Source organism: Chrysemys picta, chromosome 4 (genome assembly GCF_011386835.1).
Source record: "Chrysemys picta bellii isolate R12L10 chromosome 4, ASM1138683v2, whole genome shotgun sequence".
In the NCBI taxonomy this organism is placed as follows: Eukaryota; Metazoa; Chordata; order Testudines; family Emydidae; genus Chrysemys; species Chrysemys picta.
In genome coordinates this window covers 107,075,333-107,652,048 of record NC_088794.1, presented here as the reverse complement: position 1 = coordinate 107,652,048, position 576,716 = coordinate 107,075,333, and the positions used below count along the sequence as shown (strand labels likewise).

Genomic DNA, 576,716 nt, shown 5'->3' with positions numbered 1-576,716 from the left:
GTCATTCCAAAAGATAGTTGAAGAAATGAGAGTTGATAAAACTTTCACACTATTATAGCTCAGCACCATCATGTATTCTACATATACCACATACAGAATGCTACCCAAAAAATCTAATTTAAGAATGTTAGAGAGTTTTTAAACATTTTTTGGAACTATTTTACTTATCTTTTTATCTATAAAGAAAGATGCCCCAAATGGAGAATAAGAACCTCTTAAATGAACATCCCCATGTCCAATGCTATAAAGTTCTTGTGTTTAGCTCTGCAGCAACATACTGAATTTCAAAGCTGTGATGTTTATATATACAGAAAAGCTGGCACTGGCCAAGGACTGAATCTTGCACATTCTGGACCTCAAACAAGTGCAATTTTTTTATTTATTATTATTGGTGTCTGGAAAGAGGAATTCCACATTTGTGCAGCGAAGGAAACATTTCTCTAGCAGAGGGATCAGCAACCTTCGGCCCACGGCCCACCAGGGTAAGCCCCCTGGCGGGCTGGGCCAGTTTGTTTCCCTGCCGCGTCTGCAGGTTCGGCCGATCGCGGCTCCCACGGGCCACGGTTCGCCATTCCAGGCCAATGGGGGCTGTGGGAAGCGGCGCGGGCCAAGGGATGTGCTGAACCTGCGGACGCGGCAGGTAAACAAACCGGCCCGGCCCACCGGGGGGGCTTACCCTGATGGGCTGCGTGCCAAAGGTTGCCGATCCCTGATCTAACAGGTTGATTTTTTTTAAATGGCATTTGTTTGACGATGCTTTGGTATTTGGAATGTTCGAGTAAATCACAGGAATACAGATTAGTGGGCAAAGTACTGATCATGTGGTCAAATGTCACGGAAAAATTAACTTATCACGTGCTTGTGTACATGGATGTGTATCACCTCCACACACACACACACACACACACACTATATATATATAACATACTGTGTGTGTTTTTTTGTTATATATAACATACATACATAATTTTATATACACACCCTCATCCTTAACTACATAGCCACAGCTAGCACCTCACTAATAAGTAGTAAAAGACACAATGTGTTACTCCTACGGAAATTCTGTGCCAAAAAATTAAAAATTCTGCGCATAATATTTTAAAGTTCTGCATATTTTATTTGTCAAAATAATACAATATAATCACTCTAGTTTCAATTATTTTGGTAATTTATTTCAAAATACATGTCAATAAATATGTCAACAATTCAGACAAAACCACCAACAAAAAAGATTGCCCCAGTAGAAAGAGTTAAAAAAATCCTACAACAACCCAGTTCCAGATGGGGGATGCTGGAGGGGGTTGCATGGGGCCCTACCCAGAGTCCAGCCACAGGGGATTCCCAGAGCTGAGACCACATCCCCACCCCCCAAAGCCCAGCTATGGGATACCCCCAGAGCCCAGACACCCACACCCACACCCTCCTCCCCTCAGAGCCCAGCCACAGGGCACCCTCTGGCCCAGACACCGTCCCCCCTCCCGCCCCCAGAGCCTTTACTTCCCCCCAGAGCCTTTACTATGCTGCCAGGGGACACCATTTCTCACCTTTCTCACCGTTTGTCAGAGCCAGATCTCCTGGGCCCTCTCCCATCCCTGGGCAAATGAGGATCAAGCCGAGCAGCCAGAGCATGCAGAGCCTCCATCCCCCCGCGCTGGGCTCTCTGCTCTCTGTAAGCTGGAGAGCTGGGCTCTGCAGAGTCCAATGGCCCCTAATGACTACCAGCAGCTCTGCAGCCCCAGTTCTGCAGGGGAAACATGAAATTCTGCACAAATTCTGCATTGCACAGTGGCGCAGAATTCCCCCATGAATAAATGTGTGTATGCCCCATAGGTATGTTTATACAGCTATATATACACACACACAGTGTACATATTATAAAATACCACAAACACAGTATGTACATATAATACATACACACAAACTTTTCCCACATGCCTACTACATGGTAGAGCAGGGGTTGGCAACCTTTCAGAAGTGGTGTGCCGAGTCTTCATTTATTCACTCTAATTTAAGGTTTCGCATGCCAGTAATACATTTTAACGTTTTTAGAAGGTCTCTTTCTATAAGTCTATAATATATAACTAAACTGTTGTTGTATGTAAAGTGAGTAAGTTTTTTAAATGTTTAAGAAGCTTCATTTAAAATTAAATTAAAATGCAGAGCCCCCAGGACCGGTGGCCAGGACCCAGGCAATGTGAGTGCCACTGAAAATCAGCTTGTGTGCCGCCACAGATTGCTTACCCCTGTGGTAGAGCAAGTGTTCTGGCTGCAACTTAGCCTGCCTAATGTACAAAACATTTCAAGTGGGTAAATGTGTTCCAGCCTCTGAAAAATATCGGTCTGTTTTATCTGAACACACAGATCCTAGATATTATAAGCAATATAATTACACCTCTTCTACCAAAACTGAAAACTAAGATTTTATGGGGTAAAAATGTACACTTTAGACAGCATTCACTCAAAAAAAGGCAGCCACCTCCAGGAGGGTAATATACCGTGGGTCAAGTTTTGGAATCCTTAACTAAATGTTTACTCTAGTGAAACTACAAAAAACTTCAAAGGAGACGAGAGGTGGAGAAGTGGTCAGGCCAAGGAGGAGTGGCACACAACACACCCTTTCTGCCGCCATAAAAAATCCTAAGAAAAGATAACACAACTCCAGTTAGTATAATCTTTTCTGTAGAAATATGCCTAAGGCAGAGATTTTCTGTTCTAAAGGTGGCCACCATGGACAGAGAGAGTCCGTGATAGTGTAGCTTAATTGGGAGATCTTTGCAAAAATGAATGGATCCATGGATTCATATGGGAATTGGAAGTAGAATGCAGATCCTGTATCATGGAAGGAAGGGAGCCCTGCCCCTGACAGAAAAATGAGTGGGGCATTTCTCAAGTTGATATCCATGGGCATCCATCCCTCTGTTCCCCCTGAAGTGTATAAAACGATGGGGAAAGGATGCACCCATTAGTATAAAGATCATCAATATTAAAGTGCAGTGATCACCAGAAAAGTGACTGTTTAAAATGGTACCATCTTACTCAGCTATGTTCACTGTGTGTAATCATAATTCATTTAATTAGAAAATAATTTTTTACTGATTTTTACTTCTCCTTTGCAAAGCCAGCACTGCTATGGGGAAGTACACTGGATTCTTTTCTGGCTCATGCATCAGAAGAATTGGTAACTAAGTTTCAGCTGTAGAATGTTCATTGTTGGTGATCCATGAACCAGAAAGAACCCAGCTTGACTTTCAAATTGCAGGTTGCGCTCGTTGCAATGGCAGTCAAGAAAAGCATCTTTTCATTTACTCTGTCTCCCCCTCATTCTTCTACCAAAAAAATAAAACTACTGTTGAAGCACAGTAAAGACCACCAGCTGCTTTATAGTAAGAGATTTTTGAAGAGGACTCTCCTCCTTAAGAAAAAAATAGCAGCATGAATGCACAACACTTGTATGTTGTCCATCATAAATACTGTACATTATGTTTGTTGAAGAGCATAAAGCATGGAAAGATAATATATACGTTACTGCTATTGAAGGAAAGCATGTTAAACACATCATAGAAACTGTCCAAAACCAGTTTATCCATGTGAAAATATAAGGACAAAGACACTATCATGTATAGTAAGATGTAAGATTATCAGCTGTGAACAGGATTGTTGGACAAGTTAAAGATATAGGGGCTTACTTTTTGCAACCATTTTACCACTGATTTGTATTTATTGTTGAGAAAAGAATACTGTGTATAGTTCAGATTGTTCTCTTCTTTTTCTAGTTTATCCAAACCCTCCTTAAACATGTTTATTTTCCCTCAAATGCTGAAAAACTGAATACATTTTATATATGGCATGCACTCAATTCTAGGACAGAGAATACAGGACTGTGTAATTTAAATGGCAGACTCATGCACATGAATTTACAAGCAACACTTATGCAATATACTTACATGTAAGAAACATGCATTTTTAAAGTTTTCTCCCATCCTGCACACTTATAATTCAGAGTGCACAAAATATATACCATAGGCACTAGTACAATGAACAAATATTTCAAGACACCTTTCATATTCTCAGTGAAAAGAAGAAATATCTATAAAGACATTTCCCAAGGTAGAAAAGTTTGTACTGTGCATAAATTATGAACTACAGAATCAGCAATTCAGTTTTATGAACCATGAAGAGTAAACTCAATAATAATGGCTTGTTATCCTGGCCTAGTGCAGTGTGCTACCAATTAAATGACAGAAAATATTGTTGACAATATAGGTTCTTCTTTATATTCTTCTGCAACTGTTTTCTTCTATAATTTATAATTCTCCATATTTATACAAGTATTCATCAGAAACAAAAATTCAATGTTGCTCATAATATTTTGAAAGGGATGCAGCTTCACAAAATGATTTGAAACTTGGGGCATTTCAAATTGAATGTATTTTTCTTTAATCATTTTAAATTTCAACTATGGACTGTAGCTAGGCCTACTAGCCCAGAGGTAATGCTCTGCATTAGCATGCCACAGATTTAGGTTAAATTTCCAGTCTGTCTTTAGCTTCCCAGCACAACCTGGGGTGAGAGGAGCGCCTCTTGTTATCATGCAGACACCACTTCTACTGATTAAGGAGCAATGCTGATAGGCTCCGAAGAGAATCCCATCCTCCTCGCCAAAGAGGTTGTGTCTTTGAGCATGGTGAGAGGTTAAAACAGGGTTGAAATGGAGTATATCCTCGGGGCTCCATCAGGGACATGAAAGACAACCCAAGAAAGTATGTTATATTATAACAAAGACATCAAATAATTTGAGTTGGGTAACTAGATTCTAGCTCTCCAAATTTCCTCTGCAGTTTCAGTTAGATGCTGTATTTTTCTTCCTTTCCTGTCCTAAAAAATTGTTCTATAACATTCCTGTGTGCTATTAAATAGCTACCACATTTCAATTTAGATGGCTGAATAACAATGGAGGTTTAAGTGATTCTTAGGTAGTGGACCAATATCTGGCCCTTCCATATTCAGAGATAAAGAGGAACTGCTGGCAAAGAAACATATGCAGAAAAGAAGTGACTGGGTTTAAGTGTTGCACCCCAGTCCTAGCTCCTTCAAACCCCTCAGAGTTAAAACTCTGAAGGCCTCCTATGCATTGAACATAAAAGGACATTCAAAGGCTCAACTTATAGTCAGGAATCAAGGTTTATATATTCCAACTCAGATTTCACCCAGAGCCATTATACACCCTTCCCTGTTCAGAATATTCCTGCTCCTGGCATGAATAATCCATATGGGTAAATGTGCAGAGTTTTTATGAGAAGCCAAGAGCAACAACAATATGGGCACTAAAATAATGCTGTTTTTACATCATTCATTTATGCCCACTTTGTGGAAAAAAAGCAAAGAAATCCAAAATTTAACCCAGACTCTGTAAAGCTGTTTGGGATCTTTTGGAATAAAAGATGCTCCCTTATGATGCATAACTGTATGACTAGGTCCAAGTACAAGTTTTGTATCTGATGGCTATACGACTTCACAACATGACTGCTTGGCTTGCAATCTGATTTCCTCCATTAATGCAGTAACAAACAAAAGGAAACTGCTGAAATAAGTGGCTGTACAACGATAGTGAAGGTAAAACCAGAATCTGTGGTTTTGTGCAAATCACTGCTAGTTCAAGACCAGACATTGATAATAAATGGCTGCAAGTTCTCTGGTATAAGTCTCTAACACAAAGAGCAAAAGCAGACCAGAGTGCTAAGGCACCCAACAATTTGAAAGATATATACTGCTAAAAATTAAATTGAAATAGTATTTTCTAAATACCTTCCACACCATAAGTGGCCTGTATCGTCTTTCAAGACAGAGTATCAGTTTATTTCAAATTTAGAGATATTGGCCTTGATTCAAATTCATGGCAGTTATAGAAACCAATGTTCCATGGCTTGATTCAGGTGGCAAGCATTAAATCTTTTTCCTGCTGTCATGCAACAACAACTTTAATACAAATTAGCACTGCCAAACTCAGTTTCCTGAGCTCAGAAGTCCTTGATGCTACTCCCTGAATTTTATTCAGACTTTCACATGGATTGTGCTCTTTTGAAATTGTCATAGCTGACAAGAAACAAAAAACTACAGTTTAATGACACTAGATTTAGTATTATAATTACTACATGGTAGAAAATTTAACATAACTTAATTATTTTAGCTGAGGTAAAACTCAATCAAAACCACACACTGATTTTTTTTTAACCTGGAAATCTGGTTTCTCTAACTCAGATATTCCTTTCAGATTGATTATTTAAACTAAATCCCATCCTGTCAGTCAATAATAATTCATAATTTTCAAGCTATCAAATCAGCATTTACATCAGCTTCTCTTGGATTCAAAGACAAAGTTGCCCAAGCCTCAGAAAACAAGAAATAACTAATCAAAACCAAGAATTTTTCCACTGGGAATATATGATTAACCAAACTTGACTCGCCAGACAATTTAGGATGAGATGCCAGAGGAATAGATCTGAGTCAGAGGAAGTGTATTTCCATTTAAGAAAGGACGCTCTTTCTCAAATCAACCATTCCAGACTGATGGTCTCTTAATTACAGAGACCCACAAAAAAAGGGTGGGAAATACCAATGAGTACCTAAGCATCCTGGGTTTCCATAGCCATGCTCAAAAACCTTTGGCAACAATTTGCATTTCAAGGAACATCCAGTTCCAATTCCTAACAACTCCTATAACAGAAAAACAAAATCCAAAACCACTTCCTAGCAAAATTTCTGCCAAACCAGTCAGCTCCTTCTCATTCTAAAATGAAGTTTCTAATTGAGTGGGATCTCAATTTAGAGCCAGTTAAGTCATGTTTGTTAGCTTCTTCTATTATTACTGTAGCAGTCATTTATAATCTAATAGTACCTCAAGGTCCAATGAGAATTAGAGCCCCATTGCAAGATAACAGAGACAGTCTCTGCCCTGAAGAGCATACAAACTGTGGGGGAGGGGAAGAAAATACCACCCTCAATGACCAGGGTGTTGATGGGCTAATAGGCAAAGATCTTCTTAGTTCTAGGGCTATGGGAATTTTCCATGTAATTTACATTTAACATTTTGCCCAATTTTTTTTTACTACTGTAGCCCTTCCTGATTACATATATTTTGCAGCCTTTTATGTAACCTGTGCCTTTTCCTAATTTTTAGATTTTTCAATCTTAGCTGTTTTATAAAAATACATGTATTATATAAATATACAAAATGCATGTATACTTTTAATACTTACCTTTTAAAAAAAGTTTGCCATTTTCTACATCTATTTAACCATTAACCGCCCCCACTCGCTCAATCCCCCCTCCCTCCGTCACTTGCTCTCTCCCACCCTCACTCACTTTCACTGGGCTGGGGAAGGAGGCTGGGGTGGGGGAGGGGGGTGAGGGCTCTGGCTGAGAGTGTGGGCTCTGGGGTGGGTCTGGGGATGAGGGGTTTAGAGTGCGGAAGAGGGTTGCAGGCTGGAGAAGAGGGGGTACTGGCTCTGGGCTGGGGGTGCAGGCTCTGGGTAGAGCCAGAAATGAGGGGTTCAGGGTGTGGGAGAGGGCTCTGGGCTAGGGCTGGGGTTTGTGGTGTGGGAGGGGTGAGGACTCTGGCTGGGGGTGCAAGCTCTGAGGTGGGGCTGAGGATGAGGGGTTTGGGTTAAAGGAGGGGGCTTCGGGTGGGGCAGATGATTGGTGTGCAGGAGGTGAGGGGTCTGGTTGGGGGTGTGGGCTCTGGGGATGAGGGGTTTAGAGTGTTGGAAGGGGCTCAGGGCTGGGGTGTTGAGGGGGGTGCGGGCTCTGGGAGGGAGTTTAGGTGGGGGGGGACTCCGGACTGGGGTGCAGGTGCGGGGTCCCAGCGGCGCTTACCACAGCTCCCAGGAATCAGCCACCAGGTCCCTGCAGCCCCTAGGTGCATGAGCAGCCTGGGAGGCTCTGCGGGCGCCCTCATACCTTCCCAGCCAATGGGAGCTGCGGATCCGACACTGGGGCAGGGGCAGCGCATGGAGACTCCCTGGTCACCCATGCGCCTAGGGGACACAGGGACCTGGCAGCCACTTTCGGGAGTCATGCGGAGCTAGGGCAGGCAGGGAGCCTGCCTTAGTCTCAGGCCCCCGCTGCGCCAACCAGTGTCCCTTTTCTAGTGGGCATTCTGGTTGAAAACCGGTCGCCTGGCAACCCTAAATATGATTGCTAAATTTTGCACTAATTTACATCACTCGGATTACATTTTTAAACAACAAAATCTGAATTAAATTATGATGGGATTTTGAATTCTGATTGTTTCCCGTAAGGTATTACTTTTAGTATTTCTGACATCAATAGGCGTTTGTCTGTGAAAGGAATGTAGCATAAGGCCCTCTGTTCAGTAATTTGAAATCTAACATATTAATTTTGTCATTTGTCTTGTTTCACACGTACAGCACAGTTTTATGATTCTGTGGACACTCAGGTGCTCCCAGGTGCCTAAATCAGTTATGAAAATGGGACTTACGCTCCTAAGCCATTTAGGCACTTTTGAAATTTTTCTCTACAGCTTTTAACAAATGACTGGATGCACAACTGCCAAAACAAAATGTTGTTTTTAAATCATTTCTATTGCTTAAACTTACAACTTTAAACAGTATTTAGGGGAAATCTATCTAGTGAAAGTTTATGAAGTATTCACCAAAACATATCTGCAAATGCATGTTCCAATTTCTTTTGCATAACTTTAGTGTTTTCTATGTTTATATTTGTAGGTAACATTGAAAATAATATTATCCAGCCTTAAGGATTTGCATCTCTTTCTCCAATCAATTAATCTGGTCTCCCAGGAATTTCACATTAAAATAAAATATCAATACTATTCTTTTTTTTAATTTCCATGTGTTTAATTATTAAAAGTAATTAATCAATGTTTTTCAATTTCATTTCTTCTTAGGGGCATCTCACTGATCAACCGAGAATTGACATGTGTGTATTAATCAAAGAATCACAAAACTTGGAGACACAAAATTGCTCATCCCATCAAGTTTATAACCTAGAGAGAAGTAAATCCCATCTTTTCATTAAATTATTGTTTAAATGAATATGTTTTCCAACAGAACACTTTTAGAATATTAACAAAAGTTTACTATAAGGCCAAATTCTGCTCTCAGTTACACCCTGCAACTCCATACATATACATGGTATTTCTGAGGTGTAACAGATGGCAGAATTTGATCTGCAGTATACACCATTTATTTCTGATTACTTTTTATCAGAGAAAAGAGAGCTCATGACTAATCCAGGCTGATATTCCAAGTCTGATCCTAAAGCTGGGCAAATGCAAACTTAAGTCATTTTGACATTGTTGTTATTACTGAATCCAGTTTAAATGGCAGAATACTAGATATTTCTGCTTTCTTCAAAAATTTAATATCAATGGATCAAATGAAAATCCTCTGCACAGACTTGGATTATGATTTATGTGTTAGATTAGTTAAAATTCACACATTTTCCAACATGTTCTAACACATAGTATGTCTGACAAGCAGGCTTTCCCTAATGCTTCTCCAATTATTCTTTGTGAAGTATATAAACTCCTCCTCTAACAGTGTGAATATTCCTCTTGATTTACAGCAGAAGCTGCCATTAGATCTTTAGTTACTGCTACAGATATTTGTGAAAATATTGCATGGATTATCTTCATTTTCCAGTATGAAATAACAGATAGCTCCATTCAGTGATTTCCCTACACCCCCCCCAGTGTACAACCCCCACCCCTGAATTTCCCCAACACTCCCCCCCCCCACAGTTTTGTGAACTAGTTACATGCCAAACCTGGTGGCTGAACTTTGCAACTCTGTCCTCACCCACAACTATTTCACATTTGGGGACAATATATACCTTCAAATCAGCGGCACTGCTATGGGTACCCGCATGGCCCCACAGTATGCCAACATTTTTATGGCTGACTTAAAACAACACTTCCTTAGCTCTCATCCCCTAACGCCCCTACTCTACTTGCACTACATTGAGGACATCTTCATCGTCTGGACCCATGGAAAAGAAGCCCTCGAGGAATTCCACCATGATTTCAACAATTTCCATCCCACCATCAACCTCAGCCTAGACCAATCCACACAAGTGGTCCATTTCCTTGACACGACTGTGCTAATAAGCGATGGTCACATAAACACCACCCTATACCAGAAACCTACTGACCACTATACTTACCTACATGCCTCCAACTTCCATCAGACCACACCACATGATCCATTGTCTACAGCCAAGTTCTACGATACAACCACATCTGCTCCAATCCCTCAGACAGACACAAACACCTACAAGATCTCTATCAAGCATTCTTAAAACTACAATATCCACCTGCTGAAGTGAAAAAACAGATTGACAGAGCCAGAAGAGTACCCAGAAGTCACCTACTACAAGACAGGCCCAACACAGAAAATAACAGAATGCCACTAGCTATTACCTTCAGCCCCCAACTAAAACCTCTCCAGCGCATCATCAAAGATCTATCCTGAAAGATGATCCCTCACTCTCTCAGATCTTGGGAGACAGACCTGTCCTTGCGTACAGACAGCCCCCCAACCTAAAGTAAATACTCACCAGCAACCACACACCACACAACAAAAACACCAACACAGGAACCTATCCTTGCAACAAAGCCCGATGCCAACTCTGTCCACATTTCTATTCAAGTGACACCATAATAAGACCTAATCACATCAGCCATGCCATCAGGGGCTCATTCACCTGCACATTTACCAATGTGATATATGCCATCGTGTGCCAGCAATGCCCCTCTGCCATGTACATTGGCCAAACCGGACAGTCTCTACGCAAAAGAATAAATGGACACAAATCTGACATCAGGAATCATAACATTCAAAAACCAGTAGGAGAACACTTCAACCTCTCTGGTCATTCAGTAACAGATTTAAAGATGCAAAAAGAACAGGAGTACTTGTGGCACCTTAGAGACTAACACATTTATTAGAGCATAAGCTTTCGTGGGCTACAACCCACTTCTTTGGATGCATAGAATGGAACATATATTGAGGAGATATATATACACACATACAGAGAGCATGAACAGGTGTGAGTTGTCTTACCAACTCTGAGAGGCCAATTAAGTAAGTGAAAAAAAACTTTTGAAGTGATAATCAAGCTAGCCCAGTACAGACAGTTTGATAAGAAGTGTGAGAATACTTACAAGGGGAGATAGATTCAATGTTTGTAATGGCTCAGCCATTCCCAGTCCTTATTCAATCCTAAGTTGATTGTATCTAGTTTGCATATCAATTCCAGCTCAGCAGTCTCTCGTTGGAGTCTGTTTTTGAAGTTTTTCTGTTGTAAAATAGCCACCCGCAGGTCTGTCATTGAATGACCAGACAGGTTAAAGTGTTCTCCCACTGGTTTTTGAGTATTATGATTCCTAGAATTAATGGACACAAATCTGACATCAGGAATCATAATAGTCTTTTGTTTTGTTAAGTGACCACTGCAGCTGAAATCACTGATAATCAGGTCTAAGTGCTTAGTCCTGCTGTGGGGACAGTGTTCCTGTGGGTACAGTGTTTTGTGTAAGAGACAGCCCAGACTGCACTAGCAGCAAGGTTCCCCCACTGAGAGCTCAGCTGAAATCACTGAGAGCTGGGTGGAACCTCAAGAGACCAACTTGCAGAGGTCACAGTGGCAGGTGGCAGCAGCAGGTGACTGCGCAGGGCCATTGGCAACAGAGTGGTGGAGTGAACGGTGGCACAACGAACAGCCGTGGCCACAGTGAACAGTGAGCAGCTGGAGGAACGAGCAAGGTGCCTTCTTGCCTCCCACCTGGAAGGTGTATTCACCTGAAAGCACCTCTGAACTCTGAGTCTCCACTGACCAAGTACAACACCGGTGAGTGGGGTGCGGTGAAGGGAAAAGTGAAGGGCACGTTAAATAAACATTTGTTTTAGTGACTTTGCTCCAGAATGCTAGATTTGTGACTGGGAATGGAAACTTATATAAATATGTTTCCTAGTAGGCCAAGATTTTTAAAATGCATTATTTGCCAAGGTTGTTATCTCACATCGGTGTTCTCTTGAGAGGTCATTATGTTGGTAAGTTTCTGTACTAAACATTTTTATTATTATAATTAATTTTTACATAAGAATGGTCATACTGGGTCAGACCAATGGTCCATATAGCCCAGTATCCTGTCTTCCGACAGTGGTCAAGGCCAGGTGCTTCAGAGGGAATGAACAGAACAGGGAATCATCAAGTGATCCATCCTGTTGGCCATTCGCAGCTTCTGGCAAACAGGCCAGGGACACTCAGAGCATGGTGTTGCATCCCTCCCCATCCTGGCTTATAGCCACGGATGGACCTATTCTCCAGAATTTATCTAGTTCTTTTTTAATCCTGTTCTAGTTTTGGTCTTCACAGCATCCTCTGGCAAAGAGTTCCACGGGTACTTCCTTTTGTTTTTTTAAAACCTGCTGCCTATTAATTTCATTGGGTGACTGCTAGTTCTTGTGTTATATGAAGGATTAAATAACATTTCCTTATTCACTTTCTTCACACCAGTCAAGATTTTATAGACTTCTATCATATCCCCCTTTAGTCGTCTCTTTTCTAAGCTGAAAATTCCCAGTCATTTTAATTTGTCCTCCTGTTTCATACCCCTAATCATTTTAGTTTTCTATCTCTGTACCTTTTCCATTTCCAATATATCTTTTTGGGGATAGGGTGACCAGATCTGCACACAGTATTCAAAGTGTACACATACCATGGATTTATACTGAGGCAATATGATATTTTCTGTCTTATTATCTATCCCTTTCTTAATGATTCCCAACATTTTATTCGCTTTTTTGACTGCCGCTGCACATTGAGTGGATGTTTTCAGATAACTATCCACAATGACTCCAAGATCTCTTTCTTGAGTGTTAACAGCTAATTCAGACTCCTTTATTTTGTATGTATAGTTGAGATTTGTTTTCCAATGTGCATTACTTTGCATTTATCAATATTGAATTTCATCTGCCATTTTGTTGCCCGGTCACCCAGTTTTGTGAGATCCCTTTGTAACTCTTCGCAGTCTGCCTGGGACTTAACTATCTTGAATAGTTTTGTATCATCTGCAAATTTTGCCACCTCACTGTTTACCCATTTTTCCAGATCATTTATGAGTATGTTGAACAGTAATAGTCCCAGTACCGACCCCTCAGGGATATCACTATTTATCTCTCTCCATTCTGAAAACTGATAATTTATTCCTACCCTTTGTTTCCCATCTTTTAACCACTTACTGATCCATGAGAGGACTTCCCTCTTATCCCATGATGGCTTACTTTTCAAAAGTCAATTTAAATTAAATACATTTTTTTTTTAATTATATTTTTTTAGAAATCTAGACCTGTTATGTGTTTTGGTTTAACTTGCATTATCCTTATGTTAAATTTGCATTATCCTAACAAAACATTTACTTTATTCATATCTCTTTTATATATCTCATCAGCCCTGACCTGCAAATTTTAACACCTCCCCTTATTTCAATTCCTGGGGAAACCACTGGCTCCATTATAGTGTTCATTTTAACTTTTTTCCCCTCTTTCTAATAAGCTTAAATAAATTTTAAAACCTGACTTTACTATAACAAGTCATCCATTTCTGTACTAGAAAAATGAATTTTAGGGATTAGGGTTTTATACTGCAACCTATCAACATAGCATATAAGCATCTTCCACCACGATGTCACCTCTGCTACCTTTCACTAAAGGCCCTATTCCACCAAACTGTACTCTGCTCCAAAACCCATGGAACAAAGGATGGCAGAAAGCAGCCCTAAGTAAATTTTAAGACGTTTACGTTTTTTTAAATAAATAAGATGTCATAATTAGTGTCATTTTAATATACACATCACAGTGGGGAATTCATCACTGTAACAGAAATGAATACACTCGTATAGAAAAAATCAGTGCAACGACTGGCAACTTTATCATAGCATTTTGAAGGGCTTATTAAACCTTCCCCCTACAAATTCAATGATTCACACCCTGTAAAGGAAGCATTTCCTCTTGCTGGACAAGGTCAGGGTTTACATTTCTTAAACATGTACTTAATTTTATTTCATCTTAAATTGCTTCACCAAAATAAAATACATGATAGTCCTATGTGTGTTTCTGACCCACCAATTTTCTATTAAATTAAAAATTTACCAACAGAGCAGACAAAATATGAAAGAAATAGGACTCATCTACCTAGGCTGCAGTCATAACGGCACTCTTCACACTCTTCAGTGCAGCTCATCTTTTCTACCATGCATTATTATTCTCTACAATTTTAAAAGAAACTGCCATTCAATCACTGCTTTATAATTATTGGCTTATCATCTTTGCCCAAGTGTGATTAAGTTTTTTTTTTTAATGTTTCAGAAGATACATAACAGTCTTGGTTTCAACATTCATTTATATTTTGCCTCAATTTTCAATAATTTACTGTCATTACTTTATCAAAAACAAAACGTCGTACTACAAGGGAGTCATGCATTTGATTACTTGGCACCATGCACTCCTGACTAATAAAACTACAGTATAGCCTATAGGAAATGCTTATGATGGTCTGACAGATATCCACAGCAGAATAGCCACCCACACAAATAGAAATGACACCTTTGTTGGGAGTCTCTGCAGAGTGGCCAATGACTGAACAAATGGAGAACAAGCTACCTAGTAAAGGACTGATACTATACCAATTAAAATCATTGGAAAGGTTCCCATTACTTTCAGTGAGAGTCGGAATACACCATAAGATTGGACCTACATGTCCAGACTGAGATTGGCAGGACAATTTGGTAAAGTTTGCAGTGCCATGGTCTGTGCTATAATGTCCTCAAAGAGTGAAAAATCACCTTGTGCCTCTGAACTCCTTAAGGTGTAAAGTTGCTGGCCCTCTGCACACAGAAAAATTGTACCCTGGATTGAAAGAAAACTTCAGAGTGCATCACTCACAATACTTCAACTTTCATCAGGACAACAATCATATAAAAAAGGGCTGTAGGGGGTAGATTACCTGCTGTATACAGTTTAGAAATTTCAGCTTTGAAATAGTTTTTAAAACACTGTTCACAAATTTGTACTTATTAATATTTGCATTTAAACAATCTTATTAACAGAGGCGTGTCCCATGGATTAGGGACATACTTTTTACTTCTCGTTAGTAGCATTTAATGGTTTGTACACTGCTACTTTTATGTTGATGGTATTGTTTTCTGCAGAAGAAATGAATCTGAAGAACTTAATAACTTCAAAATGTTTTTAAGTAATCCTGTTCTAAACAATAAAAAGACAGTCTCCTTTTTTTTCTAAATCCAAACAAATATTAGGTTTTTAAATAAATGGATCTCTTGTCACTCAAGGCCTTGTTTTTCAGAAGCAATTGCCTATCCCTAGTGTATATTACCATTTTGTCAAAAAAAAATTTTTTTTTTAAAAGGGGGCTACATTCTGATCCCATTGAAGTCAATGGGAGTTTTGCCATTGACTTCGCTGGGGACAGGATTTGACCCATGGAGAAACTCAGTTTAAAAAAAAAAAAAAGAAAATGTGCATTCAGAATAGGGGTATAAACAGACAGAACTTCATCAAAATTATTGTATGCAGTGTAGCTGTACCAGGTTAGTCCCAGGATACTAGAGAGACAAGGTGGGTGAGATAATATCTTTTATTTGACTGACTTCTGTTGGTGAGAGACAGAAGCTTTTGAAACAGAGAGTTCTTCAGGTATAGACTTTCTTCAAAAGTTTTTTTTCCACTTAATTGGCCTCTCAGAGTTGGTAAGACAACTCCCACCTGATCATGCTCTCTGTATGTGTGTATATATATCTCCTCAATATATGTTCCATTCTATATGCATCCGAAGAAGTGGGCTGTAGCCCACGAAAGCTTATGCTCTAATAAATTTGTTAATCTCTAAGGTGCCACAAGTACTCCTGTTCTTTTTAAGTACAGAAAAGATACTCTGAGCCTCACAGCTAAATGCAAATTGGAACAGATTGTTTAACATAAGTAGTTAGCACATATCCCAAGGGACCATTCAGGGTAGAGTGGAGCGTTAACACCTCTGAAGTCATAGGATAAAAAGAGAGGGGTAGGACATGTCTACACTACAAGCTACAACTACGACCTATGTTAGGTCGACTTATAACTACTGCAGTAATTACCGCAGTGGTTGATCTCCACACTACCCTCCTTCTGTCAGTGGTGCACATCCTCACCAGGAGCATTTCCACCAACTGAAGAGAGGCAGTGTGGGGGGCTGAGAGCCAGGGCTCTCAGCTCAGTGCAACTCCCCCCCGGGAGCCCAGCTGCCCCTCCAGCTTCTCGCCTTCCTGCTCCCAGCCAGGAGCAGGGGTGCACCTGCCTGGGGCTTCTCACCTCCCCGTTCCCCACCAGGATGAGGGGTAGAATCCGCACCTGGATTCCAGTCAGCTGCCATTCTTCTGTCAGGAAGCCAGGACCCCGGGGGGGCAGCAGGGCTCCCAGTGAGGAGCAGTGAGCCCAGGCAGCAGCCCAAGCAGCTTAGCTTGAGCGGCTCAAGGGTGGCAGGGAGTCTGCCTTAACCCCGCTGCATAGCTACCGCCACTCGTTGGAGGTGATTTAATTATGCTGACAGGAGAACTCTCTCCCATCAGCATAGAGTGGCTCCATGAGAGATCTTACAGCAGCGCAGCTGCATCAATACAGTTGTGCCATTGTAAGGTCTCTAAAGTAGACATAGCTTAAGAAGGCAGACATATGGTGATCCATGCGTTTCTTGTATATGGTTCTGTTGCTGAAGCTGATTGCGGGGTTCAGAAAGTTGATGCTAGTGTAGGAGAGAATTTAATAGATAGGTCATGGTTGTTGAAGTTGTGCTGGAAGTCTATGAGGGAGTTTAAACTGTCTGTCCAGAGGATAAAAATATAATTAATGTATCTCAGATACATAACTGATTTCATGGTGCATTTGTCCAGAAATTCTTCTTCAGGGTGTCCCATGAAAAAGCTGGCATATTTGGAAGCCATCCTAGTACCTATGACTGTTCCCAGGGTTTGACAAAGCGTTTGATGCTGAATGTAAAATTGTTGCAGGTGGGGATGGAATAGATGAATTTGGCGATGTGGATAGGGTGGATAGCAGATGGTTGTCTGTAGTCTTGTAAATATTTGAGGCAGGCAGCTATGCTGTCATTGTGAGGGATGTTGGTGCACAGGGAACTGACATCCATAGTGGCGAGGATGGTGTTGTGAGGAAGGTTGTTAATGTTGCAGAGTTCATGGAGGAAGTCAGTTGTGTCCTGTAGAAAACTGGTCCTTTATGTGGTGAGTCGGTGCAGATGGTTTCTATGAATCCCAATATTCCTTCGGTTATAGTTCCATGGCCAGATATGATGGGTCTGCCTGGGTTCCCTTGTCTGTGTATCTCGGGAAGCCTGCAGATCCCTTTGGTGGGTTCATGGGGGATGAGTTTCTAGAGTTTCTCTTTGAGTTGTTTTGCTGATATCCTTAAGTCCCTGGGTAAACTCTGGTGTGGGGTCTTCTTTGAGTTCTTTAAAGTGTGTGGTGTCAGAAAGTTATTGGTTGGACTCATTAAAATGGTCATGGACTACAACATAACATACCTATCTCATAGAACTGGAAGGGATCCCGAAAGGTCATCAAGTCCAGCCCCCTCCCTTCACTAGCAGGACCAAGTACTGATTTTCCCCAGATTCCTAAGTGGCCCCCTCAAGAATTGAACTCACAACCCTGGGTTTAGCAAGCCAATGCTCAAACCACTGAGCTACCCCTCTCCCAATAGTACCCCCTTTGTCTGCTGGTTTGATCACTATCTGGTGGTTAGATTTCAGGGCCCGTACAACTGTCCTCTTAGTAGTGGACAGATTATCATGGATGTGATGTTTGTTAAGGATTTTGCAGTCAACCTCAGCTGAGGAAAAAGGAATTCTGACCTACCCCTACCTCAGAGATCCAGTTTGGGGCTCTAACATGACACAAATGGAGAAGTCCAGCTCATGATTAAGCATGGACTTATTCTTTGTCATGACCCTTTCCTTATTTGGTAAGGAAATTTGCCCTGTACATTTATTCCTTCTCTCACCTAACACATGCACACCCCTCCTTCTTTAAGGACAGAAACAGGGACAAAAATGTCAGCAAATTTTATGCCCTGCTTTATGTTAAATAGTGAAATCATATGGCTGCAGTGTAAGGTACCACCTAGTTATATGACAGTTGTAATCTTTCATGTTCTGCAGCCATTGTAATCCTTCATGCTCCATTTCGAGAACAAAATGTCTCTCTCATAAATAACATTTGAGACTCTGCGTTGTCATCTGATAGCTGAACATTCTCTCAGAAGTGGCATATCTGGTGTCTCTCAGAAAAAGCTATCTGCCCCTACAGACCACCAGGTATCATCTTCCTTCCTTTTCCTATTGCTCCCAAGCCAACTCCCCAGGCATCTACTCACGCCATAAATCTGGTTGAAAAATCCAGGCTCTGAAGTGCAAAACAGTCTGTAAGATCCTATTTATAATCATCCATCCACCCATTATTTTGTTCTATTTTATTAATTCTTAAAGAATTGTTGGAAAGTATGCAATAAACCTTCCATAAACTCAAAAAAAGAATGGCACTTGTTTCTTGGCTCCTGGTGGTGGACTTTCTAGGATGGGTTTCGTTCCCCCATTCAAACTTTCACAATATTTACCAGGTCTACCATGAGACCTGAGCACAAGTAAATCTCCATATTGTCACATCATTTGGAACTCTCTCTATAATCAGGTTTTTCCTAGTATTCAGTGCTAAATTCTCTTCATTTTCAAAAGCACACAGGCATTCCACATCTCTTGGTGAGTTTCTATCAGACATAACTAACTCTTATGTCTCTAGCCCACCCTTAATATGTAGGGCCTTTCTATTTTCCCAGAAGTTTATTCTCTTGGGAAAGTAAAAGAAGCAAAACTTTTGCCCTGATGTAAACTCTCACATTTTTGATTTATAGTTATGCCTCCTGTTTTCCTGGGCCTCTTTGAGAAACTTTCAATTCTGCCAGTCAGCCTCTCATTTGAAATATATAACTAACCACGACTTCCAGTGGTTTGGGTCCAACTTCTTGGGTCTAGAGATCCTCAGTTTAGCCCTAAAAAAAACTCAAATGGGAAGAGACTTTTTGATGGCCATGGCATATCCTTATGGGCAATTTAAAAAAAAATAAGCAGATACTTATCCCAGTCTGACCTTGTGATGCTAATCAATATCTGTAGCATGTTTTGGCTTTTGATGAAATCTGTCCACCAAGTCTTTAGTTTGTGGATGATTGGTATAAGAGGAATAAATACAACTCCCTATTTCCCAATATAGCTGCTGCATAATACTGGACATAAAACTGAACTCTGTATCAGTAATCTCCTGATATATCCTAACTCCAGAAGACAATTGGACTCAGGTGCTCATCGTCTGATAGCTTTCTGTCTTACCCTACAGTTTTAGTACCTGTGGTGCTCCCAAAATCTAAAAAGAACCAGATTCAACATATCTGCCCTAGATTTTTGTTCCTACTCTTGTATCTAAAATTGGATTCCACCCTCATATGGCCAGAAACCAATTATTAGATCACCATACTGAGGATCTCATCCCTAATCTTCTGGTCTGGCCATAATCAAAGACTTATCAAATCAGTCAGCTATGGTTCTTGTTTTGCCTGGTGTTGCTCAGCTGCCAGGAACCCTTGTCAATATGCTCTATCCCTCTATTCTACTGGAGAGTGGTTTTCACTTCTGCATAATTATTCACCAAGTCCTTGTTCACAGCATGGACAGGCACCAATGCCTTACGTACCAGCAGGGGTGTTAAATAAATAGTCTGTTCATTTTGCAGCTGAGCACACAATACGCATTCAAACCCGGCAACAAATTGTACATTTTCCTCCCCCTCCATATATGAGGTAATTTAGGATCCATTCACACCACCTCCCAAGAAAGCTCCCTCAGTCTTCTGAATCGCACTCATCTCACTCAGACCTGTGGTGCAGAAACTAACATTACTAGATCATTTTGCCAAATATCCAGCCTAGTTCCTCCTCTTGGGTCTCCAGGAGATCTGATCAAACCAAGGGACAGTTTAATCTCCATATCCTGGGATTTCCATCCTACAAATCTCAATCCTACCTCTCCTCCTGATTCAGGGCTGCTGGAAAAAAATACTTAATCAGGAGAGCTTGCCAGCCTTGCAAAAGATGGTGTTCCGCAACCAATCTCCATTCCACACAAAGAAGTCCTTTGCCCTATACCAACCACCACAGAAGGGGGTGTTTCAGGCTACAAAAATCTATGAAGTGGGTCAAATTCTACCCTCATTACACCTACATAAATCTGGAGTAATTCCACTGATGTCACAGAGCAGAATTTGGCACAAACACTTGTAATACATAAATTGCATTCTTAATCCTGTAAATTCCAGTGTTTGCTGCCCTATCACTGCCATTAATGGAAGTTATACTTGCATGAGAAGTGGCTAACTCCTTCATACTATGTGCCATATACGTAGGGACAACACAAGGATTAATGTTACAGTACATATGACAAAAGAAATATCTATACTCAGGGTCAGATCCTGTTTCCTTTTAAATCAATGACAAAATTCCAACAGTCAACAGTGCGTGGCTGGACCCTTTTTTATTTTTTGCCCATTGTAAATTTGTTGTGTTGACCACTATTTGTTTACAATGCAATGTTCCTGACTCACTGAGCACTCAGCAAGATACAACCTTCTGATACTGCTCCTTTTTCTAAACTAGGCTCACTAATGACATTTCTGACTAAGGCTGGGAAATTGGCACATATTGATTCTGAAGAGTTGTGAATCTGAAAACTAGAGATTAATTAATTTTTGTTTAATTTCTCACCACAGAAAATTCTTCTACTGCAAATGTAAAGAGCACACAAAAATTTCAGCTCCTGTCTTTCAATCATATTTTATGCTGTTAACCTCTATCAAGTTTTGCCTCTAGGTGCAAGACATTCCTAGAATTCTTCTGTTCATTCAGTAAACTTCCTGCAACAAATTTATGTATCTTTACCATTGTTAATTGTTTTTATTTACTGCTATGGTAAGCCAAATATATTGTATTTCAGTTTAAAATCTAATATATGTTACTACTTTCATTGATAGGTTCAAGACATCATTGAAGTTAGTTTTATATCAATGAGGTTTCACCAAGAAAAAATATAGAGAGAAACATTGTCTTTGTTAAATTTAAGCTGTTTAAAATGTATCTTAATTGATGGTGAAAACAAGACTTCAAAATATGCATTTCAAATTAAATTAATCAACATGTTAAAAAGACATATGTCAACAAGTAAAATACTCTATAGCGGTATAATGATTGTAAGCTCTTCAAAGCAAGAACTCTGTCTTTCTAGAGCTAGAGCTTGTACTCCGCCTTGCACTTGGGTCCCCAATCCTGAATGGGGCCTTTGGGCATTATCACAATATAGATAATAAGCTATAATCAAGCTCTTTCTTACATATGTCAGAACAGATGGATTCAACATGAGACAAAAGGTACATCAAAAAGCACTATACTAAGCTGTGGCACTTAATCTTCTCAGATCCCCATGCAAAATAGCTCAATACTTTTTATATCCTGTGTATTGTTCCACACTGAAGCCATTTTTGCTGACGGCCTGCCATGGAAGCTGCTGAAGAATGCTCTTCTCACTGGAACCCCGACCAGCTGCTACTTCACAACCTTGCGAAGACTCAACTAAAGACTCCTGCAACAGCAATAATGCCATGGGAAGAGTGACCACCTTCTTGCTTCTATGGAACTGGGGCTCCCTTTTCCTGCAGACAGTAGCGTAGCTAGCCGGGTTCAGGGGAAGCAGCTGCTTCCCCCACCTTTCCAAAAGGGGCCGGAGGAGCGAGGGGGGGCGCAGGCTGGCGGCCCGCAGCGCGGCCGGCAGCCATGGGGGAGCGGCGGACGTGGCCGGAGGAGCGGGGGGACAAAGCATGGCGGCCGGCAGCCGTGGCCGGAGGAGCGGGGGGGGCCACGGGGGTAGCATGGCAGGACTGGAGGAGCCATGGGGGGAGGGGTGGTGAGGCCGGAGGAGCCAAGGGGGGGGCGCCTCTTTTATGGTTTGCTCCCCCTCCTCTTAGAAGCTGGCTAGACCACTGTCTGCAGATTCCCAGGATCAGCTGGGTGGGATTGGGTGGCCATGTTCCCTACCACTACAAAATCTTCTATCTTCTAAGAGGGAGATTACTTGGCAATTTCGGGGGGGAGATAGCTCAGTGGTTTGAGCATTGGCCTACTAAACCCAGGGTTTTGAGTTCCATCCTTGAGGGGGCCACTTAGGGATCTGGGGCAAAAATCAGTACTTGGTCCTGCTAGTGAAGGCAGGGGGCTAGACTCAATGACCTTTCAAGGTCCCTTCCAGTTCTGTGAGATAGATATATCTCCATATATTATTATTAAGTTAACCTCTCAGAATTCATGAGCTCTCACCATATTCCCTTTTGCTTATATCCATGGGAGAGGACAATGTGGACCCAAATTATTATATCTTCATTTAAATAAGGCAAATTTGGGGTCTTTCCCTTTTTATTTTGTATTCATCTCTCCCACTAAAATTAAGGCATGTATGTGTGACAAGGACAGAATAGAATTCAAAGTGATAAAGAAATTCTATACATTGTTTTGGTTTTCCAACTACCAATTATATCTTAGTGAATAGTGAATTCACCTTTCAATACATACAACTGTTGACTTAAGTATTCTATCATTTTGCTGCATAGAAAATACATTACCTTTTAACTAATAGCTAATATACATTAGCGTATTTTTTCTAAAACTTTGTGTCACTTGGAAATACATAATTTAACTATCACAATTCCCACTGGGAATATCTCATGTAGATCATTAATATTACTGTTGTTTTAAAAAAAATTCTCAAAATCAACATATATATTTCCTTAAACGCAGGGACTTCCATAAAACAAAGAAAGGCTCTCAATTCCTCTTTCATTCCATATGATATGCAGCTGCATCAGTCCCATCAGGAAATAGGCAACAGGAAATTCTTAACATTCTGAAGAGAAATTTAAAGATGTGGGTCTCATCACCCTTTCTCCTAAAAGTGCTTTTTGATTGTCTAAAAGATGTTTACATCAAAACTAAAATTTTAAACTTACAACTTTATTTAGATCTTCTACAGCCACAGGCCTCATTAAGTTGCTAACCAGGAGTTAGAAATACATTTTTGTACGTTTCCTTCCCTTTTTCATCCCCCTCCCCCCCCCGTCCCCAAAATATAAATCAATAAAGAAAGTTGACACCTATAGATGAAATCAAGCCAAGTACTCTAGCTACTGGAAAATATGCCTTCATAATGTCCTACTGCTGTGTTATTTGTGTTTCTAACTATAGCTCTTGCATATATAATTCCATTATACTTTTATAAATCAGCGTTTTGAAAAATGCTTTTGAACCATTAATATATTTTCCTGGTTAAAATTCTTTGAGATGTTCTTAACAAGAGTCTTAGATAATGAATTTGGGCAAACTCTGGAACAGTCTTTACAGTATTATCATTCTCATTAATTTTCAGAACTACCCACTGTGTTGAGATGATTGTCATGGGCCTAAGACTTCAATTTGGCTAAATATTTTTGCATATATTTCAACATATAAGTAACTAACAGATGTTTAAAATGCTACATTCACATTCTAGAAATAGTTAAATATTTACTATAGTATCATAATTTGTTTGCTGCACTCATTTTTATTTTGTTGTTTCTATCTTTAAACACTCCTTTAGTATCCTGGTTGGCTGTACACAAAAAGCTTTAAAATGCCTTCACTAGAAAACAAAACACACTGGATTTAGTAAATACAGCTGTGCTTTTAAATAAGAAAAAAAAAGCATTTAAAGTACCAGAAATGAAAAACAAAGAAAAAAGAAAACACTTAAGGCACAGAAACTTAACATTTACCTAAGGTCCAGACTTTATGTAAATTGTTAGCCTAACAACATCTTACAAATTCATATTTTGTTTTGGCTTTTGAAAAAACCTGAAAAAACCTGTAGTGTTAAATCATTACTAGAAGGCTGTATTAGATGAAAACAATATCACTTTTTAAAAAGTTAATACAGAACATATACAGTCTTTTACTTATTCTTTTTTCTTTTCCCCCTCCACCACCTTTTTTTTTTTTAGGTTATCTTTGAAGACTGATTCTGTTTCCATTGTTTCATCCTTTAGCATTCACATATCAGAGCAATAAGTATTTCATTACTGGTTTATCTGTCCAGAGGCTTGAGAAGCAGTAACAATTAACCCTCCCTTCACAGTGATTGATACAGGCTTTGCTTTCAATTTGTTCCACTACACAGATCATGAAATTCTGAATGCGATCATCCTTATTGACCTACACTTTCAAACACACGGCTACAATGAGATGAAAGTAATTATTAAAAGGAACTCAGGACTACTCAATGCTGAAACAAAGTCTTTAAAAAATCTTCTTGATGACCTTTCTTAAAATTGGAAGTATTTGATGTGAAATAAAATGATGGATTTGCTTCATAATCTGGAAATATTACATTCAAAACTTATCAATGTATGTTATGATTATACCATAGGCACTCAACTCTGCAACACTGACTTCAACAGGACTGATCAGTTGAGTAAAACCTAGCAGGGTCAGGCCCTATATGTTCCTCAAAGGGCTTTATTTTACACCAGTACTGATTAAAATATTTTGTGAGACATGTCAACTCTTTAATTATTATGCTGCTATGACCTGCTTCTTAAAGGGATAGTATTTCTTTTGAAGACACTGCACTTCCTGATTCACCTTACTATATAAATATGTACAGTCAAAAAACCGAGCTCTCAACAAGGAATGAAGAACTGAAAAGCAACAGTTTTACACCATCAGACAACTGAACCGAGACTTATTAACCCATGTATAAAGACTCCACTGCACTGGGAAACAGAAATATTTTTCACAAATCCTTGAAAAATAGTCTCAAATAAATATTAACCTCTTGAAATCGATACATTCTGAGGAATATAAAGTGATTGGCAGAGGAGTGCAGTGACTACAGAACTATTTAAAATAAGAGTTGCAGTCAAAGAAAATCAGGATAGAAAACTATGCAGCAGAATGTTCTTACAGGCCTCAGGGTCTAATCACAAAACAGAGTGATGGAGATGAACCAATACTGCATGGATTAGTGATGAATTATTTTGAACTATAATCATATGTCAGCACAAGAGGGGAAGTAAAAACTAGCCATTACTCACAAGTTGATGTGCAGATAAGTAAAATAAAAATTGGGAAAAAATTATATCCTAAACTAAGACATGAGAATAATGAAAATCTAAAATGTTGTTAAACTCCAAGTGACATTCTATGTATTGTCTTTCGTGTACTATACAATATTGAATATTTACACAGTATGGTCTGCAAAGTGCTTAGGCTAAAGCAGGGTTAAATCACCATCTCTTCTGTAAATCAGTATCTGATAACAGTATATATGAAAAAAATCTTAGTAGGAAGATGTAGACTTAAATGATCACAAAAGGCACAATTTTTCATATAGTGAAATTACAGGAAATACATATAAATGTAAATTTATATATAATACTAATGAAGGATTTAATTTCCTTTCGTCCATCTGGAAAACAAAATAACATCAAATTAGGATTCAATATTAGCTTTCTTTTTACTGTGAAAAAAACTGTTAGAACTAATTTTGCAAGGAAAGAAAAATCAAAACTGCTATTCACAGAGATTCCTGAGATTCTTATGAACAGACTGTTTAAATGAAGAGCACTTTAATCAGTAGAGGAATCCTCACGTTTCTAATGTCTTGCTGTGCATTCTGCAGGTTATAGTAGCAGCTGGTAGAGGTCATATATCTTTTGTGAGCATCCCAAAAAGGCTCACTGCCAGACTGTTAAATTATGAATAAGCAATGAACAAAAGAATGCAGATACGGTGGTGACAAGATAATCCAAGCAAATTTATCTATGACAAATTTCACAGGATTAACAAATTACATTTACACAGAACAATAAAAATGTGCAAAAAATGATGAGCCTACTTTTCCCTCACAGCATTAGTTAAAAAAGTCACCATTCCAGTGCATTTAAATTTAACTTTATCTAAAATAAGACATTTACAGCATGCTGAAGACAACCATATAACATTATTTCCTTTCAAGAAACTATACATATATAGTGTATGTAATATATTATATATGTGCATACAGTACACTATAACTGTATACATCACTGTAGAATTACATGAAAAGTCTTCCCCGCTATAAGTATCATAGCAAATATAGAAGAGTACTAACTGTCAAAAGCTCCATTTTACTTGGAACATATTTTGCCAATCGTTAGCCACTTTTCCCCATAAAGATTGTTTTCTTTCTATTTGCATCAAACAGTATAAAACATGATACCTCCACACACAAAAATTAAGTCCTGAATAGGAGTTGAAATACTTTTTCCAGTAATATTACAAAATAATTAAACAAGTAAAAAGGCAATATCCATCCATGATTTCTTGGAAAGATGTGGGAGAGTATATATAATCTAAATATTGTATGTTATAAAAAGGATCCCAAAGATATATAATTAGTGTGTCAAGTCACTCTTCTATTTTGGATTTAGTGTTTACTCTATCCTTTTAACTGAAGCCCTGGTCTTGAGAAGTGGTGCAAAAACATAAAATTACATTTTGAGTGAATTGGTGCTAGAATGCATGGAATAAGGGTTTCCAAACTACAATTCCGTAGAAGAGGAAATTAGGTTTTGCTAACAAAACAAAACAAACAAAAATATTAAGAGCAAAGTCAGTGTCACTGCAAAAAAGGAACCAAATTTATGTTTAAAAGATCCAAGCACTGTTATACCTTTTCCACAATTAGTCTCATTTGAGATATGTACTGTCAATTCAGTTTATTTTTGTTTTTTAACATTAAACAGTTGTTTAGTAAAAATACAACTTTAGTAAAATTGGTCCTCTTCAACACTATACATCATTTACATATCAAATGTATGCTCTCCTTACAGAATACTGCCTATAAACAGGAAACCTAACTATTAAAGTGAACATCCAATTAATTAAGATACTTTAGTAAAATACTTGGATCCTTCAAACACTGATACTTGAGTACCATTTATCTAGCTCATTCAGCCATTGAAAAAATTACTGTACTTTTTATTTTTCAGAAGAAATACAAGTTTTATAGTAAATCAGAGCAGTGACTCAAAAACAATGAATTAATAAGGCTGCCCTAAGCATCTGTTTCTCTTCAGTACTTTTTGTACTAGTTACCTACAAATAAAAACAGGAATGTTTTATTTTATTTTTTTATTTTTTCCAGAACCTCTTGTCAATAGAACAAGTGTTGAAGCAAGTGAATCAATTCTGTATCCAATGATACTCTGACAAATATGAACACTTTGCAGTTATGAAGGCTATTGGATAAGCAGCAATGGCAATAAGTCCTTTTTTTTATCCCAAAGATAGCACTTTAAAGACTCAGTCATTCAACCCTTTCTCCTGACCTCAACCTTGACCTACAGAATCTGCCAACTTACAAGAGGTTTTTTCCTCACTGTAATATACTCAGTCTCTATTCTCCCCTAAACAGAGATAGCCAGTCCTTCCAAAACTTTGCAAATTATTGTTTTGCTAAATGGACTGCAATCTAAAAAGGACAAGTCTGAGTACATCATGCACATCTAAATCTAGTACTCAAATACACTAAACTTTAAATTGGCAAATACTTCCATCTCTCCTACATGATATCTAAGCAAGACAACAAAGCAACCCGCCACCCAGTTATATAATGTATAATATATGTGAGCATTATCACAAGCCAAATATGCACTTTTCTAATTTAATCCAAAACGACAACCCAAAAACAATATTATTCTATACAATTAAGTTTAAAAACGTTACAGCCAAACAACATTTACTGAACCCAATTCCATATTCCTTAGGCAGGCAAAACTTCCAGGCTGGGATTTTCAAATGAGCCTAAGGTGTTTAGGCACCCAACTCCATTGCAACTGAATGGGTGTTGGGTGCCCAAGTCCCTTAGGCTCATTGGAAAATCCCAACCCCAGGGAGTTAATTGTAGATTATGTATATGCATACTATTCAAACTGTATCCTGAACATAGGTTTACATGTGTATATAATCAATGATCCCTGACTTTAATGAAACAATACTCTTTCATTTTAATTACTAAACATAGTGTTGAACCATTATTACAAATGAAATTAACAGATATGATAAAAATGTTGATTTCCATAAGAAATAAAAAATACAATCAGCTGTTCCATCAAAGCACTTTCTTTCAATGAGAATTTTGCCTCTATAAGAAGTACAAAGCCCCAAACTCTCTGAGGAGGCAGTGTGGTCCAGGGATAGGGAGCCAGACTTGGAGTCAGAAGCCCTGGATTTTATTCCCAGTTCTAGCATTGCTGTATGAGCTCTGCCAATTCTCATGATTTTTATATGCCTTAGTTTATCCATCTGTAAAATGGACAAAATAATGCATATGCCCCTTTTAAAGCACTCTGAGCTCTGCAGAGGAAAATCTTCACAAAAACGCTAAGTATTATTAAGTGTTGATCGGTTGTAACATGACATCAACAGGAGTTCCCAGAGCAGAGAGAGGACAGCACAAACTCTAAGAGTATAATTTCAACATGCAAAAATAAGAAAATTCAGCACTGAAAATGAAAACGTCCACCATGAAAAGGAGCTACCTCAACTCAAGGGTCAAGCCTATTCTTTTAATGAGTCATTTAATTATTACCAATTTGTCCTCATATGAAGTTATGTAAGATCACCTGTCCTTCAATGTGATTCTAAATTTTGCCTGTGTAAGGAATACAGGATCAGAAACTACATAAACTTCAATATTTAGGCCCACCAGATTGACATTGCTATTTTCTTGGAAGCTCTTTTGACAGAGGACTACCCCATTTTTATTTCAGAATTTCCTTGTTCTTTTGTGGTTGTCGATACACAGATGCACAGCCCAATCCTGCCCTTAATCAAGTCCATGAGAGTTTTACCATTACCCTCAGTGGGAACAAAATCAGGCCTACAGTATTAAATGTAAAAAATATATTTTTCCTTTTGGCTTTCTATAGTATTTTCTTTCCTTTGGTTTTTCTTTTTTTTTTTTTAATGAAGATATAATTTGAATGTACACTTCCAAAGACAGAATATAGCTCTTCCAAGACACTGTTGCAAACATAATCCTGTTCTTACCACACCATATTTTTCTACGTAATGTTCCACTACATTATACAATATTAATGAATATTTTTACTACTTAAAGTCCTTTGAAATCAATGGCACAAGAGTTCTATTCATGTCACTGGGACTTGGTGTATTGCGAAACTACAGCTCAAGCTGGTCACAGAACAATGCTCTAGTCATATAAGACACACCAGCAACCATTTTATTCCTACAATGCTGCATCTTCATATGCAATATTATAACAAATTATTCTTATTATCTGAAGTTCTGTTAAAACCAGCAGTACAAGCACCTTATTGACACTATTAGGACTTTGTATGGCAAAGACAACTTGCAGTAGTCTTTTATATATTACACAGAAAGATACCACCTATTATGAAAAATATATTTATTAATGCCATTTCAAAACATTTCTTCTAAATGTCAAAAACACTTTGGCAGCAATGAACTAATTTCCAAGTTTTAAAAAAAGCAGCACTGAGAAAGAAATGTCTTGGCTAAATACATTCAAAAAATTTTCAGTTTAAAAAATAATTCCATGCTGGCAAATTGTGTGCCAAGTTTCAATGTAATTACTTCTGAAACCACTATAGGACAGATTCTGAAATCTTACCTCACACGAGTAACTCTTACACCTGTAAGCAGCAGTTCTATCGACTTTAACAGGAAATTACTCCAATGGGCCTACTTGCACATGTAAGAATTGGTCACATTAGGTCCACTTTCAGGATCGGTCCAGTTACACTGAACTCCCAAATCACTTAATGCATATAAAATGAAATTCAGCTACATTCTGTACAGGGGCTCGACCCCGCAGCCACTAAGTCAGTATCAGTGCTCCCACTGACTTCAATGGGAGCAGGATCAAACCCAAAATGTTATGAAAATTACTAGTTAGTCGGCATGCTCAGTTTCAGACATTCAAAAATATGAGCACACATCCCCCCATAAATAAACTACTATCAAAAAAAGATTTATGAAACAAATTATTTTTTAAAATAAAGATACCTTTTAGCCAGAATATTAGTAATACAAGTGGCTGAAATGATAAAAATTGTCTGTGTCACTTTTCACCAACTGTTTTACATAATTTTTTGCAGTGAATTTCACATCTGGCTAGCAACTTGTATGCCAAGTTTCAAACCAAATGCAATTTGAAACTGCCAATACATTACACTCTGAAATTCAAGTGCTGAGAAGAAGAATGGGGAGGTTGATGTTCATGATGTATCCTGATGTTCCCTTAAAATATCCATACTTCTGGGTGTTGTAGTAAACTGCTAATTTTAATGTGGTAACTTTGGTTATGAATGTCAAGTTACTGGACTTAAGAAGCAATACTATAATTATCCAGTATAAAAATAGTATTTCTACATAGCACCATTAGTTTTGTATAAAACAAGCTAAATGCCTATTACTTTCAGAAGGAAAAAAATTACGCTGTAAAACGATGTAAGAAACAATGCAGCAGACAAAATCTTGTTATTCAGAATCCCATTAGTTACTGAAAATACCTAATATAACTTTTGTTGATCAATACTTTCACATAAGCCCTAAATAATATATGATTCCAGTGGGGGGGGGGGAAATGCAGCAAATCAAATATGGTGGGAGATTATTTCAAATTATGAATAGTAGTATGACTGCTAATCCATAAATCAGAAATCAGAAAGATTGTTGTAATGTGGGAGGGCTCTATTTAATAAAGGTCATTATAACTCCTGGCTCTAGAGCTATAAGATCTAATATCCTCTCTGGTAGCTCTATGATATGCCCATGCATTACTGTTCTTGTTGACAGACTGTTGCCTTGGAAATATTTCATTATTTCAGTTTTTCCATTTGTAGACCCTTGGCCTTGTGATATGAAGGCCACCCTATTTCATATTTTCGATTATCATTTAAGCAATCTTCTGGAGCTATTTATATAAAAGCAAGTGTTAGACAATGCATATCATCATTTATCACTGTTGTGTTTAAGCTTATACTCTAGAAAGAAATACAAAAATGATGAGTTTTTTTCTTTACTTTAAACCAACACTACTGGGATACTGCGATATGCTTTACAAATCAGCACTAGCATACCATATGCATGACACTTCTATTTAATCATCTTGGATACATATCCACACAACTGAAAGATCCTAGGCTGGTACTGTAACTGTATAATTTGCAGCCTACCAGAGTTTAAAAGAAAATCAAAGAAGTTTAACTTGCATAATTTGGAAAATAATTATCTCACAATCTAAACAGGTAAAATGAAGTTTTAAAATTATTCAAGTAGAATTAATACTTAAGGGTAGCATATATCATCTTTGGAAGACATTTCAAACCATTATCCTGTTGTTTACAGTATTTTAACACATTCCATCTAAATATTGTATAAATGAAGAACAAATATATAGATTGTTTACTCTCACGGGTCTAAATTTTGATATCTAGTTTATTTAAGAAGTAACTAAGAAAACAGTGATTGCAGAAGCCATTTTTCAAATCACTTACAAGATACAACTCAGAGGAGATTTACAAAGTAAGCTTGAATAAACAGTTACATGCAAGAATGTAGTGAAACGTTAAATAAGTTTTAAGAAAATGCACATTAGTGTATATTTACTGAAGTACTATTACCTTTTTTCCAAAACTTTTTCCAAATACCACATAGGATTATATATAATTTCCCATATAAAAACAAATCAACTCACACACATAATATTTATACTTAAAGTGTTCAGAGCATTGTAAACAGTGATAACCAAGAGAACCCTCGGGGCACAAAACTGTCTGGACACTAGGCCAAGTTTGTGGCTATTAGCGTTCTAAGAGTTTAGGCTACTTGTTCCCCTGAAATGATTACTCCTCCCACTCCCTACAGGGTAAAACTACTCTGATCCAACCTTTAAAATGACAGCATCAGAGCTGAACAAGAAGATGCTATTAAAGGGCATTAAATTAAATACAGTATATCCTCCTACAACTTCAATCAGAATTTCAGACCAAGTGTTATTTAGTTCAGCTCTCAAGTGGAGCAGAATAACAAATTGCGCACTTTGATTTACCTTCTCCGAATGCCAAATGGAGACAGGTGATAAAGAAAGCACTCATGCACAGGCTATGAAGTTTCCCCTAGAAATTAATTCTATCTTCAAGATTCCTATCTCAGAGAAATTCCCAAAATGGCACACAAATATGCTTCTGCTGGAGAGATTACTGAAGCTGTCCTGGCAAATACATTTATTACTAATATAGTACCAGGATCAGAAAGAAGACAGCAAAATTGTATATTAGAAAAAAAACATTGATATTTATACATTGTTGTTTTCCTTGCAAATGAAGAACTTTATAGAAAAAGAAAAAAAGCATGCTGCTATAGGCACTATTAAGACAGTAAAAATGCCTATGCAGCCACTGGAAGAAAATGTTGAATGTTTATCGCTAAAGAGAAGCTAAAACATAAATCAGACCTTTAATTTCTGGATTTTTAACAGAGGTGCGCATTACACCTATATCCAAATTCAGCTCCATATGTCTTCGACTACATTGTCGAAGTGCAACAGTTAATGGTATGTATCAAGCACAGCTATATAAATACTTTACTTATGAATACAAAAATATAGTTTTCCAAGATTTTGCAATACTCAGTAACTTACTTGACCATTACTTCTATCAAATCTGCATTTATTTTTTAAAACATACACTGTGATATGTTTACCATCACATTTTAAAAAGACATTTTACATTAAAAGTGTGAAATAAAAACTGTTTGACCACAACTTATTTTATGTAAATATTTCTCAGATCAACTTGCACTGTAAAATATAAATCTGACAATGTGACCCAATCATTTTTAAAAGCTAAGTGTTAATTTCCATTTTACAACTAACCAGGCACCTTCCTCACCCTCCCACTCATCCCAAACTCACTGATAATGCTAAGGAAAGCACACAAAAACAACCAAAAAAAAAAAACAACTTTGGCTGCCTCCTGTTGGACATATATCTTAGTGAAATGGATCTTTGAATACTTTTGTAAGAATCACAAAGTCACATCACATGAACTTGTCAACCGCTTCCTACTGATCACTTCTAGAAAGAGTCATTTTACTTAGAACAAATCTGCTACGGCCAATTCATGTCAGCAACAGCCAATTAACAGCAAACACAATCCCAAACAAAAGTATAAGGGGCGAGACTGGTGGATTAGAAGCAAAGGGGGGAAAGTACCATCCACTCTGAATTCTACGAATAACATCAGTTTATAGTCCTTTAAGACATTTTGTATACAAACTCTGTTGCGTGTTTTAACCAACTCCACAGTGCAATAAGTATCAACTGTTCCAAACAGCCTGATGTGTTTCCACCACCAAGGACGCCAAGGGCGGGGCTGAGAGGGGGGCAGTGTACATTATTCTGCAATTATTGTAACGCTTTGGACAAACTTGCCCGAATGCGCAGCTTGCTACGAAGAGCAAACAGCTCTTCCCTAGTTTTGGCCTAGCTGCACTTGAACTGCACAAGCAGGGACGGCCCCTCAGCAAGACGTTCCGGGCCTGGTGCAAGCTCCTCATCCCCCAGTCACCCCCTCCTCCTCCTCTCCCCTCCTTCGCGGAGACTAGAGACCCGAAAGGGGCCGCCCCGGGGATCCCCACCACCACCACCACATACACCCCTCCCTCCCTCGTCAACGCGCCCTGCCAAACACCGGCTCCTGCAAGCTGGGGAGGTGCCACTGCTCTGAGACTGGCGGCGGCTGCAACGGGGAGGCTCGCAGCGCGCGCGTGTGTGTGTGTGTGTGCAGACAATATGCAATAGGAGAGAAACTCCCCGTACTACCTGACAGGGCGAGCGGGTATCTGCAGGCAGAGAGTCCGCCTCCTCCCACCATTCCCCGGCATGGCAGCCAACCCAGACCCAAGGCAGCGGCGGCGGCGGCACCGCGCGGCGCTGCTGCTGCAGGTTCAATAAAGAGAAAGTGTTACCGTTCTCGCCGGGAAGGATCCTGCTGAAAGCTTGGCTTGGTGGGCGCCATCTTCCTGGGGTTTTTTTTTTTTCCTTTCTCCCTTACTTTTCCCCGTGCTGGGGCTGGCGTGTGTGGTGTGTCTAGCGGCGGTAATGGCCCTGATTACCCAGACAGGCTAAGGAAAAGTACTGAGGCCGAAGCATCGCGGGCTCCCGCTCCTCGGCGCAGTCCTGGTGCAGGTTGCTCGCTAGCACGGCTGCTGCGGCGGCCGCCGTCCACAAGCCGAGGAGCGGAGAGAGCCCGGGCTCCGCCGGCTCCACAGACATGCCCAGCGCAGAGACAGGCGGCCGGCGGCGGCGGGGGGAGAGAGCCGCGCAGCCCCGGCGGGCAGCCCGGCCATTGGCATCGCCCGGCAGGTGTGACACACGCACACAGCACGGGCCAGATTAAGCTGGGTGCCAGGCCATGGGGCGAGCGGGGCTGGGGAGAGAGGGGGAGGGAAGAGTCAGGGAGCTCCGGGCTTGACCGCTGTGAAAGTATTTCTGGGCATTTTCCAGCTGCTTCCCCAGCTCCGCTCTCACTCTCTGTGCAGGGGACAGAGCCTCCGCTGCCGGCGCAACAACGCCACTCAGTTGCAGTTTCGCACACTTTCCTGCTCTGGAGCAGCAGATCCAGCAGAAAAGAGGGGCTGAGAGACAAGGTTGTGTATGTGTAACTCTGCGAATGCACGTGTGCATATCACAGGGGAGAGCATGTGTGCACTCTATGTAGAAATCCGTGAGACAACATATGCTTTATACAGCGTGTGTGCATTACATACGGAGAAGTGCGTGTATGCGCAATATGTTATGTGTGCAGCATATGTGCATCTATTATGTATACGGTATTGGAAGAGAGTATATGCGTTAGATACACAGAAGTGTACGCACGTGTGTATAGCTCATATCTTCTGTACAGAAACCGCAGATAAATGGGGAGGGTTGCGAATATAGGCGCGCGCATCCATTTGAGTGTGTACAGACCCCGCATCTTAGTATACAGTTCTAGCTGTAGATGCTCTCTTCTTGAAAGATACAACATTGGTCATGTTAACACAATGTGACACGCTCTGTTTGGGAAGCATATGCTTCACATTCACTGGAGATTACCAAACTGATCACGAAATAAGGGAGCGAGAAAAAGAGCATACCTTACAGGTTTCTTTTAACATACCAGGAGAGCTGGGGTTAAAGAGATTTTAAAAAACAATGTCTCTTTTGTAAATGGCTTTTCAAACCCAAAATAACAGTGTTGCTGTGCTTCTGCTGCCTGCAAGTTCAGCTGCTTAGGGCCTGATCCTGTTCGCAAAATGAATCGGATTCTTTCCATGGGAGCAGGATCGAGCCCAAAACAACGGGGTTTAAACAGAGCGTCTTCTCCATAATTTAAAAAGGGAAAGAGGAATGGGATGGCTACACGTTTGAGTTGTGCAAGAGAAAGCGAGTGAGGAAGAAGTTATTAAAGCACCTGAAAGTTTGGCTGTAGGGCGTTGTTAATGCACCAGCAGAAGAATCTCTCCCTGTAGGAGCCATCGAGACTGACCTACCTATTAGGTTTGAGGACTTCCAGAAGCAGACACAGGCTGCCAGGGACCAAGCCCCTGCAGATAGCTTCTCTCTCAAAGCAGCCTACTCACCTAGGCCCCGATCCTGCAAACACTTACACACGTGTCTACTCACTGTAGTAAAGTTAAGCACGTGGGTAAGTATTTCAAGGACGGGGCCCCATTTCTTACTGGACTGTTAGTATTTGTCACTCTGCAATACATACACATATTAACTATACTGTATTTATCCAGAGTAAACATCATACATCTCAACATAAGATCCTTGGGTTTCTTTTATTTTTATTTCAGTCATTAAATATGGGATCTGTAATAGAATTTCAACTTTATATCAAGGAATCTGGGGGTCCAAAAAGCACAAAATGCCAGTCAATCCGGCAAGCCTTTTCCCTCCCCTCCTCCAGAAAAAAAAAGTGAAGAGGTGTCATCTTGGATTTTTGCAATGAGCATAAAAGTGATGCCAATGTTTGGGTACATTTGTAAAGCATTTCAGTATAACAAGTTGAAACATCATTCAAATTAAAGGCATAGTTTTAGTCTATAAAACTAATAGTTACCTAACATTTGGAGAAAATGCAAATTGTTTTTTCTACATGAAATTATGTAATTTATGTAAAGCATCCAGACTGGACTTGAGTCTCATTATTGTAAGTATTTGACTATATATTTAGTCAACAATATTTGGTTTACTGGTGTTGGTAGTTTATCAGAGAGGAGTTGTTCTTATAACTTTTTCCTGATTACTGACTGACAAAAATCCAGCTATTAAAATCTAACTGAAGTACTAACATTTCACAAACTGCCTTGTCCATATATTTCTGTATAGCTTAACCCTCCAGAGGTCTCTTTCATTTATTTAAAAGTCAATCTGACATTTCTGACCCTTGACTTCCCCACTTCACAGACTAAATTATTGTGACAGTTGCCTGTACTTCCTAGTTAAAGTGACCGTCAGTTTCCCTTAGAATGTAAATACTTTGTAAGTGACAAAAATCCTAAAGAAACCATGAAAGGGAAATACTAGCCCAACTTTTTCCCATTCTTTATATCTGTCACGTTCCAGTTCTTTTATATAATAGGTTCGTGTATTTGAGCAAAAGAAGGCTGATATTTCATTTCAAACGTTCCTTAGTAAGGAAAGTTCTTAGGGATCATCTAACTGCAATATCACGTTTATACTAATTTTTCACAAAATAAAGCCTTCAAAAGTCACGTCCAGAAAATGTCTACCATCGGGCATCAAATGGAAAACACACCCATGTGTTTTCCAAAACTTGCCCTAATGTGTTAGGCAACTCAAAGTTGGTGAACAACACAGCAGGCAATGATCGATTATCTGAATCTTACCAGTTTAAATACTGGTGGTTCGAAACAAGAGTTTCCAAATCAGTGAAGTTTTAAATATAAGGTAAAAACTTACTGCGATAGTAATATTCATTATATGCACTAATATTCATTATATGTAGTTAGAGGTGTTGGATATTTATGGTTACACATCATTTTTACCCCCAATATTTAATTTAATGCAAAACTGGAAGCCCAGATGTTTGGAACTATAGTATTTTTATTTTATTTTAAAATGGAAATTGTTTAGATTTCAATCTAGACTTATTTTTGTCAATTACTGGGGAGTACATTTTTGTTCTAATTTGCTAGTAGCAAAGAATATCAAAGAGAAAGTTCAGATTGTAGACTTAGAAAGACGAGGAAATGTCATGTAATTACACATCATGTTAGTATCAGCACGTATCAATGAATTATTAAGAGGCGGGGGGTGGGGAAGGTCTTTAAACTTCATTATGACTTAGTGCCTAACCTAACTTTGTAGGGCTCTTCCTAAAGGCGCTGCCTGCGAATTGCGTGTATTTGCATTAGAATGCAGTTAAGATGAAATACTCCACAGTGCTGCGTACACTTAGGGTTTCATACTATATTTCCCTGTACTAACAGGTGACATGATAACACTACAATGTGGACCTGCAAGCGTGCAGCTCCAAGTGAAAATTGTCTCTTTCTCTGTCGAAAACAAATTATCAATCAACACACCGTGATCAATTATCCCCCAGGCTGCCACACAGTGGGATTTGCACAAGGCATTGACATTGAGAAATTCCTCTCTAGCAGGGAAGAGCGGACGGGATCCCAAACTTTGCAGCAGCCAAGCTAAGATGCCGGGGAACTCACTCCCCCCACCAACACCCCCCATTGCTGCTTTCCAACTCATTCAAGATACAACTAGAAGATTTTGTTTACATCTCGGTGCATTTTAAAACTGCCTGAATTTTTACACCCAAAGAGCTACCAACAGTGGGGGGGAGGGAAGGAAAGAAACACAAAAGCACAAAGAAAAGCAAGTGAGGGAGCCTCACGCACACCCTTTTTTGACCTGCACTCACCGTTGTTGGTAGGAAGTGATGCCCTGAACGTTTTGCGGGTTGCCGTTGGCTGCGGTGCTGGCTCTCCCCATGCCTGGCCCGGCCGGCACTCCCCCGGCCGCCCCACCGGCCGCCGCCGCAGTCACCTGCACGCTGAAATCCGGGAAGATCCTGATCATCCCCGCGGCTCAGCACCCAGCGAGTCTCGGCGAAGAGGTACAGCAGCTCCTCTCCCTCCGGCGGCTGCAGCAGCAGAGCCAGGCACACTGCAATCCCATTAGTGAGCGGCGGCCACTGTGAGTGAGGGAAGGCGCTTTGATCTGAGCTGCTGGGCTGAGATTGAGAGGAGTTGGGGGGAGGGAAGGATGGGGGGTAAAGGGAGGGGGGGATATTTTACCGATTTGCAAACATGCAGCGTGTGAGGATTTTGGGGGGGGGGGGGTCAGCACTGCCAAAGGAAGGTATAGCTAATAATACCACTGAAGCTGAGGTTATACCAGAAAATCCGAGCTGAGTAGGACAGAGAGGAGAGGGAGGCGCAATTACTTTAGCGGTGCCGTGAAAATGATGAGCAGCAAATGTTGCCTTTTTTCCCCCGTCCTCCCTCTCCCCCACCCCTCCTCCCAAAATGCAAGTCTTGGGCCTTGTCTACACTACGAGAGTAGTTCGATTTTACTTGCATCGAATTTTTGTAATCGATATTGCAAAGTCGAACGTGTGTGTCCACACTAAGGACAGTAATTCGACTTTGTGCGTCCACACTAACGGTGATAGCGTCGACATTCGAAGCGGTGCACTGTGGTCAGCTATCCCACAGTTCCCGCAGTCCCCTCTGCCCATTGGAATTCTGGGTGTAGCCGGCAATGCCTTCTGGGTAACAAAATGAGTCGAGGGTGCTTTTGGGAAACTGTCGTCATCCGTCCATCACTCCCGCCCTCCCTCCCTGAAAGCGCCGGCGGGAAAACAGTTCGCGCGCTTTTCCAGTCATTGACAGCGCGGACGCCACTGTACTCCGAGCATGGAGCCCGCTGCGACCATCGCTGCAGTTGTGGCCGCTCTCAACGTCTCGCAGCTTATCATAAAGGTTTCCCTGAGGCAGATGCAGAAAAGTCAGGCAAGGAGGCTACGGCACCGCGGTGATGTCCTGAAGTCTGAGAGTAGCACAGACCTGTCAGAAAGCAGGCGACCCAGCGCCGAGGACATCACAGTGGCAATGGGTCATGTTGATGCCGTGGAACGGCGATTCTGGGCACGGGAGACAAGCACTGAGTGGTGGGACCGCATAGTGCTGCAGGTCTGGGATGAATCCCAGTGGCTGCGAAACTTTCGCATGCGGAAGGGAACTTTCCTGGAACTTTGTGAGTTGCTGTCCCCTGCCCTGAAGCGCAGTGACACCCGGTTGCGAGCTGCACTGAGTGTACAGAAGCGAGTGGCCATAGCCCTGTGGAAGCTTGCAACGCCAGACAGCTACCGGTCAGTCGCGAACCAGTTTGGGGTGGGCAAATCTACCGTGGGGGTTGTTGTGATGCAAGTAGCGAAGGCAATCGTTGATGTACTGCTGCCAAAGGTAGTGACCCTGGGAAACGTGGAGGCGATCATAGATGGCTTCGCAGCGATGGGATTCCCAAACTGCGGTGGGGCCATAGATGGAACTCACATCCCTATCCTGGCACCGGACCACCAGGCCACCCAGTACATTAACCGAAAGGGATACTTTTCCATGGTGCTGCAAGCACTGGTGGACCACAGGGGACGTTTTACCAACATCTACGTGGGATGGCCGGGCAAGGTTCATGACGCTCGTGTTTTCAGGAACTCTGGTCTGTTTAGACGGCTGCAACAAGGTATTTACTTCCCGGACCGCAAAATAACTGTTGGGGATGTGGAGATGCCTATAGTCATCCTCGGGGACCCAGCCTACCCGCTAATGCCCTGGCTCATGAAGCCCTATACTGGCGCCCTGGACACTGAAAAAGAACTCTTCAACTACCGGCTGAGCAAGTGCAGAATGGTGGTGGAGTGTGCTTTTGGCCGTCTCAAGGGGAGATGGAGAAGCTTACTGACTCGCTGTGATCTCAGCGAAACCAATATCCCCATTGTTATAGCAGCTTGCTGTGTGCTCCACAATCTCTGTGAGAGCAAGGGGGAGACCTTTATGGCGGGGTGGGAGGTTGACGAAAATAGCCTGGCTGGTGATTACTCACAGCCAGACAGCCGGGCGAATTAGAAGAGACCCAGCGGGAAGCGCTGTGCATCCGGAGGCTTTGAAAGCAAAGTTCCTGAGTGAGCAGGGTAACCTGTGATTTTATAGTTTGTGTACTGAGAAGCTAAACCTGCCCCCGTTTCTTTACCCAGGTAATGTTGACTATCCTATCCAGTTACATACCCCCTTCACCCCCCCTCCAACACACGTGTCGAAATAAAAATAGTTCCTACTTTGTTAAAGCACACCGTTTTCTATAATACTGTTTTCGCAGGGAATTTTTTAAAACTGGGACGCAGACTGTGGTGCGGGGCGGGTCTAGTGTTGTGATGCGAATGCAGCTTCTAAACTCAAGGATGACAGGCTCCGCTGCGGTGGGATGCTGTTTCAACGGAGCCTGTCACCCCTCCTGATCGGGGACTGTGTGTATGGGAGGTCTATTTGACTTTGTGGCAGGGGGAGGACGGTTACAGATCCCATGCTGTGTGGCTCTGTGATCCTGTCTAAGGACCGGCGCTTAAGATCTGTAACTGCCCTCCCCCGCCACAAAGTCACAGAGCAACCCCACCCCCCCAACATTACATCAAAACAACCTCCCAGACTAACCGGGGCAACTAGTCACTGCATCACTGCACTGTGTATGTGCCCTGCTGCTGTGCCTGCCCCCGACTATGTACCCTGCCAAAGGAGACTGTCCTGTCCAATTTCCAACCCCCTTTCCCCTCCTCCTCCAAAAGAACATGATTGAAACAGTAGTTAACAGAAACGAATTTTTTATTATCAACTACACATGGCATTGGGAGGTGAAACTTGGACGTGGGCTTGTGTCAGGCGGGAAGGAAAGAACTTTTCAAATTTTGGGAAATGAGAGCCTTCTGCTACTAGAGCTCTCTGCAGGGGTGGAGTGAGAGTTAGCAGGGACTCTGCCGCCTCTCCTTCTTTGCACTTTGGGTGAGGTGGGTATGGGACTTGGTGGCGGGGGAGGGCGGTTAGAGATGGACTGCAGCGGGGCTCTGTCCTCCTGCCTCCGTTCCTGCAGAACATCCACAAGGCGCCGGAGTGTGTCCGTTTGCTCCCTCAGTAGTCCAAGCAGCGTTAGAGTCGCCTGCTGGTCTTCCTGACGCCACCTCTCCTCCCGATCCATGTTGGCTTGGTGCATTCGGGTCAAGTTCTCCCGCCACTGGGTCTGCTGTGCTGCCTGGGCTTGGGAAGAGGCCATAAGCTCAGAGAACATGTCCTCCCGTGTCCTCTTCTTCCTACGCCTAATCCGCGCTAGCCTCTGGGAGTGTGATTCCAGGCTAGGTTGTGAGACAGTCGCAGACGGGGCTGTGGAAATGGGAAAAAGGGAGTGAATTCCTCTGAAAGATAAATGTAGTTGTGAACAAAGAACATAGTCTTTCTCTGTGAACAAGACCATGCACAGCACCTTTCACATGCGCACTCAGCACAAGGTCGAATTCTCGGCCTTCGCATTCTGTGCCTGGGGTCTTGAACAGCACATTTGAGAAGCGAGGCAGCACAACGGAATTTCTGTTGCAGGCAGACATGGTAAGCCGTACACTTGTGGCAGTTTAAAACTTTTATATTACCACTGGCCTCATTTCACATTTAAATCAATGTCAGTCCCTGCTGCCAGCAATCCGGCAAGCGGGAACTCTGCCCCTGTCCCACCCCCTCGCGGCTGTCCCCGGGAACGATCCCTTTCGGCTGCCCCTCTCCCGCCTCCACCGCGTGGCTGCAAACCAGCGGTTACAGTTCTGTAAAGGAACGGGAAAGCAGTCCCAACACTAACATTCCCCTACCTAATTAAAAGCAGGTCACCATGGCCGACATCACCCTGATGAGGATCTCCGAGAGCGACAAAGAGAGAATGCTCCGGGAAAGCCTCCAAAGACCAGGGCCGTATGCCGCCCTGCTGTGCAGAGCAATGATCCCCGAGTACCTGATAATCTCGTGGCGCGGCAACGTGTCGTACTTCGGAGGACCCAATAAGGCCGCTCTCCCCAAGAACCTCATGCAACGGCTTTCAAGTTACCTCCAGGAGAGCTTCATCGAGATGTCCCAGGAGGATTACTGCTCTATCCCCGCACATATAGACCGCATTTTACTGTAGCTGCAGTAGCAGGGAATACACAGTAGAGCGGCTTGTGCAGGACAATCACTGAAAACCGGACATTGCTAGATTTCTTTTCAAAACTTGCACTGCCCCTTACTAAACCGTTAAGCGCCTAGGGCACACTAATCATGAACAACCCATTCTTTTAATTGTTAATATTCCTGTTTTGTTAAAAATAAATGTTTAGATGTTTACAACACTTACTGGCTGATCCTTCACCAGATTCTGTGTCCGGGGTAATGGCTGGGGACGCTTCGTAGGGGATCTCTGTAAGGGTGATGAAGAGATCCTGGCTGTCGGGGAAATCAGCGTTGTGAGAGCTGCCAACTGCCTCGCCCTCCTCATCTCCTTCCTCATCTTCCCCGTCCCCTAACATGTCTGAGGAACCGGCCGTGGACAGTATCCCATCCTCAGAGTCCACGGTCACTGGTGGGGTAGTGGTGGCGGCAGCACCGAGGATGGAATGCAGTGCCTCGTAGAAACGGGATGTCTGGGGATGGGATCCGGAGCGTCCGTTTGCCTCTTTGGTCTTCTGGTAGCCTTGTCTCAGCTCCTTGATTTTCACGCGGCACTGCGTTGCATCCCGGCTGTATCCTCTCTCTGCCATGTCTTTAGAGATCTTCTCGTAGATCTTTGCATTCCTTCTTTTGGATCGCAGCTCGGAAAGCACGGACTCATCGCCCCACACAGCGATGAGATCCAAGACTTCACGATCAGTCCATGCTGGGGCTCTCTTTCTATTCACAGACTGCATGGCCATCACTGCTGGAGAGCTCTGCATCGTTGCCAGTGCTGCTGTGCTCGCCACGATGTCCAGACAGGAAATGAGATTCAAACTGGCCAGACAGGAAAAGGAATTCAAATTCAAATTTTCCCGGGGCTTTTCCTGTGTGGCTGGTCAGAGCATCCGAGCTCGCACTGCTGTCCAGAGCGTCAACAGAGTGGTGCACTGTGGGATAGCTCCCGGAGCTATTAGCGTCGATTTCCATCCACACCTAGCCTAATTCGACATGGCCATGTCGAATTTAGCGCTACTCCCCTCGTCGGGGAGGAGTACAGAAGTCGAATTAAAGAGACCTCTATGTCGAACTAAATAGCATCGCAGTGTGGACGGGTGCAGGGTTAATTCGATTTAACGGCGCTAACTTCGACATAAACGCCTAGTGTAGACCAGGCCTTGGAGGATTTCTCTGTCTCAATGAAGTAATAATAAGCGCTGCTGACCACAGCCTGGGCTAGAGCCAACAGCGCGGGAGAGGAGGGGGAGGAAATATCCCAGCTCCCAGAGTCCTAAAGAAAGAAGTAAGAGTGGAGGATTGTTGCTGCCCAAGTTCTTGCTCTTGGTAGCTTGCTTCCCCCCCCCCCCCCACTTTCTATGAGGGGACGGTTTTCACAAGTGAGGAAATGCGCCGCTTTTGTGCAATGGCAGAGTTTGTTCCCTATTATAGGGAACTGACTCTCCTCCCCTCCTAGTGTGCAGCAATGTTATTGCTATTCAAACTTGTAAGGTGTATGGTTGTGTGTGTGATTGTGTGCGTGCATGCACTGATTCCCATTGCTGCTTCAACATATCAATTATACCGCTGAGAGGTATGCAAGAACCCTTAGCAAATTTATATCACAGAGCAGCAGGGGCAAACAATAACAATAGTGAGGAAGGTGGCTCGTCTTTGGTGTCCCTTTCATGCAAACTGCTTTATATCGGAGAGGAAAAAAGCGTCTGCAGATTTACAGCTCCTTTGTGCAACATGGGTAGGAGTGGGCGCAATTCCTCCCCCCTTACCGAAGAGGGTGGATTTGCCTTGCCCCTCTTCCCGCTGCAAAGTGATTCTCCACCCAAACCCGGGTTTGCTTGGGTTTAACTGCTGCTCTGCATGTGTGTGCGCCCCGAGCCACTCTGGACAGTGTTGTGGTGCTTCTCAGGGCGCAGCAGCCGGCGGTGCAGTGCGAGGTGTTGGAATGCGCAGAGCAGCCTCCCGCCCCGTGCCATTCCCTCCCTCCTCCTCGCAGGCGCCGGGAGTCAATGAGGGAGCAACAACTTGCTCTGCCGCGCTGCTGATTGACTCCCCGCGCGTTAACCACCGGCGCTGCGGGCCTCGGCCGCTCGCCTCGCAGCCAATCACCGGCCAAAGCGCAGGGCTGGCGCGGCGCTTCACCTGCTTAACCCTTTGAGCCAGGCGAGGAGGGAGTAGCGGCCAAGACGTCAAGAGAGGGTGCGGGGGGAGGAGGGAAGGAAGGAGGCGAACAACAAGTCCGCAACAGAGCCGTTCCTTTCTTAACAGGGACAAGCATTTGGGAAAGCCCTTGTCCTAGTATGGAGAAATGCAGAAGCCTTGCAAAAAGCACCCAGAAAAGCCTGTAGCCCCTGCATCAAATTACTCACCCAGCTTCACCCTGACACCGAGAAAGTAACTGTGGGCACTTGGCCCAAATGCTGCCCCCTCACCACACCCAAGTTACTCAGTCTAAGCAACCTGGTGTTACTTTGCCAGGGTTCCATACTGCAGTGCATTAAACACTTTCAGTCAGGAGTATTAAGGGAAGAGGAGGAAAAGCCTTTCCTCCCCACAGCTTTTCTGTCCGGGTGCATTGTCCACACACCACCCTCCTCCTCCTGGGGACTTGGAGCCCAGGCCCCTCAGATCCATAAGGCAGACCTGAAGGAGTAGTTCTCATAACAGCCTGCCATGTTCCCCCCTAGCCAGGGGAATGAAGCACCTACACTGTGCTAGTGTGGGGTACACAAGCAGCATTCATACTGTGCCTGTCTGTGCTCCCTGAGGACAGAGCTGCTAACCCTGATGGCACCACTCATGGTATGTCTCCACTGCAAATAAGTGTGTTCTCAATTCAGGTTAGCTAACTTGAGTTAAAATAACAGTGAAGGCACAGCAACTCAGGTTGGCAGCTCACGTTCAACCCTAGGATGCCCTATAGACGAACTCAAGTCACAGTATGGCAGTTGCACTGTGAGATCTGCTTGCTGTACTTTTCCAGCCTGGCCCACCACCCTAGAAGCATTGTGCTCCTGGCTTCCACTGGCAAAACTACTCTTGTCCTGGCAGTATATCTCCTTTCACCCAATGCAGCTCAGCCTCTATGAATCTTAGATTGGCCCTTAGTCCAAATATCCTCTTCATTTTGACTATTTTTATTTGAAACCAAATTAAGACACATCAACTTTCTGTTAAAACAGAAACTGCATTCAATCCTTTTGTATAAAATTGCATCTGTGTTTGCATTCTATTTTAATACAGAATTCTTTGGACTGCCGCTAATATCAGGAGATATGAAACTGGTTAGTCCCCACATGTTGCACATAAAAAGAATTCATAATGAGCATCTGTGGGATGTGGAATGGATCCCATGAGTTAGCCGAAGACCTCATAACGTAAGAGCTGAGAAGCCTAAGTGAATTATGACTGTCTCTCTCCTCACAAGTAGGATTAATTTTCTATCCCACTTATATTCATTATCTATCCTGTTTATACCATAGGGACATCAATTGTTTGAGTGTTAAATATAAAGACTTTACAGAAAAAGTATAGGTTAGATAGCTGAGGGAGGAAAGGATGTTATTCAAACTCCAGGTTTAAAGAACAGTTTTAAATAAAGATGTTCACATTATTTTTAAATTACTGCTGATGTTTGTTTCTTCTTTGTAATCAACATATTTAAAATGCAAGGTTTATAAACTATCCTCCATTTGCCCATGGCCCTCCCAATTTTGTCAATAGGAATTTTGCATGCAGATCAAGAACTGTATATGGCCTTTAGAGAGCAGGTCAATAAATGGCTGGAGGAATGATTAAAGACTTCTGAATAGTGCCTTTCCTTTTTCTTACAACACAGTACAAGACTGGCATGAATATAGGCTACCACTCTAATTGGTTATGGAATAAACACAGAAAGGAATTTAAATGTGCCCACATAGTCATTTTTGAAATTTTCAGTCCATTATAGTATTTTTTTCTGCCAACTTGTGTCCCGGCATTAGAGTGGACTTAATCATTTAGAGGTCTCCATCCTTTGACTGTCACTCTGGGTACTGTAACCATATTTTCGTGATCCAAAGGCAACGACTGAGATACAGAGAGCCAGCCTTTGGCTAAGATGTCCAAAGCTTGTCTTAGTTAGAAGTCTACTCCCGAGGGCATTCTGCACAAAAAAATTAAAAATTCTATGCACAATATTTTAAAATTTTGCAAGTTTTATTTGTCAATAAATAAATGCAGAGGCTCCAGCATGGCAGTGGGGAGCACAGGTCACTGGTTTGCTGAAGGTGGGAGATCACCCTGCAGTCCTTACCACCCCCAGGACATGGACTCAGTGGTGAGGCTGCCCCTGACCCTTACACAGCACAAGGCCCGGGCCTGCCCTAGAAACACCCTGGGGTCCCACCCCTCTGCGCCAGGCAGTGTAGGGCAGGCTCAGCCCAGCAGAATCCAAGCATAGAGGGGGTTCAGTGTGGGGGGGATCCAAGTGTGGGGTGAGAGGATTCTGTGTGAGACAATCTGGGTGCAGGCAGCTCAGTGGGAGGGTCTAGGTGTGGGAGATCTGGATGCACACAGGCTTGTTGGGGAGGGTTTCAGGTGCAGGGGCAATGGGACTCTGCAGGGGCTTTCAGGTGAAGGAGGTTGGAGCTCAGCAGTGGGGTCTAGATGTGAGTATCTCAGTGGGGGGGCGTCTGGGCACTGGGGGAGTGAGGCTTGGTGGGGTGGGGGGTCTGGGTGCAGCTAGTTGGGGGTCAGTGGTGTGGGGGCCTGGATGTGGAGGCTCAGAGTGGTGCAGGAGGTGGGGCATCAGGGTGGGGGGTTGAGTGCAGGGGGGGACCCCCCACACACACACAGCTGAGGAGCAATGGGGGCAGGAAGCAGGGGAGGATGCTGAGCTTCCTGCAGCTGGGGGACGTTTCTGGGGGTGGGTCGGACACAGCCCCAGTCACTCCTTGCAGGGGAAGAGGAAGTCCCATCTTCTCCTGCCTCCAACCCAGCTGGGACTAGCAGCTGATCTCGGCTCAAGGTAGGAACCACTGGCTGGGGTGTCCCCAGACCTGGGATGATTTAACTTTCTTCCGGGTGCCTGAAACCATGTACCTGCTCTGCTAAGGAGTGGTACATGACTGCTCTTGCAGCTTCCCTTTGCTTCCCTGTCAGAAAATCATTTTTCTGCAGGAAAACAAATAAATCTGCGGAGGATATGAATTCTGTGCATGTGCAGTGGCGCAGAATTCCCTCAGGAGTAGAAGTCACACATGGGGGTCCTGAACTTGCACCACTGAAGCCAGTAGTTTTGTCATTGACTTCAGTGGGTGCAGGACTGGATTCTCTGTGCATATTTTACACAATATTTTATGACTACTGACTATCACTTATTTAACTGCTTAAGCACAGCAAAAGCCAGATCCAGCAGCCCCACAAGTAGCCCCACTGAAGTCATTGGAACTTCCCATATGAGTAAGACTAGCAGGATTCAGTCTCAGGTTTGTAATGTCTACAATATGCAGAGCCATTGTTTCAAAGCCCTTAAAAGAATATCAACTACAAATGTTACACCATGACTGTAGAATAGTGCATTTGATTGTTTATTGCTCTTCTCCCACAATTAAGGGTTGCATAGTAAAGCAAAAGTGAATCTCTGCTATTTGAATCTTATTTAACACTTGAGTGAAAATGTTCAATGTGGGATTTATACTCCTATCTGTCTGCCCCATGTTCAGTACTGTGGGCCAGACTCTCCTCCTATTTTCACTAGTTTTACACCAGCATAACTATGTAAGGGGAAGGATAATCAGGCCCTATCATTTTTTTAAGTTAGTTTATATTTCATCACTCGCCGATTATTGCTAGATTCTGGTTCTTGAGTGGAATTCTTTTTGTCTAAATTCAGTACACTATTATAAGATAGTCTGCAAGTTGCTTTGGTATTGATTGAGCTCAAAGATGTTCAGGTACAGTAGTGATGTTTCTTATAATACACTGTAGATCTTCCACTGTTATGGCAAAAACACAGTAAAGATAAAAATTAAAAACACATGACAGTGTGTAATATAATAACATTTAATATTTATACATTACATATACCTATCTCTCACAATTATATGTTATATCTTTATCCTCATTGTCAATGTACTACAGTTCCTTTCTTTCACAGGTGAAAAAAAATCTCTTCTCTGGAAATTCATTTCCATTTACTTAAAGTTAAATGGTTTGACTTTGAATTTTCATTATCTGCTGTTGGAAGGAGCCTATGACAGGTACTAGAGAGAATGCTACAAAGCTTCATTGTATCATCTAATTTTTGCTTCACTTTAGTCAGATATCATTTAGGCGGAGAGTAAAATAGTATACATAGAACAGGATAAAATAGAACAAAACAGAACAGAAATAAAATAAAATGAAAATAGTCTACATAATGAACTACAGTAGAAAAATGCCTTTATCGCTGAAGTGTTGAATTTTTTTTTTAGTTATACTGATTCCTCACTAGTGAGAAAATTGAACTAATTTTATATAAAAGGAATATGTCATAACAGGATATGGCATTTATCTTCATGAGATAGGGGTGACCTCATCATTCATAAGTGGTGTAGCTATGAATGAGTAATCAGCCTCCCCCACCCATTAAGTGTAGATAAAGTCCATGTCTTCTGTATAGGTATTAAATATTCAATTTATTATTTTACAACTCCCCATCTTTACAAGTGTCCACTGACTGTTGTATGAGCTGCTGCAACCAATATGTACTATTATTATGAAGCACTGGCCATTCAAAGGCTGGACTTCGTGACAGTGGATGGATATAGAGAATGGAAAAGAAAATAGCAGAGAAGATGAAACAGGAGAAGATAGCCCATGTAAGGAAAAATTATGGGCAGAGAAGGGAGAAGAAGACTAACTGACCTGTACTTTCATTGCTTGTAATATTACAAGAGCTTTATAACATACATACAATGAAAACATTTTTTGCATTAATACTACACATATCAGCTACCTCATATCTCAAGTTATATTGCTAAAGTTATTCCCAAAGGAGTTTATATATGTATACTGAGAAAGGAATATATAATTAGGAATGAAGAATTTCCTTTCACCGTTTATCAGCAGTGCACATTAGAAAAGAGCAGTTGATAAAAAAATATGATTTCTTTCCAGAACTATATGAGAGAATATAATTTTTCCCTCAAATGATGTCATGTGCTGCATTTTGTTTTCATTCCAGTGTAAAAATAATGATCTCAGTATAAAATATACATACATTCTGTTTAATTTTACGTGGAAAGAATTGACTGTTCATCTGAAAAATAACAACATATTTCTAAACAGTGAATGTTAAAAGTCAGGAAAAAAGCCATCAAAACTCAAATAGGAAGTACTCAAACATTTTCCATCTGTAGAATTCCTTGATATATACTCAGGGTGCCAGGGCTGGGAGAAAGGCGGACAGAAATTTATTTTCTAAAAGGATGCACTGGGAATGAGGGAGAGATTAAGATAGCCATCCATATATTCTAAGCAGGAAGAAGAAGATAGAAGGAAAATGCCTGGGGAAAGTAGCATCACTATTGAAATCATAAAAGATGTATAAGGACATCAGTAGAAGAACTAAAAAAACTATTAGAAGAATGCCCTAGAGGGCTATCCCAATGGCTCAATGATTAGCACACTGTGCTGCCACTTGGAAACTAGAGTTAAGGTTTGAGGTTAACCTTAGAATCTCACTCATCAGTATGGGCAGTTGAGAGCATTGTGAGGGCAATGCTTTTAGCATGGAGGAAGAAGGAACAGTGATGCATCACTCATGAATCCTAAAAATATCTAGGTCCTTTACAACTACTAGAGCTGTGTCAGAAAAGAGTATCAGTCTTTCACCTGGCTGAAAATCCTAATTCCTTGATTATGTGAGCGCAAAAGAGCCCCTTTGACCTACACTGTGTAATGGCAAAGGATAGCTCATTTTCTATTGCTAGAGCTTCAATGTTAATTTCTCCTGTGTTGTATCCACTGCTCTGTCCAGAAGTCCTAATTAATGGGTAATCTCTTAGCACCAGAGGTTTCCCATAGTGTTGATCCCTCACAAATGGTGTTGAACAGCTCCAGTGGAAGATCAAAGAACTGTCGTCTATTTTCCCCACACTTTATCTGCTCCTACAGTCAGCAACTTAACTGCAGATGCTCCATGGTGTTCATCCAGACAGTTTTATCATCTGAAGACCAGTCTTTCTCCCCTTCAAGATCACTTCCATGACTCCAAAGCGAACTAATGCTGTACTTTACTGGCCGGGGTGCTGGAATAGTTTTTATAGTGGGGGTGCTGAGAGCCATTTAACCAAATTGTTAAAAACTGTAAACCATGTAATGGAAACCACATCAAGCCAGGGGTGCGCCAGCACCCTTAGTTCCAGCACCTATGTTTCTGGCAATCAGTATGGGATCATCTTGGGGCAGGCGCGCCGCCAGGTTTTTTGCCGCCTTAGGCGGCGGAAGGTCCCACCCCCAAAATACCAACGACGACCAGGGCGGCTGAAGATCCGAAGATGCCACGGTTGCCCCCCCCCCCCCAAATGTCAGTGCCCTAGGCGACCGCCTAGGTCACCTAATGGGTTGCGCCAGCCCTGTCTTGGGGACAGCAGATCAGTTTCAAAGCAACACTTTCAGTTGCTCTTCCACCAGGATCTGAATTATATTACAAAGCCTGCAAATAAGCTGAAGTCAAGAAAATGAAAAACAAACCATATGGTGGGGTTTTTTGGTCCACAGGGTTTCATGAGGCAACAGTGTATTTTTTTCCCCTGTGCCTACACTGTACCTACCCTCCAGGGCCAGTAATTCTTTCCACGCCTGCATGCCTTTAGGCTCAAAGCAGATTATAAAAAGACCGGGTTAGTTAGCAACATTTTTTTCTAGGTGTTTTCTACCATCTTTATTTTCTTTCTGCATTGATATTCCTAACTAAGAAAATTTGCAGGGACAAGAATTTGGTGTGCAGTACCCTACAGGTAGCCACAGTAGCCAGCTTGATTTATCTCCTATGCTTAAGGGGGGATCTTAGCATCTGCATCCTTTCCTTTTAATCAGTCCCCAACACCTTCTGATTTAAAAAACAAAACAAATCCCAACAACCCTGCTTGGTATCTCCTAGCTCATTCCTGAAATGATGAATCAAAGTTAAGAACAGTAAAATAGGAACAGATTATTATCTATTTCTCCCTTTCAGAGCTCATGTATCCATGCCTAGTGTGGCCTAATGTAGCCTGCCCACTTTTTGGTGCATACCAACAATGCTCTGCTGAGTTATGCAGCAGTGGTCGAGTAGCTCAATATATAAGTTTATTAATACCAGTGTTTCTTACTCTTGATTGTAATCTGGAAGTCACAATCAGGACTGACCCTAATAAAAACCTAGATTCTCAAGAGGTCCCTGGAAAAATATTAATTGATTTATAATCCTGTTGCATTCCAGAGTGGGAAGAGTATTTATTTATCTTTACTTTTATTAAGAAAGCTAACATCATGTAAGTCTTACTTTTTACAAAGGAATTAAACTATTGAGTGAAGTCTCCTTGCAGGAGGCCTTCATCCTGCTTTATGACAATTTCTTCATTTCAACCTACCCTTCCTTCTGGGATGAGAAACCCAGTGTAGAATTTACAGACAGTCCTCCCAACACCTTGTCAAGTCACTTCTACCACTCAGCTTATTTCATTGTATTTCTTTTTGCTTTTGTTGTTGTTGCTCACTTTGTCCATTGGTAGGGCAACCTAAAGGTGGATGGTGTCCTGGAGTGACATTTCAAGCCCTGATTAAAGATATTTTCAGACGCTCAACTAAGTCTTCTTATATTTGACTCTCCAGTCCTTTCTCATGGCTTTAACTTTGGCAAGAAAGTTAAGTGAGATGAGATTCATTTAGTCCTTTTATAGATCTTTATTTTCAATTCCCACAGACCAGCCCTAAACGCCACCAATTTCAGAACACACAGAGTTCTGCCTCCAGCACACGATTCTTTTCTGTTTTTGGGTCATAAGTCTTTACAAGTACATTTTCATTTTCATTTTAGGTTTCTACCTAAAGCACTTGAGTTTGTGGAGAAAGTTGATGTCTTCATTGTGTTCTTTGAAAATCCCACAAAAAGACTACATAATCCTTTAAACCCTACTTTGCCAGACGATCATATTATCCCATTTTCAGGAAGATAAAACAATAATACAGGAAACTCTTTTCAGATTGTGGGGGCTCATTCTGGCAGTGATTCATATTGGATGGAGAAACATCAGTCCGCTTTGAAGGAAGTCAGGCAGTTACCTGGCCATTAATATGCCTTCTAAGCATTACAAAATTGAGTCACTATTCTTTTGGATACAGATTTTGTTTTAGGCAACAGATGCTTCAAATACCTTTCAGGAAGGATATGTGTAGTGTATATGTGTGAGAGAAAGAGAACTTATGACTTCTGCGTAGAAGTAATTCTTGAGTTCAAACCTGATTGAAAAAGTCTTTACTGCATTTGTTTAATCTCAGTCTGATCCCAGCTGACATGGTTACTAATTTGTCTTTTTTAGTTTGACACGCAGTCACATCTTCATTTCCTTGGTTTATTTTTCACTATTTTATTACCCATTCTATTTTGTCGGTTGATGAAAATTACTGCTTGCTAAGTTATCATGAGTTATGACTTTTGTGAAGACCAGTGGTTCCAATGCAGAAGAACGGCTAAATTAGTCCCCTTACCTCTAATTTTTATTTTTCCTAGCATGGATATTTTTGTTGTAGAGAAACTGCCCCAGTATACTTTTCTAATATTCTGTACATATTTGGTTTAACATGGGTTTGTTTTTCTTCAAGTCAGACTAAGAGAGTATGTCAAACAGGGCTAAATGTTACAATAATGGCATCTACATAATGTTTGTGTTTGTATTCAGTTCCAATGTATAATAATTGTTTTATGTCTCTTCAGTTTTCAACTTTAGCCACACTCTTCTGGGGAAGGTGTGACTATTTCAAAGTGCGTGCCATTATGGGGAAGTTTCATCTTAAAAAAAAAAATGAAACCAGCCTCCATTTACCTGGATTGGCCAAGAATACTCATGAATTAATATACTCCCCATAATAGTGGAAAGATAATAGAATAAAACAAACATACAGTTAAGACTAATTTTGTCTATTTAGGGGCCTAGATAATATTCATTTTTTCTACTCGAAGATCCAAGGAATTAATTAAAAGTGTCAAAGAAGATTCAAATAATTATAATTTTATCCATCAGCATTCTGCTTACAGTCTAAAAGCTTTCTGTTTAGTCTATTCAGTAATGCAGTTTTACTACCCATTCAGTCCATTACTGAATGCCAACCAGTCATGGTGGTTGGATTGGTTTGAAGTGCCCTTTATTTCTAGTGAAATTCATTTAGCTGTTGATAGTTTATAGAGTCTGAAGGGTAAAGAGCTACATAATAAAGCACGTATAATGTGCAAAAAATCTTGAATTAATGTAATGTTAGGTTGAACTATCAGACACTTAGAATATTCCAAGTTTAACATTGTTCTTGAAACTTTAATTTGAACTCTTTTCACATCCTATACTTTTTATAGTATAAATTAATAACAAGAGCATATTTTAAAGTTTACATTTATCAAGGAAAGTAGGAATCAAAAGTATGGTTGAGCTAAGGGACAGGTAGCAACCTTACCTTTCTAAATGTTATTTTGGGTGCTTGATATTCCAATTTCACCATTGCATGAATATTACTTTTTTGCATTTAATTTTCCTGAGACAAGGAGGAGAAGTTTGAGAGGGGGAAAATCCAAAGCTAGATGACTTTTGGGAGCTTGTAAATTATTTGATCCTATGACTATGATAAAGGGCACAGCATAGAATCATAGAACTGGAAGGGACCTCGAGAGGTCATCTAGTCCAGTCCCCTGCACTCATGGCAGGACTAAGTATTATCTAGACCATTCCTGACAGGTGTTTGTCTAAGCTGCTCTTAAAAATCTCCACAACCTCCCTAGGCAATTTATTCCAGTTCTTAATCACCCTGACAGTTAGGAAGTTTTTCCTAATGTCCAACCTAAACCTCCCTTGCTGCAATTTAAGCCCATTGCTTCTTGTCCTATCCTCAAAGACTAAGAAAAACAATTTTTCTTCCTCCTCCTTGTAACAACCTTTTACATACTTGAAAACTGGTTTCATGTCCCCTCTGAGGCTGGGTCTACACTACCCGCCTGAATCGGCGGGTAGAAATCGACCTCTCGGGGATCGATTTATCGCGTCCCGTGGGGACGCGACAATCGATCCCCAAATCGACGCTCTTACTCCACCAGCGGAGGTGGGAGTAAGCGCTGTCGACGGGAAGCCGCAGAGGTCGATTTTGCCGCCGTCCTCACAGCGGGGTAAGTCGGCTGCGATACGTCGAATTCAGCTACGCTATTCACGTAGCTGAATTTGCGTATCTTAAATCGACTCCCCCCTGTAGTGTAGATGTAGCCTGAGTCTTCTCTTTTCCAGACTAAACAAACCCGTTTTTTTCAATCTTCCCTCATAGGTCATGTTTTATAGACCTTTAATCATTTTTGTCGCTCTTCTCTGGACTCCAATTTGTTCACATCCTTTCTGAAATGTGGCGCCCAGAACTGGACTCAATACTCCAGTTGAGGCCTAATCATTGTGGAGTAAAGCAGAAGAATTACTTCTTGTGTCTTGCTTACAACACTCTTGCTAATACGTCCCAGAAGGATGTTTGCTTTTTTTACAACAGTGTTACACTGCTGACTTATATTTAGCTTGTGGTCCACTGTGACCCCCAGATCCCTTTCCACAATACTCCTTCCTAGGCAGTCATTTCCATTTTGTATATATGCAACTGATTGTTCCTTCCTGAATGGAGTACTTTGCATCTGTCCTTATTGAATTTCATCCTGTTTACTTCAGACCATTTCTCCAGTTTGTCCAGCTCATTTTGAATTTTAATCTCTTCTTTCTGTTTATAAGCCCTGGTATCCACTTGTACATTCTGCCATACGGTGCCATTTGGCTCACTGAACACTTACATTGGAAATCAGAGCTATTTGAATTGCAGAACTTAAAATCTGTGCCATCTTTGCCATTGGAGTTAGGTGTTTCTAAAAAATTCATCCTTTACTTCGATTTTCTGAAAATGGGTTTAGAAAAAGATCTAATACGTATCTGCAAAAATTACAGATTTAAAATGTACATATCTTTAAAATTACTGAACCATTTTTCTTCAAACATAGGATTTTTAACATTGGGCATTTGACACACATATACTATTCCATAATGCATAACCAAAGACACCCATCACAGTAGCATTTAACTTCAAAAAAGGGAAACTGTACAAAAATGAGGCGGCTAGATAAATGGAAATTAAAAGGAGCAGTCACAAGAGTGAAATGCCTGCAAGCTGCATGGAAACTTTTTAAAAACACTATAATAGAGGCTCAAACTATATATATGCCCCTGATTAAAAAAAAAAAACACCCAGTAAGAGGATAAAAAAAATGCTACCATGGCTAAATAGAGTAAAAGAGGTGGTTGGAGACAAAAAGACATCCTTTAAAAACTGGAAGTCAGATCCTACTGAGGAAAACAGAAAGGAGCTCAAACTCTGGCAAGTCAAGTGTAAAAGTAAAATTAGGCAGATCAAAAATGAATTTGAAGAGCAACTAGTAAAAGACACAAAAACTAGCAGGACATTTTTTTAAATACTTCAGCAGCAGGAAGCCTGCCAAACAATCAGAATGGCCACTGAACAATCAAGGTGATAAAGGAGCATTCAAGGAAGACAAAGCCATTGCAGAGAAGCTAAATGAATTCTTTGCATTGGTCTTCACTGCAGAGGATGTGAGGAAGATTCCCACACCTGAGCCATTCTTTTTAGGTGACAGATCTGAGGAACTGTCCCAGGCAGAGGTGTCAATAGGCAGTTTTGGAACAAGTTGATAAGTCACCAGGACCAGCACCAAGAGTGCTGAAGGAATTCAAATATGAAATTGCAGGACTACTAACTGATATGTATCCTATTGCTTAAATTAGCCTGTGTATTAGATGATGGGTGGAAAACTAATACTATACTGAGTTTTAGGAAAAGCTCCAGAGGCAATCCTTTCACTTACAGGCCAGTAAGACCAACTTCAGTACCAGGCAAACTGGTTGAAACTATAGTAAAGAATAAAATTATCAGACACATAGATGAACACAATATGTTGGGAATACACAATGTGGCATCTGTAAAGGGAAATCATGCCTCACCAATCTATTAGAATTCTCTGAGAGGGTCAACAAATACGTGGACAAGAATGAACCAGTGGATAGAGAGTACTTGGACTTTCAGAAAGCCTTTGACAAGTCCCTCATCAAAGGCTCTTAAGTGAAGAAAGCAGTCATCGGATAAGAGAGAATGTCCTCCCATGGATCAGTAACTGGTTAAAAGACAAAAAACAAACAATAGAAATAAATGGTCAGCTTTCACAGTGGAGACATGTAAATAGCAGTGTCCCCCAAGAATCTGTATTGGGACCAATACTGTTCAACATATTCATAAATTATCTGAAAAAAAGGGGTAAATACTGAGGTGGCAAAGTTTGTAGACAATACAAAATTACTGAAGATAGGTAAGTCCTAACATGACTATAAATAGTTATAAAGGGATCTCACAAAATTAGGTAAATGGGCAAAAAAAATGGCACATGAAATTCCATGTTGATAAATACAAAGTAATGTACACTGGAAAACATAACCCCAAATATACATATAAAATGATGGGGTTTAAATTTGCTGTTACCATTCAAGAAAAAGATCTTGGAGTCATTGTGGATAGTTCTCTGAAAACATCTGCTCAGTGTGCAACAATTGTCTAAAAAACTAACAGAATATTAGGAACCATTAGGAAAAGGATAGATAATAAGACGGAAAATATCATAATGCCACTATATAAACCCGTGCTACGCCCATAACTGGAATACTGCGTGCAGCTCTGATCACCCATCTCAAAAAAGATATATTAGAATTGGAAAAAGTTCAGAGAAGGGCAACAAAAATGATTAGTGGTATGGAACAACTTCCATATGAGAAGAGATTTAAAAGACTGGGACTGTTCAGCTTGGAAATACTCCTTCACACAATGCACAGTCAACCTGTGGAACTTGTTGCCAGATGTTGTGAAGGCAAAAGTACAGCTGGGTTAAAAAAAGAATTAGATATATTCATGGAGGATAGGTACATCAATGGTTATTAGCCAAGGTGGTCAGGGATGCAACCCTATGCTTTGGGGGACTCCAAACCTCTGACTGCTAGAAGCTAGGAGTGGATGACAGGGGATTGATCACTCAATAAATTGCCCTGTTCTGTTCATTTCCTCTGAAGCATCTGGACCATCCACTGTTGGAAGAAAGAATACTGGGCTAGATGGACCATTGGCCTGGTCTGTCCGTTCTTATGTTCTTAATCTAAAATCCAAGATTTAACTACTACATACTCATGGAAATAGATATGGAGATATTGGTTCTTTATTCAATTCTAGTGATGGTGCTACAGAAAGTTAACGACCAGTACTAATTTTCAAAAGTGATTTTGAATGTTGGGCTTCAGTTTTTGTGTGCTCAAATGGAGATGCCTAAGGCATGATATTAAAAAATGCTTAACATTGACTTCATTTGGAATTGTGAGGGCTCAGTATTTTTGAAAATCAGAGCATAGGTGTTTATAGCTGGGCATGCAGAAAATGAAGCACTCAAAATTAGAGATTTTTGAGAGTTGTGCGTTGTCTTGATGGCACAATTGAGAAATTTATGTATTTTTCCAAGACAGAAGTTGGAGTCAAGGCTTTTTCACTGGTAGGTACTAAAGTTAAGCTTCATTTGAGTGTGAATCTATATTTCTTTATTCAAAATTACAGTAAATGTGTTCTTGCAGAGAAATTGCTCAAGCTAAAGATAATTATAGTTACAAAGTCACTCAGGTGAATCAGTGCAGAGAAATGAAGAAGACTTGCCTCATCACTAATAGACACGAGAAGTATGCAGTAAGTGACTGTGAATTCTGTCCATACCAAAGTGTCTTTAGCGCTGATACATGTATAGCAATACTTTCTGCTCTATTCATAGATGTATTTTCCATGCTTTAAGCTAATTTTTCCTGCAATATGACAGTATAATAGCAATTAAATACATAATATATATGGTATATTAGACCTATATAACTCTGTCCTGATTTATTTGGTCTGAGAGAATCTATAAGTTATCTCGCTTCTGAAACAAAAAAGGCAAAATGTTTCTGCATGTAGATGGATAGATTTCAAGCTAAATCAGTGGGTACAAGAAAAAACTAAATCAGTGGCCATCTTTGAAAAGAACAAGCAAAGTTTAAGTTAATATATTGCATAGAAAATGCTAATATGGGTAGCAGGAGGACTAGGGTAGATCTTGAATTGATACCAAAACTGAAAGTGCATAGGATGATGACTGGAAACACAATAGCAAAATTAAACTGTTGCATTTGAGAAACCTTCAAAAATAAGAGCAGCCTTGGAGTACAGAAAACTGGTTAGAATTGTACAGGCCTTAATTCAATATTGTATTGTATTGTATAGAATTGTAAAAGACTGGTAGCAGTTCATTGATTTTTGTTTGTTTGATTTATTTTGCTCTTCCATCTTTTCCCAATCACATCTCCTCTCTTTGACCACCAGTTTGGATTTATGAAAGATTTAAATGATTTCTCAAGAAAAAAAACACAATTGGTTTAATTTGGACTTCCCATGTTGCTAAACTTCAAAATGGACTACTACAGTAGACTATTTGCAGCAGAGTGTTTAATAGAGTACTGTGCAGATATGTTTTTCAAAAGTTGCTAGCTTGGGTGTAAAAAGGGTTTAGAAATACTATGCATGAACAATTAAAATACTACCAAGAAGTTACTAGAAGATACTTCTCTGTTTCGCTGGAGATTAGTAGTAGTGTTGCTCTGAAGGCAATGGTTAACATTACCTAGAAACAATTTTCCATTGAAGTACATGGAGATTTGGTCTTATCAGTATGATACTGAAGTCAATTGTCTAATGCTATTAGAAATGAGTCTCCATTGAAGTGAATGGAGATTAATTTTCAATAGTATTTCATTGAAGTCAATGGGCCAGTGCCATCAGAAATGAGTCTCACTGAAGTTGATGGAGATTCATTTTTGATAGCAGACCATTGAAATCAATGGAAATAAGCTCCAGAAAGTTAACCCCATAGGGGGCAATTGTAAGTGATTCTCCATTGTCTTCAATTCACGAAAGAGGAGAGAGATTCTTGTATTCTGCAGTATAACCATTTTTTTTATATAGCAACCTTCATACTTATAGTATCTCTAAACTATCTGTAAATTAATGCCTCAAATGCTAGTAGTGAAGTGACTTTGTAGGCTAACAAAGCAGTTATAGGTTCAGCATGATCACACAACACCATATAACAACACAGTTCATACAATACTGGAGCATGTTTTTGAGAGAGATAATGTTAGGCAGGATATCACTTATCCCATACTCTTTGAACAGTGCCTCAAGCACTAATGTCTACCTAGATAGCCATCAGAGACAGGCTCAAGGGATCACAGTTTAATGTCTCATCCAAAGGGTAGCACCTATAAAAAGCACATTTCCCCCCAAGTACTGAAGTATAGAGTCAGTACTCGTATCAGCTAAATTCTGGTGTGCGAATTGAATCCACAATCTTCTAACCTGTAGGCTAGAGTGCCCTCATCTTAGCTAAACACGTAGAACACATTTACAGAGCTTCCAGCATTAACTCATGGGGAATTAACCTCACTATCTTTGTCCAAGCACAATAACCCTCAATATTTCTTTTCATCTGTGCAGAGCTTTAAACATTTGAAAAGCTAATAGTAAAAAAAGAATCAATATAAATAAAAAATAGGTGTATAGGTGGATCCTGGGCTGAACACTTTATATGAATTAAGAGGTTGATTGAATGAGAGAGGAGAAGCTGAGTTAAATATCTTTAACTTTGCCATCTTGTGTATGCCATTATGCTAAAATATTTGAGTATGTTACCATATCACACTAGGCAATGTAATATACCCCAGGCAAATATTTTCCACAAACATGGATTAGTTATATGGAAGTGTATTAATATTTCATTATGTGATTCCATATTCTTTAATTTATTTTATTTGTTGAAATTTCTAACAACACAATATATAGGCACTCATTCAGCACTCTGGGCACATATCCCATGAATTAAAAATCACAACAAAAATTTTAGGGTATAAGAACAATGTTGTTAAATTCTTTATATCTATGACTCCCTATAGTTTAAGAGGTAAAACATTGCATAATTCCAAAATCAGTGAAGCAAAAGTATTGGCAGTGTCCGTTGAACTTCTACATTGGGGCAAAAAGCCCCCAGTCCCATTGATTAAGAAGGTGAGATATTATATATGATATCAGGAGTTAAACAAAATACTTCAAACCAAATCAAGTTTAGGGCTTTAGAAGTTAACGCTAAGGGCCTGATAGTCAGTTGATGCAGATTGTATTCAATAATGTTAAACCTAATCTGCAAGCCTACAGGCAAGCAGTAAATAGAAAGTATCCTAATTCTCTGCTGCTTCTTCCTCCTTTAATAACAGATGTGTTTTTCATTCTATCCTAGCTAGAGGTTGCAAGTCAAGTAGCTCAGTACAGAAGACATTAGTTTAACTTTAAAACCACACAGGTTGTATTGTGATCTCTAGATCAGCATGCAAAAGCTGTCTCCTGTCTAGCAACATCAACAAGATGTTATGTTGTGCTTACCATATGTGACACCAAGTCTTCTAATGCCAGCCCCTGGTCAAAGACTGTCCTCAGATTTGTGCCATTCTACCTTTCTGAAGCAGCTTCCTAAAGATGGAAAGGCCTAGGGAAATATCATTCACTTTACATTTCTTTCTTGCATGCTTTTCTTGGATTAAGTTTCATCCAGTTTCTAATCACCTCATCATAGAATTAGGATGTACACACAATCTCTCTGTCCTCAGATTTTGGAAAGACAAATCTAACTATCATCTATATATGGTGATAACCCATGTTATTGATCTCAAAAACTCCCTCCAAGAAGCAGCATATAGATTCTGAAGATACCAAAACAGATCCCTGGAGAATATCACAACCAATCCTAGTGCAAATAATTGAAAATTAACCCACTGTATGTGAGGTGATGAGTTATCCCTGAACTAGAGCTTGATTAACCCACATGCAGCAATGAGTCATTCCTGTGTTAGGCTCCAAGCAATTCTCAAGCCAGGAGCTGATCTGGTGACTCTCAGAGCAAATATATAAGCCTCACAAGAGAAACAGGAACTCATTCTGATCAACATTGCTTCAGGGCTTGGAATTCTTCTCTTTCTGGCAGTGGTGACAGACTCCACAGGCTTAGCCTGCTCTGGCCCTGCTCTTCCTCCAACCTTGCCTCTAGTGCTGCTCAAGGCTAGTTCCCAGCCCTACTCTTAACCTTGTTCCAACCCTGCTCTTGACTCCTGATTCTGGCTCTGACCCCTGGCTCCAGCCCCTAGGCTTGACCATCCTCACATTGGCTTCTGACAATATCTGATTAGGACAGCTTTGTCAGGTACAAACAAGTTTAATATTTTAACTGCCATACCCAGCTTCTTCTCCAGGAAGTATGAGAGAGATCTGACAATACAGAGTATCAATAATTTCTGAAAGGTCTCATAATATCAATAAGAAAAGTATAAAAACTATGTTTTCACAGTCTAATTTTTTGTAAAAAGAGTAATTGAAGCTGTGAGTTCATATGCCAGGATTAGTCTAACTGATATGATTCCAAATGTTAGAAAATAAACTCTAAAAAGCACAATTTATAATGGAAATGAACACAGTGATAGTTGCAAACTGGCCACAAAGAACCACTATATTATGTATGTATGGTGGAGCCCATGTAAAGCAAAAGCTTTTAATTTAGTAGCCTTGTTAAAATAATACATTTATGAGCACCAACACAAATACGTACATAAATACACTGAAAATGTTTTGAATGATAAAGTAGTAAACTTTAAAGAAAAATATAGAAATCTCTAATGTAACAACAAAAATTCACTAGAAAATTGAACTGACCTCCTAAATTAACAATTTTGTATTTGTGTGAAATCCAAGTATATTTGTTTAAACAACAAGCCCTCTTAAATGAATGTCTGCTAAAAAAATAGATATTAAAAATAAAAAGAAATTGATCTAACATGGTTGCCTCTACTTTCATCCCTTGTGGTGATTTCAGTGGAGTTACACGGGGATAGACTTGTCCCTCATTGAGCATTTGTGTGAAAGTACATAAATGTTTTTATTTATTAGGGCTGCACTGAAAGATGTGTGGCAGAGATTCTATCTCTGATGATCAAGTCTTTTTCTCCACGTAAAGAAGCGGATCCTGAAAGGGGCTCAGTGCCTTCTATTCCAACTGAGTTCACTAAAGTCTGGTCTACACTACAGACTTATATCAGTATAACTACATCACTAGGCTAGGTCTACACTACCCGCCTGAATCGGCGGGTAGAAATCGACCTCTCGGGGATCGATTTATCGCGTCCCGTCGGGACGCGACAATCGATCCCCGAATCGACGTTCTTACTCCACCAGCGGAGGTGGGAGTAAGCGCCGTCAACAGAAAGCCGCAGAAGTCGATTTTGCCGCCGTCCTCACAGCGGGGTAAGTCGGCTGCGATACGTCGAATTCAGCTACGCTATTCACATAGCTGAATTTGCGTATCTTAAATCGACCCCCCTGTAGTGTAGATGTACCCCCCTGTAGTGTAGATGTAGTGAAAAAAATCCACATCCCTGAGTGACACAGTTATGCCAACCTATCTGTCTGTGTAGATAGCCCTATGTCAGCAGGAGAACTTCTCCCACCAAAATAGTTACCACGTATCAGGGAGGTGCATTAACAACACTGATGGGAGAGCTCTCTCCTGTTGGCATAGAGCATCTTCATTAAAGCGCTACAGGCAGTGCAGCTGTGCCGATGCAGCATTTTAAGTGTAGACTTGCTATAAAAGAGGAAGATATCCAGCACCTTGCAGCATCAGGTCCGTAAATTTTAACTCAAGCTCAACTGCCTTTTGCATGTGACGTTCTCAAACATTTCCAAGTTCGGGAGCCATCTAAGTTGCCTTTTGTCCATGTTCTTATTTTGAGTTTGAGACTGGGGCTAGGGTAGTTGGAGTAAGAGTGTAAATGTGTGTGCATTAACTTAGATTTAAAAGAAGGAGAACTGAAGAAGGAGTGTGCACTGAACCCCCAAAGAGCACTTTAGGTGTTTATTTTTGCTTCCTTGAGTATCAGAAAGCAAGTGCTCTTGTTCCATGTGTAGAAGAGCCTCAGGAATGTGATTGGTTTGTTAAGGCTGTCACTAAGATTAGAGCTTCCAGAAACTCCTGTTCTAACATCAAATCAATTTCTTGCTAAAACTCATTCTTATTTTAAATGGGAAGAAGATTAGAGCTATGAGAGCTTGGGAAATAACCCGCCTGGTGGGCAAGCTTTCTTTTAGTAAAGAAAAAACTCCCCAAGCTCCTGAGCCTAAGGATAACTCAATAACGACAACGAAGAAACTAAATTTGGGGGATGAATATAGAAGTGTGAGAAATAAAGAACATAGCTAAAAAATAGTGTTGCTCCTTGTCATTAGCACAAACAACAAAAAAGCAAAAGCAGTTAAATTTGGAGCATCTCTGCATTTTGAAAATGAAAATATTTTTTAAAAAAAATTGTATACTCAACAATCTTTCTCTCTCATATTTTATGCTTCAAAATATCAGTATCACTCAAGTAACATTCATAAAACATTGCAGAGAAAGTTCTGATATGGGAAGGGTAATAATCAGTGATGGGGGAAGAAAAAAGCTCTCACATCAGATTGAAACGGCATCTCTTCCTGCTCTTCCCTACCATCAAATATATCCCCTCGCCTCTTACTAATTGGATTGTAACCCTCACCCACTCTTATTTGCTCTAAGTTTCTGTTGTGAGGTAAAACCATGCCTTGCCATTTGCATTGATATAGATGAAGTGGTGCTGAACTGATATCTTCAGTTTCTGTTGTGGCCATTCCAGAGTTCTTATGACTCGTTGCCATTCTCCTGAAGTTACGGAAAAGGGATAGAAGATTTTAATTATAAGCACACAAAAGCCTAACAGGCATATGGAGATAACAGCCCAGAATTTTTAGGAGACGTTGGAGAAGTTGGTTTGCTAGAGTTTGAAACTTGGACAATTGACTTATTTTAGCTCAAGAGAAAATTTCCTGAGTCTCTGTTTCTGCCAGGATTGCTAATAGATGAGCTTTGGTTAGCAGCGGAGTAAAATAGAAAATGTGCACAAGGGTCACTGTCAAAAAAAAGAAAGTCTAATAAATAAATAGGACACACATTTTAAAAGAGCCTAATAATGAATTATTTTGGTATTAAAATAAGTACCATTATTCATGAGACTCACTTGGAGTCCTATTCTGTTCCAATCGCAGTCAGTGGAAGTTTTATTATGACTTCAGTGGGAGAAGGATTGGGCCCTTGGTAGCAATGTGGATGCAGTAATGGCTGTGAAAGATTTGCTCAGTAATTCAGCATTTGCCAACTGGAACATTACTTTAATGTTGCCAAAATAAAATAGAGAATTTATAAAAAAAAACAAAATCTTTGGGTGCAAAAAATCCATTTCCTGACCTACTCTAGAGCTGGTCAGAAAACTTAGTTGACAAATATATCTGATGAAAAAAATATTTCCTGATGAAAAATTTCATGGACACAATTTCATTTTTTTTGACCAGCTCTAGTAATTACTAACCCATGCGGGGAAAAAATAGGCCCAATCCTTAGAGGTGCTAAATACCTTCACTGATTTCAATGGGAGTTGCATTTACTCAGCACCTCTCAAGAACAGACCCTAAAAGTAAAAAAAGTAGCTGATGTCCACGCATATCAGTAATGATTACATGAAATAAATTTAATCTATGCCCACCCGGCAGAAATTCAGAGCCTAGATAGATATAACTGAGCAAAAAAACCCTAAAGATCCAAAGAAGGGATATGTAGCCAAAATAACATTTCTGTTCCTTGTATTTAAATAACTAGTTAGTGTGGAATTTATATTGTGTGTATTTTCTCTGCACCTGGGAGTGTGCTTCTCAGTGCAGGTAGAGAGACACACATTAGCTCTGCTTGCTTTAGTGTGCTAAAAATAACTGCATGGATGTAGATTTCAGAGTAGCAGCCGTGTTAGTCTGTATCCGCAAAAAGAGCAGGAGTACTTGTGGCACCTTAGAGACTAACAAATTTATTAGAGCATAAGCTTTCGTGGACTACAGCCCACTTCTTCGGATGCATGGGCTGTAGTCCACGAAAGCTTATGCTCTAATAAATTTGTTAGTCTCTAAGGTGCCACAAGTACTCCTGCTCTTTTTGCATGGATGTAATGTGTCCAAACCCCGCGTCCGTACCCAGGTGACTAGACTGTGCCAAAGCGTTCACACTGCTATTTTTAACGCGGTAGCTTAAGCAGAGCTATCGCATGTTTATCTACTCACGCTGGCAAGCATGCATCTCGTTGCAGTGTAGACATACTCTTAAGGGCCTCAGGTTTTGCCCCATAAACATGGAAATATCCCAGCAGCAATGAATTAATAATGGTCATTGTTCACCCAAAGTAATTGCCCATAGAATGTAAACAAACATTGACAAACATGCATGATGCACACTGAGCAAAATTAATTACTCATGCTTGCCTTTTACCTATATCTGTATGCAACCACTGTTATTCTTGCTCCAAATAAATTCAGAATAAACCAACAAAGGCAAAGATCGAGGGGAAAAAAATCTTAAAAGCTATAAAAATGTCAAAAATCCGGGGAAAGCAGAGTTAACAACCCACTGAATTAAGCATTATAGGCTAAATTCTGAAGTCCTTACTCAGGACCAGATTCTTATACTCTTACTTTAACTGAGTAATAACCTTATGCCATGAGTTGTCCCTGGCAGTAATGGCTTTATTGGAATCTCATCCTGCCATGGCGCTGAAGTGGTCTGAGGGGATCGTGGAAGTAGTATTATGGTGCAAAGGATGGTCCAGCATCTGGCCAGATCTATACAGATCAAAGGTTATCTGTGCATTTCATGGGACAAAACCCGCTGCCTGTTTCATGGGAGGTAGCTTCTCCCAAGAGGAAACTCCATAAGGGAACCTTGCAAAGTCTCTAGCCCTCCATATGTAGTTGTGGTGTTTTCCTCCGCCTGATTACCTCATGTAGGGGATGGTATAGGTCTCATGTTTTTTATTCTGTCTTCACTTAAAGTGAGTGTGCCAAATCCCAAGAGTTGATGAGCACCTACAGCTCTCATTAACATCAACAAGTGTTGAGTCATATTTTGTTCCATGAATAATCCCACTGAAACTGATACTTTCACTCTTATCCCAAACCCACAGATTATTTTAGATCTACTCTAAACAGTATGCTCCTCTGTTGAAGCCACAGACTTGGGGATAGAAAACCCGATAGATCAGCTTTTAATATCCACAGTGTCTTCTCCCTCCCCAAAGTAGACATCCCCACCTCTTAGAAGGGCTTGTGTTGGGAACTCCCCAAATTGAAACAGGACAGAAATAATCATGCACTTACTCTGTCATAATGCAGTAATCTGTCATGTAAATACCTTGCCATTATATGGTAATGATGGTTTAATTAAACGGTCATGGCTACCACATTTGGCAAGAATAATTACATATTAGTGTCCTGTACCTTAAAGTATTCACAACTCTTTTTACTGAAGGAGGTGAAACAAGTGGTCAAGTATGAAAGAGGATAATTTGGTCCAATGTGTGTATTTATTCAGGATGACTTATTATGCCATGCTCTCATTTGACTTTGCTCCAAAGCACACTAAGGTTTAATTAAAAGGGACTTTAAAATTACTAGGGCTGCACATTTTCAGAGCCTCCTGGAGAGGCTATATCACCTCACTACTTTTTTTCTTTTCACTTCAAGCACTGGGTCAGTACATCACAGAAACTTAAATAATACACTCATGTACAGATTGGGAATCTCAGCCTATGCAATCTGATTTACTATTTGACACTGATCTGGACAATTTGGTAATGTGGCAACTTGTGTGGTTTTTTGCAGCTCTAAATACCTGCTTATGCTCAATAGATATACATTGTTCCTTGTGAGTCTGCAAAGTCTTTATTTAGAAACTGCAGATACTGAAATATGTAGAAAAAGTTTACACAATAATCATATGAGCACTGCTGACTCATATTGAACTAAATATATACCACAGTATGTATATCCATCTATGAATATTTACTTAATTGTGAAATGTATTAATAGTTTGGATGGAAATTTCTTTTTCAGTCAGCAAAACTTAAACACAAGTTATAAACATACATTTGTAAATATTCTTTATGTATAGTTTTTAACCACTCCGTGACATTGTAAGGGCAGGGTATTTTGCCTAGCTGCAGGTAAATCTATGATAGTTCCTGCTCCCAGAATTTGAATCCAAATACACCTGTACCCCGATATAACACGACCCGATATAACACGAATTCGGATATAATGCGGTAAAGCAGTGCTCTGGGGGGGGCGGGGCTGCGCACTCCAGCGGATCAAAGCAAGTTCGATATAACACGGTTTCCCCTATAATGCAGTATGATTTTTTGGCTTCCGAGGACAGCGTTATATTAGGGTAGAGGTGTAATGGATAGACAGGCCCTTCTGTGCATGGATCTACATAAGAGAGACATAACACATACCAAGAATTTTCTCAGCCCCCACAGCAGCAATATCTTCTCCCTCCTTCAAGCCTCATGGATGAACCTAAATGAGTCCTGGGGTGAAATCCTAACCTCATTGAATTCAATGTAAAACTCCCATTGACTTAAATGAGGCTGGATTTTACCCCAGGGATCTATCCATAAGCCCTGGATATGAAGGGGGCGCAGTTGGAATGAACATCACCATTTCCTCCCTAAGTTCCCTTAGATAATGGTCCATTCACTCCTCAGTCTCTCCCCTTTTCTTCCATCAGCTTGTTTTCACCTTCCTTACACCGTTCTTCTCAAATAGTTTACCCTATTTCTTATAAGGTTTTTCCAACAATTCTTCCTTATCTCTCCTCTTACCTAGTAGCCTCTGAGGCTCATATTGGCAGAGCATTTCTTCAATATTCTTCCCTTTCTAGTTGCTAAGTTCAAATTGTCATTTACCAAACTTCAGGGAATCTTCTGCTTATTTTCCTAGTCCCCAATTTAGCAAAGTATTGAAACACATATCTAACTCGAGACACGTGAATAGTCCCACATGTTTAAAAATATGCACATGCTGAAGTACCTTGTTGAATCTGGGCCTCACAGAACATCTTTCAAAGTATTCTGCTTACTGTCTGAGGACAATTATGCTATGGCTATGTCTACACTACCCCCTGAATCAAAGCTCCAGGGATTGATGCAACCAGGGTTGATTTAGCGGATCTAGTGAAGACCCGTCAAATTGACTGCAGATCACTCTCCAGTTGACCCGGGTACTCTACCCTGAACGAGAAGAGTAAGGTAAGAGTAAGCGTAGTGTGGACTCCGTGGTAAGTCGACCTAAGCTACGTTGACTCCAGCTACATTATTCACGTAGCTGGAGTTGCGTAGCTTAGGTCGAATTACCGCGGCAGTGTAGAAATAGCCTATGTCCTGTATCCCCTTCCCCTATGATCTCTCACAAGTGCCAATGAACTGTATTCCCCTCTGTTAAATCCATATTATTTTCTACATTCATTTAAATACATACAGAATTTCAAACAAGACATAAATGATAACCAATTGCAATAGTACAAGACTACTTTCCTCAAATGTAACTTTCACTCAATTTAAAGTTATTTCTTCATCTTACAAATATTTTCTCAGATTTTAAATTTTTTATTGAGAAATTAATATTTTATCATCTCAGGAAGATGATAGAGGTCCAAAACCCTTGAAAGAAATAATTGATGATAAGATGTCAATAGGGTTGCTCAGACTTTAAAGGTTCAAGGCAGAATTTGGACTGAGTTGAGTATTGTAGTCTATAGTGATAATGTATTTAGGCAGTTAGCAGCATTTACCCTTTGACCTCATGCCTAAAAACCACCCCTGCATGTTATTAGACCATAATACACACTCCGTTGTGTCTTATTGCTTAGTTGCATGGTATCTGCACCTCACAATTTCAAATGTGATACCAAGGGAAAAGTGTCACAGTGTGATCCTTCCAAACCAAGTCATGACAATGACCTGCTGTTAGTCCCACTGCTTTGCTGTGTGGGTGGAACTACAAAAAGGGACAGAGCCACTAAGCATGAGAGAACCTCAGTATGCAGATTTAATCTTCAATCTTTATAAATCATCCCACATGCCATAGGACCATGACACACACAGCTGTCTTAATCATATAACGGATTAAATAAGGAGGGTGGGAAAACCAAGAGAATTCCTGGAGCTTGCAGAGATATTTATATGCCCAGGGCTCTTTTATTCAACCCAAGAACTCATATTTATAGACCTTTTCAGGGTACCTAAAAACAGTTTACCAAATAAAATTTCTCCCCAGTCTCTCTATGTAATTACTGTGTGCAGTTTCAAAAAAGTCCTTTGTAACAAGCAAGAAAATGCAATTAAGAAACTCAAAGCAAGATTTATACATTCCACTCCCCAATTACCATTCAGGAGAGAAAACCTGACCGGTGAGAGGGCAAAAGCAGCTCTGTCATTTTTTATTTATATATTTATTTATTTTTAAAAAGCCTTGCTAAGAAAGGGAATAATTTAATACTGAGGAACTTACAAAAGTGATGACCACTGATATTATATTCAAGTAGCACATACTCAGGTAACTTGACCCATAATTTTTAAAAATAGATTAACTCTATTATGTCCTTGGTCTCAAGCATTAAGGCACTGATCTTGCAATTGGAGACTTGTGGGTAAACCCCATGCTAAACCTCCAAGAGAACAGATGTACAACCTGAAATTTCAGATTACTATCTGGGTGGGTTAAATTAACCTTCTAAATACTTCTAAACCAACTATTTAAAAACTAGCTGCGGCTCTAACAGCTTCATAAGGTCAACATTATTTATTAATTTAAATTTGTGTTTCTTCATTTATGTTTAGGATAGTTTAAAAATGAGCATGTTACTAAAGGTTTTAATCCTGCAAATGAATCAACTACTTTGTAACAATATGCAGCACATATGTAAAGCAAGAGTAAACATTTAATCAAGCTCATATGGAATAATCAAAGATATAAGGCTTTGCACGTGGGGACACTCCATATTGTAATTGAGTGCCTTGGCACCGAGCCATACAATAGGTACACACATCACGAGTGGGTGAAAATGCAATTGGTAGGGTTGCAAGGACACTTTCTGACACATCTAGTAATATAACTGTGATTTGTTATATCAATATATATGCCATAAAAAAATTGAACATTAATGCAATGCTAAGGCTGAGCAATCAAGTGCTCGGATGTCAGGAATTATGGAAGTAAAGATGAAAACTGCTCAAACTTAATACTACCCTGTTGCTTTGGTTTTCAAGTAAAATTTTTATCCTTTTTGAAAGATTCAATCATTTTGAGAGAGATTTCCTCTATTTAAAATGGGAAATACTATTGGAACCAGTAATACAGCAAACCAAAAGAATTTTTTTAAGTGTGACCATTTTATATGATTATAAATCATGTCAGGTGTACATGAACAACATTAAATATTCTGGGCAGACAGCACTCCTTACTTCTTGTACCCTCTGCCAGCCCAAAAAGTGGGAATTTTTTCATTACCCTCATATTTCACTTAAGAAGGAAAAATTAAATGCACAACTACAGAATGGGGAATAGCTGGCTAGGTGGTAGTACTGCTGAAAAGGATCTGGGGGTTACAGTGGATCACAAATTGACTATGAATCAACATTGTGATGCAGTTGCGAAAAAGGCTGGTATCATTCTGGGTTGTATTGATGGCAATATAATTTGTAAGACACAGGAGGTAATTGTCCCTCTCTACTCAGGACTGGTGAGACATCAGCTGAGTACTGTGTACAGTTTTGGGCACCACACTGTATGGAAGATGTGGAGAAACTGGCGAGTGTTCAGAGGACAGCAGCAAAAATGATAAAAGGTTTAGAAAACCTGGCCTTTGAGGAAAAGTTAAAAAAAAAAACTGGGCATGTTTAGTCTAGATAAAAAAAGAATGAGGGGGGAACCTGATAACAGCCTTCAAATATGTTAAGGGCTGCTATAAAGAGGACAGTGATCAATTGTTCTCCACGTCCACTGACGACAGGACAAGAAGTAATGGGCTTAATCTGCAACTATGGAGATTTCAATTAGATATTAGGAAAAACTTTCTATTCGGGTAGTTAAGATCTGGACTAGACTTCCAAGGGAGGCTGTGGAGTCCGCATTATTAGATGTTTTTAAGAACAGTTTGGACAAATATCTGTCAGGAATGGTCTATGTTTACTTGGTTCTGTTTCAGCACAGGATAGGGTGTCTTTGATGATCTCTCAAGGTCCCTTCCAGCCCTATTTTTCTATGATATTGTAATTGGGTTCTCTTCAAATTCATAATTTAGTGAGTAATTTTGCTTGGTAACTACTATGCTGAAATGCCTGATCCTCAACAATATGAGTAATAGCATCCTGCCTACATGATAACTCCTGATGGTCTAGTTCTGAAGGCCAAGCAGCAGGGTAGTGTAGTTCTTCACTAAGTTTGTGAAGTGCCATTACTAACTTTACTCTCATGTTGCATGGCGTTTTTGCTGCTTTATCCTGTTCCCCTTCTCTTCTGAGTGCTGCTGACTGACCACACTGTCAGCTTTTGCAAGGTCTAAGATAGCCTCAACTCAGATATGAGGAGATCCAAAAGTTAATCAAGGCTTTACTCAATTTGATCCATTGCCGTTGATTAGGTTCTACTGACAGATTAGGATCCATAATTTGCACATCTGACTTCCAGACATTACTTTCACAGACTCACAGAGTCCCCATCAAATTGCTGGGAAACCAGGAGCTCTAACATTGAAACTCCAGTTCAAAGGCCAGAATCTTCCAGCTTTACTCATGCTGCAAGATGTCCCGTTGACTACTGAAGAAGAATAGAAGCACAAGCTAGCTCTAATGGAATGGTGTCCCATTATAACAAGTACAATGAACCAAATTTGAAACTTAACCTTTCCCCTCTGCATCTCTGGCTTGTAGTGAGATGTAACAAGCAAAATATACTATTTTCTGATACTGCTCAGTTACAGGCTGTACACAAATTTATAAATGTCAAATGCTGGATCTGATATAGGCACTGAAAGCAGGTCTTAGTTGTTTTAACAATTGACTAGCTATAATTGCTATTGCAAAGAATGAATTTAATCATAGAAGAGACACATTTTGATTAGAACACAAATACTGTACTTTCATTATGTTTGTGTAAATGTAGATGAATGTCAACGGTCACATAGAAATGGAGTCAGTATTTTTCCATGATCAGTGACAAAAAGGATACTTAGTTTCAAACCAGCCCCTCTTTTGTAACAGAATATCGATGTAGGACAACAGTTTCAGAAGTGCCTATATGACTTAGGAGCCTTAGGCCCAATTTTTAAAAAATATTTCTTAGGCACTTAAAAGCCTGAGGCCTGGTCTACACTAAAAACTTAATAATGTATGTGTCTACACTACCAGGTCCCTTCTGCCAACCTAACTTGCCTGTTATGTTGACTAAATTACTCCACTTCCACGAGAGGCATAGTGCTTAATTCGATTTTGATGCATCAACAGACATGCAGTGTAGACGCCTCATTGTATAAGTTGACTGAATTGGCCTCCAGGAAGTGTCCCACAATGCTCCGCTGTGACCGCTCTGGTGATGGTTTTCAACTTTGCTGCACAGCAGTCAGGTCACAGGAAACAGCCCCTCCCCTAAAGCCCTGGGAACTTTTGAATTCCCATCACCTGTTTGATCAGCATGTAGCGCTCACCATCCCAGCTGATCATGGCGACTCAATGACCCAAACACGCTCCAGCCTGGAGTACACGGGAGGTTGTGGAACTTATTGGTCTGAGAGGAGAAAAGTCTGTGCAGTCACAGCTCCGATCCAGTTGAAGTAACATAGACATCTATGAAAAGATCGCGCGGGGTCTGGGGGAAAAGGAGAACACTTTGGATGCGCAACAGTGCCGCATGAAAATCAGAAAATTTCGGCAGGCATACCAGATGACAAGGGAGGTGAACAGTCGTTCTGGTTCTGCACCACAGACATGCTTCTTCTAGAAGGAGCTGCATGCGATTCTTGGTTGCAACCCCACCACTACCCCCCAAACGCAGCATGGATACCTCACAGGAGTCTGAGTCCAGGGCCATCTCAGGCAACGAGGAGGAAACGGCTTTGGACAAGGAAGAGAAGGAGGAGAATATAGATCATTGTTGCAACCACTGTTATATATTTGCAACAAATCTTGTACAAAATGTGGCATGTAAGATGTCTATGAAAAGGTTATGATTTGCTGGTTATGATTATGCTATCTGTATGCATATAACTTTAAATACAAAAATGATACAAGTATTGGCTCTATACTGTCTGTATTTCAAACTTGTGCTATGCTTCTGGGTGACACCCCAGACAATTTGGCATCAGCACTGCCTAGCCTGCTTGATGGCCCATTAAGGACCATCAGCTATACAGTTGACCCACTGAGAGAAGGCAGATAGATACACATTGTGACTCAGCAAGGCATGCAGGGACATGCCTATGGATAGAACTCTAAGGCTTTCAAGCCATGGCTGGACAGCTTGTATTTGAGACAAAGGAAGCACAAACCACATGGCAGAGAATATAAAAGGCCCTGGAAACCCCTCCATTTTGTCTTCAATCTTGCTTCTTACTTCTGGAGGAAACTTGCTACAAACTGAAGCTCTGAATAAAGGACTGAATGACTCATCCCAGCTGTGGATGTACTCCAGAGACTTGATTTAAGCCTGCAGTTTATTCCATCACTGCTACAAGCCTGAACCAAGAACCTTGCCATTACTATATGTAATTGATTCCATTTAACCAATTTTAACTCTTATTTATATTTTTTTTCTTTCTATAAATAAACCTTTAGATTTTTTATTCTAAAGGATTGGCAATAGCGTGATTTTGGGGTAAGATCTGACTTGTATATTGACCTGGGTCTGGGGCTTGGTCCTTTGGAATCAGGAGAACCTTTTTTCTTTTACTGGGGCATTGGTTTTCATAAACATTCGTCCCCATAATGAGTGGCAATGGTGGTGATACTGGAAAACTGGAGTGTCTAAGGGAATTGCTTGTATGACTTATGGTTAGCCAGTTGGGTGAGACCGAAGTCCTCTCTGTTTGGCTGGTTTGATGTGCCTTAGAGGTGAAGAACCACCAGCCTGGGGCTGTGACTGCCCTGCTCTAAGCAATTTGTCCTGAATTGATACTCTCACCAAAGGCAGCGTCATTATAAATGCTCACATCAATAGTGCGCAGCTGACTGGGGTCCATATTTCTTGGGCTGTGGCATATGCATGGATAAGCCAGGCTTTCAAAAAAAGGCACGAAAAAGCATGGGTTGTTTGCCATTGATATCAGGACAGGTAGGAAGGGAGGAAACTGCATCATGGGAGGCTGAAGCCATGTTCCCATTCCCTCCTTCAACAATGTTTTGGTCCCATGAGGCATTGCAAGCTATTCCGAAACCCCCCTTGCAGCTACTTGCACTGTGGGATAGCTACCCATGGTGCACTGCTCTCTGCATCAATTCAAGCACTGCTAGTGAGGATGTACTCCACTGACACAATTAATGTGGTGTGGACACGCCCGACCGACTTAATTACTGTGGTGACTGGATGTCGACTTAACTTAAGTTGACTTAATTTTGTAGTGTAAACATGCCCTATGTCTCACTGAAAATCAATGGGACTTAGGTTCTTAAGTCACTGTTGAAAAAAAAGGACACAAGCTCCCAAATCACATAGGCACTTTTTGAAAAATGTGACCTGCAATAAACACCAAGGGAAGGAGATATCTGTATGAGAAAAGAAAAAAAGTAGTTGTTATTAAATGTAAAATGACAGATTTGTTTTAACATGAAAATTTAAGACCCGCCCCCATGCAAGTAAAATCCACAGGAATTTTGCCATACTCTTAAATTGTGCACGACTGAGCCCATGTAAAATATGAAGTGCCAAGTGTTTTACTTCTTCCCTCCATTTCTTTGGATGGCAGAAAGAAGGCTGGGCTTGTGCTTAATGCTCTAGGCAGATGATCTGAGTTCTGTTCCCATCTGTACTGTAGAATTCCCATGTAATGTTGGAGAAATCATTTTCTCTCTCTCTCTGCCGTAGTTTCCTCCTCTTTGCCATGGGGCTAATGAAACCGTGCTTCCTTCCTTCACAGGGATTAATCTATGTGAGGTGCACAGATACCGTGGGGAGTGGTACCATTGAAAAGCCTACAATAAATTTAATTTAAATTGTGGCATTGACTGTGGATGCAGTCCTGCATTCCTTATATATTCAGAATTGCCACTGACTCCAATGGGAGTACTTGAGTGAATAAGGACTAACTGCATAGAGGTTTCAGGATCAGACATTTAAGTCCTGATCCAAATCCCACTGACACTAAGGGAAAGACTCCCACTGGCTTCAATGGGCTTTATATCAGGCCATCAATGTATAGCAAGGCCCTAGCATGACCCTCATATAGCAAATGTGTGTTCTCGTATGTGTACAGTAAGCTGACTTGTTAAAATTTAAAATCCCTATTTTTTGAGTTAACTTAAAAGAAAACAGCTTTAATGCCCCCCCAAAACCTAACAAACCCAACAATTGGAAACAATTATTAAACATCCATACTTAATAATTCAGAAATAGCTCTTAGCTGTCATAAATGACATACTAATAACTAGATAAATTTACATATTGAACCCATAATAATGCAACATAAGAAAAGAAAAAGTCTCAAATGGAAGAGGGATCTTGAAATGAATTATTTTATCCTAAATGTTGTAGTTGGCTTCTTTTACAAGAGCAGACTTTAATTTACTTATTCCAGAAATGATAAATGAAGAACCTTATCAATCTAGGTCTTTACCCTTGGAGGAAACTTGTTATTACATGCGTACAAGTCTGTTTTCTCCTCTTTTTTTGCCTACCGACATACAAAACAGTATCTTTATGATCCAGGATTTGTTTGAAGCGATTTCATCTGGAATGGAGTCAAGCAGAGTAGTGGCAAGGGAGCTTTTACAGATTATGACCTGTAATCTAGTTAATACTTTGAAACACAAAGATCCAAATGTTGAGTAATTTTGGACAAGACCACAACCTATGTGTCTTAGTGCCCTTCTGACAACTTGTCCTGGAGGCTAAGATGAAACCAGTTATCTGCTGAATCCAATTTGGGGTGAAATACCCTGTACATAATTAATGATATTTAGATTCATTTATCTCAGAGAAGAACAAGATAAATCTCTTATCACAAAAAAGTATATTTTATTCTATTTAACCTTCAGTTAAATGAACCCTGGTGTAGCTCTTAAGGTTTGATCCTGCACCAATAAGTCAATGAGACCTTGGCCATTGACTTGTTGGGGGCAGGATCAAGCCCTTCAACCCGATATTAAGAGTTTCATTGGAAAGTAAAGGGTACATAAAGCCTTCCTCAGATCTTCAGCACTAGGGTAAATTTCATCCCTTATGACAAGGTAAAGATATACGTCCAACCCTAGCCATTACTCATTCTGTGCTTCAATGACGGTCCATGACAACTTTGGAAAAGCCACATGACTTAATCAAAAGTTTGGCTTTATAGCCAAATTGGAACACCAGCAAGTATTTATGACTGTTTAGGCCCCCAAACTCTCTTCTCTGAGTTGCATAAGGTCCCTGATGGTAGAACTATGATGTGGAAGCCTGTGCTGGGCTGAGTATACATTCTATACACCGCAGAGCCTAACTTCCAAAGGACTTCCAGCTTGGCTTTTTGGGAACAGGTAGCAGGGCAGGGATGGCTGAGACTCTACTGCTACATGGTTCTCCCCTCATTCTCTGGCTCTCCCCTCATTAATCTGAGCTCTTTTGATAGTTCATCATGAAACCAACCTGGCCACTTCTTGTTCCTTGCATTCTTCTTTTTGAAAGGAATTCTAAAATACTGTGCCTTAACTACAGTGTTGTTAAATTTCCACAGGCTTCTTCCAAGCTTAGTGACTTGAATAGTCTTGTTTCCTTTGCACCTGACTTATTAGAAGCCAGATCCAGCAGTATTTCTGCAGTGCAGAACTATTAACTGTGGTTTATAATCTATCATTTAAATCAGTTTCTGTACCAAATGCCTGGAAGATAGCTAATGTGATTCCAATTTTTAAAAAGGGCTCCAGAGGTGATCCCGGCAATTACAGGCCGTAAGCCTGACTTCACTACCGGGACAAACTGGTTGAAATTATAGTAAAGAACAGAATTGTCAGACACATGGATGAACATAATTTGTTGGGGAAGAATCAACATGGTTTTTGTAAAGGGAAATCATGCCTCACCAATCCACTAGAATTTTTGGGGGGTCAACAAGCATGTGGACAAGAGGAATCCAGTGGATATCATGTACTTAGATTTTCAGAAAACCTTTGACAAGGTCCCTCAGCAAAGGCTCTTAAGCAAAGTAAGCTGTCATGGGATAAGAGCAAAGGTCCTCTTATGGATTGGTAAATGGTTAAAAGATACGAAACAAAGGCTAGGAATAAATGGTAGGTTTTCAGGATGGAGAGAGGTAAATAGTGGTATCCCTCAGGAGTCTGTACTGGGAGTAGTCCTGTTCAACATATTCATAAATGATCTGAAAAAAGAGGGAAACAGTGAAGTGGCACAATTTGCAGATGATACAAAACTATTCAAGATAGTTAAGTTCAAAGCAGACTGCAAAGAGCTACAAAGGGATCTCACAAAACTAGGTGACTGGGTAACAAAATGGCAGATGAATTCAATGTTGATAAATGCAAAGTAATGTACATTGGAAAACACAATCCCAACTATACATGTAAAATGATGGGATCTAAATTAGCTGTTACCACTTAAGAAAGAGATCTGGGAGTCATTGTGGATAGTTCTCTGAAAACATCTACTCAATGTGCAGTGGCAGTCAAAAAAGCTAACAGAATGTTGAGAATTATTAGGAACGGGATGGATAATAAGAATAACAGAAAATATCATATTTCCTCTATATAAATCCATGGTATGCCCACATCTTAAATATTGCATGCCGATGTAGTCGTCCCATCTCAAAAAAGATATATTGTAATTGGAAAAGGTTTAGAAAAGGGCAACAAAAATGATTAGGGGTATGGAATAGCTTTCGTATGAGGAGAGATTAATAAGACTGGGACTTTTCACCTTGGAAAAGAGATGACTAAAGGGGGATATGATTGAGGTCTATAAAATCGTGACTGGTGTGGAGAAAGTAAATAAGGAAGTGTTGTTTACATCTTCTCATAACACAAGAACTAGGAGTCACCAAATGAAATTAATAGGCAGCAGGTTTAAAACAAACAAAAGGAAGTATTTCTTCACACAACACACAGTGAACCTGTGGAACTCCTTGCCAGAGGACGTTGTGAAGGCCAAGACTGTAGCAGGGTTCAAAAAAGAACTAGATAAGTTCATGGAGGATAGGTCCAACAATGGCTATTAGCCAGAATGGACAGGGATGGTGTCCCTAGCCTCTGTTTGCCAGAAGCTGGGAATGGGCAATAGAGGATGGATCACTTGATGATTACCTGTACTGTTCATTCCCTCTGGGGCATCTGGCATTGGCCTCTATCAGAAGAGAGGATACTGGGCTAGATGGACCTTTGGTCTGACCTTGTATGACCGTTTTTATGTACTTCCTCAGGTAAAATTTTCACTGATTTCCATGAGAGTTTTGCCTGAATAAGTATTGTAGGCTTGGGGTGTATTGTTTTTTGTTTTATCACATATCCAATGATTTCCTTTGTTCCCTCTTTACCACCAGAATGAAATAGATCTTAAATCTTTTCTCAATAATAGCCATCAGTATATGTTGGGTCAGACTACATGCTACCCTTGCTCAGCCACACAGGGACAGAGGGGCACACAAACAGCCTCTCTCTCTACAGCTCCCCATTGTTCAGCTACTGAAGGGCAGCACACAATAGTCAGGGCCGGCTCTAGGATTTTTGCCGCCCAAAGCAAAAACAATTTTGGCCGCCCCCCCTTATTTAATTACCCCAGCCCCGCCTCAACTCCGCCCCTTCCCCAAATCCCCAGCCCTGCCTCCTCCCCGCAGGCTCTCAAGCCTAGGAGGGACGGGGAGAAGCGGTGCTGCACCGCAGCCACTCGGGGTCTCCCCCCCCCCAGGTTTGAGAGCCTGGGAGGGGGAGACTCCGAGTGGCCGTGGTGCGGGCGCCGCTTCTCCCCCTCCCTCCCAGGCTCTCAAATCTGGGAGGGAGGGGGAGCAGCGGCGCGCGAAACAGCTGTTTTGCGTGCCGTGGCAGCAGCAGCGGAGGTGGGCTAGGGCGGCCGGGGCACATTTTTAGGGGCGGCATTCTGGCGCCGGCCATGCCGCCCCTAAAAATGTGCCGCCCCAAGCACCAGCTTGTTTTGCTGGTGCCTAGAGCCGGCCCTGACAATAGCAGTCCCTGCACTCCCTATGCTCTGAGGAGTCTAGGGACTGCTCAAACCTAGTTCCCCACCTGAGGAGCAAGATGGCTGAAAGAGTGTGGGGATTAGTAGAAAAGAGGCAGAGCCATGTCCTCACACTTCCTTTGCACTGTTCTACAGAGTGGGGCAAGCATGGCACGTAGTTAGCCTAATCACCGCGGTGTATCAAATGTGCATCCCACCTGCAAAGGGAGCAGTGCCTGACCAGGACACAAACTGCTTCTCTTGAAGCAATGTAGCTGTGCCCCACCTCCTGTACAGGATTTATGGCTATGTCACAATCTAAGCCATTTGGGTACTGGAAAATAAAACTTGTTCAGTCACACAGCAAGTTTTTTCAACAATCATACACACCTCGACTGATTTAAAGTGACTGACTCAGAGGAACAGCAGTCTCCAGTTGTTATATTTCCAAATCAAGTTCTCTAATCTCCTCTGATTCCATATGTACAGCTCCCATTAATGTCAGTGGGAGAGTTACATTTGTATTGATGGGGGAACAGACCCACAATTTTTTGTTGTAAAAAAAATGACACCTGATGTATTAGACAAAGGAATATCTGAAATAAGCTCAAGAAGTGAGAGGAAATAATTCATTTGTAATAACTTTCATTCAGTAAAACAAGTAAAGTGACAGCACAAAGCATTTATCAAAAACAAATGGATTTTAGATCTTCAAGAAAAACCCAAAGCTTCAGGGACTGCAAACATCGTATATCTACAATGGTATCTGTGGCATTAAAAAAAGAGATGAGGTGACTTAAAAACACTGAGATTGATGTCAGTAGCATATGTAACCTCTAACTTTTGGCAATGCTGCTTTTGAGAAAACAAAGTAACAAGAGAATATGAGTGAGAATAATATCTGCACTGACTAGACCAGTGCCTCCATGCAAAAATCTCATGCTTTTTAAAACTTGCCGATCACTGAAGGCTGATCCAGCTTCCATTAAAGCCAATGGGAAGACACCCATTGATTTCAGTGAGAACAGGATCAGAAAAAGATTACATAAAACTGAACTTTAACTTGAAATGAGCCTAGACAGAAATAAAATGCTATGAAGCCAGGCAAAGAACTGGGGTGGGAACATCTATAAATTAAGAGTTACAACAATGGAAAAAATGCAGTGGATGACATCTTTGACTGGGGAAGCTGTAAGCAGTCACATAGAATCTGCAGTATCACCAGTATGGATTCTGATCTTATGTTACTGTAAATCAGGACTAACTCTTTTAAATTAATGGAGTTACACTAACAGTAGGAATCAGATCTCTGAAATATCCCTCATTTCAGTCCTACAGCTACCTGCATTGCACACAAATTTGGTGTCCTCTCATAATTAGGTATTGAAAATTGTTTACAACAGAAATAGACTCATGGAGCAATGATTACAGATGTTTGTTTATACTATAGGAAGAGATCCCCCAGCATTTTACATTTCCTGAATGAAAACATTTTTGTGTTCCTCCTTTTGGGTCTTTCTTACATACCACATTTCATATTTGGGCCATGCCATGTTTAGAGGTTTAGTGTAAAACTGGAGTGAGAGTAGAATAAAGCCCACTATTTATAATCTATTGAATAGTACCTGGGAACACAGAGCAGGTTAGTGCTTTAATGATTAAGAAACCCTCTAGAACACAGAACAGTAAATCTTAGTTTGAAAACTGCCTATCAGAAGTGTTATATGAGAGGGAGATGTACTATTTTGCTGATAGAACAGGAATACTTGTGGCACCTTAAAGACTAACAAATTTATTTGAGCATAAGCTTTCGTGGGCTACAGCCCATTTCTTCGGATGCTGATGTTTTCATGAGGAGGATGCATTCTAGTTATTGTAATAGAGCTCACTCGAACACAATTATGGAAGTAAATTTGAGACCCAAAGGAACCTAACTCCAATTGGGTGTACTGTAATGATGAGTCCCAACCCAAACATTCATTCTAAACAATGAGAGTCAGAATTTGTTTGCAACAATTGTCTCCCTCCCTACAACTAGGCCTTCTCCCTTTTTCACCCTCTCAATTCAGCAGGCTTGACATAGGCAAGACACTGCGACTTACGTTTTGTCCCCACTTCCCTCATGGAAAGACAAGGGAAGGAACTCCATGAGGGGAACTTAGCAGAATTTTCCTGCTTCAGAACCCTATCCTGTGGGTTTTAACCGATGGAGGGGATGAGCCAGGCCAATGCTGTTAGCCCTTCACTTTCAAGAACATTATATTCATGCTAAAAAACAAAACAAAATTTGAATTAAAAAAATTAATATGAATGTAGACAGTAAGAAGATATTTGGGATAATTATTGACAGTGCTTAACTTGCTTCTCTTGGAATTCCAATAGAAATACCATGTGCCTGGCATTAGAAGAACAAGATTTGCATCATTAGGGTCTTTATGCACCTGGGATAGATAACACTGCAGCAGAAAAACTGGTGTTATGGTTTGAACAGAAATTAGAGGTTACCTACCAGAGCGTTTTAAACCTAAGAGACATAGGTTACAGACTGGTGATCGTTGTTACAGCTATACTGAAAGCACTCGCTTCTAACCTGTAGCGGAATTCTTTTTCTTGAAGCTTCTCAGGACAGGGAAAGAACCATCAGTCTCTCTTTATATCCTCCTCCTAAAAAAAATTCCATTCCACGTTTGAGTCTAGTAAAAGTTTTGACAAAGCACATATCTGAACAGATTTAGCCAGGTTTCTAGAAATTAGAAGGCTCCAGGACTTGGGTAACCTGAATTGCATTAAGCTGTTGAATTATAGTGGAAAACTGAAGGGAAAACGAATGTCTTTTGTTTTCTATCTTTTTCCTTTAAAAATGTTTGTATACACAATACAATATTGGGCAAGTCTAAAAGGGAATGGGCAGGTTCCCTGAAGTGTTTTCTGCGGAGATAAAGGAAGACGGAGGCACACGTCAGGACCCCAATGGGGCCCCGGGTGATCGCTACTTCCCACCACCCAACACAGATGTAATGCGGTTAAGCAGTGTCCGTATAAGAGAAAACTAAGACTACTGACTATTTCTCAAAAAGTTTTTAATGACTTACAGCTATAAATGCAACACAGACAGAATAAGAAAAGGAGAAATAGAGACCAGCATTGAATAAGGATTAATATAAATGGCAAGTTATATTGCAAACAAGCACAAGTACAGGTAATATTATGCATCAATTACTTACTTCTATAACACATACTATTAGCGTTGAATATAAATGGCAGGTGATACTGAAGGCAGGTACAAGTACATGCAAAGCTACTGTTACTTATTGACTACCAACTTTGTACGTTCTGTTCCCACCACCAGTGGACACAAATATAAGTAAAACTATTATATCAGCAACTTATAACTACTCCTAAACAATGTAATACTTCTATTAAGATTTTACTACTATTTATAATACTTCAGCATTGATATGACTTGAGATCAAATTATCCTGACACTACCATTTGTAATACTGTAGTGCCAACACAACTTGAGATCAAATTAGCTTGAGCAACTCAGACTTCTTTACTTCATTACTTTAGACTGCATGCATTTTCCTCTCCCGAGTTTGATCTACATAAAGAAAACGAATGCTACATCCTGGAATATTTGCAATAGACACAGATAAGGCCAGCCACTGCGTAATCTAAAGCATCTAGGCACCTGCAGGAGTAGCCAATCAGAGTAACCAGTTGTTATGTCTATGCTTTAAAAAAAAATCAAATCTTGAAAATCTATTTCTGTTTTTTTTCCCCAGCCTGACTAATTATACACTTCTACATCTGCTAACAGAATTTTTGATTTAGAAAAACCTGTAAAGATTATCCATTGAAGAACTGAAGCCTTATGGGTAGCCAACATATATAAAGAAGACAAGAAGCTAAAAGGCTTCATTTATTTGAGTTTGGGGCAAAGGTTTGGTGTGTGGCTCTTATATCTATTTGTTAAAATAAGCTGTTCATTCAAGCACCTTGAAACCTCATGTAGCAAGTATATGGGAACCCAATTCAGTTAGGGCATGATGAGAAGCAGTAATGCAATTAGAAAAAAAAGTTCAATGCTAATATTTTCTTAGTTACCTTAGAAATTTTTGTAAGTGCCATAAAACGTAGATAAAACCTCTCTGGATCATAAACTGAATCCACAACAGCTTGAGGTATGAGTTTAATTTTGCAACATCAAGGTTATTCTAACATACATATTTCAAGTTCTTCAGCAGGATCTCACTGAAAACCAAATGCTGCATTCAAGATGAGCATTACTGAGTAAATAAATGATCAAAAAGTTCTGCATTAGAAAACCCTTTATCTCTGGAGTGAATCAATATGAAGTATTGCTGGGAGGATACTCATATTTTGTTAGTACATAATTTTTATACTCATGATGATTTTTGCAACCAGCGTAAATAGCTTTTTTAGACATTGTTTCCTTGCCAACAGTTCACTGTTTGTGGGGAGCTGGTAGGAAGGGTAAGAGCAGGGATTGCTTTGCTCTTACTCTAACAAAGATTTATAAGTTGGGGGATGGGGAAAGAGAATTCTTACACTTGGTGGTTTGAATTTGGTATTTATGAAGGTAGCCCTGGGGATGAGGTCCTCTATTTACACAACAGGTGCAGCACAGGCTGCAGCTGTATAAGCTTCCCTACCACTAACCTACAAATGTGCCTCAGTCATTAGCTGAATGAGCCACTTCCAGGACCGATTTACCCAGGTTTCTAGAAATTAGGAGGCTCCAGGATTTCGGTAATTTGAAATTTGAGGGGGAAAATTAGTGTCTCCTGGTTAAACTAAGAAGAAACCCAACTGTGTTTTGTTTTCTCCACAGTGCAGTACTTGTATGGATATACTAAAATATAAAGTGAGTACTACACAGGAAATTATTTTGAGCAAGTAATGTTAGGTTCAGAGGGAATGCATCAAATCTTGTTGCTTTAATATTTTCTCTGAGGAAATAGCTGTCTCAAGAACTAATCCTGTACTCTACATAGAGAAAACTCCCTTCAAGTTAATGGAAGTTTTGCATGCATAAGGACTGCAGGATTGGTACCCAGATTTGTTTAATTTTTTCAGTTAAAGATGTCAAGCAGTCTTTTCAGCAAAATGACAACTCTCAATGGCCCCAATCCTATAAAGAACTCTGTGTGGGCAGACCCCTGCAGACATTCGGGGCTATTTACAGATCAGAGACTGAGTCTGTCCTTAAGATAAATGACAGATCCTGACTCCAAGGCAGGCCAGAAAAACATTACCAATAACAATCTCTCAGTACTGTGCATTGTTAATAGCTGCTGCATCAGTGCTGCCCTTGTATAGACTCAGCACAACATCAAAAATAACCTTTTACTTCTGTTCATGCTGCGACACCAGTTTTTGTGCTTTATTTCCCCATCTGTAAAAAATGGCCTAACTGCAATGATGCAAATATTATTCTTCTGATGCTAGGAACATTGTGTTTATATCCAAGTTCTATGAGAAGCTTTTTATATTTAAGCAGGCCATCAGCCTGAGTGAGGATGATTAACTTCTGCTTGTTTCATTAGGCAACAAGATTATTCTGTTTTCAGTGGCTTTTTTGTTGCTGTAAGTGATAATATACTGTGTGCAAGAACTTGTGCTCTGAAAAGGAATTTCAAAGTATCCAAGAATTTGATTTTTTTTTTCTCTCTAATTCTCAATATGTTTCTGTTGCATTCAGGAAACAATATAGACTTCCTCCTTTTAGCTAATTTAACAGTTATACATTCCCTTGCTTGTCAACCAGAAATGGTGACACCCACATAAATATGTTTTGAAGGTACTAATTTCAATAACAGGGACAGAGAAAGAATAATCAGAGCAATAACAGCTATTAAATCTACAATCATAATGTAACAGGGTTTCATTTGTTCTGCTATCAGTCCAGCCATCTAAGCTAATAGCAGAGGAACAGCTTCCAAATAAAATGACTTCCATGGAGATGGGGCAGAGGCTTCTGTGCATTATCCTGCTAGACTGTTGGTACTTTATGATGGGACTGAAAGCTCTTCAGGGAAGGTCCTGGAAAAGGGCTGAAATCTACCAAGAGGACTGATAGTCCACAAAGGAGAATTTTGTTCTTATAATTAAGGTAATAAGTCACTGGAAAATACTTAATGTTTTCTTTAATGTCTAAACTAATAAGCATTACAATTGTTGGGAGGCGCAGAAAACTGTATAAAAAATAACCATATGGGTAATATTTCTCCTTGTTGCACTCAGTGAAGGACAGCAACATATTGGTTTGCTAACATACTTTGTTGTATTTCATAAATTCTTTCTGCAACAGCAGTCAAACTGGACCAGGAACTCTGTGGATCTGTTTGCTCTGCTATCAGATCTTTGGCCTTAGTTCATGTTTCCTTAGGTGTATAATCTACTAGTCAGAATTAGGTGCTGTCACCATCTCAACTTGGGCTTGATTGGATCATAGAAGAGAAGATTTTTCTCTTGAGAAGAAGGATGGTCTAGTTGTTAGTATGCTAGCCTGGGCCTTGGGAGATCCTGGTTCAATTTCCTGATCTGCCAAACTTCCTTTGTGACTTTAGGCAATTCACTTGGAGCCAAGATTTTCAAAAGTGACTAGTGATTTCACGTGCCTATGTTTTGGGGGCCCCAACTTGAGACACCTTAAAGGAATTGATTTTCAGAAAGTGCTGAGCAGCCACCCTCTGGTAATTAGGGCCTTAAAGGTGTCTCAAGTTGGGCACCTACAAATTGCAGCATCCAAAATCTTGGACTTAACGGGTACATCTACACTTCAATTAAAAACCTGTAGCTGGCCCATGCCAATGGACTCGGGCTCATGGGGCTTGGGCTAAGGGGGTGTTTAATTGTGGTGTAGATGTTCAGGCTTGGGCTGGAGCCAAGGCTGTAGGACAGTGGTGGGCAACCTGCAGCCCGTCAGGGTAATCTGCTGGCGCGCTGCCAGACAGTTTGTTTACATTACACACCTGCCCGCAGCTCCCAGTGGCTGCGGTTCACCGTTCCCAGCCAATGGGAGCTGTGGGAAGCAGCGTGGGCCATAGGGACATGCTGGCCACCGCTTCCCACAGCTCCCAGCCTGGGAGCGGTGAACCGTGGCCACTGGGAGCTGCGGGTGGCTGTGCAAATGTAAACAAACTGTCTGGCAGCCCGCCATCAGATTACCCTGATGGGCCGCATGCGGCCCATGTGCCTCAGGTTGCCCACCGAACAGCTCTAGGACCCTATGAGGTGGGAGGGTCGCAGAGCTTGAGCTGCAGCCCCAACCCAAACGTCTACACTACAATTAAACAGCCCCACAGCCTGAGCCCCAGGAGCCTGAGTCAGCTGGCTCGGGCCAGCCGGGATGTCTAATTACAGTATAGACATATCCTTAGTGCATTGCTTAATTTGTGCCAGGGCTAAACCCTGGCACCTCTAGAGTTGGCAGGTCATAGCCCCAGCACCTCTGGGCTTACTGCATCAGTTATAAATGTAAAAAAATTCCTTGAGCCTTGGCACCTCTTTCATTACAAATTAAGCACTGCCTTAGTGTCTCAGTTCTTCAGTTCCCTATTGTGAAATGGAGATCATAGTACTTCCCTATCTCTCAGGGTGTGTGTTGTGAGGCTCAATATAATAATAAAAAGATTGTCAGGTACTTAGATACTATGGTAATGGGGGCCATAAAAATACCTTTGCTATATTATCAGTGTTGTAAAGGGTGATCAGTCCCTCAAGATTACTTCATACGTTTATAGAAATCATAGAAATGTAGGATTGGAAGGGACCTTGATTGGTCATATAGTCCAGTCCTCTGCACTGAAGCAGGATGAAGTATTATCTAGACCATCCCTGAGAGGTGTTTTATTAACCTTTTCTTAAAAATGTCCAGTGATGGAGATTCCGCAACCTACCTAGGTTCCAATGCTTAACTACCCTTACAGTTAGAAGTTTTTCCTAATGTCTAACGTAAATTTCCCTTGCTGCAAATTAAGCCTATTATTTCTTGTCCTGGCCTCAGTAAATAAGAACAATTTATCACCTTCCTCTTTATAACAACCTGTTACGTACTTGTAGACTTTATCATGTCCCCCCTCAGTCTTCTCTTCTCCAAACTAAACAAACCCAATTTTTTAGTCTTTCCTTGGAGGTCAAATTTTCTAGACTTTTATCATTTTTGTTGCTCTTCTCTGGATTTTCTTCAGTTTGTCCACATCTTTCCTGAAGTGTGGTGCACAGAACTGGACACAATGTTTCAGCCGAGGCCCTATGAGCACGGAGTAGAGTGGAAGAATTACATCCCATGTCTTGCTTACAGCACTCCAGATAATACATCCCAGCATGATGTTTGCTTTTTAATAACAGTATTGCATTGCTGACTCATTTAATTTGTGATCCACTATAACCCCCAGATCCTTTTCTGCAGTACTCTTTCTTAGGCAGTCATTTCCCATTTTGTATTTGTGCAATTGATTATTCCTTCCTAAGTGATGTATTTTGCATTTGTCGTTATTTATTTCAGACCATTTCTCCAGTTTGTCCAGATCATTTTGAATTCTAATCCTATCCTCCAAAGCAATTGCAACCCTTCCAGCTTGGTATCATCCACAAACTTTATACGTGTATGTTCTATGCCAGGGGTGTCAAACTCAATTGCACAGGGGGCCAAAACTCAAAACTCGCGGGCCGAACAGTATAACCATTTATTTAACAGACTAAATATTTATGTTTTTTAACCATTAATATGAACCAAAATACAGGATATCATTCCAAAATAAATACATTTCAACTTAAAATATTTTGCTCTTCATAAAAAAATATCCTGTCAATACAATACATTCAAAATCTGTACATGCTGGAATATTAAAAAATCTGAAAATATAAATAAAAAATTGAATTTAAAGCAAAAGTATAATCATAACAAATCATAACATTCCATTTTCTTGTCCTATTTAGTCAGAGCCTGATACTTGGAGTCTTTTCTTTGCAACAAGTTCGTTTATGTTTGGGGTTAGGTTCTGTGTTGTGAAGATTCTCAGGATCGATTGCAGGTGTTCATCAGTGAGGCGACTCCTGTGTGACGTTTTGTTAATTTTCATCACAGAGAACAGCTGCTCGCACAGATATGTGCTGCCAAACATGGACAGGATTCGAGCCGCATGTTGGCGGAGCTGCGGCATCGCTTCAGGAATGAAGCGAGTGAACTGTGCTGGCCCCGCAGTGTCGTACTTTGCCTTCAGTGTCCCGTTACATTGCAGTTCTATCAGCTCCATCTGCATTTCTACAGGTGCGGTTTCCACATCGACTGCAAATGGGTTGCGAAGCAGCTCGAAGTTACTTTTCTGTGCCTCAAAGTCACTGAAGCGCCGTGCGAACTCAGTCTGCAGCGCGCTGAGTTTTTCAGCAAAGGTGGCATTTGGGAAAACTGTGGCACTTTCTTGGTTCCGTATTACTTGGCAACAGGGAAAGTGAGACAAGTTGCATTGGTGCATTTGTGTCTCCCATAAGCGCAGCTTCACTTGAAATGCCTTCACTGCATCATGCATATCGGTTATTATGTGCTCCCGTCCCTGGAGTTGAAGGTTTAAAGCGCTAAGATGCGACGTTATGTCAGCCAGGAACGCCAACTCACATTTCCACTTTTCATCCCGCAGAACTGTGCAGTCTTTCCCCTTACTGTCCATGAACTGGCAGATTTCCTCTCGCAGCTCAAAGTGTCTTTTGAGAACTTTTCCCCGACTTAGCCACCGGACCTCCGTATGATATGGCATATCGCCAAACTCGCTATCTATTTCCCGCAGAAAAGACTGGAATTGGCGGTGATTTAAACCGTGGGCTCTGATAAAGTTGACGGTTTGTGTTACAGTGTTCATCACATGATCCATTTTTAGGACTTTAGCACTCAGCGATTCCTGGTGTATGATGCAGTGATACACTGTCAACTCACCGGCACAGTTCTCCTCCCGCATCTTTGAGCGCATCCTTCCCACCAGTCCATTTTTTTCACCACACATAGCAGGTGCGCCATCTGTTGTAAGTCCAACGAGTTTTTCCCACGGCAGTTTCATGTCGGTTACACTTTGAAATACATTTCCAAAGATGTCTTCTCCTTTCGTTGTCCCGTGCATCGATTTAATGTCCAGTATTTCCTCTGTTACGCACAAATTGGAATCCACACCACGGATAAATATCGCCAGCTGTGCAGTGTCAGTCGCGTCAGTAGTTTCATCCACGGCAAGGGAGTATGCAACAAAATCTTTTGCTCTTTCAATCAACTGTGTTTTCAAATCAGTCGCCATCTCACAAACCCGATTAGCAACAGTGTTTCTGCTGAGGCTTACATTTGCAAACGCTCGCGTTTTATCTGGACAAAGGACGTCGCACACTTTCATCATACAATTCTTTACGAATTCCCCCTCGGTAAACGGCCGTCCTGATTTGGCGATCTCTTCGGCCACAATGAAACTTGCTTTCACAGCAGCTTCACTTTGTGATTTTGCTTTGGTGAAAAACGTCTGCTGGGATGTCAAATTCTTCTTCAACTCCTCTACCTTTTGTAGCTTCTGTCCTGCGCTCAGGTTTTTTAATTTGTTCTCATGTTTCGTCTCGTAGTGCCGTCTTAGGTTATACTCCTTCATTACAGCGATATTACTCCCACAAAGGAGACACACTGGTTTACCTGCAATTTCAGTAAACATATACTCATTCTCCCACCGGCTTTGAAAGCCTCGGTTTTCAGAATCAATTTTTCTCTTGGCCATTGTTGGGGTCTAGCTTTGATTTGATATTAGCATTGTATACATCAACAGACCGCGAACTTGAACCGCGGCTTGCCGTTGGCGGCAATTGCACTGCATCATGGGATTTGTAGTGTGTGTTATTGGGGCGTCATATCACAGGGCCATTAAAAACAGATATATAAAACGATTTCGCGGGCCGGATATAATTGTATGGCGGGCCGGATGTGGCCCGCGGGCCTTGAGTTTGACACATGTGTTCTATGCCATTATCCATATCATTTATGAAGATATTGAATAGAAGTGGACCCAGGACAGATCCCTGTGGGACCCCACTCAATATGCCCTCCAGCTTGACTGTGAACCATTGATAACTACTCTGAGTACAGTTTTCCAACCAGTTGTGCACCCATCTTACAGTAGTTTCATCTCTGCGCTATATTTCCTTAGGCTATGTCTATACTGGAACTTCGTCAGCAAAACTTTTGTCTTTCAGGGGTGTTAACCCCCCCACCCCGAATAACAAAAGTTTTACCGACGAAAAGGGCCAATGTGAACAGCGCCAAAGCTGCTGCCACTCGTTGGGATGGAATTTTTTTGTCGGCAGGAGAGCTCTCTCCTGCTGACAAACAGCAGCTTCGCTGCGCGCCTTTCAGTGGCATGGCTGTAGCGGCACAGCCATGTCCCTAAAAGCTGCGGAGTGTAGACATAGCCTTAGTTTGCTTATGAGAAGGTCACACGAGACAGTATCCAAATCCTTACAGAGTCAAGGTATATCACATCTACTGCTTCCCCCATCCACAAAACTGTCAAAGAAGAATATTAGATTGGTTTGACATGATTTGTTCTTGACAAATCCATGTTAACTGTCACTTTTAGTACCTTATTATCTTCTAGGTGCTTACAAATTGATTCAGAGTAGCAGCCGTGTTAGTCTGTATCCGCAAAAAGAAGAACAGGAGGACTTGTGGCACCTTAGAGACTAACAAATTTATTAGAGCATAAGCTTTCGTGGACTACAGCCCACTTCGAAGTGGGCTGTAGTCCACGAAAGCTTATGCTCTAATAAATTTGTTAGTCTCTAAGGTGCCACAAGTCCTCCTGTTCTTCTTTTTACAAATTGATTGTTTATTTGCTTCATTATCTTTCTGGGTATCTTTCTGAGTTCCAAAAGCTGACTGATTTATAATTCCCTGGGTTATCCTTATTCCCCTTTTTATAGATGGTACTATATTTGCCCTTTTCTAGTCCTCTGGGATCTTTCCTGTCCCCCACAAGTTCTCAAAGATAATCATTAATGGCTCTGAGGTCTGTTCTGCCAATTCCTTGAGTATTCTAGGACTTACAGTAGAAACTCAGAGTTACAAACACCTTGGGAATGGAGTTTGTTTGTAACTCTGAAATATTCATAACTCTGAACAAAATGTAATGGTGGTTCTTTCAAAAGTTTGTAACTGAACATTAACTTAATACAGCTCTGAAACTATATTATGTAGAAGAAAAATGCCACTCCCCCCCCCCTTTTTTAGTAGTTTATGTTTAACACAGTACTGTAGTACTGTATTTGCCCTTTTTTTTTCCGTCTCTGTTGCTGCCTGATTGGGTACTTCTGGTTCCAAATGAGGTGTGTGGTTGACTGGTCAATTCGTAACTCTGGTGTTTGTAACTCTGAGGTTCTACTGTATTCCATCAGGCCCTGCTGACTTGAAGATACCTAACTTCTCTAACTAAATTTTAACTTGTTCTTTCCCTATTTTAGCCTCAGTTCCTACCCCATTTACACTGATGTTCAGTATGTTAGTTATCCCATTAATGCTAACCATTTTGGTGAAAACTGAAACAAAAAAAAGCATTTAACATTTCGGACATTGCTATGTCTTCTGTTGTTGTCCTTCCCTTCTCATTGAGTAGGGGCCTATTTCTAATATATTTGTAAAATCCTTTCTTGTTGCCCTATATGTCCTTCACTAGTTTAATCTCATTTTGTGCCTGGGCCTTTCTAATTTTCTCCCTAATGATTGTGTTGTTGTTTTTTATATTCATCCTTCATAATTTTACCTAGTTTCCACTTTTTGTTTGTCTCTTTTTTGAGTTTCAAGTAATTGAAGATCTCCTGATTAAGCCAGTCAGGCCTCTTACCATAATTCCTACCTTTCCTATACATTGGGATATTTTGCTAGTGTACCCTTAATAATGTCTTTTTAAAAAATTGCCAACCTCCTGAACTCTTTTTTCACTTAGACTTGTTTGCCATGGGATCTTACCTACCAACTCTCCGAGTTTGCAAAGATCTGCCTTCTTGAAGTTCACTGTCTTTATTCTGCTGCTTTCCTTCCTACCATTCCTTAGAATCATGAACTCTACTATTGCATGATCACTTTCACCCAAGCTGCCATCCACCTTCTAATTCTCAACCAGTTCCTCCCTTTTGTCAGAATCAAATCTAGAACAGCCTCTCCCCTAGTCGCTTTTTCTACCTTCTGTAATAAAAAGTTGTCTCCATTTCATTCCAAGACCTTGTTGGATAATCTGTGGCTGCAACTGATAGTTGAAGCCCACAGTCAGCACCAAGTCCTGTGCTTTGGATAATTTTGTTAGTTGTTTAAAAAAAGCCTCCTCCACCTCTTCTTCCTTGTTAGGTGCTCTGTAGTAGATCCCCTATCATGACATCAGTCTTGGTTTTTACCCATTTTATCCTTACCCAGAGAGTTTCCGCAGGTCTGCGTCCCACTTCTATCTTGACCTCCTCCCTTTTTCCCAGCCTGTCTTTCCTGAACAAGTTGTACCCTTCTGTACCAATATTTTATTCATGTGAATTATCCCACTAACTCTCTGTGATGCCAATTACATCATAATTGTGATTATTCACCAGCATTTCTACTTCTTCCTGTGTATTTCTCATACTTCTTGCATTAGTATACAGACATTTAAGATGTTCATTAGACTTCTTCTCTATATTCTATATGTCTGATCTGCTCAGGGTCATACGTTGGAGTATCATTAGTGCCCACATGGATGAGCCGCATGGGGTTGTAGTCAAAGGGCTGGGTGATCCTCAGCAATTCTTCCCTATTGTCTCAGAGTTGGGCCCTTGGCAGGCAGCATTCCTCCCGGGATGTCAGGTCAGGCCAGCACATGGATGCCTCCATCCCCCTTAAAAGGGAATCACTGATCACACACACACACACCCATTTCCCCTTGGGCATGGTGGCCATGATCCTCCCAGCTTTGGGTGCACATGGCTTCTCCTCCTCTAACTTTGGGAGAGATTCCTTATCTGTCATGTCTATGTGCATATACCTTTTTTATCTCTATGGACTGTAGGTTGGAAGGAAGGATGGAACACTGCCTGCTGTCAGAAGTAACCAGCAGCCCGCTTCCTCCCTATGAAGGAGCCATTTCCTCCTCCCGTGGTAGTGCTACTGCAGTCCTGCCTAGCTGGATTGCTTCCTCAATCTTGGATGTCTCCATATACATATTTTCTATGAATTCCTTGTGTGCACCAATACTCCTCACTGTGGCCAACTCTTCCTGTAGCTCTCCCATGTGCTTCCTGAGAGATTTTACCAATAGGTAACTCTCACACTGGATGGTCTCCCCAGCTTGGCTTTCTGTGACAGGGAAATGCAGGTCAGTCTCTTCAAATCCACACCAGGACCTGGGGAGAGGCATCCATGGTTGAGTTCTCCATCTGGACATAGGGACAGATGGAGGAGCCAGGAGCAGTGTTGGCATTGGTGATGTGGCCTTTCCGAAGCGTGGCGATTTTATTTTTTTGCCCTACTAAAAGCCTCCCTCCCAAACTCCCCTGTTTGCTAGCTCCTCTTGGTTGCTTAGTGTCTGGCTTTTAAGCCCTTTTCTCCTAGGTCAGCTTTGTCCACTCCTTAACACACAGAGGAAGGATGATCGCTAAGGGGATTAAGGATCAAAGGATAGGAGGCTAGGGCTTGGCTAATGCACACTCAGCTAGGAGCTAGTAAGTCTCTGGCCCCCTCTCCCATACAGTCCCCAACACTGTAAATGTTAAGCAAGCCAAAAGAAAAACCAAAAGACAAACAAGCTCACTCCTCCCAAGAATTATGCTGCCTCCTTCTGCAGCAGGATTTGCTGGATTTATATTTGATGAAGCCAGATTGGATTTTTGAAAGAGGATTCTGTTTTACCTTGTGTTTATTGGGCTGTTAGGGACAAAATGGCAGAGGATAGGTCAAACCGATCACTATTGTGAGTTATTTTTTGCTAAGATAAGGCATAGTAGCTATACTTTAGAAATATTTGACAATATTTAACACCTTAATTGAAAAGCCCATAGATACAGAAAACCAACAATTGTTACTGATTGTTTTGTTTACAATAATACTAATAAGTTATTAAATGTACATTATATTGTTGGAGATTTGAAAATATAAGGTAAAAACACATCAAACCCTATTTTAAACATGTCTGTTTTCTTTTGGTTATCATCTGCATGTTGCTGAACTGTTCTTTTTCTATTCCTAATACTATACATGTATAGTGTTTTGGATCAGGATCTAGGATTACAAAAATGGATTTGGATTTTGGACAAAGCATGTTGCTTTAAGACACCTAAGATATATTACAAAGTCTTAAAAAAACATATAATTTATCTAAGTTAGCTATAGGAGTACAGTAATGGGCATAGGTGCTGGAACTAGGGGTGCTGCTGCACCTCTGTCTGGAAGTGGTTTACATATACAGGGGTTACAGTTTGGTTCAATGGCTCTCAGCACCCCCACTATACAAATTGTTCCAGCAACCCTGGTAATGGGGAATTTTTGGCCGTGTAACCAACCTCTCATAGTGTCAGACGACTCAGATGACATTTGGCTTTATGATGGTAGTCCACACTATTGTTGGTTTCTAGCCTAGTCTTAAAGCATAGAACATGCCATGTAAATGGCAATGAGGAAGGAATTTGTTTTTATGCCGTCAAGAGGTGATGTCCTGAATCAAAGTCATGTATCTTTCAGAATGAACAGGATTCATGGTCCATTTTATTCCTTATGTGGTATCATCCATTTTTTTCTAGGCATGTGTTATTTTATTGCATATACTTAGGATTGATGTGGCCATTAATACAGTGCCATCACGTCCACATTGCTCTGTCAACATACTTTAGTTCTAACCTATAGTATACCACAACCATTTTGACAATAGCCTTCTCTGAGCAGAGGCATTCTAGCTATACCTAGCTTTGTGAGGTAGATAAATGCTTTCCAGGAACTATCCTGAGATCACAAAACTAATTTAAATTCTGACCTCTGATATTCGAAAAAAGCTATTGGTGAAAGGCTAGTGCACTTAACCATAGCATATCTACCTTTCTCTAATGTAAATTATTAAATCTAAATCAGAGAAATGTGGCAAGGTACACAATTAGCTGTTGGAATAACATCTGGATTATGAATGATATAGCAAGCACAAGAAAAAAGTAATAATTGTCATAGAGCATCATTAAGTTTTATACACTGACTGAAGCTGGGAGCGTGATGCAGGTAAGCGGAAAGGAGGCTGCTGGACTGTAATCCTATTCTATGTTTCTTCACAGAATAAAACTTGTTCCTGGTGGTTTGATTGGCACTGGCCTGAGGTGAATACACATTGACACACAACGCAGAGCGCACAGAGGAGTCTCAGGCCCAGTTTCCCAAAGCTGTGTAAAAAGTCACCAGGCAGACTTTACCTATCTTAAACAAATGCACACTAGGCCAGAGAACAGGATGGGGGCAACAGATTACCTTTGATTTTAAGAATTAATAATTTGGAGGGGAAATTAGACAATATTTGCAAGGAAATTATTCATATTAATCTTTCGGATGATCTGTGGTGAAGGACAAAAGTTCCTAACACCTCTTGAGACAGGAGATTTCCTTCAACCAAGTTCTGACTTTGAGCCAGATCTACCCCTCTTTGCATCCCTTTGTGACAATCAGGGTTCAGACACCCCAAAAGGAAAAGAGGGGGTCTGAACTCTAAAAAATAAGCACCAATATTTCTACCTTTGAGCCTATGATTCTTATATTGAATAAACTTTGTTTATTTTTACCTCAAGCAGGTCTCTATTGCATAAACCGTGTGGCAAAGTGAACTGATAATTGGGGGCATGTTTCACATCTTTGGGGGAAATGAACCAGAGGGAAACAGTCCACGTGTCTGGTAGTTAGGAACTCAGGGAGATGAATCTGGGGGGCCTCAGGACCAAAAGGGATTGTTGATGTCACCCTGCAAGCAGTAACTGGATTGGTGGAAGCCAGGGTGGGACCTTGTCCTTGTAGGCTGGCTACTGGTGTCAGAGCACTGAACCATAGCAGCCTAGCATTAAGACACCCAAAGTTACAAAACAGGTAGTGACAGAACTCCTTAACGGTCTTGGTGATCCCCAAAATGTTACACCCTCCACTGGCTCATATCAAACATAAACTGCTTGTCTTCACTTTCAAGGATCTTCATGGCCTATCCCCACCCAACCTACCATCTCTCATTCTCTATTGACAGGTCCAAAATCAGCCCATGAGGCCAGCCCATTGCCCACTTGTTAAATTTTCAAACAGACAGCTTCTTGCTTTCTCCTATGCCACAAAACATCCGTAAAGCCATTTTACTGTTCAAATCCCTCCTCGGAACTCTCATTTGCTGTGATGCCTCCAACATCTTAATGACTGTTAGGCTAGGTCTACACTACCCGCCTGAATCGGCGGGTAGAAATCGACCTCTCGGGGATCGATTTATCGCGTCCCGTTGGGACGCGACAATCGATCCCCGAATCGGCGCTCTTACTCCACCAGTGGAGGTGGGAGTAAGCGCCGCCGACAGAAAGCCGCAGAAGTCGATTTTGCCGCTGTCCTCACAGCGGGGTAAGTCGGCTGCGATACGTCGAATTCAGCTACGCTATTCACGTAGCTGAATTTGCGTATCTTAAATCGACTCCCCCCTGTAGTGTAGATGTACCCTTAGGCTACTGGTGTGCTGAGACCACAGCCTAGCATGCTAATTGTTTCATTTTTTTCCTTGTACTCCCCCATCAGTCTGTCTGTATCCATCTGGTGTCTTTTGTCTTATACTTAAAATATAAGCTTTGTGGGATAGGGACTGTCTTTTTGTTCTGTGTTTGCCCCCTCCCACTTACTGCCCCCCTCAGAACCCTCGATCCACCCAACCCCCCCTGCTCCTTGTCCCCTAACTGCCCTCTCCTGGGACCCCCCATCCCTAACCGCCCACCGGGAGCCCACCCCCAACCAACCCCCCCATCCCTTGACTGCCCCGACCCCATCCACACCCCCACCCCCTCACAGGCCTCCCGGGACCCTACGCCTATCCAACCACCCCTGTTCCCCATCCCGATGCCCCCCCCGAACCTCCACCCCATCCAACTGCTCCCTACCCCCCGTCCCCTGACTGCACCCCGGGACCCCCTGCCCCTTGTATAACCCCCCCAGGCCCGGCCCATTTACCATGCTGAGCAGAGCAGCATGTCTGGCTGCCGTGCCGCCTGGAACTAGACACGCTGCCACTCTGTTTGGCAGGAGCGCACAGCCCTGCTGCCCAGAGCGCTGCCTGCGCAGCGGCGCAGCTGCAGGGGAGGGGCCAAGAGCTAGCCTCCCTGGCTGGGAGCTCAAGGGCCGGGCAGGACAGTCCTGCGGGCCAGATGTGGCCTATGGGCTGTAGTTTGCCCACCTCTGATCTAGCACAATAGGATCTGGGTCCAGGACTAAGGCTCCTAGACAGTATGATAATACAAATAAATAACTGCACCTCCTGAAAGAAGGTGTACCTGAACCTGTTTAATTTCTAAGGCATGCAGGAATTTTCATTGCTTAGATTTTTGGTTTAAAACCCTTATTCCAACTGCTAAATTGTATATTAGCCATGGGAATAAGCATTAATTTGCTTAGATTCCAATAATAATTCCAATTCCATTCCCAGGCACCCAGTGATGGCAAGTTTAGCCAAGTAGCTTGAGGGAATGTATAACCGGAACTGTTCCACGTGTTAAACAAACATTGGTGACTGACAGGAAAACATAAATCAAAGTCATAACGAAAATAACCATAGGATCCTATACTAAACCATTTCTAGGACAGTAAGTTTGTGGCGGTGCACAGAATCCAGTTTCAAGCTAAATAACCTCGTCCATTATTGTCATGTTCTTCTCCTTTCTCATCCTGACTTCATTTTGACTCAGTTATTTCATTATTTAGATAACATTGGGCTGATTGGCTGTAGTCTGAGCCCCCTCAAGAGTAGGGAGATTTATCAGGTGACATGTAGTCTTTACCCCTGTCTCAGGATGGGTTAATGCAGATTTATGAATATGTAGTCTTAGGTATTTTTTCTGTGATAACTTGGACTGTTTTATCTGATATTTCCAGTTTTAAGACACACATCTCTGTCACCTCTGAGTAGAATTTTATCCTTTGCCCCTTGATCTTGAAAAATTAGATCACAGCTTATTTTTTAGGTCACAGCAGTGGAGTAGCAAAATCAGCATCTACTTCACATTGTGCCTTCCAGTAACCCTTTCATTATTCCATGATCTTGATTTTTTTAAATCAGAGTTGAGAAGAAAGTGTGGATTTTATGCACTCATTATTTATAAAAAGGAAGCACATTACTTTGTCACAGATAACATATCATGTCAGTGTATGATATCCTGAAGACTTTGGTTATGTCCCAAAAAGAACACTTATGAGTTTATTATTTGTTTCAAATTCAGCAAGAGTGATTATTTTAGAGCTAGTACTTTTTTGGCCTATTTTGACCACTTTTAAAAACAAGTAGTAGTTTAAAACCATACTTAGATCCTTCTCATATTTGCTATAGACTATTGCAATGTCCTCTGGATTCTGAATATCTTCTAAAATAGTCATGGTACATACAAGACCCTACAATATTTTTACTCTACTGCCATGGGGCCAGCTAGCCAGCAGATGAAACAAAAGTTAAGTAATAAACCCCTTTTCCCATAGATGTGGTGACATCTTCAATAGGGCTGATGACAGTAAGAAAATAGATAAGACAAAGCCATATCAGCCCGTATTCCATAAGAAAGACAGTGAGGAGGGGAAGCATAGTGCCAAGCACAATGGAGCCGTGGTCTGTGACTGGGGCTACTAGGAACTGCGGTAATACAAATAAATAACACTGATTAAAAACTGAGAGAAAACAAATGTTACATAAAGTTTCTAAGAAGGGTTTAAAATGTAAAATTGCTGGTACTTGAAATTGTCCTTTTAATTATTCTATTCACTTAATTATGCTTTTACAAGACTCTTATGAAAGAACGAGAGAGAGAGAAAGAATGAGAGCATGGAACTTAACTCTTCCTGGAAGTCTGGCGGAGGAGAGAAGAGAGAAGCACAGTCCTTTTTCTTTGTAGCATCTCTTTGCTATAGAAATCTTACCGTTTCTTTTGCAAATCTTGAGAGAGGTCAAAAAAGAAGAACCAGTGTGACCCCTGGAAAACAGTCTCTTTCATCTCCCTTGCTCTGCAAAGGATATACTTCTTGTCTTGCAAATGGAGCCCTTTGACAATCATTGCTCTCTGTATCTGGTTTAAGCTTCATCTTTGGTGCTAACAACTAGTGCACTTTTGACCTCCCTATGTTGCAGTAGAGGTACAGTGCCAAAAAAGGTCAAGGAACAACTTTTCCACAAAGATCAGTCTCTGACAAACCTTTTCCTTTGAGTAACCCCAGAACTTGGATATTGGCCTTACTGGACTTGATTTTAAGATAATTCAGGGCTGTTCCAGAGAAAGCAAAGGCAGTCATCTACTACTGCTTTACAGCCCACATACTGGTTCCTTATTTGTTGCACATTTTCCCCCAAGATTTTATATGTGAGCTCTTTCCTGTGGCTCATTTAAAAAAAAAAAAAAGTTCCTTCTGTTCTCTGCAACAACAGGAGAGAGTTAACGGTTGGACTATTTGAAAAGGCATAGAAGCTGCACAATTTTCAGGATCTCCAAAACATTCATCTTCTCACAGTTTCCACATAAATATATTACATACAAAAGAGAACTGGTTGTTTTAAAACAACATTAAAAGGTCTACTTTGCCCCACTAAAAATCAAGGATTTCCAGGTTAAGTTCTTTTATTTTATTCTGAACTTATATACTTGTGAAACACAAATTAACAACAGAATGTCAGTCAAATTTAAATTTCATATTTTTGTCACTTTAAATTAATTTAAATTGTGTTTCATTGAAGACTTGAAATGTTCTATTATTCTAATTAAGACACTATTCTATCATTTAAGCTAGGGTTGTGACCTACGGGCAATGTATTTAATACTCTTTTCCAGTCAGCATTTTCTCTTGTTAAGTTTGTATACTGAGCTACATATTAGGCATTATTCAACAGCCCATATCCCAGGTAAAACTCAGTGTGAGTTTGGCCTGTATAAAGACTGAAAGACTAGGATCATTCATTATATGTAAGTTGATGGATTTATTATTTAATTGCTACCATTTCTTTGAAATAGCCATTTTAAAATGCATATTGTGCTGATACTCTGTAGTTACTTTCTTAGGGTCTTTTAGGTTAAATGTGATGATCTAGTTGCCATGTATATAGTTATGCAGTCAGAGAACTACAAGCCCTAGTGAAATTTTAGATATTTAGATATTTAGCAATTCAGCATGAAATTTGTTTTTGTTACTGTTGTTGCTTTGTATTTTAAAGAGGTATTTCCAGATAAATAAGCCCATAAACCTACATACATGATTGTGGTTTTAGGTACAAGTCAATAAATGGTTGCTTAAGTGGTTCAGCAATAGTATATCCAGAGGATACACCTACCAGTGTTAAAACATTCCATACATATTGGTGTATAACAATGTTGCATTTGTTTAAAATACTTGCACATACCAGGTTTTCTACCTGTGTAAAACAATTCTGTAACAAATTCCAAAATAACCTATTCTATCTACTTGTGCAACAATGGAATGGCACAACAAATCAATACATATTTCTAGTTTTTAAAACCTTAACATCATGGTCATTTAAAATTTTCTTTTCAAAACATCAAAAATAATTCAGGGGTGCTGGAACAATTTGTATAGTGGGGTTGCTGAGAGCCACGGAACCAAACCCTATACATAACGGAAACCACTTCAAGCAGGTTTCAGAGTAGCAGCCGTGTTAGTCTGTATCCGCAAAAAGAACAGGAGTACTTGTGGCACCTTAGAGACTAACAAATTTATTAGAGCATAAGCTTTCGTGGACTACAGCCCACTTCTTCGCACTCCCCAGACCCTTAGTTCCAGCACCTATGAAATAATTACACTATATTATGAAGTAATACTTTGCCCTTTTTGCATTGAATTATAGTCACTAAAATATCATTTAACTCCTGTTTAATATATATATATATATAAAAAAACTTCTAAACAATTAAAGATTTGTTGTGAAGTATACTTAGGCTAAAATTTAAGCTCAGAGCAAATTTCTGCATCAAAGCTAAAGTGTTAAAAAGTGTTTTAGAAATAATAACTAATGCTCAGCACTTGAATAGACCTTACCATGTTCAAAGTGCTGAACAATTATTAACTAATCAAGAAATGTTAGCAGCCCCTGAACTACATCACTAATGGTGCTGCTATAGTAACAAAATGATCTTTAATCACCTTAAAAGATATGGTATATATCATAATGTTTAGGAATTTGGACTAAGAAGAGGTGCTGCTGATAGAAAATTATTTTTTATCTAGTCACCACAGTTAAAATGGTACTTTTCCATCAATTTCTCAGCTTCTTGTTAACATTTGCTGTGCAGAGATGCTATTATTTATTCCAACAAAACCTGTAACCTTGGTGCTATTATGAGTCTGATTCTCCTCTCACATTGGTGTTAAACTAATGTTACTCCATTGATTTCAGTGAAGATGCTCCTGGTTTACATCAGTGTGTACGTGAGAGGAGAACCTGGCTCTTTTTTACAAAAAGGCTGTTTGCATGAGTGCGTTTGAATTTTTAGTATTACAGTAATAAGTAGTATACAGTAGTACCTCTAATGTGGTCCACTTCTTGCTCCTCTCTCAAGTGACCATCTGGCATAAAGAGTTGGGTCCTCTACCAGTTGCTTTGGATGTTCCATCTTTTTATATTATTACCCTCTGTAGGTTGTTTTGCATTGGCAAGATGTGAGATCTTGCTGGCCATTCTGTCCTTCCCAACAGGACAAAGCTTTATTTGTTTGCAGAAGCAGAGATTATTTAGTGATCTTTTTCTTCTTCATTCCAGTCTCTTCTGTACTAAAAACTCTTTTCCTGCTGTGCAAACTCAGTGGGAGTCCCCTGGCTGCTTTAGGATACAACACTACTAGTAAAGGAAGTGGTAAGTGCTTTCTCTCAGAAAGTATGATGGCAGACCCTCCTGTAGCAGCAAATTTCCTTGTGTAATACAACTTTGTTCATTGTGAAATCGCACTAAAACACTTGGTGGCTCTTTTTAAATACAGTCTGTGTATAAAATATGTGTCCACAAATCTAGTAAGTTTTTAATGTGTAGTATGAAAATGTCCTTCTTCTAAATGTTTGCCTAAAGAGAGGCATTTTCCTATGACCATTCGTAGGGGATAGGGCAGTGTTTGGTTTTAAGTAAACAAGTGCTGACCCAAAAATACAATCCTCTTCTTGCTGCAATTTGTGCATCAGGAACAGTAACACTAGGGCCACGAAAAGGTATTGGGAAATCACCTTCAGGTTTGATGCTCATTCACATACAGTTGTTTTCCATAGGTCACATTGGGAATAAAGTGGAAGGTAGTGCCTTTTACCCTGACAATAGTGCCAAAAGACTATTATGTAATAAAAAACCCCTCTCTTTTAGATGCAATTATCTAGTTAGTTCAATATTCATAATTCTGTTAGTAGCCCAAAGTTACTGTGAGAAGGGCTTTTCTTAAAACACCTGTAAGCTTCACCCAAAAGGTTTTTCCTCACCCAGTGAGTACACCTTATACACTCTTCTCCAGGCACCAAACTACTCTCACTCCCTATCAAATGATACTTCCCTAGCACCTGCTCTTTGATTTCCTCTCCTTTGATTCCCTATAAAGGTTGTCAGCTGTAGTTCATCAGGAGGGCTAGACAGCTTATCCTGGGACTTTAGCCATACATTTCCACCACAACACATACCCCCCATACTCAACCCCAAGCTTTTCCCCCAGGTGCTCGATTGCCTCCAATGCAGGATCTGAACAGCCTGTCACAGGTCCTATATATTACAAGCCTAATACCTCTAAAAATGTCAGATAAAATTGCATATTTTTAGACTTACTGGGCTGAAATCCCAGCTTCACTGGAGTTAATGGGTGTTCAACGAGGTCAGGATTTCACCCCTAGCTCTTTATTATTTTTAATTATGGATGGGGGAAGATAGAGGGGTGTGTATGTGAGAGAGAGGGAGGGTTAGGAACATTCTTTTGTAGCAGCAAGATTAGGGACATTTCCAAAAGCACAACCTTTGTTCTCCTTCAGCCAACCAGATGGGCATGTGATAAAATAGTGTGTGGGTTTCACAGCTCAACATAAATGTTACTCACCTCATATTTTCACTGTGTCCACTGTTAGGAAAATTGTACAGAGAACTTTTAAAAGGGTGATAATGTGGGCACTGGGCAAGGGAAGATAAATGCTGTGACTCATCAGTGAAAATCCATAAGCTAGCCCTTGTTTCTGTAATGTAAAATGTGTTCTAAGCATTGTATGAAGATGTATAAGCATTGCTAGCAAGTCCAGCTATGGCTTATTGTAAAAAAAGGTTAACATTGAGAGTAGTCAGTTTAATGTTAACTATGGTTTGCATGTTCATAAAAGGTTTGAAGTTCCAGAAAATAAATGCCCTGCTATACAATTTTTTGGAAGAGTGTATGATTGCACAAAACTTTCAAAGTACAATGAAAGTCTAAAAGAAATATAATTATTATTGTCGGTTTATCACCTCAAACATGTTGTTGTAAATTGTCATTATATCAGATGAGTTTGGTAACAGGTTTTCCATTTTGCACTTTATTTGACAAGGTGATTCATTGTTTAGTGCAGTTTAAGATGTCAGTCCTTCTGGAATGAATTGAGCTGAGCTGATGTGCATATGAGCACTCCTCCATCAAAGTATATGATTAAAGAAGGGTTATTCTTCTGAAATATTGTTACCCTATTGCCTGGAATACAAGTGTTTTCTTTATTGAAATATAATTTAGCACAGTTAGCTTCATCTAGGTAACCATATATATGTTACACATGGCATATGGGAAGCCTGTTACAGTTACCCACAGAATCATATTTTAGATAATTTCTTATACTTCAGCACAATAGCTTGTCAAGTAATTGAAATAATTTGTTTCTGGCAGATCACATCTTTGTTTCTCAGAACATAAGTGTTAGTAAAAAAACAAAACCAAACAAGCCATAGGCATTACCCTATAATATCTAGTCCCTGACAGTGGCCTATTCCTGATGCTTCAGAGCAAGGCAAAACTTCTCCATCTTTGCTTTGGGCAAATGGTGCAAACCAGTAATGGGGGAGAGGGAGGCTGGGAAATTCCTTCTGGTCCTTCAAAAGGCAGCAGTTTTCTTCATGAAGGATGAAGTTTGCTTTCAGTGGTCATTAGTTTTGACTAACCTGCTATCTTAGCACAGCTGGCTATGCTATATTTAGATTCCTTTACAGTCCCACCAAGGTACTGGACTCAGTAATTTCTTGTAGAAATGAAATTCATCAGATTAATTATGTCACATAAAGTAGTACAGTATTTCCTTCCGTCAATTCTGAATTCACTACCAATCAATTTCAGTGAGTGACTTAGAATTATGTGGCTGGAAAAGAAAAGGAACAATAGATCTGTCTTAACGAAACCATTCATTATTCTGCATACTATCATGTCTGTCGTGATAAAATTATCTCAAATAGTTTTAGGTACATGCTGTATGTAGGTGTAGCTTAATGTTTTTTCTCTCCCAAGCATATTACTCATATAATTGGGTCTTTGGGAAACTTTTAATCTTCTGACAGCTGTTCTAAATACAATAATCCACTCGAGCATTTAGCACCCCATTCTGCAAGCTGAGGAGCACTTCCTACACTTCCCATCCATTCTTATTCCCAGGCACTACAGGGTAATGAATGCCACAGACATACCGATCCATACATTAAAATTTGACTTCACTGGTAGTTGAGGATTAGAGCTGGGCAAATAATTGCTATTTTTGGTGGCTGAACCGAAAATCAGGAAAAAATATCCATTTCGGGTCAACCTGAAATGATTTTTTTTTCCTCAACAAAAAATCCCCCAAATTGTTTTGAATTTAATTAAACTTTTTATTTAACCCAAAATGAAATGTTTAATTTAATTTTCAGGTGCTTACCCTCTTTAAAAAAATGAACATACCTAAATTTTGAAACCAAATGCTCTGATTGTTTTGGGAACATTCCCCTCCCCTTCTTTTTGGTTGAAACTATTCACCAAATTTGAACGAAATTCACCGATAGTTTGAGTTGATCCACAACTGTGTTTTTCAAAGATTAATCTATTTGTGCAAAATTTTTGCCCAGTGTGTTGAAGATGGTTATTGAAAATACTTTTACCCTTCTGAACAAAATCAGATACCCTTCCCAGAAAGAAGTAACCTCACCTTCATCACCTTGCACTTAATGCAATAAAATGTGAATTCGATGACAATAACGCTGTAGATTGATACATTTAGCAAACTGAAGATCTTCGTCAGAAAAATGTGTATTCATTAATAGCATTATTTTACATATTACAATAACAGGTTTTGCATGAGAGATCAATCGGTTTCAACACAGTGGATGTTTCTACCATGCTCCAAATATTTTTATTAGAGACAATGCCCATCAGCCACTTATGAAGCTCCTCCCTTTGTGCCTGCCTCTTCATTTTTATTCTGTCATCAGCAGCATGGCATTGCCTTGCTGGGCAAGGCTGGCATACAGATCTAAATTGTCCCCTAGTCTGTCTGGCACAGCTGTAGCCATTAGATGCATGCTGGCCACACATTCCTCATCTTTACCTCGTGGATCCCTTACTGTTCCTTCTCCCCTAGTGCCTGCTAGTTGCTGTACCATAGTACTGAGGTCACATAATTCTGTTAGTTATTAAATTAAAATGTAATTCCCACCTTTGGTTATAAAGCATGTGAAAAAGAAAAAGGGCAGAAGACAAATGCTTAGCTCAGTGGTGCTGAGGGCATCTTGTTTTAGTTAATCTGGGTCCCCCAAAAGATTTAAAAAACTGAAGTGAAAAACTTCAGGGGCAGATTTGGTAAATATTTATATTCCAACCTATGGCATGAAACAGAGAGGAAGATTCTTATGTATCATTTTATTAGCATATGAATACAGAGAGTTATGTGCATGGGGAAAAAAACCTACTAGTGGCTTCTCTTCACAAAATAGTGCCAAAAGCAGCACGGATCTATTGTAACTGGCATGGACACTCAGTGACCTAGTGGAGCCAAGAGGCTTGCTTTGATTTTTGCCACAATTTTAGCAATCAAAAATAAATATCTACAGTCTGTTTGCCACTTTAAAAAAAAGAAGAGGTTCCACTTTGAGGTAAATAAACAAAAAACACCAACTCCACACCAAAAAAACCCAACAACCTATCACACATAGAGAATTAGATCTGTCTAGCTTCACTGAGTCAATATAAATAACAATCAGTAAATGGGACCATCATAATTCTACAAAGCTTACAGCATCTTTGATTAAACCATTGGCTGGGGACTATAAGGATTTATAGAGTGATTTCTATAATGAGGGTGAGGGTTTTTTTTTGTTGGTTTTGGTTTTTGGAGGTGGGGGAGATTGTGCATGATAGTGTAAGATAATAAAAATCATAGGATGAGAAACCTGTCTGGAGTGTACAGTTTCAATTCTAAGGATGTCAGAAATGCCTCAGTTGAATTTGGTCCAAATTTGGCCCCCTGTTTCTTCTGGAGGCACCACACAATACGTGTCCTCCAGAAGGGCATTATGCAATAGGGCTTTTGAGTCAGGAGATGTGAGCTACAAGTTTACGGCTTCCTGAGCAATGGCAATAACATCACCACTCCACCTCAGAGGACAGCAGGTTATTCCTAGTGGCATTAATCCCTATGTGGCGGGGGTACCATTGGCTAGAATGTGGGGATGCAATAATATCGCCCTACAGAGTCTAGTTTTAATAGACAGTATTGACACTGTAAATGAGCTTCAGGAATGATTTACACTTTTGAGATACAGCTTGAACTCCTGTTAAACTACATCCCTTCCTCATAATGCTCTTCGGGAAAACTATCTTGTGAAATGTGTTAAATCTTACATGTGCCCCTCCATACCCCACCCATAATGACAAATTTTGAGAATTCTGATTGCAACACTATAGGTAGTTGAGTCTCGCTTTGCACTTAAAATACAGATTTAGTCTCTTGGTATGAAAAATATAGCATAGTCTCCCCACATGTATAGCATGTACACCTTGAGTACAGAATTATATTTCTGAAAATTTACAAGTAAACCTGTTGTTTGAGTTAAAATTAATATAAAAAATAGGTTCTTTTAAGAATATAGCATACGTGTCAGTCTTTTCTTATTCCTAAATGAACTTGTCAGACTCTTCAAATTTCACTATAGCTAACATTAATTGCAATATTGTGCATAGGTTAATTTGAAGAAATTAGATTGTAATTCATCTAATGATTGTTGTGTCTAATTGCTATGGCCCTACAGACAGACTCAGGTTAATGGCTTAAATAACTCAAGTGACAATTGTGGCATCAGTGGTAACAACCAATGACCGACATTCTTCTACAGCTAGTGGGTGGGTGGGTGAGGTCTGTGGCCTGCAGTGTGCTGGATGTCAGACTAGATGATCAGGCCTTCGAGTCTATGAGCTAATTTGCATGGAACATTTTGTTGGGTGTAATGACTTAGTGGTATGAAGGAGACTGGACATACGTCAAGAGTTCTCATTGGTAAATCACTGGACCCAAACTGTCACTGTTAATTAAAGATTCCATGGCCAGATACTAGTTTGGTCATCAGTGTTTGAAAGGCTTCTTTGCACTGTTGCCCTGGCTCCACAGCACTGCTGGAGGAATTGAGCAGCACAGAGAGAGCCCTTAAAGGGCAAAGACTTTGAGACTCAGGGACTGGACTATGCTTGCATCCCTTCACATAGTACTGATCTCATTAATACAGCACACCAGCTCAATAGGTCCACTCCATATTTAGGACTACAGTCATCAGTACACTTTGGCTGCTTTAGTCTACTGTGAATCTGCCCTCAAAAGTCAAAATTTAAAAAAATGTTTTAAGGCTGATACTACATATCAAAATAGTGCCCAATGGAGGAAGCAGTGGACTGACAATGACTGAATAAGATGGCTACATATCATCATTATAAATAGTGCATGGTAGCATTCTCTTTTGCGGGTTTGGTCTTTTTTAGTGTTCATTTTTAATCATTTAAAAAAAAAACCTAAATTCCAAGCCAACTCCCCTACCATGTTAAAAATTAGTTAAGGTTGAGAATATATAACAGTATCTTAAAGATTTTTAAAAAAAATAGATGGATATGGTATATTAAACCAAAACTAACATTAGAAACCCAGGAAATTCAGAGTTAAGTTTACACACAAAAGAAATCCAAAGATGTTAAAGTATGGAAATGCATAGTTAAGGCAACCAAATAACCTTAATTCTGCCCTGTGGTGATGTTATTGGGGCAGAGGGGGGGGGGAGAGAGGGAATTACATATGCTATTAAAAATCACTCTAATCTAAGTCCATAAACACTCAAATGCCATAATTATAAAGTTACAGTTATTATATGACATCACTAAAGGGCAACGTTAAGGTTATTTGTGTGCTTTAAATGTACATTTCCTTACCTTAACATGTTTGGATTTCTTTTAAATATGACTTTAACGTGGAATTTCCTGAGGTTCTCATGCTTACTTTTGGGATAATTACAACATCCCTCTAATGTTTTCACCCTTAAATTACGGATACATACTCTTAACCTTAACTCCATGAAAACAGAGTTTTTTGTCTGGGAATAAATTAATACTTACCATTTTATAAGAATTTACATTTTCAAAGCATTGTACTAACAATAACTAATCCCATGCATGATGCAATTTGGTGCACAGTAGATTTATGATCTGCTCCTTGAAAATGTTTTATTGAATCAGAGTTGAATAGATGCATTCTGAACAAATAATTAATCGTTATATGACAAATGTAAACAACTGGTGTTGATAGAGTGAGCCTGAGAAGTTAGATACACTGCTCTGGAGGCAATAGATCAGTTGCCACCAATTGTACAAAACCCCTTTTAAAGAAATACTATTATTAGGAATAAATTTGTAGAAACTGTCCAAACCTGGGGATAATAAGCCCTTGGCACTCAGACCTCTCCAGCACAATTTTTGATATCTTAAATCAAGACTGGATGCCTTTCTAGAAGGTAAGCTTTAGTCAAACACAGGTTATTGGGCTCATTGCAGGAGTAACTGGGTGAAATTCTATGGGCTGTGCTATACAGGAGGTCAGACTAGATGATCTAATTGTCCCTCTCTAGTCTTGACATCTATTAATCTACTCCTGTCCATCATTCTGAAGGAAAAAGATTGAGGCACATTTTCATTTACTGTGAAGCAAATAACGGGAACAGTGTTGTGAACATTTATGCTACTATATGAGATTTGTAAAGTAGAGTCAGTAGGAAAAAGTCTGTCCTCTTTTACAGTCCAACACTAAGGACTTCAGTGGAGATTTGAATTAAATGTAAATCAGGGACCTCGATTAAGGACTGTGGAATAGGTATGCACTTGGTTCTTAATGGTATGCATGCAGTAACTCCCAGGCACAGGGATGGAAGCCTATCGCTATCTTAGTGTGTAATAGTACAATATAGAGTATATTTACTGCTTATAACCCTGACAGTATTTTGAAAGTTTAGATTAGTAGTTTGTGGGGACTACTTTTCATGACTTTCCAGGTTTGTGAGGCTTTTTTTTTTCTGACACAGGCATTTAAGAATTTTCAATATATAGACTAGATTAAACAACTGTATCACATCAAGGTCTATGGCATCAGTGTGAATTTAATGTTTGAAATTCAAACAGCATTTGAGGGGCCAGATTCTGGCTGTCTGCATACATGTACCTCTATATCAGGAAAACTATGGTAAGCAGTAGGAGCACAGAGTGGAGTTTGCCACCTGGATTCTTCATCCTATAAAAAGACACTATTCCACATGGCCTTCTTTGACTTACCTGATAGAAAGGCACAACATCATGTGACCAGTGGGGTCAGGGATACGATGCAAAGTTTATGTCCACGTGTATGTATATACAGCTGCTTTGATAGAGAATATCTTCCAGAAATGCCCCCTGGATCACAGTTCCACTGTGCATATTATTCCTACTCTTAGTGGGTGCCATTCATTCTATCTGCATAAAGCCAGACTATTCGGACTCTAGGTGGGTGGAATGTGAAGCGCTTAGGGAGATGAAATCCAAGTTGCAGGGCATGGGCTGCTGCGCTGTCTCCTCACTACCTGCAGAAGCTATTGTTGGGGGGCCTTTCTTATAGTCAATGTGCAGCCAGTATGCAGACCCTTTCTTCAGCGTACGGACAGTGCACAGGCAAAAACTCCATGCACCCCCTATGTAGGGTTAAGTGGGCCAAGGGATTTGTGCAAGTCTCCTGCACATAGGTGATTTTCACCTAATTGAAAAAGAATGTGAGGGGGCTGTGTATGGGTTGGTGTTAGACAGGATATGAGCTATATTAATGCCACTTTTGCAATTCTTTTAGGGAGCGGGCATTATAACTATTTCCAAGCGCTAGACACAATTTGGCTCTAAGCATATGGCTTTTATATGACATAAGTGAATGCTGTATAGTGCATGCCAGAGATTTGTTTTCTTTCAGAAATCAATTTATATTGACATCAAAATCCAATATGCTCTCTGTGAGAAGAAAAATAAGAAAATATAGAGCTTATAACCATGCTAGTAAAGAATATTTGATAATGAATGGCCTTGAATCACAGTTATAAAAATGATACTGTACTTTGTCTCCTGAGATCAAATAATATAGTTCTGCAAACACTAGTTAAGTCAAGGTGTTCTCCATCTCTCAGGATTGAGCCACATAGCCTTACAAGTTTGAATTGTGACCATATACTATTCCAAATACTGTATTATGAATTATTGTCTTTATGGTGTGATTATACTATTATTTTCACTTAGAAAAACCAGTAAGTGGCCACTGACCTAATAAAGCAGAAGCACGGTACAATAACTGATGGAGTTCTGCAGTTTGTTGGCTGAGCTGACAGACATGAAAAGCCTCTAACTTACGAGTTCTGTTCTCATCATCAAGATATGATTGCAGTCAGAGTGAGTTAGGTTAAAAACAAAGTGCTAAGACAGACCAAGATATACTTCAAAACTCAATTCCCATGTAAAAATTAACCATGATATATCACTAAAAATTAATAATTTTAATTAAAAAAAATAGACTGGCTAAACTCTGTATGATTTTATGAGAAATTGCACCTAGAAATTATTTGACATTTTCCAATACTCTGTAAAGAGTGATTCAGACCTTCAGTGTGGCTTGGGTTTAACTTAAACACAGTTCTGGACTGTAACTGTGAGAATATGCAAGTGGAGAACACGTCATAGATTCAAAAAGGCAATTGCAAGGAATTTTTCTCAATTTTTTAAGGGCTTCATTCTCATCTACATAAGGCTCTTTTACAGTGCTTTGGCCTTGTAAAGGGGACTTAGCAAAGATAAGAGTCAGGACCTACATGTTTTTCTCACCATTATAAGTGAAAATATGCCTTTGGTAGCTTGAAACCGGAAAGTTTTCTTACCAGTTCCTCCACTATTACATGGACATGCCAATGAGGTATTTTAGGTCGTCGTCTAAATTCTGGCTAGGCTACTGGCATTTTATTTGATTGATTTTATTAAGAAAACCAATACTGAAGGATTTTGTTTGTTTAAAATAATCCCCCACGCACATAATAGAAAATATATATATATATTAAACAGATAAAATAGAAAACAGCAGACCCAGTTTCTGGCTTATTAAATGTAGCCTCCACTTACAATAGAGATTTTTAGGAAAGAGTCATTTTTGCAGAGATACTAGATAGAGCATTCAGCATTGTTTTAGCCACCCAATATAGTTTTAGAACAAGATAAAAACATTTAAAATGTACATAATCTAAATTATTCAAACAGCCTAACTGTAAAAGAGCTTATATAAATATATACAAAGCTCATTCAAGGGGACTATGTAAATGAATGAAATTTTAAGAGACAGAAAGTTTCCTAACATCCAACATCAAACTATTAATAATAAAGAAATAAAGGTTTAAGATATATGTATACTTGTCCTTTGGGAACTGGTGTTGCAGTTCACTAGATTCATCTGTCTGAATGTTTGCATTTCCATGTGTGACCAGAAAGATTTTGAAACTCCTTAGTTTGCATGACCTTTACTTTGGAGCCATGTAGCCCAAAACTCTTGACTGATATGGAAACTCTAGACTCTATGAAAGATTGCAAACAATAACTCTTCTGTATTTTGATGCAGTATTTTTTTCTTCGAACGTAGGTAAAACAGATAACCAATTTTGCTTTTTTTCCCCAATAAACAATGTTTATTATGCCAATTCTAATTATCATGCAATCTAATGGTTTTAAGGCTTATATTTTCAACATCACTGGACATCACAAACATGAAAGCATTTTATACTGTCATTATACATCAATGTTTGTACTTGGTTATACATATATACAGAAATTATTCACACATCTTAACCTTGCTATTTCCTCCTTTGAAACCAACATAATTTTACTCTGAAAGCAGCTTTTTAATAAATGGTATAAGAAATACAGCAAGGCACACTTTTTTAAAAACTTTTTTCCCTTTACCACCTCAAGAAGCATAAAAACCCAAAATGTTGTACTTAATTCAGTAGAATGTCAACAGTTCCTAATATACAACACCATGTAGTTGTTTCTTGAAGTGTTGCATAGATTAAATTTTAAAATGAAATAAATGGCATTGATTTTAATTGCTTAACTTTTAGATGTATTGAATTAGGAGGACTAATGACTTTTCCTTTTGCTGCAATCAAATAAAATTGTAATTTTAAACACAAAATAGTTTCAACAAAAATATGCATTATACATATATATATATTAAATTTGATACATGAAATAAGAGAGTACTGACCGGTACAGCTTTGTAAAGATGAATCAGACTGATCATGATGAATTTGTGGAATTTCAAAACTTTAAAGAATGTAACGGGTGATAAGTATTACAGAAGCATTCAATTTAGGTAGGGTGGGTAGTTAGAGGTAGTTGGGAGGGGAATCCACATGAAAGCAAATGGCTTTGCTATACGACAAAATGATTACTGAATTAGGACCAGCATATGTAGCCTGATCAGAAAACCAACATGGACAAATCACATTTGGAAAGAAAATGTATCTTGGGAGTCAGTGTAACGAGAGGCAGTGAATGATGCAATGGCATTGGAGGTCATCCCATGGTTAACAGGATGAACCTGCACCTGAACAGCAGCCAAGTTTCTAAAAGGAAATGAAAAAAAAAAAGTGAAAGTATGTTACATAAAATACAGTTTTATTTGCAAACACAAGCTCTTCCAGAACAACTGAAGATAGCCATTATACGATTACATGCCAAAGCCTTTAAATGCACAGGCATACAGTATGCGAACAACGATTTTTAAATGCCTAGATTCAAGTTAGAGTAAAAAATGTCTTTGTACTGATGTAGAAAACTTATTGATTTTTTTAAGAACGTAGTTTCAAAACAAACAAGGGAAATCATCAAGTCTGACCTTTTCCCTGGATCCTGTCCTTATACTTACCTGTGAACTTACCTTCAGCACACTCAAAGGTGCTCCGATCAATAATAAAATATGGATCTGCCACAGCCAAACAACAAAAAGGGATACACAATATTTAACAGACACACATAATTTATGTACGTATATACAATGAGATTTTAATATAAAAGGCGAAGAGGGGTATCACAGAACTATTTGGACATTTCTGGCACCAGTAATGAGTTAACTTTTCATACTATGGAATTTATCCAGCTTGGAGTTTAGGGTTAAACTATTCATCAAAGAGCAGAGGCTTATGATGAGGATTATGAAGAAATAACTGTCGGAATACAGCTAAAAGATTAGTGCAAAGTACATCTCTTAGGCATTTCCTAGGAGGCACTCCAGACATGCATTATATGCCTTCCAAATTAAGCAGAAATATCTGGATCTATCCAGTTACCTTCTCCTTTGATCTTATTTGCTGTAACTGACCTCTCTATTTTTATAGAAAAAGTAAATTACATGAAATCAGTGCAAAAACAACATGCAGAATAATGAAGATATCAAATTTGCTCTTTAAAAACTTTGGTGTGGGTTTTAATCAGATCTATAGTGAGAAGTCTCACTGTTGGACAGTTAACCTGTTTTCCAAAATCAAAACATCCACAGATGATAATATAAACTAGCTATTTCTACCATGTAGGTATTATTAAGATTTTAAATAAGTCCTCTGGTGGAATTTTCTGCTATAGTGAAATAAAATATCATGACTATGTTGTAAAAAAAGATAAAGAAACACTGTTGTTTCTAGTGCCCTATTAAATCTGCAAAGATAAATGGTAAGAAAAGCCAATTTAGATCATTCCTGCAGCCTAATTTTTTTATATTTAAATTATTACTCATTAGAGTCTGTATTCCACTGGCCTTGAATACTGTTTTTTTCATAGAATTATGTAACTACTAATACTTTGCATTTAGATATCACATTCTATCCGTGGATCTCAAAACAGTTTTCGGGGAATGATTTAAGCCTCAGGACTCCCCCCTCAATTATTATCCCTGATATTTCATTGTTAAAGAAACTGAGGTAGAAAGGGATTGAATGATCTGCTCAAGGCCATACAAAAAGTCTGACTAGCAATCTTGTGCTTTAGCCACAGGACCATCCTTTCCCTCTAGGTTCCTCCTGGCTACAGTCAGTTGCAGGATATTTTAACTCCCGCTGCAGGATTATGGGATAAAACCAGTTTATTTTTCTTCAACCAAGTAATAATTTTTTTCCAACGTATGTGAAATTTAAATTGTATGTTCTATACAAAAGGACGGAAATATCTTTTGTGACTTACGTGTGACCATAACAGATTGCACACAGAAATCTAATGTATTTTCCAGAAAAGACTCTAGGAACATCACATAAGGTGATCCCTGCACACACTGAATATATGACTATGAATCCTGATTCCATTGGTGAGTCATGGGTCATAGTGACAGCAAAAGGTTGCATGATCTCATATGCAGGAAGGCTGTTCTTTCAAGCTGTCCTCTCCTTGAGAAACAAAATCAGTATCACTTTCTGAGCACCTCTGCTGTATATTGGCTCATATAGTAGAATAATCATTTCTAATAGAGGTATTTTTGAAGCTGCTTATAGAATTGCTGTTACTTTCCCTTAATGGTCAGTTTTACAGCAAACTGATAAAGAACAAAATTGCAATTTAAATACATTTGGTAGAAAATACATTTCCTCCACTATAGCTTTTATCCTCTTATACAGTCAAGGCAAACATAGACTGAAAGAAGATAAAATTAGCCAAGCTACATCAGTAAGTATGCCTTTTGTCAGCTTTGCATTCCAAGTATATTTTTAGAGTATACCTATACTATAGGTTATTTTTCTCTTAGTATTGCAGCTACACTTGGAATTACACATTTTAATGAGCTTACAGCACAGGTGCTACAGGAAAAAATAATGGTGTTTGCCATTTATCTTTCAAATTAAATAATGTGTTTTTAAATAGTAACTTTTTTCATAATATACTTATGGGAACAACATTTATCTGTCACATTTTAAAAGATGTATTAGTAATAAATGTAAATTACCTTTAGAAAATCAGTAATTAGGCTCATCAAAAAATAAACAATCTGCCACCAAAAAGATAATCTTTAGCATAGTTAAGTATAATAACTGTTATTTGAATAAGTTAACAAATTAGGATAGATTGCTTCTGTAATTCATTCCCCATAGCATGAGAGATGAAGTTACAGCACCAAGCTCTTAATGGGGGAAGGGAATTCAGACTTTAGTGAATCACAGATCTCATATGTGGCAGCATGGATTTTCATTTTTTTTACTTGCTTGAGGTACATTCCCAGCATTGCAACTAGGAATAATAAAATCTATGTGTAATTTTAATAGAAACAATACTATCTAACATTTAACAAACAATAAATAGCTTCTTAAATAAAGAGTAGCATGTAATAAAAAGGGCTTTTTATTATTTAAAAAAGCCTGTAACCTTAAGGCAAAATAAAAATTATTCTATGACTCCATCAAACTATCATCTCAGCATTTCCTTTCACTGAATTTCATGAGGGTGTGTAAATATCTCTATTCTTTATACTCAATTCTGGTCCTCAGGCCTGATTAATTGTATGTTGTCATAACCTAGTATTAATGAAAACACAGCTTGCTACCAGGTAAGTAACTGTAATATCTGTAACAGTGGATGGCAAGTTTGTGCAGTGCTTTGAGATTCTCAGATGAAAAGCACTATTGAAGTGCAAAGTTATATTACTATCATCATTAGTGAAAGAATGAGGGCAAGAAGAACAGGCCAGTCACACACAAACTATGGTAATTCTCTTTCTCAGGTTAATATAATAATAAATAAGTGATGAAATTAAGAACTCTAACAAAACATTAATTCAAATTTACTTTGTCTACTGTATAAACTTACAAACTTGAGCCTTTTGTCCTCATCTCACTTTTCAGATAGATACTTCCATGTATACATAGTCCTCTGAATATAGGCACTTGATCATATACTCTCATCCATCTCTTTTGTAATTTCTCAGTTGAATTTCAGCTGCTTCTCCAGTGATTTTGGAGTGGATGGTGTCACTAAGCCAGTAGATGTGTATTAAGGTTTCATTTAAGTATTTGCTTAATTGGCAATTGTCAGGTCGTGAACACCCACAATCTGTTCAAGCATCTTTTCTCTGATGTCACAATTCCAATATAATGCAACATTATACACACATATGTGCAAAGGAAAGTGTCAGGATAAAGATCACAGAATTACAGAAATGTAGGGCTGAAAGGGACTTCGAGAGGTCATCTAGTCTAGTCCCCTGCACTAAGGCAGGATCATCTATATCTAGACCATCCCTGATAGGTGTTTGTCTAACCTGTTCTTAAAAACCTCCCATGTGGGGATTCCACAACCTCCCTTGGAAGCCTATTCCACAGTGTAACTATCGATATAGTCACAAAGCTTTTCCTAATATCTAACCTAAATCTCCCTTGCTGCAGTTTAAGCTGACTACTTCTTGTTCTACCTACAGAAGACATGCAGCACAACTGATCACAGTCCTCTTTATAACAGCCTTTAACATATTTGAAGACTATCAGGTCATCCCCCCGTCTTCTTTTCTCAAAGTTAAACATGCCTATTTTTTAAATCTTTCTTCATAGGTCAGGTTTTCTAAACCTTTTATCACTTTTGTTGCTGTCCTCTGGACTCTCTCCAAAGATTCTGTCTTAAAGTGTGGCACCCAGAACAGGACATAGTACTCCAACTGAAGCCTCACCAGTGCTAAGTAAAGCAGGACAATTACCTCCCATATCTTGCATACTAAGGCTACGTCCTCACTACGGGGGTGTGTGTCGATTTAAGATATGCAAATTCAGCTGTGCGACTAGTGTAGCTGAATGTATCTGAGCCGACTTACCCCGCTGTGAGGACGGCGGCAAATCGACCTCCGCGGCTCCCCCGTCGACGGCGCTTACTCCTACCTGCGCTGGTGGAGTACAAGCGTCGATTCGGGGATCGATTGTCGCGTCCCGACGAGACGCGATCATTCGATCAACGGGAGATCGATTTCTACCCGCCGATTCAGGTGGGTAGTGTAGACGTAGCCTAAGGCTCCTGTTAATACACCTCAGAATTATATAGTCTTTTTTGCAACTGCATTCCCATTGTTGACTCCTATTCAATTTGTGATCCACTATAACCCCCAGATCCTTTTCAGCAGTACCACTACCGAGCCACTTATTCCCCATTTTGTATCTGTGCCTTTGATTTTTTTCTTATTAACTGTAGTACTTCACACTTGTTTTTTATTTAATTTCATCTTGTTGAATTCAGATGAATATTCCAATTTGTCAAGGTAATTTTAAATGCTAATCCTCTCCTCCAAAGTGCTAGCAAACCCTCCCATGCTTGGTGTCATCCGCAAATTTTACAAGCATACTCTCCAGTCCATTATCCAAGTCATTAGAGAAAATATTGAATAATACAGGACCTCAGACTGACCCCTGCAAGACTCCACTAGATATGTCCCCCCAGTTTGACAGCAAACCATTGATAATTACTCTGAGTGTGATCTTTCAACCAGTTTAACCCCATCCTTAAAGTAATTTCAACAAGACTATATTTCCTTACTTTGCTTATGAGAATATTATTTGGGATGTGTCAGATAATTGTTGTTGTAAAGTATATGTGTGCATACAGAGAATCATACAAGTATGGACAAAAACTATAGCAATGTCATATTAGCTGAGGAAATGCAAAAGCTACACTTCCAAAACCAACAATCTCATTTTGTATATATAGGCCCAACTCCTTTGATACATCTGAAGAACACATTGCACAGCTCGGAAATGGGGATGCAAAGGTGGAATTGGCAGTTCCCCAATTCTAGGTCATTGTGTACCAAAGACCTCAAAGGATCAATATGGCAGCCAGGGATCCATGAAGAGTAAGAAAGCCCTGATCACACTTCCTTTCTCCCAGCCACACCCCCTGCACAAGCAGCTGGGCTGAGTGTGGCATAGGTGCAGCTATGCTGGCTGTAAACTGTTGGAAGATCCCTCTGCACTAATGTGATTCTTGCATAGCCATCTATGCTGGCTCTAGCACCACTTTGAATTAGTGGTGAGGTGCAGAGCATATGCTGTTTTCTATTTCTGTTTTTCTGGCTAAATATGCAGTTTAATATTTCTTTTCATTAGAGATTTATGTGAGCCAGAAAACCAGATCTGAACTTCTTCAAACTTTGGCAAAGACTGGAGCCAAACTTCGCATCTTAGGTTCATCTCTACTACTTATGTTCCAAAATATACACCATAAAATATACCAGAAAGGAGCAATTAATATTGCTATTGTAGCCTTTACTTTTCACCTTCCTCTACCTTTTGTGTCCTTACTGTACAACCTTAGTCTTGCATTTGCAATAACCCTCATGGTAAAGCTTTCTTATTTTGGTAACACTAATCATTTAGCCTGTCATTCCTTTTTCTTCATAATTGCTTAGCAGGTTTAAATCCAGAATCATAGGATATAGACATTAGCAGATAAGTTAATACCTCTCCATTTAATCTGGTTAGCCACTATCCCAGAGGTTTGTTTTCACAAGATTATTTGCAAACACAGTAGAACACTGATATTGTGAAGGCTTCATGGGATTGCCAAACTTCTGATTGTCCAAATGTTTTGGGTAACAGAGGGTCGCTGATTATAGCAGAAGACCAGCTGACTGTGGAGAAGAGAGGAGAAGGGGGTGTCCCTAAGTAGAGACAGCTTCTACGAGGCTGGACAGCTCAGCAGCATAAGAAGGAGAATGGGAGCTACCTGGGAATATCAACCCTATGGAATTTCCAAGATCAGCAGAACAAAATTTTGACTCCAATGGATTTTGTGTGTTCCACTGGAGTGGAGCTTCAGTCCATGCAACAACGAGGGGCAAAACCAGTATCTCGAATACATTAGTTGACCAGAGGTGTGTAAACTGGGATTGTGATCAATCAAATATATATAAAGCATGGTGCTATCATAAAACAAAAGTCCCGGATGGTGATTCATACCCTTTCATTATACAAACATATAAAAATAAGTCATATGCAAAGCCATACTGTACAGTACATACCTGTTTGAGCTAATGTATGTGCACGGGAGGGTTACATTCTATCTGTGCATATTAATGTGCCTCTCAGTGTGAAGATTCAGGAGTTTTTCTTCACAAGTAAGTGTTTCAGTGTCCTGGTGCAATACATCTTGATCTTTCCAGTGCTCTGGCTTTAATTGAAAACCTATAGCTGAACCCTTTGCAGAAGCAGCAATACTTCCTTTAGACTTCCCAGTTCCAAGTGACTTTCCTGTACTACTTTTTTTAGTGCTAAACTGCAGAGAATTCATGTCTAAGCCTTCATTATGGCTATCCAAAGTCAGTGAATCATCAATAATATTTTTTAAATTGTTTGATACCTTTTGGTTGGCAGGATTGGGCACATTTACATCAATGTCATTACTTAAGAAAGAAAAGCTACTACATTTAGCAGAAGTTTTAGGTTCAGCCAATAATTCTAGGACTTTGCCTGCTGCCAGAGATCCTTCAGGAGTAGCGGAAGAGAAATGTGGCTGCTGCTCAACTCGCTCTTCCTCAGGACAAGCTTCAAAAAAACATTCAATGTTTTCTCTCTCATCTGCAAAGTCCAGTGGCACTGGAGTACTGCTCTTTTCCTCTATGTATTTGGTTACCTCCCCACAGTCACTATCATGAGAGGAGAGAGAAAGATAAGAATAAAAATCCCCCTTTCTTAGTTGTATGGGCCGGTGAGAATGTTCCATTACCTTTTCCTTGATTTGAGTTAATGAAGTAGGAGTGGCTGTCTCACATTCAGGCTGTGATTTACTCTTCAAGGCTGTTGATGCCATGTCAATTATCTCCATCACAAAGTTGTGCACTGAGCAATCTTCCACATTTCGTTTATCGAAAGCAACAGATTCACAGTTGCAACATGAATCACTACCACTTGCTGAGGTGTTCTCTTCTGCTTCATTTGGTTTAAAAGTTACACAGCAATCGGTAGGTTTTTCAATAGTGCTTGTTCTGCTTTGTTGATCATTAGGTAAATATTTTAGTAAAGAAGTATCTTGTGTATCTATACCTCTCATTTCTGATGCAGGCTCCATACAAGGCTTTCTAATGGGAGTATAAGCAATGCAATGATCGTCAGATTGAAGATGATTTTGACATTCTTGTAGAAGACTTGTGGATATATTTGATGGTTGAACAGTCTCCTTACCATCCATATGTGAATCATCTGAACTATCTGTAAACGCTTCGCAGATGCAACATTCGTTTTCAGCTCCCTTACCATCAAGTAAGCCAACATTTTTGGGAGTGGATGAAGTTCTAATAAGCTCTTCCTTTTGACTGTCTGGAGTATTTTCAACATTTCCATTCTCCATGTCATCCACAAACTGATCTTTAGCAGCCTGAGAACTATCCTTTATAGTCTGACTTTTTGTCCCCAGCTCATGACCATCTGATACGTTTTTACTGTTGCCATTATTTTCCGGTAGCTTATATACTGAACCATTCAGAAGTGTTTCAGTGCTCAATGTATCTATTGCTTTTGATGTCTCATTGCTACTTACATCTTTACTGCACTGAATTTCATCACTGAGGTTGCATCTTCTCTTCTCCCTTGTCAAAGAAAATTTTGGTCTAATCCAAGTCTGGAGTTCATTCTTTATGTAATCAAGTCCAGAAATTAAATTGCACTCTTCATAAATATCATCATCAGTTGCAATACTAGAGTCGTCATCTTCATCTTTGATGCCCAGCTCCTCCTCTGTCAAGGTCAGGGTAGAACTTGAAAGCAAATCACTGTCATCTTCATCATCAGTGCAAGCAGAAGTGCAGGAGACATTAACAATCATGCTGACATTGACATCGCTCTCATCAGCTACTGACCGATTAAGATGTTTCCTAAATGATGCATTTGAATCTGGCACTTTATTTCTATGCAATACAATGTCCTCAGAGCAAAGAGAAAGGTCCTCACTGCTGCTGAGTTCAGTGAGAGAAGCAGCTGAATCTTCATTGATTGAGGATGCAATATCTAATGCTAACTGTCCGGCTAATGACATTTTTTGTGAGCTACTTTGGAGTGTGATATCAGAAATGCTGCGCTTTATCTTATGATCTAAGGGGCTCTGGATATTCTCTAAACGATTCAGGAGGTCTAATGTCCTTTTGCTGAGTTCTCCAACAGAATCACTGCTTGCACTTATGTCTCCTGAGCCATGATGACTAAAAAGATCTTCATTGCTTTTGTATGAAGTTAACCAGCTTTCCAAAGATGCGCTTCGCTGAAGACCATCACCAGCTTTAAAAATACTTGAGCCAAACAAATCACCTGCCACAGAAAGAGATTCTAATGAAGAGCTATGAGATAAACGTGAAACCGGTTTTGCATTCTGTATATCAGTTAATTTCCTAGAATCCTCCACAGATTTGCAGGAAGTGGGATCTGATTCCCTGGAGACACTTGCCAAAGTAAGTTCATGCATAAACTCATCTGGTTGTAACTCTGCAGATTGATGTTCAGCTTTACAGGGTATTTTATCAAAATAAAAACCATGAAGTAAAGTGCCCTCTGTACATGCTTTATCAGTTTGTGATTGTTTCATCATCACTGGCAATTTGAGTTTGGTGCCTTGGAGGTAAGAGTAATCATAAAATGTAAACACATCATGTTTTCCTTGTAATTCTTCTTCCAAACAATCAGAGGTATGTTGGGTAGCACCATTTAGATCTCCCTCTTTTCCACTTGCACAACATGAAGAAGAAGTTGAGTGACAATTATCTGAAAGTGTAATATGGTCGTCGTCTTCTTGTTTAATTTTTTGTTTTATCACATGAACTATGTCACTCATGTGGGCTTCCAGAGGCCCAATTTCAGGATTACTCTGGGTTCCTTCAATATCATTTATCAAAAAGATTTCAGAATCGTTTGAAGTTTCTGTATCACCTTCACTGACTATTCCGCTTTCACTCTCAGAATGTCTGCTTATGTTTCCACTATGGTACATATAATTGAATGGTTTTGCCAAAGTAGTCCTGCCTATTTGGTCTGGCAGAGATTTAGTAGAGGAAAATGGGGAGTCCTTAAGACTTTTATTTAAAATATTAGACTGTGTTACACTGGGGAAGTTTGAAGTCTTTTTCAAGAAAGGTATATGTTTTTTTCCTGATAACTCTACATTGTGGAGGCTATAGACTTGGTAAATGTGAGGGCTAGGAGGTGATGTAATGCTGGAACAATACAGAGGAGTTTCATGATCACTGATATGTTCTTCTTGATTCAAGTCATTACCACCACATTCTTCTAAAGCAGATTTCTGTTTTGGATGATCCTGCTTTTGTTCTTGATCGAGTTCATTTAATTCTTCATTAATGCTAATCAGCTTATGACTTATATCAGTTTCATCCCATTCTAATGCATCTTCATTTGGACCATTTAGGTCCATCAAACCAGGATCAATAATATTCAGGGGCTCCTGTAAAAAAATTACAAAGATAAAAAATAATTATACATTAAAAAACATTCTAGAGAAATAAGGATAAATTCACTGCCTTTAATTTACATGTGTTCAATGTAAGTGCTTATTTCTTTGGAGCACTTACCACTATTATATAAATACCAATGAGTTATGTATTATGTAAAGTTAAAATGGACATATGAGAGTGAAATCAATTAAATGTAAACATGGTCTCCATTTTTGTACTTTTTCTGTATATACCAGAATACATTTGCTCTTTGATTGAAAACCTGTGATACAGGATTTTGATTTCTCTCCAATAAAGATTGTTTTTGATAAATCAGGTTAGTACAACTTGCTTAAGAAACCTCGAGACTAATACCCTGTTTCCCCGAAAATAAGACAGTGTCTTATATTAATTTTTGCTCCCAAAGATGCGCTAGGTCTTATTTTCAGGGGATGTCTTATTTTTCAGAAATGAAAAATGCCTTATTATCGGTGGATGCCTTATTATCGGGGAGGTCTTATTATCGGGGGGATGCCTTATATTACAACGAGAGGCAAAACTGTAAGTAGGCCTTATTTTCGGAGGATGTCTTATTTTCGGGGAAACAGGGTAGCTAAAAGGGATCCCATACAAATATATCAGTAGGTAAAAAATAACTATTAGCATTTTATTATATTGGATTTGAGAGAGATTATCTGTTTAGCCTATTTAAATTTAAAAGAGTCTAGATTAAAAGTAAACAACCATTAAAGGATTTTAAACTTTTTATAACAGAAACTTTTATGCTGCCAATGTTATAACAGCTAATCTAATACACTGACAGTCATAAAACTTGCTTAGGTATGGAGTACCTTCACTGTGATGAATTTTTATTAGAATTTCTGTTTATTCTTTGCTTGCTGATAAAGGCAGTACTAATGACTGGTTAGTATGACTAATGAATGCTAAATCCTCAGCGGTGAGAACAATCAATCAGTCTAATCAAATACAACATTCATTTCAAATATTGTCTGTGCTGACACTGTACTCTGGGAAAGTGCTAATAAATAACTGAGCTAGACTTTTTTTTAAAGACTTTTGTCACTTTCCAATAATATTTGCAATTATGTTTATACAACACTTAAAACTAATCTCAAGAATATTTTCTTCTAGAGATAAACAGAAACAGATCTGTGTGAAAGGAAACATGATGGCAACGCATTCAGAAAGTCAGCACAAGGCCAGAGCACACTCGTTCAGTCCCACATTGAAGCTTTCATAAAAAAACCTAAGTGGTACACAGATCTTCGGCTGGCTTTCTGGACACAAGTGAATTTCATCTTATGGCATCTTCCCTTCATTTTCCTCTCCATGCCCATGTAATCTTGCAAGGGAGAATTACAATTTAGGGAAGACTTTTGGCTCATCTGTGATAGACCTACTATCAGTCGGTGATGGTGACATGCGAAAGAGAAATCAATTACTCAAGTCCTTTAATATAACACTGCTTTTCATGATGCCATAGCTCAATGTTTGTCAGGATGTTGTCTGGATCTGTAGATCTCAAGGATAGAATGCAACTGAAGAAATGAATAGTAAGGCTGAATGCTTTCTTCAATGGCATTCATCTGAAGACATTTTCCTGACATGTTTGTTTTAAACCAGCCTTAGAGCTGAGTATCTTTACATTTAGACAATGGCCCAGATCCTTGACTCTGTTCCAGCCCCTTTGCACTGCTCCTGAGGTGCAAAGTGGCCACAAAGCTAGCATAGCTAGCCAGCCCTATGTCAGCTACTCCTTTAGCCTCCTTGGCACAGAGTGTTATTATGGTCTGCAATCCTTAGTTGTTTAATGGCTCTTAATTGTTTATGGTCTTCCTGTTCTGACATATGGCACAGTCGCTCTTCCTTCAAATCCATCCAGAAAAAATTCTTACACAGAAATGATCTCTCCTGTGTACTGTATTGTCAGGTGTACTGTATTGTCTGGGTCTCAACTAGATTGTAAGTTCCTTGAGGCACGAGTGCTTCCTTATATGCATGTACAGAGCTGAGCATGTGCTCAAACAACAATCTACACCACAGCTGATTTAGAAAGATATTGAAACAGAATTGGGCAGTAGCAAAAAGGAGGACTGGGGGGTGTAGTTATCAAACACTGAGTCTATTATATAAAGAATTTTTATGGTACTCTTTTTTTTCTAGGATACTTAGGTGCGTGATCCCTTCAATATGGCTCACTAGATCAGAAATCCCAGCTGAAACACCTGCTTGCTAGATGTATGTAGATGAGGGCACCAATGTACATCCACCTGGAGAGCTGAATGCTATACTCAGATTTGGAGAAACGGGGAATATAGGGTACCAACTCTGATGGTTGGTACCCTATATTTGGTCACTACCACTATATTTTGGTAACCTGGGCCAGATTCCAACAATTAACCTGCAGGTAAAAATCCATATATCCAATTATCAACACCCTGAGCATTCAGTGCCACAGGAAGATTACGATTAAATAAAAACTAGTCTAAAACATGTTATCTAAAGACAGTCTACTAATTTTTCCCATTTTTCTCTCTGGATTTTCTTATTACTCCAGACAACTGTACACTTAGCATTTGAGATGCATTACTACAAACAGTCTCAAACCTCATTTGATTTGTACTGCTTTAAGCTGCTGCCAACTGCAAAAAAGAAATCTGTGAAGGCAGGAAATCAGCAGCAGATTCCACAGATTTTATGTGTTGCAGAATCTGATTTTATGTCTCAGAAATACATTTGGCTCTTCCTGGTTAGGAAGATAACCTTCCGCCTGTAAATTAGCACTCTGCTGCCTTGTTTGTTCTGCAAGTCAGACAGACTGAAACAATAAAACACACACAAAAGTGTGACCTCAGCCCATTCATCTTAACTGAGTGCTCTGTTACGTCAAAGCCTACTTTTTATCATTTAAATGTATACAGTTTTCTGAGAGTAAGTTTTTCCGAAAGAAGAAACACCCAGCTCAAGTCACTGAAACATTATTATAAATCATTTCACATTGTTGACCACAGAGTACATTTTCCCCTCCCTTTTACAAAACCGGGCAGGCTACTCAAATAAAGGAAGGCGTTTGGACACCATGACATCAGCCTGGGAGAGCAGCAACTGGGAGAGTGTATGGCTTATTGGAGTGCTGAACAGTGTGGCATACCACGTCCCACTGTGGTTGCACTCATGATGGCAGCAGGGGGGAACCAGAAATCTCAGAAGACTTTGTTTGTGTAAGGTGAAATGTCTTCCTGAACAGGCTCCTAAATGCATAGGCAGGATGCCAGGGCATCAGATTTATGATTATTTTATTACATTAGATCTTGTGGATTTTTCAGTAGAACATCTGAAATTGCAGACAAGATGGAACCTTTACTTCTAATTGCCCAGAGGGTGGGAGTCACAGCCTTTCTCCTCCCCACTATAGTCGGCCCTAATGTCTGTGCTACATTCTAAATGTCTGAATTAATGTTCCTTGGAAGGAGAGTCAAAATAGGGAGTAAAAGCAATGGCAGCATTTTCTTTTCACTGCTTTCCTTTCATCTCTCTATAATGTTGTGGGTCTTTCTTCTTCTTCCTATGGCACAGATGCGAAGCTGGCTTTCAATGAGATAATATTTGGAATAACTCCAGACAGTTTTTCAGGGCTTTTTTTTTTTTTTACAATAATTTATTTTGGTCCCACACACCTGACAATGACCTATGATAAAACTTCCCCCTCTAATTTCTTCTTTAATTTTATTTTTCTCCCATTTTTCTCCCATCTGAGAATTAAATAGCTAGAAATTACTTGACGTCTTAGGGCAAAAGGGTGGGTATTTAGTTAACTGCTCCAGAAAATAAAAGATTTCTGCATGACTGAGATAGGCCATTTGTGCATGAAAGGCCAGATCCTCAGCTGGTGTAAACTAGCAAAACTGCACTGACTTCAAAATTATACCATGTAATTTACATCACCTCAATCAATGCTGACTATGCTCCTCCATGGAAATTGCACTTGCTGATTCCGGGGGCATTTGACTTATTCTGGACCAGGATATCACTCCTTGAGTCACATTACCCAAGAAATGAACAGTCCATTATAGACAGATGTCCCGATCCTGAAAACCAGACACCAAAGGATAGTGAAAACATTTTCTGATTCTTGCACAAGCAAATGGGGACTACCATTGAAGGGCAACCTTGAGAGTTCTAGAGAGCATCAGGATTCTTCACAACGGTGAGTTGTATAGGGTGAATCATGGCCCCATTGAAGTCAGTGACAAAAATCCCATTAACTTCTGTGGCATTCACACCTGATATCAAACTGTTGGGGAGAGGAATCTATGATACTTACATACACTTCTTTGGATATTAGCTGGTTTAACTGATTGCCTGTGAGTATTTAAGCTGCCTGATATTTCAGTACTTTACCACTTCAATTTGTTTTATATATCTCACCCTTTTAACAATGAGTATCCTTAAAAACCCTAAGGAGTCTGGTGGCACCTTAAAGACTAACAGATTTATTTGGGCATAAGCTTTCGTGAGTAAAAACCTCACTTCTTCGGATGCATAGAGTGAAAGTCTATGCATCTTTCACTCTATGCATCCGAAGAAGTGAGGTTTTTACTCACGAAAGCTTATGCCCAAATAAATCTGTTAGTCTTTAAGGTGCCACCAGACTCCTTGTTGTTTTTGTAGATACAGACTAACACGGCTACCCCCTGATACTTAAAAACCCTGTGGGACAGAGCTACAGCTGACGCGTATTGGTGGAGTTCCATTGACTTCAGAGGAGCTAGTTTTATTTACAGCAGCTGAGGATCTGGCCCAGCATTTAAATTCTAATTTCAGGGCCCATATCAAATAATGGGCTGAATCCTGGGGTAAGGGACTTGCCAGCAATGGGAGTTTGCCTGGCCAAGGACAGAGTAGAAATTGGGTGGGATTTTGGTAAGCACTTAGTGTTGACCTGACTGCTCCCATTGAAATCTATTGTAAAATAAGGCTAAGAGTGAGCACTTTTGACCCCCCCCCCCCCAACTGAGTAAAGATCTCAGGATTTGGCCTAATACAAGTAATAATTTAAGAGAGTATACGTATTCTCAAAAGATCACAAAGTACACCACAAATTATACACCAACACTATTAAATGCAACCCCATCTGGTGTGGAGTGCAACAGCCAAATGGCACACACGCAGACAAGAGAAATATTTTTTGACCTAACAAGCCAAGACACATTTCTATCCATATTATATATACCATGCTTCTATAATAGTGCCATGGAGCAAACAGCAGATAGCCTTCTAAGGTTCCATCCAGAAATCTACCAGACAGTAAATTGTATCTGACTTGGAAGTTGAAGGTGAAAAGTTGAATTCACCCTGCTGGGATTTGCACGTGTGGTTTTAGGGAGCCTAGGTATTTGCAACTTGGGCCCTGATCAAGCAAAAACTTTAAGCACATGCAGAACCTTACTCAGATGAGTAGTTCTATCATGTTCACTAGAATTACTCATGTGAGCTAGGTTAAATATGTGCTTAAATATTCGTAAGATCCAGGCTTTACTGCTTAAACCACTGATCTACCCTAAAAATGTTATCAGGGAGAAGCATACTGTAAAACCATTTAAAGATTTGTTTCCTCATCCCCTGTGATTGTTTAAGAAAAAAGTTTAAAAGGATAATGCATTTCTCCTGTACTGTTTTCTTTACTAATACAGAGATGGATTTGTCTTTTTCTCCAGTAAGCTATTATTAAAGTTAAACAATGATTCCCTGTGTTTCATTCTCATTTCAATGTACTATTTCAGTACAGATACTTTGTGTTGGTGAAATAGTCCTGTAGTGTAACCCCCACGTACCATTATATTTTTTAAAGGAATTAACATTAAAAAGAGCTTTTACAATAATAAATATAAACTCTGTTCCCCTCCCGCTCCCACAAAATCCCTTAATTGCTGTGTACAAATTATCCAAATGTAACTGCACTTATGGAATGGGGGGAAATGAAAGAAAGAAACCATCCTCCACCTCCAAGAATGTATTCACATTCAAGAAAAACAAACATGATTTTGTTTTTTGAAAAATGCCAGCATGCCATGTACTTCTGCTGAGGGAAGTAGTCATGTTTACAGTAGCCACTTCACTTCTGCTTCACTTATGTTCATTTTCTAAATAGGGTTCCTTGTATGATAGCCAACCAGCGAACTGTCCTCATCTCTCAACAACTACACTTCATAATTAATAAGCATTATTGCTGAAAGGACCTGCTCATTACAATATGATGGGTTATGCTGTACCGGACCTCATTCGAAAAAACAATCATTAACACATCTATTTACTATAATTAAGGTTAAAACAGGAGTTTATCTGTAAATCTGTGTTTATTTTTTAAGAAAATAAAAATCCAGGACTCAGGTTCATATTTTCCCTTGTTCTACTTTGAAATAATTAGCCTCAGTTCTACACTCTTCACACGCAAAAATTCCATCTACTTCAACAGGCATTATGTGTGCAAGACGGTGGAGTCCAATTTTTGAGGCACCAAAAGGAGGACTTCTATAGGGAAAAAACAGATTTTCCATCCTCCATTATCCTTCCCTCCACTCATACCCCCTTTATTCTATCTGCAATATTTGTTTATACAGGTTCTTATAACAGTGCCCATCCCAGCAGCATGGCCAAGACTTCGCACTAAGGTCTGTGTGGGCAGATTTCTGCACCTATGAGGAGAGTCACTGGTTTTAGTGGGGCTGTGCTCAATTGTGGGTGTCCATGCACAGGGTTGTCAGTGGAGGACAGGGGTAATTGATGTTCTGTCATTGTTCAGTTTCTCACAGGCATGTCAATGCTTCAGGTTCTTCTCGACACTCAGAAATAAAAGGTGGAAGCAATACTAATTTTGGCTGTTAAAATGACACTTTTCTCTAGGCCATTTAGCAACTTTAAAAAACCCCAGAATTAATAATTTTAAGAATTTTTAAAGGGACAGCATCAATTTAAAAAAACAGTCTTATCTGAAAAATGTGTACTTACTATAGTTACTAGTAAAGCCTAGGATTATTGTCATTCAAAAAAATCAGAGGAACCCCCTCGCCCCCCTCCAATTTTTTCCTCTATTTTTAAAGTTTGTTTAATCTGTGCATTTGGGAGCACTTTGGGGTCAATTAGCTGTGTGCCTGCACCCGGGAGTAAAGGGGGCATAGAGAGTCCCCTAACTTCGCTCGATGGGCTACCCAATATGCCACATGTTGTGCAGGGAGAAAGTGAATGCGGAAAGTGTGGAGTTTTGGCTTCAGCCCCTTCCCCGTCAGCACAGCTGAGCCAACATGGAAAAGGAAATAACCCGTGCCAGGGAAATGGCTGGTGTAGCTTACTTCTCCCACAGATCACTGGAGAAACAGGGACTAAACTGGGTGACAGTTTGGTCCCTGTTCTGCTCCTGGAGTAGCATTTACCCAAGCTGGACTGCAAGCCCTTTCTGTGTGTAGTCAGTTGGGCCCCAATCCTACAACTAGATCCTCCCACGGGTTCCTGTGCAGGAGACTTAATCAGTTTCTCTCTTACTGAAGAGACCCTTTTAAATGTTGTCAGAGGAGGAGGAAAACTTTTGTGAAGTTTTTCAGAAGAAACATTCAGGATACACTATTTAAAAGCTGCTCTGTCAGGAACTGGATTTTTTTTTTTATTAGGCAATTTCACAAGATTCCCATTGAGAGGGTCTTTTTAACAAAATAATTCAAACATTGCAACTGTTATGAATCCAAAAATAGGCTGCAATGAAAAAAGGTGACACTTTTTTAGTTCCATCACATTGTCATCCAAATAGGGTTTACAATCGCCGACCTACATGCCAAGTTGTGTAAGCGGGCTTTTTTTTCCTGATGATAACATCTGGCTACATGGCACATTTTACTGGCAATTGCTTTTGCTGCTTTGTAGTTTTCTTTTCATCTGTCAAGAGGTTACATGACAGGGTTTTTTGTGTTCCTGAATGTCATTTTGGTCTCACCTTTGCTTCTGTGGCATATGTGCATTTTTCTCCTTCTTATGAGAGAGTCCAGCACAAATCCTTAATGAAAAGCCTAGAAGGAGCATTCACAGCTTAACACAAAAACAGAAATTTGTGAGGCATTTCCATATGCAGTAAAGGCCAAATCCTAAGGTCTTACTCAGATAAATTCCCATTCAAGTTAGCGGGAGTTTGCCTGCAGAAGCATCTCCGATTTGGACCAAAATGCACACACTGACCTTACTAACAGGAGAAAGAACAGTCTTTATGGTTACGGCACAGAATTGGAGCAGTTCTGTGGCTTTGTCTACATATAAACTTGTGCTAGTTTAACTAAGAGCTTGTCTACACAGGCAAACCGGCAGAACTACAGTGTTATAATTATACTGTTATAACTATACCAAAAAAAGTCACTTTTATTCTCTAACAGAGTGTCCACACACAGAGTTATACCAACATAGCTAGAGCAGTATGATATTACCACCATAGTTCTGCCAGTCAATCTCCCCATATACACAAGTCCCCATGGTGTCAAAGAGAACTATCTGTCCATCCTAACGATAAATTGAGATTCAGGAGAATAATTCTTGGAAACTGATTACCATGGAAAGCACTTTCCTGAGATTTTGCAGGCTCCTTCATTATGGCAAAGCATATGTTCTAAACATGGCAAGCCTCAAACTCAGCCCTAATCTCCAGTGGTAAGAAGTCCCAAAGCAGAAGGTCTCCACTGAACCCTCTCTGTCCTAGAGCTTCAGGCATCTTGTTCTGGGCTCCATTAACTGAAACACCCCTGTTGACAGTAGTGAGAGATAAGGGAGACCTGGAGGTTAGTAGGAATAGGGCTTTGAATTTTGAACTGGATCTGGAATTATAGTGGAAGCAAGTATAGGGTGCAAAGCACCAGTGTTATATACTCTTATCAATTTTTCTTGCTTAGGAAGTGGGCTGGTACGTGTAGTAACTGCCTTGGCTTCTGTGTAGTCTCCTTGGGCAGCCCAAGATAAAGTGCTTTGCAGAAATTCAACCTCTAGGTGACAAAATAATGGACAACTGTGGCCAAGCCTGCATTTGAGAGGAAGGTAGCAGTCTGGCTAGGCAAAAATGCAAAAAGGCACATCTTTCCACAACTGCTGTTTGGGTGTTTGTGAGTGGTAACAAGTGTAGATAGGAATCAGAGGTTGTACAGCACTGTAACAAGTGAAGGGCAGAGGGCTATTAATATTAATGTTGTTAATATGCCAGCTTGAAGTTTAATGTATACAGCTCAAAGGCTTCCACATGACTTAGAGAAACTTTCGGAGTTGCACTGAAACAAATATTTGTGATGCATTTTTGTGTAATGTTGGAACATTTTTATGGTGTCCGGTTCCATGATAAATTAAAGTTCTTCCTCCCCTTTTTAAAATAAAAAAAACATTTTTTAAAAATACAGCTTCTTTCTGCATTGTTGAGTAAACCCACTGGATTAGCTGGGACTCCATAAAGTTTAGGAACTCATTTATTATGTTGCTAGATCAGACACTGCATTTATTCACACAGTGCATCTATAAAACCTAGCTTTCATTAGAGCTGTGGGGAGGCCCAGTCTTTCTCCCTTACTGGAGAAGGTGAAGCTCAAGAAGATAATTAAGCATGAAACAATGAGGAGGCTTGCTGGGTAAGCAGTAGTGTGAAAACAGTTACTCCTCACAAAAGAGGGGAAATTAGCTGGCTGGATAAAAAAGGAAGTGTCAGACTGGAAGACTGAAAAGACTGCCAGCATAAGTAAATAGCTCTATGCATCATTAATGCAATTTTTTTTAACACTTAAATGCCACAGCTGTCTAAATTTAAATGCCGCTAAATGCTATGTGTTGAGAGATTAGTATACCATGTTAAAATAATTTATTTTAAACTTCCAACTTTAATCTTTCACTAATCTTGGCCACCCTTTCTGACTACAAAATTCAGCAACCTCTCAGTATTGTATCCTTGTTTACAAAGCCAATGTAAACAGCATTCTAAAGTGATTCCGTTTGCTCATTATACCTTAACAAACACATTATTTTCCATTCTTAATACAGATATTTTTGTGAACAGAAACTTTTTGATTTTGCTCTTTCACAGAGTAAAGACTTACGATGTGTGCTTCCTTTCAAAACTTCCTTCTACCCGAATAGTGTTCCCTGAAGCAGCCACATTTTTGGCACAAGTTCAGTTATATGCAGTGCCAAAAGAAACAGAATAAACAAACACTGCTTAATGCAGCTGGCTAGGAAATTTACATATTACTGCACACCAACATGAAGACCTGAATATGGATTAGAGCTACAGTGATGACACAAATGTCATATAGATAAAGAGAAACAAAATTCAGCACATCATTACTTACTTTTACTGATGATTTACATTTTACTATTTTATATATATGTGTGTATATTTATGCATAAATATTGATGTAAAGGTGTACATTTATATTTTATATAAATATCTGTATATGCCTCATTTTACAGAAAAACACATTAGAAATGTTTTACACAGTTTAAAAAAGGGGTGCAATTTTTCATATTTCTCCACTGGTAAAGCCAGTCTGCCCTATCATATATCCAAATATACAGATTTCTGAGACAGAGAAACAAAATAACTAACATTTTAAAAACTCTAAAGTTCCTTAAAATTGCTTTTGTATATATAAAAATATTACAGATCTAGGCTCTGATCCTGCAAGCATATGTGTTAGAAGGCTATGTAGCTTCTAAGATAAAAGGTCCTACAATATTGAATGTTAAGGACCCAATCATGCAAATACTTCCACACATCCTGCAAATACGTATGCATAAGTGTTTGCAGAATCAGTCTTAAAATCCAACAGTACAGGAACTTTTAAGGTAGAAGTAATTACTATGTAGACCACTAAAAAAAAGGATTCCTTTCCCTTTAAAAAAAATCTTTTCCTTATTAACTCTTCAAGGAGAATATTAAAACATAAGCTGAGATCCTACCTCATGGCACTCACTGCAGGATTGGGGCCATAAAAGATACACTGCAATGAGCAAGGCATTTAAATTTATACATAAATATGCTATATGCATCCGAAGAAGTGGGCTGTAGTCCACGAAAGCTTATGCTCTAATAAATTTGTTAGTCTCTAAGGTGCCACAAGTACTCCTGTTCTAAATTTATACAACAATCATTTTCAAAGGATCAAAAGTGTACAAGTCTGCTACTTTATATTTTTTAGCTTCTGTTTTTCTATCATCATTTTTTTAAAAACAACATTGGCTCAGAGCATAATCATGAGATCAGTGAATGTTAGGTACAAATATAATCTCCAGAATATTGCTTCTAGGAGAGACATGCTATAGCACAACTGTATGAATGAATCCATGCCACACCTTCATTCAGGATAGAATACTCAGGAATCAGAACTCACTACTAGGTTCAAATTTTCAAAAGCACTCAGGTCCCATTTAGACACCAAAATAAGTGGTCCAGAAGAGCTCATGTTGAAGGCTGAGTTCTTTTTGGGAATCTGGCCAGGAGTGTCACAATGAGAGCTACTATGTGCTGAGCACTTTTGAATATCTGGCCCTTAGTTGACTAAATGGGAACTGAGCCCTTTTGAAAATCTGGCTTTAGTTGTGGGTACTGTGCCTTTGAAAATCTGGCCCTTAGTGTATTTTCCTGTATTTTGTCATAGATGTTATTTTCTGTACTAAAACAGTACTTGACAGTTCTTCTAATATTCTGCATAGATTGGAAGTGCATTAGATTCCATTTTCTGAATATTTCATATTTTGCTACTAAGACTGACCTCAGTACCCATTCTTTGTTATTCAGGAAGGTTTTATTCAGCCAACAGTTCTAATATACTGACTTTTGGAGACGGGGATGTCTTTGTGTTCAGACCTGTGGAATACCTTTACATATACAACTCCTCTGGGAATTCTGTGCCAAAAAATTAAAAAATCTGTGGCAAAAAAAATAAAAATCCTGCGCACAATATTTTAAAATTCTGTATATTTTATTTATCAATAAATAAATGTGAAAGCTCCCCCTGTGGGGAGCACAGGCCACCGGATGCACAGAGGTGGGAGATCACCCTGCGGCCACACTCCGCCTGAGATACAGACTCAATGGTGAGGCTATACCCAATCCTGACTCATCACATTGGTTGGGCTTGCCTCAAAAACACCCCAGGGCCCTGCCCCTCCATGCCAGATGCACCAGTGAGAGGGACAGAGCCTTGCACACACTCTGAGCCCTGGCCCCCGATCCAGCTGTGGGGCAGGGAGGCTAAGCCCAGCAGGGTCCAAGTGTGGGGAGATACCGATGTGGGGTGAGAAGTTTCTGTGTGGTGCAATCTGGGTGTGGGCAGTTTGGTGGGGAGTCTGGGTCAGGGGGTTTCTGGATGCACAGGGGTTCATTGGGGGAATGGGACTCTGCTGGGGGTTCCAGGTGAAGGTGGAAGGGGCTCAGTAGGGCCTCTGGGTATGGGGAGGATGGTCTCAGCAAGGGGGGATATGGAGGGATGGGCTCAGTGCGGGGGTCTGTGTGCTGCGGGAGCAGGACTTTCTGGGGTGGGGGATAAGGTGCAGCTAGTTGGGGCTCAGTGAGGTGGGAATCAGGTGCAGGAGGCTCATTGGGGTAGTCCAGGTGCAGGGGGAGTGGGGCTTGTCAGGGTGGGGGTTTGAGTGTGGAGGCTCAACTGATGGTGGTCAGGATGGGCAGTCCGGATATAGGAGGGAGGGTCTCATCAGGGGTCTGGATGCAAGAAGTTGTGGCTTGGCACGGGGGGTCTAGATATGGGGGGCTCCAGATGCACAGGGGTTGGACGGACAAGGGAGCAGCTCCCCATACAGTGACTCTTCCCACCGCAGTTGAGGAGCGATGGGGTAGGAAGCGAGGTTGGAGGATGGAGCTTCCTGCAGCCAGGGGAGGGCCTCCTCTGCCCCCAGTCCAGCTGGGACTAGCAAGTAAGCCTGGTGCTGGGTAGGAGCCACTGGTTGGGGCATCCCCAGCCCTATCTCCCCTGGGGTGATTTACTTCTGCGCTGGCTGTGCCAGGTGTCTGAAACGATACACCTGCTCTGCTGGGGAGGGGTGCATGACCACTCTTGTAGCTTCCTTGTCAGAAAGTCATTCATTTTGCAGGGAAGCAAATAAATCTGCAGGGAACATGAATTCTGCATGGGCACAGTGGTGCAGAATTCCCCTAGGAGTAAAATATTACTACATTGTTGTTTATTTTGCAGCATGGAAAAAAAAGGTGGAATAGATTATCTGCTAGTTGGTGACATATCCAGCATTTACTATAGTTAACTAAACCTACCTTATATAGACATTCTGATGCTTTAAAATTTCTGGCCTTTTTGAGACTGAATATTGCCCATTCTGAGTCTAGAGCTAGTGTGATTATTGGATGAAAAAATCAAGTTTCTGAAACATTTTTGTGACAGGTTGATTTGAAAATATGTTAGTTTGAAATTGCTCAGAAGTTTAGAATGTTAGATTCAGCTCCAAAGGGATGTTTACTGGGTGAAGTGCCAATCAGACAGTCCAATGCAATTACACACAAGGGCATACACTACATATGCAGTGGTATTCATATGATAAATTAAAAAGCCATGTAGTAAGTTGCATTTATCATGCAGTTTTGATGATCTCATCATGACAGCATTCCAAACCTATGAATAGCTGTAAACGACCATTTAAAAAAAATCAACTTGGCAAAGAATTGTTGTCTTCTTCCCACCAAATGTTAAATTCTCTTACTCCAAACCCAAAATGACACTGGTCTGTGGCACAAGATGGGAAATATTCAGCCTAGGAACAAGTCTATTGCCTGGATATACTGAAGGGAGGACAGGAGACACTATATATGGTTTAATCAGGCTGCAACTTTATTATTAGATGTCTGGGATTACCCAGCAGATAAACATGTACAGTGCAGGTAACTCCATGATCATTTCAATATCCACCTGGGGGCTTCCACCAGCCCCTCCCTCCTTTCTTCTGTTGTGGTCCCCCAGCCAACCCATTGCTGGGACCTTACCATCCCCCCTACCCTTGAAAAAGGGTTATGGTGGGCTATAAGTTAAAGGGGTTGGCTCCCTGCTGTACCAGTCACAGGAGCCCTGACACCCCCCCCATTCCGCTCCTTTAACAAACACCTCCTTTTTAAGCCCTTTTCCAAGCCATTTATCCGGTCACTGTATCCCTTCCCTATAGAGTACCTGCACTGGACAGCCGCCCCACACTTACATAATAAGTTGCAATATCATAGCCTAACTCCCTTCCCTTCTCACCATAACAAAGCCCCCCGTCCAACCTGTTGTGGGGAAGGTGACCCTCCCCCGAACCCCCTGCACCACTCACTCCACCTTGGCCAATCTGGTGGTGAGGGAAAAATTCCTTGCCAGCCCCCCTAGAAAGGAGCGGTTAGTGCAATGCCCACATCAGGCCCTGACCAAACCTGTTATTTTACCAGCTCTAAGGGGAGGGAGGGTAGGTGCCACTCCACCTGGTCCGGGGAAAAGAGGCTTTTCTTGTTGGGCCTGCCCCTTATAAATTCCCCAGTCCTTCCAGTCCCTGGGGATATGTCAGCGTTGCCACGCTGACCCTTTTGGAGCCGCTTCCGAGGTCCTCTCTCACCCCAGCCTGTAAAGCGCTAAACCCCTTCCCCGGCAAACTAGACAACAGCCTCCCGCTTAAAGGTGTGGTATGGTCAAAATTTTTCACCTGTGTGACAACAGAGATGGGAGTTTTATACACACTGGAAAGAAGGATTTCCAGCACCTCAGTGTGTAGGATAATACAGCACTGAAGGACCTTAGAAGATCCTGAGATATTTGAGTTTAAAATTATGAAAATTTTAAAATATTTGATATTTGAGTTTAAAATGATGAAAATTCCAATATATCTTTTTTGAGATGGGGCGACCACATCTGCATACAGTATTCAAGATGTGGGCGTACCATGGATTTATATAGAGACAACATGATAGTTTCTGTCCTATTATCTATCCCTTTCTTAATTATTCCCAGCATTCTGTTGGCTTTTTTGACTGCCACTGCACATTGAGTGGATGTTTTCAAGAACTATCCACAATAACCCCAAGATCTCTTTCTTGAGTGGTTGCAGCTAATTTAGACTCCACCATTTTATATGTATAGTTGGGATTATGCATTTATCAACATTGAATTTCATCTGCCATTTTGTTGCCCAGTCATCCAGTTTTAAGAGATCCTTTTGTAGCTCTTCGCAGTCTGCCTGGCTCTTAACAATCTTTAGTAATTTTGTATCATCTGCAAATTTTGCCACCTCACTGTTTATCCCTTTTCCCACATCATTTATGAATATTTTGAATAGGACTGGTCCCAGAACAGACCCCTGGGCGACACCACTATTTACCTCTCTCCATTCTGAAAACTGACAATATATACCTACTCTTTGTTTCCTATCTTTTAACTAGTTACCAATCCATGAGAGCACCTTCCCTCTTATCCCGTGGCAGCTTACTTTGCATAAGAGCCTTTGGTGAGGGACCTTGTCAAAGGCTTTCTGAAAATCTAAGTACACTATATCCACTGGATCACCTTGGTCCACATGCTTGTTGACCCTCTCAAAGAATTCTAGTAGATTGGTGAGGCATGATTTCCCTTTACTAAAACCATGTTGATTCTGCCTCAACAAATTATGTTCATCTATATGTCTGACAATATTGTTCTTTATTATAGTTTCAACCAGTTTGCCCGGTACTAAAGTTGGGCTTACAGGCCTGTAATTGCTGGGATCGCCTCTGGAGTCCTTTTAAAAAACTGTCATCACATTAGCTGTCCTCCAGTCATGTGGTACTGAAGCTGATTTAAATGATAGGTTACAGATTACAGTTAGTTCTGCAATTTCACATTTAAGTTCCTTCAGAACTCTTGCGTGAATACCATCTGGTCGTGGTGACTTATTGCTGTTTAATTTATCAATTTGTTCCAAAACCTGCTCTAATGATACCTGAATCTGGGACAGTTCCTCAGATCTGTCACCTAAAAAGAATGGCTCAGGTTTGGGAATCTCTAAACTTTGCTTGAAACTTTGACTTGGCTGAAAGTCACGGATTTCTGTTCTAACAAGTACTGTCCTACGCTGGCTGAGAGTCACATCTGACTGCAGAGTTGGGGTTTAGGGCCCTCTGGCTTCACCAGGAGCCCCGCCCGGGTGGACTCGCTGCAGGAAGTGCATGATGTGCAAGGGGATGCTGAATGCTCCGAGGTCAGACTCAGGAAGGTCGAAGCTGCGTAAGCTTCTTGCCCTGGAGACAGTATGTCAGAGAGAGGAGGCATGCTCCCCCAGAGTCCTGGCTGGCTTTGTATGGAGTAGTTCCAGAGCACTGACCCAGTGACTCCATGACAGTGTCCAATACATTTTGATAGATAGTAACTAAGACATCTGGCTTCACAGAAGAAGGAATATAAAAAAAAGTGCATAAAACATTTTAAAAAAACTTTCCAAAAGGTTTATAAAATATTTTTTTCTGTAAAATAGGTGGCATATGCAACATTGATGACGTTGTTCAATGTACAAATCTTATTGAGACATGTCTGGAATTATTATAACTCATTGTGGCTTTGCCATTTGTAAGAAATATTGAAATCTTAATATCAGGATAAAAAAACTTTAAGCCTCACTACACCGTAAAGTTTTTCATATATATACATATATATTATATGAGAGAATGACTTCATAGTATTTATGATGAAAATAGAAGGCTCTTCAGTCCATGAAATAGATTACTGAAAACTGCTCATGAGAGTGACTGAAGGACACTAACACAGATATACAATTTTTTACCCCATTCTAACTTGCAATATGGTTTAAAACAACTATAACAACAAAGCATGAAAGGTCCAATACTGCCAAACGTTACCAATTGCATGGTGCTTGCTACCTTGACTAGTCTGAATGAAGTCAAGTACTCACCGTAGTAAGTAGTACACCTAGCAGTGAATGCAAGAACAGGCATCCAAGTTTTCATTTAAAATATACTGGAAAATGTATGTATGTGTGATTTATTTTGCATGTAGAATGTTTTCTTTACAAACATGGCCAGCCTGAAGTAAACATTACCACTCATACAAAGAAAGCCAGTTTCTAAAGTTAAAAACTGGATAGCTTTCAAATACTTCACAGAAAAGTGTGCGCTGCATCAAGAAATAGAAAAAAAATCAAGGAAGAGAATGGGGGGTAATTAAGTATTTGCAGCAATTGATTTTCTCATTAAAATAATTCTTTTCTTTTAATTTAATTCCATTCATCCTTTTGTGCTCATGTTCATTGAAGTAAGCAACTTCCAAATGATGTTCCGCAGATTTGGCCAGATACTGTGGTGAGGGTGGAAGACTAGATGTGTCAGGGGCTTTGTAATAGGTCAGAGAGACTTTCACCTCTCGATCAATATTTTCAATTCAACTGAGGTGAGTAGTCACTGAAATTTGTTACTATTTGATGGCTGTTCAGTGGCCTATTAGAAATGTACTTCTTGGTTTCAATCCACTGGAATCCATATCATACTCAACACAACCACAATTAGCAATACATGCTGCCTTTTTTGATAGTTTTAACAGAGAGAAAAGGTCTTAAAGGGCATGACCTATTATCTTAACCCTAGAAGTTATCCTTCTAGTTCAATGGAGAGCTGAACTGGTGAGAGGCAGTGTAGACAAGCCTACACCACTATTGCTTATGCTGCATCTCTTCAGTGCATGGAGAGAGGACTGCAGTCCCCAGGGCAGTCAACTCTGCTCCTCTCTTTCATGAATACAACAGAGCAACAACAGCCAAAATAATTTAAAAAAATCCTTACAAATCCATGTTCAACTATGAATGGTATCACCGACTAAGCAGGTACCTCTTACCTACTCCAAGCCCCAGTCCACACAAACTATACATGGGCAAATCTCACCCCCCTTCTTAGGGCTTGACTTTTTAAATCAAATAAATGAGCAACAAAATCTAGTCCATGGCTTCTCCCCAGGCTTGACTGCTCAGCCTACCCCCCAAATCTTCTCTGCCTGAGGCTGAAGGGTAAGCTAGTCTGGGAGCACGCTTCTTTTCTTTTTATTCCCGCCAGGCCTGATACTGCTGGCAATGTGCAAAGTGATGCTGGCTTTAGCACCTGTCCCCTGAACACACCATTATCACCTTCTTGCCTAGTCCTGCCTGGGGCTTGTTCCTCCCGTCCCAGGCTTCAAACTGAACTTCGTTTAAACTAAAATGTGCCAAATAAGATGTTTAAAATCAGAGCCATAGCAAATGATCTGACCCACTGGCAGTGAGCTCAAATGATCTCCTTTTAGAGCTCCCTCAGCTGACTGGCATTTTCCTGCTAAACTTAATTCATATTATCAGCTTGAATGTATCCATTAGCCTTGTGATGGTTTGTAATGAGAATATGCCACACTCAGATGTGTTAAAAACTGCCATTTGGGAAGGCTAAATGGCTAAAAGAGTTGGCAGTGTGATATGGAGTTTCTCACCTCTAGATTGTTGGTCAAAACTGGGGTCAGGTTGGTAGTGACTGAAAGTCTTTTACATCTGACTGTTTGCAGACCTATATGAAATGATTTGATGAGTTTGGTTTATTGGTGTTTATCTCACAAAACCACTACTACATTTGGCACTGATTGACACCCTTGGCAGACAGCTCAAAGGATTTCAAGGACAAGGAACCTCAGCTTTCCTCTGGATCATACAGGAAGATCCTCCAGATGGCCAGGTATCTTGTTTGTGGAGGGGTGTAGTTTTGGAGAGCACGAAAGTGCCACTGCTAATGCTGTAAATAAATATAGTACTTCAGCTACCAAGACAGTCAAGCTTGGCACCTGTTTTCACTCAGTTTAGCTAACATCTTCTCCACTGTGGTTATTTCCTTTTCCATCTAGAGGGAAGCCAATGGTGTTTCTCAAGTGTGTCTCTTTCAGAAGCCCTACAGAGATCAAATAGACTAGCACCTGTCACTGAGTCTAAAATCACAAAAAGTTCATTTTTAAAAAGCTGCCACCCAATGCAACAGGAATTTCAAATTTTGACATCAGGGGTTCTGACTTGATGATTTGAAAAATATGACGGTGACATGAAAAAATGAATAGGAATCTTTTTGTGAAACAAGTTGAATGCTGTATTAGCGTACTCTCTTCTAGGAGAAGTCATTTGTAATTTAGTAAATATAAGGAATTAAATAATGACTTTGATAGGGCTCGATTATGTAAAGCAGAAGAGCACTTTGTACAGGACGTTGAATGTCCTCCTCACCAAGTAAGATAATGGGAAAGCTGAGGATTTTCAGCATCCCACAGGATCAGACCCTTATGTAGCACTTCTAAACTTTACACAAGCTTTTTTTCAGCTATCTCCAACCTTACAAAAATAATGGCTTTATTAAACTCTTTCAGTTGAGTAAGTTTTTGTTTAGTTTTGCTACCTAACAAAGTAATGGAGCAATAACTAATACATTTGTCAACTCTGGAGTTTAGAACAAGTATCAGTCCATTGCTTTTTTTTTTTTTTTTAAATGTATCAATGAAAAGGACACAGAAAAAGTGAGGGGGAGATTTGATTTAGCTCTGAACTCAGCATTTTAAAAAACTGTTTTCTTTTCCCAAATGTGCCAGAGAGGCAGGCGAACAGAGGAAAGGGATGAGAATATCAGCTCAGCAGCCATGTAGAAGTTTTTAACATTTTGTTTTTCAAAGTGAATTACAAAGACTCAAAGAGGAGGCTGGGGAAAATCCCAAACAGCACATTAAGAACCGTCTTCCCCTCCTAAGAAATAAGCATCCAAGAAACAAGCTCATGGAAAAGAGAGCGAAAGAAACCCTTTTTTTTTTTTAAAGTGAGCTGTCTCACCATTACAGATTTTCCCAAGTCCTTACAACTCTAATTAAAATGTGGTAATTGGTTATGTTACCTCAATTACCATGACGCATGGACATTGATGCAAAGCGACACCAATTGAATCCCTTGGGTGTTATACCCCAAGGCCATCCCATTTATTTTGGCCTTATTATTTTCAATTATGTGGCTGGATGTACAGCATACTTTCAGAGCCAATACACATGGGGCTTTTTCTGGACATATAGTGCAGTGTACATACAGGATGACTCGGGAGATAAAAATTTTTTGCATGAAGCACAGAAGTGGACGTTAACACCATAAAAAGACTAAAAGACAGGAATATTTCAGAGGTATTACAGGGCAGTTTGAAAATTAGAGCATTCTGAACCCAAATTATCTTGGCTGAAAACATCTATTTTATGAGTCTGATTAATACTGCCCCCTCAATAATTAGCAATCTCTGTTGATTGAGAAAAGAGATTGTGAATTTCTGCATAAAACTGATCAGAATTCTGCACTTATTGCATGAGCAGAGTACCTGACATCTGTGGGAGCTCTGCTTATGGAATGAGCAGCTTCTCCAGTAATTGAGAAAGACAGAGGTATGGGAGGTGCAAACTTTGGGAGAATAACAATTTGAAAATATAGATTTGGACCCCAGTCCTTGGCAGCACTACATGTACTTTGTGCTACTCCAGCAGTGTAAAACAGCTGCAATGACAGCCAAACTGGCTGGCAAAAGTTTCTGCTTGTGTGGGTAGTGTACTTTCATACTAACCCCACTGTGGCTCATAGTGTAAGGGGGAATCCAGGAGGCATGTGGCCAGGGCATCTCTACACCTGGCTATCTGTGGCTACTGGAATGACCTATTGAAGCCATAGGTGCAAGTCATTCTGGGGGTAGCCCTGGATGGCAACAGGATCATGGTAACACAAAGGTAGCAGTAAGCAATCTTTGTGTCCCACCCTCAGCTAACCTCAACACAACTTGTATAGAGCACTGAATCAGGTCTTTCAGCTATTTAGTGTTTTCACAAGTGTCTCTTTGTCTTCTAAGAAAGCTGCTAGTAAGGTCTCTTTTGGTGTATATTATGTGCCATTTGTGTGGTTCTGAAACTAAGAATTAGGAGACCATAACTGTAAAATACAATAAAAGTGGGGTGGTGACTAACAAAAAAAGAAAAGAAAAAATTGTAATTACTCAAATATTAGAGCATATAACTGGTGCTATTTGGCAGTCCTGTTGGCAGCCTCAGTACCAGAGGCCAAGGACTGAATGAAAATGGTGGACTAAACTCTCTTATACCAAGTGGTGGTCCTTTCAGAACTGGGAGGAGGCACATTTGCAGAGTAACATGGGGAATCTTGCAGTGACGTACCATATATAAATAGGCCTCACATTCTGAATCATTCACAAACACTTTTTGCTTCATTAAAAAATAGGACTTTATACTTTATATTCCCGCACTGGCTCACTGAAAGACAGCTGTTAGAGATTGGAGGTGGTGATGTGAGGACTAGAATGCAATTGGATCTCAAAGTGCTTTAAAAATGCTAATGGCTTAAGCATTGCAACATCCCTGTGAGGTAGGAAATTATTATTCCCATTTTACACCCGGGGAAACTGAAGCACAGATAAAGAGTCCCAGGTCTCCCAACTCCCAGTTAAATTCTTCAGCCAAAAGACCAACGAATCATTTATTGTTTTTAAATTAAATCAAATCATTATTTTACCTAGCCTCTTTAACCTAGACAACTTTTTGCCCCTTTGAGTGATTCTGAATTATAATGCTACTTTCTAGATTCTTCTGCATCGTGAGAGGGCCATCTTTTGCCAGACTTTGGTTTTTGCATTACATACTAATACCTCTTTGTTATGTCTAGGTTTGTGAGGCAGCCTATCGCAAGGATAATGAAAAATTCAATAAAGATTTTTTTTAAGGCATCAAGAAATTAAATAAATTTGAAAGAAACCTACAAACCCTTTGTAATTAACTCCAACCTAGCTTTCAGAAGGGGATAAGCAATCAAAATAAGAAGTAACTGAGGATAATAAGGAAGAGTAAAAAGATAAAGGAAAATTCTGGTATACAAATTAAGAGGAGAATGGAAGATGCAAGCAACTCCTGCGCCTCTGTATGGCAACATAATCAGCTGTCTTATTTACTGTCAGAGAGTCAGATGCCATCGGAGGTATAAAACATCTCATTTGTTTTCATAAATTACAGTATACTGTGGGCAACCTCAAATAAAGACTTGTTACCAGGGGATACTGTTTATGTGCCAAGACTGGCACACCATCAAGTGCAGAGAGATGGGGAAGCAGAGGAAGCAATCTTGGGACCATCCCAAGAAATGACTACACAGGAACTGAGTGAAAGAAAAAGCTATAGCATGCCAACTCAGGACTGGGGAAGCGTAAGAACCCAGAATTCTACTGAGGTTGGTGCATCTTTCAGTGTTGAGAATTCAAATGGTTTTATCAACCTCAGAAATCTGTGGATACTGCTATGTTTATACAATCATATTATAAAAAAATCCACAACAAAACACTCCAAAACAAAATACTGCCCTAAATGAAAATTAAATGAGCATCCTGATAGTTCTTAATATCTGCCATTTCTCAGCAGAGAGGAAGGTATGAACCCTATCCAGTTGCAGACAACTCAGTCTAGCACACAAGTTCTGCTTCCCCCAGGCAAAGTGGGAACAAAGCAGTGTGCAGCTTGTGAAGTTCCGTGGCATCCAGACATCAAGTAACACACAGCACTTGTATAGTCTCTCTACCTCGGCTCCCAATCGATTCCAATCCCAAACAGAGCCACAAGACTCACTTTGCTCCTGCTGCAACAGCAGTGCTGAACTCTAATTAGCACATAGCAGCTTATTTAGAATAACTGCAGCTCCAAACAGCAAATAGCTTACACATAGCAGCTGTTCACGTGCAAGAGGAGAGAATATGCTCTCTCTGAAAAAACTTGGACCTCTATTCAGCAGCCTCCAGGATTTCTCACAGTTGCATCTTGCTCCTGCTCCAGGCACAAGAGAACAGCTATACTTACTACAGCAACTATAAGTTTTAAGAATGAAAAAAATATCCAGTTAGCCTCTTTGTGGCAGCTCGCATCTCAGTGAAATATAGTAGAAACCCAGGTCAGCCTCTTTCTGGTAATTGTACTCCCATTACAGCAGCCTCCAGCAACCGAGCTTCAAGATTTTTAGAACTGCATTTGTTCCGTGCTGCAAGGTACAAGACAACAGCTAGTGTACACTCTTGCTGTTGCAGCTCCAAGCTTCAACTAGTTTCTCTACAGCAGGTTCACTCAACAAACCAGTCCAACTCTACAGCCCTAGGTAATGGTTTCTTAGAGCTATTGCTATCATTTAAAAACATAGACAAAAATAAAAAAATCCCAAAATTGCCTCAGGGTTGGATCAGTTACCAGACATTGCAAAAAAACAGAGAAGGGCTCATAGACCCTTGATCCATTTTTTTCCAAAGAAAAAGTTCTATTATCCTTTCCCCCATCACTAACTCTCCTCTTCTAATCCCTCAATGTGCACCCTTTTCACAACCATATTTTGCTGCTGACCTCCCTTGCTTCTGTTCTCAACCTCTCACTCTCTTGGGATTGTTCTCTTCAAAATTCAAGCATCAGTAAGCTGGTTATTTCCTTTCTCAACTGTCATCTCCCTTCTTCCCCTCAGATCTAAGCCTAAGTATGCAATCTACAACTGCTACCTCAAGTTCCTTACACACCCAATTTGGTTTTTGCCTTCCACTCCATTGAAACTGCTTTTCAATGGAGATTTTATCTGTTCCTTGCTATATCTTGAGGCCTTCAGCTCATCAACCTCTCTACTGCTTTTGACTCAGTTGATCTCCATCTCAACACCTGACCATCTTTCAGCATCTTCTCCTTCTTTAACTTTTGTGATACTGTCCTTTCTTGGTGGTTCTTCTATGTCTCTGGCCTTCCAACAATGTCTCCTTTTGCAGGTTCTCTTCCTGCTATGTTTTGCTTTCTGTGGGAGTCCAACAGGGCTCTACCGTTGGCCCCTCCTTTTATCCCTTTATTGGATGGTTACATCTGCTCATGTGACGTCAGCGGCAATTTTTAAACTGATGACTCACAAATTAATCTTTCCACTCCCTATTTGTCTCCCACTATCTAATCCCATATCTCATGTTGTCTCTCAGATGTCCCTTCCTGAATGTCTATCAACTAAAATTAAACATGGTCAAAATTGAACTCCTGGTCTTTCCTCCCCAAACCTCCGGACTTGCTTATTCACTTTTGCTATTGAACACACTATCACCCTCCCTGCCATTCCAATAACCAGCATGAGCACCAACTCCTCCACCTCCCTTGCACTTCACATTCAAGCCATACCTGGAGTCTTCCCTCTTCTTTCTCCACATTTTTAAGATCTGACCTTTTCTTTCTGGACATAGAGCTAGAGCTCTTATTCAGTCCTTTTTATCTCTGGTATTTACTGTAGCCTCCTCTGACCTCCTTAATATGCATACTTCCCCCCACCCCAAGCCAATACAACACACAGCTGCTAAAATCCTCTTCTTTGACCTTCACTGGGACCATGTTACCTCTCCCCCCTTTCATTGGTTTGTTCTTCTCCTCCACATCAAGTTCCAGGTTCTTATCTTTGCCTTCATAGCCCTGTGTAACTCTGCACCTCTCATTATCCACACTTCCTCTTGCCTTGTTCCTTCCCCCCTACTCCAACACTTATGCTAGCCATGATATCCTGTTTCTCTGCTTTTCCAGTAACTCTCTCCTTAACTTTCTTCCATGTCATCTTCTACAAAGACGTATCCATTCTATGATAATCCATAAGGTCAATGCCCTTATTCATTTCCTTCATTAAGTTCCACTTTTACTGCAACACCTAGAAGAAATTAGACAACTAATCAATGGCTAAATAGACAGACACATGGGGATAGGGGGAGGGATAGCTCAGTGGTTTGAGCATTGGCCTGCTAAACCCAGGGTTGTGAGCTCAATCCTTGAGGGGGCCATTTAAGGATATGAAGCAAAAATCTGTTGGATGATTTAATTGGGGATTGGTCCTTCTTTGAGCAGGGGATTGGACTAGATGATCTCCTGAGGTCCCTTCCAACCCTGAAGTTCTATGATTAGGTTTGGATACATAATCTTTTTTTAAAAAAACCATGCAAACATCAAGATGTGAGCCATTCATCACCTCAGCCACTTTGCTTTTGTGCTGAACCCCTTTCCCACACACTTTATCAGTTGGTCTTTTGAGACCATTAGCACATTGGGGCAGGGACTTCTGATGGGTCTGTAGAATCCCACGTACATTTTGGGTGCTATATTTATATAAAAATAATAAACAACTCAAAGAGATCTATTACTTTTTGTTTTTCTTTTAAATGGAACTTCAAAAAAAAAATCTCTGTTTAAAAAACAACCTAAACCCACAAAAGTTAACATTTCATTGCTAGTCACTTAAACTGTCAAGAAAGGGGTGGATGTCAAGTAATTTTTCCTATTTTTAAATTTATTATAAACCTAAAAATTATATAAAGTAAAATATACGTTGTTCATTCTATTATTTTTATGATGCACGTCAGTACCTGTATTGCATAGGATTATCATCATTGCTTCTATGGTTGCAGTACTCATACTTCAGTGTTAGGACAGTAACACAGGACATGTTGGGTCAATTCCTCCATTACTGTCAATGGAGTAACAGTAGGGATATGGCTTATTGTCTAAATATAGTTAATCCATTCCAGCATGGCTTTATACTGTACAAGATCTGTATAATTGACACCACTTAATTGATAGCATAAGTGATATAATATTTTGCGTCTTAGGGATTGTTTGCTAAGATAAGACCAGATGAATACATTTTCCTTATATTTTAAGTAGTACAGAACATATTACATACTCAAAGTATTCTGTCAGTGTTTCCCAACCTTTTCCAGTCTGAGGCACACTTACTTCAATAAATGATTTGTGTGGCACACACCCCCCCGTGTTAAAATTATTTAAAAAACCCCTTACTTTTAATGAGAAATTTGATGTAAGGTCTGTCTCATGCACATTCACCCAAAGAACAACAGCACAAAATGCAATTTGGTTGTGACACTAATTAAAATAAATGAGGTTTTTTTCCTCGCAAGTGACTTTTCCAAAATTCCATGGCACATCAGTGTGCCACGGCACATGGCTCGGAAACACTGTTCTATGTGAAGAATGCACTTAGTGATAGGCTGGTGCTAAAAACATTATTAACAGTGTACAGAACTTTTATGAAGTATCAAATCCAAAAAATTATGGGCCCAATCCTGCTAAATTCTGAGTAACTCAACTTGCACTGCTTTCACAGGAGTTGAATGTGCCCGGTCCTTGACAGAATGAGATCCCATGTGATTAAAAATGCAGCAAACAGAATATGTATATTATGAGTTTATCTTATTAATCAGTCATGTCCATATCCAACACTGTTTTGTGAAAAATAAAGCTTTATTTGTTGACTGTGAAGATTAGAAATGGCATCTTCAGTCAGAAAATCCACTGTAAAATGAATATGTTTGCCATCCACTGGAATGATGTCTCCCATGTGACAAATGAAACAATACTAGATCTATTTAAAGCAAATATCACTCACCGGGACTTTTCCCAACTTCTTTTGTAGCCTGGTTTGCCACTGGACAGCTTGCATGACAATGGCTTCCCACCTTCTTTCAAGATTTACAATTATCAACTGCATAGACTGGTGATCTGCATTCAGATTGCAGGTCTCCTGGTCATCCAGGAGGTGCTGGCATAATCGCAACACAGAGGCTACTCCACGACGTCTCTGTTTGATCTCACAGCACAGAGACTGCAGGACAGAGAAAGGACAGATGTCAGTGCGGTGTAGTCTACAAATGTATAAAATTAACCGTTAAGTTTATACTTTGTAGTGTCCAGTCTTCTTACAATATGTCTGTGTTCCATTCATTGTTTCCTTGATACTTAATATCAAAGCACTCACAGATAGTAATAATAATGGCAATGAGGCTGCAAAGCTACTTTAAGACTCCTTCAAATTAATGCCACATGTAGCTAACTGTCTCAATGATTCTGGACGATTTACAGCACGTACAGGGTTCCCCCCAACCCCTATTCCACTGGGGCATGTCTCTGAAAATTAGTTATCCCGCCAACATCTAGTCATTCAAGGTTTTAAAATGGATTTTAAGAATCTTTCAGGAAAAATAAATAAATGCTATATTCATAAAATGGCATAGTTTAATTCAATGTTTAATTCAATGCAGATCTAGAAAATCAAAATAAAGAAAAAATATATTACTTAGAAGAACCATTAGAAATGATGGGCCATATGTTATACTCCCGAGGAAAAATGTGCAGCAGGGAAGTGCAGTGGTCCTCTTTACAATCTTTACAAATGCTTCTTGTGATTATAACAGTCCTAAGGTATTTCTTATACTGAAATTAAAATAGGAATACTATAGTAATGATATCTGTGTTCAAAATTATAAATATTTAATAGCAATCACTGTATTTAATGAGAAAGATCCAGAGCAACAGAGGAATACCGTTTGCACCTCATCATGCAATTCAAACCAGTGAACAAGCCTTGTTTTTACCAAATAGCGGTTGAGGCCAGGAAATGTTGCATATACTCCAGAAACCTGTACAATTGCATTAGCCACCCCATATGATAATAGTACAACTAGTGCATCTCCCGTGCCACAACTAAGGGACACATTTCTACAATTCTGAAGGACAATGGTTGGCTACTTTTCTGTGCAGTATAGGGTCATGTATGGGGTTTTCAAGTGCTATCACCTCCACACCCAACGTTGCATCAGGATTGTATTAACTTAGGAGGTCTTTTTTACAGTAATTGCTATGAGGTTTGGGGGCACATAGCCTGGGCATCTATGAGGAAGAGTCCTCAGCCTCGCACTTGACCATGTACCTTTTCATGGCATGCTGTGGATCTAATATATGATTCCTAATTGGCACTTGTGCTACTCATGGCATTACACAATGTATGTAATAATGTATTTCATGCATGGAGTTTCCCCAGATAATTTAAATTGTAACTTGCCAACATCTGTTTTCCTCTGCAGGATGCCACAGATGAAAGTGCATGACCCTAGGAGAAAATCTCAACTATCATTTGAGCATTTTTGTTTCTCTTAAGGGACAGGTATTTTGTTTTTAATTTTCTGTTTAAAAAGAAAAGTAAAATAAACTCATCACAACTTTCAGAGCAGTTCACAAGTGCCAATGGCTGAAAAATATTGATAATTAAGCTGGACAGCCCCTTCTAAACTTGAATAACAAAACAATAATATTCTTTAAAAAATAAGTGAAGCTTCTGCATTATTAAATTGCTTTAAAAAAGAAAGCTATACCTAGAAGTGATGTATATCAAAACAGTATTTGCCCTCCAGAAGCACTTATGCTTGTGCAATAACTCTAAGCCAAAGGACTGGAGCAAAATAGTGGTGCACATATCTAGAAATATACATCTTTCTTTTGCCTTCTGATAGCGTGCAAGTGATTTTTTTTTAATTCAAAGCCTTCAAAGAAATGATAATTATATCCACAAACACAGCAGAATTACTAATCTACTGGCACAATTTGATTCTTCTAACAGTTAACAGATTGCTTATTAATCAACAAGGGTAAACAAGACAATGCAATCTCATTTAGAGCGTGAGTTTTAATGCCTAAAAGTATTTGTGTTCAAAATGTTAATCCCGATAAGGCTTCATTAGAAGACATCTTAAAATGATTAAGTGCATTTCATTGTAAAGTACACTGAGTAGTATATCAGCAGGTGGACATTTCATACAGATGTTCCACTTATTGATATAATGCATTCTATAGCTATTTAAATTACCCCAACTCTGTGATAGCTGGAATTCCATTATTTCTGTAATGAGAGAACTCTGTACCTTTAATATTTCTGAATTTTAAATAAGGTGAATGACAAATTCCCAAACCACTATTTATGGCAAAATATGACCAGGAATTTTATTATTCAATTTAGATCAGTGCTGCATTTTCACTTCAGTTTCCTGAACTTGCCCTTATTTATTTTCCTAGGATTCATTACTATATACCTACACAGCTCTTGATGTAATCAAATGTCTGAAATATTTCCTTTCTGATGCTGTTCATTAGCCTAATATTACACTAGAAAAAAAATCTAGGTACAAATAAAGTGGTACTTAACACTGCAACAGCAAAGAAATTGAACATTATGGTGGCTTTTATAAGCTAGATTCTGCTCTCAGTTGAATCTGGTGAAAATCTGAATAAACTCCACTGAAGCTGAGAATCTGGCCCCATATCCTTAACTCATCCTCTTATCTTGATATACCTAATAATGGTATCCCCTAAAATGTTGGACGCTATAATACTGTTACAATCCCATATAATATGACAAACTAAGGGCCATTCCATTCATAAACCAAAATATGTGGGCTATAATAAGACCTGTACATGGTATTATCTGCAAGCAGAGATACAGGACCAAATTCATCTCTCATTTACATCAGTTTTCCACCAGCAGAATAACATTAACTTCAAGGAAGCTATTCTTGATTTACATGGGTATGACAATACAATTCAACCATGGTAGTTTTGTTTCAACTTTATTAGATGTTATGATTAATATTAAAAGAGGATGAAACACTTATTCCTAACAAGGAAAAGAATGACTGTAATGACTCTTGTAGAGCTAGAAGACTTAATCAGGTAAAGACACACAAACAATATATACAATGGCAAGCTACAAAGAATCCAAAGGGGGTATTTATGGTCTGTTATGTATCATGCTAAACGATCATTATCTGTTTCATTGACATGATATCTCACAGTGTCCCATACATATCATACTTTGCAACTATTGAACTGGAATGGTTATGTGAAATATTGTGAATACAATGATTGTGCACAGACAGTTCTCATTTCCAAATCTTCACCAGTTATTTCATTTTACATTTCTAAATAGTATAACTCTATATTTTGAGAAATTAGCTTCTACAAAAAACTCATAATCAACAAAGCCATTACTTATTAAAGAAAAGCAAAGAGGACCAGGATTTTCAAACACAGGAGTCTAAAGTGCATGAACCTTAAACCCTAAGTCCATTTTTAGGCACCTGCCTGACTTTCAAAAGCGCTGAACATTCCACCGCTCTGATTGCTCTCAGTGGGAACTGTTGGTGCTCAGCAGTTTAAAAAGTCAGGCAGATGCCTATATATAGAATTAGGAGGCTTGCTTTAGGCTCCTCTGTTTGAAAATCTAGACTGAATTGTCCCAGTAAGGTTAACAATGTTTTGCAATATGGAGAGAGATGTCTGGTGAATATATAGGCAATATTACAATGCAGTGTTTATTAAAACATATTTCCTATACATCACAGAAGAACCCTGGAGATCTTTCTTCTCTCAGCATAACCCTATGTTTAGTGCTTTGTGACTGTCAACCTGACAGCTGAAAAGGGCTGGATTGCTCTCCTTTCACAGCCTGCTAATACCACACTGTAAATCATCTGGAAGGACCACTGCTGAATGACATCAAAGACCGCTCCCAACCCAAGGGCCAAGAGTATTGTCTAGGCAGAACCTAGTGCCCAGGATGGTTCTGGGACAAGGGGTTGAACCATGTACTACTGCTTGGCTACTAAGGCCCTGATTCTGCAAGGTACTTAAGCATATGCTGAACTTTAAGCATGTGAGGAGTCCTCTTAAATTCAATGGAACTATGCACATATGTTAGGCACATGTTTAAGTTCCTTGCTGAACTGAGGCCTAAGCAATATTTTTCAACAACTGGATATTCTTCCTTTAAGTCCAAAAACAAAACAAAAAATGGAGTGTGAAATTTATTAAGGAAACTATTAAATGCAAAGTTTATTTTGCTATTGACCAGTCCATCAGTCTAGTCCAATTTATCTCTAAAGCAGAGAGATTGCTAGACAATGGCACCAAATTGGTAAGCTGAAATTGTTCACAAATGATAAAATTCTCATATCACAGAATCATTGAAGTGTAGGGCTGGAAGGGACTTCAAGAAGTCATCATGTCCAGTCCTGTGTACTGTGGGAGGACTAAGTAAACCTAGACCATCCTTGACAGGTGTTTGTCCAAACTGTTGTTAAAAACCTCCAATGATGGGGATTCCACAACCTCCCTTGGAAGCATATTCCAGAATTTAACTACCCTTATAGTTAAAGTTTTTCTTAATATCTAACCTAAATCTCCCTTGTTGCAGATTAAGCCTATTAATTTCATCTTCAATGAACATGGAGAACAACTGAGTATCATCCTCTTTATAACAGCCTTTAACATATTTGAAGACTTATCAGGTCTCCCCTCAGTCTTCTTTTCTCAAGATTAAACATGCCCAGTATTTTTAACTTTTTCTCACTAGGTTTTCTAAACCTTTGAAAACAGTTTTGTTCCTGTTCTCTGGACTCTTTCCAATTATTCCACATTTTTCCTAAAGTGAGGTGCCTAGAATTGGACACAATACTCCAGCTGAGGCCTCATCAGAGCTGAATAGATTAGGACAATTACCTCCTATGTTTTAAATACAACACTCTTGTTAATTCACCCCAGAATATTAGCCTTTTTTGCAGTTGCATCACATTGTTGACTCATATTCAATTTGTGATCCACTATAACCCCTAGATCCTTTTCAGCAGTACTACCTCCTAGCCTTTTTTGCAGTTGCATCACATTGTTGACTCATATTCAATTTGTGATCCACTATAACCCCTAGATCCTTTTCAGCAGTACTACCTCCTAGTTAGTTATTTCCCATTTTGTAGTTGTTCATTTGATTTTTCCTTTCTAAGTGAAGTACTTTGCACTTGTCTTTGTTGAATTTCATCTTGCTGAAAGACCAATTCTCCAGTCTGTCAGAAGTCATTTTAAATTCTATTCCTGTCCTCCAAAGACCTTGAAACCCCTCACATATTGCTGTTATCTGCAAATTTTATAAGCATACTCTCCACTAAATTATCCAAGTCATTCATGAAAATATTGACTGGTACCAGACCCAGGACTGACCCCTGCAAGACCCCACTAAGATATGCCCCCTTAGTTTTACAGCCAACCATTGATAACTGCTCTTTGAATATGGTCTTTCAATCAGTTGTGATACCACCATATAGTAGTATCACAAAACTGTATTTTTATAGCATGAATCTGAATTACCATATACAAAAATTTAGATGATTTTTGTAGCAAAATGATTAGATGATTTTTTCACATACTTTTAGTAAATACTGAAATTTCTTTGCATGAGGTCTTAATGCGTTTCAGTCATTTTTGTCCCTCCTGTTTAAAGTTTGATAGACTTTATACTGATGAATATTGTAGTGTGTGGAAAAAAATAAATCTCTGAAAATTCAAGGCCCAATCTAATTGAAAATACCTGAGTCTCTGGAGTTAGGAAAGCTGTCTGAAGGGCCCACAGATGCTAACTTACATGTTTTCACTTTCTTTGTACTTTTAGGTACAAAGGAATTGCCACACCCAATCGGACTAGTGGTCTCTCTAATCCTGTATCCTGTTTCTGACAATGGGCAATATTAGATGCTTCAGAAGAAGGTGCAAGAATACACTGAGGGCAATTATGAAATAACCACCCCAAAGTGGAAGTTTCTGCCTAACTTTTGCCAGCCTTCTGCCCTGAGGCATGAGGCTTTATATCCCCCCTTTATATTTTTTTCCTATCTAGTGTAATCATGGATAATGACTGAACTGTTACTCAAACTTTTTTTTTAATTATTTTTTTGTATTTATGTACTTATTTAAAATCAACATTCAGACATAGGCCAAGCTAGCAAAATTTGAGAACGGAAGCTCTTATGCAACCTTAACTCTAATGGTTGCTGGTGCTCTCAGTATACTGATAATACTAGTCAGAGTCATGTTTTCGAGTGGCGAACGAACAGCAGGAGCAAATGAACTCTTCAAAACAAAGGTGGGCCTATTTCACCACTTTATGTCTGCTTTAGGCCCATGTAACACCACAGATTTCAACAGAGTTGGCATAAGACTAGAATAATGACTATGAAAAGTCTGACCCTTTATTTTTATGCAAATATCACTCATAATGAAAAACAGTGGCAGGACAGGAAGTTGGAATTATGACGTATCAACAGAATGCTTTCCATGAGATGACGGTGGCTGTCTGCTAGCTGGCTCCTACTGTCTGCTGTGCTGCAGCTTGTGTTTTAAAATTAACTTTGCATACTGCATGAATATTGAAAATAAGAATTTCTATTAGTGAATGAAAAAGACAACCAATGGTAAGTAATTCCTCAAAATAAAAAAAGCCAAATGCCATGGACTGGAAGTGAATGATGACTTGTCATCTTTTAAAGAAAATACTGGCAAACACGGGTGTTTTAACTGATTTCAAGGTTAAAAGAAAATGTCACCTAATATAGGATCTCCGCTTAGTTGCAAATGGTGGGACTTAATCTATATTGAAGCTAAATATTCTATAAGTATGCAGTGAAGTGCAAAAAACAGCAATTGAAAAATGACATGATTAAATGGCACAACATGCAATCATTTGCTCTCAATTATATCAATGTATCTTCTTCATTTCAAGGAGTCAGGCAGAAATATTGTTTTTTAAATGCCTCTATTAAATTGGGCACCAATAATAAAATAGATGAGAGTCCTAATAAGCTCATTTATGTAACATACATCATACACTACAAAACTATTCTCTCCAAACGGGTTTGCACATAGATTTGTCTCCTTGTTGTCATCAGTCTTGGCTATATTAAAAGATTTTAAAGGCATAATGCTGCCTGCAGGCCCATTCACTGGAAAACCTTTGTATAACTTTTCTGGTTCACCCTTGTGAGATCTTTAATGCTAATTATGGAAAAAGTATTGATATAATATCTTTGCTGTCACATTTTATTACGATGACAGACACAACAGAATCAGGGATTGACATTTTGGAAATATCATCTAATTGCAAGTCAGAAACACGGAATGACAGTTTAAAGTAGATTACAACTTATTTCAAAAATAGTGAACTGGTTTCCTTTATTTAAAAGCCATACTTTTAATAGCATTAGAGGCCACTAAATTGCTATGCTGAACACATCTCTCTAGGATTCTCTGATCAGTGCATTATTTCTGCACAACGAATTTGGAAATTGTTCACAACATTTTAAAAAAAAAAATCCATATTTCCAGTGCCAATTCCATATTTTTTCCTGAGAGAGAGATATAAAAAATTAACTGCCATCCAAGTATTTTAAGATAAATATTTCATTTTTGTAAGTTCAATCTACCTATGTGTGTATTTATTATTGCCATGATATCTGAGTGTGTTGGGTTGAATTTTAATTCAATCAGATCACTGACTTGTAAAAAGATACACAAAGACATTTGTGTTGAAATCATTTGCAAACAACAATTAAAACAGCATTTTTAGGGACTAAAAGCAGCACCTGTATTCCTTCCAACTTGTCTCCTGAAGTACAGTATATGAAATAAAACACAATACTGAATCTAGAATTGATATTTCTCTTAGGCTTATTCCATGAAAGCTGTTATTATCTCTGTATGACATTCTTTAATTTATTTGTGCCACTCCTTATGCTGGGTTAAGTATTTTTACATATATTTATTTTTAAGAAGATAGTTCACTGGCCTGGTACTTAGTTCATATTCACATGTAATTAGTAATACGTAATATACTTCTTCTAAATTAAAAACACTATTAACATTCCAGACATATAAAACAATATGAAGATTAAGTTACTCTAAAGGAAACGATAATAGCTTACAGATTGCTTTTATCATTACTAAAATGCTGGTATCTATTACAGTGTCTCCCTGGAATAAAGAATGCACTTTTGGCAATAATCTGTTAAAAAAAGTGTCCATTATTGTTCAGATGCTGCTATCTAAAGTCTAAACTAGTCTGCAATTACAGAAAGGTAACTTTTAACAAAAAAAAAGAAAAATGGTGTTGGATGCAAATGTAGCGTTGCTACTAAAGCATGAAACACGTCTTCTGAAGCCTTATTTTTTCCTTGTGTGTGAGAGGAGAAGGTATTAATTAGAATTCATTTTCACATTAAAAGATTTTAGAACTTATTCACAACACACACTGATTGGTAGGTTAAATTGGCTCCAGGGAGCCATTTCCAAATAATTTGTGGGGAGGAAGGGAGGTGATGGGAAGAAGCCATTTTGCCCGCTATGGCACTGTTTGCATGTCCAGACTCTTCCAATTTCTGTCCTGTTTGCATTTATTTTTCAGAAGATTCTCCTTCCAATGAAAACAGGAGAGATTTTGAAGTATGTAGTGGAAAATGTTCATTTTTGGCAAAATATTCTAAAGAAATAGAGACAGCATCAGAAGGGTAAGATCAGGGCATGAATATTAGCGCTTTGTACGTCTTTTGTAACGAAACCTGAAAATCACATTATATTCACCTGGCATTACAAATCTGAAACTTGAGCTAGGTTTACTAACCAGTTCATCATGGTTTGCAAAACCTTCAGCAAACCTGGGTCAAGTTTCAAGAGAAGAACTTCAGGTTGAGGTGAAAATCTTCACAATTCTGAAACCGAGAAGAACGCAGTGGGTTAAGCTGCATTTTGGTTTGAGTTTTGGAGTTAATTTAAATTCAAAACTTGAACTGAAATTAAGGTCTCTTCTCAACAAGCATCAGAACTAAGATACAAACAACCCCTCTATTGTTCGGAGTACTGTTTCAGATATCTGAGTTTCATTCAACTTTAATGAAAAAGGATTATGTTGACTCATAGCATTTAGAACCCAGTATCCACCCAGAGACCTAAATATACATTGTTAAAAAAAAAGATTTACATAGCTTTATTGCATTAAGGTATGCCAATGCCTGTAACAGTTAGGTCTATGCCAGATGCGGCTACTCTGCCTACTCCATCCCCTCCTTAACATAGCCCTTTCAGAGCTTCTAGGCTGGTATATTTTCCTTGTTTCTCTGCAACGGTCTTCATACATTCCAGGAGGCACTGAGTGCTTCCTTCCCTTGAGAATGACACAAGAAGAACTTCCTGGTGTAACTTCAGATGGGGAAGCAGTGTATAGAAAATAAACTGATTTAGTCTTTTTAGGGACTTGAGAGCAGGCAAGGAGGCAGGAAGGGGGAAATGGAAACAGCTAGAGTAGGGAAAAGATAGTTCCTTTGGATTTTTTGTCACACTGGTGAGGCAACTTTAAACCTGGGTGAACAAAAAGATAGCTTGGAAATAACATCATCCCCACTCCTAATAAATTATGCCCATGTCTGAGTCTGCTTAGGAATACTAGAGGCAGAGATAGCGTTGTGCTTTCAACTATATCTGTTTATGCAGTGACAACAAGCACTCTTTTCTGGAACGTTGTGCCTAGTCTTATTGCAAAGAGTTAGTCCATCTAAAATAAAAAAGATGAATATTCAATTAAATGAAAATATTTTCTTACTTTGTGTCTTATCTTGCCCATATTTATATATAAGTTTTTTTCCAGGCTTATTGAGCTCAGTCCTTAACAAAGCTCACAGGCTTCCATTTCTTTAATCAGAAATAAACAAGAGCCAGGCTAAAGAGGCCACCTTCTCTTTTCAATCTCTCATTTAGCAGAGAAAGGGAACAGGTGGTGTGAAGTGCTCCTCCCTGTGATCTCTGATCCAGTAAAGGGAAAGTCTGCAGTGAAATGTTTCTCCTTTACAGCCAGGTACAAGCTATTTTCTTCCATTTCTACTCGGAGGAGAAAGGTTTAATTAGGTAAAGTCGTGGCCTGATTTTCCTGTACGTGGAAGTGAGAAGATACTATCCCTTATCTCATTAGCATGTGTGTGCTGGGATTGAGGTCACACTGCCTAACTGAATCTTTATTACCCGTTGTTGCTTCCAGACACCATTATGTCATGTCAGGTTCATTCCTCTAATACTATGTTGCCAGAGATTGCCATCCCCTCTAAATTGTCATCTCATGTTTGTGGTATGCAGTATTTTGTAATATGCAATCAATAAAAACCATCAGGGATGAAATAGTCCTTCAGACTATAAAGCACGGTCTTTTTGAATAAACGTTCCTCATAGAGGAGCTGATTCTGATATCCTTACTCACATTAAATTAGACTTTACTCTCCTAATAATCCCATTGAAATAAATGGGATTACTGATAGAGTAAAATACTACTCATTGTGAATAAGGGTATTAATATGGTCCATAATAATACTCCCTGATGGGCAAATGTTCTAATAACTCCCAGGTAAGACTAAATCTAGGAAACCTATCCTGTATAATTGAGGCAAAAATTGGGTAACTCAAATTAATATCAAAGCCAATAATATAGCTCCTAATCCCTGGGCTGAGTACTGAATATTTATCATCACTATTAAATCACTTACAGACAAATGTTACGATGTAGATTTCTGACAAATGTGTGACAGTTTCATAGACAATAGATCATTATGGTGACAGAAGCTCTGTTATAGTCTTTTCGGTCAATGATCCACCAATTTAAAAGAAACGCTCTTTAGTAGGATTTAATGGCTCTAGAGGACTTTAGTGGATCAATAATCCACTAATAGTGGTCTGATTTGGACTGTAAATGCAGTGCAATGGGTTCAAAGGAACAGTTATAGACAACCAAGTAAATCATATAATCGTATCCAGTGATTATCAAGTGGGCCTTAATGGAGAAAGTACACTGTATTTTGTCAGCTCTCAGACATTTCTCTACTGGGTTTTTCTAAGGAACTCAACCTTGGAGTTGAGCCAAATCACTGACCCTCACTTTTAAAAATCTGTCAATTAATATAGATCAATCTATTTTCAGCATGGTGGAAGTGTTTCTGTCTTTTATTTTAGATCACATTTTGCTCCCCTCTACACCTCCTTTATTCTTTTTTGTTGCAGGAATAAGTCTCTCACCCTGCTGATGGTGTTAGAAGAGGAGATGTCTGGATTTTCCTGTAAATGGATCCTCATGCAACAGCAGATGAAAGGCAGCAGGAGGCAATAACTTGCATAGATATATAAGAGCTATGGATAGGAAGGCCAAGGGAACAACATAGCTTCAAAGACATCCACAGTGGTAGTGGGGGGTAGGCAGGAACAAGTATCTGGTGCTCCCAAAAGATGCAAAGCTAGTTAGGGGCTAAGGAATAAGTATTCTCCACCTCAGTTCCTCTAAGAAAACTTCTGACCTGTTTTGGAGGGATGTGGAAAAAGCAGACCCCACACTTCTCTAGATATCCATAGTAGAGAAGGCTGTGGAAAGAACTGTGCGTCATTTGCACAATCTGTGTCATTTTGCATGACAGATTCCCTGGTTTTGATACCCTGCACAGGTGGGACAGCCTCTCTCTAACCAGGCAGTCCTTATAGTTAAGGTATTGAGAAGGGAGAGGAAACAGAGCAGTTTCTTTACAGCTGTTGTCCCCTAAATCCTCTCTCACAGCATCGGATTCACCCACAGACCCTACCTGCTGAAGAGGGAAGAGAGGAACTGGTGAGTCTCAGCCCCATTTCTTCTCTCTGACCAGTTGTAGTAAACAATAGGGCCAGCTGTCTCTAGAGACCACACTACTGGGTGTGTAAGGGGACTGGGAGTGGGGAAAATTTCACAGGGACTGAAGCAAGACCGCAATTAGTAGGGGGAAACATCTTTGCACCCATGCTGTTGTTAGGTCTCCTGTGGTTTGTTATGGGAGTCTGAACAACATCTCTCAGTCATTCCGGTCTTGAGATCGTTCCACTGACTCCTCCTGTCTCATGTTTGCTGCTAGCATGAGAATCCACTTACTGCAGGTAGATCCCCTTGTGATAACATCAACAGGAGAGTTATTATTTCTGCAACAAGGAAGATAATAAAAAGGTGAGCAGGGAGCAAAGTATGAAATAAAGAAACAAAGGGTCTGATTCATTGTTGCATCCAGTCTCTGCCAGGTGAGGGACTCAAGGTTGGGGGCAAATATGGGGTTTATACCACCTTCATGCCTCTGTTATTGTGGGAGCTGTTGAGGCCTGGTTTGGCCCTTGACACAGGTTAAAGTGGCCTCAGGGCTGCTTTAACTTGCATCTGGCTGCTTATGAAACCAAGGGCTGTGAAGCAGGCTAGTTGAGAACTATTTACAGCTGCACTACACCATATGGGGCATTCCCCATCTGCAGCGGGAATTCCCTGGTGGCTGGATCTTCTGGCTTTGTGGCCCATTTTTTTTGTCAGGGGAGCTAGAGTAAAGGAGCCATAGGGTACGAGTGAATCAGGGTCAAAACTATGTTTTAGAAACAGACCGAGATTGGCCTACAATTAATTTTAACCTTTGATTATTTAAAATGTGAGGATCCGCAGAAAAAGAAAGCACAACCAGAAAATTTACAGGTCAGGATCCACAATCAAAACAGAATGGTGTGGTGAAGGCTGCAGTCTCAGGTAGGATTTTTATCCTTACATAGGAATTTATATGATTGTGGCTTTAAAAGGGAAAACCTAACTGAAGCACAAAGTGAGCTCTCTCTTGAATAGCAATAATTAGAGCATTAACCTGTAACTTGGAGATGTGAAAACATCTATGCTTCTCAAGGGCAGTGGCAGAATCCCACATTTTTGGCAAAAATCATTCAGCATCTGTCTAATTATATTGTAATGTAACGTCACAAGGCTGGGTGCTGGCTTCCTTATTGTTTGGTATATAAATGTTGCCTTAGGATGGATGTCAGAAAAGTTCATTTGGGGTTCCTCAGTGTTTTGTAAATGACACTCAGCTTATCTGCTTTTGAATCTGACCTTAATCAGGCAATATTTCAAACAGTCCCATACTGGATGTCTTCCAGCCTGTTAAAGTTTAAGCCAATTAAAACTAGGTAAAGGTTTTATCATCTGTGAAAAGATTTTGGACTTTGGATAGCTCCTTATTGTTAAACATATATAAATTATTAGAACAGTGGTTTTTTTTATAATTTTGATATGTAGAAAGGATTAAATCCTGCCTGACTTCTGTTGATTTGGAAACTGTTTTGCATGCTTTTGTTACATCCACATTGAATTTCTGTAATTCTTTATTTGCAGCTCTACCAGCAGCATTGTTACACAAATCTCAGCACTGGCTTCCAACTTTCAACCAGAGTTAAAATTTGTATTTGACCGGATGGATCTTAATTGTTTGTCTAAAGTCTCACATCTTGGGTCCTGTACATTTTGTAAATCCATGTTGCTGGCTTTTCCTTTTAAATAAAAATTTGATTGTGGCTATAATTTTATGGCTTATCCAAACATGGCATAAGCTTTATCCATGGGCTTTTATTTAACTGATTTGTTTTTAAGATTTGCAATATTGAATGTTGAGCAACACTTGAAGATATTTATAATGAAAAGCACCATACAAAGTGTTTGACTGACTCACTAACTGATGATTAATTACCCATTGCTATCAAAGAGACGGTCCTAAGCCATAAATTAAGAAATATTCATGTGGCAATATCTGGCATGCTCAGTCACAAATTCAATGAAATATTCCTATCATCAGTGGTTTTAGTGATTCAGAGGTACAAATATTACTGCCAGTTGGTAGGACACTACCTTTACATAGAAAACCTGTATGCAAATAGAGACAAACTCTGCGAGCTGTGAAAGACAGCATTTCATGGACATTTAGGAACTTTTAATGAGACAATGTTTGCCAACATTTTCAAATATAAGTGACCTAATTTTCAGAAGTGCTGAGCATCCCAGTCCCACTGAAATCAGTGGGAGCGACAGGTTTTCAGCACCTTTGAAAATCAGGCCACATTTTATTTTCAGTGCCTGAATAATATGGATTTAGGAGCCTAATTTTAGGACTCAGGTTTATAAATTTTATCCATTATTTATTGGTTTATATAAAATTAGATTAGAAAACTCTAAGAAATGTGGCATTATGGACAACTGAACTGAGCACGTGCTCCGATATTATAACCAAGAAAAAGTTGGGGGGCACTTTCTAAGGTTGACTGGCAAAAAGCAATAGCAGCTTATCCACTGCTGTTTGAGTGGATTTTGAGACAGAGGAACTCCAGCAAGTCCAAGCTTGCCCTTGAATAGATTGGCTGTGATGGATCACTGTCTTTTTTTTTTTGGTTCGTGATGGATCATTTATCTTGAACTGAGCCCCTGGATGAGTTTTGTTATGAAATACGGTGAATGTATGATAAAGTAATTAGGTTCCCCCCCTTTTTGGGAAGGGATTTTTTTGGGGGAAAGCAGCATACTTTTATCAATATAAGGTCAATCCCCTTTGCTAGCCAATAATTCACACAGTTCTCTGCACTGACCACGCTCATATAATAAGATTTACAAAAAACTGTCACTACAGAATGCACATTCCCCTCCCCATTTTTACTCCTCATCCCTTCCTGCTCCAGGTCTCTCCTGACCCCTTTCCCAGGTGTAGGCAACATCATTAAACTAGGAAATCAGTTTTGCCAAGTCACACAACTTAATTGTGAGTCTCATGATATTTGTTAAAGTCCCAGTGCCTAGAGCTATGTGTTTATATGAGAATCTCCTGTTTCATTAAAAAAGAGTATGTTTCTGGCCCTCATGATTGCAGAGAAAAGGTTGAAAAGGTGAACCCAACAGCTCAAAAACCAGAAGAGCAATAAAAAACCTCAAATTTATATATTTTTAAAAAATCTCATGATTTTTGAGATTCTAATTCATGAGTTTTATAATGGTTGGGCTTAGCAATAGTATGAAATAAAGGTCCTAAGCAGCGGTCAAAAATGTTAATGCTCAACAACATAAAACACCCCTATCTACCCTATACCCCCTTCTTTGTATACAATGATCCTGTCAATACAACTCTCCTCCCCCTAGCAGGCTGGACTAATCTGTGTTTGCAAGCTCACTTAACATCACTGTTGATCAGCCAGTAAGTGTCACTATAGACTGAAATGAGGCTCATTCTTCTCATTTGGGAGCTGAGTGTGAAAAATGTTTGCAGCAGCCTCTGGCCCTTGCAAGCTGATGGAGGGAGTGATTGAGTATGCTGGGTTTCCAAAACAGTCGTACCTAGTGCTATGTACAGAATACTGAGCTGACCAGAATATATAGGACTTTTTGTTGCTGTGAAAAATGTAGAACAAAATAATCATACACAAGATAGCAAATGATGACAGTAGCTAGCATTCATTCTGATAATAATGAAGGAAAACTGAAAAATCATATCCAGCACAAATTGAACTTTAAATCAAAACAAACAGCAACACAAGAAACAGTCTTTCTTCACCACAAAAGGACTGTATTGAGAGGCAACCTAGAGACAGGAAGGATGGTTTTGTGGTAAAAGTAAAGTCCTAGAAATTGGAAGAGCTGGGTTCTAGCTCTGACTCTGCCAGAGACCTTCTGGGAGAGCTTGGGGAAGACACTTAATTTCTTTGTGTTTCAATTTCCCCATTTCTAAAAAGGGGAAAAACTATACCTACCGCAAAGATTTAGCGAGGCTTCATTCACTATATTTGTACAGCACATTCGGGTCTGTGGGTGGACAGTGCTATAAAAATACTATGTATTATTACTGCTCAGCAGTATTCCAAAAGAAAATGTGCAACAGTACATTAATAAAAAGTACACCTAAGTTAATGCAGACCCAAGATCAATTTTCATAAAAGAAAAATAAGTCAAAATAATTATCTACAAGGGAATGAAACGTTTTCCCATACATACCATAGTGTTCCTGTGCTATGTCCTCAGTATGTTTACCTATAGCATTCAACCTTTTCTTCAAATGAAAAGGGAAAGGAAAACAACTGCAAAATGAAATAACTTTTTCCTGTACCATATGTCCAATTTAAAATGTAATGCCACAGAATAAAAATCAAAAGCACTGTTGTGTTTATTTTATTAACAGGAGTATGTATGCAGCAGCTATAGGTATAATCTGCATAGGACAATAAATTTCCTTTAAGAAACAATGGTTTACATTCTGCAGTGAACAATGTTAATTAGGTTAATCTCATAGTTCAGTGGAAAGTAAGTCAAACTAAATACTAGCAGGTTTACCAACTAGTGGCATAGCTAATGTTTTTGAAAATGTTCTAAATGTCCTCTCCCAAATATATAGATTATACATTGTAGTATTGTTAATTATATCCATTTTCTCTTTTATACACTCCCCCCAGGAGTTTAGTGGAGATTGGAAAATTTACTTATAGTGGATTTCAGATTTAATGAGACATAGATGGTTTTAATATACATGATAAAGTGATGTGCTCTTCCCATATTTTATATGTACTTGTTTTTTATACTCTAATGGCTACCATTTTGAAAATACATAATTTGATGTTTATATAGTATAATTATTAACTAATCAACTATGTAATAGTGCCACATTGTTTAATATCATTAGATCTCTTTGCATGATATTATGCGTAATTTTTGAATAAAAGGTTTATTTCATTTTGAAAAGTTGTGTGTGCATTACAGATGCAGGGACTAATGTATAGGTGTCCATATATACTATGACTGTGTGAAGTTAGACTCCTAAGTCCATAGGTAGGGACCTAAATAAATGATTTGATTTCCAATAGAAATGAGCACTCAACCGTTCCTATTAACAACTTACATCTATTACTGTGAAGGTCTACAAGTCCAAGAACAATATTCCATCTGCATCAAATCCAATTGTAAAACAAAAATAATCAGCATGATTATTTGTTTTTGTCCACTGCCAGAAAATTGTCAAACAAATAACCAAACAGTATGTTTGTCCTAACCCAGGTCTACAGTTTCACTCAAAAAGATCTTGGAAACACTGATAATTCCAGAAAATGCCAAATCTGCATTGTCTGGCTATACCGAAAGAAGGACAGGAGACATATGACATGGATTTAATCATGCCGCAACTTTATTATTAAATGTTTGGGACTACCCGGTAGATAAAAGTGTACAGTGCAGGTAACCTCCTGTTTATTCTGTAATTACCTGCTCCCCCTCTTTTTCCATCAAGGTCCCTCCAGCAAATCCATTGCCAGGACCTTACTACCCACTCTCCCTGGCGTACCAATCATAGGAGTCCCCAACCCTCTTCCCCTGTTCGTTCCTTTAACAAACACTTCTTTTTAAGTCCTTTTCTAAGCCATGTATACCTTCCCTATGGAGTACCTGCACTGGACATCTGCCTACACTTAAATAATGAGTTGTGACATATAGCCTGTTGCCCTTCATGCCATGCATGAACAAAGCCCTTGCTGAACCCATGGTGGGGAAGGTGTAAAAACCCCATCCCGTCCTACTAAAGCGAGACTCAGTAAGTGGTCTACCATCTGGAATCATACAATCATCCCAGCCAGGGCTTTGTCATGCCAAGCCTTAAAAACATCTAAGGAAGGAGATTCCACCACCTCCCTAGGTAACCCATTCCAGTGCTTCACCACACTCCTAGTGAAAAAGTTTTTCCTAATATCAAACCTAAACCTCCCCCACTGCAACTTGAGACCATTACTCCTTGTTCTGTCTGTGACGGGTTGGATCACAGAAACCCCCTTGGGAGCCGCCACCCAATGTGCAAAGACTACCCCTGCTCCTGTTTTCCCTGCCAGCTCAGGACTCCAGCACCCTGTCTTGCTGAGCCAGACACTCCTGTCTGGCTCCAGACACAGACCCAGGGTCTGAATCACTTGTCCCAAAGCTGCAAGTTTACCTGAAAACAGCTCGCAGTAGCGCGCTTGTCTTTAGCACTCAGATGCCCAACTCCCAATGGGGTCTAAACCCAGATAAATCCGTTTTACCCTGTATAAAGCTTATACAGGGCAAACTCATAAATTGTTCGCCCTCTATAACACTGATAGAGAGATATGCACAGTTGTTTGCTCCCCCAGGTATTAATACATACTCTGAGTAAATTACTAAATAAAAAGTGATTTTATTAAATACAGACAGTAGGATTTAAGTGGTTCAAAGTAGTAACAGACAGAACAAAGTAAGTCACCAAGCAAAATAAAATAAAATGCGCAAATCTATGCCTAATCAAACTAAATACAGATAATCTCACCCTCAGAGATGTTTCAGTAAGTTTTTCTCAGACTGGACACCTTCCAGGCCTGGGCACAATTCTTTCCCCTGGTACAGCTCTTGTTGCAGCTCAGGTGGTAGCTAGGGGATTCTTCATGATGGCTCCCCCTCTCTCTTCTCTTCCCCCCCTTTATATATCTTTTGCATAAGGCGGGAATCCTTTGTCTCTCTGGGTTTCCACCCCCCCTCACTGGAAAAGCACCAGGTTAAAGCTGGATTCCAGTTCAGGTGACATGATCACATGTCACTGCAAGACTTCATTACTCACTTGCCAGCACACACATATACAGGAAGACTCACAGGTAAATACAGCCATCTGCAGACAATGGGAGTCATCAAGATTCCAAACCATCATTAATGGTCCACACTTTACACAATTACAATAGCCCCTCAGAGTTACATTTTATATTTCTAGTTTTAGATACAAGAGTGGTACATTTATACAAATCTACTCAGTAGATTATAAGCTTTGTAATGATACCTTACAAGAGACCTTTTGCATGAGGCATATCCCAGTTACTTACATTCACTTATTACCGTATTTTCTCTAAAACTATCTCAGTTACATTATATTGACTTATTATCAAGTTTTTATAAAACCATATAGACTGCACAACGTCACACCCTCCTCCTGAACTTACTGCCAGAGACTTGGCCACTGACCATGGCGGAGGCAGTATACCTAAAATTCATTTTTGGGCTCCCCTATGGGGCAGACACTCCTGTGTCCCCCAAAAGGGAAAGAGACCCTGACCCAGCTGTAGGCTCACAGCTTCCAGCTATGAGGGACCTTTCGCTGGCCAGCAAAATCCCCCCCCCCCTTTCACTCAGGTTGGGTTTGCTTCCAGCTAGAGTCCTTGGGGTTTGTTCCCACCGCAGCAGTCACCAGGACCCCAACTTGCAGCTCCAGGATACATGTCTCTGTGCACCTCTTCCACTCCATTACAGTCAGGTCATGCTTCTGGGTCTTAATTGCTTTGTCTCTTAAGTCCAGGCTGGTGGGCAGCCTTTTCTTTTGCATGTTCTGCCTCCTTGGCACTAATTTCTAATTGTCTTAGTTCCAGCCGTCTCTTATGTTCACTTTCTCTCTCTTTTGCTTCCAACCTGGCCAGCTTTAGTTTAATAGCCGCGTCACTGGTACTCATTGTCCTGCTTTCTCGTGCTGGGCTACAACCACTCTGCAGTTCACTGGAACTGAGATCACTAGTACTCATTGTCCTGCTTTCTTGTGCTGGGCCACAACCCCTCTGCAGTTCACTGAAACTGAGATGCACTCAGCTCAGGGGATTCTTAGTTACCAGAGAGCTTCCTTTTCTGTCCCTACTTCCCTTGCCCGAAATAAGCAAACAGAAAATAACAAACCAGTAACCACTTTGTCTGTTCTCCAGCCACCACACTTAAAACTCACTTAAAATCACTACCAGTATCTCAAAGCAATCAACTGTGCACAGATCCTGCTCGACTACGCCACTGTGACGGGTTGGATCACAGAAACCCCCTTGGGAGCCGCCACCCAATGTGCAAAGACTACCCCTGCTCCTGTTTTCCCTGCCAGCTCAGGACTCCAGCACCCTGTCTTGCTGAGCCAGACACTCCTGTCTGGCTCCAGACACAGACCCAGGGTCTGAATCACTTGTCCCAAAGCTGCAAGTTTACCTGAAAACAGCTCGCAGTAGCGCGCTTGTCTTTAGCACTCAGATGCCCAACTCCCAATGGGGTCTAAACCCAGATAAATCCGTTTTACCCTGTATAAAGCTTATACAGGGCAAACTCATAAATTGTTCGCCCTCTATAACACTGATAGAGAGATATGCACAGTTGTTTGCTCCCCCAGGTATTAATACATACTCTGAGTAAATTACTAAATAAAAAGTGATTTTATTAAATACAGACAGTAGGATTTAAGTGGTTCAAAGTAGTAACAGACAGAACAAAGTAAGTCACCAAGCAAAATAAAATAAAATGCGCAAATCTATGCCTAATCAAACTAAATACAGATAATCTCACCCTCAGAGATGTTTCAGTAAGTTTTTCTCAGACTGGACACCTTCCAGGCCTGGGCACAATTCTTTCCCCTGGTACAGCTCTTGTTGCAGCTCAGGTGGTAGCTAGGGGATTCTTCATGATGGCTCCCCCTCTCTCTTCTCTTCCCCCCCTTTATATATCTTTTGCATAAGGCGGGAATCCTTTGTCTCTCTGGGTTTCCACCCCCCCTCACTGGAAAAGCACCAGGTTAAAGCTGGATTCCAGTTCAGGTGACATGATCACATGTCACTGCAAGACTTCATTACTCACTTGCCAGCACACACATATACAGGAAGACTCACAGGTAAATACAGCCATCTGCAGACAATGGGAGTCATCAAGATTCCAAACCATCATTAATGGTCCACACTTTACACAATTACAATAGCCCCTCAGAGTTACATTTTATATTTCTAGTTTTAGATACAAGAGTGGTACATTTATACAAATCAGATGATCACACTCAGTAGATTATAAGCTTTGTAATGATACCTTACAAGAGACCTTTTGCATGAGGCATATCCCAGTTACTTACATTCACTTATTACCGTATTTTCTCTAAAACTATCTCAGTTACATTATATTGACTTATTATCAAGTTTTTATAAAACCATATAGACTGCACAACGTCACACTGTCATCTACTACCACTGAGAACAGTCTAGATCCATCCTCTTTGGAACTCCCTTTCAGGTAGTTGAAAGCAGCTATCAAATCCCCCCTCATTCTTCTCTTCTGCAGACTAAATAATCCCAGTTCCCTCAGCCTCTCCTCATAAGTCATGTACTCTAGCCCCCTAATCATTTTTGTTGCCCTTCACTGGACTCTTTCCAATTTTTCCATATCCTTCTTGTAGTGTGGGGCCCAAAACTGGACACAGTATTCCAGATGAGGCCTCATCAATGCCGAATAGAGGGAAATGATCATGTCCCTCGATCTGCTGGCAATGCTCCTACTTATACAGACCAAAATGCTGTTAGCCTTCTTGGCAACAAGGGCACACTGTTGACTCATATCCAGCTTCTGATCCACTGTAACTCCTAGGTCCTTTTCTGCAGAACTGCTGCCTAGCCACTTGGTCCCTAGTCTGTAGTAGTGCATGGGATTATTGTGCATGGGAAGAGTGCTGCTGATTGAGACTTGATGGATATTGCAGAACAAGAGACAACCCTCATCACCCTTACCTCAGCAATGGTTTAAGATTTCTAAAACCCTACAATTAATGGTCTATCCCTCTTCTTTCTTATTTCATCTGTCAAAGATCATCCATAGAGAAAGGTGACCTGCGAGATGACACTGAGGAGGTGATGTTTTGGAGCTACCATACTGACAACTATGAACACAAGACAATCTTGTTGTCCAACCAAGTCAGAGCTTCATTAACACAAACATACTCCTGCACAAACTGGTAATGGAACAATAAAATATGTCCTTCATACTAACAGTAGCAAAGATGAGTCCTGGCCTCCAGCTGAAGGAGGTAATGGTCTGAATATGACAAAGGTGTAAACTGCATCCCCCATCACCAGTCCCAGGCTCAAGACTAGATTGTGGCCAATCTCATAGTGGGTGTGTCTATCTCTACCTATCTCTAGTTAATAAGCCTGATTCTTCTCTCATTATACCAGGTATTTGCCCGTGGGATTACTGACTTCAGTACAGCTACTCCTGCCTTAAGTGAGAGGAGACTCAGGTCTCATGTCTATTAAACTGGGGTGCTATACAACACATTAACTAAAGTGTTCAATATAGAGACTTCAGTACACAATGTAATCATTTATAATGAAACCAAGTTTATAGTGAAGTAAAATAAAAGACACAAATTGCTAGCAAATTCTGATGACAGAGAGCATCCCTTTGAAGTTTTACTGTAGAAAAATAACTTCTCTGTAAGTGTGCAACAGTACATTACATGAACACATTGTATATAAATGCAGGTATAAATGTGACTGTACGATTACATATGTGCATATATTGTATTATCATTACCTGACACATATTTTATCTAACTATTAAGAGAAATCTCGCTATGAAAACTATGTTTTTTTTATTACCTTAAAATATTGCAGTTGTTTCTCAGCAGTCATTGTTCCTTCATTTTCTTGTCTCAGACAGGAATTGAAGATGAAAAGCTCTGTATCTCTCAGCCACCCTTTCAGCTCTTTGATCCTGACCTCCAGCTGCCTTACCAGACTGCCACTTTCAGGTGAGAGCAGGTCACGTGGACCTGACCCACTGTGCCCTACCATTGTGTCTTGGATCTTCTCTCCTAGGGTTTTCTAATGCATTAGATTAAAAAAAAAAAAAAAAACAGAGATTAGTCTTATGTACCAAAACATATCACAGGTTAGTGAGCAACAAGAACTATCTGTTAGATGACCAGTAATATTTTTTCTAGTTATTACCAATATCAATCAATTTATGCTTTGTATCCTTTATTCTCATTTAGGGCCCAATTTTCTTCTCATTGAAGTTCAATGGCAAAACTTTCTTTGACTTCAGTGGGAGGAAGAGCAGGAGCTGGTCCTTAGTGACAAATGGATTTTTTCATAACAACAATTATGGACAAAGAAGACTAAATTGTACTCATTAGATTAACTTTGTAAAGTGATCACCTAGGAACACTTGCCAATTGCTTAAGATAACTAAATAACTTTACCACATAGTAAGGATAGGAAATATTATAAATAATGAGTTAACCTTACCTAAAATCACAAGTTTTTAAGCATGGCCATTGTATACATTTTTAAACTATGGATTCCTAGAATAAAGTTTTCAAACTTGGATGTCTAAACTTAGAATTGGGCCAAAATCTGGCCAAAATGGGTGGCCTGAATTTCAAAGGCAAACACCACCTACAGCTTCCAGTGAGATAGGAATTTCAGGTGCTTAGAACCTCTGAAATTAGATAATTAAATATGGATTTAAGTACTTAACTTTTAAGCTGCAAAAAGTTTAAAATTTTTGGCCCAAAATAAACATTCACCTATGGTCACCAATTAAATTAATTTACTGTTGCTTTTCCAGACAGCTTTTATAGTAAAAGAAACACTAGCTACATTTTCAGGAGTGAGCATTCTGAGTATAATCAATGTGCTGAAGAGGCCAAGGATGGATTGTGCAGGGAGACTTAACTTCCCTTTCAGTATCTTAAAAGGCAATCCCTCAACATCACAGTGGAAGCATGTGGTTGCCTGCTTCTATTATGCTAAGCTGTGTTTCATCTAACCTATAAAAGGCTGTCAGTCCAACACTTATTATAAGCACTAAATCTGTGCTATTGATTGTAGAATTTTGAATAAATACTGACAACCATATCCTATAACCTTTTGAATTTATAATTAGCAGGGCTTAATTGTTGTAACATGAAGATACAGTTTTAAGTGACCCTGTATGCCTGTCTGTGGAAAATGTACCATCCCCGTTCAGTGGGACATGATTTATTGTGATGAATTAAGCCTCCAAAAATAAGCTTTACAACACAAATAAAATTAGATTAACAGACATTAATCTACTGTGTAGCATTGTGTAAATAGTATCTTTAGGAGATCATAACTTGAAAACATGCATTCTTGGCAACACCTTTCTATTTTCATGGTGGAAATATTGATAATTTGAAGACTCTCAGAGGAATCCAGAGTTAGCTATTGTTTTTATGCTGTAACAAAAGTAGCAGCAGGAGGTGAAATCAATGCCCTTGGAGGGTAGGGTCACAAAAAAGAATTTATTGCCACTTTTTTGTTCTGGAACAGTTTGCAATCATAAATTCTTCATAAACAGAATACTTCAGAGAATGGTCCGTCTTCATAAATATACGACAGAGGACATCAATTTCATTTAATTCACAATTTGTGTCAGCACAGCAGATGCCAATGCCTGCCTTGATAGGGTTGTTTAATATGCAATTGAGACAGAGTAATATTCAGCACAGGGGACAAAATTTCACAGATTAAACTGTACGCACCACTGACATTTCATTCTAATGTATTTCGATTCCACACTGTTCACCTTAGATGAAAGTAATATTAAAAACCATATCCCTCTATTTTACCATTGTTAGAAGTTAAAATCTTTGTCTTTAATTTTTTTCATGCCAATTAAAATGTAATCATGCCAATTAAAACAGTACGCCTAGTGTTGCTAGTTTCTGCAGAGGTTTTTATTAAATTAAACAAAACTCTATCCAATTCTGCTTATTATACATGAAATTGCATTTAGCAGGAAAACTGCATTTTTTATTTTTCTTGTAAATGCAGAAATTGATACAAAAAGTAATCTATAATTATATTTTGATTTTAACATGCTGAGAGATAAAGTTTTTTAAATGTATTTTAAAAAAGACCGGGTAGTTTTTTTTATTTACATTTTGAAAACTGATTTTAAGAAGGATTATATATCAGTTGCTTTCAAACTGTCTTTATATCCTACCAAGTTTAATCAGAGGCATGGTACTGAGCTTGAATTAAACTGATTAAATGTGCTTCAAGTCACAAATGTCAAAGGTTTATAAATAGAATTATTTTTAAACAATTTAAATACAAATTGGTTGCCATAATTCTTCATTAGTTGAAAAAGCTAGACTGAGAACTTAGTAAATTCTGTTTTTTAAGAATTATAATACTGCTGTTCAATCATTTAAAAATGAATTTAGAAATGCTGCACATTACTTTTTAAACAAACTACTGATAGGACAAACTTAACTTTTTGTGACAATTGGCATATTCATAGACTCAAGCTGTTTGAAACAGCTGAACCACGCAGAAGAAAAAACATGCAAAATGGCTTTTGTATTACTACACAAGTTAAAATGACAAGCCAGTATCTAAGCTGACCCTGACAAGTTGTGTATGTAGCTTTATTTGCAATATCTTAGAAATACTGTTTTTAAAAGTAAGATAATAGCATGCAAAATTATGCTGTATAACTGTATTGCTAATATTACACATCTATAATTAATCATTTAAAGTAATTTATAAATTTATCTTACCCTTGATTTGAAGTGAAGGCAATTAAGTAGAAGTGGATGAAAAAATATAGTTTAACTTCTCCTCTCTCTCTCAGCTGTCTTACAACAATAGAACAATAGTGTCTCCTGCATAGTGCCATCACTAGTCTCTGGGTAACAGAATCACTATATTGCTTTTTTTGCAAATTCTTGTATCTCACACTTTGGCTGAAACCCAGCCCATCATAGCGTGAAATGAATTACATGAAACTTTTTTTTGGCTTTTGTCAAAAGTGAGCTGAATACAGCAGCGTGAAACTTACCCTGGCTGCATTCTTAGATTCAGGTATTCAGATTTGTACCAAATTTGCATATTTGTTTTTGAGCATTCAATATCACCTGAAATATGTAGTGACAACCCCACTTTTCATCTTAAGGGTATAGTAAATAGTTAAACAGTAGATGTCTCTAACATGTACTTTCAGAATAAATTCTATTAACATTCACTCAAGCATGACAGTCAGTGTATATCAGATATACTGTATTATAGTTGACTTGGTGCATGCCCATAATACATGGCATATTTTACTTACATTCTTTATGTATTAAAGAACTAAAATTATTAAAGTCAGACAGGTGACAAGCATGGAATAAAAAAAATCAACAGAAGAAGAAAATACTAGTTTTTTTTTTATAATAGTATGAGTAGCTTGTTTGAAATGTATGTAGCGAATTGAAAGAGCAAGATATTTGTGCCTCAAATTAGAAATCAGACAGACAGCGTACTTCAACAGACAAAAATGTACATATAACCCACAAACAGTAATAAAAATGCAAATACCCCAAGCAGTTCCCATTTTTCATTAATTGAATCCACTTTTTCAAGGAGATCATTTGGTAGTAAAACACCACTTTTCTTCAAAGCTTCAACCTTACTAAGCAGTTCCATCTTTTTCGGGTGCCTGATTGACATTTCTACATTATATCTCTAAAATGAGAAGAAAAAGATAACATTAGCTACAGTAAATTGTTTTCTCTATTAAAATTCACCCTTAAAAATCAAAATGCTCAATTGTCATCCTGATCAGAGAGCTTCCTTTTTTATATAGCGAAACACACAACCTTATTAATGTGTCTTGGAAAGGATTTTTCCATAGGATTTCAGATGCACACTGAGCAGGTGGTTTGTATGGGTGGGGTTTAAGTTAGAAAAGTTGGCAACTGATTGCATACAACAAAATTAGACATAGCTTCCAACAGTCCCTCATCTAGAACCTGATCTACCTTTGTGTTCTTGAAATCAGGTGTTTTCCTAATTTTATTAAGGCATGTTATTCCTATCAGAAATACTGAAGCATGACACTGAAACTATGAAAATGAAAACAAGTAAATTCCACATTGTTGTAAGCTTCCGGCACAACTTTTTTTCTCTTGATTGTCCTGTTGGGTTTTGCCTCATATTTGGGTCTCAGGAGGTTGAGAGCTATGAAATTAAGGCATATGATGACATCATATTTTAGCCACGTTAAAAATTATTAATATCTTATTTCAATAAAATTCTAATGATTAGATTTTTGTTGAAGCACTCTTACAGTAGCACTAAAATGGTGGCACAAATAAGAACAGCAACAATGCTCACACTGTTCAAATGCTTCTTCAGCCTACAACTGCTCGTTATTTCCAGTGTGATTATTTACCTTTTTAAAAAGAAGATGGAAATAAGGATAAAGAGAAATTTAACAAACATTTTACAAAATTACTTTAAAGTGAATCTCTAAATATTTCAGTTGGCTACTTCTTATATTTTTCACAAAAGGACATACTGGCATCTGCAAGACATATTGGTAAGTAAATCTCTTTAAAACACGTGTTCTCTTAGAGCTACGTTAGTATTATATATGATGGTTACTACAATGATTAGGTATGTTTTAGTGGACTGCAGAGTAAATCAGAAAATGCAACACACACTCTTACGTAAAAGCACATTTGTTGAAATGGGACTTCTTATATTGCCAAAAACCGCACCTTTATTCAGCGAAGGGAATACAACACATTTTCCCAAACAAGTGTTTAGAAAACCTACATAAATTATGCATAGCTATTAGCAAACTGCATCTTCAACATTAAGCTTTCTTTGCTTTAAAGTCAGCCAAGACAGCTACTACAGTAGCTCTTAGCCCAGATATTAACATTTTGGGTAAGTATAACAAAATTAAACTAGAATAAAGAATGTTTAAAACATGGGTGCTTTTGCCAGATCCAAGAACATGTACTGTAGCAAAACAAAACAAAAAACAATTGGAGGCAGCTTAAAGAAAATAAGAAATGTGTGAAATCACTGTTTCAGCTAATAGGTCCTCAGCATTTCCATGCATATGTTTGCATATTGTTAGTTTCATATTTTAATCTTCCATTTACACAACACATGCACATCATTTGTATTATGTAAACTTCACAAAATATTAGTCATTTGTGGATCACAGAGCAAAATCTTTTAAATGAGGTGATTTAAAGCATTTCACATTATTAATGAACACTGATCAGGTGTCTGTGTATCAAAAATTGCATGAATATTCATAGTAAATATCAAGGAATTGTTTAAAATTTATAAAGAACTTGTCTTCTGATAGATGGAAAACAGACTGTGCTTTCTAAAAATGCGTGATAACAGGAGGCAATCGGGTTTTGCATTGAGGAATTGCCTCAACCCGCAGATAATCCAGTTTCATTGGACTAAAATGTTCAACAAGTATGCTTCTTGGCCCTATATTATTGCCTTTTCAGCTAGAATGGTGACTAGAGGAGATTACAATCTGCTTTATGTAATCTGATTTCTATTTAACGATGATATAGCTGAAAAGGATTTGCATAATTATTTCCATAAGTACATGTAATATCAAGGGGAATCCATAGTCGATTACAGCTAGGCACTGAAATCCAGTTTAGCTAGGAACTGAAATCCAGTACACATTACTCCTTTTCTTTTTCCAAGTGAATTAATAGACTGAGGGAGTCCTCTAGCTGTGTGACACTGGTGCGGGCTCTGGTTAGTTAACACTTTTCACCTGTGATTGACTGATTTGGTTGTTGTTGCCTGAACTAGATTTTGGTTATGCTCTTGGGTAGTATAAAATCAATGACAAAACAATACAGGTTGCATATGTTTCATAACAATAATGTTCATGCTAACATAAAAACTAAAACATTTCACTTAATTTTGGACTAGATAAAATAATTCTGCAATGTAGCATAGCATGAATAGTTTCTGTGACAGATGTTATAAAAGGTTATTACATTAAAAAATAAATAAGCTAGACTTTATGTATGCTTTCTGTCTTTGTCACCATGTAACCTACTGTATATAAAGCATGACGAAACCTGATGATTGATAGAGAATGCATTATACAGTAACAGTAAAAGATGAAAGAATTCAGTTAATTGTTAGATGTATTGGTATGTGAGTGAAAGTCAGTATTGTTTCACTTATGAAAATTAAAGTGAAGTGTTTATTTTAATTTAAGGAAAGAGCTTAATGTACAGCAGGTACAGTTTAGGGACTGATAGCACTAGATGCTATTGCTAATGCTTTTTTTTTTTATCCATTAAACACCTACACTCTAAGCAGTTGCATGGCAAAATTAGCTACCAGCTCTATCAGTGCTGCACAACCCTAGTCTAGGAGGACTACTTTATCCTGTGGTGAGAAGATAATTTAATCTTCATATTCATTCTATCCGCGGCATTAAGTGAGCAAAGGCTGCTCCATTGTGACAGTCTGTGAATGCTATGATATAGATTACTGTTCAATAGCCAAAAATGAGATTAAGAAAGTTAAAGTCACAGGATTTCTCACAGTAGCTGCAATAAATAAATGACTAATATTTAATTTTCCACAGCACTTGCCCCACCAAACTTTAAAAAAACACACATTGAAATACTGTCAAGTACTTACAGCATGATTAGCTGTGTGTATGTGTGCATGCATGGCTGGTTTTGTGTTAATGAATCCACCCAGTAGAAATAAGAAGCATTGGTATCTATGTTAAAGAATTTTGATTCTTTTTCTTGCCAAAAAAGGGAGTTTTAAAAAAATCACTAAAGAGTTTATCTATTAAGATGCTTGGCAAATTCATATTAGGTGACTACTTTTTTTAAACCAAAAGTACTTGAATTCCAAAACAAAGGAAGTAAAAACACGATTTCTGTCAGAAAGAAATATTCTATGAAATCTAGGAAGGCTTGACTGAGGACCCCTCCCCCTTTTTGACACTTATGCTAAGGGATACTTTATATATATCTATATAGATATATATAAAAATAATTGTGTTTGTGTGTGGAAAATCACACCCGAAAATTCTGCCCAAATGGAGACTGGAACAATGCCTTGTAACAGTGTTAATTGTCACCATGGAAACCAGAAGAATAAGCCATTTTGAAACTGGTATAGAAGGCACACATTGAGCAACTCAAGCATTTTTCAGCCTCCCTCAGTGTTAAGGAACAAGATGCCTAGTCACTGAGAGGTCAGAGAAAGAAATCATCATGAAAGGTTTGTAGATGTGCACTGTCTGGTAAATAATAAAAAAAAATCTGTACACCGTTAACAACGCTGTAAGACTGCACACTGCATCTTTCAGAAAGAGAAACATCACAAAAAGATGATCAGGGCTGGGGTACAGATTCCACCCCTAAAGCAAAACTTTAGGGCAATATTATGCGAACCTTGCCCCTAAAGCTCCCTGGGAATTCTGTTGTTGTAATAAAACTTCAGAAGAGGAAAGAAAAAAGGCTGCATGATGGAATTCAAAATAATGCTCTAAAAGCACACAGAGAGATTAAGACATCCATTGTAAGACTTTTGTATGGTGCTTCTGTTGGTTATAGTGAAAAGAGACTAGACATACTGAACACACAGTGGAGCTATGGCTACGAAGTACAGAAGAATTAAGCCAGTGAAATTTCTCAGTTATTGGAATAAGGTTACACAATTTGTAGATCTTCTACAGTCCATCATTCACAGTCTCCAAAATGCAACTTTAACTTTCTTTTAATGACACGACCTAGTATATGATTGAGATTAAGATTAAGTGATCTGCAATTTTATTTGTACCTGAATAATATTTTACAAGTTTATAAAACTGCAGTGATGCAGTTGCTGCAGATACACACACATACATATACATAAATGGTGCATATATGTACATACATTCATTGATTTCAGGCATGCAAAAAAGTTGTATACAGTCTACGTCAGTACATGTAAAAATGCTTTGTGGACACATTCACTAAAATATACGTGAAATATACTTGCATATATGTATATTCATACAGATATGTGTCTGTCTATCATCTCTCTGCACACACTCACATTGTGCTTTCTGGATAATGTTTGCACTCTTCATGCTAGGCTTCATGGTGGCCCCTTAGGAAGCCCCATGCCTAATGCCATTCAGTGATGAACAAAGACTCTTTTTATTCTGAAGTCCAGGGTCCAAAGCTCAGCTGTATACAAGCAAAGTGAAGGAATCTGCTAGAGGCCAGCCTACCCTTCACAACAGCTCTTAATGCTTCCACCTTTTGTCATTATATCAATGTGGGACATTTTACAAACTGTCCAGAAGCTTGGTTATATTTCATATGCAACCATTACAACTAGAAGCTCTGGACAACATTCAAGACCTTGGTTGAGTGTCCTGTCCAGACAAACAGCAGTCGTTATTTCTTGCAAACTGCTTATGTTTTACTATTAGCAATTTATGGCAAATAATTGCACAGGGAAATTATAAAGACTCCTACAATTGTCCTTGTAAATTAATAATAGGTTTTCTTGATTGGGATAAATTTGCTGCTGAGCCTTTGGAAAAATTAAAAAGTGCAATGTCATTTAAAATTGCCAGAACTCTCACAGCAAATTACATCTGAGGTTAAGAATCAGTTTTTTCTCTTCTAGCTTATTCCATTTCCATGATCTGGAAATCATATTACATTGGCCATGTATTGTTAATTGGACATAGATTGCATTATCTTTAATATAAATCAAACTACAAATATTAAAATGAATTGCAAATTCTCTAATAGAAGATCATAAAACAATCTTTTTTTAAAGTCTCTCCCATTAATAATTTAATTCCAATTATATCACTCAGAAAACTCAAGAAGGAAACTGGTAACTTATTGCCATTCACTCTTCTTTTATATATATATATATACACATACACACACACACACACACACACACACACACATACACACATAGTATTATTTATAAATAGACACACACAAAACAAATCTTAATACTTCATACTGCACAATCCCCCTCCTCTGAAAACAGAAACAAAACCAAAACAAACACCATGCATTTTTTGTTTAAAAAAAATAGGAAATCTGGATTTTACTTCTGTTTTTCACATTCATCTTTCCAGCAGCAAGCAAAACGAATCCATTGAAGAAAAGGCTTAGTAACTTTATGAACTACATTTTGCCCACAATAAAAAAATATGCAATTGGTACCCATTGTTTTGCTTTTCTGAAGGAAGGTGATCCCAACCATTTAAATTTTACTATAAATGTAATATATTTTTGAAGACTTTGCATGCCCTTTAATGAGTTTATATTAAATATTTAATACTGTTTAGGGCATATCCACTACTACCAAAAACAGTTATATTCCCAGCAGTCCCACTGTTTCAGGCAGAGGGCTTGATTGATCCTCCTAGCCTGAATTGAGTAGAATGAAAAGAAGCAGTTGGAAAATAGCTGCAATCATTTAATGCAGATGACCTCTGACAGGCTCACAGCTCTTCTATCTGAACAGAAATTTGCATGGGGTCTCTGTGCAGAGGAACAATGTAACCTAAATGGTAGACAATCTTTATTCTAATGAAGTGGGTGTCAAGGTCAATGTAAAACTGCAATGATAAATGGTGCACCACTAGGCAAGAGAAGTTGCATAGGCACTGTAGTGTTTTCACATTAATTGAAGGCTGAAATGCACTGAGTGAAAGTACAAGATTCTTTTCACCATAATGTGTTAATGCACAAATGTTTAAATGTTTTCTTCAAGCCTCTAGCCTGTTGACACAAATCTTACTTAAAAAAAAAAAAAAAGTTGGCCAATAACCAGAAAAATAGAAGGTTTTATTAGGTTGTCCTATTTCTAGAATCCCTAACAACTTCAACCATCTACTCAGAGTGCCAAAAGAATAACAAGTCTCTAGACACCTAATGTAATTCCCATGATCCTTTTCCTATTTAGGAGATCTGTCTTTAATTAGTTCCAAACAAGCAACCCTTTAGACAACTCTTCATTAGATACCATTCCCAGTGAACTAGCTATAAGAAAAAAAAGTCATGCTCCAATATTATTATTTCCTAGGTTTTAAGTTTTCTTTTTAGTATACAGTTAACATCGCCAGGTGTACTTTGTTCTGAATAAGAATTAGACCAGTAAAACTGGGTTTTGTAATGCAAAGAGTTGTGTGTCTAGAGTGGGGACTGAACTACAATCCGTTATTGTGGCTTTGTCAAAATTGCAATACAGCTATAATTATGGCACTTCATCAGTCGATCAAGTAATTTGTAGAAGGCAGTACATTTTGTCTTATAAAAATGAGGAGGACAGTAAGCTGCTTTTAAAATCCTGAGCTGCTTAAGCCTGTTAAGGGTATATTGTTTGCTAATACTCTCATTAGCAGCCAAGCATTTTAACTTCATCAATTAAACAGGAAATGGCGTTGCACCATTAGTTTCACAATATGCTAAACTACAGATAGGAGTATTTTGCTAACAATTTTAGAAAATATATTTCCAACTGTAAGTCACAAAATGAATTGCCAAACTGTTTTTGTGTACATACATATACACACACAGTGTGTGTGTGTGTGTTGAAAGTCACAGTTATGTTTCTGAAGGTAACCAGTTTTATGAGAACTTGTATATATGCGCAAGCGCTCACACAGGCATGCATGCACACACACTTAAAAATTCTTAGGTCCCATAGAGATTGAGTTTAGAGACTTACTCACTTCTTCACACTAGTGAGCACTTACGCATGTAAGTAGTCCCCCCACTGAAGTCAGTAAGGCTACTCCTGTGAGTAACTAACTGCTCAGCAGCATGATTAATGGATTCACAATCTAGCCCATAGATTGTGAATATTTCTCAATCTTCAGAATACTAAGATCTCCTGTACAAATAGATTTTAATAATACAATTACAGTTACTAGACAAGGAGCTATAGCCTGTCACTAATTAAAGTATCTGCAGTACTTTCAGTAACTGGAAGACTGGTAATGGAATTTACTGTACAATGCCATGTCTATTTTACAGCTTCGATGTGAAAGAGAATTTTCCATACAGAAATTAGTTTTCCTGATATTGCAATTCAGAGAATAAACTCCAATGGAAAAAAAAAGTATAGTGAAAGAAAAAATCTTACTGATGAAACTGTTTAAAAAACTGTACAGCTTCATCTGTGTGTGATTTGTCAGGTCTGAAGCTTTGACGTGCCCAAGGGGCAGACCCCAGCGGGGAGTAGGCTGCAGAGCTAAATAGCTGTGAAAGAAGTCTTAATGTAGGATGGAATTCAAACTAACCTTGACATGACCTCAGGAAAAATATGCAAAAAGTAAAATGAATGCACTCTGCAAGATACATCCTAATTTTGTGGCCAAGCTGGTTAGTTTCACAAACATAACTAGGACTTTAAAAGAAAAATAAAATATAAGAAAAAAGGGGAAACTTAGGAATTCAGAGTAAAAAGTTAAGCAGGCATGGTGTATTATTGTGGAGGCATGTGAACCATTTGGAAACAATCCAAATAAAAACCAACACTGAACAATATTGTTGTCAGCCTGTCTATTCAGGAAAATTGTTTTTTTTAGGTTGAATATAAATGACACAAAGCCAAGATTACATCATTGCATTACAAAGTCTGTTGTGGCTTTTAGCTGAACAAGCCCCATGGATCTGTTGGTTGATAGCAGTAATTCAGTAAGGAGGTTTTAATTCTCCCCCCCCCCCCAGCTTCATTACTATAAATATAGAGAATTTTTGTTTTAAACATGGATGGCTTTTTTTTTAAAAAAAAAGCTCTGCATACTGATTTTGGTCTGGTCTAATACAAACAATAACATTTTAGCAGATACATTAAGTTTTGATTTAGCTTTATTATAAATTTTGCCTATCTTGCTCAGTGTTCAGTTAAGCAGGAAGACATCCACCCTAGTACAGCAGACAAGAACTGGCTAATTCACTAGATATATGGAAATTTTAATTGAGTGTCAACTTGTGTTGAAATTCAATCCCATTACCTTCCAGAATGCAATTTTGTAGCAATACCAGTTATTTACTACACTATTAATCAGATTTTAAACATAATTAAATTCCTAAGAACATATAGCCAAAATACCATAGTTTGAATTCCTACATCCAGGGTAATCAGGGTATGAGATTCCACTAGATGCATATGTGTACGGCCCATCTACAAAGCCAAATAAACTGTGTCAGAGGATTGTGTTAGAACACAGTTCCATAATATAGTAATAACACTTTCCCACCCATTAGTATAGGAAAGATCAAACAGTGTTATAATACTATTAGTGCATTTCCAGTCATAACACAGTCACCGAAGCTAGTAAATTTGACTGTTTAAACAGGCCCTTTGGGTGTATCTACAGGGAGGAATTTGTGAAATTCTCCCTCTGTTGCTAGCACCTTTGCACCAGTGCTAACACCACTGTAGACTGGCTACCGGAATTTTTCCTACTGTATTTTTCCACCGTAGCTCAGTCTTCCACCATTGTGTAGATGAGGTCTAGGATCCATTTGAACATGGATTGTGTTTATTGTGTCATGGGTCTGTCTTATGACTGGAAATGCATCAACTGTATTATAACACTGTTAACAGGTAGGACTAAAGAGTGTTATAACTCTGTTATGGAACTGCGTGCAGCAGTTTCTAAACCAGTTCTCAATTTAAAATTATTTAGTGGCATGAAGAAGTTTTTCTGTAAGAGAAATAAGAAAACCAGTGAGCTCCTCAGAACTTTGGATTAACAGGTATATATCCTCACTGGAATAATTTCAGAGTCAGGGCATGCCAAACTCATTGCATGGTTAATGTTCAGCCCATCAGTAACAGGAAACCTACTTCGCTGTGAAGAAATGTTTAGGCCCGGGAGCACAAAGTTCAAGAAGCAACTGTTACATACTGGATGCTCAAAACCACTAGTCAAAGAAAGATTTAAAATAGTGCATCTCTAACCAAATCCAGCAGAGCCCTATACTTACATATAAAAAGATGCCAATATAACATGAGGGGGTTTGAGAGAAACCCACAAAGAAAGAAAATTATGAACTGAGGATCTCACTTCATCCTCCGTTCATCTGGTTTTGCCTAGGTTTTGCAGCAGACATGATACACAGATCAGACTTTCCCTAAAAGCACCAAAGGTTTAATTCCAAATTAATATACTTTTGTCATACTGTGCCACAACCATTTTCCTATTTTGATACAGATGTTCTTTTGTAGTTAATTCTCTTTGTATTTTTCATAGACAGAATTTCCTGAAGTCTTTACTCAGTCATTACTCAGGAGGTCATTAGGTGTTTTGAATGAGTAAGGACTGATTAAAAACAGAGGGATGGATTACCCTCTCCTGTGGTAAAACACATAGGTGTGAGTTAAGGGAACTCTCTGTGTACTTTCCCTCCCACAGTTGCTCCCACACTGGTCCCTGGAGTGGGGAGAAAGGATTTCCCTACTGCAGAATGAGCTGAGGCTCCAAATCTGTACTTTCCCCAGATATATGTATGGGTCTTGAAGTAGCCACAGGAGAGACCAGGGAAATCCATGAAAGTGTTCTGCGTTCATGGTGGCTTCCAGGACCGGATTTAGAGGCAGGTGACCACCTCGGGGCTGGGTTTGAAGGCACCATGCTCGGGATGCTGCGAAGTACTCAAAAGTTTAACAAATGGAGAGGGGGACACCATTTGGTCTAGGGATGATCCTGTTGGTTTCCTCCTCTCGCCACTTAATGGCAGGATAGCTCCAATGAAATCATGCTATTATGGACAGCTTCTGGTTACAGCTCTTCTGGTGAACGGTGGGGAAAGAAATAAAGCATTGGGCTGTATTACCATTCCTGGAATCTTTGCAGGCCAACCAGTGATAATGTGCATCCCACCAGCCCTATCTCTGTCACTACCCAAAGAAAGACTCTTTATTCGGCCTGCTCAGTCCTACCCCTTCTGCCCATGTGGATACTGACCATATGAACAGTCCTCTGTGGGGTCTGGGGTGTCAGTATTATGTCAGTGTCTGAACGCTCCTGTATGGGAGAACTGAAATCCACTGTATGTGTTCCCTATGTTCACAGATCTTGGGGACACAATTGGACTGTGAGTGAGGATTTCTAGACTTGGTCCAATGTTAATATAAAAAAGCTCTTCCTTTATTATAAACCCACCTTCCTGCTGCCTCCAAACTAAATAAAGGCTAACAGTTTCAGTACTGTGCTCCAGTTTGCTTCTTGTGTTATGTCAAGTGTTGGCACACCTCAGTGGATCCACAGTGCTTGCAAATGCATCTTCAGTGAATATATATGGCTCATCGGCATAATGCAGCATAACTTCCCTAATTGTAATGTCATTATGATGTACCATTTCAATGCTGTTTTAATACCACATCAATTCATACTTATGATGTTATGTAATTAATATGTAATATCTTCCCTGGTATACTGTACACACTGAAAATGTTTTGAAATGTAATAATGTCCATAGTTAATAGCCACTTTTCTAATACAAATCAGAGATGTCATTAACAAAAATTCTTAAACACCCCAATGCCATCATTGCATCAGTAAAGTGCATATTGTGGGTTAATATACTAATACGTATGTTGAAAAGGTGATTTAAGAATTGTTAAAAGGTCCAAATTTGTTTTTTTCACCTTTTTATGTAAATCATAGTTTAATTGTTTTCAATCATTTTTGATATGAAAAGAAAAAAATTTCTCCTGGGTTAAGACTTTATTTTTATGGTCAAATTACAAGCATCTTAAAAAAGGTCACGTTTATATTGGAAATGCTGATGTAGCCTAAAGTATGGTTGCGTGTATGATACAGCAGGAACTATTTTAAAAAATATTTTTAGCATCAGGAGAATCTAAATTTGTTTAAATCTGGACTTTTTTTTTTTTTTACAATTGCAAGTAATGATAACAACATGCAGAAATGTTAAGGCTAAGTGTACAGTGTCAAAATAGATTGAATCTCTCTAAAAACTGGAAATTCAGGCTATTTAAACATAATCCAGATGTTTGGCTTTTATTCACATTTCAAGGAGGAGGAAACTTATATGAAACAAAATTCATACATGCACATTTCATTAGTGCCATTTCTATCACTGAATTAAAAGTTCTTCCATGTGCTTTCTCAAATCAGATAATGGTTTAAATTAAAGGAGTTGCCTATAAATTGTTCACCTCGCAAATGTCATTGAATTGTTTTCATATGGGAAAAAACATTTAACTCTTGTGTTAAAAATTCTGATAATCATTTTCTTCTTAATGCTATCAAGTGTAATAGATGGTGGAACATCTCATTCTAAACAACCAGGATAAGTAGGCACTCAGGACCAATGACTCTCTTAATGCAGTAGCAGATATATATTTTCAGACCGACATATCCTGATGGAATTATGAACACTTTGGTATAAATGCATTCCCTCCCCATTGATAATTAAGAGGGTCACATAACTCCAGATTTTTGAAGAGTTGTTGTAGCTATGTTGGTCCCAAGATATGAGAGAGCCAAGGTGGATGAGGTAATATCTTTTACGGTACCTGAAGAACAGCTTTGTGGAACTTGAAATCGTGTCTCTTTCAAAAAGAGACATTCACTCATTTAAAAAAATCTATTTAGATGTTGCTGCCCTCAGCACTGCAATGTCTAACTCAGGGTTTCTCACACTTTATTGCACCGCGACCCCCTTCTGACAACAAAAGTCACTACAAGACCCTGGGAAGGGGGACCAAAGCCTGAGCCACATCATCCCAGGTGGGGAGGCCAAAGCCAACGCCCAAGCCCCCCACACTCTGGGGGGGGTGTGTGCCAAAGCTTGAGGGCATCAGCCCTGGGTGGTGGGGCTTGGACTTTGGCTTCAGTCCCAGCCCCAGCAACTCTAACGCTAGCCTAGCAACCTGGTTAAAACAGGTCACCACCCATTTTGGGATCCCGATCCACAGTTTGAGAACTGCTGGTCTAAAATCTTTAGGAACCTAAATCTCATTTTCAAAAGTAATTTAGGACCTTAGGAGCTAAATTCCCATTGAAAGCCAAAGGGATTTAGGCATATAAGTGGCTAAATCACTTTGAAAATTAGATGTAGGCTCCTAAAACAGTTAGGCATTGCAATACTGAATGCAGCAACACTTAAAACCTTTAAAAATCTGGGACATAAGCAGTTTTTTTTACTCAAGGTGAGCTCATGCTGGGGGAAATGTGACTTCCATGACATGTTCTGTTTTTAGAAGACTAACCAGTAGTATCTTATTTGCAGTACTGAATATTAGTTAAGGAGTGGTAGTAGTATGGCCATTGTCTCTATAAAATACACTATCCACAATAAATTGCACAATTCTTGTAACCTTCAGTGTGTTAGAAACTGAGATTCAGAATCCACTTCTTACTAGCATCTCTCATGGACTCGATGACCTCTCGAGGTCCCTTCCAGTCCTATGATTATATGATTGATTCTGTAATAAAGCGGTAACAGCTCCTCAAGGTAGGCAAGTTAGGCAAAGCTTAAAAAACAAACAAAATTAGGTAGAAATGCCCTTCATGTAGAATGGGCAAAACAAAGGAGGGGAAAAAAAAGAAAAAGTTCTGATTTTGGTACCTCACTGTTAAAAATGTATGCCTTATTCCAGTTTGAATTTGTCTAGCTTTAGTTTCCAGCTGTTTTATGTTGTTATACTTTTGCCTATGGCTTAAACTGTTGTGGTTGGAAACCCTATAGAACATGGTGTTATTGCAAGAATCTGACATGAAATGAAACATTTGGTGGACTCAGATGAGTTTTGTTTTGAGTGTCTGGCCTTGTCAACTCATGTGAACCAAAATGGTCACACAAAAGCCTATGATCCTCAAGTGTCCACATTTTGCACAACTCTACAGCTTGATTCTCTAACGCACCTAAATAGAGCTTAGGGGCAGTGATGAGCAGAGCTAATGGGGTACCAGTCACAGTTCCCTGATTCTTAGCCACCGCCTGTGGCATAAACTGAAGATACACGAGGGCAGCTTTAACTTACACCAGTAGAGAATAAGGCATAGCAGAGCTTTGTTCCACCATCCCATTTCCTTGCCTTCCCCTGCCATATCCCTCCACCTACTTCTGGCATTTTCCCTACCTTCCGTTATGCTGGGAGGAGGTAGTGGAGCTTGGTGGCAGTGGTAAAGATTCCCCCTATATGAAGGCAATTCTCCAGTGCAGATCTCTGGCCACTTTAGGTTCACTTTGTGAACTTTCAATGTTTATCACAAAGTGAGGTTGGCAGAGAAGTGACTCTGGGCCCCTAATGTTTCCAGTCGCTCTGCTGCATGTCAGCTGTGTCCATGTTGGCCACACAGGGTTGTAGCTACACCTTCCTATTTGCGTGATAATTCCATATTCTGACTGGTTTGCATTTTAATTTTTGAAATCTACATAAAGAAATGGAAAAAGGTATATATTAAAATTTGGAGGAGGTATTTTTATCTTTAAAAAGGTCAGAAATGCATGAAGGTGCCAAAATTCTTTTTAAAACAACCTTTTGATAGGAAAAGTCAGGACAGAAAGGCTTGCAGTCAAATATTCTGAAGCGAGTTCAGGGAAGTTTGAATCTCCTTCAACCATACAGATCTCTAGGGAAGAAGGCTCAGAAGGGAATATGGAATTACAGTGATTACTTGTAATTGAATTTCCTAGGAAAGACTTAGAATATAAATATGAACTTGTCTTGTACTGGCATCCCTGGAAGACCATTTTGGTGCTGCTTTTATGGACAGCTAAAGCCTATAGCCAGACATGTCATTAGAGCTAGTGTGACAGCTCAAATACGAACCTGTAAGATATAGGTACTGTACAACAAGCTGTAGATTGGAAGCAAGTTGTCTGATGTCAACAATCAATCAACTTTCAATGGATATTTCTACCCAGTGATGTTTCTCTGTTACTCTATGCTGGGTATTTAGTTATTCTATATGGAGAAGGTAAAAGAAAGCTTTAAGGGACAATGGGGGGAGCGGGAGGGAGAAAGTGGACCCCATCGTTCCTCTAATTTATTACTCACATCTTTCAAAATGGACATTTTGTTAAAAACATCAGGAAAAATAAGCAACTCCTATTATTAAGATGATACATCCTTCCTGAATAGTTATTGCACTGTGCTGATGTCTGAGTAAAGCTGCTTTTTTTAACCATCATTAAGTTTCCTTTCTATGTCAACAACCATTTTACACTTATTAAAACAACAGAATTCTTAGTATTTTTGAATTTGAGTGTTGGTCAAAGCTACAATCTATATTTTAAATATTTCAGATTCTTCCACTAATTGTTATAGTACATTGCTATATAACTTAAGTTTAAATAAATTTAAGCAATGAATACATATTTCAGAATGGCTCAGAGTGCCTTTATACATTGATAGTCTACACTAGCACTACATTAACCCTATTAAATGTAATTCTTCCAGCTCATTGATGATTGACATTAGATACTGACATTTGAAGAATTGCCTTTATATTGATTTTATTCTTTGCCTCTTTAATAATGTGTTGAAGAAACAGCAGTGGTAGAAGTTAACTGTCCTTTGGTAAATCCATTAAGCACTTAAGAAAAAGGTTTGAATATTTAAGCCATGCAAAAAAACTTTAAGGACATTACATATGTTTTTAATTTTGCAACCATTCACAGTAAACGCTGAAAAGTCCCATTAGTGTGAATACATTTACATTTGATCAGTAGAACATAAAATGCAGAGTTAACAAATTCCACACTGTCACATCCACAAAACAATGCCATATAACAAAAGAAGTTTTAATAAATATTGTTATGTGCATTTCTCAAGACCTGAGCCAGGATGTACAATGCACAATACAGTGTGGTGGGCCACCTGGTGGCCAAATGAACTAATTATACATTTAAAAGAGAGAAAAGCAGACATTTGTGGAAAACAGGTTTAAGTAAAGGAACAAAAAACGAAAGATAATAAAGTAGAACCGTGTCGTTTGCCTACCTCTGAGTGTCAAGTATTGGCCGCTGCTTGAGGCACAATACCAAACTTAGAAGAGCAATATTTTGGGATGTGGTAAAACAAACGTAGCCCAGATTCTTGGCTGTACTGAGGCCACCTTGCCTCAGTCCACCAACACAAAGCTATTGTAAATCAACTAGAGGATTCCTCAGGCTTAGGGGAATCTTCCAGTGTTGTAAGGCCACCAGAGCAGTTCTTACGCTACCTGCCAGAGGGAAGTGGACAGAGTAAAGAAGGGATGGCTGGGACCATCCTTTACAATGATGATCTATGATAATGGTAAAGACCCTGGGGTAACTGGCAGCTGGCTTACAACAGAACAACCTGGAGACTTCTGTGTATTACCCTGAGGACTATTTTAGTCGCTGGCTGAATCCAAGACAGTGGCGGCACGAAGAGCCTTCAAACCACCTTCCTGTCCCCTGAGCTCATCATTTGTGTTTCTAGGAGCTTTTCCCTTGGGAAAACATACTGTGTTCTATATCCTGAAGACACTCTTACACTGAGGAGCTATTGAAGTATTCTTTCATGACTTCTGTAATATTTGTTTATTTTACTGTCTGCTCTTGTGTTTATTTTAATTCTTTCCATCCTATTCTATTTTCTATTTTTTTTATTAATTCACAATTTAAAAAAATTCTGTCCCTCCCCTCCACCACCAGTTTTCTCCCTAGTTTTGACCTCATTCAGTATCCCTCCATTCAATATCAGTTCCTTTCCTATCAAAACTTTTAATTCCCCATCTAAATGACTTATGGCCTCAGCTGCTTGTACGGGGCAAGTCATCTTCTGGAAAAGCCCACAGTTTGCTGCTTCTCAGCTCAATTCAATCACATGCTGGAATCCCTGCGAGCAGGATCAAATTTAAATAAAAATAATTAAACAGAATATTTGGGGTGGTTTTGGATAGGATGTGGTGAACTTCAGAGAGAATTTTTTATTGCATGTTTTGTCCCAAATACAGAATCAACACAGCAAGAAAGAAAGATGGTCTACTGGAAGAGGGAAGAGAACTTTTAAATAATATAGAGTATCATTCCTCACAGGTTTGACATTGAACCTTATTATATTTTCTGCACTAGGAAACTGCCTATTCTTAAAGATGCCTCTAGATATTGGACAGAGTTCTGCCCTCGCAGACTCATGCTGCCATTCTTAAAAAATGTGATGAGTCCCCACATATTAATAGCACTGCTGAGCCGTACATACAAACTGAATTGGGAATAAGTAGGAAGTTAGTGTTGGGCACATTTTAAATACCTAAGAGAGAATACAATTATTTAAAAACAACTACATTGTTTTTTTAGTCTATTTTGTATTCATTTTTAAGACACATGTCTAGTCTAACAGCACTGATGCCAATAATGGAATTTTGTAATTCCTGGCACCATTAAGAGTTATCTAATGTATTAAAAAGTTCAGAAAAGCAGCAGCAAAATTTGAATTTGTGATGGAAAATGTTTATGTTTGACACACACATTAATCAAAATGCTGCTCTTACTGTTACAGAGAAGCAGAGTAGGGAGCTGGCCATCTGACGCAGGAATGCTTATGGTGGCTGGAGAGGTGTGAGATGTGCTGAGACATATTTTGCATCTCTTTTAAAAGGAGTAAGTACCCATACCAGCTATCAAATGCTCCAGGTGCAGAGTATTTGATGGTGACTGACCACACCTACTAATGAGATTGCACTCCTGAGGGCCATGGTAACCCAGTGGTTAGGGAATCCTGGCCTGGGTGCCCAGCACTCTTGAGTAATAAGTGGAAAACCTTGTTCTGCATGTGTAAACTGTGAAGAAAGATTGTTCTTTGTGTCCTCTTCCCCACTGGTGAACCCATGCTTTACACAGAAGGATTTGGCCCAGAAAACATAAATCTCCCAGAATAAACCAAAACCCCCTACTTCAGTGAAAATGTACTATTATTACAGATCGGCCCATCAGTGGAATGGCTCTCCATTGTCCCCCTCTTGAAGACTCTAAAAGTTGAATAACTAAATCATGCCCTACTTTGTGAAAATCTCCCTAAAATCCTTGAATGTGCATATTTTAAATCTAACGATAAACACTAAGCCTGGGCCTGGCATAAGTGGGAGTAACTCCATTGACTTCATGGACTTTTACAGCTGGTCTGAATTTGGTGTAAAGTGCCTGAAAATTAGGAAACTACAGATATTTCTTTTGAGTGCACAACTTATTAGACATTGGAGGCCTTCACAGAATGGACTGAGGATTTGTTAGAATAAACTTTTGCATGGCTGCGCAAACATATTTATAGTATATCAATCTTTAGAGTATAATGTAGCTCCAGTACATGCTTAGGAGCATACAGGCAATTTAAATAACAGTACATGCTGCTGTGTTCATCTGTGACTGGCGATGTTATGAGGATCTCTCCAGTATCTGAGAAACCTCCAAACATGGAAACTTGTAGGGATGAGAAAACTTCAAAAAATTTGGAGGTTTGCTTTGGTCAAAATCAGTACCCAATGGTTAAAGTACCTTATCTAGCCAAACATCTTTTGTCTATAAAACTGGTTCAGAAATCTCCTTAGAATAGGCTTGATACTGAGATTTTTGGTTCTTCTTGGACCAGAAATATTGTAAACACAACTTTTTTGATGGTACTTCAGCATTTCAGCTTCCACCTATGACTGAAATAATGACATCCGGAGGCATGACAAATGGGAGGGAAAGAAGTTAGTCACAACACTTCCAAACCATTTGGTTAGAATTTTGTCAAAATTGTCGGGTTCTATAGAAATCCATTTGACTCTTCATAATAACCTAGGATGCTGGTGCAAGAAGATTTATTTTAATGCTTGTGTCTGTATCTCCTTATCAGAATAAACACCCCTGTTTTGGGATGCATCATGTTTCATGCTGGATAATAACATGAGAGGACAGCATGTTTCTAAAACTAAATGGGCTCTTTGTTAAGAGAACTATTTACAGAGATGCTGCAACTGCAGCTGGTATTCCAGTTATGTGCACACAGACTGGATTCCTGTGGCATCCTCCAAACTCCTGCAGTTTATGCGCTTTCCTCCAAGTTCCATGCAGGTTGTTACATTTTCCCTTTAAATAATCTTTGTTTTTGTGTCTCTTCTGTTAGCATGATTTGCTGTGGCACTTGCTCCTTGAGACCTGGAGTATGAATCGTTTTAATGCATGTAGTATCCCATCCTGTTCAGTTCTTTGTTGATTGTCTGGGCCTCCCAGCAGAGATGCAAAGACATTGTAGTATGTTCACAGACTTTATTTCCTGTTCCACAGAACCATCTGTGTTGTACTCTGGAAGGGAAGCCCTGGTCAGTGTATCTGCCATCATAGTTACTCCCCTGGCAGTACCTTATCCTCACTTCATAGTGCTTCAATCTCAATAATATGTGTTGCAGTCGCTTGGGTGCACTCAGCACTGACTTCTTCATGATGTTTTCTAATGGCTTGTGATCAGTCTGCACATCTACCTTGTGCCCAAAGGTGAAATGATGGAATCATTCTAATCCAAAGGACACAGCCAGTAACTTCATTTCTATCTGAGCATATCCCCTTCCTGCATTTGTAAGGACTATAAGCAAATGCTATTGGTTTCTGGCCCTGCATCAGGCCTGCGCCTAGGCCTCCTTCTGAGGCACTATTCTGTGGGTCTTGCTGCTCTAGAGGGTTGTAATACTTTAGGACCAGTGCCTTGCTTATTATCATCTTTACTCTTTCAAATGCCTATCCTGCGCTCTCTTACAATTCCAACACTGCCCCATTGCGTGTCAGCTATCTCAAGGGTTCACAGGCTTCTGACAGGTGTGCACAGAATCTGGAACGATGGTTAGTCAATCCTATAAATTTCTAGACTCCCTTCACATTCTTTGGTGTAAGCATTTCCTTAATGGCTCTCAGTTTCTCAGAGTCTGGTCAGAGTTCCTCAGAAGTCAACAGACATTCACTATAGGGGACCTTAGTTCTCCTGATCTTCCGCTTGTCTACATTCTGCCGAATATTCTGCTGTTGGCATCTGACTAGGAGTAGCTTGTTATCATGGCCCTGGATTGCATCTTCCTTGACTGCTTCTTCTCCTCCAATAAGAATGTCATCATGTACAATCTTGATATGTGGGAATCCCTCTAGTGCTGGGTTCAGTTTACACCGGACCACCTCTGAGGCCAGGCTGATGCACATAAGCATTCACTCCCAGCAGTACCTGCCAAAAGGTATGGCAAAGGTTGTTAGGTGACTGGATGGCTCATCTAGCTCAATATGCCAGAACCCATTCTTGACCTCACAAACCATGAACACTTTTGCCCTGGATAAATCAACTAGTATGTTCTCAATTGTTGGTAATGGGTAGTCTTTTCAATGCTCTGTTAAGTAGTTTTGGGTCAATGCAGATCCTTAATTTACCCAAAATTTTCTCACCACTACTAGGCTGCGGATCTACTCCGTGCTAGTTTCAATAAGAGTAAAGCCCTGTTAGAATGCTGGACAGGGCCCAGGGGGCCTGATCTCTTCCCCTCTCACACTGGGGATATTCTGGTGCTGTCCTATGATCATTGCCCTGCTGCCCACAAAGAGGGTAGTACTCTCGTGTGTCAACTACTATAAATGCCAAGTGATAGCAGTCATTTTGTGGGTTTCTTATTGGCAGCCTGCATTTGGCCATTGGCCTCAGAATGGTATTATTATACATCACTAGTACTTGGTCACATGTCTCCAGTCTAATATTGCTGCTTATCAGTGTTACTGGGGATTACAATGCGTGCTGGCTCCACAATTCAGCTGAATTGAATTGGTTGTTGATCAAATAGCCTAGTTGCAAATATGGGAGTAGAATGGCTGGCATCCTTCTTCTACAGTACATGTATATTGAGAGTGTTTGCATCTGCTAAGTCACAGGTGCAGACATCCTCAATCACTGCATATGTTACTGCTTTTTTCTTCTGGGGTAGCTGTGGCATTGTAACATAAAACGTCTCTTATTTCTCACACTGTTGCAGCTGGGCAATTTGTTTTCTACCTTTCATGTTGGTTTCCAAAGATGTACACAGGACTATGATGCCTTCATTCTTGGTTGTTCTACCTTTGTCCTGCTACCTGGGTTTCTTTAGCTTGAGCCTATGCACTTGCTCTGCATTAGTGGCTGTCTTTGTTTTGATCCTTTCTCTAGACAGTTCAGATGCCCTTGTTATTTGGAGGCATTTCTCTGTGGTCAGATCTGATTCTCTCAACAATCTTTCCTGTAAACTGGAATCACATGTCCCACAAATGATCCTGTCTCTAATTAGCGAATCTTTTATGTCTCCAGCGATATATGAAGATACCAAAGCTGCCAACTGTGTAACATAAGTATCTATTCCTTCTTCTGCTTCTTGGTGGCCTGTCTCTCTACAATCTCACACTGTTTGGAGTAATGGTACTCAGACACCTTTATCAGCTGTGCTATATTTTGCATGTTATCCTGGCAACAGTGTCTCACTTACTTCTCATGTTTTCCCCCACTATGAGATAGTAAAAAAGCTTTACCTTAAATTTTTCATCTGTATCCACCATGATCAGCTCAGTATACAGGCTAATTTCTTGTGCAAGATTTTTTTCTGGAAATCCAGCTTTCCTAGTGGCCAGAGGCTCTCCATTCTGCCTGTTTGCTCTGTTTCTAGGGGCTGCTTTGTTTTCCTGTTAATCACACTCTCCTCCTCATTCAGACTGACTGCTGCCACCATATTCTCACATACCACATGTTGGGTAACAACATGAGAGGACCTCATATTTGTAAACTAAACTGGCTCTTTATTAAGAGAACTATTTACAATGATGATGCAGCTAGCATTCAACCCATGAACACAGAGACTGCCTTCCTGGTGCCTCTTCCAAACTTTCCTTTATGCAACCTGTGCTCTTCCCTCCAAGTTCCATGAGGGTTGCTACACATTATGCATAAGGATTCTATTATGGAACCAGGAATACTGATTTGTAGGCGAGCTAATTTCATCCATGGATGGATGGGAGAATTAAGGTTAAGTAGGCCCAATATATACCTAAGCTTCACATCTCCTAGACAGATCCCTTCAAACACTTGAATGGTTCTTGCACTTCCCTAGTGAGGCAACCTAGCCAGCTCAAGCAGGAAGCTATCCCTTGCACCATAATTTGCTATTCTGTCTCTGATTCACTAAAGTGAAATCGAGCCCTCTAGGTCCCAAAATGTAAACTTCAATCCTCAGTCTGTGATCATGGGTTTGTTACCATATATTATTATATTTTCACTTTATAATGATAATTTTCTGAATGTTGAGGAACAGATGTTTGGCCATATTTACAAAAATCTTCCCTTCATGTACATTCAAACTGAATCAGATATGCATATTAATTCAAATTTAATCATACATACATATTAATACATATTCACATGTTTAGTGGTCATATGAATTTTAATCTCTATGTACAAAGAAAACTGGTCATGTAAGAGCTAGAGGTGCTGATACAGTGCAATCATCATAGCATCTAAGTGCTGATTGTTGAAGAAGAGATGGGGTGGACAGAAGGGAAAGGAAGGAAAGAAGAGCTAGGGAAGAAAATCAGACTGGAAAAAAAGGGATTGCTTCTTTGTTACACTTTCAAAAAACATTACAAATAATAATATAGTCTCTTCACCCTCTTCCATCTCTGTTCCCAATATTCTCTCAACAAGCATGCACTTTGATCTTTAATTTAAAAATGGAGATTCCTAAAGTGGAAGCTGTCTTTGCTGAAGGGATGAGAATTGTACAAATTTCCCAAATAAAGCTTTTCTTTTCTTTTTTACTAGGATCTTGAGTTAAACAAACAGACTGCAAAACAAAGAGTTTTAACATCTTCCAAGCTCAGTAACTCATGTTTCAGTCTCCCATCTCTTGTGGTCTCCTAATAACTAGAGTTCTTCAGTCCTCCAGAGGATTTTCGGAAAGTACAGGGGAATCAATGCCTAATATTTGAAAAAGTACTTTTAATTTTTTGAAGGGGAAAGAAAACCCTTTTTGTCTTTCCTTATACAACATAAAGAAGAAAAAAAAGGGCAAAACCACTTTACCTATGCAATTTACTTTGAGAACAAAACTAAACTGGCTATTTCACTCCATCTGAGGCAGTTGATGATTCACTCCTTGGAGAAAAAAATGAACTCTGACTTTTAATTTCTTAAGTTTGGAAAAAAAAATTGAACACAAAGATGATCTTTTGGAGGTAGAACACTGTATTGGCCAGATGGCCCTACCCACTAGGGTTACCATACGTCCGGATTTTCCCAGACATGTCCGGCTTTTTGGGCCTCAAATCCCCGTCCTGGAGGAATTCCCAAAAAGCTGGACATGTCCGGGAAAATAGGGAGGGAGGGGCTGGCGGTGCTCGGCCGGGGGCCGGAGCCGCTGGGGCTGGGGGGTGCTCGGATGGGGGCCGGGGCCGGCGGTGCTCGGCCGGGGGCCGGCGCCCCAGGGCCTGAGCCGAGCCGGGCGGGAGACACCGGGGCCAGAGCCTCTTGGCCTGAGCTGACCGGCTGCCGGAAGGAGCCGCTCGGCCGGGGGGGCCAGACTGGGCTGCGCACCCCAGCCCCAGCTTACCTCCTGCCTGCCTGATTCAGGCTTCCTGCGAATCAAATGTTTGTGGGAAGTAGGGGAGAGGGAGGGGGGCGAAGCGTTCAGGGGAGGGGGCGGAGTTGGGCGGGGCCGGGGCCCCATGGAGTGTCCTCTTTTTGGACACTTAAAATATGGTAACCCTACTACCCACCCCAGAATCATGGCTGGAAATTAGTCACATCACACACGACAAGGATCTAGAAGCCCTGAGAAATAGTCAAGCCACTACCTGCAAAACAGATCCATGCCACTCCTGGAGGCGAAAGGCCTGTAAACAACAACAGAGTCTACTGCTCACAAGAATTATCAATGCCTCCTTCAGAGAAATGAGCTTCCAGCTTTCCTGAAAAATGGAAATATCTGCCTGATCATCAGGAAGCAAATACTTGATGCAGAAAATCTCTCCAACTATTGCTCCATCTTCAGCCTCCCATTTCGAAGCAAAATCATTAAGAAAGTAATTACTATCAAGCTTTAACAATATGAGATTGAGGTCAGTATTCTGGATGCTTCACAGATGGGCTTTAAAGTGGGACACAGCATAAATATATCCCTAGTGTCACTAAAATATTACCTTCTCATGGCAGTGGAGAGTCTGTATATGTCAATACTCACACAACTCAATCTGTCCTGCTTTCCACATAGTTGGTCACGATGTGCTGCAGGTCTGCCTTCATGAGATAGTTGGAACACTGTAATGGCACCTATCATTCCTGTGCATCTGCTCCTCTTCCCCAAAAGCCCTCATTGCCATTCAGTCTAAGATCTACCCTTACCTCACCTCCTTTTTAATATTTACATGAGATCAACTGGTGAGGTGGTGAGGCATCATGGACTTTGCTGCATATAAGTGTTGATGAGACCCAGCTGTGTATCACATTTTCAATAGGTGCTACCAACACCATCTCAAGGATGTTGCAATGCCCACAAAACATCATTACCTAGATAAACAAAAATTGGATCAAACATGACCCACGCAAGGCTGAAGTAATGCTGGTAAGAAGGAGAAAAGCTTCAAAGAATTACTGGAACACTATTCTCCTTCCATCAAATATACCTATTCCCCATTTATCAAAGTTGAGTGAAACTTTTGGAAAATGCTTTTTTTGTCACTGGATGATCAGGCAGCATCAGTGGTAAAATAGATATATAACCCCAAGCAGAGATTCCCATAACCAGAGAAAGGAGAAGAGCAGAAGACTCCAGGAAATCCACTGAAGACCTTGCTGCAAATGTTTAATTTAACTGGTAAGTGCTTAGAAGTTATGCTGATGTGTGCTTACATAAATGAGACAGAGAGAAGTGAAAGTACTGTACTTTGCAGTGTCTTAGATCATAGGCATGAAGAAACATGTGGTTTTCCCTTAGAACAGTATCCCAGAAGAATTTGTTTAGACCATCGTAAGAAAAGAGAGCCAAATGGTCAAACACATAACTGATGACCACTAGGCTAAATTTTGTTATTGACAGTGAATGGGTCATATCCAAACTTCCATCTGATATTGTAAGCAGTGAAATAGGAGTTTTTCATATGTTAGCTGGCTGCAACTCTTAAAACACACACGATAGAATGTGTTCAGAATATCGGGAATTCTGCAGCTAGCTGTGGATTTGGTAAGGATAAAATATCAGCACAAAACCTTAAAATCCCCAACTGTGTCAGCCTCTCACTCATCACAAAAGTTGACATTGAGGTGCCCCAGATTTCCAGGGGCCCAGCTACAGTTATTATTACAATTAGTAGTAAATGAAATGTTCAGAAGGAGAAGTTAGCACACAGCACTGTAGTGATTTTTTAATGTCATAAAATAACTGTTGTTTGTGTAACTGCAGACACAAATGCCTGGTCTGTCTAAGGGAACTCAAATTCCTGGTCTGTCTAAGGAACTTTTCAGGGAGAGTATAACTTGGCCATATACATTTGCTCTAAATTGAAACTTGGCATGCAATAAGGATTTTTGGACATATTTGTATGGGGCATGTATTAAGTGTACTAGCATCATGAGTGTTTAAGGTCCAAAGAATTTGTCTTAATCTAACACAACTTCATGAAGAGGTATTTTGTTTGTTTGCTTAAAAAAAACTATTAAAATCCTTTTTAAAATATAAAGCACTGCACAAAACCTGTTTGAGGAATATGATGGCTATGGCATAAAATAACAACAGGAGATTATTCTAGGAGTAAATTGGGAGCTCAGAAAGAGTAAGTTCACACATTATATTATGAATATGGAATAAGATACAGGAGGAATGCAACTAAAGTAGTAAGTCAAATGAGTTTGGGATATCTAGATTTATTTCTGGAAAATGAAGGAATTAGGCAGCATAAGGTGAAAAAGCAGGAAAGGTGGGATTAAGATTCATCAAAGAAGGTAAGGAATATTGGGCCATATGACCTTTTTGTGCTTAAAATATGTTTAAATGTTTTCTATCCAAACACCCTCTCCAACAAACAAACAAGCAAGCAAACAAGCAAGCCAACCAACCAACCAACGAAAGTTCAACGTTCAAAGTTAAAACTACCTCTCTATTCTTAACTCACCCTACTTTGCTCTATTATATAAAGAGATCTCAAAAGAAGTGTTTGATTTTACAATGCAAGGGTTGCCTGAATGAAAGATGGAGAAATCAGCATGGACTCTGGAATTTCTTTACTATAATGGGCTGATCTCTCAGGCATTGATAGTATTCTATTAGAATTTTTATGAGTGCATTTCACATGAGAGTAAATATTTTTAAGCATTCTATGGGGATTTTTATGAGGTGACTTCCACTGATTTTATTAAAGTTGAATAATTAAATCATGCCCTGCTTTGTGAAAATCGCCCTAAAAGCCTTAAATGTGCATATTTTAAATCTAACGATAAACACTAAGCCTGGGCCTGGCATAAGTGGGAGTAACTTCATGGACTTGAACTCTTTTACAGCTGGTCTGAATTTGGTGTAAAGTGTCTGAAAATTAGGAAACTACAGATACTTCTTTTGAGTGCACAATGTATTAGACACTGGAGGCCTTCACAGAATGGACTGAGGATTTGTTAGAATAAACTTTTACATGGCTGAGCAAAAATTATTATAGTATATAAATCTTTACAGTATAATGTAGCTCCAGTATATGCTTAGGGGCATACAGGCAATTTAAAGTGGCTGGATGGGACCACCAGTGGAATGGATCTCCACTGTTCCCCCCCTTGAAGACTCCCAGCACAGGAGTGAGGCTGGAGCGCTAGTGTACACTAGCTATTAGCTGCATCAATGACCCCTAGGGCTGTGGGCATTTGAGTGCAGTTTAGACCAGCCTTGAGGCGTCTCTAAATTGTTTGGCCCCGGAATACAGGAAATTTGGAGGTGGCCTACACCAACTTTGTTGCCCCTCGCCTCAGATTTTGTACCAAGAGAACTTTGACTGGACCTGAAAATCAGGGTCTTCTTCATATTATTTTCTTTAAGCATAAAATGTGCCTACAAGATCAATAAATATGGCCTTCCTCTATTTTGGAATTCATTTTCAAAAGCCTGCTGGGTTGAATGTGGGGAGAATAACTGGGGGCTGGCCCCAAAAGAATTCCTACACTGCTTTACTGCTTCTAGAAACATGTTTATGCATTCAAAATGGAAACAGACAGGAATATAGTATTCTTCCTTTTTTATCCATACTTTATCCTTACTTTGATTACCGTGCCTACAGAATCACAATGTTTTCCTGTTGTAATTACTGGAACATTAAGGCCAAACATTTATCTACTTTAAATAAGACTTCTTGCCAGTAATAATTCTCCCTGCTACTTTTTAAATAAAATTTTTTTTTTGCCATAGATGCTGAGCACTTTAATCATAGATAAGGCTGTGAGTCTGTCATGGCGGTCACGGAAGTCACGGATTCCATGACTTTCTGGGACCCCGTGACTTCTGCAGCAGCTGGTGCTGCTGGCTTGGAGGCCGCTTGAGCTGCTCGAGCGGCCTCCGGGCCAGCCGCATCGGCTGCTGCTAGGGCAGTCTTGGGTCACCGTGCGCCCTTCCCCCAGAGCAGCAGCAGCGGTCTTGGACCACAACCCTCCTTCCTCCCCGGAGCACCCGTGGCGGTCCCAGGTCATGTGCCACTGCCCCTCCCCAGCACCAATGGCACCCCCGGGCTGTGTACCACCGCCCCCCCTTCCTCCAGTCCCAGCAGCCCCAGAGCACCTGCAGCACCCCCAGGATCCCCCTCCAGAGCACCTGTGCTGCCCCCGGAGCCCCCCCTCCAGAACACCCAACATTTATATAGTATATAGGGGTATATAGTACAAGTCATGGACAGGTCATGGGCTGTGAATTTTGTTTACTGCCTGTGACCTGTCCATTATTTTTACTAAAATTACCCATGACTAAATTTTAGCCTTAATCATAGAATAATGTTAAAATATAGGCCTCGTCTTCATTGAAAAAATGAACTATTTTTACACTAGGTGTCAAAGATGGCTTTCCCCAGTCATCTTTCCTGTGGTGTTGAAAATGAACATGTTGGTGTGGAGAGTGTCAACCAAGTTTAACACAGTGCTATAAGTGTCTAGGATGCTTTGCTACAACAGGTATTGAACTCAGTTGACCCTCCTATCACAGTGGGACAACTGTTTTCAGGACAGCTTCGGTTGGGTAGCCATTTTTGACACCTATTGTGAAACACAGTTCAGTTTCCTTGTGTAGAAAGAGTCACTATATTCTTAGTCTCTAAAAAGCTTCACTCACCAAAGTTCAGTCATGCTCTCTGGCATAATGACATATTAAGAGCACGTTACAAAATCAGAGTCAGCTGATCCGGTTATTTTTATTAAGTCATGTATCTTTTCATATACCTATGGACATAATGTAAGAGCACTAAACAGTGATGCAATTAACTAGTGCAAATGAACAATATCCTTATTGGTATTATTTAACAGTATAATCTTTCTGTAATTTTTTAACAGACATGAGAAAGAATATATATATATCAACAGATAAAATCAAAGCTTTCACCTTGCAACACTCAATTTGTATCAGCATTAAAGTAAAAGTCATATTTCAAAAAGCTAAAGGCTGCACTTTTTGCAATTTAGCCTAAAAGTTTATTAGCAAACTATAATGACTATCCTGATTGCAATTAAAAAGGCTCCCAAATGGGTCAACATACTTAAGTGCTATCTGCAATCATTTAGATTTTAACATGATGGTTATTACTTATTACCAAGCTGCACAATGAGATATATTGATTACTTTTAACCTTTAGATCCAAGGATTCAGAAAAGGTCAAGGTAGTACTCTACCTTTCCTGTCTAGTAAGCTTATGGCCTTTAGAAGAATTCTAATGATTCCTATTGGCAAGGCAGATTTGAAATTAGTTTATTCTCTTGGCTGACATAGAAATGATGACGTATTTAAAAATACTGCATGCATAGCACATTTATAGTTTCTGTCCAGAAAGGGCCTAATCTTGCAACATGCTGAGAGCTTCCTGAGAATTGGTGAGTACCCTCAACTCCTACTGACTGTTAGTGGTCTCATATAAGAAGATAGATTACTAGACTGACAGGAAGACTGCAGAATTTGGGCTCTAGGATCATTCTCCACAGGATATAGTCCAAACAGAATACTTTTCAGGCAGATTGCCTTGTAATAAGTTTTTTTACAGCAGTAATTTGGTTGAAATAAAGACAACTACAGTGTGGCTTCAGTAGGTATACAGTCCTTGTTTTAAATGGAATAAAGTAATCCAGTTGAACTACTCTGTTTTACAAGTTAAAAAGATACAGAGAACATTAATTGATCCTTGCAGGCTTCTGGTATTTCAGCTTTCTTTCTCTTTAGTAACATTTGCTTCTCACATTTATATCCTCAAAGTGAACAGAACTCAGGCCCGAGATTCAGGAGAATTATGGGCAAGAGAAACATATAACTGTTATGTGTTAGATTAATTCACAGAACACTTGGCATTATTATTGCCAAGTAGTCAAATTGTTCCAAGTTGTTCCGGAAGGTTGTTATTAATAGTATGTTTTCTGAGGAAAGTTCTGTCTACTTTTGGAACTGCATTTCTGTTGCCAAGGAAACTCCTTTAAGCACAGCATTCTAGGAGCACACTGCTGCTTTTGTTTGCCAGTATCCTATTCATATCATCTAAGTAAGCACTTTACATACTTCAGCCTCTGGTTTCAAATGTTTTAGGTTTTTGTTTATTCGTGTTACTATTTGAAATATAGTTCGTTCTTTTTAAATCCAGGACTAGTCTAAGTTTATTTGTAACAGTTGCATTAAGGAGGGAGGGTTGATTTTTTTTGCAAGTTTACGATAAATTAGGTTTAATTTGAATAATAGCTCCATAGGTTATAGCATTAGTCCTTAAGTGTTAATTATCTTTTCACTCTGAAATTAATGTAGTCATTTCCTACTGACTCCTCTCCACCGTTATTGAAGTGCCGAGGAAAACATGTCATTGAGTTCTGAGCCAGAACTGTTGTTGTGATTAATCCTGGTCACATGGCCAATCTCTGCCAAAAGGAGATCACTGAAAAAAGGTGACAAAGACAGTGATTTCCTGTCAGCAAAGAGTACGACGGGGCTGTCTAGAAGTGATGCAAATGAGGGAAACTTTCACCACGGTTTGTTTGAACCACTTAGGGCCACAGCACACAGAGCTAGAGTGAATGGCACAATGGAGCAGCAGCACACCCAGAGGAGAAAATGAACTGCACCTTCAGAAGAACCGTAGCTTCCATTAGGGAAACAAAAAACTGCTGGAAAGGTTTTTTTCAATTTTTCTTTAGAGGTCCATAACACTTGATGTGCATTTTAATGTTATTTAATAGAGTGAACTTCTTCCCTTTGATAGGATACTTCAGTATTTAACCTGTTCAAAAGCCACATTGACAGATTTTCTTCTAAATCTTTCCAACTGTTGTACCAATTTTTTTCTATTCATTATAGAGTTCATCTTTGCTGAAGACTTAATAATTCAAGAGATTGCTTATGCAGTATGTATTTCAAGCATCTTAAATAGTTTTGTAATCATACATCCAAATATCAAAGGACATCCTGATGTTTTTATTTTGAGTTTTTAAAAAATGTTTATTTAATTTTATTCTCTACATGCGAACAATTTTAACAATCATATCTTACTTATTTAAATGGGGTTTTAATCTAACAGACAATTAAGTTTTACAATTAATCTTCTGGGGAAAATATAGGAATTATCATTAAATTTCTATGTCTCGTACATTCATTTCTAATCTCCAGAGCTCCAATAAACACTGATTTGCTTCATTTTTGAACATTCAAGGTAGAGATATAAAATCCATACCCGAGTTCCCACTGAACGATTCATTAGCAGAGTTTAAATTCTGTGGGCCTGATTCTGCAAACCCTCTGCATGCAAATCCACCTGAAGCCAATGTGAACCCTATATACAAAGAAGGCTTATGGGATCAGGTCCACATGCTATCGATAAAAATGAGGGTTTTCTTATATGTTCAACTCAGCTACAATGATCTTCAGAAATCAATCAGATATCAGAAAAATTTAGATGTTCCTTATAAGTTAATTTCAATTATAGACTAACAGGCTGTAAACCACTCATTCTGTGTTTGCATCTGTAACATATATTAGTCAAATCAGGTAGTTACTTTTTAAAAATTGAAAATGAAAATTGAGTGAATTGTCCCTTTTATCCCTGGGAGAGGGCTGCAGGAGGAAGAAGAATTCTCTTTAGAAGTTGTGCTCAAACATAGGAAAATAAAATGAAAGAGAACCAACAATACTGCTAGTGTATATCATACATGCTTAGAGTTTTAAAAAAATACCAGCTGCACTATACACTCCTGTTTATATTTATAGAAAGAATAAAATAAATTTAAAAGAAGGGAAAACAGAGTGTCTAATAAGAACTGAGAACCCCCTAGTATATTTCAATGCAAAATTAAGCAGAAGGAGTTGGCTTAAATTTATATGAAATCTGAAAATATAGTACTGGGGAAATAGTCTAACCTGTGAAAATGCATTTTATTTTCCCACATGCAATTTTAGCATTTATATATTATATTATGCTGCTTTAATGCATGCTTTTCCCTTCTGATTTACCTGTTTTATCATACCTCCTTTCCATTCATAGACTCCTTAGGGGCAATGATTACTGTTGGTAATAGTGATACCATAGTAGGTTCACTGGCAGAGAAGGCTTGCTGAGCTGGCTCAGAGGTACAATTACTTGTCAGCTCAATAGCTGGGAGGAGGGGATCTGAGGGTTTAGGAGAATCCACCGAAAAGCAGAAAGTGCAATTAACAAGTTCATATTTGAAGCTGCAGTTGATAAAGAATACCTAAAATAAGGCCTATGTTTTCATAACACCCTCCATCATTCAACAGTTTTGATTACTCAGCTGCCTGCATTTCTTTTCAGATTTTCTTCCCCCCACAGAGTAGAATTACTTCCATGTTTAGTATAAAGTGTTGATACCACATGCTTGTGATTGCTAGGCAGACCACCAACGACTCTGAGTCAGATCTTTCACATAGGTAGAGTGTCACTATTAAGAGTATTTGTTATTGACTGTGGGGTGGTTAGCTAGGCTAGGTTTTAGAAATATAAATGCTGAATGTTGTTAGGGGCATGATGTATCCTGGTTACTAAAATCATAGAAAATAGAGATTAAAAAGCCCTGTTTGTTCACCTAATCTGTCCTTTTGCCAAGCAGAGTGTGTGCGCATCCCCACTGTTTATGGTTTTGCAGTGGAAGAACTGCAATTGTACTAGAATAATATATTCTTAAAAGCTTTAAAATTGTGGCTGGGGCTCTGCAAGGAAGAGCTCCACCTGTGGAGACTGCAGAGCGAATGTGCTGAATCCAGTTTGGAATCTGTGCTCATTGACTGTAGGCCTTGCAGATATGTGGGAGCTATAGACCTGACAACTCTCCTATGTCTGAACTTTTCAATCCCAGGACCATTGTACCAGAAGAGGCCAGCATAACTCAGGGCTCTATTAAATCCAGGGAATATTATCTCCCTTTCTGTGATAAAATATTTCTGTATGTGCGAAATAAAGTTGTGTTGGCCATTTTTGTCACCATACTGCACTGCAAACCTTTGAGTAAGTTCCTGTCCTCTTTTATCCCTCCCATTGCCCCACTAACCACTATCTCCCCAATTATATACATTACCATTCATACCTTTCTGACTGCATTTCGAATACATCAAGATAAAAAACATTTCTAAAGGGTGCATAGAATAGTGGGGCCAAGTGCTTCTTGTGATTCCAGTCCATTTTTGTTATTTTTTTAAAAAAATATTAGAATGTTTTGAATTCTTCAATGTAAAACTGAAAACGATGACTACATTAAGACATAGAGCAAAACACTTTGGAAATTGCCCTGTATAAATATACAGTGCCTAAGCATTTCAATCCTGACTTGTAACACATTATTTATTCTAATCCACACATTTTTAACAGTGAGGGTGAATAGCCATTGGAATGAACTAACAAGGGAAATGGTGGATTCTCCATATCTTGATATCTTCAGATCAAGACTGGATGCCGTTCTGGCAAATATGCATCAGCCAAACACAAGTTATTGGGCTCAATAAAGGGGTAACTGGATAGAATTTAAGGGATGTCATATACAGGAAGTCAGAACAGATGGTCCCTTTTTGCCTTAAAATCTAGGAATCTCTGAGTCTATCTAGGGCCGAGACCATCAGCTGTGTGTGAAATTATATATTTAGTTTTCTTTTAATATTAACAAATGACTGAAAAAGAGAGAAACTGAGGCTATTCAACTTAACTTACTTGTGACTTTTAATACGTTAGAGCTCAAACAATATTCTCTGCATGTGAAGGTATTTTATAACCTATTTCATAATTATCTGTTTAGGTCCTTTCAAATAAAAGGACCAACATTAGATAGAATAAAATGCATGAAGAGCATCAACAAATTATAAATTCAAAGCAAGAAAATATAAATTATATTTAATAAATTATCAAATCAGGTAACCTTAGAAGAAAGAAAGCAACTTCTATTTGACCTTGAATGTACCATTTATTCTATAAGAAATAAAAAAAAAAGCTAGAGGGTAGTTGTTTCTTGTCATTATACTATTGCTGATTCTGTAGTTAGTTATTAATTTTATTTTTTATGATTCACAATCTGCTCTTTGAAATACGCCATATGCTCAAAGCAATTCAAGGATGACAACTGTCAGAATTACTCCAATAAAAATTGCCTAAATGAGGAAGATTTACTGCAGCCTGATATTTCTGTGGAAAAAATCTCCCTCCTTTCCCCAACCCCCATCATGCCCCTTGAATACAGTTTCTCAGACACACAGTCAAGCCTGAAACAGTTTTAAGATGAAATCTATATTTTGGGGGACTATTAAAATTATCCATGAAAAAGAAGAACTGATCAAACAATCTGGACTAAGACAGCAATGGCAAATAAGGGAAACAGTATATATTTATTTGACAAAGAGCCTCCAATCAATATGCGAGTTCAAAATCATTTTGCTTAAATCACAAGCAAGTGTATTGACTTAACATGACAATGTCTGCTTTATGTATAACTAATAAAAATTAAATTGGAAGAGTCCTGTAGCCCAGCAGCAGTAAACCAAAATCAAGGCAAATTCCTCTCTTCCCTGAAGAGATCTGAAAGGTGGATAAAAATCCAGCTGAAAGCTCCAATCAAAACACATTTTGTTAAATGCTACCATTTCATTTTTTCTTCATTTTGTTTCAGTCTATTTATTAATGCAGTTTCATTTATTTCTATTCATCTTGAAGACAAATCTTTGTCCTTCTATAGAATTACACCAAATAGAATGTGATAAAGGGAACTTTCTTGCAATTATGATGTCGGTGCAGCCTGTCAGTGCACAGGGGATGGAAATGAGGTTGGGGACAGGGAAGGGAATTCTAATAGACACCATGATACATACAATGAACGTAGCGATATCCTGTGAGAGAAAGACTTGTCAAGCTAATCAGATCTTCTATAGCTAGGTAAAGGCAGTAACGGTAGCTCTAACCTTGTAAAGATGCTGCTGCTGCTCCTCTGACATCATCAGGTCATGGCTGTCCATCACTATAGATTCCATGTCAATCAGCCAATCCCAGAGCTCCTGGTATTCTGAATCAAAGTCCAAAAGGCTGTAGATAAGGAACAAAATGTATTATGCATAAATACAGTCTAGTTGTTAAAATCGTGTATTAGGATAATATATTCTTGAAAACTCATGATGTACCAAGTTATATTTCTAAAGAGACAGTCTGTATTTATAGAGAGTGGACGCAAATAAAAATTGAAATCCAATTTAAACCAGTGACATGACCTAAATTTGGCGAGTGATGCTAGATTCTGACAACTGTAAGCATACTGTACTTGCTGCAAAAATGTAGAAATAAAAAACCCTTAGATAATGTTGCCTAATGGTTTTTAAAGTGCTAACATTATATTTAACAAGCTTCTCTACAATGATCATGATATACTATTATTCGTACCAAAAATATTACTTTCACAGAAAAATGACTCAATCCATTTAGCCATCCCTCTGCTGTCTATCTGCCTATCTCTGCAAATATATATCCTACATTTATTTTCATGGATGAATAGCTAGCATTTCAACTTAACGCTTTAGGATAGGCTTGAGTGAATATGGTAAGCCAGTGAGAACTAAGGCCAGATACAGTATTAGACAGGTGTTCCCTACAGACATGTAAGAAACAAAGGTAAGGACAGGAAGTCAAAACAATGAATCTTTGAATAGCCAGCAATCATTAAAATTCAAAGGAGGATCACTATGGTTTTCAACAAAATAAATCATTAGAATAAGGAGCTTAAAAGGATTAATGTGATTCTCTATTGAAAGCCTAGTGAGTAAGTAAAGCACAGATTCTTCTAAAACACTGTGATATGAGAAAGAAGGTATACATGGAAAAACTGCAAAATTGTCAAAAAAACACCCCTTAAAAGAAATCCTCAAGACTTGTCAATCTGTAACTGACCAAAAGCTTATTAATAGCAATGAACAAAAGTCATCATTGTAGGTCAAATGAGTATATGACAGTGTGTGTTCCTGCCCATGAATTTAATATTGCTTACCGAGGCTAATTTTTTCAACTATTTAAAAACTTTATCTAGTTTTTTACATCTTTTTTATTAATGTTATAAAGAAAGTGAGAAATCCTGCAACAAAGGAACAAAAGAAATAATAATACCAAATATATAATGTATACACTACTGTAGTTTGAATCACCATTAATTAGTGTACCATATCCAAGGTGATTGTGAACGTATGTAGATATAGTTAATGTGTTGTGAGACACCCTCTTTTGAGAGGCAGGAGGGAAGGGCGGAGAAAGCATTTAGTCCTCTGTAATATTACTTCCACCAAGACAACTAAGTACTGTATAATGCACATGTGTTGATTCTGCATTCTCTCTCTAGATCAATCCACTACATTTAGCATACTCTTACTTAATAATTTATGAGGTTATAGTTCCTATCTTGGAAAGGTAAGCAAAGGTGCTATTATAAGGAAGAGCAGGCATGAACAACCAAGTTATTGTGGTTGAAGAATAAGTTTCATTGGAAGTTGAGGGCATTTGTAACCTCTCATGAGGTGTTTGATGGACCTTTATTTTGAAACTAATTGCGACACTACACTCCATATTCTTCATAGAAATATTGCTATAATATGATTGTAGCATAACTATGATACGTTTTGTGCAAGATAAGTTATGTGAGATATCGTTGGAAAGGTTATGATTTGCTGAATATGATTATCCTATTTGTATGCATGTATCATTTTGGTATCTAAAGTTAGGAATATTGACTATACATCTGTACTACCGAAGTGTTTGCATCCAGGGAACGCACACCAGACAGAATACAATCAGTCTGGCTGGCTAGCTGGGGACCAGTCAATGGACCATTAGGGAGAACAATAGGTCTTTGAAGATGCTCATCTCCCACCTTCCTGAGAAGCTTTCTTGGGATGCTACAAACCACCTCTGATTCATGATCGTTTTGACACTGCAGGGTCATGTGATTAAGTCACCTGGTACTGGACTCCATGATAGAATACCAGTATTTTTCCACTGAGGGGGGAGGAACCACACTGAAAAAAAAAGGATTCCTGCCATATGTAAAGCCTATTTAAGGCAGGGGAGGGACATTTAAAGGAGGGTTGGTTCTTCACTGAATCCCCGCCCAGGATGACTCCTGGAAAGATCAAAGAAACAAAGACAAAGTGGGGGAGAAGGACTGAACCCAGCCTGGGAAGGTATCTGGCCTGTGAAAGAAATACCTGGAGTTTTAAGCTGCAAGCAAGAGCAGTTTGCCTTCAAGAGACTCTGCAATCTGCCTAAAACAACATTTAGGGTGAGAAATTACTATTTGTAACCAGTTTCTTTAGTATCTAAGCATATATTGCATCTTTGTTTTATTTGCTGGGTAGTCTGCTTTGATCTGTTTGCTATCCCTTATAATCACTTAAAATCTATCGTTTGTAGTTAATTAACGTGTTTTGTTTTCTCTAAAACCAGTTTGTGGAATTCATAACTGGGTGGAGGCAAAAAGCTGTGCAGATCTTCCTCCACATTGAGGGAGGGAGCGGATTTCATGAGTTTATGTTGTACAGCACAAGATGATACAATTTTGGGTTTACACTGCAGAGGGGGTGTGCACTTGAGTGCTGGGCAATTCCTTAGTTGAAGCCTTCCCATTGAGTGCTGATTTCAGGGTCTGTGTCTTTCTGCAGCTGGGTGTGACCCTACCTGTATGTGCTGGAGTAGTTTGAGGTCCTGGCTCAGCAGGATAGTGTAAGGGAGCCCAGCCTGGTGGGGTAGGTGGGCTCAGTGGTACCCCAGTACATCAGCTGGCACCCAGGAATCGGGAGGGGGCAGCCCGTCACACTAATATAAAACTATAATTTTCATAAATAAAGTCCATGGTATTCAGACTGTTGTGTAATAGAATCCTTACCTAAACCTCAGAGAACTGACTAACCATTCTGCATCTTCAATACTCAATTTTTTGATATTATGTCTCCGCCAAAAATTATCCCAGCTCATAAAAACTGACAGGGTAGAATGCTGATTATTAAAGACATATTTTTATCAGGCAAGGGGCCAAATTTTCAGCTGGTGTAAATTGGTATAGCTATACTGGCTTCCAGGGTCTTCTCAGTTTACATCAGCTGAGAATCTAGCCCAAGAATTAGTGATGGATTGAACCAAAATCTGGATCCAAACACTCCACTCTTTTGGCAGAATAGGTCTGGGGTGGATATTTCAGAATCAAAACCCATAAATGGATTAGAATTTTAATATAATGAGCAGAATTAAAGTTCTGAATCCAAACACATCTCGCACACTGGGGCTTCAAAATCCAGATCTGAACCAAGATCTAAATTTTGCTATGCAAACCCATGTTTAATTATTATGAAGTTTGGTTTAGAAGTTGTCAAAAATATGTTTTGACATAACTATGAACTGCTTAAAAAAATCCCTTGCTTTTAAAGATATTCTATTTTTAAAAAATGTATAAGCTATTATTAATTTGATAAAAATGTATAAGATAACAGGACCAAATAAAGAAGTTAACAAAATGGGACAAATGTAGGTTCAGTGATAGGTTAAGATTAAAATATAGCTGTCAACATTTCTGTTAGGTTGAATATTCCTTTTCTATTCAGAATCCATTTTTTCTATGCATAGCATGTAATTTTTCACACTGCCTGAGGCAGAATCAAGAGCTTAGCTTCTGAAATACTGTATATCTGCTAGATGCAGGAATTACAAAAATGACTTGATTTTGGTGCATTAACCAAGTCCACTTTAAAAAATGTAGAGCAAGTGTTTCTGGTCCAAAATATTCATCCAATAAAGGAATTCCAATAAAATTCATCCAAGAGGAATGCAACAAAGTGTGTTAAAGAACAAATAACTAAACTTCCTTGAACATAGTTTTATGGTTAATACACTAAACTCATTTTAGCAACATAGTGTTTGTAATGACATTAAGGTATATTTTAGCTTGGTAAACAGGAAATAAGATATGCAGAATTGCATGGCTTATCCCTTGAACCCTAAACATATTTCTTAATGTATGGACATCAATTTATTATTTTGAATGAAAATTCATGAGCCCCTTTCTTATGAGAAAACCAGTTCATCTGTGCCATTAATAAATAAAAAGGAATGTGGAGCTATTTCCATTAGCCATTTTTTTTCATGTTTGACACGTACCACCAGATTGTATTATTTCTTTGATGGCATAGCTCACATGGCATTTAGAAGTACTGTAAGCATAGTAGTATGCCTGCCAAAAAAAAAACCAAAATCCAACCAGATAAAATATTCTTTCGACTTTCTGGGTCATCATCTGTTGGATCTCCTTTCCATAAGCATGCGATTGAAGTATTATAGAGGAAATCAAATTTCTGACCATAACAGCTTTAAAAAATAATATTGCTTTAAATTCTGTGCATATCTGGAGCATTCCATAATGTTCAGTCAATGCACTCAAAGCCTGATCCTGCAGTCCTAACTACGGTCTAATGAGTACTGCCAAAGGACTGAAAGAAATGGTCCTGAGACATGTGCAATAGTTTACTGAACACAGTAAACATGGGTCCGAACTAAAACTCTGATATCATCATGCCACCAACTCTGAGGGTGTTCAGAATCTGAACCTATGTAAGTATCAACATTTTGCAGCTGGTCTCTATTACTCCTTTGAGCTCTTTCCACACACATGGTGGCCATTGTTCTCCTGCAGCAGATCCCCATTCTTTTCTCTTTCATTCCCTCTATAGCCATTCCTATGCAGACATTAACCGATCCCTCTTCATTTTCATTGTAACTATCCTTATTCTGCAGACATTCCCCAATCCTTTGTAGTCCCACCTCACAGACTTTCCAATTTGCAGATACTATCTTACTGGTCCCATTTTAATCATCTCTTCCCTGCACCTAATCTACTTCTGATCTATTCCCACTGTAGATATATCTCCCCCATTTGCCAAGTCCTCATTCTTACCTTGTTCGCACTGTAGGCATTCTCCCCTGAACAGGCTCCAAAGGCCATGCATCAGGTCTCTAATATATGGGCATTCCCATGCTACTCCTCAACATAGTACCTTATCATAGTATCAATAGCAAGCACAAAATTTGGATATATGTGCACAGAGGGCCAAATATTAAAAAACAGCCCCTAATCTTGTAGTTGCAATCAAATGTGGGCAAACCTCAAGGGTTAGATTTTCAAAGGGGCCTGAGGGAGTTAGACACTCCACAACCCATTGATATGGAGGTCAGCAAAGGTTGGCGCCCTTTGTTCTGTAGGCCCCTTTGAAAATCCCAATCTAAATTGGTAAATGGCTGATTTATGGATGTTAAGCAAGAGGTTAAACATCTAAAATGCTGTCATTTTCATGTGCAATTTTGTCTTTTACATGTGCAATGCTTGCCATTGATACTATGATAAGGTACAATGTTTAGGAACACCATAGGAATGCCCATAAATTAGAGACATGTTGCATTTCCCTTGGAAAGTTAGCTCTGACAAAGCTGTCCCAATGCACCAGAGGACTGTGGCCAGAATGTTTGCAGTAGGTAGATCAGCTATGGACCTAGGCATTACTACAGGGGAGGGAAATATTCAGATCATGGGGATAGAGCAAGGCATTTCTCCATTGGCATCAGTGGAAATTTTAAAAAAATCCCTATGGAGCCTGTTCAAGGAAGAATGTCTATAGTGGGAATGAGCGACAATACAAACTTTGTAATTGGGGGAGATATATCTACAGTGGGAACAGCTGGAGAAGAGATTATGTACAGGGAATCAGACAGATGACAAACTCATTAGACACAGAAATCTCAACAGACAACAGCTAAAGTAATTATTAGAGCTGGTTGGGAAACAGTTTTCCCAAATAGATGCCATTTGGGATGAAACTGAGACCTTTTGAATTTTTTTCATGAAAAACCAAAAGGAGAGACAAAGAAAGAGCATGTGCCTGTATTAGAATAGTCTCGTGGTCAGAGCAGCCAGCTGGGAAAGGAGAAACCCAAGTTCAAATCCTTCATCTGCCTAATTCAGGGTGGTCTCTCTTAATCTCTCCTGTTGGAGCTGTTCCATATAAATAACTAAATATTGATTGTCCCAGAGTCAGAACAAATGCCCAGTGGTTAGGGAACTCACCCAGGATGTTGAAAGGCAGGGAATTGAACCTGGGTCTCTCACAGCGCCCTAATCACCAAACTATTCTGGAGTGGGTTTCTTGCCTGGTATCATTTTGACCAAAAATTCCATTCTGGACCTGAGAAACCTTCCTGTCAAAACAGCTATATTTTCACTAAAAGTTCTGGTTTTGACTAATCAGCAATTTTGGTTGAAACAACCGTCAATCAAATATTTCCTGGCCAGATCTAGTACTTATAGCTTTCAGTCAGTACTGGACTGGGCCATATTTAAACCAGAAATCCAGAAATGAAAGGCTTCACATTCACCTACTAAGGGTCTAGTAAAACGGTCTCTAAGGAAGTTTGTTATAAAAAGATACTGACATGTCATGGAAGTCTTTGGAAGAAACATACTAGGAAACCCGAAAGCATCAGAACAAATTAAGAAATAAAGAGAAATAAAGGATGACATAACAGGCTTAGAAAAGGCTGAAGTTTAAGGGTATGCAAAATTTTTCATGTAGATAATGGGCTGCTATTCGGAAAAGTTAGGTAGCTCTAGGAGCGAAGCAATTAATGTAGATAAAATTATACAGAACTCATTAATTTTTGCATTAATAAATATGACAATAAATATACATAGCATGTTACCTTGTATCTTGGTTAAGGAGGAAAAATCCTGGCTAGCATAGCAGTAAGAAAGAAGATCATGTAAAAAAAGCACAGATCAGAGAGAATAAAACAAAAAGAATAGTTTCCTACCCATTACTTCCCACTGTGTGAACTTTTGACATATCAGCAAACTCTTCCTTTCGCTTGCTACTACTGTTGTACTGTTCACTATACAGCTTTAAGGACATCTGTTCAACAGCATCTCTTTGTGCTTCCAGATAGCATAGCTGAACCTCAGCCTAGAGAAAGAAAACAAAGAGGAAAACACTTTTTTTTTTTCATTCCAAAGGAATGCATTTAAAATGACTACTTTTGGACTGTACCAAACAATTTAACCAAATTTCTTTCTTCCCTTAATAAGGCTGGTCCTATAAATCAGATCATAGTACAGTATATTACCTAGCGTATAACTGGACCATTTAAGTTCTTATCAAAGCATGGACCTTATGTCCCATGAGATGTATATCTAGCAAAATGCTAAATAAAAATGTTTGTCTGTATGCGTGTGAGCGAGCAAGTGATATTAGAAATATCACATTCTGAAAAAATCCAGCTAAATATATAAAATAAAGCTTCTTGCACATTTCAGAAGCTCATCTTCATCTCTTGCTAACAAGATGACGATGCTTCAGAGTTAATTATACTTGCATTGTTTTGTTAAATTAATAACTGTAAATTAAAACAAAGGGACTGGCATTGTTCACATTCTATTTTTCCCTATCTAGTTTCCAGTGATTACTCAGAAATCTTGATTGCAAGGAAGAGGCAATAAGTTAGATGTGCTGTTTTCCATCAGTCTATGTGCCTAGCCAAAAGAATGTTGAATAATTTTTGGCATCAAAACTTATTGAACAGACGCTTTATTTATTGCAGCTGTGGTGATCAGTTGGATTCTGGAAGTCAGAGCACCAGATGACATGGGAATAATGTTTGCTTTTTGCTGTGCTTGCCCCTGGGTAGCAGGGAGAAGAACAGAGGGAAGGATAAATTCAAAAGCACTTTGGGGCCAATATGCTGTTGTTTTCCTTTGGTAAGGGTGCACTAAAATAAAAACCACAGACATTACAAATTCTGATAAGCTTCAAAAATGTCACTTCTTTGTAACTTAATTCCATATTCCTATTAGTAATAACATGTTCAGTCAATCACATGGTATGGCAGCAAGATGAATGCACTAGCATGGAGGAAACCTTGGTTTGGAAATGATCTTCACAGTCCAAGCAAAATGAAAGAGAAGTGTTTGCTCTCTGCGCAGAGGGTAACAGTGACTTCTATCTATGATAACAGCCATTTGTGATGTAGAGAAAAAGTGCCAAGATGAAAGTGCTAAAACAGGGAAAATTTCCAAAGCCCAGAATAAGGATGCATATTATGGGCCATGTTTGGACTGGGAAGAAAAAATAAAGGAGTGCCAGCAACATATGCTTGAAAGTAGTTTTGGACACTTATATAATCTTGTGGTTACCTGGATTATGTGAAACTTGTTTATAACTTGTATTAGCATTGATGTATTTTTTACCAAGACGTATTATAGCTAATTTTGAAATACCATTTCCATTTTAACTTCCTTTTTCAGTTGCTTATAGCTTTTCTCCAAAAATCACTCTTTGTAGTGAATCTTTTAATGTTTGGGTTTAACCCAGATATGATTTTTGGGACAATTTGAAGAAAATCCATTAATCCATCTTCTGAATAGCTGGAACATAAAAAAACTTCCAGTGCTTTTCAGTGCTCAAATAAGTAAATCATAAAGCTTTATTTTAAAGCATTATACTTGACATGTATGTAGTCCTGAATGTGGAATGTCCATTTTGCCTTCTTTGAAGAAATTTGATTATGAAAGAAAGTTATTTAAAAATAATTAATGTATAAACAGTATGCACAATATATAACTTTCCTTACTGATTTCATCATGCACTAAAGTGCTGTAGTCCAAGTGTTCACAGATGTACAATCTTTCTTGAAGAGGGTTGACTTGATTCTGTCAATCTTTCAGTCCTTAAGATATTTTTGTTTGGTATCACTGAGCAAGTTTATAGTGTGCTGTATATATCCTCTAAAGAACTTTGATCTCATACGCAGGCTGAACACTGCTCAACACCAATTTCTCGTCGTAAGAGCACTCTTCAACTTAACAATTTGTCATCTGTGTAGCCATTTATACATTTTAAAACAATCCAAAAACAACAAGATTGTGGATATACTGTACAAGTATAAAGACAATCTACGATTAATTAATTATGGAAGTTACATATAGTTACCAATGAAAAGGCAGTACCAGAATATGTGAAATTATCGAAATATTCTGGTTGAATATATCTAATCTCATCTGGTTTTACCAGATAAACTAGGTTGGGAGTGGTCAGTAGTGTGATGAGACCCCTGAAGAAAAAGGAATCCATGGAACACAGACTGCTGTTTACAGACCTCAGAAAAGACTACCAGTAACAGAGAAATCAGAGTTCTCTTTAGCTTAACAAATAGTTTCCTTCTGTGGGTTATTGAGGTTCCAGGTTCAATCTCTTTCTGGAGTGGATTCCTCACCCACAAGGATAATCTTTCATTTGAAGTTTACTCATTTTGATGCCTTTATGTATTCTTCACTGTCCACATCACGCATTGCAGTTTTCATTTATTCTTGCCAGAAAGCACTTATTCATTAGCTGTTTTTATTTTAGTTATGGTTGAGGTGGCACTTTCATTCTAAACCCCTATTGTGAGTGGCTGATAACTTTCCAAAACAATTACCGTATGAAATAAAATTTCCCATGATTGTTTTCAGCCTAGAGGTGAATTCTTTTGGAAAGTTTAAAGAAAACAATTTTGCTTGCTTTGAGGATGGAGTTGCAAATGAAGATGCATTTTTAACTTAGCAAAATAATTATTTTTCTTGTTTTCACTAATTAAAAAAAAATTAAATTACCCATATAAAAAAACTACATTAAGCACTCAAAAAAGTCAGGAAATGCCCATGATTAAATTTTTACATGCAACCTGAAAGCTGGCACCTTCTTCATATGTATTAAGAGATAGTCTTTAATGATATGAACACATGCTAGTTCTCAAATGACATAATATACTGCCATACGAATTTTCCTAAAATTTTAGATACACACATATAATATTTTTTCCATAGAGTTTTCTATAGATTTTAAGAAAAAAAAGGGGGAGGGGGATAAAAAGAAGCAGCTTCTTGCTACAGAGCTTTGAAGTTCTGCTAACTTTCAAAAATATGGCATTAGCATGTGGAGACTCCTCACCGGCAAATCTTACAAGCTGCATAGCTGGGAAGGCATTTGGTAGACTTCTTTGATTGGCCCTTGGACACCTTACAAAATGCACTGCAGGCTCCCTTGATTTCTTTGCAGCTTAGTGTTCAAAAGAGTCCTCCCTCAAGTCATCCTACACCTTCAGTATACTTTTTCCTACACAGCTAAGTTAGACACACACACACACAAATACACACAGGTAACACAGTCTCTCTTAGCTGTACATTTTGAACTTACTAATAAATTCTGTACAAAATTTCAATTGACATGGACACAATGAAGACAGACGCATGCATGGAATTAAGTGGAAGGCTGAAACTTTTGTTAAACTTTTAACACGGGAACGGTGCTACCTGCCCATCACTGATACTTGCCTATACCAGACATTTAATTGGTTCTAGTGCAGGAGTTACAAGGCTCCTTACCATATAACTCATAATGCGGGGTAGGCTATCCTCAGTAGGGTTGCCAATATTGTATTTCAATAATAAGGGACTGTTGACAACCCTAATCCTCAGTTTACCCCTCCAGAACTCAGTTCTCTCTGAGTCTTAGCACCCCCACCCAGCTATGAGTGGGCAGAGGGTTGCAGCAGGGTGGGGACCTCGGCCCGTGAGGGCTACAGGGTCTGACCTTGGTCTGAGAAAGCTACAAAATCTAACCTGGGCCTGGGAAGGCCACCCTATAGCATGGTCTCACCCTATACCATGAGCCCAAGGCTCATCAGCAATATCACAGGTCTTTTACCTCTAGGAACTGTTCATTTTATTCTCTTAACCACACGGGAAACAGACTGCAAGTTGCTATGAATAAACAGCTCTAACCAAGTACCTCAGTTAGGTACTAAGCATGTTCCTACTTAACTCACTGTGGCTTGAAGGTGCTGCGAGAAAGGCAAAAACCTCTGTGGTCCTCTGCCAGTTGGCCCATGGGAGAAAAAATTCCTTCCTGACCCCTAAACCAGCGATTGGTTAGATCCACAGCATCTGTCAGGCCAGATTTCCATTCCTAGTTCAGGGTGGGTAGGGTGGGGCTGCTGGAATGGAGCTGTAAGGGGCTCTACATGGCTCTGCACCAGGTAAATTCTGGGAGCTGGGGAATAATAGCCAATCAGCAACCCTCCTCCCCCAGCTGGCCAATGGGTGCCAGAGACTCTCTGGGGAAGGAGCTATCTATTGTTAGGGTTACCAGATAGCAACTGTGAAAAAACGGGACGGGGGTGGGGGCTATATAAGAAAAAGTCCCAAAAAATGGGACTGTACCTTTAAAAACGGACACCTGGTCACCCTACCTATTGTCCCTTAAGGAGTGTCTCCCTCCTTTGCTCCTGGGACTGTCTCCCTTCACTGCCAGTCCCATCAAGTTCTCTGACCCATTGAGGCAGGTGGGTGGCATATGCATGAATGATTTCTAAAGGCGCATAGAAAAGTCTAAAAAAAATCATCTCTCTCCATCCCTTTAAGAGTACACTAATCCCCTCGAGTACAGAGACAATAGGGACTTATCATCAACAGCCTATGGACTGCCAAGCAACAGGATGATCTTCTAGTCCACAAAATCAGATCCAGGTGTACGTAGACTTGAGAGACTATTGCATGTAGTGAGTTTATAGGCAGCTCAGCTGCACTGCTATCATGTAGGTGGCTGCAGACCCAGTCTGCCGGCTTGTGACTACAATTCTATTTACCTGTCCCTACTCAGTTGTTGAGCAGTGGATTGTGGCAGGGTACTACAAGTCAGGGGGATATAATGGGAAAAGGGAGGAGACGACAAATTACTGAGAGTAGAAGTGAGAGAGAACATGAACAAATGTGGCTGAGACAGGAAATAGGAGGATGAAAGCACAGGATGGAAAATGAAAGGAGAGGAAGGTTGAAGCAAGGAAAAGGGGAAAACGGTAGAAGCCAAATGGGGAAAAAGAAAAAGAGAAAGAAAAAGGTAAAGAAAATATAAGAGAGGAACAGACATCCATTATTCTCTTCCCCACAACCTCCCAGCTCACTAACCTTCTTGTGCTGACCACCACGATCTACACTAAAACCATACTCAGTGAACCCTGCTACCTTACAGGACTACTATTCCAGTTTTTTACCTTGAAAATATGATCCCTGAATAAATCAACTATTTTTAAGGATAGCTGCTGTCTTCAGTTATTGTAAATATTTGCAGCAACTCAAACTCAGGTAGCTCAGAGCTTCAGATGGATCCTTCTGATTTCTTGTGTGTATGAATTCATCTATCACACTGTTATACTTAAAGGGTTTTTTCAGTTCATGTTCTACTGACATCATTGCAAATCCAGAGAGGCTTTGAAGACCTCAGGTAGCTATTGATCAGTTTAAATTTCAAAAAGCTATAATTTGCAGGAGCCTCAGTAAAAAATCACAGTCCAGAAAATGTGCAATACAACACAGAAGTCTGAGTAAATCTGATGCAGTCTATTCTTAAAAGTAAGATTTCTTCTGAGGTAATGAAAATATAGTTTTGTATCATTTCAGCATGACGCTGTAGCTTCATTGTAACAGGTTTCAGAGTAGCAGCCAGAATGATTACTTGTTTTAGTGCTCAGCAGATCTGGCAAGCTCAACTAAACCACTTTAATATTTTTAGGTTGGCCTATGAAACAATTTTTTGCTCCCCCTCCAGCAACTATAAAAGACTGCTGTCCACCACAAGCACACCACTGTGTACAAGACCAGACTGAGAATTCTGAGGAGGGTTAGCGTGGAGATCCTTTGGTATCACCCCAAACTTCACTGACAAATTGAGTGTAAAATGGGTTTTTTTGGGAAGATGTTTGCCTGGATTCCTACTACAAAAGTGGAGCACAGCAGCTGCTTGCGCTTGGGGTGAAATGGGGGTTGATGTCTGTGAAAAATTGGTAATATTTAACAAAAATGGCAAGGAACCATGAGGTGTGGTTTTGAGAGCTGCTAGGGGCACAGGTACAGGAGAGTTCTGTCTCCATTCCGGTGAATGTTAGGATTCATAAAGCACTTTTAAAACATTAGTGCTTAATAGTCACGAAAGCCTGTGAGGCAGAGAAGTATTACTATCCCCACTTGCCTTGCCTAACTTTACCTAACCAAGTCTGAACATTTTGGCTTTTGACCGAGCCCACAGAGGGAGTCAGTGTCAAAGCTGGGATTAACCTCTTGCTCTCAGTCTCACACTATTGAGATGATCTCCCTTGTGGTCAGAGGTCCTACTGGCTGCTCAGCAGAGAAGCTGGCTCAGCTGCAGGCTGCCTGTAGTAGGCATCTTGCGATGGTCACATTCAGCAGTAGGCTGAGCAGCACTGCACCCTACAGTTGGAATTAAGCTGGGGTCTGTCCAAAAATCAAGGGATGTAGAGCTCTGATTTTTCTGAAACCCTCTAGATCAACTCCAGTAGGCTGCGATGGGATTGTGAATAACTTGGTACCTTCAGGAAAACTCAGGGTACAGTTTACAACCCTAGCAAGCAATTTGCATTGGTTTACATTTTCAAGGCTATTGGCACAAAGAAAAGAGCCCGAAACTTAATTAAAAAAAAAGTAAAGATTTTCCAAATAAAGGGAGGAGACTGTGGCTGCGGCTTTTGCAGGCCCTCAAAGACTGGTTCTGCATGTCAACATTAAGTGCTTTCCACTATAAAGGTTACCATGTAACATAAATGGTAATCAGTGACAATACAAATCAATGAAAATACATTTTATTTCTTGTTAGACCTGCTTGTTTGAGTGACCTTATTCGGTAGTGAAGAAAGACAAGACACTGGATAATGGCTGTTAGTGTGTGAGGGGGGGAAGGACATTGTAAGGTTATACTGTATAAAACCTTGAAGTGACTGTAGAGCCAACTGAGTCACTCAGAATTTACACTAATGTAACTGAGATCACAACCTGGCTTTAGTGTTCTACTGTGAAGGGAAGATTCCAATAAATATCACCAAATTGGTGAGAAAAAGAAAGTGTTTACAAACACTACTTTCCATGGAGTACTACAAGTTCTTCTGATATGAAATCTATCACTATAAGCACAGTATTCTATGATTTAAAAATACAAAAGTACAATAAATTAAACTGAATTTGAACTGTGTAACTTGAACTAAGCCCTATTATCCCCTCTTTAAATAGTGCTGTAGAAAATACTATTTCACTAACTTGTAATTATCAAATAATTTTACACACACACACACACACACACACACACACACACACACACACACACACGTCCCAATTCTGCAAACACTTATGCATGTGCTTAACTTTAATTGATGGGGACCACTCATATAAAGTTAAGCATGTGTTTCAATATTTGCAGAATTGGGGCATTATTAGGTACTGTTATTATATATATACACATTTAAAGAAACTTCAAAGTAAATATTTACATTTTAAATCTACCACTTGTTTCTTGAAATTACTTTGAATTTTAAATACTTTATTAGTGAATAGTATTCTTATTTTATATCCTAATATTTTTGATGCACTGAGATTTTGTATACATTTGTTCTGACAAAAAGGAACTAAATAAAAATGCAACTACTACTAAGATGATGCTATATGGTTGCCAGGTGTCTGGTTTTCGACTGGAATGCCCGGTCAAAAAGGGACCCTGGCATCTCCGGTCGGCACCACTGACCAGGCTGTTAAAAGTCTGGGTGGTGGCATAGTGGAGGCTGGGGCTAAGGCAGGCTCCCTACTTGCCCTGGCTCCACACTGCTCCCAGAAGTGGCCGCCAGGTCCCTGTGACCCTTAAGCGTTGGGATGGCCAGGGACTGGGAGGCTCCAGGCTCCATGTGCTGTGTCCGCCCAGAATTCCGGCTCTGCACTCCCATTGGCTGGGAACCGGACCAATAGGAGCTGCGTGGGGTGGCACCGGGGGGGGAGGGGCGGGTAAAGCAGCATGCACTGCGCCAAGCTGTCTGGCTGCCCAAGCACCAAGAGGCCGCAGGGACCTGGCGGCCGCTTCCTCGGAGCCATGGTAAGTGCTACCAGAACCCCGCTGCAACTCCCTGTCCTAGCCTAGAGTCCCCTCCCACATCCCAAACCCCTCATCCCCAGCCCCACCCCAAGCCCACACCCCTAGCCAGAGCCCTCACCCCCTCACCTCCCCACACCTGAACCCCATCCCGGGTCCCCTTCCTGGACCTCAAAGCCCTCATTCCTGGCCCCACCCCAAAGCCTGCACTCCCAGCCCAGAGCCCATACCCCGTCCTGCACCTCAATCCCCTGCCCCAGCCTGGTGAAAATGAGTGAGGTTGGGGAAGAATGAGCAACGGAAGGGTGTGTGTGTGGGGGGGGGGGGATGGAGCTAGCGGGGCTCAGAGAAGGGGCATGGCAGGGGTGTTCGGTTTTGTGTGATTAGAAAGTTAGCAACCCTATGATGCTATATGATAGAAAAAATATGAAGTGTTACTATTTGGTATTAGACTGCATCATTTATGAGCATGCTACATGGTAATTATTTAAATAATATAAACTTTCAAGCTGATACATTTTTCAAACATTTCAGACAAATATAAATCAATTCACTGGTCAGATTTTTTTAGACGTTTTCTCATGCTTAACTGCAAAGGCTGTTTGACTTTGCAACCAATTCTATAACTGCACCCACATGAGGTAGATTCTTGTGCCTGCATAGAGTTCCACTGACTTCAGTGAGGCTCAGCATGAGTTGTAGAATCATGCCCTAGACATGTATGCATCCGAAGAAGTGGGCTGTAGTCCACGAAAGCTTATGCTCTAATAAATTTGTTAGTCTCTAAGGTGCCACAAGTACTCCTGTTCTTTTTGCGGATACAGACTAACACGGCTGCTTCTCTGAAACATGCCCTAGACTGTAAACTCATCTAGGCAGGGCCTGTCTCTTAATATGTGTTTGTACAATGATTAGCACAAAGAGGCCCTGGATTCTTTGTGGGGCCTTTGGCACTACTGCCGCATAAATGATAAAAAAATAATAATACTTACAATGGAGGTCACCAAAATAGGTATCTATCCTCCAAACAACGAGAAAGGCAATTCTCTTTCATATCATGAACAGAGCTGTAGTCTCATGAAAATTTACACCAGTATGATCACTATAAATTTGGGTGACATCCACTATCCTAATAATCCAAAGCACTTTGTCTCCTTTAAATTTATTCCCCTACCTCATTTGATCCTGCAGTGAAACAAAAAGATGTAGTTATGATATCATAACATCTTCTATGCCGTCAGACTGTGCTATTGTAAAGAGATGAATATGATTTCACTGCAGGATCAAGCAGAAGTAGCTAAGCTGGGAAGGAGCATATATTAATGCACAAATGATTTAATAAATTTATTTAATAATAAAGCTATTCAGGAAAGTGCTGGCTAAGAGCATTGTCTGACTATACTGAAAGGACAGGAGCCACTTGATCAAGTTGCAACTTTATTATTAGATGTCTGGGACTACCTGGCAGGTAAATGTGTACAGTGCAGGTAACTCCATGATCATTTCAACATCTACCCGAGGGTTCCTGCCAGCCCCCACACCTTCCTTTTCCATCCAGATTCCCTAGCCAACTCATTGCTGGGATCTTACCATCACCCTCCCCTCGAACAAGAAGGGTTAAGGTGGGCTATAAGAAAGGGGGGGTGGGTTGGCTCCCTGCTGTTCCAGTCATAGGAGCCCTGAACCCCATCCGTTGGCCAACTGGTGGTGAGGGAAAAATTCCTTCCCAGCTCCCAACCAAACCTATTATTTTGTCATCTCCAAAGGGAGGGAGGTGGGTGGTGCACTGCCAAGTCTGGGAAAAGTGGCTTCTCCCGCCGGGCTTGCCCTTTATCGACTCCTCAGCCCTTCCGGTTTCTGGGGATAAGTCAGCATCGTCATGCTGACCTGCTCTACTTTTGCAGCAGCTCCTGAGCCTCTCACTAACCTCCCTTCCTCCCACCCTTAATACGCTATACCCCCTCCCAACTTAAGGTGCAGTCATTTCTCTTGGTATAAATATTCTTTTTCACATTTGACTAAATGAAAAATAAAAAGTTATCTCCACATGATGACCATGTACAAATATCATTAAGAATATATAGGATCAGGAGACAATCATGAGGTAATCATTAAAAAGCTAAAACAAAGCTTTATCAGTAATGACAGGTAAATTATTATACACCAAGACTGACTTCATAGCAACAGCAACAACTTAAGATGTGGATGTAGACAACCATTTTGCCATGTATAAACAGCAGGCAAAGACTGTTGCTTCTTTGAGTTTATTTATGGGCCTCACAGAAAGCATCAGCCTCTTGAAGTATCTGACACCTACTCAGGTCGGGGGAACTGTAAAAAGATAACTGTTTTAAACGTAAAATATTTGTATTGCTGAGAGGTCAGCTTCACTGCTACTGACTTCATGGCAATTTGCATACAATTAAAGCATTACCCATAATGTTCAGAAATTTTAATTTTAAAGCTATGCTGTTAAAGATGTTTGCTGAATTGTAAGCATCTAAGACAGCTGGGAAATCTGTTAACACTCCTGAGTGTTAACAAATAGTTACTGTATTTCTGTCTTATTTTGGTATCTGTTTAACAATACAAAAAAAAAAAAGCAACCCTCACCCTCCATTTTACGACAATGAACAAGATCACATCAGAACAGTAATAGAGATAGCTTCCCTTATTATTTTCAATATATTTAAGTTTGTTAAAATGTCACTATTTTATTATATTTTTGTAGAAAAAAGGGGATTATTTCTATTTCCCACATCATTCTAACTGTTTTTCTTATTAAATCTTTCAGCCCAATAAACGTGAGCATCACATTTGTGTTTCTATGCTGTGTTTGTGTTCTCGTTCTCCTCTCCTGAACTCCACCACAGCAATCTTTATTTATTTCCTGGCTGAAAAGAAAAATTAAAAATGTATAATGTGAAGATACAATCTTTGTTTCCCTTGCCCTGCTGGACTAGTGCTTGACTTCAACATATATTTATGCTGGCAAATACTGCTATTAACTCAGTTACCGTACTACATGAACTACAGTTCCTTTGAAATTCTATAAAATAGTTGTCCTTAGATGATAATAGAAAGGAAGGAATGAAGTAGGAACAACAAGAATTACTTTACATACTAATAACAACAATTTAGTTATCAAAACAGTACTGAACAAGCATGCCTTTTCATACAGTTCTTTTAAAAATTTAGCTTCCTAGGGTTCTAATAGCATTTTCCTATGGTTCAGGAATGCACAGTAGCACTCAACCCAGTGCCTATATCCTTATTTCAAAGAGAATCATTCAAACCGACATCCACCCTGTCAAGAAACTTGACTTTGAGCTGCTAATGCAGAATAAAAATCAATATAAATTTTGATCATTTGATGAATATTTGCTTCTTTCTTTAGTGCTTAGGGATTTAAAACTGAAAACTGCTGAATCAAGTCATTCTATTTTTTTGTGTTTGTGCCAACACCAATTTACTACCCTCCTGAAAGTTCCTGAACAAGATGTCTCATGTGGCAAACATGTTGGTTTTTCCTGTCAATCATAACAGTGCGCCAGTAGGGAACCATAAACATTTCCTTTTCATACTCTTAGTGTTTCAAAAAGGAGTATTTTGATTACTTCCCTGGAAAAGATAAACTTGACTTATTTAGACATATTGTAGAATGCCTATGCCTGTTATTCTTGGAGTGCTGTTATGCCTAAATTGATACTATCTATTAAAAGTTAAACACTTTATTTTTGGCTCCAGTGACCTCACACAAGAAACAGAGTTTGCAGACAGAATTCACAGCAAGCAAATCCCAGTAACACCAACAAGACGAAGAGCTTTGCTATCTTTCACCGTGTATTTTCTGAAAGATGGCAAAGAAATTCTGGCTGCTATAATCAGCACCAACACTTCACAATATTATTGAGAATGAAAAGAAGACAGGCAGTAGAAAAAGCTCCAAGGCTTAGCAATTAAGATGTGACTTCAGTTTGTAGCTAGTTTTAAAAGAAATATATCCTCATTTTTAATATAATGGACTTTTAAAATATGTCTATTGAAATCCTATGTTTCCATCGGGATCTTTTCAAGAAAAAAAGTTTCTAAATTTGAAAAAGTCTAAGATTACTTTAACAAGGACTGCAAATACAAGCAATTTTCATCTTGGAAGACAAAAATTATACATGGCACAGTGGCAGAAGGGCTTTATATTAAGGAGCAATTTTGCTGGTTTCTTATAAATTAAATAAAAGTGGCAGCAGCTGTCTTTCAGAAGGCAGATACAGGCTTGTACAGTCTTATGATATTATGTAGACAGATGTTTTAAATAAAATAAAATATTTAGATTTCTAGATACCTTGCTAGATACAAAGGCAATTATAGGATGTCTTTGTTAAATTAAATTTCTCATTCTTTTGAGAGAAAAAAAAAAAAAAGAAAGAGAATTGTCTTGGAAACAGTTCCAACAGGAAATGATCATATATCTAAAACAGCTGGAGACTGTAACTAATATAAATTTACTTGAAAATAAAAATGTTGCCTGCCTCTGGAGACATGCTGTAACATGCAGGAAAAAACAGATGAGAATATAACATTATTTTTAAAAATCTCAGGTCATATCTATGTATCGTACTAAGATGTGATCCACTGATATACAGAGTGTGTTCAGGGTTTAGAAAAAGTAATAGAACAATTAAAAGCCCAAACTGCAACAAAAAATAAAATCTCTTTTGCAACAATAAATAATATTCTTCTGACAAATTCTACCTTTTATAAAACAGGTTAGACACTTTACTCTGGCATTGATTATAATATGATACCATTTTATTGTATTACCTAGACAAAATGTAATGGAAACCTTTTATCTCTGCACTTTAAGGTGAATTTTGACTCACATGTTTCTTATATATGTCAAAGTTCCAAAAATAACTTTAAAAAGGAATACAACTCAGAAAAGCCAATACCTAGCCATTCAAGAGCTATTCTTACTTTTATTGGGTCTGATCCTTCAGTTTTTGTTCTGAAAAAACTCCCATTGACTTAAGTGGGAATTTTGCCAGAGTAAGGGCTACATGACTGGTCCTTATGTTAAACCCTACAAAAATATAAGCGATATATTCTGGCACATGAACACGAAACCTAATATAACAATTTTGCCCCTCCCAGTCTTAATGGAAATGGAAGAGTTTGACTGACTGCATCAAAAATTCTCTAGAATTATTGCTATTTTTACTTTCCTACAAGACCTCAATTACAGCTTATCACTGCTTAGTACACTAGACCTGACCCTGCATACGCAACCCGGACAAAGCATCTACAGGGCAAAGCTTACCAGTAAAGCAAATAGCAGTGAGCTGTGCATGTGATGATGGAGTAAAATTATTTGGAAGACACTGGATAGTATGCACTGTACCACAAACCCCAACATTTAAGTATCCTGTGAACGACTGCAAGCCTCCTGGGAATTCAATAGGACTTGAGAGTACTCAGCACCTTTTTGGGTACAGCTTTTCAATCTTTGGGTTGGAGTTGCAGTGCATATTCTTCAGGCCTTTTCCAGTACTACTGTTCTACCAGTATTTGCAGAACCCACCCATTGCTTGCTTTCCTAGTGTGATACTCTAGAAACGCATTGTTCAGGGTTTTTTGGTAACATTCTGCTTGTTATTTTTTTTCTAATTAATAGAACAGAACATATGACAAACAAAGTATCTCTGCTGAACTATCTAATGAATGCCTATTACATCGTAGATGTTTGAACTCCTATACTATAGTCTCTTTATGACATGAGCTGCAGATGCCATTAAAAACACCTTTCAGAAAGACTCAAACTGAATCTTTCTTCATTTTCAATAGCCTTAATTGGATAAGTATCTTTGGGTCCACTAACACCCAAAGAGAACTAAACTCAGTAATCTCGTCAATACACTGGTTTTAGCAGATTTTTACCAAAGAAATCAGTTATATGAGCTACTGACAGCCTTCTCTTCATTGCTATATCATTTCTTATTCAATATACACTATGTATTATAGAATTGTTACACGTTACATTGTTACAGTATTCCATCTTATCGTGATCCTCACAAAGATGTGGCACTTGGCTTTACTTATGTTTGGTCAGAAGTTCACATAAAAGATGAATGCAAATATTATTTTTGTTATTTGTTTGGGGGGTTGTACCCCAAAGCATTCTAGGTGCTTTACAGAATAAAGAGAATGACCAAATTAGAGCTGGGTGAACTTTTTTGCACAAAAATCTTTTTTGGTAAAAAATAGATTTGGTGACACAAATGTTTTGCAAATTTGTGTTGATTTTGCCTACTTGTTTTGGTTCGAAAAAAATCCAATAATTTTAAAAAATCAAAATGTTTTATTTTGAAATTTTGGAAACCAAGGTTTAGATATTTTAGTGCAAAACTACCTTTTGTATCAACATTTCCTTTCCTTTTATATTATTTTTAACATTTTAAATACATTTTAAAATGCTCAAAATTGAAACTAAACATTTTGTTTGACCAAAACCAATTTTGTTAGCTTTTTGATCTGCCAAATATTTTGAAATTTTTTTGTTGCTGTTTGACCCTAAATGAATTTTCCCCCAATTTTTCAAAATTCCCAGTGAACCAGAAAATGTGTTATTTGCCCAGCTCTAGAGAAGGTATCTACCCTGATGACTGCAATCCAAATTTTAAATATGTTACAGCCAGGGTAACAAATAGTAGTGAGGGAAGTGAGGACAATGGTTACATCATTATATACACATGGTTACATTATATACACAACTCTTGGCAATTCAATTGTATTATAAATACACACACATTTATAAATGATTATTGACTGATCACGGAAGAAGTGAGCCTTAAGAACAGATGTGAATGAGAACAGAGAATGTTGGCATGGTGGACCACAATTAGGAGGTAATACAAGTATAAAGATGTCACGAACAAAGGGATGAATGAAGACAGTCATGGGACAGATGCACTGGAGGTTGAAGATGGCAATAGTGGTGTGGCAGACAGTTTGGTAGCTGACAGATCCTATTTTAATAACTAGGTAGGGGTTAAATTAAACAGGATATTGAAGGTGGAATTACACTTGTCAGCAAATACTACATGCTACGTTATGGCATGAGATTCCTAGACTAATGAGAAACACATTGTTAAAAATAAACTGATAGCCATTTGGCCTTCAGTGTGGACCCCTGCTTCCACAATCATCTGAAGAGATTCTCCCTCACTGCTATTAGATACACTTTCTTTAAAGTTGCCCCTTCTTCTTATAATACCAGTGTTGGTTTCTATCTGTGGTTGAACTTGCAGACACATTATCTGCAGGTAGTGTTGAGCGAATAATTCACTGACTATCTGATTAATTTAGCTTTGTTTTCTCCTTGTGGAATATCTGCAAGCTGATCATTACTTCTCACATTTATTCATTATTCAAAAGTATTTCAGAATTTTTTGTGAATGTTTTTAACATTGATTGCAAATAGTTCTCTGTGACTATTCAATATTTGCTATTTCAGCAGCATTGGCTAGTTGTAATTGGTTTGATAATGACATTTGGAAAGGTGCTGGTGCCTTATAAAATGCTAACGATTTTGCTTAGTTGCTTCTTATTCCTTCCAAACATTCCTGTCTGCTTTGTAGCTGTTGTAAAGCAAGCTGAAGTCTTCTCTGATTATAACTCCCAAAATACGTAGTAACCAATCAGGGTCTAATGAGTAAAGCCAGGATGCTAATGGATGAAAGCTTTTTGTAATTTGTGCTTAAATTTTTTTTCATTTCTAGTTTACTTTGTCTCTCTTCTGTTCCTCAAAAGTGGAGAGGTTTTCATGGCTGTTTGAGTGTTAGTCTTGCGCTAGGACTCTGAACATATACTCCAGTTTCCTACAAGGTTTTTCCATCTGCTCTTAATGTATTATTGTTAGCATTCTGCCATCTGACATCTTGATGGTACCATAATTGGGAAATGAGTGTTTCAGTATTTTTCCTAAGAGTGTTGTAAAATCCCTGTTTCCTTGTCTAATTCTATACAGGCTGATATATTTCTTTTTGTCAAATCTCATCAATTGTCACTATTTTTCCTCTATCAAAATCTTAGTATTTGATTTGTGCAATCTCTCCATGATGTTCCTATCAACATATTTGAATTTGCATTTTTACCTATTTATGTGACTTGAGTTATAGAACATATGCTATCAGTATAACATCGTTTCACTTCAATCAATACTTAAAACAAGCTTAACTGATATGACAATAGCATATTAGACCAGAAAATAATATGCAACCCCGGTGTCACCTTGCTGGGTTAAAACCTTACACATGGAAATCCTTTGCACATTTGATGGTTGATTTTTTCTGCAGCCAAAAGAAGACACAGCTTGGTCCTCAGAGACCAAGGTGCAACTATTATATTCTAGACTGCCAAGGATAGTAGTCAAAGATGTTGATTTCCAGTAGCCATGAGTAAGATTACAATCTGTTTGTGTACATATGTTTAGAAGATGAAGGTACTTCCTTCCATTATTGTGTCAGAAGTGTAACTAACGAAACCATGGTTACTTCAGGCATTCAGCTCATGTTAGACCATGATCTGTTTCAAAGACACAGAAGAAAGATGTGAGTTATAAAGCCTCTAACAACCACAATTATATGGCTTAGGATACTGTCTCACTAGACATGAAATAAAAAAGCAACATACACCAGAGTTTCGTTGGTCCATCTCCAAGAGATAAAAAAGTGATAACTGATAAGTGAAAAGCCACCATCATAGGTGCTGGAACTAGGGGTGCTGGGGTGTGGCAGCACCCATTGGTTTGAAGTGGTTTCCATCATATACAGGATTTACAGTTTCAATGACTCTCAGCACCATCATTATACAAATTATTCCAGCACCTCTGGCCACCATAGTATTTTAAAATAAATCATTTAACTATCGATGGGTCCAGGAACTTAGGTTTGGTCTTGCAAAAACTCCTCCATCTGAGCCTGAGATGGTTTTGATCCAGCTTCCATTTTATCTGAACCACGACAGTTTTATAGGCGAAGCTTCAGATTAAAAGTTCCAGTTTTGGACCATCTATAATAATTTCCATATAAAGCTGTGTGGAACAGGACTTCTGACATTATGCTCTTGTGTAGAGTTTAGATAGAATTTCCAATCAGTTTGATTACATCTATTTCTAGTACTTTGTTAATCACTTCCTGAAGCTGCTCATTAAAAGCTCCCAGGTTGACACATAATGCTGTGGTGGCTGAGACACAGATCTGGAATATGATCACAAAACTTGGCTTGGCTGAGAAGTAAACTGTAACATTGTTCACTTTATCACAAGTGCAGCTTTCCCAGTTGATAAAATGGCTTAACATCTTATATTACATTGGCCATTTGTTTCAGGAGGAACAAGCTGAATCTTTACCATTAAATTCATATTGAATTCAATATGTGAGTAAACTTCATTCTCTCTTTTGACAATGGAATTGCAGCAAGACCCTAGTACTGCAATTTAACATCTCTCTTGCAACAGCCACAGAAGTGATGACAGCCCTAGACAATAATCACATGCCAATACTATGGTGCTTACCTACTGACTGAAAGCTCTCATAGCCCTAGTCAATAACTGAACCGACCAATTCCACTGTGCTGCATGTGACTGGTGATATTATCCCTTTAAGTGTGTTATTTAAGTTTGCAATGCTGTTAATTGAAACCCTACTAGATGCAAATCAAAAGTTTCAGCCTTAATTGAGATATTTTGAAAATTGAACCCATTGCTTCAGGCAGGTGCTACATGAGATTCCATTAATATAGGTAATTAACATTAGCCTCTGCTTTAATTAACATGCACACTTTAATTAGTAAAGCATTAACCAACATTAAAAATCTGATCTTCATGCATCACAAAAACTGTAAAGTTATGAGTACTATGTTATTTTTCCCAAGACTGTAAATCACACAACACATCAAAATTTAAAACTACATCAGATTTAAAATATTAAATAGATTTACAAAATAGATAAAAATCTCAAAATATTCAACATATTTAATCTAAAATATCATAAATGTTATGAAAGCTTTCTTAGTGTATATTTTAAAAAATAGAATTAATTTAAAATTATGCCAGCTGGTCACAGTTAACCCTATGATAGACTTCAGGGCTAACCACAAATTTTAAACATGATAGTTATGTCTACACTGAGTGCTAAATTGTATTTAACATCATGTTTGTTAACACATTTTATAACATTATGCCATTTCTCAGGGTGGACAAGCCTATGGCTTCAAAGAAAAGTTTGAAAATGTGACCTGAATGCAATCGATGCAGTCCTGTGTTTTTGATTTTTCAGAGAGTCTAAAACAATAGCTTTGAGAAGTATGAACTGTCTCAATGGGTTGTTAACTATGAAACCCCCTTCTCTAGAGTGTCCCCCTGCTGACACTACTTTAGCACAGAACTCTGTGGCCTCATCTACAGAGGGAGTTTTTAGGCACTGGTGCAGACCTAGCTTACCCTGGTGCAAATCATGGTTTACACTGGTGCGCCACGTAAACACTAGGTGTTTGTACTGTTGCAGTTACATTGGCCCTATGACACCAATCATTGCCTCTACCACACCAAACAGAGGTAGGCTAGTCCAGGGGGTCAGGGTCACCATGTAGGTAGGTACTTATGTCCCAGCTAGTATGAATGTATCCTGAGAATAGAGTTCTTATTTAGAAATATATTGGGATTCATTTTGATCTCTCACGTGTCTAACAGGAGTAAATCTCTTTAAATAAATGGAATTAACTGGTGCAAAACTTAAGTGAGTGAAATCAGAATCAAGCCCAAAGCTTCTAGAATGTCTTGTCCCATCCCATATGATCTCTATTTTTCTTACAACAGTAACCTCATCCTATTGAAAACTTGAAGACATACAGCATTTAAACAGAGATATTTACTTTACTTTTGCTATTAATGCAAATGGTTCAGGGTATACAAAAATAAATACAAGGTTTTTCCCTCACACCACAGCTTCTGCTGTTTGATCCTACATGAAAGTCATAATTGTGTTTTTTATTATATTACAATCTTTTACACATGGAAATGAATACATGTAATAATTCAGCATTATGACTTCACTGGAGTCTCAGATGTGATGTGACAATAGCTTGCAAGTCAGAGGCAGAAAACATTATTCAAATTCAGATTATTTTGAAAATTAGCAAATGCTTGAGAAACAAACACATAAAAGAAAATCTATGTTCAGCTTGCATATATTTTGTTGTTTTCTATATTAACCTCCTATATGTTTTGAAATAAAGTTCCAAATAATGTAAAGTTATCTTCCTCTGCCTAATCTTTCCCTTCTGGAGTTCATTTACTCATTTAATCTCGATAGTTCTTGCTTTAAATGTGGCAACAGGCTCTGTCCCTTAACACTTCATTGTTACTCTGAAAAAGGATTTCTGGTCCATACATTCTGATGTCCCTCATGTGCCTTTTCTCTGTACATACTTGTGGCACATGTATTAGTTGTTTATAAAGAAACTCATAATGAGGCATTGGATGTGATTGTTTTGACAAGGCAGTCATTTGAGACCCAGTCATAAAATTATTGCACATTCGGAACTCCCACTGAATTTGATAGTGAAACAACTGCGGGATTTTGAAGGGCTACATTCTCCATTCGGGTTGCATGAATAATAAATGTTAAGGAGAGCTATGCACACACATTGAGAGGAGAATATACCCTTACAGTCTCCAGAGCCTCTAGAAGTTATCAAGATAGATTTTTTTTCTCTGAAACTCATTCTCACTTTAAATAGGAAAAAACAGTCATGAGAGGGGAAAAAAGTCAACTTCAAAATGTCTTCAGTGCACATTATCAAATTTAAGCACTTGTTTCCATGGACTAAGTCCTACGTTGTGTATCTCTCACACACACATGCACACACAGGGCCGGCGCTTCCATTTAGGCGACATACGCGGTCGCCTAGGGCGCCAGGATTTGGGGGGGGCGGCAATTCGGCAGCGGGGGGGGTCCTTCCGTGCTCTGGGACTTTGGCGGCAATTCTGCGGTGGGTCCTTCTCTCGCTCCGGGACCCGCCGCAGAAGTGCCCCGACGACCGGGAGCACGGAAGGACCCCCCCCCCACCGCAGAATTGCCTCCACCGACCGGGAGCGCAGAAGGACCCCCGCCTAGGGCGCCAAAAACCCTGGTGCTGCTCCTGCGCGCACACACACACACACACACACACACACACACACACACACACACACACACACTTCTCAAATGTAAAACTTTCCAGACACTGAATTTAGTGTTGCCAGCTAAAAAGTGCTGGATCCCCTAGGTGCAATTTGCAAGAGTTTGTGGGATACTGCAGGACATTTTGTGGAATTTTGATAGTTTTTTATAAAGCTAAATTAACACTTGACTGTGTGTTTTATAGATTATACAATTGAATTGGCCCATTTTTAAACCTGAGGAATCAGAGGTTACAATAAAAACTAGATATTGGGTCAAATTCTGTCCTGACTTGCACCGTGAGCAGCACCAGGAAAGTCAGGGTACTACTGATTTGTATAGGGTAATTTGTCCCTTTATTTTAAAAATAGAGATTTTCACATGCACACTTTCCAGGACTACATGCACTTGCTATTTTCTTCATGCAGATACGTACCTAGCTACTATTTTATGTGGCTTTTGTAGCTAATAATCAAGTCAGTTTGCTCTTGTCATATCTATTTGGTTTAATTTACTAATAACTAACTACAGATTTTCTTCCCATGGGGATAAAGGGGAAGGTATGTGAAAATGAAAAAATAAAAAAATGCTTCAAAAATTGCATGGATGACCATGTTGAGAATTAACACATGCTCACTCAGAGTTAAGAAACTGTTAGGCTATCAATTATGTGGAGGCAGAGGCTCAAGGAAACAGTGGAAACCCTGGTCTCAACTCTGTGGATTTTGGAACATTCATGCAGAAGGTCAGCTCCTCTGAATGATTTGTAGACACCATCCTCATGCGAATCTAGCAAAGTAGCCAGCTTGCTGGTTATGCTCCCACTAGTCCCTTCATCTGTATCTGTACATTACCCTGTGTATGCTGCTGGTCCTAATCACCAGCTGGGGACATATAGCCATGCCCAGCTTAGTTTCTGTCCCATCCTTCAGGGATCTCTTTATTATCTCCCCCAAAAAGAAACAATGTGCAAAAAGTAACACAAACAACAATCTGATTAAATGTTCAGACAGGGGCCCTCTGGCAGCTCCTGGTCAGGGTCTTCCCCAACCAGTGGGAGGGGGGGATTTATAGGGCCTGCCTGCCCGCAGCCTCCTGCTCCGGTTATAGAAGAGTATGCTCTCTACTCTCTTCCAGCTTCCCCATACCTGCTCATGGGACTGGGCCCTCCTTAATTATCCAGCTGAGCATGTGGGCCAATGACCAGGTTCTGTTCAGCTGCATCAGTGGATTCCCAGCACCTGCTTGTTGGGTTTCTCCCAGGAGCAGGGACAGCTGCTCCCTGGCCTCCAACTCCTGGGTCACTTAAGAGACAAATTAAACTCCTCTCTTAGGGGAATGGAGACCACACATCAGAAGATACTGGTGCAATGAGAGGTATTAACCTTATGATTGAAAATCTACTGCACAGAGTGGATTTTCAGGTCACAAAGGGCTGCTTGCTACTCCATCCAATAGGTAATCTTCAGTGCTTTATAGCCCCAGCAAAATGTTTGTGTGAAGGGAATTCTCTAGGCTTGGAGTCAGAATTAAGTATACAGCACAAGCTATACTCTCCATTAGGACCAGTATAACACAGCATGACTATCAGGAGCAGCGCCAGGGTTTTTGGTGTCCTAGGCGGGGGTCCTTCCGCGCTCCCGGTCGGCGGAGGCAATTCTGCGGCGGGGGGGGGGTCCTTCCATGCTCCCGGTCGTCGGGGCACTTCAGCGGCAGGTCCCGGAGCGAGTGAAGGACCCGCTGCAGAATTGCCGCCGAAGACCCAGAGCGCGGAAGGACCCCCCCGCCGCCGAATTGCCACCGAGAGCGGCAAAATGCCACTCCCCCCAAATCCTGGTGCCCTAGGCGACCGCCTAGGTCGCCTAAATGGAAGTGCCAGCCCTGATGACTATGCTTCCCTTTCCTCCCCACAGCAAAAGAGGGGACATATGGCCCAGAAATTCTACTATATTAAAATCAATTCTTCATCTCCTCCTTGTGGCCACCATTCCCGATTCTCCTTATATAGAATAATTCAGTTTTCAATAAACCAATATTCTATACATTTTAATCTAGAGAGTGCATAATGATCCAGTGATATTTCTCTGTAATACATAAGTTGCCCCAGCTACACTACAGCTATGCGTACATTTTTAACCAAATAGTAATTGATATTCTGTGGGACACTACATTAAAGTGAGTACAGTATTCTGTAATTACTAAAAGGGATTTGTGTGTGTGTGTGTGTGTGTGTGAGACACACAGCATCTGATATCCTAATTATCATCAAGAACAATGACCTTTCTTAGGACATGGAAATATATAGCTAGTCTCCCTTAGGAACTGAAAAGATAACTTACTTCTGTCTCCTATGAAAAAATTGGCAAACTATGAGTAAAAGCTATGAAAACCATACCATGAATGTAACTTTTGAAATTAAGTCACTGAACCTATTTTGAAACTACATTTCATCTTTTCCACATTTAAATTGCTGTAATATAATAGGCAATGGAATATTATAAACAGTCAGTCACTCTGATAGGCATAATACACAGCGCACAATGTGTCATTTGTAGAACCACGTTTCTTTTAAAAGATAGTGGAACAAATTACCTCATGCACTACATTCTCAAATTACAGGGTATGTACTTTTGATGTTTGGTTATAACTCCAATTAGCATTAATAAATTCCAACATGATATAATCTACTTTTGTTTAAAAAAAAAAACTTTCATTATATTCCAGCCACAAACTGGGAACACTCTACTTTTGTGCTGTTTGTTTTCTCTTTTGCTTGTATTATCCTACTAGAAGCCTGAAAATAACACTTCTTTCCCTATTGATTTTGTCATTTGGAAACACAGATACGTTTCCACTTTGTGTTTCCAGTGGACCTTTAGTTTCCTTGCTTGTTGGTGCACCAGTATGGTTGATGTCAATGGACTATCAGGAGAGGCATTTGGCAGTTTGCTACAGTGCCAGCAGGGGGAGCTCACTTTTTGTTTGTTTGTGCAATGAAATACTGACCTTAAAAAAAAAGTTCTCTTTAAAAAAGTGATGGATTGTTGTTTTTTAAACCCCCTGAAAGCTGGAGATTTCTCCTCAGGTAATAATTTTTATAGTCCAAGTTGTATGTCCAAAATTAAATCCCTTTTATTAGTAGTAATGCAGTCATAACACACTTAAATGTTACAGTTCAAAACCAAATGTGCTAAATTCATCCTGGGAGTAAATGCATTGAAATCAATAGAATTACAACAGGACTAATTTGGCCCAATATGTGCTAGTTGCGTTTTATATCATTTTTAGAACAGAATACAGGAAGAAACTGCAGAAACTTAGTGAAAACTTTGGAGCAAAATTAAATGTAAGACAAGTTTGATCATGTACTTCTCCTTGCCAATTGGCATACATAATAGAAAAATGGTAGAGAATAGGTTAAACAGTCTAAAAGGATTTTAACCTTAAATTTGACAGAAGCTAAATGGCTGTGACATTGGGTTCTTCTACTTTATTCCAGCTAGTAATCCACCTTCAAAGTTCCTGTCAGGTAAATGACCTTGTATTTCATTAACTGATAATTAAATGGATTTATTCCACTAACGGTTTTAATTAAAATGCTAGAAATATTGATTACCCCTCTCATCCTTATTCCCCCAGATGAAAAAAAGGTTTTAGGAATGTTTATTTAGAGAAGACAGAGAATTAAATTAGATTGAATCTCTATGAGACCCGAAGACTGGTTCTTTCATTTCTGCTGCTCAAGCAGAAAAAGGTTTCAATTTTTTGATGTTTGATTAATTATTTTGAAATCCATTTATGCTTACCTTGGTGTTTAATTAAAAATGTCATTTTTAGCATAATTTAATTGGCTATCTGTGGAAGACTAACTTCGAACTTATATATTAAATATTTTTTATTTGGGGTAAAAGAAACTTTTTACTTATTTGCTTTTGCCATAAAGGTATCATCTCATGAATGAAGAACTAAGAAGGTCTGGAGCTTAATTGGATTTTCTACATTTGAATATGAGGATACATATGCTTATAACTAATGCAGGTTTATTTGGTTGTACACTTGAATCCATTACATATTCATTCAGGAACATTAATCTAGCAAACATGGAGTATGCCCCTCTAAATATGCTGGATTTGCTGTTGTATACATTAACAATGCATGTATCACAAAACTGTCTTCAGCATGTCTTTTATTTGGGGGGACATGGCTCTCTTACAAGTGATTTGATATATAACACTGCCATAGTGCATCCAGTCAATTTGTAACCAGTTGCTTTATAATCTCACCATCAGAAATTATAATAATCTTAGAAAGGAAGGTTTAGTTTATTTTGGTTTTAGATATTCATCCAAAATGTACATACTAACTTGCGCACACAAAAATATGGGGGGTTATATACAGATTTTTCTTATAAAACTATATTTTAAAATATCTAAAATCTGATTTCTATATCAGCCAATAATTCATTAACAGCTTTTTAAATTATAAATGAGAACTAACTCAAACTGTGATGTTCCTTTTTTAATCACTAATAAATGAAATGTTTGTTGTGGTCTAAATAAAAAAACACCACCACATTTTGTACCAGCACCTATTTCCAGAAAGTTTGTTCCAAAGTACCATGTATGTACATCTATAGCACTAGAGAAATAAAATAATAACCAAAATAATAATTGTGAAGCATGTGCTTCACTGAAGTATTGAAGTACAAAGGGGACTGCTCACATACCTAAACTTAAGCACCTGATCAAGTTCCTTGCTGACTTAGTGCCTTTATGCTTACAGCTGGGTTCCATCTTCTGTTGTTAACTTGTGAACTGAATCTTATAGCAAAAAAGTTCACACAAACACAAGGTAATCAGTCTCACAAAATACTAGATGTTAGAGATGGAAATATTTGTAACTATAGGCCACATATTTCATTTAATTTATACTGTGAAATAAAACATGATTCTATTCTGTAGACACATGTGTCTTTGGACTCTCAGTCTGTTGTCAAAAATATACGAATTATATATATTATGTAGACAGTGCAATTTATAGTTTCTTTCCACTTTTTCTTTCAAGTGTTTACTGGAGAAGTTTTTAGAGCCCAATGGAAAGCCTGCTGAAGTCAATGAAAAGGTCCTTAGTCAAAATAGTTGTCTTGAGTTTAGAATGGGTTGTAAGTGTTGTAAAGTTCTGAACAGGAAGTCCGCATGCTCTATGCCTTTGACCCAGTTTGATGTTAGTGACTTTCTGAATTGTCATAGCTAATATAAGAATGAGATGGTTCAAGTGTCTTAGAAGTTCCTTGAGATTAATTTTCTGCAAAATAATCCCTGATTTTTAACAAGTAACTATGTAAAAACACAGCAGGTGCCTCTGTGAGCGGCAATAGATTTAAGGAGTCTAATTGTATAAGTGTGCCCCTTTATAACTTCCCCTGTTTGAGGTCAATGAATCCTCCCTTCTATGTGTGCACTCATTTTCAAACCACTGCATGTGATTTCAGTCATGCAGCTTAAAATATCCATTTAAAATAGCAAATATCTAATACATTGTATAAGGCCCTATTCTGCAAACACTAATGGGAGTAACTTTTTGCACATAAGTACTCCAATTGAATTTAATGGGAGTATTCCTCTGCCTATGGTTATTCACATGGACAGGCCCATAATGCTTTGCAAACATATCCCTGCATGCTAATGAGATTAGTGGGACGGGATCTACTGTCTGCTTCAAAGTATAGTGTAAAGTACTGCAGACAGTAGGCAGGGTCTTTTCTTTCAATGGTCCACCCCTTTGGAACTGCCATGGCATATCATCACTGACATTTTTAAGGGGGAACCAAAGTTTTTATTGTTAGCATTTTATTTTTGAGTTATTTTATTCATTGTTGCTTTGATGTTTTGTGGCTGTGGGGAGAAGAGTTGTGTTCTTTTCATTTAATCTTCTGCTATTGATTTTCTTACTATCTAATTTGGATAAATATTCTATTGCATTGCTTAATTTTGTGAAGGCACCATGTAATCGTTGAGCATGTGTTGCCAAGAAATTAAAATGCTGATGAGCTAGTAGGTATTTTCCATGTCTACCTTCAACGATTCTTTCTATTACTGCTGGAATGAATAAGGAAGGAAGGAAAGTGAAAAGTGTCAAAGGGTTGTGTTAGTGACTCAGATTTCCATGGAGAAAGGAGGATGGAAAGCAGGTGGAAGATTTTCAACAAAGAGCTGTGGCTATTCAGAAATAATGCAAGCCCTCCCATATAGAAGTGCTGCTATTTGCCTTTACTATTTGCCACAATTGGGAACTATTTAATTGGTTTGTTTTCAGAGATGTGTGAAATAATTTTAAGAGATACACATTGCATAGTTTTTACTGCCTTTTCTCTGAACTTTGAGGAACTAGTCAAGCTGAATAACTTTATTTTTAACATTGATATATGACACATTTTAACCTGTCTACATACAAAAGTAGTGCTGTTAACAATTGCAACTTTCTTCAAGTATGCTATGAATCACTGTATTCCTTTTCCCTTTTTTCATGCACCATTGCCACTATCTTACCTTCAGCGGTTTTGCTAGATTTCAATGAAGATGGAACCAGAGGGCACACATTAGAATTTTATATCAGTTCAAGAACGGGAGAGAAGAAAGACATATGAAGCTAGAATGACATTCATTGAAGGTTCCCTAGGGAAGATAACACATGTTTTTGTCTTTCACCTGCTAGGCATGCTAAATCAGTGCAATGATAAGCTAATTTATGAAATATATTTCATTGAAACCTGGACATCTTTACTGTGCTAGTTCAGCTATTAGATTTTCAGAAATAATGGATGCCTAATTCAAAAAATGTTAAGAGTTGGATTTTTTAAGGTAATGCTTACAATATATCTTTTCCAGAGATCTCTGGGTTTTGAGCTACAAAGAACCATTTCAAAGGCAATTAGGATTAGCCAAAAGTTAAAATAAACATTCATTATTCCTGTAAAGCAAGTCATGCTGATGCTATTTGTTGCCATATCAAACCCAACACAGGTTTCTTACTTGGGTACTTATTTTCTTTTAATATTCTGAAATATAAAACACAGAAATAATCTGTCTAGATAGACCTGGCATTGGGACTGTTGGAAAAACAGTTATCAAAACAGTAGCTCAACCCTACTCCATAAATGTTATATTGAGATCCAATCTTGACTCATTCATTTCTTATAAAGGAAGGAATAGGCTGCTTTGTTATTCCTCAGTGACTACAGTACACAGAAGCTGACTCTTCATCTTCTCAAGCAAGATCTATAGGGTGCCTCAGTTCAGAGAGGATGAGGGAGAACCCCCTAGAAGATTTCAGAGCTCTGTTTTGGTTGTGGGAGAGGTTAGTGCATTGCTATTGATGGAACATGGCAGCAGCACGAAGCGATGCAATAGTGGTGGTCTTAACCACCAAATGAATATCTGAAAACCTATGATGTTCCCATCTATGTCAGGAGTGTCTGATCAGCTCAATCACTACACACTCTATGCCAGACACCAAATACAATTAAATTGCATTATAGTTCACTCAGATAAGTATATGAACCCCAATCCAGCAAATATTTATACATGAGCATAAATGTAAGAAAATGACTTAAAAACTTCACTTAAAGAGAAGCATGTGCATAAGTTTTAACAGGATTGGGGTCATAGATAGCATGTAAAGCATAAGCAGGGCCGGCTCCAGGGTTTTTGCCGCCCCAAGCGGAAAAAAAAAGCCGCGATCTGCGGCGGCAATTTGGCGGAAGGTCCTTTGCTCCAAATGGGAGTGAGGGACCGTCCGCCGAATTGCCGCTGAATAGCTGGACGTTCCGCCCCTCTCCAGAGTGGCTGCCCCAAGCACCTGCTTGGCAAGCTGGTGCCTGGAGCTGGCCCTGAGCATAAGATTAATCTGGAGTTCAGGTTCACATGATTTACGTTTCCTAATTTGTGATTTCTTAACTGTTCAATTTCAGTGGTACAATAACATTTTTTCCCGTATTTAATATTCTAGGTTTTTATTCTGAAAGAAAAGAAAATGTGATTCTTACAAATTCTGCCAGCTGCAACAGTGTGGCTTGAATTTTCCCTGCTCTGGAGCAAATGTGTTTGCAGAGATTGGACTCTCCCACAGTTGTACCACTGCAGATAATAAACAACTCCCCAGTAATTCCCATGACACCTGGGTGTGGAGTTCTACTTTCCCAAAGACATTCTTTTCAATTCTGTCTCCCAAGTCATCCTTATAGACCCTGATTCAGGAACGTACTTAAGCATGTGACTAACTTTAACTACACGAGCAGCTTCAGTGAAGTCACTGAGGCTACTCACATGCTTAAAGTTAAATACATGCTTAAATACTTGGCTGAATTGCCATGGTCCTTACACTGAGCAACCATGCAAGGGGCAGGGGAAAAAATGAACTGAAGTTAACCACTCAGGGACCAGGTAACACTCCTGAAGCCTGTCAAATGTTTTAAGCTGCACATCCCCCATCTTTTGGGTGCACACCCTAAAACCTAACAGAATTTTCTACATTTTCAAATAGTCATAGCTTTGTTGAATCAACAGCAAACTTTTAAAACCTAGCAAGGGCACTACTCCTCAGTAAGGTGCTATTTACATTCAATGTTTCAACTTTCAAAGCTATTTCTGAGTTTAAATAAAATTGATGCATTTTCTCATCCTCTAAAACAGCTGAAGTTAGACTGGATTTCCAAAATGTAATTTCCAAAAGGAGAATTTTCAGAAGATTGAGATTCAAAGCAGACTCCTATACATGTGTGGAGCTCCACTGAAATCAATAGGCATTTTCTTGTGCACAATGAGTTGCAGGATCAGGGCTTTAACTGGGTTACATACTGCAGATACTAAGGACCAGATTCTCAAAGGTATTTAGAAGCTTAAAATTCAGATGGCACCCTATGGGATTTACAAAAGTGCATAAGCAGGTAGGTGCTTAACTACCATTGATTCCGCTAGATGGCTATTTGAATTTTTGGGCACCTAAATACCTTTGTAAATCAGGCCATAAGTGACTGCTACGGAGCATTATTTTTCTAAAAGTCCAAACCATTACATACTTAAATATATTTCCTCTCTTATCCTTGCTGATTACCAAAACATTTGTCTGTAAATAACAAAGGAGTCTTTCTACTTTCTGGCTGTCAACTTTTAGTAACATCACAACCCAATGTTTTGTGACATCAGAATTAAGCGCCTCAAAAATGACTGTGATGTCACAAACACTGGCATTGCAGAATAACTTGGGTATGATAAGGCTAGTTATTAATGAGACATTTAATTATAAATAATAAATATTCTAGTGGTAGTAGAAAGAAGCTTGAGCTGCAAAATTTAGCTATGGATACAAATGTTCCCAAAATTCAGGGAGAGGTGGTCTGAAGTGGTATTTGGACTCTGGGATTTGATTCAGCCCTTTATAGAGGAGAAGATTAGCTGCAAAGTTCAGATCCAGAGTTTAGGGTTGTTTGGATCGAGGATTTTGGGATCAACAATGCTGGGAAAGGAGATATAGACAACATTCCTGAGATTTTATTAAAATATGATATTTTTCAAAGTTTACATGACTGATCGTTGCTCCTACAAACTCTATCTGCTGGTGTTTTTCATAATGTGCACAGCATCATATACAAAATTAATAATAGCTTTTATGATCTAATTAATTTCTCTATGCACATTGAGTCAGCATGATAGTGACTCCATGTGACCTTTAGAGAGAAAGTCTAAGAAAGAAAACCTTTAACAGAGGAACTATGTAAACATAAGTAATGCGTCCATGAACATTTTATGGCAAAGATAATAACAAAGGATTTAGCTTCAGTATTCACCACACAAAATACATCTTTAACTGAGATGGCTGTTTTGTAGAACCACCAGTCCATAATTCTGTGCTTGGTTAGCTGGACTTCAAGTGATTGACCTAAATATCCTTTTAAATACGAAAGTTATAATTAGGGCCTCAATCTTGCTAGCACTTACACATATGCTTAACTTTATGCACTTGAATAGTCCCATTGATGTCAAAGTTGTTTAAAATTAAGCTGGTCCATAAGTATTTGCAGGACTGGAGCTTGTTTGATTATAATGTAAACCCCAAAAACTTTCTTGAAGATCGTTCATTTAATACAGTGTCCATAAAACAGACATACTAGAAATTGATGATTCAAGTGGCTACAAACTGCCACAAAATGCACGGGATGGTTTTGTGCATCACTCAGGGTTCTGATTTCCAGAGGTTTTATTTCACTAATCTATATTATATTTGTATTTGTACCTATAGGAGTCTTGTAAACGTGCACAGTGGTAATTTTCTGCTAATTGCTAGGTATTTTTTTATCATAACATAATGAAACAGTTGCTAATATGATTTGAATATTTAATTGTATTGACAATTTTCCAGCACACTTTATTTCCCTTGTACAGTATTAATACTGATCTACTGTACCAGTGCAATATATTCATTTATAAAAGTAGTAATGGTTGTTTCAAAATAGAATTTATAGTCTTAGTGCTAATAAGAGTGAGACATATATCCCTGTGCATGAAGATGAAGAAGATACTCCTATGTTTACAATTTTATTGGGGACTGATTTGATGTTTATAGGGAATTTGTTTGCATATGAAACCAAGGGCATATCATTTCCTATAACTTAACTATAACTTCTGTGGTTTATAAATGAACTTTGTTCCAATTTGCTGCTATTCACAAACTTATGAAAAAAGGCTACAAAATTTTAAGTATTTTCTCCCTGTATTTTTATTAAATAAAATCAACATTCTAAAAATGAAATAGACAGCTGCCAGGAAACATCAGTTCAACGGTTTTGGGGGGTTTTTTTGCCTGAAAAAGGGAGGGAAGAAATTACATTAAAGTTTTAAACGGAAACAAAAGTTTTCAGCCGATGTAGATAAAAATCTATTAAAGATAAAATTGTTTTGACAAAAACTGTGTAAATAAAATGCCACTGGCTGCAAGTCTATTATTGAATGAAAGTGGAAAATAAGCATAGCACTCCTAAAAGGGCAATACTAAAGTTGCACAAAATAAACACAATCACTGCAGTATAATTTTTCACATTAATTATGTTCTCTTATCGTAGATATATAACTAGCAGAATACAACAAGAACAAGATAACACTGAAGTTATTTTGCAAACAGGGAAAAAGAAACCAAATAAAATAATACTGATATGCTAGTTATTAGATTACTAGCCTTTTATCTTGTGGAGTAGCTTCTCTGAACAAAAAGACTTTATTAATCATCTCTGTTCTTTCCAGTAAATTCTATTGCATTTCTGGAAAAATACTGTTTACAGCTTTTTTCTTAAAGAGATCTACATTTATTCACAGAGCTGACTTTTTCCAAAGATCAGAGTGTTGGAAATATAGTTAGAAACATATTTTCTAGCATAAATTCTTTAACAGTATTGTATCTCTTCACATACAGATCTCAATGTCTTGTCTCAAGTCAAGAGGGAAAAATTGGTTGCAAATCTGAAGATGGAAGGCAATCTGGGGTGACAGTGATCATGAAATGATAGTTTTCATGATTCTAAGGAAAGGAAGGAGTCAGAGCAGCACAATAAGGATGATGGATTAAAAAAATCAGGCTTTAACAAACTCAGAGAACTGTTAGGTAGGTCCCATATGAAAAAAAATTAAGAGATAAAGGGGTTCAGGAGAGCTGGTAGCATCTCAAGGAGACAATTTTAAAAGCACAACTGCAAACTATCCTGATGTGAAGGAAAGATAGGATAGGAGCTCTCTGATGACCTAAAAATAAAAAAAGAATCCTACAAAAAGTGGAAACGTGGACAAATTGCTAAGGAGGAGTACAAAAGAATAGCACAAGTATGTAGGGACAAAATCAGAAAAGCTAAGGCACAAAGTTTTTTTTCTCTTAATTAATTGGCCTCTCAGACTTGGTAAGACAACTCCCACCTGTTTATGCTCTCTGTATGTGTGAATATATATCTCCTCAATATATGTTCCATTCTATATGCATCCGAAGAAGTGGGCTGTAGTCCACGAAAGCTTATGCTCTAATAAATTTGTTAGTCTCTAAGGTGCCACAAGTACTCCTGTTCTTCTTTTTGCGGATACAGACTAACACGGCTGCTACTCTGAAACCTAAGGCACAAAGTGATTTACACCCAGCAAGGGCATAAAAAAACAAATAAGAGGTTATTTAAATACATTAGGAGAAAGAGAAAGATGAAGGAAAGTGCAAGTCTTCTACATAACAGGGAAGGATAGCTAATAACCAAAGACATCAAGAAGGCAGAGGTGTTTAATGCCTATTTTGCTTCAGTTTTCACTAAAAAAGGTTAATGGTGACCAGATACTCAACACAATTAATAGGACCACAAGCAAAAGTTGGGGAAAAACAGGTTAAAGAATATTTAGATAAGTTAGGTATAGTCATGTTGGCAGGGCCTGATGAAATTCATCCTAGGATACTTAAGAAACCAGCCAAAGCAATCTCAGAACCATTAGCAGTTATCTTCAAGAACTCATGGAGGATGGGTGAAGTCCCAGAAGACTGGAGAAGGGCAAACATGGGAATGATACACCAGCCAGTCTAACCTTGATACCTGGAAAGATATTGGAACAAATAATTAAACAACCAACTGGAAGATAATAGTGTCATAAGGAATAGCCTGCATGGATTTGTCAAGAACAAATAATGCCAAACCAACCTAATTTCTTTCTTTGACAGGGTTACTAGCCTAGTGGGTAGGGGGAAAGTAGTAGACATGATATATCTTGATTTTAGTAAGCCTTTTGACACAGGCCCAGATGACATTCTCATAAGCAAACTTGGGAAGTATGGTCTAAATGAATTTAATATAAGGTGGATGCACAACTGATTGAAAGACCATACTCAAAAAGTAGTATCAATGGTTTGCTGTCAAACTGGGATGGGTGTGTGTCCGGGGTCTGGTACTATTCAATATTTTCACGAATGACTTGGATAATGGAGTGGAGAGAATATGCTTATAAAATGTATGCGTGATACCATCCTGGGAGGGGTTGCCAGCACTTTGGAGAACAGGATTAGAATTGAAAATGACCTTGACAAATTAGAGCATTAGTCAAATGAACAAAATGAAATTCAACAAAGACAAATGCAAATTACGGCAATTAGGACAGAAAAATCAGCTACAAAATGGGAAATAAGTGGCTAGGCAGTGGTACTGCTGAAAAGGATCTGTAGGTTATAGTGGATCACAAATTGAATATGAGTCAACAATGGAATGCAGTTGAGAAAAAGGCTAATAACATTCTGGAGTGTATTAATGGGAGTGTTGTATGAAAGACACAGTATGTAATTGTCCTTCTCTACTTGGCACTGGTGAGGCCTCAGCCTGAATACCACGTCCGATTTGGGCATCACACTTTAGGAAAGATGTGGACAAATTGGAGAGTCCAGAGGAGAGTAACAGAAATGATAAAAGGTTTAGAAACGCTGACCTCTGAGGAAAGGTTAAAAAAACTGGTCATGTTTAGTCTTGGGAAAAGAATGAGGTGGCACCTGATAACAGTCTTCCAATATGTTAAGGGCTGTTATAAAGAGGACTGTGAGCAACTGTGCTGCATGTCCACTGAAGGTAGAACAAGAAGTAATCATCTTAAACTGCAACAAGGGAGGTTTAGGTTAGGTATCAGGGAAAACTTTCTTACTATAAGGGTAGTTAAGTTCTGGAATAGGCTTTCAAGGGAGGTTGTGTAATCCCCATCATTGGAGGCTTTTAAGGAATGGTCTAGGTTTATACTTTGTCCTGCCTTATTGCAGGCAGCTGGACCTGATGACCTCTTAAGACTCCTTCCAATCCAACATGTCTTTGATTCTCTGATAAGACTACCTGGTGTTCCCCAATAGTATCCTTGTTCTCTCTTCTACATAAAAGTTTCACAGCGTTCCCAGTCTAAACAATGTGTAGTATCACAGTCCAATTTTTCAATTCTTTAAAACAAATATGGGCCCAAACCTAATTTCTTTAGGCAAACATCCTCTAACTTTGCATGGGGATCAAAATCAGAAATGATTCTGTGATTTTGGCTCATCTCTGCGTTTGATACAAAAGCAATATTTTTCACTGTCACTGTCTTTCAGACTCATGATTCCATAATCACACACATACAGACCCATGGCTGTCAGCTGGATAAGTGTGCAGTAGGATGAACAGCAATAATGTTATTGCTTTCCTTTCCCCAGAATTCATTTTGTGGGGCATGAAGCATGTCTTTGAAATAAGACACAAACTTCCCCTGGAAGGTGGCATCTTTAACAGTGAATCAAAAGACCAAAAGCAGAAAAAAGCTGTGTCATTAGTATCTCCACCTAGATTTTGTCAAGTAAGTAGGAGATTCATAGAACCATTCACTATTTCCAATCCTTCTGTCTCTTATCCTCCCTAAAATTTGAGGGCCTTTTAGATATTCTGGGTCCCCTTGTTGTTGTTGGGCTGCTGGAGATCCAGTAATACAGCACACTCTTATGGTGATCTCCTAATGTAGCTCCTCTATTATTATTCGGAGACCCAAACTGTTTGCAATTTATTCTCCTGTTATATTTTATATACATTTGTAATATACTGTCTACTGTGTATGTGTACCATTTCCTTCTGCTGGATGGTTTGTCAGCCCATCTCAATTGTTTGTGATTATAACAATCCCTAGTGGTTTGTTTACAGGGGATAAAAGCATCAATGTTACTGACAGCTAAGAGAGAATCTCTTTCAAGTGGTACAGGCCTGTATTTCTAGAACCTGTCACATGTGTGAGGTATAACTGACTGCCCTGGCAATTGTATGTAAGCATCTATGGACAGTTTGAAGCGAGTACAATATGTTTTAACCATTTTGTAAATTACTAAATACACAATACATTGAACAGACACTAAAGTATTACAATATAACTAAGGACATGTCTCTTGATGAGATTATGCACTTTGATGAGTAAGTAACTTCTCTCAGGACTGATTAGAACAGATGTTTACGCTTGTATTTATGTGGACACTTACAGATAGTTACAAATGAAAATGGATATTTAGAGTTATAAAACAGGTTGGAGAAAAATTATGAAAAAGGAACTGGAGCAAGCCCTTTAGGTTTTAGAGGGAAAGAGGAGGGACCCTCCCCCCACCCAACAGCAAGGCCTCACAAGCATTTTTTGAAAAGAGTTAAAAAAAAAAGATTTAATATAGTGAATTGAGCTACATTCCATTAGATATAATTAGACCTAGACAGGAAAGGTAGTTCTCAGGAGCTAATGAAATATTAAGATTGAATCTAAGATTGTTGATTAGGATAAAGCTAACCCTGATTAATATAAACAAGAAAGGTGTTAGAGACCTTATTTTTCTTTTTATTTAAATTTTATTTTTATCTTAGAATGAATAGGCCTGACGATTTCCCATATACTGAAAAAGATAAAGTTTTAAAATATTAAATGGCATTGCAAAGTAATTTCCCCCCCAAAGCTCTCTGCCACCCCCCACAAGATCCCTGTCCTCTCAGGTTCTTCATAATTCAACCCCATCTACATCGATGCTCTCATTTCATAATATACCCCATTTGTCTACTTGGGTTCATCCCAATCCCTTCTCCTATAGCAACTACTCCTTTAGTAGAAGGCTAGCACAAGATCTATGCACCACTTAAGTCCCACTTAACCCCTACTGTACTATCCTTCAAGCAACCCATAGCTACACAACCTATCCTGAGTGCTTAATTAGGATTTAAGAGAAGTATTGCTCTTGTGCTCACCTTCTATGCTTTCAGCAGCTTCCCCACTTCCCAAGTGCTAATCATCTTCTCAATCCTCATACAAATCTCTCCTTTAAACCTATTTCTTTCCTGAAATCATCCTTAGCACTGATCCCTATATACCAGAAGCAGCTAGGATTTGGAAGGGGGTTCAATATAGAACAGCTTTTTATTGAAACAGTGCAGAAATTTTGCCAGCTTTGCATGTGTCCCCAAGTGAGCTTCTAGGTTTGATGTTCAATTTAATGGATTTGTGTTTAAAGTGTGGTTTTATTCACTGGCTTCACTCCTATCTTGCAGAACTGCAGGCTTTGAAGGCTGCAAGTGGAGTTTGTCTGAGAAGTCCACAGCCAAGTTAATTTGTGAGTGGCCTTTCAGCAGATTGACAAAGTGCCGGTCAAAATGCTGTTTCTTTTGCTTCGATCCAGGAATGAAAAATGTGTGACCTTAATTTTAGAAATATTTCTTGGACCTCACAAGTTGAGGAATATACTAGAATTTCTTTAGAAAGATTAACCTCCACAAAGGATCATCTAATTATGTTGTCCATCTATTCTCATGTATGCCAGGTATTGAGAAAGAATTGTAGCAGTAAGTCTCCTTTTGTAACTTTTAATTAGGGACATTTCATTGCCATGTGTGGAGCTGTGAAGACAGGAAACTGAAAATCAAAACCCCATTTAAATGTAAAACTGGGTATGAAATTTTGCATGACAGGATGGGATGATACAAATCACTGGCCTACAATTTTTGAGAAGTCATCTGCTTCAGAGATAAAATGTCCTATTTATTATGTATTTTGATGTGCTGAATTCAAATATGACAATTAAAACAACTGATTGGCTACTGTTTTTAAGTTTTTACATTTTATGTCTATGTATATTGTGTAGATAGTAGAGTTTTAATCATAAATTGTAAACCTAGGTCTTTTCATGTGTTTATGTTGCTTTACATGATAATATTTCACCTGTCCTGTTTATGTAATACTTTAAAAATCAGCAAAAGGGTTATATAAATAAAATTTATTATGAAACGAAAGGCAAAAAACTATTATGTACATAGTTTAGTCCTATTCAGTGTCTACTCGGCGCTTCTTGGCTTGTCTCTTGTATTCATTAAATGGAGGATCTCTTGTCACTGTCCAGCAATAGTCTGCAAGCATTAATGGGCTCCATTTGCCCTGATAGCGTTTCTCCATTGTTGCAATGTCCTGGTGAAATCGCTTGCCATGCTCGTCGCTCACTGCTCCGCAGTTCGGTGGAAAAAAATCTAGATGAGAGTGCAAAAAATCTTTAGTGACATGTTGCAACCAAGGCTTTTGTATGCCTTGAGGAGGTTTTCCACCAACAACCTGTAGTTGTCTGCCTTGTTGTTTCTGAGAAAATTTATTGCCACTAACTGGAAGGCTTTCCATGCCATCGTTTCCTTGCCACTCAGTGCATGGTCAAATTCATCATCTGGAAAAAGTTCACGAATCTGAGGACCAACAAAGACACCTTCTTTTATCTTAGCTTCACTTAACCTTGGAAATTTTCCACGGAGGTACTTGAAAGCTGCTTGTGTTTTGTCAATGGCCTTGACAAAGTTCTTCATCAGACCCAGCTTGATGTGTAAGGGTGGTAACAAAATCTTCCTTGATTCAACAAGTGGTGGATGCTGAACACTTTTCCTCCCAGGCTCCAATGACTGTCAGAGTGGCCAATCTTTCTTGATGTAGTGGGAATCTCTTGCACGACTATTCCATTTGCAGAGAAAACAGCAGTACTCTGTGAATCCAGTCTGCAGACCAAGCAAGAGAGCAACAACCTTCAAATCGCACAAAGCTGCCACTGATGTTGGTCATAGTTTATGCACCTCAAAAGTTGTTTCATGTTGTCATAGGTTTCCTTCATATGGACAGCATGACCAACTGGAATTGATGGCAAAACATTGCCATTATGCAGTAAAACAGCTTTAAGACTCGTCTTCGATGAATCAATGAACAGTCTCCACTCATCTGGATCGTGAACGATGATGAGGGCTGCCATCACACCATCGATGTTGTTGCAGGCTACAAGATCACCTTCCATGAAGAAGAATGGGACAAGATCCTTTTGACGGTCACGGAACATGGAAACCCTAACATCACCTGCCAGGAGATTCCACTGCTGTAGTCTGGAGCCCAACAGATCTGCCTTACTCTTGGGTAGTTCCAAATCCCTGACAAGGTCATTCAGTTCACCTTGTGTTATGAGGTGTGGTTCAGAGGAGGAGGATGGGAGAAAATGTGGGTCCTGTGACATTGATGGTTCAGGACCAGAAGTTCCATCCTCTTCCTCGTCCGTCTCAAGTGAGAATGATTCTGGTGCATCAAGAACCTGCAGTCCTTCTCCATGGGGTACTGGGCGTATAGCTGATGGAATGTTTGGATAATGCACAGTCCACTTTTTCTTCTTTGACACACCTTTCCCAGCTGGAGGCACCATGCAGAAGTAACAATTGCTGGTACGATCTGTTGGCGCTCTCCAAATCATTGGCACTGCAAAAGGCATAGATTTCCTTTTCCTGTTCAACCACTGGTGAAGATTTGTTGCACAAGTGTTGCAGCATATGTGTGGGGCCCACCTCTTGTCCTGATCTCCAATTTTGCAGCCAAAATAAAGGTGATAGGCTTTCTTAACCATAGTGGTTATACTGAGCTTGTGTGATGCAAAAGTCACTTCACCACAAACATAGCAGAAGTTATCTGCACTGTTCACACAAGTACGAGGCATCTCTGCTCACTTTGGCTAAACAGAAATGTGTCCCTTTGCAAAATCAAACACTGACAAATAAGAGAGCATGACACTGTATGATTTCTAGAGCTGCTATAGGGCAATTTGTTCAGCAGAGTGATGTAAGCTTCGTTATGATTGCATCATCCATGACTTCTAGGAATAACATGATGCAATTCATATCATGTATGACGCAATACCAGCTTCAGATTGCATCATTCATTGTTTTACCTAAAAAGCAAGTACTGTCCAAACCCAGTCATAGATTTATTCATAGATCCAGTCAAAGATGTATTTGAGTCATTTCTGGTTTAAATTGAGATCCCTTCCCTTTAGAACTCACTTATCCTCCGCCATTCCCAAGTCAAGGGTCGTATATACTGACCCAATAGCATATCTTGAAAACTAGAGCCAATCAACAATTTTAAGCATAATTTTCGTTCTCAGTGACCCAGAATTAGTAAAGTTTGACTACATTTATTTCAGAAGCATTTTGGCTGTAGAGCAGTGTTGTCACCCCACCCAGATATGTAATCATGTAAGTTGATCAAATTATATGAACTCTTTGGAGGAAATTAATATATAAATTGTAGCCTAATTTTTATATTCACCTACATGATTATGTAATGGGGTTGTAAGTACTCTTCATAAATGTGGCCCTATCATGGGGATTCGGCATCTGAGACCCGTAATATGTCTCAGTTGCTAGAGTCTGTGATGGCATCACAATGTAGTGAAAGTCAGCAGCAGTGTTGTCCAGTGGTGACAGTTTGCGGGACTGGAGGTAGAGGAACCTGGGCTCTCCCCGCTTCACTGGGTTTCAACCAGGGTGCTGTCACTAGCAGGTTGGGTATGTGGCCTAGTGTAGATGCCACCAAGCCTGATCTCATGGTCACTTCCTACCGCAGCCTCTGACCCTCCAAAGTCACAACAGGATCTGCTTATGCACTCACAAGGGGGGCAGATCTCTCCCTGCCTGTGATCTGAAAGCCCTTCTCCTTCAGTCTTGGCCCACCGACTCTGGTCTCCATGGGACATTCGGTGGTTCAGCAGTGGGGTCTGGTCCAGGAGGTGTGGAAGTCCTGCGGCCTGTCTTCCTTAACATGGCCTTCAGGGTCCCATTTAAGTGTTCCACTAGCCAGTCTATCTGTGGATGGTAAACGCAGGTCTTGAAAGCCATGATCTTCAGTAGTTCACACAATTCCCACATCAGTTTGGACAAAAAGTTGGACCTCCAGTCCATCAATATCGAGGTATCGTGACCCTCGCAAAGACCCTCATTTGCAATGGTGGATACATTTGTTGTGCAGAGGAGGGTGACTTCAGGGTATTGTGTTGCATAGTCCACTATCAGTATCCTGATGTACTTTTCTCGAGTGGCCCCATCAAATCCATGTTTACCCATTCAAAGGGCATTCTCACCATGGAGAGTGGAAACAGGGAAGCCTTTGGCATCCCTTTGGGCCCTGCCAGCTGACATTCAGGGCACAAGGCACAAAAATTGTGTACCTCTTTGTGTATCCCCAGCCAGAAGAACCTGAGGGCCACCCTCTTCAGTGTCTTCTCCCTCCCCTAGTGCCCTGCACATAGCAGTGAGCGTGCTAGGTGGAGAACCCACTGGCAAAACCTTTTGGTCTCTTATGTTTTGGGGGTTTCATGTTACCCTGTAAAGCTGCTCACCTTGGCACTCAAATTGAGGGCTACTGCTTTGGTTGTTGAGATTTTCTCTCCTCCCCATCAAAGAAGTCTCTCTGCTTCCACGCCCGGCTCACAGTGTGGTCTTCCCATTGTTCCTGCATGGCTGTGTTGGTTTCCACTGGGTGGTCTTCACTCCATCTTTTAAGGACCTCCCCAATTTACAGCCCTGCCCTAATATCACAGGCTAGGCCAGGGTGGAAGATAACCCTACCCTGCAAGTCTCGGTGTGGTCCCTCAGCTGCACTTCTGTCATAGTGTAGGATCATACATCCCCATGTATGCACCCGGGGTAGATAGCAATGCCCAACATATTGGGAGACACTAAGTTTTCTTGTACTATTGCTTTTCTGCATCTGGAGTCTACCAGGCCTGTTACCTCAGACCCACTGACCCATACTGGGATTAGCATCTTGGCCAGGCCCTGTCTGTGTGCCCTGGTGCATGCAATCCAGGCCTGTCCATAGTTGCAGTCCATAAATCTGGATAATGGTGTAAAAAATTAGAACTTTGTTAACGTAAGTTTTTAATTGTAGTTATACTTTAATATGCTGAATATTGTATATGTATATCTCAGAATTTCCTCTTCGTTTTTTTTTTTTTTTGCAAGATTTTAGAGTTTCAGCTGAGGTCAGAGAAATGAGTAGGTCAGAAGTCATTGAATTCCTCTTTCAGTGCTTCCATTTAACTGAGCTAATTTTTAATTCAATAGGCAACTTCTGAGTTACTCAACTTACCCAACTTCTAAAACCGTTTTAAATGACTTATTTTTATTTTTTGGGTAATAGCAGAGATATCTAATGATTTTTTATTTTTGTTGTGATGGTGTCTTCTTGTAAATCCCTGAACTATTGCAAAATGATTACAAAGATGTTCTGGGAAGTGAAATCAATGTTTATATCGAACACATAAAAATTGTTCATTAAATTGCACAGGTATTTCCTCATATTGTTTTCATTTTCACTAATGCAGCCTAGCATGGCAAATATAGTGTAATGACTTTTATATTTGTCTAAAATTACTGGATATTGTAGCAAGTGCATGGTTAATTCAACTAGATTTGTTGTTCTCCATTTTGCTCCCTGTTAAAGAAAATTGTGAGTTTACTAAACTAGCGCATGGTCCTGTATGAAGGCAGCTCTACAGACACAGTCCATTTGGAACTATACTTTGGTGCTTACATGGTTAAAGAACGAAATTTTTATACGTCAATAAATGTCGCTTTAAAATTTGATACTCAGCTTTAAAGTTTTAGGTCTCTATTGTGCCTTTAAGGCACTGACCCATATTAAGGGAGATGCAACAGAGTACCAGCCCAGCAAGTACCTCAGGGAGACACAATGCCTGGAAGCGCTTCTGGATTCAGGGAGAGCACGACAAATGCTATTCCATCCAATTTACATGCCAGCTGGCTTTACTGACCAGAGTTAATGGGAATGAGCTAATCGTCCTACCTCCAGCTTGCATTTTTTGGGTTGACTAGCATTGTTAGTGGCCCTAAAAATGGAGGAAGGGGGTCTAGTGGTTAGACCAGGGAACTGAGTCTGGGCTCATATTCTGATTTTGGTTCGGTTACTGACCCCACTATGTGAACTTGAGACTAATAACAACAAACAAACAGAGCACTTTTCATCAGCAGATCTCAACGCATTTTACAAAGAAGCTTAAGCTCTCTGTGCCTCTGTTTCCCCATCTGTAAACTGGAACTGAATAATACCTATTTCACCAAAGTGTTGTCAAGCTTAATTAATGTCCTAAAGCCTCCTTTTCTTCCCATTGCTACTTATGTGTATTTAATGCACATGTTAATGTAGGTTTCACACACCTTAGATTTTCCCACAGTTTATGCAGGTGCCTGAGCAGAAATTGGGAAGGACTAAATCAAACAAACAGCCCAGTCCAGGCACAGGTGCGGGGCTGCAGTGCAGTGTAATTTCCCATATCTATCTGATCAGCACAATTTAAAATTTCGATTTACAAATGCAGCATATAATGGCAAGTCTAGTTCACAATCCCTACAAATCAAAGTCACAAATTGAAACCAGATTACCATGCGACACTAAGCTATTTCAATTACCGCTAAAAATCAATGCCTGTGGTCATTCGGCTTTCCTGACAGACAGTTGCTCACTCACATTGCATGTGTGAACAGAAGGAAGCAGCTCATATTGGGAATGGTCAATAGGTAATTGTGTGACAAAAATATTATCTCCCATTTGACTAAGACTCTTTTGTCCCTTCTTTTGGGATGATGTTGTTAGTGCTCATAAAAGTAAAACACTCAGGTTTGACCCAGTGTAAAATTATCACAATAAAACTTCAAAGCATGCAAAGAGGCCTGATACATGATCACAGTCCTTATCTTCAAAGCACTGCATGCCCTGGGCTCAGGGCATCTAAAGACCAGCTAAAGCTCTGGGACAATGACTATGGTCAACGACTGTAGTCAACAACTCTGCTCCTCTGGCAAAATGGAACTCTCAACAATAAGAGTAAAGCTCATCACTTTCACAGACAGAACTTTCTCTGGCGGTGATCCAAGGTTGTGGAATGAACTCCCCCAGAAACTAGAGGCCATCACTTTCTGCTTCAAGTGCAAGGCACATTTTTTGACCTTGCCTTCTTTTACATAAACCCATAGCAACAGGTATATTTATATTAAGAAACACCCTACTAGAACAGGACACTCTACCTTTTGGGGAAAAGACGAGAAAACGAACAACACTGTGACATATGTGTAGGCATGTTGCTTAATGAACTACTGGAAGGTTCTCAGATACTATGGTAATGAACACAGTATAAACACCTGTATAGAACAGAATTTCACATTTCATTATAAATTCAAAACTCAGGCCATGTTCCTTAAGAGACAGGAAATCCACTTTCTTCCTGTGCTAACACTTGATGGTCAAGAAACCACTCTAGTCCATGCACCTGGTTTCCCCAGCATTCAACCCTTTCCCCTGCCATCTTCTGGGGAAAGCTCTTGAAAGGCTCCCAGCTCTGCCAGAGGAGCCCTTCTTCACTCACCAGCAGCATGCAACAAAAGCAGCAGAGGAGAGTTTCAGATCTACCAGCCCCACATCCTTTGGCATCATCTCATAACAGCTACAAGTGTCTCAACACATCTTCAGCATCATTCATAACTATTTGACTACTTCCTTTCCTTTTGAGATTGTCTAACTAGTCCTGCTGTACATCTAGTCCAGCTGTCATCATGCCACTTCAATTGTCCTCCTTCAGGTTGTCATCAACTTTCCCTTCCATCTCTTCTTCCCTTACTTTTCCACTTTTCTCTCCATCGGTCTTCATTTCCCCAGTTCTTCCTCACTTTCACCCTGCCTCTTCTCTCTGCCACCCTCTTGTGTTCCAATAGCTCCCCATTGTTTCTTTACCTCAACCTCCTCAGTTTCACACATGCATAGATCCCAGAAAACTACAATTACAAATAACTTTGGCTTACAAAAACATTTATAAAGGAACTACCAAGATGTGCACAAATATGCTTACATCTAAGACAAGTGCATCCCCATTGTCTCATTGTTATAACCACTTTCTCTCCCTTTCCCAAGCCACTTCCTCCACTTGTTATCATTTGTCATGTCATGTCAGAACACAGACTTGGATCCAGGAGCACTTAAGCATGTATTTAGCTTTACTCATGTGAGTAGTCCTGTGCTCTTTAGTGAGACTATCCACATGAGTAAAATTCAGTGTGTGTGTAAATGCTTGCAGGATCAGATATAACATCTTCAGGGCAAGGTACAGTGTCTTTTTCTTATCTGTAAAGCACTACACATACCATGATGCTCTATTAATAATTATTAAAGTTTTCAGCTTTCTGTGTTTTTTAAAGTGAAAGTGAGGTGAAAGTTAGTAGTTTTGACTCACTTTCACACTGGACTTTTAATTTGTCTAAGCAAACCCATGTAGTGTGAAAGCAAGAAAAAAAAAAGTTCACACTCCCACACTCCTGATATGTGAAACCACAGAGTTTTGCATATCTCTTGACTGAACCCATCTTCCCTGAGTTGAAAGGCTAATGCATTAGCCCAGTACATCAGCCAGCCCCAGGAAATTACTCTAAAATATCTGAGTAGTTTTTTTGCATGGAAATACACACATTCCACTTCACTTTTTTTTTTCAAAAGGATTCAGCATCTCAGCAAATCACATTGTTATGTTGTGTTATGATGCATGATGTTTTCATAACGATGTGACATGTCTGAATGACAAAAACCTGGCTCCCTACCAAAAATGTAAAGCAGTTTATATCTTTTTTTTTTCCCACAGGAAAAAGCCATTATCAGTTCGTATAGCAAATTTCCCTGTTAGAAAATGGCAGAAGACCAATTTAATGCAAAGTATTCACCAAGTCTATGATAACCAAAAAACAAAGACGTTCATGGGAGATTAGAAGCAAAAGATGTTTTTCATAAAATTGTGCCCAGCGCCGCACAATGAAACCATAGGCACACACAATTTCCAGCTAAACATCACACTTTCAGCTTTGGGAATAGAATCTAGGAATATCATTTCCAAAAAGCAGAACATTCCTTCTAAAATAAGGCTCAAACAGAATATTAGCTGTTGGTAGCTGTTGCCTATCCTCGCTGTAGTTTGCAGCTAACTACTACAAAATAATACACTCACTAACCCTTACTTGACACCATCGCTTTCAGCTGCAATCTTAACAAAAAGTAACAAAAACCTTTTAGATTAAATATTCTCCTTATTTTGCCAGGGGAAAGGGAGTGATCCTCCCATATGAATATCACCTTCCCAGCTGCTTTATCCCTGACCACCTAATAGGATTATTAATTCTCTTTTAATTTTACACAAGTAATAAACACAATATAGCTTTTGGTTCAAATACTGTACCTGAAAAAGCTTTCATCACTTCATTATATTTGAAAAAGATACTGTTGTTTAACTTGCTTCCATCTGAATTTTATTCCTTTATATAGATTTTTATAATACACTTGCCATTATAATATATGAGCACCCTCCCAGTAGTGCATTAAGCACTGTGACTAACATCTGTCACATGTGGACCCTTCTCTTGCTCACCCTTTCTCCAGTGAGACAATTGTGCATGCAATGAAATGTTTTATTTTGGTAGGGTTCTCTTTGCTGGTGGTGGTGTTTTAAATGTGCATGTTACTATCTGTTTATATTAGAGAAGACAAGGGCAAAGAAGTGTGCACTGGACATGGAGCTGAGGGTGGTATGATTTGTGACGGTCCTTAGCTCTTGTTCATTTCACAGTTGCAGACTGACACCCAAGATTCAGAAAGCTCTGTGTCCTATATAGATGAGCTTTACCCTTGTGGTAGAAAGTTCCATTGTGCCTAAGGAGAGGAACTGTTGACCACAGTCTTCATCCTCAACTTCAGCTGATCTTTTATCTAGCCTGGGGCCAAGCTGTTGAGTGTACTGAAGATAAGGATTGAGACCTTGAACTTAATTTGCTGTTCTCTGGGAAGCCAATGAAGAGAGCAGAAGACGGGTCTGATGTGATTGCAGTAGCCAGTGTTGCTGAGGACACATGCTGCAGCATTCTGTACTGGTTGCAGTTTCCTAAGGGCTAGTGGCTTCCTGCCATCTGAACACTGTTAAATTCCAGGGAAAAGGCAGTAACGCATTGTCACTATAGCTAAAAGCAGCAGTTCTCAAACTGTGGGTCGGGATGCCATTTTAATGGGGTTGCCAGGTCTGGAATTAGACTGGCTGGGGCCAAAGCTGAAGCCTGAGCCCCAGCACCCAGGGCTGAAGCCCAAACCACGCTACCTGGGGCTCAGGCTTTGGCTTCAGCCCTGGGTGGCAGAGCTCTGGTTACAGTTCCCCCACTCTGGAATGAAGCCCTTGGGCTTTGCCCTCCTCCCGCTCCAGGGTGGCAGGGCTCGGGTGGCCTCAGGCTTCAGTCACCTGTGCTGGGGTCGTGTAGTAATTTTTGTTGTCAGAAGGGGGTCACGGTGCAATGAAGTTTGAGAACCTTGGCTAAAAGGATAAAACTCCATATGCAAGACTGACAACAGAGTCTGTTGGTAGAAGGCACCAGGAAAAGAGGTGGAGGCAGCACAAAGTAAGAGCATTCTCTTTTGGTCACAGCCAAAAAACTCAACAGTGTTAGTTGGATGGTGTGGTTGGGTGGGAGGGGACAGGAAGGAAAGATAACCAGAGTAGCTGTGGGATTGTCAACTTCTCTTGGTGCAGCCTCACTAGAGCTCCAAGCTTTCTCCTAACTGGTCCCCTTTAATTCATCTACAATTAGACCAGTCTATAACCTCTTAACTTAAATTGAATCTTCAGCCCTTAAACTCCAAGGCCTCCTTTGTCTCCCTGTCAGCTTCTCAGAGGCAGCTTGGCATGGGGCTGCTGCCCCATCACTATACCAGCCCTTTCTGCCACTTTGGTATCCCAGACCTTTCTGCCTCCCTTTCCTTTCTTTATAGCTGGGATTGTTTTCTTTATTTGTCACAGTTGTGGGTGTATGTCTCCATGATTGGCAGTTCTGGCAGCTACATAGGGGTGTGGTCAGCCTGATTGCATCTAAGCAGGGAAGACTCTCCTCTTCCTTCTGCCTATGCTCAGCACGGAATTTTGTAAACCCCATTACAGGGATGTATTATCTCAACATGTCCACCCAGTAGCTCGGACTGACTAGGCTTTGAGGGCACCCCAATCATAATCTAAAGATTATCCCATTCAGTGGAATATCCACGGGAGAACAACAGCAGTACTGCCAACTATTCACCTTTGGCATCAACTCTCCTAGGGAACAGTAGGTTAGACTGGTGCAGAATGAATCTGGTTCTGGTACTTCAGGGAATCTGGCCCCATGTATTTAAGATCATTTTTATGCTAATTGGTGATCAGTTTAACAAGGTCTTTACTTTGAGGTGAGTAAAAAGGCTGGTGATCATGTCCACTCATACTCATATAAAGAGATGCTTTTGGGCTCAGAAAATACACCACCTAATTTTACTATGGATTAAGTTGGGATTTGTTCCCCGAATCACTCACCCAGCTCTAATTCTAACAGAATACCTCAGAATAGTTTTATACTAATAACAGCTCTGTTGAGACTCTTGAAATTATAATATATTAAAGAACCATCAGCCTATCAGAAGAACATGTAATTTTATGTTCATTACTTTTGGTTCCTGACTATAGAATTTGGATGGTTGCACCTCAATTAAAAGTTGAATCAAAGTTAATATAATTTAAATAAAAACTTGAATAAAAAGTTAAAGTTCTGTCCTTAATAGCATTAGTACCCTCTAATGACCACTACGGTTATTACCACTAGATAACTGACCTTCTTGAACCTCTCTTCACATGGAAACCTTTCTTCCAACACAGTCAATTATTTAGCAGTAATGAGTGCTGTGTAAGAGATTATTGTTTAACCAAGTAGCTTGAAACACTGCTTTTTCTTTGTTATCTCTATTCTTCAACAAATGTTGCACTTTTTCTATTATAGGTTTTTCTGTTCCTAAGAGAAAGCTGAGGGCTTTTTCTTTCCACTGCAGAAGTTCACCATATAATTGGCAAAACTTCAGATATAATTAAAATTATGAAAATTAGGGTATTATGATACTGTACTTGTGAACAACAATTGCTGACACATGGCAATCTCTACAGTTAGTAGGGCAGAAGTGAGGGATTTAAGAGAATAATGTGAATGAAGAGGAAAGAAAGAAGGGTGAGATTGGTGGGGATGCGAAGATATCAGATTGAAAAAACATGTGGTGAAAGGAGAGAACATAATTCAGGGAAAGAGGAATAGGAAAGAAAGATGAAAAAGACAGACTGACAAAGATACAAAAGATATAAAAGAAAAGAGTAAAAGGAGGGGAAAGAGAAAAAGAAAAGAAGCAGTGGAGATATAGTGAATTAAATCTGGGTGGGCAGAATTCATTTTGATTAATATACAACTTTTTTTTGACAAGCGTCTGCAAATTTTGTAAAAAATTATTAATGTATTCCTATACTCAAGAAGTATGAGAATTACTGGTTTACTAGTTTGAACATGGGTCCGGGACACAGGAATTCTTGAATTCTAATCCCAGCTATGCTGATGATTCTCCCTATGTCTGCGGACAAGTCCCTTAACCTCACCATTTCAGTTTTTTGATCTGTAAAATGGGGAAACTTACCTCTTTCCGGGGATGTTATGAGGATTAGTTAGGTAATGTTTATACAGTGTTTTGAAGATATAAAGTGCTATCTAAACATGAATACTAATTTACCTGAAGTCAGTCTCAGGCCTTATTGCTTGCTATGCCAGGAAGACTTTCGGGAGAATGTCTGCCTCAAAAAGGACCTGCAGATCTTGCAGCATAGAGGGACATGGCCCTTGAAGAGACAGAACAGATACCTCATGCCTCCGTTGGTCAGAGGCATAACCACCTCACAGGATGGGCAGCTCTTAAAACACAGGGACTTGCCCTAGTCAGCTGTGGCAGGCAGTGCTACCAGCAGCCATGGGGAGAGGAGCCCCTTTCCCTCTGAAGTCCCAACTAACTAGTATTAACTCTAGCAACTAAGCTGTAGTGGTGGTACATCCAAGAAGAGTATCGCCAATATATACCATGGGCAATAAAGAAGGCACTAGGTGTGGCAGGCAGCGGCTGGCTCTGCCCTTTATACCCTTGTGATCACATGAGGAAGAGAAGGGCATATGTGCTGCCCAGAGGCATAGTGCTGTCTAGAAAATTCTCTGGTACTTGTGCACTGAACATGCACTCACCAACTGTGGAATATATATAAAGACTAGCACTTGAAGAAGAAATTTAGCTCACCCCATAGGACAGTGACAGTTAAGGAGGGAACTTATAGATGCCTGCTTCCAGACCCCTACAACACTGTAAGCAAATTACCTACTTTGTGACAAGCATATTTTGGCATAACACTATAACAAGGACTTGCAATTCAACACCATGCTCCAACATATTGCAAACAGGGCCCCATAACCTGAAATGTTATTTCAGTGAATTAAAAATTATTTGCTCATTTAAGAGCAGGAAACTTATTCTACTCTTCTCAAGAACTACTCCAAAAAAAAAAAAACAACCCTTGAAAATTGATCAATAAGCATGATGTATTATCCTATTGCCAATAATGCTGCTATTTAGAAGAGAACATAAAGGACAATCCCTTCACATGATTTACCTTAGTAAATTGCAAACTGTCTTCTAAAGTCTTAGGTTCTTCTAATTTGTATATTGGTTGGGTTTGGTAAGGTTTCTTTCACAAACTGACCAATAAGTGGAAAAGCAATAGGGAATAACTGGCAGCTGTGCCTCCAAAGCAAACTGATTACAGTGTACCTACCATCCCCAATGGCTTAAGCTCCATTTTTTCTAGCTTCAGAAAACTGAAGGAGAGGTATTATACTTACATTATTTTGCACAGAAAATACTATAGGTAAGATTTCTGTAGACAAAACCCTGTCAATTAAACAGGTTGCCACATTGGAAGAAAATGGAAGAGGAAGGTTTTTTTTTTATTATTTGTATAAAATATATTTTTCTTCCAGGCTGTACTGAAATAGTTTCTATTTAATTGCAGACAAATCCTAAGAAGGTTACAGCAGTGAAACATTAAAATTCTAAGGGCAACTAATAACATTAAAACTTTATAGCCCCAGATAGAATAATTTAGACAAAAACAACATGAACATATGTTTTGTGTAATAATAACAAACATTTATAGCTGTCAAGAGAGAAAAACACAGGTTTATGCACACCTTAATGGCGTGCATGGGTGAGCATGAGTATATTTAAAACATAATATATTACAAAATTGACAGCAGGCATGACTCTTCTGGGTACTATGTTAAATCAATGAATAAATTACCAAAAGTGTGCTGTGGCTGTTTGGATGTGTAATTGAGCTTAACGTATGTAGTGTTATTTCAAAAGAAACTGTTCAAGGAGTTTCTAGACCAATCCACTATGCATCTTTACTAAGCTGTTTACAAATAGCAATAAATGAAACTGTCTCACAGTAGGAAGTTTAGTTATACACATTACGTAAATGGGAAAAAAAGTTAATTTTAATATGCTTTTCAAGAATTAAAAACAAACTTATAATATTGTCAGGACCATTGAATTGGAAATCAGCATTTTCATATTTGGTTTTACATGTATTTTAAATTAATTGCTACTTTACATTCTGAAATCCTTACACTAATATAAATTAGGAGTAACTCCACTGAAGTAAATGGAGTTGAACCCTGTAGTACCCATGTAAGTGAAATGAGAATCAGGCCCCAATTCATTAATTAGTTAAAAATGAACATTAATTAGTATCCATTTAGTTTCTCTATATTTTGCTTGGATAGCAAGTAAACTCTATATTTTTTAAACATTTGTATTAAATAATGTTAACCTATTTTTGCTGACTAGTTAATGTTCAAACAATAATAACCAAGGGGCAAACAAAGCCATTAATGTGATATATTTATAATAGCCATAGAAATATTTCCATTTCTAACTACAGTGCTGTTCATCTTACTTACTACACACACATTTTATGAAAAAGGGAAGAAAGCACATATTGGCCTATCTATTTTGCTGGCCTCATACTTCCTCAGTTACTGTGAAATGCATGATGCTGTGAAACTCTAATATTGTAGACTGGAGTTAGGAACTGCATCCTGCATTGATGTTCCCTTGCAGTCTCTGAGAGATTTTGCCAACTAACTGAAAGGGCAGAACTGACAATCCAACCTCTCAACTATCCTCTGTCTCCCTCCTTTTACTAGAACTCTGCAAGTACAACCAATTTTAAATATGTTGTGCTGCATGCCTGTAACCAATCATATCTGTGTTTCAGAATACATGCTGGTATGTGGTGTCACAGCTATTTTATGCTTAGAAGTTCCATGATATTTTATCTCCTTTTAGTCTCTACTTTGTCATTTATTTCTCCATTTCTCCATAGGGGATTTCTGCCAGCACCAGCCACAACTGTGATGTTATTAGGGCTCAACCTCAATGATCAATTTATTATTCTGTGCTAAATGTGTGCCCCTTTCTAACACTATTGTAAAGAAGAAAAAGATGGTAAAGAAGTGAAGTGTCCATATCCAGATGAGCTGATCCTACTCTCCGGCCTGATGATGGTTCATAAAGCATTCTATGGGGCTAATATAAAAGAACATGGTATGTCACCTGTCTCTTGGCCAGAAATCCCCTTTTACATTTAATACCACCTTAGATTAATTGCCATTAATGTTTATGGCTGCACATGGGATGTTGCTAAACACACAACTACCACATTTACTTTTCTGCAGTAGCTTCCAGAAGTATAACCAACATTTTGAATTTCTGTATGCAATGGCTGATCGGCTATCAACACCTAATCTCTTCCATACTATACTGTATAATTATCATAAATTAAAAATAGTTGAAGTTAAGAAACAGAAAATACTGTAGCCACGTGTTAATAAAAAGTCTGATGAATAACTAAACGAATGCCAGGATTACAAAAGAAATGTTGGCCCCAGGTAATTAAAAATAGTAGACATATGTATATGTATTCCCTCATACACCCACTTTTTCTTTTTTCAACATATAATTCTGTGCTTCACAAAGTGTCGTAATAAGCCTATTTTCCCACCATTTGTATACATATAATTGTAAAGTGACTTCACACGTGTTGCTCATTTTAGCACCTAATTGCTTCCAAATAGATAAGCCACTGCTCCCATCCCGAAGTGTACTGTCAACTGTACGATGGTACTAGACATTTACGTGTGAGTCAAATTTAAAATGCAGACTGTCCAAATACTGTTTTACCTGAGTTCCCTTTTATGACCACCGGAGTGGAGAATAGTTATTGCTTATGTATACTTCTGAGACTAGAATGGCAAGGTTCTACAGATAAAGCCATGCTATAAGATGTTGTTCTGAAAGACTAAACTGGGGGAGGGGGAAAGTGAAAATGCTACCCAGACAGAACATAAAAGTAATTAAAATATGTTTTAAAAGAATAACATGCAGAACATAAAATGTGCCTTTATCTAATAATATCTTTGTTCACATCAATGTTCCTTTTCTTCTCTATTACACATTTATTCATTCTTAGACATCAACCATAACAACAAAAATTCAAATATTGAACTGCTAATTAAACACAGTAATATTTCTAAGGGTTTAGTTTATTCTGCAGATATGAACACTTAATTTAATGCACAAATACAATGAAAGTAAAATTCTTTTTAAAGCTCAGCACAGTACTATGTCAGTCACCATTCAATGAAATAAAGAAATGCCTTTTATTTGCAGCATGGCAATATTATTCCAATAAAATGATAGAGACAAAATGCATGCAACACAAGCAACAATCTTTATTAATGACAACAAGCAATGGCATCCGCCTAAAGATGCAATTTTAAAAGTACACAAGTCTAAGGAGACTGTCAAAAGAGGGAAGCTAGCCTTGTGTTTTTAACAGGGTTTCTAAAAGATAAAACTGCTTAAACTGCTATGAAAGATTGCAGTCTGGCACCAAAAGCAAAAGCATCTCAGTATACAAGGCAAGCTGGGTTCACTCCACTGTTTTAGATTGCACTCACAGAGGTAATTAGCATGAAAATCATGTGGTATTACTGCTTTGCTACTACCTGTTAGAATAAGCAAAATGGGCTAGGAGAGAAAGAGAGTTAAAAAACCAACAAACTTGCAGCTCTTACTCCAATATAGCTCAGTAATCCAAAAATACTTATCTACTCTGGTGATGGGTAAACTTCAGAATGTTTGGATAAACATCCAAAAGTTCATTTACTTATTTGAACTTATCTGAACCTCTTTGGTCTGGAAATCACAGACTGAATCTCACAAGAACAGGCTTTCAGTACAAGATTCCCAGTACCTTCTGTTTTGGCCAGTAATGAACCCTGAGAGAAGAGGTTCTCCCACCATACTGCTGTGCTTCTCTTTCACCTTTGATCTTGGTGAATCAAGCAGCATTGGGTGCGGGAGAAGTGAAAAGAAAAAAAGCCAAAATAGTATTAACTGAAAGTTTTGAAATTCAGAAGTGATTAACTTCAAGCAGAACTGACAATCCAACCTCTCAACTATCCTGTCTCCTTCCTTTTACTAGAACTCCACAAGTACAACCAATTTTAAATATGTTGTGCTGCATGCCTGTAACCAATCATATCTGTGTTTCAGTCTCTCTCTGTTTGTAGAGGGAGAAGGGCCTGGCTGTAGGGAGCTAAAGACAGAGTACCTGACTGGAGCAGGGCTGGGGAAAGGCTGCCGAGCTGGGGAGCTAGCAGAAGGCCAAGAGGTACTAGGGGTTGCAGAGGGCAGCCCAGGGTTAGGCCAAGGCAGCAGGTCCAAACCCAACCTTGCCAGTGATGAGTAGGCTGTTACTGCAGTCTGCCCCAGGCCATGGGGCTAGACGATGACTGGCAGTAGCCTTATACTGAAGCAAGGTGGGAATAGTGGGTGGGGGTTCCATGGGGAGGGGTTACTGCTAGGGGGCAGCACCCCAGGTAAAAGAGCACCGAGGTCCAGGGAGGGACATGGGGGCCAGGGGACAGGCGGATCACCGGCCTGCAGAGGGCACTCCAGAGCTGGAACGAGCTAATTCCCAGAAGTCACCAGCAGGAGGCGCCGCAGGGGTGAGTCCGCACCTCTACAGTCCCCTTCAATTGAGTGTTGAGAGCCACTATAGCTGGCACAGAACAGCAGTCATGAGTGAAAGAAGAAAACGCCCCTCTGGGGCAGCATTCAGAAAAAGAAAGAAAGCAAAGGAAGCTTTTCTATCTAAGCAGGAAGGAGGTCTCCTGAGATACATAGACACAAAAGTTCACAGTGAGCTTTCTGGCCACAGTGAGGATGTGAATGGTAAGGAGATGCCTGATCTTCCAGTTAGTCAGAGTGCCGGTGATCTGGCATCTACTACAGCATCCATATCTCCATCTCAAATGGATGTAACCATGCACATTCCTGAAGAAAAGTGTAGATCAGAGAAGAGTGTGATGGAGGCGCAAGAAACAGCTGCTGCTGAGTTTAGTTCCTTAAGTCTAGATGATTCAGGACTGTGGACTCACTTGAGCAGTAGCCTGAGGGACTTCCTCGTAGTGCATGGGCCACAGCAAGTGAAAAACGTCATGTTCCCCAAAGACAATGAAAATAGAAGTTTCCATCCAACACATTACCGGCGTAAAATCCCCAATAGTGACAAAGTGGGGAGGCCAGGGCTTATATACTCAAAAACCCAGAATGCTGCATACTGTTTTTGTTGCAAACTCTTCCAGTCTAATGTTCCAGCCACACTGGGTTCTACAGGAACAAAGGACTGGTAAAAACTGGCTAGAAATCTGGCATGCTATGAGAAGGCAGCAAATCACCAGAGAGCATTCCATAGGTGGAAAGAGCTTGAGATGAGACTAAGGTTAAAATCCACCATAGATGATCAGCATCAAGAGAAGATTGCAACAGAGTCTCTCTAATGGCAAAATGTTCTGAAAAGGCTCATTGCCATTGTGAGAATGCTTGCTACCCAAAACCTAGCACTGCGTGGCACTTCAGATCAGCTGTATGTGTCAAACAATAGAAACTTCCTTAAAATTGTGGAGCTGATGGCAGAGTTTGATGCTGTACTCCAGGAGCATCTAAGAAGAGTCACCAACCAAGAAATGTAAACACACCACTACCTTGGAAAAACAATTCAAAATGAGATCATACACTTACTGGCATCAAAAGTCAAACAGAAGATTGTGGCAGATGTGAAGTCAGCAAGATATTACTCTGTTATTCTGGACTGCACACTTGACATCAGCCATACGAACAAATGACTTTAATGGTGCATTTTGTAACAACAACAGAACCTAGTGAAAATGTCCCTGCAATGGTGACTGTCAGAGAGCATTTTCTGGAATTTATTGACATTGATGATACTACAGGAGCTGATATGACAAATGTGCTTCTTAAAAAGCTGGAAGATATGGGAATTGCGATAGCTGACATCAGAGGTCAGGACTACGATAATGGTGTCAACCTGAGAGGAAAGAACAGAGGAGTGCAGACATGGATCTGAGAGTTAAACCCTCGAGCTTTTTTTGTCCCATGCAGTTCTCATTCATTGAACTTGGTGGTCTCTGATGCAGCATCAACTTCTAGTATTTTTAAATGTAATTGAAAGCATCTATATATTTTTCTCTGCATCAACTCATCGATGGCAAATTTTGAAGCAACATCTGGGAACATCCTCTCTGACACTGAAATCACTCAGTGCCACACGATAGGAAAGTCGAGTGGAGGCGATAAAGCCTATCAAACACCAAATTGGGAAGATAGATGATGCCATAGTTGGCATTATGGAGGATAATGCTATGACAGGAAGTGTTCATGGGAGAACAGTGGTAGACGGAAATGGAATCACCAGAAACATATAGAACTTTAAATTTATGTGTGGCTTAGTGTTGTGGCATAACATACTGTTTAAAATAAATGTTGTAAGCAAGAGACTCCAAGGTTTTGACCTTGATATAACTGGAGCAATGGAACAACTGGACAAAGCAAAGTCATACCTACAGTCTTACCAGTCAGATGAGGGATTTCAAAACATTCTGAAGAGTGCACAGAAGTTGGCAGAGGAACTTCACACTGAAGCTATTTTCCCACCCAATCAAGAAAACAAGAGTCACTGAAGAAGATGACATTTTGATTACGAGGCACGGGATAATCCCATAAGAGACTCCAAACAACAATTCAAAGTTGAATTATTTAACCAGGTGCTAGATTGTGTAATACAGTCAGTTGAAGAATGTTTCATGCAGCTCAAGGAACACAGCAGTATATTTGGGATGTTGTATGATATTCCAAAACTCTTCACTATACCTGAAGAAGACCTACACCAGCGATGCAGGGCACTAGAGACAGTGTTGACACATGATGACATGTGCGATATTGATGTGAGTGATTTAGGTGATGAACTGAAAGCCCTTTCAAGATACATTTCAGCAGGCTCAACTTCAAAGGCTGTTCTGGAATATATGTGCACAAATAAGATGACCACCCTCTTTCCAAATGCTTACTTCCTGTAACAGTTGCCAGTGGAGAATGCAGCTTCTCCAAGCCAAAGTTAATAAAAACACATCTACGCTCCACAACGACACAGGAGAGGCTGGTCGGCCTTGCAACCATCTCGATAGAGCATGAGCTGGCCCAGACTGTGGACCTTCAGGAAACAGTTCAAATCTTTGCAACCAAGAAGGCACGGAAAGCACCACTTTGATTATTCAAACAGATAAAAATGCCAGTGTTTACTATACAGTAAAGAAAAGTTACATTTGTTGTTCAGGCATTTGTAAGTTAAGTGTTACTTAAAATTTTTGAACAAGGTATTTTAAGTTGTTAGTTCTCCTTTATTGGGATAGGTAGCAGAGCAGTACCATGAGCAGAGTAGAACAGGAAGAAGGCAGAATTGAGACCTTTCAAAGTTTTGGCCCAAGAGAGGAGGCATGGGGGCATTATTTGTGCTCCCCGCCTCAGGTGCCAAAATGCTGTGGGCTGGCCCTGATTATCACTTTACCCGAAACACGATGGGCTGACTTCAACCTTTGGAGTGCACCACAGTGAACCTCCAGAAGAGGTGGAAGAAGAAGGCAGAGTGGTTGGCACACTTTGCGCAGCAGTCCCACTCTGAAGAGAAGCCTGAAACCAGCTAGTGCAGTTCATAAGTGGGCAGGGCCAGATGGGAAAGGACAAGGTCAGACTGGCTGGGAGTTGATATGATTCACAGTATCTCTCGAAAAACTGCTGCTGAGGAGGCTCCTTTAGAACCCTAGCTGAAATGTAAAGCTTCTTTCCCAGGGGACGACAATAGCAGTATTGCCATCTGCCATCCTTCAGGGATGAAAACCCCTTACAACATAACTGACCCAACAGAGGTACGTGGGTCATTTGGGCAAAAACAAGTATGGTAAACCTGTAAAGTTTATTTTAAGCAAGGGCTAAATCATACTTGTTCAAACTACAGTATCCTGAAAAAGCAATATGAATTCAGACAACTCAAATTCTTTGGATACTTTAATAAGAATCAGTGCATCCTAGACTAGGATAGAAAAAGAGGAAGGTTTTAGCGGTTTCATGATGAAGACGGCTTAAACTATTGTGACAAAGTTCCTCCTCTGTCTTGGTGGGTCCTGCGCTTATTGGCGGATTTTCTTGCCTCAGAGATTCACCATGTGGGTTGGGGAACAGCCCAGAGACCTTCCCCTCTGGAAGAACCCACAGTCCAGGTCAATTGGGAGGTTTGGGGGGAACCCGGGCCCGCCCTCTACTCCGGGTTCCAGCCCAGGGCCCTGTGGACTGCAGCTGTCTATAGTGCCTCTTGTAACAGCTGCATGACAGCTACAACTCCCTGGGCTACTTCCCCATGGCCTCCTCCAAACACCTTCCTTAGTCTCACCATAGGACCTTCCTCCTGGTGTCTGATAACGCTTGTGCTCCTTAGTCCTCCAGCAGCACACCCTCTCAGCTCCTTGCGCCTCTTGCTCCCAGCTCCTCACACTCGCACCACAAACTGAAGTGAGCTCCTTTTTAAAGCCCAGGTGCCTGATTAGCCTGCCTTAATTGATTCGAGCAGCTTCTTCTTAATTGGCTCCAGGTGTCCTAATTAGCCTGCCTGCCTTAACTGGTTCTAGCAGGTTCCTGATTACTCTAGTGCAGCCCTGCTCTGGTCACTCAGGGAACAGAAAACTACTCATCCAGTGACCAGTATATTTGCCCTCTACCAGACTCTTGTACCCCACTGGTATGGGTCTGTCATACTATTAATATTTTTCTATATGCAATGGATCCTTTTTATCCTGTATGTCTGTAGAAACTTAAAACATTCTATTGATACAAACCCAAGGAAGGCATATAAACTTGTATGTACTTCTGAGTGCTGCTGTTTATATGGAAGACAATTACTATATCAACACATGATCATTAGATGAGAAAGGCAAAGATATGCACTTATTTTTTGGCAAGAAACAAACTTTCTCCAATAAATATCCCTCTGCCACAGATGCTAAAGCCAATGGATTTGATGTCCTATGCATATCAAACCAAATCTTGCTGGTGCTTCTTCCATAACATCTCTAAATTCCAGCCTTTTCTTTCTGTCCACACTACTAAAACTCCTGTGCAGACCGTATCTCCCTCATGAAACCACCTCCTCTCTATCCTTCCTGACACCCACCTCCATTCCCCTCAGGTCCATTCAAAACACTGCTCCTGAGGAATGTTTTGAATACATTTGTTCCTGCCCCATCATTCTGACCATGTTACCCCTTTCTTTGAATCCCTCCACTGGCTTCCACTTCTTCACCACCATTTCTTCCCAGGATTCCACCTTTCCCATGGGCAGTGGACTGCACTTAACTGCATTCGGACAACACATGGAAGGTGTGGATATCTCCTCCACAAACAGGAAATCAAAGAATCATCAAATTGTGACAGTGGTCAATCTATGAGTCACATCACGGACAACTGCCCCATTTACAGTTAAAGTGGTGGAATCCACTTAGCTACTCCAGAAGCATTAGAATGACTTTCGAATCTCAAGATCCAATTATAATCTCAGCCCATTGCTTTTCAAATGCCATGTGAAAGAAGATGATGATGATCACATCAAATACAAGCTTCTAGTCCATACTTTTAAGGCCCCCTAAAACTTAGTCCTGACCTTATTTTTTTATTTCAATCTGCTCCACCAATGATACCATCCTCCAGCTTACTTGTCTGTTTCTCCTAAAAGGACTTTTATCCTTTCTTTTCCATGGTACCTGAACTTGTTTGTAGAGACACTACCCTGTCCTTCAAATCCTCCCTCAACACACACTTCTATTGTGATACCTATGAGAAACTGCCATGTGATAATGGCTGTTATGGATATACGGCTGTTATACCCCATGTTTACCTTATATTTTGTTTCAGACGGGTAGCCATATTAGTCTGTATCAGCAAAAACAACGAGGAGTCCTTGTGGCACCTTAGAGACTAACAAATTTATTAGTCTCTAAGGTGCCACAAGGACTCCTCATTATTTTTGCTTATATTTTGTGTATTTATATTTTTAACTTATAAAAAAGTAGTAAATTGACCAGATTGAAACCATCTAGCTGCACTTGTAGCTGGCCTATATAAACATACGTTCTTATTACTATTTTCCTTCCTACCTCCCCAGTTCCTTCCAACTGTTTGTTATACCCATTTGTTGTACCTAGTCTTAGTTTTTAAATTCTTCAAGGCTGTCTTCTACTCTATATTTGCACAGCAGCTATCACAGTAGGGTTTCAGTCCTGACTGGTGCCTCAATGTACAACTGTAATACTAACACTGACAGATTTACTACACGCAAAAACAAGGTTTTGTCTACTATTTTATAGGAAGGCAGAATGATTGTCAGTCACACAAAAAACAGTCCCTTTACTCATCACTTGACCTTCTGATCTCTGGATCAAGCCCTACCTTCGAGGTTGACAAACCAGCAATACTATAATGCCAGATCTTAGAAATATCTAAAAACAAAGAACCTTTGATTTGGAGCAGTGGATGAGAAAAATAGTAACTAAGGAAACATTCTTTCCTAACATAGCAGATTTAATAGGAATCTGTTAATTTTAAACCGAGGGGTTCACAATCCTCAGAATATACTTAATACTACATCTAAGATTCCAAAATTATGAAAGACTCAGAATTAGAGCTTATTACACAAGTGACTTAAACAATTCAGAATGGTGACATATTATGTTCAATACAGAGCCCACTGTTAAATAGTCAACATTTTTGAACCTCTGCAGTGATGGCAACACTGCAAAATCTACTATGCTAATTATGGGAAAATACTATGGTCACTGCAGGTATTTGCAGGTTGGTGAATGTTGGGTTCCTAATGGAATTCATCGTAATCCATTTCTTCCCAAAAGAGCTTTACAGACAAAAACTATACAAGGACCTTCTATTCCACAACTGAATGTAACCTTTTAACAGTGCCCAATACTACGCAATAGTATTAAAAAGAAAAGAAGAATGCTATAGTCAATTGAAATTGCAGGGAGAATTTAGATGGGCAGATTGTAATGACCAAAGCTGGAATTTGCCCTGGGAACTGGTGGTTGGAACCTTGCGTTAATGTCTAATCTGAAAGACGTCACATTCACAAGAGAGCTCCCTCACATCGAGCTGGGACGGTGGTTCACTATGGATCCAGAGAAAAGAGCACCCTCTACTGAATCACCAATACCACTATCTGTGGCACCTTTTTATTACTAGAACTGACTCATGAGATGACCACAGAACAAAGTGGATATTCATACTTACCTTTCCATAGCACCATGAGTTGCTACAGTAGAGGGAAGACTAATTTCCACCCCATTGTTAATGTTTTCTTTTTTACTGATGAAGGGGCAACTATTTATTTACCTCTATATTCTGTACGTGTGTATCAAGAAGTGGTTGAAATTTTAACATTAATGGTATGTATGTGTGTACATGACTGTACAGAACGTAAATGAAACATATACCCACTTTTGAAGCTTACATTTCATAAATCATCCTGTGTGACTTAATGAAAGCCTCAGTTTAAGCAGAATGATCCCTCTAACATAGGTTATCCCTATCCCTTTGCCAGAAACTACTAATTCCAGGGAGAGGAGATGAGGGCAAATCACACATACTGATGTAATTGTTTCACACTTTCAAATCACTGCTATTATAGTACTAGTCCCATCTACTCTGGTATTAAGATTTCTTTTTTGTAATTAGCAGACCAAAGTGTTCGTGTCAAAAAAAAGCTCTAGATTCTGAGCTCAATCTAGCTCATATCTGTTAACCACATGATAGAAGATTAACCTGATAATAACTTTGCCTGTTTTTAAAAAATACAATTACCTGAAAATTACTGGTGTGATGGCTTGCTTCCCTTAGAATTACAGTATGTGCACAATATGGATCTCTGAAGATTAGAAATCTAGAGTTGAAGAGCCCTTTAGCTGAACAGAGGAAAAGCAAAATATCTACTCACGTATATGACATTTCTCTGTATTGATCACAGAGACCAAAGAAATTCGCTCATACATTCCTTCTGTATCATAATATTAGTCTTAAATGTTGCAGCTACAGAAGCATGGTCTGGACAACTAGGATGTAACTGTCTAGCCAGAGAGTGAGGGCTGTCAGCATTTCCCTGCCTATTTTCTTTTTCTGTTTTGTTACACATTTCTCAAACATGCCCTCACATTAACAAACTGAGAAGAGATCTGTTGTTGTCTGGAATATAGTCTTGATCAACCCACTGTGTCTGATAAGTTGTCCAGCTGTGCTGGAAGAAGGACATAAGACACTGGATGTGGTTTATTTAAGCTGGAACTTTATTCCTGTATGTCTGGGAATAACAATCAGATAAAAGTGTACAGTGCAGGTAATTCCATCATCATTTACATATACCTGGGCTGTTGTCAGCCCTTCCCCTTTACCCATCCTGGTCCCCAGCCAACCTGCTACGGGGACCCCGCTACCCAGGGCCGGCTCCAGGGTTTTTGCCGCCCCAAGCAGCGCAAAAAAAAAAAAGCCGCTATCGTGATCTGTGGCGGCAATTCGGTGGGAGGTCCTTCACTCCGAGCGGGAGTGAGGGACCGTCCACTGAATTGCCACCGAATAGTTGGACCTGCCACCCCTCTCCGGAGTGGCTGCCCCAAGCACCTGCTTGGCAAGCTGGTGCCTGGAGCTGGCCCTGTCGCTACCCCTCACCTTGAGTGAGGGTTAAGGGATCTATAAAGGATGGCAGTTGGCTCCCTGATGTACCAGTCATAGGAACCCCAATCCTCACCGGTTTCTGTGCCTCTAAAGAATACCTCCTTTAAATCCTGTACCAATCCATTTTATCTGATCACCATATCCCTTCCCTATAAAGTGCCTGCACTGGACATCTGCCTCATGCTGACATAATGAGTTGTGACATCATTGCCTAACCTCTGTTTCATGTTTGCCCCAGCTAAGCCCCCAACCACCCTGAAGGCAGCGAAAACTCCCACCTCGCCTTGGTCATGCTGGCTGTGAGGGAAAAAGTCCTTCCCAACCCTTTTCAAAAGGAGAAAGGAATGACGAGCGAAATTCCCACAGGTATTTAACTATGTTCCTGGGTGGGAGTTGCTCTGCCTGGTCCAAGTAACAGAGGGCTTTTCCTGCACTGGAGGATCTATATAGTCCCTCCTCTCTTTGGGTCACCTGGGGTGGAGTTGATGGGTCAGTGTCCCCACGCTGACCTAGTATGAAGCTGCTGCAGCCAGTCACTTTGCCTATCTAGACCTTAAACAGGCCACACGCCTTTTCCTACAACCAGACAATGGCCCCCACTGTTTAATGTGTCATGAGGTCATTGTCCAGCTATGCCAGAAGGAAGACATAAGACAGTGGATGTGGTTTAATTAGGCCGCAACATTATCTCTAAATGTCTGGCCGAACCTGTGCTGGGACACCCCCAGTGCTGGGACACTGTCAAATGAGGGTTGGGGGGGGGCTATGAACATAGGAGCCCTGAACATCCCCCCGTCTCTGCTCATTTAAAGAATATCTCCTTTAAAACTTTACCAATCCTCTGATCACCATATCTCTTCCCTATAGAGGACCTGCACTGGACACCCACCACAAACAGGCACTGGCAACTAGCTTGGCTGCCTCCCCCACATATCTAATTGGGTTTTTAGACATCTACTAATGCCCTCTTTAATATTGGCCAAAAACCTGTCAGCTCCCAAGTCTCACCGGTGGATCCCATCCTCCCTGAACAATTCTGGTGCCCTGTATGCTCTGTCCAGATGAGAAATTACCAACACCCCTATGCCACCTATGAATTTTGCCACCTCCCCATTCACATACCTCCTAGCTTTGTTGACTGATCGGAGCTTCACACCTCCCCACCACACCCTGAGTTGCAACATATTCAACCCAATAATTTTTTCTCATGGGAAAAGTTCCAGGATCTGCCCCAACTCCCTCTTAGCTATGAGCATTAAGGCCACCTCTTTCCATGTTCCCAATCATTTCCCCCAAGGTATTCCACAATCATACCAAGTGCCTGTTCATGGGCCATCACAGCGTATGGAAGGGGCATTAGCTCATCCCATAATATGCTCCTCTTCCCATGCCAGCTCAGGACTGCTTCACCACTGTGACCCAGCTGCGAACCTCCAGACAACCTGGAAGGCCACCTATGCACCCAATAAACTATACTGTGCCTGTAGATCCACACCACTATCTGCCAGCACCTGGAATGCAAATACACAGGAAAATTAACCCTGGTTCCCCACCTGGGGTGTCACATATGTTCTGTATGCTTCAGAATGCCAACTCCCAATTGTCTGAATTGCGCTAGCCCTCACATCCAGCTGGACCACTGCTGTTGCCAAATTCATGTGCTAGAAGCCCCAACCTCATCAGTCCCCATCTTAAAACTGTAACAAACTTGCATGTTGTGAAGGGACTCCCGTCACCATGAATATAGAGATTGCCCATCTCTCCCTGGCCTTATTGCCATATATGCCCTCACGGCCTTAACAGGGCAGATCCCGAGCTCATCACTTTCCTGTAGAATAATGGATTCACCCTGGCCTCTTTGATCCATCTTTGACTTCCTCAAGGTTAATATCACTGATCACCCCTCCCAGTGTATTTCCCTCAGTTCCAAAGCCCTTCCAGAAGAGTCCCTACAGGACACAGGTACTAGTTCACTGATCCTAAAAGCTCCAAAAAATGCTACCAGAAATGCCATCATGAACAAGGCCAACTTTTGTCCACAATGACATATGGGCTCTAGGATCTGCACCAGATCCATAAGCGTATTAACAGTGACAAGACTATGTGCATCCTTCCTAGGTGAATGTAGATGGTTGATGATGCCGATTGCTAATGACACCATGTGCTGCAGTACCTGTTCCTCCATAATGGGCCCTCCTGCTCCTGAAATTTTACAAAATCATTAAAAACTTCTCTCATAGATTCATAGTGTTTGTGGAGCCGCCAATATCTGCACTATACAGACCCCCCTCCTTCCCAGCTCCAGCTCGGGGGCTGCCGTGGCAGAGGACAGGGGGCACATCCATCGCATTAGAAAGGCAAGACTACTGATATTAAAATATGAGTTGGGTGCCTTTGTTTGTAGAACAAAAAACAATTATTTATTAAGGGTTTTTTTATAGAGATTTTTTATTCGAAGCACTTTATAACAGTTAGCTAACGGTACAAACAACATTCAGAAAGAGGTCCCCTCAGCAATTTTCAAGTGGTCAGTGAAAAAAAAAAAAAAAGTTTGAGAACCACTGGTCTAGAGCTATGCCAAGTTGGTTAGTATATGCGATGGCTCTGTTTTTGAGAAATCGCCATTTCCATATGCATACTGGTGACAGAACAAGTGCTTGGAGGCACCAGAAGAACAGCCTCCCACAAGAATCAGTATTATCTCCAACGTTCTTCAACTTATATTCAAATAATCTACCATATACTGGGTCTTGAAAGTTTGTTTATACAGATGACATATGCCTCAGCATTCAGTCACACTCCTTTGACATATTTGAGAGTGTTCTGACTACAGATATGGCAGCTATGGCCGATTCTTGTCATCAGCAGCGCCCGATACCAAGTGGAAGTAAGACACTGTCAACTTTCTTCCACTTACATCATGCACAAACGGGCAGAAAGCTGAACACAGATCTCAATGGTCAATAAATAAAGCATGATTCACACCCGGTCTATGTAGGCATCACATTGGACAGAACTCTCACATATCGTGGCCATCTTACAAAGTCAGTGACTAAGGTCAAAATGTGCAACAACCTGCTCGGAAAGCTGGCTGGAACAACGTCCAAATGTTACACACTTCAGCCTTGGCATTCTGTTACTCAGCGGCGGAGTTCTGCGCTACAGTACGGGCTCGCTCATCTCACACAAACATGTCAGTGTACAACTTAATTCCACCATGTGTATTATTTTAGGCACACATAAATCTACTCCTCTACCATGGTTATTGATTCTTTGCAATATTGCTCTGCCCTGTGTTTGCAAAGAGGAAAGCATAGTAAAGCTTGTGATGAAATTGTGTGATATGCTACATCAACCGCTATTTAAAGTCATTATTTACGACCACTACATGGTCGTCTGCCCTCATGTCACCCAGCGTGGATAAGTTTACCGGGTGAGGGATTTATGGTAGAGGACGCACGGTGAGCTTCATAGTCCGCAAAGAAAGTGACTAATAATTATCTTGTATCGGACCCCATTCAACCTCAACCAGGATTTGATTTGCCGCGAAGGCAATGGAACCTTCTCAACCAGTTTTGTATCGGACATGGAATTTGTGCTGAATTTTGGTGGCATTTTGGAGACAGTCCTCTATGTCAATGTGGGCAGCCACAAACCATGACACATATTGTTGAAGACTGCAAAATGACAACTTCCTGGAGGGCTTCGTGCCTTGAACATTGTTGATAAGAGCGTGGTGGCTTGGCTTGACTGGATTGCATACGCCAAATAAATAACTACACGTTGTAAACCTTTTAATGCTGCGGAAACAATTTTGGAAGCAACTGTCCAGACTATTTGAGTCAATTCTCTGATGGCTCCCCCACTTCCAAATGCAGTTAGTTCACCACTGAGAGTGTTTGCTTCCTCAGGATCCATGATACTTTCCACTAAAAGGGAATCCATTTGGTAGACACACAGACCATCCCCGGATCCACCAACCCTGGTCCTGCATCCAACCTCTTGCCCATGTGGCAAGGATTCCATCTCCTCAGTCTCCCATGGCCACTTGAGCCCCACTCTGTCCCTGCCTGAGCTGGGTTTGGAACTCCCTCTCCTGTCTGCTCTAACATGTCTGCTATGGCTGGCTGTAAGAGGGCGGGGGAGTCCCCACTCTTGTTCTCACCACTCTGCTGTGGCCCCACACTGATGAGTTTGAAACTCCCTCCTCTTCCCCTTCTGCTACAAAACATCTTCTTTTGCCACTGTGGCCTCGAAGTGGGAAGTTTTCCCCCCCCTCCTCCCTGTTCTCACTGGCCTGCTACGGCTCTGAGCTGAGTTTGAAACTTCCTCCCCTTCTGTTACCAAATGCCTGCTTCTACTGCTGTGGGCTGGAAGAGGGGGGAGCTATTACCCTCCCCTTTCTTGTTCTCACCTGTCTGCTACCAGGTGGCATCATGAGAGCTGTTGCTCTGCCTGGTCCAGGTAAAAGAGGGCTTTTCTTGCAGTGGCATGGACCTAAACAGTCTCCCCATCTTCTGTCACTTGGTGGGGATGGGTCAGCATTCCCATGCTGACCTAGTCTGAAGCTGCTGCACCAAGTCACTCCCTACCTTTCCTACAAGCCAGACAATACTCCCACTGCTTAAAGTGTGGTGAGATCATTTGCACTGTAGCTACACCCCAAGGAGACTTATCAGGCACCTCCATCTGTAGTAGATATTTAGTACCTTCAACGAGTCTCCATAGTTTCATGGCAGACATGTCAGTTTTCTTTTTCTTAGGTATTTGAAAACTAATTCTTTGTTTAAAACTACTAGAGAAACAACAAAGTTGAGAAACAAGTGGGAGTTGGGCGAATGATCTATGATTCTGGAGCCACAACATCCAACATTTAATTCTGGGGTTGATAAATTAGGGGAAAATAACACTGGCATTTTCTCCCCTGATGTGGAGATTTATTTTCAAAAGGAAGGTGGATATAGATTTACCACTTCAGTCTGTGTAATTCTGCCTACAATTATCTATTATTTTAGAATCAAAGGTATTCATTCATATGACATATCACAAAATGTTACTTTCCCCCCATGTTCTCAGTTTTATCTATTTAACCATATTTTTGACCAGATACTTTCAGTATTCTTCAAAACCTTGCTGCTTCTATTATTCACTTATCAACAGAAGGCATTCCTTATATGGATTAGACCAGTGGTTTTCAAACTTTTTTTCTGGCAACCCAGTTGAAGAAAATTGTTGATGCCTGCGACCCAACAGAACGGGGGATGAGGCGTTTGGGGTATGGGAGGGGCTCAGGGCTGGGGCAGAGGGTTGGGGAGTGTGGGTGAAGGCTGCAGGGTGGGGCCAGGAATGAGGGGTTCAAGGTGTGGGATGGTGCTCTGGGCTGGGGCAGGGGGTTGGGGTGTGGAAGCGGGTCAGGGCTCTGGGCTGGGGATGCAGGCTCCTGGGTGGGGCCAGGGATGAGTGGTTTGGGCTACAGGAGGGGGTTGCGGGTTTGGGGGGCTCATGGCTGGGGCAGGGGGTTGGGGTGTGGTGGGGGTCAGGGCTCCGGGCTGGGGGTGCAGGCTCTGGGGTGGGGCTGGGGAGGAGAGGTTTGGGGTGCACAGGAAGGGGCTACAGGTTTGGGGGGGGCTCAGGGCTGGGCCAGGGGTTGGGGTGCAAGTTTGGGGCCTGGCTTACCTCGAATGGCTCAGGGTCAGCGCCGGTGCTAAGGCAGGCTTCCTTCCTGCCTGTCATGGCACTGCGAACCGCGCTGCGCCCCGGAAGCAGCCAGCAGCAGGTCCGGCTCCTAAGTGGAGGCTCACAAGTGGCTCCGTGTGGCTCTCGCCCGCAGACACTGCCTGCCCCCAGCTTCCACTGGCGGGTTCCCAGCCAATGGGAGTGCAGAGCCAGTGCTCAGGGTGGGGGCAGCGCGCAGAGCCCTGTGGTCCCCCTGCCTAAGAGCCGGACCTGCTGCTGGCCACTTCCGGGGTGCAGCACGGTGTCAGAACAGGTAGGAACTAGCCTGCCTTAGCTGGGCAGGACCACCGACGGGACTTTTAACAGCCTGGTGCTGACCAGAGCTGCCGCAACCCAGTGCTTTACATTCCGCAACCAGTACTGGGTCGTGACCTGCAGTTTGAAAACCACTGGATTAGACAGTTCTTGCAAGACTGCATATCTCTATTGCCTAAAAAAATCAAGATAGGTCTCAACATTCTAACTATTAGGCCCATCTATCTGAAATGCTTCATGATCAGGTGGATTTCTCATAAGAACTTAACTTTTATGTGTTTTGCTTTTTTTAAAAAATGGAAATTAAAAATTAATTATAACAACTATTAATTCTTAAGAGAAACATCATTAAAGGTGAAGACAACAGATATATTCCTGGAATATGCTACATCCTACGTCTGTTTAAATGACTACCTTACCTAGTCCTTGGCTTCCAATGGTTTTGCTCTGCATTACTATGCAGGACACAAAAATGTGAGTCCTAGCAATCACTGGCTACACACACACATATAGACATCATCATCATTGGTTTACTGAACCTGTGAAGTATTGGGAACAGAACTAACAACCTGTTTTAAGAATATAGTCTTCTAACCCTCAGGCAAAAGGGGAATATCCATTATCTGTGAGTATTAGGATTTGTATCCTCTTTTCAAGGAAGGTAATTACAATCTACTAGACACTTCTGCAGATAGTGAAATTCCATCTAGGAGCAGAATTAAAATAAATACATAACATGGGAGTATTTACACTCAGATTCCAAGGTGAGAAGGGACTATTATGATCATCTAGTCTGACCTTCTGTATAACACAAGCCACAGAACTGCCTCCAAATAATTCCTTTTGAACTAGTGCATATTAAAAAAATCCAATCTTGATTTAAAGATTTCCAGTAATGTAGAATTCACCATGACCCTTGGTAAATTGTTCCAATAGTTAACTACCCTCACTGTTAAAAATGTACACCTTATTACCAGTCTGAATTTATCTAGCTTCAACTTTCTGCCACTGGATCTTGTTATACTTTTCTCTGATACACTGAATACCTCATCATCAAATATTCGTTCCTCATGTAGGAACTCCTAAACTGTGATGAAGTCACCCTTTAACCTTCTCTTTGTTAACCTAAGTAGATAGAACTCCTTGTGTCTATCACTGTAAGGCATATTTTCTAATCCTTTCATTATTCTTGTGGCTCTTCTCTGAATGCTGTGCAATTTATTAATAACCTTCTTGAACTGTGGATACCAAAACAGGACACAGTATTCTAGCAGCAGTTGCACCAGTGCCAAATACAGAGGTAAAATAACCTCTCTTGACTTGATATTCCCCTGTTTATACATCTGAAGATTGCATTAGCCCTTTTGGCCACAGAATCATACTGCAAGCTCATGTTCTACTGATTATCTACCATGACCCTTGAATTTTTTCAGATTTCTGAAGTAGTCACATAGCCAGTAGGGGACAAAATACTTCATAGATTATTGCTCAAAAATAATCCCTCTTGTTGACTGAGGAGCAACACTGCACCAATGTAAGTCCTATCTAGTCCTTTTCTGCTGAAAATATGGTGGAACTCACAGGAACTTAAAAAGGGCTAGTTAAAAAGCAGGCATCTCAGACATTTCCCAAAGTGGGAAAACAAATAAATATAAACATACACCCCTCACTTCTAATTACTTTAGTATACCTCTAATAGCAGCTTCAATCAGGAGGAGAAAAACAATTATTACTTTATATGTCTAATAGCCTGAATTAGAATAGATGAACTGTATGTTACATTTATCAGTAGTAACATTACACAATGAAACTTCTTAAACTGAAAAACATGAGGTGATTCCGTTTTTCTTTAAATGTACTTCTCTATGGATAAAAAACAAAAAATATACTCAAATTTATGCTTGATATACTAGCTGTATGGTTATTCTAAAAATCACAAACTACCAATTACTACTAAGGACCCTGGTTAATGTTAGAGACTTCAACACATTTGTAAGTGAGCTTTAAGTATTCCTTTCCTGTTTTTAGTTTTTATTTCCATGGTAAAAGGTCAGGGAGAGAATGCACTGCACTGTAAGAAGTTAGGTATTAATAACATTTTGAAATCCCTCAACTCCTCCACAGTATTCAGAATTGAATATACCAAAGCTGTGTTTCAGGTTATAAACTATTACAAAACTTCCATACAATACAATATATAATCTCATAAGCAAAATAGAATTCCTGAATGTGAGTGTGCCGAAGATACATTTCTAGAACAGCAGCTTCCCTCTTTCCTTCCCTCTCTCTGTTTGCTTCTATAAAAGATGCCATAGTATTGGGAAAACACTTTTAAAAAGTCCTAGGGGAAAAGTTTCCTAGAGTCTTAGAAATCTGTAAAGAAACAGAAATAGGAAGAATTTCAAAGACCAACTCCTTTCCTGCAGTCTCTCAAACAAGGTAAAAAAAGAAAAATACCCCCTAGATATATTCCTTAGATTCTCTATTATGCTTCTCAGGTTCCCCATGGCTTCTGAAGTAAATGTAAACTGAAATCTAGAGTTATATTTCCCATTATGTTTTATTTTTAATTAATCCTTCAGCCCAAAGCACTAGATGATCAGAACTATTTAGAGATATGCATTTCACCACAGTATTTGCCTGTTATACATTACAAGGTCACATCCTATGCGGTGGTGACAATGTAAGAAACAGCCTCCAACTAGTGTCTTTGTGGTGCTGTTTTTGGTTGTTTGTTTTTAATGGTGGGGGAACCACCTATAAGGAAGAATTTCTCTGAGTTTTCCATTTCCCACATGATGGGAAAGAACTGTTACTTCGCCATAAAAATAATTAAGGATACATGATCAGTTTAAGTTAGGTCTCTGAGTCTCCCAATAAAATATTTTAACTCTGTCCCTCTAGACTTAGGTTCTCCGTAGTAAAATTAAGCAGAATTTTTAAACAGTTTTTCTTACATTTTAATTTTGGTTAAGCATTTAGCCTTTGGCCATGGATGAATCAATCTGTTCAGAGATAATGCAGTGAAATTAATGTGGGAATATTATCCAGTACACAGTGATATTACAGAAGGTGAAAACTTTTAACTCTTAGCTAGGCTGTGTATTTTAATGGACTGAATCACAAAATCAAGTTTTGCTCCACTGCCCACTACCCTAGAAAAGGCCATATGACGTTGAAGCTCTTCTAACCAAGTCAGTGACTCAGGATATTAGATCCGTTTGAGTCTGGGTATTTAGGTTTGTTCATTCACTCTTGTTACACTGTTACTCTTGATGACTCCTCCATCATCTCTAAGATCCTTCCCAGAGTTCACATCTATGGCCAGGTAATAGGAGCTGGACATTTAACTTAATTCACAGGTGACACCAAACACCATTTCAGAGAGTGGTCCTTAGAAAATGGCAAACCCCACCACAACTTGTTCTCCTAGCATGAGAATCCAAGAAACTAATTTATAAAACATCTCTGGAAGTAGGAACCTTGAATTTTTCTATAAATTGGAGTCTCCCATATGCTGGTGCTGAAGGTACTGGACTTATCTGCGAATTGCAAATGGAAGAATCAATGTGGCTCCAAAAATAAATCCATTTTTGTTGTTGATAACACCACTGAACCTATGGCATGATTTGGATGAGTTTGTGTTGTTTAAACTACTCTTGCAAGTATCACATTGGGCGACTGGTAAATAGTATAGCAATCCTGGATAACTATTGCACACCTAGGATGACCAGACAGCAAGTGTGAAAAATCGGGATGGGGTAGGAGGTAATAGGAGCCTATATAAGAAAAAGATCCCAAAATCAGGATTTTCCCTATAAAATTGGGACATCTGGTGACCCTATGCACACCAAATGATTACAGATGTCAATACTTTGTTTTTGAAGTACATGTTGTATTCAATGCATGCACTATTATGGCAGGCTTAAACCAGAGCAAAAAGATTTGTGGCAAAGCATATGACCTTCTTCCCACTACAATGGCCATCCTCTAATTAGGCAATGCATCTGATAGTCATTAACAGGAATGAGATAATGAATCACTTTCTCTCTTCTTTGTTAATTTGCTGTAACCAAGCGGCTAATGGATGTCAGAGCTGAGTGATTGCACTGATTATAGTGATTTATAGTTGCAACAAAACAATTTAAAACCATTCTGATTATTCATGTTAAAGATGCCTTATGTTTTGTTTACTAAATGTTTTATGTCCCTTTCCTGCCCCTTCACAGTCCCTTACACACTGTGAAAGAGGTCTTCTTGGAAAAGTTGAAAGTTTTAAGCTTTTTTTTTTATTATTGTTTCAGAGTAAGACATTTCATTTTGTTTATAAAAAAAGAAAAAGTTTACCCAGTAAAAATGAAAAAGCCTTAGGGTGGAAAGAAAACTTCAGTGGTGCCTAGTTCAAAAGAAGATGGAAATAAGAGGAAATAAGGCAAACTTCAAGCCACTTACCTTGGGGCTCCCAGTCCCTTCCTCATCCTCTGCAGACACATCAGTAGCCAGTATCTCTGCTTTGATGATATCCAGAGCCCTAAGAATCCAGCTGTGTTGTCGTTTGATTTGCCTCTGTAGTTCCTTCCACTGACTTGCAATCATCTGCAGCATGTCCTTCAGTCCTTCTCCAAAATGAGGATGCAAAAAAAAATGAAAGTTGTAAACTCAGCTACATCTTTATACAATTGGTTATCAGGAAATTTAAAAGAAAAAACACAGCAAATATTTCAGTATATTCAGAAAATGAGGCCAGGAACTACAACACTATATGGTCATAGCATCTCTTTTAGCCCATAATGAGCCAGAATGTTACATTTTAATTATACCTCAGCTCAGAATTTAAAGGAAAATAAAATGTCACAGAACCAGTGATTTATATGTAGTGGGGAAAGCCCAGGAAACTCCCCCCTCTAGTTATCTCTTCCCTGGCTCTAAACATTCAATAACTTCCTAGCCAGGATGTAATATTTCATCCCTCCCACTCCTTTGTATATTTTCTGTGGTTTAAATTATTATTTTCTAAACATACTGCAACATACACAATTTATCTCAGTGTACAGCTTTGAGACCTTTGCTGTGGCTTCTCCACCCCCTGGGAATTATACCAGTAACTCACTGATTTACTATAGGTTTTGCATTAAAGAAATTCTGTCTGAGGCTCTCATGAAGTAGGTGTAGATTGTGGAACAACAGCTGTAATGACCAGAAAAATGTAAATAAAAGGACAACTGCAAATTGGATGAAAGTGGGCCAAAATTAAGACACCAATCCCCAGTAGTAAAATATAGTATACTACTATTAAGCTAGTCATGCTGACATCTAAAATATTATATAATTATGCACTCAGATTTAAGTCCTTTGCAGAAAAAGACAAGCATAATCAAAGGAAATAACAATTTTTTAAAGTACTTTGCTAATAAATTAAAACTGAGGTAAGAATTAGTTTATGTAAGTAACAAAAAAAGAAAAGAAAAAGAACCCCCCCACCTTTACCAATGCAATTACCTGTGCAGAATATATATATGAAATCCTAATTCATTATCTTAATGTTATTTCCATAGCACCTATATCAAAGAACATGTCAGTGTGAAGTTTTCAGTGATGTGATTTCAATTGAAACTCAGCTGAGCAGCAAGACCAAAATAAAATGAACAGACTAGTTGAGGTAGTATTTCATTTTATAAGTATCACAGCATTGTAAGCAGTATATGAAACATTTATAAATCTTGAAGGTCAATCTGATAATGTAAATATTAATAATACATAAGGAAGTGAATATATGCAGTAATTTACAGCAATGCTTCTTCATTCTTTAATAGTCTGGAGACATAAAGACTCGCAATATTTCAGAAAGATTTACCTGATTTGTGAGATACAATAAGCTCAAGAAGTTGACATCCTTCTTCTACCACAGCTTCTTTTAAAGCACAGTGGCTATCTACATTCAACTTAAAACTCTGCAAGGAAAAAAATATGAGCATCAAATGTGGGAGAGGCAGCTAAACATAAAACCTGTACAAAATTACTTGCTACTTTTTATCAAGACCCACAGCCCCATTTACAAAATAGCCAAACAAACTTGCAATATTAAAAGCTATTGATATTTTAGATCTGGCATCAAAATATTTCCATGAGATTAGCAAAGTGCATCTGTGTTGAAACAGCTGACAAATCTAGAAATTCATTAGGTTTTATGAAAAGTCACATCCTGTAGGCTGTATCTGGAGTAACAGTGTTCTATAAAAAACACAGAGTTTATGCCATCCCATATGAGCACTCTTTCTCATACTTCCTTTGAAATGTTGCTAATATTACTGTTTATGAAACCATAAAAATGTACAACACTGAATATATTAGCCTTATGCCCACCCATACAAATCCATTAATATTGTGGTTCTGACTTAACTCCCATCTCCCTTTTCAAACAACAAATCATGCTGCATCAGGTACCTTCTTCTTTAACTGATAAAACAAATGTTTTTAATCTTTTGGGCATTAGTATCATTAACTAGCATTATTATTATTTTACAATGAGTCTCTAATTATCACATTTGCTTTGAAGAAATTAATTACATTTTATTCTGCAAATTATACTCTAAGCTGCTAACATAAAGATGATCTGGAAACAGGAGTTACCCTTTCATCAACAGGCAGGATATGCCACTTTGATATCTTCATTAGGTAAGTTTGAACTATAATTTATAATTTCTTATCCAAACTGTACAAAAAACAAAGGAAGAGGGAAATACTTGGAATATTTAATCATAATTCATATGTGGCCCTCATTCCCACAGGCAATTCTTACAGTCATCTGTGGGAGTTCTGTGTGAAGAGTGACAACAGTAAGTACATGGCCCTCTGGATGAAAGGGTCATTCTCCATCTGGGAATGAGTTCGTTTATAGATGTTAGACTGAACTGTGCATGTGCCCAACTGTACTTTAGTTTCTCCACCAACTGCCCTGAATTGCTCCAAATCCTACTAATTAACTACCAGGGACCACAAAATATCTAAGCTTCCTTTCTGAGGGAAACAAAGCAAACATTTGCAAGTAGAATCGAGCAGTTCCTTCATGTCACCAATCCCTATTAAACCCAACTATAGTAAATTTGAATTGTATGGTGTGACAGTGAACAATGCAGTTTGGCCTTAGGAGAAAGCATCGGTGGGCATTAAATACCTACAACTCATACAATTGTAGGGGTCCCCAAGACAGTGAGGAGGGGCAGCAATATGGTGACTCAGTTACTTTTCCCTGGTAACAAACACAGTTGCAGTGGAGCCAGAACACACTCCACCTGTCTGGAGAATGCAACTTTGCTCTAAAAAATGGTGTCTTCCATGTGGTGTGACCTTGCACACACTGCATGGGAGGTCGTGCTGCATGGAGGATACCATTTTGTAGAGCAAAATGGTGTCCTCTGCAAAAGCAGCGGCCCCAGAATTGAGCTTTGCAAGGGACCTCCCTGGGACAAATGCTGCCACTGGCAGAAAGCAGGGGAAAGGGGGTGGGGAGGAAACACAGCAAGCTGTAATAAGAGGACACAGTTTTTATTTGATTTGTTGAGGGTTGGGAAAGTTTGTTGACCAAGTATGGTTACATAGAATACTGCTCTCTCTCAGAAAACATCCTATATTGATGCATAGATGCTTAAGCATTCAAATAGAGGACAAGGCTCCAGCTTCCAGAGATAGCATATGTTTTAATTATATGGGAAGTTGGAAGAATCTGTGTTGTTCCATTATGTCTGATTATTAGGAAACATGCAAACAAACAAAAATGGAGGTCTGATACTATGCTTAATTTCTTAAAAGACCATTTTTAAAATTTATTAAAAAATAAATACATAATGGATTTACTTGTAAACTTGCAGAAAATTCATTCTATACTTAAAGAGTATGTGCTGCAATTTTAGGAAAGATACACAATATTGTTCATACACAACAGAGGTTAAAGTATTAAACTCAGCTTATCCTTAACTCCGCTGCAATTGGTGCCTCCATAATATTCCTGTTGTTGTTTTGTTCGACTGAGAAGAACTGTTGCCTGCATAGCAGCACAGTTTGAAGGAAAAGAGGGAAATTTTAAATTCTAAACATTAGCAGCAGCTTCCTGAAAAAAAGTCTTGCATTAAACCATTCTGCATTTAACAATGCTTTTATTCCCAGGAAAGCTCAATCTAGTAACTCCCTAAAACTAAACAGGCATTATGTGCCTGATAAAAAACCTGAAGATATATTAAATAGGGTATGATACAAGTACATGAAATACTTGATAATAGATAGGAAACTCTTATTGTGTACATATGTCACGTGAATATTCTTTACTTATACAACTGTTGACCATTTAATTAAAAATTAAATACTATATAATTAGAGGGCAATACTGAATACATGATTATTTCAGTGTTAACACAAGTATAGCTTACATGGTAGTTAGTTTTGGATCTCTAAAGGGTCATTGGCAAATAATTTGCAAAACTATGAAAATATCACAGTTACATAATAAATGAAGTAAGGCTTACACAACTTAAATAATTGGCCCTGCCAAAAGAATGACTGGAAACCAGAGTGGATAGATTTAAATCAAAGTAATTTAATTAACCAATTTTAATTATGATTTAAACGATCAAACAGGAAACTTTGATTTAAATAATCAATTTTAATCTTATTTTGTATGTATTGTTTTTAGTTTTTTTCCTAAAGAAAGGTTGATTCTCTAGTTGGTAACCATTAAAACATGTTGTTTTACAAGTAAATATAGATTGCACACTAAATTGAGTACATCTTTTTGCTATCCCAGAAGATACAGTATATTGATTATATTTATTTAAGCAGTAATATAGCTTAATTTACATTTATTCAGATTCTTCATTTTTTACTTTTTTATTATGTTAGAAAATGATTAATGACATTTCTTATTTACTAGATGATTACATTTTTTACTCATGATTTGAGTCATATTCTATTTGGATGCACAAAAACAGCATTTTAATTTTTTATTAGTTAAATAAAACTACCTTAAATATGCCGGATAAATAAGAAAAAAAGTTTATCAAAACATGTTTTGCACTTAAAACTAACTGATTTATTAAACAAAGAAAATATGTGTACTTAGTGAATTGAACTGATTGTTTCTGGTCACCATGTCCTTCAAGATTGTAGAATTATCAGATTTTATCCTCTCACACCTATTTTTTGTTCATAAATTGGAAAAGAAAAACAAGGTTTCTTGCTTTTTCAACTCCCAATCAGTTCCTCACATTTGAATGAACTAGTCATTGGACTGAACTAGTTGGATAAACTGAAATGAAGAAAACATTCTCTCTGTACCTGTGAAAGAGGCTACTGCTATCAAAAGCTGGTTTAGCACTTCAACAAACCCTGGTTCCAAATGCTTAAACAGTGACTTCCATCCGTTCATTGCTTCTACTTTCTTTAAAACATTGACAGTAAACATATACTGCTTGAAAATTAATTTTATTTAATTTAGGTGATTTTTATAGATTAAAGTAAGTTTTAGTCCTTAATTTTAAATGTATTTCTTTAATATAAAACCTATTTAATTTAAATAAAAAAATGATGTTTTTGTTTTTGTTTTAAAAATACTTGATTTTTATCCACCCAGCCAGAAAACATTTTTTTTAAATGTATTTACCAACTCTTCACAAAAGAGAGTTGCCATTTTAAACCCAAAGGTTGCATTCTCTATTTAGCATCCATGTAAACAGCCATTGCAAACTATTGGGATTTGACTTCTCCATTGCTAATACAGCTGGCTATGCAAACTCATCCAGACACTAAGGCCTGATGTTGAAATAAGCAAAGTATAGCTTTTCAGAAATTCTTTTGAATGTGTCCTTTAACCAATAAAAATATTTTAATATTACTATTAAAATCCAAATAGGGAAAATTATTTTTTGACTGGGAAATTGCTGGTTCCAGAGCACTACCTGGGGAAAAGTTACATAAATCAGTCTGACACAGGCTAACCTGTGTGAATAGACTGAACCCCAGCCCATTCTCAGCGCACAAACACTCTGTCTTTGTGTTCAGACTCTCACCTCTCCCAGGACCTTTACTGGGCTCTCAGAAACAACACCACAAATACATTTCAGACTGAACTTGGCTGTCCCTCCAGGACTTCCTCAGTCCAAGGACCCAGTTTCCTTCTCCCCAAAGAACGACTCCCACTTCCCTTGTTTTCAAGGTGGAATTATGGAGCAGCACCTACCACAATGAGTCAGCAGAACATAAGCAGCTTTATGAAGGGTCCTAACCCTTGCTAGCAGGATGAGTTCACAGAAATGCACTGCTGTATGCCGTTAGTTTTCTGGAAGCCATATTTTATAGTTACACTGGATTTTTATAACATCATGTTGGTGGGTTTGAATAATTTTCTCTGTAGCCCTGAGGTTACTTTAATTTGTATTGTATAGGTTCTCACTCACAATTCATTTTGCATAGAACCGCTCAGCTTTACTTTACTCTTACAGTCCAAATGTGAACAGTTCACAGGATATCCTATTATACAAAAGAAATAGCTTCAGAATGTGGTATAAGTGTGTAGTGCTGGAATCTTCCTTCCAATAAGCAGTTTGCCAAATAGCTGTGAAGGTCAGTTACAGAACTTGCACATCCATATGTGGCAGCTGTTTCTTCAAGATAAGTGACAATGAAGGTCATGCAAAAAGAACAGGAGTACTTGTGGCACCTTAGAGACTAACACATTTATTTGAGCATAAGCTTTCATGGGCTACATCCCACTTCGTAGCCCACGAAAGCTTATGCTCAAATAAATGTGTTAGTCTCTAAGGCCTGGTCTACACTAGGAGGTTATGTCGAATTTAGCAGCGTTAAATCGAATTAACCCTGCACCCGTCCACACAATAAAGCTATTTAGTTCGACATAGAGGTCTCTTAAATTAGACTTCTGTACTCCTCCCCAACGAGGGGAGTAGCGCTAAATTCAACATGGCCATGTCAAAGTAGGGTAGGTGTGGATGGAAATCGACGCTAATAGCTCCGGGAGCTATCCCACCGTGCACCACTCTGTTGACGCTCTGGACAGCAGTCTGAGCTCGGATGCTCTGACCAGCCACACAGGAAAAGCCCCGGGAAAATTTGAATTCCTTTTCCTGTCTGGGCAGTTTGAATCTCATTTCCTGTTTGGACATCGTGGCGAGCTCAGCAGCACTGGCAACGATGCAGAGTTCTCCAGCAGAGGTGACCATGCAATCTCAGAATAGAAAGAGGGCCCCAGCATGGACTGATCGGGAAGTCTTGGATCTGATCACTGTGTGGGGCGATGAGTCCGTGCTTTTGGAGCTGCGATCGAAAAGACGGAATGCAAAGATCTATGAGAAGATCTCAAAAGCCATGACAGAGAGAGGATACAGCCGGGATGCAATGCAGTGCTGCGTGAAAATCAAGGAGCTGAGACAAGGGTACCAGAAGACCAAAGAGGCAAACGGATGCTCCGGATCCCAGTCCCAGACATGCCGTTTCTACGAGGCACTGCATTCCATCCTAGGTGCGGCCGCCACCACTACCCCACCACTGACCGTGGACTCTGAGGATGGGATATTGTCGACGCCCGCTTCCTCGGAGATGTTAGCGGACGGGGAAGATGAGGAAGGAGATGAGGAGGACGAGGCAGTCGACAGCGCTTACAACGCTGATTTCCCAGACAGCCAGGATCTCTTCATCACCCTCACCGAGATCCCCTACCAACCGTCCGCAGGCGTTAACCCGGACCCAGAATCAGGGGAAGGATCAGTCGGTAAGTGTTATAAACATGTAAAGATTTATTTTGAACAGAACATTAATATTAATTTTAGTGGGTTTTTCATGATTACTTTGCCCTAGGCGCTTAAAGTTTTAGTCTTTGGCAGTGCAACTACTGCCAAAAAATCTAACGATGTCCGGTTTATCATGATTGGTTTGCCCTAGGCGCTCTACTGTTTAGTCCTTGCCAGTGCAGCTACAGTAAAATTCGGTCTATATGTCCAGGGATAGAGCTGAAATCCTCATGGGACATCTCCATGAAGCTCTCCTGGAGGTAATTGGAAAGCCTTTGCATGAGGTTCCTTGGGAGAGAGGCCTTGTTGTGTCCTCCGTAGTAGGAAACGTTCCCACGCCAGGCTAGCAGCAAGTACTCTGGGATCATTGCCTTGCACAGCATGGCGGCATACGGCCCTGGTCTTTGCAGGCTTTCACGAAGCATGCGTTCTTTGTTGCTCTCTGAAATCCTCATCAGAGTGATGTCACTCATGGTGACCTGCTTAGAATTAGGGGAATGTTAGTATTGGGACTGCTTGCCTGTTCCTTTACAGAACTGTAACCGGCGGTTTACAGCCATGCGGTGGAGGCGGGAGAGGGGCAGCATACAGGGATCTTTCCCGGGGACAGCTGCGAGGGGGTGGGACAGGGGCAGAGTTCATGCTTGCCGGATTGCTGGCAGCAGGAACTGGCCAACGCTAGGAGCATTGCTTTGAACGTGAAAGTAGGGCAGTGCTATTATTAAAGTTTTAAGCTGCCACAAGTCTACAGCTTACCATGTCAGCCTGCTACCCAAATTCCGCTGTCCGGCCGCGCTTGTCTGATCTGCACTGCAAGACCCCAGGCACCGAATGTGAAGGCCAAAAATTCGACCTTGTCCTGAGTGCACATGTGATAGGTGCTGTACATGGTCTTGTTCACAGAGAAAGACTATGTTCTTTGTTCACCAAAAAATTTATCTTTCTGAGGAATTCACTCCCTTTTTCCCATCTCACAGCTGTGACTGTCTCCCGACCTACCCAGGCATCACAGTCCCAGAGGCTGGCGCAGGTTAGGCGTAGAAAGAAAAGGACATGGGACGACATGTTCTCAGAACTTATGGGCTGCTCCCGAGCCGTGGCAACCCAGCAGACCCAGTGGAGGGAGAACATGTCGCAATACCAGTGAGCACACCGCGAACGGGAGGAGAGATGGCGGCAGGAAGACCAGCGGGCGACTCAAACACTGCTTGGACTAATGAGGGAGCAAACAGACACGCTCTGGCGCGTTGTGGATGTTCTGCAGCACCGGAGGCAGGAGGACAGAGCCCCACTGCAGTCTATCTGTAACCACCCTCCCACGCCACAAAGTCCCATACCCCCCTCACCCAAAATACCAAGAAGGAGGGGCGGCAGAGTCCGTGAAAACTGTCACTCCACCCCTGCAGACTGCTCAAGTACCAGAAGGCTGTCATTCCCCAAAATTTGATAAGTCCTTTCCTTCTCGCCTCACCCAAGCCCCCATCCCAGTTTCATCCCCTAACTGTGTAGTTGCTAATAAAAAATAAGTTTCTGTTAATTACTGTTTCCATCATGTTTTTTTAGAGGACAGTCTGTTTGAAGGGGGGAAAGGGGGTTGGTAATTGGACAGGACAGTCACCTTTACTAGGGTACAGACACGGGGGCAGGTTCAGCAGCAGGTCACACACACATTGCAGTCACTAGGCACCCTGGTCAGTCTGGGAGGTGGTTTTCATTTTCAGTGTGTGGGGGGGCTATGTGACTTTGTGGCGGGGGAGGGCGGTTAGAGATCTTATGCAGCGGTCCTTATCCTGGATCACAGAGCCACGCAGCAGGGGATCTGCAACCGTCCTCCCCCTGCCAGAAAGTAACATAGCCCCCCCCCCCAGAGTCCCGAACAGGAGGGGTGGCAGGCTCCATTGAAACAACCAGTCCACCACTGCGGACCACTCTAGAAGCAGGAGCATGTCATTCCTCGAGTTTAGAAGCGTCCTTTGCATCACTACACTACACCCGCTCCCCACCACAGTCTGCGTCCCAGTTTCAACACTTTACCGCGAAAACAGTAATAAAGAAAACGGTGTTCATTAACAAATTTCCAGTGATTTTATTTTTAAACGTGTGTTGGAAGGGGGTGAATGGGGTATGAAACTGGAAAGGATAGTGAACATTCACTGGGTAAAGAAACAGGGGCAGGTTCAGCTTCTCTGTAAATAAACGTAATAGTCACAGGTTACCCTGCTCACTCAGGAACCTAGCTTTCAAAGCCTCCCGGATGCACAGCGCGTCCCGCTGGGCTCTTCTAATCGCACGGCTGTCTGGCTGGGCGTAATCAGCAGCCAGGCTATTCGCCTCAACCTCCCACCCTGCCATAAAGGTCTCCCCCTTGCTCTCACACAGATTGTGGACCACACAGCAAGCTGCAATAACAATGGGGATATTGGTTTTGCTGAGATCAGAGCGAGTCAGAAAGCTTCTCCATCTCCCCTTGAGACGGCCAAAAGCACACTCCACCACCATTCTGCACTTGCTCAGCCGGTAGTTGAAGAGTTCTTTTTCACTGTCCAGGGCGCCAGTATAGGGCTTCATGAGCCAGGGCATTAGCGGGTAGGCTGGGTCCCCGAGGATGACTATAGGCATCTCCACATCCCCAACAGTTATTTTCTGGTCCGGGAAGTAAATACCTTCCTGCAGCCGTCTAAACAGACCAGAATTCCTGAAAACACGAGCGTCATGAACCTTGCCCGGCCATCCGACGTTGATGTTTGTAAAACATCCCCTATGGTCCACCGGTGCTTGCAGCACCATTGAAAAGTAGCCCTTTCAGTTAATGTACTGGCTGGCCTGGTGGTCCGGTCCCAGGATAGGGATGTGAGTTCCATCTATAGCCCCACCGCAGTTTGGGAATCCCATCGCAGCGAAGCCATCTATGATCACCTGCACGTTTCCCAGGGTCACTACCTTTGAGAGCAGTAGCTCAACGATTGCGTTGGCTACTTGCATCACAGCAACCCCCACGGTAGATTTGCCCACTCCAAATTGGTTCGTGACTGACCGGTAGCTGTCTGGCGTTGCAAGCTTCCAGAGGGCTATGGCCACTCGCTTCTGGACAGTCAGGACTGCTCGCATCCGGGTGTTCTTGTGCTTCAGGGCAGGGGACAGCAACTCACAAAGTTCCAGGAAAGTTCCCTTATGCATCCGAAAGTTTCACAGCCACTGTGATAAATCCCAGACCTGCAGCACTATGCGGTCCCACCAGTCCGTGCTTGTTTCCCAGGCCCAGAATTGCCGTTCCACAGCATCAACATGACCCATTGCCACCATGGTGTTCACGGCACAGGGTCCCGTGCTTTGTGAGAGGTCTGTGCCCCTCTCAGACTTAATGTCCTCACCGCGCTGCCTCCTCACCCGATTTCTCAGCATCTGCCTCTGAAAAAGGTGGATGATAAGGCGTGAGGTGTTGACAACGGCCATAACTGCAGCGATGGTCGCAGCGGGCTCCATGCTCGCAGTGCTGTGGCGTCCGCGCTGTCACTCACCAGAACAGTGCGTGAACTGATTGCCCGCCGGCGCTTTCAGGGAGGGAGGGCGGGAGTGACGGTTGGATGACGACAGTTACCCAAAACCACCCTCGACACATTTTTTCCCCCAGCAGGCATTGGGGGCTTGACCCAGAATTCCAATGGGCAGCGGGGACTGCAGGAACTGTGGGATAGCTGCCCACAGTGCACTGCTTCCAATGTCGACGCTTGCCCCATTAGTGTGAACTCACACAGTCGAATTACTGTCCTTAGTGTGGATACACACGTTCGACTTTGTAATATTGATTCCACATATTCGATTTAAGTAAAATCGAACTACTCTCATAGTGTAGACATACCCTAAGGTGCCACAAGTACTCCTGTTCTTTTTGCGGATACAGACTAACACGGCTGCTACTCTGAAATGAATGTCATGTACTGAATTTCATGACCAAGGCCATAAAGCAGGATTGAGGGTGCTCTGGTATTGAAAGTACTACATTCTCAGGGATAACTACATTAAACTACAGTTAAGATTAAAAACAAGAGAGAAAGAAACGTTTATGTGAATCTTGTGGTTTTCTCCAAAACACTATGCAAACCATAGTCTAAACCTTTTAAGTTAAGGTTCCTTTTTAAAGTTAAAAACAAAAATTTATCACATGGGTATGAACACTCAAGCTCACCCAGATACCCTTAACTATCACACGTTATCATTGCCCTGAGAATTGACGGACTCTGGAACAATGGGACCGATCCCACTGGTATATAAAAATTAATGATAAAATTCCATTCAGTTTTCTGAGAGAATCCAGCCCAATGTATGACTCAAAAAAACACACAGGCTCATGTCACCAAGAAAATTAAAAAACCCAGTATTTTAAATTTACACTGACATATCATTTAAACCAAACTGTATCTGTGAACACATTGCAGGCACACTTGGCTACTATTTTTTTCCCCAGACACACACACAATTCACTGAGAAATATATGTTTGGACATATCATGAATTAAAAAACATACGTAGCCCACACTGTTTTCAAAAGCTCTATGCACCTCCAAATACAAAATTATTGTTTGATAGCGAAGCGTAGTGAGACAGAGGGATGTATGTATGTAAATACCGTAGTATACATTTACTACATTCTATGTATCAATAGTACAAATATAATAGCTTTTACAAATTTAAGATGTTCACAGTCACAAACTAATCCTCAGGGAACCTCTATCAGGCAATTTCCCCATTTTCTTTCATATCCTCATTTTACAGAAGAGGACACTGAGACACAGAGAGGTTTTGACTTGCTAGGAAAAGGAGTGTGGTCCTCTGTGCTGTGTTTTATTCATCTGGAAAGTAGTGAAATTTCACATTCCATAGGTGAAATCTGAAAATATATGGGTTTTAGTATGTTTATAGCTACATGCAGATATGTAGGAACCATTATCTTCACTATACTGATTCAGAAGCATTACAATCAAGTGGATTTGGCAACTGCATAAGACAAGAGATGTAGGGAATTATTTTCAAAGGTGCTGAGCCCCCACATCTCCAATTGAAGTCAATGGGAGCTGCAGCTGTGGAAAATCAGGTTTAGGTTCTATCAGTTCTTATACTGTCCTATAAGTTTAGGCAAGTCACGTGATCTTGTGTCTCTTTTTCCTCATTTGTTAAATAGAGATTATGATATTTATCTGTGTTTACATGGGTGGTGTGAGGCTCCAATAAATATGTGTGAATTGTTATTCAGGCCAGTCAGTGGAACAGATGGGAATAGAACATGAAGTCTCTAGGTTCACAGTCCTGTGCAGTTTCCTAGACACTGGGGGTCTTTTGATGGGGAAAGTATGAGCAAGGAGCTTTTAAGTAAATTTGATGCAGACTCCCTGGTCTCTGTTCTAGAGACTTTGCAGGATATTTCTGCTTGGTGTGGACGATAAAAAAAAAAAAAAAAAAAAGTATGCTGGCCTGGCACTAACGTCTTGTTTAAGAAGCCTGTGTCAGGCCAGTGTTTTGGCATATGGTTTCTTTAGAACACTACATTGTTTAAAAGTCACATGAAAATTGCTTTGATTAACAATTATTTATCTCTTCTGCCCTCCAGTGCATCACCCCTTACCAGAGAAGAGTAAAACAAGTTTGGAGTTCCTAGGTCAAACTGTTCGGAAGTTATATTTTTCAAATATAACACAATAAAACTGGAAAATATCCAAGAAGTGAGAGAATCTCATTTTTTGAACTTTCCCCGTCTTTCCAAATGTCTGGTCCAATTTTGTCTTTATAATGGTGAAATGCTAGTCTACACAGTTAAATACATGTAATGTATGTATTGCTGATCTCACCTTCAGCTGTATCACAATCATATTTTTCATAAGTCGTGTATATCTGTGGTTCTCAACCAGAGCTACACACACCCCTGGAGGTACACAGAGGTCTTCAAGGGGGTACATCAACTCATCTAGCTATTTGCCTAGTTTTACAACAGGCTGCATAAAAAGCACTAGCGAAGTCAGTGCAAACTAAAATTTCATACAATGATTTGTTTATACTGCTCTATATACTATACGCCGAAATATAAGTACAATATTAATATTACAATTTATTTATTTTATAATTACGTGGTAAAAATGAGAAAGTAAGCCATTTTTCAGTAATAGTGCTGTGACACTTTTGTATTTTTATTTCTGATTTTGTAAGCAAGTAGTTTCTAAGTGAGGTAAAACTTGGGGAATACGCAAGACATATCAGCCTCCAGCAAGGGGTACAGTAGTCTGGAAAGGTTGAGAGCCACTGACATATATAAAAACAGCTGTGGACTTGCTGTTGTAGGGATTATCGATTACTGTTACCAATCTTTCTTGTTTATTTGTGTGCTGTAGTTATAGTAATTAACATTTGTAACAAATAATTATTTTACATAGTTGAAGTTCCAAAACTGGCAACCCACTACATCAAACTGACAATTTTCTTTGCTGTTCTTTGTATTTATACCTACCTGTGAGTGTGTGGCCCCTTCTACTTGAGGCTACGTATGCTAGTATACGTTTGATTTTTGCTGAATTTCATGCATTTTCGCCTTGCAAAATATATCAGTAAAATCTGAATTTTGCACAACTACAAAATTGCAAATCAAACCCCAGAAGTTTTGGCCCATCTTTATTCATCATATTTTACATCTTCAGTTTAACATTATTACTGGTTAATAGGTGCACCTGAAAATCAAGCTGTATTGTAATATCTGGTGCGTTATGTTAAATGAATCTTTTCTAGGGCACCAAGTCTTTTTTTCCCCTTCCTAATGAAGAATACCTCATCTTTTCCAATTTTCCTATCAAATGCATCCACATCATCTTGAAACAGTGCCACATCCAGCTGCATCTATACTGAGCTTCAATTACATGAAATTACCCAACCTACTCTTAGGTCCTTTAGGTGCTCTTTTGCTATGTGAGGCACATGCATGGTGCATCTCTTGTGAAGTGCATGATTACAAACTATTCAGCACAAGCCTGTTTTAAGTAAACAGTAAATTAAATATTGTCAGTGCTTGTTCAAACTTGCTCTTATGAAGGAACTTCTAGAATGGGTTTTATAAAAGTCTAGATTTAAGAAAGGGCTGGGCATAAAGTAATAGTTTTTTTAAAAAACCTTCTCTTGGCTCACCAGTTTGTATCTCTAGGCTTTTTTCTCTTTTAATCTACTATATCTTTGCTTGTTTTAGGATTAGTTCAGGATTTGGACATCCTGTTTAGGTGCCATTATTTGAAAACTGGGCTATACGGAATACTGAAATCTTGCGCATAGGCTACCTATAAAGAAATGTTAGGATAATGGTAATTTTGCCATAGTTTTTCATAAATGAAAGTTTCTCCTTCATCAGCTGCTCAACAATAATTTTTCTTTCACAGAATCCCCAGAAGAATCACCGTCTTTCAAATCAGCTGCCATTATCTTTTGTACTCAATGAGACTGAAGCCATATATTGCTTTTAGCACAGGTGGCCTCTGCATCCACCAGTTCCTCAGTGTTTCTCTCTACCTCCTAACAGTATCGGGCTATCATTTTCCCCAATAGCAGCTTGGTTTTATGGTTACTGAGAACAATAGGAGGCACTGAACATTTTGCCAGAGGGCACACTTAACTGAGGGCAATCTCTGGCCATAAGCCTGTTGAGAACAATGGGAAATGGTAGCCATTTTGAGATAAGACAGTTCTTTTAGAGTTTCTTTGGAGAAGAGTTCATGCACCCGCCTCTGCTGAAAGATAAACAATGGGAAAAATAAATATAATCCTGAATATTTCTTTGTCCCGTAATACCATAATAAAAAGGAATTACAATGTAATGTGTCTTTAAAATTAGTTTAAGCTAATTTGAGACCCCCAAGCACTAGAATGCTTTCATCAAATATGCAGTGTTGTACCCACATTGGTCCCAGAATATTAGTGAGGCCAGGTGGATGAGGAAATATCTTTTATTGGACCAACTTCTGTTGATGAGAGAGAGAAGCTCTCAAGCTTCATAATAATAATTACATGGTTATTGCATAGTGTTACTACAGGACAGAAATAAGGTTGTTTGGGTGCCCTAACAATGCATTCTGTGTTTTAACATGTCTGGATTTCTTTTAAATTTAATATTAATTCTGAATAATCTGGGTTCATAATTCTTTGTTATGAGATAATTACAACATCCTTGAAATGTTTTATCTTACATTACTCACACATACTCTCAACCATAACTCCATTTTAACATGGTTTTTGTCTGGGAATTGATATTGCACCTAGCACACCTGGAAAGTTACAGACAAACTGGTGGAGTTTAATGAAGAACAAAAAAAATATGATTAAAAGGTTAAAGGGGCAGAGGAAAGATTCCAAGAACTAAACAAGATTAGCTAAATGATGATTAAGGGGAAGAAGGAATATAAATGTCTATTTGTATTTCACAAGTAAGAACATCAAGGAGAGAGAAAACTTATTTAGCATGGGTAAGTATAAGAGGGTATAATAGCTAGGACTAATGGAATTAAATTAAGAAAATTTAAGCTAAACATCAGGGAAGTTTCTCTGACAGTGAGATCTATTAGATTGTGTAATAATCTTCTAATGGAAACAGTGAAAGCTCCATCCCTGGAGACATTAAAAACTAGACTGGAGAAAGCACTGGAGAATATACTATTTGGAACAATCCTACACTGAAGCCAGGGGGGAATGGACTAGATGATCTTATAGGTAGTTTTCATCTCTTATTTCTATGAGTCTGTCTTATGCATGCCCCATCAAGCAAATTGAGATTACTAGCCTCAAAATCTTAGGATACAGAATACTAATTTTATATTTATGGATGTTAGACATGAAAAAATATCATTAGATCATCCAGCCTCCCTTTCCCAATTCAGAAGAGATCCCTACAGCATATTTTATAGTCTATCTCCATTCTAAAAGTCCCACATGATGTAATTTCAACCTCTTCCTTTGGAAAACTATTATACAACCTAATATGACTCATTGTCATATTTTCTTGAATTCTGCCGACTTTTACCCTCTCTCAATTTCATTGCATTACCTGACCTCTACACCTAATGTCTCTCAAACTTTGTTTAAATACTTCCACTATTAGTAAGCTGTTATGTTTTCCCTTGGTCACCTCTTAGTTTTACCCAGATAGCTATTTTGAACTTTCCTCATAAGTTAAATCTTTCATGTCTCCTGATTACAGAGAGGAGAAACAAAAATATTCTCTCCAGTTTACCAGTATCTTTTTGGCAATGTGGTACCAAGATTTGAATGCATAATTTCAAGCTGTATATGGAGAGGGATGATTATGTCTCTACTCTGTCATGGAATGCCATTGCATATGCAGGTCAAAATCATAATGGCTTTTTTTCTGCAAACATTTCATATTGTAAACTCGTGTCAAATTTGCTGCTATCATCTCTAATCTCTTCCAGTTTTACATCTTACAATATTTCTTTTTGCTATTGAGTATGTGCATTTTAGATTGCCCATCACAAGTATTGGTTTACAGTTTCCTAAACTTATTCTCAGTTTATTTTCTGCTTGTGATTCTAATCTCTCTAGGTCCAAAGGTGTTATTTCTTTGTACTGACTGGTGTTCACAACTCCTCCCAATTTAGCATCACCTGCAAATTTCAAAAACTTGTTGCTTAGTTCCTTTTCCAGATAATTAGTGAAGATGTTAAAGATTAACACTGATCTCATCAGATCCTCAACTGGACACTTTGCCTGAAATCTATACGTTGTTGTTTATTATTCCACTCTGTTTATGGGCTTTTAGCCAGTTTTCATCCGCATGACAATGTTTCTATCCAAGCCAATTTACATTTCATTTTTCAAGTACAATTTCATGAGACACAGCATCAAACTGCTTTATCTAGATTTAAATCCTTTTACCAACTAATACAGTTCCAGGGTTGTGCTGTACTTTGACCCCACTCTGTCTCTTCCATGAGGAGCCTTTCAAGCCACAGGCCCATACCTGCACTTCTATCAGCCCCACAGTTACCTCACTTTTGGACTGGATCACCAGAGTACAGCCCTCCCTGTTTCCCAGAATAATATTACCTCCAGCACATCTAACTGGGTTTGGCCCCTGCTATATATTTCTCTCCAGGAGCCTGTGACCCAGTATGAAATTGCAGTAACGAAGGACAGATTTTTTTCAAAACATGTGTGATCTGTTTATCCAAAGGAACATCACAAATACAGAGACAAGTGTTAAAATACCATTTAAATGCATACTAACTTACCTAAACCTAGGCCTTTCTTTACCTCTTTTAGGGAGGCTCACATCATTGCAGTGAAGCCTCCCTGCAATCTTTATCTCTCAGTCTGATTCTCTGGGCAGTGTCTCTCCCCATAGTTCCCAGCTTATACCTTCCAAATATCCTTTTTTCAAAGTTCCTGTGTCTGACTTGGGACCCACACCGGTCCAAACTGGCTTATGCATTTCCCTAGAAAAGACAGTGGATTCAGGTATTGTTCCTTTGAGCACCTCATTATGTAGTTACCATTCAGTATCATTTGCTGCCTCTTTCTTGCTACCATCTCTTTCGCTCTGAGGAGAAGATTTTCAAAGGCCCATAAGGCAGGTTTAGGTGCCCAATTCCCAGTGACTTTCAATGGAATTGGATGCCTAACTGTCCTTTCTGCCTTTGAAAATGACCCCGAGATCATTGGTTGGCTACTGTCTGCCCTAGGACTATTCTTGGTCTTCTGATGATACTCCTCTGTCCTCTCTCCAAGGGCAGAATATCTATTGCTAGCAACAAGGATGAAACATTCCAATGATGACACATTCTCTTATCACTTTTTTTGCATCTCTATAACTATCTATGTCATGCATTGTTTCAATTTATTCTGATGATCTTCCTTCATCCTATACCCAATATTTTTTCCCTTCCATCTCTCAGCGATGTCAAAAGCTGCTAAAGCTCCTGCACAGTCCCCTGGGTTTCATTCAGGAAAAGAAACTTTATGATTTCCACATTGGATTATCTTCACTCTGCCAGTACCCACTGTTTTCTGGAGACATGTTCAAGAGTGATTGTGCTTAACCTGCAATTTACCTCCCTTCAGATCTGCTCAGAAAATTTGAGGTAAGTTGTAGAAATGAAGACCTGTCAGGCTGTGCTATCACAATATTTCTCCAGACTGTCTTATGTCACACAACATGTTTGCAGGTGCACCCCATTCATGTGGAGAAATGGTATTCCGAAAGGGCCATTTTAACCACTGCTGATTCCCAGTTTGTATTGTCCTGACAGCTGCAGAAAAGGCCAGTTCATGTGAAAAGATTTTTCTATCCCAGAGACAAATATATGATGCACAACAGGCTCTGTAGATGTGGAGTCTCTAAGGTGATAAACAGCCATATGTATATTACTCACATATACATTTGCTAATGTACAGATCCCAATACACACATTAGCACTTAATAATACTATGTGGTTTTAGAACAATCCCTGAAGGATGTTAGTTCTATTAAAATTATTTGAGAGCTTGGAGGGTGGATATAATCTGCTTCCACATGTCTTGTGCAATTAAAAGGTGAACTGAAATGCCTCCTTAACAAAATAAATGTAATAAACTATTTGAGATCCCAAATTATTAACTGAATGCATGTGTGGAATTAGAAATGACAAATAAACACATAATAAAACGTGAACAGAAATGTTTTTACCAGCCAAGACCTCAGTTCATGCCCCAAAGTTTCCATATTTCTGCTGCAACAGCAGTGACATTACTCACACCAAAAACAGGGCAGGAGCTGCCTTGCTTAAACTGTTTTAGGTGTGAATGATGTCATCCATCTCCTGTAAGAGAAAAAACACTGAACGCTAAAGGGATTGACCTCAAGTCTTGGCAGGTATGGGACAGAAGAACAGATTTTAAATGTTTTTAAAATTTAATTATTTGTAATCTGTGTCCCTATACATCTATTCTGTCAATGTTTTGGGATCTCAAAGAGACTGCTTTTTTAAATTGCATTTTGGTTCACTTTACAAGACAGCTAATATCTACAATGTTCATATCAATATGCTGAAATTTCAAAAGACTATTAGAATAAATACATTTAGAAATATACATTAAATATTACAAATCATTACCGACAACAAAAGCATTTTGCAGTTTATTGAGAAAATAATATTTTTTTCAAAACCAGTGTTTTTCAGACATGTCAAAGTCACTAGCTCATACTGAGAAGCAAGGAATATAAAGAGAAGTATAAAGTTAGCAGTGTGGGAACGACTATATTAAAATTTGTATCAAGCCTCTGAATAGAGCTGACTGGAAAAAACTGGATAAAACATATTTTTGTCAGAATCCACTGATATGGAAAAAATCAAACCATTTTGTGGAGACTCTTCAATTTCAATGAAACTGGGCAGCGTTTTATCAGAAACCTGCTGGGTTCTCTGTTACCTTACCTGACTACAGGGGTGTTGGAACAATGTGTATAGTTGGGGTGCTGAGAGCCAGTGAACCAAACCATAAACCTTGTATATGATGGAAATCACTTCAAGCCAGGGAGTGTTGCCACACCACCAGTTTCAGCACCTATGCCTGACTGGGCTTCCAGTTTGGGGTTTCAGCTGCCCTGTCTGTAGCTTCCTCCATCTGCCAAGCACTGGGATGTTATCTGCTTTCACAGACTGAATTTTTTTATTTTAATCCTGAATAGCAACGATTTTGAATTGGTCGATATTGGTCATAATGTTGACATAATATATTTAGACTTCTGTAAGGTGTTTGACTTGGTACCGCACAACATTTTGATTAAAAAACTAAAACAATATAAAATTAACATGGCACACATGAAATAGATTAAAGGCTGGCTAACTGATCAGTCTCAAAACATAACTGTAAATGGGGAAGTGGGTTGTTTCCAGTGTGGTCCCTCAGAGATCAGGTTTTGGCCATATGCTATTTTTATCAATGACCTGGAAGAAACCATAAAATCATCACTAATAAAGTTTATAGAGGACATAAAAAAATCAAGGGAGTATAAATAATGAAGAGGACATGTCTCTGATTCGGAGTGATCTAGATCACTTGGTAAACTGGGTGCAAGCAAACAATATGTGTTTTAATACAGCTAAATGTAAATGTATACATCCAGAACGAAGAGTATGGGGAGGGACTCTACCCTGGGAAGAAGTTATTCTGAAAAAGATTTGGGGGTTGTGATGAATAATCAGCTGTAAATGTGCTCCCAATGTGACTCAGTGACCAAACAGCTAATACAATCCTGGGATGTATAAACAGGGGAATCTTAAGCAGGAGTAGAGAAGTTATTTTACCTCTATATTTGACACTGGTGCAACAGCTGCTAGAATATTCCAAGAAAGAAGTTGATAAATTGGAGAGGGTTCAGAGAAGAACCATGATAATGATAAAAAAATTAGAAAGTATGCATTATAGGGATAGACTCTAGGAATGCAATCTACTTATCTTAACAAAGAGGAGGTTGGGGGCGAGTTGATTACAGTCTATAAGTATCTACATGGGGAACAAATATTTAATAACGGGCTCTTCAATCTAGCAGAGATAGATATAACGTGATCCAGTGGCTGAAAGTTGAAACTTGACAAATTCAGATTGGAAATAAAATGGTCTCGGTGCCTTCTCTTAACCCCAGTTGGGAGGCACAACTTTTTCAGTACTTGCAAATATCTATAGTCAGAACCTAGAATACTTCAGAAACCTCAAAAGTAGAGTTTGCACTTTATAATGGATTCTCCTCTTTTCTTCAGTCAGAGCAGGGGGTTTAAAAAGAGGTTGATCTATGGAAAGGTCTCGTCTGAAATTTAGATTACCCAACTGGTCTAATCAGTCTGTTCTCTGGTCCAGCTCCTCCCTTCCAGGCAGGTCTGATGCATGCTGGATCCTCCAAAAACAGCCCCAGGTCTAGTGTGGTATAATAATTCTCCTTGTAGTGTATTAGGCAGTAACAGTCAATGTCAAAGCCACCTTACAGGAGGCTTGGTATCTACAGCTCTGGAAGGAGCAGGTCTAGAAAAAAAAATGGTTGCTCTTGGGAGCTTTGTAACTCCTGAACCTAGTGGGAATTTAGCAAAGAAGTTCATGTGATACTGTTCCCTTTCACAATGTAAAATACCCTGAGGTAAGCACTGGAAGCCAGAACAGTGAAGAGACCATTTTCCTTCACAGAGCTCACAAGACTTGCAGTTTCTATAGCATCAATTGGTTTAGTTGGGGGCAGAGGGGAGGGGAGGCTGCGTCCATAGGACTGGGAGAGCAAATTCTCCCACCAGAACGTATGAAAAACTTGTGCCAATTCCTGTTCTCTATACACATATAATGCACACTGGAAGCTATTTTAGATCTTTTACAAACCTGTCCTTCAAGTGTAATAGTTCTACACTGGTCAATAAAGTTACCATCGGCTGTGAATCACAAAGAACCCACCCGGATTTCCTTATGAAATACTTAAACTTTTAATTACAGAAATAAGATTCAAAGGAGCTAGATACCAAAACAACAGTGTAACCATCTTAGAAATCACTACTTTTCTCACTAGCAGCCAATCTACAAAGCTCTATTCCAACTGGTCTATTAGCCTGCACCTAAGTTATAGTCCAGAGACAATGTAGCATTTTTTCTGTTCTCAGGCACTTCTGGCCAAGGAATACAGAAACTCACACAGAGATAATTAACAGGTTTCATAAGGTACGCAATAGACACAAACACCACTACATCTGCATCCCCCTGGTGTTTCAATCATGTTTTCTTTCTTTTTCTTTACTTTTACCACAGTAAGTCCCTCGTGGTTGACAGCCTTATTTAGAATCCTAGATTTGTAGTTTATATAACTGATTAGTATACTCTGTGGATTGTCTTCTGTATAAAATGACACATGTTAAGGGACGCATAAAATTATCTTTCCAGATCAGGGCAATAAGTTCAGAAAAGCCAAATTATCAACAGGTTAAATGATTTACAGTGAATTCTACTGAGGGGAGAGATAATAGTCCACTAGACTGTTCTAACTCTTAAGCACCATCATTCTGAAGATAGTACAGTATGTCAAAGAAAAAAAATCTAAACATGCTGCCATGAGCAATGAAAGTGGTGAAATTATTTACGATGCTTCTACTGTGTTAAGATTTTGGAGGCTTTAGAATCTTTGTTTTTTCAATACATTTTTATTTTTTGTTAAACGCCCACCACAATAAAAAACAAAAAATAACCCCCCACCCCCTCCAAAAAAAAAAACAAAAACCCACGAACAAAACAAAAAACCCAAAACAAAACAACCAAACAAAAAAAGCAGCAGATTAGCCAAGGGCATTTGTATTTCAGCTTGTTTTCAAAGTGTACAAATGTTTAATACTTCTGTAATCTGCATTTCCCTGAAAATCACAATTTTGAAGGAAGATTTTTTTTTCAAAAATAGAAGACAGGTTGCAAATTGATGATTAATTATCATCAAAATCATTAAGATATCATTGCAGTTTCACACAAATTCTGAGAGGTAAAATACAGCCCACTTTTTACAGCTAAGAAAGGTACTCATGTTATTGATGGGAGTGACAGGGGGAAGAGGGTGGAATTCTGATACCAGACAGCTAAGATTTCAGATCTGGTTGTTCAACAAGAAAACATGACTGTCCAATTTTGCAGCCTTGGGCTCATTCTCTTATGAAAATTAATGAACCTCTGTGATTGTCTAAAGACCTTTCTCTGGATTATGCTCATTCTGTTTTCCACTGCCCCTCCCCCCCTATTATTCTTATGCCTTTAGTACATCTGATTTCATTTGGTCTTATATGTTTAGTTTTGTCTTTGTTAGGAATTTAAATGCCACTGCTTCCACTAGTCTCAGACTGAGAGTCAAAACTGAGACAATAGCATAATACATTTCAAATTCAAGTATTAATTTTAATCTCTAAATTATATGATGAATAATTTCCACCTGCCTTGAAATCTAGACCTGATCATAAAGGTCTAGATCTTCCATTATTGCTGCCTGCTCGGTGTGAGTGTGTCCACAAATATATTTTGTTCTTGGTTCCCATTCAGGCCAGTAGAAATAGCCTGGCAGGTCTGGAAAAAAGCTACACTTTTGGCAATTCACTTGCATATGCTTCAAGTCCTTTGCTGCATACATGTGAACTTCTTTTGTGTGGAAAACCATGTTCTATCACTTCAGGGCTATAGAACAATTAGAATAATATTTCTACCATGAACAATAGAGCCAAAAAGGCAGATGGGTTGGTGACTAAAATTTTGTTAAATATACACATGCATTGTCCTTTGTTGTGCTTGTCACTCAATCCAGCACAAAAGGCCTGGAGGAAATCACCAACTGGAAGCTGGTGGAACTGTCCGTAGATTAATGTAATGCCCTTTTAGCCCTCTCTTTTTATGCTATCTAATTGCTTTAGTGCTCTTCCAGAGCTGTTTGTAACCCATCTAAAACTCCTGAGCGGTCTCTCTCAGTAAGAAAGAATATGAATATCGGCCTTTATATGGTCAGAAAATGTACTTTATTTTGGACAAAGGACAATCCTTCCTCCATCTCTCTAGAGATCTATATTGTCAAAACTCCGGTCTCTGACAATACAGGTGGCTTTTGAAAAAAAGGAGGAAGATTTTTATGAGGTATGGAGAGCACATCTAAACTCTCTTCCATAGAGAACAAAAAAAAAAATTGCAGGTGTGGACAAACTGGTGTGTGAACTTTTATACAATTTATTTGTAAATGCTAGTAATATTATTCTTTTGTTACAATTAATTAGGACAAAAATGCATGCTACCCAATTCCAAATTCTTAAAGCGTCCATTTCTAATTAATTTAATTAAAACGAATTAACAGATTTACTTGTAAATTCTCAGAAAATTAACTCTATACTCAAAGAGTAAGTGCTCTAATTTTGGGGAGGATACACTGTATTTTACATTCATAACAGAGGTTGAATCCTTCTATAAGTACAATAAACTCAATTTCAACTATGGATCTGTAAGCTATACAATAGGGTGCGGGGAGGATCTTTTTATGCTTCCTATCCTTTCACATCAGCAGAAGGGTTTATTGCAATCCAGTACTTAATTACTGTTAAAACTATTAGGTCACTAATGGCAAGGGTTCCCAAACTTGGTTGGTGGCTTGTTCAGAGTGAGCCCTTGGCGGGCCGCGAGACACCTTTGTTTACCTGAGCATCTGCAGGTACGGCCACTCGCAGCTCTCAGGGGCCGCTGTTCACCGTTCCCAGTCAATGGGAGCTGTGGGGAGCAGTGGCTGGCCCGCGCCACTTCCTGCAGCTCCCATTGGCCAGTAACGGCAAACTGCGTCAACTGGGAGCTGCGAGTGGCCATACTTGTGGATGCTCAGATAAACAAAGTGTTTCGCGGGGGGCTTACTCTGAACAAGCCGCGAAACAAGTTTGGGAACCTCTGCTAATGGTCATTCCTGCAACTTTGGAAAAGTTTACAAAGCCGTATATGGGGCCTCCCTTAGGGAAAATGGCCCTCTGGGCGAACTTGTCTTTTGGAGCCTTCCCCCATCACCCCTGGCCCCCATGGGCTATCCACACTCCCGTCACTTCTGGGCCCTACTGCCTCCCCCAGTGTTTAATTTGTATTGAAAGAGGTGCCACAGCTCAGCCCTGGCACAAATTAAGCACTGTCTGGACAGCCTGATAGCAGCTGCTAGCCAGCTGCCCAGCTCTGCAGGCAATGCCACTGCCAGCAGCAGCAGCCCAGAAGTAAGGGTGGCATAGTATATGGTGTGTTGCCACCCTTACTTCTGCGCTGCTGCTGTGGTGTGTGGTGCCTGGCGCTCTGCTTGCGGCTCAAGGCAGGCTTTGTGCTCTCACACGGGGGCAGCATCTTGCCCTAGCCCACGGCCCTCCGACAGCCCTCTGGCCACTCCTGGCTCAACAGTGGCGCCATTTCAAGTTTTGGGAGGGGTGGAGGGCAAATTTTAACCATGATTCCAGGGACTACTCAGACACCTGAAAACTCTAGGTTTTTGGAGGGGAGGGGGAAGGAGAGCAGGTAATAATTTAGGAATTAGCTGACAGGAGCACAACATCTAATTGTTATATAAAGAAAGAAAAATATACACAAACACCAATTAAAGCCATATTTTAAGTATATATGTAAATATAGAACAATCAGGAGAGAATACATCAAGATATTCCCAATCCTAAAACTAGCGGTATAAATTCTGGAGCTTTAACACAGATATCAGAAACAAAAGTTTGATAGTTTGTACCCTATCTTTCATAAGATAAATAGAAAGAAATAAAATCTGCTTACTTTCTCTAACAGACATACACTGTTACTGCCATTATCTACTCTATTTTAGTCAATTGTTTTTCACGCCATTACAAACGTATTTACTTAATTTTAACATATGTGATTAAGGTTTTTTTCCTCTTTTATTAAGAATGATAATTTATTTTTCTAATTATTTTTGCTGTTATGTTTACTGATCACAATCATGTATGTGACTCACTAACATTTGACTCCATCATTGCTATTAGTATCATACTTGGAACTGCTTATTTTCATATGAACTTTAAGTTATTTTACAGATAAAACTAAAAATACAATTTGAAAATAAGCAACCTTAATCTGCACAGTGTCTAAAGTTATGTGTCTGGCTACTTTTTTTTTAAACTGGCACTGCTAAGGTGAGTACAAGCTAAATTTACATTCTAGAAGGATACTACTATTTGATTGTACCATTTAAAATAATGAATGACAAAGCACAATATGGTAATAAAAGTAATAATGATAATTACTCCAGCCAGGACAGGGTAGGTATTTTAGAACTCCCTACTTAATGAATTAAATTTAAGCATAAGAGAGAAATAAAATTATGAAATTCAAAAAACTAAAACAGCAGCACTGTAATCCTTAACAACTTCGAAAGAATGAAATTACAGAGAACATATGTGCATTGCACATTTCGACAGGAAGTACCAAGAAGTAATAACAACAACAATAATAATATAAGTGTGTGTTGGGGGGAGAGTGTGTATATTGGGGGAGTGTGAGTGTGTGTGTTGGGGGAGTGTGTGAAACAGCACGCTGTCACTTTAAGCAGAGCAGCACTCACTAATCTCAAGGCTTGTTCATACAGCAGCAGCAGCTGCCAGCAGTCCCCATTCCTGAACTCTGTCCCTGCACCTCAGCTCAGCAGAGACTGAGTACAGGAGTGGGTTGGAGGGGCAGAGCAGCGGTGGGAAGAGGGACACCCTGGCTCCGGAGGAGCCCCCCTTAGAATGGAAGCCCTGGGCCATCTCCCAGCCCACCCACCCCTAAAGGCCAGCCCTGCATATACACGGACTAAACAAACTTAGGCTAGGTCTACACTGGAGGGAGGGTGGGGGGGGGAGGTCGACCTAAGATACGCAACTGAAGTAGCTGAAGTTGCGTATTTTAGGTCGACTTACCTGGCTGTGAGGACGGTGGCGAGTCGACTGCTGCCGCTCCCCCGTCAACTCCACTTCCGCCTCTCGCTGCGGTGGAGTTCCAGAGTCGATGGCAAAGCGATTGGGGATCAATCGCTACCCGCCAATCCGGCGGGTAGTGAAGACGTGGCCTTAGTCTTAATAATAAAAAACACTTTGCATTTCTATACCACCTTTCACCTGAGGATCTCAAAGTGTCTTATACACATAAATTAAGCTTCATAAATCTCTGTGAGGCAACCAAGTATTAGAAAAACTTAAGAACACAAGAATAACCATACTAGGTTAGATCAATGATCCATCCAGCCCAGTATCCTGTCCTCCGACATCAACCAGTGCCAGATGCTTCAAAGGGAATGAAGAGAACAGGGCAATTATGTGATTTATCCCTTGTTGTCCAATCCCAGCTTCTGGCAATTAGAGGTTTAGGGACATCCAGAGTATGGGGTTGTGTCCCTGACCATCTTGGCTGACAGCCATTAGTGGACCTATACTCCATGAACTTCTCAAGTTCTTTTTTGAACTCAGTTATATTTATAAGAATATAAATTTGGCCACACAAAGATGGGTAAACTGAGACATGGAGAGATTAAGGCCACAATGTCACATCTTCAGTGCCTAAAGTTATGCACCTAAATCCACATTTAGGCACCTAATAAGTGGCCTGGTATTCAGAGGTGCTGCACACGCACAACTCCTATTAAAGTCAGCAGGAGCTGAAGCTGCTCTAAAAATCATATTTCTGATTTAGGTGGATACAAATATGGATTCAGGAGTCTACTTTTAGGCACCAAGTTTGAAAATATTGACCTAAGCGATTTGTCCAAAGTTACAAAATGAATCAGAGATGGATACAGGAACAATCTTGGAGTCCACACTTCTAGTGCCCTGCTCGAATCACCATCCAGTATTCCCTTTTGCAACAATGACTATCAAAACACAAAAGAAAATGACTCAGGATACTCTACACGACTGAAAAAAAATGTTCGCTGGTCTCCTTCAACAAAATACATAACACTTAAAATATGACAATCTAAATGTTGGCACCTGAATATTAACTGTTTTGATAGACCATTTCCTAATATGATCAGGGAAAGCTGTGAGATCAGCAATTGCCTTAATTATAATTACTTTAATTAGCTCACTATTTTTCCTTAAACTTTAGTACACTTTTATTATTGCAACAAATTATCATTCATATCTGTCTATATAAAATAAAATTTTAAAAAGAAAGAGAACACTTCCAATAATTCTTGACACAAGAATAAGAAAGTCTGAATATGTGAAGTATTTAGAAATATAAGTATTATAAGTTACAGAAATTGTCAGATAATTGGACCAATCCCTTTAGGAGGTATGAGATGAACAAATACCTCAAGGGAAGGAGGGGAACATATAGATGAAGAGAGAGAAAAATAAATATTCAGTAGAAGAGATCTGTCACTAAAGATATACACTGGATCTTTTCACTGATAACCTGGAACATACATTCTTCTTAAATTTAAGAAGCATTGCAACAAATTATTTTAAACAAGGTGATGCTGCACTCTTTGGGGATTTTCATTATAAAGTCCCTCACTGGTTATCTAGTGCTAAGTTTGATACAGGACACAGAGCCACTAATGGACTAAAGACCCAAGAGCACATCAAAGGAAGCCCTATAATTAGGAAGCTGGCATGAGCAAATCACGTAAAGCAAAGTCATGCTAGTAACAAAAGGTAAAAGTAAAGATTACAATATCAAAAATAAATAAAATAAAATAGGCCCCTGTGAATTTCACACGTTAGAAATACATTTTGTCTGAGTCCTTCTCAATAGTCACTCTTATAGCCTCACTTACTTTTTTCTGTGCTCTAATAAAAGCAATGGTTTCTGCTGAGGAATAAAAGTGATAATGTGTCCACTTCAACAACCTCTTAAATGGGCAGGGTAAAGAACATCAGTTTGAATTCTTATTTGTTGGGCTGGTAAGAAATTCATTTGGTTTAAGAAGCGAGGTAGTATAATCTAGATAGATGCTTCCATTTCATGAGCTGCCTTCGGGATGCTATTTTTGATTAAAACTGATTTGCAAACCACCCAAAACTGTGCATGAAGTCTGTTTAGAAACTGATTTTGATCAGGGAGCCAATGGGCAGAAATCAGCATAACTGAAACAGAAGAGTTATGAAAGGTAAAGCAAATCAGAAACCATTTTTCAAAGGTTCTTTCTTGGTAAGGTCGTTCTATGTGCTCAATACAGTAACTCCTCACTTAACATTGTAGTTATGTTCCTGAAAAATGCAACTTTAAGTGAAACAAACGATGTTAAACAAATCCAATTTTCCCATAAGATTTAATGTAAATGCATGGGGTTAGGTTCCAAGGAAATTTTTTTGGGGCAGACAAAAGGCATTATATACTGTACAGTACTGTACTGCACTGTGGTGGGGAAGTGCCCCGGCTTACCCCTGGGGCTCAGGGCTGGGGGTGCAGGGTCTGGGAGGGAGTTAGGGTGCAGGAGGGCGCTCAGGTGGGGGTGTGGGAGGAGGCTCAGGGCTGGGGCAGGCAGGAGGTACAGAGCACTTACCTGGGGCAGCTCCTGTTTGGTGCAGGGGGTGTGCAGGTGGCTCTGCGCAGCGTGGCACCACCCCCATGGGCAGCGATTCTGGGAGCCGCGATTCTAGGAGCTGCGTCCCCCCCCCCCCCCGGCAGGCAGGGCCACCCGGAACGCAGGAGCCTTAGGGGCTGCAAGGCCCTGGGCTAAGGGGACCCTGGGGCCCTGGCCTGCAGCTCTAAAGCCCCGTTCAGAATGTGGCCCTGCGAGCACAGGCCAGAGGACTCAGGAAGAGCAGGGGCAGCCACGCAGCCAGCGGCCGGAGAGAAGCGGCGCTTTCCCCTTCAAAGTGCCACTTCTCTCCAGCCGGCTTTGAAGGGGAAAGCGCCGCTTCTCTCCAGCTGTGCGGCTGCCCCTGCTCCTCCCGAGTCCTCTGGCCCACGGTCGCAGGGCTGCATTCTGAAAGGGGCTTTAGACCTGCAGGCCAGGGCCCCGGGGCCCCCTTAGCTCAGGGCCCTATAGCCCCTAAAGTCCCTGATTTCCGGGTGGCCCTGCCTGTCGGGTGGGGGGGGTTAGGGGGGAGCAGCTTCCCCGCTCGCTCGTGCCCTCTCTCCCTCCCTGACATTAGCCCCCTCTTCCTCCTGCCCCCCACCCCGCACAGCAAGCAGGAGCCTTTGGGAGCAGCTCCAAGGCAGAGGGAAGGAGCAGCACCTAGCAGTGTGGGGAGGGACACAGCTGAACTGCAGGCAGCTGCTGCACAGGGAACTTAGGGGGAGCTGATATGGGGGCTGCCGATCCACCCTGGTTCCAGGCCCCCACCAGCTAGCTGCAACGGGCTGCTCTTCTTGCAAGCAGTAGACAAAACAGGCAGCTGCCAAACGGCGTTAGAAGGGAGCATTACACAACTTTAAATGAGCATGTTCCCTAATCGATCAGCAATGTAACAACGAAACAACATTAACCGGGACGACTTTAAGTAAGGAGTTACTATAAATGCAGCAATCTTCAAGGTTTTATTATACGAGCCCTATTATCTAACTCATCAACTTTATTTCTGAGTGAAATATCTTATTCCACACCAGTTGCATGGTTTTATGTCCTAAATGGTAAGTTTCTAAGTCTACTACTTAAAGGTCTAAAGCAGTTTTCCAACCTAGGGGGTTGTCCCTGCTTGGAAGCCTCAAGCCAGTGAATTGGAGGGAAGGTTAAAGCATGATCCCATATCTGTATTTCTTCCCCAGTGTAAATGTGTTCCTATGGTTTTGGATAAAGCAGTAGCTGGCTCCTTGAAAAATCACTCTCCATGTGATTTGGCTCCCTCAGTGGCCCCTAAAGCTGCTGGCCAAAAAGAGCAGCTCACATGTACAAGACTACAGGCTCAGGCAGTAGGTCACAGAACCAAGCTTCAATCCTCTGCTCCAGTAGCATCCAACTAAGCTGCAAGAGCATGTGTTACCCATCCCCATGGAGTCACCCGTTGATGCCTCCACCTCAAGCAGTAGGTAGTCTACAGCTGCGTGAGGAACAGGAATCCAGAGCCACAAAATAGGACAGCACTTAAATAAAAGAATTAGAAGGGAAAATACAATAGAGGGAAAAAGAAGGAACAGAAAAAGGACAGAGAAAAAGGCAGGGAAAATGATGGTGGCAACAGTGTACCATAAGCACAATGTTACCCTCATCTGAATCACTCTCTAAGAAAGTATCCAGATTTTTACATATATTTTTCTGATTTGCTTTGCAGTTTATATATTGTTGGTCATCTTTTTCATCTGTTGGGTTTATGAAGGTATTTTCCATCCTTCCTAATATCTTATAATTGTGTATTTGGATGCTATCACTGCTGCCATCACCCATTTTCTTAGAGTTGAGCATATCTTAGAGCTTCTGAATTGTCTGTGAGAAAGCTATGAAACCAGTCTTTTTTATGTCCCTTCAGAGAAGGACTAATTTTTGACAAATACCTTGCCAACCAGAAAAGTGGTTCTCGGGTTTTACGTCACTTGGACGTTCCTCCCAACTACCTCATATAACTAGAACTCTCCTCCTATGTAGCAAAATGGGTGGTCACAAGCCCAGGTTGAGAATCCCTGTTCTAGATCATGTTTGTATCTTTTTAGAGGGGAGGGGCAGTGTAAACAGTGGGACTGAGGTCTACTTTGTAGAGTTTCAACAGGTTTTCCATTAAGCCTTTCTATAACTTTAAAGTATGTGCACTTTAGGTGGTGTCTTCAAGTGGTTCTAGATACTTTTTGGTAGTTATTGCCGGTATTCTTTTATATCTAGGTGTGTATGAATTTAATGAGTATTGTCACAGGAGTGGGCACAGAACTGATTTTTTTCACCATTTGAATTTTTAGAAATGGATGCTGAGCTCCTACAAGGTGCTAGATTGACAAGACTGGACAGATATCTTGCGTAGTTGCAGAACACAGCAGCAGCAGCGCAAAATTCCTTATTCCACCAATTTGTCTCAAACTTTACCTGAAAGACCAACGCTTATGAAAACTATTATTCGTCAGGCCAATCCAATACATTCTGAGAATGTGAACAGAAGTGTACATTTTTAATGTTTTTTTCTCGGGATATGGACTTTTTTTCCCCTCTAGTAACTGGACTGAAATTAATTGTTAATTAATTTCACGTAAACCTGGCTGACTTTTGTTCACTAGCATTTTAGCTTGGATTTAGACTAGTCGCCTATGTATCAAAGGTTTCTTATCCCTTACAGATTGTTATGGTTCTCCATTTCCCCAGAAAGCTAAATGTGTGTGTTCCATTCAATGGTGCTAACTTTATTTATTTTAGCAAGGGGAGAGTTAAAATTCAGCTTTAATATGCAAATAATTTATATTCAATAGTCACATGCTGAGGTCCTGAAATGATGATCCAGGTGACATGACAGAAAATTTTAGAGGTCTCTTGAATCCTGTTACCAGTACTATCTTTGCTAGAGCATCCTCAGCCAATAGACAAAAAGGGAACAAATAAACCTTTCCCTCATCTGAGTTTCTTTTTATTTTCCCTCTATGTGGCAGCAGCGGGGAGTTAAGTGGCAAGTATAAAATATCCCCTTTCTTTGATACCCAGCTCCCTATTATGGCTAAGGTTAGGATTGCCCTGGAGTCTCCAGGAATTAACAATTAATCTTTCATTAAAGATTATGTCATGTGATGAAACCTCCAGGAATATGTCCAACCAAAATTGGCAACCCTAATTGTGGCCATGTGTTTTAGGCAGAGCAGGGCCACAGGCATTAATGATAATCTGAGGCAGAGCCTTCTCTCCACTAGCACACTTTGTCGCCATAATACACAATCTGGTAGGATTGTGGTAAAAATGCCTGAGTCATGTTTACATTGCAGCTTCTACTGCTGATTGTGAATACAAAGATAGCTAGTGTAGATGCAGCCTATAGGAGAGAGGCAAATTCATTGTATTAATGTATTTGAAAGAGGATCAACTCACAACTGGATGTCAGTGCAGAAACCCTGAGGTAGTGCTGTGGAACCTGGAACCTCACTTAGGAGTGAACCTGCAAGGTACTGAGTGCCTTCTGTTCAGAAGACATCAAGAAAAACTGATGGCATTCAAATTTGCCAAACCTGTCTTGTAAAACAAGAAACTTTGAGGGAGGTAAGCTCCCTCTCTCTTCAAGCCCTTAATCAGCATTGATTTAAAATGCTAAATCGAGAGGAATTTTAACACTGAACTTAATGTGAATTGAAGTTCATATACATCTGTTTAAACATAGATTGGAATTTCTGTCAGACCACTACCAGTGAAAAGTTGACATTCTAATTAATACGAATAACTCTATCTTCCTATTACAAAAATATCCCTTATTTTAATAATTCAATCATCTACTGCAAAGAAAGGAATATAATAGCATATGTTTTTTTTTAAATCCCAGGAGAAATGAGGCTGTAGGATCACTACTGCTTTTCCGTGCTGTCCAATACATTGTTTACATAGACTGACAGTGTACATGCCATCAAGGTATATTCACAGACTGAAATTGTAGTGTATTATATACTCTAGTACTTCATGGTAGGATTTTGAAAAAAACCACTCTTACTTCATGAAAATGACCCCCCATCCCCACCCCCGAAAGGTGTAACATACTCTATGCCTCAGGAACACTCCGGTGATAGATTTTTAATGGCTTTAAAATAATCAAATGAAATGATAGACAAAGGTATAAGGCTCAGTTGTGATCTCTTCTGTGCACCTTCACAGAGAAGTGAGGGGGTGTAAGGTGCCCACTCTCCTGTGGGGGCTATACATATTGGTGAATCCTGAAGGAGAAGAGCAGCCACCATGCAGCTGCTCCTGTCCATCCCACAGTGGTGGGTAGCGTATGTACAGGCAGGGATAGGGAGAGAGTAATTTTGGTTCCAGCTCCCACAGTGCACTGGAGCTGGGGCAGTCTTTCAAGTAATCTGTGCTAGTAAGAGGGCTGGTACGGAAGACTCCCCCCATTGAGCAAGAGGGAAATAGGAACTGAAAGTCACCGCCTCCTTTCTGCCCTGCTCTTGGGACACTGCAGCTATTTCCATCTAGCCCAGAGAAAGCCATCTTCCAGAGAGTTTAATGCAGTAGAGTAGGAGTGAACACACTGAAATGACCCAGGACTTTTAGGCGCCGATCCTGCAATGTGTGGTGCATGGTCAGATCCCTGCGCTTGCATGGGGCCAAAGTCTATGGGGCTTCATGTTAGCCCAAGGGAACCTTTGTAAAATACACAGCAGGACCAAACACTCTTTGGTGCAGGGACATTTACTGCATACATGCACAGTGCCTAGTACAATGTCTGTAGGCACTATTATGATGTAAATGATTAACATCAATAAAGAGCATGAAAAATATCAATTCATGCTTGAAAACTGGAGATCAGAGAGTTTTAAAGTTGTGGTAGGGTCAGTAAAATTTTTTTTAACTGCTTAATTTAATGGTGGTCAGGCCGACCATTAAATTAACAGAAATAAACGAAAAACAGAATTTACTGTATCAACGTATTGAAACTCACTGATTTCCAATGCTTTGAAATGGAAGAGCTTATTTATTTATTTATTTTTGCTCCTACTTTGCATTATCCAATTGGGCCGCATAAGAAGACTCATTAAAACGTTTAAAAACTATCTTGAAAATTAATTCTGCAACACACATACACATATTGTATTTAGTATTTATCCTGGAGAGCTCTGATATGCCCCTTAAATCACAAGAGTTTTCCTTTAAGGAGGCATTTTCATTATTATTTATATTGGGTTAGTAACAAAGGTCTGAATCAGGAATGGGGCTCCATTACTCTATACAAACAGATAGGAAGAGATGGTCTCTGCCCCATATATTTGATAATAGTGTGAAAAATCTAAGCATGAGGTTTTCAGCATCTAAAATCTCATTTCATCTAACATGGTTGCTTTTCATATTTTACTACAATTCAACAACTGTAGTTGGTTTTCACCTGCTGGTAACCAGTACCAGCTGTTAGAAGTATTCAGTAAAAACCTCAAGAGGCTTATCCAATGCCCCTCAATCTATAATTCTTGCCTGTAATATATACACATCTTATTTTGCCAAGTGTTTTCTACTTCCACACAAGGTTTTTTTGTTTGTTTGTTTGTTTGCACAAGAGCAAGAATAGTGACAGTTACAGGATAAAAATGCACATCCGCTAAAATTATTGAAATGATAATTTCAAATATTTTATTTAAATCATTCTGTACTATGATTAAAAATGTGGCAGATAGTAAAAATAAATTAGAGCTTCATTAATACTGGCCAGAAGAAATATAATTTTACTTTTACCTTTTATTATTTCCTTTTCTTTCCGTCTGAGGATAATTTCTGAATTGCAATATAATTTTTTCTAATTCATTTTTGAAGAGATTTTTGCTACACTATGGTTACTAATGAATGTAGGAAATTTTGTTTTTCTTTTAGAAGGTGAATTTGTTGGAATTTTGAATAATAATACAATTTGCAACACTGTAAATACAGCATTAAAATATAGGTGTTGACTAAAAATTAGAAAAAATAATCTACTAACAAAAAGCACAGCAGAACACTTCAATTACTTATAGCAATCACAATATAATCTTGTCCTACCAAGTGTGTCTCCAGGTACAATTTAAGGCTGTCTGTCTCTGCTTTAGGAGGAGTCCAATTCTCTGTCGTTTCCATGGCTTCATTTAACCAGTGAATGAATTCATCCAGCTTGCTTACAAACCCCTTACCAGATAAGAAAAAAGAAAGAACAAGAAAAACATATTTGTTAGTACAATGACAATCTGGAAAAAGCATGCTCTTTATTTTTTTTTAAACCAGCAGAGCACTGGACAGTGAAATCTTGTCCTCAACAACCATGCAAAGAATGATAAAAATTGGTTGGTGGTCTTCTGATAAAGGAGGAGCAAGACTGTGCTCAATGTGTTTTGGGATAATCTAAGGTGGTCTCCTGGGACAGACCAGTGTAAAAAATTCATTAGATTGTGGTAGGGTGACCAGACAGCAAGTGTGAAAAATCGGGACAGGGGGTGGAGGGTAATAGGAGCCTATACAAGAAAAAGACCCCAAAATTGGGACTGTCCCTATAAAATCAGGACATCTGGTCACCATAGTGTGGCGAGATGGAAAAACAATGGGGTTTTAAAAGTGAGGGGGATTTGTATGAGTGGCTGGGTGAGAGGCCTGGGTTATGATAAAAGATGGGTTGGAAGCCCCTATTCAGGCAACCAAATGTGGCAGCTGCATCACTTCTAGTGATATACAAGGCAGAATGTGCAGCATTTAATGCAAGGGCTGCTGGTCTTTTATCACAGGCACTATTAAATGATGCCCCTAACTTTACATGACTGGATGATGCTCTAAGGCCCATTCTGAGTGCAGATAACTCCACCAGAGTCTTCTGTTCAGCATGAGTCAAGGGAAGGTCGAGAGGGTAGCGTGGCCATGATGTTTTTATCAACTTAAAATAGATCTTAAGAGTATGTTCATCTAATATGACCATCCCAGAATTGCTTAAAATAATGCTACCACTGGTGTATTAGTTTTATTTTTATTCATTCATAGGTTTGTTTAGGATACTCAGGACTCTGCTATCTGAGCACCTCCCATAAATTAATTAAATTATGCCCTCAACAGCTCTGTGAGGTAACCAAAGTATCATTCTCATTTGTTCCCCTTTTGTATAAATAATTCAATATTCAGTGGAGCAGGGGACCAGAACCAAGGTCACTCTGCTCCCATGTGAATGCCTGGGTTCAAATGCCTATTCCAGGTGAATGCCCTAACCACTGGGCTAAAGGTTATAAGGGGCAGAGGGGCACTCCTCTAGCCCTTTAAAAATGCTTGGAAAAAAATCTTTCAGGTCAAGTAAAACAATTAGTTCACCCCCAAACAGATTTTTTTTTTATTTGCCAAAAGTTTTAAATTTTAACAAAAAAAATTCAGAACTACCACTGAACAGGGAGAAGAATACTACAAATCACATTACTGATTGCTTGTCACATCCTAGTGATGTTATCTCACAAACAAGGTGATTTGATATATACATACACAAAGGCAGACAGATATACATACACACACAAAATAAAGGTGCTCTCTTATACAGGCTTCATGTATTTTACTAATAAAGTAATATATTTAATCCATAACAGAGTATTATGTTTTAGAAGAATTTTTCAAAAAATATTTCAAGATTTCAAGCATGTGATGCCAATACTCACTAGTACAAAAGGCAGCTCTCAATAGTGACTATGCTTGTCCCTCAGAATATTTGTATTTTTTGATATTATGTATGGGAACCCTCCAGTACTAGCCTTCTAGATGTCAAATACTTTTTCTGCTATGCTATTTTTCTGCACATACTGCTATGAAATGTGCCACATCTAATATGCCTGTATTTACCACATGGGGGGAGACAATCCACAACAGGTATATGACCTGAATCATTTGTGTTGTGGGGTAGGGAATGTTTGAAGGGTGTTTTGGGCCTGAATAAATATATAGATAATATCATGTAAAGCTATGAGGAGCCAGAATCTTTTTGTTTAAAAAAATATAAATATTCAAACAGTTTCATTATGGACATTAAAATCCCCACTAAAAATAAATGGGTCGGTGATGAGCACTGAGGAGACAGCTAAAGGAAAGGAGAGGCATGATGACAGAATGGGGAGATCTAACCCAGGCTACGTCTCTGTCAGAGAAATATTTTCTGCTACAAAACACAAATCACAATAATCCTACTATTTTTCAAACGATGGCTATAAAATTTTATTGAAACCATTCAAAGAACACATCTGTAGAAACTGAAAATAATTTAAAAAACTAAAAGCCTGACACTGAAAATGACTGTCAGAGGATAGATAACATTGTCCAGCTCCTGAATCTCAATGTCTGGGTAAACACCACCATCTGGAGGCCTAATGGAGCATTGTCAGTCCTACAAAATCTTAAGGAGGGAGCCCAATGCTGAATTGTAAGCATTTAAATTGGATTTTTAAATCTTACATCTGCACATTCAAATATGTGCCTTTTTTTGCAAATAAGTGCTAGGGAACATCAAAATGAAGATTTGGATGTCCCACAACTAAATTAAGACCACAATTTTACTTGACTTGTCATTTGAGTTCTGGTAAAATTAAAAGGAAAACCCATATAGTTAAACACATGACAATGGAAATGAAGACAATACATGCGACCTAGATCAGACAGGAGATTTCTTTTTCATATTTTCCATGTGTTTATCTCAAACTAAATTCAAGATTATGTTGAGGCACCATAATCCCTACTTCATTTGTCACAAACTAATTATCAAAAAGTTTTTCAAAAAATTTTCACAGTAGTGCCTAGGACTCCAACTTATTTATTTTAATAGCCTGATGCTAGTGGGCAAAGAGACACCTTTATCATCCCAATGCCAGCCTCATGACTCATGTCTGCCTGGAAGGCAGCTCCAGTGGAAATTGAAACCTATGCAAATACAGTCAACTGGATCAGGTCTGTTGCAAAAGACTAGACTACAACCCTGCTCTCGAAGCTGAACTTCTACTTCTTTTCAGAGACAAGGTGGGTGAGGAAATATCTTATCGGTGAGAGACAAGCTTTCGAGCTTACACAGAGCTCTTCTTCAGGTCTTCTCTTTGGCATTATTCCAAGGCCTGGCTACATACAAACTTTAAAACCAAAATCAGTATTTTCAAACAATATGCTGCTCCTTTATCACTTTAAGCACTGATGCACACATTTGGGTCTTGATTATTCCATCTGATAAGCAATAGGTGTTGCTACTTTAGGGCTAAAGCATACTTTTAGGCACAGCCTTGAGCAAAGGATAGTGCATAAACTTAACACCAGTCAATAGTTACCCTGCAAGACACTCCAAGTCACAACCTAGACCTTACTGAAGATGTGATTACCACTCTATTGACTGGCTAGAAGTAACAAAACATCCTATGTAGAATGATGAATTCCTAATGAATTTTGAAGATGTACAGTAAAAAACAAAAAGGGGCTATCTTCATGCAGTTTGTTTTGGATATTTCCTAAAATACATATATATTTTAAGAAATGTTTTAGACAAATTTGGGTCTAGGAAGTTCTAATATGGAGAAAGATTTGCCTCTTGATAAAAAAAAAGTATTCTGCAACACTAGAAAAAAAACGTAATGCAACCCAGTCAGAAAATGAAATACAGGACTAATTACACCATGCAAAAGAATGGAATTTAGTGTGCAATCATGAACCCAGACTCAGGACTGATCAAGGAAACAAATAAATATTATAGGAAAGCAAAATATACACAATAATATTTTGCCCTGGTTTCTTCTCACTTCATGCCTCTAACAGAAATGGCTGTACTTCCCTATCATTAATAATTTTTACCACTCTCTCTCTTTTGTATTTGTGGTTTACCTGTTTCTTTGTCTACACAGCTTTCTTAGAAAATTTTAAGATAGAGAGAGCCTCAGCTGGTGTAAATCAGCTTCAGTTGCTTCAGTGGAGCAAGGCTGACCTATAAGAACTATGTATCTAATCCAGACACTATGATGCCTATAATTAAACTATGATATGATATATCACAATGTTTTAGAATCTGAAAATCCCAAAGTTACCTGCATTATAGCAAAAAAATTGCTATAAAAACAAGAACTCCTCAGGAGAGAGAAAAAAGGAGACCAGGAGGGAATTCCAGTGTAAACGGATCTCTCTCTGAGACCAGCTGCATCAGTTCTGTGATGTAACTGCTCTGTATTGTCCTCGTAAGCTAGCCACTGATTTTATTCCAGACCCCGCCTGGTAATATTGTTACTATGCTATGTTTGGAAAAGTCAAATGCTACATAGTGGATATTTGGTAGCAACCTCCATAGCTAAGGATACAACGCAGTTTCCATGATGAACTTCTGTTTGAATGCAGTGATACATTTCTGAAATGTGCACCTATTGGGTTTTTCACATGATTACAGGTTGTGCGACTATGGAACATACATTTTCCTTTGTGTAAAAAAACCCCACAATGTTTTATTCACACTTTTTTAAAACAAAGCTACAGGAAAAATGGTTTAAATTTAAAACTTGGCATGGACATAGTCTTCTCTGGGGATCTATAGCTATTTCATCTGGGTGGATAAGGATTTAAAATAAGAGAGTTGTAAGTATTGAAAAAAATCTAAGTGTGTTCAAGGTATCTGGTAGGCTTCTAGCAGAGCCTAGTAACAGTATTGCCAACCCCAATGGTTCAAAAACTCCCAAATCATGAGATTAGACTAAAATCCTGAACTTCTTTTTCAAGAACTGGTCTTTTTTCAATGCCCTCTAATGCCCCTGCCTATCTCAAGAGAGTGTGTGTAAAAACAACAAGTCAAACATTTGAATTGTGCAGAGAAATAGGCAGGCCCTGCCTCTCCCCACCCCCCTTTCCCACTGTTTAGAGTCTTTTCTGACGCCCTTTACACTTGCTTCCCAAATCCCTACCACTGCTGAGAGCCCTGCCAGGCACACCTGCTCCTCACGCTCCTCCCCCATATCTGACTCCCCTTGGCAGATTCTTGCAGCCCTTCTAACTGCTGCCAGGCAGACTCCAGAAGCTGGTCAGCCCCCAATTCCTCCTTCTTTGCAGGCTCCAGAAGCTGCCTGCCATGTTTCCAGCCTAGAGAAGGCATGCCCTGGGCTTGGACCTCCATTAACTCCCCCTTCCAGGATTGTGGGAGATGGGCCAAGGCTGCTCCTACTAGCCCCAGAGGTGGGAGGGTAGCTCTGCTGTGCTTTCTGCTCCAGTGTTTTGCACTGCTCAGAGCACGTCAGTACTGCAGGCACTAGCTGCCTCTACCTGCAGCTCACATGGTACAACAGGGAAAACTACAGTCAGACCAGGGAACACTCCCTAGCTGCCAGTAGTGTTTGTGGATTTGAGAAGATGTTCAGGGAGGGTACTGGCCCTCTTGAACCTGAATTTGGCTATGCATGTTTCAGAGAGACACTTGTAATGTCGTAAAATATACACTATAAAATAATACAGGATGTAATGTGGCAAGTTAACATTGATGTGGAAACTTTAATGTATGCAGTTCCTGAGCCAAATTCTGCTCTTTGAAACTACGCAGAATTCACTTGGGTTGCATGTGCAGCTGGAAACAGTATTTGACCATCTTGCTTCTTGAAATTTTAAGCTGTGCAATGTTGACATTGCTTAACAATTTATTAATATTATTAATTTGCATGTAATATGCACATTGAATTATTATGGATTGCATCACAAACACTTAATAGAGTTCTTTTGGACACAACTTTTATCAAGACACAAAATCTTTGGAGTGACTAGAACCAAGATTTGAAAAAAGGGGTTCCAAACAGGTAGGTCCCAGATATATAAGCATGTACTAAAAATGTCTATTTACCTATCGACAAAATTATCACGTTTTAAGGATGACAGTCATACGAGTTTTACAGAGACACAGAACCTGCCCTTTATACCACAAATCTCAGCATAGAAACACAAGAGAGCACTACTAGTGAACTTACTACACTAGATCTCCCCCTCCTCCCCTTTAGTTTTGGGCACACAAAGGAAGTTTTGTCCGTAAAAGAATTGGTTATGAGGATGTGTGTTAAAAAATGAATGTTCAATTTTATTGCAAACAGAGAATGTTGTAAAGTTTGCTCCCAATTTACAAAAAAAGACTGAGCTCACAAAGGGGCTACATACTGGCATGCGCTGCCTCCAAGGGCACTTCTATCACAGAATGGCATTAAGAAACCCCTTTGTCTAACCACAAAAGGACTTGCATATGAGTCTCAAGAGGGACTCAGTCCAGCCCACTGGACTTTATTTTCAAAAGGATAAAAGTGCACTTTCTTCATAGGGAAAGGTAAGTCAAAGGAATCCAGGTACTCAGGAAGATGAGACTGTACAAACAGCCATGGTCAGTTTAATTGGAGCTAGACGCAGAGGCAACAGTGCAATCATCAGCAGTACAGATTATAGAACTCCCTAAGGAGACAGATGGCACTAAGGAAAAAAATTCCTCTGTAGTGTCCTCCAGACTTTGTGATGGCCAATAAGTCCACTGACCTCATAGGAGGAACATAATGCTGACCAAGCAGAACATCAACAGAATTCTTCTATGCTTTTCTTAACAATCCTACTTAATCCAGGATATGACAACTCAAGGCAATTGGAAATGTGATGGAACCAAGCTAAAATGAATTCATGGAGTGATTAAAATATTTACTTTCCTACTTCACACTTGGCATTCATAGCACAGTGTATGTAACACCCAAGTACATGTTACTTTTTAAAAGGCAGCTTTCAAAAGTTGTTAGAAAGCGTCATGCCTACAGGGTATGTTCAGCCAAGGAGAGTCAGATCCAAGAGTGTAATGCTTCTAATGTGGGCCTTGTGTACACTAGACTATTTTTCTTAATATTTCCCACGGTTGCTACTAGAGCTACAGGATTGCTGTATAGCTAGCAACAGGTAAAGGGCCAGTATTGTCCAAGAGTGTGGGAGCTGCTGTAGCAAAGGAGTGTTAAGAAATCAGCTGGGGTGTCATACCCTAGACCACAGGAGTGGATTCCTCCCCTGAATATGATCAGACTTTTACGTTGGCACAACGTGTTGTTCCCTAAGAATGGGGCAATCAATCAACCAGAGACGTAATAGGTTGGTTTCATCTGCCACATCTCTCCAAGCAGACTTAAGGGCATCTCATGAAGGTCTGGTGGAGTTATGTATGCTAGCACATACAGACTGGACATTGGTGTATAGTGAAAACTAATAATACAAGTGGCCAAAGTCAGCACCATCTTGACAAACTAAGTGCGCCAGCTGCTGCCCCAGATCACAGAGCAGTATTCAGCTAAAGCAAACACCAGGGCCAATGCAGATGTACAAAGGACTGAAGGGTCTGCTCCCCAGGAGGTTCCTGATCATTTTCATATCAAGGTGGTGTGAGAAGAGATCTTCATTTTCAGGTGTTCCAGTGTTCCTGAAGCCAATGTGTCAGGCTACGATCAAGTTTTACTCCCAACTGGTCAGAATGGCAATGGCCATCCTTGGACATGGATCATGATGGGTTGATTGGCAAGATGATTGTTTAGATGGAAGTTAGTTGTCACTGTCTTGGTTTCACTGAGAATTAGTCTCACTGATAGAAGCAGGTGGTCCAAGTAACCATGTTTTGGCTGCCAAGTATCAGAGGGTAGCCATGTTAGCTGAGATTCCCTTTCTATCCTATGGCAATTGTTTTCCAGTGTCAGCACTACAGATGTCATCAGAATACACATATTTCTCAGCCTGCGTTTCAGGGAGATCATATAAGGGGACAAGTCTACTGCCATCACATGGCACCCACCATCTGTATGAAAAAGCTAAAGTAGACAAAGTGCAAAAATCAGAGCTCAAGTCCTCGGCATAAAAAGTGAAAGACAAAAACAAACACAGCCTGAAGGAGTTGTCCCCCATGGGGTCCTCTTCAGGCCAGGGTCACAAACCCTAGTGCTGGAGTCAGCTCTCAAAGTGCTGCTCCTCCATATCTAGGGAATCTCAGCAGCCAAGAGGGGCATCCTCCTTCATTTGGCTATAGAGCACAAAGCACACTTAATTTTGCTTCAGGAAACACCCCCTACCATTGACAGTCCACTGTCAATTACTGGCATTGCTGTTGTGTCTCACCTCTGTCGTAGGCAATACAGGATATAGCATAGTGGTAACTTCCATAGACGTACTTAAACCAAGATAATTCTTATTTAATTAAACATTAGAAAAACTTATGTAAAATGTTACTTGTATAAACACAGGTAAATATGATGAGTAGGATAGACAGCACAGCAGAACCTGACCCTGTATTAAGGACTGCACTGCTGCCAAGTTACTCTTGCCTCCTAGCAGAAATAAGTTTGAAGTGAGGAGAATATAGCTGTATACTGAGAACCTTGTTCAACTTGTCTCCTTGGTAGGCTTATTCTCCACACACCCCACCCCTTCCTTCCCCTGAGCTCTTGAGAATAAAGGAGCAGGTGCCTAAGAGGCTTGGGACTTGCTTCCGCTCAGTATGGAAGTCTATGCTAGTGCTGACATTTATCCAAACCCATGTGTGGGCTCTACTTACACTTGTACTGGAGCACAACCAACTTGTAAAATAAAGGTCTAAATAGGGAGACTTGTGGCAGCGGGACAAGAGCATGGGTAGAATGAGAGAATAGTCCAGTCAGTCTCTGGCTGCCAAGAGACAAATTTTTGGATGCCACAATCACTCCACCCCCATTAAGCCTCTGCCAGATGCTAGAGGGCATAGGCATGGGAAGTAGGAGAGTGGGGGGTGCAGCAGCACTCCCAGGTTTTCTGCCCGGTGTCCCGGCCACCGGCCCCGAGCCCCTGCTGCCGGCCATGCTGGAGCCCAGGGGCTCTGCTGCCGGCCCATGGCCCCAGGGGCCCGCCTGGCCATTGTCCCCGTGCCTGGGGGCTCCACTGCCAGTCCCAGGGTCCTGGCTGCTGGACCCACATATGGGGACCCAGTCGCCAGCCTAGGATCCCATCCGGTTGCTGGGGCTCTGGGGGCTCCGCTGTCGGCCCCGGATCCCACCCGGCCACCAGCCCCATGCCCAGGGCCTAGCTGTGGCCCCAGCCTCCGCCGCCTTACCCCTGTCCGTGGTCCCCTCCTCCCAGAGCTCTAGGGGGCAGTGAGAGGTGTGGACAGGGGTAAGAGGGGTGCATCTCATCACCCCCACTCCCAAAACTGCTCCAGCGCCACTGCTAGAGGGAACTGTGGGTGCTTAACACCTTGGAAAATTAGTCCCATAGAGACTGGAGAAACAGTCCAGAGGTCAAATAGCTTCCTAGTTTTAAAAAAGGGATATGTTACTTTGGGGCACCATTTTTCTCATTTCAGATGAGGAGAAGATTACTATTTGTTCTTGATCTATCAGCTCCTGATCTTAAATTTGCTTTTCTACCTGTAATTGTGTGATCATTTAGTTAGGTTATGCTTTGCACCTATATAACACCTTTCCTTCAAGGATTTCAAAGCATTTTTAAATGTCTGACTTCTGTTTAAGTTTCATATTAGATCAAAATGCTGGATCACCTGCAACAGGGTGGGAGCTCTACTCATGTTATTTCCACACCACTGGCCTGTTCATTCAGCATTTCTGGTTTGTGTTCTTTATTGTTTATGAGGCATAGTGGGAAGATGGCCATGAAAAGAAGATACTGGATGGGTGGACCTAAGCAGACTTAATAGCAGGAGATCACATAAGGATTTACAGGACATGAGAAATAAGTAATAGGAGGAACCAGGGACAGGAAGTAAGAGCAGGAAATGATAAGGGAAAAGAGGCATGGCAAGGGCGAGGAATCAGTAAAAGGAGGAGAAGGGCAGTACAGCATGGGGAGAAGGTGACCAGCCCTCTGTGGAGAAAGAAGTGGTTCGGGACTATTTAGAAAAACTGGACGTGCACAAGTCCATGGGGCCGGATGCGCTGCATCCGAGGGTGCTAAAGGAGTTGGCGGGTGAGACTGCAGAGCCATTAGCCATTATTTTTGAAAACTCATGGCGATCGGGGGAGGTCCCAGATGACTGGAAAAAGGCTAATGTAGTGCCCATCTTTAAAAAAGGGAAGAAGGAGGATCCGGGGAACTACAGGCCAGTCAGCCTCACCTCAGTCCCTGGAAAAATTATGGAGCAGGTCCTCAAGGAATCAATTATGAAGCATTTAGAGGAAAGGAAAGTGATCAGGAACAGTCAGCATGGATTCACGAAGGGGAAGTCGTGCCTGACTAACCTAATTGCCTTCTATGATGAGATAACTGGCTCTGTGGATGAGGGGAAAGAAGTGGATGTGTTATTTCTTGACTTTAGCAAAGCTTTTGATACTGTCTCCCACAGTATTCTTGCCACCAAGTTAAAGAAGTATGGGCTGGATGAATGGACTGTAAGGTGGATAGAAAGCTGGCTAGATCGTCGGGCTCAACGGGTAGTGATCAATGGCTCCATGTCTAGTTGGCAGCCGGTTTCAAGTGGAGTGCCCCAAGGGTCGGTCCTGGGGCCGGTTTTGTTTAATATCTTTATTAATGATCTGGAGGATGGTGTGGACTGCACTCTCAGCAAGTTTGCAGATGACACTAAACTAGGAGGCGTGGTAGATAAACTAGAGGGTAGGGATCGGATACAGAGGGACCTAGACAAATTAGAGGATTGGGCAGAAAAAAACCTGATGAGGTTCAACAAGGACAAGTGCAGAGTCCTGCACTTAGGACGGAAGAATCCCATGCACTGCTACAGACTAGGGACCGAATGGCTAGGTAGCAGTTCTGCTGAAAAGGACCTAGGGGTCACAGTGGACGAGAAGCTGGATATGAGTCAACAGTGTGCTCTTGTTGCCAAGAAGGCTAACGGCATTTTGGGCTGTATAAGTAGGGGCATTGCCAGCAGATTGAGGAACGTGATCGTTCCCCTTTATTCGACACTGGTGAGGCCTCATCTGGAATACTGTGTCCAGTTTTGGGCCCCACACTACAAGAAGGATGTGGAAAAATTGGAAAGAGTCCAGCGGAGGGCAACAAAAATGATTAGGGGTCTGGAGCATATGACTTATGAGGAGAGGCTGAGAGAACTGGGATTGTTTAGTCTCCAGAAGAGAAGAATGAGGGGGGATTTGATAGCAGCCTTCAACTACCTGAAGGGGGGTTCCAAAGAGGATGGAGCTCGGCTGTTCTCAGTGGTGGCAGATGACAGAACAAGGAGCAATGGTCTCAAGTTGCGGTGGGGGAAGTCCAGGTTGGATATCAGGAAAAACTATTTCACTAGGAGGGTGGTGAAACACTGGAATGCGTTACCTAGGGAGGTGGTGGAGTCTCCTTCCTTGGAGGTTTTTAAGGCCCGGCTTGACAAAGCCCTGGCTGGGATGATTTAGCTGGGAATTGGTCCTGCTTTGAGCAGGGGGTTGGACTAGATGATCTCTTGAGGTCCCTTCCAACTCTGATATTCTATGATTCTATGATTCTAAGGCCGATGTCTGGCGAAAAGGACATGGTGGGTCTCAGTTCTTTTTTTAGTTTGATAAAAACTAGGATCCAACTCAGAATGTAAAGAAAGGTAAGGTGGGACTGGAGGACAGTAGAACCAGACACAGTGAATGATGCCTCATATGCCATTGTGAATGCCACAATTAAGGAAATCTGTGTTTCTTAGATATTCGGGAAGAAGAAAAGAGGTCAGTTTTGCAGACTCAAATGGCTGGACAGTACAGATAAGGATCTAAACTTTTGGATGCTTAATCCAAATGAAACCTGAACTCTAACCCATTTGAACTTCATCCTCTCACCACATTTTATCATTTTTGTTTCTCGTATTTATCTGAAAATGTTTTCATTCCGAAACAGATTATAATTGGGTATGTCTCCTGGGGCCTCTGGTTATCTTGAAAATATTTTTTGTACTGTTGTGTCATTTTCCTTTCATGCTATTTTTCCTACCAGTGTATCTGACAGGTCTCAACAGCTGCCAGGGAATAATCAAGTGTGCCCAAAATGCTGTACTAGTATGGGATACACTTAAATTCCTGTTGTGCAACACCGTTTTGCTGTCAGAGCATCAAATACCCAGAGCTAAGTCTTTTCTAAGTTTTATACTCTCATGTCCCTGTCTCAGCCAAAAACTAGCCAGACTGTACTGACCAGCTAAGAGAGAAGTAATGCAAATCTTTTTTAGGTCACACAATCTTGTCTGACTCAACTGTCAGTCCTGGGACCCAATCTTGCTAACATTTGCCACCATGTAAATAGGACTACAGATGGGAAGCTAATGGGGCTACCCATGGTAGTAAGTGTTTGCAGGATCACACCACTAAGTTGTAACACATACCCCCTTTTACACATTCCTAAACTCTTCTTTTGTCTTCTATGGGCAATTTTACAGAATACTGAACCTTAGTAGAAAATATAGCAGGTCTTTCAGCACCAATAGTTCACACACATGAAAACTGCTTTTATTCAGAGATCTCTTACATGGATTCAGTGGTCCATAAACCCTGCACAAAACCCAAATCCACAGATTTGAACAATGCCCCTCTCTACCCATCAGCTATTTATACAGTATGGATCCTGATCAAAGGGTGTGGCTCAGGCCCATCTCTAATCTGTATTTTTACATTTTTAATAAAGCAACTGGTTACTTTTTTCTTAAAATGCTGCCAATATAAATACTGATTGATGTTGAAACTATTTATGCTAATACAAGGATACCTGGCGATATTAAATCATTCCCTTCTAATAATTATTTTAAATGTTGTGTTGGCAACTTACCTTTTTCAGACTATTTCATGGGTACTTTATGTATTGGTTATTCGCCTAAGTGCACCCAAAGACTAGCTAATCATCACTTGCCAATTTTCCATATTATATGTACTGTACTTGTATATTTGGTTTTGTTCCATGTCCAGAAAACAAATAGTGTTCTGTTACCATCATTCCAGGTCAATAGGGTGACCAGATGTCCCAATTTTATAGGGACAGTCCCAATATTCAGGGCTTTTTCTTGTATAGGCTCCTTTATGCCACTTTTCCAGATGAGGCTTGTTGGGATGGTGCCAAATTGGTGTGGCCATACTGAATGAATGGTGTGAGCATAACTTGACATGATTTAAACATGGCTGAATGGCTGCAACGGATCCTGGGCGCAGGTTCCCTTTAAGCAGAAGCAAATTTGATACAGAACTGGCAAAGTCTGCATGTACGATCGATATTGAACCTATTGGTTGGCAAATATGGGCCCATGCAAAAGTAAATATCACATGTATAAAGTTCCAGCATGGAGCACAGATCAACCTGGTTATAGTGACTTTACAGCAAGAACACCATACAGAGATCCAGAGTGAATGATTGATGAGTGAGTAAATGTGGGGTGATCTTTCTTCAGTACCACCCCCCTCAGCCCCTTCTAAAACACTAATTAGGTAAAATTAGTAACCACACGCCCACTGGGCATGCTTTTAAGACATGTGATTCCTTCGAGGAAAAAGAGTATAAGAATCAAGCAAAGTAAATTGCTGTTGGTTGGGATTCCTTAATTGACGCTTGAAGAAGCAACACTGCTAGACAGAATAGCCAAAACTCTGCTCCATGGGCTTGAGTAGGACTGTGAACCAGAGGGGTCTCAAGGCAACCAAGGTCTTGCCTTTGCCTTGAGAGAATCTGAGACAGACCAGAGGGCTAAGAAGAACAGACTGAGGGGAAGAAGCCATCTATAAAATTGGTAACCACCTTCTCTGTTTGCCAAGCAGGAACTGTGTGAGGCTAGCACAGGGCCTGTTTGTGCATGTTTGTGAAAGAGAGCCTCATTAAGAGGATTGTATAGCTCTTAATGTATAGTTCTTAATGTCTAACGTAAGAATTATGGGCTTAATATAACCCTTTACCACTTATGTAGTTCCTTCTCAATAAACTGCTGTGTATTGCAGATAATTACTGTAGAACTTTTTCACTGGTATGACAGTAATCTGCTCACCGGGAGCCAGTAAAGATCCATTTCAGGGGTAGTAGCGCCCCCTGTTGTCAACAAGGGTCATGGCGGCAGTATGGAGAGTAGAGAGGACTGGATCTCCCTTTTCTTCCACAACAGGTTCCAGCTCCTCCTGGGGATTCCCCAGCATTCCCAGGCTAGCTGGGAGACATAATCCCTCCAGCGTGTCCTCGGGGCCTTCTCTGAGTGGGACGTTCCCAGTAGAGTTCCAAAGAAAGGCTTCCATGGTGAATCCTTATCAGGTGCCTGAACTACCTCAGCTGGCTCCTCTCAATCCAGTGGCTCTATTCCGAGGTTCTTCCGAATAGCCGAGCCCCTCACCCAGTCTCTGAGAGTAAGCCCAGCCATCCTGCGGAGAAACCTCATTTCCACTGCTTGTACCCATGATTTCATCCTTCTGGTCATTACCCAAAGTTCATGACCATAGGTAAGCATGGGATGTAGACTGACCTGTAAACCAAGAGCTTCGTCTGAGAACTCAGCTCCTGCTTCACCACCACAGATTGGTACAATGCCTGCATCATTGCCACCGCCATACCAATCCGCCAGTCAATCTCACGTTCCCGCTTACTATTCCTCATGAATAAGACCCCTAGATACTTGAACTCTTCCACTGAGGACAGCTGCTCCCCCTTCACTTACAGACAGCAGGCTATTTTCTTCTGGGGAAGGACCATGACCTCTGATTTGGAGATGCCGATTTTCATCCCAGCTGCTTCACACTCAGCAGTGAAATGTTCGAGTGTGCCTCAGAGATCACAGTCTGAAGAAGCAAGAAGGACATTATCTGCAAACAGCAGAGATACCACCTACAAGTCCCTGTTGAGGTTGGTGGAATCTAAAGCCCATCTTAAAATGAACTTGACTTAATATCAAGAATATGAACAGAACTCTCACTCTGAGAACAGAGGGACCGGCTAGCACACAAAAGTGGCACTGGCACCTCATGCTCCTGCAACACTTCCCACAAGAGATCTCAGGGAACGCGGTTATATGCCTTCTCCAGGTCTACAAAACAAAGGTAGATCAGATTAGCAAACTCCCACAATCCCTCAAATATCTGCAACAGAGCTGGTCCATTTTTCAACGGCCAGGATGGAATCCACATTGTTCCTCCTGAATCCGAGGTTCAACTAACGGGTATAGCCTCCTCTTCAACACTCTGGCACAGACTTTGCCAGGGAGGCTAAGGAAAGTTATCCCTCTGTAGTTGGAACACACCCTTTGGTCTCTTTTCTTAAAGATTGGAACCACCGTCACGGTTTGCTAGTCCAGAGATACTGCACCCGCCTTTCACGCAACATTGAAGAGGCGCATTAACCATAACACCCCAACATTTTCCAGTGCTTTCAACATCTCCAGGAGAATCTCATCCACCCCGCTACCTTGGTTACCACTATGAAGGCACTTTACCGCTGTAGTAACCTCAGCATCAGAAATAGATCTGATCTCACTGGGGGTTTCTGGCACTGGCTCCTGAAAGTAGGGCATGTCCACCGGGTTGTGGAGTTCCTCAAAGTGCTCCTTCCATCTCTTAATCTTCTCAGCTGAGTCAGCGTTTCACCACTCTTGCTGAGAACAGCCTGGGCAATGTCCCACCAACCCCTCCTAAGGTGATGAATGGTTTGCCAGAACACCTTTGAGGCGATCCGGTAGTCATTCTCCATGGTCTTTCCAAACTCCTCCCAAGCCCGGGCTTTCTCTTCAACGACTGCCACAACTGCAGCCCTCTTTGCCAGCCAGTACCTCTCAGCCAAATCAGGAGTCCAGTTTGCAAGCATTTCTCGGAAGGCCTCCTTCTTTGCCTTGACAGCTTCCCTCACCACTGGTGTCCACCACGCCTTCAGGCCGCAGCTTTTTGTCCCGCCTCAACAATTGAAGCCCTGAACATTGTCCTCTCGGACTCAATGTCCAAGACCTCACCCGGATTTCTTCTGGATGTGGGAATTGAAGTCTTTCCTCACAGGGTTCTCCACAAGACAACCCGCAGTGATGATTTGGGCCTCCTATGTCTATCCAGCTAGCACCCCATGCATCAGATCTGACTCACTGCCAAGTGGTGATTGGTTGACCGCTCTGCCCCTCTCTTCACCTGGGTGTCCAAAACACACTCCACTCACCCCTCCCCAGTAAATTGTACAAAGGGCTTTGTGCCTTCTCTCTATGCTTGGCCAGAGTCTAAGAGCTGAAGCTGACAAATGGCTCATGACATTTGGAGAGTGATCTACAGACAAAATACACACCCTCACCTAGTTATACTTTACTTTTTTAAGTAGCTTTGTCAATAACTTTAAAGTGAAACTTTAAAGCAAGAAAGCATTTTTTCTGGCAGCCACAGGTAGGATTAAGCCCTGATTTTGAAAAGAATATGACCGTAGGTTCTTAAATATTACCAACAAATAAAATAATATTTGTAGCCAGATGCTATCACTACAAACTGTTTGCAGTGGATTGAGTTTGCTTTTACAATAGATTTCACAAAATCTATAGAAGTGCAAGTTCTCTTTTGTAAACCTAAGAACAGTTGCATATTTATGCTATTGCTTCTTAATTCAGAACATAAATTTCAACATTAATTTTGTTGCAATAAAATAAATTGCACAGAACATGTATTACCAGTAGAGGCTTCATTAAAGAAAAAAATATTCTTTTCATTAGAGAGTACAGGATTCTGGTTTACAGTTTATCTTTTGCTATTACATTTTTAACAGTTCTGTACATTTTCATGTGTTTTGTTCATTTAAACAAGAAAGTATACTAAAAATCTGTCAAGCAGCTGCAGTAGTGAGATCTGGCCTCATGAGGGTGCTACATTACCATTTCTTAAAGGATTTTGAAATGCAGCAGAAAGGGCTAGGAGGGAAAAAAGCTTTTGCACTGAATTAGAATGGAACATGTTTGCTTCTGGGTAATTAGTGAATATATTGACCTTCTACTACATCCTTGACATGAATTATATGATGACCATGAGTCACAAAAGAAATTAGAACTCTTAATTCAGCATTTCCTACTGAAATAGGTCTAATTGGTTAGTAAAGGTTAAGTGTGTCATCTCATAAGAGGAATTTAAATGATCTGACCCATGAACTTGTTTTTCAGGTAAGTTTTCTGTGTGTTTAAAACCAGAAACTGGCAGACTGGTGATAGGTAACTCTCTTTAAACAGTTGCAGAAACCACTGTTCAATCACCACCATCTCTTCAATTCATTCTTTACTACCCTATCGTCCCCAGTCTGGGTGGGTTGTTTGAACCTGAAACATGATGCAAGACTCAGGAGGTGTGAACGCAAATGAATCAAAATCAGATGTAATGTTCACATTAATACTTCTGCAGTAGAAAGGCAAGATTCTCACGCTAGTACATATTGGAGCCCAACAGATAGGACTAGCTTAAGACGGCACCTTGTGTTCCAAAATCTTAAATAAAAAAGAAAGCAGCTAAAAATTAAGTTTCTAGACCTTTAGTTGGAAAGTTAAATTTCCAGTATCTGCCTGAGTCTACAGAGAGCCTGAAACAATACTGCTGGGAACTGTCCTGATTCACCATTACCGGAATGGTGTCTAATGTTGACAATTTAAAGGTCAGCCCTGTTAATGTTTCACTGCTGATCAAGTCTCCTGAAAAATAAGGGATGAAGATCAGCTAAAGTCACTGTGTACAAAACAGAAGAGGGCTGAAAATATTTTGAAGATTTATGCATCTCAAGTCTTGGGGAGGGGAGAGTTTGGAGAATACTGCTGCTTCCACCCTCACCTCCCCAATTCATCTTCTGCCTGGCAGGATCTGCATATTAATTAGTGCTGATTCAAAGGAGCAACTGAGGCTTATTAGACTCTATTGCTGGCTGAAGGAGAAAGGCTCTGGGAGAGACAGGTCCTGAGAGAAGGAATCACAGGAACTGAATAGTGAGAAGGCTTAGACTGCAGTTCCTGTATTTTTATTTTGGAATTAGCTAGCTTTTCGTTAATGAAACTAGAGATTAGAAGAGGTGACATTTTGACCACAGCAAGTGAATAGCTTGTGTTTGGACTTGGATGATGAATCTACCAATTTCCACCTGCCAAAACACAACTGAAGTTTCCCAAAACTCTATTTTCATAGAATCATAGAATATCAGGGTTGGAAGGGACCTCAAGAGGTCATCTAGTCCAACCCCCTGCTCAAAGCAGGACCAATTCCCAACTAAATCATCCCAGCCAGGGCTTTGTCAAGCCGGGCCTTAAAAACCTCCAAGGAAGGAGACTCCACCACCTCCCTAGGTAACGCATTCCAGTGCTTCACCACCCTCCTAGTGAAATAGTGTTTCCTAATATCCAACCTGGACCTCCCCCACTGCAACTTGAGACCATTGCTCCTTGTTCTGTCATCTGCCACCACTGAGAACAGCCGAGCTCCATCCTCTTTGGAACCCCCCTTCAGGTAGTTGAAGGCTGCTATCAAATCCCCCCTCATTCTTCTCTTCTGGAGACTAAACAATCCCAGTTCCCTCAGCCTCTGCTCATAAGTCATGTGCTCCAGACCCCTAATCATTTTTGTTGCCCTCCGCTGGACTCTTTCCAATTTTTCCACATCTTTCTTATAGTGTGGGGCCCAAAACTGGACACAGTATTCCAGATGAGGCCTCACCAATGTTGAATAAAGGGGAACGATCACGTTCCTCGATCTGCTGGCAATGCCCCTACTTATACAGCCCAAAATGCCATTAGCCTTCTTGGCAACAAGAGCACACTGTTGACTCATATCCTGCTTCTCGTCCACTGTGACCCCTAGGTTCTTTTCTGCAGAACTGCTACCTAGCCATTCGGTCCCTAGTCTGTAGCAGTGCATGGGATTCTTCCGTCCTAAGTGCAGGACTCTGCACTTGTCCTTGTTGAACCTCATCAGGTTTTTTTTGGCCCAATCCTCTAATTTGTCTAGGTCCCTCTGTATCCGATCCCTACTCTCTAGTGTATCTACCACGCCTCCCAGTTTAGTGTCATCTGCAAACTTGCTGAGAGTGCAGTCCACACCATCCTCCAGATCATTAATAAAGATATTAAACAAAAACGGCCCCAGGACCGACCCTTGGGGCACTCCGCTTGAAACCGGCTGCCAACTAGACATGGAGCCGTTGATCACTACCCGTTGAGCCCGACGATCTAGCCAGCTTTCTATCCACCTTACAGTCCATTCATCCAGCCCATACTTCTTTAACTTGGCGGCAAGAATACTGTGGGAGACCGTATCAAAAGCTTTGCTAAAGTCAAGGAATAACACATCCACTGCTTTCCCCTCATCCACAGAGCCAGTTATCTCATCATTTTGCATCTGTTTAAATCTTTGTCTAGACTAGAATTTAAAGGTGTATTGTTAGAAGATGATAAACAAATTCTAACTCACGCATTCTACAAGACTAGTGTAACCAAAGCAGTGTATAAACTGGTTGAGTTAAAGCCTAGGCTCCTCTGTAGGCTTCAACTTGACCAGTTTAGTGCACATTACTGGAGTATATCCCGTCTTGTCTATATTAGACTTTTAGATTATGTTGGAACATACTGGCCAACAGCTTCTAACCACACACCTTTAATCCTTTCCTCACAAACCCTTCTAGACCCTTGAACATTTGTATTGCTCTTCTCAGACTCCTCTGCAACTTGTAGACCTATTTAGGCAGTATTATGTTACGAAGGTTGAACAGACTGGTGTTTAATTTAGTCCGAAGTTAGTAGCAATGTATTTTTAATACATATTTTTAAGAGAGTCTGATGATTGTCACAGCACTGTATCTTTCTGGAATGTCCCATGATTCCTAACAGCTAGCTGCATAAATCATAACCATTCAGTAGCCTGCATATTGGAGGTAGGTGCATCTTCTTACTCTTCCACATGTTTGACAAACAGGAAAGTGACCGACTAGCTTTGCTGATTCTTGTCTTCACTTCCTTAGTGAACCGGCCATTAGCAGATATTGTACTTTCACGATAGACGAAGTTATGAACTCTTTCATACTTTTCTTCATCAATAACTCATCTGCCAGCGTAGACAGCACTTTCTTATAACTCCATGATTTTGGTCTTCTGCATACTGATACCAAGTCTTACTTTGGCCATTTCTGCTTTCATGCTCATAGACCGTCTTTTCATTCCATCCAAGCTGTATCCAGTATGACTATATTGTCTGCAATATCTAACCATCACAATTTATCTCTTGTCCAAAACAATACAAGTGACCTTAGCAGCAGCCGTCACCCCCCCACAAAATCATAGAAAATTAGTGACCATTTCACAGTATTCTCATTTAGTATGAATGACAGTATCAGAATACTCAGAATTCTGATTACTGCTGAGTAGAGGTTGTGGGGAAAAAAAACTAATAAAAAGTTTTGTACCGCCACAATAAAAGGAATATAGAGCATTTTGTACAATTACTTTTCATATTTGATTTCAAAAAGTTATTTCTGAATGTACTTGGAATTGATGCAGAAATTCCAGTGCACCACAGAATTCAAGGGTCCCGTGCTGCAGACATCAAAGGGTCCAACCACAGAATTTTGGTTCAGCATGCCACAGAGGACACGGCTAACAGCAAACCTTGGTACAACAACTGACCATATCTTGGATGCTAGAGATATGGGTGAGGAAAATAAAGAATGTACATGTAGCAAATGATGATGTGAGGAGAGTTTTCCCTATGTACTTCAAATTTTTAATAATATTCATTATTAATAAACTAAAAAATATTTCTGCTGCTCAATTAACTAGTAATTTGGCCAGTTCAAATCAAGCAGATGTTGTGTGGGGGTGGAAAGAAATATTTACACCATGTCAGTATCAGGGCAAAATTTATCTGAATAATTTGGAAGTATGCAGAAACATGTTTTCCAGATTTCTAGAATGACTGAACAGCCTTGGCATGACTGGGACAGAGAAGGTGGCATCAAATAAATTATTTAACATAGGTTCAACAAATTCCTTACTGTGAGGTCAGTGCTAGGTTCATACCAGTTCAAAATATCTCCCATTATAATGATATATCCTTGAATTTCTTTTAGTCACACTGGCTAAAATATTGCTTCTATTCATTTCTAGGCTGCGGTTCCTTCAAAAAGAAGGACTGACTTCATTATAATTTTATTTTACAACAGCCATAAATAAAGAGTATTAGGCTGGAAAGCTTCATCACTAGAACTGGTTCCACCAGTCTTTGGCTGTCCTTAATGAAGCTTTACATTCAGATTTGACTCTCCAGAACAAAAATGCCACTCACAGAGGAATTATTGTTGAAATGTGGCAGTAAGACATTTATACCCGTACACTGAAAAGAGCTTCCTGTTCTTTGGCTTGTTTTGTTGAATCACGTTTGCTGTGCAACAAAATGCAGACTAATGAGCATAAAAATGAAATGGTGCACATCTGCTTTTGTGTTTAGATTAGTAATTGTGAGGTGAGATAACTGTAAGAAAGAACTTGATTGTGAGTGAGATAGATATTGTGGTGTCTGAGGTAGTTTTTGTTTATTATGGTTCATAATCTCACAAAAAGGAGGAGGCTTCTATTCCCTGTTATTCAGCCATACATATGCAACACAGATCAATTAAGAATAATAATTGTTCACATTGCTCAGTCATTTAAATATACTGGGCCAGATTCTGATCTCAATCATACCAGAATAGAGGAACTCACCAAAGCAGTTCAAATTGGTGTAACGGAGATCAAAATCTGGCTCAATATATGGATACAAATAAATCTGAAAGTGAAAAATTGCAAATAAAGCATGATTTTTTCAGAGTTAAGGGAAGAGGCAGGGGAGAATTGCTAGTTATGGATGGGAGAACTCAGGCAACTGCAGGATTTGGCAAGATCTTAGAATTCTTTTAAAATACTCTGTTTGGTGGAACATTTGAGAATGTACACCTCTACCCTGATTTAACGTGGTCCTCGGGAGCCAAAAAATCTTACCATGTTATAGGTGAAACCGTGTTATATTGAACTTGCTTTGGCCTCGAGCGTCTCCGTTATTAATAATCAGCAAATAGCCCCGCCCCCATCTGACCCTCACCTACTTCTCGCCCCTGACTGACCCCTCAGAACCGCTGACCCATCCAACCCCCACATCCCTAATCACCCCCAGGACTCCCATGATGAGCCACGCGCCGCACCGGGACTTGTGCTAGGACCCGGGGAGCCGGTGCATGGAAGTGCTCACACCTCCTCGACCACATCAGCTGGGGTGAGCCCCGTGGGGGTGGGGCAGGGGGAACTGGCCTGGCGGCCTCTGCCCTGTTCACAAAGTGTGCCCAGCCCGGCGCGGCGGCTGAGCCTGCGAGGGGGAGCAGGGTGGGCAGCCTCACCCGAGGTGCCCGAGTGCGCCTAGTCCCTGCCCCGTGCCCACGTGGTGCCAGGGGAGGGTGAGCCATTGACAGGCGGCTCCTGCCATGCGTGCCTGCACTCAGCCCATCTCTCCTCCTGCGTAGAGCCCCGTGCAGCCCATCTCCAGTGAGGACATCGCGGCCAGCTGTCTGCCGGGGCGCACGGAGCCCCTGACTGCGGGCAGGTAGTGTGGCGCACTATGGACCCGGAGAGCCCGCTCGGCTCTGCTGTGAGTGGGACACAGCCTGCCAGCCGGGCCCACTGTGTGCCAAGCCCTCCAGCACCGGGACAGGGGCACCTGCATGGTTCCGTCAATGACGGGCACCTCTCCCTGCCCTGGATCCACAACATCCCCATGTGGACCAGTCCTCCCCAACTTCTCAGTGCCGGCTGGAGCGCGTGTGACGTTCCCCTGGACTGCAGCTCCCCTCCTTGGGCTGTGGATCCCCCTGCTCCCTGTCCCCTGACTACCCCCCAAGACCCTCTGCCCCTTATCGAACCCCTCGGCCCCAGCCCGGCACCCTTAACACGCCGCTCAGAGCAGCATGTCGGAGCCAGACATGCTGACGCGCTGATCTGCCGGAGCGCGCAGTCCCGCCCCCCAGAGCGCTGCTTTACTGCGTTATATCCAAATTCATGTTATATCGGGTGATATTATATCAGGGTAGAGTGTATCTCAAATTCATTTTTATTCAGAATCCCCAAAACATGTTTTTTTCAAGCCAAACGGATCAGTTTACATCTTCTGGGATAAAATACAAACATGATTCTTTATTACATATCTCTTCTTAGGCTGGGCAGATTATACACTTTGGAACTGGACTTTATCTAAAGTCCCACTCTTACTCTGGCCCTCTCTCACAATTGAGCTTGTGCTAGACAGGGCCGGCTCCAGGCACCAGCCCACCAAGCTTGTGCTTGGGGCGGCACCTGGAGGGGGGCGGCATGGTGCTCCGGCTCCGGCCGCCGGGGAGAGCGGAGCCCCGGCTGGGCTCTCCGGCCTCTTCCTGGCGCTCTGGCTGCCGGGGAGAGCGGAGCCCCGGACGGGCTCTCCGCCCTCCTCCTGGGGCTCCGGCTGCCAGCGGAGCCGCGGCAGGCTCGCCGCCCTCCCTCCGGGACTCTGGCCGGTCAGGGACAGCAGCCTGCGGCCGGGCTCGGTGCCCTCCCCTGCCGCTTGGGGGGGCCGGAGGGAGGCGGCCTGGGGTGACAAAAAAGCCAGAGCCGGCCCTGGTGCTAGAACATTTCTAACACGTATTCTCTAAACAGTTTGGTCTGTCTTTTTTCCTGACAGGCATGCTACAAAATCAAGCAGAAGATTATATATTGGATGATTTGGTTAGCATGACTTGAATAATATCCTTCTATCCCTCTCCAATGTCCAAGGATACCATACTAGAACCTTGGAAGCAATCACCATGTTTAAACACAGTGATCGCTATATTATTTCAGTAGTACTGTGGACAAGTCCTTATTTGCAGATTCCATCCAACCCATCTATTTACAAGGTTCATCTTTTTCTTCTGTATGGTCCTTTTCTTCCTCAGCTGTCAGGTTCTCTCCTTTGTTTCCTTTCTTAAAATGAGTTACCTCCATGGCAATTTCCTGCAGTATCCTGGACAAATCTTATTGAATTAAGTTTAAGTATTTTAGGAATTTGTTGTATTAAAAATGCAGATTTTTACGTATTATTGTAGGATGTCTCGCGGGGGGGGGGGGGGGGACGGGGAGGGGAAACATGACTAATGTAAAAAAGTTGGGAAGCATTATGAGCTTCAAAGGACTATTTGAAACAATGTACACCTCCGGTTCTGCAAGAACTCAGACTTTTGACCGTTCGCCCCGAGGAGGGGACTTTTGCCTGCTGATCAGCTGAGGATCAGACCAGAGCCCCTAGCTGTATAAAGGAAGGACTCACAGATTGATGGAGGTGCTTGTTCTGAGCTAGCAGCTGTTATGAACTTGTGACCATGGAAGAAACGCTTGATAGGGCTTGAAGGACTGATCAACTGCCAGAGTCCTTGTTGGAACTGGAGTGATGTCTGCTAAGCTTATTTGCATGCAAGGAGGTTCTTCTATTGTTGTTAGTATGTTTTCTCTGTAATGCTTTCACTTTAAGAATACGTGTGCCTGCTTACAAAAAGATGTGTGGTAACTTATACCTATTGACAATTACACTATTTTAGCCTCTCAGCAAAACAGGCATGCTTAGGCAGTCTGGCTTGCTGGAGAATTCACAATGTAGACAGGGAACTGTGCAGCCTGGGAAAAACCCGGGAGGGGAGGGGAGGTGAGAGAGAGAGAGAGAGAACATGGAAACGTGAGGTAATGACTGAGGAGGTGGGAGCCTAGAGTGGATGCCCTTGCTGAACCACAGCAGGGGAATGCAGCTGCTCTGAACTCTGAGACCACCAGCAGCCTGGAAGGAAATCCTATCTCCTTCAGATCTGAGCGTTAGAGAGTGACTATAAAATTGGCTTGGGGACAGTAAGGTGATGATACTTGGGAAAACTTGTTTGGAGCAGCGGAAATCATAATGTTATCTCTGTGTTAAGCAGAGCAGGGACAACATAGGTGGGAAGAAAAATCACTTCAGGGGAGATAATATACTACAGGATAAAACAGAACATGTTACTAAAAGGGTTATAGCAAAAATCAGGAACTCCCCTTCCTGCCCCCCCCCCACTATCTTTGAACCAGAGCCACTGAATTAAAAATTGTCAGAGTACACTAAGTGCCACTTCATTCAAACATCACTGAAATGTGTGTGTATGCAATTAATTACAATCCAACTTGCTTTCCTAATGTCTAGTTTATTTTGCGCTACATCCAAAAGCAGCATGTAAATGTACCTGAATCTTAGAAGTGTTAAAAGCAGTATTGACAGGATGATTCTATGCCAAACATGAAAGCACCACCTCAGATAATTAGTGTTTTCTAGTATTGGTGACCAGATGGATACGTCCACAATATGACTCATTACTAGAGCTGAGCAAATAATGGATTTTTTCAGTTCAGGGGCCAAACTGGGGGTGGGGGAGAGAGGAGGAATCTTGAACAATTCAAACTGAAATTTTAAAAAAATTAGGTGAATCAAAAAAGTTAAAAAAATATTTTGTATCAACTGAAACGTTTCCAGTTGACTCAACAATTTTGGGAGGGTATGCAATTGATTTTGAGTCAATCTAAATAAAATAAAGCCCCTTCATTTATATACGGTCATACCACTTGTGAAGAACTGACACACGAGAACACAATTAAGGATAGCATCTGCCTTACCTCAATTTTCTCCCATATAGTTTCATAATTGTCTTGGTGTTGTATATCTTGCATCAATTGTTGAATTAAAGCTGATTTATTTGAGGCAGAGGTCTCATTTTTCTCAGAGGACTCAGTCACTACAGGTTTTCCTGACTTGTCTTCTATGTATTTTTTACTGCAAGAGGCAGGCACACAAAGCTCTTCATCTGAAAGAATGTCACTCAGAGGCCCAGATTCAATGCTATCACCCAAAGAGGATACTATGTCACTTGAAGAGCTTGGTGAAACCCTACCCAATTTTTTGTGCTTCTTTTTAATCTGATATGTTGGATACATCTCAGAATCTGAGTTTATTTCTGACAGCTCCCAGTCATCAATGTTTTGAATGGTTTCTCCTCTGGGTTTCTGAGGCAGCAGTTTTGTTAAATTTTCTAACTTCAAAGCCAATACTTCAGTCTGTTTGAGGTGTGATGGAAGTGCTAAATATTCATCGGAACCATACCAGGCCTCAACAACTTTACCATTTGTATTATCATAACTTGGTGATGACAGGTAACTCTTCTTGCTCCTATTTCTTGGAAGAACAGGTGAGGAGGAGATAACAGGTCCTGAGTCAGTTGAAGATGCACTTTCTTGGCTATGAGTTGGTGAACTAGATTGTTCATTTTTACTTTGGGACTGACCATTCAGTTCTCTCTGATTACAGGTATCAGCTGATGTGGAAGCAGAATCTGGTTTTGTACCTCTCATGGACTGAGAGTTACAGGAAGGAATTCCATTTTGTAGAGCTGAGCTCCCTTTTTTATACACCTGCATTGCTGAAGCTGTGTTAGATATACCCACAGGTGTCCTGCATGATGTCACCTTCTCAGGAGTATCATGTGATTTTTTGTGTCTTGGCTTTTCTTTCCAAATGTAACAATTAGACTTACCTAGACTTATGGAACTTTCCTTAAAGTGATTGTTTATCATGTACTCAAGGCTTCTATCACCAATTTTATGTAAGCAATCATATGACTGACTGACAGCAGATGGACTGTTATTGTAAGATGATTGTAAAGCCAAGCAAAGCTTGGATCTGTCTGGTGGATCTAATAATGAGGGTGTACTTCTGCTCATTTCAGTCTTTAAACTAAGAGAGGTGGGTTTTTTTACATCACTGGCTTCCATATCATCTTTAATCACTTCTTCTTTTAAAAACAGACCTCTTTTTGGCAATGTAGGCTGTGTGGGAGAATCCTCATTGTAGTTAAAGCAGTCTCTTATTGACCTTTTGGGAGTTGAGTTTTCACAGTGTGGATGCTGTTTGCTTTTTGCACCAAGATGGTGCAATGGATTGTATTTGTGTTTCTCTAAACTGGAAACTGGTTTTCTGTCATCTGATAAGATGCCATCTTCAGAGCACGATGCTGTACAGAGAGATGACTTCCCAGAAGGAGAAAACAGTGAAAGCTCAGGTGATGTGTTGCTGTCTTTGCTTTCTCCCTTATCTTCTGTTGAAAGAGGTAAATGGGTTTCTTTCACATTAATGGCTTCATTGCACTTGGAAACAATGGAATCAGTTGCTACTGCAAGTAACCCTACACTTTTGATAAGCTCTGGAAAGTCTTTTTCCATCTCACTGTAGTTCCAAGATTCAAGTGGTTTTGCATTAGCTTGACTGGAGGTCATGTCACCCAGGGCACCAAGCAAATCCTCACTTGGGCTGTAGTCAGACAGTTCAAATGCAGTAATACCACAATCCAGGGATAAGTAATTTTGAGAGCACTTGATAGTTAACTGTCCTGAGTCATCCACTTCAGTTAAAGAGTCAAGACGGTCCTGAAACAAAATAAAAAATAAAGACCTTTTAAAAAGGGATTTCATTTTTAGTACTACACTGCTACCTTGATAAAACTCCACCCGATATACAGGGCCGGCTCCAGGCACCAGCTTGTCAAGCAGGTGCTTTGGGCGACCACTCCGGAGAGGGGCGGCACGTCCAGCTATTCGGCGGCAATTTGGTGGACAGTCCCTCACTCCAGCTCGGAGCAAAGGACCTCCTGCCGAATTGCCGCTGCAGATCGTGATCACGGCTTTTTTTTCGCTGCTTGGGGCGGCCAAAACCCTGGAGCTGGCCCTGCCAATATAACATGAATTCGGATAGAACACAGTAAAGCAGTGCTCTGGGGGGGACGGGGCTGCGCTCTCCAGTGGATCAAAGCAAGTTCCATATAACGTGGTAAGATTTTTTGGCTCCTGAGGACAGTGTTATAACGAGGTAGAGGTGTATTAGTAACTATTCACTAGATCAATTCTTAAATCCAGTATACTAAAGGTCACAAATCCAACCAGTGGCAATGTATTCTTATCTACAATCTAGAAAAGCAGTTGTTACTGAACTGCCACAGAGCTTTGTACAGTACATTTTGAGTGAACTGTTTTACAACATTTGGGAATAAAAGCACAGCAGAATGGCCAAGTGTTAATCTGCACATAGGAATGTTTAACTCCTATATGATATCACCCTGAAGAGTACAGCAAATTGTAACTATCCTGAAGAGATACTGTTCACCATTGTCATGGCATGGGTATGATTGTTATTGTGTTTGCAACTAAATATCAAAGTCTCTGTCATACTCATCCACAGAGAAACCAATGCAAGAGAACCCCAAAACTCCACAAAATTGACCTCATTGAATCTCCCAGTGCTAGTCACCTTGAACGGGAGGGGATTTGTGGGGTCAGAGTGGGCAAGGGGCGGAAAGCATCTGTGTCCAAACCTGGTAAAATCTGTGATTTCTGAAACCCATGGATACAGAAATATCCACATAAGAGTGCTGCTCCTCCAAGTCACTCCACAGGCCTCCTACTGATTCTCAGCATGGATCTTTCAGATGCCAATTTGCCATTGGCAGAGTTTGCCCACATTTGCACAGTAGCACTGCTGACTGCACCTAGCTTCATGCAGCATTAACTCCTGTTGACGTATCCACTGGGATATCCACAAGGTTAGCTGAGGACAGTACTGTGACCAGATGCTGTGGCTGTGTCTATAATACCCTCCTTCCACACCCTCTATCACAATCCCCTAAATATCAGTCCTCCCATTCTCAGAAGCTGAGGGAACAATCCTAATGGAGCACTAAGATTTTAAGCGTCCAGACAAATGTGTATAAAAAAATATTTAAGAGGGTTCTGAGACTTAAGTGGAGCAGGCAGAAAAAGGAAAGATTTTAGGATCTAGAAGCAGCCTGACATACTAGCAGTCACAGCAAAATTACATTTGGTTTACAGTTTGTTATTTAAACATTGTTTTATAGCTAATTTAGGGTTCCAGCATCTAAGCAGGACTCAGCTATCTCCCAATTTCAATATATATATTCAAATTTGAATATTTGAATAAATACCTCAAAATCATAGGCCCAAATTCTGTTCTTATTTACCCTACTCTATATCGGGTGTAACTCCATTGAAGTCCACTATTTAGAATAGTAAAGATGATAAATCACTCCAGCTAGGTAAAATTACAAAAAGAAACTAAAAAAGCCATGAAAGCAAACATTTGCTCAAGTGCTGGCATTAAAGTGCAACCTACTATTTAAAACATATCATGTCTCCGCCTCACAGTAAAAGCTATTTCAACAAATGACCCCCACTAATAGTCAAAACAGCTGCAGTCTCAACAAAAGAGTAGCCTTGTGGTTTGCCTCCTACCTTGAATACTGCACAATACTAGTTTTGGAGTCCCTTAATCAATAAGGACACAGCGATTCAATCATTAAATTGTTAGGTCCTCAACAAATAACGCTTGTGTTAGCCCAAAAAACCCAAACAAACCTAAAATAATAATTAACACTTAAAAACCTTTAAGTTAAAATGTTTTTTTGTAGAAAATTGGTTTGGAAGAATTTATCTGTAACCTAAATCTGTGGACTTTTCTTAAAAATTTTTATTGTGTGCATTCCTGTCATGTGAAGGGCCAATTCAATGAATGGTAAGTCATGAAACTGGTGTGCCTGCATTATTTATGAACAATGTTGTATAAAGTCATTAAAATATGTATGATGAGGAGGTCAAAGAGCAATATTAACTAGCTTAAAATGTATAAAGTAACTGCTGGAAACATACTCAAATTATTAGGGCGGGAAATAGGCATCATGCTTGTGTGGCTCCATGCTATCATTAGTAGAGCCCTGCAAATCTGCGGATATGTGCTTTATATCCGTGGATGTGGATATCCACTTGATATCCAGGGATGCGGATATCTGCGGACCATGTTTGCGGATCGGATGAGGATACAAATTTTCTATCCGCACAGGGCTCTAATCATTAGTCATCCATTTTATTAAGCAAATTTTAATTTTTAGTTTTAAAAAACAACAAATCACTGCAATTTAAAACATTTTGCCTTTCTTTACAACCAATCAGCAATAACAATCTAGCAATATAGAAAAAATAATCTCTTAATGGGATACCATTAACCTGGAAATCCCATTCCACTCTGTAAAATTAGTACCTACTATTGTTACATGCAATCCTTATCATACTGACAGAAATCACAGAAATAATTTATTCATCTCTATTATCTTATTTATTTACTTGTCTTATGGATTTGATAGCATTTTAGGTATAGTAGGGTCACTGTTTTGTTGATGGTTAGTTGCACTTCCTGTCTCATTATGGAAGTACCGACTAGGATGGCCACTGCCCAGGTAGAGGCCACTGCCCCTTTAAAAGTCTCATTCAGGCCTCCCTCAAGCTCAGTCTAGGCAAACACAATAGGTGGCTTTTGTGAAGCCCAAATGTATGTAGTAAGATCACAGAGCTGGTCTGCTACAACCAAACCCTTGGTGGCTCTATTTACAGTCCTGGATCATCTCTCCTTGGGTAGGTGGGAAGAGTCCTAAGCATCCCAAAGTCCCCTTCTGGCTACTCAGGTTGCAGCCTCTTCTCTAAGGGGGAAAATCTTCCCCTCAGCCAGGACCTTTCTTTCTGAGGGGGCAGTTGCTATAGCAGACGTAATCAGATCCAGTTGGGGCACTTCCTGCTTCTCAGTGCCTGAATTAAATCCTTCCTTAGGCCTTGAGATCCTAGTTACAGAAACCCTTACCACACTCGAGCCTCAGCATCATGGCTTCACTCCCATTCACTCCTCTGAATGTGCTCATGGGCATACCTTTCCTTAGAACTTGCAAGAAAGTGTTCAAAGCTGAAACTGAATCTGAAGAAGCAGCAGGTATGTGTACAGGCAGGAATAGGGGGAGGAAGAAGGTGGCCCTGGACATGTTTGATGGTATTGATTTCAGGACCCCCCTCCTCTGTTGCAAAGACTTTTATATACATCAGCCACAGAGTAGAGAAACTTTTCAGTTTTTAAGAAATATCTTCATACTCTATCAGAAACTTGTGTTATCTTAAATTAATCCATTTAATACATTATAAGTCCAAAAGGGACCATTATGATCAACTAGTTTGACCTCCTGCATAACACAGGCCATAGAATTTCATTGTATAAAGCCCATAAACTTTTTTTTTTTTGTTGAGCTACAGTATATCTTTTAGAAAAACATCTAATCCTGATTTTAGGGCTTCAAGTGATGGAGAGTCCGTCACATCCCTTGCTAAGTTGTTCACATGGTTAATTACCCTCATTATTAAAACTGTGCGCCTTATTTCTATTTCAAAAACATTTGAGTTGACAAGGTCTCTTTAAATCAATTTAGTAACCATACTTACTGAGCAAAAGGCAATCCAGTTAAATGCATCTATATTAATAAGCCTATTAAATTGGTACAAACTTTACATGCATTAGAAGAAAGTGTGATTGGAGTTGGTCTGCAGGGATGTTGCTAACACAAATGGCAGTTTGTAGACTACACTTTCAAAAAGAAACTTTAACGTGGCCTGTGAAACTGTGGATAAAAATTTTCCATGCCTAAGGTTTGTGACTACAAAGACAAATTCCATGTTTTGATTTACACATGCAAATGAACTTTTCACACACCGATCTAGAGTTGAGCCTGAGCTCAGAGTTTTGATTTGGATACGAACTTCTAAATTACAGGGTGACTAGATCAGATGTTTGGGGTCGAAGGTACCTCTGCACCAATCTGAGTGTATCTGTGGGGAAAATGTTAGGCTCGTGGGAAATATTGCCTGTTATTTTAAAGGATGTTTTTGAAAAGTTGGTCCTATGATCCTACACTTATTTGGTTCAACCACAATCAATGTCATCTGAAGAAATTTAAGATGAGAATATCTATTCAATTAGCCTCAATATATTTGGCTGCACTGGCAATTGTTTGTATGAAGTGCAAACCACCCTAGCAATTTTTAAACTAGTAGCTGGGTAGATGAGTTTAATCCCTAGTCATATTAGAGAATTTAATGTTCCAAAAGTAAATGACTGCATTTAGTTCTCATACCTCTTTTGTCTCCTCAGAAAACGCTTGCAGAATATCAGTCTGCCTGGTGTAGTTTCCATTGGCATCCTGTAGTCCCTGTAGGATGCGTTCCCTCAGAACCAGAACAGAAACACGTAGCTGGTGCCAGAGTAGCTGCACTGTATGTATATCGACTATCACATTGACGGAATAAGACAGAAGCTTCAGGGAAAACTCGGTCTCTAACAGAGCATGAATTTGTTCAACATGATCAGATATATCTTCACATATATCCTGTAAGAGAAAAGAAGAATATATCTTTAGCTACAGGTATAGGCTCTATAAGGATCATCTCTACTTTTTGGCCAATGCAGAAAATGTGATTTTAGATAGGGAGAATAAAGTAATTAATACATACAGGGTTCTCTATTTATTTTTTATTTATAGCAATGCTACAACAACTGAACAAGCAGCTGTCCTATTTGGCAGGAGTGTTCACTGAGTACAGAGATCGCATACAATAAGTAAGGATGGCACAACAAGATCATATGAATCATAGATAGAAAAACAGCACTATAAAGATGTCATCCTAAACTATAGTGATTACAATGAAAGTATTAAGATTGACCCAACTGATCTCTATTCTTGATTTAAAAAAAAAAGTCAGAATGTAAAGAATTTGATTTGTGCCATTCCCAACAAATAGGTATAAACAGAATTGCCATTTTAAATCAGTAAGAATCTAGATATATACAGTGTTTTATGCAGCAAAGAAAGGGTTAAGTCATCGGCAAGCTGATCAGGTATATTAATGTGGGTAGAAGACATCCTGTGATGTCCAATTAAAGATTTACCCTTTTGCTTACTGGAACAACTTCCAGTAAATTATACAGCACAATGGATTTCACTGACTCTAAACTACAGATTAATGGCACATTCATTGTGAAAGACCCATTTAGAGTTTATCTGGACTAGGATTTAAAAGTGCATTGTCAGAATGTGGCAAGCAAAAAGGCTAATGTAGACAAATCAGTGAGTACTTTTAACATAAGCAATGTTGAACTCCTTCACTAACAGGAGTTACGAGTATGCATTGCCTTGTTTGGACTTTTAGAACAGGTTAATTAGCTTCTAACACAGGGGTGGGCAAACTTTTTGGCCTGAGGGCCACATCTAGGTATGGAAATTGTATGGTGGACCATGAATGCTCACGAAATTGGGGGTTGGGATGTGGGAGGGGGTAAGGACTCCGGCTGGGGGTGTGGGCTCTGGGGTGGGACTGGGCATGAGAGGTTGGGGATGCAGGAGGGTGCTTCAGGCTGGGACCGAGGGGTTCGGAGGGCTAGAGGGGGATCAGGGCTGGGACAGGGGTGCAGGCTCCGGGTGGCGCTTACCTCAAGCAGCTCCCGGAAGCAGCAGCATGTCCCCCCTCTGGCTCCTACATGGAGGCATGGCCAGGCAGCTCTGCGCGCTGTCCCATCTGCAGGTGCCGCCCCTGGCCAATGGGAGCTGCGGGGGTGGTGCTTGGAGCAGGGGCAGCGTGCAAAGCCCCCTGGCTGCCCCTACACGTAGGAGCTGGAGGTGGGGAGCTGTCGCTTGCAGGAGCCACATGGAGCGGGCCAAGCCTCGACACTGCTCCCCAGCTGGAGCACCAGAGCGGGGCAAGCCCCACACTCCACTCCTTGGCGAGAGCTTGACCACCAGATTAAAACGTCTGAAGGGCTGGATGTGGCCCCTGGGCCATAGTTTGTCCACCCCTGTTCTAACACCATGCCTTTAAATCCGCTCAAGATAAATTCAAATTTCAGAGTTAGGATTCAGAGGGATGTGGATAAAATTAAGCAATCACAATCAAACACTGGATTGGTTTGGTCTGAAATGCTTGCAAGGTGAGAGTGGTGGGGAGCTGTCAAACCAGCCCACATGGATAGGGCCAAAAGTATGTGACCCAGGAGACTGCCAGTGTTTTCAGATGCAGGCAGTTTGGTAATCACACACAGTGATATCTGGTAAAATTTACTGGAGCTTTTTAGGGATGGAGTGTACTTGCTGGATGCGGAGGCTGACACTTGGCTAAGGGACCTTAAGGATTGGATGGGGGAGGAAATAGATACCAGGTTGTGTGGGTGGAGGTGATTGCTGAGACGCCCAGGGGTGAGTATCTTATGCAGATAAAGGCTAAAAGAACTAGCTCCCAAAGGTAAATGAGACCTGGGATTTTAGTTTGTGGATCTTGTACCTGTAAGGGGAGACCTGAAATCTTCATAGACTAAGGGTCCCTCTTGGTACCACCCACACCCACGTGCATGAGTGTAAGGTTAGAGTACTCAGTAGTGAGCTGGAGTCTTGAGGGGTAGGCAGAAGGGTGTATCCCAAATAATGGGAGTCCTGTAACCCTGCACTGGACCCAGTTAAACACCTGGTATGTGAGATGGTGGGTATATACTGCCCTTACCCAGTATTAATTAAGTTAGTCTGCTGCTTAAAATCCATTCCACCGTCTGTCTTTCATTCAACTGTGTGTTCTAAGCAAATTAGATTAAGAAACATCCCAGTTTTTGCAGCATGTCAGACTTGCAACTAATCAAAACAGTTGTCTGGAGACCTGGTATTTATTTTGGTCTTCATTAATATTTTTGTTTTAATAGAAGCATAGTGATGTAAGAGGCAAAGCAAAGCTTTTCTGCATTGACAGTATGTAAAATCTTCTGTATCAATTTAGATCTGATGTTTATAATTTAAAGTAAAGCTAACTTCACAATGGTGTTTGGTGCACAGGGAAATACTGTGGGCACTATTTAAAACATAATTTTTAGTAACTTAATATTAATAAATGAAACCAAATTCCCTTGAACTGTATTAAAAATGGCTTTAAGTAGCAATCAATAGCTCAGTATTAGCACTTGAGAAACAATTAAGGTTAGAATACTGTCAACAGCAACTTGGACTATGTTATTGTAATAGCTGGCTTGGGCCTAAATAAAACCTCCTATGGGAAACACCCACAGAAAGGCCAGAGATTAGCATAAGGCCTCCTGGAGTTTCAAGGAGCCTGGTTTCTCGGCTGCCTTGGGGTGGGGATAATATCTGTTCTACTTTGTACTCAGCTATATTGTTCTATCATCTGGCAACCATATTCACAACTGTACAAAACAAATAGATTGATCGACTATACTGGGAGTTGCAAGTGCTCAGAATCTCTGAAAACTGGGTTGAAAGTTTCCAGTTTGGCAAAACAAATGCCCTTGCTACTGTACCACTACCAGGCCAAAAATCACTAAAAACTTAAAGGCTGATCCAAAACCAAGACTCCCAGTGAATTAATAGGCTAATCCAAACCTTCTGTTTTAGGTCTTGTCTACATATACATTTGCATCACTTTAACTCAAGCTATGTTTTCAAACCAATTTCATTAAATTGGTGCAAGTTTGAAGGTATATACTCTGAACTTTCTCATGCAGATAGGGCATATTGGTTTTAACTTAAGGTGTGGTTTAAATTGATGTAGTTAAACTCATGGGTGCTGGAACTAGTGGTACTGCCACACCCTCTGGCTTGAAGTGGTTTCCATTATATACAGGGTTTACAGTTTGGTCCAATGGCTCTCAGCACCCCCACTATACAAATTGTTCCAGCACCCTGGTTAAACTTATGCAAAATCTTGTATAGATACTTTTATTCCATTATATATCATGGTTGTTTGGTTAAGTTCAGGTCAATTAGGAACTGATTTATGCTAAACCAAAGTAAGCTACTTTTAAACCAAAATGACTGTCCACACAATCTTTGCATCAGTTTAACTAAACTGGTTTCCAATTGTACCTTAAATTAAGCTGTGCAAGTTTCTCAGTTAAACCCTAATAAGGGCTGGTCTAAGCAGGGCCGCCCAGAGGATTCAGGGGGCCTGGGGCAAAGCAATTTCAGGGCCCCTTCCATAAAAAAAGTTGCAATACTATATTCTCGTGGGGGCCCCTGTGGGGCCCGGGGCAAATTCCCCCACTTGCCTCCCCCTGGGCGGCCCTGGGTCTAAGAATTGTTTAATTTGATTTAGGGCTTCTCTACAAGGGAAAGTTGCACAGATTTAATTTAAATTGATTTTTTTTTAAAGCAACATAGATTTGGTTTACAATGGCTCATTTTGGTTTCATTTACATATGGCTCATTGGTTCCCAATCAACTTAAGCTAAACTGAAATAACAGTGAGCACACAGGAGTTTGCATCAGTTTATCTGAACTGATTTAAATGCACACTTCAGATTAAACCTGTGCAATTTTGTTATATAGACAAGCTCTTAATTTAATCCAGTAAAAAAATAGGTTAAACTAAACCAAAGTAAGGGACTTTTAAACCAAAATAAGAGCATCCACATAGGAATTTGCACCTGTAGTCTATCTTACGTGGTTTAAAATACAAATTTAAGTAAAACCTGATAAGGCCTTAGAGTCCATCCATTAACGCTATGCACTATATTAAGAGGAACAAAATAGCCTAAGTGATACCATCTAAATAGCTACTTGAGGCTACACCAAAATACTATTATTTACATTACCAAATTACTATTGGAATGCCCAATTGGAAAGCATGATTACACTTTATTCAGAGTTTTAAAAGGATATTAAAAAATACTCAAGTATTTTATTTATATGAATTCCCATACACGTCCCTGAATAACTGGTTAGTTAAAGTTTTCTTCTATTTTACTATAAAACAGTATAAATGATTGCAGGACTTCATAAATTAGAATTGTAAATGTGTTTAGCTTGACTTCTGTTGGGCTACTCATGTACATAAAGTTAAGCATGTGTGTTTGCACAATCATTTCCCTAGATCTATGTAAATCTGTGATGAGGTGGACTAAGTCCAGAGGCCTCCTGCTGGAGGCCTCGTGGCCCTGCCTCACCCCGCCCAGCCCTCTGCCCTGACTCCTGCACTCCCCCTCCCCCACACCCAGCCCCCTGCACTCCCCTCACACCTCCCCAGCCCCCTGCACCTCCTCACACACCCTGAGCCCCCTGCCCTGACTCCTGCACCCCCACACATACCCAGCCCCCCCCACCCCAACTCCTGAACCCCTCCACATCCCCACCCCCATCCAGAGTACCAAATGTGAGCTCCTGCACCCCTTGCATTCCCACCTGCATCCCTCACACCAAACAGGAGCTGCCCCAGGTAAGCACTCCACACCCCAACCTCCTGCCCCAACCCTGAACCCCCTCCCTCATCCTAGCTCCTGGCCAGACCCTGCACCCCAACTTTTTTTTGCAATATTTGGAAAGATCATTAAGTGGTCCATCGAGACCCTCTGCAATTTTCAAGTGGTCTGTGGAAAAATAAGTTAGACTACAAGATCAATCAAGGTACCGCACTTTATTTTCATTTACTTGCTATTATAGGAGGAGGATGAAGAAAAAAAAAGAATGAAAAAATGGGGGCGGGGGGGAGATGAGAGAATGTTCTTTTTCTTGGCTGAGTCACAAGGAGGGACCCCAAAAATGAAGCTGAGCACAGGGCCGGGGGGGCCCCACTAACTCTAATTCCACACTGGCTGTCGTGTCACCTAGGCTGGGGATACTGTGTCAGCTGATCCCCACAGTCTCCAACCTACCTGGGCAGTACAGCAGACATGGCCTGCCCATTAGCTCCTCTCCACTCCCTAGCCCACCCACCCGTTGCTTCCCACCGCTTGCAGCTTAGCCCTCTCACTTTTAAAAATGATTGCTTGCCCCTTCTCCCCTCCTCAGGCTTTTCTGGCACCCCTGTTGCCAGGTATCCAGTTTTAGACTGGAAACTCCAGTAGAAAACGGGACCTGGGTGTCTGGTTAGCAGTGCTGACTGGAAACTAAAAGTCCCGTTATAGGAGTAACCGCATTAGCCTCCACTCCTCCCACTCCCAACACCCACCCCAGAGGGCTGGAAGAGAACCTGTCCTGCTGCTGCTGGATGTCACGGAGTGTGGGGGAGTCAGGGTCCTGCACCCCCCCACTTCCTGCGATTCACTATGACTCTCAGCCAGCCAGAAAAACAGAAGGTTTATTAGATGACAGGAACACAGTCAAAGCAGAGCTTGTAGGTATGGAAAACAGGACCCCTCAGTCAGGTCCGGCAGGGAGCCCAGATACCAGTGCTGGGCCTCCCTCTGTTTCCCCAGCCAGCTCCAAACTGCAACCCCCGCCAGCCCCTCCTCTGTCCTTTGTCTCTTTCCCCGGGCCAGGAGGCACCTGATCTCTTTGTTCTCCAACACCTTCAGTTGGCACCTTGCAGGGGAGGGGCCCAGGCCATCAGTTGCAGGAGACAGTGTGTCAGCCATTCTCTGTGCAGACAGCATCACACCTGCCCTCTAGGGCTCTGCAACAATCACACAGCCTTATCCCACCACCTAGATACTTAAGAAATGCATAGGGGAAACTGAGGCACCCACACAGTATTCAGAGAAAACATTAAGAACATTCCCACTTTGTCACACTGGAGGAGGGGCAGCTCAGTGCAGAGAGAGAGACGAAGAGAATGGGCTAGAACCAGAGAGAAGGTAGGTACCCGCTCTACGTGGGCAGGGGCAGGGAGGGGGAAATCCTGTTTACCCCTCCCCATCCCTGGTGCACTTGCAGTTTATCCCTGGCCCCTCCCTTGCTCCAGGGACCAACCCTAGCTCCCTCCCCACTGTGCTTTTGCCCCTGGCCCCTTTTACAATCATTCCCTGGGGGGCACACAAATATGTTTGGTGCCGGGCCCACAAAAAGTTAATCCGGCCCTGGCCACAGCCAAATGATACACGTACGAACGAGATAACTAATTCTGTCTACTTCCTTCCCCCGGTGTATCAACAAACACCTGTTTCAAGGAGAGAGAGAGAGAGACAGAGAATCTGGAGCATCATCTATCCTGATTGCTCATTGTCATTGTAAATATGACAAAGGAACAGGGATCCAAAAGCCTGTGTGACAATTTTACTATAATGAAATACTTAATAGCAGAGTGTTCAGGTTTAAAAGTAGTGTCTAGAATAGTAGCAATTCCAAAATGATCCAAGTAGTGGCAACAATTTCTTTACAACAGCCGATATCTAGATGCAGCAGTAATTTGAGGAAACTCAAGAATTGTATTAAGCACCTTCTGCAGTGCCTTATGCAAATTCAAGAAGACACTGAAATGTCACCAATAAATTATACATTAAGAATGTGAACAGGTCGTTCATTTTCAGGAGACAATCAAGGTCTGTTGTCTTGCCCTGCTAAGGCAACAGGAGATAAGATGAGAATTTACAAAGATTATTCAAGTTCTAGTGGCACTTTTGCACAGTGAATGGATACTGTATGGATCCACAAGAATAAGAACTCTGCTTACTAAATGTTCAGATACAATTTACAAATTCTGCCGGGGAGACATGAAGGTTAAGAGGAAATTCTGACTATTGCAAGTAAACTGCTATAAAAAAGGAACTTTTTAGAAGTCACAGCAACAACAGGACTCCAAATATTTAAACCATTACAATTTCTCCATGTCTCAGACAACTTATTTGTATATAACTATTATGGTTGAGAGGACACCTTTCTGAGCCACAACAACAGTAGTGCTCCCATGTTGTAGTGTGTATGTGACGGTGGTGAATATCGGGGGGTGGGGGGGGAGTAACCCTTTACACAGCACAATATGCTCCTCAAACACATACTACTTCACATCCAGACAGCTCCACTGGCTAGCATGTTGGGGACAGAGCCATAGCCTCACCCCTTCTTGTGTATGTGGAGATGTAAGGCACAGAGCTGCTGCTCTTGCTGTCTGCCCAAAGCCAAAATTTGGTGCATCTAATGTGGCCTCACAAGCATTTTTACTCTTCCTACCCACTTGTGTAGCCACATTATACTAGGCCACAATCTAGCCCAAAATATTAAGAGTTAGACAGATACAGAGCATGGTGTTATGTATGTTATTACTAACGTTCTTTGGGAACAGGAGAGAGTATCTAATGGCCACGGTGAATGGCACACTAAAAATTGATAGGTAGATTAGATTAAAATGTATATTCTTTTATAACAATACTTTTGATTTGTCTGCTGACTTCTACCCCACAATTTCCACATTTCCATATAGATTGCAATGATACACAACCTCCAAATGAAAACACAGAACCAAACACAAACACAATTTCATATCAAGAGCTGTTATAACTCTGATTTCTCAATGCACAATTTTAAAAAGGACTTTAACCAATTAAAAGTTATTGATGTATTCATAAGTCAGTGTTAAGGTAAGGCTTTTATTTTCAATTCACAAACTATACCGTAGAATCATTTTCAATGGTATTTCTCAGGGTACAAGGGTTGTATCCATTAGACTGCCAGCTGCCCACTTCACTCAGTCTTGCAGACAGCTGACCTTGTAATTCACAGTTGTTACCATCTATCAGCTAGGCCACAGCCCTCCATGTTAACTAAAATAGCTTGCAATGCAAACACTGCTGCAAACAGAGAAATTGTGCACAAACAAACCTTCAGGTTTATTAGAATCTAGGGTTTGATAAGAAGTTTTAAACAAACATTTTTTCACTGTAGCATTCTTCTGCCTACAGTCAGACATGGGGTTGTTAAGATGCATGTGATATCTAGTGAAAGATTAAATGTTCTAGCGTTAACAACAGTGACAGAAGCAACTGAAGTGTGGTTTTATGTGCTTTGATCTTACAGTAAAACCTCAGTGAGAGAAATCGGATATTCTTCATTTAGCATGACTAGCTTAGCTTACATGCAAAACAAATTCATGATTTAAGAAACTAACAATCTGATCTTTACTTATACAAATATTTTAAATTCCTTAGATGATAGAGATTCCAACTTGCACATCAAATTCCATTTAGAAAAAAAATGCATATCTGTCAAAGAAATAGATTTTTTTTTACGTTACTTGGAAAGTAGGGATTAAACTCACTCCCTATACTGCAGAGTCATGTGTGTCCAGAGTATAATACAAAAAAAGTGTTTCTTCAATGGGCTTAATAGCTATTTGTATGGGACTGTTCCTCCAAGATATATTTTGTATCCTTAAGAAAAACTGTTTACCATCTCTTCCTGTCTCAAGTGAGCATGTGCATACTCTATTGTATTATATTGAAGATAATCTTTTTCCTTGTAGTGTGGATTATGTTTGGTAAAGTCCTTGAAAAATGCTAAAACTGAGAAAAGATTACTCATTGGATGATATGTTTTTCTTTTAATAGACACAGTAATTGTAGCCAAAGGAAATAATCACACAGAGCAAAGTACAGAGCTTGATTAAGCAAGTGTAACTCCCATGGAAGTCTCTGGGCCAAATTCTGCTGTGACGTAAATTGAAATGCAAATTACACATCAGGCACAAGTTAGTCAGAAAATGAGGGTAATTGGTAAAGTATTGTAACTTGTACCAATGTCGCACGTGGAAAATGGAAAATGAAAATGAGTGCAATTTACAGTTTGAGGTGTGCAAGTGTAGGTGTGGCAGGAAAGCAACTACCAGGAGGTTGTAAGAATATGGGTCTTTCATTGAAAATACCGAGAACTTTGACAATAACTTATCTGGGAGGAAGATTGGGCCAAAAAATGACCTCTGCCTACTATGTCTGTGCTACACACTTTGTGTGTAAATTACACTTTTTTGCACAACAATGAAAGCTACATCTGCACATTATGCTACTTTATCACACTTGCGCGACAAACTTACAGCCAACACGTAACTCTGAGACCACCGTTTACATCACTGCAAAGTTTGACCCTTCCAGTATACATACTATGAATTTGACTATTGTATTAATAATTTTGATTATTGCTAGGATTCTCAAAAACTTTCATAGAAGCTGGCAAGGCTATTTATTTGACAGATGTGTGTTTTCCCTGTAGAAAAGTGTACCACTCTTTATAAACTGCCTTGATTTTGGAAGAATTACTTCAGTAGAAATTGTCAGATATGTTAGAAGTAGGGTGACCAGATGTCCAGATTTTATAGGGACAGTTTCGATTTTTGGGTCTTTTTCTTATATAGGCTCCTATTACCCCCCAGCCCCTGTCCCGGTATTTCACATTTGCTGTCTGGTCACCCTAATTAGAAGGTTAGTTGTGCTGGGAGGCTGGCAAGAACAGATAATTCCTTTTATCTTATGCAAACTTGCTGCTGCACAGAGCTTAAAGAAATACAGTATTATGAAGCCAAACACAAAAGTCCCTGCCATAAGAACAAAATTCACATTGATCTGAAACTCCGTGGTTCTTGGGGGTTTTTTTGTTTTTGTTTTTTTTAAATGGACTACATTTGAGCAGTTTATTGATGTCTAATGTGGCATTCTGCTATTTAAATAGGTTTATATTTATCACTTGAAAACTCATTGTTTCAAAGCTGAAAAGATGGCAAAGAAGATCATTTGAATTTCAACAAGATGGAATGTTTGGCTTCAGAATGCCCCATATGCAGCCAGGCCCAAAAATGTTCAGACATTTCTCTCATTGAAGGTTTCAGGACACAACACATGCCCAGGAATTAACAATGAACCGTGTTAAGTAATTTTACTTTATGTACCTCAACATGTACCCACATTCATTTAAATGCTATAGTTTTCTAAATATTTGAAAATGGTACTTGTATACAAAATATTACAAGCTGTATAGAAAAAGAGAAAACAAATGTTCATTGCTTTCCAAAAATTTGCTTTATATACCACTGTATGGCACAAATACACTGAACTTAAGTTTTTGGAAAAGGGCAAGATGAGAACCATGGGAATTGTGTGCCTGCTTTTAACACCTTGTCATGGTGTCAGCAATCTGTCACAATATGTCTGGGTCAAGAACATCCATCTTCCTAGCATTCTGCTTGTCTGAAAATCATTCAAAACAGGCAATATTGGAATGTTTTGCATACAGCCATGTTACAAGTACCAAATAAACAAGATAAGTATATTTCAAGACTTGCATTCATCCTTGGACTCTGATAGCAATTTTATTGTCTTGCACTACCAATTTAGTGTGATCACTTGGAAAATGAGAACTGATAATGATGATGTGACTTTAAAGTCATCATACATTATTTATCTACCACACTGAAATGCAAGAGCAAGGACCAGTTCAAACAGTCTTAAAATATTTTATAGATGCCTTCACACAACACTTTACTCTTCCTGTAAAAATGCAAGTACTTCCTGAATCACTACAAATACCTTTTAATTTTTGTAACCCTGCCTAACTTTTCCTTGCTCACTGCACTCCAAACATTTGATAATAGTAGCAAACAGCATTCTCTATACATTCAAGCCTTCAATACATTGAAAGAAAGAAATTTTGAGAGTGAGCAAATGGAACAACCCTGAAAAACATGACAAACCTATAAGAGAGATAAAATATGACTTGCATCTAAGAAAAGTTTAGTACATCTGCTACTGGTTTGGCCAGAACAAGGCTCCTTTTGGTGTCAGCATGTAGAGTTGTCAATTGTCCATGAGGGTCCCGATTCAAGTCCTAACTACCTTGACATGCAGGACACACACAGAGGTACTCCCAGCGATTATATGGGGAACTCTGCAGCAATGGATTAGGTCTACTGCTGTGTCTGGCTACCAATAGGCAGACACCTCTCTTCCCCCCCCCCCCCCCCGCAATCAGATTTAATCTGAAGAATTTTAAAAGTATGCTCAGGGGATAGGTGACAAGGTTGACCTAGTCTGTGGAATAACTATAAGGACTCTTCAGAAGCAACATTATTGGTGTAATATGTCTCTCACCATTGCTTATACAAGTAGAGCTGTACATGTAGTTATCCTGAAGCTTTTCCAGTCTGGCAGAGACTCTTCAGGAAGACACGCTTTACTACTAAATTCAGTAGAATCCGATAGGGTTTTAACTGGTGGTCAGCTGCCCCAAGTGGAAGAGTTCCAGTCTGATGGAATGAGAGAGATTTCTGGGAGAGGCAGCTTCAGCTTTGAAATATGAGGTTTCAAGTAACAAATAAAAAATAAGTAAGCCTAGTTAAACAGCAGAATGTTGCATTAGTCGTCAACATACACACACGTTTCAAATCAATGTGAATTTAGTTCTTATGGCAGGGACCTCTGTCGTGTGTCATGTAAAAGACATTGTCTATTTATTGTGCCATATGAATAATAATGATTCCAAATCTCTCTTGCACTACAGCATACTTAAGAGCATAGCTGAGAGTGTTTCTGATGAGTGGATTGACAGGAAAAGAGAAATTTTAAAAAGATCTGTTTTGTCTTCCATATTCCCCTCTATTTCCATTTTTAATCTCAGATCTGTGGTAGGGTTTGTTTATCTAACTTCTTCTTCTCTCTAATTTCTGCTGCTTCTTGCAGATTAAAAAAACAAACCTAAACAGGGTCCAATTATAACCTGCCAGCACAGTAGAAAGTTGGTGCCTCTGGAAAGGAGAACAGATTATCATCATTTTCTGTTAGGGACACCAGATCTTGAACCAATGTCCACAGGCCTCGGGAAACTGCCACTCACTAACTGGCTAACGGTCATCAGAATTGGGACCTGAACTCTGACAAATGAGTCCTGGGAGCTGATTGGTAGAATACTGGGGGTCCTGATTGGTTCACAGCTCCTATTGAAACGCAGCGCAGGAACAGGAAGCTGTCCGTAGCTGATGCCTATCCAGGCAGAACTGGGTTAACTCGCTTAGAGCTGCTTCTCCAGCAATATCTAATCATGCTGCTGATCTTCTGGCAACCTGACCCTGATTGCCTCCTGACATCCAGTTTGCCCTCTGGCCTCCTGGTATTGGACCCGGCCTGATTCCCGACCCCTGCTCTAACTGCTAGGTCAGACCGCCCATGTCCCAGTCATGACAATTTGCCTGGACCACATAGGCCACAGAAGTGGTCCCGGGACCAGCAAAATGGACCTGGCTAACCCTTCAGAAGCGCCAGACACACTTGAGTTGGCCACCTGCCTTCAGGGGACAACTGACCCCTGCAGGCCCATGTCATCCAGCCTGGAGAACCAGCTATTCCAGGACCAAGTCAGAGTTGCATGCCAAAAATGCCAGACTCCAGGCCTGGTTCAGGCAGCCCTGTTCCCTGATACAGCTGCCAGAACCATTTGATGGTAATTGCCAGAAATTCCGGGGTTTTATAAACCAGTGTCGCCTCCTGTTCATGAGGCACCCTCAGTTCAATATTACTGATTGTGCAAAGTTGAGCCTGGTCATCAGCCTGCTGTCCTGGGAAGCCTTAGACTGGGCTTCCCCTTCTTGGAGTGTGACAGCCCAGTACTGTCTTTCTCCAAGGCATGTCAGTACTATTTGATGATCTGCACTCAGCTCAAAAAGCGGAGGCTGTCCTAAGGAAGGACCATCAGGGGCAGAGAACTGTTGCCTCCTATGCTGCACAATTCTGCCACCTTACGTACGACACAGACTGGAACAAGGCAGCACAAATGTAATGGTTCCAGTGGGGCCTGCAAGAAGATATTAAAGACAAGTTAGCCAGGGAGAGATGCCCATGAGTCTGGATATCCTCATGGATCTTGCTGTCCATTTAGATAAATGGTTATGGGAACAAAGAAGAAAAAATGGGGGTCTTGCAACTCTCTAATCCAGGTACTGTGACCCTTTCACCAGTGCCTCCTGCAGAGTGAATGTAGGTGAATGTGGGCAGTAAAGAGCTCACCCCCCATAGAAAAGGATGGATGATGCCAATACCATCTCTGTTTCTGCTGCAGTGAGTCAGGTTGCTCCATTTCTACATGCCCGATATGATCTCCAGGGAAAAGAGCTCCCCCGCATTTCAGTCTTGACTGGAACACATCTGGAGCCCCACCCAAGGGCTCCCCACTTGCAGGTGCCAATCCATTTCCACATACCTGGGGCATCCCTGAAAAATCTCATCCTACCAACCCTCATTGACTCAGGCACAACTGACAATCCGCTCATTTGGTGGCAAGCACAGGAAGTCTGTTTTCCACCAGAGTTTCATAGACAGCACTGTTGGGAATCGCATCTGTACTTCAAGAGGTTCAGATGGTATCAGCTATCCAGGCAGAACCTTCCACTGATGCTGCATCTGAACTTCCTTCAAAAATAGCAAATAGCAACTGATGTCTTTGAAAATAAGAATGTGGAAATTCTCCCTCCACACCAGGACTATGACTGCCCCATAGAGCGGCAGCCAGGAGCAATAATATCCTTGTCAGAACCAAGAGTACCTCCAGGAGGACCTGGCCCAAGGATTTATCTGCAAGTTGTTCTCGCCGGCTGGGAGTCCACATGTCTCTTCTCTGCTTACCATCCATAGTCCAATGGCCAAAGAGAAAGAGCCAATCAAATTCTTGAGCAGTATCTGTGACGGTACTTCAATCACTACCAGGATGATTGGTCTTCATTTCTGCTATGCAGAATTTGCCTACAACAACACAGACAATGTGTCTACAGGTCAAAGCCCCCCCCCTCCCTTTTTAAATCAACAATGGGTACAAACCCCAATTCCAACTACAATTACTTGTGTCCTCTCCCAACCCAGCAGCCTCAGATGTGAAAGAGTAGATTCACTGGGCCCAAGAAGAAATGACAGGACACCTGGAAAATCCAAGAGCAGACTATTAATGACATGCAAGCCAGCATCCACAGCAAGGCCCAACCTACTCAGTGGGACAAACTTTGTGGAGAGCCAGACCATATCTCCACACAAACAGACCTAATCACAAACTGGACTTTCAATTCCTTGGCCCTTTTAAGATCCTGCAGCAGGTTAATCCAGTCACCTTTGAACTACAACTATCTTAGTCTCTGAAGATTCACCCAGTGTTTCATGTATCAATTTTGAAACGCTACACAGAAAACCTTTTTCTTCACAGGACCCAGCCATCTCCTCTACTGGTACAGGGCCACGAGGAATATGTGGTTCACAAAATCCTGGATTCTAAATGTAAGTGTGGTGGGCTATGGTATCTTGTTGACTCTTAGGGATATGGCCTTGAGAAGTGCACCAGGGAACTTGTGGGAAATATACATGCACCTACACTTGTGCAAGGGTTCCATAAATATCACCCTGAAAAGTCTGGTGCCACGTTGCCCTGAGGGCACCCCTTTGGGAGGGAGTGATATCAGAGTCTGTGGGTCTTGAACCAAGATCAACAGGGCTTTTGTGGGCTCTGGCACCCAGACTGTGGCTCCATTGTCCCTTCTCCCACCCACGCTCCATCCACCCCCACTTGGCCTCTTTCCCCTGAGGCCCCGCCTGCTACTTGCACACAGGGGAGGAGGCAGACAGCAGCAAGCATGGGGGAGAGGTGGAGAGGAGCGAGCAGTAGGCAGGGCCTTGAGGCGGAGCGCAGGCAGGGCTGGGGGACGGGGCCACGGTCCGGGTGCCAGGGCCCCTTCTGAGTGTGGGCCCGGCCTCATTGTAAGCCCGGTACTGCACAGGGCTCTTTGGATCTAATAAGTTTCAACCTGTCACCCAGTGACCTGCTAACTGAACTCTGAGTGTGATTCTATTGTGTGTAATTACACTGGTCTACAATTTTTGAGACGTCATCTGCTTCAGAGATAAAATGTGCTATTTATTATGTATTTTGATGTGCTGAATTCAAATATGACAATTAAAACAACTGATTGGCTACTGTTTCTAAGATATTTAAGTTTTTACATTTTATGTCTATGTATATTGTGTAGATAGTAGAGTTTTAATCATAAATTGTAAACCTAGGTCTTTTCATGTGTTTATGGTTGCTTTACATGATAATATTTCACCTGTCCTGTTTATGTAACACTTTAAAAATCAGCAAAAGGGTTATATAAATAAAATTTATTATGAAACAAAAGGCAAAAAACTATTATGTACATAGTTTAGTCCTATTCAGTGTCTACTCGGCACTTCTTGGCTTGTCTCTTGTATTCATTAAATGGAGCATCTCTTGTCACTGTCCAGCAATAGTCTGCAAGCATTGATGGGCTCCATTTGCCCTGATAGCACTTCTCCATTGTTGCAATGTCCTGGTGAAATCGCTCGCCGTGCTCGTCGCTCACTGCTCCGCAGTTCGGTGGAAAAAAATCTAGATGAGAGTGCAAAAAATGTATCTTTATTGACATGTTGCAACCAAGGTTTTTGTATGCCTTGAGGAGGTTTTCCACCAACAACCTGTAGTTGTCTGCCTTGTTGTTTCCGAGAAAATTTATTGCCACTAACTGGAAGGCTTTCCATGCCGTCTTTTCCTTGCCACGCAGTGCATGGTCAAATTCATCATCTCGAAGAAGTTCACGAATCTGAGGACCAACAAAGACACCTTCCTTTATCTTAGCTTCACGGAGGTACTTGAAAGCTGCTTGTGTTTTGTCAATGGCCTTGACAAAGTTCTTCATCAGACCCACCTTGATATGTAAGGGTGGTAACAAAATCTTCCTTGATTCAACAAGTGGTGGATGCTGAACACTTTTCCTCCCAGACTCCAATGACTGTCGGAGTGGCCAATCTTTCTTGATATAGTGGGAATCTCTTGCACGGCTATCCCATTCGCAGAGAAAACAGCAGTACTTTGTGTATCCAGTCTGCAGACCAAGCAAGAGAGCAACAACCTTCAAATCGCCACAGAGCTGCCACTGATGTTGGTCATACACCTCAAAAGTTGTTTCATGTTGTCATAGGTTTCCTTCATATGGACTGCATGACCAACTGGAATTGTTGGCAAAACATTGCCATTATGCAGTAAAACAGCTTTAAGACTTGTCTTCGATGAATCAATGAACAGTCTCCACTCATCTGGATCGTGAACGATGTTGAGGGCTGCCATCACACCATTGATGTTGTTGCAGGCTACAAGATCACCTTCCATGAAGAAGAATGGGACAAGATCCTTTTGACGATCACGGAACATGGAAACCCTAACATCACCTGCCAGGAGATTCCACTGCTGTAGTCTGGAGCCCAACAGCTCTGCCTTACTCTTGGGTAGTTCCAAATCCCTGACATGGTCATTCAGTTCACCTTGTGTTATGAGGTGTGGTCCAGAGGACGAGGATGGGACAAAATGTGGCTCCTGTGACATTGATGGTTCAGGACCAGAAGTTTCATCCTCTTCCTCGTCTGACTCAAGTGAGAATGATTCTGGTGCATCAGGAACCGGCAGTCCTTCTCCGTGGGGTACTGGGCATATAGCTGATGGAATGTTTGGATAATGCACAGTCCACTTTTTCTTCTTTGACACACCTTTCCCAACTGGAGGCACCATGCAGAAGTAACAATTGCTGGTTTGATCTGTTGGCGCTCTCCAAATCATTGGCACTGCAAAAGGCATAGATTTCCTTTTCCTGTTCAACCACTGTCGAAGATTTGTTGCACAAGTGTTGCAGGATATGTGTGGGGCCCACCTCTTGTCCTGATCTCCAGTTTTGCAGCCAAAATAAAGGTGATAGGCTTTCTTAACCATAGTGGTTATACTGCGCTTTTGCGATGCAAAAGTCACTTCACCACAAACATAGCAGAAGTTATCTGCACTGTTCACACAAGTACGAGGCATCTCTGCTGACTTTGGCTAAAAAGAAATGTGTCCCTTTTTGCAAAATCAAACACTGACAAATAAGAGAGCATGACACTGTATGATTTCTAGAGCTGATATAGGGCAATTTGTTCACCAGAGTGATGTAAGCTTCGTTATGATTGCATCATCCATGACTCCTAGGAATAACATGATGCAATTCATATCATGTATGATGCAATACCAGCTTCAGATTGCATCATTCATTGTTTTGCCTAAAAAGCAAGTACTGTCCAAACCCAGTCATAGATTTATTCATAGATCCAGTCAAAGATGTATTTTAGTCATTTCTGGTTAAATTGAGATCCCTTCCCTTTATAACTCACTTATCCTCCGCCATTCTCAAGTCAAGGGTCGTATATACTGACCCAGTAGCATATCTTGAAAACTAGAGCCAATCAACAATTTTAAGCATCATTTTCGTTCTCAGTGACCCAGAATTAGTAAAGTTTGACTACATTTATTTCAGAAGCATTTTGGCTATAGAGCAGTGTTATTTAAAAGAAAAAAGTGAGAGTGTGGGAGAAATGAATTAAGGTTTTTGTTTTCAAATAAAGAGACATTTCCTTGAGAAAGTGATTTTACATTATATTTCTGTCCAGTTGGAAAACTGTTGGAAGAGCAGAGTAAAAAAGCATTGAAAATGTGCAAATAGTGTACAGTGAGACTAACTTAGCTCAAAGGAAACTGTATTCCAGTTCTGCCTGAATTTAGCATTGAGTAAGGAGTACTTGAGTTTAACAATTTTAAACAACTATTAAAATAAGTAAATAATTATACTTATTTTGATTATTAAACATTTTTATTTTCGGATGTTTCTTATTTCACTTCAAATATCATCCCTAATATTTAGGTACGATTGCATAACATGCTAACGAGAGTCATGGATACTGGTATCATTCAGTGAACCCTAACGAACATTTAGTCTTCCAGCTGAAGTTAGTGGGAGTTTCGCCATTAACTTTAACTCCAGCATGATTGGCCATATGCTATCAAATTGAAAGTAAGACCAATAGTTCTAACACACAGCTTTTCTGAGGAAAGCCAATTGTAGCAACCCTGGCTATACGACCATGAAATCTAGGTCAGGAGTCAAAGAATTACATCCTCGGGGGATTTTGTACTTTTTTCCCCCACTCCATTTATTCAATGTATTTTACATTTTAAAAGACTTATTATTCAGGACATTTTCTAACTAAATAGCAATTTTAATGGTCTGCAGAAAAAGAAAATCAAAGGTTTGAATAGTTCTCTTCTCTCCTGAGATGCAGCATTTTGAATACTATATGCTCCTTCATTTTTTATGGTCTGTGTGCTCCAGCAGCAAGTAGAAAATTCGGGGGAGACTGAAAGGAGGAAGGTTTTAAAAATAAAACTTTTTATTGAACTTCCAAAGATAAATACACAGATTTCAAATGCTTTGCATGGATCCTCTCTCAGCAGGGTATCATTTTGATGCCTCTTCAAGAGGCTCATGCTAGGATGAAGCATTAAAGCAAGAACTTCTTGAAGCAGCACTGAACACAGATCAGGTATATACTATACCTAACTACAGTACATTTCTTTCTTTGTCCTTGTGGTGCTGTATGGAATCTGGGGGACACTTGAGGATATTATCAATATCAATAATGTAAAATTGCAATGAGTTGTGCCAGATACAACATGTAAGGTATCTACAAAAATGTTATAATTTGCCAAATATGATAATCTAATTTATGTGTTTGTATCACCTTTGTATTATAAGTTACATATATGGTATGTCTGTAGTTCCAAACTTGTGCTGTGCATCTGGGTGACACCTCCAGACAGATTGGCATTAGCACTGCCTAGCCTGCTTGACAATCCATTCAGGGACATCAGCTATATAACTGACTCATTGGGGAAAGGCAAGGGATACACCTTATGACAGCAAGGCATGCAGGAGCACGCCTATGGGCAGAACTCTCTGGCTTCCAGGCCAGGTGCTGAGCAGCTTGTGTTTGGAACAAAGGAAATCAAGCTGCATGGCAAAAGGCAGCTGCACCTTCTTCATTTTGTCATCATTCCCACTTCTTACCTCTGGAGTAACCTTTCTACCAACGAAGCTCTGAACAAATGACTGAATGACCCATCCAAGCTATGGATGTGTTCCAGAGGGACTTTCAAACCAGCAAACTCCCCAATACTGCTAGGAACCTGATGTACTTTGAAGTCTTTGTATGTATGTGTCTGTCTTACCATTTAACAGCTCTCTCCTGGTCTTTTTTCTTTATAATAAACTTTTAATTTTAGACACTAAAGGATTGGCTGGCAGCATGGTATTTTGGGTAAGATCCAGACCTACACTGACCTGGTAATGTGGCTGACCATTTGGTATATGTGAGCAAAGTTTAAAACAAACAAACAAAACAAACAAAACAAACAAAACAAACACCTCCTCACTGTACTGGACCTAGGTGCTGATTGGGAGCCAGGGAACTGGAACGCAATAAAGGGGGCTGTGTGATTTCTTTTTTTGCTTCTTGATAACCAGGGTGGGGATCAGAAGCACAGTTGGTGACTGGTTGGGGAGTTTAACTTCAGTGTTACTCCCAAGACTGGTGGGTATCTGCTCTCCCTTTTGCAGCCTGCCCTGACCTTGGCATTTCCAGTGAGGGCTGCCCTAGGCACCACCGAGTCACATTGGTCTAGTTGACAGGATCCACAGAACCAGATCATTTGGGTTTTGGATCAGGAACCCATGCTATTCCAAATTTGAAATTTAAAACAGAGTGTTAAAGGTTGAAGATAGTCACAATGCATGATCCACAATCAAAACTGCAAGCCCCGAGAGATAGCCAACATCGTCAGCATGAGAGAGAAATGGCAGAACTTTGGATGCAAGAGAAGCAAGCCTTGGCCCAGCTGGAAAAAGAAGCTGAGGAGGGAGCCAGGCAAGCTGAGGAAAGAACCAAGCAAGCTGGAGAGAGAGACACAGAATCTCACAGGAGGTGAATGTAGCTGCTGCAAGCTGCGCCACACCCCTCCGCTCCTCCGGCCACACACCCGCCAGGCCGCCAGCCTGCACCCCCCGTCACTCCTCCGGCAGCGGCTGCCGGCCGTCCTGAGGGCCGCATTCCGCTCACGCCCACACCCACACACCCCCACTCCTCCGGCCGCGCGCCCGGCGCCCTCCCATGGCTGCGCTGCGGGTCGCATGCTGCCCGCAAACCCCCCCGCTTCTCTGGCAGCTTTTGGAAAGGCGACGCTTTGGGAAATTGTGCTGTGGGGAAGCGGCAGCTTCCCCTCAGCCAGCTAGCTACGCTACTGACTTCCAGTCCTCTGTCTGTGGAGCAGACAGAGGGTACCTCTCAGCCTATGATGGTTGAGGGATATTTCAGTTGACCCAGAGGTGGTTCTGGACTTAACTGAACCCCAAGAAGGAACCTGCATATTGCCAGTGAGGAAAGCTGCAGAGGGAGAGTGCCTCTAACCCTTTAACCCCCTTTCAGGCAAGATGCTAAACTCCATGGTTATATGAAAAGACTCTTGATGTGCCAGAGGTGATTCTGGATGTAAGTGAAACTCAGAAGGAGTTGAGAAAAGCCTGTAAACAGATTGGAAAGAACACACTGTATGCTGGAAAGCCTTAGGAGTAATGAAATGTTACAGCTGATACCTGTAAGCAAGCTTGAAACTTGGCACAGCACAGAAACCTTTACAAATCTAGTCTACTGTATAGAAAGGAAAACTGAGGCACACTACCACATGGCTGTCATGGCTAAATGCCAAGGTAATTACATCCTTGAAAGCAGTAAGGTCTAGAGTATCATCAGATGAGAAAGACTTTCATAAAATGAAGCTAGCTGTATATAAACACCCTGATTTAGTCAGACATGATTTTGATGACCTATTTCAGCTGTACATTAATACCTGTGATGTAAACTGAAAATGTAATATAGGACCTAGAATGGAAAATTCCTGTGATGCATTCAGCAGTGTCCAGGAACACCCCTTTCAGCATCAATTTTGCATGGGGTGACGCTGTATGGAATCTGGGGGACACTTGAGGATATTATGAATATCAATAATGTAAAATTGCAATGGTTTGTGCCAGATATGCCATGTAAGGTATCTGCAAAAAATTATAATTTACTAACTATGATAATCTAATTTATGCATTTGTATCATCTTTGTATTATAAGTTATATGTATGGTATGTCTGTAGTTCCAAACTTGTGCTGTGCATCTGGGTGACACCCCCAAACAGATTGGCGTTAGCAATGCCTAGTCTGCTTGACAGCCCATCAAGGGATATCAGCTATATAACTGATTCACTGAGAGAAGGCAAGGGATATACCTTATGACTCAGCAAGGCATGCAGGGGCACGCCTATGGACAGAACTCTCTGGCTTCCAGGCCATGTGCTCCGCAGCTTGTGTTTGGAACAAAGGAAATCAAGCTGCATGGCAAAAGGCTATAAACAGTCTTGGGAATATCTGCTCTCCCTTTTGTAGCCTGCCCTGACCTTGAGATTTCCATTGAGGGCTGCCCTAGGCACACCGTGTCACAGTCCTTTCCCTTATAACTAGCAATTCAAATGATAATCAAAATGGCCCATAGGCAAACTCCTGTCAGCCACAACTATATTAGAAAAGATCCAAAAGCCTGTACAAACAATTGCTTCACCATATTAACATAGGATGATGGGGATACAATGTTGTGATTGAGCAGATGTGTGACTCTCTCATATCATAACCTGGAACATCAAAGGTAAGGAAGGCAAAACCAGTTTCTACCCCTCAACGATGCATCAAAACTTGAACCAAACCTCCTTTTTTAGGTTAGAAAATGGGATGAATTTCTCCAAATTCCTATCATTTTTCATCTTTAATTGTGAGCCTTTGCAATTCCAGGTTCTAGATAGAAAGGGAGTGCCAAAATACTTCAAGAAAACCTGTTTTGACTTCTATTTATTCATAGATTCAAGGACTGGAAGGGACCTCGAGAGGTCATCGAGTCCAGTCCCCTGCCTGCATGGCAGGACCAAATACTGTCTAGACCATCCCTGATAGACATTTATCTAACCTACTCTTAAATATCTCCAGAGATGGAGATTCCACAACCTCCCTAGACAATTTATTCCAGTGTTTAACCACCCTGACAGTTAGGAATGTTTCCTAATGTCCAACCTAGACCTCCCTTGCTGCAGTTCAAGCCCATTGCTTCTTGTTCTATCCTTAGAGGCTAAGGTGAACAAGTTTTCTCCATCCTCCTTATGACACCCTTATAGCTTGATTAAGGACAGAATTTCCAGGAAATCTCACAAGAAAACCCATTTTTACTAGATTTTAAGCCCACTTTTGCAGACTGAAAAATCGAAACTGAACTCAACTCTGAACTGTGAAATTTGTCCCCAATTCGGGCAAAACTAAATCAAATCCTTCAAAAATATTTAAAGAGTCTTTCTGGAAGATTCCTGGCCCTTCAACATGGATAGCTGAAGCAGAATCCTGATTAAATGGCCTGAATCTCAGAGAGGAGTCCGGGAAAAGGAGGTGGCACAGTAAGCATGAATGCTGCTAATGGGAGCAAAGCAGTAGGAAATGTATATATATATAAAGTGCACCTCTCGCCTCCTTAATTGTAAAACAAAGAGAAATTTCAGTAAGTGACAGTGTTAACTCAAAAGAACTGCAAAAGAAAGCACCTCCACAAACCACAGCAACAACTCAAAACTCCCCCAGAGGAGAGAGGAGCCTAAGTGATTAGGTAGGCCTAGCAAAATGCCCTGAAGGTTTAAAAAAAAAAAAAAAAAAAGTAGGACTCTTCAATCAATATAAAAAAAGTGGAAGTTAAAAGTGAGGAAAATAGAAAGGAGCATAAACTCTGGCAAATGAAGTGTAAAAATATAGTTAGGAAGACCAAGAAAAATCTGAAGAACAGCTAGCCAAAGACTCAAAAAATAATAGCCAAATTTTTTTTAAGTACATCAGAAGCAGGAAGCCTGCTAAACAACCAGTGGGACCACTGGACGATCGAGATGCTAAAGAAGCACTCAAGGATGACAAGGCCATTGCGAAGAAACTAAATTAATTCTTTACATCAGTCTTCACAGCTGAGGATGTGAGGGAGATTCCCAAACCTGAGCCATTCTTTCTAGGTGACAAATCTGAGGAACTGTCCCAGGTTGAGGTATCATTACAGGAGATTTTGGAACAAATTGATAAATTAAACAGTAATAAATCATCAGGACCAGATGGTATTCACCCAAGAGTTCTGAAGGAACTCAAATGTGAAATTGCACAACTATTAACTGTGGTCTGTAACCTATCACTTAAATCAGCTTCTATACCAGATGACTGGAGGATAGCTAATGTGACACTAATTTTTAAAAAGAGCTTCGAGGTGATCCCCGCAATTACAGGCCAGCAAGCCTAACTTCAGAAACTATAGTAAAGAACAACGTTTTCAGACACCTGGATGAACATAATTTGCTGAGGAAAAATCAACATGTTTTTTGTAAAGGGAAATCATGCCTCAACCTACTAGAATTCTTTGAGGGGGTCAACAAGCATGTGAACAAGGGGGATCCAGTGGATATAGTGTACTTAGATTTTCAGGAAGCCTTTGACAAGGTCTCTCACCAAAGGCTCTTAAGCAAAGTGAGCTGTCATGGGATAAGAGAGAAGGTTCTCTCGTGGATTGGTAACTGGTTAAATGATAGAAAACAAAGAGTAGGAATAAATGGTCAGTTTTCAGAATGGAGAGAGATAAATATTTGTGTCCCCCCGGGGTCTGTACTGGGAGCAGTCCTATTCAACATATTCATAAATGATCTGGAAAAAAAGGTAAATAGTGAGGTGGAAAAATTTGCAGGTGATACAAAACTACTCAAGATAGTTAGGTACTAAGCAGACTGCGAAGAGCTACAAAAGGATCTCACAAAACTGGGTGATGGACAACAAAATGGCAGATGAAATTCAACATTGATAAATGCAAATTCATGCACAATGGAAAACATAATCCCAACTATACATATAAAATGATGGCATCTAAATTAGCTGTTATCAGTCAAGAATGAGATCTTGGAATCCTTGTGGATAGTTCTCTGAAAATATCCACTCAATATGCAGCAGCAATCAAAAAAGCTAACAATTTTGGGAATCATTAAGAAAAAGATAGATATAAGACAGAAAATATCATATTGCTTCTATATAAATCCATGCTACACCCACATCTTGAATACTGTGTACAGATGTGGTTGCCCCATCTCAAAAAAGATATATTGGAATTGGAAAAGGTTCAGAAAAGGGCAACAAAATTGATTAGGGGTCTGTAAGGGCCTCTGTATGAAGAGAGATTAATAAAACTGGGACTTTTCAGCTTGGAAAAGAGATGACAAGGGGGGGGGATAATAGAGGTCTATAAAATCATGACTGGTGTGGAGAAAGTAAATAAGGAAGTGTTATTTACTCCTTCTCATAACACAAGAACTAGGGGTCACCAAATGAAATTAATAGGCAGCAGGTTTAAAACAAACAAAAGGAAGTATTTTTTCACATAACACACAGTCAACCCGTGGAACTCCTTGCCAGAGGATGTTGTGAAGTCCAAGACTATGACAGGGTTAAAAAAAGACTAGATAAGTTAATGCAGGATAGGTCCATCAATGGTTGTTAGTCAGTATGGGGGCAGAGATGGTGTCCCCCTACCCTCTGATTGCCAGAAGCTGAGAATGGGCAACAGGGGGATGGATCACTTGATTACCTGTTCTGTTCTTTCATTCTGGGGCACCTGGCATTGGCCACTGTTGGAAGACTGGATACTGGGCTAGATGGACCTTTGGTCTGACCCAGTATGGCTGTTCTTATGTTCAATAAGGTAAACAATTTTTAGTGAGCACACTGTCTCCAGTCTCCATGGAGACTGCCACTGAGAGCCACCTAGCTGATCTCCCGTATCAGGATGGAGCATCAAGAGAAAAATGCTCTTTAAAACAGACAGGACACAACACTTATAGGAATTTATTGATCAAAATCAACACCTTTAATATCATGGGGAAAACAAACAAGAAATCAGTGCAGATTACAGAACACTGATGTAATAGGCACCTTGAGAGAAACAACTGTAAGGAAGCGGGAAGCTGAATTTTGTACTAGTAGAAATTTTTGAACAGACTTTTAGTGAAGCCCTTATGGACAAAAAGCATGAATTGATCTCATCATCATCATCATCATCGTATACGAAAGGTCACAACTTTCTTAACAAGCAAAGATGAAAGGAAAACTCCTGTTTATAGTGCCTGGACTACTGAGGATCCAAATGGATCTCTAAACTGTAAAGCTTATGAAAAGTCAGTGACATCTGCTTACTCAGCTGAGGGGTTATCACTTCTTCTATCTGCTCTGAATGTTTTCCTATTTCACTGGCATCACCCCTACCTTATACAAATTGATCATCAGCCAACTAGCTCTCATTCAAACCTAACTTCTGCTAAACTGCAGGAAAGAAAAAAGATCTTAGTCCAACGCAAACCTTTAAAATCAAGAACATTCTCGTAGCAAACTGAAAGTTCCTGCACTCTCTTTGTGGATGAATACATTTGCAGAGAGGACAGACACTGCTGAATGGTCTATCTCAAACCTTAAGGTCTCCAAGGACCAGGTACTCATGCAACATCTTGAACTGCCAAACTTTCAAGCTCCACAGAGCTTTTCTTCAGGTCTGGGATGACCTGAAGAGCTTTGTGGAGCTTGAAAGCTGGTCTCTTTCACCAACAGAAGTTGATCAAATACAAGATATTACCTCAGCTATCTTGTCTCTCATGTATCCTAGGACCAACAAGGCTACAACACTGCAAACACTCTTTATAGGTTGAAGTTTTAACCAGAGCAATGTAATAATAATAATAATACTGCAACGTCTATTTCTAATTATACTGTGACCTCTAAACAGTAAGCTGAGTGATGTCATAGAGCTTTCAGACAGGTAAGCATTTAAATTTCACCTGGGGGGGAAAAATACTAGTAAAGAGCGATAGTCTCTTGCTGAAATGTATAAAACTTTTTGTGCCCATTTCTTTCCTACTCAAATTATTGCAGTGATTGCAAAAACTTGATATTATGCAAAATATCAGAGAATGAAAGAATTTTTGATAATTCTCTCAAGATAAAGAAAAGATTCATCTACAGGGGAAAAGATCAATTGGTTTTGCAAGTTAAAATTACAGTGCATAAAGGAATAAAATGCATCATTCTGAACAAATAAATTGTAGGGCATCAAATTCTACTTTAAAAGTAAACAAGGATTTGCAGTACAAGAAAGCATTTAGGTCTTGCAGTGGGAAAGGTTTGCAAAACCTGCTATTAAATAGTTTTAAGACAGTACCAACATTTTGTAAAATATTTCACATTAACAGTGTCCTACCTGAATTGTACTGGAAGAAGGGATTTTCAGTCATCAGCTTTGCAAAAATTTAACTGTTCCATTTTCTTTCTTCAGCTAAAGCAGTTACTCCCAATCAGCAAACATTTAAAAGTCAGACAATTAAGCCACAGACTATGTGTAACCCAAGCCATTTTCAGTGCTGAGTCAAATGCTTACGCTTAACATGGAAGAAATTTCAAATATATCAAATGATCTGCTGCCAGTACCTGTGCTATTGTGCAGATCGAGTTTAGGCCAGTCTACTCGTCCTCGATGTGTTCCAAATTACAGTAGTAGTTTCCCAGTCATGCAGTTCTCTGACTCCTAACTGGAATTTCCTGAGACACTTGCAGCTTGCAATTAAGCAAGGTTATTTTAGGCACTGACCTAAGTTCCAGTAGAATGTTAGCTGTATCCACCAAGATAGCAAGAGAGAATTTAATCTAAGTCAGTCACTTGGTTACCCTGTAAAGCTGATGTAGGACAGTATTGAATCTGTAGTTCATGAATATCAAAGTAAATATTTCAACCCTGGTTTGATTTGATTTTAATATTTTAACTTCCAGAAAAAATATTGTTGACTTAAAATGAGGCAGTTTAGAATTTATTTTAGGACATAACTGATCATATGCTTGGAACAAGTATATTAATAGGAGAAGTTGCGACTTCCCTAATGGAGTGACTCAGATGGTACAAAACAATATGAAACAGACATTAGCAGCTGCCTTTCTAGTGTTTTTATTTGTACTACACTATATTGTAGTCTGAATGGGAATGAGGAATCACTTGAAAAGCTGAACTTTATTACAATTTCTCCTGGTTACTCCTTAACTTCCCTGGGCAGGGCTCTCCTTTCTGTACACTGCTCTACCAAACCTTGCTTTCTCCTGAACTCCTTTTGGATTGAACTTCTTTACTTTAAACAGTTTGACAGTCAACATTTAAAGGCTCAGTCAAGCCCCACAGCTCACTGATCACTGCTTATGATTCACCCATTTTTCTTCCCAGATCAGCTTTCCTCCTCCAACCCTTGCTCAAAGGGTAGAGTGGGGTTGCTGGTCTCCCAGGAGGAGCCACACCAAACAGCACTGTCACTGGTCCAGATTAAAATGAAAGCTGTAGTTCCAATCTTTCCCCTTTGAACAAAACTCTCAATTTATTAAATAGTTTTAAACATACATCTCATACATGATGAGTATCACTATACTCAGCATAAACAAATACCAGTACTGAAAACATAGCCCGATTCTTCCATAGACCATACTGATATTTAATACTAGCATCCCAAAGCCACCTCTAAATGCAAGACAATCCCTGGCACCCTGCTCCAACATCAGCTTCACCTGGACTTCAAATTCCAGAACTGAATGGATGTGAGAGTTGTAACATGTAAACTGCAGGATATGCATAAACATAGTGTACTCAAATATGTCATTTAAATTTGCACTAAATAAACCTTTTAAAAAGAAAGCTACTTCTGATGAGCAGTATTGACAGATTTAGTGGTACAAAAAGCTATTGGTGGGGAGAGGGGAGAAATCACTTGAAAGAAACACGTGCTTTATAATTCAGAGCCATTCACTTCTAAGCCACAGATCTGAACCTGGCCTAGCACAATGGTAACCCAAAGTCTTAGGACTGAATGATGGCCTGGTGACCGCCGTAAAGTGATTTTGGTAGTCTCATATCAGTTCCCAGTGGTCACGTGCCTACATCAGAAAAATACCATTACATTTCATACTCCTGGCACCTGTATTGGCAATCCTAGCAGAGGCCAAAGATGAATTGGCCATAGTAGCTGAACTTCCTTTACAACCCTACAGGTGGTCCCTCCAGATTTTTGTTGAGTCATTTTAGCAAAGTAGGATGGAGAAGCTTGTACACTTAAGTCCTATTAGTTAGAACAAGACATGTCCAAAGATCAGTGCAGGTTCATTATCATCAAAACATCTTCAAGTAATCCTATGTCTCCCATTGAACAATGCTGATCTGACTCTCCCCTAATTCAAAACTTGTCAACTTCCATGGTATATGAACAGGGCCGGCTCCAAGCACCAGCTAAAGAAGCAGGTGCTCGGGGCGGCCAATACAAAGGGGTGGCACTCCGCCCGCTATCGGGGCGGCATGTCCGGGTCTTCGGCAGGAATTCGGCGGCGAGTCCCTCAGTCCCTCTCTTCCTCTTTGAGCTGCCGCCAAAGTGCCACCGTAGAGGAAGAGAGGGAGTGAAGCCGCCGCCGAACTGTCGCCGAAGAGTGGAGTGGTTCGATTGCGCTGCCGCCGCTTTTTTTTTTTCCCCTTCTCCGCTTGGGGCGGCAGAAAACTTGGAGCCAGCCCTGCATATGAATAAAACAGAAGTGGTAAGACACACTTCTCCAATTAAACAGCACTCACACATAGCTTTCCACACTTAATCTTCACACTCGGGGTGAATAACTTTTAAGGGGAAAGGGAAGAGCATCAAAATTCACCGTATATTGGGAATAGCAGGATACAGCCTGCTTGCTGCTCACTTAAGTACTCAATAGCAATGTCTCAGTTAGAAGAGAAAGCAAAAACTGTATCTCTGTAGTTAAACCACATCCTGCAACAATAAAGCAATACACACAGTAATACACAGGCCAGGTCTACACTACCCCCCTAATTCGAACTAAGGTACGCAACTTCAGCTACGTGAATAACGTAGCTGAAGTTCGAAGTACCTTAGTTCGAACTTACCTTGGTCCACACTCGGCAGGCAGGCTCCCCCGTCGACTCCGCGGTACTCCTCTCGCCGAGCTGGAGTACCGCAGTCGACGGCGAGCACTTCCGGGTTCGACTTATCGCGTCCAGACTAGACGCGATAAGTCGAACCCAGAAGTTCGATCGCTCGCCGCCGAACTACCGGGTAAGTGTAGCCAAGGCCACAGGTTCCCATTTTTACTTCTTCCCTAAATAGTTTTAAACTCCTTCCAGTGCTGGAGGACAACATTATTAAGATGAAACTAGACTCAAAATCAAATGTAATTTAAAAATGTCACTCTTCATTCAATGAGTTGCACATTCCACAATGCGGTAATTGTGGAGTTCAAAGTACTGAACATTCTTCCCTACTACTTAACATCTCAGTGCAAGAAACAGCTCCATTTATCCTGATTTTCAAGTCTTCAGAAAGCTGAACTGAACATTTTGAACTCAGTTTGTTTTCCATGTCATTGATTTGATTTTATTGACACTTTGTCATGTTAGTATTCTCAGAACAACATTTATAAAATCATTTCTTATTTTCCCGTACAATAGAATCTCAGAGTTACAAACACCAGAGTTACAAACTGACTGGTCAACCACACTCCTCATTTGCAATCAGGCAGCACCAGAGACACACACAGACACACAAAAGCAAATACAGTACTGTTTTAAAACATAAACTACTAAAAAATAAAAGGGAAAGTTAAAAAAAATATTTGATAAAGTAAGGAAACTGTTTCTGTGCTTGTTTCATTTAAATTAAGATGGTTAAAAGCAGTATTTTTCTTCTGCATAGTAAAGTTTCAAAGCTGCATTAAGTCAATGTTCAGTTGTAAAGTTTTGAAATAACTATAAGGTTTTATTCGGAGTTGCGAACAACCTTCATTCCCGAGGTGTTCATAACCCAGAGGTTCTACTGTAATTGTAAACCAAGGGTTTCAAATGTATCTATTGCAGTCATAGCAGCTTGAATTTCATCTAGACTGTTGCTAATCTCCATTGAGTTCTCACTAAGTAAATCCAACAAACCTGTCTATTTATGTAGATTTCTACTACACCCCACCTATCACTGTACCATCTGAGTATCATTATCCCTGGGTGGTGTGTACCAAGAAGCAGAGGAGCCTGCTTTTTCTCCCCCTCCTCCTCCACAGTGGATACTAAAGAGCAAAATATCAAATCTTCAGTCAGTTCAGGACTATTTTGCAGCAATATAATTTACTTAATTTCTGTATTAAAATCATCAAAACCCAGTAATCAAAGTCATCCAACTGCAAAATAAAAATAGAACTCTGCTTAGAAACTGTTCACTTTTTCCTTATTATGTTTTAAAAGTTCCTTTTTAGACTTTTCTTTGCCTATCCAGAGACAAATCTGTGTGTGCACAGTAAGAAATTGAACGAATTGTTTCTTTAACCATCTTCATTTTTAAATCATTTTCTGAGGCATTGCTTCTATTACACCTCTTCCCCGATATAACACGACCCGATATAACACAAATTCGGATATAACGCAGTAAAGCAGCGCTTGGGAGAAAGGCGGGGGGGGGGGGGGGGGGACACTGTGCGCTCCGGCGGATCAAAGCAAGTTCAATATAATGCGGTTTCACCTATAACACGGTAAGATTTTTTGGCTCCCGAGGACAGCGTTATATAGGGGTAGAGGTGTATATATAAACACACAAAGCACACAAAAAAACCCACAAGAAAAAAAATATATGTTTATGAAAAATTCTATTAAAATAAAATACCACTGTTTAACCAATGAGGCACTGAATGTGAGAGATACATAGAAAACATTCATATTTTTCCCAAAAACTGTTTGAAAGGCTCTTCACCTGTCAAATCCCAATAACATCTCCCTCCAAACCCCTTGGAAAAGCTTAACTTAGGCAAAGAAAACTTCAGATGAATGTACAGAAGAATACTGGTAATTACAGGCACTGTAAACTTATTTTGTTTCCACCTAAAAATGCTGGGAATGCATCGCACACAAACTTAAAAAGGTATTAAATGCCTCAGTGTAAGTAATTAAAGCAATTGGCTACAAGCTGACAGTTAAAGTTTTACCACATGGTACAATTTAAAGTAAAATATGATGACCGGATTTAGATCTCAAAAAAGGATCACAAGGTCAATAGTTGGAGTTTTGGAATGAAAAGGCCACTCACATACCATTGCCTGAGACAGTAAACAGTGGTCATAAGCAATATGACAGGCATTGCAACAAGTACAGTACCTCAGCATACACATACTTCCTCTGAAATCCAAGCTTAAGGGCAGATATATTACTGTAATAAATACTGTGCTGCATACTTTCAGAATAACATCTTCATAATAGAAGATTTCTTATGTAACACCCAAACAAAAATTATTTGTAGACATCATGAATCAACTGGCTTGCTACAGCTGGATGCTATGACTACACACACACACACACGGGTGACCAGATGTCCCGTTTTTATAGGGACAGTCCTAGTTTTGGGGACTTTTTCTTATACAGGCGCCTATTGCCCCCCACCCCATCCTGTTTTTTCACAGTTGCTATCTCGTCACCCTAACACACACACACACACACACACACACACACAGCCATTAAAGCCCTCTAAGGAGGAATTTAATTTAAAAAATGAATGTTTATTCTTTCTGAATTATTTTTCTCCAAATAAACTAAAATTTCATATGTGAATGTGTCTTCATTCCATTGCAGTTAAATTCTAAAATATATAAAACAGCACATTAGTATTTAAGTACTACAGGTTGTACTTTGTTAAAATAAGGGTAACATTATTGGACCTTAAAGTAACTGAGAGACATGGAATCAAAATGCTTTATAAATGGCCAAACTATGACTACTGACTTTGGAAGTGGGGGCAAGGAACCCTTCTCTCCCCCCTCATCCTTGACCATGGTAGTGTTCCCAAGTTTGGGTTCAGAGATTACGTCCTGCAGTGTATTGTTTGTGTTGTGCTCACTGATACTAGGGGGAAAAAATCATATGATTTCCTCTCTTCTGTGACAAAGCTCTGTCCTTGTCTCTGGGGGTCCCACGTTTCCTGGCAGATTTCTCTAGCCTCAGAGGCTCACTGTAACGCTCCACGTAGCCCTTCTCTCTAGAGGCAAGGGTCACAGCCTACTGAGCCATTTTCATCATAAACCAGCAAGTGAGGTGAGGAGAATCTACCCTCCCTTGCACAGTCTCTGTTGTCTCCCAGTCTCAGTGATTAATCAGGGGGAAAAGGGGGGAGCCGAGGCCTGCCCTCTAGTCTGGGCTCCAGCCCAGGGACCTTAATAGTATCAGCTATGGTAGCTGACTTTTTAGAAACAGGACACATACAATTCCCTGAGCCACTTCCCCACAGCAGCCCCCACTTCCTCAAGATCCACTTCATCCTTACCCCAGGGCCTCCTACCTTGTGCCTGATATGGTTTATACTGCTCAGTCTCTCCAACAACACAGCTTCCTCCTACAGCTCCTGACACACACTCCCACCTGACTACCTGGGAGGCTTACCTAGTTTCAGCCAGCCTCTGATTGGCTTCAGATGTCCTACCTAGCTGTCCTCCCTGTCTTCTGGAAAGATCTTAATTGGCCCCAGGTATCTTAATTGACCTGGAGCAGCTGCCATTTGCTTATCCTGGTAACAGGGATTTGTTTAGGCTAATATATCTATCTCCCATTACTTTACTATAGCCATCTGGCCTTGCCCCTGGACCCTTCACAAAAATGATGCATGCATCTCTAACTTACACCAGAGGGCAAAGTTTTAAATGAATAACTATTATATCTTGAGTGGAAAAAACCTCTACTTTCATCTAATACTCAGTCAGTGTTGTGACTTTAAATAGTAGTTAACTGATAAAAAATAATCTAGGTTTTGGAGAATAAATTAATACTGATCTGTCAGAAAAAATTCCTGTCCTACACATGTTATACTCCTGTTCTGACAGAGCCATTCCTGGACCTCTAAGCAGAACATAAATAAACAAAATGCAAGTGGTGTACATGAAGTCCCTTCTAAGATATACAACAAAACAAATAAAGGAAGAATGAGCATTATTTTTTTCACGTACAATAGTGGCACTATGCAATAGGATAGCAACAGGATCCAGTAGCCTCTCCTTTCTCAGGGCCAGGCCTGAGAAGTGCTGAGCAACTGCAAATCTACATCACTCAGGACAAGGCCTCAAACTCTGCCTTGAAATTTGATTAATCTCTGTCTAGTATTAAGATGTGACACTAACAGTATGCACTGCACACTCCTTATGTTGGCATTTAGAGTACATACACTCCATGCACCCTTAGCACAGGTATAAATAGCAGTGTAGACAGTAAGGCACTGCTTAGGGAAATAAAGACATACTTGAACCCTGTGGGTGTGTACATGGCTCTCTACAGGCCCAAGCAATGCCTCCCCTGTCTACAGTACTGTTTATAGCAGTGTAGTGTCCTGCTGCCTCCCTGCCATAAGAGCATCTTTCTCTCCACCACAGGGAAAGGCTCCAGCAGCAAAGAAAAGCTCTGGCAGGAGGGAGCCAGAGGAAAGGCTCCAGAAACTCCCTGCTGCAGAGCCTTTCCTCACTGCATCCTGCTTAGGCTCCAACTTCCTCTCAACCCCAGGCCCTCCCCAACTCCCCCCTTTCCTCCAAGCTCCCACCCCACCCCGCCTCTTTCTGCCCCTGGCCCTGCCCCCACTCCACCCCTTCACTGAAGGCCCCACCCCACCCCTTCCTGAACCCACTTCACCCCTGCCCTCAAAGCCCCATCCCCGCTCCACCTCTTCCCGCCCCTGCCCCCACTCCACCCCTGCCCACCCCCACTTCACCCCTGCCCCCAAGGCCCCAACCCACCAGCAACCAAGCTCCCTCCTCCCCCACAGCACCCATGGAGTCAACGCTTATGGCCTCCTGCCTGCCAGAGCCTTTCACTGATGTGTGTAGCTACACATCACAGTGTGGATGCAGCTTGCTTTTCACTGTGGTGTGTGGCTACACCCATCCTATGCGCCACCACTAGTGGTGTGCCCTAAAAACCTATTGCACATATCCTGTATGTACTATTATTTAGTACTTTATTTCCTGATGATGTGCTTGCTGTTCCTGGGGAGCAGGGAGCTATAGGTGAGAGTGAAGTGAGGAGGGCTGGTAGTCTATTGAAGTTTTTTCTCTCTCTCTCTCTCTCTCTCTCGCTCACACACACACACACACACACACACACACAGGCATGTAAAAGCTATAAAAATGTGTACATTAATGCATTCAGTTGAAAATAAGGTTGTCCAAATAAATATGAAGAAAAAGACAAAATGTTATGCTAATTTTAAGCTACCTTTGTCTTGAAATTGAGTTGTGTGATGAAAGATAAACTTATGCAGTTTATGTACATGCTGTGCCTACCATCCATATAATAAATACTGTACATTAGGGAAACTAGATGATTTCATAGCACTAGGTGGATTCCATAACTAATGTTTTGGGCCAGGCAAACAGTTCTTGGCACACAAGAGGGGGTACATTTTCAGTGAGGCATCCTGAAAATTGAAAAGTGGACTGACATTGAGGAAAATGACTTGGAAACAAATTAATAAGCATGGTGGATGAGTCATGTGTTTTTCTTAAAACATCTATACTTTCAGAATGTGATTAAGGTACAGAAGATCAGTGAGATGGCAGGCATGACTAATTTGCATAATTATGGGTTGATTAATGGGTTTTAAATAGATTTAATAGGTTACTTTAGTATTAGATTTATTAATATGAAATGCTTGTCAGAGACGTCTCCAGTTTATTGACACTGTATGGTTTCTGAAATCAGACAAATTTCTTTTCAATCTTTTTCCCCATTGGTTGATTTTTATTTTTTTTTTGTAATCAGTGTGCAAGGCAAACAATACACCCTTTGCTTAGGCTTGAGTTCCATGTTATTCTTGTGCTGTTTCTTGACAATAGAGCACAGTACACTGTATTATTACAAATTCACATTATTGATAAGTCACTGACACCTTGGGTGAAATTAATCAGTCACGTGCAATGAATCTGATCCTTATATTTTAGCAAACATTGAGTTGGATATTGTGAGGGTGTATTTTTACTACCGTGACTGATAAGTACAGTTTTTACATACATGTTCTATTTTGTTTGAAAGTCTTGTTTTGTGTTTAACACACATCATTTAATTAGATTTTGCATGATGCCTCTTCAAGACTGCAGTAGCATATAGCAAGTGTCAGACAGGTGATCTGGTACTGATTTGCTTTCTGAAGATGAAAATAGCTTTTCTTTGTTTTTGAAAGTTCACAAGTTCAAACAGCAGTATAGCTGATTTTATTGCATGTGAGATGACGCAATCAATCCCCACCACCAGACTCTACAGAGTCAACTCATTCAATTCGTGGTAAGAAAGCAGTTGGTTCAGCTGGTTCACCTGCATGACCAATTCACCCCAACTGTGGACAGGAACCAACTGGTTCTCAATATGTGCTGTTGGGATCAACTCTGAATCAATGTTAATAAATTATCAAATTTTTATAAGGGACAAAGTTTCATGCTTCAGAGGGTATGTCAACTAACTGACATACTTTTTCTTACAAGGTTTCTTACACCATCCTCTGCAGTATCTGGTATTAGCCACTAAAGGAGCTAGACAGTGGGTTAGATGGACCGCTGACCTGATCCAGTCTGGCAGTTCTTATGTTCCTATATAAAGGATAGCAACACATAGAAATCAATTTATTTGATCCAAAACCAAGATGGTCTATCACCCAAATCCTACTTAGAGATGGGACCTGCTAATTTTTTATTTCTTTGAGAAACACGGAGTGAGAAAATGTATCCGTCTGGATGCGCAGAGAAATTTCATAGGGATTTAGACATTCTTTCAGTAAATGAAATACCTTGGAGTTTTCATTACTGACACTGAAACAGATCTTTTCATGAACTAAATTGATCTTTTTAGTTTGGGTCTGTTATGTATCCCCTTGTCACTGTATATCTTCCATTTACACAGACTGAAAATGTAGAGAGGAACAGATGAAAACTGGGAGGTTTAATATTTTTACTTTAAACAGGACTGTTCAAAATGCATAGTTTTCTGCTTTAGTGAGGAGCTCATGGAAAACTGATGAAGATGCAGATTTCACCTACACTTTTCAAACATGGTATTATGTTAAAAAAAAAGTCTTCAAACCTGTTATCACTAAATAAAATCTGAGCTGACTTTTTAAGAGATATACATTATAATAGCATGTTACTAACTGGAGCCAGACAGGCGTGTGGTACCATTTCATCATTCTTTTTAAAAAGCAAAAGTTAAGTAAAGTACTGCAGTAAAATTCTTTTCCAAATTGCATTTCTAGTATTTCATATTGATTAACTATCCAGCCACATATGACAGTTTTAGCTTATGCCCTTATGGATTTAATCAAGAAACACTCTAAATATGGTCTTCCCTAGGAAATGAAAAACTGGTTAAAACTGGTTTTCACTAGTTCTATTCCAAGAGACTGATCATCACATTCCAGACATTTCTAGGCAATGGAATTACATCATTCTAAATATTTTTTTAATGGAAACAGCTGTTACATCCAATATTCATGACCTTTAAGCTTTCAATATCAAATTATTCAGCTGTTCTTTCAGTTCATCTGAGTTGCTATGAAATGGAGCCACACAAAACAAACAGTTTTACTCGTGTTTAACTGAAAGTACCTTGTTTCTTCTACTTTTCTGTGAACCAATAAGTGTAGGAGAAACATGATATACAGAATGTTTGGCAGCAAAGTCCTGGATCTTATCAGAGGTGCAGAAGACTGTTTAAGGACCTCTCTCATCACCAACCAAAGTCACTTTGGTTCTATTCTTTACATTGCTTCTCACTAGCACTTAATATGCACAACTGAAAGTATATAAGCCTGTTCTATCTCATCAATTCCTTATTAAACTCCATTGTTAAAGAAAATTGAGCAAATTGGGTCCACCTTATGAGCATTTCACTGCTTAATGGTTTGCAGCGAAGAAAACACTGAATATCTACAAAGGATCAATTTTCCATGCTTCTATATTTAGAGGGTCATTAACTTATTAAAGGAAGTTAACAAAATCCATGATGACTATTTAATTCATAATGGTATTTCAGATACTCAACTTTAGCATGTTAAATGCAATATGCTACCAGTAGGTTCTAATTTCAACATCAGACCCTTTCCTAGCAAAATTGTTTTATAGTACCGTAAATCTAACTCTAGAATTCAAAAACTATGCCAATAACGAGGCAAATTATGCCTTTGGAAGGACATGGAGGACTGAGGTAGCAGAAAACAGCTGTGCCTTGAAGGAATTAGGAGACCTTCCTGACTTTACTACCCCTTTTTGCTGTGTGTTTTAGGTAAAGTCACATAGCTTCCTTCTGTCCGCTCTCTAGTTACTTCAGCAGTGCAATGGCTAGTCTTTGTAAAGGGCTTGAGCTCTGTGGATGAAAAGTACTAAAAATTCACAACACGATGATAACTAGTTTAGCTAGTAAATTTGTGCAGAACTGGAAGATCTGTGATCTGTTATCCCAAGAGAAACTCTTCAGATTATGTGTCATCAATGTATAGGCACTTTCTCTTTGGGACGCTCCCTGGGCAGAGTCTCCTTTTACCCATCGACAGTATGGCCAGTTCAGCGTAGCTGTGCCACCATTTTTCTCATATAAAGTACTATAAAAATGAGAATTATTACATATACAGACATTGTATAAATATACATTATATACAGAGGCATACACCTTCCTTATCAGGGCTGAAACTGCTTGAAGCACTTCAGGATCAAAATTTAAGTTTGTAAGCCTTATTATATTAGATATGACGTATCAGTGATAAATTGCTTTCAGACAGAACTGACATTTAAAAAAAAACAGAAAAATGACTTTACTGTTGCTGCTACAAAAATGTGTAGGTGTGATAATAGCTCAGCATTTGTGGTATTATTTTTGCATAAGGAGAAGCTGACAGGAAATTCCTTCTGCTTTTCTCGAAACACTAGATGGTGCTGTGCTACAATTACAGTCCAAATCTACTTGGTTTTATAAGAAGCCAAAGTTAAAATGTGTCTCTGCCTTTTTAAATTTGAAATTAAATAAATATTTATGTAACAGGGTATGATTTTTACAACAATTCTAAGTACTGAGGGAATAGCACTGTATTTGCATTTACTGAAGTTTTCTTACAGTTTGTTTATTAATAGAAGGTTTTATTTCACTTCTAAGAAACCAAGGAAGATACTGTAGTCAGCGTACACAATGAGATACACTTACTTAATTATGTAAACAACAAAGAATATTTGGGAACTGATAACATGGTTTAAACATAAAATCTGTCTCCTGAAAGAAAATCTTACAACAGTGAACCAATTTGGTGAATCAGACTCTGCACAGATTCCCTATATTCTAAAGTGCAAAACCTGAAGACAGCAAAAATATTTTTCTCATAGAAATACACGTGTTACAATTTTTAACCATTGTTTTGCTTTGTAATATATATCTAAATAGTAAAAATATTTTAAAAATAAGATTTGTGCCTCATTATAGTCTTGATTGTGCAATCTCATAAATATGGGTTCAACTTGGCACACGAGTAGTCTCATTGAGTTCAATGGGGCTACTTCCCCTGCACAAAGTTACACATGTGCATTTTTGCAGGATTTTGCACCATTATTTCTCTGTAAATGTTGTTTAACTCAGAATTCCTGCACTAATGTAGTAGTGGTTTCATACTTGCTCACTCAGGCCCTGATTCTACATGCTGCTCAGTATCGACAGCCCCTTAGGGTGACCAGATGTCCCGATTTTATAGGGACAGTCCCGATTTTTGGATCTTTTTCTTCTATAGGATCCTATTACCCCTCACCCCCATCCCTATTTTTCACACTTGCTGTCTGGTTACCCTAAGGCCTCTGGACCCTCATGGAACTCCACTGACTTCAGTGAGGCTCTGTGCAGGCAGAAGGGGCCGCCCCAGGGAATTGCTTGCTGGATTGGGTCCTAGCACAGTAAACTTGGAACTTTTTCTAACATTTCAGCTTGATGGAGGGTGGTGAAAGGTCCGTGCAGACTTCTTATACACTTGTCTCCCGATTCATTTACTCTATTAAAAAAATGATCAACTCCTTTTTTGTCAACAGAAACAATTGTAATTCTTTTACTCAGGGCCAGATTTTCCAAATGGCATAGGCACAAATATACATACAAATGTAGGGAGCCAATCATGAGCCTAATGTGCACATGGATTTACAAAGTTTGCTTATCAATTTGTAATAATGGTCCCAGCCCTGCACGGTTCTGAGTGGCTTCAACCACATGGAAGTCAATGAGAGTGGAAGGTGCTTAGCACCTAGTAGGATCGGCATAAATACCCAGTTTGTGTCTACACTGCAGTAGGAAGGTATGACTGCAGCATGTGTAGTTTTTCCCGAGCTAACTTTGATATTGCTAAATTAAAACCAGTTTGCATAACAATTGCAGTGAAGCCACAGCAGCATGGGTGGCAGTTGCTTGAGTAACTACCTGTGCTACCACATTTGCTGCTGCAGCTTCACTGCTGTTGTTATTCAAACTAGCTAGATCAAAGCTAGCTCAAGTATCCATATGTTTGGTCACCGGCAAGCTCATTTCCTGGAACAGCCTGGAGCAATCATGCTGTAAATTCTTTGGGGCAGGGATCTTGCCTACATCCATGTCTGCACGGAACCCGAGCAGTACAAATGCAATGTAAATGCACAAATGTATATATCTGCATGTCTTGGAAGATCAGGCTACATAAACGAAAGAAATCTACGCAGTCAGCCCAAATATTTTATATCATTTTTTAAACCGAAGAGCATATTAAAATGAAGTCTTTTATCACACCTTATTTTAATTCTTTTATAGTTCTAGCAAATGCAAGACCAGTCAATCAGTGGAGAAAGGCAGAGCATGATGCAACTACACCTCTACCCCGATATAACGCTGTCCTCGGGAGCCAAAAAAATCTTACCGCGTTATAGGTGAAACCACGTTATATTGAACTTGCTTTGATCCGCTGGAGCATGCAGCCCCCCCCCCGGAGCGCTGCTTGACCGCGTTATATCCAAATTCGTGTTATATTGGGTCGTGTTATATCAGGGTAGAGGTGTACTTGTTCTGCAACTTTTATCATGCTCTGCTGTTTCCCTAATTATCCATTTCTAATGCAGTAAGTATTTCTTAAATGTGTGCTCTGCCATGCTGCTGCCCTCTCCTCAGAATGTGCCATTGGTCCAAAGAGGGACGGGGCTGCTTTCTAAAGTGGCAACTCAGTTTGGTGGGGGAAGGGAACTTGGCAGCAAGGTTAATGGGCACAAACAGGAAAGGGAGAAGCGAAGACAGTTGGCGGATGGGGAAGTGGGAGAAGAGTCAGAAGCAAACCAGGAGAGGTCAAGGAGAAAACAGAGACAGTTATGAGAGAAAAGAAAAGAAAAGAAAATGATTGGGGCAGAAAAATGAAGGGGGAAGAGAAAGGCAGTTAGACATAAAGGGAGGGATTAGGAAATAAAGATGAGAAAGAAAGAAATGGAAAGAGTCTGATGTACAGCCTGAGCCCATAGAATCCCTACATAAGCCCACATACCCCTCATATGTGAAAACAAAGCTCTTAGTCAGCAATTTTAAGACATACCCAAATATTATTCTTATAATAAACAAATCTTCAGGCAGCCTGTACTATCACCAAATATTAACTATTGCTCTATCATTCTCATTTGATAACTTGCTTGACTTTTCTATACCAAAATCATGGCAGCAAAGAGAACCCAGCTAGATACTGAGTAATTATGAATACAACATTATTTCACATACAGATACTAGTATACAGAAGCCACGCAATACTAGGATAATAGTGCTTTGAAGGGCAGTGAGCCCACTTGGAAGTCTGTGCATCCAAAGGGGACAGTATGACACTACCTATTCATAACTCTACTGTATAACCAGAAACAGGGCAGAGACAAGAGGGAATCTTAAAGTCAATGCACTCAGTTATAACCAGGGCAATAGAAAATAGGAGGCCATCCCAAAAGGCCTGTCTGGCAAACATCAAAAGCTGTGATAGTAGAAAAGGGGCAGAAAAGAAAAAAAATCGGGAGTATTCTTCATTCCCTCCATAAAAAATGTGAAAAAAATCCCTACCTGTGTATCATTTTAATCAGTGTTTCTTTCAATGAAAATGATGGTACACTATTCATAATCTCAGACACAGGGTTTTTTTTTATTCTGAAAAGGGATTATCTCGTCTACTCACATCTGCTTTCCCAATTTAACCTTGTATTAAAACCTCAAGCTGAACAGCTGGCTAAGATTCAGTAACAGTTTAGATGCCTAAACTAGGCTTTGTAAAAAAAATTATGTTTGGGTGCATGTTTATGCATATGTGTGCATTCCTGTATGAATCCATATATACAGGCACATTTTTAAATGAAACACGCCACAACATTCACAAATTTTACTTACTACTTAACAAAATTAACAACTGCAAAAAGAGATGCAATGTTCCAATATGAAAAAAAAAACACTATACAAGTAAATTGTGCTGGGCAGGCAAGAGAGTGCCGCAAGAGGTCTACGTATATAACTACTAATATTGTACAAGGAAAAGAACGTGTGCAAGACTATTCTGTCTGGGTGGCTTCACCAGGCGCCCACACTTTACCAGGAAGGTCCTACAAACACTGTACTAAAGTATTCCCAATGACATCACCAAGGAAACATTTTCCCCCTAGATTTAATTTCATTTCTAAACACAACCATATTTACATTTCATGGGCATAACGAACTCAGTCATCAACACTTCTTGATTTGGGGGGAAAGCAAACACCTGCATGCTCAGCAGGGAGTCATTCAGCCCCATTCTGTTCTTAGCTTGTTTGCACATCCTGTTCAAGGACTTCAGTGCTGCTCTAATCCCTAAATTTCTATATTTATGCGTGCCCCAGTGCACTGCTGAACAATTGATGCTCTTTATCTGTCTGCAATATCATCTCAGTTACTTTAACTATTCTTTCATTTTCTAATCTATTTCTTCTCCAAAGTGCAGTTAATTCTTATACTTCAAGTGATCTTGTTTTCTGTGGCTTAACAGTTTGCAGTCATCACCTCATTTTAGGGATTTCAAAACACAAGCTAATTTAAACAGTATCATGTGTGTCCACGTCCAGTGAATACTACATCAATATTCCTGACTTGGTCTTTGCAATGTTCACTGTATTTTACACTCAGCTATCTATAGCCCCAAGGGACTCTTCTCAATGTTCCCAATTCTCATGGAGTTAGCATGAGTCCAATGATAGTTGGTGTTTTTCTTAGAGCTGCAGCTGCTGAAAGTTGTCTTATTAGCTGAGAATCTAAGCTTTTGTTTTATTTTTTAAGTTTCTAGCCCTCAGGGTTGCAGAGAATAGCTTAAAAATATGAACCCTAAAGGCTCCAATCCCAGAAGACATAAAAAGAACCCCAAATTTATTATTTAAGTCTCATGATTTTTAAGGCAATCTTATGATTTTTAGGGCATAGCTGGCTCATGATTTCTGAACGATTGGGGCTGGCAATATTTGAAGTAGGGACTGCGGGGAGTTGTATAGGAGCTATTATGCTTGCTCAACACAAATGAGGAACCCTTACCTTTCACTTGCCTCTTTCTTACCTTGGGAGTCATTTCTGGTGCCTCCATTATGACTAACACCTTCTATCATATAAAAGTTTGCTCATTTTGTAATTCTTATCTTCCAGGGCCTATGCTCATCAACCAACCTCAGAAAGACCTCTGCTTTCGTGCCAGCCCAGAAAGAGAGGGATGCTGAGCAATGTGATGATTTCCAGAAAGAAAACCTGGGACAGCTGTGTAGCAGAGAAGGGGTACAGGAGTTGGATGAAATATGTTCTCCTGTATCTTGGCCACAGTAAGAGTTAATCAATATCCTCCCTTCCACCCCACCTCCATACAAATACTGACTCCTTTCTGTCTCAACCCTCCACACGTGTTGCCTTGACTCTCTCAGCTCCTCCATTCCATCCTTCCTACTGTCCCAATCCCCTCCACACCTACTGCCCTGGTTCATCCACTCTGCCACCTCCTAGTGCCCCAGTCCTCCAGCCAACTTTCACTACCACAATCAGATCTACAGTGTGAACACACACACTTTGGTCTGGCTGCCTATAGAACCTACTTGAGGACATGAACTACTTACAAATACATTTATTTCCTTATCTCCTCACACAAGATGATATCACTTCACTACCTGACAACCCTACCCCTGCCAACATAGAGCCACAAAAATTGGTGAGCTCCCCTTTCTGTTTTACTGTACTTTAACTCCTGGTTATTATAGTAAATATAAATTGAGCAGTGTAGTTTTGTTTGTCCTTTGAGGTTACACTCAATACCTGTAGGGTTCAAAACACACTTTGTCAAGTGAGGAGCCTGTTTATTTAGTGAATGTTCTGAAGTTTTAAACATACAGCAGCCCCCCAATATCCTTGAAGGGTCAGAGCCAATTACTGAATTATAGATAAACTTGAGGTTATAATACTTCTCTGTAGTCACACCCTACACACTATTGTAATAATCTTTGTACACGGGATGCTTTGTGAAGTATCATTTGAAAACTGATAACTTGCTGATCAGTAATATCATGGTAAAATGCATGTAGCAACACTATGTGTAAATTTATGAATATAAGCTGAAATCATGACTGAAGTGTGTTTCCCAGATACATCTGGGCAGGGGCTAGAGCTGTTTCTCAAGGACAAAGGACAAACTGATGCCCCAGCCAGGTGTCAACAAAGCTGATGCGCCATCACCTATCAAGTGGCGATTCTTTGGCAAGAAAGTGGGGCAGGGACAAAGATCTGGATCTTGGCAAAGAAACAGAATGAGATCTCCTTCCTCCACCAGACCCCATGTCTCTTGGTTCTCAGCTGGAAATGATTTTCAACAAGGGACTGAAACTATAAAAAGGAGGAGAAAACACCCATGGATACCCCTCCTCTTTCCCTACCTATCTCATTCTCCACACCTGAGAAAACAAAGGAAACAGCTGTTCAACTCTGCGGGAGGGGGTCCCAATCTGAAAGTTTGATCAGTAATGCTGTTGGAAGCATGTGGTGAGAAATTTTGTTTTGAATCTAATATAGTTTGTTAAGCTAGGCACTAGAAAGCATTCTTTTTATTTTCTTGTAACCATTTCTGATTTTTACACCACATTGTTTGTATTCACGTAAAATTTCTTTGTCGCTAATAAATTTATTTTATTGCTTTACGTAAGCCAGTGTGTATAAATTAAAGTGTCTGGATAACTTCACTTAAGGTAGTAAGCTGGTGTATATTGTTCTCTTAAAGGAATAATGGACTTAATATATTTGGACTGTCCAGGAGAGGGCTGGGCAGTATAAGACATCCAGTCCCAGATTCCCCCCCAGAAATGTGAGTGTGTGGGATCACCCTAAAGCATAACCAAGGCTGGTGGGAGCTAGAGTGTAACCCAAGTGTGCTGGCAGGCTCCAGTTACACACAGATACTCAGAGTGTGATTCGCAAGCTGGAAAACTGTTTGTTAGCAGCCCTGGTGGGAGCTACCACCAGCAAGGTATTGTAAGACTCTCATGGTTGGAGGTCAGGAGTGACAGCCTCTCACTGATGTGGATTGCACCCCAGTATGTCACAGATGGCAATGCGGACTAACGATGGATAAGAAGGGATAGTGATGAACAGAGATGAGGAATAAGTGGAAACTTTTCATTGACAGCAGCAATGAATTTATTTATTTATTTTAAAGCACTGTAAATTATACGGGCAAATACATAGTGTGATGGTGGATAGAAAGCGGTTTTCAACTTTTGTGTTTTAAGAATGCCAAAACACTACATCAGTGGGAATCTAGGCTTAAAATCATCAATTGTATGTGCATTACCCTACACAAATTGTAATCTGGCATTATGCAGCATCCAGTAGGATTAGCAATAGCTGTACATTTTGGCTTTTAGGCTACCTTTACTGCAGAAAGGATGTGTGTTTCCTCACATGTATTGTTGAACTGTTACCTAATTTGTGATCCAGTACAAACATGCTCATCAGAACACAGCCAGATTACTGCTGCACCAAAATATGAGATTGCATTTAGTAATTTAATTACATTCCCTTAGAATCATGTGGCCAACTCTACTATAAAGCTGGCTCTGCTACAGCAGCTAATTGGATAAGAAACAGTACAATCCACACAAAGTCACAATGTGCATTTTCTCAGTGAATTTATGGACTAGAAGAAGTGAATTAAGGTAAAAAAGGAAAACATAACTATTAGGTTTCTAGCTGAAGGAAGCGGTTTCATACTTTGGACCAAATTATCAAATGGTGTGTCAAAAATTTGGAGTAATATGTACATGAATTCATTGTTACATTATAACATTAGACTACATCAAGTTTCTTTTCAAAAACAAATTTAAGCATTTTTGTCCTTAAAACAGTAAAGCCCTGATCCTGCAATTAACTCCATGTATACTGGGGCTCACCAGAATTAGGTCCTATAGGTATATTTGAGGAAGCAGTTCTAATAGTTAGCATATGGAATTGGTAGACAGGAATTTTGGGTTCTAATCTTAGCTCTGCCACTTACTTTACATGCAATCCAGAGTAAATCACTTAATCGCTCTTTCTGTAAAATCAATACTTACCTACCTGATGTTTTGCTAGGTGTAATTAAATGCAGTAATGTATGCAAAATGCTTTCAGGTTTTCAGATCAAGACTGCTACATCTGTACAGGTAAAGTATGTATCAGTGTCAGCAACCTTTCAGAAGTGGTGTACCGAGTCTTCATTTATTCACTGTAATTTAAAGGTTTCACGTACCAGTAATACATTTTAACGTTTTTAGAAGGTCTCTTTCTATAAGTCTATAATATATAACTAAACTATTGTTGTAAGTAAAGTAAATAAGGTTTTTAAAATGTTTAAGAAGCTTCATTTAAAATTAAATTAAAATGCAAAGCCTCCTGGACTGGGGGCCAGGACCCGGGCAGTGTGAGTGCCACTGAAAATCAACATGCGTGGCCTAGGTTGCCTACCCTGGTATATATTAACAACATCGGTGAGGCTTCTTCATATAGAACCCTAGGAAGAACAAAGCAGTCTGAGAAAGAAGTTAGTTTCTCTCCTTCAGGGTTTTGATTCCAGAATACTTTTTTTGCTCCAGTCTCTCATCTCACTACATATGAATGATGCAATCCAACCATTACCTGATTCTACTACATTAAAAACGATACTTGATCTTACAGGTTTCTTCACCTCATTCCCTCATGCCTCAGCTCTTTGTAATCCCATACAAAATGATAGTTTTACATTTTTCAGGACTACTCAGTGCATCATTCCCACTAGCATCGTATTCAACCTGTTTATGAATACCTGTGATGATGGGACCATGGAGGATCTGACCAATAACCAGGCACATTTGCCCTTTTCTGCTCCATGTGGCAGAGGGCAGGATAGGGCCCAGCTATATTGCCTAATTGCTCTCTTTATACCTAACCTACAACTTTTCTTTCCTTGCCATTGCTCTTCATTCAAGTTTTACATTCTCTCATTTGTACTGTTGTCTTGAAGGTATTTATATACTGATCCTGTCTTCTCAAGTTATCATTTTTTATTCTATGTGAAAACAGCTACCTCAGTCTCCTCTTTTACTGGTATATATTATCCTCCAAGGTTCAGATCATTCTTGTTGCTCTTCTGTGTCCTCTAGTTATTTTTTTAATATCTTTTCTAAACTGCAGGACTACAAATGCACAAAATATTCCTGGTGTGGGCACACCAGATCTAAACAGAGCAGTATTATCACCTTAATTTTATAGTGATCTTCCAGTAGATATGCATTTGAGAATGGGATTAGATTCAAGTTTCACAATGGTAATGGACTGTGAGCTCATATTTATTTACTACATCTCCCTAGAAACTGAGGCTTTCTAAACAGCAATCTCCCATACAGTTTATATCTGTGCTATTGATGTTCTCTCCCTACAATCACGAGTTTACATTTATTAATATTGAATTTCATCCTGATACATGCTCTCTGCCAATTTGTAGTTAACTGTGTGTGCGCTAGCCTTCCAGTTTAGCCTTGCCAGCAAGTCTGACTGAGTTTGAATTTATACCTTCTAGTTTTAATACTGAAAATATCCCATATGAGTTCCAATATTGACCACTCAACTAATGCAAATAATGTCCTTAAAGAGGTACTGTCATGTCAATTTTAGGCTCAAAATTTAGATTGTTAAAAAAAAATCTAGCCTTTTCCATAAACTAATATCAATGGGAATATATCCATGTTTGTATTATTAATATACATGGATACAGTTTATTTTAAAGGCATAATAATCCCCTGCATTATTTGCAGCCCAAATTATAGAATCATAGAATATCAGGATTGGAAGGGACCTCAGGAGGTCATCTAGTCCAACACCCTGCTCAAAGCAGGACCAATACCCAACTAAATCATCCCAGCCAGGGCTTTCTCAAGCCGGGCCTTAAAAATCTCCAAGGAAGGAGATTCCACCACCTCCCTAGGTAACGCATTCCAGTGCTTCACCCTCCTAGTGAAATAGTGTTTCCCAATATCCAACCTAGACCTCCCCCACTGCAACTTGAGACCATTGTTCCTTGTTCTGTCATCTGCCACCACTGAGAACAGCCGAGCTCCATCCTCTTTGGAACCTCCCTTCAGGTAGTTGAAAGCAGCTATCAAATCCCCGCTCATTCTTCCCTTCTGGAGACTGAACAATCCCAGTTCCCTCAGCCTCTCCTCATAAGTCATGTGCTCCAGACCCCTAATCATTTTTGTTGCCCTCTGCTGGACTCTTTCCAATTTTTCCACATCCTTCTTGTAGTGTGGGGCCCAAAACTGGACACCGTACTCCAGATGAGGCCTCACTAATGTTGAATAAAGGGGAAGGATCACGTTCCTCGATCTGCTGGCAATGCCCCTACTTATACAGCCCAAAATGCCTTTAGCCTTCTTGGCAACAAGGGCACACTGTTGACTCATATCCAGCTTCTTGTCCACTGTGACCCCTAGGTCCTTTTCTGCAGAACTGCTACCTAGCCATTCGGTCCCTAGTCTGTAGCAGTGCATAGGATTCTTCCGTCCTAAGTGCAGGACTCTGCACTTGTCCTTGTTGAACCTCATCAGGCTTTTTTTGGCCCAATCCTCTAATTTGTCTAGGTCCCTCTGTATCCGATCCCTACCCTCCAGTGTATCTACCACGCCTCCCAGTTTAGTGTCATCTGCAAACTTGCTGAGACTGCAGTCCACACCATCCTCCAGATCATTAATAAAGATATTAAACAAAACCGGCCCCAGGACTGACCCTTGGGGCACTCCACTTGAAACCGGCTGCCAACTAGACATGGAGCCATTGATCACTAAATATTGCCATCTGTCAATGTATGAAAACCAGAAATTGAAAGGGATTAAAAACTGACTATAAACAAAAATGAAATTAACCACTTTAACTATATTGCCCAAAGTGAATGGCATGCAAACAATAAATGGTAAAAAGTTTTTTTTTCAATTCTTACAGGTTCAATAATGTGTTATTAGTAATATATCTAAGGAAGTTACAGATACACACAATGATTTTTTTTAATAGGATTTCTCACTTGGAGGTGACAGTTAAATCTTTGGGCATAAATAGTCAGATTTCTTTATAGGTTCTAATAAGTGCTATTCCTATGATGCCCCAGTCCACAGAAGTCAGTGGATGCTCAGCACCTGTGGATTTAGATGCCCCACTTTAGGTATCCAAACCTGAAGGGGGAGACAGTGTAAAAGAATGAATTAGCGTCTTGCTCTCAGTCCACTAGACCATACTGCTTTTCTCCTGCTATTGAGTTGATTTTCTTTGGGACCAGAGGTCACTGGCTGCTCAGTGAAGGAGCTGACACTTTAGGCAGCTGGCTTGTAGTAAGCTTGCAGCAATGCAACCATTAGCGATAGTCTCAGCAGCACTAACTTAAAAAGGAAAAGTGCTTTAAACTTTATTAAGCCACAGAAAGCCAAGATCCTTTGAGGGGCTACGAAGACTCATGGAAAGTCAATGAAAATTGAAGGTGAATTAAGAGTTTTATCTGCTCTGACCAAACTTGCAGTAGGCAAATGATGGTGATTGTGGATGTCATAATTAGTTCATGAAGAATCTACCTCCTTACTAAATAAAGCTATGAAGATACTTTTACAACACTGAACAATGATCACTGATGGACACTGACACTATTCTTGGAAGATATTTTTTTTAAATATTCTATACATCTTTAATGTGTATATATTTATACGTAGACTTGGAAGGATTCAATTTTTAATCAGTAAAGGTTGGTAAACATCAATTTCACCATACACACCCAAACAGCCAAAAATATTCCATTGATAATAATCGAATTTTACAGCTAGGCAAAGTAAGAAAAATGCTGCTTGAAATCTTATTAGAGTTTTATTTAAGGATACTTACTTTGTATATTTTGGCATATGATGTTGACAATTTGTGTTTTAATGGGTATAAACTTTAACTTTTTGAATCTCCATAATTGTCTGATGCCCCCATAATTTCCTGCAACTGATTTTTTTTAAATCGATAATCTAAAAAATACTTAAAAATAAACATCCATATTATCCATTGGAATTTAAAAAAAAAAATCAAATTTTGCCAACCTTAGCTACAGACCTAAGGTTTATTTTTCTGTGGAAATATTTACCAAATGAACAGCTTGAACTGGGGCCAAGGAAACTATTATTGTAGTTACCTGTAGTTACTGTAACCATTATCTATTACCATGTGCATTGCCAATAAGTCAGAGGTCTGAACTTCATAAGAATGTCAAGAAAATATGTGTACATACTTGTTTGCTGTCTGATGCTGCTGTAGTACATGTTAAAATTTAGTTACAAAATCACATCTTTCCACACCAAATATATCACACTGAGCAAGACTATACAAACACGATGAAAAGCCAAAGGCTTTACATGTTGAGCAACTTTGTAAAAATATATTTTTGGACTATAATGTAGGCAGCCATTGTGTTCCCCAGCACTCTGCTTCTCCATTTTATCCTTTTCCAGATGTTATTTTTAAAAAGGTTTGTCGTCACATCATTTAGAGTTGCAAAGAACGGAGGTCAGTCACAACACTGACAAAGAGGCCAATTACTTCCTTTGAAATGTTATGTGAATGTTAGTGTTTCTAAAAGTGTGGGGCTAACAAAAACAGCAGGTTCAGCTTCTAAATTTAACTCTGCCAGTGTACCTTAATCCCAAAACACAGAACCTTGTGCTGATTTGTACTATAGAGTTGCTCATGAGTTCCTGGCATATTTATTTTTGAAGAGCATGAATCATTTGATTTGAATCAAACATATACAAAACTACGGACATTGCAAATAGGGTAGGAGAAAATCCAAACTGGATCAAATTTTGTCCACATAGATCCTGTCCGGCCAAGCACTTAAGCAGTACTTCCAGCACGCAGTAATGCAATTGAAGTTAATGGAAATGCTCTCATGCACTTGGTTAAATGCTTAGCTGGAATGTGCCCTTCTTATGCAAAGAAAAAGAAACAGTACATACATTACATAAGCTATAGCGTGATGTTCAGTATTGTTACATTTTTTCTTCTCCAACATGCTTCCACAAGAACATTATGATGTTTATTACCATGCTTGGCTGCAAATCATAGTCCCAATTAGGTTTTTTACAATACATTAAGTTGTCCAGTTAACTAAACACTGAACTGAATAGCTCTGAATGAAATTATAGTTCATAATGCTTCTGTTGCTTCAGATTATGTAGCCTTACCAATTTTCACAAGTTTTCCATGAAGATGCACATGACACAAAGAGGGATAGCTCAGTGGTTTGAGCATTGGCCTGCTAAACCCAGGGTTGTGAGTTTAATCCTTGAGGGGGCCACTTAGGGATCTGGGGCAAAATCAGTACTTGGTCCTACTAGTGAAGGCAGGGGGCTGGACTCAATGACCTTTCAAGGTCCCTTCCAGTTCTAGGAGATAGGATATCTCCATTAAAACAAACAAACAAACAAACAAAAAAACACATTACTAGGGTGGGGCAGCTGCCCCACAGAGGGAGAAGGAGGAGTTAAAAGCAGCACCAGTGAGGCTGCACAGAACCCACTGATCAGGAAAGGGCTTATTGAGCCCACCATTAGGGGGAAGGCTTGCTGGAGTAGCCAATCAGGGCCAGCGAGGGCTATATGTAAAGGGTTGCTCAGCAGAGCAAAGGGGGAGTCTCTCCCTGGAAGGCAAGGGAGGATGACTGGCTGCCTGAAGAAGTGCCATAGGTAAGCAGGGGCAGCAAAATGCAAGGGTGAGCTGCTGGCTGACCACTGCCAGGCTGGGGCCTTGCTACAAGGGATGAGAGGGTGCTCGGGAGATGGCCCAGGGAAAATAGGCAGCAGGTTGAAGGAGGGCAGAAGGTGGCTGCTGGCTAAAGGTCCTGGGTTGGGACCCAGAGTAGCAGGTGGGCCTGGGTCCCTCCTCCTTGCACCTCACTTGCTAATGAGGAGAGTGGCCGGTATCCTGGCTGCTGAGGCAAGTGGTGGAACTAAGGACTGCTGGCCCCCTGGAATAGGGGGAGATACTGGAGTGGGGGCACAGCTGGAGGACTATGCCCAGAAGAGAACGCTGCCGTCTGGGGAGTGACGCAGGTCCAAAGAGTGGAGACAGCCGTGACGGCAGGCGTGACACCACTAACTGAAGGGGGACTAGAAGGGCTGAAAGCTAAATCCCAGGACAGCCAGCAGGAGGTGCCACAGTGGTGAGTCATGTCCCCCTTACATGCTATCAATTGTTATTATTATTATTATTATTATTAAATTACTGATTAAGTGCTTGCAAAGTTCTGCACAAGGACAGTTTATATACCAAGGAGTTTACACACTGGATTTAAAATTTGATTTTGCTGTGGGAAAAACCAATTTGGGGGGTTTCTTGACCAGCTCTATTTAAGGATTATTTCCAAAGAAAATATATACCCAGTTACGTATACATTATACAAACAGCACAGTTGTCAGAAGCATCATCAGGAGATTGGAAGAGAACATTCCAGATTATCACAAGTTTTTTGCCTTGAGTAGGGTTGGATTAGGGAGGGCTGACAGCTCTGGGGAGCCATGTTGTAGCCTCTTAATTTCTGGAGAGAATTATTTATTAAACACTGGTGTGTGTATGTGTAGGGAGGTTGTAGGTGGGTAGGACATGGAGGTTACAGGAGGACTGCCAGGTCAGGCTGCTGCTATCCTCTAGTCTACCAGGGTTCTTTGGGGATGGTAGCATGCTCAGCCCACCACATATACAGAGCAAGTACACAGTCTACTCTTAACTGGAACTATGAAGCTCAGAAGCACATGCATGGCTACTAGCCTATTGTGCTCTGTGTATTTTTTGAGGAGGGGAGGTGCAGGCCCACTACCTCCTCTGGAAGATGCCTGGAGATAACAGGGTGACAAATAGACCTGGCCACCTCCTGGAAGAGGCAGTAAGGAAGTAGCCAGTTTGCAACTTCTGAAGACTGTGGAGCATAGGAGTTAGGGAAGATGCCTGGTCAGGGTGAAGCAGGATCCAATTTTCACTTTCAAATACTGTAAGCAAAAACTGGTATTTATGATGTTATGGATCCAGCTGGACACAAAAGCTTGAAGACAAATTCTGATCTGGTGTTCCAAATCAGAATGCCCCCAGATGGTCTATAACACATTTGGGTATTCCACAGTAAATAGCTTACAACACTGCGTTATTAGTAATGTCAGATGTAAGGTAGGATTTCAAAACCTAGTCAGCATTAGCCTAATTTTGACTTGAGTGGGAGCAATCATAGAAATCATATGGACTCCAACAGAAGTAGAATTAGGCCAATGCTTTAAAAAAATTCTTCCTCATAGTGCTTTGTACTCTGAAGGACACTTGAATCTCCTGCTGTGTGGCCACGAAAGTGGATGGTGTGCCATTTCTCAGGCCTGCCACGGTGCATGGGGTGCAGGGAGTGATTATTCCATAGTTGTTAGGAATAGTCACAAACTTTCTACCATGATTACATTTTCAAGGCAATTTTCATAGTAAAATTGGCTGAAGATTTTTATTTTTTTAAATAAAGTCTGAATCTAGCCTTTATAGTTACATAACCCCAAAAGACATGGGGCTGGAAAGGGGTGATGACGCCCTGGCCAAGTACTTCACATACCCCATAGCCCCATTTCATCTGTGACTCTAGGCCAGGAGTGGCCAACCTGTGGCTCCGGAGCCACATGTGGCTCTTCAGAAGTTAATATGCGGCTCCTTGTATAGGCACCGACTCCGGGGCTGGAATTACAGGCGCAAACTTTCCAATATGCCAGGGGGGTGCTCACTGCTCAACCTCTGGCTCTGCTACAGCCCCTTCCCCCACTCCACCCCTTCCTGCCCCCTTCCCTGAGCCTGCTGTGCCCTCACTCCTTCCCCCTCCCCCCCAGAGCTTCCTGCATGCCATGAAACAGCTGATCCGGAGATGCGGGGAGGGAGGCGCTGATCAGCGGGACTGCCGGTGGGTGGGAGGCGTGGGGGGGTGGGGGGCGGAGAAGAAGCTCATGGGGGACTGCTGATGTATTACTGTTGCTCTTTGGCAATGTACATTGGTAAACTCTGGCTCCTTCCCAGGCTCAGGTTGGCCACCCCTGCTCTAGGCCTATGAAACCCTTCAAAAGGAACCTGGTTCTTAAATCAAAGAAAAAACATAATATATGGTAATACAACTAGCATTACTAACATTGCTCAGTATATGCAACCTTAAAACTACACAGCACTTCAGTGACTGACTACATACTAAATGAACCTGCTCAGTACTGGAGATTACTGCTCCACCTCTGGATATTTTTTTTGTAGTAGTTTCACATATCTCCTTTAAAATAAATCTACTTGCCACCACTCAACAACATAAAGATCCACATTTTCAAACATCCTCCCATTTGTACACCCCATTGTATCTGCACACACTCATCATGAGAGTTACGTGTCCAACTGTTTATTTATTTTCTATGGGGAAACTGAGGTGCAGAGGCTGGAATTTTTAGAAGGGCTCAACTCCCACTTCAGTGGCCAAATTTCTTAAAGAGCTCAGGATATTGAATGATGTGCTCTTTCGAAAATGCTGAGTTCTTAACCAAAAAAACACCTCTCACATCTACCTCTCTGCTCCAGACATGTCTCCTTCTGTGCAAACTAAGGCCTTGACCTGTATCTCTGACATCTCGTGGATACCCAGTCATCACCTCAAGCTATCATGGCTAAAATACAGCTCTTGATCTCCCCCACTTCTCAAGCCAACCCTGCAACCTCCTTTCTTGATCACTCTGGACAATACCAAGATCCTGCCTGTCATCCAGACAGTAATCTGGGCATCATTAGTGACTTGGACTTCCCTCTCTCACCTAACATCCAAGCTATGTTTAAATCTTGCCAACAATTCTAAAATAAGGCCTTTGATATACATACACACAGCTAAAAACCTCTTGTCCAGGCTCTCATCATCTCTGGTCTTGATTACTGCAATATCCTTTTCCCTGGCCTTGACAAATGCAGTCTTGCATTAGATAAATTTTCCCAGCCCATCACTTTGACCACATTACCCACCCCTCTTCTTGAATCCGTCCACTGGCCCCTCTTTCTGTATTACATCAAAGATAAGACACTTCTCTTTGCTTTCAAGGCTGTCCATGGCCTATCCCCGCTCTACCAGTTGTCTTTCATTCACTATCGACATGTTGACTCCTAATTGCTATCAGCCCACAATGCCAGCCTCCATTGACCCTCGTTAACTTACCAAAAATGCACATTCATGCTTTCTCCCATGCCGCACCTCACATTGAGATGAGTTTCCTGTAAACATCTGCAAAGGCACCTCATTGTTGTCCTTCAACTCCCTCCTACAAAAACTCTTTTTCCATGATTCCTACAAAAAACTTGACCACTGGTGTGCTGAGACCACTGCCTCGCCTTCTGACTAATATTGTTTCCTTGTACTCCATCTGTATCCATTCGTTCTCTCCTGTTTGATAGTTTGAGTGTGAACTCTTTGTTGCTGGAATTCTCTTTGTTCTGTGTTTGTACAGCACCTAGCATAATGGGGTCCTGGTCTAGGTCTCTGGATCCTAGGTGCTACAATAATACAAATAATAACTTTTCTTCCAACTGTTTGTTGTTAGACGGTAGATATCAGATATTAACAAAAATAAACAAAATAAAAAAAAATCAAGTCTGAATAAAAGTGACTAGTTGCTTCCTTGGCATCTATGATATCAGAATCTGATTAATCTTACAGTTGAGCATAGTCTTCAAGGAAAACAAGCTATACAACACCTGAATTTCTAATATTTAAAAAAAAAAACAACAACAACAACAACAACACCACACACACACACACCCTTCTTTTTCCTGGCCTTCTTAATACATAAAAGTAGTAAAAAAAGGAAAGCAATCTTTGATACTTTTAAGGTCATCTATATAATGTATACATAGCTTTGTATATGGGAATCATTAGAGCAGGAGTTCTCAAACTTTTTTTTTTTTTTAATACTGTGGACCTCATATTAATAAAGAGATTGTCTCATGGAACATGTTGCCTCCACATTGGTGATTGTATGGAACACCCCTATTGCTGATCACGTACGATCCCTGTGACAAATATAGCAACTACTTAGATGGAAAGTAATAAGATATCTAATGAATTTTTGCCATCCTTTTGCATTTAGAAAGGTGAAGAACTAACAACATGTCACCATCCCACTCTGAGGGTATACCATTGGTCCACAGACCACAATTTGGGAACATTTACTTTAAGGAATAATACACTTTTGCGGGGTAGAGAGAGAGAGAGAGAGAGAGAGATTTTCTATACAAGAGCATCCCACTTTTAAGCCACAGTTTGAACTTTACCCTTTTCCTCCTTCAATTCAAAACAACTCTGGCTGAGGCAGCTGGGCTTCTCCTAAGACTATTCACAAGGGCCACTGCAGTGAGTTGTGAGGCACTCTACCTCTTCAGGGGCTAAGCATGTTTCCTTTGCAGTGATGCCTACATTTGCTTGCCTGAGATGCCAGAGGCAAAAAATGAAGACCAGTTCCCTCTGTGGTGGTAGTGCTGTGCTCTGCATTAACCACAGAGGCAATGGACTAGCCCATGGAATAATTTTTTCAAGGTTTCCTAACGTCCTAGTCTTATACTAAACGTGTACTGAAAACCATAATGCAGAGTGAGTGCCAAAGAATCCTAGGTTTGCATAATGTATTATCACAGGCCTCAGAATGCAGAACTCTGAAGACAGCTCAGTCTGAAGAGATAACGTTCGTTTGCTATTTTTGGAAGTTGTTTTGTGTCTTCAAAGACATGCTTAATCTGCTGCGGCAGACCAAGCCATGCACACAAGCACTTCCATCCATACAGAATGTTCTCTTATACTTTACCCTGTATTTCTTTAAAATATCTTAAAAATTGACTGTTGAAATTTAAAACTAACAATGTGACACACTGTAAATGATTTATTTAAAGAAGACCTATTATAGAATTGTTTTTGTAGGTCCATGTATGTAAATGCAATTTTATTCTCAAAAATAAACTTGTTGTTTTACTGGTTGTGCTGCTTATAAATCTGATCATTACATATTCCTTACCAAGGCCCAGAACCTGCAAAGTTTTACACCCGTCTAATATGACGCACATGAATAGTCCCATTTCAAATCAAACATGGATGTAAGTTTCTGCAGGACTGGGGGCCAGGACTTCAGAACCACGATAGAAGTGGTCACTGAGGGTACTACATGAGAGAATGCATGCTGGTACACAATCTTGAGAGTTTTAGGGCCTGATTCAAGGCCCATTGAAGTCACTAGGAATCTTTTCATTAACTCCAGTGGGCTTTGGGACCAGTCCTCAGTTAGTGCTAGGTTAGGTACCCATACAGTTTGGACATGTTGAATACATCTGATAGGTTTATTGCGTTAATGAAGAATCTACAAATATACTGAGTGCTACACACCTTCCATTTCCCCTAGAAAAGGATGTTGGGTTTTTTTGGGAGAGGAGTCATCACATGCAATTGGGCAATTTTTGACGCTCTTTCCTCAGCACATGCCAGTAGCTGACTGTAGGGAGTTTCTTATATTTATAAAGCTGAAATGTGGCTGGTATGAAATATGAATTTTATCTTACCTTTAGCTGCACTAGATGTACATCCACATGTTTGCTGTCTGAGTCCTGCTGGACGGAGTAGGTCAGATCCCTGACTCTTTCAGATGTCATCCGGAGCCATGTTTCAATTTCAGGCAGATGGAGAACAATCTTCCAGTCTGCCCCTGTGTGGAGTGGGGGAGGCTTTTCATACTGTTGGTCAGAATCAAGCTCCTTCATTGCATCTTCTTCACCGTCTTGCTCTACAGTGGGAGTCATGTTTATGATCATGGGAGATGCATCAGTAGCCATGGGATCCAGTTCTTGTGACCTCATGGGGCTAAATGCAACATCCATGGCTAAAATGGGAAAATCTAAATCATAATTCTTTCCAAAACAGCTGCAAAGACAAAAAGAAAGGAAGAAGATTACAGTTACAGGACAAAATCTTAAAGTATTCATAAGATAAGAAATAAGCTTGATCACTAGAGATAAAATATACCATGGCATTCTGAGTGGCTTCTTCACTATACACATCCTCTCTCATTAACATCTTCAGGAATAAACTGAATTATTAGTTACTATTTTACCTATGGAGTTTAACCTCCTTAATCGGGAAGAATAGCAATTGTCACATTTCCTTATTTCTAGAAAATCAGCATTCTAAAAATCAATTTTTGATTTTCATACTGGATGGAACTTTCTGATGTATTCTACTTTAATATAAATACAGTAATTAAGATATTGTGAATAATCCCTTGCAATTCTTGTTTGTTGTCAAAGTATTGTATATTTGGGTTTAAATTAAAAGGTTCCACTCTCATAGCTCAGTTCTTCCACCTAATTAATCCAGGGAGAAAGTGAATGGTGAGTTTTTGGTATCACAGTCTTCTCCGTGGATACAAACTCTGATGTTATCAGAACTGGATTAATGTAGCATCAAGTAGAAGGCAAAGGTAGATTGTGACAGATGAGGTTATTCATAAATCACAGTTACCCAGAGCATCAGGAAGATACATTGAAAAATGGCAAAATATATTGGTACTTATCTCATGTTAACCACATGTGGGAGTCCCTCTTTAAACGGTTAAGCACAGGAAACACTGAATCCTTTTATAGCAAATTTCCTTCTGGCTTGACTATGGAACAGTTTCACTGGGGTTACACTGTGTATCATTTTGTATTTTTAAAGGAAAATACAGTTTCACTGAAAATTTTCTTTTAAAGCATTTTTGCTTTGACCTTACTCTTTTATTTTCAAACAGAAGTGGATGCTGCAGTAAAGCATTATACAAGAAAACACGAACCAGGATGTCAGCAGGAGGCCCTGCATAAAGCAAAATACCTTAGCATTCTGAAAATCTTCATTAGTTGTGTGATTCCTGAACTTCTTCAAAATTAGATCTGAATCTTATGAGATAGCTTTAATACAGTGCCATGGTAGAGGTGGTTCTAATACAAGGCATTGTCCCCTCCGCAAAACATTTATGGTGTTCTGCAGCACAACAAAGCCACATTCAATATATTTGCATAAAACAGTTTAACAAGATTGGTTGTATCTGGAGATGTCTCGCAGCCATTTTATCTATCCATCGGATGCTACAGGGCTTAAAACTACTTTTTTGTAACTCTTTCTTGCTTTATAGAAATTATAGAAGTAGTCACTAGCTGCAAGATAATGGGGCTCAATGCCACAGTGCTTACTTGGGCAATATTCCAGTTTCTCCAGCTGGAATTTTTCCTGAGTGAGGATTGCAGTTCAGCGCATAGGTCTTCAGTTTAGAAAGGGTAAGCAGTTTTACCACGCTTCAAACACTGAATTGTGATGTTTGAGTATTTAATGTGGAGCTCCCGGCATCAAGACATTCCCATGACATGCAGATGGAGTACCAAAGTACAATCTATAACAATCATCCAATCCATTTCCTCTCCAACCCTAACGATGTGGTAGAGTTTTGGTAGGCAGTCAGGCCAGAAAACATAACATCTATGCTATTTTGCTTCTATCTCCCACTCTACCACTATTTCACTAAGCCACATTCTGTGTAATCATCAGCCATGCATACATCTGAATTTGCAGCTGCCTCTAGCTTTGTAAATGTTTAATTAGGTTGATTTTAAAACAGATGATAAAATCAGGGAGAGAGAGAACCAAAAGAAGATTCTCAGAGCTCTGAGTTACAGTACAACTTTTAATTCAAATTCCCTTTCACTCTAGGGTTACCATATCTCATAAATAAAAAAAGAGGACCCTCCACGGGCCATGGCCCCGCCCATTTCCCCACCCCTAGCCCCGCCCCAACTCCGCCCCTTCCCCCACCCTAACTCCGCCCCCTCCTCCCTCCCACTCCCAGCCAGGGGGAAAGGGCTGCCCCAGTGCTACCAGCTTCACGGTTTGCCGGGCAGCCCCCAGACCCTGCGCCCCCAGCCGGCGCTTCCCCAGCGCAGCTGGAGCCTGGGAGGGAAAGCGCCCAGCCGGGGGCGCAGGGTCTGGAGGCTGCCCAGCAAACCGTGAAGCCGGTAGCGCTCGGGCTTTGGGCAGCCCCTATGCCTCCGGACCCTGCGCCCCCAGCCGGGCACTTCCCCTCCGGGGCTCCGGCGGCTCTGCGTAACTTACACTGTATAAGTTACACAGAGTCGAAGAGGAGCAGAGCCCCCGCAGCTGGAGGCTCTGCTCCTCTTAGGCTCTAAGATCCGGGCTGCCCCAGCGCTACCGGCTTCGGGCAGCCCCCGTGCCTCCGGACCCTGCGTCGCCGGAGCCCGGGAGGGGAAGTGCCCGGCTGGGGGCGCAGGGTCCGGAGGCAAGGGGGCTGCCCGAAGCCGGTAGCTCTCGGGCAGCCCGGTTCTTAAACAGAGCCTCCAGCGGCTGCGGCTCTGTGTAACTGACACTGTGTCAGTTACACACAGCCCCTGCGCTGGAGGCTTTTCTCCTCTTTGGCTCTGTGTAACTGACACAGTGTCAGTTACACAGAGCCCCGGGGGCTGGAGGCTCCAGCCGCCCCCGCTCTGTTTAAGAGCCGGGCTGCCCAAGCGCTACCGGCTTCGGGCAGCCCCCGTGCCTCCAGATCCTGCGCCCCCAGCCGGGCACTTCCCGTCCCGGGCTCCGGCGGCGCAGGGTCTCCAGGCACGGGGCTGCCCGAAGCCGGTAGCTCTGGGGCAGCCCGGCTCTTAAACAGAGCCTCCAGCGGCTGGGGCTCTGTGTAACTGACACTGTGTCAGTTACACACAGCCCCGGCGGCTGGAGGCTCCAGCCGCCCCCGCTCTATTTAGGAGCCGGGCTGCCCGAGCGCTACCAGCTTCGGGCAGCCCCCGTGCCTCCAGACCCTGCGCCGCCGGAGCCCGGGAGGGGAAGTGCCCGGCTGGGGGCGCAGGGTCTCCAGGCACGGGGCTGCCCGAAGCCGGTAGCTCTGGGGCAGCCCGGCTCTTAAACAGAGCGGGGGCGGCTGGAGCCTCCAGCGCAGGGGCTGTGTGTAACTGACACAGTGTCAGTTACACAGAGCCGCAGCCGCTGGAGGCTCTGTTTAAGAGCCGGGCTGCCCGAGCGCTACCAGCTTCGGGCAGCCCCCCTGCCTCCAGACCCTGTGCCCCCAGCCGGGCACTTCCCCTCCCGGGCTCCGGCGGCGCAGGGTCTGGAGGCACGGGGCTGCCCGAAGCCGGTAGCGTTCAGGCAGCCCAGCTCTTAAACAGAGCCGCCATTTTCCCGGACATGTTCGGCTTTTTGGCAATTCCCCCCGGACGGGAGTTTGGCTGCCGAAAAGCCGGACATGTCCGGGAAAAAGAGGACGTATGGTAACCCTATTTCACTCATTCAGAAATTAAATCATACGTATTTTAGCAGCATTGCAGCAAGATTGTATGAAAATAGTTACAAATATATCCTCAAAATGCTGATCACTTTTCAAATCCATCTCTGTTCTTTACACAATTTTCAGATTAAACACTCAAAGTGCATTTTGTTAGACAAATCTTTCCATTTGTAAAGTTCTAACTCTAATGTATACTGTATCAGAATAGACTGTTTTTAATAGACAACACAACTTTGTTATTTTAAGCACTCTCTCAATGTTATTTCCTCCTGACCAGTGAAATTTTGATGGTGCCCAGAGTTTCCATTTCTCTAAGTTTATCATTACCAAATAAGCATGCCTTCTAGCCAAATTAGTTACTCCTCCTTCATTAAATGATGCAGGTGCACAGGAAATTCAGCATAGGCCTAATGGCTGTTCCACATGTTCCAACTAGTTCTCCATGCAGACTCTGGAAGGCTTTTTATTATTATTATTATTATTGTGGTTCATCTCCAGTAATGGCACTAGAGCAACAATCAAAAAAATTAAAGCATGATTCCACTGAAGCAAACAAAAGCTAAACCATGCTGCATGCAGAGTGCACCTCCAGCTGCAAGGAGAGAGTTTGTAATCAGCAGCCTTTAGGAACTCACTGACCTGCTTTTTGTCCCCATACACTTGACCCTGCAGTCTGGCTTCTCCAGCATTATAGCAGACAGCACCATTATTCTAGTGGTGTTAAAGTCCATCAAATCCTTTTCTTTCCACAAATTTTTACAAGTACATATTTTACAGATTTCTTACAAACATAACATACCATGGATTCTCATTAACAAGGCCTGGGGATGCTCTCTCTTTCTAAAAGCTCACAATGCTTGAAAGGAGACACTGTTGCAGACAGAAATTACTGAAGCTGAACACTAGTACACGTGATTCATTATATTGTTTCTTGGCAGATCAAAATGCATCACAATCCATCTATACAGCCACAAAAGAAAGCTGAAAGGATCTCTTACTCTCTCTCAGAGAATTGGCATCAAAATAATGTACTCACTGCACTGTTATCCTTAATATCAATCTAGGACCAGTAAACTCCACTGTAAGTATGACCTTGATTCACATGTGTGTATTTGATTTGAAAAGAAACTCTTGAAGTTCTTGCTGAAGAACAGTGTTGTTACTTAGCTCTATTGGCGTCATACCAAATAATAACCACCGAAGTGTCTCCAGTCACAGTAAAAAAAAACTTTGCAAATCAAGATGTTTTAAGCAATTTGAGAACAAGAACACCTGCCAGAATCAGAATTGCTATCAAAAGTAGTTCCATTTTTTGGTATGCTAAGCACTTACCGTCAAGGTCAGGAAGTTTTTGTGTTCCTAAGCAACTTCATAACTGGATAGTTGGCACAGTAGTGCATTAACAGGATATCATGAATGATTGAAGCCAATCAAAGCTAAATAAAAGCATTCTTGTTTCTCAGCTGGGAAGTTGCCTTTTCCAATTCAGAGTTCTATTTGGTGATAGTTTTAGTTCCAATATCCTGCTAATGTTGTAGTCAATATATATTACATCTGATCCAAAATATTTCACATGCTGGAAAAAGGCCCAGCTAGAAAAATGAAGAGTGCACCATATAAAGCTGTGATAGCTACTGTATAAAACCATTTGTGGGGGGAAAGATTTAAATGATTATGCTAAACAATATATTTGGGGCTAAATTTCCCTTTTTTCACTCTGACTCCCTTGATAGGGCACAGAATCCGATTAACAGGAACTCCTGAACTGAAGTAAGCAGTGTGTCTTGGTTAACTTTAAATGACAATCTTTCCTAATGGTTATTTTCAGAGATATCAAAGCACTAAATGGCTGAACTGTTCTTTTCCCAATTCAACTTTTTAGTTTAAAACCTGGGACTTAAAACATTTTCTTTTTAGCCACAGGAAAACAGTAAGACTTAATCTAAAATTGCATGAAAGAAGTTGAGAGAAAACTTGTTATAAATTCAACTTTATCTTTTGAACTCCATACTTTTGAAATATAAGATGACCAGTTTACCAATTAAAGTAATTTACAGCTGTGGGAGTTTAGACCAAAATTTTCAAACCTTGATGCCTGAGGGTGGGAACCTAGATATGCAATATGATTTTCAGAGTTGCTGTCACTGGGTGCTAACCAGATTTTCAAATGTTGGCCTTAGACTTTATTTTGTTGCTTACTGACTTTACTGTGGCAGGCACAAATGGAGACTGAAGGGAAAATAATAAGTACAATATGAAAATGAAATGCATTCTCTAGTTTATACCAAGATCTCCTATCATACAAAATTTCCTTGTGCAAGAAGGTGAGAAGAAGATATATATTTCTTCCTAAACAGGGAATCTGTCAATCACACATCTATAGCATCCAAGAATTTCAGAGTTCATTATAAACATTGAGAGCCCAGTGTAGCGTTTCTTGTGCACCCATAACACAATGCACTCAGTGATAGTTCTGGGTGTGCAAGCAATCCAGGACTGGGTTCTAAACAGTGTCATGGTACCCCCCCGAACTGAGTCTTACTATGCCCAAGACAGATGAGTCAGCATCTTAAGTATGATTTTTGGCTAATATGTTTGTACAAAAAACCCCACAACAAATACAAATCAAAGCACCAGTGTCGCTTTTGATTTCAGAGCTAAACTTCCTGAGTCCATTAAAAGGATGCAATAATTATAAGCCACAGGTTGTAGCTATTGGCTAGAATTATTTCTAGTGGGGGAAAAAATGCAGCAACAGATTAAATGATTTTGAAAGAATCATTCTGCACTATGATTACTCTTGTGTGTGTGTGTGTGTGTGTGCGCACACATGCACACATATCCCTTTACTAAGTGCATTAAGTCTAACAGATGGCTGATTACCTTCCACAATCACATAGGCAATCCCCCTTTCTCCTGGTTTTCCACTCAGACACTGACGCTTTCATGCAAAGCATAGAATTTGCGTGTCAGCCATAATATAGTTCAATCAATCATCAAAAGTCTTCTCTCACTCATTCTGCCCTCCGATTATTCAGATTCTCCTTGTTTATAAGATGCAACCCAAATTCACTCAGCCAGCCATCAGATCATCCATGTTTTCCTGCAACACAGCTGGCTCCTGTCAAACAAAGATTCATTAAGTATTTTAAGTCATACAGTGGTCCAAGCATTGATCAATGGTGCAGACACTGGGTTGAGTGAATGTTAATGAGCTCTAATTTTTTTCTCACTGTCACATTGTTAAAATCAGCTGCAAGCATTATACAGCCACCTATCTGTCAGGAAAACAATTCATTTTCTTCTCCACAGTGGTCAAAAAAAAAGGCTGAAAGTAATTCATTAAATAACTATGCCTGGTTGCTGACTTTGAAATCTAATGATGCAAATTTCAGCAACAAACAGAATTAACTAGTTCAGTGCTGTTTGTTTTAATATCCAGCCAATGTGTTTATCCCACACCAAACTGTCTCCTACATCTTCCTAGCATCAAAAGCCCCAACTAGCCTCTATGCAAATGTTAAAACCTCCACCTTTCCCCTGACAAACTCTACAGTAGATATGTTTCAATACCAAATTCTGCAGCACACAGAAAATTAAAAATTTAGAAGCAGTGTGAAATAAATTGAATTTTTTCTTTTTAAAAAACAGATTAGACAGAATAACTGAACTGAAGAGAAGGGCCAAAATTTTAAATTCGGCCTTAATTTAATTTCGGTCACTCCATTTTGTGCCTGCAATTTAATAGATTTGTTGATTTTAAACAGATTTTAATGCCAGAAGGAACTAATACAATTATCTAGTCTGACCTCCTGCATAACATAGGCCAAAGAATTACATCCAGTAATTCCAGTATCAAGCAGGAACAATGATGTTAATTACACTTGGAATTTTCAAAACCACTAAAAATTGGCCTCACTTGGCTTCCATTAAATCCCCCAGGACTTTAAGGGGAGCAAAGTCAAGCCAATGTTGAGTACAATGTTGTGAAAATCTCACCCTAGATGTTAAGTACCGGATTATGCCTGCAAATCAGGTATTAAGAAACCTGAAATGACCTGCCATGCATTTTGACATCTGCAATCTCCTGTTGTTGCTTGTGGAACATGAAAAGTTTATACTCACAAAGCAAATAATCGCTTATTCTCACTAGACTAAACAAGAAATTAATTGAGTAAATCTGGGTAAGTCCAGGTTCTAGTGCAATCAGAAAACATCAGTTTAGGGCCATGATATCCACAGACTTCCACTGTTACTCTTTGTCACAACTTGGGCCAGTCCCCCTCTCTGCATGGTCATCAACCTGTTGTAAGTGATCTTAATTCCTGGATCCCACATGCTTCTAAACACCCCTGGATCTGGGAAGTGACTGGTCATGTTCCTATCTCTGGGTCTCTGAGGCCCACTTCCAGGTACAGATCTCATGTCTGCACCCTTCCTTAGGGCATCCAGACTGTAGAGCCCCATATCCAATACCCTGAAACCGGCAGCCTCAGCCTTCTCAAGCTCTCAACTGCTTAGACAAGTTGCCCCAGAGTTCACCTGCCTGTGAAAGCTGTGGTTTCTTGATTAACTCTTTCAGGGACAAGTTGGCAGGGAAGCAAAGACAACAGGCTTCGAACAAAAGTTTCTTTACAACAGTCATTTTACTCTTAAAGAACGCACACTCAAGAGTTACGGATCTTTGAAAAATAACACAGTCCTGAATGCAGCACCCAGAGTCTGATCTCACCTTCCCACAACCCTGTCAGCTCTGGGTTTGGACAGCATCCTTAGGCTAGGCCACCCTAAGCCTGGAGTTCTTAAATGTTGCCGTGATTTGGCCCTTTGCTTACAGAAGCATCCATCTCTTAGAACTGTATCTCTTCCCTTTTTGCCTATGTGCTTTCAGGTGAGGAAGTTCCAGGCTTCAGCTCTCCCAGTCAACTTCTGTGCAGTGTGTCATTCAAACTCAATGGCCCTATTGGTAGAAGACCCATTGTTCACGTAGGAAATAGTTGTTCAATGTTGATAGCTTTAGATTGCTCTGTGCCAGCTTCTCAGACACACTCATTCAAGAAGGTGACAAGCTCCCACTACAAATGCTCTAATCCGGGGTCGGCAACCTAATTTAAGGTTTCGTGTGCCAGTAATACATTTTAATGTTTTTAGAAGGTCTCTTTCTAGAAGTCTATAATATATAACTAAACTATTGTTGTATGTAAAGTAAATAAGGTTTTTAAAATGTTTAAGAAGCTCCATTTAAAATTAAATTAAAATGCCTCCCGGACCGGTGGCCAGGACCCAGGCAGTGTGAGTGCCACTGAAAATCAGCTCGCATGCCATAGGTTGCCTACCCCTGCTCTAATTCATAATGGAGGTTACAGCACAATGCAAGTGTTACTCTCCAAAATGGAGGTTACAGTAGAAGCTGGGAGCCTTGAAACAAAATTGCCTTCACAAAACAAGATGTAGTTCACAGTTTGCCCTGGCTAGACCCCTATTGGTCACACTGTTCACATAGACCTACTTTATCCTGTCATTTCCTTTCCACACAGGCATTTCCCTGCCATCCTTCCCATCTTCCTAGGCCCTGCTCACTCACTCCCTTGCTTCTAGGACTGGGTGATCTGCTCCATGGCTGAGGACCTACATAGGGAATGGGAACTGAATACTGCAGGACATTTATAGTGCAAAGTGGAGTCTTAAACTTACCAGTGCAAATCCACCCCCCTTCATTCTATCCCAAAATCACTATGTCACAGTGGTCTGGTTGAAATAAGGTTGGTGATCTAAGTATTGGCCCACCTCACTAAAGTCATCATTTCAATAGTTAGCACCCTTATTGGCAATTTCAGCAGGGGCCAAGGATTGAACAGACCATTTGCTCCTAGACAAGTATTGATGAACATAAGCAGGGCAGTATGAGCCATGCTTGCACTTCCAGTGCCCAAATTGTATTGGTAGTTCCACAGATCAATAGGCATTCAAACCTCCCGGGGGTCTCAAACCAGCATCTTTCACCAGCACCAAGTTCGCTTAAAATTAAAAAGAAAAAAAAATAGTTTTTGTCTTATATTAACTGGAATAATCCTAGAAAAGAGTAACTCAGGAAGAGGTAACATTTATTTCCCCTCCACCCCCGATGAGAAAAGTTTGCACAGTATCAGATTTTGCCAGTGCCTATCAAACCCATGTGGGGAAGGGAACATGCAACTCCTCATGTTGCCACCAGCTCAAGAAATCTCAACTCTTCTTTATGTGGGACCTAAATACTATGTGGTACAATGCAGCCGTGCATGAAATAGTACATTAAATATATACACTCAAATTCATATCATTTTACACTCCCACTTGGGGAAAGGCAAGGAGAAAAACCAGAAATTGAGACCATTAATTAGCTCTCAACAGATTTAAGAATAATTTCTACTCTAAAGTATATATTCACATTGAAGAAAGATTTGAAATAACAGTGTTCACAGGAAGCTGGACCGGTTGATTTTAGTAACTATTTTTCCTACCCATGTTTCTCTCAACGGAGACTCCTCCTGCTCACCTTGCTCTATAGAGAAGAGTAAGTGAAAGACAACATGGAGAGAAGAGATTAATTTTAAAATGGGCTTACAAAAATTAGTGGCTTCACATTATCCAAGCAGTACATCAGCATCCTTTAACATCTACCTTGAGGCATTTGTTGTCCTAATTTCAACTCCCAAGTGTTGGCAATACTTAAATGTATAGTGGCATGTTGCATTTGTTCCCCCCTCACCCCCGGTCTAAGCCATATAGGATCTTCTTGCACAAGTGGCCGGTATCAGTATGTAAACTGCAATCACAGCTTGATTTCCACTTGCCAGCTACCAAGTACAGAAACAAATAATCAGGTGGTGGAAATTCCAAAATAAAGGTTGTCCTACTGGCAGAAGGTGGCCTCCTGGGTTCCAAAACCTTCTCTAATGGAAAAGGATAAAAAGCTTTTCAGTTTGGAAGGTGATAAAATCAGGTTTCAGTTCAGAGGTATCACAGACACCTGTAGTTATATTTCAAACTGGATTTGCAAATCTGTAATTTGTACAGATGCAGCAAAAATTGGTTCATAATATGAGGGGGTTTTAAAAAGTCAAATTATAAACTGTATGAGGTTAATGGGAATCCTGCACAGGACTTCCAAGAAATGTAATTCCCACCAACATAACACAGGGCCAAAATAAACCGAGGAGATGTAAGAGACATTTTCAACATCTGTGATGCTAAGATCATACTATGCCCTCAGAACCCTCCTTCAAAGTAACCTGTGCTCATGATATAAAGATGAGCAGATAATGTTCTATAGTGGTTATAGTCAGGGAGTGGGCATATGGTCTTCTTGGTTCTCTCCCACTTAGCCTGTCAGCAGCAATGTCATATCAAGCAAGTCACACGCCTTCTGTGCCTGTTTTCTTATCTTTAAAGTGGGAACAATAAAACATGTCTACTTCACAGGGGTGTTGTGAAACTTAAGTAATGTTTATAGAGTGCTTTGAGATCCTCAGATGAAAGGTGCTACAGAAAGAAAAAGTAATAATATTGCTCCTTATCGTTTTCTGGGATGCATTAATGATGAAGATAAGTATACAAAAGGTTCTAGAACGTTTTACAGCTATTTTAGTTGTACGTTAGGTCATGTCTAAATGAGCGGTTAGTGCACAGCAAGCTGGTGTGTAAATCGACAGTGTTCCAGGCTGCCAAACACTAACTGTCCGTGGGTCCCTGCTGCTGGTCACTAAAGTTTCCCTACACTGTGCACTAGGGAACTTTTACGGTACAGCAGCTGGGTCCATTGAAACAGTTAGTTCACAGTGTGCTAGAGCGCTGTGCACAAACTTTAAACAAGCCATTCGTCATAGTTTCAGGGCACTTACACCTGTGGACCACCAAGGCCACCTGCTTTAGGCTTCCAGCTCCAGGCCATCATCTCTTTGGCACAGAGACTTGAGTCTCATTCCTCCAGATAGGGGATTTTAAAGCTGCCCAGCTCCTTTCCTTATACTGTGCTATCCCTAGCAAGCCATACTGCCTTAAAAGACCAGGGCTGTGCTTTTCTTTCTCTATGAAAGCTGACTAGTGTATCACCCACAGTTATAAGTTACCACTTAGCTCTTTCTAAGCAAACATATTTATTTTAAGGTAAAAGCATTACAGAGAAAACCTATTAAAACAATACAAGAACATATGCTAAAAAGCTTACCAGAGATCACCCCCAATCCAGCGTAGGGCTCTGGTGGATATCTGTCACCAATTTGAAGGGGCCTGAGCTCATTATCACCAGCCTATCAACAGAAAGACTAAGGGGAAAAGCTGTGGCAGCAGCTTTGTAAAAAACACCATAAGGGTAAAACTGGGATGATGGCTTCACAGACTCACACCTTTGATTTCCTGTTTTATTGTCTCATCCACACCACAGAAAGTCCAGACTTCATAATTTACCATCTAAAAAAGTGAATGTCAGACAATAAGTCAGAAAGCTGGAGGCTCCACAGTCACAGATGAGACATTTTCTTAATATCTTTTCTTTGCTATCAAGAATAACGCATTCCTGCTGCAGAACAAGGAAACAATTAGCTATTTGCAACTGTCTGTAAAAGCAATTTGTTCACAGTTGCTATCAATCAGAACTTCCTTTTGAGAAAAATACAGCTACCAGCTTTAAAATATTCCGCCTACCTTTAATCATGCAAGACCTAGTTTTCAAAGACTCACATAACAAGGTGATTTACACAAGATATGTGTGTGTATGAATATATATGCTTTTGCATGCATTTCCTCCCCTACATGCACATGCAATTGGAAGAATGCATGTGTTCTGGTGCAGCACCAGCTACGTCTGTAATGACAAGATTTGTGATGCATGTGTAAGCTCTAGAGCTAGAAGGCTTAGAGGGATGGAAAACTTAAATCCCACTAAAGAAAAGAATGGAAAAGTTAGCACTGGCCAGCAACATTCGCTTGGCAAATATGCAAATGATGCTTGCTAGAGCTAGGTTTCCCTCTTTGCTTTAGGGAAGCAAAACATTCCAGCAAGTTTCACTTAAAATGTTTTGTTGTTTTAGCTGGAATTTGTCTACATTCTGATTGTGTAAGTGATAACAGATTGTTACTGTACTCATACCAGGACACAGGAATTGTGTAAGACATGCCCTGAAGTAGGTGGGTTACCCTGGCTTAACAGGTGTTGGACTTTGGTTTGGGAATAGGATTCAATTTCAATAAGGAGTGGGCTCTGCACTAGAGACCACGAGCTTTATCCCAGAGAGCAGGTATAACCCACTGGTGAGTATGTGTTACAAGATCCTCTCTGTGCCAGTCCACAAAGGATAGGGAGTGGTCACAGCCCCCAGCTACAGGACCTTGGCTCAAACTATCAGCTCATACTTTTAGCTCTGGAGGGCCTCAGGGTACTGGCCATGAGTGTGGCCATCACACAGGTGCTCTGTCCAAAGTCCTGTTCTGCTATTGGCTCCCACCTGGAGATTCTGAATTCTGCAGGACTGGACCAGACCAGCAGTAGTAGCACAGATCTTACTTGGCAAGTGGGGATCATGCTGAGCTGACTTCACAGTACTCCAACCGGCAGTGGGACAAAGCTGAGCTTCACCACGGGGCTCTACCAGACCGCCAGCAGCAGAACAGATATCACAGAAGTGAACCAGACAGTTGCCCATTGGAGTAAGACCTGGGGGGAAGGAAGTGAATGTCTCTGGACTGGAGCAGACAACGAGAGAAGAGACAACCCATGGTGCTCCCTCATCACTTTTCCAATATGAGGAGGGGTGGATGGTAAGGTCCCGGCAATGGATTTGCTGAAGGGACCTGGATGGTAAAAGAGGAGGAGCTGGTAAAAGCCCCCCTCAGGTAATTACAGAATAAACATGGGGTTACATGCACTGTACACTTTTATCTGCTGGGTAGTCCCAGACATCTAATAATAAAGTTATGGCTTGATCATAGAATATCAGGGTTAGAAGAGACCAGAGGAGGTCATCTAATCCAACCCCCTGCTCAAAGCAGAATCAATCCCCAGACAGATTTTTGCCCCAGAACTCTAAATGCCCCCCTCAAGTATTGAACTCACAACCCTGGGTTTAGCAGGCCAATGCTCAAACCACTGAACTATCCCTCCCCTCAATGTCAATGTCAATGTCTCCTGCCCTTCTTTCGGTATAGCCAGACAATAACTTTGGTCATGTAAGTAGTCCCACTGAATTCATTTGAAATTGTCTTGTGCTTCATATATATGCCTCAATGGCCATTATGACAAAAATATTGCATTTGAAATGCAGATTATTAAACATATTATGTATATATAGCACTCTGCTTGGTCTGGAAATTAGGCAAGAAATTCCAAAACACTCTCTCACCTCATTTCCAGTTCTTTCTAGGTCATGAAAGAGCATTTCTATCCTTATATTTACTTTCTTTTCCAAACAAAGCAAAAAAATTCAGAGGAACATAAAAATGATACAGACAAACGTTTCCAAAAGACCAAATAAAGGTTCATACGTGGGTTGTGGGGTTTGTTTTTGTTTTTGGTAATTCCTTCTCTCCTTATGTATAATATTACAAACCAATATCAAATGATGTCATTTTGTTTTAAGTGCCCAACTTTAAAACTTAATGATGTTGGGCTTGTTTCCAAGAGTGCCTATAGCTTCCATAGGAGTGGCTCCCTGGATTAAGCCTTTAATAATTTTACAAATTAACATACTGATTATATGTAGGGTTGAATTACATAAACATGACCATTCTGAAGAGACAACATATGTTAAAATAATATTTATAGGTTCTCATTTTTTCCATATTCCAACAAATTGACATGCTTGAAGCTGGGAATAATCATACACTCAGGGTGCAAAAAGAAAATCTCTTAGGCAGACTGATAATTCATTAAATTAAATTATAACATTCGTAAGTATATATTTTCCAAATGGCTAATGGGTGCTAATTAAGCTTAATTTGGAAAAGTCATAGAAACTAAAATTATCAAAAGAAAACACAGAATGGTGGGATGGGGTATCAAGTAGGACTGGTCAATTTTTTTCCATCAAAACTGTTTTTCCAATAGAAATCCCCTCCCCGCCAAAAGTGTCCGCTTTCTGGGGAAATTTTCAATTTTTCATCAAAAGCCTGAATGTTCCCCCCCCAAAAATAAAATATTTTGATTCTGAAATGCTGCCACTAGACTCATGGGAGTTGTAGTTCAATTGTTTCATACTTTCATTCTCCTCTGTTGGACAGACTACCTCCCATGATGTAATACCTCTCCTCACCAAGAGTGGAGGCAGTGGGTGCATCATGGGAGATGTAATTTTACCAGGAAGCCTGGTCTAGAGAGTAGAATAGGGGCATGAGGAAACAAATACAACTCCCACAATGCACTATGGTAGCATTTTAGAATCCAAATATACTGGGTTTCAGCTGACATATTTAGGATTTGGATTTGTTGTGTAAAACTCAATTTCCCATGGATGTTTAATTTTCTAAGTTTTCCAAGGAACCCCTCCCCCATACACATTTTCTGATTAGCTGTAGTATAACAGCTTTATTAGCCTGTGTTTGGGATGGTAACATTACTCCTAAATAGTGTAGCCATAAGTGAGTCATGCAGGTCATCCCAAACAAGTGTTGAAAAAACACATTTATATCACACCCTCATGTTTTTTATGTATGCAGGCCCCATATGCTCTGTGATTCTAAGACAAGATCTGTCCTTGGAGAATTTTCCTCCAGAATCCAAGCTCTCAAATTAAAAACAAAAAAACAAAAAACAAAAACCCTTGTTCTTATAGTTACTAAGAAAACCTTCCAAATGCCTAGTGAGTGTAAACTGATACAATGATGTATGACTGAGTATGCAAACAAGCTGAAAAAATAGCTCCAAGAGCTTTGACCTGCCCTATTCATCTCGAGTAGATATTAACTTACAAATCTAATGATGCGGACACTGAAATTAGCATAGTTAACACTCTTTCACTGCTGATCGTTTAACATCCAGTTACCAGGCTTCATTCTGCTCTCCCAACAGTGTAACGCTTCTGTAATTACATTCATTTCAATAAAAATGGAATCAGATCCACTGTGTTTATCTTAAAGCCAATCGGCCTTCTAAATCTCCTCAGTTGACAAAAAGCCCCAACTATCTACACTCCTCACAAAAGCCAAAATATCCTTCTTCCTCCAATAACCTCTATAAAACAGACATGTGCTTTCTATTCAAAATTCTGCATGGATTATAGTTAAAAATTTAGATGCAGTATGAATTTAATTCAATAAAATATATTAAACAGAAGATACTATAGTGATCTTATTCATTTTTATCTTTAATTCAATAAAATTTAAATATTTTAATTTACCTAAAGCTGCTGCAAAATGCCTTTTTCAGTGAAATTCTACAGCATACTTAGGAGTGTGGTGCAGAATTTAGCTTCAGATTGCATCCAACTACCTATGGACTTTGTATGTCACATTTTACAGCAACACTTTTTGAAGAATTTTTAAGTCTTCATTACTAACAATTTTATTATCTCTTTACCTACAAAACCAGATATTCATAGTACTGGGAGTTCTCTAAAAGAGTTCCGAGGAGAGAATATATGCACCAAATACAATTTCTACTCCTGAGGGAATTCTGCACCAAAATATTAAAAATTTTGCACCAAAAAAAAAATCTGTGCACAATATTGCAAAATTCTGCATATTTTATTTGTCAAAATAAAGCAATATAATCACACTGGTTTCAATTATTTTGGTAATTTATTGAAACTACAATACAATGGATGGATAATCGGAATGGGGAGCATTGGAGGAAATCCCCAAACTTCCTTTGTCTAACAGTAATGTAGCTAGGTTTGACCCTTATTTCTAGTTCTTAGTCAACAAATATATGCAGTCATATGCTCAGTGTTACATCATAGGCAACCGAAGATCAAGTGAGGGCTCGGGCATCAAACTCACAATTTATATTGGCTAGTGACCATCTCCAGAAAGGTAACAAAGAGTTCATGGAGCACATTTTGATTGGAATTTTTTTCAGTCCAAAAAATTAGGCCAGTTCTAATCACTAAAGCACCATAAGCATTTATAAGACCATCCTGTCCTTTACACCACTCTAGCAATGTAAAGGAGCTTTAAAACTTTTATACCTGTTTTATACTCCTTGGGGAATTCACAAAGACAATGGGAACAATTCACTAAGCAGACAGGCTGCTACATTCTGCTCTGCCTGAGGAGACAGAGCCTGCCCCACACCTACCTCCTCAGAAATGCCCCAAAGCTCTGCACCTCTATGCCAATTGTGCCATAATAGCGAAGACGGACAGAGTATCTCTCTCTCACAAATGTACCATAGCCCAGTCCCTGCCATGGTGATTTACATCTCTACTATCAGAGGGGTAGCCGTGTTAGTCTGAATCTGTAAAAAGCAACAGAGGGTCCTGTGGCACCTGCCTCTGGAAATTTCCATTACTTGCATCTGAAGAAGGGAGGTTCTTACCCACGAAAGCTTATGCTCCCAATACTTCTGTTAGTCTTAAAGGTGCCACAGGACCCTCTGTTGCTTTTTACATCTCTACTAGATGCTCTGGGCACCTGAACGGACGTGCTTGAGCTGCTGGGGAGGAGGGCATGACTTCTTTTGTGGCTTCCCTTTGCTTCCCCATCAGAAGTCATTTTTCTGTGGGGAAGAAATCTGTGGGGGACAAGAATTCTGCACATGTGCAGTGATGCAGAATCCCCCCAGGAGTAAATAATTTCAGATACCTCTAAAAAGTTATCTAAAATAGCATTTCCTTGGATAGTTTAATGTTGTGATCTGAAGGTTTGATATCTCAGGACCTTTCACAACTGGAAGCAAGTTCTGTGTATCCCCTGAAAAGCTAGGAATCTCTACTGCAGTAGCATAAACCTCCCATTTCTAGGGTTCTGAGATGGCAGACTTTAAGGGTGGAATTTTCTAAAAGCACTCAACATTGGTCTAACTCTGCTCCCACTGGAGTCAACAGTAAATCTCCCATTGATTTCAACGGGAGTAGAAATCGGCTAACAGAGTATCTTTGAAAATCATATCCTAAATCCATCTTAGGCCCAAGGTTTAGTATCTGTCATTCTGTACTTCCAATAACTACATTTGTGGAAAAGCAACAATTTATAGAGCTTTTAAAATTATGACTGTTTGAAGCTACTCAGAGATGTAGAAAGTAGTATTTGTGGAAATAGATCAGTAGGCAGAGTGCAGGTGAAGCAGTCATACATACATGATAAATGTAATTTGTTGCATGACTACCATCACAGATGCCATGAAGGCCCTTAAACTTACCAACTGTCTTAAGTAACAAAATATGTGCACTTGACATCAATCTTTCCATTATTCATAATAGTTCCTATAGTAATTCTAGGTAAGTTCAAGGAAATACTAAACACATTGAGGCATTTATCTTAGGGAAAACTGACACATTAAGGTCCATCACTATATGTGGGATATTAAGGCAGATACTAATTTCTAGTTAGATATCTATATTCCTGCTCCTTCTGGTTCAGAACCAAAGTGATACTTCTCTATCAGATATAATTATGATAATTGCTTAAACAAGAATAACACAAGGTGGGTAGAACTGATCTGCATTCACTGCAGTACTGCACATGATGTGAAGATAAACCAGAGAGATTTGTACAACTCTGGAGTTTTCTTCAGTCAGTCTCATCATTTAGCCAATCTATGAGGTGTGAAATTGATTCAGATTTGTTTTTTCACTTCATTTCTGGGCATTTAGTCAAATATCATAATGGATGCCAGTCCTGAGAGCCAAAACAAGTCTCAAAAGAAATGCCCAAAAGAGTAGCTTTAGCTCGGCAACTTAAAGCAAGGTCCATTTTAAACTACTAAAGTATTTACCAATGCATTCAAAATATTTGCCAGGAAATAAATGTGATACAATCTAGACAAAATATTATTCCAAAATAATCTAAGATGTATACAACATTGAATGTATGTACTGTTAGACAGAAATGCCTCCTGGACTATTGGAAGTTAAAGTCATGCCATGTGTCAGGACTAGAAAAAATCACTCATCCAAAGCAAAGGGCAAATTATTTCACTCAATTGCCATGAACGCCTGAAAATATAATCTTCCATTCAAAAGAATTTATGTTTATAATCCTTATGGTTGATAAAATAACCTTCTAAAAATGAACCAAATACAAACCAATGCAATGATTTCCTCCTAAGTCCCCACAGTTCCACCTCCTCTGCTCTTGGGCAGAGCTTTGCCAAGATGCAGCAGAGTGAAAACTGACTGTAGTCTTGCCATTTTAATTTGCTGCAATTCAGAACTCTGTGGACTGCAGTGAAAATGACAAGCAACAGGTCAATGCCCCCACCCCAGCCTCAGAAGTGGATGTGAGTTTTTCTGGGCCAGGAAGGGAAAGAAAACCCTCAACTGCTTTTAAGGTGTATACCTCCTGCTCTGCTTGTGGGCATGCAGTCCCTTCATAGTCTTGAGGAGGCAGGGGGCCCTCTGGGCTGATTAGTGGGACTCAACATAGAGCAAAGCCTATTGGCTCCCATGCACTTAGTGGGAAGTTTTAGGAGCCCTTCTCCTAGCCCATGGAGTCATTCTGGGATGATCAGTTTCTCTGGGGACTGACTGCAAATGCAGGGGCTGGGACATTGATTAGTTGCAGCTGTGTGTGACCAACAAAGTGATCAGAAAAATTAAGAGAAAGCGAGGATGAAGCCAAAGAGGAAGCGGAGAATCAGAGCTCTTTCGAAGCACAATACTCATTGGAAAGCTAGGCTTGGAAATTGTGAATAAGAAACTGTCTCCTGTTTGCTCCTACTATGTTCAGGGACACAGAACTTTACATTCTTTGCGAACAAACAGGATTGCACCAAAGAAATACCTGACTCCCCATAATTAATTTATCCTCATAATGGAAACAACCTTGCAAGGCCCCAAATATTGGCTAACTGCTCGGGCAAAGGGGCAATAGGAAGAATGACCTGCACCATACGAGTTACTGCCAGATAGTTCCCAAATGTTACTTAATAAAGTTGCAGCCTAGTTAAAGACCAGACACCAGGAATATGGTTTCTTCCTGCAGCATCCACAATTTCACTTTGCTGCTTGGTAAAGCCACGAACAGCAGCAGAAGCAGGGAACTGAGCTATTTGTCAGTGGGGGGACAAAACCAGAGTCTGGGGGAGGAGAACAACAGTGTAGACATTCACTTTGCAGAAACAACTCTTGCAGAGACCCACCCCTTTAGGATCAACCAAGTAGGGTCTAGAATGGAGGGAACAAAGAAAAAGAATGCTCCTTCTCCCTTTCAGCAGCCAGAAAACTTCAGATTTTCTAGACTTCCACTAGCAGGAAGCTAATAAGAAAAAACAGGCTCCAACCAGAGTCTAAAGATGTGATATTGAAAATTGTGTTAAAATTACAAGCTCTCATGTTAAGTTACAAGCGATTTCCCAGTGCTGCTTGGAGGCGGGGAAGTGCTGTAGGGAAGCACGTGATCTGGGTGGTTTTCAGCAGTCAGTTTGCTAAGAGTCAGCCTAGAATAAGATAGGTTGAGCTGTTCCTCTCTAAGGGAGCAGCCTGCTTAGTCTCTCTCTGGTTTGGGGTGCTTGTATGTTATTCTTCTGAATTCTAAGAAATAAAGTAGTGTTACATAGTAACCTTCCAGCAAAAGCATATATATATTTTTATCCAACCGCGCTCGGCATATGCCATGAATATAAGCAGCTACAGATGGCAATCCCAGCACTTTCCCCCTTTGCCAGAAAGTGTGGGGTGAAACATTTTTTATAGAGCTGGTTAGAAAATGGTTCAGATTTTTCATGGAAAATCTGAAAGAATTAAAAAACTAAGAGAGGGAGAAATGAACAGGATAATTCAGAAAAGAGAGAGATATGGTGGTGAAGGGAAAGAAAAGAATCACTGAAGTCAACTCAGGAAAAACAGAGACCTTGATCTATTATAAGGAAGAAAGAGAAAAAGTGGAGTAAAGACAGGAGAAGACAGAAAGTAAAACAAAGCAAGAGATACGATATGTAGGCCAGAGAATATACACACATTTCAGTGAGTTCTACAGCCGGTCAAAAACTATTGAATGACTATGCTATTTGGCAGTTTTTTCCTGCTAGTCCATGTGCCCTGTTATATTTATTAAAACATAAAAATGAATTAAATAGTGAGTAGATCGACAATGTATTTTACAAGTGAATAAACTACACAGTAAACTGCCCATAACTGTCTTATTCCTATAATTCATAAAGAAGTCAATTCACCTTTCTATGACGGTTTCCCCTCCCATCTCAGATTTAATGTACACCAAATTTTGATAGAAAAATATTCATAACGAAGGATGCATGGCAGCGCTCTTTAGAGTGCATTCAGAATTTACTGTAACTGATCAACAGTAATCATGAATGCTCCTAATCAGACTGAGAAGGAAGACATAACAAAAATCACCTTGATAAATGCAAAAAAAGTCATTGGGGAGGGGAAGTTTTGGACTTGGCAAATGTAAGATTCTGCTTTCCTATTAAACTTAATGGGAATTTCACTGAAAGCAAATGATTCAGGCAAGTTCTGCTGTTTATAGGAACATTATTTGGAGTCCTTTCTTCCCCTTCTCTTTTACACTTATTATTATTTTCCTTCTCTTCCCCATCCACTCCTCTCATCAGCTCTTCCTCCCTCCTCTACCCTCTGTGCTGATTTATACTCTCCCACTGTCTTCAGTAAACATTGCTCCCTCTCCAATCTCTCGCTATCCATTTTGCCTGTCTTTGATCACACTCCTGTTCACCCCATATTTTGCATCCATACTTCCAGTCCTTCCATGACCCCCAGTTCATCAGTGCCCATTTTCAGTCCCCTCTTTCTCAATCTTTCCCTCCTCAACTTCACTAACTCAGCCATTAATTTCCTTCACTTCACACTCACTCCTTTCTTGACTCCTTCCCCCTCATCCTTTGTCACCCCAAAGTTACTTACCTTGGTTCTCAATTATCAGTTTGTTCTCTCCTCAATTGCTGTAATCTCCCTGGTCAAACAGCACGCACTCTTATGGACTCTCACAGCCACAATCGCCGCTGACGAGTTTCTGTCTTCTTTCCTAGCTACCTATCAACCCTGATGCACTGGAGTTATGTTGGCAGTGCTTCATGCACCTGCATCAGAGCACTGAATTCTCTTTTCAAGAAGGTTCACTAGCATGAAGGGGAAAAGGCAGTACAGTGTTAGACAGTCTCACTGCCTATTATTTTCCTTATAAAACTAAGCTCATCAGGGCAGGGAGAGTCTCTTTTCTATGTTTGTACAGCACTTAGCCCACTTGGGAGGTCCCAATCCAGAATAGGGGCCCTAGGCAATAATATAAAACATATATTAACAACTTTCCTTCAGAAAACCTGTAGGTTTCTAGGGATTCACCTGCCCCAACCCCTTTTCATTCACCATCTTTTGGATCTCTTGAAAGCCCTATGGGTTATAGAACAGCAAGACAGAGCCACCCTTTCCCATGCAGCTGGGGGCAGATCAGCATGCAAAGTTTCTCATCCCTGCAAGAACTGATGGAGCATAATGTGTTCAGGGTTTTTTTGTAATTGGGCTTGAAATGTTAAAAAATAAATAAATATCAGTATTTTCTTTACTTTGTTTGTAATAGTTTCCAGGCAAAAATACCACCACCTCCACCACGCACCACGGCAAACCGTACTTTTAATCTGAAAATATCTAGGTGCCTTATCAACTCTGAAGCATCACAATTTCCTTGCAAAGTGGATAAGTATAAGACTGTCCTTTAGAAACACTGTATAATATCTAAAATGTACTGTATTTAGAGAAATCCTTTCCTACTTATGTGGATTTCCTCAGTAATAGGTAAAAACTAGCAATGCTTACTCCTGGGGGAATTCTGTGCCAAAAATTAAAAATTCTGCACACTATTTTAAAATTCTGCATATTTTGTCAAAACAACAGTATAAAATCATGCCCGTTTTGTTGTTGTATTTCAAAATCCCTGTCAGCAACTATGTCTGTAATAATACAGATACACAAAAAATTCCCCCCAGGAGTAGAGGGTTAAAGAAACCCCTATGACTACCCAGTTCTTGTTTCTCTGCCCCCGCCCCCACTGAGCCCAGCCAGGGGACCAGACACCCACACCTCCTCCCCCCAGAACTCAACTGCAGGGCACCCTCTAGCACAGACACTTGCACCCCAAGCTCAGCCATGTGGCATTCCTAAGCCTAGACACTCACCCCCCCCCCCCCCCCATCCCCTAGATCCCAGGGATCCAGAGGGAAAAACAGCCTGATGCTGGGTCCCGGGTTTGTATGGCGTTTCCTCCACACTGCCTCTTTCTTCCATGGTGTGCCAGGAACTGCAGCTGCCAGGAACCCTTCAGCTTCTCTTCTCCCTCCCCATCTCCCCAGCAGTGTCTTCTACAGTAGAACCTCAGAGTTATGAACACCTTGGGAATGGAGGTTTTTCGTAACTCAGAACGAAACATTACGGTTATTCTTTCAAAAGTTTATAACTGAACACTGACTTAATACAGCTTTGAAACTTTACTATGCAGAAGAAAAACAACTTTAAAAATAAAGGGAAAGCAACATTTATGTTTAACACAATACTGTACTGTATTTGGTTTGGGTTTTTGGTCTCTGTTGCTGCCTGATTGTGTACTTCCGGTTCCAAATGAGGTGTGTGATTGACTGGTCAGTTTGTAACTATGGTGTTCGTAACTGAGGTTCTACTGTATTTGCAAGCTGGGGAGCTGGGCTAGTGGTGGCCAGCAGCTCTGGCCAGAGTGCACTTAAGTGTGATCAACATAAGGCTGACAGAATAGATGTATAGCATTATAGTCACTTTTTGCTGTTTTCTTCATAAGTGAAAGTTACTTCTTCAGCAAAGGCTATAGAATAATTTTCTTCTACAGAGAACTCAAAACAATTGCCCACTTTCAAATGGCTGCCATCTCATATTGTTCTCAATAGGAGTGAGACTAGGTTGCCCTTAGCAAAGATGATTACCCTCCCCCGCAACTGTTTCAAATCGGCCATCCTCTCTCACTGTTTCCAAAGAGAGTGAAGCCAAGCTGCCTCCAGAGACACGGTGGTTGTATAGGCCCTCATTCGTCTGCAGTTATTTGTATTGCCTCTTTTTCCACAACGCTGAATTGGATTTTATTTTAAAGTTTCCATTATGAGAAAATAGTGAGGAAACAGCAAGTGTCCTGTAAATATCAAATTAACAACCACTAAATCTAGATGGTGAATTGAAAACATTTCTGATATACTTTAAGTGAAATGAATGTGCTTTGTATTCCCAAATTTACTACGTTACAGCAGGTGTAACTACTGAAAACTTCAGGAATACAGAGTGCCTTCCTCTTGCTTTGATCAAATCTATGTAGCAGATAGTATACAGAAGTGGTTATCATTTACTGCAGTTCAGAGTTGCAGTTATTTTATTTTAAACATTTTAATTCCTTATGTCGGTCTCATTTAGATTTGTAACCTACTTCAGGCTCCAATCCAGTGAAGTATTTAAACCTTTGTGTAACTTTAAGGACACGAGTTGTCCAATTGAAGTCATGAATGTGAAAGTTACACGTGCACTTAACTGCCTAGTCGGATAGTTTGAGTTAGTTAAGGGAGAGATTCTCAAAAGCACTCAGCACTGGCCTAACTCGGCTGCCATGGAATTCAGTGGAGGCTTTACCATTGACATCAGAGAGAGCGGAGTTAGGGCAATGCAGAGCGCTTTTGAAAACACCACCTGAAGTTTGCTATAGACAAATACAGAATGATTCAATTCCTAGGTATGGAGTTCAAACGTTAATTATTGGTGATTTATTATACAAATTATTTGGCTCCTGAGGGAGGTTTTGATCAAATTAGGAGGAGGATTCAATTAACTAGTGATTCCTGTGTACAGGAATATAGTAATTACCCAATATTTGATCTAGGGAAGCAATTGGGTGGGGTTTCTTTTTGCATTTCATTTTATCAAAAGGTACAGTAATTGTGACAGAGTGAAAAATAGCTCTTTTCCAGGCTATTACATGCTGTGCTTGTACTGTAAAGAGAACTATAAGTAGCAAGACCAATTAGTAGCTTTAATAATGAAAAATAGCTAAGAGTGGACAAATGAGAATTAAGAGAATAGTGGATTCTTGAAGGATTCTCCTGTATACACGCCAGAAGGATTTTTTAAATCAGTAATAAAATATTTAACTTTAGTTGCAATAAATCATATAGATTTGTGTTACTCTTTCCAAATACAGTACAGCTTTAACCCAAATAGCCTAATCTGTGATTTTGTTTGTAATTGTTTTGAAGATTCTCCATGTAATTCTCTTCAAGGTCAGTCATTTCTGTGTTTAGATTGCAACAGTAACATTACATTTGTCTAGAGCACACAGTGCTTGAAGTCTCATTAATTTTTTTATAAAAGCTCTTCTCCCTTCCTCTCTTGCCCCACTCATTTCCATTTGAATTGAGCTGGCTGCTTGCCACTAAAATTACAGCTCAGGACAAAGTTCTTCCAAAGTCTAGCTGCAAAATCAAAATATCAATATTTTTAAATTGTGAGTGGCTTCTTTTATTCTCCCAGTGGTAACAATCCGTTAGGCATACATCATGCATATTGTACCGCAAACTGCTTTTACCATATGCTACTTTCTGCTCCATCACCCTTGGCCCTGAATCTCTCCAAAGACATATGGTCAATTGACTCTCCCTGCAGAGCCCAGATAGCTTCATGAAAGTACTGTTGGCCCAAGTCTCCATTTGGGTTTCACTCAGCACAAAGTGAGACCTTATATAGAGACTCTTTATCCAGCTAGAAACTTCCAGTCCCTGATCTTAAAAGGATTACTTTTCCAGTGATTCTTGCTACACTTATCATTCTGCCTATAAATTAGTAACAAAAATATACTGCATTATGGAGATCTCTTTCTTCTGCTAGCAACTTCCTAACTTTGCCCCTGCCTCTCAATTCCCTACATTTCCTTTGGTTGGAGATTTGCTGCCTCTTCAAAGTAGAGTTGTTTTTCTGCTCAACCTCCTGCAGAACTGATTGCTTAACATGCAGCATTAAAGAAGGGCAAACTGAATACACATAAGAGCCCTTCAACTTAATTCAGTTTGAAATATTATTCAGGAAAGATGATGGGAACAGTAGAATATGCAGATTTTTGTTAAGTTTTGTATAATATCTTTGAACATAAAGCTGGGAACATTTACTTCGTGTTAAAAAGCTGCTGAATGGTCTGTCAAGACCATTTTTCATAGTCACTTTGATATCTTTTTCATAAATCTCAAAAAGTTCCTAGGCCAGTCCTGGAGAAAAGTGAGTAGTCAGTGGAAAGGAGGAATAGTGAGTGGAAATCAACAAGACAATGCTATAGCAATAAATAAACCAGAAAGGAGGGAGACTACTGGACGATGGGATCTTCTGAATGGTCTGGCAACAAACCTAAAAATGATTTAGGTAACTTTTCATCATTTTTGTACTATATAATGTATTTTGTGTTGGATATACAGATGCATATGACTTATTTGAATTAAATTAAATCACATATATTTAACACACTTATTTTACAGATCACAGTCTCAAATATTTAGGTATTTTTGTTAAATAGTCATGAATGTTTGAATGATTTAGTCAAGTGCAAAAAGTTAGACATCTGGGCAGGTTTTAGGGGTATTATTCAGCAAAACTATTTGAATAAAATTATATGATGTTAGGACAAGTATCAAATTTTATTTAAATATCCGTTTCTGATTCATTTTAGTTTATTTTCAAGTTTATTTTATTTGGTACAAAAATTAAAAAAGAGGCTGTCTAGCCAAGGGTCTACATGCCTTCCCATATAGCACACAACAAAAGAAAATTAAATAGCCAAAACAACAGACAATCCTCTGCCCACCTGCAGATCTATCCCCATTAAAGCTACCACTATGATGAACCACCATACACTAACTACAAAAATTTTTAAAGGTTATTTTAAATGTCTTAATGTTATGCTTTCAACTTCCATAGTTAGTTTATCTGGTTGGGAATCTTCCAACAAAATGTTTTTTCATTGGAAAATGCCAATTCATGCAAACGGAAACTTTTCATGGAAACAGCAGTTTCAATTCAACTTTCTTTCAGAAGGTGTCTCAGGTCCAGAATGCAGTTTCTGGGCTGAGAGAGACACATTCCAGAATCATCGAGAACCTGGTGGTTAGGGCCCTCACAAGGGAGTCTTCTTGATTCAGAGCAAGGACTCGACTGTGTCTCTCCCACATCCCAGGTAAGTGTTCTAACCACCAATTTACTGGCTTTTCTAGAATTTCTCTTCTTGTGTTATTTTGTGAAAAAATTTAGAAGGTTTCATTTTAAACCAATTTTGAAATCTCAAATTTTCATAAAACAGAATTCTTGCTTTCCAGACAGCCCTAATAGTTGACAGAAGGCTACCAAAAGAAGCAGCCTGGCCGATGTATCAGACTGGAACAATTGAAAGGATTAAAGTAGTATAAACTCAAAAAACACCTATAATCTGTCAGAATATGGGGTGAAATGCTGGCTCAACTGAAGTCAATGACAAAATTCCCATCCTATTCAATGGAATCAAGATTTCACCCAGGGTGTTTAAGCGCCTCTGAAAGGGCTCAGTCCTGCTCCATGTCTTCAATGAGAGCAGGAGCAGGCAGACAGTGCACCGAGGACATAGATTGAGAGACTCCCATTAAGTCCATGCAAAATCCACTATCTTAATAATAAAGGAACTAAGCCATATATTTGGAATTCAGCAATGTTCTTGTAACAAAGGTAAACAAATTCACATTCCCGCACTCTTGCTACGCGTTATGTATCCCTACTAAAGGTATGTCTACATTACAAACTTAAGTCGACCTATGTTAGGTCAATTTACTGAGATGGTTCATGTCCAGACTACCCTCCTTCTGTTGGTGGTGTGCATCCTCACCAGGAGTTCATCCATCAACCTAAGAAGGGTAGCGTGTGGAGGGGGCTGAGAGCCTGGGCTCTCAGCTTCACACAGTGCCCTGCCCAGAGCCTGGCAGCCCCCCAGGCTCTCAGCTCTGTGCAGTTTCCTACCTTGAGCCTGGGTGGCAGCAGAGCTTCCAGCAGGGAGTGGGGAGCCGGGACCATGAGGGCAGCCCAGCTCCAAGCAGGTAGTCTGAGCAGTAGCCCAGCTGGGAGCAGGGAACTGGGAGGGCAGCCGGGCTCTAGCTGGAGGCCACCTCCCACCCTGGGGTGACATCATTAGCTGTGAGCAGCTTTCTGTTTAATTTCACGACTCCAGCATGGAACCATAAAATTGACAAGAATGATTGCCAACAGCTGACGTAACTAATCTGCAGTGTCTACACGGACACTGTGTTGCCCTAACTGCAATGACATAAGCCCTATGCCTCTCATGAAGGTGGAGTTATGTCGGTGTAGTAGGGCACTTACATCGGAGGGAGCAAGGCTGTAGGGTGTACGCTGCCATACGTCGACCTAACTCTGTCATATAGACCAAGCCTCACAGACAACAAACACCAAGCAACAAAAGAACTTGACAGTTCTGAAGGAAAGAAATGCCCTTTATATTTTTCCTCCCATGTAAATGAAACCATTGCCAAAGTATGGCTACAAGTCAGAACTTTATTATTAGGCACTTGAAACTTGTGTTATGCTCATACAAAGCACATGGGATCTTTATAGAGGAAGGTAAATACACACAGCATTTATTAAGAATACCACAATTAGCATATGCCTTTTACACACACACACACACACACACACACACACACACACACACACACACACACAGTCCTGCAGTGATGTTTATAGTTACCAGTCCAGAGTCTGGATCAATCTAGTGGCCAGCCAGATTGGTTGCAGAGGGGAGCGGGGTTCTATCGGTCGCGATCCGATGATCCTGGAGCGTGGCAAGACGAACCCAAAGTCCTATGGCAAAGCACCCTGTTCTTATAGGTTTTTTTCTTTGTTGAAGCCTATGGATTTTGCTGTGTCACTTTGTGACCCGTTACTTCTTAATTGGTGTAAACATTCCAATACACCTCCGAGAGGGTCATCCTGTCCTTTGTTCCGATTTAATCAATTGTCTTTAGGGGTGCCAGCCTTTACCTCAGAGTCGTCAATCTGCCCTTCATTATGGATGCGTGTTGATGATTCTTTGAGGTCTTTTAAGTTTCTTCACTCTTCTTCCTTGACTCTGGCTATAACAATGGCCTTTACACCTTATCTTTTTCTAATGCATACATTCCTCATTCACACAAACAGATTGAGAATACAAACAATAGTATTTTATATTGAGCAAAAGGGCATTGCAAATTAAACCTTGCTAAGTTTTACAATCAATAACCAAGACAATTTACATTGAGACCCAGGCCTTCTAATCTACTTAACATAGACATAATAGAGAATCCTGTCTCTTACTTCCTAATTTATAATACATATAGGAAACCATAGTAGCTTTATAACTTATTCTAAAACAAAAGGATGACCATAACTAGTCATAAGGATTGTTCTGGTCTGTCATTCCTTTCTGCTATTCAAAAAGGGTGGCTGACAAGATGAAATCAAATCATACATTAATTCTCAGAGTACATGCCGCCAAGTTAAAGAAGTATGGGCTGGATGAATGGACTGTAAGGTGGATAGAAAGCTGGCTAGATCGTCGGGCTCAACGGGTAGTGATCAATGGCTCCATGTCTAGTTGGCAGCCGGTTTCAAGCGGAGTGCCCCAAGGGTCGGTCCTGGGGCCAGTTTTGTTTAATATCTTTATTAATGATCTGGAGGATGGTGTGGACTGCACTCTCAGCAAGTTTGCAGATGACACTAAACTAGGAGGCGTGGTAGATACACTAGAGGGTAGGGATCGGATACAGAGGGACCTAGACAAATTAGAAGATTGGGCCGAAAAAAACCTGATGAGGTTCAACAAGGACAAGTGCAGAGTCCTGCACTTAGGACGGAAGAATCCCATGCACTGCTACAGACTAGGGACCGAATGGCTAGGTAGCAGTTCTGCAGAAAAGGACCTAGGGGTCACAGTGGACGAGAAGCTGGATATGAGTCAACAGTGTGCTCTTGTTGCCAAGAAGGCTAACGGCATTTTGGGCTGTATAAGTAGGGGCATTGCCAGCAGATCGAGGGACGTGATCGTTCCCCTTTATTCGACATTGGTGAGGCCTCATCTGGAATACTGTGTCCAGTTTTGGGCCCCACACTACAAGAAGGATGTGAAAAAATTGGAAAGAGTCCAGCGGAGGGCAACAAAAATGATTAGGGGTCTGGAGCACATGACTTATGAGGAGAGGCTGAGGGAACTGGGATTGTTTAGTCTCCAGAAGAGAAGAATGAGGGGGGATTTGATAGCAGCCTTCAACTACCTGAAGGGGGGTTCCAAAGAGGATGGAGCTCGGCTGTTCTCAGTGGTGGCAGATGACAGAACAAGGAGCAATGGTCTCAAGTTGCAGTGGGGGAGGTCCAGGTTGGATATCAGGAAAAACTATTTCACTAGGAGGGTGGTGAAACACTGGAATGCGTTACCTAGGGAGGTGGTGGAGTCTCCTTCCTTGGAGGTTTTTAAGGCCCGGCTTGACAAAGCCCTGGCTGGGATGATTTAGCTGGGAATTGGTCCTGCTTTGAGCAGGGGGTTGGACTAGATGACCTCTTGAGGTCCCTTCCAACTCTGATATTCTATGATTCTATGATTCTACATTATAAAATCCAGCTCCTACACTTGGACATGCAAGGTGTTGAGTACTTCTGTGCTGAGCATCCTAAACTCTTAGTGACTTCATATAACCGTCCCTTTTTGACTCAAGTAGTTAGTCACATTTTGGAGACCTGGGAATGTTCCAGTGGGGAGTAGAAACTGGTAATAGTCAGGCATTTCTTTGGTGCAACCATATTTACAAGGAATATTCAGAGTCTTGCTTCTCTGACCACAGAAAAAACCAAGAAAAAGAAAAGTAGCTGTTTCCTGTCTTGCAGCTCCAATCCTCTTTAGCCAACAGACCCTGAAGTTCTCTCTAGCTTTTCCCAGGGTCACACTGTGCTGACAGGATACTGCTTGGCTTTCTTGCTTTTTTGCCTCTGCCTCTCCCTCTATTCTCCATTGTTCTCAATTTCTGTGTGTTCTCTCAGACACCCACACACACATCTGGTCACAATACCCAGTGGAACTCCCCACCCACATGGTGCTAATTTCTGTGCAGACTCTATTAGATCTTGTTTTAGGTGTGGCCCCTTAATGGTTTCCTACAACTATTTTAAATTAAAAGCATATTCACACATCATTAGGAACAAGGTTTTAACTCAACCCATAACAAAGTGTCACCCGGCTCATTGTAATAAGCTAGATTTTTTTTTTTTTTTAAGTTTGGGGCACCATTCCCATGACTCCTACTTCATTTATTGACTTCATTTCTGGTCTGGATTTCAATTTCCAGAACTCAAAACTTGTAGGAATTTTCTCTTAGGAAAGAGGATAACAATAGTTCTATTAAGATTCTGTACTCTCATATGATCACGGAGACCTGAACTAGTATTTTCTAGTAACTATAGGACTGTAGCTTCATTCTTTACAGGAGGAAGGTTCCCCCCCACCCTTCTACACTACCCCTCGTGCCAAAACTACTTTGCTGCAGAACATTCTATTGTATTAATTAACAGATTTATTTGGGCATAAGCTTTTGTGGGTAAAAAAACAACTTCAGATGCAAGATGTTGGGTTTTTTTACCCACGAAAGCTTATGCCCAAATAAATCTGTTAGTCTTTAAGGTGCCACTGGACTCCTTGGTGTTTTTGTGGATACAGACTAACATGGCTACCCCCTGATAATTGACACCATGCAAGGTATTGTATTAATGATCCTCACTTTTTGAAATGGGAATCCACAAATCCTTTAACAAGTAAGACTTGACAAACAGTTGCTTCATTCAGCAAAAAGGAAAAAAAAAATCACTTCAATATTTTCTCCTTTTCCTAAGATTAGAAACTGGACTCCTTCAAACAATTTTACCTATATCACATTGTAAATTTATAACTACCTGGGTTAATCAAAACTTTTAGTCATTATAAATACATTTATCTTAAAGATAATGGAAATATTCCAAGCAGTAATCTCATTAAGCCACTAACAAACATCACATTTTCATATTTTTCCTAGTTAAATACTACAGATTACCAAACGATTAGCATCCAAATACAACAGTGGTAGATGCATTATAAATACTAAGATTTGGATTAATTAAAGATATATGTACATGGATTAGATGTAGACAATTGTAGGTGGATTTCATTACAAACCTCTTTTGGTACTAGGGACTTTTATCATAAATTAATTTTAGGAACATCTAAAGAAAAACTGCTGTAAGAACTTGCAAATTTTCCTGAGTCATAGAAGAAGTCAGAGAAAGCACATTGTGATGGTCCTGTATCTATCGCACTGATATGGAAATGGGGGGTGGGCAGGAACAATGGTGACAAACATTTTTTTTACCCTAAAATATATGGCACTGACATGTCCTACAGAAAAATAAATCAGCATTTGGAATATAGAAAAGACAGTTACCTTTTCCGTAACTGGTGTTCTTCGAGATGTGTTGCTCATGTCTATTCCACAATAGGTGTGCGTGCTCGCCACATGCACCGGTGCCAGAAGTTTTCCCCCAGCAGTACCCGTAGGGAAGCATCCCTAGCAACTCCTGGAGGGGCGCTTTATGGCGCTGTATAAGGGGCTCCCTTATAAGGGGTGCATGCTCCCCCCACCCTCAGTTCCTTCTTGCCAGACAACTCCAACAGAGGGGAAGGAGGGTGGGATGTGGAATAGACATGAGCAACATCTCGAAGAACACCAGTTACGAAAAGGTAACTGTCTTTTCTTCTTCGAGTGATTGCTCATGTGTATTCCACAATAGGTGATTCCAAGCTATATCTATTGGAGGTAGGAAGGAGTTCAAAAATTCTCAGGATGGAGCACAGCCCTGCCGAACCCGGTGTCTTCCCTGGTCTGGGAGATGATGGCATAATGCGAGGTGAACATGTGAACTGAAGACCATGTGGCAGCCCTGCAAATGTGGCTTGATGCCACCCTTTTCAATAGCTCCTGGTGGGCTTTAGAGTCCTCCTGAGGAACAGAGGGAGGAGGGGCCGTAATCGCCTCATCAGGGGAGGGTGAGGATGTGGGCGCAGTACTCTGCGTACCCACCGGTACCGGAGGTCCCACCACTTGGTCGCCCGCCGGGCACGGAACCGAAGACGCATGCCCCACTGACTCCTTTCTGGGAGGCCGGGAAAGGGAGGCCGACAGTCATTCTGAGGCACTGGCCAACAAGCAAGCCCCCACCGGAGCCTGCGTCATGGGCCACGAGGCCCATTGGTACCACGGTGCTGGCCAAGGAGCCTGGTGCCACTGCATCTGCTGTGGCACCAGCGGAGCAGGCTGGTCAGCCTGACTAGCCTGTCCCATCAACTGAAAATTACGAAGGGAGGCCGGGCTGGCGTACGGCCTGCCGCTGTCCCTGGACTGGGAGGAGCAGTGGCGTCAGGAACAGTGCTGACCACAAGACCATGATCCTGACGTGGAGGAATGGTACCGCCAGTAGTAGCTGCTCCGCGATTGGCTCCGGCCAGCGGATCTGCAACGGTGAAGTGCTGGCGATTGATGCCCGGGACTGCGGGAGCGGTGCAGCAGCGGGGTCCTGGAGCGAGACAAGGATTGGGAACGGCGTCAATGCCCGTGTTGTGATGGGTACGGTAGCCTCTCGAAGACGAGGACCTCCGGTGCCGTCTATCTCGGTCTCAACAGGGCCCGCTCCCTTTGTGAGGTCTACGGTTCCTCGAGGCAGAGCGGTGCCTGGAACCCCTGTCAGTTGGGACCCAACTGGAGGCCTTTTGGAAGATATGCTCGGTCAAACATAAAAAGTTATGCTTTAGTCAAAAACGAGTTGTTGGGCTCAATATTAGGGTAAATGAAATGGTCTGTGATACGCAGTAGGTCAGACTAGCTGATCTAATGTCCTTAAACTTTATGAATCACTTTGGCCACAAAACAGGCATCACACCACTCTCACTAAATGCAAGTTGAACTGGTTTTCAGCTGCTGAACTAGAAGTCAAAAGGCTCTGTACCTGATCTTCAGAACCTTGGAGCCATTCACCCTACCAGGACACATTCATTTTCTCAGCAGCACAGCCTTTTGTGCTAACAGGTTTGAAATGTGTCTGATCATCCTCTAGAGAATTCTTTTTAAATATTCTTTTCACTGCTGTGCTAAGCATGTAACACCATTTCACTCCCAGCTCTTTGTTTTTGTTTATATCTAAATGAATGGCAAAGAGGCAGAAGTAGGTCATTGGTAAATACACATCTGCATAAACAGGATGAATCGGAATTCCCAGAGGAGTTAAAAATAGGGTTGGGCAGATCAGGGAATCTAGAGGGTTCAATAAAGTTGTTCAGAAAAGTTACTTATTATCTGCACACAGTTTGCCATACAATAGTAGAACCCCTTTAAAAGACAGTAGTTCAATAGCTTCCAACCATTGCAGAATATAGATGATGGTTGCATTCACAGCAAAATAATGTATACTTCAAAACCCACTGTTTATGCAAACAGACTTCAGAATCAGTTTGAGCAGTGTGGTCAAATGTGCAGTGGGTACTCTATTCCAAGTGCCATCAATTAAACAAGGTACTCCATCTTACACTGGTTTACTGTGGCCTACTGGGGAACTTGGTTCCTGCCAGAGAGAACCACTGCTTCAAGAGAAGGTGCCTATTGTAAATCACTGGGAATAGGCTCTATTTATTCAATGTGACAGGAACTGGTAATTCCCTTGGCACATTTTTTGCAAAGACATACATTCTGACAGAGGAAGGAAAATACAGAAAATCAATAGGTACAAGAGCTATATAAAAAGGTGGAAAAGGAAAGGTATAGAAGGGAAGCAGTAAAAGGATGACAAAGAAGGAGAGTTAGTGACCTATACAAAACATAACAAATGCAAAGACATAAGTAACATTAGCAATAATCCCACAGCTAATTCTGCAGTTGCTGAAAAGTTACCATATGGCTGCAGATACCTAAAAAAGACTGTAACAGGTTGGCACCCATCTCTTGTGAGAGCCCCCTGGTCAACTGTGGACATGCCTGCAGTTTTTTCTCCGCTCACAATGCCTCCTGTTGGCCACTGTGCTTGGCAGGTGGGTCTTTGGTGACTCAGCCCTCCAGCCAAGTTACACACAGTCCATATGCAAAACAAAAAACCCATTCTGGGGTACACAGTCCAAGAGCCCTCCCTGGGCAGTGTTGTCTAACAGTCCAAAAAGGCCCATCATGGTACCCTCTTTGTTGCCATCAACCTGCAGCCCTCCCTGGGCTCAGTCTCCTAACTAGTCCAACAGGGGCCTATCACAGTATCCCCTCAGTTGGTGCATCTGATTGTAGCCCTCCCTAGACCCAGTCTTTAACCAGCCCAGCAGGGCCCATCACGGTACCCTAGGCTGGTCTGGCTAGGTTGCAAGGTTCCTACTCTGGTATGGAGCAGTGCCCAGATGGCTTCTTCCTTGGGGACTCCTTGCCTTTACTTGAGTCCTCAGTGATCTCAGCCTTCCTGTTGAGGCACCCCTCTTTGACTCGGTCCCCTACCACAGTGCCCCGCTAAATCAGTCCCACTGCAGCCCCCTTCCCTGGGTTACCACAGTTCTAATTCCCTTCCTTAGGGCATAGCCACTTCCCCGGTGGCTGGTGAGGGGGACCTGATCCCGGCCACTAGTCTGGGTCCCAACCCAGGATCCCTTTAAGTATAGCAGCCTCGTGCTGCGTCCCTTTACTAATTGATGTTTCCCTGGGCCACTTACCTGCAACCAGCCAGAAGCTCCTTCCTCACTTCCTCAGTCCCTGCCAGTAACTACCTGCTTATTCCCAGCAGCCATTCTATTCTTAGAATGGATCCCAGCATCTATTTTTGGGCTCCCTTGGTCCCTGCCAGCAAACTGAACGTATTCTTTTTTATGAGCCTGCTGGGCCCGGATTAGCTGCTCCCTGCAGCCTCTTTCCTGATTGGATCCATCACATGCAACCTCTATAGGCAGCTTGGAGAACCCTCTCCACTGCTTTTTACCTGAGGTGGGCATGGTAGGACTTTGAGGCCTCCAGCTGAGGGTCTCTGGGCCTAGTCCACCCCATCACAGACTCACTTTTTTTTTTTAAATTTAGTCTACAATTTCTGAAATGTTTCCACAAAACTGAAAAGTTTCAAATGAACATTGATAATGATTTGAATAAGTATTGCAACATATTCGGTAGTTACAGCAACTATTTGCATATAGTCAGAGATCACTTAGCGCTGGATTTATCTCTGGTAGGACTTTGTGAAGATTTTCCATTTGACAAAGAACTAGTTGTAAATCCACTGACTCCTAGAAGCTGTTCCACCTCTGCTGCTGCTAATTTCAGATACAAAAGAGATGCAAGCTTGTATGTGTGTGTAAGGATCTGAGAGCAGCAAGTCTGCAAATAGTAACTGTGAAACTACTATAATCCTCCATGTGATTGTTGTCTGTCTACCACTATCATACATGCCCCTTTTCAAAGGGACACTATTAAGGGCCCAAAAGCAAGCTATTCCACTGGTTAGGAAAGATAGAAAATGTGGCAAAAGACCACCTTGGCTTAACCACGAGATCTTGCATGATCTAAAAAATAAAAAGGAGTCATATAAAAAATGGAAACTAGGACAGATTACAAAGGATGAATATAGGCAAACAACACAGGAATGCAGGGGCAAGATTAGAAAGGCAAAGGCACAAAATGAGCTCAAACTAGCTACGGGAATAAAGGGAAACAAGATGACTTTTTATCAATACATAGGAAATGGCAGAGATGCTTAATGACTTCTTTGTTTCAGTCTTCACCGAGAAGTCTGAAGGAATGCCTAACATAGTGAATGCTAATGGGAAGGGGGTAGGTTTAGCAGATAAAATAAAAAAAGAACAAGTTAAAAATCACTTAGAAAAGTTAGATGCCTGCAAGTCACCAGGGCCTGATGAAATGCATCCTAGAATACTCAAGGAGCTAATAGAGGAGGTATCTGAGCCTCTAGCTATTATCTTTGGAAAATCATGGGAGACGGGAGAGATTCCAGAAGACTGAAAAAGGGCAAATATAGTGCCCATCTATAAAAAGGGAAATAAAAACAACCCAGGAAACTACAGACCAGTTAGTTTAACTTCTGTGCCAGGGAAGATAATGGAGCAAGTAATTAAGGAAATCATCTGCAAACACTTGGAAGGTGGTAAGGTGATAGGGAACAGCCAGCATGGATTTGTGAAGAACAAATCATGTCAAACCAATCTGATAGCTTTCTTTGATAGGATAACAAGCCTTGTGGATAACGGAGAAGCGGTGGATATGGTATACCTAGACTTTAGTAAGGCATTTGATACAGTCTCGCACGATATTCTTATCGATAAACTAGGCAAATACAATTTAGATGGGGCTACTATAAGGTGGGTGCATAACTGGCTGGATAACCGTACTCAGAGAGTTGTTATTAATGGTTCCCAATCCTGCTGGAAAGGCATAATGAGTGGGGTACCGCAGGGGTCGGTTTTGGGACCGGCGCTGTTCAATATCTTCATCAACGACTTAGATATTGACATAGAAAGTACGCTTATTAAGTTTGCGGATGATACCAAACTGGGAGGGATTGCAACTGCTTTGGAGGACAGGGTCATAATTCAAAATGATCTGGACAAATTGGAGAAATGGGCTGAGGTAAACAGGATGAAGTTTAACAAAGACAAATGCAAAGTGCTCCACTTAGGAAGGAAAAATCAGTTTCACACATACAGAATGGGAAGAGACTGTCTAGGAAGGAGTACGGCAGAAAGGGATCTAGGGGTTATAGTGGACCACAAGCTAAATATGAGTCAACAGTGTGATGCTGTTGCAAAAAAAGCAAACATGATTCTGGGATGTATTAACAGGTGTGTTGTGAGCAAGACACGAGAAGTCATTCTTCCGCTCTACTCTGCTCTGGTTAGGCCTCAGCTGGAGTAGTGTGTCCAGTTCTGGGCACCGCATTTTAAAAAAGATATGGAGAAATTGGAAAGGGTCCAGAAAAGAGCAACAAGAATGATTAAAGGTCTTGAGAACATGACCTATGAAGGAAGGCTGAAAGAATTGGGTTTGTTTAGTTTGGAAAAGAGAAGACTGAGAGGGGACATGATAGCAGTTTTCAGGTATTTAAAAGGGTGTCATAAGGAGGAGGGAGAAAACTTGTTCACCAAGAAGCAATGGGCTTAAACTGCAGCAAGGGAGGTCTAGGTTGGACATTAGGAAACATTCCTAACTGTCAGGGTGGTTAAACACTGGAATAAATTGCCTAGGGAGGTTGTGGAATCTCCATCTCTGGAGATATTTAAGAGTAGGTTAGATAAATGTCTATCAGGGATGGTCTAGACAGTATTTGGTCCTGCCATGTGGGCAGGGGACTGGACTCAATGACCTCTCGAGGTCCCTTCCAGTCCTAGAATCTACCTCTTGGGTCTTGAACCTTCTTTTCACCCATAGGCCCAATAATGAACTTTGAGGCTTTATCCTACCTCTGACCTCGACTCGCCCTGGCACAGCATGGGGAATGGGGGGGTGGACTAGATGGCTTCTTGAGGTTCCTTCCAGCCCTACATTTCTATGAAGATGATATAGCCCTGTATCTAAGGAACCTCAGAACTGCAAATGATTTAAATCAAACATTGGCCCATATTGTCTCTCCCCTTAGTAGAAGCCATGAGAGGAGCTTTTGGCAACGAAACTTCTGCAAGAAAATCCTGATGAAAATTTCCCCAAACCCATTAGGTCATTAAAGAGGGGCAAGGCTTGCTTGCGCCCAAGGGGAAAAAAACCTGCCCCAAACATGGCGTGACACCTCAAATCCTTGGTTGGCATTGGCCACCTACACAGAGATCCTAAGCCCTACAGGGGCTCTGGTCCCCACTAGCCTAGCAGTGCAACTCCATTAGAGCTGCACTACCAATGACTACCCCACAGCCATGGTGACTCCGAGGAACCCTGAGGGACATACACAAAGAAAATAAGAGCCCAGGAGGTCCTTACAGTGAGAGTGTGTGCCTCTGATGCACGAGAGCCCACCTGGCACGCACAGAAGGAGAGACCTATTCATGGAGAACCTCTTGGCATGCAGATCTTGGGGGACATAATATAGTCTTATGTTTTAATTAGAAAAACATTTGTTTTGTTTCAAGTAGGAACACAAATTCCTAGCTGAAATTTATCTCAGCCTCTCTAATCTGGAAGTCTAGCTGGTATCTTAAGAGACACAAGATCTTACAAGTGCTCGTCAAAGACAGTCCTGGATCTGACCGAAACAAAAATACCTCTCAGCTGTTCATGATATTTTGATAGGTCAACTTCCAGTCAAAACCATCATTATTATTATTACTTTTAGTTAGTATTATAGTGGTGCTTAGAGACCCCAAAGAAGAGCAGGCATCACTGTGCCAGGCAACATACAAACATATAGTAAGAGAATGTTTGGGTTCAAAGAGCTTACAATGTAAAGCCTTTTGTTTGGTATAGGCCTAAGATCCTTGGCTATAGGAAGGTGCAAACATTTGGCAGTTAAGGGAGAACTCAACCTGTATGCAATACACAGGGCTGAATTTATTAAAAAGTTAACCTTATCAACAAACCTGAAATGTCTTTGAAAAATCAAGATAGATTTGCCATTTGACTGAATTTTTGCAATGTTATTCTTTCTTCCACCTTTCCAAACTACTACAAGTATCAGTTGTTCATCTGCTGCTTCTATCACATCTTGAGGTTGCTTACCACTGGAATTTGCCAATTGTTTCTCATCTCATTTCCACATCTTAAGATCTATGGCATATTACATCTTGTTAGCATCATGCTACCTTTTTACTGTTGTCAGCTGAAGGATACACTTAAAATGGCAGAACACTTTAGTGAAAATCCTAGTAACATTTCCCATTCTGGATGCATGGCTTGTTGCTAAAGTAACGGTAAAAGAAATGTGTCTACCTTAAGAAAATAGATGTTACTAATAACCTTGAAAATTGACATTTTTATGACAAGTTTGTTTTTCATGTATAACCATAAAAGCTGGGCAGGCAAATACCTGCTACTTACCTACATATACTTTACCGAACCATGAACCTATAATGTTATAACCAGAGAGCAGATTGTCCAGGAGGGATATTCCAGAATCAGCTAATTAGCTTTAAATGACTCAACCAAGAGGCTGCTAGACAGCTCTCTAACACCACATTCTACAGGCCATTATCCTCTGATCCCACCGAGGATTACCTAAAGAAACTACCCCATCTGCTAAAAAAAATCCCTGACAAAGCACAGGAACAAATCTGTACAGACACATGCCTAGAACCCCGACCAGGGGTATTCTATTTGCTACCCAAGATCCATAAACCTGGATGCCCCATCATCTCAGGCATTGGCACCCTAACATCAGGCGTGTCTGGTTATGTGGACTCTCTCCTCAGGCCCTACACTACCAGCACTCCCAGCTATCTTCGAGACACCACTGACTTCCTGAGGAAACTACAATCCATCGGTGATCTTCCAGAAAACACCATCCTGGCCACTATAGACGTAGAAGCCCCCTACACCAATATTTCACACAAAGATGGACTACAAACTATCAGGAACAGTATCCCCGATAATGTCACAGCACACACATCACTGAACAAAAACACTGACCCAGGAACCTATCCTTGTAACAAAGCTCGATGCCAACTCTGTCCACATATCTATTCAAGTGACATCATCATAGGACCTAATCACATCAGTCATACCATCAGGGGCTCGTTCACCTGCACATTTACCAATGTGATATATGCCATCATGTGCCAGCAATGCCATCATGTGCCAGCAATGCCCCTCTGCCATGTACATTGGCCAAACCGGACAGTCTCTCCGCAAAAGAATTAATGGACACAAATCTGACATCAGGAATCATAATACTCAAAAACCAGTGGGAGAACACTTTAACCTGTCTGGTCATTCAATGACAGACCTGCGGATGGCTATTTTACAACAGAAAAACTTCAAAAACCGACTCCAACCAGAGACTGCTAAGCTGGAATTGATATGCAAATTAGATACAATCAATTTAGGATTGAATAAGGACTGTAATGGCTCAGCCATTACAAACATTGAATCTATCTCCCCTTGTAAGTATTCTCACACTTCTTATCAAACTGTCTGTACTGGGCTATCTTGATTATCACTTCAAAAGTTTTTTTTTTCTCCTCTCTTACTTAATTGGCCTCACAGAGTTGGTAAGACAACTCCCTCGCTGTATGTGTGTGTATGTGTATATATATATATATATATATATATCCTCAATATATGTTCCATTCTATATGCATCCGAAGAAGTGGGCTGTAGCCCACGAAAGCTTATGCTCTAATAAATTTGTTAGTCTCTAAGGTGCCACAAGTACTCTTTTCTTTTTGCGGATACAGACCAACACGGCTGCTACTCTGAAACCTGTCAATTTTGGAAGTATTTTCCCCTCTGTATGATGTGATGCCAAACCCACATTTAGGCAAAATATCCACTTTGACAGTCCCAATTTCAGAGGCATAAACCAAAATGGGCCAGATCACTTTTAAAAGGGGGTTCAGCCTAATTCTGTGTTTGTGACAGACTTTCCTGATGATGGTGAAACAGGCTCCAATTTCACAGAAAACCAGAGTGTCTAAAAAGTGCAATTACTTCACCTGCTTACATTTTCCATTCCAATCTCCTACATCATCATCAATTTGCTACTCTCCTTCCCAAGTGTTTTTACTAGTGAGATTGATTTTCAAATGAGCCCTAAAGAATGGACACTTATCTGAATTATCATACTGGACATGGATATGGGTCAAACCAAAAATCTGAGATCTGAACACCACAATTTTTATCATTTTGTTTATTATAGGAGTGGCAAGAAAGAACAAGGGGTTATGGTGCATTTGAAATCATATGCGAGATCTGAATTTTGAAGATGGCTCCTATCTTTATAATGGGACAAGCCAAAACCCCTTGACTCCAAAATGTAATGTGTTCAAAATCTGGATACGAGTGTTGTGGTTTGAACACATCCCTATTCCAAGCCTATAGGACCTAAAGATTGTGAGAGCTAGGTACCTAGATACCTTTAAAGATCTGGCCCATACAGCATTAAGGTGGCCAACCTTTTCCTAATATCACTGAAATTAAAATGTTGGCAATATAGAAACCAACCAGCCCTAAGCAGGAGAAGGAGAAGGGAAAGGGAGACTGGATTAATTATCAGCTGCTGCGGACATGAGGTAGAACATGGCATCTTTACAAACAACGTGTTACTGGTTATCAGGATGATGCTGCACAAATGAGATGGTATATGACAGTTTATGGTAGAATTATCTAAGGCAGACTAGAAAAAAATATTAAATAGAAAACCCAGGTTGCTTTTAGGTATTTCTGTGAAGCAAATAGGGGGCAGTCATATAAAAGTTTAACCCTCTTTGTCTAAAGTTGCTTTTGTACCGTCGTAGCGGAAGCCAATACGAAAGTGAGAAGGAAGAGTAAGAGTATGCATTTCTTTACCAATTAGTTTCCATATATTTGTATTATATTTTAAAGGGGCAAATTTAGAATTAGGGTGCTATAATTCCATACTTGTTCTGCTAATTACACAAACCAATCAAAGTTTGCTCTTGTGGTTTATGTTGTCACCTGCATCACTTTATGAAATTACAGTTTATAGCCACATAAATAACAGATCCTCTTTTATTCCACCATACCTTGTCTGTGTTTAATGTTTAGACTTTATGAAATGCTTTTAGGATGCTGCATGTAGTAATCTCATTTATAACATCCATACCCCATATTATAAAGTTTCATTGACTGTTTGCATTGTAAACCTCTGTAATTGTGTAAGTAATCAAACAGGAAAGAAGTAATAAATTAATGTAAAATACTGGCTTCCTACAGACGATGTTAGGCCCTGCCCACCAAGGCAGCCCAATGAAATCAAATGAGCCATTGTGAAACATCACAAAACAAAGACTTTGTGAATTCCCCCACACACACTCAATGAGAGGAGAAAAGCAAGTGGACTTGTCCCATCGGCCTGAACTCTGGGGAAAGGGAATAAAAATCCCTGACAAGAAGAAACCAAATCTCTATGACGCTTGTCTTTGGGAGGGCAAGATTTAAGCTTAAACAAGGGAACCCCAGCTGCTTAGCCTGGGTTAGCCCTAGCGGACATATAGAGCTTGCATATTACAGCAGCCTCTATTACTTTTTGGAACCTCAGGCAGTAACTCATTTGTGTGAGTGTATTTACTTGCTTTCCTTGTAAATAACACTCATTCCTTTTTCTTAGGTCTGGTCTACACTATAGACCTATGTTGGTATAACTACATCACTCAGGGGTGTGAAAAATCCACACCCGTGAGCGACAGTTATACTGACCTTAACCCCCCTCCTCCCCTGCCCCCCCCCCGCCCCGCCAGCGCTACGTCAACAGGAGAGCTTCTCTTGACAGCATAGCTACCGCCTCTTGGGGAGGTGGATTAACTATGCTGACTGGAGAGCTCTCTCCTATCAGCATATAGTGTCTTCACTTAAGAGCTGCAGCTGCATTTTAAATGTAGACTTGTCCTTAGTTAATAAATCTGTAGTTAATTTGTGATAGGATGGGCTACAAGCTTTGTCTTTTGTGTAGGCTCTAAGGCGCAATTAACCTGGAATAAGTGACTGGTCCTTTTGAGACTAGAAGTAATCTGAATATTATTGTTTTTGGTATAAATGTCCATCTACCACAAAGGCAAGCTTACCAGGGTGGCAAGATAGATTGGAATACCCAGAGCGACTGTCTGTGATTCCATGTTATTTTGTGGATATATATCGTGCTTGAGGAGTTCACACTTGATACTTGATCAGTGAAATTTAAGTATAGAACTCACACCCAGTTTGAGGTTTGTGTCCCTCTTCTTAACACTCTGCCCTGAGGTTGGTACTAATGCTTCCAAGCCACACCAGACAGCTTGACAGTGAAACCTAAAGTTCCTTATATAGTAACACTATTTTTGTTTTGTAGTCTAGTCCTGTGCTAATTCAGCCTAATTTACTATTAACTTTTTATTACTCCACCCAGTACTGCAGTACACTAGACTGGTGAATGTAATCAGTATCCTACAAGCATATTTGAATATCCATATATTTAATCCAGTGAATGTATCATACACTCAGAACATAAGAACCTGCAGTAGGCTCAGAGAATTTAATAAATTCTAGTCTATTAGACAACGTACTTCCAGTTGCAATATCATCACAACCTATTCTTGCTCTTGATTGTAAACTAACTTTGAGCCAAGTACTTTCTCTCTCTTCATGGCCAGAAATGAGAGGAGAATTAGATCCCAAAAAATAACAAAAGCATAGAAATGTCAAATAATAAGCATAACAAACTTTTAAAATCAAACAAGTTTCTAACCGCCAAACAGTGAACTGCCAGAATTGCTCAATGAACAGTTTGTGATTGAGGGGAAAGGGCGGGGGAGGGGGGGGAGGGGAAGGGGGAAGAGTGCAAAGCCATAGAGAACTCATATGTAGTTAATTTTAGTCAACATCATTTCATTTTCCTGATAAGTTACTTTAAATCATCTATGTTATTTGCATACTTTTTTTTTTTATAACTAGTCCTATAACTGAAACAAGCAATACTGCTCTGCTCCTTCCTCTTTATACTTTCTACTCTCCCATGTCACAAAGCAGTAGCAGAGGGAACAAGTTCAGGGCAAGACTGTAATATCAAAGATGAATCAACGAATGGACAACTTTCCCCTTTCTCCTGCTTCCTTTCCAAGTATCCACATAGAAGGTCAACCAATCAATAACATCTCCCTTTACCCAGCTTCCGAACACCTTCCTGCTTGCTGCATTCTAGAGACAGAACATGTAAGCCATTCATCACAATCACACTGTACCTCTTCTCCCTCCTCTTTTCTCCATTACTAAGAGAGATTGTCCTATGGACAGCCTCCCATTCCAGTCAGAATTCCATGGATCACTATTGGCAATCAAAGACATCCCTATAGCAGCTACAGAAAGTGCTTACACATAAAATTAACATTAATAAAACAATGCATTATTTTAGTTTGATTTAACACTAGGACAGTGGTTCCCAAACCGTGGGCCATTTGTGACCCAATCAGCACACAGCTGCAGCCCACGTGACAGCCTCAGGGCCATACAGCTAGTATATATATTGTGTGGATGCATAATACATAGAGAGCAGCATGTGTGTCCCATAATGGTAAATAGGTTGAGAACCACTGAACTCAGAGAACCAGAACCATGAGACCAACCAGCTCTTCGAGGACACCACTTCAGGGAAACACTGGCTCAAACGGCATCTTCTCTTTTCTTAAAAGCTTGGGGTGAGTAAGAGGCACAAGCAAAGAACTCACAACATGGGAGGCATAAGGGGCTTAGGTGACTTCATGCCACTTTTGTGTCCTCCAGGGCCTGGGCTGCTCCAGGGGTTGGAGACGCCCCCAGCATAATCTCACAGCTTTGCAGGACCTAAGTTACAGCAACCTCCCTAGACTACCTTATGGGCTGCAACACACCCGTCCCACCCCCAGCTCCACCCACACAGTGTCCTTGGCAATGGTATACCCCCTACTCTGGGGCTTGCAAGAGTAGGAGACAGTGTTATAGCTCAGGAGACAGTGTGTCATCCTCAGTGCCTTCACCAGGGGAATCCTCCTTTGGTTAGATATGGGGCTCTTAGGGCCCATGCTACTCCAGCCATTTTTATGCTACATTTAGTTCTCACTTTCTTTTAAACTCTGATGTTTGCATACTTGTATGTGTCCAGTTGGTAAAAGTTTTGTTTGTTTTTAGTTCACTGTCCTGTTTCCGTATCGTGAAAAGCTTCTCTCAAACCATTCGACGAGAGGACTTTCTGACTAATATTTTCACAATTATTATTTTTAGGCATTTTCTATTTTATAAAATTTGCTAATGCAATGGTCAAAAAGAGAACCTTAAGTACAGTTTAAAATAGGATTATAAGCTCTTCAGAGAAGGGAACATGCCTTACTTTGTAAAGTGCCGTTGAAATTTATGGTCTGAATATATCAGGGGTCTCAAAGTCCCGGCCTGGGGGCCATCTGCGGCCCGAGAACCTCCCCACTGTGGCCCATGGAGGAGAGACGCATAGACACGCTGCCCAATGTCTGCTGCAGGTGCCGCCTGCCGTGGCTCCCATTGGCTGGGGGAGAGGGACAGAGATACAGGCAGCGTCACTTTTTTCCCCCATAATGAATATAAACAAGTCAAAATACCGAACACAACAACTATCTGATGCACACCTGGCTGCAATCCTAAAGGTTTCAACTGCTCAGTCACTGAGGCCAAACATCAACAAACTGACAGAACTGAAGCGTTGCCAGGTGTCTGGCAAACACTAAAAACTCTCTGGCAGGCAAAGAATTGTATAAAGTTGTATGACAGTTTTATTGTTTCCAAGAAATTCGAAATAAAAAATACAATATAAATGTTTTCTTTTCTGACCACCATCTTCAGAGACATTATTGGCCCGCTGGGAGGATTTGAGGACTGGCACTGGCCCTAAGGTAAATTGAGTTTGAGACCCCTGGTATACATGATTATAATAATATATAAAAGTTAAGAAAAACAACAGATTATACTTCTTCGATAAGCCAGAGTTAAACAACATGGGAACAATCTATAGGGCCATCCCCTGATATTTTAACTCACATTAGGTAGCCTCTTACTGTACAAGTTGTCCCAGTGAAGTCAACAGGACTCTGGAGTAAGCCACTGCCCATTGTAAGTAAGGTTATCAGAAGCTACCCATAATTACTTGTAAGTATAGCAGAGCAAAGGAAAAGGAGCTATTTATGCACACATTTTGCAAGCACAAACCCCACATTTGTCTGTGCAAACTGGGTAACAGATGCCCAGGTGCTTCATTTACACACACACACACACACACACACACACACACACACAAATAAATTTAGACAACAGTGCTGTGTGTTTAGACTAATCAAAAACTGTCTATAGTAACTTTTGGCAAAAGACATAGCTACATACAGACACAAACTGAATCACACAGGCTTACGGTTTAAGACAATAATCTGAAAAGAATCAAATTGTCAGACATTACTCAGCGTTTGTAAATTTGGCCTAGAATATACTTTTAAAAAGAAATGACGCTCCTTGCTTTTGCAAAAACAAGTTGAGTCAGCTTTCTTTCTTTGAAATGGACTCTATATGAATAAAAGGGCTGATATTCTGCCACTTAACATTACTCATGATGAACATGCCTAAGAAGCTAAGAAAAAACAAAGGGAGACTGGTAATATTTGACTTCAGTTGGATAACTGGAATCAAGTTCTATGGAATCACATCTTACATCCCCTTTTTGTGCCCAAGGAGTTCAAACAAAGGAGTTACAGTCAAATAAAGACAAGACATGCATGTTGCATCCAATTTAAATGCAAATCCATATTAAACCTGACTCCGTTTTGTAACAAGGAATAACAAAATAAAAGACTGACAGTGAACTAGTTTGAATATACTGGGTTCTCAGTGAAAGACTTCTGTAATGTATATTTCAACCAAAACATTACATTGCAATGGTAAAGTTTGCAGACGATATAAAAATTGGGGGAAATGTTAAATAATGAAGAGGACAAGTCACTGATTCAAAGTGATCTGGATTGCGAACTAGATACAAGCAAACAATCCGTGTTTTAATATGGCTAAATGTAAGTGTATACATCTAGGAACAAAGAATGTAGGCCATAATTACAGGATGGGGGACTCTATCCTGGAAAGCAGTGACTCTGAAAAAGATTTGGGGGTCATGGTAGATAATCAGCTGAACATGAGCTCCCAGTGCTATGCTGTGGCCAAAAGGCCTAATGCTGTCCTTGGATGTATAAACAGGCGAATCTAGAGTAGGCATTGAGAGGTTATTTTACCTGTGTGTTTGGCACTGGTGTGACCACTGCTGGAATACCATGTTCAGTTCTAATGTCCTCAATTCAAGAAGGATGTTGATAAATTGGAGAGGGTTCAGAGAAGAGTTATGAGAATGATTAAAGGGTTAGAAAACACATCTTACAGTGACAGACTCAAGGAGCTCAATCTATTTGGCTTAACAAAGACAACATTAAAGGATGACTTTATTACAGTCTAGAAGTACCTATGTAGGGAACAAATATTTAATAATAGTTCTCTTCAGTAGAGCAGAGAAAGGTATAAAACAATCCAATGGCTGGAAGCTGAAGCTGAAGCTAGATAAATTCAGACTAGAAATGAGGTGTACATTTTTGAAGGTTAATGATGTTTGCATTGACAGCAAATTGTTATATGATAAGGTTCTTCCTCCAGAATCAAGCTACACAGAATTTACACTATAGAGTTCAATATCTTGTAGGGAATCTCAGGTTGGATAACAAGGACACTCACACTGATGACAAAGTAAAACCTTAGATACCTCTGTTAAAATAATGGATAAAGCTAGAAAAGATCCAAGCCACACAAGAGAGATAATACAGGATTGGGGTTATGTGCGGTATCGTTCTATGCATAAGCTCTTTGAATTGCATATTCACACCCTTAGTTGAGGGCCTGGTGGTAGGAGACAAAAGACCAGCCCTGTCTCTGGCATGCCACAGCATCCAATGATCCATGTTTCTCAACAAGTTGAATAGTAGAGAAGCAGACAGGCATGGAAGAGGCACAGGAAAGAACAGCACATGGTGACTACCCTATCATAGGGCCTGAGCATCATTTGCCCATGATCAGTCCTCCATGCCCATATTAGCCTTTTCACCAACATAATACTGAAGTGAATACAGAATTATGATATAGGCCAGTTTAGGCAATATCACTGTTACAGTTTTTGTGCATAGTATGCATTAAGCACCAACAACATTAATATATATAAATATTGTGGATAATACATACTATTAATATGACATATTTATACACTACCAGCATATACTAGTCAATAGGCCCTCCTTGTCACCTTGATGGTTGTTAATAGTCAAAGCAACACCTTTGCCAAAGTAATGTCTGAATTAGTGGTGAGAGCCTTTAGATGCGACTTAAAGTGTTCTAACAAACTACATAAGTGGCAATACATAATTAACATAGCTAAAACTAATGCGCCAAGTAACACAAGCAATGCTCAAATACATATATATAAAGCATTTTTTTTTCCTGATGCCTAGGGCTTTCTTCACTGTGCACTCTTGTTGTCTGGTGTCTTCGGGATATACCCTCAAATAGCTGAAGTTGGTTAACATGATAAAAGATTTGCTTGTTTTACATTTCTCTTTTCAGTAATCCAAATTTATACATTGTAAATAAACTAAGTTTATGTATGTAACAGGGACCAAATTATTTATAACACAAGCTATGCTTCTGTTCTGATTTTCCCAATGCTTTAGCCCAAATATACTGTTATAGCCCAAATTTGTTATAGATGCTTTTGCTTTTTTTTTTTTTTTTGCGCATAGACCTTCATTTTTACTTCCTTCACATGTGCATTACTAGGTTTTTTCCCCATAATAAATATTCAAAGAAAAAACTACAGGGGAAAATCCTCAACATTAATGAAAAGATAATATTGACAGACTGTCAATTTCGATTTTGGGTTATTAAATATTAAAATATCGTTCTAAGAATGTTATAGTGAAAATGTCTAAAAATATAACAATATCTATATTATGTTTGGTTATGTTGCAAAATGTTAAAGGTAACCAAACAATTTCAAAAGGGTTCTACATTTGGCTCCCAAGCACAACCAAGTGTCACGAAAGTTTAATATCCTCAAAGTGATTGCATAAGTCTGCATTTAAACTTAATTTTACTTTAAATTTTTACACTATTTTTGTGTTCTGTTAAACAAAGTTGTATTGGTTATTAAAGTTTGTGCTTTCAAATATTTAACAGAAGTTAAATTGCTATCAGAAGCAAATTAACTCTAAAAAGCTTGGGTAAAAATTCTTTGCTAACTCTTGCTGAAACAGAGTGCTCAGCGGAAGGAGCACAATATATCTTCTCACAGAAGATTGCAAGCATCTATTTTAGCAGGCAAGCACTATATTTATTATGGAAAAAAACTAGTAATGTACATGTTGCAGTAAAAATGAATGTCTGTGCAAAAACTGAAAAAGCATCTAAAACAGATATATTTGTGCTAAAGCATTGGGGAAAATCAGAACAAAAGCATAACTTGTGTTATAAGTGACTTGTTCACTCTTGCATTGTAAATAAACTACCTTAATCTGTGCATAAATTCAGGTTATTGAAAACAAATATAATAATGTTATGTTAACAAACAAGCTGTTTGAGGATACATCTTTATTTAAAATTTGTCAGTGATGGAGAATCCACTGTGATCCTTGGTAAATTTTTAGATCAAGATTGGATTTTTTTTCCCCCCCTAAAAGAGATGCTCTAGGAATTAGTTTGGGCAAGATCTATGGCCTACCTTACACAGGAAGTCAGACTAGATGATCACAACAGTCCCTTCTGGCCTTGGAATCTATGAATTTATAAAACTAGACATAAAACAGCTGATAGACCAAGAAATTCTTTGATGTTCTTTATATTACAAAGAAGGGGTAAAACCACGCTAGTTTTACTCAGGCAAATAATAATCCGATTGAAATTAGTGGGACTATTCATAGGAGCAAGGTGAGCAGGATTTCACTGCAGAAAATTTCACTGTAGAGAATTATTTAATTTGGCAAATAGTTGACTTCATGCAATTTTTTAAACTTTTCTTACAATTATGCGTTGACATTTTAAGATGTGCATTATTACACAATTATTTGCACGATTATTTACAGAAATAGGATTTCATAATTCATAAAAGTTAACCAGTGTGATTGAGTCACTTTTTCACATTTCTTCTTTTTGATCTTTATGAACATAAATGGTGGGCGTCTAAAGTTATCTTATATACCAAGGCCTGATGCAAAGCTCATTGAAGCCAACACAAAGCTCCCAATGGTTTCACGGGGCTCTGGATCAGGCCCTCAAGTCTAGATTTTTAAAAGGCATTTAGGCATTGCTGTGCTCAGCGTTACAATGCCTAACTGATTCAAGAGCCTAAACCTCATTTTCAAAAGGGATTTAGGCACTAAGGAGCTAAAATCCAATTGCCAGTTGATGGGATTTAGGCGCCAACCTGCCTAAATCACTTCTGAAAATGAGATTTAGGCACCTAAATCAGTTAGGCATTGCAACACTGAGCACAGCAATGCCTAAACACTTTTAAAAATCCAGGCCTGTTACTTTTAAAGGGGATAATTCACCAAAACCATAATCCTAATGAAGACTAGGAAAAAAGGGTATTAGCAGTTGTACGAGTAATTTATAAAACATGAATCTGGTTAATAAAAATATAGCCTTTATTTTACAGGCAGTAGAAATTTAAGCTGTCTGCAGGAGCTCTAACTTTCAGTTAGGTTACGGATATGGATGATGCATTACAGCAAGCAATTCCCACAGCAACAACTTTCTTACATTACAAGAACTATTTGAAGTTACATCAAAGCTTAAAATATGCTGACATTTCCAAACGACACTGGGAAAACGGATTCTGAAGATGCAAAAAAATAAAATAATTTAAATCTGTATTTTCATTTCCATATGTTTATATTAATGAGAGTCCTATACTACTCCGCCCAGCTAGAAGTGCAGTTCAATACTAGGTAAGAAACATCTTTGTTCATCTCTGAGGAGAGAGTAGACACAAGGGAATCTTTAAAACCAGTTGGCTTTATTTTTAAAATTTGTTAGGCAGCTTGACAAAAACTAGCACAGGGCTTCACCCTGCCAACAGATACCTGTATGGATCCTCATTCACATGCAGGCAGCCACTAAAGTCAATACATGAAATTCTGTCCCCTTTGAAGTCAATGGCAAAACTCCCATTGACTTCAATAGGGGCAGGATTTCACCCAGCAGGAATAAGGGTCTACACACATGCAATTTGTGTGCAGAATCAAGTCCTTAAGCATTAAACTTTTCTTCCTTTTTTCTTTCACCCCATGCTGAAATTATAGACTATTAGTTATTATTATTACCACTATCAACCAGATCCTTTCCTCTCTTACAAGTTGTCCATTCTAAACACCTCCTACCTTCTGGGAACAGGGGACATTCTGGAATAAGGCCTGGTATTTGTGAGGTCAGAAGGGAAGTGCATTTATAGGAGAATGATCATCATAAAAAAAATGAAAATGCTTAGTGTAATTTCTCATCTTCAAAAGGCTTTAGAAATTTATATTTTTTAGAAACATGTTTTCTTCTTAATAAATATTTTTGAATCTGCAATTATACTATAGCTTTAGCAGCCAATATATTTTTAATTTTTTAAGAGATACAAGTCAGATTTCCCTGTGCATATACTCAGGGCCGGCACAACCCATTAGGTGACCTAGGCGGTCGCCTAGGGCAATACAGTTTGGGGGGCGGTGACCGCGGCGGTATTTCGGCAGTGGGACCTTCCGCCACCTCTGTGGGGGGCGGCATTTCGGGGCGGGACCTTCCGCCGCCTAGGGCAGCAGAAAAGCTGGCGGCACTCCTGCATATACTTAACCTGAGCAAGGACACAAGATGTTCCTCGCATGACACACTCGTGCCTTTAATTTCAATGTATAGCACTCCGGAGGATAGAAAATATTTAAAAAGAAAGAAACTAAGTTGTATTTTTAGCAATCCCATTGAACCAGGATTTAGGGAAAAAACAGAAATACAGACTCTGACAGATCATAACATTACCCACTGGCCATTCAGTTTGAGATTTTTCATTTGAAGCCATCTTTAAAAAAATAAATGTAAATTGAAAACTCACAGTAGTATGCCAGAGGCAATGATTTCCATAATCTTCTCCAATCTCTTTGAACCCTATTTTTAATCGATCCTAAAGATGTATATGTGGACCCAGGGTGTAACTGAGGCTAGATGCAAAGGGGAAATTTTTAAGCAGCGAGACACACAAATCTGGTAATACATAATGGTATTAGTGCACCTACCTCTTAATCACCTAGAAAATAAACCTCCAACTCCTATATGAATATGCATAATTGCATTGCTACTTACTACTGTATCTTCATAGAAAATATCAGTGACATGAAGCCTTAAATGTTGCCATTTCTGTATTAAAATATTTTCAAATTTCAAGTCATTAACTGTGTATAAATCATTAACGCAATTAAATAAAAAATCAAAATCACCCTCTCCCCCCATACCTCACTATAAAACCCTTCTTGAAATATTAGATGCATGTGCCTCTAACAATATCTAGGGGCTCTGGTAAACAGATGTTAAGTGATTCTTCCACCCTATATACACAGACTGTTCATCCATTGACATTTATGTCCAGTCAGAAAAGCAAAAAAGATACAGCATCACGTTAACATGAAGAAATGGTGGGACATATAGTGAAAAACCAACATAATCTTAAATAGACAGCAAGCACAGAATAGAATTTGAGCTGTATGTGTGTGTTACAAACAGGTCCACTCTTCTTTACATGGTGAAATGTTCATATCGGCAAGACAAGCAGTGGTGAAGACCACTCAGAGCTTAATGTAAGAGCTGCCTTCACTGCTGGTGATAGATTGAAAATTCACATGAAAATATGTGGAAAGGGAGAACCTCTGTAGCCTGTGTGTCACCAAAGATGTGCCTTTTTCATGCCCTTGGGCACGGCTGCTTTAGGTGAATAAGGGACAGTGGGTGTGCTAAGACCCACAGAAAGAAAGTTCAACCCCCCAATTCACAGGCCAGATATGAGTAGCTGCTGTCCCTCCCCAATAGTTCCATTAACTCTTCATTACAGGCTCCATTGCTGCCGTTGATTTTCGGGCTGTTAGAGAGCTCTGGGACATACACATCTGCATAAATATACTAGAGTCATCTGATTTCTCACCCATTCATATTGGATCAGAAATTTGGAAGCTTGATACATATACAAACTACAATACAGGAAAGAGAACTTTGTTATACTTTCTATCTAAGTTTCTGCTGGACAAATTTAAACAATTAGGAAAAATTTCAAATGGTTTACTAGTACTATATAGCATATGTCACCTGAGATGCATGATTCTCTATATAAACATACAATTGAGTTTATCTTGCTTGTTAAATATTCAAATAATGGGAGAATGAAAACACATTTTGGAGAACGAACTAGGTTCTCAAGTTTATGTATGTAGTTACCACTTGTGCGTGTATTCAAAGACAGAATTTGGCCTTAATTCTATATTTTCTTCTCTAGATGAAATAGCGGTGATAGAAATTAAGTCATCATTGCATTGTACAACCAGGACCAAAGGTGTTCAAGTATGCTGAATTTTAATTTGTGCCCAAGGAGTTCAAACAAATTTAATTTTCATGCAAGCATTCTCCCAACAAAATTTACAGAACACCAACACAATTAATTTAATACATTTTTGCCATTGCAAACACAAAGGCCTTTGTGCTCATGTTTAAAGGAAGCATAAAGAGGCTGCTGGGAAACCGTTTAATCAAGTATGGTCCTAATCCAGGGGCAGGCAAACTTTTTGGCCTGAGGGCAGCATCGGGTTTTGGAAATTGTATGGAGGGCCGGTTCGGGGAGGGGGGGGTCGTGGCCCGGTCCCCCCCATCTGGCCCTCCCCAGGACTCCTGCCCCATCCAACCCCCCCGTTCCCTGATGACCACTGCACCATCCCCCCACTCCTGTCCCCGGAACCCCTGCCAGCCCATCCACCCCCCCCATTCCAGACTGCCCCCCCAAACTCCTGCCCCATCCAACCACCCCTTCTCTCTGTCCCCTGACTGCCCCCTGCCAGCCCATCCAACCCCCACCCATTCCAAACTGCCCCCCCTCCCAGGACTCCTGCCCCATCCAACCATCCCTTCTCCCTGTCCCCTGACTGCCCCCCCAGGACCCCTACCCCCATTCAAACTCCTGTTCCCCACCCTCTGACCACCCCCCCTAATTCCCCTGCCCTCAATCCAACCCCCCCCTCTTTGCCTCCTTACCGCGCTGCCTGGAGCGCCGGTGGCTGGCAGCACTACAGCCACGCTGCTTGGCTGGAGCCAGCCACACCGTCACCACTGTGCAGCACAGAGCACCGGGTCAGGCTGGACTCTGCAGCTGCGCTGCCCCAGAAGCTCCAGCCCTGCTGCCCAGAGCATTGCGCCGGCAGCAGAGTGAGCAGAGGCTGCGGGGGAGGGGCCGGGGGCTAGCCTCCCAGCCAGGAGCTCAGGGGCTGGGCAGGAAGGTCCCACGGGCCGTAGTTTGCCCACCTCTGCCCTAAAATCCCATGCCACTGAAGTCAATGGGATCTTTACCATTGATTTCAGTGAGTAAAATCAAGTCCTATAACCACATCCCAAGTAAAGCATTAAATCAGTAGGAGGATGCTGTTCAGTACACTGCCCACCAGGGAAACTGAAGGTCCCAAAGGACATAGGAGGGGGGCACATCATTACCTGGGGGAAAAGGAGTACAGCTCTCCTTCTTAAAAAAAAAAAAAGTTTGAGTGTACTTACACTTCAGTCTGCATCATATGGGTCTTCTGAAATGTTTCGTATCCCTGAAAAGTGACTATTACCTGGACTGCTAGATTGGAGTGCTAATTTTGCTATTTGTACCCTGTGCACTTGGGAAGTTTCTCTAATACCTTTCATGTAATTCTGTGTTTTTCTGGCACTTGGTCTCTTTAAAAGAGTATATTTGAGCTAGCTTGATCTTCACCAAATTTTTCGATAAAAGATAACTGCCTTTGATGATGTTTTTCTTGTTTCTTACACTAACCAACATGATTTCCAATACCGAGTACATAAATTATATTTATTTGTGATCTCCAGTGCAGTGGTCTCCAAACTTTTTTGATCGCGCACCCCTAGCAGTAAAAAAAATTTTGAGCACGCACCCCTGCCACACTGCAGGGCCAGCTCTACCATTTTTTGCCACCCCAAGCAAAAAAAAAAGAAAAAAAAAAAAAAAAAAAAAGGGCGCTCGGACTCCCACCCGAACTGCCGAAGCAGCACTGCTCCGGCGGCACTCCTCATGCCACGCACCCCGAAGGATCCTCTTGCCCACCCAATTTTGGAGACCACTGCTCTAGTGTAGCATTGTGTATGTTACAAATTATTTTATATGGCTGTGTCATCACAACTGTAAAATACAACACCATAAAAGTCCAATTGATAATACACAGTATACATACACATCGTCACACACTTTCCAATCACCATATTATATGTCCAGCCACACAGTAAAACACAATGAAAGTAAACAAACAACCAATGTAAGTATATATATATATATATATATATATATATAGTGGCAAAGTACCTTCTTCTCCTCAGCAGGCTCAGTCCTTTTTAGTCTTGGAGACACAGGCTTGGGCAAAGCAAATCCTTGTAGGTAGCACAGGGTCTGGCTATTCCTTCCCACAGTCAGTCCCTTGTGCTTGTTTATCTTCCCTTCTGGGGACAGAGTGCGGCCTTCCTTGCAGGAAGGATTCAGAGCCTTGCTGCTCCTAGCTTACTGGCAGCTTCTTTTTCTTTTTTTTTCCTCTTTCTTTCTTTTTCTCTCTGTCCCTCCCCCACCTCCATGCCGGGGAGGGTTTAACAAGGTCCCAAGCAGTTGGAGCCAGCTGAACCTAATTAGTTCCCTGGTAACCCCTTGCCCAGCTGAACCTTATTTCCCCCTGGTTCTCTCTCCTCAGTGGCTTGGCAGAGGCCTTTTTAACCCTCTGGGACTGATTACTACCCCCCACCTTTTGTAGCTGTTTCTCCACTATATATATTATATATATATATATATATATATTATATATATATATATATATATATATATATTTATAATATATATATATATATATATATATATATATATATATATATATATATAAATATAGGCCTATATGATGGAGTGTGGGTGGTATATACAGAGAGCGATTATAATAGTGTGTATATACATTTTGTGTGGGGATGTACATGTAAATGGTACCATTTGATTTATTTGCTCTTTAAATGCAGAGGCATTTTCTAATTTTTATATATATATACACACACACACACACACACACAGAGCACAGAAAAATATGACATCAAAAGAACATTCAGGTTTCTAAATCAAGCACTGAAAAGTTCAGAAATGCCAGAAATAAGGTTGCCTGTGAAATCTTCTTTTATCCCTCATGTGTGTATTCATGCAATTAAACACTGTATTATAATGATCATATACTATTTTTTCCACAGGAGCCCTGCCTCATTCATGCACAGAATGAATGGTGCTCACTTAATGAGCCATTATTCAATATTTTGTTTATACTCATTGCTTGCTGTGTTGCCCCATGCTATTTACTGAACAATAGTCATATCCTACTCTGAATACAGAACTGTTAGGATATCTCCATTATAAATAAAAAAAAAAAGAAAACTATCTCCTAGAACTGGAAGGGACCTTGAAAGGTCATTGAGTCCAGCCCCCTGCCTTCACTAGCAGGATTAAGCAATGATTTTTGCCCCAGATCCCTAAGTGGCCCCCCTCAAGGATTAGAACTCACAACCCCAGGTTTAGCAGGCCAATGCTCAAATCACTGAGCTATCCCTCCTCCACCCAGGACTCTTCTATGGCATTCATCACTATAGAAGCTGAGTACTTCACAAACCCTAATGAATTTATTTTCACAACACCCCAATGAGCTAGCATTACTACACTATCCCCATTTTACAGTTGGGGAACTGAGGCACAAAGAAATTAAGGTCAAAGATTGGGTGCCCAGATTGAGATGCCTAGGTCCCCAATTGTTTAGCTTACTTTGAATATATAAAATGCTATATAATGCTAAGCAAATCGCCCGTTGTCTTAAATTGCAGTTCTGAGTGCTCAGCACTTCTATAAAATTAGACCACCCCCGGCTCGGTATCAGGTTGGGCACCCACAAAATGAGGAATGCACAATTAGTAGCCAACTGTGAAAAGTGTAGTTTAATGGCTTGTCTATATGGTGAGTTACTGCACAGCAAGCCAGGATATGAATATACAGCACAGTAATGTCCGGTGTAAACATAGCTACAGTGCAGTGAAAGTCAAAGTATGGCTGAGTGTGCTGCCATTTTTGCTGAAATTTTCAAAAAAAATTCAACCCGAGGTTGATACCCAGCATGGAAAATTTCATCCCAAATAGTTTAAGTTTGACAGTGTCATAAACAACTGAAAATAAGGTCTTACAATGAGATGTGTCAGGAAACTATAAATAGTGCTGGAATCAATCTATAATATGCACACACACACTGTGTGTGTGTGTGTGCGCGTAAGTTTCTATATAAAATGTGTACACATACAAACCTATAATTTTTTGTTACTGTAGCCATCCAAGCAAAAATTCAGACTATTAAACAGATTGGTTTCTTAACTTTTCCGGTAGATGGCCTTTATTTTTGCCTGACAGCACAATTCACCTTTCAGCTAATACTTTCTGCCTTACAAATATCCTGATCTGACCTATCTATTCCTGTTCTTTAACATTCAAAATAGCTACAAGATGAGGAAGATTACTCTATATAGCAAGATAATGGAAGAAGAAGAAGAAGAAAGAGGGATTTCTGGTAAGAGGACTTACAAAGAATACCTTTGCCAGTAGTCTACAGGATTTAAAGGATTCCTTTGAAGTAGACAGGAAATGTTCTAACAGAATTATGACAAGGAAAGCAAAAGCAAAAGGAGATCAGCTAGAAGTCAGATGGCTCTCTTCCCACAAAAATAAATATTTGATATTAATCATAGAACCATAGGGTTAGAAGGGACTGCAAGGGTCATTTAGTCTAACCCCCTGCCAAGATGCAGGATTTGTTGTGTCTAAACCATCCAAGACAAATAGCTATCTAGTCTCTTTTTGAAAACCTCCAGTGAAGGAACTTCCATGACTTCCCTTGTCCATTGTCCTACTGTTCTTATAGTTAGGAAGTTTTTCCTGAGATTTAATCTAAATCTGCTATGCTGTAGTTTGAACCCATAGTCCCTTGTCCCACGCTCTGTGGCAAGAGAGAACAATTTTTCTCCATCTTTTTTATGGCAGCCTTTCAAATATTTGAAGACCACTATCATTCCACCCCCTCCCTTTAATCTCCTTTTTTCCAAACTAAACATACCCAATTTCTTCAGCATTCGCTGATCTGGTTTGCATTCCACCCCTTTTTCACTTGCCTCTGGATCCTTTCCAGTTTCTTTACATCCTTTCTATACCGCAGTGACCAAAAACTGGACACAGTGCTCCAGCTGAGGCCTAACCAGCACCAAGTAGAGCAGTACTATCACCTCCCATTGCCTACATGCTATGCCTCTGTTAATGCAACCTATAATTGCATTTGCTCCCCCCCCCCTTGTTTTTCAACAGCATCGCATTGTTGACTCATGTTGATGCTGTGATCCACCACAACTCCCAGATCCTTCTCAGCAGTGCTGCTGCCAAGCCAGTTTTCCTCATTCTGTATTTGTGCATTTGGTTTTTCTTCCCTAAGTGTAGCAACTAATATTTGTGTTTATTAAATTTCATTTTGTTGTCTATAACCCAGTTCTCCCATCTAATCTAGTTACTAGAAGATATTGAGAGAGAGAGAGAGAGAGAGAGAGAATAGCAAGAATTTGTGCAGTGAGTCAGAAAGTAGTACAGTGTAAACATCTCAACATTCATCCCCGACTCACTTGATAAATGTTTAAATTTCTTCTTTAGCTACTAGTATATCCTCACACGAATTCAGAATATTTCCCTTTACTTACACAGAATATCTTTCTGACTTGTCTTTAGTTCACACACTAGTTTTTTTTAAGTCAGTGCCTGTTTCTATAAATACATCTTAAATATAAATCATGAATATTTAGGAGCAAGACTGTTGAGTAAATATCTCTCAGGTCTGGAATCAGATTCCTGCCAAAATTCTGAAAGATTAAATAGATTTAGTTTTGATATCAAGATGGAAAATGTTATTTACATCAGTTTCTAGAAGGTTGTAAATTTGTGAAGCAATCTGGAACATTTAAAGAAGTATTCTGTGAAGATTTATTAGTGTATTCCAATAAATATAGAAAGTGATAAATATATAAATACAATTATACATCTAATGGATGTGAATAAGTTAACTAGTTAAGATTAAGATATAGTTAAACTCAGAATCAAATGGTAGTCCATTTTCCTATTGCCTTAGGCCTGGTCTACACTAGGCGTTTATGTCGAAGTTAGCACCGTTACATCGAATTAACCCTGCACCCGTCCACACCGCGAAGCTATTTAGTTTGACATAGAGGTCTCTTTAATTCGACTTCTGTACTCCTCCCCGACGAGGGGAGTAGTGCTAAATTCGACATGGCCATGTCGAATTAGGCTAGGTGTGGATGGAAATCGACGCTAATAGCTCCGGGAGCTATCCCACAGTGCACCACTCTGTTGACGCTCTGGACAGCAGTCCGAGCTCGGATGCTCTGACCAGCCACACAGGAAAAGCCCCGGGAAAATTTGAATTTGAATTCCTTTTCCTGTCTGGGCAGTTTGAATCTCATTTCCTGTCTGGACATCGTGGCGAGCTCAGCAGCACTGGCAACGATGCAGAGCTCTCCAGCAGTGATGGCCGTGCAATCTCAGAATAGAAAGAGGGCCCCAGCATGGACTGATCGGGAAGTCTTGGATCTGATCGCTGTGTGGGGCGATGAGTCCGTGCTTTCCGAGCTGCGCTCCAAGAAACGGAATGCAAAGATCTACGAGAAGATCTCTAAAGACATGTCAGAGAGAGGATACAGCCGGGATGCAACGCAGTGCCGCGTGAAAATCAAGGAGCTGAGACAAGGCTACCAGAAGACCAAAGAGGCAAACGGACGCTCCGGATCCCATCCCCAGACATCCCGTTTCTACGAGGCACTGCATTCCATCCTAGGTGCGGCCGCCACCACTACCCCACCACTGACCGTGGACTCTGAGGATGGGATATTGTCCACGGCCGGTTCCTCGGACATGTTAGCAGACGGGGAAGATGAGGAAGGAGATGAGGAGGACGAGGCAGTCGACAGCGCTTACAACGCTGATTTCCCCAACAGCCAGGATCTCTTCATCACCCTTACAGAGATCCCCTACCAACCGTCCCCAGCCGTTAACCCGGACACAGAATCTGGGGAAGGATCAGCCAGTAAGTGTTTTAAACATCTAAACATTTATTTTTAACAGAACAGGAATATAAAGAACAACAACAATGGGTTTCTCATGATTAGTTTGCCCTAGGCGCTTAACGTTTCAGTCCTGGGCAGTGCAACTATTGAAAAAAAATCTAACAATGTCCGGTTTAGCATGATTGTTCTTCCCAAGCCGCTCTACTGTTTAGTCACTGCCAGTGCAGCTACAGTAAAATGCGGTCTATATGTCCGGGGATAGAGCAGAAATCCTCCTGGGACATCTCGAGGAAGCTCTCCTGGAGGTAATTGGAAAGCCGTTGCATCAGGTTCCTGGGGAGAGCGGCCTTATTGGGTCCTCCGTAGTATGACACGTTGCCGCGCCACGAGACAATCAAGTACTCAGGGATCATTGCCCTGCACAGCAGGGCGGCATACGGCCCTGGTCTTTGGAGGCTTTCCCGAAGCATTCTTTCTTTCTCGCTGTCTGAGATCCTCATGAGGGTGATGTCGCTCATGGTGACCTGCTTTGAATTAGGTAGGGGAATGTTAGTGTTGGGACTGCTTGCCCGTTCCTTTACAGAACTGTAACCGCTGGTTTGCGGCCACGCGGTGGAGGCGGGAGAGGGGCAGCCTACAGGGATCGTTCCCGGGGACAGCCGCGAGGGGGTGGGACAGGGGCAGAGTTCCTGCTTGCCGGATTGCTGGCAGCAGGGACTGACATTGCTTTCAATGTGAAATGAGGCCAGTGCTAATATTAAAGTTTTACGCTGCCACAAGTCTATGGCTTAACATGTCTGCCTGCTACAGAAATTCCGGTGTCCTGCCCCGCTTCTCAAATCTGCTGTGCAAGACCCCAGGCACTGAATGCGAAGGCCGAGAATTCGACCTTGTGCTGAGTGCGCATGTGATAGGTGCTGTGCATGGTCTTGTTCACAGAGAAAGACTATGTTCTTTGTTCACAACTACATTTATCTTTCTGAGGAATTCACTCCCTTTTTCCCATTCCCACAGCCACATCTGCGACTGTCTCACAACCTAGCCTGGCATCACACTCCCAGAGGCTAGCGCAGATTAGGCGTAGGAAGAAGAGGACACGGGAGGACATGTTCTCGGAGCTTATGGGCTGCTCCCGAGCCCAGGCAGCACAGCAGACCCAGTGGCGGGAGAACTTGTCCCAAATGCACCAAGCAAACATGGAACGGGAGGAGAGGTGGCGGCAGGAAGACCAACAGGCGACTCAAACGCTGCTTGGACTAATGAGGGAGCAAACGGACACGCTCCGGCGCCTTGTGGATGTTCTGCAGGAACGGAGGCAGGAGGACAGAGCCCCGCTGCAGTCTATCTGTAACCGCCCTCCCCTGCCACCACGTCCCATACCCCCCTCACCCAAAGTGCAAAGAAGGAGGGGCAGCAGAGTCCGTGCTAACTCTCACTCCACCCCTGCAGAGAGCTCTAGTAGTAGAAGGCTCTCATTCCCCAAAATTTGACAAGTTCTTTCCTTCCTGCCTCACACAAGCCCCCGTCCAAGTTTCACCTCCCAGTTCCATGTGTAGTTGCTAATAAAAAATACGTTTCTGTTAATTACTGTTTCCATCATGTTCTTTTGGAGGAGGGGGGGAAGGGGGTTGGTAATTGGACAGGACAGTCACCTTTGTCAGGGTACATAGGCGGGGGCAGGTCCAGCAGCAGGGCACATACACAGTGCAGTCACTAGTTACCCTGGTCAGTCTGGGAGGTGGTTTTCATGTTCTGTGGTGGGGGGTGGGTTGCTCTGTGACTTTGTGGCGGGGGAGGGCAGTTACAGATCTTATGCGGCGGTCCTTATCCTGGATCACAGAGCCACGCAGCAGGAGATCTGTAACCGTCCTCCCCCTGCCACAAAGTCACATCGCCCCCCCCATACACACAGTCCCGATCAGGAGGGGTGACAGGCTCCGTTGAAACACCAGTCCACCACAGCGGAGCCTGTCAATCCTGGAGTTTAGAAGCTTCATTTGCGTCAGTACACTACACCCGCTCCCCACCACAGTCTGCGTCCCAGTTTTAAAACATTCCCGCTAAAACAGTAATAAAGACAACGGTGTTCATTAACAAAGTAGAAGTGATTTTTATTTCTAAACGTGTGCTGGAAGGGGGTGAAGGGGGTATGTAACTGGAGAGGATAGTCAACATTAACTGCGTAAAGAAACGGGGGCAGGTTCAGCTTCTCTGTACACTAACTTAAAAGTCACAGGTTACCCTGCTCAGTCAGGAACCTAGCTTTCAAAGCCTCCCGGATGCACAGCGCGTCCCGCTGGTCTCTTCTAATCGCCCGGCTGTCTGGCTGGGCGTAATCAGAAGCCAGGCTATTTGCCTCTACCTCCCACCCCGCCATAAAGGTCTCCCCCTTGCTCTCTCAGAGATTGTGGAGCACACAGCAAGCTGCTATAACAATGGGGATATTGGTTTCGCTGAGATCACAGCGAGTCAGTAAGCTTCTCCATCTCCCCTTGAGACGGCCAAAAGCACACTCCACCACCATTCTGCACTTGCTCAGCCGGTAGTTGAAGAGTTCTTTTTCACTGTCCAGGGCGCCAGTATAGGGCTTCATGAGCCAGGGCATTAGCGGGTAGGCTGGGTCCCCGAGGATGACTATAGACATCTCCACATCCCCAACAGTTATTTTGTGGTCCGGGAAGTAAATACCTTGCTGCAGCCGTCTAAACAGACCAGAGTTCCTGAAAACACGAGCGTCATGAACCTTGCCCGGCCATCCGACGTAGATGTTCGTAAAACGTCCCCTGTGGTCCACCAGTGCTTGCAGCACCATGGAAAAGTAGCCCTTTCTGTTAATGTACTGGCTGGCCTGGTGGTCCGGTGCCAGGATAGGGATGTGAGTTCCATCTATGGCCCCACCGCAGTTTGGGAATCCCATCGCTGCGAAGCCATCTATAATCGCCTCCACGTTTCCCAGGGTCACTACCTTTGACAGCAGTACATCAACGATTGCCTTGGCTACTTGCATCACAACAACCCCCACGGTAGATTTGCCCACGCCAAAGTGGTTCGCGACTGACCGGTAGCTGTCTGGCGTTGCAAGCTTCCAGAGGGCTATGGCCACTCGCTTCTGGACAGTCAGGGCTGCTCGCATCCGGGTGTCATTGCGCTTCAGGGCAGGGGACAGCAACTCACAAAGTTCAAGGAAAGTTCCCTTCCGCATGCGAAAGTTTCGCAGCCACTGTGATTCATCCCAGACCTGCAGCACTATGCGGTCCCACCACTCAGTGCTTGTTTCCCGGGCCCAGAATCGCCGTTCCACGGCATCAACATGACCCATTGCCACCGTGATGTCCCCGGCGCTGGGTCCCGTGCTTTCTGAGAGGTCTGTGCTACTCTCAGACTTCAGGCCCTCACCGCGGTGCCGTAGCCTCCTCGCCTGACTTATCTGCATCTGCCTCAGGGAAAGGTGGATGATAAGCTGCGAGGCGTTGAGAACGGCCACAACTGCAGCGATGGTCGCAGCGGGCTCCATGCTCGCAGTGCTGTGGCGTCCGCGCTGTCACTGACTAGAAAAGTGCGCGAACTGATTTCCCGCCGGCGCTTTCAGGGAGGGAGGGCGGGAGTGATGGACGGATGACGACAGTTACCCAAAAGCACCCTCGACACATTTTTTTTACCCAGAAGGCATTGGCGGCTCCACCCAGAATTCCAATGGGCAGCAGGGACTGCAGGAACTGTGGGATAGCTGCCCACAGTGCACTGCTTCCAATGTCGATGCTTTCCCCGTTAGTGTGGACTCACAAAGTCGAATTACTGTCCTTAGTGTGGATACACACGTTCGACTTTGCAATATCGATTCCAAAAATTCGATTTAAGTAAAATCGAACTACTCTCATAGTGTAGACATACCCTTAGTCAACAATGAAAGTGAATCTTTTACATCACAATTCTTACTGTTTATGATTTCATACATCTCCTCTTAAAAGAAATATTCTTAAAAAACTCTCAAAATTGACCTCATCAAGGCAGGAAATTTAACGAAAGTATTATGCATTCCCATTAATATCATACAACCACAGCTGACGAATCATGAGTCACTTACAGATCTTATTTACAAGAGAAAAAATGAAATTAAAGACTATATACAGACATAACAGTTATGTATCATCTTTAAATTAGGGAACAACTCACAATAAATTCATAACAGGGAATGTTCAAAACATAGTGGTTTTTGTTTGTTTGTTTGAAGATCAGCTATTCTTATATCAGGATGAGGGAGGGAGCTTCAAATCCTGGTTCAAGTAAACATTTTTGAAATAGTTCTATGTTTGTTTGCTGTGCAGTTACCTGAAGCCAACTGAACTACTCATTTATTGCCTTATCAGTAAATAGGTTATTTTATTTATTATCAAACCTTGAAGTAGGCATCATAGCTGTTGAAGAGCATTTATTTATTACCCAAAGAAAAATAGTACTTATCTGTTAACTCCTATATAAAGTTTGTAGAATAAAAGTGCACCTATATAATGCATGCTGAAGACAGAACATATCTACTGTATTATTTATCCTACTTAGTTTCACAAGCAAAAACAAGCATTTTTCTTCATGCAACAGTTTTATTTGAAGTCTTGAACAGCTGATTTAAAGATCTTGTTTTACCAAACCCTTTGACCTATATTCAGGATTTTAAAGCAACTTGCCATTCGATAATATGCATTATTGTTCTAATGACCTCATGGCACGTGGAAAGATTCTTTATAGCATACAGTAGTGTCTAGGTGATCATTAGTTAACTGGAGCCCCGTGCTGGAAGAATGTTGCTGTTATTCTCAGAAGGGAACCCAACAAATTGTATGAATAATTCATTGTTTTGAGCCTAAGTAGCATAATATAATATTTCAAAACAGGCAATAATGTGTTTTTGTTTTCCAGCATTTCAAAATTACAAAGCAAGTGTGAATGGTGAATTTTTTTATTTTAAAATACTGTATTCAAAAGTCACAAACCCAGGACTTCCAGTAACAGGTCTTTCTACTGAGCCTGATCAAGGAATCCTTAGAGAGCAATCCCATTCTCTCTCGGGCCCCTCTTCATATCTACTGATAAAAATCAATGTGCCATAGATAAGCAGATTAAAACACGCAGGGTAGTTTACAGTGCCAGATAAAAATTCGAAACATAAAAATTAAAGGATTTTTATTCAGAAAGACATTGATGACAATATTCCAAAACCTGTTTTACCCCCTAAAATAAGAGGTAGATTGTCAGAAACAAGCTGCATCAATGCTTTTTCAAATTGTTCCTCAAACTCTTTACTCCATGGGTCCATAAAAATGTCTTGAGCTGTACCCAAGATTACAAGGTTGGCAAGACACCTAAATTGAAGGATTCTCTAGCATCTGGATTAAGCTGGACTCTGACCCTTAGTGTAAGATTTACCATCACTATTGGGTTTATGTACCACCTCTGAGGCACAAAACATCTTCCCAAACACATGGAAGACATGCAAGTCAATTGTTAGAACAAAGGAATGAATGCCAAAAAGAATCAAGATTCTAACCCAGATGAATTGCTTGTGTATCTGAACAAGTCACATGACTTCAGTCAAATCTACTTTAAAACTACACAACTTGTTTTTGAAATATTTTGGGGAATGAAGAAAATTAATTTGTTTACACTTCTGCAACTCAGAAATATCTTTTTAGAGGGGAATTTAGTCTATCGTATGGACTGTAGCTGCCATTTTTGGGAGAAAAAGGTCAATCTATTTTATTTAGAAAAGTGACTACCTCACACTCCAAAACGTGTATTTATAGTTGATGGATTTAGTGTGCTTCCTCAGTAACCTTTTTAATACAATGGACTACAATAGTTGCATTGGAGGCAATAATCCTCCATTTAACATGCCCACCAATCTGTTTTGCCAATGACTCTGGCATCTAAGGATCTCAGTTCCAAAGAATATGGTGAGATGATACACTAACAGCTGAAATGGAGCTGCTATTGTTGTTCTTGATAGACATCCATGTATTAAGGACTTTTTCTTTAATTGAAAGCTTATTGCCAAGAGAGTACTATATGGCTGAAAGTATCAGGGGGTAGCCATGGTAGTCTGTCAAAACATCTGTCCACAAAAACATCTGAAGAAGTGAGTTTTTTTAACCCACGAAAGCTTATGCCCAAATAAATCTGTTAGTCTTTAAGGTGCCACCGGACTCCTTGTTGTTTATATGGCTGAAAGGCATACTAATGAGACATGCAGATTTTAACTGCTAAGCCACTCATTCCCATCTGGTCCAGCTTGGTAGTTATCTAAAATCACTACCTTATGAAGGCTCATAAGCTAACTTATGTACAATGAAGGGTCTCAGTCCAGTTATTAGTGGGGAAGTGTTCACAACAAAAAAGTCAAAACACTCAGCAATCTCTCCAAAGAAAGAAAGACTGCTTGCTGCAAAAGCATTATTGTGTAGGTGCTCATTCATTTTCTGTGCATTATACCAATAGAACATTTTGCTGCATCTTAAATTTTAGAACAGGGGTCAGCAACGTTTGGCACGCGGCTCGCCAGAGTAAGCACCCTGGCGGGCCAGGCCAGTTTATTTACCTGCTGACGCAGCAGGTTCGGGCGATCGTGGCCCCCACTGGCTGCGGTTCACCGTCCCGGGGCAATGGGGGCAGTGGGAAGCGGCATGGGCGAGGGATATGCTGGCCGCGGCTTCCCGCCGCCCCCATTGGCCCGGGACGGCAAACCGCGGCCAGTGGGGGCCGCGACTGGCCGAACCTGCCACATCAGCAGGTAAATAAACTGGCCCAGCCTGCCAGGGTGCTTACCCTGGTGAGCCATGTGCCAAACGTTGCCGACCCCTGTTTTAGAACCTATGTAGAAGGAAGAAAAAAAGAGAAAGTGCGCTATCTAACAGCACGTGCAATAAAAGGATGTTGTTTGATGACTTATGCACATGTTAGCATGCAGCTTTCCTCTTGGGTTTAGTCTTGGCATTTTCAGAAACAATGTACCATAGCGATTATCTGGTCATAGAGGAATGTGTCACATTCATGGTATGTTGACAGGAGTGAGCATAATATGGAGCACTCATAGCCTTAAAGCAATGGTTAAGTTGTAGCCAGTTTGTGTCAGTAGTTACCTCATTCCCTCTCAGCCTGTTACATGATCCCACAGCCAGACTCTTCCTCTTCCCTTGTCCCTCCCACACTTCTCACCCTCTTCTGCACTCTCCCTTTTTAATTCATCTCGCTATTACCATATTCCCTCGACTCCTGCACTATATCTCCTTCCCCAAATGTTGTTTGGGTCCCAAGTGCTCCCCTGTGCTCTTCTTTTTCATATCTGCAGTGCTGTAAGCTCCGTTCCTGCATCCTTCTTTGTGGAACAAACTTGTATGTAACTTACATGTGAATACAACAAAAGCAGCATAAGTTTTACATACTGGTCTTGCATGCAATCACGTATATTTACTAATATGAAAGTTTCACCTATTCCAGGTGTGTGTGCGCTGCAACATGTATTAAAAACCATGATAAACTACCTATACCATACACATTCACACATACCCATGCTCTTCCCGGTTTCCTAAAAGAGTGCTACCCAGTGTTGGTCTTTATTCTTCCTGACCATTTCCCGAGAGACAGGAAGCACTGGAGAGATGCACTGTGCAGTGTCCATCAGACCATGCACACACCAGGGTTTTCAGTGAGAGCTGGAACAGTGAAGCAAAAGATGCAGGAGAGGACTTCTCTGGTGGGAGAAGCTTCCTCCTCCCCACCCCCACTGCCCCACCTCTATGGAAAGGGGGAAAATTTGAAGCTGTTTTGGGCCCTAATCGGGAGGGGTGTCAAAGTCTTGCAACCCTACCTCCTTATCATTACACTAGTGGATGTTGGGCTGGTGGAAGCAATAAACTCATGGTGCTCAGACTAATGCAAACTTGGAGGCCACCGAGAGTCCAGAATTTTGTGCACACAACCTTAATCAGCCCACATGCTGCTTGAGGTTCATAATATGGAAGGAGTCAATTGACCCAAATGGGAGGCACAGCTGCTCAACACCTGTGGTGGGGGCAAAGGATACCTTTATTTTAAGTACTAATTCCAGGTACCCAAATTTGAAGCTTTTGGGTTCCCCCCACTTTTGAAGTGGCTCTATGAACACTTCCTATAATGGACAAGGCAGTAGCACTATATGATCTCTGGAATGCCGGCCCTTGTAATACCCACAATCTGCCACATGAACCGCCAGCACAGTACACTTCTCTACAGAGCTGCCTCTGACATTACTTGTAAGTGAGGCCCGGTGTACTCTAGAAAATTACATCAGCTTAACTACGTTGATCAGGGGTGTGAAAAATCCACACCGCTGAGCGGAGTAGTTAAACTGACCTAAATCCCCATGTAGACAGCACTAGGTCAATGGAAGAATCCTTTAATTGACGTAGGCCACATCTACACTACAAAATTATGCTGACCTAACTTATGTCGGCATACAGCTACCGCGGTTATTAAATCATGTGTGCGCACACACCTGGCTCCTTGTGTTGGCAGTGCGCATCCTTGTCAGGAGTGCGATTCTATTGTCAGTTTGGGGCACTGTGGAACAGCCAGTAACAACCTACGTAAGCAATACAGTGTCTATGTGGACACTGCATCGACCTAATTACATCACCTGTGACTCTACATCCCTCGGGGAGGTGATGTTACTTAATCAGAGTAGGGACGCGCATACGCCAGCAGGAGCCAAATTTAAGTGAAGACACTTCCACAGTTAGGTCGACGCAAGCTGCTTTGCGTTGAACTAACTCTGTAGTGTAAACCAGACCTGTGTATTTATACAACGCTTAACATATGGCCCAAATTCTGATAGGAGCATTTAGATGCAACCATAATCAGAAATAACTAAAAGCAATAATGCCAGGGCACACCACACATGTGGGAGTGATCTATAAAAATATTCCTATGGGTGATACATGGAATATGCCAAATTGTATTTTGTTCAGTTTGTTTGGTTTTTGACTAAAATAATCCAACAACAAAAATGCCATGCCTCGATGGCGGTCCCTCCAGAGTAGGGTTGAATTACCAGAAGATGGTGTCAGGAAGCTTGCATTGCTACTGCCCATGTTGTCTACCTAGTTTGTGTCTACCTTGTTTGTCACTAAATAGAACTTAAGTCTCACGGCTTTTACAAATAATTGTTGTACACATTTTAAAGAGAAGTTGGCTATCTTGCTGTTGGTTCAAAGAAACCATGAGCATACAAAGAAATCTTCAATATTCTCTGGAACAAGAGATTCAGTGTTTGAAATCTTCAGACTCTTACAAGAAAAGTAAATGTAGAGACAAAAAAGGACAGACACAAAATTTACAAAGTCATTGAAACCCTTCAAATTTAAATCTGCTTGACCTAGATGTCTATGGTTGCTACTAAGGCCCTGACAGCCTTCCACCATACAAAAAGCAGCATGAACTTTGTGGGAGATTCTTGTGGAATTTCCATGAGTTTGACAGAGTTTGATGCTAGGCAGAGTTACTGTTTTCTAGCCCTGTTAAGCCACAATAACCCCTCCCCAAACCCCATTGTAATGCTTTTGCAGGATCTAGGGGAGTTCAGACTCATTGCATTTTGTTTTCATTAAAGATGAAACATGAGACTCCAGGGGGAGTGGAATAAGGTCAACACTGAACTTTAGGAAAGCCCACCCTGTGGGTTACATCTCTAATAGGCACACCCAGAACAAGCAACCCAGTGGAGGGAGTTCCCAGGTGGGTTTAAGCCACCCTGGTGCCCTCCCAATTCCGGGCTGCTCCAGGAGTGAGAGCAGCCTCCAGCTAATTTAGATAGCCCAGGATAGCTATCTGAGTTAAAATAGCCTCCTTGGACTGTCCTGCAGACAGCAGGGCTGCCAAGAATCTCTGCAGTACTGTGCGCTGTGGTCCCTGCTTCAACTCCAGCCATGCTCACTATAACAGGGCTTGTAAAGAGATTCTCGGAGGACAGGCTGCAGTTATCATCCTAAATTCCAGTATTGGAAGAATTCTTCCCCAGCCAAATCCAGGGCCTTAAGAGCCTCTTTATGCCTCTCCAGGTCCTTTGCCCAGAAGATGGGCCAGAGCAGGGGGTGAGAACCCTTGGAGTCAAAGTTAATGACTGAGCTTCTATATATTAATTTTAATAATTTTGTGGATCAAAGTGGTAACTGACCTGACTTTGTATGTCTTATTTGATGCCAATGATGACCTGTGGATTTGCTGCTCAAGTTTATGGTAAGTTGGAGTGAGGGTGGGTGCGTTGTCCTAGGAGATTTTGTGTTGATTTGTATGTGTTGCAGTGTGGGACTATGTGTATTTAGGATTATTGTGAATGCCAGTTGTACGGATTTGTGTCTGGGAGTTATGCTGGGGTTATTGTGTGTGTTAATCGTGCTGATTTATGTGGGCGGTGAATGAGGAGGATGTGCTGCGGTGAGGGGCTGTGTATGTTTGGGGCTGTTGTGTGTGCTGATTGTGTTGATTTGTGTCTGCGGTGATTGTGCATTAATTTGTGTGGGTGATGAATGATGGGTGTGCGCTGTGGTGAGGGGTGGTTTTGAAGTATTGTGGCAGCTGAGCCAAATAATCCTCCATCTTGCAAATTAGCTTTAGAGTGAGGATGGTGACTATTGTGATAGCAGACAGACGCTTGCCATGACTTGCCTTGCTCTAATTCATAAAATCAAAATGGAACTTAAAAAACTGGACAGTAACTGGTGATATTCTGAACAAAAAGGGCTCTCAACCATGCCTGTAGCTGTTTCCATCACTTCACACTGACTTAGATTTTCTAGGCTTCAGAGTGACACACAGACTGGTGACAATCCTGGAACCTGTGGTTATATAGATATTTCTCAAAGTATTCCTTCATTGCGTGGTGGCTGAGAATCTCTTCTGTTTGTAAACTGATTTCTATTTGAATGTTTCTTTCAAGACAAGAAAGTATAGGTATAGAAAAATTATAATTATTCATCGTTTATATTGCACTAGTGCCCACAGGCTATAGTGTCAGGCTCTGTGATGCACAAAAACCATGCAGAAAAGTCGAAAACTCAATCACCTCTCATCATCATTGAGGTATCCTTTGACCTCAATAGCATTAGATGCTCTTCAAGCTGCTAATAAATTGTCCCATTTCCGTGCCATTCCCTTGTCTTTTCATATATTGCTTGATATATTTTGTTTGCTCTTGAAGCACTGCAATCACATTTCAAATCAACTTGAATCTAACTAGATTCTGTAGTCTCTAAAACTACCTCCTCAGAAAAGCATCTTTAAAAGGTGGAGAAGAAACATAATGAATTACAAATTATACCTGATAGCGCCAAAACCTTTGAGGGTGTTTTGATTAAGGATTATGCTGTTCTTCGTAGAAAAAAAAACTGTTTGTGAAAATATTAAATCATGTAGTGGTAGGATATTGGGATATTTCCGTCCAGGTTGACTGCTCACATGTTGGTAAAAAAAGAGTTCCATTGTTGTTTGAAACAATTTTGGAAAGAAAAGTTGAGCCATTTTTGAAGATTATTAAAGCATTTTCTATCCATTTAAATGTTCCTCCACCAGCTTTTGATGAATATGAGAATTATACTTTTTGTTTAGTAAGTTATATTGACTCAAGTCCAAAGAAAGAAAAAAATTACAATTTCCTGACCTAAGTAGAGTTACATGGCTGAGTATAAAGAAGTTATAAATCTGAGTTTTTTAAAACAATCAGTAGTACTTTTTCTTGTGACATTTAAACTGAATGTAGCTAAGAAGAAGTTTGTCACTGATTTTAAGAAGACAATAACATTTTTCTTAGATCATATCTAAATAATGTGAACAAAGGGCAGAGCAATGAGGGTCTGGATGAAGAATCATGTAGCAGATTTCTATCTTTTCTAATTCTCAGTAAAATATTTGGGGGATGTCATATTAACATGAATACCTTTTATAGCTTGCTTATAAACTAATATATTTCTTTTTATTTTCTTACTATTCTCAAGAATTTTTGGGAGCTGTATGCTTTTCTAATATAGACTTTTAAATGATTTGAGGACTAATACTTGACAAATAGAGATTCTTCCACTCCCCCAGCACAGTCAATTCCTCTTCTAATTTCATTTTATTTTTTGTCATTACTCAACACTCTTTTATTGAGAACTGCAACAGGAAATGATAAAATATTAGTAAAAAGAAATTAATACCTTCAGTTTCTCATCAACCTCTTCCTGCAGGCTTGTTTAGTCTCTCCCCGTTGTGGGTTCTTTCTAACAAGGAAGTTCTGTTATCTGAGCTGTCCAGGGACCATATTCTGCTCCAGCAACTTGGTCTGCTGAGAGACAGAGAGAGTCTCTATAATACTACCCACTCTTCCATCAGTCACCAGCCTTTCTGGGGACTAAGTGGCTCTCTTCTCTCAACCATGCTATAGCCTTTATGCTGATTTCTGCTTTCCTTTTTTGTTTGCTATTCAGCTCAGTCTGGACTCTCTCCTTGTCCCATGCTTTTTCATGGATGCTTCTATGCTGTGGTCACCAGTACAACAGCTGTGATACACAGACGTGTTGACTCTTGGGAGGTTTCTGGCCTGTGGGTCTCACTACTTTCAGGATTCTATGAACCCACTTTTTTTTTTTTCTTTTCCATAAAAATACTTCATCCTTTAGAATGAATCTTTTCTAGTTCCACATGGTCTTAATGCTGTATTTCTCTCCACCAAAACATTACTATTTGCTGTTTTGCTGCTTCAAGGATCTTTGAGTGCCTAAAATTAAGCAGTCTGAGGCAAAATAATTATAGTTTCTCAAGGCCTCTATAGTTTTTTTTAAAGAATTGTTTTAAAAACTTCTCTGGGCCCTGCAATACTAGTAGTTTTCCCTGGCTCTAGATGAACTAATCTATGAAATCTGCATTTACAGCACACTTATTTCAGGCTGGATAGTGGGAGCAAGGTGGGGGACAGCATTTTGTGCACACAAGAAAATATATTCCCCCCCTAAAAACCTCTAGCAGGGGATTTTTCTATCTTCCCCCAGGTTTTTTATCCATCAAGGGAAATTGCAGATAAACTCTGATCTTTTACGTTTATTCATTTGATTAGGCAGTTTAGTACTAGTGTCAAGTTATTAATCATTAATTACTATTACTACTACACATTACCAATTTTATGAAACTGAAGCAAGGCAACCATCTTTATACCATCAACGATTAATCAATCCTTACAGAACACCCCTTTTACTTTAATAGCCATGGTAGAGACACGTACTAGGAAAAGTTGCCATCAGAACTAGAATCATAGGGCCTATTCAGTGAGGTGTGTAAAATATTTTGATTAAGTGGGCATAAGAGAGTCCAAATTTAAGTGAGTCTAGATTGGTGTAAGTTAGGCCACAAGATGCAAGTCCAATATGAGCAGCTACTTCAATATAAGCTTTCCTGAGTTATCCTCTCTTCTTTTTTTATGACCATTGGTACATACACTACCATCTGACTTCCTTCTGCCCACTTATCAATGTTGCATTTACATCCCCTTACACACCACCACTGAGTCTGGTCCTTTCCTTCTGCTCTTGAAAGTATCCTCCGCCAAGCTAACTCAACTAGAAGACCGAGATAAAAGGACTACCAGGCACATTGCATAAGCACCTAAGCAAGGACAGCATCAGCAGAAACCTATATTACAACGAGAAGACAACACGATTTGCCATGGAGGGCCTAATCCAAAGGCCACTAAAGCCAACAGAAAATGGAGGACACTAAAAGGTTTTGGTTTAAATGAGACATTTGTTATGTACCACTTGCACATATACTGTCAGACAATAAGGACAGCGCCTTATGAAGTATACCACTGAAATATGGTACAAAGGTTCTAGGTTGGGGCCTTTATTTCCAGGCACATAGTGTCTCCTGTTGAGACAAGTTCAAAGGCAGCACTGATGAGCTGCATGCAGCCTTTGTAGCTGGAGAGAGAGAGAGAAATTGTGATGCATCTCCTTGAGAGTATGAGGAGCCTCCTTTCCTAAAAGAAAAACTGCTCCCGACAACAGGCTTATATTAGGGTATTGCCTCTCAAACTCTGAAAAGTGACACTCAATGGATTAATCTTTGGCTGTACAAAAGTGTAATGGCTAGACGCAGGCTAGTGAAAGTGTCTGCCAAATGTTGCATATCTATGCATATACCAGCACTAACAGTTAATCAGGCTTGACTACATTGGCAGACAGGCCTCACTAGTGGAAGTTTCAGGTATGCCAAACCCACTAATTTTACATGGATTTTCCCCATGCTACTCCAATGTCCCGAGAGTAATATCCTGGAAATAATCCCTTTCTGCAGAGGTTGCATTTATATTTCACGCGGTGTGGCTGCCTCTTCTCCAGCCAGCATTCCACTGGGCCACTTCTCTTGGTCCGACTGCAGCACCTTAACATTTATTTATGTGTAAAGTAAAATTATTGTTGACATTATCTTGTTCAAGCCTGTTTAGCTCAAGCTTGTCACTTCCCGCCTGGGCCCTATAACTGATTGTTGTGGCAAATCCAAGTTAAAATTCTGTCAAACAGGAAGTCATGGCAGGGAAGGGAGTTTCATGTAGCCTTAAATTGCCTATTACTTCTCCCATTTCAATATTGTGGTGCCAGCAGTGTGTCTTCTACCAAATCTCCACTGGGGAGGATGGGCCCATAGATTAAATATCCATCTAGTTTCTGCTTGTTCTGTGACCCACCCATCCCCCAGCTTTCATGACAAATGCTCTAGGCTCAGTCCCCCAGCACTCTGGCAAACAGAATTCCCTTCTCCCTCAAGGAGGGAGAAGTAGAAGAGAGACCCGCAGAGGACAGGCCCACACTTCGCTCCATTCCTAGAAGGGGTTTCCGAGTTACAAAGAAGGGAAATAAATCCCCTAGATGGGACCTAGGAATGAAATTGAAGTTAATATGGAAGGAGCAATGGTATAAAATTGAAGAACATCATTTAGGACAGGTCTGAAGTTACACTGAATATCACCTGCTTCCTAGACTTAGCAATCAGAAACCAAGGTTTACAAGGTACTTAAAAAGAACAGTACTTGTGGCACCTTAGAGACTAACAAATTTATTTGAGCATAAGCTTTCGTGGGCTACAGCAATGCCCCTCTGCCATGTACATTGGCCAAACAGGACAGTCTCTACGTAAAAGATTAAATGGACACAAATCAGACGTCAAGAATTACAACATTCAAAAACCAGTTGGAGAACACTTCAGTCTCCCTGGCCACTCGATTACAGACCTAAAAGTCGCAGTATTACAACAACAAAAACTTCAAAAAACAGACTCCAACGAGAGACTGCTGAATTGGAATTAATTTGCAAATTGGACACCATTAAATTATGCTTGAATAAAGACTGGGAGTGGATGGGCCATTACACAAAGTAAAACTATTTCCCCATGCTTATCTCCCCCCACCCACCCACCCACCCATACACAGTCCCTCATATCTCCTTGTCAATTGCTGGAAATGGGCCATTTTCATTACCACTACAATCAGTTCTTTTTCTCTCCTGCTGATAAAAGCTCACCGTAACTGATCACTCTCCTTATAGTGTGTATGGTAACACCCATTGTTTCATGTTCCGTGTGTGTGTGTGTGTGTGTGTGTGTGTGTAATCTTCCTACTGTATTTTCCACTACATGCATCCGATGAAGTGGGCTGCAGCCCACGAAAGCTTATGCTCAAATAAATTTGTTAGTCTCTAAGGTGCCACAAGTACTCCTGTTTTTTGCAAATACAGACTAACAGGGCTGCTACTCTGAAACCTGTCAAGGTACTTAAAGGTTCACTCTGGGAACCTATTTCATTGTTAACACATGCATTTGGAGAACCAAACTTGTTTCCTTTTATCTTCAAATACGAATGGACATTCATAGCAATTGCAGAAACACTGTCTGACCCTCACTGGCAAAGCCTCTGCTGAAGAGAACTAGTCTGTAACTAGATTAAGAATGTACAGAAGTGTACCATGATTATTTTAACAATCTGACCTTTACAACGGCTCTCTCTCATATCTGCTGTGTCACTGCTTTGGTAACAGTATAGCAGACATGCTGAAAACTGCTATGTAACAGCCTAGTTTCTCAGAAGCTGCATTTCGATTCCTGTTGCAATATTAATTTGATTTGTTGTTTTAACAGAATCTTGTTATATTTTTTAAAGAAAGTCAGCATGACTTAGTGTAAGAAGAATGTACCAAACACTTGCTGGTTGATAAAAAAATATGGGCAAAAGTGATTTGGACCTTACCTTCTCATGGGTGACAGCTGCAGACAGAGTAGATCTTATTGTAGCTCAGATTGTAGGTAGGAGTAGCTGCAAGAATAGCTACTTTAGCTAGCCAATTTTTAAGATGCCCTCCCCCAATGAATACCTTACTCAGTAAAATACATTATAAGATTATAAATTTGTCAACCCAATCTAATCTCAGTTGTTTTGCTTCTTGGCAGACATTTTATCAAAGTGTTGTGGGCACTATTTTATTACTACCACCATTGTTAGCTAATATTTCTATTGAGGCATCTCTAAAGTAGGTCTTTAAATCTCAGATTGAAAAGTTTTAGAAAAGAAGAGAGGGTTATTTTAACTATGAAAGTAACTGGTACATCTACTCTTGACCTGTATTTACTCCAGAAGTCGAAGAAAATGGGAATGTTGATCTAATAATAATAAAAATCCATTCTTTAGATGAAATTCTAGTTATTGAGGTTCGTTCAGCCCATCTCCAGGGGCTGTCCAAAATCTCAGGATGTCTTCTGCAGAGACATGGACGCAATGCTTCTTCTATTCAACACTTCCTTTCTCAATAGGAGTTCTAAACATCCAAGGTTGCCCTTTGCAATACATATTAATCATTTTTTTCCTTTCTAATCAATATAACATTTCAATATACAATGTTTTTACATCTACCTTTTTTTAGCCATCTCTCCTACAAACCTTTCAATTCTCCTGGCAGTGAATATTCTATCACTATTATCACAGTCAGATATCAAAAGGGAAGTGCTTTATATCTGATTATGAAACAGTAAATCAAAGATGTTAGTTTTGTAACAGGTTAGCAAGAAAAAAAACACTATTTCTCTACTTTGTGTTTCAAAACTAAATATATGAAATGACCATTTTCAGCCAGCCAGGGGGATATATTATCATCATTTATTTAGTACTTAAACAACGAGCTTGGTCCTGTACAAAACACAAAACTAAACACAACACCTGCCCCCAAACAGTTTACACTCCACAAGACTAACATCAAAGAAAGGACACACTGAGAAATACAGATTGGGGAGCAGAGGAAGGAAAGCTGAGATGAAAGTTGGTCTTATGGTTTAAGTACTGTACTAGGATTCAGGGGGCCTGGGGTCTTCGGCGGCAGGGGTCCTTCTGCTCCAGGTCTTTGGGGCACTTCGGCGGCGGGTCCTGGAGCGAGTGAAGGACCCACCACTGAACTGCCACTAAAGACCCGGAGCGGAAGAAGCCCTCACCGCCGAACTGCTGCCGAAGACCCGGAGCGGAAGAAGCTCTGGGTCTTCAGCAGCGGGTCCTTCACTCGCTCTGGGTGTGTTTGGCGGCATTGAAGGACCTGCCGCCGAAGACCCACCGAAAACTCAAATTGCCCCACTTGCCCCCCCCGTGGGCGGCCCTGATAATAATTCTTATCTTGCCAGTTTAGACTATAATCTGTTCAGAACAGGGATCATCTTTTATTAAGTGTATATACAGCACCTAGCACAACAGATTTCAGCCTCAGTTGTTGCATCTAGGCACTAACGGAATACAACTAGCAGTAACCCCAGCATCGCCAGTATTCCCACCCAGAACTACTGTTGTAAACTCACTGCTTGTGGACTTCACAGAAGTGTGTTTTCATGAGGGATTTAAATGAGGAGAGGATAGTGGCTTAGTGAAGTAGGACAGGGATTTCATTTCACACATGGAAAAATTCTCAAACACAGGAGCAGCAGAATGAGGGTACTGAGCATGGCAGAACAGAAGAGACACAGAGAAAGCCTACGTGACTAGCCTGACACGTAGGCTAGGGAGTAGCGGTAACAGGGCCTTGAAGGTGAGCACAAGTAATATGAATCTGGTGCAGTGTGCAAGGTAGACCCCATAGGGGGTCCAGTCTAAGGCTAAGGATTCAGACTTGACTACAGGATTGTCTGACATCAGCTAGAGAGCTATTTCCTCCTAAGAACAGAAGAACGGCTGTCCTAGGTCAGACCAATGACGCATCTAGCCCGGTCTCCTGTCTTCCGACAGTGGCTAGTGCCAGGTGCTTCAGAGGGAATGAACAGAACAGGCAATCACTGAGTGATCCATCCTCTATCGTCTACTCCCAGCTTCCGGCAGTCAGAGGCTAGGGACACCCAGAGCATGGGGTTGCATCCCTGACCATCCTATAATTTCTCATAGCAAAGGGAGAAATACAAAAAGGGTCAAGGGTAAGATAAGATAAACAATCTGCTTAATAGCCAGTTACAGGCCTGCTTTATTTTACCCCACAATGAGCTAGTACACAATCAACATCATCAACTGACAGCTCCCCAAGAGACTTCATGTCTGCATCCTACCCCTGAAACTATGACCATGTCCAGCTTACAACATAACCAGCAAAGGGCATCTCTTAAGAGAACTTTTATACACCTCTACCTCGATATAACGCTGTCCTCAGGAGCCAAAAAAAATCTTACCGCATTATAGGTGAAACCGCATTATATTGAACTTGCTTTGATCCACCGGAGTATGCAGCCCAGCCCCCCCGGAGCACTGCTTTACCGCGTTATATCAGAATTCGTGTTATATCAGGTCCTGTTATATCGAGGTAGCGGTGTAGTTACAAACTGGAAGCAGCATTAGAGGAGCCTGGGCTTGTGCTCTTGGTCGGACACTCCCCCAACAGAACGTTAACACTTCTATTAGTACAGACTAATGCTACAGAGCCTCTCTCTCTAAAGTGTGTCAGCTCTCACAGGACTCTGCATCGTGGGGCTGGGAAGTCTATTACACCACGATTTCTAAAAGGATGGTTGCAGCTTCTCCTGCTGAAATATGCCTTTGTCCAAGTAAAACATGACATTTTAAAATGGAAGCTATTTTAAATACAGGCTGAATATTCTTGAAGTCTATGAGGCAATCGTTTGAATTGCTGCACCTTTGCTTTTAAAAAGTCAGGCATTTCTGTGTCTGCATTCTGCTTCACAAAAGAGGCTGTTTTTAAAAAAAGAAAAAAAATTAACAGTGAAGGTGCTGCAGTTCAAACTATGCTGCATTCTTTAGCATTTACCCCTACTTCAGAGCCCAGTCTGGCGGGCAGGGGAGGAGAGGAGAGGGGCAAGATAGGGGGTGTTGAATGCCTCTTGAACAGAAGGTGCTCATCACAATTCCAGGAGACATGTAGCATTTTATAGGAACAGGCCCTAAAACATTAGCATAGCCAGGTTCATAAGACCCATCCTCAATTTTCTAAAGACCCATATTGCCTTTGGGATGCTGTGCTTATTCCATGAATTGGTAACAAGTAGTTTACAAATGTAAAGTACCTTTTATCTCAAGGTCTCTAAGAGAACATCACATCTATATTCATACACTCAGCCACTGAAATGCAGCCACTTCTAGGGTGGCAGATGGACCACACATTGTGTAATAAGTGGGAGAAGGAGAAGAAAATTTGGCCAAGGCTGTCAAGGCAAATCTTTTATCTGACATGTGCCTTGAGAACTTCAGTGTCCATGCAGATCAGAGAGAGCTCATTTTTTCAAATGTCTTGTCTGAGAGCCCCAGACATAGTAAACTGCAGAGTACTTAATTTTTTGACCTAGAAGAATAAAGAGCTGAGTCAGCCTTGCTGGGATTCAAACTTCCCAGGAGTCAAAGAATTTCAAACCCAATAGTTAGACGATTATACAGGGCAGGAAAAAAGGTATAGTTTCTGCACTACCGGATTCTTTCCTTTCCCTAGAGGCTTAATGGCAACCCATGCCCAGAAGCCACAGCTTTTCCTAAGGCTTTTTAGCAACAAGCCATAATTTTATCCTGGTAAACAAGGCTCTATCAGCACCTAACATCTCCCTGTGTGCCCAATACACCAGAACGGATGTTATTTATCTAATTTTCAAAATTAATAATACAATTCCGGTTAAATTAATTTACAAGACACACACAGAGATTTGGTTAAATAGGTAAACAAATAACATCTCCTTTATTTTAAGATGAGAATTGAACCCATTACATATAATAAAATTGAAAATTCTATAAAAAGGGCTAATGAATTAACACAAGCAATGATCTGACCCTAGCTTAAGAGAAATTCCACGTGTTCTCTCGTTGCCTGTCTTTCTAGATATGCAGCCGATTTAGCCATCCTTCAGGAATGCTGAAGACCAGCCCACACCTCCTCCCTACACATTAACTGATTAAGAGCATGTGTGCCTGTTTAATAAGGGAGGTGGCTGCCTGTACTGGCTCTCCTGGAAAGAGGAAAGCATCCCAATGTCTCTGTCATTAAATATGTCCATTTAAAAGTGTATGAACACAGACCTTCATATAAGGGTGAAACTCCCCTCACTGGACCTCAGCTTCCATATTCTTCCTCTTCAACTGAGAGGAGAATTCTGCTCTTAAAAGATTTTTCTCAAATCCCCAGAGATAATTAGCTTTAGGATGAACCCTTACAGTCAGCTTTGCATCCCTGTATTAGTAAACGTATATTTTGTCCTGAAACATGATATTCTAAATAAATGGCTAATATCAGTATGTTTCATGAGTGTACACTCACCTCAGTATAACACATGGGGCATATAGTACAATGCAATATCAATTCAGTGTCTAATGTAGAAGGGGAGCATACAAGACTCCTGTATGAATTCAAATGGAGCAATGATTTTCTTAAATACAGGGGCCTGAATACCAACACTATTGACCATCTGCAGCTCCCAGTGAAGTCAATGGCACTCAGTACCTACAAAAGTCAGGCCTCAAAGCCTGTCAGTAGTTTTTACATGGCTCAGTAATTAATTTTATATTAGGGGTGAATAAATAAAGAGACATTGGGAGGGATTTTCAAAAGTGCCTATGTGAGTTAGGAGCACAAATCTTATTGACTTTAATAGAACTTGTGCTCATAAAACACTTATGCACTTTTGAAAAGGCCACCAATTCTGACTCAGCTTTGGGTTCTGCGGTTGAACATAACATTTGACCAATTCACTGCCAACCTCCTTTTCTAGTTTACACTCTAGGGATGGACTCCTGGGCCAATCAGAAGACAGCCCTCTGCAAAAATAAAAATAAAATAAAAAATCCAGGGATGGGAGCTTTGGAGCACATGCATCTTCCATGTTGATTCTGGGGCGGGGCGGGGGGAGGGAGAAGTCTGTTCTACATAGGAGGCATGATAATTGCATTACAACTTACTGACCCAAACATCTGACTAGTGTCAATCTTGTGAATATTGATGCTGCAGTTGGTCTGTCAGACTGTATGACTGCTGGGTTGGGAGGAGACAGATTTTTGTTTGACCCCCTGCACTCAGCTCCATGTTGCACAGCAATGGTTAAAATTAATGTTCTATAATCACATTCTTACCAAGACAAAGCTTGAGAAGTTAGTAATTCTGCAAGTGCTTTATGGGATACCTGTGTTTCTCACCACACCTCACTGTGCAAGTGTGCACGTAGAACTCTATCATTAATACAGGAGAGTCTTCCCCCCCCCCCGCCCATGTGCAGATATAGGCAGGATTTTTCATTTCCAGAACAGTCCAAATTCAGGCACTTAAACAGATTCCATTAAGAATCTCCCTGATTTCAGGCAGGGCCAGCTCCAGGGTTTTTGCCGCCCCAAGTGGCGCAAAAAAAAAAAAAAAAAAAAAGCTGCAATCCCGATCCCGATCTGTGGCGGCAATTCGGCGGGAGGTCCTTGGCTCCGAGCAGGAGTGAGGGACCATTCGACGAATTGCCTCCGAATAGTTGGACAGTGCCGCCCCTCTCCAGAGTGGCCGCTCCAAGCACCTGCTTGGCAAGCTGGTGCCTGGAGCCGGCCCTAGTTTCAGGAATTATGAACAAAAGGAAACAATGGAAACAAAATTGAAAACACCCTGTAGGTTTGCTGCTTTTGATCCCTGCTGGAAACAGGTTTTATTGTTCTGATCGTGTCATTATACCTTAACAACAACCAGAATTGCGTTATTTCTAGTAAGTTTCAACAGCACAAGCGGCCAAGATTGTTGGGAAGGAAAATTTCTATTTCTTTAGTACCATTCTCCCCAACTGATGCCCCCTCTCTTCCTCTCCCTCTCCCCCCCCCCCTTCTCTCTCTCTCTCTCTCTCTCTCTCTCTCACACACACTCACACCCCTCTGCCCTCCCACACCCTCTAGGGCATATATTAAATAAACAATAAAACCTCGCTAATTAAGATATTCAGCTGGACCTGAGATCAGCACTGGCTGTGTTGCTCCAAGAAGCCAGCATTGTCATACCAGCTCCTATGTCAGTGGGTGTTTCCAAAGCAAACAATGTGTGTGTGTGGGGGGGGGGGGGGAGTAGAGAAAAAAGCTTTGAAAAAATGTAATTCTTTCAAATTATTAGAAAAATCCTAAAATAATTTGCACTGTACATCATCCATTCCTTTACAATTTCACAGGACTTTGTTTCCCTAAACTATTTCCTATCATTCATAGGAAAGTCTAGTCCTGAAAAATTCTAGTGACAGTGCAAATTATATGCAAAGTTCGAAGAACACATCTTATATGTACTAATAATGTCATGTACTCCATCCAAACCTATGCTGTTTTCTCTCTCTGCCAACCTTTAGTTACATCCATGCTGATGATGCACGTTAAGGCTATCACATGAATTGATCCCCAAAAGTTGTTAGCAAAAATGCATTATTCACTAGAATTTCCATAATTCAGCCACCAGCCAGACTTCCTCCCTCTTCCTTTTGCTAACTCATACCTTCTGAGTGTACATATTGAACACCCAGTGATTAGAGATTACACCTTTTGCACCGTAAACCATCACAATTCATTTTAACAATCACAGTAAGCAAAGCAATAGCACTATGATAATTATCTACCTTTTTGTGTTTTGCAGTTTAAGGCAAAATATATTATGCTCAGACCACACTGGAAATAGTGTATATGATGCAGTGCAGACTGTCTAATTAAAATCTAGGAGCTCCATTTCAGCTAGCGCCAGATGAGACCATCATGCCTGTCCCTATGAAAAGGGATCAGATCTGATTACATGTACTGGTTTTATGCTTCATATTTAATGCTTTTTGGTCCTTTATATCTGATTAACATTACTAAAAGATTAGTGGTTGCTATTCCTTCCTGTTATACTTTTAAAATACAAACTAAAGCTGAGCAACACAGAGCCAGAGACCACTCCCTAATTCCTAGTGGACGTATTATATTGATCAATTAAACTGACATGTGTCTGGTCTTTTCTTTGCTTCTAATCATGTACACATTCAAAAAAACAAAACAAAGAATTAACGTTGTTCTATCCAAGCCAGTCAGATTAACTTGGAAGTTAAGTAAAATCAACGTGGTTGCCAGAAACAAGACCATGATATAAAATAGAAGCCATTAGACACAATAAAGAGTTTATAAATTTTGCAGGCGTTGGGTTATAATTCAGTCGACGGTGGTCCTAAAATGTATGTATATTTTCCCCATACTTGCAGAGGGAGCCATTACAATTTTTCATACTCTGTTTTATTCATGTAAAGATCAGCAACACTTGAAAAGCCTGAATCTTTGACTACATCTTTTACTGCAATTGCAGCAGAGAAGAGAGACTTGTTTTATATCTAATAAAGAGTATATCTTAGATCCACTAAATACATATTATGGTTTAGTAACAAAAAAGAGATGGAAAGGAAGGAATTCAGTAATACAGCTGGAAGCTTTCGAAATAAATACTTGATATAAAGGGATGATAGAATTCAAAACAAATTTTGTCTCGCTGTTTTGTTTTTAAAATACCAACTGCATAGTATAGAACAGAACCACTTGTCAAAGCAATACAGTGCCAACTGCTTATTCAGCATTGTGTAGCATTTTGTGTACTACCATATTATTGAAAACTCAGTGGAATTAAATAATAATATTCACACGCACACCTCAGAAGAGTTCATAAGTTAAAAGAAGAGTGCTACAGAAAATATTAATCCTTCAATATAAGGAGGGAAAGGATTATTTGACCTTTGCAACACTATAATTGTGAACAGCTGTATGTTCTATTTCAGAGAAAAATCATATTGTTATTGCAATAATTTAGATGTGAAATTCAGATATATTCTGTAGAGGTCCTCAGGATATCATACACAAATACAGCAAAGATTATAATAAATATTTCTGCCTGGCTGTGCCTCCTGTAGGCCTTTGTCTTAGCCTAACTGTCTGAAAAAGATATTTAGGCATGCAACGTCTTTCTTCAAAACCCATTTTCACAAGGCAAATCCCACACATTCTAATTTTAGAAGAGACTCATATGAAATCAGGAAAGCAGTGGTGCAATTAAAAACAAGACTACATTTAGCACTTACCATCTCCTGTTCAAACCATTCTCTTTTGATGTTTACGGCACATCTGTGGGATGCAATACTAGGAGGTGCCTTGTGTGACCTGCTGCATGATGCTGTGACATCAGTTCAGATGATGCAGCTCATTATGGGAAAGACTGCTGTTGCCATGGCAACTGAGATGTGATAGGAATCCTTACTGCATTTCCAGGGGAGCCTGAGACAATAAGGAAGCCCTTTAAAGAAATAGACAAAATGCAAAAGGACTCTTAAAGTGCCACGCCATAAGATTATAGTGTCCATGTAACAATACATGTTTTCTCATTGAGTTCAAATTTAGACAGGAAGAAATTATTCCCCCGCTATGGTAACAAATTTAGACACAGGAGTTTAAAATTATTTCCATATAGGGCACTTAAAAATTAACTATAAATTCATACGTGACAAACAATTTAATAAACTAATATTGTGGCTAATACACAAAGATGCTTGTTTTAGAAGAATTTCTGCCATTTTAATATTAAGCCTGTTGTAACATGAGCTGTTTAAGGAATAAAAGGTGCCACTCTGCCCCACATCAGATGTGAGATTCTTGAGAAAATTTTCCTTGCCGGTACTAAAAAGAAAACTGGATTAAAAACTTTTACGTTCTCAACATTTTATGCTGTTAAATAAGTTACTGTGTTTTGTTTTTAAAGCAAAAAAAAAAAAAAAAAAAAAACACACACCATTTCTATTCACAAGAGAAGTTTCTAGTCAGCCAAGTAAAAACCTCCTTATAATTTTTCAGCTGTAGGCCAACCTGCAGTACCATCTGCATGCTGAGTAGCCTGGCTTTCTTCTGCCCATCAGGCAGACACACAAATGAAGATTTAGAAAGCTTGCCGGCAATCTGCATGCTTCCTGGTCCACTCTACCGTGAGCCCCCTACTCACAGCAGTTGAAGGGAAACATATTGAAAACAAAAGAACCTCCTCCTAATTTGCATAGGGCTTTGGATTGGTAGACCAGACTGTTAGAAATTACCTTCAGCACCTGGAATTCATCCCCTCTTCCTTGCAATAGCTGAAGTAGGGATGTCTGACACAAGTATTAACTAGAATGGTGTGAAAATGAGAATTCACAACTGAAGGAAAACCAGCACATTTTTGGCTTTTTGCCAATTCTATTGGATGAGAAAGAATCTGGCAAAACTCCTTTTTCCTTTCATGAAAATCCCTTTTTACATGGTAGAAAAGGACAAAAGATCTGGACCTTGTAAACTGTAGGCTTTCCCAAGGGGAAACAGAGGCCAGAGATCCAAAGAGAATTTAGACCCTAAAGGTGTCCAATAAACTCTGGAACCAGTGTTGAGACCAGAGCTGTATGACCCACTAGATCTCAAACTACACATAAGAAGTTCCTTTACTCCTGATTTTAGATACTGTGTCATAGGCAATTACTAAAACTTAGTCAGAAAGGAAAAAATAGGGCCTTAGATTGTTTGCTTAGAGAATCAACTGCTTGTAAAATACAAAGCCACTTCCTACAATTAGGAATGCTCATGGCCCTTGTGACCTGTACTGGACCGTTGATGGCCCCAAGTACTTTCAGTGCTCCAGTCATGCTTATAGGATCAGAACTGGAAGGGACCTTGAGATATCATCTAGTCCAGTCCCCTGCAGTCATGGCAGGACTAAGTATTATCTAGACCATTAAGTTCTAACTTAACCCCATACTACTGCAAACAAAGAACCCCAGCCCCAAGGTACTCTCACACTGAGACTGGTGTTCAGAATAAAAGTTTGGACAGAAAACCTGTAAAGATTGTTCTATCTGATCCAGTCAGAACAACTTGGAAGATAAGTATTCTCTCACTGTGGACAGAACAAACAAGTGGTTCAGATCTGAAATCTATGGGCATAGAGTGACCAGAGAAAGAATGATTATATTGAAAAAATAGAAACTGTGAGCCCTAAACACAAAAAAGACTCAAGATACAAGTTCATGCTCACAAGATATTTTCAGCTCATTTTTATTTTTGGGTGTTTATCCACAGAGAATTTTTTAATTACTTCAACAAAATAAACAGACATTAACCACATAAAAATAGGATTTATATTGGTTTGGTACATTTAGTCTAGGAAATTGATTGAGTCTTCTCCAAGTATTTATAATGTGCGGATCACCATGTTATCAAAATAACTTAATATTCTAAAAGTTTAAGTAAAGGGATCTCTATTTCTCTCCTTCCAATTGCTGTTTGGTAGAATTTTTTTTTATTACTATCGCTACTACGTGGAAAAAGTGAATTTTATATTTTCTTATGAAGGTGATGGGATTCAATTCAAATTCATACAAATGGCTGAGTGGGAATGAATAATAAGCTGGCTGCTAAGAACATCTTGTGTCTCCATAAGCCTGGCCTTTGGGTTGCAAACTGCATTGTTCTTGAATAATGTAATTGCTGTGGGAAGTCAAAATCACAGAAGCTGGACAAGTGCAGTGTTGCAACTTGAGCAAATGGGATTGCAGAACCATCCCCTCTCAGGTGCACATGGTGCATTGTGTCCACGGAGCACTGCCTGCAAGTGTTGCAGGACTTGTGCACTGTTACACATATTTCACAATGTACAGCTCAGTTCTCTGGAGAAGGTGTACGTCTATGGTATATTATGTCTGCTGGTACCTGCTCACAATTGGATCAGCTCTGGATCTGGGGGCCATTATTATGAGGCGCACTATCACATTTGGATCCGTGTCCAAAATCTTCAAAATCCTAAAATTCCTTATCCCCAAACTTTGGAAGTTTTACCATCTTTGAATGTGACGGTCTCAACTGGTGGTTTTGATCATTACCAGATAGTGATCAAACCAACAGACAAAGGGGGTGCCACTGTAGTCCTCAACCAGGATTACTACATTAAAAAGGCCAGTCAACAACTCTCCAACACCACCTACTATAAAGAACTCAAAGGCCCCACACTACAATTTACCCAAGAACTTAAAAATATCATCAACTCCTTCTCCAAACAACTCATCCCCCCAGGAATCCACCCCATGGACTATCTACATGCTTCCCAAGATACACAAACAAGGGAACAGTAGACCCATCATATCTGGCCACATCACTTTTACTAAAGAAATACCAAGACTTCTAGAAACCATCCTCAAGTCACTCACCAAACAAAGGGTCAGCTTCCTCCAGGACACAACTGACTTCCTCCACAAACTACGCAACATTAACAACCTCCCTCAGAACACCATCCTTGCCACCACGGATGTCGTCACTTCCCTATTCACCAACATGCCTCACAATGACAGCATAGCTGTCTGCCTCATATATTTACAAGAAAATGGACAACCCTCAGATATTCACTCCAAACACATCACCAAACTCATCCATTCCATCCTCACCTATAACAATTTTACATTCAACAACACACACTTTGTCCAAACCACTGGATCAGTCATGGGTACTAGGATAGCTTCCTAGCATGCCAACCTCTTCATGTGCCACCGTGAAGAAGAATTTCTGGAAAAATGCACTATGAAACCAATGATATACCTGAGATACATCAGTGATATTTTCATCCTCTGGACAGATGGTTTAAACTCCCTTTGGGATTTCTATCACAACTTCAACAACCACCACCTGTCCATTAACCTGTCTCTGGAAGACTTCCATACTAGCATCAACTTCCTGAACCCCTCAATGAGCTTCAGCAATGGAATCCTACAGACAACCATGTACAAGAAACCCATGGATCACCATCCCTACTTTCATAGATCCAATAAACCACCTCAAATGCACCAAGAAATGGGTTATCTACAGCCAGGCACTCAGTTAACATTCTGATATGCTCTGAGGAGAAAGTCTGAGATATACACCTTAGCACACTCAAAACTGCCTTCACCAAACAAGGACACTCCAGAGAAGTAGATCACATCACAGAATGGGCCAAATTCCCCAAGAGAACCGCTTGAGTACAGAAATAAAACCCCTTCTGACCACACACTCCTAGTTCTCATCTGCCATCCCACACTTGAACCCATATAGGACATCAAACAACCTCAACCCATATTTGCTGGGAACCCCATCCTGAAAGAAATCTTTTCTGAACCCCCACTTCTGGCCTTCAATCAATTCCCAGCCTCTCCAAGCCCATCATCAGAAGTAAGCTCCGCACATACCAGGACACATCAACTCAAAGCAGCATCCAATTCTGCCACAACAATAGATACAAAATCTGCAGATATATCTCCACTGCTACAATGATAAACACTTTCCCCCCACCAACCCCACCTTTCAAGATTCATAGATCCTACACATGCTTTTCACAACATACAGTATACCTCATCCAGTGCACTAAATGCCCCAACAATGAAACCAGACAATCATTACGCTCTCAAATGAACTTGCGGGGGGGGGAGGGGCGGGAACCCTATCACCTATGAGTAAACACTTTTCACAAAGCGAGCACTCTACATCTGACCTATCAATTCTCATCCTCAAAGGAATGTCCCCCAGGGACGCTTTCAAAAGACAAGCCTGGGAGCTTAAAATTTATTCCTCTGCTAGACACTAAAAATCATGCACTGAACAGAGAGATTTCAGAGTAGCAGCCATGTTAGTCTGTATCCGCAAAAAGAACGTCTCAAAGGTGCCACAAGTACTCCTGTTCTTTGAACAGAGAGACTGGATTTATGGCTTATCGCAACAATCTGTAACCCATTAACCCGCACCGGCCCCCCTTTTTGTGCTATGATTGCAGAGGTGTTAATGGGCCACTCTGCCTTGAATGGGCCCTTAAAATATGCTAAACAATCTGTTCCAGCATTGCAGCAAAATGCAAGGTGGGAGTTCCTTTCTGAGACCTGAAAAACAGCTCCATGTAAGCTCGAAAGCTTCTCTCTCTCTCTCTCACCAATAGGGGTTGGTCCAATAAAAGATACTACCTCACCTACCTTGTGTCTCTCATATCATACAAACACCCATACTAGGTCAGACCAAAGGTCCATCTAGCCCATTATCCTGTCCTCCAACAGTGGCCAATGCCAGGTGCCCCAGAGGGAATGAACAGAACAGGTAATCATCAAGTGATCCATCGCCTGTCGCCCATTCCCAGCTTCTGGCAAACAAACAGAGGCTAGGGACACCATCTCTGCCCATCCTGGCTAATAGCCATTGATGGACCTATCCTCCATGAACTTCACTAGTTCTTTTTTGAACCCTGTTGTAGTCTTGGCCTTCACAACATCCTCTGGCAAGGAGTTCCACAGGTTGACTGTGTGTTGTGTGAAAAAAAATACTTCCTTTTGTTTGTTTTAAACCTGCTGCCTATTAATTTCATTTGGTGACCCCTAGTTCTTGTGCTGAGAAGGAGTAAACAACACACCCTTATTTACTTTCTCCACACCAGTCATGATTTTATAGACCTCTATCATATGCCCCCTTAGTTGTCTCTTTTCCAAGCTGAAAAGTCCCAGTCTTATTAATCTCTCCTCATATAGCAGCCATTCCATACCCTTAATCATTTTTGTTGCCCTTTTATGAACCTTTTCCAATTCCAATACATCTTTTTTGAGATGGGACAACCACATCTGTACGCAGTATCCAAGATGTGAGCATACCATGGATTTATATAAAGGAATGTGATATTTTCTGTCTTATCTATCCCTTTGTTAATGATTCCCAACATTCCGTTCACTTTTTTGAGTGCCGCTGCACATTGAATGGATGTTTTCAGAGAACTACCCACAATGACTCCCAGATCCCTTTCTTGACTGGTAACAGCTAATTTAGACCCCACCATTTTATATGGGATTATGTTTTCCAAAATGCATTACTTTGCATTTATCAACATTGAATTTCATCTGCCATTTTGTTGCCCAGTCACCCAGTTTTGAGAGATCCTTTTGTACCTCTTCAGTCTGCCTGGGACTTAACTATCTTGAGTAGTTTTGTCCATCTGCAAATTTTGCAACCTCACTGTTTACCCCTTTTTCCAGATTGTTTATGAAAGTTAAATAGGACTGGGCCCAGTACAGACCCCTGGGGGACATCACTATTTGCCTCTCTCCATTCTGAAATTGACCATTTATTCCCACCCTTTGTTTCCTATCTTTTAACCAGTTACTAATCCATGAGAGAACCTTCCCTCTTATCCCATGACAGCTTACTTTGCTTAAGAGCCTTCGGTGGGGGACCTCGTCAAAGGCTTTCTGATAATCTAAATACACTATATCCACTGGGACCAACACAGCTACAATTACACTGTGCTCACATGGGGGCCAAATTAAGGTTTGCACAGGCAGCTGTAACTCTGGCATTTCCAGAAGATGGAGTGCTTGACTTTGTAATCTTAGGCTATATCTACACTGCAGACCTTACAGTGGCACAGCTGTATCGCTGCAGTTACGCTGCTGTAAGGTCTCCCTGTAGCCACTCTATGCTGGTGGGAGAGAGCTCTCCCACCAGCCTAATTAAACCACCCTTAATGAGTGGCAGTAGCTATGTCATTAGGACAACATCTCTGCCGACATAATAGCACTGGTGTGAACTGCACTGTTTGTGAAACTTATGTCCGTCGGGGCGGGGGAGGGTGTGCCAGTGTAGACAGCCTTAAAATTTAATGTCTTTTTCCTGACTGTAAGATTTACTCCATACCAGTGTGTATACACCTGCTTGAGTAGGAGATTAACAAAAAAACCCACATCTACTTAAGGGGAAAATCCTTACCCAGGTATGTAAGCGTCTCATTTTATACAAATACGTATGGTATGGAGCCCTTACCAGGGAGATACTGGTCCTATGAGAAGTGCCCAATTCCCAAATAGATGAAAAGAAGCTCCCCCTTATCAGTAGAGCAGACAGGACTCAAGCTCTACCAGTTCCCACAACTATTGTTCTCCCAGTAGAGTCTACCAATATAGAAAAGAAGGAGAGTGGCAAGGACTGTACACTTGTAAACTGCACAATATTCTGTCACAGTAAAACAAACCACCACTTTAGAAGCCTGGAATAACGCACCCCAGGCAGGACTGACCTGTGTATTCAAAGCTAAGTCTTAAAAATTGCTCTTCATTTTGGGGGAGGGGGAAAGGTCATCTACCATACATAGTATGGTATACAAGTTTGTAACCAGACTGGGGATAGGGAGGGAAGACAACGAAATCCAGATCATTTTAAACCACCATATTAAAGCAAAGCATAATTGTTCAGTAGCACAATCTTGAGAAGGTGCACACGTAGGACCATATACTCAAACCCTACATAGCAAAACTGGTACCACATGACTGAAAGGATGTGTGGATCTGATCTGAAGGGGGCGTCTCAAAATTTTCCAGTTGCTGCTTTTCCTCCCTAAATAGCAGTATTAAACCCTACACTCCACCTTAACACATCACTGTGTAATAATGTAGGTACAGTTAGTTCTATTGGTAGACATAATTTCAGTTCAATATACTTGATGGGAAATGCATAGACGTTCCCATTCCCACTTTCAGTACAGCCTCTTCACTTCCCTTTAACGTAAGGTTGCAACATGTATTTTCCCCCAAAGAATTGCCTTAAATACCTGATAAAAATTAAAATAGCTTTTGACTCAAATTATCTTAAAGTAGTAACTAAAATGATTCACTCCAGCTATTAGTAGCCATTGTTTTTCTTTACTATCTAGTTCTGGATTGGCGGGACATATGGACCAATCACAAGTTAAACACAATATCTCTTTGCAGTTATACATTTCCTGTCTATAAGCAAAACATGATCTGCAGTTGTATTTCAGTTAAAAAAATTAAACAGGAAAATAAATAGCAACTCCCCTTTCCCTCAGCAGGTATGTCTACACTGCAACGTAAGCCCAGGGTTAGTGGAACTCGAGTCAGCAAATCTTGGGTTTGAGAACCAAGGACTTGAATGCCTGCACTGATTACTGACCCTAGGTTGGGAATATTTGAACCCAGGAGCCAACATGCACATTGCAGTACACAGGCCCAAGTTCAGCCAACCAGACTTCCTAGTGCCCCCTGAAACATGGCCGTTCTAGCTCTTTGTCTGCGGTGCAGCATGAGAAACACTGACTGTCTAACCCTGGGAGATACAGGACATTCGAACAACATATCCTGCCAAGCCATCATTTTGGTCTGTGCACTCCCAGCAACATGGAGGAGTTGCCTTTGAAGAACTTTCCTCACTTGCATTTTCACTGTTTAAGGAAATGGGCAGAGCTTCCGCAAGATGCTGGTGGACATTTCGACAATATTCTCTGACCCTCTGAAGGCACCTGACAGAGCTAATGATGAAAGAGTAGGAGAACACGGACATAGACTCAAGGAATCAATTTTGAAGCAGAGGAGAGGAAAGTGATCAGGCACAATCAGCATGGATTCACCAAGGGCAAGTCACGCCTGACTAACCGAATTGCCTTCTGTGATGAGATAACTGGCTCGGTGGAGGGGAAAGCAGTGGACGTGTTATTCCTTGACTTTAGCAAAGCTTTTGATATGATCTCCCACAGTATTCTTGCCAGCAAGTTAAAGAAGTATGGGCTGGATGAATGGACTATAAGGTGGATAGAAAGCTGGCTAGATCGTCGGTCTCAAAGGCTCCATGTCTAGTTAGCAGCCGATATCAAGCAGAGTGCCCCAAGGGTCGGTCCTGGGGCCGGTTTTGTTCAATATCTTCATTAATGATCTTGTGAAAGTTACTAGTGACCCCCCCTTAACAGCTAGTAGCCGTTTTGTCAGCCAACAGCCATTAGGGGGAAGCAGACACCTAAAGGACACAGTAGCCTGAACTTTTCAACTGTCTTCCCTTTCAAGGCCTTAAAGGTAGTTGAAGCTAGTCCCGAGCCAGTTTTCACTGACCAGATAGCAAAAGCACGGGTCTGACAACCACCAATCAAGTGTTAACACGGCAAGGGCCTTTGTCTGAATGTGTATAAAGGATCTGTAAAATGTGTGTAAGACAGAGTTTTTGTACCAAGACGCAAAGCTCTCCTTTCTTCTGCAAAATAAAGCAACTCTTCCTTATCCCTATCTGGCTGTTATTGGCTCTCAGCTAGGTGGACCCGATATTTCAGTGACAGTTACTGGTGACTCGGCCGGGACTCTCCTAGCTCGGACCAATTGTGGCGGACCCGGTACCCTCCTCAACGTAGCCCGGGGCAGCAGGTCTACTGAGACACATCCCACCAACAAAGATTGAGGATGCTACAATGCAGGTCAGCGAATCAACTAGTGGAGCCACCAGCAGTAGGTACACTACTTCCCTGCCTGTTCCCATCCTTAGTCCGTCCCATACAAGGAAGGGGGCACTCTATGGGGACGAGGTAGTTAATATCCAAGCACCCCTCCGGACCATCCCAGTCCCTACAATGGATGGGAATGTTGTAGACCGTTATGTTCATGTCCCTTTACCACTGCTGACCTTATGAACTGGCAAACCACTACGCCTCACCTTAGGGATGACCTGGACGTCGTTCACAGGTGATTCCGTGCCATTTTCCAGTCACATAATCCTGATTGGCAAAACGTGGGCCAACTCTTAGATTGCCTATTGCGCATGAAAGAGAAAGAGCGGGTACTGAGGGGGGCCCGGGAGGCTGCCGAGGCTGCCAACGACGGTCGCAATTTTATAAGGCTCGCCAATCCGCCCCATTGGAACCCAAATGATTTGACCCAACAAGCAGATCTGAAGAAATTCCTAGACTATATTTTGACAGGCATAAAACAAGTGGGAGAAAGAACTTTAGATTGGACAAAGGTCCATAATACTGTGCAAGGGAAAGAAGAACACCCTTCTGACTTTTATGAGAGACTTTGTAAAGCATTTTGTATCCATACTAATATAGATCCCAAGGTCATGGACACACAGTCCACGGTCAGGCTTATTTTTATTTCCCAGTCAGCCCCAGACATCAAGAAGCAGTTGAAGCAGCTCGAGGGCGCTGAAGGAAAATCCCTGGAGGAACTGGTAAGCGTGGCCACCTGGGTATATCATACAAGGGAAAAAGTTCAAGAGACCAAACAGGTGAGGATGCTAGCAGCCCTTGTAAACACTGGAAGTGAAAAACAGGGAGGGCAGCAGGGACCCCCCCAAGTGGCAACCAAAATCGGATTATGGGGGGACCCCGAGACATGCCAATGACACATGTAACTACTGTAAGCAGCTTGGCCACTGGAAGAGAGAGTATCCGAACCAACCTACCGGACGACAACCCTGTCGCCCAGACCGACCTCAACAACAGATGGCTGTGACAAGAACAGACGCTGTTGATAATAAGGAATGACGGCAACCAGGGGGTCCTTGTCACCTATTAAAATGATTTTACCACTTATGTTTGTTCCTCCCCAGACCCCCAGGTTCGCCTAACATTGGGAGGAACCGCCTATTCTTGTCTTTTGGATTCAGGGGCTGCCCTTTCTACTGTTACTGCCAAGCCGGAGAGAGGAAGCCTCACGGATAAGAGCATTCCGGTAATGGGTATAGGTGGAAAGCCATTTGACTGTTCTGTATTACAGGAGGCTGCTGTAGAAATCTCTGGTGTCTCCGCCTCCCGTGCCTTTCTGCTAGCTCCTGATTCCCCAGTTAGCCTCTTAGGCAGAGATCTGTTGTGTAAACTACGTGCTCAGATTTTCTTTTCAGATGACAAAATCATTCTTCGGTTGCCTCAAACCCAATTTCCCCAGCTGTGTGCTGTTCTGACCCAAGTTTCAAAGGACCCGATCCTGCCTGCGGACCCGATCCTACCCGAGCAACTCAGACAGGAGTATTCCTCTAGATAAGGACAGCTGGGATATCTTTGCATTTACATGGACGGACCCAGAAACTGGGAGGGCAGAACAACCGACCTGGACTCGACTCCTGCAAGGATATGATGAGTCCCCGACTATTTTTTCCTCTATCCTGACATGTGACTTATTGGCTGGCTTCTACACACCCCTTGGAGACCACCATCTTCAGGACAAGTGGAAAGGATGAACCAGACTTTAAAAACTTAAACTCTCTAAGCCGTGTGCTCAAACCGGGTTAAAATGGCTTCAGGCTCTGCCTTTGGCCCTTCTGGCAATTCAAACTGCCCCAAGGGGCCGGCTCCATCTCTCACCCTTTGAACTTTTATTTGGCAGGCCATATACCAGATTTACTGATCCAGGATTTGTAACTGATTTAGCCACTTGGGGTGACGAGGAGCTAACCAGATATGTTGTTTCCCTCCAAACCACTCTCAAATCTCTTTACAGGTACGCGGCTCAATTTCAGTCCCTACCCGCTGATGTCCCTGCCCACCGGATCGCTCCAGGAGACTGGCTCTATGTGAAAAAGTGAAAACACAAGCCTCTCCAACCCCGGTGGGCGGGCCCTTTCCAAGTCCTTCTTACCTCTCACACTGCCATTCGAGTGAGACACTTGGATACACCACACCCGAGTCAAGCTAGCCCCTAGGATGGGGCCAGAAGCAGATGACTTCGGACCTCGAGGGAGCACCGCCAGCTCTTCCCACCGCGACCCAGAAGCAGATGATACCTGGAAAGCTGAACGTCTTGAGGGACTAAAGCTTCTGTTCCGGCGAACAAAATCCTAAGACTTTATAACTATGGGTTCTCAGACGGTGCTGCAGCGGCTAATTACTTTTTGGTCTGCCCCTTGTACAAGCTAACCCACACCCAGCTGCTAAACCTCTTCAGCGAATAGCCACATTGAGACACTTATCTGATTGTTGGCTGTGTCACAAAACCCGCTCTGAGGAAGGAATAGGGTTGTGGGCTGTACCTGCAAATCTCTCTGAAGTACTCTCCTTACAGGTAGTACGGAAAACTAAATAGGCATGGGCTGGGAAATATCAATATGACAAATATGGGAGGAGGTCTGAAGTTTGGCATTATTACTGGGCAGCTAAGGGGGTCCCTCTTGGGGGGAGGGATAGCTCAGTGGTTTGAGCATTGGCCTGCTAAACCCAGCGTTGTGAGTTCAATCCTTGAGGGGGCCACTTCGGGATCTGGGGCAAAATTAGTACTTGGTCCTGCTAGTGAAGGCAGGGGGCTGGACTCAATGACCTTTCAAGGTCCCTTCCAGATCTAGGAGATGGGATATCTCCATTTATTTATTTTTGAAGTTCTTGGGATCGGGTATAACCTGCCCCTTTGTTTGGAGAATGCTGAAGGAAGTGGGCTACCTTCCCCTGGAGGCCTGTGACCAAATCCTTTGGTTTGAGGTCAGAAATGGAACCCATGCCGTAGGAGACTTAAATGTTTCCTATTGGAGGTGCCAGGACCGCCTAGTGGGTAACTCCTGGCACTGGGATGAATGGGTGGCCTGGCACCATCGAGTTGCAGGTAATACCCTTACCCTCTATTTAGAGACCCCTGGCTTGTATTTTATCTGTAGCCACAGTGTCTACAAAGCTCTCCCTCCAGGTTGGCAAGGTCGGTGTGGTGTGGCCTGGGTGTTACCAGATGTCCAAGTAAACGACACATTGGATTCCAGCCAGATCCTCAACCTGGGCAGCTATTCCCATAAGTTTTTCACCACCACCCCCACTAGGGTTACCATACGTCCTCTTTTTCCCGGACATGTCCGGCTTTTCGGCACTCAAACCCCCATCCGGGGGGAATTGCCAAAAAGCCGAACATGTCCGGGAAAATGGCGGCTCTGCTCCTCCCCTGACTCTTTGGCTCTGTTTAAGAGCCGAGCTGCCTGAGCGCTACCGGCTTCGGGCAGCCCCCTTGCCTCCGAACCCTGCGCTGCCGGAGCCTGGGAGGGGAAGTGCCCAGCGGGGGGCACAGGGTCCGGAGGCAAGAGGGCTGCCCGAAGCCCAAGCGCTACCGGCTTCACGGTTTGCTGGGCAGCCTCCAGACCCTGTGCCCCCCGCTGGGCGCTTCCCCTCCCAGGCTCCAGCTGCGCTGGGGCAGCGCCGGCGGGGGGCGCAGGGTCTGGGGGCTGCCCGGCAAACCGTGAAGCCGTTAGCGCTGGGGCAGCCCTTTCCACGTGGCTGGGAATGGGAGGGAGGAGGGGGAGGAGTTATGGTGGGGAAGGGGCGGAGTTGGGGCGGGGCTGGGGTGGGGAAATGGGCCGGGCCAGTGCCCATGGAGGGTCCTCTTTTTTTATTTATTAGATATGGTAACCCTAACCACCCCCCCCCCCCACCCACATAAGGACTCGAGTGAAACGCACCAACACTCCCCTAGTAGTCAAGCAAACGGGGTTTCACTCCTTTGTGCATGCGCTCATTCCTGGGTTGAGGGTAGCCAAGCTAGAGAAAGCAGTGGTAAATATTTCTGCAGAACTAGAAAAAATAGCTAATGCATCAATAGACACTTTCCAGAAGTTGAAGTGGGAGATTGATGAGGTAGCAGAAATAGCTTTGCAAAATAGGCATGTGTTAGATGCTATGAATGAGGAATTAGGGGGGGGCTTGCGCTCGCATCGGGGGAAAAAAAATGTTGTTTCTATGTTAATCATTCCGGCTTAATTGAGCAGGATTTACAAGCCATTAAGAATGCTGCTGTCGCTCTTAATCACACCTTTAGGTTTGAGAACCTCCTTCCAGACCTTGGGTCATGGTTTACGAGGCTCTTTCAAACAATTGTTAAAATGATTCTTTTCTTTCTATGTGTTATTTGGATAATGATACAATGTGCCAAATGCCTTTGTAATGCTATGACCAAAAGCTCTGCTGTCCATAAGAAAATCCAGCATCTGTCCCTCCAGCTTGATCGCAAATTGCGTAAGGGGCCTGACAATTTGGGTTTGTCAGGTCCAAAGGGGGGACTGTGAAAGTTACTAGTGACCCCCCTTAACAGCTAGTAGTCGTTATGTCAGCCAACAGCCATTAGGGGGAAGTAGACACCTAAAGGACACAGTAGCCTGAACTTTTCAACTGTCTTCCCTTTCAGGGCCTTAAAGGTAGTTGAAGCTAGTCCCAAGCCAGTTTTCACTGACCAGATAGCAAAAGCACGGGTCTGAATGTGTATAAAGAATCTGTAAAATGTGTGTAAGACAGTTTTTGTACCAAGACGCAAAGCTCTCCTTTCTTCTGCAAAGGAAAGCAACTCTTCCTTATCCCTGTCTGGCTGTTATTGGCTCTCAGCTAGGTGGACCCGATATTTCGGTGACAATCTGGAGGATAGAATGGACTGCACCCTTAGCAAGTTTGCAGATGACACTAAACTGGGAGGAGTGGTAGATACAATGGAGGATAGGGATAGGATACAGAGGGACCTAGATAAATTAGAGGATTGGGCCAAAAGAAATCAGATGACGTTCAACAAGGACAAGTGCAGAGTCCTGCACTTAGGATGGAAGAATCCCATGCACTGCTACACACTAGGGACCGAGTGGCTAAGCAGCAGTTCTGCAGAAAAGGACCTAGGGGTTACAGTGAACAAGAAGCTGGATATGAGTCAGCAGTGTGTCCTTGTTGCCAAGAAGGCTGACAGCATTTTGGGCTGTATAAGTAGGAGCATTGCCAGATCAAGGGATGTGATCACTCCTCTCTAATCAGCATTGGTGAGGCCTCACCTGGAGTACTATGTCCAGTTTTGGGCCCCACACTACAAGGAGGATGTGGAAAAATTGGAAAGAGTCCAGCGGAGGGCAACAAAAATGATTAGGGGGCTGGAGCACATGACTTATGAGAGAGGCTGAGGGAACTGGAATTATTTAGTCTGCAGAAGAAAAGAATGAGGGGGGGATTTTATAGCTGCTTTCAACTACGTGAAAGAGGGTTCCAAAGAGGATGGATTTAGACTGTTCTCAGTGGTACCAGATGACAGAACAAGGAGTAATGGTCTCAAGTTACAGTGGGGGAGGTTTAGGTTGGATATTGGAGAAAAAAATTTCACTAGGGGTGTGGTGAAGCACTGGAATGGGTTGCCTAGGGAGGTGGTGGAATCTCCTTCCTTAGATGTCTGAGATGTTTTAGTTGGGGATTGGACCTGTTTTGAGCAGGGGGTTTGACTAGATGACCTCCTGGAGGTCCCTTCCAACCCTGATAGTCACTTTGAGTCATAGAATAATGCTGCTCATACATGACCACAAGCCTCCCCCCTACCGCTTAAATAATGCGGTGAGTATGCTTGTGCAATGTTGACAGAAGTATTCTCCTCCTACAGACCTGTTCAGATTCCAGTTTCATCAATGCTGTCTGCGTTACTGTGCTCTTCATCTTTGTGAAGCCAAAAGGTGAGCCAGTTGCCCCTGAACAGGTCTAGGGCAGTGACAGACTAGTGAACCAGTACACTCTGCCAGAAAGTGCAGCTACCACAGCTGGAGCTGCACACATCAGAGCATCTTTAATTTCTGTTGCCCAATGCTTCCACATCATGCACTTGCATGGGCCAAGAGAAGAGGGAGGAGAATACCTTTGTCAGCATTGCACAAGCACACTCATAATGCATTATTTAAGCGGTGGGGGGAGGCTTGTGGTCATGTCATTCATAAGCACAGTGCACGGCAATTTGTGAGATAGAGGGATAGGGAGAACTGTGGATTTATAGTATGGATTAATGTAGATAGCTATACTGAAAAACAGTGTTTGCACGCAAATTCAAAGTTGTCCCTTATGTGTTTATCTTTATTTAAAATACATGTTACATGATGTGATGCAGTGATGACAATACAATTTCCTCAATGAAATAAAAACTTTATTTTTGAACATTAGAAAAGCACAATATTAAACAACTGTGAGATAGGCCAGCTGCCATTAGCACACCAAAAATACCAGTAACACCAAAACCTTTAACAAAACAACAAACTAGTGCAAATAGTGAAAATTTCCAAGACAAGAAAACCCCGACTGGCGTGGCCCCAGGCTCCCTGCTCTCCTCTCCTGTTTGCCATATAATGGGCACCAGAACAGTGACATCCATGGGGGACATTTGGCCTAGCCATCTGCTGATCAGTCCCAATTGCATGGCCCACCCAGCCATGGAAGGAATTGTCCAAATGGTGTCTGGTCTGCAGCACATTGTACATTGGAGCAGTATCCCCCCTAATTTTTTTCCATCCCTGTGGATTTTGTTATGTTCACCATATTGAGGTAACGTGCAGACGTGTGCCACCAGTAGAAACCAAAAGCCTAACTACAATATTAGGGCTGTCAAGTAATTTAAAAAGGTAATCACAATTAATTGCACTGTTAACAATAGAAAACCCTTTATTTAAATATTTTGGATGTTTTCTACATTTTCAAATTAATTTATTTCAATTACAACATAGAATACAAAGTGCACAGAGCTAACTTTATATTTTTGATTACAAGTATTTGCACTGTAAAGAAAATAAATAGTATTTTTCAATTCAGCTGATACAAGTACTGTAGTGCAATCTCTATCATGAAAATTGAACTTATAACCGTATAATTCGGGGGGAAAAATCTGCATTCAAAAACAAAAAATGTAAAATTTTAGAGTCTGCAAGTCCACTCAGTCCAACTTCTTGTTCAGCTAATCACTCAAACAAGTAGGTTTACATTTGCAGAAGAGAACACTGCCTACTTCTTGTTTACAATGTCACCTGAAAGTGAGAACAGGCAGTCTCATGGCATTGTTGTAGCTAGTGTTGCAAGATATTTACGTGCCAGATATGCTAAACATTCATATGCCCCTTCATGCTTCAACCACCATTCCAGAAGACATGCGTCCATGCTGAAGACGGGTTTTGCTCAATAATCCAAAGCAGTGCGGACTGACCCATGTTGATTTTTCCTTATCTGAGTCAGATACTACCAGCAGAAAGTTGATTTTCTTTTTTGGTGGTTTGAGTTCTGTAGTTTGTGCATTGGAGCGTTGCTCTTTTAAGACTTCTGAAAGCATGCTCCTCACCCTGTTCCTCAGATTTTTTTGGAAGGCACTTCAGATTCTTAAACCTTGGGTCGAGTGCAGTAGCTATCTTTAGAAATCTCACATTGGTACCTTCTTTGCATTTTGTCAGATCTACAGTGAAAGTGTTCTTAAAATGAACAACACGTGCTGGATCATCATCTGAGACTGCTATAACATGAAATATATGGCAGAATGCCGGTAAGACACGGAACAGGAGACATACAATTCTCCCCCAAGAAGTTCAGTCACAAGTTTAAATTAACGCTTTTTTTTTTTTTTTTAAACAAGCATCAGCATGAAAGCATGTCCTCTGGAATGATGGCTGAAGCATAAAGGGGCATACAAACGTTTAGCGTACCTGGCACATAAATGCTTTGCGATGCTGGCTACAAAAGTGCCATGCGAATGCCTGTTCTCACTTTGTCAACATTGTAAATAAGAAGCCGGCAGCATTATCTCCCGTAAATGTAAACAAACTTGTTTGTCTTAGTGATTGGCTGAACAAGAAGTGGGACTGAGTGGACTTGTAGGCTCTGAAGTTTTACATTTTTTTGAGTGTAGTTATGTAACAAAAAAACCCTATATTTGTAAATTGCACTTTCACAACAAAGATTGCACTACAGTACTTGTATCAGGTGAATTGAAAAATACTATTTCTTTTATCATTTACACAGTGCAAATATTTATAATAAAGAGTATACAATTTGATTTCAATTACAACACAATGTAATATATATGAAAATGTAAAAACTCAAAATATTTAATGAATTTCCATTGATAGTCTATTGTTTAACAGTGCAATTAAAACTGCAATTAATCACAATTAATTTGAGTTAATCATGTCAGTTAACTGCGATTAATTGACAGCCCTATGTAATATATATTTTTTAAACGTTACCATAGATTTCCAGAAAGCCTATGTCTACTGGATCCCCCTTGTCCACATGTTTGTTGACCCCTTCAAAGAATTCTAATAGCTTAGTAAGACATGATTTCCCTTTACAGAAAGGATGTTGACTTTTGCCCAACAATTTATGTTCTTCTATGTGTCTGACAATTTTATTCTTTACTATTGTTTCAACTAACTTGCCCGGTACGGATGTTAGACTTACCAGTCTGTAAATGCTGGGATCTCCTCTAGAGCCCTTTTTAAATATTGGTGTTACATTAGCTATCTTCCAGTCATTGGGTACAGAAGCTGATTTAAAGAACAGGTTACAAACCATAGTTAATAGTTCTGAAAGAACTCAAATGTGAAATTGCAGAACTCTTGGGTGAATGCCATCTGGTCCCAGTGACTTGTTACTGTTAAGTTTATCAATTAATTCCAAAACCTCCTCTAATGAGCCTTCAATCTGTGACAATTCCTCAAATTTGTCACCTACAAAGGACGGCTCAGGTTTGGGAATCTCCCTAACATCTTCAGCCGTGAAGACTGAAGCAAAGAATTCATGTAGTTTCTCCACAATGACTTAGCATCTTTAGGTGCTCCTTTTGTATCTTGATTGTCCAGAGGCCCCACTGGTTGTTTAGCAGGCTTCTTGCTTCTGATGTACTTAAACATTTTGTTATTACCTTTTGAGTTTTTGGCTAGCTGTTCTTCAAACTCCTCTTTGGCTTTTCTTCTGACATTTTTACACTTAACTTGGCAGTGTTTATGTTGGGCCTCTATTATGGAGTCATTGAAAAGTGTGCATGCAGCTTGCAGGGATTTCACTCTAGTCACTGTACCTTTTAATTTCTGTTTAACTAACATCCTCATTTTTGCATAGTTCCCCTTTCTGAAATTAAATGCCACAGTGTTGGGCTATTGAGGTGTTCTTCCCACCACAGGAATGTTAAATATTATATTAGGGTCACTATTTCCAAACGGTCCTGTTATCGTTACCTCTTGGACCAGATCCTGCGCTCCACTGAGGACTAAATCAACAATTGCCTCTCCCCTTGTGGGTTCTTGTACCAGCCGATCCAAGAAGCAGTCATTTAAAGTATTGAGAAATTTTGTCTCTGCATTTTGTCCCGAAGTGACATGTTCCCAATCAATATGGGGATAACTGAAATCCCCCACTATTACTGAGTTCTTTATTTTGATAACCTCTCTAATCTCCCCTTAGCATTTCATAGTCACTATCACTGTCCTGGTCAGGTGGTTGATAGTAGATCCCTACTGTTATATTCTTATTAGAGCATGGAATTACTATCCATAGAGATTCTATGGAATATGTGGATTCATTTAAGATTTTTACTTCAGTTGATTCTACATTTTCTCACATATATAGTGCCACCTCCCCCGTTCAACCTGTTCTGTCCTTCTGATATATATTTTCTACCCTGGAATGATTGTGTCCTATTGATTGTCCTCACTCCACCAGGTTTCTTTGATGCCTATTATATCAATATCCTCCTTTAACACGAGGCAGTCTAGTTCACGCATCTTATTATTTAGACTTCTAGCATTTGTGTACAAGCACTTTAAAAACTTGTCATTGTTTATTTGTCTGCCCTTTTCTGATGTCAGATTCTTTTTTATGTGAATGTTTCTTGTCTGATCTGGCCCATACTTTATCCTCTTCCATCCTCTCCTCTTGAGGAAAGCCTAGAGAATCTTTATCAATAGACTCTCCTCTAAGAGAAGTCTCTGTCCAATCCACGTCCTGCTCTGCAGCAATTGCTTTCCTCCTCTACCACCCCTCCCCCATCTCTTAGTTTAAAAACTGCTCTGCAACCTTTTTAATGTTTAGTGACAGCAGTCCGGATCCACTTTGGTTTAGGTGGAGCCCATCCTTCCCGTACAGGCTCCCCCATCCCAAGAGTTTCCCCAGTTCCTAATAAATCTAAACCCCTCCTCTCTACACCATTGTCTCATCCACGCATTGAGACTCTGAAGCTCTGCCTGCCTACCTAGCCCTGCGCATGGAACTGGAAGCATTTCTGAGAATGCCACCATAGAGGTCCTGGATTTCAGTCTCTTCCCTAGCAGCTCCAGGACATCTCTCCTACCAAACCCTGGGAGAAACGTTGTTGAACATGGGCTATTCTGGGCATAAGCTTTCGTGAGTAAAAACCTCACTTCTTCGGATGCATGCATCCGAAGAAGTGAGGTTTTTACTCACGAAAGCTTATGCCCAAATAAATCTGTTAGTCTTTAAGGTGCCACCAGACTCCTTGTTGTTTTTGTAGATACAGACTAACACGGCTACCCCCTGATAATGGGCTATTCTGTCTTTCATCTGCAGCACAAGTCGCCCCCCTTGTACGCGAACACATGGAGAAGACCCAAGGGGCACAACGGACAAACTACAATCGCCAAGCAATGACCCGGAAGTTACAGGTTGGGGACCGGGTGATGGTGCTCATACCCACGGCCGAGAGCAAACTCCTGGCCAGGTGGCAGGGGCCGTACGAGGTAATAGAAGCGGTAGGAGAAGTCGACTATAAGGTCCGACAGCCGGGCCGCTGGAAGCTGGAGCAGATCTACCATATAAATCTGCTGAAACCTTGGCAGAATAAGGAAGTTCTGGTGGTTGTGCTGGGGGCGCCATCCCCTAAAAGCAACCAGCCCAACCTGGTGGGGATATCCCCAGAGTTTATTCCAGAACAATGATCAGAAGTGCTCAGCCTGATCAAATGCAACCAGGATGTGTTCTCCGAAAAGCCAGGCAGGACTATGGAGGTTCACCATCACATCCTCACGGAGCCTGGAGTGAAGGTGAACGTTAAGCCATACTGGATCCCAGAGACCAAGAGAGAAGAGATTAGGACAGAGGTCAGGAAAATGCTGGCCTTAGGAGTCATTGAAAAATCTCATAGCCAATGGTCCAGTCCCGTGGTTTTAGTGCCTAAGCCAGACAGCAGTATGAGATTCTGCAATGACTTCCGCAAACTCAATGAGGTGTCCCAATTTGATGCCTACCCTATACCCAGGATAGATGAGCTGATTGACAGACTGGGAAAGGCATGGTTTATGTCTCCCTTGACCTTACCAAGGGCTATTGGCAGATCCCCCTGGCCAAGGCCGACAAGGAGAAGACAGCCTTTGCAACTCCAGAAGGACTGTTCTCCCCTTTGGGTTGCATGGGGCCCCCGCTACTTTCCAACGGCTAATGGACAAACTGTTGCGACCCCATGGAAAGTATGCGGCAGCCTCTCTCTATGACATCATATATAGCCCCGACTGGGAGACGCACATGGAGAAGGTGGAAGCGGTCCTGTCCTGGACACCCTGAGGAAGGTAGGGCTGACTGCCAATCCCGCCAAATGTTCAATCGAGTTAGCTGAGGCCAAGTACCTTGGGTATATAGTGGGGAGGGGCGTGGTGAAGCCCCAGCTCAACAAGTTACATAAGAACATAAGAAAGGCCGTACCGGGTCAGACCAAAGGTCCATCTAGCCCAGTCTCCTGTCTACTGACAGTGGCCAATGCCAGGTGCCCCAGAGGGAGTGAACCTAACAGGCAATGATTAAGTGATCTCTCTCCTGCCATCCATCTCCACCCTCTGACAGACAGAGGCTAGGGACACCATTCCTTACCCGTCCTGACTAATAGCCATTAATGGACTTAAAGAGAACTGGATAAATTCATGATGGTTTAAACTCTGTTATAGTCCTAGCCTTCACAACCTCCTCAGGTAAGGAGTTCCATAAGAAGAACTTCCTTTTATTTGTTTTAAACCTGCTGCCTATTAATTTCATTTGATGACCCCTAGTTCTTGTATTATGGGAATAAGTAAATAACTTTTCCTTATCCACTTTCTCCACATCACTGATGATTTTATATACCTCTATCATATCCCCCCTTAGTCTCCTCTTTTCCAAGCTGAAGAGTCCTAGCCTCTTTAATCTCTCCTCATATGGGACCCGTTCCAAACCCCTAATCATTTTAGTTGCCCCTTTCTGAACCTTTTCTAGTGCCAGTATATCTTTTTTGAGATGAGACCACATCTGTACGCAGTATTCGAGATGAGGGTGTACCATTGATTTATATAAGTGCAATAATATATTCTCAGTCTTATTCTCTATCCCCTTTTTAATGATTACTAACATCCTGTTTGCTTTTTTGACCGTCTCTGCACACTGCGTGGACATTTTCAGAGAACTATCCACGATGACTCCAAGATCTTTTTCCTGACTTGTTGTAGCTAAATTAGCCCCCCCATCATATTGTATGTATAGTTGGGGTTATTTTTTCCAATGTGCATTACTTTACATTTATCCACATTAAATGTCATTTGCCATTTTGTTGCCCAATCACTTAGTTTTGTGAGATCTTTTTGAAGTTCTTCACTGTCTGCTTTGGACTTAATGATCTTGAGCAGTTTAGTATCATCTGCAAACTTTGCCACCTCACTGTTTACCCCTTTTTCCAGATCATTTATGAATAAGTTGAATAGGATCGGTCAGAGGACTGACCCTTGGGGAACACCACTAGTTACCCCTCTCCATTCTGAGAATTTACCATTAATTCCTACCCTTTGTTCCCGTCTTTTAACCAGTTCTCAATCCATGAAAGGACCTTCGCTTTAATCCCATGACAACTTAATTTACATAAGAGCCTTTGGTGAGGGACCTTGTCAAAGGCTTTCTGGAAATCTAAGTACACTATGTCCACTGGATCCCTCTTGTCCACATGTTTGTTGACCCCTTCAAAGAACTCTAATAGATTAGTAAGACACGATTTCCCTTTATAGAAACGATGTTGACTATTGCTCAACAGTTTATGTTTTTCTATGTGTCGGACAATTTTATTCTTAACTATTGTTTCGACTAATTTGCCCGGTACTGATAGACTTACTGGTCTGTAATTGCCGGGATCACCTCTAGAGCCCTTTTTAAATATTGGTGTTACATTAGCTAACTTCCAGTCATTGGGTACGGAAGCCGATTTAAAGGACAGGTTACAAACCTTAGTTAACAGTTCCGCAACTTCACATTTGAGTTCTTTCAGAACTCTTGGGTGAATGCCATCTGGTCCCGGTAACTTGTTAATGTTAAGTTTACCGAGTAATTCCAAAACCTCCTCTCATGACACTTCAATCCATGACAGTTCCTCAGATTTGTCACCTACAAAAGCCAGCTCAGGTTTGGGAATCTCCCAAACATCCTCAGCTGTGAAGGCTGAAGCAAAGAATCCATTTAGTTTCTCCGCAATGACTTTATCGTCTTTAAGCGCTCCTTTTGTATCTCGATCATCAAGGGGCTCCACTGGTTGTTTAGCAGGCTTCCTGCTTCTGATGTACTTAAAAAACAAACATTTTGCTATTACCTTTGGAGTTTTTGGCTAGCCGTTCTTCAAACTCCTCTTTGGCTTTTCTTCTTACATTCTTGCACTTAATTTGGCAGCGTTTATGCTCCTTTCTATTTGCCTCACTAGGATTTGACTTCCACTTTTTAAAGGAAGCCTTTTTATCTCTCACTGCTTCTTTTACGTGGTTGTTAAGCCACAGTGGCTCTTTTTTAGTTCTTTTACTAGGTTTCTTAATTTGGGGGATACATTGAAGTTGGGCCTCTATTATGGTGTCTTTAAAAAGCGCCCATGCAGCTGTCAGGGATTTCACTTTAGTCACTGTACCTTTTAACTTCTGTTTAACTAACCCCCTCATTTTTGCATAGTTCCCCCTTTTGAAATTAAATGCCACAGTGTTGGGCTGTTGAGATGTTCTTCCCACCACAGGGATGTTGAATGCGATTGTATTATGGTCACTATTTCCAAGCGGTCCTGCTATAGTTACCTCTTGGACCAGCTCCTGCGCTCCACTCAGGACTAAATCTAGAGTTGCCTCTCCCCTTGTGGGTTCCAGTACCAGCTGCTCCATGAAGCAGTCATTTAAAGTATCGAGAAATTTTATCTCTGCATTTCGTCCTGAAGTGAAACGTTCCCAGTCAATATGGGGATAATTGAAATCCCCCACTATTATTGAGTTCTTAATTTTGATAGCCTCTCTAATTTCCCTTAGCATTTCATCATCACTATCACCGTCCTGGTCAGGTGGTCGATAATAGATCCCTAATGTTATATTCTTATTAGAGCATGAAATTTCTATCCATAGATATTCTATGGAACATGCGGATTTGCTTAAGATTTTTACTTCATTTGATTGTACATTTTCTTTCACATATAGTGCCACTCCCCCCCCACACGACCTGTTCTGTCCTTCCGATATATTTTGTACCCCGGAATGATTGTGTCCCATTGATTGCTCTCAGTCCACCAGGTTTCTGTGATGTCTATTATATCAATATCCTCCTTTATCACAAGGCACTCTAATTCACGCATCTTATTATTTAGACTTCTAGCATTTGTGTACAAGCACTTTAAAAACTTGTCACTGTTTATTTGTCTGCCCTTTTCTGATGTATCAGATTCTTTATGTGAATGTTTATCAGCTGATCTGGCCCCTACTTTATCCTCTTCCATCCTCTGCTCCTGACTATAACCTGGAGATTCTCTATCATTAGACTCTCCCCTAAGAGAAGTCTCTGTCCAATCCACATGTACCTCTGCAGCAGTCGGCTTTCTCCCCCCCATCTCCTAGTTTAAAAACTGCTCTACAACTTTTTTAATGTTTAGTGCCAGCAGTCTGGATCCACTTTGGTTTAGGTGGAGCCCATCCTTCCTGTATAGGCTCCCCCTATTCCAGAAGTTTCCCCAGTTCCTAATGAATGTAAAACCTTCCTCTCTACACCATCGTCTCATCCACGCATTGAGACTCTGAAGCTCTGCCTGCCTACCTGGCCCTGCGCGTGGAACTGGGAGCATTTCTGAGAATGCCACCATAGAGGTCCTGGATTTCAGTCTCTTCCCTAGCAGCCTAAATTTGGCCTCCAGGACATCTCTCCTACCCTTCCCTATATCATTGGTACCTACATGTACCATGACCACCGGATCCTCCCCAGCACTACACATAAGTCTGTCTAGATGCCTCGAGAGATCCGCAGCCTTCGCACCAGGCAGGCAAGTCACCATACGGTTTTCCCGGCTATCACAAACCCAGCTATTCATGTTTCTAATGATCGAATCTCCCATTACTAACACCTGCCTTTTCCTAATGACTGCAGTTCCCTCCCCCAGAGAGGTGACCTCAGTGCAAGAGGATACCCCCATCATCACCTGGAAGGTGGGTCCCAACTATGGGAAGGTTTGCCTCTGCTCCTGTTGACTGCTCTCCTTCCCTCCTCCTTAATAGCGCAGGATCTGTCTGACCGGAGGTGGGACAAATCTACATTGTCCCAGAAAGCCTCCTCAACATACCTCTCTGCCTCCCTTAGCTCCTCCAGTTCTGCCACCCTGGCCTCCAAAGCCCGTACATGGTCTCTGAGGGCCAGGAGGTCCTTGCACCGAATGCACACATACGCTATCAGCCCACAGGGCAGATAATCATACATGCTACACTGAGTGCAATAAACAGGATAGCCCCCACTCTGCTGCTGGGCTTCTGCCTGCATTCTCTCCTACAGCTACCTAGGTTAATGAGAGGGTTTTTGTTTAAAAATCAAAAAGTTTTTATTATAGTTTAGTTTAAAGGTTTTAAAGAATGGCAAGTGTACCTTGCCCCCTTCCCACCTCCCTCTTGAAACTCCCTGTTAGCAGCCCCTGGTCACTTGCTCACTGCTTTATAAAGACCTGGCCTTCCTGACAGCCCCACCCCATGACTAAGGCTCAGCCAATGAACAGAGGCTTCTAGATTTCAAACCTTGTTTGGAAGCTGTGAGCTTCTAACTGCCAGCCACAGCACATGGTCCTTCAAACAGAGACAAGCTCAGCACACAGCAAGTAACCCCCCAAAACAAAACACACACACTACAGACAGCCACTTACCCCAAGGGTCCCGTATTTGCTCCTCCTTCACCTGGAGAACTCCCTCTCGAAACTCTGTTATGTCCCCAATGGACAATAATAAGGCTTGAATCCTGGGTCCCAGCTGGACTCTGGCTCAGACCCTTCTCCCCTAATGGTTTCTTATGACCCTGGGTCCAAATCAGAGTCCAAGAGAACTGTATGCATGCAGATGGGGAGTTAGGGATTGAGCCAGAGTCTGAGCTCAGGTTTACACTAGAGTGTACTCCGTGAGATCTGTAGTAACCAAGGGCTAGACCCTTTTAATAAATTGCTTACAATTAAAAGGAAAATTCAATTTCAGTAAATCACAACTTACCAACTCAAGAATTCCAAAGCCAACCCTTTCTCAGGGGAAAAAAATCTTTGTTTAAACACACTTTTCAAGGAATTATCTAGTATTCATTAGCTACCAATTGTTATGTTTTCCATATACTAATAGCCAACAGAAATGGGGGAGAAAGCATAGCTTAAGTGCCATATTCTATAAATTCTTCCATCTTGAATTGCCCCAGACACAGAAGAAGAATCCTTTTATTTAAAGATGAAGTACACAGAGAACAAAAACAACATCTCCTCACTGCTCCGTACCTACACAGCTAGTATGGTATGTGTGTGCATGGTATGGTACAGAGGAAAAATACAATTGTTGCTTTCAAGGATTTTGCAATCTAACCCAGGGAAATAACTTCTCTAAACCATCACTCCCAGAGACTTTGTGTATCGCTTTAAATCAATGCTACCGAAGACTGTTTTATCCAGAAATCTGCTTTTGACGAGCGGGGGAGGGCAGGGGAAGAGTAAGACCACCCACTTCATGCTCTGACAATAATTCTAGCCCTACAAAGCCTCAGAATATTCCTTTGTGGTGATGTTGAATATTAGAGACTTTCTGTTCTAGAACCAATCTGAATCTGTTCTCTTAGACTAAAGTAGGAGAGGGTGGAATGATAGTTCTGCTGCGCTAGTCCTCCACATTGCTTTATGAACAGCCTCAGCTAGGAAAAAAAACAGCAGTATTCCCATAATTACACAATCAGTTAGCCATTAGAACCATATGGTTGCCAGTTCATCTCTAGAATATTGGATCAATCATACCAAGTATTTAACCACTGAAGTAGCTGCTTATGTAATGGTTATGTTCACACCTGTTACAACACCTTGAAGGGAAAACAGGTTGTTTCTTTTCCATCTGTCTGGGTCTCCCTGAGGTAACAAGGTTAAAAAGAATGGAAACACACAGTTTGTCACTTTCTACAAGGATCTGCCCTGACTCACTTTCCAAAGGCTGATTGAGCTTCTGGCTGAAGTTGTAGTTTGCCTCTTCCCTCCAGCACAAACAAAACACACACCTGGGTCCAATACCTCATTTTTCTCAATTAAACAAATCCTCTTGAATTAAAAATGAATACTGCTAATAAACATTTATAAGTGATAATTAAATTGACAAAGTAAATCTACAAACCAGGCAGAATTGAGACAAATAAGTAGACTCAATATACACTGCAGAAGTGTTGTCCTTGCAATTTTTTGTGACCTAGCATCATATTTTGTCAAGATTCAACGTACAGTGTCAAAGCAAGACAATACCCTCCTTCCCAACACATGAGAAAGGTAAACAGGGTTGTGAGTAATGGAACATTCTGCTGCCCACTAATAAGCAGATAATAGTCTTCATATGGAGAAACACACACTTTAAGTATAGTACTTAGTCCAGAGCTATAATGTTAAGATACTCCAGGGCACGTTTTGCAGTGATATTAACAGTAACCTTTCATCTCATGCCTTAAACCACCCAAGATTTATGTTATTAGTCCTTCAGAAGAGTCTCAGGGAGGCCTTAAAAAATTACAATAGCATTCTTATTAAGAGAAAAAATTAGACTAGTTAAGTTCCTCCCCTCCCCCCCTTCACTAAATAAAAAAATTAGAAATGAAACTTAAAATGGCATTCATGATCTTTCCTCTAAAGGTTTCCTCTCTCTGTCTATCACAGTGGAGAGCACCACAGTCTTCCCTATCATTCAAGTCCTAATATTGGTTTCACCTTCGACTTGGCCATCTATTTTGGCCCAGACATCCAGACTGTTGCTGTTTCTTCCTGTACCATCTAACTTTCATTCTCTGCTAAAACACACACACACACACACACCCCTAGGGTGACCAGACAGTGTGAAAAAACGGGACGAGGGTGGGGGGTAATAGGAGACTATATAAGAAAAAGACCCAAAAATCGGGACTGTCCCTGTAAAATCGGGACATCTGGTCACCCTACACACACCACCACAATACTTGTCCAAGCCCTGATCATCTCTTGCTTTGACTACTACAATATCTGTCTCTATGGCCTGGATGCATCCAAGCTCACCTCCTCCTCACGTCCATTAAAAATTCTACTGCTAAATTCATCTTCTGGTTTGTTGCTCACTGAGACTCCCCCTCATCTTTAAGTCTCTCATCAGTGGCTCTCCTACTTGCACCTCAAAACAAACTCCAAAGCCCTCTGCTATTTATCTTTCTTATTATCACAAGATGGTTGTCAAAGTGAAATGGACTCAAACCATCCTTGATCACCCACTTCTCCCTCAAGCACTTTCATACTCAGTGTACAAATTGAACTACATCATGCATAATAAGTGATGATCTCACACTTACCTCTACTCTACTGCCAGTATCTTTCTTGTATCCTTCTGATGTCTTTCATCATATATGTAGATTATAAGCTCTTTGGAGCAGATAACATCTTTATAACGTGTGTAGAGCACAAGGTCAGGGAGACCAGGATCACTGAATAAGAGCTTCATAGTGCTGCCACAATACACTTAATGAACATCAGCAACATTGTGACTTGCCCAACTTTGATTTTCCTTAAAAAAAATTATTGAAATTGTGGGTGGTTCACTTTTGTAACAAAATTGGAAATACTCATCAGGCTTGGTTATCTGCATCCAAGAGCAAGTGTCAGTTTTATCTTCTTTTAAATAGGGCTGGTGCTTTCAAGAGCACTTAATTTGCAGCTGGACTGCTTTCGCTTCCCTTTCCTCTTAAAGGGCAGCTAACTCAGGGGCATTTAGACCAGATGTCCCGATTTTATTGGGATGTTAGGGGACTTATTCCTTCACCCTCTCACTTCCCTGGTCCTTCTCACATGAACAGAGAGCAACAATACCCAAAGTCCAAAAAAGTACAAACAATTTGATGTTTATTAGGGTGAACTTCCAGCAAGCATGACTCCAGTTTCCTTCCTCAGTGTCCCCCTTCCCAGCTCTGACACCACAGAGCCTTGCCTGTGTCCCTGTTCCCATTCCCCCCCCCATAGCAAAACGTGATCCCAATTCCCTCCCCTTACTTCCTGATTGACTGCAGACTATATAGTAAAACTTGAGTTCTGTTTAGCTATACCTTAACCAATCATTTTACTGAAATTTAACCAACCCTAACATATTGTAACATGATTAGCTAAGCAATTATATCCCACCACCTTAATTAGTTTACACCCAACAAAATTAATTATACAGCAGACCGAAACCATTACAGAACCAGACAGAGACCATGCAAAACAAACCAGAAGTGAGGATTTCACAACTACATCTATACAGATGTAAGGGTTTTTCAGCTGTGTCTATTGATAAGTGAGTTCTTACTAGACAGAAAACTATCACACTAAATTTCCTTTTACATGTTCTAGGCTCTTCCCTTTATCTGGAGGTGAGAGATCGGATCACCTTCCTAACAGTCCCAGATTGCCTTATTTCAGTTTGACTAAAAAGGGCCTCAGACTGTCACAGTGAGAGACACAGATAGACAATGTTTTCGATTCTTTTATACCTCTATAACTAGCTAAGTGATAAGAATACACCTAAATTCTTAAAGTATAGGCTTGAATATCTTATAGGCCAAACAGGCTTGAATATCTATATCCTAACAAGGGACAGTCCCGATTTTTGGATCTCGCTCTTATATAGGCTCCTATTACCTCCCACCCCTGTCCCAATTTTTCACACTTGCTGTCCGGTCACCCTATGGGCATTCAATAGCTCCCAAGTTAGCATTTTTAATAAAATGGGATAGCAAAATTAGTCTGGCTACTGGGGGTGAAAGTCAACTGAAAGCTGCAGCTAGGAAGAGAATGGAAAGGGGACACAGCAAGGAATATCTGAATAATTTAAATAAACCTTAGAGATTCTAGGTAGCCACAGGGTGTTAACACGTTAGTATAGGAAAGAATCATTAACAGGTAGAAAAATATTGTTACACTTTAATTAATGGCATGTACCAGATTGTTCGCTGAGAAACTTTTCCCCATCCATGGCTATAAAATTACAGAACAGGCCTCATGGTAGTGGAAACCGCGTTCCCCCCCCCCGCCACACACACACACACAGGACCTCACTGCAGTGCCTCCATTGTGTTCTGAAGAAGGCACTTTTACAAGGAGAGCAGCTCTTTTTCCACTCCATTGCAAGTTCTTGGCCTCTCTGATAAGACTTCAATGATGTCAGATAGTAATCATCAGCTAGGACATAAAAAGGTTCTACATACCATTTTCAGTGGGTTTTTTTTTTTTTTTAAATTATGTTCTTCCCCATACCCCAAACATACTATAGTAGAATAGGTACAATGATCTCAGTTAAAGTACACTTCTATTCTGAAGAATGAACTACAGTACGTAAAACCGACTGTCAAATTCAACAGATCTGCCCCTTCTGTGGTATCCCACAACGTATTGATTTGCTTTGTTAATAAAATAACTAATCAGATATTTTTGTTTGGGGCTGCAGATCTAACAGTTATGGATGAATGAGCTGGATTTGTGAAACAGAATATTGTTCGCAATTATTTTGAACTTAGGGCCAAAATCTGCTGTCATTTACACTTGAGCAATCCCACCGAAGACTGCAGGGTTGCAAAGACAAAGCATGATTTGAAGACAGCGGGTTTGCACCAATGTAATCCAGGAGAGAATCAATCAATCTTTAATTAGGAGTGATGATGCACGAGCCCAAAAGAACCAGCTTGTCTTTCAGGTCCCAGGTTGAATTTGTGGTGCTGACCATTAAAAAGACATTTAAAAGTCAAACCAAACGTAGCCTGGAAATCTGACACGAAAGTGGAACTTCGATATCATTTTTGCAGTCACATTTCTGAGTACAACGACATTTTAAGTAACCAAGACAAGGTGGCTAAGAGTTCGGCAAGTAATTTCTGTAGTAAATTCACAGAAAAGTGCATTTATAGTGAACCAAGACTATTTGCAAATTTGGTGGATAGTTTCAGGTTAACAAAATCTGAAAAAAATTTAAAAAAAAAAGTGTTGAATCAAAACTACATATTCAAAATGAGAAGTTGACATTATTCTAAATATAAATTCAAAATAACATTTGAAATGTTTTCATTTCAATCCAAATGAAATATTTTGTTGCTGAAATGGAAAATACAAATTTTTTTTTGGTTTGGCCACCAAACATTGGGAGGCGGGGGAAGAAAGGGGGGAGGGGGAAAAAAAAAAAAAAAGACACACACACCAACCAACCATGTGTTTAGCTCTACTAATAAGTTCATCTCATCTTTGTTATTTAAACAAAGGTTCCCAAATAGTTTTAATGAAATGAGAGAGTAGCTTTGCACACTGAAAATTGTTCAGATCATTGTGTGGAGTAACGTCCTATAACAGAGAGGCGCTGTTGTGGAGTGTGACACATGGCCATCTGAACCATACACCCAAAAGACACATGGCAACACTTCGGAATTGCCCCACCCCCTCCATGTATCCAAAAATCACATTAAAGCAATTGAAATACTCCTTTATAAAGGTTGCTAAACTGAAAACCCAGGATACCATATTACAGAGTTCCATTTATACATTGACAGAGGCTATTTCTTTCCTGAATTACTTTAACATGAGATTTTATAACCAAGGTTCTCTTCCACCTGCATGGGCAGTATCTTACAGGACTTGGATAAATCTCTTCTCCCCATTGCAGTTGGACTATGCATTGATTGACTACCACCCTCTAACCCAGATATGGATACAGTCTGTAGAACTATGATTTGTACATGATGAAACAAGTGGAGTAAATGTAACATTATTATTCTATTAGGCAGTTTGGCAAACTGGAGAGCTCTAATATACTGGCATAAAAAACCTTACGTCTTCCAGATGGAAAATTATTTTCCCTTTGTGAGAGACATTCCTCTGCAAACTAATTCTGTAGATGAAAATTGAACATGTGTCTTAGACAAAGGCAGTCCTTAATGGCCCTTATTGCCCATGTGACATTCAGGGAAATACACTTAAGTGTACAAATTTGAAAATCATCATAATGAGATGTACATATTATTCCTAAAACTACAACATACATTCTCATGAAGCTCACAGTATAAATCTTTGAGAGTCCTCACCGTAGGTGCCACCTAGATCCAGTACTATGCAATATTTTCATTATTGACTTGGATAACAAATAGAGAACATGCTTCTAAAATTAGTGGATGACACCAAACTGGGAGAGATTGCAAGTACTTTGGAGGACAGAATTAGAATTCAAACCAACCTTGAAAAATTGGAGAATTGGTCTGAAATCAGCCAGATGAAATTCAATAAAGTCAAGTTCAAAATACTTTACTTTAGGAAGGAAATAATATCAAATGCATAGCTACAAACAAAGTGACTGGCTAGGTGATAATATCGCTTAAAAGGATCCAAGGGTTATAGCGGATCACAAATTGAACATGTGTGCATCTACAATGGGATACAGATGCAAAAAAAGTTAATGTTCTGGCGTGTATGAACAGCAGTGTCACTTGTAAGACATGGGGGCGAGGGGTAATTCTCCTGCTCTATTCTGCACAGATAAGGCCTCAGCTGGAGTATTGTGTCCAATTCTGGGCACCACACATTAGGAAAGATGGGGCAAATTGGAGAGAGAGTCCAGAAGAGAGCAACAAAAGTTATAAAAGCTTTAGAAAACCTGACCAATGGGAAAAAGGTTTAAAAGTGGGCATCTTTAGTTTTGCAAAAAGACGATGGATGGTGGACCTGATAGTCTTCAAATATGTTCGGGGCTGTTATAAAGACGACTGTGATCAATTGTTCTCTATGTCAGCAGAAGGTAGAGAAATAGTAATGGGCTTAATCTACAAACAAGGGAGATTTAGGTTAGATATTAAGAAAAAAAATTCTAACAGTAAAGCACTGAAATAGGCTACCATGAGAGGTTATGGAATCCCTGTCACTGGAGGTTTTTAAGAACAGTTGGACCAGGGATGGTCTAGGTTTACTTGGTCCTGCCTCAGTGCAAGGGGCTGAATTTGTTGACTGTGAGCCCTGTATTCCTAGGATTCTATAATGTTCATGCTTTCACTGTGCTACTTGGCAAATCATCTGCATTTGCCCCCTCATGTTTTGCATTTGGATGTGAACTTGTTCACTAGCTTTGTAAATGCCTGTAACCCTTGGTAGGGTTAGCATGGGTTCTCTGAGCACTCATTTGAGCTCCTTCATCTCTATTACTAATATTACAAATTAGTTCATCTTATGCAAGTCATGGCAAATCTTAAGAGTCAGCCATTTCACATTTTGTTAATATACTGATCTATTGTTAACCATATTCTTGATTACACTTTTGGAAAAGACCTTTCACCATGACATTTTTTGAGAGTTGAAAATGCTTTAGGAGTACTTCTAGGATTTGACATGGGTCTTCCTGGTCTGCTCCTGACATTTCCAGATGCTGTTGGAACATATGGCAAACTTCGCCCATTACAGCTAGTAGTATGGCTGCTTGCTTCCTTTTTATCCAGTCCCTTTGCAATTTTGTAGTTTTCCTATTGTTACCTAAAGAATGTCCAGCTGCTAAACACATCCCCTTTGCTGTCCATCTGCTCAGGATTCTGTTATGCTACTTTGATAATTGTTTTCTTTGCTTTGAGATCTTTCTTTGAAATGCTCTTGTGACCCCATGCTTCAGAGAAGGGACTTAAGGAAAACATTAGCTGTTCTTATCAGTTTAATATCTGATATGCCCTTTATTTGGCCATAGGAGTGGTCTTTCTGTCAGAAATATACATCTTTTACTATCGCCCTATAAAGCTGCAAGTCTGACCTTGTTATAAGCCTTTGAAAAACTGCAGTTCACGTATGCTCAGTAGAGACTTCCTGGGGATCACCAGCTAAAATCTGCAAAGATTCCATCCTCAGAGCATATTTAAGTATCTCATAGTTTCTAGTATTAGCCAGACTGTACATGCACAGTCCCCTTTCAGCAACTGAGCCTCTTCCATCCAATCCACGACTATGGAGGCTCAAAAATGACTTGGATGCTAAGGGCTGCACCTAGCTACAGTGATTTGGGGTGGGGCCAGGTAGTGGAACCTACAGCAGGGAATCTGTGTCTCTTGTGATCTCAGTGGCCTGCCTGCTGGCACCCAGGCAACATGGAGGAAGCAGCTGACTGATTCAAATGTAGACAAAGGAGTAGATGCATCAGACTGCTTGTCTCAATCTGGGACTGGAGGTATGTGAGATGTATTTAAAAAGTGTAAAATTACAAGCTATCACAAAGTTTAAGAGTTTCCTGGTTCTACTGGCAGACTAAGGGTGGGAGGCAGGGGAGCATGAAGCAAGTGATCTGGATCTTGTGTAGTCAATCTGCAGAGAACCAGCCTAGAGCAAGTTTCATTATGCTTCGCTGCCTTGGGGAGCAGCCTGCTTTGCCTCTCTCTGGTTCTGGGTTCTTGTGTGTTAGGACTTTGGATTCTAAGACAAAAGTATTGTCATGTTACAACCTTAAAGAGTATTTTATGCTTTTTAATTTAACTAGGAACATAAGAGGATTGGGGGGAGATGAGAAACTATAATTGGAAGGTTGTGGGAGGGGAGAGGAAAGACTGCTGGGGCAAGATTGGAACTCAGACAACTAACCTGAATGGGTACTAGGCCTGGGATAAGAAGCCTGAGGAGTGGAGACAGGGACTGGGTAGGCTAGAAGAATGGAACTGGTACAAGTTGCTTGGGGTGGTGCAGAGAGAGGACTGGACCAGGGACAGGGTAGAAAGCTGTTGCTGTGTAACCTTAATTTTGACCCTTTAGGGTATATGCATTATAATATTCTTTAATTACATGATCACACACTATTTTTCTACAGAACCCCATCTCATTCACTATACAAGATGGATAGTCTCAATCAGTAAGCAGCTATTTAATATTTATTTTATCATTATCTCATGTGTGGCCATAGGTCTTATTTACTGCCCACAATTCAAACCCTACTCTGAAGACAGGATTATTAATTTCCTTATAGGCATTTCTATAGTCCTCACTATAATGAGTGTTTCACAAACACTCATGAATTTATTTTCACAGCACCCCCGTAACAAGTGGGGGTGCTAGACAAGGGGTTCTCAAACTGGGAGTCAGGACCCCTCAGGCGATCACGAGGTTATTACTGTCAACCTCCACCCCAAGCCCCGCTTTGCCTCCAGCATTCATAATGGTGTTAAATATGTAAAAAAGTGTTTTTAATTTATAAGGGGGGGGCAGGTCACACTCAAACTTACTATGTTAAAGGGGTCACCATTACAAAAGTTTGAGAGCCACTGTGCTAGACCCATTGTACAGACAGGGAACTGAGATTAAAATTATAAATATCTGCTAATTTCAGAAAACTTGGACCTGCTTTTTCAGAGTAGATAGCATTATATGGCATTTTATATGTTCAAAGCACAGCTCCTATTAACTTCAGTAGCAGCTGAGAGTGCTCAGAACTTCTGCAAATCAGACCCCAGAGCAGAGGCGGGCAAATTTTTCGGCCTGAGGGCTGCATCGGGTTTCGAAAATTGTATGGAGGGCCAGTTAGGGGAGGTTGTGCCTTCCCAAACATCCAGGCATGGCCCTGCCTCCCCACCCCCGCTTCTTGCCCCAAACACCCCCAGAACCCCCGCCCCCAACTGCCTCCTGCTACCCCATCCAACCCCCCCCTCCTTCCTGACTGCCCCCCCCAGGACTCCTACCCCCATTCAACCCCCCCGTTCCCTGCCCTCTGACCACCCCGCCCACCCCACCCCCCACCTCCTCTGCCCTCTATCCACCCCCCCCCCACACTCGCTTCCCCCTTACCACACTGCCTGGAGCACCGTGTGGCTGGCAGCACTACAACCGCGCCGCCCAGCTGGAGTCAGCCACGCCATCACGCAGCACAGAGCACCGGGTCAGGCCAGGTTCTGCAGCTGCGCTACCCCAGGAGCTCATAGCCCTGCCACCCAGAGCATTGGGCCGGCTACGCAGTGAGGGGGAGTGGCTGCGGGGGAGTGGCCAGTGGCCAGCCTCCTGGGCCAGGAGCTCAGGGGCCGGGCAGGAGGGTCCTGTAGGCCGTAGTTTGCCCCTCTCTGCCCCAGAGCCTCAAGTCACCCACCCAGAAAATGAGGAACACAATTAGGGAAAAGTTTTGTTGAAGCCACTTGACTGGCACCACAGAGAGCTCAGTGGTAGAAGCAGGGATAGAATCTAGTTCTCTAGAGTAGCATTCAACTGCCTTAACCATGAGACCATCTTTTCTCTTCCAGCAATCTTCTCCCTCATTCACAGCACACTTCCCAGGTTCTGCACCAAATGAGGTAGAAGTCTTATGGATAACAGCCTGATTCATCCCCAGGTCCATTTTAGGCTCTGAATGATACAGAAGTCCTGTGGATAAAAGTATGTGATCACCTAATTTAAAACCATATAGCACATTCACAAGCAGGCCACATGCAACTCTTCTGGCATTTCTTAACTTGTGAGCAATTGACTTTGCAAACTTAACATTCTTTTAACTTTAGTTTTTATATTTAATATACATATAAATCTTACATTTCTATGACCCAGATCCTGCATGGGGCTGGGTCTAGGCTGGACACCCAGGTGGATCTAATTGTAAAATCAGGGTTCTGCTTAAACACATACAGCCACATGGCAATTTAATTGAGGCATCTAATACATAGGCATCACAAGAGGAAGCCAAAGAGCAAACAATATCATGTTATGGACACCAAATATGAGGTTAGGTGTGTAGTATTTTGGTACAATTATTTATCTTCAATATTTACAGTGTAGGATTAAATTTTACTAGTGGGGTAGTTTAAAGCCTATACAAATAATGGTTTGTGCAACAAATCAGATGAGGCATAATATGTATTCGTTTAGTGATGGACTCAAGGGATCATAGATTAAAAAAGGAATGATCCAAAAATTAACTCTTCAATGAATATACAGTCAGTCCTAGATAAACTTTGGCTTGAAAATTTAAATGCTGTGTAAGGTTTGTAATTTCACTTAAAGCTGAAAAGTCTGAACCCAAAGACAATTTTCAGCTTCAGTTAAAAAAAAAAAAAAAATTCTGAAATCTTATATTGGGATGTTCTTAGAACTTAAGTTTCTAGGGGAGAAGTCTCTGTACAATAAAACTAATTTCTCTATAAAAAAAGTTCAATATACTCTATACAAGTTAAAGTTTCAGTTAATACTAGTATATAGATCTAAAAGAGAAGATATAAGAGCAACACACAAGAATCCCAGTTTATTCATATACCTGGAGTTTTGCAGTACTTCAACACAGCATAAGAGGATTTTAAAATCCCAGAAAAAGCCTCAAAGAAATGGGAATTTTGCAACATAAAAATTTAATCAGCCCATACACAATGTCTGCTCACGCACAACCTTTACCTTGATAAAAATTAAAAACCAAGTAGCATTTTACTTAGCTCTCATAAAGTCACCCAGGTTGTTTTTTGGTTTGGGGTTTGGTTTTTGGGGGAGGATGCGGGGGTGGAGGAGAGATTTGGCTGCATTAGTATTAGTCACTTTTACTTGCAAACAGATTTGGGACTTCAGGCAGTTGCCTTGCTCCTCACTTTCCCAGGGCCACCCAGAGGCTTTAGGGGACCTGGGGCAAAGCAATTTCAGGGGCCCCTTCCATAAAAAAAAGTTGCAATACTATAGAATATTATATTCTCCTGGGGGCCCCTGTGGGGCCTGGGGCAAGTTGCCAGTAAGCTAGGAGCAGCAAGGCTCTAAACCCTTCCTGCAAGGAAGGCCGCACTCCGTCCCCAGAAGGGAAGATAAACAAGCACAAGGGACTGACTGAGGGAAGGAATAGCCATACCCTGTGCTACCTACAAGGATTTGCTTTGCCCAAGCCTGTGTCTCCAAGGCTAAAAAGGACTGAGCCTGCTGAGGAGAAAGAGGTACTTTGCCACAATAGCTAGGAAAATGGAAGCCCAGAAAGGTTAAGTGACTTTTTCAAGACCACAGAGTGAGTCAGAGAAATAGAACCCATGTCACGTTCCATCCAGTCTAGTCCTATTCACTGAAACGCACTCTCTAGTAAGTTGTATTAGCAGCTTAACATTCTCAATATGCAGGAGCACTTACAATCTTTTAGAAGTAACATTGCATTCAATGAGTTTGAAAAGAAGAGGGTTCAATGAGAGAATTGGTGGCATTCCACAATCTGACCAATCATCTATTTTAAGAGACTAGGTGGGTGAGGTAATCTCTTTTAATCGGGGCAACTTTTGTTTCTGAGAGAGAAACAAGCTTACTCTAATATCCTGGGACCAATGCAGCTGCAACACTGCATAGAATCAAGTTGACAAGCAACTAATGCCACTCTCCATGAAATTCCTTTAGCACAAAAGCAAAGGAACACCATGCAACAATTATGGTAGCAACTAATCTTGAAAGTTCTCACTCCTCCCAGTTACAAAAGGCCACCAGGCAATGCATACATATAACTCTTGCTTCCACTTTTTCCAGTATCTGAATTTCCCTGGGGGAGCTTTGGCACATAACACTAGCCTAATGAGAGAAACTTAGCAGAAGTAAGACTATTGTTACATGGCCTTATGGTCTGATTCTTGGCTGGCTAACATCAACAGGCAGTGCTCCTGGAATAATGAAAGCACATTAAACCCAAGGTCCTGGTTTGTTTATTGCTTGAAAAGAGCACACAGACACCTCACCTTGTGCTGGTGGTGTTGCAATAACACTTTTTCCTTTCTTCAAGAGGAAAGAACAAATACACTTCTGAACTGTGTATTACTTCAAGCCAAGGATCCTTCCGCTATCAGAGCGGCCACATGCCCTTTGGGAAGCTACCTGTTTGCAAGCCAAGAAAAATCAGTCTGCCAGAATAGTAACTTTGTTACTATGTACAAGAGTTATATGTATGCATTGCCTGGTGGCCTTTTGTAACTTGGAGGAGTGAGAACTTTCAAGATTAGTTGCTACCATAATTGTTGCATGGTGTAACTTTGCTTTTGTGCTAAAGGAAATTTGTGAATGTGGTCATACCCCCAGGTGAATGTCAAGGGTTGGTAGCTATTGAGATGTAGAGTAGTTAAGTAAAGTCATGCCTCAAATATTCTGCAGTGTTCCAGCATGTTCAGAAACTCTTCTCTTTACATGGATCTATGTCTTTGCTTTCTGTTCAAAGCAATTAAAGTAAAAGGTAACCAAAGTACAGTACACCTACCTGCCCAAGTTCTCCCTTCACCCCCCCAATCACTTTATAGTAGAGCTGTAACAAAATTTGACTTTATCCAATCAAATTATAGTAAAACAGTCTGCTGTGCAGCAGAGTAGTTTTTCAAATATCTGTTAGTGACATCATTGTCTGTATTGCAACATGAGTCTCTCATAAAGCATCTCTCTCTTAGCCGGAGGTAAATGCTGTGTCCCAAGAGTGCAAGACCAAGTGATGAGGAATCCATTAATGTTTTCCCTTCTAAACAAAAATGTTTGCTTATAATCACAACCAAAACTCTGTTCCTGTAACAAACTCCATGTCAGCTCAGAGAGGTAGCAGTACTTGGCAAACAGTCTTGTTTTAAACTGGCAGCCTTACTCACCAGTCTGGGGAATTATCAGCATTATCCTCAATCAGGCTTTAGCCTTTGCCTCTGAGATCCATTTGCTGTCCAAACTCACGAAGGAAAACAAAATTTCCAGCTTTCTGCCCAGCCATAACTCCCAAGGCTTCCCCCTTCCCTGAGAACTACCACAAACAATTCTCCCTTTCTGCAGTCTTCCTCCCAACCCTTTCCTGAAGCTCCTTATAGGTGTAACCCTTCTGCCCATCTAAGTTGGCAGCAACAAGGGCCGGGTTCTGTATCTAGGGGTTCCGTTTCAATAACACGATGCAAAACCGGCTCAAGCCCCCACCCAGTGACCTGGGACAATTACATACCACCCCCTGGGCGCCTCTAAGAGGCAATACTTCCCCTCTCGCAAGCACGGAGTCTGAGTGTAACAGAAAATGTTTAATAACATGAGGTAAACAACATCAGCATTAAATTGGAAAAACACCACAAACAGGCTTCATGAGAAAAAAAACCCACCCCAGCAAATTGGGCTGTGTCCTTTCCCTTTGGTTCTTGAAACCAGCAACCCAAGAATCACCAAAGTCCCAAAAGTCCAACAACCCCAAAATCTCTTGGGTCCAGCAACACAAGGATCGCCAAAGTCCCAAAAGTCCAACAACCCCCCCCCCCCCAAAGTCTCTTGGGTCCAGCAACCCAAGGATCACCAAAGTCCCAAAAGTCCAACAACCCCCCAAAGTCTCTGTCCCTGGTCAGTGCAGCCCCAGAGTTCAAGCTGGGGGGGGGGGAGGCACGCAGGGTGTTAAGGGGCACCTTACGTGATCCGAGGCCGACCGGCTGCCTCTCCGTGGGGTTCCGCCGCAGCCTTCTCCACGAGCCACTCCACTCCACCAGCTGTCCCGTGAGCCGCTCCCGCCGTCCACAAACTGCTCTGGCAGCTGCTCCGCTCTGCTCACCAGCCTGTGAGCCGCTCAGCTCTGCTCCACTTCAGCCGTTCCTTGGGCCGCTCCCACAAGGCTCCGCTCTGCTCGCTGATTCTCCAGCCACTCCACCCTGCTCACCGACCTGTGAGTCGCTCAGCTCCAACCGTCCCGTGAGGCTCCACTCTGCTAGTGGCTCCACCAGCCACTTAACAATATAGCTTCAGGCTCCCCCACTAGTTAACGCAGTCTCAGTGATCTCAGCTCTTAATAACCTTAGCTCTTTTGTGATTTCAGCTCATAGTAGGGGAGCCCCAGTGCTAGTGCACCATTGGCCCAAAGTGAATTCAGCTCAGCAGCCTGTAAATAGACTCCTAATGGAATCAAAGTTAGCTCTGACATTCAACAGTGGAGAGAGGAAGTAGTGCAATTGGTGTTTCAAACCCTCAAAGAGGGCCCATAGCATCAGATATAAATACCTGTTCACATCCTCTCTCCATTCACTGGGTTTTGTAACCCATGCCCCTTGTCAAGCAAGTGCTACTTAGGTAATGGTGAAGGACTCACTCAGTCCTTCTGTCATACAACAGTTCCACTGGCCTTGATTCACAGAATCAGGGTAACAAAACTTTATTATTCCTGCCCCAATAACAGAGAAACTGGGGATCCCACACCAGCCAAAGTAACCACTTTGAGTTGCTGTTGTTTCATGCCAGGCGAGTGGGTGTGCCTATGCAAACCAGATCAGCCCCTGGAGTTCTTTTCCACACTCGCCATAATTCACCACCAGATGTCAGGGTAGAGCTCATCCTGACTCTGCTTACATAGGGAACACCTGTTCCCCAACCCCACTTCTCAGCAGCATCTGATTAATAACCAGGGCTGTCTGGCCTAGGCCTCCGGCCCTTAAAGGGGCAGGCCACCCTGCTACTCTGCACTTTGCTGGAAAATTTGTATTTGTTCTTGAAAATATATAGAGGACTGTATAACACATTGATCAACATATAAAATTTAAAAGGGGAACGAGACCCAAGATCTTGCAAGTCAGGGAGAAGAATGGGAGTCCACATGTTTTCTGCCCTGGAGCAATTCTTGAAAACACCTGTTATTCAGTGCAAATTAAACCATTCCATTTTTTAAAAATTGTTTTTCCAGATGTATTTTATGAGATCCAGGGATAATTAAGCAGTAACCACAGAGGATCAGGGAAGATCCATTAGAGAAAAACAAATTGTACCAGGCAGCTTTCCCTTAAATTTGGTGTCTGAATTTTACCACAGGGATCCCTGGAACCCCCTTGAACACATTACTGATAGCTAGTTTAATGCCAAATGAGGAGCAGGCACTGCTCACTCTCCCATGGTAGCTATGACATGCCTGGTTTAACCACTTTTGCCCCACTTCCTCATTACCTGTTATGTCAGTACGTGGGACAGAAAAGGATATTGTAAGGAGATTTTGCTGCTTCAAGTCTCTCCCCACAGCACCATCCTCTTCATATCAGACCAGACCCAGAGACTGGCAGGCCCGTTACCCCACTATTTCTACTCCCTCTCCCACCCAGGGTGGGATTCACTAGAGATTTTTAGCTGCCTAACTTCCATTTTAGGTGCCTAAATCCAAAATTTAGATTCTCAAAACCCCCACTCAGCTGCTGCCTAACCCTGAAAGCACTTAAGTTTCCATTGGCAAAATCACCTAGATGCGAACATTTCTGCTAGTGTGCATGTATTAAGCTGCCTCAGTCCTCGTGCCACTAAGCAACTCAGCTGCTCAGCATCTAAGCTCCAGCGGGATTCACAAACTAGGCATTCCCTTGCTAATCGTACCTGCCAAGCCCAATCTGGTAGACATGCTCAGAGGCTGCCTTGGAGCATGTCTCCAAAACGCATTTGGAAGACGACCATGTTTTAGATGCAATAGCCCAGTGGTTAAAGCACTCACCCAGAATGTAGAAAACCTAGGTTCAAATATCTCCTCTACCTCAGAAAAGCAGCAACTTGAATCCAGGTTTCCTACCTCCCAGGTAAGTGCTGTACCCATTGGATTATAGAGTATTTCTTGCTTGTGCTTTCTGTCTCTCATGCAATGAATAATTAAGTATTTTGCTCAGAGTGGAAGAGTTTCAACAGAAGATAACCACTGCTATATGATACTGTGGGTAAGAAACTCACTGGAGACAGCTGTGTCCAAGTCCCTGCTTCTCTCCAGCAGAAGGGGGATTTGAATCTGGGTCTCCCACAGCCTGGATGAGGGTGCTAACCACATAGGTATTAGGTAGAAGTGAGTGCTTAGACCCTGCCTATAGCCTATACTATCAAAAGCAGCATAGACATTTGGATTATACATATATTCAGTTGTATACTGTGTACTTATTAGAGAGAGATTGACTTTGGGTAACATTTTCAAAAGCACCTAAGTGACTTAGGAACCTAAGTTTCATTTTCAGAAGTAACTTGGGAGCTTAAGTCTTATTGAAAGTCAACATGCCTAAGTCATTTTTGAAAATGAGACTTTATCTTCTGAATCACTTAGGCTTTCTAATGCCTAAATACCTTTAAAAATCTGGGCCTTAGGGTCTTAAGACACTTGGATGGTTTTGAAAATTTCATCCTTAGCCTAGGCTATTTTATATAACAATGCAAAGCAACTTGTCCAACACATCAAACTAGTAGATGGGTGCAGGGCCGGCTCTAGGCACCAGCAAAACAAGCTGGTGCTTGGGGCGGCACATTTTTAGGGGCAGCATTCTAGCGCGGGCCATGCCGCCCCTAAAAATGTGCCCCGGCCGCCCTAACTCACCTCCGCTGCTGCCGCTCACGCGCCGCTGTTCGCCCTCCCGCCCAGGCTCTCAAACCCGGGAGGGAGGGGGAGATCCCGAGCGGCCACGGCGTGCGAAACAGCTGATTCGCGCGCCGCGGACGCTCGGGATCTCCCCCTCCCTCCCGGGTTTGAGAGCCTGGGAGGGAGGAGGCAGGGCTGGGGATTTGGGGAAGGGGCGGAGTTGAGGCGGGGCCGGGGGTGGGGTAAGAAAAAAACGGGGGGGGGGGGGGAGCGGCCAAAATTGTTTTTGCTTAGGGTGGCAAAAATCCTAGAGCCGGCCCTGGTTGGGTGAACAGTGGAAAATGGTTTTGTTTTTACATGCTTATCAAGTGCTAAGGTACTGTTCCCCTTCTACTGTGTCTCCTGTTTTTACTGAGCCTAGCCACAGTCTGGCACTCAACCTCTTTATAAAAGTTGGATGGAGAAAACCAAAAAAAGACAGTACAGTATGTGAAGCCATATGAAAAAAGTAGATGATACAAAAGGCCACTTAAAAGATCATTCTACTTTATTTCTTATTGTTCTACTCAGGATATATATTACAATTCTCCTGCTTTATAGGACATTGCATGCAAAGTCAAAGTGATACATGATTTATTGTCAGTAGCTGATGTATTAAACATGTCTTCTAGCGTTTGCATGAGTTTAAGTGCAGCACAGAATTTCTCATTCATGATAAAAGGTCACATGCTCCAAGGCAAATTCCTTTAAATAAAAAATAATGTACAAGGATCAAACATTTACATTGGGAGGGACCTTTAGCAGGTTCTCACCTTAGTAGTTTAGTCAGAGATGTGACAATCAGTATGTAGGAAAACTAAACAATTTCCCTACCACATGGATTATTTATCAACATAGGAAACATATTCAATGTACACAAAAACCAAGTAATATCCCCACCCTGTCCATAAGTGCACAGATAGAGAGCCACTGAGTACATGGGTACATATGGGAATCCATGACTGCACATCATGGCAATGTCCACAGACTGGACTTCTTGTCATCAAATATACTCCTTTGTTTCAATAAGGATTTTAAACCTAGCTGGGCTATTTTGGTGTTCTGGGTATGTTCCAGTGTAAACTTAGTTTCCTATAATAACATGAGGGGAGAGGGAAAGAAAGATGTGTAATAATAAATAATTTAATTATAGCACTTACATAAGTGCTTCTGATTTTTTTAAATATTTTACAAACACTGGGCCCAGTCTTGTATGGTACTGAACATGCTTAGTTTCTGTTAACTTTAACAGAGCATATGGGACTCATTCTCCCCGGTCAGTCCCTCTGCTTTTACATGGACAGGACACTAACAGTGTCTCTCTCCTGAGGAGGAAGGCATAGAAGAAGAGACTTGTCACTGCTGTAGCATCAATCCTCTGCCCCATACAATGATATGGAAGTCATTCTGCATGGAGTTCCACGGAGAGGGGGCTCTGCAAAGTTTTGTGGGTAGGTTTGGGAATAGGAGGAGCCATTCTCTGCAGAATTTCCCCCTCCCTAGGCACAGGGATGGGGCTGCCCAGAGGAGCTAAGGGGGAGTGATAGTATATAGCATCATCAGGAAACCGAAGCCTCTCTGTGGGACTGGGACTCCCTTCCTCATTGTTCCCAATACCAGGACTGGAAAGTCACTCTACCTGTTTCCTCTGTGCAGACTCCTCAACACCTCTATGCAAGAAACATCACACATTTCACAGACCCTTACACAAAACTAGTCCTCAACAGTGCTATGAGGTAGATAAGTTATTATTGAAAGCAGTAGCAATTACTAGTATAGTGGTAATAATTAGTAGTAAAGGTGAAATCTAGCAGATTTCTTCTGACTGATTGCCAAGGTTAACAACATGACAGTGAAGGTTTCAAAACTGGAAGTTGCTCTTGTAACATAGAAAGTCCATCTACTCTGCCATGCAAAGAAAGAAAAATGATAGCTGGCAGGCAGAATGCTGAGACTAGGCTCTGCTCTGTTTGCAGTCTCCACAGGGCAGTGTATAGTTTTGGAGACCTCCTCCTGTTTTGACTCACAGTTTGAATGGTCCCTTGAAATATGTTAACTCCTTATGCTAAACAATCTGTTCCACCTTGTATTTAGCAGTGAAACTGAGTACATTTTCCAGACCTGAAGAAGAGCTTTGTGTAAGCTCAAAAACTTGTGTCTCTCACCAACAGAAGCTGGTCCAATAAAATATATTATCTCACCCACATTGTCTCTCAAGTGTCCTGGGACCAACACAGCTACAACTATGCTGCATACAACTATATCATGTGTTCTTTTCAGCCAAAGGGAAATCCAAGAATAAGTCCCTTCTCCTCAGAACTACAGGATCTGAGTAAGCCAAATGGGTTTTGGATTTATTTTTGTTTTGGTAATTGAAGTGCATGATGTAATTTTTAGAAATACAAAATGCATTAGTCTGAATTTGAAAGAATTGAAAAGCTATTGTAATGAGTAATATAGAAATGCCTACGCACTAATATTAAAATATAATTCAAGTACAATTATATTAAAATATAATTTCCAGGGCCTTAACCACAAGACCATCTTCTTTCCCTCCTTGAGGGGTATGGAAGGTTAAGGTACTCAACTGAGATAAAAGAGATCTGGGGTCAGTTCTCAGCGCTACCAGAGACCTCTTGGGTGAATTTGATCAAGTCACCTAGGGCCCAATTCTACGAATACTTCCCCATGGGAGTAACCTTACTCATGCAAGTAATCCCACTGATGTTAGTGTGACTAAGAATTTGCAAGATTGGGCCCTGAATCACTCTGTGCCTCAGTCCCAATTCTGTCAGATGGGGATAACAGTACTTCCTTTTACCCACACTTTGTCTCTCTTGAAAGGTTTCAGAGTAGCAGCCGTGTTAGTCTGTATCCGCAAAAAGAAGAACAGGAGGACTTGTGGCACCTTAGAGACTAACAAATTTATTAGAGCATAAGCTTTCGTGGACTACAGCCCACTTCTTCGGATGCATATAGAATGGAACATATATATGTTCTATATGCATCCGAAGAAGTGGGCTGTAGTCCACGAAAGCTTATGCTCTAATAAATTTGTTAGTCTCTAAGGTGCCACAAGTCCTCCTGTTCTTCTTTTTGTCTCTCTTGTCTGTTTAGACTCTAAATTCCTTGGGGACTGTCTCTTTCTATGTATATGTACAGCACTCAGCACAAGGGGGATCCCATTTTGGTTGGGGTCTCTTGGTCTACTAGTTATACAAAATAAATATTTGAATTTTCTCTGAGACCCTTCAACTGTCCAACTTTGTAAAACTTTCAGAGAGGAAATCAAAGGGGCTCTACTCTCCAGTCTCACGATCAATATATCACTCTGTCTTTCAACACGCAGAAGTGTTGAAAGACAGAGTGCAAGGCGTCCCCCCATTTCCTTGTGCTAATGTGCTCCCAGCTAGAGTCCCTGGCTTCCCAAAAAGGGTGGGAGGATGCTGGGCTGGCTGAGTGCAGAATAGAGCACGTACTGTGGATGTCCTTTAAGCTGTGGTGCAGTGAGCATGCTCCCCCTATGTGTTCTGGGAGATATTGCGTTTCCTGGAGTTGCTTCTGCTGCACTGAGACTCCATGCTGCCTCAATGGCTTAATATCACAATCCAACCCAATGTCTTTTTATTAGCACTACAAAGGGAAACTGGACTGACATGTAACATTGCCCAGCATCACACCTACTCTGTACACCTAACAAGTTCAATGTTTGTCTATACAGGAACGATCATAAAGAGATCATTTAGCCAGCTACGGACATGCCTGGATCAAGCAAATTCTGCTTCTAATGGATTGAATTTCATCATGAAATGGTGACCTGGTTATTTTTGACAGAAATTACCCTAATTTAACAGCAGTATTATTTCAGTGCTTACATACAAATCAGACTGCTGAAAGACCAACCCGGAATTAAAAGGGAGTGGGGGGAAATGAGGGGTGTATGGTACTTATTCCTGTTTGTAATAGTCTGTATCCACGTCATTTAGTTTAATTACCTGAAGTAATTAAGTAACGAGAAAGGGAAAATAAGTAATTAAACCAAACACATGGAGGTAGCAAGTCCATATGAGGAAAAGGCATCACTATAATAGCAAAGGTAGACTGGCAGGGGAGGCCAGAAGGATTCCTATGATGAACATAAGGGAAGAGACAAAGAAAACTGAGATGTTGGGACAACTATGGAGATAGTTATGACAGTTGTTAGTTCAGGTGACAAATTATAGAGGTGATCTCGGCTCATTTGATCATAACAAAACAAATAAAAATCCCATTAATATAGATCATTAATCTTTGCTCCGTTATGGCAGTCATTGTATCCATTTGGCAACAAGGCAAGTTTAAATATCCTTGTCTGCTTTTCCTTTTTCTTAAAAGGTTAGTGATCTTTCTCCACAAGGTGGCAGAAAGACCACACAATCAACCAATAATGGTTACAATCAACCTCTGACTGTCCCTGGAATAGTTATGTTAAAAGTCGAACTAGCCATGTATTTAGAAACTTTAGAAATAAAATCTTCAAACTATTAATTCAATATTAATTGACAAATGCAATCTAGCCCAGTGATTTAACAAAGGCGAAAAAGATCACAAACTACTTAGTCATTTGGGGCCTAGTCACACAGTCTTCTTCCATTTGCAGTTTATTCAAATGTATTCTTTTGCATAAATACAGACCAGTAATACCTTGACTATTTGAAGGGATACAGGGATATGAAAGGAACTTGGAAGAAGATCAAAGTTTAATGTAAATAAAATAGGTCTAAGGGGCCATAATCTCACTTTGGATAAGATATGTTTTTCAGATAATCAGGCTTTGATAATGTATAAAATGAACTATTTCATAGTCATGTATAAATTAAATATGAAGGTTACATTCCTTCATAAATGTCGCCAGGATTGACCATATCTTTATCTAGCTACCTCCAGCTGTCAACAGATCCCTGAGGGAAGATAGCTCCTGCAAGTTAACTGAGTCTGGGATGAGACCTGCTGTAAACCCTTCCTCCCTACCTATAAATCTGAGACCACTGGGTGCTATTACATTGTAGTAGCTACTATGCCTAACTGCTTGTGAATCCCCACATGTAAGTAGTCCTCTCTGCTTTTATACCAAAAGACCTGTTCAGCCAAGTGTGTACATCAGCTCCTGACAAATGCCTCTTTTAGGATCTGAGGGAGGAGTAATTCCCACATGTTCCCATATGCAGCAAGCCAGAAGCTACACACTCCACTCTTGTGCTAATCAGTTTAAGCCAGGGGACAAAGGCAGCCTATCTAGTGGGTGGAGTAGAACCTTGCCCAGTGACTATGGTAGCAGTTTGGGTAATAACAAGTATAGATCCAGGGATCCACTGGTGAAGCCAGAGTTAGGATCTAGGGGCCAAGCCAAGGGTTAGAACCAGAGTCAGAAGCCAAGCCTAACCTGAAGGGTAAGTCAGAGATGTAGTCAGGAGTCAGAAACCAAAGTTGTAGTCAGTGACATAGCAAAGAGTGGGAACCAGAACAGACCAGGTACAGGCTAGGGCAGGGGCAAGTGGAAGCAGAAATGAGAGCAGGGTAAGCATATCTGCAAGCATGATACATATTGAGTTGCTACTCTACTGCTGCTGCAAGGCTCAAGTAGCAGACAGCTGGCTCCCCTGTGCAAACAGGGAGCACAACCATTTGGAAGGGGACTCATTGGGCCCAGCTGAGCTTGCTGGGTTGCCTAGCGACCAGGCTGGGAGCCAGCTGTGCCCCTAACAATTAGCCCTTTTCACTGCACCTCAGCAAGGGCTTTCTCTCCCTGACCCCTGTCAACCTCGAACTTGTAACTACTCAGTAAGAGAAAGAAAAAGACTCAAGCAGAATTCAGGAAAAAAATGAGAATATAGAATTTAAAACCCCTGATGTAAGTAGAGGCTATAGGTGCTGGAACTAGGGGTGCTGCCATACCCCCTGGCTTGAAGTAGTAATAACCCAGCTACATGGTTTCCACCTTCAGCACCCTCACTATAAAAAATTGTTCCAGGACCACGGACACAATCACAGCAGTGAACAAAATGTAATAATAGAGGCTCCTATAATAATCATCTTGTCATACATCCCTCCAACTTGTGAAGCCATTCTTTAGACCAGCCCTCAAAACTTCTCATCTTCTGCTTTGAATGGGATGGTGAATAAGAGACTTCACATTAGAGGCAGTTTACAATTTTTCACTGAAATGTTTTCTAGCAAACAACAGCTTTTTGACACAATGAAAATTTTCAGGAAAAAAAAAGGAAAAAAAATGTTTTTGTGGAAAATTTCCATGTTTTTGTGAAAAAACCAAAACATTTCTGGTAACACTGGATGATAGTGTTTCATTCATCTCATCTGGTTAGACTGTAGTTTCTTCAGTGCAGGGACTGATGTTTACTGTTTGCATGAACAGCGTTCAGCACAACAGGGCCCCAATCTTGGTTGGAATCTCTTGGTGCTACAATTATGCAAACAATAAATAAAATGCAAATTATGGACCAAATTGTTCCCTCTGCCACCAAGGCGGGAGGAAATAAAAGTCAGGTAGGCTCAGTCCAGGCTGCAGAATGGGGAGTGCTACTTGTGTGGCATCCTCCTCCCCCATTTTCTCTGCTCCCAAGGAAATGTACACTCATGGCTAGGGAAGGAGTGGATCAGAGCAGAGTCAGGTGTTCTCTGCTCATGAACTTCCCTCCACCCCATTTTAGGATGGTAGGCAAAAGTTCACAAGATGGAGTCAGTATTCACTTTTGGATGGAGACCCTCCCTTCATTTAATATCTTAGTGCTACACCCCAAAGGTTGGTCCAGGAGCAGTGAGGAAAGCCACAGAAGCATAGTTCTTATGCACTGATGCTGCCACGAGCCGGGATGGGGATGGACAGAGCTGGGAGGAAGTGCAGAAGCACTGGGACTCCACTTGGTTGGCCCCAGCCTTAAATCTTTCCTCTGAACTCCAGACTGCTCTGGAGCAAGCTGCAGGTTCTGCTGATTGCCCAGTTGTTCCAATGGTGGAGAAACCCTGCCCCCCTGAAGGAATGGTCCAGCAGGAACTCAGACAGGTTCACCTTGTGGCGTTTCCAGGCCCCCAAACAGGGCTTTTTCACTATGAAAGGAGTAATCTGGGCCATTAAAACAAATTTACTTGAACCTTGTTTGCAAGGTAGGGTTACTGTGTCAGCATGTTACAGAGAGAATTGTAGCTAACTAACATAATTATGAGGATAAATTACTACAGCATGTGGAACTCAAGGGGACTCACTTTACTGCAGTGCTAACTAAACCTCAAGGGAAGGCTGGCACAGTCCTACACAGCATATAAATGTCGTCTTAAATGATTTGCTCACTCTCTGCAAAGATAAGAAGACTATTTATGCTGCCCCATATCCCTTAACAAGAGAACTGTCATTCAGAGTCATACCTAGCACTATTGAAGGCAATTAGTGATATGGTCAAGAGTCTGAGACCTCACTTGCCTTTTTCATGTATGTTTGTATGTATGTAAACCTCTCTCAAGTATATTGCCATTGTCTAAATAAAGTGTGCCTACCTCAAAGGGGAAAATAGTTTTCTGTCTGAAATACTGAAGAGTCTTTTAAAACCCTAGAGCAGTTATTCCACTATATACTCATTTGCTGGGAATATTGTAAGAAAAGGGGAAAATTAAACTCCTCTAAAGAAATTTATGTCATCGCCCACAGAGACAGGAAAGAAATCCACCCAGGGTCAAATCCTGACGTCCTGACTCAGTTAAGCTCTAGTTGCCCTCAGATCACTGTCAGAGATGGAAAAGACCTATTAAGTCCATGTCACTGCAAGGACTCCCATAGAAGATGCATCAGATATTAAGCTGATGGTACATATTTTCTTAGCCAAAAGACCAAGAAAAAATTATCTTCTTCCTACATCCATCTACAGAAGCATTAACATATAACTGGTGTAAAAAGATAAAGCAGTAACTAAGTCAGTAGAAAAATCTGCAGTGAAATCCCTCCCACAACCCACTACATCTGTCCACCTACATTATTTGTGCTACCGCTACATCCCTACCTAAACTTTAAGAAACTGAAACTCTCAGCTTGGCAAATCTAAGGTTTTATTATTTCACCCACTATACTTTTCTTTGTTGGTGGCATAAAATGTTAACTACAATAAAACAATCATGCATCTAATTCAAGGCCTCCAGATGTCCAAAACACAAGTCAATTGAAAGAGAATCCATCCATATTAGGAAAGACACTATTTTCAATCAATAAAGGTCAGCTGTACATTTTCTTAACCATGGTGTCAGTGTGATTTCTCGTGGCTTCATATATGACTCAAAAGCTTTTCATACTTAGGAGTGTGAGTAGTTTAGTCACTCTACACCTCCGTTTAGTTTTTGGCTCCTCCAGCGAGAATGCCAACAAGAATGCCAGATTTGATTATGATTTTTGTGATGTAGATATGGCTCTACTAGAAACTGCACTGAAACCACAGACTCATTTCACATACTGTAGGTCACCGAGCAGCTGCTACTAATGATTTTTGCTCACTAATGACCTAGGTTGTGTTTGAATCAGTGCCCAAGAGGTGAAAATTCTATATTCCATTACTAATCCCCTGAGTCATACAATCCCCTGACAATTTTTTTCTAGGTGGCATACCCAATACCATTATTTATTGACATAAAAATAGTATACTTTGCAAGCATCCGTTAACTAACCACCAAAATGCAGCAGTAGGATAGCAATAACACTACACAACTATTTAGAGGCAGGAAGGGAAATGTACATTATCCCATTAAAACAGAGTATTTAGGTCAGCACAATATAATTGCTCTTAAAGTACCATGACATGTATAGACATTTCTACTGCTGTGAAAAATGCCGTGGGACCTTTAATAACAGATTGGATAAGGACCTTAGTTATAAATATCATGATTAGATAATGTTCCAGTTTAAAAATAAAAAACATTCAACTGCTAATGCAGTTCTGTCAAGGAAATCTGCTTCTTCTGCTGAGGTCTTGTACGTGATACCTGACACATTATGACTTCGCATCAGTGTCACACACTCACACCAGCGAGTGGTCAGTTAAGAAGAGTACCCACTCTCTTATGAAAGGATACAGTAGGTGCATTTTAGGATTTGTCTGAGGCCTGGTCTACACTAGGAGGTTATGTCGAATTTAGCAGCATTAACTCGAATTAACCCTGCACCCGTCCACACAATGAAGCTATTTATTTCGACATAGAGGTCTCTTTAAATCGATTTCTGTACTCCTGGGTTCCTGGGGAGAGCGGCCTTATTGCGTCCTCCATGGTAGGAAACTTTTCCGCGCCAGGCTAGCAGCAAGTACTCCAGGATCATTGCCTCACAAAGCATGGTGGCGTACGGCCCTGGTGTTTGCTGGTATTCACGCAGCATGCTGTCTTTCTCTGTCTCCAAAATCCTCATCAGAGTGATATCACTCATGGTGACCTGCTTTGAATTAGGGGAATGTTAGTATTGGGACTGATTGCCTGTTCCTTTACATAACTGTAACCGGCGGTTTACAGTCACGCGGTGGAGGCAGGACAGGGGCAGCATGCAGGGATCTTTCCCGGGGACAGCCGCGAGGGGGGTGGGACAGGGGCAGAGTTCATGCTGGTCGGATTGCCGGCAGCAGGAACTGGCCAACACTAGGAGCATTGCTTGGAACATGAAAGGAGGGCACTGCTATAAATTAAGCTTTAAGCAGCCAAAAGTCTACGGCTTACCATGTCCGCCTGCTAGACCAATTCCGTTGTCCAGCCCCGCTTAGGTGATCTGTACAGCAAGACCCCAGGCACTCAAGGGGAAGGCCGAAAATTCAACCTTGTACTGAGCGCGCATGTGATAGGTACCAGTCCACCAGTGCGGACTGCTCTAGAGCAGGAGCCTGTCATTCCTCGAGTTTAGAAGCGTTCTTTCCATCACTACACTCACTCCCCACCACAGTCTGCATCCCAGTTTCAACACTTTACCACGAAATCCTTAATAAAGAAAACGGTGTTAATGAACAATGTTTCATTTATTTTATTTTTAAAGGTGTGTTGGAAGGGGGGGAAGGGTGTTGGTAACTGGAGAGGATAGTCAACATTAACTGGGTAAAGAAAGGGGGGAAGGTTCAGCTTCTGTTTAAACAAACTTAATAGTCACAGGTTACCCTGCTCACTCTGGAACCTAGCTTTCAAAGCTTCCCGGATGCACAGCGTGTCCCGCTGGGCTCTTCTAATCACCCGGCTGTCTGGCTGGGCGTAATCAGCAGCCAGGTGATTTGCCTCAACCTCCCACCCCGCCATAAACGTCTCCCCTTTGCTCTCACAGAGATTGTGGAGCACACAGGAAGCTGCAATAACAATGGGGATATTGGTTTTGCTGAGATCAGAGCGAGTCAGTAAGCCTCTCCATCTCCCCTTCAGATGTCCAAAAGCACACTCCACCACCATTCTGCACTTGCTCAGCTGATAGTCGAAGAGTTCTTTTTCACTGTCCAGGGTGCCTGTATAGGGCTTCATGAGCCAGTGCATTAGCAGGTAGGCTGGGACCCCGAGGATCACTATAGGCATCTCCACATCCCCAACAGTTATTTTGTGGTCCAGGAAGTAAATACCTTCCTGCAGCCATCTAAACAGACCAGAGTTCCTGAAAACGTGAGCATCATGAACCTTACCCGGCCATCCGACGTTGATGTTGGAAAAACATCCCCTATGGTCCACCAGTGCTTGCAGCACCATTGAAAAGTAGCCCTTTCAGTTAATGTACTGGCTGGCCTGGTGGGCCGGTCCCAGGATAGGGATGTGAGTTCCATCTATAGCCCCACCGCAGTTTGGGAATCCCATCGCAACGAAGCCATCTATGATCACCTGCACGTTTCCCAGGGTCACTACCTTTGAGAGCAGTAGCTCAACGATTGCGTTGGCTACTTGCATCACAGCAACCCCCACGGTAGATTTGCCCACTCCTAATTGGTTCGTGACTGACCGGTAGCTATCTGGCGTTGCAAGCTTCAGAGGGCTATGGCCACTCGCTTCTGGACAGTCAGGACTGCTCGCATCCGGGTGTCCTTGTGCTTCAGGGCAGGGGACAGCAACTCACAAAGTTCCAGGAAAGTTCCCTTATGCATCCGAAAGTTTCACAGCCACTGTGATAAATCCCAGACCTGCAGCACTATGCGGTCCCACCAGTCCGTGCTTGTTTCCCAGGCCCAGAATTGCCGTTCCACAGCATCAACATGACCCATTGCCACCATGGTGTTCACGGCGCGGGGTCCCGTGCTTTGTGAGAGGTCTGTGCCCCTCTCAGACTTAATGTCCTCACCGCGCTGCCTCCTCACCCGATTTCTCAGCATCTGCCTCTGAAAAAGGTGGATGATAAGGCGTGAGGTGTTGACAACGGCCATAACTGCAGCGATGATCGCAGCGGGCTCCATGCTCGTGGTGCTGTGGCGTCCGCGCTGTCAATCACCAGAACAGTGCGCGAACTGATTGCCCACCGGCGCTTTCACTGAGGGAGGGCGGGAATGACGGTTGAATGATGACAGTTACCCAAAACCACCCTCGACACATTTTTTGCCCCAGCAGGCATTGGGGGTTCAACACAGAATTCCAATGGGTAGCGGGGACTGCGGGAACTATGGGATAGCTGCCCACAGTGCACCGCTTCCAATGTCGACGCTTGCCCCGTTAGTGTGGACTCACAAAGTCGAATTACTGTCCTTAGTGTGGATACACACATTCGACTTTGTAATATCGGTTCCACAAATTTGCTTTAAGTAAAATCGAACTACTCTCGTCGTGTAGACATACCCTCAGAAAGGTATTAGGGGTTAAAAGTACTTGAGAAGTACTTGAGTGTATGTATAGGCTAGGTCTTTTCAAATCTGTGTAGACTCTTCCTACCTGCAGTAGTTAGCTTCAGAATCCAATGCTGCCATGAAAAAATAATATTGGTTTGCTTTTTCATCCATGCACCACACTGCTTTCACTTTCATCAATACACAGCAAAAATCTCAGAGGGGAATCATTCCATAGGCTGCCTCAATACTTCTGATCTTTGACCTCCACTGGAAATGGATTCCAGGCACACACTTGTCTGACAAGTGAACCATGTAAAATCTTATAGATGATGGGGGGGGGGGGGAGGGTGGTTTGTGAAGGGGAAAGGGGTGTTAGGATGTGTGTGTAGTTTTTTGTTTATTTTTATAAGCCCTACGATATATGGAAACTTTTGGTATGTTTCACATAACCTTATTTATCAGTACACTTTATTACACGCCTAGAGTCAGGATGATATATTGCACACATATGGGATACGTGTTACTACATTAACGTAGTATTTTAGAAAAACAAAACAGCACAGCGTAGAGCACAGGCCTCGTGGTAAAAGAGGAAGGCTTATAGCTGTGATGTCATAAAACCTCAATAACTCCTTCAATGCACTGAACATATACACAGCATAATGAATCTGTTCTATAGAGGGAGAAGCTTAGGAAAAAGAGGAAAGAAAAGATTATTTTTAGCTGAGGGAACCCTCTGTCTTACAGCATTAAAAATCCCTGAGTTGGCACCTCACAATAGCAGCCTTGTGCAATGCTCATGGTGCTCTGCAAAAGGCAGCAACGATGCAGAGAAAAGTCCTAAACTCTTTAATTCACTTTTTATCAGATAAAAGTCCTTTGGCTTCCATGAGAATTTTGCCTAAAAAAGACTGCAGGATTTGGCCCATAGAATTCAAGATGATTTCTCTGTACAGTTACAGATTTCCTTGCATAAGATAATACACTAGAGCAACAGAACTGCAAATAAGCACTGGTTATGAAAGTAACAAGGTAAGAGAGTTTTAAAATGCAATGTCTAAAATTAAATCCAAGGCCCTTTCCCATTTGAACATTTTGTCTAGGAAGATACAGACCCCTTTTTTCTCTAATGCCAAAGAAATTTGATTCCACATCCATTAATATCCCAAATGTCAGCCACCAACAACATTTTCATCAATCATTGCATTAAGGCACTGACCAAAAGATATACCTATAAAAGAAGAAAATACACTTACCATTACCTTAATGTCTTTACTGTGTTTGAACATTTTTAGGCCATTTAGCTGTAGGCTACTTTTAGTAGAGTGGAGAGAAAACTGAATGCACGTCAGCTACAGAAATTTTAGTTTGATTTAGCAAAGAATAAAGCACTCAAAACATATTTTAGAAACATCTAATATTTACAAATAAAATAGTACATGTTGGTTTATTCATTTTATTTTGATTCTGAATTTTGTTACATACAATACTGTGAGATATTTTTTGCTACTACTGCAGGGATCAGACTGGCGTAGGTGTGACAAAGTAATCAAAGAGACTAAGGGCCAGATTTTCAAGGGTATTTAGGCACCTAAAGGTGCAGATATGCTCAAGGGGTTGTTGATGGGATAAGAAGCCTTTTCCGTCTAAGTCATGTGACAGACCCAGACCAGTGGGGTACAGGAGTCTGGTAGAGGGCAAATATACTGGTCACTGGATGAGTAGTTTTCTGTTCCCTGGATGACCAGAGAAGGGGCTGCGCTAGAGTAATCAGGAACCTGCTAGAACCAGTTAAGACAGGCAGGCTAATTAGGACACCTGGAGCCAATTAAGAAGAACCTGCTAGAATCAATTAAGGCAGGCTAATCAGGGCACCTGGATTTTAAAAGGAGCTCACTTCAGTTTGTAGTGTGAGAGTGTGAGGAGCTGGGAGCAAGAGGTGCAAGGAACTGAGACGGTATGCTGCTGGAGGACTGAGGAGCACAAGTGTTATCAGACACCAGGAGGAAGGTCCTGTGATGAGAATGAGGATGGTGTTTGGAGGAGGCCATGGGGAAGTAGCCCAGGGAGTTGTAGCTGTCATGCAGCTGTTACAGGAGGCACTATAGACAGCTGCAGTCCACAGGGCCCTGGGCTGGAGCCCAGAGTGGAGGGCAGGCCTGGGTTCCCCCCAAACCTCCCAATTGACCTGGACTGTGGGTTCTTCCAGAGGGGAAGGTCTCTGGGCTGTTCCCCAACCCACATGGTGAATCTCTGAGGCAAGAAAATCTGCCAATAAGCACAAGACCCACCAAGATAGAGGAGGAACTTTGTCACAGTCACTATTTTGAGTGCTGCTCAGATTGATTGCAACAAAATTTTCCCTCCCCACCCCATTTTTTGACTTTTCAGTGTCCTAAGTTAAATGAATTGGTGAACTCTGTCCAGTCCCTAGTGTTCACATCCCAAAAGCTACCATTACTACAAGTACCCTTGTTGACTGTCTGAGAAGAGATACCAAGGACAGAATAAGCAAGGAAGTGGAAGTGCCAGGAACTGGCATTCACCCTCTCTCTGACTACTACATCAGGCCAGATCGGACCTGAGGTATAATGGAAAGGTGATGAAGAAAATTTTCATTACTAATATCATACAGTGACTGTTCTGCACATAGCTGACTTCTGTCTAGAGTACCAGAGCTATAGGGCCCAATCTCATAAGATGATAAAAACTGTCAAGTCAAGCAAACAAGAGTGTAAGGTGCTCAGGATCTTGCAGGCCTGGGACTTTAATAAACACTAAATTTATTTTAAAAACAAAAAGAGCATTGAAGTCTATTCTCTCTTTGATAAGAGTAAATCCTATTAATATTCATGTCCACAGGGCCATCCATTGGTCAGGGTTTTGTTCTGGGTTCATCTAACATCATTATTTATTCACAAGGCTTAATTTAACTTCCATCCACCTGTCTTAGCCAATGACATATATCTGGTTTGCCCATCTGTACTATTGAAATGTTGGGTAAAATTTGCAAAAGCTGCTACCTGAATTAGGGACCTATGTACAATTTTGACTTTCAATTAAATATAGGCTCCTAAGTCACTTCTGAAAATGGGACTCAAAGCCAGATGTACAAAAGTATTTGCCTAAAGATATAGATAGACACCTAGTGAGATTTAACAATCTGAGCAGTTTAGATGCGTAACTCTCATTGACTTCAGTGGGAGTTAGGCGCTTAACCTGCTAAGGCACATTTGACCTCTCTCATTAAGTGCTTTAGCTGCACTTTTAGGTGCCTAAACACCTTTGTAAATCTGGCCTTACGTCCCATTTTCAGAAGTGACTTAGGCACTTAGGAGCCTATGTTTCATTGAAAGTCAATCTGGTACTTAGGCTCCTAATTCACTTAGGAACTTTTGCAGATTTTATCTACTGTGTTTGTCAAACCTTTGCACTTCTATAGTGAAATTCTCTAAAGTGGTTTTGTAGGACAAAGACTGAAAAGGATTTTTACCCTGAATATTTGTAGGATATGGCATTGAATACATAATTTTGAATTTGTCAAGTATCATGATACCTTAAATGTCACTTCCTGCAAGGTGCTGAGCATAGGAGTCAACGGTACCTAGTGCCTAGCAGAAATTATCCCTAATCGTTGTCCACTCAGCAATTCTACCTGAATGTACAATGAGCAAATGGCTCCTGCAAGTGCCATTTGCTGTTGCCTGTCTAATTGCCTCTTGCTTGCTGAGTTTGGACTTTGATCCTTAGACAAATTCACTACTTACTAATAAGTGTTTTGATCCTCCTCACTTAAGCAAATCTCATTGATGTCTGTTGGAATTTCACCTGAGTAAGGACTGCAGCCACAAGCACCAGGTGCGTGAGGAAAGCTGAGCTAATGCTCTGCCAGGTGGATAGGCATTCCAAGTGCAATCACAGGCCACCATTTAACAATAGAAACAAAAGGCGGGAATGGGAGTGAGAGTAAAGTGTGGACAGGAGCATCCTCCTTCCTTTAATAATCAAATATTTTACTTGACCATGTCTTCAAAAGAGAAATCAAATATGTTATCTTAAGATAAAATAGTGGATAAGGCCACAAGTTAGTACTGTTTCTGTTCGATTTACCATGTAGCTACCACATAGAAATTATGGTCTGCTGTATGCTATTTTGTGTTAAGTGCTAGCATATAGAATCTTATAGAGTCACTGTTCCTATAAGCCTCTCCATTTTCTTTGCAGCTAAACAAAGCAGATAGTCAACAACCCAGTGTTGGAGGACATTTTTGGGACACATCCAGATTGGTACTCTGTGTCCTTTGATTTGAGGATAAACTGAAATGCTGCACATTGGTTCAAGAATTGGTCTTAATTGAATAATCTTCTCAGAAGGTTCTCTCGCTGACATACAAGATTGTCACCTTCCATAAGGTTTTGGGTCAAATTCATTCCAGAGGAGAATCTGGACCATTATATTTACTACAACAGTCAATTCCTGGCCCTATAGTGATATTAATTAGTCATACAATAATTAGGGGAGTCTGAACAACTGATAAATGTTGCCTAATGTGCTCTAATTTGTAAATATTTCTATTTAAAGTAAAACACTAGCTAATACATGTTGCTGACTGACTGATGACTGCTAACACTGTGTATAGATATAGATATATAAAATGTACTAACCTTGAAAGAAACATCAAGTTTATTATACAAAAGTAACTTAGATCAAATCTTGTTCTGTCCTCACAGGAAAAGCAACTGAAATCCGTAAATAGCTTGAACTTTAGCCATCTCTTAATAAGATACAGTCCTGATCCCTTTCGTAAGCAAGCACATTCAAATGTTTCTAAAAATACAATACAAATATTACAATTCATTGACCAAATGATTTCTTGGCGTTCAGTCTCAGCAATATTAATAAAACATGATAATCCTGGGCTGAACAGAATGTATAGGAATCTAATTAATAACAGGCAGAGACTGAGCCAAGGTGATGAGGAAAGTGCTATACATTCGTCTGACTAAAATGAAACATGCAACACTTGCTTGTAAAAAATCCCTACCCTGATTACTGATTATTGGGTATTATTCAAGATGCTCTAGTAGCCTAGGCACAGATTTTAGGGGTGGGATTAGAATTTAGGAGTGTAGCTTGTATAAAGAACAGCATTTTCTTTCTACACAATCAGAATTTTCCACAAGAAAATTTCAGGTTTGGCACAAAAAAAAAAAAACCACTTTCTCTCTCCCACCACCTCCCAATCAGGAAAATCAAAATGAGGGCTTCCCAGCTGCATGCCTGGCAGGCTCTTGTCAATTTCAATTTCTGCCTCCAGGGAGAAAGCAAAATTAACAAATGCTTTCCATGCAAGGATCTGGGGAGTTGCTGCCAGGCTAAGGGGAATTTTTCTGGAATCTTTCTGTGAAAAATTTTGTGTTTTTGACTTCAAGTCCTGATTTGGGACAAAAATTAAATGTGATTTTTTTCCATGAAAAAGGATTTCAATTTTCTAGACAGCTTTTACTCAGGAGTTCTAAACTTTGATGCTAGTTTGCTGTGTGGCCTGGGGAAAGTTACTTAGCAAAACTGAGGCTGGTTATAATGTAGATAATAATACTTGTCTCCCTTACAGGATTTTTGTGAGGGTCAATTCGTAAGTGAATTAAAAGAGCTAAGTTATTAAGTATTATCATTTATTGCACCAGGCAACCATTCCTTTGGTTAAGATAATACACAACCAAGGAAGGGGAGTAAATGTTCTCTAATAATATCTGTTTTACATTATAAGATAGTTAAGGGCTGTTTGGTGTTGGCCTACTTTGGACAATCCGTTTTAGAGGGTCTTTGAAAGTAGAGCTGCAAGAGAAGAGCATGCAGGAACATCACTTCCCTGTCCTTGTTTGAGGTGCATAAGCCCATATTTGTATTTTGGAGACTGCAGATCAACTGTAGCATGGATATCTCATTGCACACTGGATCTAAAGGAAAGCTGAGAAATCATATGAATCCTGTTAAATCCTACTTATGGAAATGATCTCCCTGGGTATTTAGCAATAGGGCTGATGGAGGATCACTTGGCTTCTAGTGTGAATGTAGAATCACTGCATTTGAGTCTCAATTCTTTCCCTGGGCATGCCCAGCCATCTCTTTACCCCTTTCACCCTCTTCCCCGTGTATGTGTGGGAGTGAGGGGGAAGGGTGAGAGCTCCTCTCATCAAAGGGAAAACCCATTTCTTTGTGTGCAGACTCAGGATTTTTCAGATATGTTTTTGTTTCTGACCTTCGTATCAAGCCATCATCATTGATCAGCTGAATCCTCAGCAGCCCCCTTCCCTCATATATCACATTCTTCCCTCTCTCTTTCCTGTCCTGCTGTTTGTGCTTTGTCTAATCAATTCCAAGCTTGGCCAGCTTGGCTTTATTAAGAAGAGACAGCAAATAATATACAACTTCTTACAGTGCTAGTATATAAATTGATGCTATTGACTGGATCCTGAATTCAATTTTGGTCACAGTTTGACAAAGAAATACAGAAACAGAAAAGGTTCAAAGAAAGTTCAAGAATAAATGCAAGTATGAATGGGAATGGGGCTTCTATATGAGGAGGAATTAAAAACACGGATTTTTTAATGTGGAAAGGAAATGGGCAATATGACATAATAGAAATACATAAAATAATAAAAGGTACAAAAAGTTCTAAGTGAATGATCCTACTTGTCCTAAATAAAGAAACCAAGGGACACTATGTAATTAAAAGGAAACCTTTAATCTGGGCAATTTATAATTAACCTCTGCAACAGAATTCAGAAGCAAAGATCCTTATGACTATGAACAGCAGCTGTATTTACACTACTAGGATAAATGGTAATGTTTCTATGGTGCTTTGAGATCTTGTGATGAAAGGAGCTATATAAAGTAATATCATTAAGAAAAATACAAGAAATATAAATGCTTTGGGACATAAACAACTGTGTGCTCAGATCAGGAACATGTTTCTATCGAGGTAGAGTATTGCACAATTGACTAAGTGCATAGTGGGGATTTTCAGAGTCTAGCAAAATTGGAGAGTAAAGACTGGATTAAACCATTGTTCTGTTCCAGTATGACCATTCCTGTTTGCGCTTATGAAAACTGGAGGCATTTAGTTTTTCAGAAGATGGGAGTTTAATTTAGTTTTCACTGCTTCACATTCTCTGTTTACTGTTTTGCATTGTTATTGGCAAGACTCTGAAATAGCCCTGTCTGCTTCAAAACAAATTAAGCCCTAAGGAGCTTTAAAGCTCTTTAAAAATAAAAAGGGACAGGGAAAAATGGTTGAAGCAGGATTAAGCTGAGAGAAATCCTGTGTAAAACACAACTGTCCCAGAAGAAAGGTAGAGGGGTTGGGGGCGAGAGAGAGAGAAATTAACACACATTCAGAAAAAGAGTGATGTTAAAAGGTTATAAAGCCATGTTAATATGTGGAAAGATTAAAGTATAGGATGAGAGTCAGGAGATCTGGGTTCTATTTCTAGAATTCCTATACATTTCTTTTATTACCTTCAGCAGGTAATACAAATTCTCTGTGCCACTGATTCAGTATCTGTAAAATGGGAATGTCAGTAGTGCCAAACCTCCAAGTGATGCTGCAAGACTTATTTTGTTAGTGTTTTTAAGCATCTTAAGTTCCTTGGCTGCAAAGTTCCATACAGAAATGCAAGGTATTATCTATATTCTGCTTTAATGAATACACACCAAAATTGGATTGTTTATGATGAAAATACAGAGAAGTGTGATATTGCTTTAAAGGTAATATCCTGGAAACCAAGGATCAGCTGGAAAAGTCTGGTATGTTAAACAATATGTCCGAAATCCTCAAGCAGAGAGGTTCTTCTGAAGAAAGAATTCAAGGTGGTTTCTTCTGACCATGTTCTTACCCCAATCAGGTATGAGGATCTAAATTTACTGTTTGTTGATTCCGTTTTTCTATTGTTTAATAAAATTTAAAACTTAAACTGGCAACATAGGGTCCAGTTGAATTTCTGCCATGAGCACCATAAATCCACTTCACACACATCTCAAATCAAAGACCCATCTGTCTTTGGCTGTTCAATACAATTTGAAAAACTGAATCAGACAACTCAGGTTGGTCATATAGAAATCAATTACGCAACTTGCCTGAAGAATTAAAAACTAACCAAATATTCTCCCAAGCTGACCAATACCACCACAGCAGACTCCCAGGACTAGACTCTCCCACCTCTACTCAGATTGAGTAGTATTTTCTTCTGTAAGAAATCCCATTGATTTCCAAGGATGAAAAAGGCTCTGCTCCTCACACAGCAGGTCTGATTGCAACTTCTTTTCCAGGATAAGCAGTTAAAATACCCACAAACTTCATCTACTATCAGGGCTGGCTCCAGGCACCAGCCCACCAAGCTGGTGCTTGGGGTGGCACCTGGAGGGGGGTGGCGCGGGGCTCCGGCTCGAGAGCGGGGCTGCGACCGGCTCGCCGCCCTCCCCCCAGCGCTGCCTCTGGCCACCGGGGAGAGCGGAGCCCCGGCAGGGCTCTCCGCCCTCCCCCCGACGCTCTCCCCGGCAGGGCTCACCGCCCTCCCCTGGGGGGGGCGACGGTAGGAGGCTTTTTTGCCTGGGGCGGCAAAAAAGCCAGAGCCGGCCCTGTCTATCATCAGTACCAGCAACTAAAAATATTTTAAAGGAGCATTTCCAAATGCTTTTTTTCCAGAAATACTACACCGCGGTCCTTAAAGAAAAGTAGTAGTAGCTGGGAAAATTCACTTAATGCTGCAGAATAAGTCTGATCTGGACAGCAGAAAGGGGAAGTGGTAAAATGCAGCTAATCCCTTTATGTAATGACTTCTAAGATATGCTCTTCAGGAAACATACCTTTACCGAGCCATGGTCCATATGTGGGACCAAGGCATGCAAATAAAACAGCAGCAGGATGCTAGATTAATTGCTTTCAGATTATACACATTACTAGAAAGAAGAAACATATTAGATCATCAAGTCCCTGATCCTGCCAGTGGTCTCTGCAATATGTTAACTAGTTTTTCATCCAGTGTCTCGAATGAATGAGGTTCCATCACTTTCCTTGGAAGACTATTCCAGAGTCCTCTAGATCTCACTTGCACAGTCTCACTTTATCAAATAAGAATGGCCATACTGGGTCAGACCAATGGTCCATCTAGCCCAGTGTCCTGTCTTGGGCAGTGACCAATGCCAGATGTTTCTGGGAGACTAAACAGAACGGGCCAAACTTGAGTAATCCGTACCCTGTCATCCAGTTCCAGCTTCTGGCAAGTGGAGGTTTAGGGACACCTGAAGGAAGGGGTTGCCTTACTGACCATCTTGGCTAATTATTGATGGACCTATACTCCATGAATTTATTTAATTCTTTTCTAAACTCACTTTTACTTTTGGCCTTCACAACATCTCAAGGCAACAAGTTCCACAGGCTGCTTGTGAGTTGTGTTTTAAACCCGCTGCCTATTCATTTCATTGTGTGACCCCTAGTTCTTGTGTTTATGTGAAGGGGTAAATAACACGTCCCTATGCACTTTCTTTATATCATTCATGATTTTATAGACCTCGATCATATACTCCCTTAGTTGTCTCTTTTCTAAACTGAACAGTCCCCGTTATTTTAACTTCTCCTCATATGAAAGCTGTTCCATATCCCTAATCATTTTAGGTGCTCTTCTCTGTACCTTTTCCAATTCTAATGTCTTTTTTGAGATGAGGCAACTGGAACTGCACACAATATTCAAGATGTGGGCATACCATGGATCTATTTATATATGATATATACATACACACACACACACACACAAAGAGATATATAATGGTGGTATGATATTTTCTCTTTTATTATGGCTTTCCAAATAATTCCGAACTTTATCTTTTTTGACTCCCACTGCACATTGAGCGGATGCTTTCAGGGAACTATCCAGGATTATTGCAAGGTCTCTTTCTTGAGTGGTAACACCTAATTTAGACCTATCTCCACTGTAAAAACTGATCATCATTTTGTAGCGATTATTTATCCCAATTTGCATTACTTTGCTCTTGGATGAACACCGTCTGGTCCCGGAGACTTACTGATAAATTAGAATGTGTTCCAAAACCTCCTCTACAGACATTTCAATCTGGGACAATTCCTCAAATCTGTCACCTAAAAACAATGGCTTGGGTGTGGAGATCTCTGCAGTCAAGACACTGATGCAGATAATTAATGTAGTTTCTCCACAACAGCCTTGTCTTCTTTGAGTGCTCCTTTAGCACCTTGGTCATCCAGTAGCCCCACTGACTGTTCGGCTGACTCTCTGCTTCTCAGATACTTTAAAAAATTGCTGTTCTTTTTGTGGCCGTAGCTAGTTGCTCTTCAAATTCTTTCTTGGCCTGCCTTCTTATACTTTTACACTTGACTTGCCAGAATTTTTGTTCCTTTCTATTTTCCTGGCTTTGACTTCCAAATTTTAAGGGATGCTTTTTGCCTTTAACTGCCTCTTTTACTCTGACGTTTAGCCATAGTGGCATTTTTTTTATCCTCTTACTGTTTTCTTTTTATTTGGGGTACACATTTAGCTTGAACCTCCATGCAGTTTGCAGGCACTTCACCCTTGTAACTGTTTCTTTTAATTTCTGTTTAACTAGCTACCCCATTTTTGAGTGGGTCTTCTTTTTGAAGTTAAATGCTACTGTGGTGGGTTTCTTTGGTATTTTTCCCACTACAAGGCTGTTACATTTAATTACATTATGGTCACTATTACGGAGTGGTTCAGCTGTGTTCACCTCTTGGACCAGATCCTTAGGACTAAATCAACAATTGCTTCTCCCTTTGTGGGTTCCAGGAGAAGCTGCTCCAAGAAGCAGTCATTTTATCTCTGCATCCCTTCCTGAGGTGACATATACCCACTCAATATGAGGATCATTGAAATCCTCTATTATTATGGTTTCTGTCTTTGTAGCCTTTCACATCTCCCTGAGCATTTCACAATTCCTGTGACCATCCTTGTCAGGTGGTCAGTAGTGCTATAGTCCTACTGCTATACTCTTATTATTCAAGCATAAAATTTCTATCCATGGAGATTCTATGGTGCTATGGTATGGTTCATTCTCTCTATAGCACTTTTAGTTTAAGGACTTGGCATTTGAATAGAATGGAGTGGAGGGGTCCTCTAGAAGGGAATACATGAAACACTGCCAGGTGTGAATGGAATGAGGGCAAATTTAAGATCTGAAATGAAGGCTAGGTATAATCAATTATCACAATGAGGTAAATGTTTCCATACCGACCAATGTACAAGCAGTGGGACAAATAGCAAAAAATTCTATCTGTAGGGCCATAGAAAGCTCTTACTGAAAACTCTCCCCTGCCGACATGGTCTCATTTTGCAGCAAGGGACAAAAAGGGAAGGAAACAAGAGGACTAGATGAGCAGGCAAATTCAGAAGACTAATATGAAAGTATAGAGAAGAACAATGGCTTTTGTTTTAGTTCTAGGCACCTGTCTCTTAAGTCACAAATAACCAGAAAGTGCTGACTATATTAGAATTGCATGCTGCAATTTTTGCCCATAGTAAATAAAATATGGTAATGAGGTCTCAGCTTCAAGTATCACCTTCTCACTAAGAAAAGGTGGTTTAATTAAGAGGCGCAGCATGAAGAAAACACTACAAACTGAATCATGTTTATCTTTATAAACCTGATATCTGTCCATCAGGACATGAATTTACTCTCCCAGTTTAGCACACAGAAAGTCTCTTTGAAAGGCAATAGTTGCACCTTCATGTTCTGCATTCAAATCCTTGTAAGACTGATGGGGACAACTGTACCTTACTTGGATTTTTCTCATGCTGTCCCATCCCCAGGGATGTTTAATCCATGGAGTGGTATGGGCATTGGCCAATTGGACAATAAGAGATCTTTCATGGGTGGCTAGCCAGAAGTGAAGGATAGTTGGAGTGTGCACATGTTCCAATATTAGGCTATTTGTGAAGAGCTTGCTGTAACTATTTTATGCCCCTCCAACCACACAACTGGGGAGAAGGGGAGGAGGAACTAAACCTTTAGGAAGGAGCTTGAGACAAGCTGCAATTAAAATACACCTGGCCAAATGCCAAACATAAATACCTTCAGATACAATGGGTCCTAAACCCAAATTAGGCCAATTGCCAGACTTGGAGACCCATGGACAATCTTAATCTTCTAAGACCAGCCACAGAGAGCAGAATGTAATTAAGTATTCCTTGGTCTCTAGTCAGCCAGAGCAATCCTCAGGCACAGCAGCACTTCTCAAACATTTATCCCAGACACCAGAACTAGCAGGACTATTTGAATACAATATTTGATTCAATTTCTATTCCCTAGGAGAAAGCAAAAGTTTGAGATCCAGGGGAGAAGATAAGGTGGGAGGATAACACCTAAGTCTGGCCCGAGCTAAGAAAAAGTGATCTAGAAATGCAGGATTTAGCAGCCATTCACTGCTGGGAGTCACATAACTAAGTATAAATAACGCAAGGCTCTGAGTTACTATTAAATACCAAAGACAGCTATAAATGAGGAGGCAACGTGAAACAAACAAATAAATGGAACAATATGTTTTGGCTATAATTGATATTTGTTTCATTCTCAGCCTGTAGGAGACAGACCTCCAGTAATCTCCCCTTTGACACTGCCACCAGCATCCAACTTATTTCCCTCATTAAGCTCAGTTAGTCGCCATCTGTGCTAGAAAACCATTCTGAAGAACTAATGTTCAATCTAATGTGTAAGGAAATGTGGATTCAGTAATGATACACAGTAAATGAGACATTGGCTAGAGCAAGGATACACCTCACAATGGATTAAGATGGTGAAGTTGCAACAAGCACCCAAACCAAAGTTGCCTAACTTCCTCTATTCTTGCAATAAGTCTCAGCCCTTTTTACAATGGTTATAATCTTATAGAGTAGGCAGCTGTTCTTCCTTGAACAAAGGATCAATAGAGGAGAATGCCAGCAGAAGAGGAAGTGTTTTGTATGAATTAGGTTGAGGTTCTCAGCAAGTACAGCGAGCTGTAGGTATGAGTAACATCAATTAAAAAAACCTTCAAACTCTTCCAGAATTAAAAGTCTGTCAGTCTAGTCAATATAAAAGGGTATTTGGGTAATCCACACACCTCCTGAGTGTGGTGCTCTGTCCCCTTTAGTGGCACCAAGACGACAAAGATTAATGAGTCTGTTCTACAGCCTTAGCTAAGTGGTATGTGGCTTTTAGCTCATGCAATAGCGACTCATGCATTTAGCTCCAAAGGTCTCAAGTTCAGTCCTGCCTGCCGATGATTGGGGTCCGTCCGTGTTACATTTGCACAAAGTCGGGCCCATGCACCATCTTAATAATAAAGGCTGCATCTCTGCTTCACCTTGTAAGGTGCTGCAAAGCAATCCCCATATTTTGGATACTAAGGGTGAGTACCTCACCCCAGTCTGGCCCCTTCACACATACAAAAGGGCTAGAATGGTGTAAAGGTGTCCTAGGAGATCTGGCTGTGGCTGGGGCAGGATTTCCCCTGGAATAGGCACTATAGGCTGCCTCCTGAATGCCCTCTTGCAAGACCTGGTGCAGGGGACATGTTGCAGACAGGAGGCAATGTGTCAGGGGTGGGTCTAGAGAGATTCCAGGCACTGCAGAAGCCCAATGAGCAGTTCTGGGGAGACTGCCATAATTTAGATAGGCCAGGACAATCCAGGATTGAGACGGTACAAAGATGGCTAAATGCCAAAAGTAAAAATCTTAAATGATCCACACTGTACCATAGAATGGTCTATGGGTAGTAATTCCATGCTCTAAGAAGAAGAATAAAGCAGCAGGGATATATTACTAACCACCTGACCAGGATGGTGATAGTGACTGTGAAATGCTCACGGAGATTAGAGAGGCTATAAAAATAAAAAACTCAATAATAATGGGGGATTTCAACTATCCCCATATTGACTGGGTATATGTCACCTCAGGACAAAATGCAGAAACAAAATTTCTCAATACTTTAAATGACTGTTTCTTGGAGCAGCTGGTACAAGAACCCACAAAGGGAGAGGTAATTCTCGATTTAGTCCTCAGTGGAGCGCAGGATCTGGTCCAAGAGGTAACTGTAACAGGACCTCTTGGAAATAGTGACCATAATATAACAACATTTCTGTGGTGGGAAGAACACCTCAACAGCCCAACACTGTGGCATTTTATTTCAGAAACGGGAACTATGCAAAAACGAGGATGTTAGTTAAACAGAAATTAAAAGGTACAGTGAGTAGAGTGAAATCCCTGCAAGTTGCATGCACACTTTTCGAAGACACCATAATAGAGGCCCAACTTAAATGTATACCCCAAATGAAAAAACACAGTAAAAGAACTAAAAAAGAGCCACGGTGGCTTAACAACCATGCAAAAGAAGCAGTGAGAGATAAAAAGGCATTTTTTAAAAAGTGGAAGTCAAATCCTAGTGAGGTAAATAGAAAGGCGCATAAACACTGCCAAATTAAGTGTAAAAAAGTGTAAGAAGAAAAGCCAAAAAGGAGTTTGAAGAACAGCTAGCCAAAAACTCAAAAGGTAATAAAATGTTTTTTAAGTACATCAGAAGCAGGAAGCCTGCTAAACAACCAGTGGGGCCCCTGGACAATCGAGATAAAAAAGGAGCACTTAAAGATGATAAAGTCATTGCGGAGAAAGTAAATGAATTCTTTGCTTCAGTCTTCACGGCTGAGGATGTTAGGGAGATTCCCAAATTTGAGCCGTCCTTTGTAGGTGACAAATCTGAGGAATTGTCACAGATTGAAGTCTCATTAGAGGAGGTTTTGGAATTAATTGATAAACTTAACAGTAACAAGTCACCGGGACCAGATGGCATTCACTCAAGAGTTCTGAAAGAACTCAAATGTGAAATTGCAGAACTATTAACTATGGTTTGTAACCTGTCCTTTAAATCAGCTTCTGTACCCAATGACTGGAAGATAGCTAATTGTAATAGTCCGGTGCGGGGGTTGTGCCCTCTCATGGGCCGTCGGGAGCCAGGACGCCTCACTACACGGTCCGAATCGTGTCTCGGGTTTTGAAGGTCTCAGGGTTCCGCCCCTCCGGCAGGGGCTAAGCCAAAGGTCCACGGCCTCTGCAAGGGGCTACCGCCCTCCGTCAGGGCTAGGCAGCAACCCTGGTCCGGGCTCCGGTTCTCACAGCCGGAGCTGGGGATTACAAAGTCAATCAAGCCCACACGCTAGCTCAGGGCGGGCAACACCCAAGGGTCCAGGGAGGCTCAGAACCTTCCTGAAGGCTGAGCACTCACAAAGTCAGTAGCTAAGGCCCGGCCCTCAATCCGGGCGGGGCAGCACACAATAGTCCAGGGGGGGCTCAGAACCTTCCTGAAGGCTGAGCACTCACAAAGTCAGTAGCTAAGGCCCGGCCCTCAATCCGGGCGGGGCAGCACACAATAGTCCAGGGGGGCTCAGGTCCGTGTAGCAGGAGCTGAGCACTAACAAACTCAGGAAGCCCAGGCCCTTAGTCAGGGCGGGGCAACAAACAATAGCTCAGGTGGCTCAGGTCCGTGTAGCCGGAGCTGAGCACTAACAGAGTCAGGAAGCCCAGGCCCTTAGTCAGGGCGGGGCAGCAAGCAATAGTTCAGGGGCTCAGGTCTGTGTAGCAGGAGCTGAGCACTAACAAAGTCAGGAAGCCCAGGCCCTTAGTCAGGGCGGGGCAACAAGCAATAGTTCAGGGGCTCAGGTATGATGCCGGAGCGCTGGTTGGAGAGGGAGGCTGCCACCCGGAAGTGGGGTGGCAGGGGGGACACAGGCCCACCCACTCCACTGTGTCCCAGCCCGGGGCCCTAAGAGCGGCAGTCAGTCTGCCGCTATGTCGGTGGGGTCCTGACCGCAACACACCGACATTGGCTCTTCTTCTGCTGTAGCCAGACTGGGGTCAGCTACCCCCGGGCTACTTTCCATCTCCCCCTCCATGGGTACCTGCTCATCGCTGGGCTCGGCAGCGGGGTCCCACACCATGGGTTCCTCAGCTTGCAGAGGGTCGTCTGGGTCGGGCCGCTCCTCCGGTCTCGGGTCAGGGGGGCGCTTGGGCCCCTCCTCGGGGTACCGTGCTCGGGGCAGGCTCGGCCAATCCACTTCGGGGTACCTGGCTCGGGGAAGGCTCGGTCCGTCGGCGTCCGGGTACCTGGCTCTGGGGAGGCTCGGTCTAGCAGGAGCTCGAGCAGGCACGTCCGTCCTCTCCGGCCGCTGGGCTCCAACTGAGTGCTGGGGCCTGGCTTTTATACTTCCTGTCCCGCCCCTTGACTTCCGGGGGACGGGAACAGGTGGCAGTGGCTCCGCCCACTTGGGTGCCTGTTCTGGCTCCTCTCTCTCAGGGGTCGTCGGGAGCCAGGCCGCCTCACTACACTAATGTAATGCCAATATTTGAAAAGGGCTCTAGAGGTGATCCCAGCAATTACAGACCGGTAAATGTAACGTTAGTACCGAGCAAATTAGCTGAAACAATAGTAATGAATAAAATTGTCAGACACAGAAGAACATAAATTGTTGGGCAAAAGTCAACATGGTTTCTGTAAAGGGAAATCGTGTCTTACTAATCTATTAGAGTTCTTTGAAAGGGTCAATAAACATGTGGACCAGGGAGATCCAGTGGACATAGTGTACTTAGATTTCCAGAAAGCTCACCAAGGTCCCTCACCAAAGGCTCTTACGTAAATTAAGTTGTCGTGGGATAAGAGGGAAGATCCGTTCATGGATTGAGAACTGGTTAAACAACAGGGAACAAAGAGTAGGAATAAATGATAAATTTTCAGAATGGAGAGGGGTAACTAATGGTGTTCCCCAAGGGTCAGTCCTAGGACCAATCCTATTCAACTTATTCATAAATGATCTGAAGAAAGGGGTAAAAAGTGAGGTGGCAAAGTTCGCAGATGATACTAAACTACTCAAGATAGTTAAGACCAAAGCAGACTGTGAAGAACTTCAAAAAGATCTCACAAAACTAAGTGATTGGGCAACAAAATGGCAAATGAAATTTAATGCGGATAAATGTAAAGTAATGCACATTGGGAAAAATAACCCCAACTATACATACAATATGATGGGGGCTAATTTAGCTACAACTAATCAGGAAAGAGATCTTGGAGTCATCGTGGATAGTTCTCTGAAGGCATCCATGCAGTGTGCAGCAGCAGTCAAAAAAGCAAACAGGCATTAGAAAAGGTTCAGAGAAGGGCAACTAAAATGATTAGAGGTTTGGAACATGTCCCATACGAGGAGAGTTTAAAGAGGCTAGGATTTTTCAGCTTGGAAAAGAGGAGACTAAGGGGGGGTATGATAGAGGTATAGAAAATCATGAGTGGTGTGGAGAAAGTGAATAAGGAAAAGTCATTTACTTGTTCCCATAATATAAGAACTAGGGGCCACCAATTAAAATTGATGGTCAGCAAGTTTAAAACAAATAAAAGGAAGTTCTTCTTCACATAGTGCACAGTCAACCTGTGGAACTCCTTGCATGAGGAGGTTGTGAAGGCTAAGACTATAACAGGGTTTAAAAGAGCACTGGATAAATTCATGGAGGTGAAGTCCATTAATGGCTATTAGCCAGGATGGGTAAGGAATGGTGTCTCTAGCCTCTGTTTGTCAGAGGGTGGAGATGGATGGCAGGAGAGAGATCACTTGATCATTACCTGTTATGTTCATTACCTCTGGGGCACCTGGCATTGGCCACTGTCGTCAGACTGGGCTGGATGGACCTTTGATCTGACCCAGTATGGCCATTCTTATGTTCTTATGTTATGTTCTTGAAAACACAACTCCACTGTGTTTAACAATCCTTTACGGAGATGCATGAGAAATTCTCTTATGTGAGGTTATCTCAAAAAAACAAACCCAACCCCCCCACCCCCCCCGCCGCCAAAAAAAGTCCAAAAAGCCCAAAAAAACAAAGATACCAACTTATTCCTTCATAAATTTTCCCTATGGGATTTTGTGTTCTGACCATTATAAAATTCTTCCTAATCCACACTCATAACAGCATTTTAACCAGTTGAAACAAAGAACTAAATGCTTTTGTGGTTTATTTAATATATATAATTATTTAGTCAACCCAGTATGCTTTTGGTGGTAAGAAACTACTGTATGATTTCTTAGCAACATCTTAACTGCCAAGAAGCTTTTTCTTTCCATGTGGAAAAGCACTGTAAACCATTATATTGTTCTCTAATGTAGACTTTATGGAAATTGCTAGATATAAATGTCATTCATTAAACTGGATAAACTCCAGGTATATGAATTGACTGGCAGTCCTTAGCCACAGTATCTGTGGAACCGGAAAACTAGGCTTCATAAAGTTTAAACTAGTTCAGTTGACTCTTTGAATCAATCTCTGCTGGTGATTTAATCTTCCAAATTATTTGGGTAGAAATTGTGTTCCTCTCATACTGACACATCTATGCTATTCTCTTTACACAATGAGAAATCACCTTTGCCACTTTTTTGTTTGAATGAGATCTTGTCTGGGTCTTGATTGTTGTATACCCTTTTGTACCACATATACTGTATGAATGCGTCTGTTCAGTTTTGCTCATTCTGATCTATCAATGCTCAATCTTTTGGAATATGCAATATGACTCATAAGGGCAACAACATTTATCTTTTGTAAAAGCAGTGATATGACTGTACAAGGAGCAGATGTGTGCGTCTATTAATAGCTAACAAATATGGGTCAAATCCTGCACTAGTTAGATCTTACACAGACAACACTACCACTGACTTTAATGGAAAATTCAACCAAGCAATGACTGAAGGATTTGTTCCTATTTAAAAATCTTATAATAAAGAATTGTACATGAAAACAAATTAAAGTGAATGTATTGTTGTGTTCACAATATTGCAAGTAAAGCTACTGGAGTCCAGAAAACCCTGTATTATCTGTACATGAAAGTAATTAAACATTAAAGCATTAACATAAATATTAAGAATAAGAACTTTAATGAACCCCATACAGAATACAAATTAAGTCTACCAGTATGCTTGCCTAAACTCAGTACTATAAATATAAATGCAATAGAATCATGCACAAAATAACTATAAAAGAGAGTAATTGCCTTAAAAAGAGAACCAGACAGAGGTGCAAACAGCAGAGTAAGATACACATGGACGTAAATGCAATATAGTAAGTTATCTAATATAAATAATAACTGAAGCCCATTGGATCTGCATGCAGACAGCAAGCCAATTGGACAAATTTTCCATACCTCAACCACAATGTTTTATTTTCTACTGCCAGGTCCAAGTCAGAAATCAAGACCAGGGCAATAAAATTAAATTAACTTTTGATAAACTATAAGATAAACACTACAGAGTTAACAAAATTCCAATATACTACTTTTTACTAGCTCACAATTCAGTGTACAGTAAATAGGAGTTTTCCCTGCAGTCCATCTCTCCTAACATTATAATTGCACAGAACTCAACAGCTTGCTTCAGAATTGGTTTGCATCACATCAACTAGCTCTTAACAAGAGCTTATCTGATAAAAATCCTCTAAACCCATCTTACTAACACACACCCAGCTCAGAAACTTAAGTTAGCTAGACAAACTTCCATAAAACATGCAGAGCTTTCTTTCTTTCTTGGCATTAGATTGACCCATATTTTTA

At 40.7% G+C, this 576,716-nt stretch overlaps 4 protein-coding genes and 2 long non-coding RNA genes across 29 annotated transcripts in view; 3 read left to right on the top strand and 3 right to left on the bottom strand.

Moving 5' to 3' along the window:
• Nucleotides 1-38,592, bottom strand: part of NPAS3 (neuronal PAS domain protein 3) — an 801,528-nt gene extending 762,936 nt beyond the window's left edge. For 4 of the 11 annotated variants that reach the window (XM_065595453.1, XM_065595454.1, XM_065595460.1 and 1 more), the window contains exon 1: nt 38,273-38,570. In XM_065595453.1, coding sequence (XP_065451525.1) covers nt 38,273-38,430 — 158 coding nt within the window. In that variant the 5' untranslated portion in view covers nt 38,431-38,570. Of the gene's footprint in view, nt 1-34,292; nt 34,697-38,272 lie in introns of those variants that run through there. The other 7 variants (XM_065595461.1, XM_065595464.1, XM_065595458.1 and 4 more) reach the window with 6 other exon arrangements.
• On the top strand, nt 38,413-46,378 carry LOC122174404 (uncharacterized). The gene is made up of 2 exons (XR_006176152.2): nt 38,413-38,547; nt 45,828-46,378. It is a non-coding gene; the product is annotated as an uncharacterized LOC122174404 (long non-coding RNA).
• Nucleotides 41,211-43,486, bottom strand: LOC135983438 (uncharacterized). The gene is made up of 2 exons (XM_065595465.1): nt 42,775-43,486; nt 41,211-41,780 (listed from the first exon to the last, which is right to left on the bottom strand). Exons 1-2 carry the CDS (start codon nt 43,349-43,351, stop codon nt 41,305-41,307), a joined length of 1,053 nt encoding a protein of 350 aa, XP_065451537.1. The 5' UTR covers nt 43,352-43,486; the 3' UTR covers nt 41,211-41,304.
• Nucleotides 46,379-113,735: 67,357 nt separating the features above from the next.
• Nucleotides 113,736-541,690, bottom strand: AKAP6 (A-kinase anchoring protein 6). 14 transcript variants are annotated; one of them, XR_255087.5, is made up of 15 exons: nt 423,009-423,246; nt 416,362-416,719; nt 358,516-358,767; nt 352,127-353,929; nt 326,587-326,709; nt 292,527-292,623; nt 291,125-291,291; nt 218,312-218,460; nt 211,390-211,510; nt 177,303-177,449; nt 173,571-173,795; nt 151,057-151,272; nt 121,114-124,535; nt 117,924-118,087; nt 113,736-114,703 (listed from the first exon to the last, which is right to left on the bottom strand). XR_255087.5 is itself a non-coding variant. In XM_065595443.1 (14 exons), the coding sequence occupies exons 2-13, from the start codon at nt 416,674-416,676 to the stop codon at nt 121,152-121,154; spliced, it is 6,999 nt and encodes a 2,332-aa protein (XP_065451515.1). In that variant the 5' UTR covers nt 416,677-416,719; nt 541,548-541,690; the 3' UTR covers nt 113,736-114,703; nt 121,114-121,151. The 14 variants fall into 14 exon arrangements, 13 of the variants coding, with proteins under 13 accessions (XP_065451515.1, XP_065451513.1, XP_065451516.1 ...); XM_065595443.1 differs by lacking the exons at nt 117,924-118,087; nt 423,009-423,246 and adding an exon at nt 541,548-541,690; XM_065595441.1 differs by lacking the exons at nt 117,924-118,087; nt 423,009-423,246 and adding an exon at nt 502,051-502,177.
• Nucleotides 124,871-130,286, top strand: LOC135983437 (uncharacterized). The gene is made up of 2 exons (XR_010601078.1): nt 124,871-125,085; nt 125,677-130,286. It is a non-coding gene; the product is annotated as an uncharacterized LOC135983437 (long non-coding RNA).
• LOC135983436 (myb/SANT-like DNA-binding domain-containing protein 1) lies at nt 476,450-479,073 on the top strand. The gene is made up of 2 exons (XM_065595452.1): nt 476,450-477,470; nt 478,465-479,073. Exons 1-2 carry the CDS (start codon nt 476,894-476,896, stop codon nt 478,938-478,940), a joined length of 1,053 nt encoding a protein of 350 aa, XP_065451524.1. The 5' UTR covers nt 476,450-476,893; the 3' UTR covers nt 478,941-479,073.
• Nucleotides 541,691-576,716: the final 35,026 nt, after the last annotated feature.

Bases quoted from the DNA above. Each gene is read 5' to 3' on its own strand.
- AKAP6 (XM_005285317.5), bottom strand. From the start codon at position 423,082: ATGCTTTGCATGAAAGCGTCAGTGTCTGAGTGGAAAACCAGGAGAAAG. The intron at 416,720-423,008 runs GTAATCAGCCAT...TTGTCTTTGCAG, and splicing joins TGCCTATGTGATTGTGGAAG to CTGTTTTGGAAAGAATTATG. The intron at 173,796-177,302 runs GTATTTGCATTT...CTAATGCATTAG, and splicing joins AAAAATGGGAACTGCTTGGG to AAAACCCTAGGAGAGAAGAT.
- LOC135983436 (XM_065595452.1), top strand. From the start codon at position 476,894: ATGCAGAGCTCTCCAGCAGTGATGGCCGTGCAATCTCAGAATAGAAAG. The intron at 477,471-478,464 runs GTAAGTGTTTTA...CCATTCCCACAG, and splicing joins ATCTGGGGAAGGATCAGCCA to CCACATCTGCGACTGTCTCA.
- LOC135983438 (XM_065595465.1), bottom strand. From the start codon at position 43,351: ATGCAGAGCTCTCCAGCAGTGATGGCCATGCAGTCTGTGAATAGAAAG. The intron at 41,781-42,774 runs GTAAGTGTTGTA...CCATTTCCACAG, and splicing joins ATCTGGTGAAGGATCAGCCA to CCCCGTCTGCGACTGTCTCA.